Here is a 526978-nt window from a genome sequence, read left to right as displayed (position 1 = left end):
AGAAACAGGCAAAAGGGTTGAATCAAAAGGATAGCATGGTGCAAGAAACTCATCTGACAAAGTTTACACCACAATAACTGATTTTTGCTGCCTTGTCCTTTTAATTTTAGCACATTTGTTGGATATTTTTGTAAGCAGTTTGTGTCAACATCACCAAACATTATAACACTGTACTCATGGTTTGAAGAGCTTTCAAAAAATTGCATCTGCTTCCTGACCGATATAGCAGTTAAGGTATTAATTGTACAGCAAACATTTTTGATATCTTGATTTGTTCATGAAATGAAAGGTATGTAAGTTTCATGTGATTCAATCTGTTTGTTGTTTAGCCTACATGAACCACTCATATAAATACATGTGGCTAATTAATTCTATTTTGGTGTGCTAAAAAACTAAGAGAATAAATTAAATGGAAGTAAACTTAATAATCTATAGTTTCGATACACAGATTTCATTGAGTCGAGTTATTTGATGTTGAACAGTCAGATTTTGACATTGACATGGCACAGTTAATATCATATTTAGTTTGGTTATTAGCTCAATACTCTGATAACTAACTCTCTTAGCACAGATGAGGTTCAGCAGAATTGTACTGCCTTAATGATATAGTAAGTAATCTGGTACTCTGTCCCTGAAGCATCCAGCTTAAATTAATGCAGTGAATTTACTATAAAAAAATAACCACAGAATCAGAACACTCCTCCACGCAACCCCAATCAGATCATTACTACAGAATGCGACACTAGTTATTGCAGATAAGACTCAAAATGTGCAATCAGATCTCACATGTGCAGGACATGCACCAGTATTTATTGATGAAAACAACATACACTTTTAAAGGAGGAATATTATAAGTAACAAGGATTTGCAATATTGATTGTGCTCAATAATGGAGTGCAATTTAGCTGAATAAATAATGTGCCTTAGGTAATGAAAGACTACTTTTATACAGCACAGCATATAAAGTTTTCATAAAGAACTTTAATGTACTAGTCCTGTCTACTTTTCATTACTTATAATGAAATTATATTGTACTTGTTTCTTAATGATGTAATCAATTAATGAGGATATAGAGAGTGGTATATGATAAAATAATCAGGATAACAATCCATGATAGAATAAATATGTATAAGAGGATAAAACACTTCTCATCAAATAGAGAAGGTACTAAGAAGATTACAGCTATATAAAAAAGGCAGATATTGCATACATAACTTTCAGACAAAGTTCTTCCTGGTAACAATACAATTTTAGAAAGTTTCTGAAAAAGTTATGTAATTAAGTAAGTATTAAACTCACAATTAAAGATAAATAGCAGCTATTTAGTATAACAAAGGAAACAGCAACTTTTTCCAATGGAGTGGCTTACCTCTATTCTTCAGGTTACACTTTGCTAGCGTAAGCACAAATAGTATGAAGCAATACAATGATTTTTGTTGTTAATATGGTGTACTGCTTAAAGTTCCACAGTTACATGTCTTTTGTTAAAGTATAACTTGTACTCCACATCCTCGAAGGTTCTCCTTCATGATGGGATCATGAAATATGATAAATGAATGAATATTGGTACTAATAAAAGCACCCACAGTGACTGAAGTAATTTGTTCACAAGATAAGCAGTTTACTGCCTGTTTTTCATACTTGCCTGCTGCTGCTAATCCCCGCCTCTGTTTTACTTATAGTGATGTATCTTATACATATTATAATTACATTAAATACCGTTATGTACTTATATTAATACTTCATTAAAACTGATAGTGGAGGAAGGGCTAGACAAATAGTTCTAAGAGTGTTTTTCATCTGAGACAGTCCATTGTGATTGGTCTCTTCACAGTCATCTGTACTAGTTCATATAGGATATGAATCTGCATTCTGTAGATAAGACCAGTATTAAGCTAGTTTGACTGCTAAGCTCAGCTTCTTTGTTGCATTCACAAAACAGTTCAGCTCATTGTCTAACAAAGATAAGATATCCACAAAGTCAAGATGCCACACACATTTACAGAAACACACACATAATTTATTACACTGACAAATTTTAATTCTAAATATACAATAAATAAAATGTTTTTCATGAGTAAGTACATCATTAAAGGAACTAAAGTTATTTGAAGAAAAAATATTACATAAAGATAATCTCATTTCCTACAGATGACATTTATGGACCAATACATTGGAATAATATGAGATTACTATCTGTAATATTTTTGTTACAAGAAAGAGAAAAACAACAAAAAATGCAATGCTCATGGATGCTAATACTATCTTTTACTCACTTCCAGAGTTGTCCAAATCCAACTCCCAACCCACCACCTCCTTCTAAGTTTGCTTGATCACATTATAACTTATCATTATCTTTCATTTGAAGACCAAATATAAATATATAAATAATATATAGAAAAATCTTTGAAACTGCCACAGACATTTTTCTATGCCATTATATTTATGGGCCACCTAAAGGGATCAAAGCTCTTGACCCAAAACTAAAATCCATATATAGTGAAGATTAATTGATGATGTCTTTATTATCTGCCAAATGCAGCCTCTCCTCTTTCCTCCAGAGCCTCAACAATTACATCAAAATCTGTTGTCAAAATATGTTGTGCCTGTTCCTTCTCAACTTAACAAGTTGTCTTCCTGGATTTTGACGGCCACCTATCTGGTGGCTGCATAAAATCTTTTGTCCTCATTAAACTCTCCAACCACCAACAGTGCTTCAATTTTGGTAGTTGTCTCCCAGTGCATGTCAAAAATTCCCTTCCTGACATCTAACAACGAAAAGTGCAGGATGGAATGCAGCAATATTGTGAAAAGGGTAGTGCTACTCACCATATAATGGAGATGCAGAGTCACACACACACACACACACACACACACACACACACACACACACACACACACCTTTTGACCTACTCCCACATTCAGTCATGCAGGACTTATTAAAGACCTTCTCTCCTACTCCCGGTCCCTCCAGCAGACACACTTTTTGACCACCAACCTTACTAAACAGACTCAATCAAAGCCAATGTTGAACCCTGCCTCACTTAGCTCACTCCTTCATCCAACCATAGTCAACCCTCACTGCCCTCAAATCCACCAACTGTCAGACTCATCCACCTACAACCCTCACCAAAGTGACCCCATTCCAGAAATGCAACAGGATCTCCAGTTTCTCCTCAAATCCTTAGGCCCATACCAGTACCCTTCCCTGGAATCCATCTCTCCCCTCACCCCTACCACTCCCCACACTCCTGCCTTCTACATGCTTCCTAAAGTCCATAAAACCAGCCACCCAGGATGCTTCATTGTGGCCAGTTACTGTGCCCTCATTGAGAGACTCTTTCTTGTAGACCAACATCTTCAGCCTATTGCCAGGAATATAAAAGATACCAACCATTTCCTCCATTGGCTCGCACAGTTCCTATTCCCTCATGACATAGTGCACTGCTTGTCATTATTGATGCCACCTCCCTTTACACTAACATTCCTAATACCCATGGCCTTATCACTGTAAAACACTGCGTTTCACAGTGCCCAGTGGATTCCAAACCAACAACCTCCTTCCTAGTCACCGTCACTAAAAATATCCATACCAACAGTTACTTCTCCTTTGAGAGCATCAACTACAAACAAATCTTGGGTACGGCTATGGGCACTCACATGGCACTATCTTATGCCAACCTATTCATGGACCAGCTAGAGGAATCCTTCCTAAACACCTAGAATTCTAAACCCCTCACATAGCTCAGATTCAATGATGACATCTTTTCAATCTGGATTCAGGGTGAGAACAACCTATCTCCATTCCTAGAGAATCTCAAAAGCTTGTCCTCCACTTGCTCCACCTGGTCCTACTCAACGCAACCAGCCACCTTCCTAGATGTTGACCTCCCCCCTCAAAGATGGCTACATCAGTTTCTCTGCCCATATCAAATCTACTAACCACCAGCAATACCTCCACTTTAACAGCTGCCACCCGTTCATACCAAGAAGTCTCATCCATGCTGCCTAGCCATCCATGGGCATCACATCTGAAGTGATGAACAGTCCCTCTCGAAATATTCCGATGGCCTCACTGAGGCCTTCACAGACCATAACTGTCCTCCCAACATTGTACAAAAACAAATCTCCAGTGCACAAATCTCCCATGCCTTATCTTCCAATCACTCACCACCTCCCAGCATCTCACTGTCTGGCCACAGAGGAGCATTCTCTTTATGACTCAGTACTATCCAAGCCTGGAGCAACTGAATTACATTCTCCATCAGGGTTTCAACTAACTCTCATTATGCCTTGAAATAAGACATGTCCTGCCCACTATCCTTCCCATCCCTCCCACAGTGATGCCATCCACCAAACCTACATAATACACTCATCCACCCTTACATAACCCCTGCTCCCAACCCCTTACCTCATGCTCATATACCTATACACATGGCTCATATACCTATACACATGGCACTATCTTATGCCAACCTATTCATGGACCTAGATGCAAGATCTGTCCCATACATTCTCCCACTAACATCTACTCCAGTCTGGTCACAAACATCACTCACCCTATCAAAGGCAGAGCTACCTGCGAAACTAGCCATGTGATCTGCAAGCTAAGCTGTAACAACCATGCTGCATTCTACATGGGCATGAAACCACGAAGCTGTCTGTCTGCATGAATGGCCGCTGACAAACTGTGGCCCAGAAACAACTGGACCACTCCACTGCTGAGCATGCCACCCAACACAATATTCTTCATTTCAATGACTGTTTCATTGCCTGTGCCATATGGATCCTTCCCACCAACATCAGCTTTTTGAATTGTGCGGATGTGAACTCTTCCTACAATATATCCTACGTTCTGGTAACCCTCCTGGCTTCAACCTTTGTTAGTCATTGTAATCACCCATCTAGCCCCTTCCCTGTTCCCATTCCAGCACTACACAGCCCTCTATTCCAACAACACACATAGTCTTTTTACTTCAGTCCTTTTCTGCTACCCCCCCCCCCCCCTCCCTCTCTCTACCCCGCCCTCTGTCTAACCTCCCAACTGCACCTAGCTGCCCTACCCTCTCTACATCTACATCTACATACATACTCCGCAATCCACCACACGGTGTGTGGCAGAGGGTACCTCGTACCAGAACTAGCATCTTCTCTCCCTGTTCAACTCCCAAACAGAACGAGGGAAAAATGACTGCCTATATGCCTCTGTGTAAGCCCTAATCTCTCTTATCTTATCTTTGTGGTCTTTCCATGAAATATAAGTTGGTGGCAGTAAAATTGTGCTGCAGTCAGCCTCAAATGCTGGTTCTCTAAATTTCCTCAGTAGCGATTCATGAAAAGAATGCCTCCTTTCCTCCAGAGACTCCCACCCGAGTTCCTGAAGCATTTCCATAACACTCGCCTGATGATCAAACATACCAGTAACAAATCTAGCAGCTCGCCTCTGTATTCCTTCTATGTCCTCCCTCAATCCGACCTGATAGGGATCCCAAACACTCAAGCAGTACTCAAAAATACGTCGTATTAGTGTTTTATAAGCGGTCTTTACAGATGAACCACATCTTCCCAAAATTCTACCAATGAACTGAAGATGACTATCTGCCTTCCCCACAACTGCCATTACATGCTTGTCCCATTTCAGATCGCTCTGCAATGTTATGCCCAAATATTTAATCGACGTGACTGTGTCAAGTGCTACACTACTAGTGGAGTATTCAAACATTACGGGATTCTTTTTCCTATTCATCTGCATTAATTCATTTATCTATATTTAGAGTTAGCTGCCATTCTTTATACCAATCACATATCCTGTCCAAGTCATCTTGTATCCTCCTACAGTCACTAAATGATGACACCTTCCCGTACACCACAGCATCATCAGCAAACAGCCGCACATTGCTATCCATAAAGTCAAGATCCCACACACATTTACAGAAACACACACATAATTTATTACACTGACAAATTTTAATTCTAATATACAATAAATAAAATGTATTTTATGAGTAAGTAAATCATTACAGGAACTAAAGTTATATGAAGCAAAAATATTACATTTATGTAGATAGAAAACAACAGCGGACCTACCACACTTCCCTGGGGCACTCCAGATGATACCCTCACCTCCAACGAACACTCACCATCGAGGAAAACGTACTGGGTTCTATTACTTAAGAAGTCTTTGAGCCACTCACATATTTGGGAACCAATCCCATATGCTCATACCTTAGCTAGGAGTCTGCAGTGGGGCACTGAGTCAAACACTTTCCGGAAGTCAAGGAATATGGCATCCATCTGATACCCTTCATCCATGGTTTGCAAGATATCATGTGAAAAAAAGGGCGAGTTGTGTTTTGCAGGAGTAATGCTTTCTAAAGCCATGCTGATGCATGGACAGCAACTCCTCTGTCTCAAGGAAATTCATTCTCTTCGAACTGAGGGTATGTTCGAGAATCCTGCAACAAACCGATGTTAAGGATATTGGTCTGTAATTTTGAGGATCCGTCCTCCTACCCTTCTTATATACAGGCGTCACCTGCACTTTTTTCCAGTCACTCAGGACTTTACACTGGGCAAGAGATGCACGATAAATGCAAGCTAAGTAAGGAGCCAATGCAGTAGAGCACTCTCTGTAAAACCGAATTGGACTTCCATCAGGACCTGGCAATTTATTTGTTTTCAACCCATTCAGCTGATTCACAATCCCAGGGATGTCTATCACTATGTCCTCCATACGGGAATCTGTACGAGACTCAAACGGCGGTATGTTTGTACGATCTTCCTGCGTGAAAGATTTCTCAAATGCTAAATTTAAAATTTCAGCTTTTGTTTTGCTGTCTTCCGTTGCCAGGCCAGACTGATCAGTGAGTGACTGGATGGAATCCTTCGACCTGCCTACTGATTTTACATAAGACCAGAATTTCCTTGGGTTTTCAGCAAGATCTTTTGCTAACGTATGACGGTGGTAGTGGTTGTATGCTTCGCGCATCACTCTTTTTACAGCAGCATGAATCTCTACTACCTTTTGCCTGTCCTCATTCTCCCAGTCTTTCTTGTGCCGTGAGTGCAACTGTCTTTGCTTCCTGAGCATTCTCCGAGTTGCGCTGTTAAACCACGGTGGGTCTTTTCCATCTGTAACCCACTTTTTCAGCACATACTTCTCCAATGCATGATTTACAATGTGTTTAAAATTTGCCCGTAATTCTTCCACATCCATCGTACCAGAAGTAAATGAAGTTGATTCCATTTACTGAGCGGATGCTAATAACTGCTTATCTGCTCTTTCTAGTAAGAATACTCTCCTAGCCTTCTTGACCGACTTTTTAACTTTCGTAACCATAGTCGCAATGACAACATCATGATCACCTTTTCCCTGTCCACTCCCCAGTAGCACTTCACCATCCCCTACCCCTACCTGCTATCCCTCCTCCTCTCCACTCCAGCCTCCTCCTTACCCCCACCCAGTTGTTCCTCCCATCATGCACTGCTGCTGCTGCTGCTGCAGCTCCTGCTCCTAGTCTGGTTTCAGTTGCCACAGACTGTGGTTATTTCCTAACATCTTTTATACAAGTGGGTGTCATTTCTCAAATGGAATGCTGGAGCTGTCTGAATATGCTGCTAACATTGCCAGAAATTTACAGACAACAGTTTAGTGGGAAGTTAGTCCGGAAACAGATTTCCCATGTCATTTCCTTCTGTCATGCCAACAAACACATAATCATTGTGAATTATTCTATGATCAATACTCCCCACATCACCTAACAGCACACACACTTGAAAATCTGAACCACATTTTCTTACAAGGCTATCATTGTGCCCTGGGATAAGGAGGGTACTATCCTCTTCCAGAAAGTGATATTCCACCACCCACCCAACCTGTGCAATTTCCTGTACCATCTCAATTCCTTTCCTTTTCATAATGTTGCAACCTGTATGACATCTCCCTGTGAACTGGATGTAACACCAATGCTACAAAGGCAATCCAGTCTGAAGCATTTCACATCAAATGAAAAGGACAGTCATACTCCTGTCATATATCCTATTATATACCAGAAACAATTGGACAGCATTCTGTATGGTCCAGCTGTATGTGTACATGAATGGTCACAGCCAAATAGTGGCAAACTTGACTACACCACTGCTGAATTTGGTCTATGACACAATATCAATAACTTCAATGAATTCTTCAGTACCTGAAGTATTTTGATCTGTCCTCAGCACCAGATCTTTCTGAACTCTGCAGGTGGTAGTTGTCCCTCCAATACATCCTTCATTCCCGCAATTTCTCCTACTTAAACTTCAGTTAGTACCCAATTCTTTGCCATCCACTTCCTGATAATTCACCCTGTTCTCACTTCCTTGTCCTATTCTCCTTCTCTCTAGTCTCAACTCTCTCTCTCTCTCTCTCTCTCTCTCTCTCTCTCTCTCTCTCTCTCTCTCTCACCTGCCTTCCCTAATTTTTCAATCTACTCCATCACTTTAAAGGTTGTTGTAAAAATTAATTCACATTTTTTCCAGTGTTGTTTAGAGCCAGAAATCATTATTGTGATACATGTCTGGACAAACTGTTGCTTTCAGCTGTAGTCAGTGCAATTCACAACTTGTTTGGAATGGCTACTAAGCTCACTCTGAATAAATACTGTTGTGCAGTTTGTCTGAAAGGTATGAAAACTGATCAACTTACATTTCATCTGTCAGGTGTCATCCCAAATATTTGGTAATTTTGAAGTCAGTAACAGAGTATCACAAATAATATCTCTTGAGACACACTTTTATTTAATTAGCTTCCATTCTTCTTGGCACCACTGGTAGAATTTGGTGATGCTAACAACATTGTGATATGAGCCATTACGTTAAACTTACTTCTAATGCCGTGCATATTCCCTTTCAAAGCTTCAATGTCTGACTACTGCACTAAAGTAGTTTCATTTCAGATTATGACTTCAGCATATCCCAGAGCTTAAAAGTAAAAGATCTGTCACAAAACATTGCTTACGGGTACTTCTATATACTTCAGGAAAAGCAGCAACTTACAGGCTGTCTGACTTCTTAAAAGTAGCTTTGTGGAAATCCCAGAAAACACATCTAAGTTAATATCACAACTATCACTTAGGTAAGCTACTACAAACAGCATAGTGAACGCATTATTGTGACCAAGATAGACATGAAGCCACCGTCTACTACAGTAGTACAAGTTAATATGCCAACTAGCTCTGCAGATGATGAAGAAATTGATGAAATGTATGATGAGATAAAAGAAAGTATTAAAGAAGTGAAGGGAGAAGAAAATGTAATAGTCATGGGTGACTGGAATTCGAGAATAGGAAAAGGCAGAGAAGGAAACATAGTAGGTGAATATGGATTGAGGCTAAGAAATGAAAGAGGATGCCATCTGGTAGAATTTTGCACAGAGCATAACTTAATCATAGCTAACACTTGGTTCAAGAATCTTAAAAGAAGGTTGTATACATGGAAGAATCCTGGAGGTACTAGAAGGTATCAGATAGATTATATAATGGTAAGACAGAGATTTAAGAACCAGGTTTTAAATTGTAAGACATTTCCAGGGGCAGATGTGGAGTCTGACCACAATCTATTGGTTATGAACTGTGAAGAAACTGCAAAAAGGTGGGAATTTAAGGAGATGGGACCTGGATAAACTGACTAAACCAGAGGTTGTACAGAGTTTCAGGGAGAGCATAAGGGAACAATTGACAGGAATGGGGGAAGAAATACAGTAGAAGGAGAATGGGTAGCTTTGAGGAATGAAATAGTGAAGGCAGCAGGGGATCAAGTAGGTAAAAAGATGAAGGCTAGCAGAAATCCTTGGGTAACAGAAGAGATAATGAATTTAATTGATGAAACGAGAAAATATAAAAATACAGTAAATGAAGCAGGCAAAAAGGAATACAAATGTCTCAAAAATGAGATCGACAGGAAGTGCAAAATGGCTAAGCAGGGATGGCTGGAGAACAAATGTAAAGATGTAGAGGCATATATCACTAGGGGTAAATAGATACTGTCTACAGGAAAATTAAACAGACCTTTGGAGGAAAGAGAACCACTTGTATGAATATCAAGGGCTCAAATGGAAAAACAGTTCTAATACAGAAGAAATAGCAGAAAGGTGGATGGAGTATATAGAGAGTCTACACAAGGGCGATGTTCCTGAGGACAAAATTATGGAAATGGAAGATGATGTAGATGAAGATGAAATGGGAGATATGATACTGCATGAAGAGTTTGACAGAGCACTGAAAGACGTAAGTCGAAACAAGGCCTCAGGAGTAGACAACATTCCATTAGAAGTAATGATAGTCTTGGGAGAGACAGCCCTGACAAAACTCTACCATCTGGTGAGCAAGATGTATGAGACAGGCAAAATACCCTCAGACTTCTAGAAGAATATAATAATTGCAATCCCAAAGAAAGCAGGTGTTGACAGATGTGAAAATTACCGAACTGTCAGTTTAATAAGGAACTTCCTGGCAGATTAAAACTGTGTGCCCGACCGAGACTCGAACTCAGGACCTTTGCCTTTCGTGGGCAAGTGCTCTACCATCTGAGCTACTGAAGCACGACTCACGCCCGGTACTCACAGCTTTACTTCTGCCAGTACCTCGTCTCCTACCTTCCAAACTTTACAGAAGCTCTCCTGCGAACCCTGCAGAACTAGCACTCCTGAAAGAAAGGATACTGCGGAGACATGGTTTAGCCACAGCCTGGGGGATGTTTCCAGAATGAGATTTTCACTCTGCAGCGGAGTGTGCACTGATATGAAACTTCCTGGCAGATTAAAACTGTGTGCCCGACTGAGACTCGAACTCGGGACCTTTGCCTTTCGCGGGCAAGTGCTCTACCATCTGAGCTACCGAAGCACGACTCACGCCCGGTACTCACAGCTTTACTTCTGCCAGTACCTCGTCTCCTACCTTCCAAACTTTACAGAAGCTCTCCTGCGCAGGAGAGCTTCTGTAAAGTTTGGAAGGTAGGAGACGAGGTACTGGCAGAAGTAAAGCTGTGAGTACCGGGCGTGAGTCGTGCTTTGGTAGCTCAGATGGTAGAGCACTTGCCCGCGAAAGGCAAAGGTCCCGAGTTCGAGTCTCGGTCGGGCACACAGTTTTAATCTGCCAGGAAGTTTCATATCAGCACACACTCCGCTGCAGAGTGAAAATCTCATTCTATCAGTTTAATAAGTCACAGCTGCAAAATACTAACGTGAATTCTTTACAGACGAATGGAAAAACTGGTAGAAGCTGACCTCAGAGAAGGTCAGTTTGGATTCCGTAGAAATATGGGAACACGTGAGGCAATACTGACCTTACGGCTTATCTTAAAAGAAAGATTAAGCAAAGGCAAACCTACATTTCTAGCATTTGTAGACTTAGAGAGAACTTTTGACAATGTTGACTGGAATACTCTCTTTCAAATTCTAAAGGTGGCAGGGGTAAAATACAGGGAGCGAAAGGCTATTTACAATTTGGTAAGAAACCAGATGGCAGTTATAAGAGTCGAGGGACATGAAAGGGAAGCAGTGGTTGGGAAGGGAGTGAGACAGGGTTTTAGCCTCTCCTCGATGTTATTCAATCTGCATATTGAGCAAGCAGTAAAGGAAACAAAAGAAAAATTTGAAGTAGGTATTAAAATCCATGGAGAAGAAATAAAAACTTTGAGGTTCACCGATGACATTGTAATTCTATCAGAGACAGCAAAGGACTTGGAAGAGCAGTTGAACGGAATGGACAGTGTCATGAAAGGAGGATATGAGATGAACATCGACAAAAGTAAAATGAGGATAATGGCACGTAGTCGAATTAAATCGGGTGATGCTGAGGAAATTAGATTAGGAAATGAGACACTTAAAGTAGTAAAGGAGTTTTGCTATTTGGGGAGCAAAATAACTGATGATGGTCGAAGTAGAGGGGATATAAAATGTACACTGGCATTGGGAAGGAAAGCGTTTCTGAAGAAGAGAAATTTGTTAACATCGAGTATAGATTTAAGTGTCAGGAAGTCGTTTCTGAAAGTATTTGTATGGAGTGTAGCCGTGTATGGAAGTGAAACATGGACAGTAAACAGTTTGGACAAAAAGGGAATAGAAGCTTTTGAAATGTGGTGGTACAGAAGAATGCTGAAGATTAGATGGGTAGATCACATAACTAATGAGGAGTTATTGAATAGAATTGGGGAGAAGAGGAGTTTGTGGCACAACTTGACAAGAAGAAGGGACCGGTTGGTAGGACATGTTCTAAGGCATCAAGGGATCACAAATTTAGCATTGGAGGGCAGCGTCGAGGGTAAAAATTGTAGAAGGAGACCAAGAGATGAATACACTAAGCAGATTCAGAAGGATGCAGTAAGTACTGGGAGATGAAGGAGCTTGTACAGGATAGAGTAGCATGGAGAGCTGTATCAAACCAGCCTCAGGACTGAAGACAACAACAACAACATCACTTACTTTTGTCAAGATAAAATTGATGTTGAAGGTTTCACCAGACCCACCTGAAGTATCTAAGAAGAAAGTTAGTCCTTGATTTGCCTCCCCATCTGTGATTATTTTATTGTAGCTTTGCTAATCTATCACGGAGTCTCTACTGTAACTCATCAATCTCTCTCACATTCACACACTGTAATTAGTATCCCTCATGTATTTTCTGTCTTCTAAATCTTGTGGCATACATGTTTGCGTCAAGCTGTATTCTTTTTACTGCATGCTCACCAAAAGGTGAGACTGCTTCCTCAATTTAAAAATGGTTTTTATTAAACAACTCATCTGTTACATACTCTTCATTGTGGTACTTATATATCTCTAGATCTGATATTTAAAGTCTTCTGATAGATTCTCTGAATTTACTGCACAGACTTAATGACTCTGTTACATGACGAGACACTAATATAACTAGAGAAGGCTCTTGCATAATAAAAGATGAACCAAAGCCTTCTAGAGTACTGTATGTCATTACTGACCATCTTTATTTGTTCATTCACATGTCATATTTCCTAAATCCCATTGTGATGGAGTGCCTTCAGGGGTTTAGAAAAAATCAAGGTATACATTAACAACCCAAAGCAGCCACTCACCACAGGCTAATTCTATAAAGTATATGAACAACTAATTATGACTAGTGACAGTCTGATTACAAAAATTAGTGCTAAAAATTTGTAAACAGTATGATGATTGATACCAGCTGCCATTCTTAATCCTACAAATGAAACTGGCCACAGTACAGGACACTTATTGAATGGGGATAAGGATGGTAACAAGCCAGCTCAATCCCCAGTAATGAGCATAAGGATTTATCAAGCCACTTTCCATTAAGGTCTATGATTTCAATTTCAGTTGCCATGCATTACTTTTAGAAGGAGAAAACACCAATCTAAACAGTCCTGGTTGCTAATGTCCTTGTAACAACAATGCTGGTTGTGTGATACATTCACAGTTCAAGACCTTATTTGGACACACAAAACTCCACATCAATGTGCCAAACATAATTACAGGACACGTTGCTAGTCCTCAGGGGTTGAATTTTGAAAACTCCTGTCTTGATGAGTGTTTACATTATGTAAAGAATGGTTTCTACGAATTTCATGTTTCTAGGACCATTTGATTAGGCTGTAATGGCACAGTAGTTAGCACTGCAGCCTCACACTTTTAAGCCCTGTGTTCAAAACCCAATTATTATTTTAATTTTTGTTTGTCACTTATGTAACCACATCCGTAGAAGACTACTGCCCAAATGTTTTCTGATGTATATTGAAATAACATTGTCCTTATTTGTCTGCTAATTGTATGCCTGGGGAATGAATTAAAAAGAAAATGGCAGTAAATGAATGAAACAATGATTTGAAATTGTTTTTGGTTCCTGTAGTGCATCTTGATTCATAATCAATTGCAAGTACCAGTTTTTGGTAAAGTGATCCATTTTGCATGGTTTTTCATGAAATTATTGCCAAAGTGCAAAATCTTCAGCAATGTTAATGATGTCTCTTCACTAGGTGAGATTCAAATGAAGAAATATCACTTTGGAAAACCTGCCTTTGTGTGATGCCGTGATGTGAAGGATTTCTATGTTTTGAATGTGTCTATGATCAGTATCATCCAAGGGAATGCATCAAATCTTCCTGCAGAATAAACACTAGAGTAAAATATAAGAATTCTAAATTAATATAAGAGTGAAATATAAGTGTGTGAGAATTTAAAAAGACTGTAACTCCTTAAAATGCCAACCACACTTACATTACGTAATAATAAATGTATGATACTTCTTGTGAAACCCAGTTGTAATTTTACAGTTAATATAACAACCTTGTATCCCACAGCTTGATAAGGAACATTCATGTAGTAACCTTCTACAGACATGAGTACATAAATGAGAGAAATAAAACAAAATGAAATAAATGAAAAATAAAACAAAATGAAATAGTTAAAACTAATTATTGAGTTTTGAACACAGGATGCAAAAGTGAGAGGCTGTGACACTAACCACTATGCCACCATGTGGGGTGAGCTTATTGTGTGCTAAAAGGTATAATGTTACCATAATTTTTTGGGCTTTACCTCAGAAACTAGCATTTTGGCCACAGCAATGAAAAGCAGTTGAGGGGTACTAATGTGCAAGTGTGCAGATTGCTACATTGGAACTATGCATACAGCGTAAGACAGATGATGTGAAGCATCACACTACTGAAAACAAAGTAAGAAAATAAAACTCTTGCAGGGTAATGTAAACTGTTACCACACTCTCAGGCCACAGATTTGTTATACTGAGTCCAGCTGGGTACAATCATTGGCACACATAGGCCATGAATGGGTGTAAATAATCGTTAATTTGAACACAGGATCAGCAGTATCTATGGAAACTGGACAGCCATACTGGTCAGACAAAAGGGACTGCACACACTCTCTATAAATTTGAGGATCCAGTGCCACACCTTCTAGTAGCACAATGTCCTTGTTCTCCTTGTACTTGGTACTCTCTCATCAGTGAGCTGTCTCATGGCCCACTCCAGTAGCTCCAAGGCTTCTGCTCTGGATGGCTGTGGAACGAGGCCCAGGTTATACAGCCATCAAACTGTCTATGTTGGTGTGGGCACATAGGCACTGCACACCATCACTTGCTGGCATAAGTTCCGTCACCAGAGGCTGACAGCCCCTACAAATAACTTCACAGTCTTCAGCACTGCTGGCTCTGTCCACGAGTGGCTGTGTCCCACTAATGAGGCCACATATAGCTGCATGATTTTATTTTATTTTATTTACACGTCAAGTTCCTTAGGACCAAATTGATGAGCAAATCTCCAAGGTCATGGAATGTGTCAGTACATGAAATTACAACATAAAAGTAATAACAGACAAAAATAAAATGTTTATGAACCCAAAAAAAGTCAGTCCATAAGTTTAAGTAAACGCAATCAACAATAGAACAAGAATCAGCTTACTTTTTCAAGGAACTCCTCAACAGATAGAAGGAGCTATCCATGAGGAAACTCTTCAGTTTTGCTTTGAAAGTGCATGGATTACTGTTAAGATTTTTGAATTCGAGTGGTAGCTTATTGAAAATGGGTGCAGCAGCATGCTGCACACCTTTCTGCACAAGAGTTAAGGAAGTCTGACCCAAATGCAGGTTTGATTTCTGCCAAGTATTAACTGAGTGAAAGCTGCTTTTTGGGAATAAGCTAATATTGTTAACAAGAAATGACAGTAAGGAATATATATATGGAGAGGCCAATGTCAAAATACCCAGTCTCATGAACAGGGGTTGACAAGAGTTTCGTGAACTTACACCATTTATTGCCCGAAATACCCATTTCTGAGTCAAAAATATACTTTTAGAATGAGAAGAGCTACCCCAGAATGTAATACCATATGGCATAAGCTAATGAAAATAAGCAAAGTAGACAAATTTTTATGTTGAACAATCACTCACTTCAGATACCGTTCAAATAGTAAAATTGACAGCATTAAGTCTTTGAACAAGATCCTGAACATGGGCTTGCCATGATTGTTTACTAACTATCTGAACACCTTGAAATATGAACTGTTCAGTTTCACTATTCATATGCCCATTCTGTGAAATTAAAACGTCAGGTTTTGTTGAATTGTGTGTTAGAAACTGCAAAAACTGAGTCTTACTGTGATTTAGCATTAGTTTATTTTCTACAAGCCATGAACTTAGGTCATGAACTGCACTATTTGAAACCAAGCCAATGTTGCACACAACATCCTTTACTACCAAGCTAGTGTCATCAGCAAACAGGAATATTTTAGAATGACCCGTAATATAATTTATATAAATAAGGAACAGGAGTGGCTCCAACACTGATCCCTGGGGCACTCCCCACTTGACCGTAACCCCCCCTCAGGCCCCACATTGCAGTGATTCTCAACATTCTGATCAATGACCTTTTGCTGTCTGTTGTGATAGAGATGAACCAATTGTGAGCCACTCCCCATATTCCATAATGGTCCATCTTCTGGAGCAATATTTTGTGATCAACACAATCAAACACATTAGTTGAATACAAGAAATGCCTAGCATTTGAAACCTTTTGTTTAACCCGTTCAGTACCTAACAAAGAAAAGATAATATAGCATTTTCAGTTGTTAAGTGACTTCTAAAGCCGATCTGTACATTTGATAGCAAATTGTGTGATATAAAATGATCAATTATCCTTACTTACATAGCCTTTTCAATAACTTTAGCAAACACTGATGGCATAGAAGTAGGTCTAAAACTGTCTACATTATCCCTTTCTCCCTTGTTTATAAAGTGGCTTTACTACTGAGTACTTTAATCTTTCAGGAAACTGACCATTCCTAAAGGAAAAAATTACAAATATAGCTAAATACAGGGCTAGCATGTGCAGCACAGTACTTTAATATTCTGCTAGGCACTCCATCATAACCATGAGAGTACTTAGTCTTCAGTGATTTAATTATTGACTCAATCTCCCCATTGTCTCTATCAAAGAGGAGTATTTCAGACATCAGTCTCAGAAAGGCATTCGCCAAGAAAGTTATATGACTCCTGGTAGAAATTAAATTTTAATTTAATTAACCAGAAAAGCTCAAAAAATGATTGTTAAATACTGTACATATATCTGATTTATCAGTAACAGAAATATTTTTACTATGAACTGACTTTATGTTGCCAACCTTGTGCTGTTAACCAGACACTTCCTTCACAACTGACCATATGGTGGTAATTTTATCCTGTGAATTAGCTATTCTATTTGCATACCACATACTCTTTGCATTCCTAATAACATTTTTAAGAACTTTACAATACTGTTCGTAATGGGCTACTGCAGCTTGATTGTGACTACATCTAAAATTTTGATATAATTGCCGCTTTGTTCTACATTATATCCTTATCCCACTAGTAAGCCACCCAGGCTGCCTATTACTGCTGGTACCACCTTCAGAATGTTCTAATGGAAAACAACTCTCAAAGAGTGTGAGAAATGTGTTAAGTAAAGCATTATACTTATCATCTATGTTATTGGCACTATAAACATCCTACCACTCTTGTTCCTTGACAAGGTTTAAAAAACTCTCTATTGCTGTTGGATTAAGTTTTCTACATAGTTTGTAATTACATGTGACATTTGTTTGAGTACAAAAGCCTTTTAATCTTAAAATTTGCGCATCATGGTCTGAAAGGCCATTCACCCTTTTACTAACAAAATACCCATCTAGTAATGAAGAATGAATAAAAATATTGTCAATGGCTGTGCTACTGTTCCCCTGCACCCCAGCTGGAAAAAACACAGTCTGCATCAGATCATATGAATTTTGGAGACCTTCCAACATCCTTTTTCTTGCACCATCATAAACAAAATTTATATTGACGTCACCACATATAATTAATTTCTGGTACTTCCTACAAAGTCAGTCAAGAGCCCTCTCTAGCCTGAGCAGAAATGCTCTGAAGTCAGAGTTAGGGAACCTATAAACAACAACTATTAGAAGTTTAGTTTCACTAAATTCATCTGCCCCTGCACAACATTCAAATATCTGTCCAGTACAGTGCCGTAATATGTCTATGGACTCATGTTTTACATCCTTGGCCACTCCCCCACTCTGCAAGGAACTCCTTGAAAAACAGCCAGCTAATCTGAATCCTAGTAAAGGAAGCCTCTGAATTGTCAAATTATTTAAGTGGTACTCCAGTATACCAATACTTTCAGAGTCAACATCTATAAGCAGTTCACTAACCTTATCTTTAACACCTCTTATATTTTAATGAAATGTGCTAATTCCTTCTGTACTTTGAAACATGATGTCCTCTGAAGGTAATTCCTTAGTTAGAGAGACTTCCTTTAAGCAGGTATACCTATCAGCTGACTTCAATCTAAGAAAAGTACAGCTCTAACACCAACTACTACAGGAATTTTTTCATGAGTGATCCCACCACCACTCAATACTCTGTCACCTATAATCTTTGGCAGCCTCCTCTTCCCATACCTATTGAGATGCAGCCCATGCCTAGTGAAACTTGATCTACTGATAGAACCAACTGGCACCACTGAAATGTGACCCATGCCCTCTGCCATCAGTGCCCTCCCCAGCCCCATGTTAAAGCGCCTACCAGCTGCATTAAGATGTGGTCAATCATGATGCTGAAACAGTTGCACAAAATGCACATTAGTGCCACAAGTTTGAGTAACTACCTTTACCAGGTCACCACCTACATAATATTTCCCGTCCCTAACAAGACTGTTCCCTGCTCCACCCACTATCACAACCTGATCCTCCTTTGTAAAATTCCTCCATAACTCCCCTTTGCTGTCAGTCACCTGAGCCAACCCTGCACCAGGCTTCACAATGCTGCTCACCTGGTACTCACTCCCCAACACTTTCTGCAACTGCTGACCCACACCTCTACCATGCAAACTACCTAGCAGCAGAACCTTCTTCTTTGTGTTTGACTTTGCAACGAACCTTGGCCTCCTAACTGCTGTGGACTTCTGCATGTTCCTTATATCTACAGCTACAAGAGGCTCCTCTCCACTCAACTCTGACAGTTGGTCAGATCTATTGCATATTCACAAAGTATAACTACCTGAATACCTCCTCCTCCTAACTGCCTTTTTGCCAACTGCCAGTTCGACTTCCCAACCACCCTTCATCCTCCTCAACCTATCTAATTCCTCCTTTGCACTTTGTAACTGCACCTGGAAGGCACATATCTTATGCTCCTGCTCCTCTATCAACTTATTTCTACTACAAATTCTGCATTCTCAGGAGAGGACCTCGCTAGAATGCCCACTGGCTTCCCCACTGCCCCCCCCCCCCTACACACACACTCAATGAAAATACTTTGAACAAATCCCACACTGTAATCCACTACTCACAAACCTATGACAAGGGTCCACACTTCTCACTAATAGTAAAATTTTACAGTTACTAAAAAAAACTTTATGTCTATGTTACCTAAGTTCAGTTACACCAGTACAAGTACAACTAATTATAGAACTAACAATAGCAGTCTCGAAATTCTCTGTCTACTAAGAAAGCAACTACTTGTATTAATACTACTACACCACAGCTAATACCAATACGAACAAAACTTCACAAAAATATTAGCTAAAACCAAAAATTCAAGCGGCCACTGGAACAGTCAACAAATTTAAAACACTGAATGAAAATATTACTGAAATACTTAACTAGAAACAATAAGAAACATCTGCTGAAAACTAAAGCATGAAATTTATTAAATGACTTCAACACACAGAAAGCTCTAAAACCAACAGCAAGTGAATGTTTCCAAAAGTTTATTAAATTGTTATTTTGCCACAAGCAGCACGAAACACCACTGAAAACTATTACATTTACTAACTGTATAACAGCGCACAAATAATTGTGTCAGTACTTGGCTTTATACCTGCTACAGCTGCAACTGCACACTTCAAAATGTAAACACACTGGAGTCAGCAACAATGAGCACTAATGTCACATTGCAGTAGCCATCAGCTAGCTGGTGCCACATACAGCCCTCATCACATGCTGTGAGGGGGCAGGGCACTATCTTCAGTGAAACTTTACCAGTGTAGTGGAATGAGTGCTAATAAAATGTTTTGCTTTTTGATGATATTTGACAAAGCTACCAATGGCCTGATCCCATGAACTCAGCACACCGCAACATACCTGGCCCTGCAAAGAAGTGATCCTTAATCCTTTGACTACTTCATCTTGCATCAGCAACAGGATCAAAAATGCCTACAACCATGGATGCAGAAGATGACTTTATTACTGCGGGATTGTATTTTTGTCAACGTTTGATGGGAAGTTAGTAGAGTTTAGATTTTATTGTTTTAAATGCAAGTACCTTGGAGAGGCAATAGGTTGTTTGCCAAATTTGTAATTATATTATTAAATTCAGTACTTGGCAGGTAGTTGCAGACAATGTTCTGTGGGTATGGCAATAAGAATGTTAAGTTTTGCATTATGTGTTATCACATGCAAAGTGTGTGGCTCATTGTCTAGGAGTATATAAGGTGTTAACCGTGTAGCAATTCAGAAGGTGAAGCTGAGTGCTGTTAAGGAGTATCCATTGTTTTCAGTGTATAAAGTAATAATTATGAGAAGCCACTCACATAGACTAGTTAAATCACAATAAGAACTTTTATGATAGTGTCACCGTCAATGTCCTTGATTTTGTTTTGATTTTTTGTGTAGTTATTGAAGAGAGTTGTCATGATACCAGAAGCTGAGGGTCATAGGAAATGTGTGTTCGTTTGTGCCCTTTGGAATGGGCAATGGTGAAGAGTAAGGAATATGGCTCAGGATGTAGGCTTGCAATGTAGTGTAGATTGTTCAATAGCAGTACATTTTTGTACCTCTGTCATTTGTGTTCATGTATTTGATAAAGTGTAATTATGTGGACAGTTCCAATAGGTGTGGAATTTTTAGTACTGCAGGTAATACCATAGAGGAGTTATAGGAAACTGTGAAAGGAAAAGTAGACAAGCTACAAGGAGCCGATGTAAAAGTGTCTAAGAGATTATGAGCAAAACAGATGAAGGAGGAGGAGCAGAGTGGAGATTTTTGCAATATAGTTATTCCAGAGGGGAGGCAGAGAGAATATGATCAGGGTGTCTATGACCCGGGACAATCGGGAGATCCGGGAAAAACCTGGGAATTTTTTCAGCTGGGAGAAAACTGGGAAAACCTGGGAATTTTTTTTTAATTCCAGGAATTTTTCATTGTTTTTGTTCTCAGTTAAATTTTTGTAATTTTGACTGGTAAGAACCATACTCTAACAAATGATATTACTCTATCCTGCTACTGCAGAATAATACTGCAGCAATTAAATATGAACGAGAGAAAAATGAAAACAAAACTTAAATTGTAAAGGAAATGTGCCATATACAACAACAAAACACAGTGCTCATACAAGTGTCTGCCAACAGCAAAATGTGTCAAAGGCTTTAGGAAGACTACAGAATGAAAAAAAGCAGCTAGGCACTACCGGGAAAAATTTTACTGGCGCGGCGAAGCTGCCAGATTCTTGCATGCACAACAATCCTGGATCTAGGAGTAGGGGGAGGGGGGTGGAGGAGCAAATTCATATTATTGAGGAAAAAACCTTGTTTCACAAGGCGCCTAGCATCCAGCGCACGTTGGTCTATCAATTATTTGTATGACTTTGAAATGTGTCCCTGTTGGTTTTTGAACATTGTTGAACACATTCTAAGTTGATTTCTGAATGAATCATAAGTTGATTTGTGAATTTGTGCATAGCATACATGATGTCTCTGTCAGTGGAATCCACATCACATCTAGAGATAAACTTTCCAGCAGACAAAAGGGGCTGTACTAGCTGAGCAGAGTATAGCCTAATGAAAGAAAGCCAACCACTGTCCGATTATGTGGTTGATTGGGTTTGAATGATGGGCATTGTTATGATTACCAGCAAAATCCATGGATTCAGACTACCAGAGTGTGGATAAACGACTAACAGGAATAACAGGTTAAAAAGATTACATATTATCTTCTCAGTGTCTCCAAGAAAACGAAATTATGACAGAAAATTTTTGGGATACGGGGACATCACTTGAATTATGGAAGAATATTACGATTCCAAATTTATATAAAAATTTCACACTACTACTTTTCGATCTCATGCTTGAGAAACTGTAGTGTATGAATGAAATGTAAAACTATTTCCTAATGTAAAGCTTTTTGCTTAAAGTAGGCCTAATAGGCATTTGATATTGGTACTTTGTGAATTATATTCTGCCATGTTATAAAAATGACCATTTGTGCCAAAATAGTCTCGTTTATTTGGCGTGTGTTACAATTGCTGCAGTATTAGAAAGGCCTATTTTGTTTCGTCTAGCAGACAGTGACAAAATACATGTAATCAGGTTGAGAAACCACACCAGTCTTGGGTCCTATTTATATTAACAGCATTTTCAGTATTAGACAATGACATTTTGATTTTTCATGTAGCAAAACATTTGACGAACTTTGATGAGGTAACAGATTCTTTCACAGAAAGGAAAGCACTCCATGTAAAGCTGTAGCAAGATTATAGAGAAAAAAATTCTAGGAGCTAAGGATTGAAGAAATGTGTACTGTCTTGCTTGTCTCTTGTCTTTACTGGTTTTATGTACCCTACACTTAATTTTATGTCACATAAAGCAGCAAGTTGTTAGCTAATAGGGAATAAAGAGTGCAAATTTTCTGAAGAGTTAAAAAAAGGGGGGGGGGCAAGATGTCAAACCGGCCAACTGGATGTAGGAGAGGCACTATAGGACATTTTAACTTCCACTGTCTCGAATATAGTTTGATGGCATCCACTACAAACTATACACATTTCAATTCCACAGACTGAAATACAGCGACGTGCAATAGAAGAATGCTGTGTGAGGAGGTATGGCACTGCACTTTGACACACTTAAGATCAAATAACATGTGTTACAATTCCTCGGACACATATGTTTCATGTATCAGACTCTTCAGAAAGATGTGTGCTGCAAAATGAACATATTTTTGAAAATTCGATTTTTTAAAATTTTTGATGTCCTATATCAAACGCTTGAGGGACACCACTATCTACTATTGCCCCAGTTCGGAAATATCATAGATACGGGGCTGATGTGCAGAACAGTCTGAGTTATAATAGGGAAGCGGGTAGTCTCCATGTGACCCGTGTTTATATTTAGTGATTATGCTGTTTCCTCTTTGTCTAGTGCACTCATATCAAATGAAAACAAAATTGATTTCTGTGGCCGGGAGCTATCATGTGAATTAAAATACATTCACATAAATACGGAAGGCTAAAATATGTTATTAGTTTCAGATTTTATTTTATTTCCACCTTTCTGACAGTCAAGAATTAATTGCCATGCATAACAATGAAGTTATTTTTATCGGTATGCGGAAGAAATTTTCTTTTATTAATCTTTTCCTTTGAGGCAGTCAATATATTTGAAACAAAGTGTTTAATTCCAAACTATTGGCTAGTTTCAACTGTTCGGTACATTTCAAGTGTGCAGTTTCATCTTCTAGCACGTATGGCATTATGCCATAATGAAGAACCAAACATGAGATAACAAAGTACTAGTACTCAAGGAAATTTACATCCCGAAAACCACATTGAAAAGCTTACTATCAGGTCGAGGCCTACTTCAATGGGAATCTGGGACTCATTCAAAAATCAGCTCTTTGATGACGAGCCATTTAGAAGAATTTAGAGCCCAGAAGATCCAACATTTACTGGCACATTTGTGTGATGTATCTTAAAATGTAATACGCGCATAAAAGACCAACATTATATGTGAAAGCTTAGCTTCTCTTGCAGTGTATTGGCCTTAGAGACCAATATTATATGTGAAAGCTTTGCTTTTCTTGTAGCAAAATTATATATATTAATTTAAACTATTAACTTTTCCTGTTCGTGTGTTCGTGCTACTTAACAGTGATGCTGCTATTGGCTGACTACACCACGTGTCTGAAGCTCTGAATATCCGCTATCATCGGCTGGCAAGATCACGTAACATGAGCTATGACTGGCTTTCAAAAATGCATCACAATCTTGATTTCAATGCTTCGGAAAGTAACATGCGGTGTTTGGTGGAATTCAAATTTATACTTTCGTAATACGAAAATATGCAGTGTACATGTTGCTGCACATCAAACATCTTTCCAAAAGGTGTTTCTTTCTCCTGTGTTTTGTTTTCTAAACCGCTGGGAAATTCCATGCCCGTGTATAAAACCATAACCATTCAAAGGATTGATAAGTTATACAGTTCCAAGAGAAAATACACTGTGAGTTAACAGGGAAAAACTATGTTTCCACCAGGGAGAAAGTGTATTTTTAACTGGGGCATCCAGGAGAAACCCGGGAATTTTTTTCCTTGTCCGCATATACACCCTGATGATGAATGGTGAATTGAAAGTCGGCCTTGAGAGATGAGAAACAGGAAGATTTTGGAGAGGATGGAAAGAAGGGAAAGATAGTTGGCAGAGAAGGACAAAACTGAGATGGTGTTAAAAGATGCAGAGTGAGACAGACCTTTGTCTAGTTTACTAGCTCCCACAGTACATCCAACTGTCACTAATGTACTTAAACCATCAATACTGTGAGGATTAACTGAGAATCTGATGCCTGGTTGGATGAGCTTAAGAATGTGGAAATTAAGGTAATTAATGAAGAGAGAAATGATATAGTGCAGAGTTGATTCAGTGTGCAAAGTACTAACATTGTTGAAATTAAGGGGTGTAATGTAAAAGTATCAGCTCTGATATTGTGTGGAATTGTACAGACTGAAGTAGTTACAGTGCCAAACAAAGTGAGTGTGGGTTGTACCACAGTGAGTAAGTGTGTGAATAGCAACATGGCTCATTTAGGTACCATAGTTTCTACTCCATTGGGTGATAATGGTTTTAGAGTCCATCAAGGCTGCAGAGTAGCATGAGTTCTAGGTCCCAGCCTTGCAGAGGAAGCTGCTGATGTGAGCAAGGTGATCACAATGCAGCCACAGTCTGATGTGTGCAATGAGTGTAAATCAGGTGAGAAGTATGAGGTAGATATGAGAGTAAATTTTCTGTTCAAACAGCATGCCAAAATTAACCTTTGGTCACATATGGTGAAACTCAGAGGGACAAAATTCCAGCCATGGGAAAATGATCCAAGTTGCATGCTGTCACGAGGTTTGTCCACCTTAAGGGGCAAATCAATTAAACTGCAAAGCTTTAATTCATATTTAATAGTGCCACTAGAAACCGGGACGTAGCTATTAGTGAGCAAGGGTACCAGAAAACCAAGCATTTTGAAAGACAGTTAGTCTATGATCAAAACCACTGGGTGGACAAAACAGATGCCGATGTAAGAGATTAATGGAGCCAGATTATGTACTGCTAAAGGTCATGTGTGAAGGAAGACTTGACATGATAGAAGGAAGACTTGATATGATTGTGGCACACACATGAATATGGAGCTGATGAGCTAAACCAGTAATGTAAATTCACAGTTTCTGAACCTCAAGATTCAAGCCATCTAGTATTTAAGAAAAAACTTGTAAAACACTGTACATTGTGTCCATGTACATTGAGTTCCATTGCAGACTGACCTAAGGTATAGATCCAGGGGCTGTATCTTACAAACAGGTGATGTAATATAATGCCACAACTATTTTTGTTACCTCAGAAAACAGCAGTTGGCCACAACAATGAAAGACAGCTGATGGGTGCCAACGTGCAAATACACTGATTGCTACATCACCTCTGGTTGTGCAGTACAAGGTAGATCAGGCAGATCACTACAATAGAGCAACTGCAGCAGGAAATGGACCTCTTGCAGGGTAAAGCACGCTGTTACCACACTCCCAGGCCACGGATTCGTTGTACCGAGCCCAGGTGTGAACAGCATATGGGTGCAAGAAGTGGACCATGCATGGGCATAAGTAAATCATTCATTTGAGCACAGGATCAGCACTTCAGCAGCACCTATGGAGACAGGAGGGCCACACCAGACAACTGAGTGATATGGGACAGCACACAGGCATTACCAATTTGGGCATTCACTGCCACACCTTCTAGTCCTTGGATTTGGTACTTCTACACTGGTGGGCTGCATCCTGGCCCAATCAAGCGGCTACCAGACTTCTGCCCTGAAGGGCGGTGGAATGAGGCCTGGGTTGTACAGCCACCCACACTTCTGTGCTGTTGCATGCACCTAGACCCCACATGCCGTCACCTGCTGGGGCAAATTCCACCACCAGAGGCTGTCATGCCCTGCAAGTAATTCAACTGTCTCCAGAGCTGCTGGCTCCATTCACAAGTGGTCACCTCCATCTAATGGGTGCATGCTGCTGCACATGCTACTGGAATCAGTAACACTGGGTGCTAAGCTCACAGCATGGTAGCTGTCAGCTCACCGCCCCCACAAATTACCCTCACTGCGAGGGAGCATACCTGCCCCCTTCACTGAGATTCTACCAGTGTTGTCAAATGAGTTCTAATACAATGTATTTCCCCTTTATGATATTTTTCTATGCTACCAAAGAACTGCTCCCATGACCTCGTCACACACACTGTCATGACCCAACCCCACACAAAAGTCCTCATACACCACTGGACCACTTCACATATTTTATAAGTTCACTCCTTCAGTTCTTTTGTTACTTAATTGTTTCATTGACTTTAGACATGACAGAAATTACTTACTTTGGAGTGAGAACCAATCACTGTATGAGCAACAGTCACTACTGAAGAAGACAGAGTAATTTCTTATATTTATTTCTCTCTTCACTGTTTGCCATGATTCATTCCAATTCCCAGAATTTCTAATTTATGATGGAACTGACAGAAAGCAGTGAATGGCTGAATGATAGTATCCACGAACTACGACAGCTTTGAATATTGTAGTATAATGTTGTATGACTCTAGATCATGACACATTACAATGTTGAAATAACTTTTACACTGAAACTGAACATGCCATCAATTGGACATCATATCCCTTATAAACTCTTTGGTGAAAATGTTGCCATTTCATAGATGCAGTGAAGCTGTAGCATTGTCCACAATACTATAGAACTATTTGTTATGACAGACTAGTGCATGACATTATTTTATCATGAACTGTCTTTATGATGTGATAAAGTTCATAATAATCAATCAATTCAGTAACAAAGCAGTTTACTCTGGAAGAAAATATTGTGTATAAGTACAATTACAACAGTAATGAGACTGATGATACAAATATGTGAACTCACAAAATACATTCAGTTAATGTGCTCATCTTAAAATTAGAACTCTTTAGAGTTCACACATACCTACATGTCCATTTGGCATTTTTCAAAAAGGTATGAAGGAGCTGCTTTTGTTCTCTAGCAGAGCACAAGAACATATCTGTAGTAAAATGCACAGCCACTATCAATGAGTTGAACCATTTTGATCAAATTTGTCACAGCATAACACATTTCTAGGCTGAAAAATGATGACACATTAATACATGATGACAAATAGTTCTTTAAATCTATGAGTAGCCTTGTCTCTTTTTTTTTTTTTTTTTTTTTTTTTTTTTTTTTTTTTTTTTTTTTTTTTTTTTTCCCTTATGTAGCAGAGCACCAACCCTTGGTGCGATTAGCAGCTAGCAGCAACAGGAGTACTTAGTTCGTGCAGAGCACTTAGTTTAGATGTCATATTACGCAATTCTTCTTGGATGTGACATGAAGCCATTTATTTGTTTACTTACTTACTTATTTATTTTATGTGTTAAATAGCCCATTTCATTTCTCTGATTATTTTCATATTTTATGAGTGTTAGGGTAGTGTTATTTAACTTTGTAATAAAGTTTCAGTCTGTCAAAGCATCACAGTCATCTGATTCAATCTGAATTTGCAAATAGTCATTAAATCTCCAGGCTTTGCTGAGTGTACTCTATCGAAGAGCAGCATATCAGTAACATTTACATTGTATCTAGCAACTGTAACTGCTTGGGTTAATACAATTTTTCTTGTTGTATCACTGAATGCAAGTAAAGATGTTTTGTACAGATGAGTGGAGAATTAGCCAATATCCAGAAACAGCTGGCCATGATTGGCAGACTCAGGCTGTTGCCCTAGCTTTCAGTAACATTGACACATTAGGTGCCTCTAGCATTGCCTGGTATTTCTGAAGTCAAAGGATCTTCCAATATATCTTACCTGGCTTGTTCACGCTCACCAAGAGTGAACGGCAAACAGTGGTGGGGTCACAGATCTCTGGGTGAAAGGCGAAAGCAGATACTGGCGAGATGTCTGCTCCCTTGTGCCTCAAGAACAGGTATGAGGCATTGCCCAATGCTGAAAGTACGTTTGAGCCAAGATGAGACATCTCATCTATTGGTTCAGTGACCAATCTGCCTGTATGGTCTGAACAAGCACAAAGGGCAAGTTTCCAGTCATTGTGAGCTCCTGTGTTAGGTGTGTGATCAAGCTCCTCATGGAAAAAGCAGACAACTAGAAAGGAAGACAAGTGTACACTCAATATGTTGCAAGGGAGTAACACAAAAAATTCTATTCAAGTTTTCTTGATAGTGCAAAATTCGTTTAAAAAAGACAGCTACTAGTTTCATCAGTGTCTACTGTCACAATAAAAGTGTAATTAAATGTTTCTAAATTGTATTTAACTAACACATTTCGTATTGTTTACTAGTTAGATAGACATGATCTAGGCTTAAATTTTCCGAGTTGTAAACGTTTTAAAAACCAGACCAAACACGCCTGATAACACAAATTCTCTAAAAGCAAAGTAATTACAAATTCATTCTTCTGTCATTGTATCTCTAAATCAGTACAAAAACAAAAACCACTGCACATATGACCTTTGTGTCATTTTTTTGGTGTCATTTTTTGTTTACACATCGCCAATCTCGCATCCTTGACAAATTCAAAACATTCGTCAAGCTTAATTATTCTTTCAAAACTGACCATGAGTGAGAAATGTGGGAGCTGTTATAGGGTAGTAAGTATAGGCATTTGTTGCCAGTCTTGTAGGAAACATTTTCACTGTGGGGGAGGGGAGGGGGGATGCAGTGGGGAGAATGTTGGGAGAAGATAAGAGGCTCTTTCCTGGAACTGCAGGGTATGCAGTAGGAACATTTTGATTGGGGAACAGGAAAGGAAAATCTGTGCCCTTCAGGCACAGTTGGAGGAAGCAAGGAAGGAACTGATAAGGATCAAGGGAGATAGGGGGGAGGAGTGTGGTTGGGAACTGGCAGCTGGTAGGAGGATAGGAAGAAAGACAACGCAATCCAACAGTTTTATCATCAACACCAAAAACAGGTATCTACCACTGCCAGAGTTAAGTGGAGAAGAGCCTCAGGTAGAACGAGGAGCAGGAAATGTGCAGCACACTTCAACCAAAGCCAAGAAGCCTAGGAATGTACAAAGTTTTAGGAAGAAGAAAGTTCTGCTGTTAGGTAGTAGCCACGGGTGAGCTGTAGGCCTTCAGTTACAGGAAAGTTTAGGGACAGCATACCAGGCTACCAATATCTTCAAGCCAAATGCAGGGCTAAGTCATGTGTCTTTATGTAAGGACTTTACAAAAGAGGACCATGTAGTGATAGTGGGTGGGGCGGGAAACAGTTTGGACAGGGATGGGGCTTATGACATTGGTGGTGACCTGGACAAGATAGCTTCCGTGACTCATGGCATCAATGTACACTTTGTTGAGCTGTTCCGGCGTCATGATCGACCACACCTTGATGGAGCTGTGAGGTGAATCAATGTGGGGTTAGGGATGGCTCTGAGGACACCAACTTTGCTCATGTTTCTCTGGACACCTGTTGGACTATCAACAGATGGGGTTTCACTAGGCATGGCCTACACCTAAACAGAACTGGGAAGGGAAGATTGGTACAGCTGATTCATGAAAGTATAGGAGGTGGATCTTGGGTCACACATGGTCAAATACCTGTTGTTATAGGTAGGAAAAGTAGGTTTTTTTAGGATAAATCCAGACAACAGGTTCCCCTGACTAAAGAGTATCTCCAGCAGTTTAAAAAATACTGAAACAATCACTCACAAAACAGATTTTAACACCTCAAATATCACATATACCAGATGTCACAAAGAAAAACAAACCATTGGAAAGAGCAACATGGGGCATTTCACAGACTTAACAATCCTCCATCAAAACATGCAATCAATAAAAAATAAAATACAACTATTAGAAGTTGAGCTCCAATCTTTGAACTGCACAGTAGTTTGTATTACTAAGCACTGGTGTAGAGACACAGAAATCCAACATGTAGTATTATCATTGTATGAAAAGGCAAACTCTTACTGCAGATCTACTTCAGGGGGTGGAGGATCATGCATTTATATCAGAAAAGGATCACAGTTCAAATCAAGACATGTCCTCAGTACAGTAAGTGAAGACAAACACTTTGAAATATCAATTATTGAATTAACAGGGCTTGATATCACCAAGAAAATAATCATTTTGTGTGCATATAGATCTCCCAGTGGTAGTGTGGACACTTTTTTCCATAAATTAACAGAAGTTCTAGATAAATTCTCAGGTACAAAGGTCAACATGATTCTGTGTGGGGACATTAACATCAACATTAATATCATAAATGAATCCAGCAGCATCTTCATAAACATCCTTCAAAGTTTTGGCATGTCCCTATTGGTCAATAGTGCAACAAGGGTTACTATGACGACTGCATCAGTAATTGACCATGTGGCCACAAATATGGACAGGGAAAAATGTGATGTAGCTGTAAAAGACCTCGGACTATCAGACCATCTCTGTCAAATAACAACAGTAAAATCAGGCATCAAATCATTCCCTAAACTAAAAGCCTACAAACAACATCTATCAGAAACCAAAATAAAAGATTTTTCAAAAGAACTAGAAAAATAAAGCTGGGATGAATTGTATAAGGAAACGAATGTGAATATGAAATTCTCTAAATTCTCCACATTGTTTAAATTGAACTTTGAAAAGGCATTTCCAAAAGTACGCATGTCTGTATCAAGATCTCAGAAAAACAGATGGATAACAGCAGGTATTAAGAAGTCCTCCCAAACACTTAAACACCTCAGTTCCATGAAAAAGATTCACAATGATCCAGAATTCTTAAATTTCTATCATAGATACAAAAAGATCTATAGGACGGTGCTGACTGCTGCAAGAAAGTCATTTAATGACAAAATAATAAATAATGCAGAGAATAAAAGCAAAGCAGTGTGGGATGTTATAAAAAAGGAAACAGGGAGAAGCAAACAAATGCAGAATAACATACAGCTAAGGGAGGGGGATAAGGTAATAAATGAACCACAACACTTAGAAAACTATGTAAACAAGCATTTTTCAAGTATAGCAAAGAAGTTACATCAAAAATTCCCCAAAACAAATATAACACCTGTAAATAATGTTGCACTAAATACAATGATGTTACTTTCAACAACAGAGAATGAAGTCAATAAAACTGTTAAAAAACTATAAAATAAAAAGTCAGTAGGCTTAGATGAAGTACCAATGTGTGTACTGAAACAGTGCATAGGGGCTATACAAGGCCCTTAACAAATATAATAAATGAATCCTTCACATCATTTAAAACAGGCAAGAGTTGTACTTTTGCTCAAGAAAGATAATGCAGAAGAATTACCGGCCCGTTTACCTGCTGTCAGCATTCTCAAAAATAATAGAAGTGTAACATTTCTGGTACTAATTGTAGCACTTCTGCTACTAAATGTAACTGAGTTTTCTCTTTTGATGCTAGTCAGTTGGCAGGATGAGCATTACTGCAAAGGGCATTTGATTCTAAAGCATTATGTCAGGGTGAAAATACTAAATTAATTACTTTTCTCTCTTAACAACATGTGGGCAGGGTGGGTTCTTCCTCGGCTCGGGTATGAGGTAGAATGAAACAGCATTTTTACATAAGATAACTTTTATTGCAAGTTTCGTACAACAGTTTTCTTACTGGATTGTACTGGCTCGGAGAGCGGCAGCTGTGTCGTTTGCGAAGCCTTCTGCTGCGGCAGCGGCAGCGGCAGCGGCATCTGATTACGCGTAGCGGTGTGTATCTCATGTCGCCTTCTCACCCAGCTGACTGGAGACACACAGCGCGAGGTGGCCCGTTTAATTATTGGGAGTGAAGTCGTGCATTGGATGGTGATACCTTGGATGTGGCGCCCCAGCGTTTCTCTTCTCTAAGCGGCCGCGTGAGTTGTGCATCGGCCAGCGGAGCGGCGCGGCGGGGGAAGGCCAGTGTCCCAGACTTGAACAACGGACTCCCACTTGCCAGTCTTCGGCTGTCAGATCTTCATCCCAGCTCACAGGTGACTGCTGATGTGAGGCCGTCTCATTCCCGTCCTCACGAGTCACCTGGGTACGTAAAAATCAGACTTCAAATACCTTTTAACTTCTGTCTTCTGGCGCCAAGGCTGCTGCTTGCTATTCCATTACAGCGGCAGACTTGGTGCGTCTGTGCATGATGCAGTCTCTTCTTGCATGACGGTCTTCAGCACTGAAACTGACTGAAAACTACTGCTACTCTTCTCTTCTCCCTTCGTCTTCCTCTCTTGGGCCCACTGCCTCCCGCGTATTTATTCACTTCAGTTTACTGGAGGTGAACGACTTCACGGTCATTGCCTCTTCTGTCACATTGAAAAGCTTCTCGAGGAATCTTCTTAACGTCGGTCATTGGCTCTTGGAATGTAGGCAAAGGCCTTTGATCACATGTGATGACTGAGAAACACGTGAGCCGGTTGGACGATGCCCTGACGGCTGAATCAACAGCGTCCGCTTATGTGGAACTTGCTGACTTCATGGTCATTGTCTCTTCTGCTCTGCTGTTCTGCCCGCTGTTTGCCAGTAAGTAGCTCTCTAAACTAAACCAAGTTTTTCATTTATATTCTAATTTCTACTTCACTTTGATTTCACTAATTTATTTACTTAAGTACCACTCAACATTCCTCCACCATTCGGAGAAATTTGCCCTCGAATTTACCACTCAACATTCCTCCACTCTTCACACGGCAAAAGCACTAACACAAGCAATGAAAACTCTCGACTTAGAAGATTACACACGCTTCACACTAAATAAGTTGAAAATACTTTATCATTTTACTAAAGCACTGTACGCTCATGAATCACATATTTCACATATAAATGGTTGTAATAAGTGTAACAAATCTTGATGACAATGAATAAACAAGAACAGATGCTTCACTTAGAAAATTACATAGCAACACCTGTTTAATCTACCCTATACTAATGCAAGAATGTCTATTCTACAGTATTGTTTATTTTAACATGAGACTGTTTAATAAAGATTGAAGTACAATAAACAAAATTAATACACTAATGCTCAAAAGTAACCACTGAAGTACACCATTTAAGAGTGTGGTATCCAGTTAACAGGGATTTGATGAAGTGGTATATTATTATTAGCTTATTTTTTCGTCTTAAATAAAAGAAAACTGTACAAAGCAGAAACACCAACACAAAGGTTCCAGATATACCCATTCCTAGGATTATAATTTTAGTTTTGTGTTCACTTTTTAATTTTAAGACATGCTGCATCGTAACATTGGCATCAATTTTGGCTTGCTGTGAGTTTATGAACATATCTGATGACTTCAGAAGGGAACTGTTAAGGGAGCCATTGAGGTAGGATAGGATAGGTTTGTGTATGAAATGTTTGCATGATGTCTTCTGAAAAAAGCAAACAACATGGTTATTTATCTACCAACCTAGTAAAAACAAAAATAAAGAAAAGAAGGAATACATTGTTAACTACAAGATCTACGTGTTTCTACGTTCAATTTTTTTCTTTTTTAAATAAACCATTATCATTTATTAATTATTTACATTTGTGTATTATCCACAGTCTACTAAGATTCAACTAGGACATTCGCACCCTTGGTCAAAGATTGTATGGTGCCATGTCTGTATGTTGTGCTGGCATGGCCACTCTTTTTCCTTTTCGGACACTTCCTCCACCCTTCGGAAAAGGAGACACTATTGTTGAAGGAATTACATCTGGAGCACCCTTAAAAGGTTTTAAACGACTTGCATGGACAATAGTAGTTCGGGTGGGCAGTTGCAGTTTAACGTTGACTGGTGACGTGATCTCAATAATTTGATAAGGACCTCTGTAGTTTGTTAAAAATTTCTTCGTTTTTCCTTTTGCAATGTATGGAGTTGACAGCATCACCCACTGACTGATTTTGTAATTTGGATATTTAGCTTGGGCATTACCTAATCTTTCCTGTCGTTCCAAAGCCTTTGTATTAGATTTTTGAACCTTTTTCCATACATCCTTCATCATTCGACTGAAATCTCTCACTGTTTCTCCGACTTTTCCATTTTTCTGCCTGATTACATCAAAAGGGGATGGCATTTTTCTCCCATAGACCACTTCATAAGGTGACATGCCAGTTGCTTCATGTGTTTTGGCGTTGTATACCGACACGATTATTGGTAAATATGTATCCCAATTAGAATGTTGTTCATTGATATAATAACTAAGCATATTGCCAATTGTCCGATGAACTCTTTCTGTGCACCCATTGCACTGAGGGTGTAAGGGAGTAAGGGAGTTGTGCGTAATTTACGTATGTTTAGTAAGTGGCATAGCTGTTTCATTAATTCAGACATAAAATTAGATCCCTGATCTGTGATAATAGCTTCAGGTACGCCAGATTTAAGTATCCAGTTGATAACTAAAGCTTGGGCAATTGTATTTGCTTGCTGATCTGGGAGAATCACCATAGCTAGATAGTGTGAAAAGTGATCTATAATCGTAAGAACACATTTATTACCAGCAGGTGTTTTATGATATGGCCCGTAGAGATCCAGTCCACAGATTTGAAATGGACATGAAGCCTCAAGGAGCCTCTGTAAGGGTATTATTAAATGAGAAAGTTCAGCTCGTTGTGCGCACGCAATGCAATTACGAACGTATTGCGCAACATCCTGCTTTCTGGTTTGCCACCAAAATCACTCTGCTACGCGTCTTTCAGTTGTCTACTGTCCACCGTGTCCTGCAAGGATATAATCGTGGGCCTCTACCATTATTTCTTGTCTAAGGTGTTGGGAAACAACAATTCGCAGTCCAAGTTTTGTTTTATGGCATAATACACCATCTTCAAAGCAAAATTGTTTTTGAGTTGCGTATTTTTTGCATTCTGTATCCTCATCTTGTGCCTTTCTCCAGTCCTCAGTATCTCAGCCTGTTGCTTCCAAAAGTGCTATTTTCTGACTTAAGAAATCTGCATTCGTATGTTTTTTCCCTGGTTTATGGATAACTTCGAAATCCATTTCGGAAAGACATAGGGCCCAACGCGTGAGATAACTAGATGGATCCTTTAACCCAAGCAACCATTTTAAAGCTGCATGGTCTGTAATAACCTTGAATTTCCTACCATTAAAGTAGCATTTAAAGTATTTGATGCCATAAATAACACTTAACAATTCTTTCTCCGTTGTGGAATAATTTCTTTCTACCGTTGTTAGTTGTCTCGAAGCGTAAGCTATGTGGTGTTCTGCGCCATTAATAATCTGACTCAAAACAACTCCTACTGAAAGACCACTTGCGTCACAGGATAAAATAAATTCTTTGTTATAATCTGGGTAGGCTAATACTGGACTGTGTGTTAACTTATCTTTAAGGGTTTGAAATGCTGATTCACAATCTTCAGACCAATGAAATTTTGCACCCTTTTTCAATAATTGGGTTAAGGATCGGGCAATTTCAGCAAAATTTTGAACATATTTTTGGTAATACGATGCGAGACCAATGAAACTTTGTACTTCCTTAATGCATTGTGGTGTTGGGAAGTCCTTAACTGCCGAAATTAATCGAGGATCTGTTTTAATTCCTTTTGCACTAATGACATGCCCTAGGTATGTAACCTCTGTCAATGCAAAACTACATTTTTCCATATTTAATGTTAATTTAGCTTTTCTAAGTCTCTGAAAAACGTTACACAGACGCACAGCATGTTCATTAATGTCTTTGGAGAATACAATAATATCGTCTAGATATACACAACATTGCTGAGTTTTCAGTCCTCGCAATACTCCATCGAGTAGTCTTTGAAAAGTTGCTGGTGCATTTTTAAAACCAAAAGGCATTCTTTTAAATTGTCAGTGGCCTCCAGGGGTAGAAAATGCTGTTTTATGCCTATCTTCAGGTGCAACTTCTAATTGATGATATCCACTACGTAGATCGATTGTTGAAAAGTATTTACTGTTACCCAAACTGTCAGTGACATCTGTAATGTTTGGAAGAGGATAAACATCTGAGATTGTTTGTTTGTTAAGGTGTCTGTAGTCACAACAGAATCTACTTCATTTTGTACCGCTGGGAGACTTCTTTGGAATAACTACAATATTTGAATTATAAGGTGAATCAGAATATTCTATAATTCCATCTTTTAGATGCTCTTCTAAAAATTCATCCAGTACTGGCTGTAAGTGATGTGGAACTCTATAAGGCTTCCTATAAACTGGGGGACTATTTCCTGTTGGGATCCTATGCTGTGTGATATCTGTTGCTGGCAGTGGACCTTCTGCATTAAATAAATCTTGGAACTCAACTATAACTGCTTCTATCGTGTCTCTATCATTTCCTTTCAAATGCTCAATCTTCTGGCGTAATGCGGTTTTGTAGGCGTCTGGTTTCTGACCATCATCAATATCTGACCAAATGAAATCTTCTTCTTCAAAAGTACTGACTGTAGCTACTAATATTCCCTTATGCAACTCTTTGTCCTCCACTTCGAAATTGTCAATATGTACCGGTACTTTTCTTTCTCCCTCAACGTCTTGAACCCGTACAACACTTCTACGTACAAAACAATGTGATACATCCAATTCCTCATTTTCCTCTAATGGCTCTATTAGACACACTGTATCTGTAGGTACCGCGGGGTCAACGGTCATCCAGAAAAGTTTTCCTGAGCCAAATGGTATCTTATCCCGTGAATCAACCTTCAAGGACATTGCACGCAGTGTAGTTGATTTAGCCTTCTGGTTGGGAAAATCTTGCGGCAGCGGGCCCTTTGCAGCGGTGTCACCTAGCCGAAACACTATTCTGCCAAGTTCTACAGTTTGCTGTCTGAGGTCGATTTTAGCGTGATGTTTATTCAGGAAATCCAGTCCTAGGATCGCGTCATACCCGTCAGTTACCTTTGTTATCACTTCTACATCTTCCTGAAATTGTACACTGTGAATATAGAAAATCAGTGATGTACATCCTAATGACTTCACTGTACCTCCTCCTACCCCACTCAATCTATACCTTGGAGGGTCATACTTCTTTTCTTCAAGGCATTCACTACTCACTATTGATATGTTTGCACCTGTATCCACCAATATCCTTGCCTCTTTATCCTGTATGGTAGCAGATAACCAGCATTCCGCCTTCACATTCGCCTTAATGGCATGAAATTTTATTGGGAATGCCTGGCGGCAACTCCGACATTCCCATTTGAGTTTAACTGATTTCTATTTCCAAAAAATTTCTTAGACCTGCATTCCTTGAATGTGTGACCTATTCTTTGACAGTTAGTGCATTGAGGTTGTCTGCAGTTTTTTTGCTATATGTCCCTGTCGATCGCACCTAAAACATCATACTCCTGCTGAAAATACATTTCGCTTCTCCTTGTATCTGGTGGCAATGTCTATTTCTTCGAAAGCTGTCACCACAGATACAGATTCCGCTAAATTTTTAGGAAACTCTGCCCTGACATGACAGGATGTTTCAGGAGGTAACCCACGTAAAAATGTATTCAGAGCTCTATTTTCTGCCTCTTGTAAAATAACTTTATTTACTTCATCACTAGTTGTCAACTGATAGGAGTTAATATTAACTTTTCTGATCCTATCTACAAAGCTTTCTAACGACTCGTTTTGCCTCTGAGTGATAGTGTTTAATTTTTCCCTATAAAATCTACAGCTGTTCTGTTTTTGAAAACATTTAAGTAATCCTTTCTTCAATTCCTCAAATGTTGGAGCATTCCGTAATTCTTCATGGTATAATGCGTGTGCTTTAGCCTCTCCTAGCAATCTTAACTTTGTCATTTGTAAGAGCTGTTCATCTGATCATGATCCTAACTTTTCAGCTGCTACTAAATCATCAAAAAAGGCTGTTATGTCTTCGCCAGGTTTACCTGAAAAAGGAGTTACCAAGGCTGCTGCTGAGGAATCTAGGGTGGGAGGGATTGAACTGGTTTGCCTAACCTCACACAACTGCTTAAATAATGCATTATTATCATTTTTAAGTTGTGCTATCTGATTAACTAGGCTCTGAATAGCTTCCTCAGTAGAAACCACTTGTGGTGCTGACTCTGACTTTGTATGATTTTGTGTCATCATTTACAGCTATTAGTTACACAATCTTACTACACTAAATGAAAAAGATGTTTAAATATTTTCGACAAACTCTTAAAATTATGAGAGAGAATACACTTCTAAATAAAGAAAATATTATGTCTGCTATGCAAACCTCTATCCTTTCACACATTAAACAATACTAACTGTGGACCTTCAGTGACTGTCATTCACACCTCATATTGAGCCAAGGGTTTTCCTCTGACACCAAATGTAACATTTTTGGTACTAATTGCAGCACTTCTGCTACTAAATGTAACTGAGTTTTCTCTTTTGATGCTAGTCAATTGTCAGGATGAGCATTACTGCAAAGGGCATTTGATTCTAAAGCATTATGTCAGGGTGAAAATACTAAATTAATTACTTTTCTCTCTTAACAACATATGGGCAGGGTGGGTTCTTCCTCGGCTCAGGTATGAGGTAGAATGAAACAGCATTTTTACATAAGATAATTTTTATTGCAAGTTTCGTACAACGGTTTTCTTACTGGATTGTACTGGCTCGGAGAGCAGCAGCTGTGTTGTTTGCGAAGCCTTCTGCTGCAGCAGCGGCGGTGGCGTCTGATTACGCGTAGCGGTGTGTATCTCGTGTCGCCGTCTCGCCCAGCTGACTGGAGATGCACAGCGCGAGGTGGCCCGTTTAATTATTGCGAGCGAAGTCATGCATCGGTTGGTGATACCTTGGATGTGGCATCCCAGTGTTTCTCTTCTCTAAGTGGCCGCATGAGTTGTGCGTCGTCCAGTGGAGCGGCGCTGCGGGGGAAAGCCAGTGTCCTGGACTCGAACAACGGACTCCCGCTTGCCAGTCTTTGGCTGTCAGATCTTCATCCCAGCTCACAGGTGACTGCTGATGTGAGGCCACCTCCTTCCCGTCCTCACGAGTCACCCGGGTACATAAAAATCAGACTTCAAATACCTTTTAACTTCTGTCTTCTGGCACTGAGGCTGCTGCTTGCTATTCCATTACAGTGGCAGACTTGGTGCGTCTGCGCATGGTGCAGTCTCTTCTTGCATGACGGTCTTCAGCACCGAAACTGACTGAAAACTACTGCTACTCTTCTCTTCTTCCTTCGTCTTCCTCTCCCGGGCCCACTGTGTCTCGCGTATTTATTCACTTCAGTTTACTGGAGGTGAACGACTTCATGGTCATTGCCTCTTCTGTCACGCTGAAAAGCTTCTCGAAGCTAAGCCAAGTTTTTCATTTATATTCTATTTTCTACTTCACTTTGATTTCACTAATTTATTTACTTAAGTACCACTCAACAGAAGCAATTATGAAAGACAGATTAATGAATTACCTGAATAAAGACAATCTTTTAAGCGAATCAAGTTTGGTTTTCAAAGTGGACAAAATACGGAGTCAACCATAGTAGAATTCACAAAAGTTGTACTTGATGCTCTTGATGAAGATGAGTGCGCCACAGGCATACTTCTAGATTTTTATAAGGCGTCTGATACAGTTGACCAAAAGATTCTATTAAATAAATTAGAAGCATTAGGAATAAGAGGGGTAGCTAATGACTAGTTTCAATCATACCTAGCAGATAGGGTACAAAGAGGAGAGATAAAACATAATTCAAATAGATCTAAACTTTTAGTTAAACATTTATCAGAATAAAAATACATTAATATAGGGGTTCCACAAGGTAGCATATTAGGACCAATACTGTTCCTGATATATATCAACGATTTTCCGAGTAGTGTTTCTCATGGTGAAAAAATTCTCTTCGCTGATGACAGCAATATTATAGTCACTGAGAAAACAAGAGAACTCCTTGCCAAGAAAGCAAATATAACTCTCAAGGAAGTTATGATTGGTCAATAAGCAATAAAGTGACATTGAACAAAAAGAAAACTAATGCCATGAATTTCAGTTAGAAGAGGAAAAATGACGATGTTAAATTAAATGTAGATGGCACCTCTATAGACTGTGTAACAAATACAAAATTTCTACGAATGAACATTGATTCTCAGTTGAAGTGGTGTGAAGACACAAAGGTACTTGCAAACAGAATGTCATCCGCATGTTACGCCCTTAGAATGCTATCAGTGTGTAACATGCAGTGTCTTTTAGTTACATATTGTTCAAATGTACACTCAATTCTTAGCTATGACATTCTTTTTTGGGGAACAAATACACAAAATATGAACACCATTTTCAAACTCCAGAAAAGAGCCATAATAATAATAACCAAAAATACTAACAGAGCTCATTGCAAAGATCTGTTCAAAACACTGGGGATTTTAAGTGCTCCATGTGAATACATTTACCAGTCAGTTGTACACATCAAAAATAACATTGGTAATTACTGCACAAACAGCTCTGTCCATGACCATGCAACAAGAGAGAGACTCAACTTACATTTACCAAGAAAAAATAAACATAAAACTCAAAACAGCATTTTCTACCAAGGAATAAAACTGTACAATAAATTATCAAAAGAGATTAAAGAAACTGAAAAAATACACTTATTTAAAAAGGCTGCTAAAAAGTACCTGTTGTGCAATACATTTTATACATTGAAGGATTACTTAGATAAAACAGGGTAGGGATTTGATTAAAAAAATGTTATACAAATAAATAATAATAATAATGATTATAGAACATACAACATTCCACATAACACCTTCACTTTATGTTTTTTTTTCCTTCTTTTTTTCCTTTCCAGAAATACTTACCCCCAAGCTATGCATAACACAATACTAACACACTTCCTCTTTCTGAATTCAGCATCTCACTCATTATGGAGGGATGCTGAATCAGTTTTTCAGGGTAGCAAATGGGAAGTTGCGGTACGGAAAATGGCCTAGAGATCACCAGTGTGTGTGTGTGTGTGTGTGTGTGTGTGTGTGTGTGTTTGTGTGTTTGTGTGTGTGTGTAGTGAGTGAAGTGTTATGAAACAATGTGTGAATAGTGTGTGCAGTGACTGATAGTGAGATATGAGTGAACAGTGTGGCATTACATTATTTTAAAAAAATGTATACCAGGAGTAAATCTAATGATTGTCTCTAATTAGAAGTCTGTAAATATATGTGTATATGAATTAGCTTATTTTAAATTGATCTAAAATTGTAAATACTTTGATATGTCCTATATCCTCGTAAAACGAGATCTACGGATGAGTAAAGCTACTGCTACTACTACTACTACTACTACTACTATCATCAGGGGTGTGGAGGAGAATCTGTTGGTGGCTATTGATTGCTTGATTAATCAGTGAAACAATTTAAATTGTATGGATTTCGTCATGTAAAAGATTGAAATTTTTATGGCTTTAAATTAATTTCTTGTGCAGTTATCGGCAATGATTTTTTTCAGTCCAATAACATTTTTATGGTCTTAGCTAATTATTATTCCTATATACACATTATAAACAGTACTTCTTATAATAGGTAAAAATGTATTAATTCATATACCGTACTCCATTATAGTGTTAATTTCAGTTTCATTTTGAAAGGGTAGATAGAATCTATGTATTTCATGCACTGTGGTAATTTATTATATAATATGATTGCATTGTACAACAGACTTCTTCCTTTTTTTGTCCAGATGCAAATTGTAGTAATTTCTGGTCTTACAATAATGTACTAAGCAGTTTTTAACATAGTGATCAATGTATTTTTAACATATATAACACTCTAAAAAATATGTTCACAAGGTACAGTTAATATTCCCAGTATTTTAAAAAGTTTGAGGCACTGCGCCATATTTCCACTCATGATCATTATATTTATTGTTCATTTTTGAAGTCTGAATAAAGCTTGAATATTTTCCTTATTCATTTTCCAAAAAATTATGCCATGGCTAATACTAGAAGGAAATACACTGATATGATACATGAAATAGCACATACTGATGAAATAATTCAGAGGACATAGCATGCTGCTATTGCTAAGAGCAAATTGTGGATTATGTCAGCACAAATGGAAGCTACTGTCTGAGTTCACAGGCTGTCCTCAATTCCTACAGGTTGCTGATTGAAATGGTGCAGGGAATTAGCCTGACACATAGAGCAGAATGTGATCCTGCAGGATCATTCCCAGAACAGATTGTGGTCCTCTGGTTTGGACCCAGCTGGAGGCTTAAATGATTCTGTGACGATATTTGATGCAGATCTCTTGACTACTATTGGTTATAGAATTGTAAGACCCTGTGAAACTTTAGCTTCTCCTAATGTACTTAAAGTTTCCATAACTTACAGGAATACAGCCATGTAACATCCTCAACAGCCAATATTTTGACATGTGAATGACCCACCATTTTCAAGGTACAATGAATCAATATGTCACTGTATATGGCAATTTAAACTTTTGGTAGATGGGGCTGCATCAGAAGGGACTAAAAGACAGCATATGCAACATTAATTTCAGAGAATAACCCTACCCACAAAGGGTCATCTTTGGCATAAAACTCTGGCCTGAGATGTTGGAGTTGGTGATCGATCATGTGTGCATGACATCTGCTTGCTTGTGTGTGTGGATGGTGTGTGGGTCTATTTTGCTGATGAAGGCTGGGGCCAAAAGCTTTATTTAAGTGTCTTTTAATTGTGCCTGTCTGCAACTTGACATGTCTTCTTTACAGTAAGTAGCAATCTGTCTTTTCCTACATTGTTGATATTCCTAGCTGGAGTTTCCGTTTGATTTAAATAAAAAACTGATTACACTAATGTGTGCCGTAAGGGTCCTCACTCAAAATACAAGCTGTTCATCAGTGGTGACAATGTACCATCATAGTATACAGTGACTTATGATGTATAGAATGATTTTTTAGAGAATTCCATGATTTAAAAAAAGAAAAATTAAATAACAAAAAAAGATAATCAGGGTGATAATGAAGGCTAAATAAAGGGACACTCAAAGACCTTTATTTGAAAAGTTTGAAAATACTGCCCTTGTCTTAATATACATGCAAATCAAACTAGGTAGAAGCCAAAGACACGCATAAATGTAGTAAGCACAAACTTATACAAAAGAGACGCGTATCGAACTGGGGATATGTTATATAATCATATGCCTTCTTACTTAAAATGCCTGCCAACATCAGGCTTGACCACACCTTCTACTCTGTCTCTGAATTTCTGAAACATTATAATAAGTAAACTTCACTTACCCAAAAACTATTAATTGTAATTGTGCCTTGTGTCATGTCGCACTATACTTTACTTTTTGTGTTTATCACATACTTTCACTTACTAACTCATGCTATCAAATGTAGAAGCAATGTAGTATGTCAGTTTCTATTATTATGCACTTTGATTGTGCTGACCATGTAGTCACACTGACTACTGTATCGTAAATCAATTATGTTTACCATTGTCCTATATCATGTTACAAACAGTGTACTAAAAATGATTCTTGGACTAAATAAATAAAGTTGCTCCAAAATCAGAGGAAACTTCATCACAGATTTAAAGGGAACCAAAATCTTGTCAACAAACGAAAATGGAACAAAGCCAAAAACACAGAAGAAGAGCAATGCATGTAGTGTTGAGTATTTCAAAAGTAAATTTCTGTTGATCAATCTCAATAAAATCATAAGAATATTTGGTCTTATGTTAAGCAAGTTAACAGATCAAAGCCATCTATCCAGTCACACAGTGTCCATTCAGGCACTGAAATGAAGGATGATGCAAAGATACTAAATTTCATTTTTGCAAATTGTTTCACCAAAAAAGATTGTACTTCTGTTTCTCCTTTCATGCATCACACAATTTCAAAAGGACAAATATAAAGGTAGGTAATCTTGGGGTAGGAAAACAAAGAAACTCACTCAACAGACGAAAGGCAACTGGACTCAATACGATCTATTTGATTCTACACAGAGTATCAGAAAGAACTTACATCTTTTCTAGCAGTAGTCTGTTCGTCATCACAAGAGAAGTGAAGTCTTCTAAGTGACTGGAAAAAATTTGCAGGTTATTACCGTTTTCAGGAAAGGTCATTGAAAGGATGCACATAGCTGTAGGTGTATACCGCTGGTGTAAATCTGTTGTAGAGCACTGGAACACATTCATGCTCATGTACTTTCTGGAGTCCAAAATTCTCTGTACAAATCAATGTGGATTCTACAAACACTTCATTTTGTGAAACCCAACTTGCTATCTTCGTCTGCAGTTTACATTGATACCCAGTTTGATTCCACGTACCTTGATTGTTGGAAAATATCCAATTCAGTTCCACACTGCTTGCCAATAAGCAAAATACAAGGGTATACAATATCAGACCAGCTTTGTAACTGTACTGAAGAGTTTGTAGCAAATAGAACATGGCTTGCCATTCTCAATGGAAAGAAATCTTCAAATGTTAGAGTAACTTTGAGCATAACACAAGGAGATCTTATAGGACCATTTTTGTTCACCATAACTATCAGTGACTTAGTGGATAATATCAAAAGCTCCATGATTGTTGGGTCCTGCCCACACGTCTTGTATAGTGTGCCTAAGGAATTCTGCATTCTTGGAATGCTATACAACAATTCAAGCAAATAACATTGGTAGTTTTATTTCTGTAAAGCAGATTGACAATACTTAACTTTAGTGTGCAAAGGTGTTGCAAGTGATGAGCAACATGCAACATAATTCAGAGTCCTTTGCTGTATTCAAAGTTCCTGCAAGTTTGACACACATCACTAATAACTGATCTGCAAGTACCGGTCTACAACTGTGCCTATGCTATCCACTAATGTCCGGCTGAGGCTGGCAAGAAAGGCACTTAAATTCACATCTTGCTGGTGTCATGCCTGTGGTGGCGGAGTCCTAATCAGCACACAGTTGGCTGATGTTTCCTCACCGCCTTCTCTGGTCTTGCATTCTTCCTCTTCATTTCGGTGCTTTTGGTTATGCCAGAACAGTCATGATGTTTGTCAACTGTACTATTATATGTAGCGAAATCAAAACAATGGAAAATTGTAGTGATATGCAGGAAGATCTGTGAAGGACAGAAATTTTGTGCAATATTTGACAGTTGGGCCTCAATACAAACAAATGTAACATATTGCATGTAATTTGGCAAAAAGCCTCATTACTATGTTTTCACTTCATTGCTGGTCTTCCACTGTAAACAGCCATAACCATTAAACATTCTGTGAGTGTACCTAGAGAATGATTTGAAGTGGAACAACCATATGCTATATGAAGCTAATAACAGGAGAAATGAATGCCAGACTGAGATTTCTTTGAAGAATTCATAGGAAGTGAGCTACACTCACAGAGAAGGTAGCATGCAAAACCGTTTCCTAACTAAAATTTGAGTATTTCTCCTCAGCTTGGTACCCTTACCAGATGCAACTGATAGAGGGAAAGGAGAACAATCAAAGAAAAGGAGTGCATTTTGTCAAGGGTTCATTTAGTAAGTATGACACTGTCACAAAAATTCTAATTTCATTAGCAGATGCTGTGAGAGAGACACTGTGTATGACAGTCTGGTTTACCGTTAAAAGAGTGAGAGTTTATACGTGTAGAAGCAGCAACCAACAAATTGCATTCTCCTTTGTACATCACACAAAAGGACCAAGAAGATAAAATTAAAGAGATTCAAGCTCTTCTGGTAGACATATCAATAGCTCATACTGTGCACAATTCATGACTAGAAAAGGAAATGGGTGAAGTAACAGTGATACATGAAGTACCCTTCGTGAATCACCATGAAGTGGTTTTTGAAGAATAACTGTAGATGTATGTATGTGAATGACCTTTTACTTAATAACGTACTTCAAGTAGCATTAGTTCTTTATGAAGTGGCAACAGTATTAGAATGTCAGCAAGAGAAGAAGTCATCAGTAATGTTATTCAATGAATTATTACATAATTTTCCACAAATGGACAATGCCTGAATTCTGGAAAAATGCTGAATGTTCCGTTCTGTAAAAAAAAAACTTTTAAAAAATCCCATTGACAAGTGTAGCAGTTGAAATGAATCACTGAATAGGATAGAATGGAACAATTTTTTGAGAATAAACTATGATGAAAATTTGAACTGTAAGAAACATGTTATTGAGCTTCTAAATCAGCTAAATTTCACAACTTTAACTTTTCATGTTCTTTATTTATTTACTTTCCATGTCAAAGATGATACCTCTACATATAAATTATTATTATGACATACCAATAGTAATTGTAATACGTGTTAATAATAATAAACACACATTTAATGTTCAATTTGCCAGGATGTAGCTACAAAGACAAATTTGTCACTACATATTATAAGATGCTAATTGGTACAAGTTGTGTTCAGATTCTGGCAGAATGGAATATGTCCTTCAGTCTGTGATAGTCTGCAGTCCCATTTTTCATTCCATTCAGGTATGGTACCCCCATTTAACTAGATTGGTTTCTTGAAACGCCTCTCCTCAGCCAGTTATGGGTAAGAGAACTCCAAGTGAGATATGGAAGGTGAACCCACCAGAGGGAGCTGCTACTTGATCGCACCAAAGTTCCATTTTGTTTCTGCATTACCATTAAGTAGGTGGCTAACTTTTTCTCAAGAAGCTCTTCTTGATCTAAGTCTGGATGCTGACATCTGATGGTCATTCAGCAGATGGAGTTAATTTTCGTGTAGTGTTGTTTAAAAGATTAAGTTCTGTATCTAGTTTTATGCCAAGATGCTTTGGTACTTAGCATTGACCAAGATCTTGTTCTCTCCATTTTATTTGTGGTTTGTTTGTTTCTTAGGAGAAAAACACATATGTTGATTTTTATGGGGTTTGGCATCAGATGGTCAAACTTATAGAGCTCTTCCAGTGATCTAACTAATCTGCCTTTCACCTCTTTGAATGAGTATCTGTGCTCCCACCAACGTGTCATCAGCATAGATATATTGCTTGGCTTCCTGATGACTTTCACATGATTACAAATTTCAAAAATATAGAACTGAACATCTTAACATTTTTCCACATTGTCACTCATTGTTGTATTATGGCATACTTTTGTATGATAAATCATTTGGTAGTAAGAAAGTAATGACGGCACAAATGCAAACAGTGAGAATAGTACGTTCTGTTCATCTTGTCTTCTGGCTGGTACCTCTTGCAGAAGTCAGGCCTTCCAGCTACATCTTCATGACATACAGGATGATTATCCTGTGTGTGCAAAAAATCAAAGTATGAACAGATGATGCTGAAACGAATCAAAAAGTTAAATACGACTTTTCACACAAACCAACTTTTACACATCTATCACCACCTTTCTGTACCACAAACAACTAGACAGAACGTAAAACTATGTAATTCATGTACAAAATGATCATGCTGTAAAGATTCCATCTAAATGAGACGCGTTGGTGGTAAAAAGCACTTAAAGTTCTACACAGAACCAAGCAAACAGGGGTCATAACTTTAACAAAATCATGTTTCCTTCAGGCTTGATAAGTAGAGCTTCTGGATGAGTGTTGCCAAGTTCAGCTGCTTGTCCAACATTTGTCATTGCCAACCATTCTGGACACAATTAGTTTTCAAAGGTCATTCCTATAAACAAATAAAATTGGTATCACTTATTAATAGGGACCGGAAAAATTCACATTTTGTGATAAATGCAAAATAGATGCAAATTCTGTGTCAAAATGAGAAAACTTGAAATTACTTAACAGGCGCTGTTTCGTAGTGAACTGTATCCAGATGAACTATTTTATCAGAGCTAATTTGAAATAGCTTTATTTTCTGCACATAAATATCAAAACTGTAACCAATTTTCAGTTACTGGTATTGCGAACCCCAATTTGGAAAGATAATGTACGTAAAAATCTGTATGCAAAATGAAAAGTGTACGGACACAACGTGTTATCAGTGTGCTCAATGATCTGGTGCCACGATAACTGCGAGCGGCTGAAAGGTCTATTTAAGGTATATGCCAGTAATGTAATGTAGTACTTAGACATGGGATCTAGCATTTTATAAACAAGGAACACATATGTATCTTCATTAGCTAGAGCTCAACAGTTGGTACAATACAGGCACTTTTAACAGGGAGAAATAGGTGGGGGAAGTTTTGAGCAGTGGTTGTGCTGAATGCCATTAGAGGTCGGGCCTGAACTACATCATTCATGCTCTGTTAAGATCTTCGATCGCTGTGACTTCTGAGCCAGTTCTGCTGGAGGTTTCTGCCCTGCAGAAGGGAGGCAGTGCCCATTTTTCCCCGCACTGCTCCTTGCCCTTCTGGTATTTAAAATTCTAGTTTGTTTATGCTTGCGGCCATCTGCTACTAAAGCCTATAGTGCCCACATTCTGCGCTACAGCAATTGCGAAGCAAAACCTTAACGTTTTCTGACTCCACCGAAATTCTTGCCCTAACACTACTACTACGCCAACTGCCTTGTCAGTTCTATTCGTAGCACTGCCAGGCATGTGTTGCACAGTTATAAATGGACACAAAAGGTAAAAATTAATTGTCTGCAGATTTTGTAAACATGAAATTTGGCAGGAAAACACAAATAATACCCAGAAACACTTTACGTTGTCTGTTCACTGCTGGGAAAACCTCTATACAACCAAACAAAGAACACAAAGCCCCTTTTGGAAGAAAAAGTTGTTGAAGCTTTGCAAAAGTAAATATTCCAGTCACAAAGTCCCCAGTTGGCAATTCTTTAATAGTCAGTTTCAAAGAGCAAAGGCCTTTTTTGTCTTCACTCACACAGTGTGACCCCCTCTTAAATTTGTGTTTAATCATTTACAAACAAGGAAAATAGATGCAAATTTTGACAAAAGTAGACATGAATTCTGCAAAAAATAGATGGAAATTTTGCCAAAAATAGTTACTACATTTTCTGGTCTCTACTTGCTGAATTAAAAGTTGGCAAAAGAGAGAGAGAGAGAGAGAGAGAGAGAGAGAGAGAGAGAAGAAGAAGAAGAAGAAGAAGAAGATGATGATGAAAAGAAAAGAAGATGAAAAGAAAGAATGGAGCTGGAATTTTCAGCTGCAAACTGTCTGCATTTCCTTCCTTCTGTATACATAGAAAAGCCACACATAAATCTATAGAGACAAATATAAAAGTACAAACAACTGTTCTAGAGTCAGTTTCACAAGATAGCGTATGCCATTATCTGTATGAAATAAAGGACACTATTATAAATATATATGTTTACATGAGAATATATGTTATTACTAACTGCACAATTACCTAGTAGTAAATTCAATCATACTGATTATAGCTCGACACCTTTATGGCATGCTCTTCACATGATTTTTTGGTTATTCCCTCAGTACCAATTACCATATCATCCTCATCTGATATGACAGCTGCTTCAAAGTACCCTACATACTTGATTTTGTTTAAGCTTCATCTTAATATACAATCAAACATTGTCAATCGGATCTGCATCCGGAGACATTGCAGGGCAATCTTCAACATTTTGACCGCCAACCAATTTTTTGTTTGTTTTTGTTTAAAAAAAAAAAAAAGGCCAAGATGTCTGCAATGAAATTGCATGGAGTAAAAGAAATGGACAGTATAAAAAAGTTTTATTTTTTCCTCGATAAATGTGAAACATCAATATTAACCTCAAGATTTATTTTTTTTTTTTTTTATTTTATTTTTTTTTTTTTAAAGCTTCCTGGCAGATTAAAACTGTGTACCAGACCGAGATTCGAACTCAGGACCTATGCTTTTCACAGGCAAGTGGTCTGCCAACTGAGCTATCCAAATACAACTCACAACCCATCCTCACAGCTTTAATTCCGCTAGTACTTTGTCCCCTACTTCCAAACTTCACAGAAGGACTTCTGCGAACCTTGCAGAACTAGCACTCCTGCAAGAACGCACTTGCCCACGAAAGGAAAAGGTCCCGAGTTCGTGTCTCGGTCTGGCACACAGTTTTCATCTGCCAGGAAGTTTCATATCAGCGCACACTCCGCTGTACTTTTCAAAATCAACATTAAACTGCAGCATCCTCCCGTGCCTTTGTGTCCCGGTTGTTTTTGCAGAAGGCAGGAGACAAGTAATATCAGACCTCTCCACATTTGGGACAAAAGGGAATACAAATCCAGATCCTTTTTTCTGCAGATAGGAAACATACACTTTCTCTTACTCAACAGTATTCGCAACTTGCCCAACATAATATTTAAAAGTCTCCTTGGTGGCAATACGAACAAAAACAATATCACCAGACCTCACTTCATCATCTGTCAACATTTGCACAGTTTGGGCTTCCTCGTCATCTCTTTCACAACATCCCTCATCCTCAGATTCCAGCATATTGATGAAAATGTGTCCAATCCACTGTCTGTATAATCACTGATTTTTTTTTCCCTCAGAGATCTTCAGGTCCTTCTTGCTTTCTTTCTCTGGAACAAAGTCTTCTTTAAAGCTGATCTCATTTTACCCACCACTGTGGCTTCCAATTTGTCTTTTATTTGAGTACTAGCATAAACTATGGATTTCTTTTGCCTCGATTTTCCTCCTCACCTTACGGCTGTTGCGAAAGGTTGACAGTCTTCAGGAGTTAGAATTTCAGTTAGGACTGCACCTGAAGTGGAAGGTGAAGCATCACACAAACTTGCAGGATCCACAGGAGAAGGTGTGTGACAACTTGCCGTAGAGGCTGCTGTCTGTTTGGCTACTTCCGACAGCCTAAAATCATCTTCAGTAAATGCCAACCTAATAAGTGGCCACAATCCACGCACTTTGAAGCCAGATGCGATATTTTTTGGGTAAATGAAAGTGGAAATGCTGTCCCACAAAACATAGTGATTTCTGAAATAGTGACTGGATGATCAGGATGCATTCTCATCCAGTCAGCCATTGCTATTCTTAGATATCGCTTACAAGGCCCAAACACTGATATTTAGTGGTTGCATCCTGTGGGAACAATCATCCTGTCTGGAGTGAACTTAAAATTTTCCAACACACTCAAAAAATTGTCAAAGAAAAGATTAACATATACTCAGTTAAATGCTGCATCCCTTCCGAAGCTTGTATTTTCAGGTCTACGAAGAGATAACTTCTGTTGCCTACGTAAAAATCTATACAACCAGCCCCTTCCTGCCATATGCCTTACATCCCAGCTCCTAGGGTAATTTCTTTTCTGCAGTTTTTTAGGATACATAAGCGGCAGTTCACGTGCTTGGTTGTATGTCAGTCCATAATGTAAATTCGATGCCTTCATGAAGTAATTTCTTTTGAGGATCTGTAAAAACCTTGTGAACTTTGGATTTGGACTCAGTCGTATTAAGTGTTTGGATTTCTTCATTGAATTTCCAGAATCAGTTCCATCACATGGATCTGAAAAAAGTATATAATGTAGTCAGCCACAAGGTATGGAATAGAAGAGGATTTTTGGAACTACACAACTGTATCTGTTATTTATCTAAGACAGTTGGTTTACAAATAATGATAGAATTATCATATGGTGGCACAGTTTAGAAACTCATCTGGATGGATCTGAATGCTTTCAGCAGCATATTTCTTAGCTGTAGTGACGCATTTCTGTAGCATCAACTTCTTTAACCAAATTTCTCTGCAGTTCGTTCAATACTCCCCTTTCTGCACAAAACTTCTTTTACCACTTTCTGAAATCTTTCTTCATCAATATTAGTCCTGTCAGCTTTTCGGATATGTGTCCTCACCGTCTACAATACAGATAATTTACTAAAGTCATACATAAATGTAAAATTATGAAACTGTTCTAAATCAGGACTGGGGTAACAGTGGACACTGTCCACACTTGCTCCTCTTCAAATGTCCACACTTGGTCCAGGGGGCCATTCTGGATATGAAATCAAATTTTAGCAAATGTGTTGTATTTAGATGAAACATTACACAAGTAAAAGTTAGGGAAATCTTTATAAATTTATAAACCACAACTGATAGTATGTTCAGTACTAACCCTTTGGAGTAATCTTGAAATTGGTTTATGACAAAAATCGAATAGAAATGACAGAAATCGAATTTTCACTTCTCTTGCTTGCAACAATAACCATACTGGCACCAAACTTTGATTTATTGTTCACTACATCCTACAGAACTACCAACATGACCATACAAAAATTCCAAAGATTATTTCACTGAAATAATTCTGTGTACACTCTTACTCCATGTCCACACTAGCCCCACTCTCCCCTACACCCCATAGTCTTGTTTCCATATTTTACAGATGCTGTGGCAACATTTCAGATCAGTATCCTCTTGAAGCTCCCAGTTTGCCTCGTTCAAACCAAATAGCTTCTTAAGGGACCTCAGAAGGCGTTTTTGATAAATATATAAGTAAGTGATGCTTCAGATATTTTGTGCTTATTTTAAACTGGATCCAATGAAACTAAACAGTCAACTATCTCACTGTTTATCTATACACTGTGCAAAAGCGCATTGATTACAGACTCAAGGCCATAACCAGAGATGTCGCTGCAGATGTTAAAATTAAAATTATGGCGTACACTTTCTTGTGGAACTGATTGTAGATCTTGAAATTGTCAGTACTTCTCTCGGGAGGACAGAGAGATACAATTGGGACCAGTCAGTCAGATTCCAGGTTGAGAGGATATCTCCTGTTGCAAGGATGATGGCAGACAAGGATGAAGGAGTGGATGACAGAGAAAGGAGGCAGCTAAAGATTGTACAGTGGTAAGCACTGTGCCAGCTTCAGTCCAGAGCTGATAGAAGGTCAGAGTGATAGGGTAGATGGAATAAGAGGTTAAGAAACAAAAAGTGACATTAATAGTGCAATAAAGAACTAAAATTAAAGTTAAAATGCAGACAGGATAAAATTAAAAAGAGAGAGTGGGAGAGGTACCCGAAAACCTCAAGATTAGTAAAAAGTAACAGAGTAAATTATTGAGTAAACAAATAAAGAAATATATTTTAAAAAAAGGTGGCCAACAATATACATTAATGAGGTTAAGGACAAGTAGGAATAGTAGTAGTAGTAGTAGTAGTAGTAGATGTAGTGTTTGATGCTCAACAGTGCCCTTATGCAAATTAAAAGAAACTTAAGGATGAAAGGGTAGCGGGATGTAAGGATATGCTGGATAGAAAGTTCCAATCTCTGAAGTTCAGGGTAATTAGTACTGGGTGGGAAGATAGTTCTCACACACTCAGCCAGTTTAGTACTCGTCATTCCTAGATAAACAGCACTACAATGAACATATGTTAGTTGGGATACAGGGGAATTGCAGAGTATGTAGTCCCCCAGGGGCTCATGGTTCTTTCATCAGTTTGTGTGTGGTGCACATGGGGCCCCCAGCTACTGCAGCCCATTCTTCCTTCCCTGGCTGTCATTCCTTAACCCTCGTCCCCCTCCCTATCCTCACTCCTTCCCCACTGTCCCCTCCTTCCCCTCTCTGTGTTCTGATTTATGTTGACCTGGCTATCAACCTGGTTCCCTGTACAGTGTGCAATTTTGTTCCTCCTATCTGATCTCTTTCATCCTTTTTGCCATTTATGTCCCCACTTGAGGTTTGACCTCCACGTCAAAATTTTCTGTTTTTAGTGTGAGCCATTTGGGAAAGCACTCCCTCTCTAGCATCTGCGACAACAAAAATGCATAACCTGCATTTTGGAGGGAGAAAATAGGAAGCCATGGAAGACGGTCCACAGAGAGGCCTTGGAGCTGACAATCAGCAGATGCTACTGAACAGGAGCTGCATCAGATGCAAAAATCGTCAACATACAATGCCGGAGTAACCACAGACCCAACAGAGATTACAGGCTCATTGATAGCTACATGAGGAAGAGGGTGATACTTAACACAGAAGTCTGTGGCATACCATTCTCCTGAATCGGAGGAGTGCTGAGTGAAATGCCAACTCGAACCCGGAAGAGACAGTGGGATAAAAACTCATGGATAAAAATTGGAAGGGAGCGGCAAAAGCCCCAGTCATGGAGGGTAACTAAAATGTGGAGGCACTAAGCCATGTTGTATGCCTTATGTAGGCAAAAGGAGACCACAAGAAAGTGCCAGCAGTTAGTGAAAGCCTATCGGATTGATGTTTCCAGCCTGAGTAAATGGTAGGTTGGAGACTGTCCTTCCCACAAGCCACACTGATATGGGAACACAAGGCACCAAGATTCGAATACCCAACATAATTGGGAACTAAACATCCTCTTTGCATTTTACAAAGTACATTCATCAGGCTAATGGGGCAGTAGCTGTCAAGGGACATTGGGTTCTTCCCAGGCTTAAGGATGGCGATAACTATACTGTCTCGCCATTGTGACAGGAAGGCACCCATGAGTCAAATGTGGTTGAAGACCCTGAGTAGATGCTACCTCTGGGTAATATCCAGGTGCTGGACCATCTGGTCATGGATGGGATCCCGGTCTGGGGCCACGTTACGTGAAGAGACAAGAGCCTGCAATAATTCCCATTCAGTGAACGGTTCATTATAGGATTCAGTGTGGTGGGGGTTGAAAGAGAGTGGGGTTTGTTCAACTCAGAATTTCCACCAGAAAGAGGTAGCCAGATAGGAAGAGGGTGTCGATGCCATCACAAAGTGTGTCTCAAGGTGTTCTGCAGGGACCAATGAATCAGTGCACAGAGTGCCTTGGAGGATAAGACCCTGGACAGTTGACTGTCACTGGCGGCCCAGAAGGCTACGGAGTTGGACCAAACCTATGAGGAAGCATACATCCCCAGGGAGGAAACATGGTGCTCCCAGCATTTGTTTTTACTCTGCTTAACGAGGTAACAAGCCTTAGCATGGAGACTCTTAATAGTGAGGAGGGTGGTCTGTGAAGGGCATCGTCTAAATCACCCGTCAGCGGTCCTGGACAGAGACTACTATGTCCTTGCTCCACCATGGTACTGGTCAATGATGAGGGCAACCTGTGGATAAGGGGACAGCAGTGGCAGCAGCATGAAGAATAGTGGCAGTGCCCTGCACAAATGCATCAATGCAATTCGAGACAGAGATGTCGAAGTGCAGAGCAGATGTATGTAAAGGCCAGTTTGCCCTGTTGAGTGCCCAACATGGGGCCTGTCTGCCTGGCGGCAACAGGGGAACCATAAAATCACTGGAAAGTGGAAGGATCATCATGGGGTGACCAGTGGGGGGGAAGCCAAGAGAGCAGGGGAGGAGATTGTGAGATCAATAGCAGTAAAAGTGTCATGGGTGGTCCTGAAGATGGTAGGGGAACCATCACTGAGGAGACACAAATGAAAGTATGTAATAAGTTGGTCAATTAGGAGACCTCAATCAATTGAAGTGACACTCCCCAGCAGGGGGTGGTGTGCATTGAAGCCCTATGGAGGAGAAGCGGGGGCTGGAGTTATTGTGTCAAGGCAGATAGCTCAACACAAGGAAGTGGCCTACCTGGAGGGAGGTAGACATTGCAAACAGTGATTGCTGGAGTCATTTGCACACTTCCAAGTTGGTGTGAAGAGGGATCTAGTCAGTAATGACATCAGAGTGATCCAAAGCACAGACCCCTCCAGATGCTATACTGGGGCTGCCACAGTTCTGACAGAATACCAATAACCAAGAAAAATTGAAGAATGGTCGTCACGGAAGTGCACTTCTTGAAGAGCAAGACAGAATGCAGAATAGGAAGAAACAAGATGTTGTATTTCTGGCAGGTGATGATAGCACCCATTGCAATTCCACTGGATCGTCGCATGGCAAGAGTCCAGGTTAGACATAAAGAAGCTGAGAGGAGGTCATGTTACTCCGTGATTAGTCATCACCAACAAGAATGGGGTGACACCTGTAAATAAGACATCAGACTCAGGTTGTGCAGAGGGAGATGGCACCTCGGGGGGGGGGGGGGGGGGGGGGCTTGTCCTTGGGCTTACCTTTTTTCTTTCTCTCTTTCGGAGGTGGAGGATGGCAGGGTACACAGGGAGTACAGGCTTCTGCAAGGTCCAGAACTGAAAGACAGTGGGTGACCTTGGGGCACACAGATGGTGCATCTTGTGGCTGACTTGTGGTAGTAGGCTGAGAGACACTGGAGACAGGGGTCCTGGGGAGGAGCCCCATCCCCAGCAGGTATTGAAGAAGGAGGGCACTGCTTTGGCCAGGGAGAAGGAGAGGTTCTCGGAGGGGAGGACATGGGAACTGGAGGGGAGAGGGGGACAGGGCTGGGTTAAGGAGGAGGTTGGAGGGTGAAAGGATATAACAGAGACAAAAGTTAAAAGAAATTGACAATAGATGGAGTCTCTCATATTTTTGGTGAGCCTCAGTATAAGGCAGGTGATCCAGGGACTTGTACTCTTGGATCTTATTTTCTCTCTTATAAGCTGGGCAACAGTCATGACAATTGACACACACAGGGTGCAGAACACAGGGGCTTCCCCCATGGAGTGGGTGTCCACAGTCACCACACAGATGGTCTGCCGTACAGTGGGAAGACATGCCCAAAACACAAGTACTGAAAGCACGTCACGGGTGATAGGAGGTACAGCTTCACGTCACATCTATAGCACATGACCTTAACCTTCTCTGGGAGAGTATCCCTCTCGAAAACCAGAATGAAGGTGCTGGTATTGGTGCAGTTGTCTTTGCTACCCTTCTGCACATGTTGAACTTAATGAATGCGACGTCACTCCATATTATCCTGGAGTTCTTCATGAGTTTTCAGGGTGAGGTCCCTATGAAAAATCACTCCCTGGACCATATCCAGGGATTGGGGAGGGGTAACAGACACTGTGGCATTGCCAAGATGATCATAAGCATGAATAGCTGCAGGTTGGGTGGCAGAAAAAGGTTTGATCTACAGTGAGCCTGACTATCTTACTGAGAGACTCCACATAACCAAACTTGTCCTAGATATTCTGCATAAAAAACAATGGCTTTGTGCAGGTGAATGTGGCCCCATCTGTCCTAGTACAGAGGTAGCAGGGAAACTGTTCCATCCCAAGACAACAAGCCTGGTCCTACTCCCATGGTGTAGCAAGGGAAGGGAAAGGTGCTAGGTCATACAAAGAAGCATTCAACAATCCTTTACCATTTGAAGAGACAGCCGTTTGAGAATGGTCAGATTTTTGCAGTTGGAAGTGATTCATGTGCCAAGCATTCACCCTGTTACCACCTACTCATATCAGGGGCTCTCCCTGTGGGTGCCACCCAGTCACAGCAAGTGCCACCTAGCACAGCAGCTGTTACTGGGAGTTCTGATGCTCCAGGAAGACAAGCAACCACTCCTTGGCATAAATGGGGAGGGAAAAGCTCACATATCAGTAGTGTGATGCCTGTGTTACATGTTTTATTATCATTATTATTTATTTGTGTTACATTTTTTACCAAACCCCCCACTTTGTGTTACCATACACACAAACTAACACATGTTCACTGTAATGCTGTTTATATACGAATGATCAATACTAAACTGGCTGAGTGTGTGATTGGGCATGCCAGAACTGTCTGCCTTGGGGACACCCAGTACCCCATTGCTGAGCATGCTGTACAGCACATCTCGAGGGACGTGAATGCCTGCAACACCACATGGGCCATTTGGATCCTCTCACCTAGTATTAATTACCTTGAACCTCATAGATGGGAACTTTCTCTCCGATATATCCTTACCATATTTTATGGACTATAAGATACATTTTTTTTTCTTCAAAAAATTGCCTCCAAAGTTTACATGTATCTTATACTTGAGATTTACATTAAAATGTCCAGTGTTTGATTTAAAATTTTCACCACAATTAAAAATAGCCATATATTCAAAAGTGTGTGTATCTGGCAACAACAGATTCAACTGGCAGCAGCACTGCACCAATGCGATGAACATGAGTTGTGGTTATTTACAAGCTTGCTAACACTGTCTCCCTCTTGCCCCACCATTACAAACCCAAAACACTGTCTAACCTATGATGTGTCATTGCAGTCTATGGTGCCACTGATGAATTGAATTGAAAGTGATTTGTGTTATTGGTAACATACAATATATTTGTTAGTAGCTAGTTTAGGAGTGGAAAACTAAAAAGCATTCATATGATGCAAACTATAAATTGAAAGAAATAGCATATGCAGAAGAACATGGCAACAGAGTGGCATTTTGGCCTTCCACCAATAGAAAAAACTATTCATGATTGCGGGTTAGTAAAAAAGAACTTAAAAGTGAGGATGACTAAATGTGCAAATATAAGACTGAATGCAAAATGGCCAAAACTAGAAGATGGCATATTGAAATAAATTCAAGGCTACTATCAAAGTGGCATTGGAATTAATACAAAAACAATACACACATTCATAAGCTAGCACTATAGCGGAAGTTAACAGACTTTAAGGGTGGAGCTGTTTGGTGTTACGGATGGGTGAAGTGTCATGGACTTAGCATGCAAACCAAAATCAAAATATCTCAGAAAATGGCACAAGAGTATGAAGAGAAAATATTTTCTTCCATCACTACATTAGTCAATACCGAAAGAAAACCAGTGTGGAACTAAACCAAATAGTGAATGTGGATGATACTTTTTTGACATTTGATGTGCCAAGTAACAGAAGTTTCGCCATGAAAGGTGTTAAAGTTGTAAGTATACAACCTAGTGGACATGAAAAAATGCACTACACTGTTGTTCTTTCATGTTGTGCTGATGGTACTAAACTTAGTCCAATGATCATTTTGAAGTGCAAAACAATGCCAAAATCCTCAGAAATACTGCCAACTATTGTTGTTCATATACATGACAAGGTCTGGATCAACAAGGCTGGTATAAAATTATGGATTAACAAAATGTGGGAGAGGAGAAAGATGCTTTATTGAAGAAGAGTTCTCTTCTAGTGCTAGATCAGTTTAGTAGTCATTTCAACAATTCTGTAAAAGAGAAATTGAGGCAGTGAAATACAGAGCTTGCTGCTACTCCAGGACGACTTATTTCACAATTGCAATTTCAGTGGATAAAACAGTCATGGTCTAGAGTGAGAGAAGACATTACTGTTAAATATTTCACAAAGTGTGGCATAAGTAATGCTTTTGATCACAGGAAGACAATCTTATATGTGAAGAGGGTGATGATGATGATGATGATGATGAGGAGGAGGAGGAGGAGGAGGAGGAGGACGAGGACGAGAAGGAGAAGAGGGAAGTTCAGATGATGAATCTCAGGGATTTTGAAGACCTGTTTGGTTTTATAAATTAAGAAAATTTTTTGAGTCTGGCTTTCTAATCTAGTAATAAAAATGTTATTTTTAAAAAAAAAAAAAATGCTTAAAATTTAGGTGTATCTTATAGTCCATAGTGATAGTCCATAAAACATGGTACATCTCGACACTATTGTTCTTAACCTCCATTACTATACACCATTGGTCCCTTTTTTATTTTTGTTACTATTTATTTATTTGTTTATTCAATAATTTAATTTGTTACTTTTTACTTATCTTCATGTTCCCCCTTCTTTCTAATTTTTCCCTGTCTACTTTTCTATTTTCTTTTTAGTTCTTAATTGCACTAGTCATTTCACTTTTCATTTCTTTCCCTCTTATCCCATCTTCCCTGTCCCACTGCCTTTCTGTCAACTCTGAACTGGATTTTTTAATTTATTTTCCAAGCTTCATCTGCATCAGATACCTGACATAGTCCTAACATTACTGTTGTACTTGCAGCTACAATAGTGCAAAACTACTGTCAAATCAACTCTTAAGTTTTGACATTAGCAATTCTTTCTCCAGTATTGCAAAGTGGTATTGGCAGTCACTGTATTGGTAAAGATGACCGGCAGTGTTCTTCATGTAGTTTGCACTGTAACATTCGACTTGAAAATATCACTGATATTCCTTGGGCTAATTTCTATTACTCATGATGGTGCAGCCATGTACACACTTGCCATTTTAACAGTAAAAAATTATGTGAGTTACTCAGTTATAGTTAAATGTTCAACTAACAATAAAACTCAAAGAAAATATTAATTTCACAGTAGTACTTTTTTGTGGCATGAATGTGGTTGCTCAAATATTTGCTGTCTACGTATGACCACAGAATATCAAAAATATATTAAAATTAAAGGTGTAATTCTGAATTTTATGTGCAAATGTATCTTAACTAGACTATTAAGATTTTATCAAGTGATTTCCATGTTATTATAAACTCTCATTTGCATATTACCTTTCCTCTAAGCTTCTTGCACCAGTATGACACTGGCAACTGTACAACAGCGCTGCAATAATTAAAGTCTTTCCCTGAATGAGGTTATGATCTTTTACTGACCTTCACTCACCAGCATCCCCCTTTACTACAAACAGAATTAGGAGCATTTACATAAATCTTTGTGAATATAGGTATGTGTGTTCTTAGAAGATCCATGGATCTTTCTCTTGAGCTAAAATTTGCGTACAAATGGCACCTGGTAGATTAGAGCATGAGATAGAATGACATACAAGTCCTAATATTAAGATAGACAAATCCACAAAAGCCCTAAAATGCAACTATATTTACGAAATTTTAGTTCTCAACACATTCTGAGGAAAACAATCACAGTGAAGACAATCTTATATGTGAAGAGGGTGAAAATTTACAGCAGATCAGATTTAATTTCTATTTATTCTCTGTCAACATGGGAAATCTATTTTAAGGTCTACTTTCTCATTGCAGAAGAGAGAAGCAGTGAAAACTATACAGGGTGTACCAAAAACAAACATCCAATTTTAAAAAATTATAACTATTATGTTATTTGAGATATGTGCGTGAACCATGTACCGTTGGAAAGAGCGAACTCTCAAGTTTTACGTAGTTCCTGCTACATAGCAGCAGTGTGTGCCCATTTCATTTCTACTAAAAATGATGTTGGGACAACAGAAAGCATTTTGTGTTCTACTTGTTGCGCAAGCATTTTGTGTTCTACTTGTTGCGCAGTGTGGGTCAGTAACAACTGTTCAGCATGACTTTTGTACTAGGTATGGTTTGGATCCTCCTACAGCACAGAGCATTAACCAATGGCATGAATAATTCTGAGAAACAGGTTGTTTGTGTAAAGGCAAACTGCCGGGCCATCCTTGAGTGTCTGACACTGATGTCAAATACATCTGCCTTATTTTCACGAGTCCACAGAAATTCATTTGCTGTGCAGCTCAACAGGCCCCTGATGTCCATCTGGCATATGTCGTGTCGATGTTTACACATGAAACCACATAAAATTCAGCTACTGCAAGTTCTTCGTACATTGTTCACAACAAATGAATTGAGACATTTCATGGCATCAACTGTGGAAGCTGTAACTCAAGACATGTCTGCTGCAGTATGGGAGAAATTCGAACACCACACTGACATATGCCGTGCATCTCAAGAGAGGCATATTGAACACCTATGAAAAGGTATGAAAAAGAAACTTTTTGTGTTTTCCATTAATTAAAAAACAAAATTCATTGTACACGTTTATTAGTTTTAGAAATATAGACATGCCAAATCAGATGATTCTTTTTGATACACCATGTATTTCACATTATTGTGACAGCAAACACCTGGCCACTAAAAATAGTCCTAGTTCACAACCAATCTTTAGTGTTAAAAGCTCAAACAATTTGTTGTTATCCCAGTCCTCATATAAAAATGTAAAATATTTAGTCCTTGGACATTGATTAAATGGCCAGGCAAGAGTTTAAACACAGCTTTTTCTGTTCAGTGTTACTGTATTTGTCAGCACACTGATTACTACAGCCTTACTGTTTTTGCACTATTGTATAAATCATGTCTGCATAATCTTACCAGAAAACTGGAAAGATTAATGCTGTCTTCAATATAACAGTCAGAAAATAGGGAGATACCAATATTCACATATTAAAAAGTTCTGTTAGCTACATGAGAAGTAGTAGCAGTGTTGATTGTAGATCTAAATGTAATGTACTGTAAACAGAACTTTGTATTTACTGCTGCATTTTTTTAAAATTTCATTGCAATTAAGTAAATATTAAGTTATATAAATTGAAGGTGGAGGGGGAGGGAGGGGGAGGGGGGAGGATAGGAAAGGGAACAAAATATTGATGTCAACTGTATAGGGACTTTGTATGGAATCAGCTGAATCAAGCGAAAATGTGTGCTGCACTGGGATACAAGCCTGGGATCTCCTGCTTACTAAGCAGTTGTGTAAACCACTGTGCCACTTGGACACACTGTTAATCGCAGTTGCACTGATTATTTTGGCACATTCCACGGCCTACTCCCACTCCCACCTAGCACCACCTATCCACAGTCCCCATGTGTGTCCTCCATGCTTTCTAATTTGAGAGTCCTGCTGGAGGTTGGACAATATAGTGTATCTTCACTGAAGGCTGTAGATTCATTTTCCATTGGGGCAAATCAATTATATGAATCTGTGTATTAGATTATTACATAAAAATTTGAATTAAATTGGTCAAGAACTTTTCTATATTATTGGTTATAGAGTTAAACAATGACTTGTGTTCATATAGTAGTATAGGTTAATAAAGAGTGAAAAAGAGTAATAGCTTACGAGATTTCAGACATATTCCTCAACCACAATACTACGAGAAGGCGATCAAAGCAAGGTTACCATGGATTTCCTACTGTTGTAAATAAACTCTCCTGTATTGCTAAGATATAAAAAGATGGAGCAATATGACAGTGTGCAAACCACAGAGATCACACGGGCTACTATTGCCAAACAATAGGGCAGTGCATGAACCATTCTGTTTGGATAGGTCAGTTCAGTTCTACTTAAGTTTACATAGAATGTTGTGCACAGTATATGTATTCTCCTTGTTTTTCGATAACTGTAAATAGTAAGATATTAACATAAACTTTCAGGAGGAGGAGGAGGAGGAGGAGGAGGAGGAGGAGAGATTAGTGTATAATGTCCTGTTGACAATGAGGTCATTAGAGACGGAGGCCAAGCTCAGATTAGGGAAGGATGGAGATGGAAAGTGGTCATGCCCTTTCGAAGGAACCATCCTTGTATTTGCATTAAGTGACTTAAGGAAACCATGGAAAACCCATAAACTTGCAGATAATTTTCACTACTTCCGAGATCATAGTGATAGGATAAAGTAGCAAGATGGTGGATGGTATTCATACAGTTTAATGAAAAGAGAAGCAGAAAAGTCAAGCAGTGCATGGTTTTTTATGTTAGTAATTGGATATGTGTCATATTATTTTTGTACATCAAGATATGACTTAATGTTATTATTTGAGAATGTATTTGATTTGTTAAAGGAATGTGATGTAAGTAATATGAGAATGAGACACAAATTTAGTATATAGGTTAGGATGTCTTCATAATTCCCATTATCTTTCCATGATGTGAAGATATGTATCTGCTACCAGTACTAAAAGTGAAGATAGTTCAAAGCAAAAAATGATATCATGAGTGGAGATGGAAATATGAAATGTAAATAATGGTAAATAAACCAGTGTCTGTGTTTCGGCAAAATTCATGGGCCAATTTTCTTAATAGAAGGGAGGAAACTGTAAAGTTATAAATGAGATTTAGAATCAGCAGTTGAGTGCCAGAATGGAATAAGGTCAGAGACAAGTTAGGTGCTGGCCAGTGGACTGTGTGGTCAGTAGCTTCACAGCTGTGTCTGTGATAACAGGCCACACGTGCCAATGCTGGACCAGCCTGCAGGGAGTATAACAGCCTGACTGCAACTGTGTCCTCAGCTCATTCCAGGCTGTTCAGTGTGGAACTCTAACAGCACTATTACTGTGAAATGAGCATGGAGTAGCAATATTTAAACGTGGCTGAACCAGCTCATCGTCATCAAACATACAGCAGTTATGTAACATCAAGCCTGTGCTGCTCCGTGCTATGCCAGTGATATAGACAACTCTACCTCTGCCAAACACAAAACACTGCCTGCCATCTAAACAGCTGGTTGCCGCGCCAGCCTCCACACTTTGCCACCATTCCAGACATATGACCTGAGTGTCCAGCCATCTCTGCACTCACCATGGCATCAACAGAAGACCACTATATTCCAGGTCCTGTAGTGTGATGTGGGCCGACATCCTTGCAGCAATTGCTGCCACTTGTCGCCCCACTCTGCAGAAAGCAACAAGAGCTGCTTCCCCACCAGTGTCAGCACAGCACCATCATACCAGAGATGCCTGCTCAGTGCTCTGTCTTCCAACCAGTGCTTACACAAGACTTGCTGCACCCTATTGGCTGCAGTCACAGTGCCAGAATATTATGACAGAACACTGGACCATGCAAAAAAAATATGGCACACTCAGAAGACTGTCCAAGCTGAATAACTTAATAAAGAACTGTCCTATGATCACTGATGGTTTGCCTGCAGCTTCCCCACACATCACACCTGCCTTCCAAACCAGCTATGGAATCCTAAAGTGCTCACAGAAGACTCTAGCACATCCTGACAAGCAAGGACTGTCTATGTTCCGCTTTCTGCTGTGTTAGGCACCAATGTCATCTCTGAACTAATGAAGCAGTTGCGTCACTTACTACATATTCATAAACTAAGAACTAGCCCATTACATCCAGAAGGTAACAGTAGGATAGAACTTGTTAATCAAATGACTGGTAAGATGCAGATCTATTATGTTAATAGCCACCCTAATGATTGGGGTGTTTACTTGTCATATGTGGCAGCAGCATATAATTCAAAAACCCATGATAGCACTGGTCTTTCACCATACTAGGCTGTGTATGGCAGGAAGCTGGCTCACTGTTTGACATGGTCAAACTGAGAACCAGAAGGAATGGGGAATCGGTATGAAAGTTCAATAGGTGAACGAAAAGATGTGTGGAAGCAGGTGCTAAAAGTGAACACCGAGGCCCTTGAACATCAGGAGAGAATGGTGTTGCATAGGAGTGAACTACCAGAGTACTGCGCAGGTCAATGGTTCACATTAAGAAGCCTATATACCTTGAAGGGTAAGATAAAGGAGTTCATCATGTGGTACCAGGGGCCATACTAAGCAGTTGAAATGATATCACCTGTGAATGTCAAATTACAATTGCCAACATGGACAACTATTGCCTTGATCTTTTTAAAGATGCAGTGGATTTACTACCACACATTGTAGCACCAATTCCTGGGAAGGAAGTGGGAGGTAAGAGGAAGGATAAGAGGCTGAGGACATTTATGCAAGCAGTGCACGAAATGCCATATGCATTAAGATAGTGAATGTAGGGGGTTTAGATTAATATGTTTTATTTCAACTGCATTATTATAGAAGGGGTTTATGTTATATTTTGTATTTGAGAAGTTAGCTTGAAATATTAATGTAGGATATTCATTGTTTGTGGTTATTTGTATAGAAAGTCTAGGATTCATGGGACTCATTGCTAACAGTTGTCTCTCATTCATGTCACATTTGCTTGGAATCTTGTTTTGTTCATATGTGAAGTTTGAGGCTTGTTCATTTTGATTTTTTTTGTTAGTGGTATACATGAGGTGAAGTTTTTTATGGTAATTTATTCAATAAGGTGGCAGTATGGTGGTAGAGTGAAAGCATATTTATTTAATTGATGGTGTATCTGTAGGTGTGGATTATGAACATCAGAGCTTTTGAAAAGGGGAGGGAGAGTGACTGCAGCTTTCTTTCCCCAGGTAGTCACCATCAAGGATTACCATGAATGTATTCATTGTGAAGAATTTCATACACTGGTGTTTTATTTTTGTGTGTGTGAATTTTTGGTGACAGTGGTAGTCAGAGGCTTTGTTACAAGGACACCCAAACGATAGTTTGTAGGGGGTGGGGGCAAGATCTGGGGGTATGGAGTATTTTTAATGTTTTGGAAGACAAATGCAGATTTGTAAGTAGCCACAGAAAAGTTCCAATTCTGACATGGTTAAAAATTTGTGTAATACCAATTTTTAAATAATTTTCTTGAAAGAAAAACAACTGATTACATTATAAATTTATCTTTCCATGACAAATTGGGGGGTTGTGTGTCCAATTGTTGTGATTAATGGTAGGGGTGTGTTTTTCTAAGACCGGGGTAATTAATGGATTAAGTATAGAATCTTTCAGTGTTGTCAGTGTTTGGTCTTGTGGTATAGTACACTGGCGGGGATGTAGGAGGTTGATGAGGCAGTACCTTAAAGCAATTTTTGTGTGATTTATATGATTATACTATAGCTATGATTATATAAAATGATTATATTTGATTTATATGATTTCTGGTAAGCGCTGAGGATTTGTTTTGTGGATGGTGTACCTGAAATGATGTTCATTTTGTTATAAACAATGAGGATGAGTTAATTGTAACATGAAAGTAACAGATCCAAATGGTCCAGACTGACACAGAGGTTTGTGTGGTTCAAATGTTTTTAGGCAAAGCAGAAACAAAAGTGGAAGGTTGCCCATGGGATATCCTGCTGCCGCAACCTTATTCTCAATAGATACGCATATAGTGGATATATTCCATGTATAAAACTAAAGCCATTGTTGTGAATTACTATGAGGGAGACTGACCTAGTGTCATAGTGTGACTGGAGGTGAAATGTAATAGTTTATTAATTAACAGTACAGCTTGTGATATCATGGAGAAACTTCTTATCTGCCAGCTACTATAACTGGGACCACAATTATGAATGTGACACCACCTCCACTGTCTTGGCCAGACAAACCACTGGAAGTCCTCCAAGCACAGAACCTTAATGACACCATGGAACCCAACCTTACCCATTCACTGGATGATCTTACAATGACAAAGATGTTCCTACACATGCAGCAGTACCATAATGATCAACATCACAAAACTGTAATGTCGAGTGTTTCAGTTTCTGGTGCTGTTCAAGTTCTGCCTTTACTTTATGCTACCTGCATCTGGCTTAGGTGAAAAACCACCCACCCACATGAATTCCCAGTAAATCAGTTGCCAATAGACTGGATTAATCTTATAAAGTGAGAATTAGTTAAATGCTCAACCAATGAACCCAGTGGTTTAAGCTGAACTAGGATGAGGAAACAATGAATATTACACCTATCTGTCAAACTATGGAATATGTTGTTAAAGTTTTTTCCAGAGTCCAGAGATGTAGATGGTCCGGACACTGGATCTCCAAAAGAGGGTAGGTGTATGGCACCACAGTCCCATCTGTCATAGCAGCAGATTCCTGTGACCCTCTAAGAAAAACAACATCATAGGAAGAGAGAGTGACACAAGAAACCCCAATAGTGTGTGTTTTTGTGCAAGAAGACATATTCAATGTGCTGACACTGCTAAAGTCACTATCTGGTGCTTTTGAAAGAACTTGCCACACTGTTACAGCACTGCCAGATGTGTGAAGTTGCTGACAAAACAAGAAAGGTGGGGCGATGATGGTGTGGTTGTTCAATGGCTATCCCTTATGCCTCGATCTTGTGACTTAAGAGTCCATAACTGCTACAATTTCCAAAACAATAGTGGACTAGGCTCGCATATATCCTGCCACTAGCTTAGCGCCCACTGCTACACTCGTGTAGACTGTATGGCCTGCAGAGATTTTTTTTGTTTTTACTTAATCAAATTTTTTATGTTGTTCACAAATTGCAACACCTTCTAAGTTTTTCAAGCCAAGTAAGTGTGGTCTTTCTTGTATGTACTTCTATTCAAAAAGCAGTTCTGGTAGCTGCAGTCCAAAGTTTCTGTTAATCATACCTTTTGTGTTCTTGTGGAGATATTTCCATAGCAACTTTCTTCCCCTATCAAATATTTCTTTATATATAACTGAGAAGTGAAATACTGCCTGTCATAGGTGGTGCCTTAAAAATCCTTTAGTACCTCTATAGTAATTATTTATTTTCAAAAAAACTTTCATCTACAATTTTACCCCCTTAGTTGGTGAATTTCTAAAAGTGTTAAAACACGAATTTTTTATTTTTTGACTAAGAAACCAAATGCATTTTCATAGTTCTAGCTTCAAAATTCTCTTCATAGTGACAAACTTTCAAAAAGTCTTTCACCCCCTTAGGGGTGGAATTTCAGATAATCCCTTCTTAAACGGTGCCTTCAGTATAAAATCCACACCCTCTCCAAACTTCAAGTTTCTATCCTCAGCAGTTTGGGCTGGGCAATGATGAGTCAGCCAGTCAATCGGGAAATTGCGTTTTATGTATAGAGATCTCTAGACAAGCATCAGACAGTAACCACCAGAAGCCAGTTATGAGGAGAGATCTATGCTAGTCTGCTGGATCAGCTAGGTGCCACCAACAGACTCTACCTAAACCAGCTGGAGGTCTGCTGTCCTCGCTAAGTCTAAATACTGCCAACTAGGAGCCTACCAACCACTTGCTGGCTAACTTCCAGGTGCTGTTGGCCACCAACTCCAGAGGTCCGTGGTTCGTGCAGAGGTTGTCTAGCTGTTCCTGTCTGTCAGTGTCTGTGCGGACAAACACGTCTCCCTGCTCTTGTCCATCATCACCTGTGACGCACACCTTATTGTCGTGAGCCATCATCAACCTTGCTAAGGACTGCAATTTGATTCTGCACACCCAGTTATGTCCTGCACCGAGCTGTCTATTTGTGTCAGTCACCTCAGCTCCCTATCCTGGCTGCCGAAGTCCACCCTACTATGGAGGCTGAACGTTGAGTACTGAGCACACCACCTCTCTGGGCTGCCATCCACAGCTCTTCAGATGCTGCACACTAGCCTCAAGGAAAGGCCTCTTGCTTACCTCAGCATGCTTCACCAACCAAGTCCTATCTATGTCTTCGGGGAGGGAGGGTGATGGTCACATTCTAGTACCACCACTACTGTTATAGCTTGTATGGAATAAAACCACCTGCCACACCACTGAAACCACCCTTAAGGTGGTGAATTACAGGAGTACCTAAGCACTAGCAGCCCAGCTCCACAATCCACTTTAGAGGTCATCCACCCCTGACCTCTACAATTCAGTCAGATCTTGATAAGATTTTAAAGTGGTGCAAAGCCTGGCAATTTGATTTAAATGTTGAGAAATGTAAAATTGTGCATTTCACAGAATGCAAAAACATTAGTGTCATATCAATGGTCACAACTGGAATTGGCCAATTTATACAAACACTTGAGTGTTCCAGTGTGTTGCAATGTGAAATGGGAAGATCACATAAGTTCAGTCATGAATGAAGCAGGTGGCAGACTTCATCTGAGTAGCAAGATACTGGAGAAAATACGTGTAACAGGAGATATTCAACATGTACAAAGAAGGGCAGCAGGAACCTTTACAGGTTTGTTTGATCCACGGACACTGCCAAGGGAAAAACCTGAACTGGCAGACATTTGAAGACTGGCACCCACTAACCAATGAAAAACCTGCTTACAAAGTTCCTAGAGGAACCAGTATTAAATGAGTAATTTAGGAAGATATAAGAGGTGTTCCAAAAGGTAATCATCCCACTGATGCACCACGTTAAAGATACCCATTTGCTAAAACTCTGTGTCCTGCTGGGTGCATAATTCCATAACTGTTTGCTGCATATCCTCATCTGATAGAAACTGTTGCCATTTCAAAGGTACTAAAGGTATGATAATCACAAGGAGAGAGCAGGTGCTCAAGTGTGTCTCACTTGAGTTGGCATAACATCTGCTTTACAACATTTTTATATGTTGTTGTTGTTGTGGTCTTCAGTCCTGAGACTGGTTTGATGCAGCTCTCCATGCTACTCTATCCTGTGCAAGCTTCTTCATCTCCCAGTACCTACTGCAATCTACATCCTTCTGGATGTGCATTATTATGAAGTAATGTGGAACTTTGTGCACCATTTCACAATGGTGGTTTTTGAGGGGCATGCTACCTCACACACATTCTCCATTCTCTGATGGATATCTACTAGTGCTTGTCCTTTAGTACCCAAGAAAAGAATAACAGCACATTGGTGCAATTGGACACTTTTGGTAACATCATTGCCACAGTTCACGCTGCCGCATTTACTGCTCGCACATTGGAATGACACAAGTACCACACTAATCCCTTGCCTTCATGTCGGTGCTTATAAGCTGCACCAGAGTCATGCTTTGTTGTATATGTGCTACAGAAAACCGTTTTGTTTTCATTTAATGTGAGAGCAATAAATGAAGGGGAAACGGCAAAATCACTAAATGTAAACACGGGTCACGTGGAGACTACCCACCTCCCCACTACAACTCAGACTGCTCTGAACATCAGCCCCGGATCTACGATATTTCCGAACCGTGGCAATACTAGATAGTGGCGCCCAGCAACACATCTGTAGCCAGAAGCGGGAGAATGTCCTAGTCATACGTGACTCAACTGTGCATGCATAAGAGCCTGCCTGCAACTGCTCAAACGAACCTAATATAAACAGCTGTCACGTCACACTCATCGGAGGCAATTTGTTGTTAGGAAGCATTGCATAGTCTTCCTGAAGCCTTTGACGCACTTTGTTGTTGGCAGACACTTATATGAGCACTGTGTTTTATTTTTGTGTATGGCGTATTTCTTTTTTTTTGTGACTTAAGTTTTATTTTTGTTTTTTTTTCTGTCGTTCATGTTTTGTTGCTGCAGCATTATTCTGCAGAAGTGGGATACAGTAATATCCATTGTTAGAGTATTGGTTCTTACCAGTCAAAATCACAAAACTTTAATTGAAAACTAAAACAACGAAAAATTCCCAGAATTCTAAAAAAATCCCGGGTGTTTCCCGGTTTTCTCCTAGATGAAAAAATTCCCAGGTTTTTCCCGGATCTCCTGGGTTGTACACACCCTGTCATATCAACACCCCTTGGCTTATATCACCTATCTGTATCTCAGCTACTCCACCACTAGTTCGGAATTGTTCTCAATTACATTTAGCTTTCATTCTCTTTGAATACACTTTCATGTCATTCCAAATTATTTTAAGTTCCTCTTGTGATCTTTATGTAAGGCCTTCTGCATTGTATTCAACATGTGTTCTTTCCCAAGCATCCTTTTTACTTTTTAGCATGTCGACACAGTACTCTTTAGACTCAATACTAGTTATATACACTTTTTCATTAGTTGAACAAATTGCTTTTTATCAGTTTCTGGTATGTTTTTTGAACATTTCTTAACAATTAAATTGTCCTTGGGTACCTTCACTTTGGTGATAGCTTGTATCTCAAGCTGCAAAAAAACTGTATATGTATCACTTAAATTAACATGTCACATACTAATAATGGATGATGGGAGCTGTAGATGGCAGTGTCAAGGATCGAACAACAAATTGTTCATTAATAGTACTTTTCTTTTTCATGATACACCAATCCTATTATCAATTCACTAGCATTTAGCTTCTCTGAATATCAATAATCTTTTCTAGAACCAATTACGCTAACACAATATTATTTCTGAAACGTGATGCGTTAATGTCTGCTGACAATCAATATTTCCAAGGTGAAATGAAATGCACTTGCCAGCAGTGTGCAGCAATGGCATACTTCTTTAGTAAAAAGGCGTAACTCCTTTAGTTAAAACTGAAGAAGTAAATAGAAAGTGAACACTCCATCAGTTACTAAAGGAGTATATTGTTACAGAAGTAACTTACTGTGGTAGTCCAGACTAAGAGAAATTTACACTAATTTGGTGCTCATCACCCTAAAAGTAGAAGACAAGTTTTGCTATTTGAGCAGTGAAGCAACTGATGATGGCCCGATTAGGGGGAATATAAAATGTAGACTGTCAAAGGAAAGAAAAGTGATTCTGAAAGTGTCTGGCTGGAGTATAGTCTTGTACGGAAGTGAAATGTGAATGACAAACAGTTCAAGCAAGAACAAATTCAAATTCAAATGGCTCTGAGCACTATGGGACTTAACATCTGTCATCATCAGTCCCCTAGAACTTAGAACTACTTAAACTTAACTAACCTAAGGACATCACGCACATCCACGCCCGAGGCAGGATTCGACCCTGCGACCGTAGTAGTCGTGTGGTTCCGGACTGAGCGCCTGAACCGCTAGACCACCGCGGCCGGCAAGCAAGAACAGAATAGAAGCTATTGGACTGTGTCATTACAGAAGAATGCTGAAGATTACGAATTATTTAGGAATAAAGGAGATGACTCACCAGAAGGCAGAAGCGCTGTGTTGTCAATAGGTACACAAACAGAATGTACAGAGCTCTGCTACCTTTACGAATGCAGTTCCTTTTTCAGGCTTGTAGGGAAAACATGCGCGCGCGCTCACACACACACACACACACACACACACACACACACACACACACACACACACACACACACACACATATATATATATATATATATATATATATTTTGGAATTCAAAGCCATATAACATTTTCAGTTGCAAGGAGAACAGCGACAGTGGCTGTGGCAAAGGACAATGGCAAATGGCTGATATACTTTGTATTTCCTGATGCGAGGAGGGCAATTGCTGTCCCCTGCCTACATCCTTTACGCTTTTACAGACGACAGCACTCCCTCAACTACTTTTTGGCATATCTCCATAGTACATTAAATATTCTGTGTTAAGATATTTAATTGTTTGTCTCTCAAACCATAACAACCCTTTTTCTCTCAACTGCTTAATTTACAATGCTAACATAAATACACAGTAATGTCTTTGGAAAACATTATAATCAGTATCTAATGACTAAAGGCTGTACACTTTCATTCACTATAATAATTATATTTGTGGACTATGACAAAAAATCATCCACTGTGAGCTTTCAAGTCCTGTTATAACTTCCATGGCTTAGCTTGAATAAACAACTAAAATAAGTAGTAATTCTTAGACAAGGACAAAATACAAAAAGAAGAGGGATACCTCAAGTCACAAATGATTACCAAAAGGAAATATGAAAGAAAGGCAAATACTTCTTCAGGGTTTGTGTTAAATTTCCATAACCAAAAATCTGCTGTGCGAGTTTTCATTTTGTTGTTGTATGTCATGGCTACATGGTGGTCATACACAAAAGCAACATATACAAGTGCCCTGTTGCAGCAGAATAGATGCTCATAGCTGAAAAAAGCAGCAATCTTACAAATTGTAATAGAAATTTAGATGAACAATGATAAAAGCATTCCTAGCTGTAGATGACTATAAGACAGCATGCCTATTTCAGCTGAGACAGACATGTATATACAACCAGATGTGGAACCAAGTACTACAGCAATGCCAAAACATCTCTCAGTTCCTTAATACAATAACAGCAACAACAACTACAACTTTCTTATGCTCCCTGTGATAACCCAAAATGATTTATTTTTTAAAGCAAACCTGGGCCTACAAGTACTGCTCTTGAAACATCCCAAGATCTTTGATTATAATTTTCATTGTATTTAGGAAAAATAGCAATGATGATACAGATGCTTCAGAAATATCATTTGACATGACATTATTTTAAAAATCCAGATAGGAATACAATTAACACAGTAATATTTGTTATACACTTTATGAATTCCACATTAAATAATACATATACAATAGAAATTTCATCATAATGCAACTGCCTCTTAAATAAAATATGCATAGAGCTCATCCAATTTCTACAAAATGGGAATAAAATGAAATGAAAACTCAATTTCTGTGTAGATGATGTATTTGTAGACTTCGTAATATATTACAAAAGTCATCTCAATCAAAGAAGCCTGTGGCATGAGTGTTTTTAAAAAATCATAATTAATAAATGCATGTGTCTTCTGCAACATGAGATACATAAAAGTAAAACATAGGAAACTCTTGTTTAGTATCAACCATATAATAAATAAGGAGCCAAACATCATCAAATGTGTGGCTTTCTTGTGAACTGTAGCACAAAAGAAACAGCTAAAAACAAGTTTTTCTGTATGTCAGTCTGCCACAGGCTTCCAATACAGGTAAGGAATTGCAGCAACAAATATCAGGATTGTGGATCACATGAGGTCACTTTTTCTTCGCATCCTTCAGGCCTGCTCCTGCATTGAATTTGAAAAATATGATGTCACCATCTTCCACGACATAATTCCTTCCCTGTTGTCTGTATTTGCCAGCTCCCTGAAACAACAAAAAATATTTTAGTTTATGGAAAATAGAGCACAGGATTTTAACTTCAATGTCATCTCTTTCTGTTATAGAAAACGTAACTGATGTTTCCCCCCATGAACCATGGACCATGGACCTGACTGTTGGTGGTGAGGCTTGTGTGCCTCAGTGATACAGATAGCTGTACCATAGGTGCAACCACAATGGAAGGTTATATGTTGAGAGGCTAGACAAACATGTGGCTTCTGAAGAGGGGAGCAACCTTTTCAGTAGTTGCAGACGCAACAGTCTGGATGATGGACCCATCTGGCCTTGTAACGTTAAGCAAAACAGCCTTGCTGTGCTGGTACTGCGAATGCCTGAAAGCGAGGGGAAAAGTACAGCCACAATCTTTCCCGAAAGCATGCAGCTTTACTATATAGTTAAATGATGATGGCGTCCTCTTGGGTAAAATATTCCGGAGATAAAACAGTCCCCCATTTGGATCTCTGGGCAGGAACTACTCAGGAGGACATCATTATCAGGAGAAACAAAACTAGTGTTCTACGGATCGAAGCATGGAATGTCAGATCCCTTAATCGGGCAGGTAGGTTACAAAACCTAAAAAGGGAAATGGATAGGTTAAAGTTAGATATAGTGGGAATTAGTGAAGTTTGGTGGCAGGAAGAAAAAGACTTCTGGTCAAGTAAACACAGGGTTATAAATACAAAATCAAATGGGGGCAATGCAGGAGTAGGCTTAATAATGAATAAAAAGATAGAAGTGTGGGTCAACTACTACGAACAGTATAGTGAACGCAGTATTGTAGCCAAGATAGACATGAAGCCCATGCCTATCACAGTAGTACAAGTTTATATGCCACTTAGTTCTGCAGATGGTGAAGATATTGAAGAAATGTATGATGAGATACAAGAAATTATTCAGATAGTGAAGGGAGACAAAAATTTAATAGTCATGGGGGACTGGAAATTGACAGTAGGAAAAGGAAGAGAAGGAAAATGTGGTAGGTGAATATGTTTTGGGAGTAAGGAATTAAAGAGGAAGCCACCTAGTAGAATTTTGCACAGAGCATGACTTAGTCATAGCTAACACTTGGTTTAATAATCATGAAAGAATGTTGTATATGTGGAAGAGGCCTGGAGACACTGAAAGGTTCCAGATAGATTATATAATGGTAAGACAGAGATTTAGGAACCAGGTTTTAAATTTTAAGACATTTCCAGGGGAAGATGTAGACTCTGACTACAATCTATAGGTTATGAACTGTAGATTAAAACTAAAATAACTGCAAAAAGGTGGGAATTTAAGGAGATGGGACCTGGATAAGCTGAAAGAACCAGAGGTTGCAGAGAGTTTCATAAAGATCATTATGGAATGATTGACAGGGACAGGGGAAAGAAATACAGCAGAAGAAGAATTGGTAGCTTTGAGAGATGAAATAGCGAAGGCAGCAGAGGATCAAGTAGGTAAAAAGACAAGGGCTAGTAGAAATCCTTGGGTAACAGAAGAGAGATTGAATTTAATAGATGAAAGGAGAAAATATAAAAATGTAGTAAATGAAGAAGATGTAGAGGCACATAACACTAGGTGTAAAATAGATACTGCCTACAGTAAAATTAAAGAGACCTTTGTAGAGAAGAGAACAACTTGTATGAACATCAAGAGCTCAGATGGAAAATCAGTTCTAAGCAAAGAAGGGAAAGCAGAAAGGTAGAAGGAGTATATAGAGGATCTATAAAAGGGTGACATACTTGAGGGCAATATTTTGGAAGTGGAAGAGGATTTAGGTGAAGAAGAAATAGGAGATATGACACTGCGTGAAGAATTTGACAGAGCACTGAAACACCTAACATGAAGCAAGGCCCTGGGAGTAGATGACATTCCATTAGAACTACTGAAAGCCTCGGGAGAGACAGCCCTGATGAAACTCTACCATCTGGTGAGTAAGATGTATGAGACAGGTGAAATGCCCTCAAATTTCAAGAAGAATATAGTAATTACAATCCCATAGAAAGCAGGTGTTAATAGGTGTGAAAATTACCAAACTATCAGCTTAACAAGTCACGGCTGCAAAATATTGATATGAATTCTTTACAGATGAATGGAAAAACTGGATGACCCTCGGGAAGATCAGTTCATTTCCATAGAAATGTTGGTACACACAAGGCAATACTGACCCTACAACTTATCTTAGAAAATTGATTAAGGAAAGGCAAACCTATGTTTCTAGACTTTGTAAACTGAGAGAAAGCTCTTTCAAATTCTGATGGTGGCTGAGGTCAAATACAGGGAGCGAAATGCTATTCACAATTTGCACAGAAACCAGATGGCTGTTATGTAAGTGTCTAGGGGCTTGAAGGGAAGCAGTGGTTGGGAAGGGAGTGAGACAGGGTTGTAGCCTATCCCTGATGTTATTCAGTCTATTTGGAGTAGCAATTAAAATCCATAGAGAAGAAATAAAAACTTAAGAGGTTTGCCAATAACATTTTAATTCTGTCAGAGACAGCAAAGGACCTGGAAGAGCAGTTGAATGGAATGGACAGTGTCTTGAAAGGAGAACATAAGATGGACGTCAACAAAAGCAAAACAAGGATAATGGAATGTAGTCTAATTAAATCAGGTGATGCTGAGGGAATTAGATTAGGAAATGAGACACTTAAAGTAGTAGAACAGTTCTGCTATTTAGGGAGCAAATTAACTAATGATGGTCGAAGTAGAGAGGATATAAAATGTAGACTGGCAATGGAAGAAAAAGAGTTTTTGAAGAAGAGAAATTTGTTAACATCGAGTACAGATTGAAGTGTCAGGAAGCCTCTCCTAAAAGGATTTGTATGGAGTGTAGCCATGTATGGATGTGAAACATGGACAGTAAATAGTTTAGACAAGAAGACAATATAAGCTTTCAAAATGTGCTGCTACAAAAGAATGCTGAATATTAGATGGGTAGATACTGAATAGCATTGGGGTGAAGAGGAATTCGTGGCACAACTTGACTAGAAGAAGGGATCGGTTGGTAGGACATATTCTGAAGCATCAAGGGATCGCCAATTTAATATTGGAGTGCAGCTTGGAGGGTAAAAATTCTAGAGAGAGACCAAGAGATGAATACACTAAGCAGATTCAGAAGGATGTAGGGTGCAGTAGTTACATGCTGATGAAGAAGCTTGGAGAGGATAGAGTAGCATGTAGAGCTGCATCAAACCAGTCTCTGGACTGTAGACCACCACCACCACAACAACAACAACAACAACAACAACTGATACTTACAAAATGGATTACATCAGTATCTGAATTTGATTTGTGGCAACTTGTAATCACTAGAAAACAATACAGAGGTGGAACATCACTCTTGTGATGTGATCGTGGAATACTAATTAATGAAACAAAATAATGTTCACCAGCCCAATGGGGCAAAATCTAAATTTTGTACTGCCAATGAAACCAACGAAAACATGGTTTTTATTATGTGCAATAATCCAGCTGCTGTTAATGCCAGAATCAATAATGCTGTATAATTTAAAACTAACAGTATGTATAAAATTTAAAATTTTGAGAAGTCAGTGCTGTTATTAAGACTATCTTATAACAAATGTAACATTATGCAGTAGTGATCAAATCCTCGTTGAACCAGTTGTGTTTGGTAGTGTTTCACTTTATGGAAATGCCAGCATCAGCATGGTCCTTTTCAACAATGTGAAGTGTGTTATCTTTTCTCGCGTTTGTCCAATGCAGTATCAGTCACTATCAACTGTGACATCATAGAATGCTAATTTCCAACTTTACTCGCCCTCCTCCTCACACGCAATCTTGCCTCATTCCTTCTGATCTAAAATATTAGGGATCTGCCTCCTGTCATGTATTACACATATTGGGCCACTCATTCCACTATCACTGATTCTGATACTTCAGGTAACCTCATGTCTACTGTAAGAACTTTTTCCAAATCTGTATATGCAGGGAGATTAACACAACTGAATAATTCAAACATGTTATGGCAACATTAATGGCACACGGATCCTTAAGTGCTGCAAATAATGTAACTTGCACTCATAACTTTCCATTGTTAGCTCCTTTTCCCTTTCTTCTTTATGTATTCCACTAATCGATACAGCTTCTATGTACACTCCTCGAACTATTGTACGACGGAAAATAAATTAGGAAATCCAAATGATTCATGGAGGCAGATATACAATAACATTTTCAAATGAGGTTTCACAAATTGTCTAGTACTCAAGAAGAGCAATGCATTAACTGATTAGTAACTTACGTACATGGCATGTTGAAAAAGGTGAACTTTGAAAATAGTGAACATAGTGCTGTAGCCCTGATGTCAAGTATTGCTAAATGAACTTTTAGCAAGACATTGTTGTCTACCACATTCCTTTGCATAACTAATTTCTGAGATGTAACCATTCAAGTGAGCTTGCACACAAAGTGTTCAACTAATTTTATAATGAAGGAACAGGTATGGAAGTCTGTTGCAAGACTGGGAAGGGAGTTTAAGGAAGATACATTTGAATTGCTTGGCCAAATTATAGAGGCAGGCTTTAAATGTTGCATGCAGTCCAATCAGTGATTTAACCACAACCTTCCACATCACATAAGCTGATATCACAAGTGTGGAGTGCTGTGCAGTAATACGCAAATATAGTTGTTGAACAGTCTGAAAAAGTTGGAGGCCTCAATGTGGAAACCTATTGCACAAGTGTAACTAACAAATTCAGATCAATCATCAGACAGCAAAATTCATGCCTCAGTCATTGAAAGGCGAAGAAAAAGAGATCCACATATGCATGTGTTGGAATGTGCTTGAAAATGGGAGGTTAGTGATGAAAACTTCTCAAAAAAAGTCATGGCAAGAGATGAGATATGGTTTTGTGGTTATAACACAGACACAGTTGGATAAAAAATGATTAATTAATAAGGCATACACATGTCTGTTCAATGACAGTGTGGTAACAACTACTACTTTCACTAGAAAGACAACATTCACATCACTAGTTTGCATCCCTTGGCAATCTGGAAAATGAAGAACTGCACCAACAGGTTTTAACACATTAGTGAGAAGCTGTGAAATGGCAGTGCACTGAATTGCACATAATTTGTGATGTACAACTACCTGATAAAATGTAACACATATGTTTCACATCACACATCTTATTCTACATACTTGATGGTGGCAGATATTATACCAATTATTCACATTAAAAACCACATAAGAAAATTAGATTAGCAAAACAATGCTGAAATTACAGAAAATTCACTTTATGTATTCCAACAACAATTACCGAGGAATGGCTGGGTATATTATGTAACCAGGAGGTTACGTGAAGGGGATGGTACCCAAGTTATAAAAAACAAATGAAACTGTTACAGCACAAATTTGATTTATTTTCATACCCTTAATACTATGAAAAAGTTAAAGTTTTTTTCTACTGTGATCCTGAATACCTCTCATATAGGCACTAAAAATCTCAAAATCTATGTCCTTAAAGATCCAAGTATTTTATCAGACTATAAGAAATGTTTGCTATTCTGTCATTTAGTCACTTTCCAACACACATTTTGGTTTCTTCTCTCGATCTCGTTCTCATGCTGAACATAAAAATAAAATATGAAAAGCAGGTAGTGTTTTTGGAAACTGTGCAATACAGAAAAGCTACGTTTACAAGGTAATTCTTCTTTGGCACAGTTTCAAAAAATATGCAAGTCTTCAGATCAATACAAGTAATTCATTGTATTTGTAGAAGCAGAACAGTTCATGCCAGATTTTTTTTGAGACAATGACTCACCTTGACCCAAATTCCTTTCTGAGATGTACTGTAGTATGAATAGCTGTTTTGAGTGATCTGCTCAAAATATCCCACCACCAGCTACTCCATTCCTTTCACAAACATCACCTATCCCATCAAAGGCAAGGCTACCTGTGAAACCAGTCATGTGATCTACAACCAAAACTGCAACCACTGAACTGCATTCTACATGGGCATCACAACCAACGAGCTGTCTTTCTGCATGAAAGGCCACCAACAAACTGTAGCCAAGAAATAAATGGACCACCCTGTAGCTGAGCATGGCACATGGCACCCAACATGACATTATTCATTTCAATGACTGCTTCACAGACTGTGCTATACAGGTTCTTCCCACCAACACCAGCTTTTCTGAATTGCACAGGTGGGAACTCTCCCTGCAATATATCCTATGTTCCAGTAACCTCCCTGCCCTCAACCTTCGTTAGTCATTGTCCTTACCCATCTAGCCCTTCGCTATTCCCATTCCAGCAAACACAGCCCTCTATTTCACTGACATATTCAGTCTTTTTACTTCTATCCTATTCCACTTATCCCCACCCTCTTTCCCCTGCTCTCCATCTAACCTCCTGACTGCACCCAGCTGGGCCACTCTCCACCTCACCCCTGCATGATCCCAGCAGCACTTTACCATCCTCCACCGCTACCCTGCTACCCTTCCCCCTCGCCACCCCAGCCTCCTCTTTATCCCCCATTTGTGTGAGTGTGTGCGTTGTCTATTATTGATGAAGGCCTTGTTGACTAGAAGCTAACAATCCGACAGTCTTTTTGTTGTGCCTTTCTGCAACTCAGCTTCTCCACCATATGGTGAGTAGCAAATATCCTTTTCATTACATTGTTACATTCCATCCTGGATTTTCCACTGTTTGACAACACTAGTTATCATTCAAGAAAAAATGAGGTAATACTTAATTCATGTCAAAGAAGAGTGATATTGCTCAGTGGCTAAAAGTGAAAAGAATTTCAATTTTCGACTATACAAAAGCAGAGATAATTGAGGAAGTCATGTGCCACAAACACCTTTATAATCAATACGAACTTAGCAGCAAAAATGGGCCATGAGGTTGTAACGCTGCCCCCTTACCACTGTCCACACAATGTGATAGAAAATGTGTGGGGCCCCACTGACAGGAAAGGCTTCATCCAGTAATGGCAGATTTAGAATTAAATATGTAAAGAATATACCTGAGGAAGCAATTGATAAAGACACAGTGGAAGATAGGATTGCGTGTGTATAACAACAATGAATAACTGGAAGAAAATGACTTTCTGAAGGAAGGCATGTAAATAAGTTCATTGAAGGCATTGTTTCAAATAACTTCTCAGATAGTGAGTCTTCATAACTGGACAACGAAAAAGCAAAAAACTGTATAAAATGTTCCTTTCCCTGCCGAAAGCTGTAAACACTGTTCCTTCTCTCTGCTTGTATGTTGCCTTCTCTTTCCTTTTTGCCAAAAAAATCAACAACAAAAGGCCGATACAGTTGCTGGGCATACACTGTCTGCGCTGGCATGTGCGTAGTTGTTACTTGCAGCAACAGAAGATCCATATTTATTCATTTGTACTGCGATTTTAAAAGTAACATGCAACACTAAGGAATGGTTAGATTTTCACATAATCAAAACTGAAATAGCAGTTGCACCATGAGCAGTAATAATGTATTTGGCAGTAATATACCTTTCAAAACAGACGAGAACTCATTAATAAACAGAGGCTACTGTTTCACTAGAATATTTTTTTTACCATAATCTTGAAATATGCTGGAGTCGTTTTCTCTCTGCAGCAGTGTGTACATTCATTCGAAATTTTCTGACAGGTTAAGACTGTGTGCCAGACTGCAACTCAAACATAGGACCTTTGCCTATCATGGACAAATGCTTTTCTTAATGTAGGGTTTTGCAGACATAATATATTGCTCAAAATGGACCACTGTCCACTTCCAATTATACAATTGTTATTGCAAAGTGCTATCTGCTGATATCAGGTATCGTATCATTTTCCAGAGAATGTCTTGTAATGCAGTGTGCATACATGTGCCACACGGCATTGTCTGATGGCACACTTTTCCTGGTTTTTCTCAGTCACGCAGGCCAAAGGTTTCTGACATTTGATGACTGAGGTGTACAGTGAGAACATGAGTGGGGGAAGCATGCAGAAAAGATGGAGAGAGTGCTTTCTACATTTGCGTCTCCAGCTGCCACTTTCACTGTTCCCTAGTATAGCAACCTTGATGTAAATGGCACAATTTAATTTGAAGATTTATTTCAACTTTTTAGTAGTAATTGTGCTAGTGAGAAGTTTATGTTTTGAAGTGGTGCTTGACATGTGCCAACAACAATTACTCTGAATAGCAGTTGCCATGAAAAGGAGGTGTCTAGGTAACGCAATGGTGTTGCACACAGTTCTGACTTGTTACATATGTCCAATGCAGCATTTATTTTGCAAAGGAGTGATCAGCTATCTTGTCCAGCATGCATTATGTTACAAACGATCATGTATTTCTTGACACATTGACATGCTATCCTAAAAATTTCAAACTTCTTCAGTATTTCCCTCACTTTACTCCAGTTATAAGTATATAAACCACATCATCATCATCATCATAACTTGCACAGTACAAACGCAAGTGCAAACATTATTGTACCTTCACAGCTGCTTCTGATCCTTCTTCCTTGAAATCATCAAATTTCATCACTTCAGCCATAATGAAACCCTTTTCGAAATCAGTGTGAATTTTTCCAGCAGCCTGTGGTGCTTTTGTGCCTTTCTGTAACACAAAAATGACAGTGTAAACATTTCTGCATTAATGTTTGAATAAAAAAAATTTTTAAAAAAAACACCACATGCACAAAAGGCATTACACACATTATATACTGAGATGCACTACTTTATGTACATGCAGTTTTTTTTAAAGCCAATACTTATACTGAAAGTAATTATTCAGTAGACTGCCGTAACACATACAGTTCACTTATAACTGACCAAAACACTGCATAACCGAGTCTAATATAAATGATGAAGGAATATTTGACAATCCAAAACAGGAAAAAAATCATCAATCAGTTGCCTTTCTTCCTGTTTTGGATTACATCAGTGTCACAGAGCACAACAGTTCTAATGGAATCCAACCTGATATTTGACAGTCCCCAAAAGCACTTTATTTCTTGTATGCACCCCCCACTTTCTAAACTATGGGAAGACTTCATTTGAAATGGCCACGCTTCATAAACCATAAACAGAAAGAATAACTATGACTGGGAATCCGAAATTTTCGGGACTGGTGCTGCCATCTGGAAAGTATGAGTAGAAGATCTTTGCACCGCTAGGTGGTGAGAGTTGCATATGTGATGAGTCATTTCCGTAATACTCTGTGTTTGGTGTGTGGCGCTTTTACAATGGATCTGTGAACAGAACAGCATGTGTGTATCAAATTCTTTGCGACTCTCGGGACAAGTGCTACAGAGACCCTTGCAATGATTCAACAAGTGTTTGGGGGACAAAGCAATAATTGTACCAGTGGAAGAGCCGGACTCTCCATGACCCAAAAAAGTGCGACAGGTGGAGAGCAAAGTGAAGAGCATGACATCATTTTCTTTGATACCAAGGGAATTTTGCACAAAGAATTTGTCCCACCCAACCAAACAGTGAATTCTGTGTACTACTGTGACATTTTGTGATGGCTCTGTGAAAATGTGCGGTGACGACGGCTTGAACTTTGGCGTCAAGGTAACTGGCTGCTGCATCATGACAACACGCTCTGTCACATGTCCTTGCTCATCAGGACCTTTTTGACAAAAAAACAACATGGCGGTTGTACCCCAACCACCATACTCACCAGATTTGGCACCTTGCGACTTTGTGCTATTCTCAAAACTGAAACTCAAGTCGAAAGGTCATTGGTTCGACACTCTAGAGAGGATTCAAGAAGCATCGCTCGTGCTGATAAACACCCTCAAAGATCAGGACTTCCAGAAAATGTCTGACCAGTGGCAGAAGTGCTGGGACTGGTGTGTACGTGCGGATGGGAACTACTTCGAGGATGATGGTGACCATTTGTCCAAAGGTAAGGTTTTCAACAGATGGCAGCACCAGTCCCGAAAATTCTGGATAGCACCTCGTATCACTTAAAAATAGATGTTCTAAAATTCTGAAGGACCAATGCTAGAAGGCTCGTGATCAACCACTAGAATGCTCCTACAACATACATGTCTTCTGTAAAAGAAATTACTCTTTGTCTGTAAGACAGGAGTACATATTGCTTTTCATCATAAATAATATTTAAACACTTAGTTGAGTATTATGCAAGAAACGGAAGGAGGCCGGGAGAAATAGCATTACTCAATGAATCTTTTAATGCTGGAACTGTATGAGGCACAGATTTACTGTATATTCTTTTTACTTGCAGCTTCAGTCAAAAATGCCAACGCTGGTTTCTCTGTGTTTCATAACAGTACTATACGTGTTGCAGCACAGCTCAGAGTAAAATGGTTAAAAATAGTTTTAATAGTAATAATGATTAAATTAATTAAATAAAACTGCAATGAAAAGAAATCTGTCAGATCAAGAGTCCAGAAAATGGAGACGGCATTTCAGTTAACCAAAAATGTTTACAACAAAAAGATTTTCTCGTGGAACTGCAAAATACGAAACTACAAACCAGTAATTAAACCCGAAGCTCTCTACACCTCTGAGACACTAAACCTTCAACACAGAACACTAAAGGGGGAATTAGAAGTGAAAGAACGTAAAATAATGAGGTAAATCCTAGGACCAAGAACTAAAGATGGTGTGCATTATCCAAAACCCAATGCAGAAATATATAAAAATATCTCCAAAATAACAGACATAATGCGCGTGAGAAGAATCAAATTTGGAAAGAATGGACTCAAACTCGTTAACGCACAAAATCCATACATTTTTAAAGAACAAAACTACAAGACCGAACTGGTACAAACAGATGGAAAAAGACCTGAGAGAATTTGGGTCTTCAAAGCTACAGGACAGAAATGAAATCAGAAAAATCACAAACACACGGCATTTTGAGGAAGAAGAGAGAAAAACTAACCAACATAGGTGGTCTACACAACAAAAGCTAGCCCATTCGTTGCTTATGAAGGAATACTGGGTGAAAAGGAAGGCCAACACATGTTCCATCTGCGAAGGAGGAAGTCACTGACCGGTGATGGCACTTGATACTAATGCTTTACATACAATTTCCTTCTGCAACATGTCATTTTTGGCAAATACTACTCTCAAAATCAAATGAAAATATCACAGCTTGAAAAATTGTATGAAATTACAAACAGAAGGTTTCTTTTCTTCTTTCACACAAAAAGTAATGGATTTTATTTCTTAAAAAATAGATCTTAACAGATCTGGTATACTTCCATTTACATATTTGGACACCAACAAACTCGGACAACCTATTTCTAGCTCTCTGATCTGGCACAAAGAAAAGTCAAACTACACTCCTGGAAATGGAAAAAAGAACACATTGACACCGGTGTGTCAGACCCACCATACTTGCTCCGAACACTGCGAGAGGGCTGTACAAGCAATGATCACACGCACGGCACAGCGGACACACCAGGAACCGCGGTGTTGGCCGTCGAATGGCACTAGCTGCGCAGCATTTGTGCACCGCCGCCGTCAGTGTCAGCCAGTTTGCCGTGGCATACGGAGCTCCATCGCAGTCTTTAACACTGGTAGCATGCCGCGACAGCGTGGACGTGAACCGTATGTGCAGTTGACGGACTTTGAGCGAGGGCGTATAGTGGGCATGCGAGAGGCCGGGTGGACGTACCGCCGAATTGCTCAACACGTGGGGCGTGAGGTCTCCACAGTACATCGATGTTGTCGCCAGTGGTCGGCGGAAGGTGCACGTGCCCGTCGACCTGGGACCGGACCGCAGCAACGCACGGATGCACGCCAAGACCGTAGGATCCTACGCAGTGCCGTAGGGGACCGCACCGCCACTTCCCAGCAAATTAGGGACACTGTTGCTCCTGGGGTATCGGCGAGGACCATTCGCAACCATCTCCATGAAGCTGGGCTACGGTCCCGCACACCGTTAGGCCGTCTTCCGCTCACGCCCCAACAACATGCAGCCCCCCTCCAGTGGTGTCGTGACAGGCGTGAATGGAGGGACGAATGGAGACGTGTCGTCTTCAGCGATGAGAGTCGCTTCTGCCTTGGTGCCAATGATGGACGCATGCGTGTTTGGCGCCGTGCAGGTGAGCGCCACAATCAGGACTGCATACGACCGAGGCACACAGGGCCAACACCCGGCATCATGGTGTGGGGAGCGATCTCCTACACTGGCCGTACACCACTGGTGATCGTCGAGGGGACACTGAATAGTGCATGGTACATCCAAACCGTCATCGAACCCATCGTTCTACCATTCCTAGACCGGCAAGGGAACTTGCTGTTCCAACAGGACAATGCACGTCCGCATGTATCCCGTGCCACCCAACGTGCTCTAGAAGGTGTAAGTCAACTACCCTGGCCAGCAAGATCTCCGAATCTGTCCCCCATTGAGCATGTTTGGGACTGGATGAAGCGTCGTCTCACGCGGTCTGCACGTCCAGCATGAACGCTGGTCCAACTGAGGCGCCAGGTGGAAATGGCATGGCAAGCCGTTCCACAGGACTACATCCAGCATCTCTACGATCGTCTCCATGGGAGAATAGCAGCCTGCATTGCTGCGAAAGGTGGATATACACTGTACTAGTGCCGACATTGTGCATGCTCTGTTGCCTGTGTCTATGTGCCTGTGGTTCTGTAAGTGTGATCATGTGATGTATCTGACCCCAGGAATGTTTCAATAAAGTTTCCCCTTCCTGGGACAATGAATTCACGGTGTTCTTATTTCAATTTCCAGGAGTGTATATGCTGGCACAGCTGCACCATGTGAAAGAGATCTTACTGGGTTGGTTGTGGCATGTTGTTTCTTATAAGAATATCTCCACAAGCTGTGACCATTAAGTAACTCTGCTGACAGAGTATCAGGTTTCCAGCACAGAGGTAACAGTCAGATGTGTAATATTTTCCTAGTAGGATGTGTTTTAAATGAACTACATGCAAACCAGGAACTGGTGAATTCACGATCAACTGTCAGTTTTCACAAAAAACTGATACTGACAAATGGACTACCATCATGGTTGGGCAGATAAACTATGAACAGAAAAGATCTCCTGGAACAAATCAGCAGCCCGAATACTAGCATTATGAAGACGTATCATTTCTCAGAGAAACAGCAATTCAACGAGAAACTACTCCCCTTTCAATATGCCTGATAGTATTCATTTTGCTGACTTGCATGGTGAAAGGCATAAGGACCGATGTAATCATCAACATGAAGGAAACCTGCAAAAAAGAAGAACCTATGAGGAAGTGGAACAGCAACAGCAGAAAAATTAGCACTAAAAACTGCTTATTATTTTTTTAGAGTGTCTATAGAAACATCTGATTTTTTATAGGTCTTTCTGGAATAAGGTCAACAGTTTGTCTATGAGCTGAGTGGCGTTACCTTTCCAACAGACACTGCTGTGTATTTTCCTATCATAAACATTTCCAAATAGGGTGTCTATCGCAGAAGTGGGGGCGAATAGGTTGTCTATTGCATAAGTGGGGAACAAGTGGAGCATTTGCAAACCCGAAAAAACCACCTCCTTCATTACATGCTAAGTCTGTGGACTACTTGACATGAATCCATGAAGTATCTGAAAAATCACATTAGATGTAGAACTTGATTACTGAAGCATAACACTGGGCTAGTAGAAAATGGTGTTGCCTTACTCCAGATGTAAATAAATACTCCACGTGTGGAAGGCTAGCTGATAAAGAATACCTATAACAGTGAAAATACATTTACATGCTTAAGCACATTAAACAGAGCTGTGTAATACAACATACTATTTTACCAACTGAGTTTACTGATGCTAATAGAATAAAATATGCTGGAATAAAATACAGGGAGCAAAAGGTTAGTTACAATGTGTACAAAAACTAGACAGGAGTTATAAGAGTTGAAGGGCTTGAATGAGTCAGAGTGGTTAAGAAGGAAGTGAGACAGGATTGTAGCCTCTCGCCTTTGTCATTCAATATGTACTGCAAGCAAACAGGACAAGAAACCAAGGAGCAGTTTGGAAAGGGAATCAAATTTCAGAGAGCAGAAATAAAAAACATCTAGGTTTGTCAATGATATTGTAATTATATCAGAAATGGCAAAAGACTTGGGAGAAGAGTTGAACAGGATAGTTAGTGTCTTGATAAGAAATCATAATATGAACAACAACAATTAAGTAAAACAAGGATAATGGACTGTACACAAATTAAATAACATGATGCGGAGAGATTTAAATTTGGAAATGAGACATTAAAATCAGTATATAAGTTTTGTTATTTGGGCAGAAAATAACTGAAAACTGTCAAAGTACAGGGGAATAATTTTCCTGAAGGTATTTGTTCGGAGTTCACCCTTGTATCAAAGTAAAACAAAGATGACAAACATATCAGACAAGAATAGAATACAAGCTTTTGAAATGTGGTGCTACAGGATGAGTAAATTGGACAATTAACGAAGAGATAGTGAATTGAATTGGAAAGAAAAGATGTTTATGGCAAACCCTGAACAAAAGGAGAGATCTTTTGACAGAACACATCTTCCAGCATCAAGGAGTAACTAATTTAGAAACAGAGAGAAGTGTGAGGGTAAAAATTTATAAGAGAGTGACCAAGGCTTGTCCACAATAATCAGATTAAAATGGGTTGCAGTCATTATGCAAAGTAGTAAAACTTTAAAGTAACATGCTTTCAAAATAGCTTGGGATCACTTTAGACAGGACATTTTTCAGTGTCAATAAACTTCACCAACAGCCATATATTTTAATGTATTTTATTTTACTCTGAAAGCAACCAGTTTCAGCAATTCATTTTGTGAGCTTCACACCCCAAATGATTTTATCAAAATAATCGAACTTACAGTATAGCACCATAAAACCACTGATTATCGTGAATTCCAATCATTATACAAATGCTTCATATGAAGACGTGACAGCAACTTGAATAAAAGAAGAGAGCTTTTGACAGAGCGCACCCTCCAGCATCAAGGAGTAACTAATTTGGAAATAGAGAGAAGTGTGAAGGTACAAATTATAAGAGAATGACCAAGGTATGTCCACAACAAGAGTTGCTGTCACGTCTTCATATCAAGCATTTGTGTAACAATTGGAATTCACGATATCCTGTGGTTTTATGGTGCTATATGATAAGTTCATTTATTTAGATAAAAGCATATGGGGCCTGAAGATGGCAAAAATGAATTGCCGAAACTGTTTGCTTACAGAATGAAATAAAATACGTTAAAATATATGGTTGTTGGTGAAGCTTATTGACATTTGAAAGTACTTGCCAGCTGATATCCCCTGGCTGTGATGGACCAACAGGGATTAGGCAGGACATGTTCTTTTCAGGAACACTTAAAGTGAACAGCTGCTAAACTTAACAAGCTCTGTTGCACTAGTCAGGCATTGCCAGCAGATACTCTTAGATTATTGGGAATGGGACTGGTGTACTCAATAGCAGCACACTGCGCATCTGTCTGGATTAATAATCTGTATGTGAAAAAATTAGATGTGCTACTTAAAAAATCAATGTGCATTGTTTGAGGGTCAATCAATTGCTCCCACATACTGGTAGTACTGGGGATCAGTATTTTAGAGGACAGCCTGAAGTGTCATATAGGTCTGTGAATTTGAGATGGCCAACATGAGGATACGAAGACAGATCTGAGAGTAAAAGCAAATCTCTATGACATCACACTCCAAGACTGAAGACCTGGGGATTTGAGTGCAGCCTGCAAGGTTGTTAGATTCCTTGTAGAATTCAAGACGGCTACAGAATTTTCCCTGAAATCACAGTGGAACTACATCTGTTTTCCTAAGTTTAAAATGGCGGTAGCCCAGTTGTCTTACATTCGAAAAGTTTCCTCCACCTCTCCAATGTCACAATTCAAACAATTTACCAAACCTAGTTACCTCACTTTGGAAGGCCAAGAGCTGACTTGATCTAAGTTTAAGCCCACCTATCCTATTCTCATATTTACTGTCTAAACAACTGCCACCAATACAGGGATAAGACAGGAACAAAAGCATCTTTATTTAAACAAAAATGAGGGAGGGTCTTCCACCACAGGTCGCTACTCAGGTTAAATCTAACTTTGGCTCAGAAGGGGGTAAATTATGCTGCCACAAAAGTCTTTGGTCACTTACCTAATAGCATCAAAAGTCTGACAGATAACCATATAGCATTTAAAAGGAAATTAAAAGAATTTCTTAATGGCAGCTCCTTCTACTCATTAGATGAATTTTTGGATATAGTAAGTGGGTAATTTCCCAACCCCCACAAAAAATAAAAATAAATAAATAAATAAATATTGAGTGTCATGTAATATTTTGTGTGATGTAATATCTTGTATAGACACCTTTTATTGACCTGACACGTTCCACATCATTACAAAGTGTCGTATTCATGATCCATGGAACAAGTACTAATCTAATCTAAAGCTCACCGCCAGAAATGTCATGTGCAGCACCACATCAACAAGCCTCACCCATACTGCTGCTGGAGAGGACAGCATGCACTAAGATGCTGTGACGCCACTCACATACTGCTGACTTGACTTCCTAACGTGAAGTGCAAGATAGTAGTACCAGTTTCCACCACTATTGTGGTGTTTGTGAGGTGCCACATTCATAGATCATGTGACCTAAGTGAAAACAACAAGAAAATTTGAAAATGCAAGGTGCATTTTAACCTATATTAAAAAATGATGAGAAATTCAAAATAACCAATAGCCCACAGGGATATTCAAAAATACAAACACAAATTTCCTCACAGAGAGGAAATGACTCAGGGGGAAAAAAGCCACCACCAGACATATATCAAATCAAGCACATTGAGAATGAAACACATTCATACAAAGTGACACATCAACATGTGACGATCAAATTGGGTCAAACACAAATATCTAAAAGAATGACATTTTTATGAGAGTAGAGTTCAGCAACTATATGTGTGAGACATTTCATGACTAAAAAAACTTGGCTACAATCAGCAACAGAATGGAATGCTATCTAGTGAACATATGTTGCATACAGAAGTCCACTGGGACAAATTGACTCAGTCTGTCCATACACAGATTTCGGAAACATTAGTCATGCACACTTCCCTGTCACCTGTCAGACCAGCTTCTGGAAGCCGCAAGAGGCAACCTGCTGTGCAGATGCACCCTCTGCCAACATCACCCATACACAACGATGGCTGGTCAGCTAGTTAACACAGCAGCGATACCTCCACAGCCTGGACTCTTGAGTGGCTAAAACTTACATAGGGCTGAAAACACTCATCTATATATACTCTGAAACACATTCTAAGCAACTTGCAGTGATGTAATAGCTTGTTAATGTTTATGCAATGAAAATTCTTGGAAATAAAGACAGGAAGTGACAAAAAGTGACAGTCCAGACAGTAGTTTCCTACACCTACTATTTGGAAAAAAAAAAAAAAAAAAAAAAATGCAATGGGAACTTTGATGCCTCAACAGACATAGCCAACAGTGTAGTATAGTTTCTGCAGCTTCCAGCGAAGTATTTTCTGTGAATAACCAGTATAGAATCTAACTTTGAACCACAATCTAGCAACTTTGGATGCATTTGGGAATCTAAGGATCTGGCTAATTAACTTGCAGCCCAGATCAAAGTGCACATTGCAATGTTACCAATACAGTGGAGTCAAAACATTACAACCAAGCACTTAATAGCACGTGTGTGTACATTTTACATCTTATACAACAATGATGCAGCATGAAACAAGTCCATGGTAGGTTTCTGGAGGGATACGGAATCAAATCCCCATCTGATTCCAGTTATGAATTTCAATCATTTAGACAGAATGCATGGTATCCACAAAAAGTTGAACAACGCTCATTTGTGAAATGTGCTGCTTGGAAAGGAACACATAGCAGGAACAGAAATAAAAATTAGTACGAGTAGTTCTGACAGGTGGCAGTACTACTATTGAATTATCATGTTGAAGGTGTCCTCATTTGTGTCACAGACTCATATCTGCCAGAACTAGTAGGCTGAGAGTACCACTAACATTTCTGTTGAACAGTGCTGTCAGTTGCTTTGGCCTGTTGGGTACATATCTGTTTGTGAGATATAGACATCACAGGTTGCCTCAAGATTTCTAAACAATTTCTGATGAATGCATGTATGCTTCCCACAAAAAGGTGCTTGGGTGAGAAGTCTTTTGCTGGCCTATGTTGTGGATGGTCATGGTACAGAGATCTGATGTTACGGCTTACACTGCACTTCACATGAAGGCTTATGATTTTCAGCACTTGCAGCATGCAGACAAAACAGTGGTGCAGCAGATTCTTCCAGAATTTTAGGGATGTTTTACACAATTCCTGTAAAATGCAGGTGCAGAGATGATAGCCAACCATGTGCCAGATGCATTCAGAGCATAATAATTTGATGTCACATCATCATGGGTGCTCCTCAGACCACTGTAACAGGATTTGAGTGTTATACCACAGTCAACTAAATTATACCATGATGAATTAGAAGGGCACTAGTGTGAGCAAAACCCACTATAAAACTTCATACAGGCATGTGGTTGGCACAGTACAGTTGGTAGAGTACTACTAGTTGTTGTTGTAATAGTATGTTCATTCCATAGATTCAAATAGTAGGTCCCTTGGCACATTCAGTAAGGTGGTAGCAGTAGATCCATACCATAGATTCAAAATACATCCCAAAATGGCTGTAGTAATAGTAGATTCATATAGCAAGTTCAAACGGTTTCTCAACTAGCTGTGCTGTCATGCCCTTTCAAAGGAACCATCCCAGCACCTGCCTGAAGTGACTTAAGGAAATCATGGAAAACCTAAATCAGGATGGCCTGACAAGGATTTGAACCATCCTCCCGAATGTGAGTCCAGTGGGTTAACCTCTGTGCTACCTTGCTCGGTATTATTATTAATTTTGTATGTATCTGTATGTGTGTTTTCTTTTATTTCACCCACAACACAACAGCTCCTGCAGGGAACCATTTCTAAACTGAGTTTACACTATATCTATAATCTCTTGACAAATCTAAGCTGAGTCATTTCAGAATGCTGCTGTTCTATGCTACTTACCAATGAACATCAACGAACTGGAACACGTTGATGTCAGTCTAGCACCTGTAACTTTGAAATTATAATAGAAATAGAGAATGTCTGGTGTGGTACAAAAATCCATTTTAGTGATACGGAGTGGGATCAACTGCACAGCAAACTGAAATACATTGAGGACTACGTGGCAATCGGTTACAGTCCAATCCCTCCACACATCTATTTCTTCGGCAGCAACACTGCATCCACTGTCAATGAGTTTGGAGAGGATAAGATGAAGTTTACATCTGAAGGCTCAAGATGGTGCATATATTTAAAGTGCCCAAGCTTCATGATCCTCCACGGCTTGTATGCTGCAATATGGATCGTCACGGATAGGCTCAATCTATGATGAACACATGTAACAGCTCATCAATGATGATGGCAAGTACGCATCGGAACATAAAGTTCAGGATGAGGGGTCAGACAAGTGCACGTATGTGTGCTCCACATGATAAATGCAGGTATGTGTGCTATATGTCAAGTCTGTTAGTATGAATCCTGTAAACAGAAATGTCCTACATGCAGAGTTTACAAATGGCATACCTAAGTCTAGATCAGACAGAGACAAGGATTTGTGCGACACTATTTTGAATGTCTTGTCTGAAAATTACTTTGAGCAGACAGTTAGAGAAACTCATGAATGTAACTTCTTTGACCTCCTAGCAAAAAACAGACCAGAACTTACCGAATTAGTCAACATAGAGGAAGGTATCAGTTGTCATAAGGCTGTGAAAATAACTATGACAATGAGTTTTGTAAGGGATATTAAGAAAGATAGAGAGGTCTTTTTGCTTAGCAAGTGTGATAGAATACAAATCGCAGGTTAACTGAGAAGTGAGCATGAAATGCAAAGCAACGAGGACGAAGATGTGGAGCACAAATGGAAAAAAATTCAAAAGTATCATTCACTATGCCTTTCACAAGTATGTTCCAAGCAAGGTCTTATGGGATGGGAAAGACACACCCATTTAATAGCCGAGTTAGAAAACTGTTCTATAAACAATGAGAGCTTCATCTCAAAGAGAAGTCAAAACCTAGCTCACAAACAAAAGCTGAATGAAGTGAAAAAAAGGCGGCAATGATTCATTCATTTAGAGACTATACTGGCACCAAAACAGAAGACAACAGAGAGAAGGTTGAAGTAATGACTTTGGTCTTACAAAATTGTTTCACCATGGAAGATTGTAACACAGCCCTCATTTCAATCACTGTATTAATCTTGAAATGGCAGATACTGAGATAACCGATTGTGAAACAGAAGAGCAACTACAACTGCTTAGTAGCGGAAAGGTATCTGGTCCAAAAGAGATACTTATAACATTTCAACAAATATTATGTGAAAGAAGTTGGCTCAACTTCCAGCAGCATTTTAGTGCAGATCACTGAAGTAACGCAAGGTATCTAGCAACTGGAAAAAAAGCTTTCAAGAAGGGCCACAGGACAGATAAACACAATTATAGACCTATATCATTAACATCAGATGACGTCTTTGGAGAATGAAAATCTCTTTTATAAAAATTAACAGGGATTCTGCAAACAGAGATATTGCAAAACACAGTTCACACTATTCCTCCATGAAAGCCATAGCGCTGTAGACAACGGTGCTCAGGTTGATGCCATACTCCTTGACTTCAGAAAGGCTTTCAACACCTTTCCGCACTACTGTTAAGTGAAACAACGTACGAGATTACTGAGTATCAGGCCAAATTTGCGACTGAATTCAAGATCTACTTGCAGGTACAACTCAACCCGCCACTCTTAACAGAAGAAAACTGACATATGCAAGGATAATTTTGGAGTGCCTCAAGGAAGTGTGACAGGGCTGTTATTGTATAAAATGTATATAAATGATATAGTACAAACCATTGGATGGTCTTAAAGACTATTCGCAGATGATGCTGTTGTGTATACAAAATAGCAAGTCAGAAGACAGTAACGATTTGCAAAATGATTTGGGAAGATTGGTGGGTGGTGCAGGCGCTGGCAGTTGACCCTGACCGTAAATAAATGTAAAAATTGTGCATACATACAAAAAGAAAGCCACTACTACAACTACACTATTGATGATGAAGCGCTGTAAACAGTATTTACCATAAAATATCTAGTTGTAACTATCCAGAGCGACCTTAAATGGAATGACCACGTAAGACAAATAATAGGAAAAGCAGATGGCTCTGAGCACTATGGGGCTCAACTGCTGAGGTCATTAGTCCCCTAGAACTTAGAAATAGTTAAACCTAACTAACCTAAGGACATCACAAACATCCATGCCCGAGGCAGGATTCGAACCTGCGACCGTAGCGGTCTTGCGGTTCCAGACCGCAGCGCCTTTAACCACACGGCCACTTCGGCCGGCTGGAAAAACAGATGCTAGACAGAAACACATGAAGAATCTTATGAAAACTTAACTCATCCATGAAGGAAGTGGCTTATAAGGTACTTGTTCGACCTATTCTTAAATACTGTTCATCAATATGGGATCCTTGCCAGATAGGACACATAAGAGAGAGATTAAGACGACGCAACAAAGAGCGGCGAATTTCGTCATGAGATCATGTAGTCGGCACGATAGCGTCACCGGGATACTCAACGAACTCCGCTGGCAGACGTTACAAGAGAGGCGTTATGCATCACAGAGAATTTTTCCACTGAAATTACGAGAAAGCACTTTCCGGGCGGAGTCAGACAACAGAACACTTAAATGTCGCAAGAAATCGACTTAAGAGACTGCCTGCAACACGTTAGTCTGTTCCCTGCAGCAATACTCTGCCCAGTATGGGATCCTTACCAGACAGGATATACAGGGGACATCGGAAAAAAAGTTCAAAGAATGGCAGCTTTTTTGTATTATCATAAAATAGGGGACACAGTGCCACGGATTCGAAATGCGAGTTGGGATCGCAACAATTAAAACAAAGGCATTGTTCTTTTTTTTAATCACTAACTTTCTCATCCAAATGACGCCCACCTACACAGGGAGAAATTATCATCGTAATAAAATAAAAGAAATCAAAGGTCGCACAGAACGAGTTAAGTGTTCGTTTTTCCCAGGGCACTATTTGAGAGTGGAACGGTAGAGAAAGGGTCTGAAAGTGGTTCGATGACACCTCTGCCAGGTACTCAAGTGTGAATTGCAAAGTAGTCTTGCAGATGTAGGTGTAGATGCGATTTTTTCAGCCTTATGTACGGTTGAACTTTTCAAGATTCCAGGGTGTGGAGGTTTCACTGCTCTGTCGCTTAGAAGGGCAGCCGTGGCGCCGTATGAGAGACCGCACATGCACAGCAGAGCGCTTCCTGTGGCCAGCTACGGCTGGCTGGGTGGCCGACAGGGTAGTGCTCATGACTCGTGTCTCCGGAATCTGTTTACGGCCAGATCACCACGTCCTATTGTGTGCCACTGAACCACTGTGTTCGGCATCAGTTCACTAGATAGGTCTGTAGCTGAGTTTTTTTCGTCATGACATGTCTCAAACAAATAGATTACCGAGTTCTTCTCTCGTAAAAATGTCGTTCTTTTAGACATTTGTATTTGTACCATTCTGAAGGTCACATACTGTGTAACTTTGTATAAACGAGTTCTGTTCTCAATGTGCTTGGTACATATCTGGTATATATAATCGTCACATGTTTGTATGCATCTGTGAGGCTTGGCTATTGACGTAGCTGTCATCCATCCTTCATATTAATTTTTCATTGTGAATTTTGCAAGCATAATACCTGAAACTTTTTTTGGCTCCTGAGCCGTTTTTCTGGGAAGAAACGTGTGCTTGTATTTTTGAATTTCCCGGCAGAATATCCGTGTGGGCTACTGGTTATTTTGAATTTTCCACCTTTTTTTCAATAGGAGTTAAAATCCTTCTTGTAGTTTCATATTTCCTCGACTTCTCGCTTAGGTCACATGCAGCGCCATCACAAGCAGCATACTAGAGGTGGAAAATGGAACTACTATCTTGCACTAAGCATTTAGGCAGCTGGATGGGCATTATGCGTGCAGCAATCCCTGTGCTGTTACCAGCCGGCGAGTGGTATTCGGTGCTCGCCGTTCTGGCCGCGCGATGACGGCGGCACAGCGCCTTAGCGCACGCTGCCATCTCCGGCAGTAGTACTGGTGTGGCGAGTCGATAGGCCGCGACACGGGACTTTACCGGTGACGAAGTTGGTGACACGCGCTGATGAGACACTCCCGCAGTTTTCTTTCAACAAAGCTGCAGTTGTTACTATACTATCCCTGCAGGCAGTTGTTTAAACATGAAATATGAGTACTGCTTAAGTGGACTTAAACTTCGAGCAAGTCAGCTCTTGCTATGGGCTACATTCTTTAATTTGTGGCAGCCGAGGGAGGGAGAAAATAAATGTTTAAACTTAACAGGGCTACCACCATTTTAAACTTACGTCAACAGACGTAGTTCCATTGTGATGTCAGAGGTAAACCAGTAGCCGCCTTGGATACTACAAGACATCTGACAATCACACAGTCTGTGCTCATATTCCAGGTCCACTAACTTGTATGAGGCTAGAACACTTGCACGGAGCCTGGGGCTCTTGCCAGGCTAACTGGCCTTCCACAGGTACAGACACATTAAGAAACCTAGCAGTTCACCACAGCTGCTCATGCGAACTGGCTCGTGCCCAGACCACAGCAGTCAGCAACTATGTATTGATTCAGGGTGGCTCATTAACGCATTTCGTAGCAAATTTATTTTTAATATTGTTGTATTAATGAGAACTGACAATGAAATTCAACATCTCTTTTAATATTTTATGATACAAAGAACGGGGAGCAGCTATGTAAGAAACATGCTATTCCTTAGGGCCGTTGGAGCCTTATGACGACTCCGTTTTAGGACGAAATTTAAACTGACAAGTTTATATATCGTTACCATTTTTCCTAAACGTTAAACATGAAAACACAGAATGTCAATGAATATTGTATCGTGTATTGAACTGGGAACCTAGAAACGACAGAGAGGCTTCGTCCCGCCATAGCCTCAGGGGTCTACAACCCCCACAACACGCCACAGCAGTCCACCCACCCCACCGCCGCCCCACACCGAACCCAGGGTGGTTGTGCGGTTCGGCCCCCAGTAGAACCCCCTGGGGAAAGTCTTATACCAGACGAGTGTAACCCCAAACGTTTGCCTGGAAGAGTAATGATGGTGTACACGTACGCGGAGACAGTGTTTGTGCAGCAATCGCCGACATAGTGTAACTAAGGCGGAATTGGGGAACCAGCCCGCATATCGCCGAGGCAGATGGAAAACCGCCTAAAAACCATCCACAGGCTGCCGGCACATCGGACATAGAAACAAATCCGCCGGGCGGATTCGTGCCAGGGACCGGCACGCCTTCCCGCTCGGGAAGCAGCGCGTTAGACCGCGCGGCTAGCCGGGCGGGCCAATGAATATTACTTATTTTGTTTTTCACGAAAGGATCAATGTCTGGGACCACTTTTCGAGTAATGATAATTTGAAGTCTGCCAGTGAGGTTCTCTGGGAGCGTTTCATTTTCTTCATTGTGTAAAAATGCAGTATGTACATGTAAGGTTAAAATTCGACATAACCGCAGCTGTAGACTCGCAAAGTCGCGAAAATTTACAATGAGGAAACGGTAGTCTACGAGATTAATTTTGCTATGAAACGAATCAAGCTAACGTAACACTGCAGGTGTATAAGTTCCAGCTGCAACCGAGTTTCCATTCTCTCAACATAACCCGAAAATCAGTGAAACTGCGCAACCCTTTGCGAGCTCAAAAGCATTGCGGCAACTAGATCTAACTGCAAATTCACTCGTTGAGTCTTCCGCCTGAAAACAAAAACGTTTTCATAGGGAAAATGTTGCGAAAATTATTGAGACGTCCATTTCTCTGCTCCCATACAATGAATAATTTCTTCAGTCGTATCAGTTAAAAACTTTTTCCCCCTTCTTTCCAAATTGTCTTCTTGCTGCTTCGCTTTCCAAGTGTACACAGAATTTTCTGTGTAGAATCCTCTGCGAGCAAACAGAATTTTTTCGTTGTGTTCAAAGTTTTGAAGCATATTAATAAAACACTAAGCGTATCAAGACACCATTTCGTACAATAAACACACAGGCTACGCATCCTGCACTGATACGTTGGTGTTGATGTGTCTGAGCGCTCTGTAGCTCCTAACACGAGCATTATGCTGCATTTCATCCCTTTTAAGAACAGCTGTTCTCCATTTTAAGTGGAGACTCCACGCTAAAATTACAATTTTCAGCTTTTTCAAAAAACAAAAATGGCTATTTCACATCCCTGGAGTGTCTAAATCTTATATTCCAAAGTGATCTCGCTGTATTCGAATTACAAGTAAGTCTAAGAAATGTTTGTAATACGAATTGTGTGAGGGGCTGTGATATACCGAAAGATTCCAAAGATAATTTCTGATTTTTGTCATTGTCAGACAGAACCACTTTTACTCCAAACTTGACGTAAACTCAAAGTAGGAAGCACAACTTGCAAGATTTCCAGGAAAACTGAAGCGAAACAACTGGCAGCCAGTCGTTGGAAATCAGTTACTTTGCCTGTTGACTGTGTAAATATAAATTTGAGGAATACACTGAAGTCCTGTTTAGTATCATTGACTGTGTAAATATAAATTTGGGGAATACACTGAAGTCCTGTTCAGTACAATCAACAAGCTCCAAGGAAATAGCCATTGGCTTACTATCAGATATCCTTACCACTGCACTTTCACAAATCGACTGTGCGTAGATTTTTCTTCAGAAAATTAAAGAAAAAAGGCTATACTGATTTTGAAATTGAAGGTAAGGGAAAATGTTATGGCACTGGTGAATTTTTATAGACATTTTAAAATTTTATTGCTACCGCAAAGTAGAAAAATGTTGAATTTTTGGGTGGAGTCTTCCTTTAAGCTCTGCGCCGTTTACACTGTGTATGTTCGTCTCTAAGGTTACACCGAACCTAATTATGATTATTCCTCCAAAGGCAGCACGTTTTTTGCAGTTCCGCGCTTCCAGTCGGCCGTGCTGCGCTGCGTAACAACGCCTGACCGTCCCATTTTGCCGCGAGCGCTCACAACCCACGCGGCGAGCGAGCGTGAGAGCTCTTGCTCGCTTAGCCGCACGCTCAACAGGGCTGCTGAAGTCTACGACATGTTACTAGAAATTAGTTTAAACATATGTTGAAACCTTACAAAACTGCGACCACTCACTTTTTTACAATTAGTTTGTCTTCACCAGTTTCATGCTGGTTCACTCATCTTCTAACGGTCGGAGGAAGTATGGATTTAACTGCATGTCATTTTCCTGCGTTTCCACTGCAAGGATTTTGTATTCGGTCTCCGCCCATACAATTTTTGATTCTAAGAACCTCTCAAGGTGAATGCTCTGATTATTGCCTAGAAAACGCTTGGCCTTTGACATAGCCTTGTCAGTCTTCATTAGAGAATATTTTACAAATTTCAAGAGTCCTTTAGACGAATTTGTGTCGTTCCCAGGGAATAACACGAATCTCTTTTCGTTCCCCATTACATTTATTCACCATATTTACGAGACTTCCAATGATTACATTGAACTACTTTTCAATATTTACAAATTTTTCAATGATTCTGACGGTTTCTTCGTCATTGCAACTTCTGTGCGTACGCCACCCAAGTCAGAAATGATTTTAAGTTCCTATCAGTTAGGCGTTTCTTTAAAGTCTTTGCAATTGTTTCGTCTGTCTTCACTGCTGAGTTTTTCCTTCTTTCCCATCAAAGTTTAAAATTAGTCGGTGTAACTGGTGGACGTGGTATTCAGCATCTTCTCGAAGTTTTTTCACTAACGAGTAAACATTCGGATGAACTTTTGATATTAATGTATTTATTCTTCGGTTTTATCCTTCTGACAGGTTACTGGCGCGATGGCGGGTTCCACTGCAATTTCGCATGTTTGTTATCGAGCCACTGGTCCACAAAATGGTCACGAAAGTCCTGAAGTTTTTGGTTTTCAGGCGTGATCTAAACACGCAGCCAATATTTCCAGGGGAAGAAGTGCTAGTGCAGAACGCATTCTTATATGACAGAGTGTTTCCTCGTTTTCATTATGGGTTGAAATGAGGTTGCAACACTTAACTTGTTTCCACAAACCTTGATTAAAATGATAATTGCAACCAGTGACCTCTGTTCCAGGAAACCAACTATTAGCTGCTTGGAAAATAACAATTTCGAAGTTCAGCATTAGAGATGCAAGGTTAGTTTTAAATCACAACGATAGATATGCAGTTTGACAAAAACGTTTTTCCCTTTTGGCTGGCAAACAACAGAGTATTCTGTCGTTCGGTCCGCTGTTATCATCTGCAAATAAAAAATTGCTACTATAATTTACCAGTAAGGTAATTTCTCGGAAGAACATTCCTCCAGAATGAGTGGAATCTCGTGTAGTTCCCATATATTTTTGTCTAAAGCGATTTAACGATTGTTTCGCACTTCTTTGTGATCGTAACGACGTTACTAAGCCGTAGCCTCGATTGAAGAGCTGGCCCACTTCTTCAATGTAAACTGATAAAGACTGTAGCGTCTGCTTCTTTTGCCCGCATCTTTGCACTGACAAAATGTTTTCGCATTTCATTTGCTGCTTCGTCTGGAATGAAAATATGGCCACCTTCCACTAAAACTGTTTTTTTGTGGACAGTCCACCTTTGCATTCATTCTTTTTAAAGTTTACACAACGACAGCGAGTCACTTCTTGTTTATTTTTATAGTCCAGTATACTCTGAAACCCGCTGTAAACGAGTAAAGCCCATCCTTTGATGATGTTGGTGGACTTTATTATCTCAGCACTGAAACAACTGAATACCATTTGCGAGTCAGAGGTCAACAGCAGTACTGAACTCTGGGAGAAAGCCATGCACACTACGAACTCGTGCAGGGACAGGGAACTGGGCCTCGACCTTCTCCAGAATACGTCGCAGATAGTGGCGGACATGCCGGTGTATCCTACTTCTGGAACACCCTGTCCACTACCTACAGTGTCCTGGGCTCCGTCTAATGTCAACACGTTGCCTCTTCGTACAAGTTTCACAAACTCAACTTGGAGTGGAATGTCATATAGCTGTGCTCAAATTCCTAGGTCCATCATCTTGGGTCACCATCTTGGATTTAAGTGACACTGACGTAGACGGTCCCAAAACTGTGTTTATATCATCATTTCTGGCAAATGGGATTTTGTGGACTCACACGACACTTTGGGCTGTTCTCGAGTCAACTGTCTTGGACTTATGAATTCTCTGCCAATTTTCGTATTTCCCAGCATTTTATTCGTAAGACAATTGCCCCCTCCCCTGTTCTATGAAGCCACTGATGACGACATGATAAGTAGGAAAGTTGTCTGATTAATACGACGCTTTAGGCTGTGCTCGAACATACGCAGCCCCATTACTACTATAGTTTGATTAAAATTACTTGATAGATGACGTCTGTCACTTGAAGCTACAGTGTTACCCCATCGGCTGCCGGCTACTGCTCGATTACAGGCCACACACAAGGTTCGTTTGAGAAGTTGCCAGAGAGCGCCCGAAAACAGGCCGTAATAATGGTATTTGCTCTGTTCATACGTGTTTCGATGCATTTCTGTTTAAAATTCCGTGCGTGGTGGGGCATCAGGTGGCCACGTGCAGACCTGCGGCATGTTGTTGAGAGGACAAACGGAGTTGTACGTGGAGCAATTGTTTTATCATATCCTACCCAGATAAGGAATGTAAATAAGGAAGCAGTTCTTGAAAAGATTCAAAACTAGACTGCAGCTCAAAGTACCCTAACACTTTGCTATGTGGTGACATTAACACAGATATTTTTTTTATTCGTGCTCTGAAATACTGTTGTAGCATTTCCAACCAGGTTTACATTACACACACTGCAAAAATCTAGTAAGAAGGAATACAAATTTCTTGCAAAAATAAAAGAAACAGTTTCTCGTGTAGCTTACACCTGAATAAAGGATGATAAATTATTTCATAACTATTTCAACATGTGCAAAAAATTAACCAGGTTGTTTGTGAAGCAAAGAAGCTATACAAATGACAGTTTATATTCTCTCTAGGAATAAAAATAAAGCCACGTGGGGAGTTAAGATTATTAAACATGGTACGCTGCCAGTCTACAATTTAGCACAGAATGGCATTCCATAAATGTAAGATGTAAACAACACAAATTAAGAAATACCGTCAAGTATAGAGGAAATACTAGAGAGGCGTCTTGTGATCGAAAAACATTGTTTCACGGATGGGAGATTGGTAAAATTCTGCTAAAGCTGTCAGTATATTTCAAACAAAATATTTAATTAAAAACTACTGACCAAATTTTCCAGTTTAGTCAGCTTCAAGTGAATATTTATGTATGCTCGTACGTATGCAGCATTAAGAGATCTTACAGTGTCATATAAAACGAACAGGACATCAGAAATTCCTCTAAAAGTACCGAAATTTCGTAAACCATACTAAAATGATTAGTTCGGCTTAAAAGTGCACATTTGTATGTCCAGATTCACACTGAAGTACCTGATACTCAGCTTTTCTATGTGATTTTCGGGTTATCAATTTTCTTTGAGTACCAGTACTGTATTATCTCATGTTTGGTTCTTTCTTAAGGTACAATGCCATTCGTGCAAGAAAATGAAAATGTGCACTTCAAATTGAACGAAGTTGAAACTAGCCAGTAGTGTGAAACGAAACACACTTCGTTTCAAATAAATTGATTGCCTCGGCGGAAAAGATTAATAGAAGCCATTTCCCCTAGCAAACCGACAAAAATAACTTCATTAAGACGATTAAGGGTTGAATGCTAATAACGTGGAAAGAATATAAAATTGAAACTACTAACTTATTTTAGTTTTCCACGATTATGGGAACGTATATTAATTCATCAAATGGCACCCGGCCACAGAAACCTGCTTTGTTTTTATGTGACGTGGGAGCTGTAAACGAAGTGAGAACAGCAATATTACTCAGCATATACACGGATCACGTGGAGAATGCCCCCCCCCCCCCCTCCCAACATAAATCTGATTGCTAGCGGGAATCTGGTAGCTTGGGGGAGCCGGAAATTTTTTTTTACAGATAGCAGCATCTGGCTACTTGCTGCTACTGCTGATACGGCAAACAGCCACGCTCCAAGTAGCCAGAAGCTGAAGAAGGCACTGCTCATAAGCAAATTCAGCTCTCCGCATTGGCACGAGCCCGCTGGCAACTTCTCAAATGAACTTATAAACACGGCGGGTCATTTCACAGATTCTGTTAATTCCGCAACACGGCGCAATGCTGGAAGCGCCCGCCGCGCGGTTTGTCGGAAATGCGAGATAATCTGTGGACCGCTGATTTTAAGCGACCAATGACTGAACTGCTCCAGACGTCGCGTTTTGTAGCACGATGTCCTACGGTAACCACAACCTCGTGAGATGCAGTTTTTATCCGAGAAAACGGCGGTCAACAATCTGAGGCACAACCAAAATCACGATCGCTTTATTCACAATGATTAAAGCTATCCTCTACGCTAAAAGCAAACTGTAATTTCTCGCTATCATTTGTTACCTGAAACTATCCTCATACTGGCCACATGAGTTACCGCGGTACCAACCGCTGATCAGTTTTCATAGGCACTTGGTTGCAGATTATAGGCGACACAGGCAGATTCCAAACGAAAAAAGAATGATAGGAAGAAAAGAGCAAATAAAGTCAATACGATGTTTAAAATGATGAAGCAGGGATTAGAAATAAAATTATATATATATCTGCACGCATGACTTTTACCACGCTAGGTAGATACGCTAACCATTTCCCTACGGCACAACACTAGCAGGAGCAGTTTATATTTTTGATTGTCATGTTCCAGTCACAACTTTGAAATTGCAGCCTTGAAAAATTCGACTTCGAGCAATATGTGAAACTTACCTATGCCGATCTCCGTGATCATGATAACTGTACGAGGGGGAGGGGGTGGGGAGGGTCGTAAAGTTTCTAGCCTAACAAATAAAGAATGACAGAAATTTCATAATACCAATTAATTTTTCAATTTAATACCCGTGTACACTAATACACTTCAGGGCACGTTCAGATAATGTCTGCAAACCATTCAAACAAAAGGTCTTCAATTTGAGTCCCACCAAACGTTCACAGCATCTATCACTGCATCATGACTGTCTAATCGTCGTCCTTTGACGTATTTCTTTTTTTTTTTTTTTTACGTTTCGGAGAAGAGATAAACTCTGTGGAGCCAAATCTATAGAATACGGCGGATGGCATAACAATTCGAACCCACAGTCATGCAGTTTCCTGTGTTGCGAGGGCATGCGCCGGTGCATTGTCCTGATGCAAAGTAACTCCGCGCGCCAATTTTCCGCGCCTTTTTTTTAACCTCTTCTCTCAAAATGAAGGATGTTTCCATTGATGCGACTGTTGTTTTGTCTCAGGATCAAAGTGGTGAACCCATGTTTCGTCCAATGTCGCATACCTTTCAAGAAAGCCGTCTTCATCCGCTTCAAGTCTTTCAGGACCCATCGAGATGCAACTTTCCGCATTCCCAAAATATCCACAACAATTTCATGAGGAAGCCCCTGGGAGATTCGAAATGTGGTTTCAATGTGCTGCAACGTTGTTCGACGATCCTGTAAAATCGTACCGTGAATTGCAGCCACTGTTTCATCAGTGGCAACAGTGACGCGCCTTCCGCTCCACACTCGTTCTTCCACGTTTGCAGTCGTACACCCAGTTTATCACTGTCGCTTGAGACGGAACACTGTCCTTAAGAGTATTCCACGTAAGCCGCAATTTCCCTGGGCGTCATTCCCTTCAAACGAAGATGTTCAATCACAGCACGGTTCTTGATTTTCTAAATATTCGCCATTTTGCTTACACTACGGTATACAACGCATCAAATGGTTCAAATTGCTCTAAGCACTATGGGACCTAACATCGGAGGTCATTAGTCCCCCAAGACTTAGTACTACTTAAACCTAACTAACCTAAGGACATCACACACATCCATGCCCGAGGCAGGATTCGAACCTGCGGGCGTAGCAGCACTGCGGTTCCGAAATGAAGCGCCTAGAACCGCTTGGTCACATGGGCGGGCTACAACGCATCCTAGCGGCAAAACCAACGAAGCTGGAGCTGCGAAATTTCACTTGCATACCCACAAAGGGTCACCATAAAAGTAGGTGGTAGTGTTTATACGAGACATTGTGGCAACTATCTCGGGCTAGAAACTTTTCGAACGACCCTCGTACATGTGACCCTGAATCGCGTCTTGTATGGAAGTACCCATTAGTGTTTGATTAGTGCTGTGTATGAAATGTGTGTACTGTATTACAACCGTTGTGTGTGTGTGTGTGTGTGTGTGTGTGTGATTAAATACGAAATAAAGGTGCCTGGCCCATGGATCTGGATCCAAAAACACCAAGAAACAATGCCGGACAAGGATTACCGTGTGAAATGACCAATTGTTGTAAGTCCGCCCTGGTAGCTGAGTGGTCAGCGTGACAGACTGTCAATCCTAAGGGCCCGGGTTCGATTCCCGGCTGGGTCGGAAATTTTCTCCGCTCAGGGACTGGGTGTTGTGTTGTCCTAATCATCATTTCAGCCCCATCGACGCGCAGGTCGCCGAAGTGGCGTCAAATCGAAAGACCTGCACCAGCCGAACGGTCTACCCGACGGGAGGCCCTAGCCACACGACATTTCCATTATACCAATTGTTGTGGCAGTTTGGCAACGATGAACGGTTCGTGCCTGACGTTGAGCGCTCCGACTCCAGGAAACCAGCTTCAACTATAGTGTAATTTTAATCGGACTATAGTCCCGTACATTATGTCATATTCCACTTCCTCATATCAGACGGAAGAGTGCAATACTTGGTGATTATCGGAAGATTGCTGATAACCTTGACCTTCCAATACTGAATGATATATTCTCTGAGGTGCGAAAAAATGTAAGCTCAAGACGTCCCACTCCTATCACAGATATGATTCTTGCAAAGATGAATTCACTGCCATCAATGAATGCAAATGCTGTTGGGCAACAAAAATATCCTCCAGATTTCATGAAACTGCTCAGTATCCAGGAGCAATACCCTGTATTTGACCAGCCTCAAGCCATTTTGGACTATCCTGAATCACGCCCGAACAAGCCGTGGAAGATGTGCAAATACTCTCCACATGTGGAGAAAATCTCCATGACCATCTTGCGAATGTGGTGCTCGACGACGGACTGTTGCTCATGTTGCATCAACACGACCTGCCACGTGCCTACAAGGGTTCTTTAGAAGATTTAGTGACAATGATGATGAGTGCATTGATAAACTAGAGGGTGCGCCACATAAAACGGGTGCGCCTCACGTACCGGTTAATCGTATCTAGTCGAATTGCTTGTGACGTGGCAACACTGCTACACTGCATTTTATAGGTAAGTTGAGTGCAGCTGTGTGTGTTCGAGCGTCATGTGGTGAGAAGATCGTACTGTTGAGTTGTTACAGAAATGGGACAGTTTGTATGAGAACAGTGAATTGATACTGTGGAGTGTACATGAAGACAGGCTCTATCAAGGAATGTAAAGAAATGTTTCAAGCGAAGGCAAAAAGCAGAAACTCTGGACTTGCTGGGCGTCATTGAAGAGTAGGAAGGGCTTTAACATCATCTCGACCACGTGGAAAAAGGGCTCGTACCACGTTACGATGGACGGGGTAGAGCAGCATGATATTCAGTAATGCCCAGCAGCAATGTTTTTTCCAAGGACGTGTAATTTCGAAAAGTCTGCGTTTATTCTGACCGTCCTCATTTTATTTTCCAGTTAAGTTATTTTCTTAGTTTCAAGGCATATTCTTTGATTCCCTGCTCCCCTGAATCTAAGCCCACTCACGTTCGCGCCAAAACTACTTCTGAGTATTACAGTATGTTGGTAATTTTTACTTCTGGACCGTCTAATTACAACAGTTGTAATTTTCAAGAATTTTCAACATACCATAACATTACACGCAACTGAGGACGACAGGACTACAGAGGTTGAAGATGTTACTTCTGAGCAGTTTAAATGTTAATAAGTCTCATCCTTATCAGCCTGTAATAACGCAGGCTGGGAGATTACACAGTGCTGTCAAGAATGAGCTCTGCTTTCATGTTCTATCAACGGACACTCGGTCCCAGCGCATGGTGGACGGCGCAGAGCAGTTGCGGCACCTCTCGCCAGATGTCGGGCAGAGCGCGGGAGGCAGGGGGCGGGCAGTGGGAGGGGCCCGCTTGTATACAGCGTGGGAGGGGCGCTCTGCTTTCATGGCGTCAGCCCAGCCACTCACCCTTCCCCACGCCGTTTACACTCCTGCGAGACGTATAAAGGAAACACAGGCTACGCGGCAATCGTCTAACTTGAGACAGACAAAATAAAACTGACACTTGAGACAGACAAAATAAAACTGACCCGGAAAACCCTTACAATTAGACGGGTGCATGATGGACCATTGTTAATGAACGTCACAGAAGATCCTGGAAATGGCAACCGCTGAAGGTGTTGCACTGCTGAGTTCGATTTATCAAACTGTGACACGAGTAGCAGCTTGGGGCATGGCAGCAATAGCGTTTTTCAGTGTTCTACTGTACCTCTTACAGCATGTAACGATTATTTGAGTACACTTGACCCTTCAATTTTTCCCGCAGGCAAAAATGGCAGGGAGAGAGATTAGGGGATAGAAGTGATCAGAAGATTGCAGCGTCTCTGCTGACTGACTTCTCTTCACCAAACACCTCACGTACTTCTGACAAGGCTGTGTGTGCTGTTCCTCTGTCTTGCTGAAAATATCGATACAGTCGTTCATATTTGTTCCACAAATGGATTAAGCAGTTTTTGACATACCAGTTAGCATTAATAGTTTGATGAAAGCAAGGTTTTACGATACGAACACCGAACACTGCGCACCAAACGCCAAAGTTCGGATTATGCAACGGTCCTTCAATATACTGAAGGGGATTTTATTATGCAAAACGGTGTATGTTCTCGCAGTTCACATACCGTGGCGGGCTGAACCAGACCTTACCTGCAAAAACGAAAAACTGAGGATCCGAAAGTCTGGACTTCTCTTCCGTCAGAACGCACCCGCAGAACGCAACAAGCGAAAGTTTGTCTGGACTCATGCATTTTTGATAATGTTTTGATACGACGGTATCTCACTTCCCACTTGCAGAGATAAACAGCATTGAGATTTCGTAGCACTTTGTTCCAGGCTTTCCTTCACTCGAGCAACGTTTTCTGGTCATTTTCACCAAAGTTATTACGAGGTTTTCAGGATTGTTAAGCTGGAGCTGGATATTCCTTCCGTGTACTTCCAATTGCGACACCTATTGTCCCATTCCCACCAAATGGGATTTGGTTGATACGAACGTAGATTTCTACGAACTTCTGTATACCGCGTCTGAATGGGAATAACAAAAATAAAGATTTCGTGAGACCAAATTGCACTAGATAAACACTCTAGACAAGCATCTGAATAACATGGTAGCCCTTCGTTGCTCTCATTCACCCAAAAGTATGACTATATTCAATTAAGTAACGTAATGTTACGGAAAAGGTCGGCAAGATTCTTACTTGTCAACTTCTGATGAAGTCCATAATGTTCCAGAGAAGGTTTAATCAACCACAGTCTTCGGAGAATGCAAATCAGTCACAATTAGCTCAGATATTCACCCACGTCGTGGTGGTGGCAAGTAGTGTTATGCTGACAGAGGCACTTGCTGTCCTCGCACAATTTCAGTGTTTTTGGCAATAGCGCGCTATTTCTCGCCGCCGACTTCTTCTTCTTCTTCTTCGCCGCTTTCCTTTAATGGAATCGCCATGCGTGTTACCGCCCGTTGGTCCTCTGAATTTTTTAAACTTTATACTTCCCGATCACTATTTTGGGGTTATTTAGCAATCTTTAAACCCACAGTAAGGCGATATTCGATCGATTATTTCTGTAAGACGATGACTAATACAGTTAATAAGTAATGCACTTTTAGATTTTGAATTCATTATTTTATTACTGACCGATTAACATCGTTTCTTGCTGGTAGCAGGAACTCGACTATAATACAGAGAGGAATAAAAACTGCCGGCAAGAAGCAAATTTCCATCATACAAACATGCAGGTCTCATCGAAATATGTGCGTTGGAAGTGGAAAGATACCAATCTTAAAGGAATAGTAAGCAGTTATCTTAAAACAATGAAGTACACTGCGTTTACTTCTAATAGTTGCATCATGCCAACTCCTTGAACCACTGTATACTATAACCCAAACGTCTCCTCTCGCTCTCTCTCACTCACTCTTTCTTTCCGCCCGCACCCCCCCCCCCCCCCCCCCTCCCCGCCATCCAGCCCTCCCCTTCATCCGATGAATAACTGATGTAGCAGTGGAGAATGTCGGGAAACTCTTGCACTCTGGTTGAATCAACCTATCAACTCAACACGAATCTGAGTATCTACACAATCTTTTTATCCCAGATACGTATAGATTCTTTTCGTTCTATACCATGTCTGTTCCACACTAAGCATCACATGGTCTTCGAGGAAACTGACAACATTCAAATCTGAATTCGGAGCTTTATCCTTCCTTATCTGCAGAATGTAGATGGTTTCACTCCTGCCTGCTTTATTCAGTTGCGATGAAATGCTCATCATTTGTGTAGCCAAGTGTATAGTACTCTTCATGCCATTTTGAATACAGTTGCGTGTCGCAATAACGGTATTGCAATTATTAGTTTGGTGCATACATTTGTAACGTTTTTCCGTACGTTTAATAAACACAACTAAGACACATACCAGAGACATTAGTCATTAATAACATTTTCTGCTTCGCTCTTCACAACAGGTTGCCAACGCTGGGGTAACCTATCGATACAGCGACTGTAGAAGTAAAATGGTTTTGAGGTGAAGGATTCGTCGTGCCATGTTCGGAGCGCATTTTCACCCGGAAAGGATGTTCTTTGACGTTTGTTCGACAGAGAGCGGGAAATGTGAAAATCTGAGGGGCAAGATCAGGTGAACAAGGTGGGTGCACCTGTATAGCGTTTTCTGTCAGTCTAGCAGAATGCGGGTGGGCGTTATCGTGTAGTAGCATCACTTCACGCAGTTGTCCTGGTCTCTGTCCTTAGATTGGGTCTGCAACACGTCTCAGCTGTTGACAATAAATGTAAGCAGTGGTGGTTACACCTCGGGCAAGCAATTCTTAGTATACCACACCGGCGCTGTTCCACCAGATGCATAACGTTATCTTTTGTGGATGCGTGCAGATCTTTGTACGGGAGTTGTTGCTTTGTTTGGGCTAAACCATCCCTTTTTTTCATTATATTAGTATAAAGACACGATTTCCTGTCACCAGTAACAATGCAGGATAGGAGTGGTCGGAGTTGTTCACGAGCCAAATTGATGACGAGCACGCAGAGGTGGCAAATATGGCCACTTGCTGATTTTTGTGATTTTGGCTCAGACCACGCGGTACCCACGCACCCGATCTTTGAACCTTCCCCAGTGCATGCAAATGTCGCACGTTGGTGCAATGATCACAGTTCATCACGTTTGCCAGTTCTCCAGTACACTGACGTGGATCACTGTAGATTAATTAATGCGTTTAGACCAGTAGTCGGCACACATTTTTGCTAAAGAGTCAATAACTGATATTGTGTGGCGGCATTTCGGGCAGCATATGTACCGATCTTGTCTTTAACTGGCAACCTATATTAATATGTTATAAGCCTCCAACTGACTAGTTATAGTGAAGATGGCTATCACCCTCAGCAACCCCGAAGTTGCGATACTGCAGTTGTCAGACGAAGCGGTGGTGCGTTGTCTATTTGAGCACATCATCAACTGATAAATAACAGTGACTGCACTGACATTTAAATGCATTTTGCAATATGAGACACGATCTCAACCGTTTAACAAACGTTTTGAAAGTCATTTTTCTTCTACTGACTGCGTTCAGGTACAACAGCGTTATTTTAATTTCACATTCCTTTCTAAAAATACGTACAGCATTTGAACTGACGGTCTCTGTTAAGCGCGTGCACGAATTCACAGCTGCTGATCAGTATGGATCGCGCTCCCTTAAGTTATCGGGACAGGAGACAAACAATAAAATACTCTTCCTCTCACACCCTCTAACACCGCATTGACCGCTCTTTACCCCTCTGCCTCTGAGGTATGTGGGCAACTTTACTTAGCTCACAGGCGAATCCATCGTGAATTAAAATTACGCCCATTTTGTAAAATTACTGTGTCTGTATTTTCATTTGTCACTGAGTACGAACACCACACTTCTTAAGAACTCTTAATGTTAACTGACGTTTTTGGATTCCGTTGTTAGCTGCTTGAAGTATATTATTACGTTATGTGGCCCGCGGCGCACAATTTGACGACCACTGGTTTAGATGATCTTCATCAGACCCCGAAGGTCTTCCCGAACGTGGAGAGACACTAACGTCAACCCTCCTTAAAACGAGGTAACTATTTTCTTGCCGTGGTCTGTCCAATGGAATTTTCCCCACACCCCGCGCAAATATTTCTGGCCGCCTCCTCTGCTGTCATGCCTCTACCGAACTCAAACAGAAGAATATGTCGTAAATGTTAGAATTTCTCCTTTTGGCACTCCACTTTCTAGCCTCCACAGATTCAGTCACCGTCTCCAAATGAAAAATCGATAAATAAACACATGTTGTTGTTGTTGTTGGTGGTGGTGGTGGTGTGGTGTGGCCTGCAGTCCAAGATTGGTCTGATGCAACTGTCCATGCTACTCTATCGTGAGCGAGCCTCATCATCTCCGAGTAAGTACTGCAACTTACAGCCTTCTGAATCTGCTTATGTATTCATCTCTTGGTCTCCCCCTACGATTTTTACCACCCACGCTACGTTCCAATACTAAATCGGTGATCCCTTGATGCCTCTCAGAACGCGTCCTGTCCACCGATTCCTTCGTTTGGTCAAGTTGTGCCGCAAATTTCTTGTCTCCTCAGTTCTATTCAGTACCTCCTAATTAGTTACGTGATCGACCCATCTACTCTTCAACCTCCTTCTGTAGCACCACATTTCGAAAGCTTCTATTCTCTTTTCATCTAAACTGTTTATCTTCCATGTTTCACTTCCGTGCATGGCTACACTCCAGACAAATATCTTCAGAAAAGACTTCCTAACATTTAAATCTATATTCGATGTTAAGAAATTTCTCTTCTTCAGAAACGTTTTTCTTGCCACTGCCAGTCTACATTTTACATCCTCTCTACTTTGGTCCACATCAGTTATTTTGCTGCCCAAATAGAAAAAAAAAAAACAAAAAAAAACAAAAAAACAAAAAAAAACATACAACCAAGATGCAAACATACAAAACAAAAACACTGCGAACTCATGCATGAGCCTAATACAAAGGCCAATAATGGAGGCAAGTAACGACGAATGTCAACTCTAGACGACTCTGCCACACAGGGTTCGACGCGGGGAGCAAGCAACATGCGCAGTCGAGAGCCGGCGAGGTGGGAAGGGTGAGCGCCAAATGGTCTAATCGCGAGGCTCGCCACGTCCCGCAGAGAGTAGTCGGGACCGCAACAGAAATCTCCTTTTCACCCAAATTAAAAGTGGACTAGCTTTTTTCCCCCCTCCTGGAACGCTGTAGCGAGTGCGCGGAAGATGGGCCGCGGGCGGCACGTTCGAGAGTGGCGGCACGGCGTGGCGAGGCGAGGCGCGGTGCGGCGGCCCTTAGCCATTCTCATGCAAATGACAGGGGGCGGCAGAGCGGCCAGGAGACGGCCAATTTCGATTCCGGCCGGCGCGAGCCGTTCCCGGCCGAGGGCTCTAATTTTCCCGTGCAGCGGGTCGCGAGTAATACGCCCACCATTTCGCTCGGTACCAGACGACGCGGTCTACAAGATACGGACCTTCTCCGTTGGAATAAAAGGCGGAAAAAAATTGTACAAGAATAAAAAAAAAAAGATGAATACGTGGAGCTGGCGACGGGGCGGTTGACTGGGGGCCGAAAGCAGGGTGGGAGCAGGAGGACGAGAGAAGTGGGATGAGGACGAGAGAGTCGGCAGGCTACGTCAGGAAAGCGCGCAGGGAAAGGGGAAGGGATTGGGATGGGTGGTCGGGGCCACTACAAATTTTTGTCCGGGGAAAATTTCTCCTTGGTCGGCGCGCGCGGCGTGTGTGCGCCAGCGCATTTGCATGCGTAATGGGCCGGGCTGCCGAGGACTGCGCATAAGGTAATGACGGCACACGTGACCGCCGGAGGCGACGCCGGGCCAGCCGGAGCAGCGGTGCGGTAGTGGGTGGAGGGAGGGAGGGGTGGCAGCCTGCGACAGGCGCGCAACGTGACGCCGGCGCCGGGGAATACCCGGGGACACACGCGCGGAATCACTGGGCCCGACGTTGCTTCTGTCTTGAGGTCTGTCCGCTGGCTGGAAAAGGTTATGCAACCCGTTACGCACCCTTGCAAGATGGGTTGCATACTACCCAGGAACATATGGCTAAGGCAGTCTTCGCACGGGACGTTAAAGCCATCTTGGACTGGAACTGGTCGAGTTTTGTAACAAGTTACATTTGGTAGAGCATTCCCAAATGCGAACGGAACAACAGGACGTAGCCAATGACATTCAGAGCTTCTGGCATGCTATTTATATTCACTAGTTTCCATTTGAGGCATGTATTTGGTGATTTTTATATTATTACTTACATGCTACGAATATACGCTGGTTCCAAACAACGACACACTGTGGATATCACGAAACCGCGTCGTTTTTAAGATGTGTTGCAATCAAATGACGGGTGTTTTTCGTATTATTACTTGCGCTTTATGAAAGTACACCGTTTCAAAGCATCAGGGCATTAAAGACTTCTTAAAAATGTGTCGTTTTTGGTGCAGTCTGTTATAATTAAATGTCAGGCAATGAAAAATATGCGGTCAACGCCTTTAGGACATCATGAGATGAAAGACTTACATGGAGCGGTTATGGAATGATCCTCTTTGAGTTCCATAAAACGTAGGCCTATAACATTTCGAGGTCGGTGCCTGGGTACCAATTTTCTAAACCAAGATAATGCAATGGGACTAAAAAATAAAACAAATAAAAAATCTTTGAAAATTAGATTTCCATGCGCTGTTAAGTAATGAATATTCCGAACTTAATAACATCATCGCTGGTACCTGAGTTCGTAGCATATAAGTCTTGCAAAGGTCGCTGATACGAGTGTCGATTGCAGTAAAGCTTCTTTTTACTTTTATTTAAATTCTGGATATCAACAAATGAAAATGTTAATTAACAAATACTGAATCAACTGTGAATATAAATAACAACTCTTCCATTTAATCGCCAATCTACGAAAATGTGAATATTTACATGAAATTAAAATCTGGTACAAAAATGTGAAATATCAAATCGAAAATAAAATACTTCTTTAATTCCAGAGCTTAAACAGTTTATTAATATACATTACTCTATCATTAATTAAGAGTGAGGCATTTCGCATACCTGAATGTGATTTTCACTCTGCAGCGGAGTGTGCGCTGATATGAAACTTCCTGGCAGATTAAAACTGTGTGCCGGACCGAGACTCGAACTCGGGACCTTTGCCTTTCGCGGGCAAGTGCTCTACCAACTGAGCTACCCAAGCATGACTCACGCCCCGTCCTCACAGCTTTAGCTCTGCCAGTACCTCGTCTCCTACCTTCCAAACTTTACAGAAGCTCTCCTGCGAACCTTACAGAACTAGCACTCCTGAAAGAAAGGATATTGTGGAGACATGGCTTAGCCACATCCTAGGGGATGTTTCCAGAATGAGATTTATGAGGACGGGGCGTGAGTCGTGCTTGGGTAGCTCAGTTGGTAGAGCACTTGCCCGCGAAAGGCAAAGGTCCCGAGTTCGAGTCTCGGTCCGGCACACAGTTTTAATCTGCCAGGAAGTTTCATTTCGCATACCAATATCACAATTTCATGAACCAGTGATTAAAAAACGATAGTTGTTAACTTTATAAAAAAAATTATGACTGATTGTTCATCAACATTTCCATTTGCCGATAAACATAGAATTTAAATAAAATAAAAAAAAAGTTCCACCTATCGAGGTTTGAACCAGAGATCACACGGTTTCAAGCTAAGATACGAACTCAGATACTGGTGATTAAGTTATAAGATCGATATGTTCTACACTTTAAAGCGCACCGAAAACAATGTAATTTCGAAATGAAATTTTTCGAGTTTTTTGTTTTGTTTTTGAGAATTACGTCAACTGCTTTAGGAAACTGATGTCTTAATATTATATATCACGGATTTTAATAAAATAGGATATATATTTTGTAGTACAAGATGTTCTGTATGTCTAAGAGAGCTCTCCACTAAGAAGAGAGATTGCTCGATCTTGAGGACGCTCCAGCCAACAGGGACCATCAGTTACAAAATTTCTCCATGCATCAATGGCTGGTGTCCTCCAAGTTCAGAAGAGACAGCGTGCGTTTTAATACACGCAGTGAACGAGGATGAGTGTTTGAAGCCATTACCACAACAAACATTGCTGTGTCGTTTTCCCGCCTACCTGAAAAAGTAAAACGCGCTAGGGACTTAAAAACGAGTGCCAAAGCAAATTTGTAATTATGTAGATCATTTGGATGTTCAGTCTATCGACATGTCCACAAACTATTTCACAATTTTCTCCACTCATCTTCGACGATCGCTAACAGAGTTAATCTACCTACTATGCGCACGTGCACTTCCATAAGAGTAATCCCTAAGCGTGCACCAACCACATTGGAAATCACATTAGGCCTGGTTCACATACGGAAGCTAGTACCGCCTGTAGGAACAGCATAAACTATAGTTACCTTTACGTTAACTTGTAGACTGTAGGACGCGGAAATTAACCAAGAGCAACGTACCATTTTTTCATTCCGTAAAATTATACGACAGATGGTATTTCTGTACCGTTCACAGTATCGTTTCTGTTGCGACAAAATATGGCAGGTATGCTTTGCCTCCCTTCCTCCACTGTGAGAATAAATTTCGATCGAACAGAACGTTACGCCGGTCTAAACATAGCGTCAGCTCTACCCAACATATGGTTCGGGAGTCACGCCAAGTCGACAGGGGACAGTTCGTACGTGCAACTTTCCGTGACATCAGACAATGCAACAGAAGGCTAACACGTCTCCTCCTACGAAGCACAGTAAACATCTATTGACCGACAAGAAACACTCGTATTGTGGCGTTCTGGTATACATACAGAATGCTAGCAGATAATGACATGTAAACGAACTATCAGGAACGATTACTCGCCAGACTCGTAAATGGTGGAACGCTAACGTTCTTAAACTAGTAACACTTATTGCTAGGGTAGTAATATCAAGCTGCATGAAACATTCGGGTATATGAAATAGGTACTGAAAACCTGATCCCAAAGATTTAGACTTATTTATCTTCACGAACTTGAAACTTGCTTTTGAGCAAATTTAACTGCTCAGGCGGTGTAATGGTAATGCAAAACTGTGTTCGATGTGTATACTGAGTAAATGAATACGATATTAGAAGGCAGTGGACGGTCATTATTATATAAGTTTCCATTCAGTTTGATGTTTCGGAATTGCTGCGCCTATCATGGAATGAAAATATTTTCTCATAATCTCATAGAAAAGGATTTTAACGACGGTACAATTCAGTAGGAACGTGGCGCCGGAATCGCCACAAAATATTGTATTCATTTCAGGTGGAGCCAGGCCGCAATCTTCACCCAGCGATCCTCACTGGCGTCTTTCGTCATTTTCAACTAACCCAAGGTGAATGCGGAAATATGTTTCAAAAGCGACACTAACGATTCCTTCCACCTTCGTAACTATATAACTGTGCTGGTGATCCGCCCCCTGATGACGTTAAAGTAGACTCACAGTGACTGGTATGCAAACGACTTAGCAAATTTACATGCGCTACCATCAACACAAGTTTGCTTGTGTTGTCCCATTCTCGAACACAATATGAACCACATTGTACGAACATTGTTTGCACAAAACACGTATGGCTAAAAAGTTTACGGCTACTGTTTTCTCTTGTGTTTTTCATTTCTTTATCAACTCTATGGAAGCAACTATAACAAAAGCCATTGACTGGCTTACAAAATTAAACAGGGTTATTTGGGACCTCACGATAAAATTTTGCGAACCGAAAGTCACATATGGCGAATTTTTTTGATTACTAAGAAACATAGCCTTTCTACCAATCGTTTATGACTTATACTCATGATATATTCGCATGGTTCTGGAAGTGACTAAAAAATTATTATTTTTTTTAAAGTCCTTTGCGAAACAATTTACAACGCGCCTCTCGTGTATTGCAAGCACCATGACATGCTTGATACCGTTGAAGACACGGCGGTTAACGTTTGATTAGAATGCAAGGATTCTGTACCATGTCGCGAAACGCGTAATGGTTCAAATGGCTCTGAGCACTATGCGACTTGACTTCTGAGGTCATCAGTCGCCTAGAACTTAGAACTAATTAAACCTAACTAACCTAAGGACATCACACACATCCATGCCCGACGCAGGATTCGAACCTGCGACCGTAGCGGTCGCGCGGTTCCAGACTGTAGCGCCTAGAACCGCACGGCCACTCCGGCCGGCAAACGCGTAATGGATTCGGACAACCGGCATAGGTCTAAAGGCAATTTGAGTAAGGTTCACTTCACTCTTCACACGTCCGCAAAGAAAGACATCAGACCACAAACTGGTCATTTTAAAAATTAGAATGTTTCCGAAAGACAGCAGTTGTCCTTGTTGGTCGTTCATCGTACTAGGACCGAAAGTTGACTGTCTCCTTTTAAGAAAATTGTACTCGTAGATATCGCGTGATACAAGAAGAAAGAAAAGGTTTTAATTGTTTATTACAGACAAATTATAGCAGACAGAAACACACTGCGCACCTCACTGGATAGAGGAAGGTTCAAAGTTTTGACACAACTCCGCCGTTGTTTGTTTGCAGCAACATGGCGACTACACCACAAGAGAAATAATTTTGTGTATTGGAATTTGCGCGATTCCGCTTCCGATTCAGCAAGAATCCGCCTCTGGACACTCAGATTTATGACTGGCATACAAAATTCTTGGAAGCTGTTTACGTATGCACTGGTCCACTAACCGCGGCTGATGAAAATGTCGAGCGTATCCTAGATGCGTTCACACGGAGCCCTCTAAGTCCACCAGACGGGCAGGCCACGAACTTCAAGTTCCTCAAATGGTTCAAATGGCTCTGAGCACTATGGGACTTAACTTCTTTGGTCATCAGTCCCCTACAACTTAGAGCTACTTAAACCTAACTAACCTAAGGACATCACACACATCCATGCCCGAGGCAGGATTCGAACCTGCGACCGTAGCAGCCCCGCGGTTCCGGACTGCGCGCCTAGAAGCACTAGACCACCGCGGCCGGCGCTCTAGTTCCTCAAACAACGGCGTGGCGAGTTCTGAAACGATGTCTGCATATGAAGCCTTACAAGTTGCAGTGACTGCAGCAATTACGTCCCGGCGTCCATAACAGAAGGTACGAATTTTGCATTTCAGTTGTCCAGGATATGGCAGAGGACAGACACTTCTTCTGAGTGACTCACATTCCCGGACGAATCGACGTTTCATCTATCGTTATACTAAATCATCGTAATGAACGAATTTGGGGGTCACAAAGTCCTGGCGTCGTCGAAGATAAAGGGACACACCGATTATACGTGATAGCGCCTCGCCTCAGCTTCATCTTGAGTTGTCGCGTTATCTTGAAAATCCAACCTCATAGGCCCTACGTTGGATTGGAAGAGGTGGACAACAAGATCTTATTCACTGCTTTTGGCCTCCCACGTCACTAGACCTCACACCTTGCGATTTTTTTCTGTGGGGGCAAATAAAAGGTAAGAGTCTTTGTCCCAGCTATGGCACCTAATATTCACGAACTGAAAACTCGAGCTATTGACGCTGTGGATTCAAAAACAGGGAACTGTTGATTCGAGTGTGTTATGGAATGGACTATCGTTTCGATGCTCCTCTAGCAATCCGTGATTCAAAAAATGTTCAAATGTATGTGAAATATTATGGGAGTTAACTGCTAAGGTCATCAGTCCCTAAGCTTACACACTACTTAACCTAAATTATCCTAAGGACAAACACACACACTCATGCCCGAGGGAGGACTCGAACCTCCGCCGGGACCAGCCGCACGGTCAATGACTGCAGCGCTTTAGACCGCTCGGCTCAGCGCGTGGTGCTCATGTTAAGTGTATGTATAGAGGTTTTGCCAACATGAAACTCTGAACCTGTCTCTATCCAGGATTCTTCGACAAAGGGTAAGAAAGTCGCATAAGCGAGATAACTCGTTAACTAGCATAAAAAATAGTTTATTCAAAAGTTCAGTGACTGAACACATTTCTTTCTAAAAGTTTATTTTTAAACCATGGTTCAACAATGTTTGTAACTAGTTGACATCGAAAAGTGTCTGCTTCTGAAACCTTAAAATTCATGGGGAAATATTCCGATGTTAGTGACTGTTGCGTCACTAAAACTTCACCATCAAAAAGATTAGCAAATAACGAAATTTCATTTATGGTGCGTCATTCCATACTGCTCCAACTCTGTGCCACGGTCCATTAATCGTTGTATTTGGCAAGTGACGGCGCTCTAGTTTTTTCGAAACCCAAGGTCAGAGGTTTCCCATGTGAGAGAGACCTGGAGAACGTGCTGGCAATTACTGAACGTGAAACACGCTTGACACCGTTACTCATACCTAGTTTGTGCGGCTGCGCTGAAACGCTAACCATTTGCATATCGAGGCATGTAGTACACTTTATGCGAAATTGACTTTTGTTGCACGCCGTCTATATGATGCTGCAGTTTTAATTTCCAGCAGTGTAAATCAGAAATGCCGTATCGAAAACACTCGCGAGTTTCTTTCTGGTACGGGTATTGTAGTAACTACTGAAAAACGAGGGGTGTTCAATAAGTAATGCGACAATTTTTTCTGAAAACAATTTGTTTTATTCAGGTTTCCGGACACCATATTATTCCTCACTCTTCTGGCTACATAACCCGGTTGTTCAACATGATCTTCGTTCAATGCGACCGCCTTACGGCACCTTACTGGTAGTGCCCGCATGGTGCCACTCTACGGGTCGACGTTGGAGACAACGTCTTGCTGCATCAATAACTTCCCCATCATAGACGTAGAGCTTCCCATGGAGTGCATCCCTTATTGGTACAAACAGACAGACAGAAGTCTTTTGTTAGGCGGCAAGCACACATTTGAGTACCCAAACTACTGGAAGAGTGTGTCAGCAAGACCAACAGCGACATCCACTTGAGCAGCGACGTGTTTGTGATCCGTTGAACACCTCGAATGAGAGTGTCTGCACGTTCCAATACTGCAAGAGTCACAGCCGTGTGGGGCTGGCCGGTACGCGGAAGATCGGACAGGTTTGCGCGACCTTGTTGCGATGATGACAGAAGCTTCGCTCAACGACTTACCGTGCTTTCGTTCAGTGCCAGGTCTCCGTTGACATTTTGCAAGAGCCTATGAATATCTGCGATACTCTGGTTTTCTGCCAAAAAAGAGTCAGTTGTTTGGAACGGATCTCCTTTACAGACCCCATTTTGGTGGCTATGTATATCGTTGCCCCTATCGGAACTACAGGAACTGAAGCTGGAACATTCCACGATCTCCCACAAAAAATTCTGCATTCTTTCAATCGAAATTGGCAGTGAAAAAAATGTGTCAGATTACTTACAGAACGCCCCTCGTAATTTATCTTTCTCCACATTTGACAAAACTTACCCATCCTGTAAAATAAAAAGAAGCAACATTTCCGTTGAGGTTTCGGTCGACACTCACCTGTATGGTCCACGCCTTCACCTCATCTGGACCAGCAGTGAAGAAGTACTGCAGCTGAAGTGCTTTGTAGCCCTGCACTATGATCTTGTCCAGCGCACTGTAACAAAAACAGTCATGATTGCCGTGTCACATTGAACGCCCACAGTCATTTACTTCAGATGTGGAGTGGCACAGTTTCATGTGCCGAACGGTTCTCATTTCTGAAACTACCTGCCGGATTGAAACTGAGTGCCGAAGCAGTAGTCGGTAAGAACATTGTGCGCGAAAGGAAAGATTCCGGTTTCGAAACCCGGTCCACCACGCAGTTTTAATCTGCCAGAAACTTTCAGAATAGCGCACACTCCGCTGCAGACAGAAAGATTCGTTCTGTTTTTCTCATTATCTTTTTAAGCATGCTTCAAGTTCCCGTATAACCTACGATTTTTAGGCGAAAGTGGTCAAAATAAGATGCCTCCATCATATTTCTTAAGAAATATAAGCAATGTCGAAAATTTGGAATAAAATATTCTTCTTTTTCAATATTCAGTTCTTCGTTAAAGGATGCCCATGTTAACGACGAATGTATTGGAAAGTAAAGCCCCTAACGTAACAGAAATCATTTTTCGATACCTACTATTTCAGAACATAACAATAATCCCTCAGCATTTCATTTCACTTAACACTGCTTTCCAAATAAGTTTGATAATCATTTTCCGAATATAGCAGGAAGGCACCAGGTGGGGTGAAGAGTACGCTATGCGAAATTTCTTTATTTGAGGGCAAGTGAAAACAAAACTTAATATTTGCAACTATAACTATGGCCATCATGTCACTGTGCCCTAAGTTAACACTGTTGTTTTTTTAGATGTAACAGAGAGAACGTAGTGTACGTGGTCGCAACGTATGGATGCACAAACACTTTTACACTGTCTACACTATGTGGTCAAAAGTATCTGGACACCCAGCCGAAAATGACTTACAAGTTCGTGGTGCCCTCAATCAGTAATGCTGGAATTCAATATGGTGCTGGTCCACCCTTAGCCTTGATGACAACTTCCACTCTTGCAGGCATACGTTCAATCAGGTGCTGAAGGTTTCTTGCGGAATGGAAACCCATTCTTCACGGAGTGATGCACTGAGGAGAGGTATCGATGTCGGTCAGTGGGGCCTGGCACGAAGTCGATGTTCTAAAATATCCCAAAGGTGTTCTATACGATTCAGGTCAGGAACCTGAGCAGGCCAGTCCATTACAGGGATGCTATTGTCGTGTAACCACTCCGCCACAGGCCGTGAATTATGAACTGGACAGGTGCTCGATCGTGTTGAAAGATGCAATCGCCATCCCCGAACTGCTCTTCAACAGTGGGAAGCAAGAAGGTGCTCAAAACATCAATGTAGGCCTGTGCTGTGATAGAGCCACGTAAAACAACAAGGGGTTCAAGCCCCCTCCATGAAAAACACGACCACACCATAACACCACCGCCTCCGAATTTTACTGTTGGCACTGCACACGCTGGCAGATGATGTGAATCGGGCATTCCCCATACCCACACCCTGCCATCGGATCGCCACATTGTGTACCGCGATTCGTCACTCCACACAACGTTTTTCCACTGTGCAATCGTCCAATGTTTACGCTCCTTACACCATGCGAGGCGTCGTTTGGCATTTGCCGGCGTGATGTGTGGCTTATGAGCAACCGCCCGCCCATGAAATCCAAGTTTTCTAACCTCTCGCCTAACTGTCATAGTACTTGCAGTGGGTCCTGATGCAGTTTGGAATTCCTGTGAGATGGTCTGGATACATGTCTGCCTACTACATATTACGACTCTCTTCAACTGTCGGCGGCCTCTGTCAGTGAACAGACGAGGTCGGCCTAAACGCTTTTGTGCTGTACGTGTCCCTTCACGTTTCCACTTCACTATCACATCGGAAACAGTGGACCTAGGGATGTTTAGGAGTGTGGAAAACTCGCTTACAGATGTATGACACAAAAGTTACCGACGTGATTGTGGCCGCAAAAAGGGAATTAACAGACTTTGAAAGTGGAGTGGTAGTTGGTGCAGGACGCATATGACATTTCATTTCGGATATCGTCAGGGAATTCAATATTCCGAGATAGAGAGTATGAAAGGAGTGCAGTAAACACTAAATTTCAGGCATTACTTCTCACCATGGACAACTTAATGGCCGATGGCCTTCACGTAACGACCGAGAGCAGCGGCGTTTGGGCATAACTGATAGTACGCTAACACAAGCAAAAGTGCGTAAAATAACCGCAGAAATCAAAGTAGGGCGTACGTCGAACGTTATCCGTCAGGGCGGTGTGGCGGAATTTGTCGCTAAGGAGCTATGGCAGCAGACGCCCGATGCGAGTGCCTTTACTAACAGCACGTCATCGCCTACAGCGCCTCTCCTAGGTTCGGGACCATAGACGACTGGAGAAAGGTGGCCCTGTTAGATGAGTCCCGAGCTGATGGTAGGATTCGACTGTGGTGCACACCCATCGAAGCTGTGGACCCAAGTTGTCAACAAGGCACTGTGCAAGTTGGTGGTGACTGCATAAATGTGTGGAATTTGTTTATGTGGAATGGACTGGGTCCTCTGGTTTAAATCAATCGATCATTGACTGGAAATGGTTATGTTCGGCTACTTGGAGATCATTTGCAGCCATTCATGGATTTCATGTCGCCAAACAACGATGGAATTTTTATTGGTGTCAGTGTGCCATGTCACTGGGGGCCACAATTGTTCGAGACTGGTCAGAAGAATATTCTGGACAATGCGAGGAAATGATCTGGCCATTCAAGATCGCCCGATATGAATCCCATCGAACATTTATGGAACATAATCGAGAACTCAGTTCGGTCACAAAGTCCTGCGGCGGCAACACTTTCGCAATTGTGGACGACTATAGAGGCAGCACGGATCAGTATTTCTGCAGAAGACTTCCAACGATTTGTAAGTCTATACCACTCCGAGTTGCTGCATTACGCCGGGCAAAAGGAAAAAATGGCACTGAGCACTATGCGACTTAACTTCTGAGGTCATCAGTCGCCTAGAACTTAGAACTACTTAAACCTAACTAACCTAAGGACATCACACACATCCATGCCCGAGGCAGGATTCGAACCTGCGACCGGAGCGGTCGCTCGGCTCAGACTGTAGCGGCTAGAACCGCACGGCCACTCCGGCCGGCTAGGGCAAAAGGAGGTCCGATACGAATTCGGGTATCTCATGACTTTTGTCACCTCTGTGTATGCTAAAGTTGAGTTTTGGAGTAGTGAAGTCACTCTTAGCCAAGTGGAAATCATTCAGTTCGACGTCACATAGGCAGAAGAAAGGAAGATTTGCGATGACCGTCCCACTGACGATCAAGTAATTAGTGATGTGATCTTACCAAAGGAACGATCCCGGTATCCACCTTAGTCTATTTACGGAAACCACGGTAATCCTTGATCTGGATGGGTGGACGCAGGATTACACGCACTCTTCCGCATGCGAGTACGCTATCTTAACCACTGCACCGGTTTGCGCGGTCAATTTCACCGGTCATTAGTTCAAGCAGCTTCTCAGCTGGGGGGTCAGGAGGACGCGTGAAACACGTTCGAGTCCTTCCTATCAAAGAAAAATCTGTGGTGGTCACCGGGAATCGAAACCCGTACCTCTGCATCGGTATCGAGCGACGCTAAGAACTAGGGCAGCGCTCTTGGGCGTCAAACCAACTGATACTCGTGCAGAATGAACATAAGCATAATGGTGGGTTCTTGTTTAAAGCGCGAACATACAAGTCGGTTACGTAATTCACGAGTGTGTCCACCCATCTATACTGTGGTTTTCCAGCAAATGCGTGTTACGTTGGAACCGTTTGGGGGACAGATGATTGGGCGCCATTTCGGAACGCCGGGAGACATATAGGAACGAGACTCATTTACGTTTAACAGACAGTTATGAAAATTACCTACGTCCCACAATACAATCAACGCAACGTCTATTACAAACGTGAACTTTCAGAACACTACACTATAAGACATTATACTGTCTGGGCTACACTTATGACGATCGACAACATATAGAGTTATGAGTAAAAAAGAAACAACGTGGCGAAAAAAGTTCGGTCCTGAAGAAGGCAAAGGCTGTTCATGAGTGATAGCGCAGAGTGCCAAAACTGGCTTTTATAAAGTAACTAGATGACAAACGTGGCACTGTCCGGGTATTCATTTTGACAATTTTCCATTAGGAAAAAAAATGAACTGTGTTTGTAGTGAAGTACTGAAAAAATTTGTTATCCATGTATTCGTGGGAACATCTATGAAATTAAGCAACACTCTTACTACGAAATATCCACAATGTGTAACTACAGTATCCTAACTAAACATGATCACTGATAGTTTCTGTACGAAGGGCGCAGCTGCTTCGCGTGTCTACAACACATTTTTGTAAATGTCTCTCTGGCAACACCTCTTCATAGCTCTATAGACGGTTATCGTTAAGAATTACCGTAAGTTGTGACAACTGTAGGAGCGTCTTAGTAGTACAGAATAGATGTAGTAAAACATCTTGGATGATGTGGCGTTTTTTCACGTATCTCACTGTTTATGTCATCACATGCTTTGAACTATATGGCATACAATGATATATTTCTGTGGGTACATTCAGCGGCAAAAGTGTATACTGTCTGCAGAATGTGTCGCGAATTGAGTTAGTAGAAAATAAGTAACAAATTTAAACGTAGTGCACAGTGCGGTAGTTTTTCATGCATTTCTGTGTTTATGACGTGTTATCTCTTGAACTACATATGGTACCACGATAATCTTTTGTAGGTGCATTTGGCAGCCTATGTGGGTACTTCCTGCGAAATTTATTGCGAATACAGTCAGTAGCACAGAACTAATACACTGAAACGCCACGCATTATGCGGCAGTTTCACGTATCTCATTGTTCATGGAATAATATCTCCTGAACTATGATACGTAGGTGGTTCTTACACCACAGCGGTTTTTGTGAAACAGTATGAGACATGTATATCACGAGTTTGGTTGAAGTCGGTCCAGTCATTTAGGAGTTGGTGTGGAAAACACACACACACACACACACACACACACACACACACACACACACACACTTTGGGACCAGTACAATAGTAATGAAGATAAAAACCCTACGCTGTGGCGCCAGAACAATCGTAATGAAGATATTTAATGTCGTTAGTACCTTTACTTGCTTCCGTGAAAAACACATAACATAAGGACAAACTCGCTGCAGATTCCTATATTGGTATCCGAGGTGGTGCACGGTAAGGTTCTTAGCACGACAGTGATTAATGAAAAATTGAGTATAACGTTTATTAATGCCCTTCGGGAAATAAATTATTAGAGTATTAGATTCCGAAAAGTTTCTGACGCTGACAAGAGCGATACGAGTACATACTCAGATGTTTTAAACACAACAGTGGAAACTAGAAAACAGAAAGGAGATATGCGACATTCTGATGGCGTTGCTATCTTGCTGGTCGAGAGTAGGGCTCGAAATATCTCAGGTTTGAATTCTCTCTTCATTTCCCCTTACTTACTGGTGGTACTCAGTAAACACTGCATAATTTTTTCGTGTATTTTACATTAACACGGGTGGTCACGTGTAGTTATATCATCATCATACATTACTACAAAACAAATCAAATTTGGCGTCCTAAAGAACAGCGATGTCCCATTACTCTGTTAAAATGAACAAGGCTGCAACTCAAACCGCTAGACAGAACGTTACATTACAAGAAAAGTATAACATTCGTATCGTTCCCCAAACGGCTGTAAACACATTTGGTAGGAAAACTCGGAATAGCACCTATGGATGTTCTGCTGCTTGAAATAAGATCGAAGCTGAGAAGCATACGCCTGGACGGTTCCAGCAGTACCTTCGACTACGGTATTTTATCCATTCTTTTAAGACTCTTGGCGAATGTAAGCCTTGTATCGGTTTTTGGCCTTAGAGAGTGTGTCGGATCTGGCGGTCTAGTGGTAAAGAGCAGTAATGGAAACGGAGGTTGAAGGGCTGGATCTCGGTCGGGCCACGGAAATTTTGAGTCTGCGTTTAATCTAATCTTCACCTCTCAACAATGTTAGGAGCCTATAGGAAGAGAACGTCAGTTTTTGTTGGATGGAGCCGAAGTGGTGTCCAGTTGAAAGAGTTACACCTAGCCACTGAGCGACACGAAATAACCATACCACAGAGACGTAAATTTGTTTGGAAGAGAAGTGCGGCAGATCCGCATGGCCAGAAGTATGGCAGAAGATGCAGATTATCATCTTATTAAGAGACCAACAAACATGAACTTGTCGTTCATTTTTCGATATAGTCATTATTACCACTGGAACAAGTATTTTTATTTCATCATGCATAATTAAAACGACCCCAGCAAAGAGGTTCTCGACACTTCGCTATCTTACCTTAAGAAGACATTTCTTGATGTACACGAGGCGATGATCAGAGGGTGCATTATCATGGCTGAGATGTGGAATATGCACGTAGGGTGGGAGTCGCTGTTCTAAAATTCCTTAGCATATGTTCCGAATAGTCTGGACGAAGCAGTTGTCTTTGTTTGGATACCCATTATCTATATCAGGGCAGTTCTATATCTCAGCTTTTTACATTGTCGATTATCAATGACAGGTCTAAATCTCGCAAGTATTGGTTGGTTGGTTGGTTCGGTGGGTATAGGGACCAGACTACAGGGTCATTAGTCCCTTCTGCAAGTATCTGCCAGTTTACTTCAGATTTTATTCGCGTCTCTTGTACCGAAAAGCTCTCTGAGAGTGCACGCCCTTGTGGTACACATACACGGTTCCCAGAACTTTCAGTGCACACAGAGTTTGTAGGGATTTGTTTAATTGTAATGATGCTACTTCACGGATTGCTATTTAAGACTCCGCGCTGATGGAAGAAACCCATGCCTGATGAGCAACAACGATATCTGGAAACAATTTCGTCTCCTATTCTCTGCCGTTGGCAACTCAAACACGACGGCACTTTTATTTTCGAAGCCTTTGACGACTGATCGCAGAGGATGAGGGGAAGGTGCAAAGTAGCCGACCTGGCACAGAAATAGCCTCTGTTCAAGTGGCTGTTTAAAGTGTGTGCTCCATTGTAGCATGTACACTGAAATATATAGCCCAAAGTAAAATTAATCCGAAGTTGAGGACGATTTATCAGAACCTTGCTCCTTAATTTTCAACATTAGCTGCTGAATTCAAATGTAGGCGTCTCTCTCTTGGAGATGACCCCTATAAGGCTGTACCAAAGGTGCAACCACATAGCCAGACATCCAAAAAGAGCACGATATTACAAGCTACTGAACAATCGATTTCAAAAGGAGTATGAAATAGCCACACCAGGGGAAATATAAGAATAAAGGTTACGGTTTACCATACGTTAAGAATTTAACAACGAAAATGTTTTACGCATATGAGTTGCGCTTTTGTCGAGTACTGACCAAAATGAGATTCAAAAACAAATTTCTATGCATTGTTTGGACTGTTTTAAACATAATCCAACAGTTCTAGTGTGGTGATTCGTTACTGTAGATGAGTCGTGGGCCGCACCTCACGTCAGAAATTCAACAACTATCACGGCAGCGGACGGGTACCGGTGGTCAAGCCCAAGGTAGTTTAATCTTCTGCAAAACTTTATGGTTAATGTTTTGTGGATTTTAAAAGGAATTCTTTCTGTTGATTAACTTGTAAATAACAAAACTGTCGAATGCTAGACATGTTTACTCCGTCGACTGGGTAGAAAAAACGTAAGAAATGCGCTGGATTACAAATGTGGGAAAAATCATCTTACCTGACGGCAATGAGAGACGATATGGCAATGCGAAAAATTGAAGGATTTGAAATATTAACCATTTTTTCGTCAGCCCTCAGATACTCGTCTGATGCTGTTATGTATGACAAAGCACTACACGAAAAAGAGCTGCACAAGTATCGAGTCGGATTTTGATAGTACTACAGTGGTGCAAAGACTGCTTTAAATGTCCATAAAAATAAATCCGTGCAAAACGAGAAAAAAGAACGTAGTATCGTATGACTACAATATCAAGTCACAACTGGAAGAAGTGAATTCATACAAATATCAGGGTGTAACGTTTTATAAGGATATCAAATGGAACGATTGCATAGGCTCTGCGTAGGTAAAGCAGGTGGGAGACTCCGGGTCAGTGGAGGAATACTAGGGTAATGCAACCAGTCTATAAAGGAAACTGCTTACGCGACACTCACGTGTTCCATTCCACTATATTCTTCAAATGCGAGAGACCAGATCCAAATAATAATGACCAGATGCATACTGAAGGGCAGAACGAATAGTCATGTGCTTGTTTGACCTTGGGAGTGTGTCAAGGACATGATGATGAAAAGTAAGTAGCTTTAAATGATGAATCCCGCAATGGTCCCGAGGATAAGATTAGACCAATTATATCGCACACGGAGGAGTTCAATCAATCATGTTCCCGCGTTTCGATCGTGAATGGAACGGGAAAAGTTCTGATAGTTGGTACGGTAGAGTGTACCTTCTGTCATGCATTTCACAGTGGTTTTGTTGAATACTGTTGTAAATGCAGAAGTTTTTCACCTTGCAGATGTTGTATGTTGAAACAAGATTACTTACTTATCGAATATTATACAGGGTGTCTCCGACGAAAGGTTATATCTGAAGAGCTCTGCGCATGCGCAACAAATCGGAGTGTGTGTGTGTGTGTGTGTGTGTGCGCGTGTGTGTGTGTGGGGGGGGGGGGGGGGTACGTACATCACTTTCCTGGCCTTTTACGAATTCAGTTGATAAGAAGCACGTCTTGGGAGCACACTGCGCGTTCTGTGTGAGAATTTTACGGAAACGCTGATTCGGTGACTGTAGCACGAAGGAAAAGTTTGCAGTGATCGTGGATTGCGTAATGTAAATGATGCTCCAGGTATTCCCCCTTACCCTGAAATGGGTCAAAATGTTTCAGGGGACCCGTTCAGCATTGGCCACACAGAAATCGGGCGACCGAGGTCATCAAAAACGGGAGAATCCGTGGAGAGAGTAAATCAGCCTGCTCGTGATGATCCTAACCCCTCCACTGGTAACCGCGCAAATTCCTTAAATGTGCATAGACCACCTCTGCACCGAATTCTACAAAAAGATCTTAAACTGCACCCTTACAAAGTCTAACTGATGCAAGAATTAAAGCCTCAGGATGCTATACATATCCCGCAGTTTGTTAATGATGTGACTGAGTGACCATTTCACATCATCTTGTTTCCTGACCAGGCTCATTTTGACCTTAACGGTCACACTAATAAGCAAAATTGGCGCTGCTACACTGCATCGAATCCCAAACAGCAGCACGAGAAACACCTGCATTCGACAAAAGTTACTGTATGCGCTGTGATGTTTACTCGAGGAATAATTGGCCCGTACTTTTTCGGGGACAAGAGCTGTAGTGCAGTTACAATGAATTCGGAGCGTTATGTGTCGACGTATAATAACTTTTTGGTGCCTGAATTGCAAAAACTTTCCTGGTTACAACCGAAGAACATGGTTTCAGCAAGGCGAAGCCACAGCACACACGCACAATGCGTGTATCCTGCAAGTTTGTGAAATTTACCCTGGTAAATTGATCTCCAGGAATGGACATAAATTGGACCCCACGCAGTCCAGATTTGAGTCCCTTGGCTTGTTTGTTATGGAGATAAACTTAAAGAAAATACCCGTAGCGAAGTGGCAGCCTTCCCAGTGTTTAAATGACTAGCCGTCATCCAAAATTTTGTACATCGTTTGAAGGAGTGCCGTAGGCGTGCTGGACTGCATTTAAATGACAGTTTTATAGGAAGTAAATTAATAAACTGTTTATTTTAATAAAGATTCTGTCGATAAGCTTCAACCTTTATTTTATTTTGACACGGCAAATATAAACTTTCTTTTGAGATACCCTGTGCAAGCGGGAAAAAGCGAACAGTGAATTACTGGAGTCACAGTATCGCCACATGGGACGTACGTGAACGAAGGAATCGGACAGAAACGGAAACTGTGTCCGGCGAAGGCGAGCGGGCGCGTAGTTTTGAGCCGCTCACAATGAAATTATGGCAGAGGGTTTGGGACAGGCGGTGGCGGTGCCGGTGCCGACAGAAATCACGTACCTGCCTGCGGAGGCGCCGGCTGGAGCTATAGTTATACGTAATATAACGACACGGGCGCCGCCGGAGAGGCAGAGAGAGGCCTGCCTACAATTACTCGGAACCCTTTGCCGCTCGGCCAGATGAAATGGACGGACGTAATGCCATTGTTTTACGAGGCGCTGCCCTGCATTTGGGGCCGGAGGAATAGTCGTTACAATTGCTCGCCGCCGTCCGGGCCCGCATCATCATGATCATTATTCGTAATGATCGTGATTGCGAAGGACGCCAAACAGTCCTCCCGCGCCGCCCACTAAACCGATGCGCAGATGTATGTGTGAACCAAGAAGCCGCCTCCCACGTCATCAGATCTGAAGTGAAGACGCCGTTCTACTAATGTTACGAAAACTTACGGTATCACGGACGAAATCTTATCGTTTCTGATAAAGTGTTAGCCGTGCCTAACAATCAGGTCAAAACTGTGTACCATACTTGTGTGCTGTACCATTTCCGACTAGTTCACTTAAGCCATCGTGTACACTCCAAGAGTAGTGCACTTTGTTACTGTTCCAAGAACAGCTCGAATAGACACCAGGTGACAGTATTAGAAATTTAATGTTCATTCGACAATGACTTCATATAAGTTCTCCAGCGTACCTCACGGGACTAGAACTCCTGGACAAAAGGAAGTTTGGAAAGTAAGAGGCGGGTATTGCCAATAATAAAGTTGTGAGGTCAGGAGGCGAGATGTGCCTGGAGAGGTCAGTGGGTGTCCCTCTTATGAGTCGTCAGACGAAGTTTTTCTTATGTTTCAGCAGATATCTGCAATTTCGTTTTGAAATTTGTAACCGGAGTCAGCCCAAACAAATACTGATTATACAATCTTCCATGCGACGCCCGGGGAAAGTTTGTTCCCAGTTACAAAGTGGGATGTTACGTGCCCATTCGATAAAGCGATTTATGCGATTTTTGTTTTAGCGATATGTAGAACACGGACAGTGAAACACGAGGAATAACTAGTTCTCTAGCAGCGCTACCGCCACGCAGCAGCGCCCCTCAGTTGCTGCTGGAGTACTTCGTGTTTCACTGTTCCTGTTAATACATGCCCGTAACACAAATATGACATTAGGCTAATTTGCGACCGCTCTATCGAATAGGCATGTAAAATTCAATTTTAAAAATTATCCTGTTTGTGTAACAGGAAAGAAACTGGCGTTTTCCGTTGAGAACGAGCGTCACAAGAAAGACAAGACGAGTAGTATTCGTTTGGTCTGACTCCAGCTACACAACGCCAAAAATGAAACTGCTAATATCTGGCGAAACGCCAGAGAAAATGCGCCTGGAAACTCTTAGGTTGTAATACATGATGCACACAGTTTCCTAATTCTAGTACGTCTTCTTAGTCGAAGGGGCATTAAATAATGTTCTTTACTCGAGATTCTGAAATAGCGTTCTGTCATCACAGAACCACAATGGTAAGCGAATATTTTGTGCTGTTTCTTTCAGCGACTCCAGAAACAAATATTTTATGGAAGCTACGTAACTGGATACAGTGCACCATGTTCCATCATATGACAGTCGAATTAAGAGTCTATGAATGATGACAGTTCGAATGAAAGCCGCTAATTCTCGACGGTGCAACAGGAAATAAAACAAATCACTTTTTTAAGTCCAGGAAAGATTAATGTAACTGATTAAAATTGCCTTTTCCTCGATTACTATCTAATTGCGAAGAAAGGACGACAGCGTTAAAACCGAATGTAGCTGGAAACAGCACAATTGCATCCTTCACGTCTTCCTGAAAAACTGTGAGAACGGTGAGTCTAATGGCGGGTATTGCCAAGTAAATAAATCCCCCGTTCCCACCGATCCACCCCTTGCCACAAGTAAGCCACATAGTCTTCGCTAAAAGCACAGAATTCCGTAAGTCCTACGATCGACACTGGCATTCTTCTACTCCGTGTTCTGCATTCATACCCTGCCTCCATAACAATCATCAACGCGGCAGAAAACCTATTTCCAGGTGGTGAAAACTGACGTTTACTTTCAAATAACTGAAACAGGAATTAATTTCACTCTTATAAACCACAAATGCAGCTGTTAGACGTGAAAAAAAAAAGAATGCTGCTTTGGCATTACACCAGGTACACTTCTTATCGCCGGCCGTTGTGGCCGAGCGGTTCTAGGCGCCTCAGTCCGGAACCGCGCTGCTGCTACGGTCGCAGGTTCGAATCCTGCCTCGGGCTTGGATGTGCGTGATGTCCTTAGGTTAGTTAGGTTTAAGTAGTTCTACGTCTAGGGGATTGATGACCTCAGATGTAACGTCCCATAGTGCTTAGAGCCATTTGAACCATTTTGAACTTCTTATTGTTGGTGCTTGCGTACGTTGTTATGACAAAGTTGGTATTTTAAAGCAAAGAACATTAGTTTGTGGAGGAAGTCGAAACAAGGAAGTTCTAGGAGTTTTCGTATCGATAGTCACCCTCAGATGATATTAGCAGCTATCGAATGCGTGATAAACGTGAAAATGTCAAAGTATGGAGAATCAAGTATATAGGGGAGACCAAATACTCATATGTTTATACGCAACTTCGACTTGTATTCAGCTTTTATCAGTTTTTATTAACATTGTTATTTTTGCATTTATAAGTTTAGTTTTCCGACCTTTGGATATTAACCAACCTTTCCACTCCTAAAACGTACTCCATCTACATATCAAATCTGCCTACGTATATATTCATACACGGCACATGAACAAAATGAACTGAATGTAATGAACTCGTATCTTCAGTATAGCCATAGGCATCTATATACTACTACTACTACTACTACTACTACTACTAACAATAATATTAATAATCTATTGAAGCAACAGGTCTCCAAAACAGTAATTTCTTCGAACAAATCACATATAATGAACAGAAATTTGAAACTGTTTAACTGTATTCTTGAAGGAAACACTACTATTTACCTTGTTGTGTTGTGGTCTTCTAGATATTTCTTCCTCTCCACCTCGTCCATATCCAACAATTTATTTTCGAAGACTCCAGAAAAGGGGATGATTATGGAACCTGGGTCATTTTTATCAACCCATTCTTTGATTTTAATTAACCTAAGGGAAAAGAACAGATTAAATCCTTCAATATTTTATTATTATTTTTGGGGAAACTTCTTGCAAATGACTGCAAGAAGTAAGAGCATGAAGAGCAAGTGCCTATTTTGTTAAGACTGAATTACTGTGCAACAGATACAGGGAGATAAGGTAAAGGCGTCTCCTGATCCATCAAAAAAAATTTAAAATCACCTGTCACAATAACAACAGAATTCTCCCTCTGCACTCTGCGGTCTGACAAAAATTTTCTTCAAACATCGAAACGATAATGTTGGACATACTTTATACTGAAACGTGTTCATTAATATCAATATGAAAATAAATGTATCTGTACTCACCATTTATTCTTTTTTCTAATGTAGTCCTTTTCAGAGAGGTTAACCAGGTATATCACAGGTTTGGTAGTGATGAACATATGCTTGTTTAGGACCTCGATCTGCAGGCGAAAAGAAATTTCTCTTACTGTACAGTCGTTATCATTCAGCTTTGTAAAGATACGTAAGACTATCACAATGAAATAAATGTTTTCGCCTTACCTTATTATCGGACAGAGACAATACTTTTATGTTTTTAAATAAAAATATCTATGTACAATACAACCATCAAATTTGATGTTCTACTTGGTGTCCTCCCACCATCAAAGTTGTACAATTGGGAAAAAAAACGAGCGATGCAATGGAAGATGTATGTCGCCTACAGAAAAATTAAACTTTTGGAGAAAAGAAAAGCACCTGTAGGAGTAAAAAGTGCACAAATGAAATGAAAGTGCTAAGGAAAGACAGAAAGGTTTTGTGGAAGGAATATAGCCTATAGAGGCGTTACACAAAGGACATGAACCTTAAGACGAAGCAAATGAAGAAGAGATGGGGAATGTGGCAACTAGGAGAAGACTTCGACAGTGTGCTTTAAGACCTAGGTCGAAAGACGTCCCCTGGACTATACGACATTCATTTAAAATTATTGAGATCCTAAAAGTTGTGGACAACTTTTGCTATTTGAGAAGAAAAATAACTGACGATGCGTGAAGTAGATAGCATATAAGATAGACTGGATAAATCAATATAAGCATATCTGAAAAAGAGGGATTCTTAACAATGAATGTGTATTTAACTGTTAGAAAGACTTTTCCGAAGTTGTTTTGTCTGGAATGTAGCCTTGGTTCAAATGGCTCTGAGCACTATGAGACTTAACATCTGAGGTCATCAGTCCCTTAGAACTTACAGCTACTTAAACCTAACTAACCTAAGGACATCACACACATCCATGCCCGAGGCAGGATTCGAACCTGCGACCGTAGCTGTCGCACGGTTCCAGACTGACGCGCCTAGAACCGATCGGTCACACCGGCCGGCAGGGTTTTTGGTTCTTCACATTTTCGATAAGGACGTTTACGAATAAAACTTCCCGTCTTTTCAAAGTGTTGTTAATTTTGTTTCGTGAAACTCATAAACATTGTCAGAATACACAATCCAAGTGTCAATCTGCTCTAATATGGAGTAATGGTCGAGAATCTAGCCTTACATAAATTTAGGTCTCATTGTTGAGCGGATTGCATATCTGACTTGATTTTCTTTACGAGACCCGCACATTTCTGGAAAATATCTCTAGAACAAAGAACTCAAGATTTTCTCGTAACGGGCATACATGGTCCAAAATTGTAGTTATTAGAGTTCCAATTCTCCGTGACAGGTAGTACAGGAACCGAACTTACAGCTACTTAAACCTAACTAACCTAAGGACATCACACACATCCATGCCCGAGGCAGGATTCGAACCTGCGACCGTAGCTGTCGCACGGTTCCAGACTGACGCGCCTAGAACCGATCGGTCACACCGGCCGGCAGGGTTTTTGGTTCTTCACATTTTCGATAAGGACGTTTACGAATAAAACTTCCCGTCTTTTCAAAGTGTTGTTAATTTTGTTTCGTGAAACTCATAAACATTGTCAGAATACACAGTCCAAGTGTCAATCTGCTCTAATATGGAGTAATGGTCGAGAATCTAGCCTTACATAAATTTAGGTCTCATTGTTGAGCGGATTGCATATCTGACTTGATTTTCTTTACGAGACCCGCACATTTCTGGAAAATATCTCTAGAACAAAGAACTCAAGATTTTCTCGTAACGGGCATACATGGTCCAAAATTATAGTTATTAGAGTTCCAATTCTCCGTGACAGGTAGTACAGGAACCGAAGTACTTTAGTATTGTTCGTGGTTAGTACTGTTACGTGCCCTGGTAGGTCATACAGAGGGCGTGAACAGCGTCAGATGTTGAGTGATGGAAATGGAAATGAGCGTTTGGCGCCATTGGCCGGGAGGACCCTTGGGGGGCAGGTCCAACCACCTTGATGCAGGTCTTATTACATTTGACGCCACATTGGGCGACCTGCGCGCCGGATGGGGATGAAATGATGATGAAGACAGCACAACACCCAATCCCTGAGCAGAGAAAATCCCCGAATCAGCCGGGAATCGAACCCAGGCCCGTAGGACGGCAATCCCTCACGCTCACCACTCAGCTATCGGGGCGGACATGTTGAGTGATAGCTGCGAAAGACACGGAGGTGTCAAGTGCTCTTGCGAGACAGCCTTATCAGAACCTGACAGTTTAAAAAGGGGCTTCATTCTGGTCTATGTTTGGCCGGCTGGTAGAATAGTGGAATATTCAGGTTTGCCGGTCATTCATATGTGATAGTGGTCCAATTTGTACCTCATAAGAATGTGAGGCTAGCAGCGATAAATTTCAGTTTTGCACTACCGCAAGATGACCTTCGCTGGCGAGTGTTGCAGCGATGTGGGGAGAGGTCCCTTTCTTCCAGTTTTGGAGAGGCACAGTGGTATTACTCCTGGAGTCATAGTGTGGGAAGCCATCGGATATGGCTTCAGGTCACGGCTGCTAGTGATGAGGGAAGTCTCAGGGCACAAAGATACGATACGGACATCCTGCGTCCTTATATGTTGCCTCTCATGCAACAGTATCGTGGTGCAATTGTTCAACTGGATAATGCTCGTCTATAACTGGAACCTGTATTCATGAACCGTCTGCGTGATGTTGCGGTACTCCCATGACCAGCGAGATCCCCGTACATGTACCCGACAGAACATCTGTGGGATCAGCTTGGACGTCAGCTTCGTTCTAGTGCTAGTGTCCAGAATATAAGGACCAGTTGCAGCAAATGTGGGGCGGCCTGCCTCAGGAAAGGTTACAGCGGCTTTATGACACACTTCGCAACTGAATCAGTCCATGCGTATAAGTCAGTGAGAATGAAACCCCATATTGATAAATGGGTTCATTCTGCCAAGGTCTTTGTAAAGGAAGCAGTACGTTGGCTGACTCTTTGAGGAACGCCTCTGTCGCAGGGTCTGCCACCGGTGTCGGCTGAATATCTCTGTGACGCTTTCGCGCGTAGCAAATCAACCTGTAACGAAACGTGCTGCTCATCCTCTATCTGTCCTATCTGGTACGGATCCCAGGCTGACGTGCAATACTCAGTTACTGGTCGGAGCTACCACCTTTGTTGATGGACTATATTTCCTGAGGATTCCTTCAGTGAATCTCAGTCTGACATCAGCCTTACCCAGATTAATTGTGTGTGGTCATTCCACTTCAAATCTTCCCGTTCGCACACACCTACATATTGTTCTACAATCGTGTAATCACACAATAAGGGGAATTTCTCTCTATGTATTCGCAATACTTTTGTTTGTGTTGATGGTCAATCACCACTTCCTACATCAAGCGTCGATCGTCTGCAGGTCTTCGTGCACTTCAGTACAATTTTCTAGCGTTGCGACTTCCATATATAAAACACATCATCATCGAAAAGCCTCATGGAACTTTCGACGTTATCTACAAAGTCATTTGTGTATATTGTGAAAAGTAATGGTCCTACAACACTCCATTGGGGCACGCCAGAAAGTTACTTTTACGTGGGAAGACATCTCCCCGTTGAGAAGGACATGCTGTGTTTTGTGTACTAGAATTTCTTCAATCTAATCATGCAGTTGGTCTGATGTTCCGCACGCTCGTATTTTGCTCATTAGGCGGCAGTGCGAAAGTGTATCGAATATCTTCTGGAAGAGAACAACGCGGCGTCTTCTAGAGCGCCGGTATCTACTGATTTCTGTTTCTCGTGAACAAACAGAGCGAGCTGGGTTTCACACGATCGTTATTTACGGAACAACCGATGTTGATTCCTACATAGTCGATTTTCTGTTTCCAGAAATGTTATAATAAGAGAGCATAAAACTTGTTCCAAAATTGTATAACAGACGGGCGTCAGAGACAATGCCCTGTTGTTTCGTGCGCCTGTCCGACAACCCTTTTAGAAAAGGGGAATGATGAGTGCTTTTTTCCAATCATTAGGAACGCTTCACTCCTCCAGAGACCTAGGGTACATTGTTACTAGAAGAGGGGTAAGCTTTTTCCCGTACTCTTCGTAGACTCGAACTGCTGTCCCGTCCTCAGGTCCAGTGGACATTCCTTTTTTAAGGGATTTGAGTGCTTTACTTTCTTTGTAAGGCAGCGAAAAACTTGACGTTCTGCAACACTCTTAAATGAAGGTGATGTAATACGCTTTGTAAGTTGATCTCATGCTCCACGGCTGTAAAAAGTATAAGTACAATACGTGGTTGGATAGTTCTGGAGCAATACTACCGTCAGTTCAATCAATTTTCAAATGTAATACACATTCCGTCTTAACCGTTTAAGATAGTTTTATATCAGACCGTTCACTATTCTCGAATTCAGTCGTCAGTCATGCAAAATGGCGGACAACTATTAAGTTCGCCGCGAAAATTCGCATTTCCATTTTGCGATGTATCAAAGACAAGCATACTTATCTACTGTTTTGTGACCATCACTACCCTCGTTTCAAAACTATCAAAACTGTCTCATCAGTTAAACCATTTACTACTGATTATGTTAACACCGTCCGCCGCTCGTGGACTCGCGGTAGCGTTCTCGCTTCCCGAGTACGGTGTCCCGGGTTCGACCCCCGACGGGGTCAGGGATTTTCACCTGCCCCGACATGACTGGGTGTTGTTGTGTCATCTTCATTCATTCCCATTACGGTCGGAGGCAACGGAAAACCACCTCCATTATGACCTTGCTTAGTACGGCGGTGCGGGCCTCCCGCATCGTTCCCCAACGCTCTGTCAAGAAGCATGGGACATCATTTCTATTCCATCTTAACACCTGTTGTTCTTGCGGAAGGAAAGTTAGGTTTTAACATTCTGTCGACGACAGCTTTACAGCTCATGCTGGCCACGGACGGAGAAGGAAATCGGACGTGTTCTTTTCAGAGGAAACAATTCGGTATTCCTTTTAAAAGATCGATCGTGAGAGCTACGAGAGGTACTTTTTATTCGTTTTATCATCACGCTATTTGTTATAGCATCACTTCAATGGTTATTTTTCTTGAACTGGGTATTCTTTTTATGCATAAAGTCAGCTTCGACAAGTTTGCTACGTCCTGAAACTCGTATTCATAGATTGCAGTCCCTCATTCGCTACCTTCTTTGATGTCTGAACTATTATTCCAAGTCAGTGTGCCACATTCCAGACTCTACAGCTCCGCACTGCGAACGGATTTCTATCATCAATCACACTTCTCCCATAACAGGAGGTTCCTGTTGCATGATGATTAGTTGCGCCAATAAGAGCGCGAAAGAATATCGCAAACTGGTTACGTAGGGTATTCACTTCATAGCAAATCAACAACCGCAACAAAAGTATATTTCAAGCACACACACAAAGCAAAAGCCAATACGGAGGTTAAGACAATGAGCCTCCTAATCAAGGAACTTATTCCAATGGAAATGCAATAAATCGAAAGCACCACGAAGAAGAGTAAATGGAATCACCACCTATTACATCAGGTTTTCGGGTGGTCCTAGCAATACTATCCAACACCGAAAATAATGTGCAGAAAATAATAAAATTGTCAAATCTTTTTAAGAGTATTAGTTTCAGATTAAGGGAAAAAATAATATAATGATACTTGGAGGTGCTCTGTATATTATAAAAAAACTGCTTTGGCTAAAAAAGACAAAAAACAGCTCAGCTTTTAACCGTTTTAAACCGCGAGAAAATGGAAGGATTCTGTTACAATTTGGACTAGGTTACTGTATGACTGCAAAATACGAATACACTCAAAGGTTGGTGTAAAAAGGCACTAAGAGCAGTGAAAATGTGGTTATGCTGGAGGGTGACGGAAATCGGTTGGACAGAAATGAAGATTCAAATCAGGAATTAAAAGGAATGAGCGTACAACAAAACTTCCCTATAATAATGGGAAGAAGAAAATCGCCACTCTCTGAGCAACTTGTAATACATACAGCTTCCTTAAAAACATTCTCAAGAGCAGGATTCTTGGGATGAAATAAAGAGGCAAACTAAGATAAAAGATCAGAGAACAGCTGATGCAGAGAATGTGTGTGTGGTACCGAAACTACAAAGATATTGACGGATCTGCAGCCAAAATATGTAAACGGTAGCAGCGATAATGCGTAGCCTTTAGACAACGGTTACATCTACATCTGCATGACTACTCTGCAACTCACATCTAAGTTCTTGGCAGAAGGTTCATCGAACCACCTTCAGATTATTTTTCTGCCGTTCCACTCTCGAGCAAAGCGCGGGAAAAACGAACGCTTCAATCTTCCGTACGAGTATTTTTTTTTTTTTTTCTGTAATACATTACGATGATAATTTCTCCCTATGTAGATGGGCGGCAACAAAATATTTTCGCATTCGGAGGAGAAAATTGGTGGCTGAAATTTCATGAGCAGATGACGTTGCAACGAAAAACGGTTTGTTTTAATGATTTTAGCGGAAATGACAGGTTTTAGATTAACGTGATTTATCGTGCAGACTAAATTTCACGGATTTCTTTTGGTGGTCACGTGGATGACCTCACACTTTTTACTGTTTGAGGTCAATTGCCACTTTTCGCGCCGCACTGATACATTTTGCAACTGATTTTGATTTTCTGAGACTTTACTGGACGGTACACGATAGCATTATCTGCAAACAATCTGAGAGACTGCCTCCTAAATCATTTAGATAAATTAGGAGCAGCGCATCGCGCGGTGTGAAGCGCGTTGCCAGGGTTCGCGCGGCTACGCCGTCGTAGGTTCGAGTCCTCCCTCGGGCATGGCTGTGTATGTTGCCCTTAGCGTAAGTTAGTTTAAGTAGTGTGTAAGCCTAGGGACCGATGATCTCAGCAGTTTGGTCCCACAGGAACTTACAAATTTCCAAATTTTCCATGATCAGCAGAGTGCTTAAAACACTTCCTTGCGGAACGGCAGATATTACTTCCATTATACTGGATGACTTTCCGTCAATACATTCTCCGCAAACCACTGCACAGTGCACGGTAGATGCCTCTTTCCATTGCACCTAATATTAGGGTTTCTAGTCGTTCCATTCGCGTACGGATCGTGGCAAGAATGACTGTTTAAATGCCTCTGTACGTGCTGTAATTAGTGTTATTTTCGAGACCCCTATGTAAGCATTCGGAAGAGTTGCAGTATATTCCTGTGATTCTTCGCTTAATACTGATTATAGAAATTTTATAAGCAGGCTTTCGCGGGATATCTGGCGCCTATCTTCAATCGTTTGCCAATTTAAGTGTTTCATCGTTTCTGTGAAGGTCTACCGTGGATCGAACAATCCACTGAGCATTCCGACTGCACGTTCTGCCGTTTCAAGAATATCGAAGCAGCTATCCTCTATTTGACTGGAGCCTTGACAACAGTAAAAATAAATAAAAATAAAACAAAAAATAAAAAAATCCGCAATTATAAAATGAAACCAGGCACCATTGTTTTACATCTTTTTCTTTCAAGTGTGTTGTGCACTATTTTCTATGCGTTTTCATGTCAAAGTGCGAGAAGTACTGGGTGACCATAAGTGAAGTTCCGGTTTCAAAACGCTGTAGAAGGAGAACCACTGCTCAGCACCAGTGTGCTAATCACTGTGCCACCTCGGTCGGTGCAACTGGTTGAGACGGCAAGACGACAAACTTGCCGGCACTGCGTTCGTCTCTCTCTCTCTCTCTCTCTCTCTCTCTCTCTCTCTCTCTCTCTCTTTCTCTCTTTCTCTTTCTTTGCGCCATTCGATGTAGGCTTTCATAGCCAAAGTCAAACATTTCCTGTGTGACTGGAGTAGTGAGATACACCACCATGTCGTGAAAAATGCATTACTCTTCACTCCCTGGTGTAGCATCAGTTGACAACTCAGTAATCGTACATACGCTGAAATACGAATGGTTTGTGTCAATAATTATACCTGAACGGCCATTCTATTTACATGTTAATTACGTTTTATTTTTCAACTACCGTCATTTAAAAACCAATTGTAGTTGTCAGAAAATGAGATTCATAAAATAAGATCGATGTAAGTATATGTTAAGTTTTCAGTCTTTTGTGATAGATCCCACCACAAATCCTGTTGGCTCACCAATGACAACAAAGAATTATACGTGTAATCGTCACAACTTCTCACTAAGCAGATGCACGACGAACAAATGACCTTTCCATCACGATTCCTAAAAACCTCCATTACACCTCATCGATGAAAAATGATTCGTTATAGCGATGTCAAAATTTGATGGGAAATTAAAAAAAGACGAGAGTCGGACGCAGTGAGTGGAGAGCTCTAGTGTGCAGCCTTAGCCAGCTGCATTAACGCAATCCTCCACGGCTGGCGTTCTTGTGTGGTACTCAAGACGCTCATCAAGCTTTGAAACTAGATTTCTCGAAAACGCTTGATAAGTGCATCGCGCTACATCAGTACTTCTTGTATATATTATAACTGTAGGAGAGATGAGCGAAGTCGCAGACCTGTTGTGTGTACAGTGTCTGATCAAAAGTATAGGGACACCTATCAACGAAGATTATTACGGAACGTGTCCACCCTTCGCGTTTATGACGGTTTGAACTCTGCTGGGGACTCTTTCAGTGTGGTGTCTAAATCTCTGTGGGGGAATGGCAGCCCACTCTTCCTCAACAGCCCCAACCACAGGAGGTAGAAATGTTGAAAAGTGGAGTATGGCCGCAAGCCGACGCCTTAAATCATTCCACAGGTGTTTCCCTGGCTTCAGATCTGTCCCTTGGGCAGGCTAGTCCATTTCAGAGATGTTACTGTCCTCAAACCATTGCCTCACAGAAGCTGCTTTATTAGAGGGTGCACTGTTGTGTTGATACAATCAATCATCGTTTCTTAAAAGGTTCCTCAACTGTGCGCGGCATATTATGCTATAAAATGAGTTGTTGTCTTTCCGCATTTAGCGTTTTCGTAAGCGCAATAAAGGGACGACATCATAACCACGAAAAACTCATCCATACCACATGACCACCTCCTCCGTACTTCACAGTTGGCACTAAATACTGACGGAGCGAAACATTCTCCAGGCATTCGCCAAACCCAAACACTTTCATTGGATTGCCTAAGAATACTAGAGATGGGCAAAACTGTTGTTTTCAGAGATCGGATCAGAACTGGTCACTCACTAGAATGAACTAGCTTTTTTTCATGACACAGCACTCACCATTCACTCATAAAAATAAGTAAAGGGAAGGTACAGTATCTTTTTAATTCAGGTCACTAAACCAGTATTTTTATCCGATTTGGTCCTATTTTGAAAGGACATATATAGAGGAGTAATAATTTTGTGTTATGTCCTCAGTAATTTTCAGATACAATAGCTTTAAATTTCGTCTGCTGTAAAAATTATAAATATTACAACAAAATCATAAATATATTTTAGGAAGTAGGAATTTTTTAAGTATGAAGACTGATTCTTGTTATATTTTGATATTTTTACTGGACAAAAATACAAAAATTATAACAACTGTAACTGAAGTGTATCTGCAGTAATCATTTATAGTCAGTATTACCATATATGTTCCATTAAGGAAACATTAATATTGTCACTTACAAATTAAGTTTGACATATTTCAGTCGATGTGAGTCTCTCGTGCTTTTGAAAATACTCGTTCACAGGTCACTGACACTGCTTTGTGATGCATAATACGATTGCCGGCCTGAGTGGCCGAGCGGTTCTACGCGCTACAGTCTGGAACCGCGCGACCGCTACGGTCGCAGGTTCGAATCCTGCCTCGGGCATGGATGTGTGTGATGTCCTTAGGTTGGTTAGGTTTAGGTAGTTCTAAGTTCTAGGGGACTGATGACCATAGCAGTTAAGTCCCATAGTGCTCAGAGCCATTTGAACCATAATACGATTAAGGACCAATTGATACAGAGCTGGCCACAGCACTTTTCTTGTTTCCCACCAGTTTAAAAGACTGCTGTTTCTACGCAAATATCCCTCCGTTAAATATTTGTCCTGTTCGCCAATTGCTGCATTTTCTGGATCATGACTTGTTTGAAGCTGGTCAATAGTTTCACTGCACTACTCCCTGACTGAAAAAGTCTCATGTGTCACTGTGGTAATTGGTTGAGAAATGAGCTCTGCTTTTTCTCATTGAACAACCAACGCTTTCATTTCTGCAGTAGCCTCCATGTAGCAGTCCTGAAATGTTTTGTCGTCTACAAATCCTTGCCTTTGAATCGGGTCCAGTAACGTTGCCTTAGTAATAAGTTGGTTGCTGGAGATAACACTAAACCACTCTGATAGCCCTTGAAGCTAATTATCAACAAATTTCTTGTGGATATTCTTTATTGTTGTCTTTAAAAGACTTTCCTTTCCGTTCCATTAATCTTGGCAAGACTTTAATTTTTGAAAATGAAAATGTTTTCTCTGAGGACATCGCTTTGATTAGCTCATAGAAAACTTTGAAAAATCTGTGAAACCTGTTGCATTATCTCCCAGTCTGTACGTTTTAATTTAAGGTGACAGATTTTTAAAATAGCGAGGCAAGAAATTATGGGTTCTTTATTTACAGTAAATCTTTGCAACATTTCGTAAGCCGAGTTCCATCTGGTTGAGCCATCTTGCTTCAGTTTCAGTCGGTCTTTTTTTAAATTTTCTCGCATTTCAACAAGTTTGCTTGAAGCAAAAGGTCTCTCCTTAAGAAACATAACAATTCATTTGGCCTCGTCAATGGTTTTCTATATGGACTTCTGAACTGCGTGTTGAGCAGTGAGGTTGAAAGAATGTACAAAGCGTGGGATACGTGGTAGTTTCAGAAGCATGGCAGTTAATTTCATATTTGACTAATGTTCTGTTATTATGGACGTGATTTTAAAACTGATATTGTATTTGGGATAGTACACTTGACCCAGTCTGAGATGTTTTCTGCAGTTTGTCTGTCTTCGAACTGTGAGCACTCTAAGAGGTGGGACTAGTTCACTTTCTCATCTATGATAGGTGCAGTGGGTGCATAGAAACTAATGTAATTTACACTCGTCCACGCATCAGTCGAAGGGCAGACTGCCTTTGCAGTGGTCAAGTCATTTTTAGTTTTAGCAAATAACTCATGATGCAAACTGACAACGTTTTTTGACTTGGTTAATTATAATTTGGGCAAAGCAACTAAGAGAGAGACTGGTATTGTCTGCAAGTCATTTTTAAAAGCTGTATATCTAATGAGATACTTTTATTTAACGTGACCGGCTTTATAATATTTAAAAAAAAATTACTTATCGGTTGTTGTAAATGGAAAGTAGTTGAGGGTGGGGCACCACAAAAGGAAATAAATCAGGACTTGGTCCAGAACCTGACGACACTGATGGGCTGGATAGGGAGGTGGAAGCAGGCGTCAGTGAGGATGGTTCACTAGAAGCGATTTCTTGAATTTCTGAACTGACTGATAGCGATCTTGATCGGCTTCTCCCACATTGTTGCAGAGGTATTGTAGGATGCTTTGGTTTTAGAGGTCTCTGCAGGTTTGATGATGAGCCAGAAGCCTTGGAAATTATCTTCTGACAGTAGTGGGATTTTCCTTTTTCTTCCATTTTGGTAAAACGATATTAAACATCGCTCGTAATTCCTCTAGACGAAGGCAATGTGGATTACATATTTTTTGTGCAGCACTGGTAAAATTAAAATGTTTACTATTTACATAGCCATTTTAAATTGTAAAACCTTAAAGCGAGAACAAATATACATGCAGCACATTCTATAATCAGAAGTTACAGAGTAGGATGGACAACGTTGTTATCTGCGAAACCTAAACCCACAATCGTGAAGTTTGTGTCATATACGAAAAGGTCTGGAGCAGTCACAGTGATTAAAAAACTCGCGAAGACAAGCCTGATAATATGCCAGGATTTCACTGCTGAAAGATAAAAATTTTGAATAACATTATATCCGAATTTGGGATGCATAGCATCTGAACAAGAGATAGCTGGATAATATTGCGGATAAACGTTGGAAAAAACAGTGCAAATGAACTCTAAAGCCTTTGCTTTAGGAGCTACGAACTTATGCATTAATGCAGCCACAGGTTCTACCAGTGTGTCTGTATTGTTACTGTAGAACATAGTTGGCCATCACTTTAGACTCATTTCGACGAACTACGCCATATATTTCAGAATATCAACATCCATGTGTTTCTTCTAATGAATGTGAACACCTGGCTCAAGCCAAGTGTGCTCTTCAGTTCCCTAAATTTAGACACCACTGTCCGAAGACACAACAGACGTAACAGATGATCAGGTGGAGTAGTGGCATACAAATCCTTTGTCTTATTTCCGACCATACTATTCATATCCATTAGTAATGAAGACGAGCAAGTCAAATATAGGTTCGTAAGTATCAAATCTGTTGAGAAAAGTTGCCTAATGTGCTTCCTCTAGAGACCTCCGAAAGTAGGCGAGATAGCCTGTTTCAAAACTGACCTTTCAACATTCGATTCGACTTAGGAGCATACAAATAATGCTAGGAACATTAACAAATATCCTGCCCCTTCACTGTAAAATGCAAGTGTGTAGTTTCGTCTTCAAACGCAACAGTATTTCAGTTTGCACCTACCCATAATGCAGCCTATAGTCCGGCCCCCATTCCTATATTTGCCACAAAATCCACAAACAAAGAAATTTCCTGGAATATCAGCTCACATCATCATATTCATGATTTGCCCCCTAAAGTATGCAAGGAATAAACTGTGCCAACACACAGAGACTGTAAGTGTACAGTGTACCTGAACTTGCAGCGGAGGCACAAGAGATGATTTGGGAGACGACTTCCATACCATTCCTGTACGTGAAAGACAAACTCCATGGATTTACTACCAAACTAACTCATTACATAATAAATATGTTCCCTCAAAGACCGGAAACCTGAAGGGAATACCTGCATTTTGGCTAAAGGAAGAGCTAAAATAATTTATGATTATGAAGTAGTTCTTGGAGACACTGCACATCAGACTTGCAAACGACCTCCTACCCTTGAAAATAAAATTGGTTACACACAGAAAGCAAAAAGATTCAATCAATATGAGAGAAACGATAACTGAGACATGTCAATGCATTAATCTAAAACATAAACACCAGATGCTCTATGGAAAATCTTGCGTATCCTAGGGATGAGTAGGCAAAATAGAAGCTGCAGCTGATCCCACTGTCCCTGCCACGGAACTAAACCAGTACTTGACTTTAGCAATAACTTTCATTGAACTGTAAACAAAACATAGACTTGATTATTTCGCAGAGGTAAATGACGGTAGTCCGAAAAATTCTTTCTTGAGCTGACAACACTGTCGAAAAATCCTTCAGTTCAGCATTTACGGTACAGGACGGCGACACAGTCCAAACGATCAACTTACTGTTGACCCACTGCTGCTCATACTGCTCCCAAGACCTTGAAACTCTTGCCTGGCCAAAACAGCAGAAACACTCGTCCCCATCGGAATACAAGAACTAGAGAGATACGATTGCTAAAAAGAGTAGGAGGGTACATTCTGTTTGACGGGAGAGTGAATGTAGACATCAGAAAAGAACTGAAAGTGAAAAACTTAAATGAGCAGATTAAAGCATACAGATACACAAGTGAAGGATTATGTCACAAGAATGGAAGACGACAGTTCGCCAAAATTGGTGCTAATTATTACCCAGTGGACAGAAGATATTTAGGAAGACAGAGGAAAATCTACAATTTCAACCAAGAGAGCGTAACAGGTAAATGCCTAACAGATGCAGAGAGAAGAAGAGATATCATATTTAAAAAAATTGCATGTAATACTGTTTCTGGCCTCTATTTCTGGGCTTGCTGAAAGCTCGTTAGTGACAGAGCGAAAACCACCATAAAAGACTGAGTGACTGGGATCTCTACCATCTGAGAGAGTGTACGTGGTGAAGTCTTTATCGAATCAACAAACAAAATGGCTTTTTTGAATACATGTACATTCCAAATACGTGACGGAATTCAGCAACATAAAACGCCGACAGGAAAAATTAAAACTAGAGATGCAATCGCAGGTAGAGGCGAGATGACCCCTGGCCCAGAGGAGTGTTGTGGCAGGAAACAGAGGAGACGCAAACAGGGGCGAGCAGAGCACGGCTGTCAGGCGACCATTACTCAGGAGGCGCAGCGGGCGGCCGCATTAGTGACGTTGTCGATGGTCGCCCCAGGTGGAGGCGCAGCGGGGCACCCGCACACCTCTCCAGCGCGCTGACTCTGCGCTTTGGCCGGGTAGCAGAGGAGAGGAGAAGAGAAGAGTGCTCTTCAAGAATTGCATGGGTTCTCCTCGGTTGAGTGGGGGGCTTAACGAAGTGTTCTAATGTATCCATTCTCTCGCTGACTGCAAAGTGGTATACTTACATCGTTAGCGTTCCAGTCTCCGAACCTCAGGTGTCGTTTCTCGTCGACCAGTAAAGTTTTTACTTTGCACAGGATGTCCTGAAATAAAACAAGAGACCATTACTAACATCATGACTGCCAAAGCTCCTGCTGGCAAGTAAGTTGTTTATCAAATGCAAACAGCGACAATTTTAGGTATATACATTTATTTCGGGCCAAATGACCAACAACAGACGTTATACATAATAGTCTCGTGATATGACTGTGGTTTCCCTGTTTTTCTTGTGATGTATCCTTTAAGAAGGAGCATGACTTTGTTATCATGTGATGACACTATGTAAATGACACACGATGATTATTGTGCGCGAAAAAGAGATACCAACATAGAGAAGTATCTAATTTCGTCGAAGAGAACGAAGATTAGTGTTCAATGGCCTGTCGATACCGAGGTAATCAGAGATGGAGAACAAAGTCGGTGTGGAGGAACTTGGCAGGGGGAAGGGGGAGTCGACAGTGTCCTTTTGAAAGGAACCATTCCGGCATTTTTTTCAGCGATTTAGAAAACCCAAGAAAAATCTAAATATGGATGGTCGTCCTAGGGTTCGAATTGCTGGCCTCTTGAATGCCAGCTAGTGTCTTAACGACTACTACACCTCGTTCGGAGGTTATAGGACTTAAACTAGTGCTCGAAGAGCATAATCTCGAATAAGTGCCAGATTTCATATAATCTAGGTGTAAATTAAGTGTCGATAGAGATATTAAGGCCATGACGAAAACGAAGAACATCAACCAGGTACTTCAGCCAAGGCAAAGATTTCTGGAGAACAACACAGAAATGAGATAAAAAGTTCTAGGTCTACGTAAAAGGCCTAGCTCTGGTACAAGGAAACGAGACCTGAAGGACGCATACGGAAAAAAGCAGCTTCGAAACGACGGTCCATTACAGCGAGAGATCTATTAGAACTGATAAAGTATTTTCTGGAAAATATAAGGAAAGCACAAAAACGAAAAGAATTACGTACGGCCTGAAGGCCAGGTCAGTATCTAATATGCATATTACCTAGGGATACAGACCCACCCACAGGAGAGAGAGACGGGAAAACCAATGAAATGATGGGCATCACTTGTCGTTTACGTAAGATCAAGGTGAATTTCGGGTTTCCAGCTGATTTCACGATTCCGCATAAGAGCACAAGTGAAATCATTTACTCGGCTACAAATCATAAATTACATCATCCATTAGTTGTTATTCCTAATTGCTTTATGTAGTATATATTAACTAATCATTCGTGGCCACAAAGGTATCAAACGATAAAACTGCAAAACTACTCAAATATGCAACAACACGAGTAATGCTTCGCCAAGCTGAGGAAAAAGACAACATTTTTACGTAAATCAAGACCTGCTGTAGATATTGTTTTAGATTACGCAAGCGGAGCGTGTGTCTGGTGATGAAATCAATGCACTAGCTTTGCTGCGTAGGAAAGCACATTAATTGTATAGTGGAATAAATGCAGATGAGAGAACTGTGCATTATTCTCCCCTCTCAAGAAGAAATAGATGTTTTTGAAATAAATATTCCTGGAACCTATTACGATTCAGAGAGTTTCAAAACGTACCGTTGTGTTTCGAAACACGCAAACCTCAATGGACCGCGGAGGTTAATGAAAACTCTATCATTTACGAAAACTACTTCAAGGGTTTCTATTACAGGGCGTGTGTGAATACAGCATTGGGCATCGGATCTGAAGGACGGGCCTGGCTGTATTGCTGACCCTGGGGTGTTAATATATGGTTCAAATGGCTCTGAGCACTATGGGACTTAACATCTATGGTCATCAGTCCCCTAGAACTTAGAACTACTTAAACCTAACTAACCTAAGGACATCACACAACACCCAGCCATCACGAGGCAGAGAAAATCCCTGACCCCGCCGGGAATCGAACCCGGGAACCCGGGCGTGGGAAGCGAGAACGCTACCGCACGACCACGAGATGCGGGCAGGTGTTAATATACACTGATGATACAGACACTGTGACCATTGCCCACTGCGAGATAAAATGTCGCCTAGTGGTGTTAGGGGCAGGTGACGCAGAAAGGGAAGTACAAAAGCGAAGAAGTGACGAATGGGGAATCACTCTAGCGACAGAAATGGGGAATCTACTGAGATAAGAGACTTAAAAAAAAGGCCAGACTGTTATAGGCCGGCGTCTGGGTACGAGCGTCTCGGAAACGGCGAAGCTCGGCAGCCGTTCTCTTGCTGCCGTCGTGAGCATCTATGGAAAGTTGTTGATGGCTAGTGAAATCACGAGAAGGCGACGGTGACAAGGCGTTTGATGTCCACGACTAACCTCATAACTTAGATATCGAAGGCTTTTCCGCACTGCAACGCAGGATAAACGACGATCTGTAGCAGACCTGACACCGGAGTGCAATGTTCCTGCAGGTACACGTGTTCAACAACAGACGGTCAACACACATTTTGAACATGGGGCTCCGTAGCAGACGGCCTCTACGTGTTCCCATATTGTCCCAAAAACGACATCGTCAATTACGATGGTGGCAGTGGGCGCCGGATCATCGAGTTTGACCCGTAGATCAGTGGAAATACGTCACCTGGTCGATCGAATCACGTTTCTTGTTACACCACGTCGGTGGACGTGTCGGGATATGCCATCATTCAGGCGAACGGATGCTCGAAACTTTTACCGCGCCACGGACGCAGGCGACTGGGGGCTAGATTATGCTATGGAATATGTTCAACTGGAGCTTCACGGGACCTAGAATGGAAGGCACCGCGAATGAACACAATTAGGGACCATCTGCATTCCCTTATGCTTCATGTCTTCGCGATGGTAACTTCCAGCAGAGTAACTGTCCTTATCACAAGGTCAGATAGTGGTATAGCGGTTTGAAAAGCATGGTAGTGAACTTACGCTGTCATGATCACAAAATTCAACTCACCTGAACATTATGAAACATAATATGTGGGACCCTATCGGGAGCCAGCTCCGCGCCCACAAACCATCGACCCGTAATTTATAAGTATAGCGCCACTTGTGCGTATTCATCTGGTTTCACATATCTCTGAATGCCTAACCTTGACTTACCGAATGCATGCCATGCAGAATCTCTGCTGTACTGTGTTGCCAGGTCTATGTAGGTTCTGAAGGTGTGGTCACATGCCTAATTTGTTGAGGGGACTGCTTGCAGTAAGGGGCTATGAATCCTGTCACATGTTCATTAGGTTTCAGATTCCTCAGTCCTGAGTGGGTTTCATCGATAACACAAACATAGCTAGGGAACAAACAATAATTATTTCCTTACATCGGTTAATATCTTCATTTAGAAATAAAACAAAACCACGTTATTGAAAATCGTGCCCCAGTTGACGTCAAACAATTATTCGTCTAGTAGTCAAAATTCCAGGTATTACCCGACCCCAATATTATTGCACTTGGGCTCCTGTGTCCACTGTCAGAAATACGGCGTGACGTTACAGTAAGCAGGTACAGTGGTGACTAACGAAAACGCATCACATTGTGAATGCCTTCAGGATAGCTGTGCATATACTATCAAATGGTTCAGCGTGTCCTCGAGAAATACCACGATAAAAACTCACAATAAGCCGGTTGAGGTGCCCTCACTCCCAGGTGCAATAATATTGTGGTTGACTAATACGGTGCCACACGGACACACGCCTCTCCATTTCCTTATGGAGTTTTCTTTCACCCACTTTAATGGATAGTTCCTCCTACATTTTCAAAGCCATTATGTGATATTTAAGTAGAGTTAATATGGTTCGAAAATGTCGCGAAACTACAAAAGAACACAGAAATACCAGGTTGTTCCTAGTAATGGCAGACCTACCAGTATAGTGAAGACTATCATACACAGGTTTAATCAGAACAAAACGTACGAAAACCCATCACGAAGCTGCCGTCCGGCAGTACTATTCGAGATCCAGGAAAAATCCAAAGTTAAGAGCTCCAAAGCTTGTTAGTGCACTTCAAAGGAAAGTCTGCTTCAGCACAGACTGCAAGAAATGTGCATTACGAAGCTGGGTATAGAGCACGAACAGACCGCAGAAAACCATACATTAATAAAAATCAACAGAAGGAAGTGAGTTTCATTTCCAAGAGAGTATAAATCTGATGGGTTTGATTTCTGGAAGACGATTGTATTTAATGACGACAGTCGATTTGAACTGTTTAAGTCAAATGGGCGATTAATAGTGTGGAGAAACAAGAATTATGAACCTTAAGAGAGAACTGTAGCAGCCTCAGGTGAATACATGAGAGGTTCCGTACTTGAGTGGGGCTGCGTAAGTGTAAATGGTATAGGGGGGGATTTGTGTTTTACTGACGGAATTGGACCACAAGGTTTACGTAAACATCCTAAAAACTCATATACCCAGAAGTATTAAAATGCCGATCTTTCTGGGCATTCTATTTTCACACAAGATAATGATCCAAAACGTACAGCTCTAGATGAAAGGCTGTGGCTGCTATATAACGCTTACTGTTGGATGACACTAGTGCAATCTCCAGCTGTTAGTCAAAATAGACAATTTGTGGAATGTATTCGACAAAAGTGTGAGGAATTATTAGATATCCAATGGAAATAATACAAAGAACGCTCTACTAGGGGAATGGCATGTGTCTTTTTCAGTATTGCGGACGAATACATCTGCAGAATGAAATTATCACACAGCAGCAGAGTGTGCGCTGATATGAAACTTCCTGGCAGATTAAAACTGGCGAACCGAGACTCGAACTCCGCTTTTGAATATTTAACTAGGTTTTCGTAAATACTAATCTGTGTTTCCTTATTGTATTCCCGTTTTCACTGATTGATAAAGAAGTCCATTTCCCTGTCGTACATTATTCTGACACTGTTTCAAAACTACATACACACTCGAGTATTAGACGAATACTTTTTGGAGTACGTGTAGGCAATACCACTGGAGCGATGCTTCCTTAGCTTTAATACACTGTCCCGAGGCCTAAAATTCGCGGGAACGAGCGTACATAAAATTCTTCGTACGATTGGATGGCGGGAATGGGAAGGAAGGAAGCTTTAGTTCTTTAACTGCTGTAATTTTTGGTTTAATGTAACTGGTAGATATTGGCAAACAACGGTCGTACTGCTTTAATTTTCACCTCGAGACAGTAAAGTTACGTAATTTCATTTTTTTTTATGAGGTACGTTCTCATCACCCGCACACACTGAAGTCCCCGCACCCCAGTTCCGCAGCACGTAGCTAGAAAAACCAAAACGAAATGGCGCACCCCTTCTGCACTACAACAGACCGGGACATTTCCTTTTGGCTTTTCTGGCTACGTGCTACGTAACTTTACTGCCTCGGGATGTTAATTCGATTTTTTATACTGTTCATCGTATATGATGACGTGATGCAGCTCCCGCGATGACCGGTGTACATTAGGACGCGTCAGAGCATTGTGTGCCTATCGCGGAACTTTTTACTGCCGCGAAAGATGGAGCGTAGTCCGTTCTTATGCTTGTATAATCACTGTATGGCGCTATCTACAACTCTGTGAAAATTTCCGAGAAAAAGTCATTTGGTTGGCCAAGATTATTGGGACATCTTGTATTTATGGATAACTCTCACAATTCTCTCTTTCCTCCACGCGGAATCCATGAAATGTAGATTTGCTGGAAGTTTCGGATACTTCACTACCTGACCTACGGCTAGATTATCAGGTCTAACAACTTTGCTTTCGCCGTTTTGCAATAGATGGCAGTAGCGGGATGTGGTGGGTGGTAAGCGTCATTCAATGACCTTAGTCATTTGTAAACATAACGCCATCAAGGTGATGGTCGATTTGTGACTGAACACGATGAACATATTCTCGATTGAATGTATCAACATACGAGCCCAATTCTCGCCATTTGTGGGAAGTTTTAATTTTTGCTTTAACATGAAGAAATCTGCGGCTGATGCTGATGAAATGAAGCACGAATAAATGAAAGAACGTGCAGAGAATGGTTTCAACGCTTCAAGAACGGTGATTTTGACGTCGAAGGCCGGCATAGGATGGAAGAGAGAAGTTAAACGAAACTGGAAGCGACGGAAACAATCACAGGAGACCGTTATCGAAAGCAATTGATGCGTCTGAGCCGAGCGCGAAAAGGCAGACGGCCACAGACATGACAATGTGATTTTGCAACATGCCAATGCTCGAACCCATGTCGAAAAAACCGTGAAACCATGCTTGAAAACGTTTACATGGGAAGTGCTATTTCACCCGCCGTGTTCTCCATACATTTCTCCTTCTGACTACAACCTTTATCGATCAATGGGACGCGGCCTGGGTAACCAGTACTTTTGCCATATGAACAGGTGCAAAATTGAATCTGTTGCAGCCAAATGTAATAAGCGTCGCTTCACGCAGTGGAGAATAGCAAAACGGAGGCACGCCGGCGACCGAGGCGTTGCGAAGTAAGCACGCACAGATAGTCTTGCTGACAGCAGCAGTCTACCAACAGGCTGATGCAAGGACGCACACAGACTGAGCGCCGAGCGAGCCTGGAGAGTGGTGACTAAGGGGAAGTGAGGCCAGTACGCTAAGTTACACTGCAATATACTGTGGGAGTAATAACAAAAAGCTACCACCGAGGGTAAAAAACGTCCTCCTGTCGGATATAAATATTGGAGCGCAGGCAGCAACAGACAAAAGCCATTAGGAAGCAGTTAGGATCTGAGGACGGACGTGGTCCGTGTCACAATGTTCAATCTTCGTAGGTGACGATTCCGGAAGTCTGTTCCAGGTCGCAAGAGTCATCCGTTCGCCGCCAGATGTCAACTTCAGCTTTGGAGGTCGGCCCGAGTTTGGTCGGCACCATGGCTGACTAACCACAGCGAGAACTTCCAGCAGGACCGGCCGCAGCACGGTCTTGGTCACAGGCGCCGCCGGGGACTGACGCCTGGGCTTCACGGCAACCTGGCCCCACGACGGGTGATCCGTCCATGACGGGACCTCGAGGACATCGCGACTGACGGCTTCCCAGCCGCCGGTGCAGCAGGCGGCGACGAGCTCATCTCAACCACAGGGCATCATGGCTTCAGCGGAGCACTGGTGGCCTGAGGCTCCCGAGTGCGATCAGCGGCGCGCGTTGCGACCATTGTCGGAGAATCTTCACAGCAGCAGCCAGGCTGAGGGATCCGCAGGTCTGGGCAGCGACGACGAGGGAGAAATTGTAAAGGAAGTTCAATAAATAACTGTAAAACTCCACGCTGTCTCAGTCTTTGGCGCAGCCACTGTGTCTGCTGCTAACAAGTGGTGCAGAAGTCGTAACAGATCGATTCATGATCTCAAAAGACGCCCAGTTCTTCCGCCCCGTGACTCGTATGCTGTCCGAGAGGAAGGAGGAATTGGTAGGTCAGCAATGGACAATTCTTCAAATGTTTTTCACAATAACGCCTCGAACTTCGAGAAAAAATGGCGGAAGACCTAATATTACCCTGACTGGGAACAGTTTTGTTTTCAGATGTTATGATTCAGCAGACGGAATTTCGTTTTGCGAGAATGCTTGCATACGAGAGCGACGCTGGCTTGTCTGACGGGCAGCCAAGCAGGAGAGCATGAGCAGCGCTCCTCGGACTACGCCCGCAGGGAGTTATTTCCCGTGACCGGCGGCGGCAGAGCGGCCTGCGTGGGCGTGCCCGGTGGGAGGGGCCGCAGCCGAGCCCGACAAGCAGGGCGACACGGTGTGCAGCCTGGGCAGGGACGGGCCGGGCCGGGCGCCGCGGTTCGGCGACGGCGCGGCGCGCTGCGCTGGTAACAGATTAGGAATACGGCGCCCCTATTATCAGGGGCTGGGGGCTGCCCGTGGCAGTAAATTATTCATCGGTGTCGCAGGGTCGGCCCTCCTGAGTCGTGTTGGGAGGCCCCACCTAATACGGCCCGCTGCGAGGGAAGCCTGCGAGAGCGCATGCAGCCTCCACTGCGTAGTACTCGTTTCCCAGTTGCTGGGTCATCGTGTGCCCAAGACGTACTAAGAAAATTTGCCATTTAGGTAATTATTTGTACGCCACGTACGTTTTCACCTTCATGAAATTTCGTAAACTCGCATTTCGTCTCCTTTTTCTTTAGCTGAGAGTTTTTCTGATACAGCAACGTCCGTTTCTTCACATATTGCAACGATGCTACTCCTGATCTATATTGCGTCTTTACGACAGAGACCAGTTAATGTCATCGTGCCACCTACGACGAGGTGACAAAAATTGTGGGATAGAGGTATGCACATATACAGATGGCGGAGGTATCGCATACACAAGGTTAAAAGAGCAGTGCACTGGCACAGCTGTCATTTTTACTCAGGTGATTCACGTGAAAAGGTTTCCGACCTGATTACGGCCGGCCGGCCGTGGTGGTCTAGCGGTTCTAGGCGCGCAGTCCGGAACCGCGCGACTGCTACGGTCGCAAGTTCGAATCCTGCCTCGGGCATGGATGTGTGTGATGTCATTAGGTTAGTTAGGTTTAAGTGGTTCTAAGTTCTAGGGGACTGATGACCACAGATATTAAGTCCCATAGTGCTCAGAGCCATTTGAACCATTTGATTACGGCCGCACGACAGGAAGTAACAGATTTTGAATGCGGAGTGGTAGCTGGAGATAGATGCATGGGACATTCCACTTCGAAAATTGTTAGAGACTTCAGTATTCCGCGATCCACAGGGTCAAGAGTATGCCCAGATTACCAAATTTCAGGCATTACCGACAACGCACTGGCCGACGGCCTTCACTTAGCGACCGAGAACAGCGACATTCACGTAGAGTTGTCAATGCTAATATACAAGCAACACTGGGTGAAAAAACCGCAGAAAGCAATGTGGGACCTACAATGTATCCGTTAGGACAGTGCGGCGACATTTGGCGGTGATTGGCTTTGGCTGCAGACGACCGGCGCGAGCCCATTTGCTAACGGCACTACATTGCCTGCAGCGACTCTCCTGGGCTCGTCACCATGACGGTTGGACCCTAGACGATCGGAAAACTGTGGTCTGATCAGATGAGTCCCGATTTCAGTTGGTAGGGGTTCGAGTGTGGCGCAAACCGCACGAAGCCACAGGCCGAAGTTGTCAACAAGGCACTGTGCAAGCTAGTGGTGGCTCCACAATGGTGTGGGCTGTGTTTACATGGAATGGACTGTGTCCTATGGTCCAACTGAACCGATCATTGACTGGAAATGGTCCTGTTCGGCTAACGGGAGATCGTTTGCAGCCATTCATGGACTTCATGTTCCCAAACAACAATGCAATTTTCATGGATGACAATACGCCATGTCACCAGACCACAGTCGTTCGTGACTTCCGTGAAGAACATTCTGGACAGTTCGAGCGAATGGTTTGGACACCCAGATCGCCCGATATAAATCCCACCAAAAATTGGTGCGACGTAAGCGACAGGTCAGTACGTGCACAAACTTCTGCATCGGCAACACTTTGGCAATTATGGACGGCTATAAAGGTATGGCCCGGTATTTGCGTATGCAGATGACTTCCAACGACTTGTTGAGCCCATACCACGTCAAGCTGTTCCACTACGCGGGGCAATAGGACCACCGAGGCGATATTAGGAGGTATATCATGATTTTTGTCACTTCAGTGCGTAATTACATATTCCACGTAGTCCATAGTAACGGAGCAAGTCTTCGTTTATTTTCTTTGGTTACAGAATGTAATACTTTGATATTCGGTGCACGATTAAAATCTTGTTAGTCTAGTTTTGTTTCTTTTCTTGGTGTCCAAAAACATCTTTCGTTCCTATTACACCATCTTCGATTGATATTGTCTTTCTTATGATAGACTGCATACTTTCCAATAGTAATGTATTCCTGGTTTATTCGCGGATCTGTGCCTTTGAGAATAAGGTATTTCGAAAGATCTATGGACTCGTCTACATTATCAAGGAAGGTTAACGGGAACGAAGAACGAAACAATACCCGTACCGGCGGTTTGGAAAGCCACACTATGGCCGAATTTTGAGCCACAAGAGGCTACAATGGAGTCAGCCACATCCGTCGAACTGACAGTCCTCTGTTCTTAACCTCCTAGAAAAAGCCCAAGAGGACGTACAAGGACGCGATGGAAGGATCAAGTATTAATAATCGTTAAAGAAGTAGAGCCGACAGCGATGGGAGATAAAGCTGGAGCCCGGCAACGATGGACTACCCTCTACGATAGGTATCTCCTCTACTGACACAGAACCATTTTACTGTGCTTTTTATAATGTGTTCTCTTTCAACTGATTTTTTACAGAGTGCTGTTTTTCTATTTTTGTCGTGTGGTTACTTACTTCGTTTTCTGCTATAGGCGTTAAAGGTCCGTTAATGCAATAAATGACTATGATGACAATGATTGCAGATTTATTGTGGAAATTGTAATGTAATAATATTTTTCTGCTTGATCAAGCATTCACTACTTGCCTGTAGGGATACCTTTGTCTTCGGTCGGTCTTTCTTGTCTTGTATCTTCAGGTTTATTTTTTACTAATTATTCTGTTTATGTCCGCAGTTCGTGGACTTGCGGTAGCGTTATCGCTTCCCGCGCACGGGGTCCCGGGTTCGATTCCCGGTGGAGTCAAGGATTTTTCCTACCTCGAGATGACAGGGTGTTGTGTCGTCTTCACCATTAATCCCCACTACGATCGGAGGGAGGCAATGGCAAACCACCTCTACTAGGACCTTGCCCAGTACAGCGGTGCGGGTCTCCCGCATCTTCCTCTACGCTCCTCGGAGTATGGGACCTCATCATACATCATCATTCTGTTTATGTACCACTTTCATTTTTCTTCGTGGATATTATTTCCTACTAAACGAATCGTTAGGCGACTAACAAATTGGAGAAATAAATACAACAAGAGATGGATGGATAGTTTTGAGAGACCTAATACTGACGGCGCCAGAGGAGTAATAAGGCAAAAAGACAACGCCCAATACAAATCCTGGGGTAACACATGACATACAAAATCAAATGGATGAAAGAAGCAAATAAAAAAAGTAGTACATGAAACAAGGAAAAGGGAATACAGGCGTCGAAATAATGAGACTGATAAAGTGCATAATGACGAAGCAGATATGCAAGTATGACCATGGGAAAAATGAATGCCACGCCCTGTTGTTGCCCACGTTTCACTTTCATATAAGACTACATTGTAGGTAAAAGAGGTTTAGAAAAATCTTTCTAAAACTTAAATTTACATTCTATGTTGACAAATTTCTTTCTTTCAAGAAAGGTTTTCTTACAACCACTAGTCTGAATTTTGCATTATCTTTTCTCTCTTTATCCCACCACCAGTTAGTCTGCTGCCGAATCAGCAGAACTCTTCCACTATTCTTAAGGTCTCATTTTCTAATCGACTTTCCTCACGGTAACATGACTTGCTCCAGCTTTTTAAAATCATAAGCCACTGCACCCTCCCCCCATGAACCATGGACCTTGTCGTTGGTGGGGAGGCTTGCGTGCCTCAGCGATACAGATAGCCGTACCGTAGGTGCAACCACATCGGAAGGGTATCTGTTGAGAGGCCAGACAAACGTGCGGTTCCTGAAGAAGGGCAGCAGCCTTTTCAGTAGTTGCAGGGGCAACAGTCTGGATGATTGAGTGATTTGGCCTTGTAACACTAATCAAAACGGCCTTGATGTGTTGGTACTGTGAGCGGCTGAAAGCAAGGGGAAACTACAGCCGTAATTTTTCCCGAGTGCATGAAGCTTTACTGTATGGTTAAATTATGATGATGGAGTCCTCTTGGGTAAAATATTCCAGAGGTAAAACAGTCCCCCATTCGGATCTCCGGGCGGGGACTACTCAAGAGGACGTTGTTATCAGGAGAAAGAAAACTGTTGTTCTACAGATCGGAGCGTGGAATGTCAGATCCCTTAATCGGGCAGGTAGGTTAGAAAATTTAAAAAAGGAAATGGATAGGTTAAAGTTAGATATAGTGGGAATTAGTGAAGTTCGTTGGCAGGAGGAACAAGACTTCTGGTCAGGTGAATACAGGGTTATCAATACAAAATCAAATAGGGGTAATGCAGGAGTAGGTTTAATAACGAATAAAAAAATAGGAGTGCGGGTAAGCTACTACAAACAGCATAGTGAACGCATTATTGTGGCCAAGATAGGCACGAAGCCCACGCCTACCACAGTAGTACAAGTTTATATGCCAACCAGCTCCGCAGATGACGAATAGATTGATGAAATGTATGATGAGATAAAAGAAATTATTCGGATAGTGAAGGGAGACGAATATTTAACAGCCATGGGTGACTGGAATTCGGTAGTAGGAAAAGGAAGAGAAGGAAACGTAGTAAGTGAATATGACATGGGGGCAAGGAATAAAAGAGGAAGCCGCCTGGTAGAATTTTGCACCGATCATAACTCAATCATAGCTAACACTTGGTTCAAGAACCATAAAAGAAGGTTTTATACATGGAAGAAGCTTGGAGACACTGGAAGGTTTCAGATAGATTATATAATGGTAATACAGAGATTTAGGAACCAGGTTTTAAATTGTAAGAGATTTCCAGGGGCAATGTGGACTCTGGCCACAATTTATTGGTTATGAACTGTAGATTAAAACTGAAAAAATTGAAAAAGGTGGGAATTTAAGGAGATGGGACCTGGATAAATTGACAGAACCAGAGGTTGTAGACAGTTTCAGAGAGAACATTAGGTAACGATTGACAGGATTGACGGAAAGAAATACAGTAGAAGAAGAATGGGTAGCTTTGAGGGATGAAATAGTGAAGGCAGCAGAGGATCAAATAGGTAAAAAGACGAGGGCTAGTAGAAACCCTTGGGTAACAGAAGAAATATTGAATTTAACTGATGAAAGGGGAAAATATAAAAATGCAGTAAATGAAGCAGGCAAAAAGGAATACAAACGTCTCAAAAATGATATCGACAGGAAGTGCAAAATGGCTAAGCAGGGAGGACAAATGTAAGGATATAGAGGCTTATCTCACTAGGGGTAAGATAGATACTGCCTACAGGAAAATTAAAGAGACCTTTGGAGAAAGGAGAACCACTTGCATGAATATCAAGAGCTTTGATGGAAACCCAGTTCCAAGCAAAGAAGGGAAAGCAGAAAGGTAGAAGGAGTATATAGATGGTCTGTATAAGGTCGATGTACTTGAGGACAATATTATGGAAATGGAAGAGGATGAAGATGAAATGGGAGATATGGTTCTGCGTGAAGAGTTTGACAGAGCACTGAAAGACCTAAGCCGAAACAAGGCACCGTGAGTAGACAACATTCCATTAGAATTACTGACAGCCTTGGGAGAGCCAGCCCTGACAAAACTCTACCATTTGGTGAGCAAGAGGCGTGAGACAGGTGAAATACCCTCAGACTTCAAGAAGAAAAATAATTCCAATACCAAAGAAAGCAGGTGTTGACAGATGTGGAAATTACCGAACTATCAGTTTAATAAATCACGGCTGCAAAATACTAACGCGAATTCTTTAGAGACGAATGGAAAAACTGGTAGAAGCCGACCTCGGGGAACATCAGTTTGGATTCCGTAGAAATGTTGCAACACGTGAGGCAATACTCACCTTACGACTTATTTTAGAAGATAGATTAAGGAAAGACAAACCTACGTTTCTAGCATTTGTAGACTTAGAGAAGGTTTTTCACAATGTTGACTGGAATACTCTCTTTCAAATTCTGAAGGTGGCAGGGGTAAAATACAGGGAGCGAAAGGCTATTTACAATTTGTACAGAAACCAGATGGCAGTTGTAAGAGTCGAGGGGCATGCAAGGGAAGCAGTGGTTGGGAAGGGAGTGAGACAGGATTGTAACCTATCTCCGATGTTATTCAATCTGTATACTGAGCAAGCAGTAAAGGAAACAAAAGAAAAATTCGGAGTTGGAATTAAAATTCATGGAGAAGAAATAAAAATTTGAGGTTCGCAGATGACATTGTGATTCTATCAGAGACAACAAAGGACCTGGAAGAGCAGTTGAACGGAATGGTTGGGGTTGGGTTGTTTGGAGGAGGAGACCAGACAGCGAGGTCATCGGTCTCTTGCCTGTAGCGATTGAAGGAAATCACGGAAAACCTAAATCAGGATGGCCGGACGGGGGATTGAACCGCCGTCCTCCCGTATGCGAGAACGGAATGGACAGTGTCTTGAAAGGAGGATATAAGACAAACATCAACAAAAGCAAAACGAGGATACTGGAATGTAGTCGAATTAAATCGGGTGATGCTGAGGGAATTAGATTATGAAATGAGACACTTAAAGTAGTAAAGGAGTTTTGCTATTTGGGGAGCAAAATAACTGATGATGGTCGAAGTAGAGAGGATATAAAATGTAGACTGGCAATGGCAAGGAAAGCGTTTCTGAAGAAGAGAAATTTGTTACCATCAAGCATAGATTTAACTGTCAGTAAGTCATTTTTGAAAGTATTTGTATGGAGTGTAGCCATGAATGGAAGTGAAACGTGGACGATAAATAGTTTGGACAAGAAGAGAATAGAAGCTTTCGAAATGTGGTGCTACAGAAGAATGCTGAAGATTCGATGGGTAGATCATATAACTGATGAGGAGATATTGAACAGAATTAGGGAGAAGAGAAATTTGTGGCACAACTTGACTAGAAGAAGGGATCGGTTGGTAGGACATGTTCTGAGGCATCAAGGAATCACCAATTTAGTGCTGGAGGGCAGCGTGGAGAGTAAAAATCGTAGAGGGAGACCAAGAGATGAATACACTAAGCAGATTCAGAAGCATGTATGCTGCAGTAGGTACTGGGAGATGAAGAAGCTTGCACAGGATAGAATAGCATGGACAGCTGCATCAAACTAGTCTCTGGACTGAAGACCATAGCAACAATAAGCCACTGCACAGGTTGTCCTTGGTTGGAATAAAATATCGCTTTAATGTTGCATTTACCACTGCTGCGCAGTTTCAGATTTATAACCATTTTCAAGTGATTGTATAGTATAACGTAGCAAATGCAAATATCTGGGTCAAAATCCAAGTAATCTGGAAGTCACGCAATGCTAAGCAGCAACTTTTAAGTGATATGCTAAGCCGCTGTTGTTCACGTGCAACACTTGGGTCATGTCTCTAGTTATAAAATCCGGCGAATCCTCAAGATTGTAGACGATTATGTTACTTGAAGAAATCTTCGACTGAAACCAAGTACAATATCTGATTAAAAGTATCCAGACACAACTATGTAATACGGAACTGACTACTAGATGTCAGGACAGGTGGAACCGTCACTATAAAGCAATGCGGGCAGTATTATGCTGTCAGGAGAGAAGCAATAACAGCTTAATGGCTCTGACGTGGACTAGTCTCTGGATGTCATCTGTATAAAAAAATCCATCAAGAATATTTCAACACTTCTAAAGCTGCCAGAGTCGAACGTCGGTGACGCGATTGTGAACTGGAAACGTGAGGGAACAACCACATGCATAAATCATGTATTGATGGACAAGAACCGCCAAGCTACGCGGATGGTGGTTGTAATAATTCGCATGAAATCAGCGGAAGGAATCATTCTTGAGTTCCAAAATTGCTACCAATAAATCAGCTGCGATAATGACTATGCTTAGGGAGTTAAAAAGAATGGTATGCAATGGTCGGTCACCTCCTGATAAGCCACTATTTCTATAGTCAATGCTAAGCGACCCATGAGGTGGTGTAAGGAGCGACGTCACTGGACCGTGGATGACTGTAAAAGAGTGATTTGGAGTGATGAATCACGCTACATCCTGTTAATCTGATGAAAGGGTCTGGGTTTTGCCAATGCCTGGAGCACGTCAGCTGCCAACATATGCAGTGCCAACAGCGAAGTACAAAGGAGATTGTGTTACGTTAAGGGGTTGTTTTTTGTGGTTAGGGAGTCGTCCCATTATTGCGTTTCAGCAAACCTAAATGCAAAAATATGTCAAATCACTTTACGGCATTGTGTACTACATAGGGTACAGGAGTAGTTCGGAGGCGATGACTGACTGAATCAGCATGACAAAGCATTCTGTCGTAATGCAGCACCTGTGAGGCAATGATTTGTGGACAATAACATACCTGAAATTTACTGGCCTGTCCAGACTGCCGACCTGTACCCAACGGAAATCCTTTGGGGTGAGTTGGAACGTCAACTCCACGCCTGACCCCAGCGTTCAACATCACTACCTACTCTCGTTTGGTATGTCGAGGAAGAATGGACTACCATTCTTCCACAAACATCGGAAAAATTGGAAATTTATGATAATGTCTTATGGGACCAAACTGCTAACACACTACTTAATATAATTTAAACTAACTTACACTAAGGACAACAAACACACACCCATGTCCGAGGGAGGACTCGAACCTCCGACGGGGGGAGCCGCGCGAACCATGACAAGACGTCCAAGACCGCGCGGCTACAGCGGCTCACAAACATCGAGACACCTCGTTGAAAGTGCTCCAGCAAAGTTCAAAACGTCATGCAGGCGAAACGTGGACACACGTAATGTCCACTAATAGGTGACTGGATACCTTTAATCAAATGGTGTATACGTCTCTTTGATGGTTTAACTTGTGCTACTACTTTAAAATGGTCACACAGCCGAAACTGTCAAATGAAAGGAAATTACAATTTAACCAACGAGAAACGATACGGCAAATTTTTATCATTCAGGAAATTTATGGTAGCTGTGGATCCTTCTTCAATTAAAACACTATTTTTTACTTTTGTCAATATTAATGTTATAACTGGTTTTCAGGACATAAATTCTATCAACTGATTTTCCTAATGTAGAATTTCCTAGTGCCATGAATTCATCATTACTTAACTATCAAGTTCACAAATACACGATGATTGCTGCCAGTGGAGAAGATGGGGCCACTTAGTACGATAGTCTTGCAAATGGCTGGAAGAGCACCATCTAGCGTTCCCTCAAATTCGTCGGATCTTTACTTTATTGAACATCTGAGATACCACAACTATTGTCGTGTTCGCCGTGTGAATCCTTCTAATCACGGTCTCCACCGGCGTCCTGGAGCCCATTTAGCGCCTGAATATGTAACTCCTACAGCGTTCCAGCGGTTTTGTATGCTACAAACAGCGTTTATAATGAAAATGAACTGGTCGCCATAATAATATAACTGGATAGTACGGTGTGTTATTTCTGCTGACGGCAAAGGCGGGAGGAGAATAAAGGGCAGCGCTTTGGTACCTGAAGTCGTTCTCAGACGAGACATGAATGCAAAGTTGGACGTGAATGAGATCGGGAACGTGATTGGTGAGCGCTAAGAAACGACGATATGTGACGTCTGCATGAACCATAAGCTACAGCAGCTTGCAATATCTCAGCTGGTGCCTGAATTATCAACATGTCCACTTACATTAAGGTGCGGTACTCACTGCGGCAATAAGACAAGCGATACGACACAGAAGCAACTCACATCGGCGCAGCACAGAGAAACGTAGTGTAAGCGACTTAACTGCTTCACACTGGGGCGACTGTGATGCAACAGCGATACGTATCTCAGTCGTATCGCCCGGCGCAACATAGAGTGCTGGTTGCTCCACACATTTTGTCCGGTACGATACACGGGGAAGGAAATTTCAAATCATCCCATATGGCCAGTACTTCCTTTTCAGGTTTTTTAGCTTTAAATAATGATAAGCCACAATAAAATTATCTTCACGAGAGCTCCTGATTGGAACTGAATCTGAAACGCAATTCGTGCATCCTTGTTGCTTGTTCCATGGTGAGTCCATCGTGAACCGCATCGGCTTAATGCGAACCGAGCTTAACAATGAGACGCCTGATGTTTGCCGCTAGGACTTCGCTAATCATGTTGTGCATGTGCACGAAGCACAATTCCTCTTAACCTTGCCCCTCGACTCACTGACAGCGGATATCTCGTCGCACGACCATAATATGTCTGCTTTCCGAAAATTTGATCAGGTATTGTCGCGGATGGACGGAGAAAATCACGAAGAAAGCTGCCAACGTCAGTGGATAGCCTATATTTGATAGACTGGGAATTGGCACAAATGTCTGAATTTCAAACTGAGTATACTAGCACGTACGGGACTAGTCCACGATATACGTAGCTGCTCGAAGTTTGTATTCCCCGCACGTTTTCCTCCATAGCTTCCAAGTTCGCTCTATTTAAAGAACAGCGTACCAAAGCACCAAAATAAATGGAAGATACTACTGTTAAATTTCAGTACAACTACAACGTGTATAAAAATGTCTTTAGGATACTGTATTTCTAACTATTTCAATTACATGCTACAACTGATTAAGTAAGTTGCAGACTTTTAGGTCATAAGAAGAGCAATTTAGGCGCACAAAATAGGCTATTTCATTAAAGCGTGTATGTTGCTGCGCAGAAGTCCTTCAGGCCAGTGCTGTTCTAAAACCACTGTTGCATTCTTGCACGTTTTCTAATTCGAAAATAATTCTTGCCATAAATGTGTAGTTACCTCCAACAGAAGCCAAGTCCCATCTTTGAGTATTTGTTTTGCTGAAGGCACCCTCCGCTAGTTTTTGTTACCTTCTGGACTGCTGAGAGATGCTTACTGTAGTATTTTGCTACTGCTAATCATGTGCTCCACCGGTTAGCAACAAATTGAAGTGGTAAGAGGATATCTGGAAGTCGTTCTTTGAATGCCAGTACCCTTCATGGTGCTTTAACCAAAATATTCTTTATCGTGGAGATTGGGTAATTTATTTACGTTGGAGAATTCTAGTCTTACTTTTTCTGCTATACGGTTAATACCATGTGCTACGCAAGTTACAGGCAACATCAAAGGGTAAAATACTTGAAGAAATTGAAACGCTGCAACCACATATGCAGCAGGATTTGTGAAGGCTACAAGAACCTCGTTTTCATCCACTCCATGAGAAGGCCTCATCCCGTCTGGAAGTTTCCCCTGGCCCGTGGTTTTCCAAACTCTCGCAATTCTTAAACCTCGCCAATATTTTTCCTTTCTATCTCTTCCTTCCCTTTCAACCCTTCTGCCATAAGAAGAAGCCACTAGCCCCGAAAGCTTGCATATTTCTTTAACCTTTATGTGAGTTTTCTCCTGCCGCCATCTGTTGAGTAATTCTTTTACCTATCCAGTTGTATTAGACTTTGAAATAGCTGTTTTCGCATTTTTTCTGTTGAACTATTCGAGCGCTGAAAGTAGAATAGATTTTGAAGAATGAATATGCCACACTTTGTGTGTCCATTGCTACATTACGTGTTAGTTTAGTTTGGCGGGTGCACAACAAAAAATCGACAATGCCTCGTTCTCCTACAATGAGTGTTCGTGTGTAACCAAGGAGAGAGGTGAGGTTTTTTACTTCAATACCTGTACGTACGCAGCTTTAACTTCCCCCTTCTGTTTTTTTTTTTTTCCTTCCTTCATCTGGGGTCAGTTCAAGGCCTAGGAATATCTTTGTGGAAACAGGCAGTTGGCCAGGATTCTAGGGGCTATAGATTTTTTTTTTCTTTTTCAAATATAGCCTTCAGTCCTCTCACTTTCAATTCTTGTTAAGGAATTCTGATCTTGTGTAAACATAAGAATTTTATGTAACGCTAAAAAAAATAAGTACCTTGCAAGATTTTAAAGCTAAACCAGGCAAAAATAGACGCCAACATTGAAATACGCTGTTTTAGGTGCTACAAAATTAACGATTTTGTGTTTAGTCATGACAAGTTTATTTTTAACTGGTAACTCGGGAAAAGTAGGTTTTAACCTAAAGGTCCGCAGTCTAATAACAACCTCTCAGGTTTTCTCGGCGCCTCTGATTAATTGTGAGCTTCTTGGTGTTCGGTTATAAACAGCTGCGCGAGACCAACAATAGGTCACAGTCTGCTGGGAGTCCTGGCAGTGAGTACATACAGCAGTAGAAGTCACAGCAACTGAAGAAGGCGGCTGGGTCGACCGTGAAAATATTGTGCATGGAGTGGAAACAACAACGAAACCGAACATCCGGAAGCATGCTATTACTAACAATTGTATTACTTGACGCCAAGAAACAATTCCTTAGCTTGATGTAATAGTAGCAGTATTCGTCAGTATCTGCTATACACAAAATTTCATCTGATTATATTGACTAGGACTTTAAATGATTTTTTTTAAAAGGAAAAACAGAGAACTATAGAAAGTTCAATGTTAGGTCTCACTAAGAAAGATCGACAGAAAAGTAAAGACATAACGTGCATTAACAAGAGTAAACGATGTTGTAGAACAGGTTAAGACTCTAAAATGGCAGTGGGCAGGGCATATTGCAAGAACGAAGGATGGGAGACGGACAAGAGAGTGGAGTCCCAGAGAAAAGCGAAAACCAACAGGGAGACCACCCGATCGCTCGGATAAAGAACTGAGGAAAGTTGCGGGCATCAACTGGCAGAAGAGAGCAGCGGACAGAGATGCATGGAAAAACCTCTTAAAAATGTATAACTTAAAGAGGCTGCATTTTGTATATATTGAATCAGCTGAACAATAAATAAATAAATAAATGAATAAATATTGACATGTACTATTTCTTAAACATTTCTGTAAATACTTAGCCAATTTACAGATGGTCGCTTGACCGAAACTGATTGTCAGTTAAGTGTACACACCACAACAGCTTTTGGTGGTTAATTTAAATATATCGAAGCAGTGCGGCACTGTTTATAGAAAAGTTCGTTTAAAACAAGATTTCCACTTCTATGTAAAAAGCACTGAGTAAAACTTCTTGAGAGTTTTATATCCCCCAACGATACATTTCAAATTAAAGAAATTGTAGCACTTTTACGAATCGATGTGGCATTTACCATATTCTTTATACCATATCACACCAAAAACATTTCTTGTATAGACATTCGATGCGCCGGTCTCTTCAAATAGAAATTATAGCATGCAGTCTCTGAAAGAGAAACTACAAATACCGCCGTCAAGCTTTAGAAAGCTATATTCTAATTTGGTTTCTGCTGTTTTCAGCGTGTAACGAAGAACGTGACCTGGAATGATATTGGTTCATCATGTCTTGTTGTACCTGGAGAAGATCTTATGAACTGTTGCTGTTTACGAGTGGAAATGATCCGGTCCACATCCCGCGTGCGAACAGCTGATCGCAGGGCCTCAGTGAGTAACCTGGCAGTGAGGAAACGCCCGTTCTTGTGTCGGGTGTACTGTGATAATGTAAATTTCTTTCGCGCCCATGCTTGCAGCTAGTTACCCCAGAGGCGGGAGGTCACTGCGATTTAGTGAACACGGTCTTGTAGGCGAGTACACGGACAAGTGTTAACAGGAAACTGCTAGCTCGACACATTACCTATTACTCGACTGCCTGTCTGGCCACCTTTCACGTCGCTGGCGTGATAACAAATGACGGACGGTGTAGCGCAAGTGAAGGCCTATTAGGAGGCTGCGAAGCAAGACGAGGCGGTGTGCTGTGGGCGGATGCTTGACGCATCAGCTGACGGCTGAGCCGGGCCGAGCTCCGTAATGCGACGTGACAGCGCGCGCCGCGGGGAGCCGGCATTTGTAAACAGGCCGGGCCTGCGGGGGGCCGCAGCGCCGCCACGCCCTTCCCGGCCCGCCGTAGCGCGGCTTGGCTCGTGCCTGCTGCACGCGCCACCCTGCCCGCCACTCGACAAGGAGACGACGGTCGGCTTCGCCTCCGCGCCGTTCTCTCATTAATGAAAGACACTACTGTTATATATCTCACAACACGCTAGTTCTTCAACGCTTCTCATTGGAAAGTTTCCGTAATACTGGTAGTTCTGTTGTTGTTGTTGTTATTGGTGGTGGTCGTAGCAGTGGTGTTGTTCTTCAGTCCCAAGCCTGGTTTAAGGTAACTCTCCACTGTAGTCTATCTTAAGCAAATCTATTCATCTCCGAAAAAACTTCTGCAACTAACCTGCTTACTGTATTCGAGCCTTGCTCTCAATTTCCACAAATACACACTTCCTCCGCTACCAAACTGAACACTCCTTCATGCCACAAGTTCATGTTCTCCCCACTTCCGCTCACTACCTCCACTGTAGCGATCCTACCTACCCACATAATCTCGATCACTCTCGTCTAATACTATATTTCAAACCCTGATCTCCTATTCTTGCATGAAATGTTCATCGTTCAGTTTCAATTCCGAACATGGCTACACTCCCACAAATAACTTCAGAAGAGATTTCCAAACATTCAAATATTACACTGACGCAAGAAAAGTCATGTGACAACGATATGCACTTATACAGATAGCGCTGGTATCGCGTACACAAGGTACAAAGGACAGTGCATTGACAGAGCCGTCATTTGCACTCAAAGTGATTCATGTGAAAAGGTTTCCAATGTGATTATGGCCGCACGACGGAAAAAAAAAGAAATCTTTGAACGCGGAATGGTAGTTGCAGCTAGACGCATAGGATATTCGATGTCAGAAATCCTTAGGCAATTAGATGTTCCAAGATCCACAGTTTCAAGGGGTTAGGAGGTTCAAATGGCTCTAAGCACTATGGAACTTAAACATCTGAGGCCATCGGTCCCCTAGACTTAGAGCTACTTAAACCTAACTAACCTAAGGACATCACACACACCCATGCCCGAGGCAGGATTCGAACCTGCGTCCGTAGCAGCAGCGCGGCTCTGGACTGAAGCGTCTACAACCACTCGGTCATAGAGGCCAGCCGGTTAGGAGGTATCCTATGACTTTCGTCACCTCGGGGTATATTCGGTGAAAAATTTCTCTTTTTCTGGCACTTTTTTCTGCCAATGCCAGTCTATATTTTATATACACTCTACTTCAGCCATCACCTGGCGGATTAACAACGACGGTGAAGATCGGTATGCTGGCCTGCCTGGATTTTTTTTTTTTTCCCCTGGCTCACGCTCCCTGCATTTTATCCCTGGTACTTTCAGTATTTCCCAGAATGTTTTCCCGTCGCCACTGTCAAAAATTTTTTCTACATCTACAAATGCTATAAATGTATATCTGCCAACTATTTTCTAAGACAAGTTCTAGCAGCCAACCTTGGGAACAGGCTGTCAGTAACTACATGGCAAAAAGTGAAAAGTTTAAAATTCGAAGCCTGATTTAGGCCTTTAAATGCTATATTTCTGACACTCTCCTGACCCTAAATAAGGAGACGGCCGTCGCTATAGTAGCGTCAGCGTGGTGAGTATTATCAACTATGGATAAAAAGGTGAACTGCGCATCTTCTGACGTCACCTAGTTAGAAAAACCGCAACAGCTTCCAGACAAATGTCATGAAATTTGTGACGTCACTCGGTTCGAAAGCAGTTTTATTTCTATCGTTTAAGCTGACATGCGCAGAACGAAAAATTTTCGTCGTCACTCAGCATAAACTATCTTAGTAAGCCGTGCTGTCGAGACCATTCGTAGACAGGTTTACTACGTACTCAGGAACGAAATCGTTACAGCCTATAAAACACTTTCGTAGCATATGATTAGCGAAATATAAAGAGTAACCTTTCCGATTTTTTTGAAACACAACAAAGTAAAATATCCAATTCCGTTATTTTTAATAACTTCCTCGTAACTCCATAAACAAGGCGATAAATCCATAATAATTACTGATAATCCGTAGTAGTTGGCGGTTCTGCATGTTTTAGGGTCAGCATTGCCTCGCGTCTTCCTACATTTCTCCAGAACGTTGAGTGATCAACCCCGAGATAAGTCTCTAAAGATGAAATTATTAAATAAACACTTGGAAACTTAAACTAAACCTAGTCAGTTAGGCTCAGACAACTGCGCTGGGCCAACCGGCCGCCGCAGCAGCTTCTACCGACGGCGTCTTTTGATAAGGTATGGAGAGGCGTGTTCTTGGCACATCGCTCCCACACCAGTTCTCAGCTTTCTCAACCTCGTAACCGTCGTTTCTGCTTTCCATCTGAGCGCAACGCGACATCCTTAGAAAACTGATTGAGGAATCTGATATTTGTCGCAGCATAAAGAGACAGTTCAGTATCGGAAAACAACAGTCCACTAATAATCCACAATATACGGTTTCTTGGTACACTGTGCATGGTAAAATTAATCCGATCTCGTTCTCACGATCGCTACGGAAGCGATATGACGGGGGTTGCAGTATGTTTATAGAGACGTCATTTAAATCCGGTTCTTGAAACTTTGTACAATAAGTAGTCTTTCTCGGGATAGTTTCCACCTATCTTCAAGAGGCTGCCACTTCAATTCTTTCAACTTTTCTGTGACACTCTGCCGCAGGTCAAACGAACCTATGACCATTCGTGCAGCCCTTCACAGTATACGTTAGTCTTACTTGGTAAAGGCCCCACACACTTCCGCGACATTCTAGGATGGCGCGCAGGAGTGATTTGTATCCAATATCCTTTGCAGACTGATTGCATTCCCCTAGTATTCTGCTGATAAACCGAAGTCTACCACCTGCTTTACTCACGAATGTTATCATTCCATTTCACATCTGTACAAAGTGTTGCACCCACGTATTTTTGTGAGCTGACAGATTCCCTCTGTGACAAATTGATATTACAGTCCTAGAATATTATGTTTTCTGTTTTCGTTCTGTGAAATGCATGCGTTTACATTTGTGAACGTTTAAAGCAAGCTGCCAATCTTTACTCCACTTAGAAATCTGATCTGGCTAAATATTTGTGCAGCTTCTTTCACGGCGGAAAAGAGCACACCTGGGGCACAGGCGTGTGAGAACATGGTGTGTAATAGAACGATGTATACATTTTGAGATCTTAAACGTGAGTGACTTGTGACGGTTCAGCGACGATTTCGTGTCAAATGTCACGTAAAAGTTCGAACGGACAAAACAACCCACAGATGACACAATACTTTCTGTGAGACTGGGTGCAAATGCGGTGCGAAGAAAACACGCCGGTCGGGACCGACAGTAGTGAAGGTGGAGCACGTGCCGGAATCACTCGTCAGGATGTCGAAGAAATCGACAACATGCCCGAACAGAGAACTGCATATACCGCAGAGAACTGTCTCGCGCATTCTGCGCAACACTGCCGTCTACAATTGTTACATGCGCTGACTACTTAGGGCAACGAGTTTCGCTCTGACTTTTACGATTACCTGCAGGGGTTCCTGAAGGAAGACTGTTCTTCACATAATTTTGGTTTTCAGAGACCAAGTCACGTTTCCTGGCTCGGGAAAAGTTAGTCGTCTTAACGTGCATGTTTGTGGCACAAACCATAGTGCGTGCAGCACATACGTGATTCACATGGGCCACGTCATTTTTAATAGTTGATGGATTATTTTTCTTTGCCGAGAAAAGTTAAGCTGATTTCCTGTACCTGGGCATGCTGCAACAATGGTTAATGCCACAATTACAGTAATACGGTGGAGACTTCATTTTGCAACGAGACTGTGCTCCACCACGTTTTCTTTAAGACATTCGTGTTTAGCTCGAGGCCGAACTGCCTCAGCGGTGGACTTGACATGGCTCCCGTCATGTCCCTCTTCTTCTTCTTCTTCTTCTTCTATTTCTTCTTCAGTTCAGTAGCCCCCATAATCACCTGACTTAACTTCATGTGATTTCTTCTCACAGGATCGTATTAAAGTTAGTACGTCCCTACCTTCACTGCTACGTTATACGGGAGAGTTGCAAGGATCGATAATTAATGAGATGACTGATATCGACACTGACGTGCAGGGACTTTTATGGCAAGAGTTTGAATATCATACCGACATTTGCACCGTCACAAACATGCCGACACTGAGCAGCTGTGACGAGAGTTAAGACTAAGAGAAATGCTCTATCCACTGATGCCTCTCTATGTTCCGTATGTCTCGCGCAGTCATCCTCTGAAAGCCTGGAGGTACTTGTGAATAACCCCGTATAACAATGCAATAAACATCCGAAAGTTCTGGCGCGATACAAGCAATGCGCAATAGGGATTACCTATCAAGGAGGGCAGCCTGGGTCAGCAGGTGGCGCGTACCTGGACCCACTGTGCCGCGAGTGCCGGACTGCGGAAGAGAGAGCACGAAAGCTCGCGCCATTCCGGGCAGGACGGCGGCCGCATCTTAATGGCATCTTGCGTTGCCGCCCCGCAGGGGTTCGGCCGTGCTCGCTGAGTCACGCACATCTGGGCGGAGGTCCGGGACCACCGCGGAGAACTCGCACCGGTCACCCAGCATCGATACATCTCTGGCGAGGTGGCACAATGCACACACGCAGACGGCAACGGCGAAGGCACTCCCCGAGTAACTGTACGCCGCGCTGATTGCTTTCGGAATACAAGACCTAGATACCGAGCATCACAGGCCTAACGGTTGGCCACTCCAATTCACACGAAGCTCTGTTGCGGGCACCGCACATCGGAAACTCTATCCATCTGGCAAGAGATGGTACACGAACTGTCAATCGAGTCACCATAAAAAATTCTGGGTCTTGCCGTTACGCACGAGGGTCGCTTGATAAATTTGCTCAAAAACAACAGAGAATGCTTTTTCCCGAAACATTCAACATTATTTCCATCTACGAAGATACAAAGGGTCTCCCTGCATTTCAACTTTTAATCTCACCAGAGAGTTGTGTTTTGATCAAATTTCCCGCAACGGTCTGAAGAAAATATCTTCCCACCAAACTGAAATTTTTAAATTATGGAACAAGATCAATGCATTAGTCGCTAAATCTGCAAAGTAAGATGTCTAATAAACCAAGCCAATACAGTTTCTTTTTTGTGTGCCACTGTGACAGCTGATGTAATTGGCGCGAATTTCTACTGAAAAATCAAATTCTTGTGTTTCATCTAGGTAGTTTTTCACGGAATTCCTTGTTTAAGCGTTCCTACTATGGACGAAACTAAGGGAGCAGTAACAGTTTCCCCTTTGGTCGCGTAATTATTATGATTACAACCTTTTAAACCTAAAAAAAGCAGTGGCCACTACCTTTTAATCCGACAAAAAAAAAACCTTTTCTTTGTCAACCCTCTCAAGATTTACACGGTTTTGACTGCTACTAGGACATACGAATCGACATTTCATTCAGAGCCAAGAATTAGCCCCTATAAAGTTCAGTAGATTACCACGAACATGATTGTAATTACAAACTTTCTTCCGTATAACTTTTTTGTTCTAAAACAAGCAATCGTGGCACCTAGCCCACATAGAGCTTTTTCGTGTCCAGTTTCTGTTATGCTATCAATCATCACATATAAACCTTTTCAATGGTTTCCTTTGTGATGTCCTCGAACATCGCAGTAGCTACATGACAACGCAAAAACTGAAAGATGATTCCGTGACTGTCATACAATCGTATGCTTCCACAGTTAATCACATCGTGAACACTACACTATGGAGAGAGAAGTCATATAACACACAAACGTCTGGCTCTGCTGTCACCGCGTCACTGTCTACATCTTACTCTGTTAACGAGACGCTTTCCATGCAGAACATCAGTACTCTATTCAAACAGTGTGTCTGCTTTCTCAAACTGAAGCCGCAAGGTCTACTTCGAGTAGCTCCTCAATTGTTCTCTTGAGGATCCGTTCCAATGCTGTCACTAAACACAAAAGAAATATTTCGCGGTAATAGGATTAGAACCAAGTATTCCAAATGGCAGTCTAAGCACTGAATGGGCGGGAACCATACGAGCGTATTTCAATAGAGTGAGCCAATTGCGAAGAGAGTACATCAGCATTCATTACTGAGCAGCGCAGGGTCAGTGTGCTAATAGAATGTTAGTACAATTACGTACAACGAAGTGGAGAAAGTCATAGGTTAACTAACAAACATATTTCGTTGAAGACCTACACACATGGCTCTAGATATGGCTCGTTACACCAGTCGTCAGCTTCTTGGGTGCTCAAATCGTTAGCAACTAGATATGTATTGCGAGAGGGTACTCCTTGAGCAAAACACGATTTTTATTTCCCGGACATGTTTTACTGGAGTTTCGACATCATCAGTGATTTTTTTATTATCTTTCTATAAAACGGGAAACGCTTTCTACTCCCGTAGACATACAAATTTAAGTTTTTAAAAACAGACAAAGTTTATTACCATGTGCTGTGGATTTCCTGGACTTTATTTAAGGCAGTTGTTTTGTTTTACAGTTCGTCACCTGCAACCACACAAAACTTAATGTAGAACAGTTATTTCCTTCGGATTTTTATGACTGGGCACGTTATGGTTATGCCTACCATTAACAAATACTATGCGGAAGATCATTTTTATTATTTATTTCTCGTATTTGACGATTTTTCTTCAGTTATTAGTTTTTGTGTATGTGTGTGTGTGTGTGGGGGGGGGGGGGAAGGGGGAAGAAGCGGGCTATTGCTGCATTTGAGAACTTTCTAGTCAATGTTGATGTTTCTCGGGCTGTGTTTCACGTCCATAAGGCGTTCAGCAAGTGTAGAATGACAACTGTTACTTTTTAATGCTCTTCTGTGTTATGTTTACTTGAAATTAAAGTTTCCGCTTAACTGTCCTATATATATTGATTTTCAGTCATAGTATATCAGTTGATAAATGTCTTGGTTTCTTCTGTACTGAGATGTCTGTGCTCTTGCCTATTTTTAGCCCTTGTTTTTCTGAACATGTTGCTTATTCTATGGGCTGCTATGTTGTTGTACATGGGAGTGTACCATTTGCTTGTTATTATGGGTGTTTCTTGGCTCTGAGCACTATGGGACTTAACTTCTAAGGGCATCAGTCCCCTACAACTTAGAACTACTTAAACCTAACTAACCAAAGGACATCACATACATCCATGCCCGAGGCAGGATTCGAACCTGCGACGTAGCGGTCGCGCGGTTTGAGACTGTAGCGCCTATAACCGCTCGGCCACCCTGGCCGACATGGGTGTTTCTTGTTCATGTGTGCTTGCGTGTGTGTTCTGCGAATTTATGTTGTGTGTGTTTATGTTCTGTGTTTCTGTGTTTGTAAGTTGTTGGTAGGTTGTTTGTTTTTGTGTGCTAGATGTCCCCTTTATTTCTGTTTTGATTTTGTGATTCAGTTATTCTGTGATGTTTGTATCATGTTCATTCTCTATAGCTATTTTAGTAGTTGTCTTCACTGAGACGAGTTTTGTTCAGTCTTTGCAGCATATACTGCAAACTGGTTAGTTTGTGCGCGAAAACAGATGATTTAGAGTATTTGTGTGTGGATGTGGTGGTGGTGGTGATTTCCCTCAACATGGATACTTGGTGTTGGTTGCCGTCTCTGTGTACTGTGAGATCAAGGAAATTTAGCATTTTGGAATTTTCTGTTTCCATGGCGATAATTTTTTTTAATTTTTTTTTTTTTGTGAATTGTATTTATATCATTGTGGAGTTATTGGATGCGACTGGGTGTCTCGGGTGGATAACATATGATATTGTCAACCTAGTGATACCAATAAACTATCCTGTATTCTTTTGGTTTTACTATTATTTAAAATATTTTGTTTTCAATGTGAATGAGGAAGATGTTTGCTAGGAGTCCACAGAGCGGTGATCCCAAAGGAAGTCCATTCTGTTGTGAGTACAGCGAGTTGTCAAATGAGAAATAGTTTTACTCTCTGATGAATTTTAGAATGCTAGCTATTTCTTTTATCTGAGTTTTGGGAATGACATTCTATTTTTTTTAACTGTTGTTTCATGATGTTCATGGTTGCAATATCAAACGATGTGAGTACGGCTCTGGTGGGTATGTCAATGTTTTTTTATTTTTAGTATCAGCTCTTTAGTATTGTGTATGCTTCTTTTGTTTGTGTATACACAATGTTTCTCTAAGTTTGTGTATATTTCTATTGCTATGTGATATGTGGGTGCACTTTTGAAATTTACCAGAAGATGTTTCGGAATGTCCTTCTTGTGGAGCTTTTGTAGGTTGTTCAATGTAGGTGCAGTGGGACTATTTTGTTTTACTCATTTCATTTTTTGTTTTCTGAATATGTGTGAGATATTTTTTGTACGTGTCTGTGCATTTCTCTGGTATCTTTGTGTTGAGTGACTGATTAGCTTTGTTATGTTGTTGTCCTCTAGAAATTTGACTATTCGTTTCTGTATTCTTTCTGTTCTATTACTATCAGGGTGTTGCCCTTATTAAGGACAAGGGGAAAAATCCCGAGTTTTTCCCGGCTTGCCCTGTTATAAAACACGCTTTCTCCCAGGTGAAAATACGTTTTTTCCGTGTTAAGTGACAGCATACTTTCCCTCGGGATCGTAAAACTTTGAATGGTTAAGGTTTTATAGACCGGCGTAGTACCATCCGCCACTTTAGGAAACGAACCCCAGAAAAAATGCGTTTTGGAAAAATTTTTGATGCGCAGCTACATGTACACTGCATATTTTCGTATTACGAAAGTATATAATCAAATTCCATGAAACACAGAACGTTAGTTTCTGAAGCATTGAAATCGAGATCGCGATGTGCTTTTGTAAGCCAATCATAGCTCATGTTACGTGATCTCGCCAGCCGACGATACCAGATATTCATCGCGTTTACATGGGGCTCCCAAAACCGGATTTCGTAAGCCGATCTCCCAGTACCGCTTCCGGGTGGTCATCAAAACATTTCAAAATCGGTTCTGGAAATTCACTTCTGGCTGTCGGTTTTCCAATTCCACAATCGATTTTCGCTGCCATGTAAACGCAACCGGTTTTGGAATGTGCTAGGGCTGCCGGGTTTTGTCTTATTTTTAAAAATTTTCGAGTAATATGGACGGAGTGGCTTTTTGTACAGTGAACGATAAGTAGAAATGTTAGACTATTTACAACTCGTCTAAATGCAGAGGAATTGCGATTGCGCTGACTAAGTCAGAAACTGTTAACAGCTGTTTTGCAGGCGCTGTAGTTAACTGGGCTAGCAAATCCACTTCAGACCTTAACGTTTAAACACGACGGCGATAAACGATTTCCGAAATTCAGTTTTTGTCTTTCGGAAGATGTGTCGGATGTAAACGTCGTGATTCAGAGCATAAGACACGAGATGCAGTCAAGCCGATAGCAACATCACTGTTAAGTAGCGCTAACACACAAATAGGAAAAGTTAATGGTTTAAATTAATGTACATAGTGCAGCTACAAGAAAAGCTAAGCTTTCACATTTAACATTTGTCCTTTTTGCGTGTGTTACACTTAGATACATCACAAAAATGTGCCAGTAAAATTTAAAGTAATGACGTAAATGTCTGGTCTTCTGGGTTCGAAATCTTCTAAGTCGCTGGCCCTCAAAGTGTTAAGCTTTAAATGAAAATCAAACGCTCTGTGAGTCAAGAAATTCAAGGCACGTTCGCACACGTGACATAATTAATATTGCGTATAATAAAATGTACTTTGAAAGTAACGCTTTTCAAACGACCAATTGCAATATTTTCCCGCTGCCTGTTCGAAAAGGTTTCAGAAATTGTCAGAGAGCGCCAGAAAACGGCGTTACTGTGCCTGTGCATTTACGATGAAGTAGGTAGCCCGTATGTTCGTATGTATATAGCATTAACAGATCCTAGATTGCATCACAAACGAAACAGGACATCAGAGGATACTCCAAGAGCATCGGAATTTCGTAAACTATACTAAAATGCGTAATTCGACTTAAACAGCATATTCGTATGTCCAAACTCACAAAGAGACCCCCCAACGTACAACTGAAATTCCGCAGACAGTTGACACTAGCCAACAGTGTTTCAAATAAACTGACTGTCTCTTCGGAAAAGATTTATTAAAGGCAATTTTTTTTAGCTAATCTACAAAAATAACTTCGTTGTTCTGCACGGCAATTGACACCGGACTGCCAAAAACCTGGAAATCAAATAAAATAAAAAACAAATTAAAAATATATTTTGGCCCCCATACTTATGTGAATATTTTAATTCACTTTATATGTTCCAGCCACAGAAATCCGATTTGTTCTTGAGAGCTGTAAACCAAGAGGAAACAGCAAAATCACTAAACGTAAACACGGTTCACGTGGAGACTACCCCTCATCCCAATACTACGCAGACTGCTGCTTGTTGCTACTGCTGATACGGCTCGTGTCTAGTTGCCTGGACTACAGCGAACAGCCGCACTACCAGTAGCGGGAGACGGTAGTGCTCATACGCGACTCAACTGCGCATGCGCGAAAGTCCGCTGGCACCTGCTCAAACGAACCTAATGTTAACCGTTGTGATGTCACGCCCATCGGAAGCAGCTTGTTGTTTTGAAATAATTGCATAGTCTTCGTTCTAAAGCCTTTGACAAGAGTATCAGTTCTTACCAGTAAAAACTACAAAAATTTAACTGAAAACTAAAACTATAAAAATTTAACTGAAAACTAAAACAACAAAAAATTCCCAGAATTCTTAAAAATTTCCGGGTTTTTCCCGGTTTTCTCCAGGATGAAAAAATTCCCGGGTTTTTCCCGGAGCGTATACACCCTGTTATCTGATCTTGTTATTAGAGCTCCATTGTTTTTAAATTTGTTCGTTATTTTCCTTGTAGTTTTTTCTTCTTCAGTTTTTATTCATGCCGATATGCTGTTTTTGTTTTCCTTTATTACGCATTTTATTTCTTCTGCAATTAACTCTCTTGTCACACCTGCATTGAATTGCTTGCTATAAAAGCCTGTAAATGATGAAACTGAAGTTTCAAGTAAACACTACCAGAGCGTGTCAGCTGCACTGCAATTGTTTTTTAGTCAATTGTATTATTCAATTTCTATTACACATTATAGACAACTGCTTACATTTGTACAGCACAACTGATATAATTCTGGTAAGGAAGACTTGATGCTTCATTAGCAAAGACATTGGATGAAAAACAGGTTGCAAAATAGGTTATTAATTCAAAAAAAAAAAAAAAAGAAAAAAAAAGAGAGAGAAACACATATTGGGCTTTCTATCGAAAATTCATTGCATTCTACAGATTGATGCTTAGACTCCTACAAAGAAATGTTACTGATAACACCTCTTTCATATCACGGAGATATTTTGATTTATTTCCCAACGTCACTTCATACTCTGCATTTTCCCCTAGAATATTGTTACATCTTATAACCGTACCGCCATGAGCATTCCTCAATTATTTGACAAAACTGATGGGAGGAGAGCGTAAAGGTGGGAAGGGGAGGGGAGGGGACCGGTAAGGAGATGGTAGGAGAAGAGAAGAGAGGAGAGGAGACATTTTGTCGTTACTTGCCTTAATATTACGTTACTATAGCTACATATTAAGTGACTACACAAGTGTGTTTACACCAGACTGGCATATTGAATTGCAAGCAACTAATAGGTGAAATCGTTTGTTGTGGTTGCGCTTTGCGTGGTTAGCCATAATTCTGCGAGAACGGACTCAATGTCAAACGGCTGCCAATGTGAGATGCTAGACACATGACCCGTGGGTGGGGTGACTAACTGAAGAGCCAGAAAGTAGCTCGTCAATGTGGCTTCAACGCAACTAGAGAACAAAGACTCGTATTGGACTATTGAGCCATCACTTGGTATTTCTACGTGGAACACGTAGAGAATAATAATCCCTCTCTACAGTGTTCCACGAATACTTGAGTAAGTTCTTACAGGACCAACGTGGTGACTGGACCACTAGGTAAAATTCTCTATAAAGTTCATCAAACGAGTTTACACATATCCCGTCATATTGTGGCGTTCATGGAACATGGGAAAATTTTTCCTTCTCGTAGCTGCTTCCGACAAACGTTTGTGCGTTTGGGGAGCCTTAATTATTTTTCAGTGGAAACTTCCGACTGCAGCATAGCGTGCAATTTTTTCTGGTTCGGTGGTCATATGACGATAGGACAGGAGTTTCTTGAAACTCAAATACGGGGAAATTTTGTGGTGGTAGACGCATATGACTGTGCAAGGTTTACTAGAAATTACCGTCATTATCACTGACATGTAGGCGCACAGATTTTTTGCTCTGGCAAGGGATGAGAATAACACGAATATTTTTTGAACTATTCAGAAACATAAACGTGTAAGTTTTGTAGTGGGTTCCCTGCGCGTGGTGGTGTATTACTATTTGCTTAAAAGTATGCGGGCACTCCTATGTAATGCGGGATTGACCACTCGATGTCGCGCAAGGGGGACATGCCAGGATAAAGTAAGGCGGGGAGTATTGTGCTGTCAGCGGAGAAGCGGTAACAGCAAAGTGAGTCAGTCAGGGGTGTTCAGTGGCTTCGTACGTGGACAAGTCAGTGAAGTAACAAATCCAACAGGGACTTTTCAGCCTTTCTGAGACTGCCCAAGTCGATTGTTGGTGAATTGATTGTGAAGGGGAAACGAGAGAGAATAATCACGGGTAAACCGCGAGCAGACAGGACTCATGTACTAATGGACAGGGTATGTCGAGTGCGGTTGTACGAAATCTCATAATATGAGCGAGAGGAATCACTCGTGAATTCCAAAGTGCTATCAGCAGTCCACTAGGACAATGACTGTGCACAGGAAGTTCAAAGACTGGGTTACAATGGTGGAGTAGCTCATCATAAGCCACACATTTGTGTAGTTAAATTTAAGTGACGCTCGAGGTGGTGTAAAGACACACCTCTGGACAGTGAGTGTGGAAGCGAATGGAGTGACGCATCTCGCTATATCCTGTGGCAGTCCGATGGAAGGGCTTGCGTTTAGCAGATGCCTGGAGAACTTTACCTCCCATCATGTGCAGTACCAATAGTAAAGCGCAGAGAAGATAGCGTTACGGTATAGGGATATTTTTCGCGGTTTGGTCAACTTATTGCGCTTAAGAAAACGCTACATGCAGAAGGATACCAACACATTTCACAGCATGGTGTACTGCGTACAGTAGAAGAACAGTTCAGGGATGATGACTGACTATACGAGCATGACAATGCATTTTGTCATAAAGCAGCATCTGAGGCAATGGTTTGGTGACAAAACCATTCTCAGAATAGACTGGTCTGCGCACAGTCCCAACCTGAACCGAATGGAACACCATTGGGATGAGTGAAATAGCAGAAAAAATTAAATGGTCACTATTTTGAAACCACGTCATTTTCTCCAATCGCGACGCAGAAGTTCGAAATTTGGTTCGGAGGTGCCTACAACCTTCCTCTGTAAGGGCGCAAAAGCATAGCGTCTGCAGTGTCATTCTCGGGTTTGGCGACGCTTCAAGCCGCAAAATGTCGACATGTGCTACAAAAAGGCCAGAGCTCAGAAGTTCATTTGAGGTATAAAATGACGTAATGACGTCACATTAGCAATACATTTCGCCACAACTCTGCCAAACGTCCCCGTGGACATGCCTCACACACTCGTCTTGATGCCTTTGCGACAGAGATCAAGAATAGCTATGCCCAGTTTTGAAATCAAGCGGTTTTCTTACGGAGGCCGAGGAAAACATTTCACACATACCGCTGCTCAGAATCGACACGAAAAGGCCTCAGCAGGTGTCATGTAAATGGCGTGAATGAAACCAACCCTTCCCTACAGCGGTTCATTTTCACACATTTTGTAGTCGAAAACGATAGTTCGCAGTGCGATGCGCCACAGGACGATTTTCTTGGCAGACTGCTGAAGACCCTCTGGACGATTCAACCCTTCTCTAAGGACGTCACTGAGCCCAAACACCACTGAACGTGATCTGTTATTTGGAGTATAGCCTGAATTCGATTTTTGATCTGGCATACAGGGTGCAACTACTAGGGACTGTTCAAAACCATTTGACTTAATATCGACGTGTTCCGAGGCAGGACAGAATGTTTATACTTTTTTCAATTTCCCTCAGATTTCGCATGAGGCCAGCAAGCGATAGTGCAACGCCACTCATGACAGCTGAGGGGCGTCGAAAGGGTTGCATATCCCACCAGAAAATCGGAAATTTGTGGTAAGAACTATTGAACCAAACTGCTGAGCTCATCGGTCCCTAGTCTTACACACTACTTAACGTAACTTAAACCAACTTACGCTAAGGACAACAAACACATACACACCCATGCCCGAGGGAGGACTCGAACCTCCGACGGAGAAGCCGCGCGAACCGTGGCAAGGCGCCCAAGACCGCGCGACTATCCCACCAGAACCTAGGAATCGCTGAATGGGTGTCTATGTACAGGAACATTTTTAAAGTGCGCACAACAAAGAACAAAGGTGTGCGGGTGATACCGAAGGTTTTGCTGAACTGTGTTCTTAATTGCCGCTTTATTCATGTGCGTGTCAATGTCACACCCTCACGCACATGTCACAGCAGAGCACGAAAAATTTAATATATAAAACGATACACATACAGTCTGCTTCGGATCACTTTAAAATTTCGTTGAATAGTTTTGAAAGGTCCCTAGGGGTTTCATCCTGAATATCAAAGAAAAACATTGTGCTCGCTCCACACTCCTCCAATGCTGATTTTCAATGGGGAAGCAGCCCCACGATGTCTTTAGAGGCGGGTCGACTCGTCCGTGGTGTGCTCAGTAGTGTCAAACGTTGTAGAGAACGTCGTCCTGTTGGGCATCGCACTGCGAAGTGTCGTTTTTGATCGCGAACATGTGAAAATGAACCCCATACTGGCACGGACAGTTTCATTCACGCTCTCTCTGTCACCTCTTGAAGCTTTTCGAGTCGATTCTGAGCAGCGATGCATCGAAAATCTTTTCCTCAGCAAGTCGTAACTAAACCTAGGGATTTCAAAGCTGTACGTCGCGGTCTGATCACCGTCACAGAGGTGTCAAGACAGGGGAGGTGAGACGTGACGACTTTCCCATGGTGTGACACATCCACAGTATTGGTGGGCACAGATGTGATGAAATGAGGTGCCAGTGTCACGTCATTAACCTATTTTACACTTTACTTGAACATCTGAGCTCTGGCCTTTTTCCTGCACGAGTCGACGAGCTGCTGTAGAAGCACTGCCCAGACCAAGGGCGACGTCGCAACGCGCCATGTTTCTGCACCATTACAAAGTACGTTTTTACGCAAATTCGACCCAAGTACACTTCAACTTTGATTCGCAGTATAGAACGTTGATCTTTTTCCAGACCCCAGAGTCGAACATCACTACCTTCGATGGTTTCGAATGCTAAGGAAGACTGGGCTGTCACTCTACCACAGACATTATTCAGACACCTCTCTGTGAATGTCCTCAGCAGAGCTCAAACTGTCATAAAGGCGGAGGGTGGACACACCGCATTTAATATCCACTAATAGGCGTCCGGATATTTTGACAGATAATGTGACGTCGTGAGGCCAGTCACCAGTTAGTTACATTTCAGTGTATGTTGTCAGCACTCGTCCGTGGAAGGCAATTAGACTTGATAGGCCGACTGTTACCACGATTGGGAGTTAATTAAGTGATAGTTTTAAACATCATCCCGAACTGTTTCTGTGAAAGACTGCCCACTGTCTTCAGATTAAATAGCGATATTTCATACACGCTGCCTACAACTAACAGTGCAGAAGCAAAGAGAGAAATGAAGATTAATATGTAGCTTCCCGTCGACGAGACGTCGTTATAGACACGATCACATGCTTCGATTGGGGAAGGAAATCAGATTTGTCCTTTTCGAAGGAAGTGTAACGCATCAACGAGCGACAGCCAGGACATCAGCTCGGCAACCGAAACCAGGCCGCAGTTAGCGGCCAATGCCCTACCAGCTCAGCAGCGTCAACAGGCCCCAGCGCCTCCGCGTGAGGGACGACACCGGCATTCCCGTCGCATGAGCGACCGACCTACCGATTACGCCAACCAGGCCATCGATCACGATCCAAATGATTCGACGCGACCTCAACATACGGGGTCTTCTGCAACTGTCAGCACGTGGAAATGGAATTTAAACTAGCAGGACTAGCAGTCAGCAAATCTTCACAGCTGGCTCGTCCGATGACGCAGAGCCCGTATCGGTCGCCGCATCTATGCCGGGCCGCGAACCAACGACCGCTGGCTGAGTGTCCAAACCGGCACAGGGACGCTGCCCCGCAGTCATCCACGGGAGACGCCTGCCTCGCATCGCCCGTACCGGTGTGCTAGGGTCCGTCGCCTGCAGTCTATCTGTTTCAGATGTGTTGAACCATGTCCGCTCGTGTTCAGCAATAAAGTGTTCTATCAAGTGATTGGCTATCTCCTTCGCTCGCTCCATCGTCAACCTCCTGCAGAGAATCACTCGCACACTCCCATAACGCAGTAAAAGCCTGCCACACAAGCAACCCAACATTTTCCTTACGTGTTTTGATAAAACCAAGGAAAATGTCAATCTGGATGGGGATCTGAGCCGTCGCCCTTCGAATGTGACAACAGACAGACATATTATCGTCTCGGGCGTGCAGAAACGTACAGCCACGTAAATACCTTGAGTACGAAAACGGACTCGTTTTCAGTAGGACTAGCATTCACACAGAGAGTGCAACGGCCCTCTGGAGCACCACGCACTTTTTACCTTTACGTACACAAGAAGTTCACATATTGTTTGCATAACCGTTGACTGCCACACGCGACTTCACATTTGCGATGTGTTAAGGTCAAAGGTCAACAGCTGTACCCCCATCTTCGAGGTAGTCGTGACATCTTTCAACAAGATAACGCAAAACCGCATGTTGCCCGTGCTGTTCTGATCTACTACCTCTATACAGACAGTGTGGAGCTTTTACCTTGACCAGGACGTTCTCCAGATCTGTCACTGAATGCAAGCATCTGGTCATGGACTGCGACGATATTGGCACGCCGCCAGCCGTCAGTCATCACCACTGATGAAATCTGGCGTAGATGATGTTGAAGCAACACGGTAGGAGGTATCCCTATAGTCATCCAAGCTCCATTCAACTCGATGCCCGACAGTGAGAGAGTCGTCGTTGTCTCCAGACGTATGAGCTTCTCTGTATTAAATTTCGCACCCCCCTATAACCGGAATTACCTTCAAATATTATCACGTATTCTTCCTACTATACTGCATACGTGCAATGAGTGAAATTTCTTATGTACCGACCTTCCCGGTGCTGCAATTTTAATGGCTAGCAGTGTACTCTTCGTCAACCACGTCCAGTAATCCTGCACTTCGAGACCGACAGGCGTCGCCAGGTACTTGGTTTTGTTTCCCCACGGTACCCGCGGAGTGAGCGCGTGATGTACGGCTAGGCTATGAATAGCGATGAGGCGCGACCCGGCTGTTCTCCCCCGCGGGCCAGGCCGGCGCGAACACTATCAATCGGTCGGGGCGCAGCGGCGCGGTGCGCTAATATGACACGGCCGGATAAGATCGAATTAATCAGCGCCCTGCGGGCTTGTCGCGGGGCGGGCCGGGGCGGCGCCGCGCCGATTGGCGGAGTCACAGCGGCGCAATCTGTCAATGTCAGTTTAGCGTCCGCCTCCCGGCCGGGCTGGTGGTAGGCCGCGGGATGAGTCCATTACCGAGAGGGTGGCAGCGGGAAGTGGCCAGCCGCGAATGGAAGGGCAGCCCAAAGCACGGCGCAGCACTGCGTGGCTAATAGGCAGCGGCAATTTCGGATGGTGGAAACGAACACACCCGCCCTTTACGTCTCTATCAACATCGCGGTGGCTGGCAGTAGCTACTTCCTCCGCAAGCGCCACCTGGTTCCAGCGCACAGCTCAGAACACTGTATCGAATGGATACATATTACATGTTCTTCACCTGGAAGCTTTCAGTCAATGCATTCAAAATGGTTAAAATGTTTCACGTTATTCTGTAAACCATGAGCTTTTTAATAAATTCCTGCGCAAGGGTTTTAGGTGAGGCACGCGAGGAAAGTAGTTAAACTGAAGTTCCACTTATGTCGAACAAAGTAACAAGGAAACACCTTCGCATAAACACGTGTTTTATCATATAACTAGACCGAGGTGACAAAAGTCATGGGATAACTCCTAATATCGTGTCGGACCCACTTTTGCCCAGCGTAGTGGGGCAACTCGATGTGGCATGGACTCAACAAGTCGGAGGCAGTCATCTGCAGAAATACTGAGCCATTCTACCTCTACAGCCGTCCATAATTGCCATCGTCTTTTTTCACGAACAGACCTGTCGATTATGTCGCATAAATGTTTGATAGGGTTCGTGTCAGGTGATCTGTCCAGAATGTTCTTCAAACCAGTCACAGACAACTGTGGTCAAGTGACATGGCGTATTGTCATCCATACAAATTGCATCTTTGCTTGGGAACCTGAAGTTCATGAATGGCTGCAAATAGTCTCCCAGGAGCCGAAGAGAACCATTTCCAGCCACTGATAGGTTCAGATGGACCACAGGACCCAGTGCATTCCATGTAAACACAGGCCACACCGCTATGGAGCCACTATCAGCTTGCACAGTGCCTTCATGGCGCCACACTCGACCCCTATATCAGCTCTTACCACTTGAAATCGGGACTTATCTGACCTGTTCACGGTTTTCCAGTCGTCTACGTTCCACCCAACATGGTCACGAGCTCAGGAGAGTCGCTGCAGGCAAAAAATGGTTCAAATGGCTCTGAGCACTATGGGACTTAACATCTGAGATCATGAGTCCCCTAGAACTTAGAACTACTTAAACCTAACTAACCTAAGGACATCACAGACATCCATGCCCGAGGCAGGATTCGAACTTGCGACCATAGCAGTCGCACGGTTCCGGACTGAAGCGCTGCAGGCAATGTGCTGCTAGCAAAGTTACGCGTGGGTAGTCTGCAGCCTTCGCCTATTAACGCCAAATCTCGCCGCATTTGTAACGGATACGGATATTTAACGCAGTGTTGCTTGTCTGTTAGTAATGACAACTCAACCGAAACCCCGTTGCGCTGCGGCGACCGTGGTGAGAGGTAACGCCTAAAATTTGGTTTTCTCAGCATACTCATCAAGATGTGGATCTCGAAATACTGAATTCCCTAACGATTTCCGAAATGGAGTGTCCCATGCGTCTAGTCCAACTACCATTCCGCGTTGAAAGCCTTTAATTCCCATCGTGCGGTCATAATCAAGTCGGTAACCTTTCCACATGAATCTCCTGACAAGGGAACCTCCCCATCGCACCCCCCTCAGATTTAGTTATAAGTTGGCACAGTGGATAGGCCTTGAAAAACTGAACACAGATCAATCGAGAAAACAGGAAGAAGTTGTGTGGAACTATGAAAAAATAAGCAAAATATACAAACTGAGTAGTCAATGCGCAACGTAGGCGACATCAAGGACAATGTGATCTCAAGAGCGCCGTGGTCCCGTGGTTAGCGTGAGCGGCTGCGGAACGAGAAGTCCTTGGTTTAAGTCGTCCATCGACTGAAAAGTTTAATTTTTTATTTTCAGACAATTGTTATCTGTCCGTCCGATGCGAGGTAACTGCGCAGTAGTATGGGGACGCCACACCTAAACAAACATCGAAACACACGACGTCAGTCGACTACAGCGCACGGAAGAGAGAGTATTCCTGCTAACGAGGCTCCCTGGCTGGCAGTTGACTGTTCACTACTTTGGACGAGAGTGCATTAAATACGTGAGATGTATTCCGTGGGCAATATGAATCCAGCAAATATAGCTCGCGACTTCAATAACAATCGCACGGTTTTGCGGTGCGGGCGCAAAACACAGGCGCTAAACTTATTACAGTGAACAGAGACGTCAGTGAACGGACGGACAGATCATAACTTTGCGAAAATAAAGAAAGTAAAATTTTCACTCGAGGGAAGACTTGAACCAAGGACCTCTAATTCCACAGCGGCTCACGCTAACCACGGGACCACGGCGCTCTTGAGCTCTGCATGTCCTTGATGTTGCATATCTTGCACATGGACTACTAAGTTTGTAAACTTTGCGTACTTTTTTCATAGTTCCACACAACTTCTTCTCGTTTTCTCGATTGATCTGTGTTCAGTTTTTCAAGGCCTATCCACTGTGCCAACTTATAACTAAATCTGAGGGGGGTGCGATGGGGAGGTTCCCTTGTGAGTACAAATGGCAACTCCGCCACACTACTGTCCTCTTTTGCCTTGTGTACGCGATACTACCGCCATCTGTATTTCTGCATATCACTATTCCATGACTTCTGTCGCCTCGGTGTGTATCCGTGTTCGGTTCTGAGTCCTGCTGATTTTTTAAAATGAAAACATTTTCGCTATGAACTGCACTACATACATGGCGAAAATGTTGTGATTAAGAAAGTCTTATTATTGATGAATAGTGCTAAAAAATAATGATGTCGTCACCCTGAAAGTTGGTTTAAACACCACATTGCTTTACTAGGCAAGATCGTACTAGAGGTGGTACACTATCGCCTTTCCCCCACCGCTGAACTGACTTGTTGGCCCGTAATAGAGGGATCCACTATTTAATATGGACACCGATCCACGATGCAACTCGGTATTTTTCGTATTAACTAAAACTGTCAGAGGCGAAATATGTAACAAAAATCCTAACTATGACTGGGATCGACCCGAGAATCTAAAGTGTGTCACCTGACCACGACACTTCGACATCAGAAATAAAATTAAAAAATTTGCCAAGTGGAAGTAGGAATAGCACACTGAGTGTTCCGTGCAAAGTTAATTATATGTTCATCCAACTTCGGAATCGAGGATCTCAACTACACACATAAAAAAAAAAGTTTTGCAACACCAATGTGGATTATCCTTCCTGGCCTTAAACTGCACCCAAAATAGTGCAACGCCGAGGCCTGGCTACTGGGACACACTGCCTACGCCATTTTTGAGTTACAACTCAGTGACGCCGTGCAGTACATGGCCTACCTGTGGGAATGTCATCAACGATTGCGAAGTTCACCGCAGTACCGTGAACATTTTGCCAACACTTTCTCGGTTGCGTTATTGTACGGATATCAGAGGACGCTTCACTTACAGTGAATACTTCCGCTAGAAGTATCCCTTTTGTTTCTCTTTTCTCATTAGAGTTTTCCATCTTCTCTTAGTTTCCTACCTGATACACTTATTTCAATTTTTTTAGAATTGTTACTAAATGCTCTCTGTGAATAACTTGTCACACGTTTCAGTTGTATTTATTTCTGTTCTTAAAGGATTTCGACTATGTGACATATTGACCAGCTATTCACAATTACATTTTTCTGTTCATGTATTGTTGTAATGATGTTATGTTCATAAATAAATAAAAATGGGCGTCCTTAGGGCGCACACATTTTGGTAGCCGCGATTGCGTTCGCTCTGACCTGACGAAAGATATTAAAAAAAAACAGAGGGGGGGGGGAGGGGGGCAGCCGACTGGGAGCAGGAGAGGCACCATACGAGATTAAATTTCCACTGTCCTGAATAGGGGTCTGATGGCCTCTATTACAAAATATATGAGTTTGAATTCCACAGAGCGAGATATAGTGACGTGCGATAGAACAATGCTGTGTGAAGGGGCATGGCACTACAATTTGGCACACTTAAGACCAACTAACATGTTTTACGTTTTCTCAAACATATATGTTTTATATATAAAACATTTCAGAAAGATGTGCGCTACAAAATGAACATATTTTTCAAAAATCTATTTTAAAAAAAATTTTTGACATCCTATCTCAGACGCTGGAGTGCGAGGAGGGGAGGGGGGGGGGAGGAGCAGAACTAGGATGTTTTCCCTACGGTTCAGAAATATCGTAGATCCGGGGCTGCTTTTACGTCAGGAATGGCGAGACAGAAGAGGACTTCGTTTTCGATTGGAAGGACGCCATATTTACAAAAAATCTTAAAACTTCGTGATTAATACGAGTTTTCTAAGTGAAGGTATTTCTGGGGCACCTTGCAGAACATGTCCGGGTCGATAATCTCCTGACGCGCGCCTGAATCACTTACGTGAGCGTCGCTGTGCTTTTCAATTTGCAGCTCGTCGGTTACAGCGGACAAGCGGGATTACCCGAGCGGTCTATGGCGCTGCAGTCATGGACTGTGCGGCTGGTCCCGGCGGAGGTTCGAGTCCTCCCTTGGGCATGGGTGTGTGTGTTTGTCCTTAGGATAATTTAGCTTAATTAGTGTTTAAGCTTAGGGACTGATGACCTTAGCAGTTAAGTCCCATAAGATTTCACACAAATTTGAACATTTGTTAACTGAACATGAAATGCTCATATATGAACAGCTTTTCTCTTGTTTTCCATTACTTTCATTTACCTACAGTTACCATAAAACAATCTGGCACGCTTGGACGAAACAGGGTCAGTCTGACAAAAATAAATCATTCAACTCGTCTTTGAAAATCTCCGGTCTGACACAACGAGACTTCTAATCTCATACTTCCTATTAACCGAGCTCATGTTGTCAACCATAAATTTCATGGACAAAGTATTAGCAGAAGCGCATACAGGGTGTATTATAATTATTAATGGCGGACATGCATAAAGCTGAAAGTATACGATATTAGAAGCAAAAAAGTGTAGTAAACATGGGCTTCCACACAGTTGAACAGCGGACAAGTAAACACGAATCTGCGGGTTCTGACATGATAATTCAATTACAGATACAACTGTGTTCTTATATCTAGCTGGGTAATGAATGGATAAGCATTTTGTAAAAAAAAATCTAGCGGAACTGTCCCAAAGAATAATTTCAACACAGGGAATCAAGTGAACATACAAAAAGCAGGAATGATTTCATTCGCTTGCAAAGCAGGCTCTGCCTTAACGATATAATCTAAGAACGGAGTGCTGCTTTCGAAACTGACATAGACTCGCAGATTTAGGATAAAAAATCCGAGAAAGAGCCGAGGAAATAAGAAACTGTTGGAGAATGGCATCAATTTCAAACTGCGACAACCTGACTCTGAGAAATCTGAACTAAACTGCTGTCAGACCTTGCGGCTAGTGTAGAAAAAGTTACGTAGCGCAGCAACCAATCTGAAGCGTACTTGAAACATCACACTGATTAACTATGCTTTCTTCCGCTGAAAGGTGGCACGCTCTTTCCATGCTGTCCAGCCAATTACTGCGGGACGTATAGTTTAACGCGGAACACACACTATGGTGTAACTCGGTATTTTTCACATACGCACAGCATTGCCATAGGTCATCTCGAAGGTAAATGTTATGGGCGATAAACTGATTAGGAACGAATCCTAACAGAGTCCCGAACAATAGGTTCCTAGTCTGACACACACGCAACCATGTTATCAACCTAGAACCCATGTCCTACAACCAAGCCTCAGAAACCATTAAAGATACAACACAGAAGGAATAGTACAAACAGAATGGTGAAAGTAATTTTCCATTTACAGCATGAGCGCTGAGACAGGTGGAAGCACGATACTTACATATTCTGGCTTCAGTTTCTTGTCACCGCCTCTTAACACAGTCCGTTCGAGCTTCTCCATGTGCGTCATGAGGTACTCTTCGTCCTTGAGACGGAGCTCTTCGCTGATGATGTCCAGGTCACGGACGGGATTCACATCGCCCTCTATGTGCGTGACATCGTCATCCTCGAATGCACCTGCACACACAGAGACGTGCGCGTTAGATGTAACCAAATTCAATACATTGCAAGCTCTGTACGAACTGCCTTCGTCGTCATAAAACTAGTTAGCCGCGACCATAACAGCACGGCATGTGTATTATTTTTGTTCCGTTTCGTATGGCTTGAGATATGTATACAATGTATCAAAAAACTTTGGAGGTACGTTTCTCAGATCAAAAAAAGAAAAAACTATGTCCAGAAATATTTAGTTTTGAGCTGTAATTGAAATAAAACTTGATGTAATTTTACATATAAAATTACCCTGGCGATGAACTCTTTCAGACCTCCAGAGCGTTCCCCACGCAACAACAAGAATGATGTGGTTTGTGTATGATAGAACAGGATGTTCACCTGACGAAACATCAACGGTTATCAAGGACGTTACCTGCCTGACAAACAAGTGAAGTGCCCAGACGAAGAGGGGGAGGAAACGGAATGAAAATTCACGGGTTGAGATAGTATCTGCTGCAATTTCAGGGATTACAAAATCAAACCAAATTTACAACGAACTCGTCGGTATACGTCCACTTACCAGTATGACGTTGCACTGCCTGGAGGCGCGCTCTGTTTCGGCTGAGAAGACTGTCATAAGGCCGTTTTTTTTGTTTGTTTTGGTTTTAGGGCGCAAAACTGCTATGGTCATTAGCGCCCGGTCCGTGACTTAGGAAACAGTAAAAAACCGAAAATGGAAACCAGCAGCAATGGGAACGAAACTCAAAAAATTGGAGAAACTAAAAGCAGAAGGAAAGCTTAAAAATCCACTACAGAAAGGGGTTGGTTGTCCCCAAAAAAAGCTTCAAATGACTGATGTCATTTCACTGGCACTAAGAAACTCGAGAACGCGATCGGCCGAGCGCGTGCCATCTGCTAAAATTGACGATATATCAGGCGACAACTGTAGACGGGCGCGTAACGGAGTAAAATAGGGGCACTCAATTAAAAGGTGTCTTACCGTCCACAGCTGAGAGCAGTGGGGACAGAGTGGGGGAGGATCGCCGCTTAAAAGATGTCGATGGCTAAAAAGACAGCGCCCTATCCGGAGTTGAGTTAAAATTACCTCCTCCCGATGACGCGTTCGGGAGGAAGAGGTCCAAGCACAAGGCAGAACTTTCACGTCCCGCAATTTATTATGGGAAAGTGTCGACCAATGTGCGTGCCATAAAAAAACAACACGACGACATAAAACGCTCCGTAGATCGGCGAAGGGAATCGATTGAATAGCTGGCCGAAGAAGAGAGACTGCAGCCTTGGCCGCCATATCGGCCGCCTCATTTCCACATATACCAACGTGTCCCGGGAGCCAGAGGAACGCCACCGAGAGGCCCCCAGGTGGAGCAAGCGCAGACAGTCCTGAATCCGGTGGACCAGAGGGTGGACAGGGTAAAGAGCTTGGAGACTGAGGAGAGAGCTGAGAGAATCTGAGCAGATAACATACTGTATCCGCTGATGGCGGCGGATGTAGTGGACAGCCTGGAGAACAGCGTAAAGCTCCGCAGTATACACCGAACACAGGTCGGGAAGCCGAAATTGATTTGTGGTGTCGCCAACAATACAGGCACTCCCTACACCAGACGATGTTTTTGAGCCATCAGTGTAAATAAATGTGGCTTCCGTCATCTGTGCACACAGAGCAGAAAATGCCCGACGATAAAAAAGTGAAGGGGTACCATCCTTGGGAAACTGACAAAGGTCACTGAGCAGGCAGATCCGGGGGCGGAGCCAAGGCGGTGCTGTACCCCAAGTTATCAAGAAGGCTTTAGGAATGCGGAAGGAAAGAGAATGGAGCAGTTGACGGAAGCGGACTCCCGGTGGTAGTAGGGAGGAGGGGCGGCCTGCATACCCTACATCAAAGGAGGCGTCGAAAAAAATGTCATGGGCCGGATTAGCAGGCATGGAAGACAGATGGCTAGCATAACGACTCAGAAGGACTGCTCGCCGATTGGACAGCGGAGGTTCAGCAGTCTCAGCATAAAGGCTTTCCACAGGGCTGGTGTAAAAAGCTCCAGACACTAAACGTAATCCACGGTGGTGGATAGAGTCGAGACGCCGAAGAATAGACGGCCGAGCAGAGGAGTAGACTATGCTTCTATAGTCCAATTTCGAGCGCACTAAGGCGCGATAGAGGCGGAGAAGGACCACTCGGTCCGCTCCCCAGGAGGTACCATTCAGGACACGGAGGGTGTTGAGGGATCGCAGACAGCGAGCCGAAAGATAGGAAACATGGGATGACCAGCACAGTTTTCTGTCAAACACAAGACCCAAGAATTTAGCGACGTCCGAAAACGGAAGGTTGACAGGTCCTAGATGTAAGGAGGGTGGAAGAAACTCCTTACGTCGCCAAAAATTAACACAAACGGTCTTACTGGGAGAAAAACGGAAGCCGGTTTCGATGCTCCAAGAGTGGAGGCGATCGAGACATCCTTGAAGGCGTCGTTCAAGAAGGCTGGTCCGTTGAGAGCTGTAGAAGATCGCAAAATCGTCCACAAAGAGGGAGCCCGAGACATCAGGAAGGAGACAATCCATAACTGGATTTATGGCAATGGCAAACAGTACAACACTCAGCACGGAGCCCTGGGGTACCCCGTTTTCTTGGGAGAAAGTACGGGAGAGAGTAGTGTTCACCCGCACTCTAAATGTGCGCTCTGCCATAAATTCGCGAATAAAAAGGGGCAGCCGACCTCGAAAGCCCCAAGAGAACAGTGTACGGAGGATGCCTGTCCTCCAACAGGTATCGTATGCTCTCTCCAGATCAAAAAAATATTGCTACTGTTTGGCGTTTCCGGAGAAAATTGTTCATGATATAAGTGGAGAGAGCAACAAGATGGTCTACTGCAGAACGATGCTTTCGGAATCCGCATTGGGCAGGTGTTAAAAGACTTCGGGACTCCAGCCACCAAGCTAAACGGCAATTCACCATACGCTCCAAAACCTTACATACACTACTCGTGAGAGAAATGGGGCGATAGCTAGAGGGGAGATGTTTGTCCTTTCCAGGTTTCGGAACAGGAACAACGATAGCTTCCCGCCATCGTCTGGGAAAAGTACTGTCAGTCCAAATTCGATTATAAAGGCGAAGGAGGCAACGCAGACTATGGGTTGGTAAATGCAGCATTTGGACGTGGACACCATCCGGTCCTGGGGCGGAGGAGCGAGAAGAAGAGAGTGCATGTTTTAGTTCCCGCATGGAGAAAACAGTATTGTAGCTTTCGCGATTTTGAGAGGCGAAAGCAAGAGGTCGTACTTCCGCTGCACGTTTCTTCGGGAGAAACGCTGGCGGGTAATTTGAAGAGCCCGAAATATCAGCAATCATGCGCGACAGTGAGCCCAGAGACCGGGGAGAAACTAGGCGCGCCTGATAACCGTCGAAGCCGACTCCAAACTTCCGAGGAGGGAGTGAAGGTGTTAAATGAGCTACTAAAGAATTTCCAGCTTGCCTTCTTGCTATCGCGGATGACGCGACGGCATCGTGCTCGGAACTGCTTATAGCGGATACAGTTGGCCAAAGTAGGATGATGGCTGAAAACGCGAAGAGCACGTCGCCGCTCACGTATTGCGTCACGGCACGCCTCGTTCCACCAAGGAACTGGGGGGCGCTGGGGCAATTCGGAGGTGCGTAGTATTGAACGTTCCGCAGCTGTAAGAATAACGTCGGTAATATGTGTGACCTCATCGTCGACGCTGGGAAAGTGACGGTCATCGAATGTCGCTAGAGACGAAAAAAGTGTCCAATCGGCTTGGGCAAACTTCCAGCGTCGCGGGCGCATATATGGCAATTGAGGCTGCAGTCTAAGGACACATGGAAAGTGGTCACTCGAGTGTGTATCGTCAAGGGCGAACCATTCGAAGCGCCGAGCTAGCGGAACAGTACCGACCGAAAGGTCCAAGTGAGAGAAATTTGTCGTGGAGGCAGACAAAAATGTAGGGACCCCAGTGTTGAGGCAAACTAGATCCGCTTGGTGGAAGACGTCTAGCAGTAGTGAGCCACGTGGACAAGGATGTGGAGATCCTCAAAGCGGGTGGTGGGCATTGAAGTCCCCAACCAGCAAATAGGGGGGTGGAAGCTGACCAAGAAGATGAAGGAGATCAGCTCGTGCCATTGGTGTGGACGATGGAATGTATACAGTACAAAGAGAAAAGGTATATCCAGAAAGGGATGGACGGACAGCGACAGCTTGGAAGGAAGTGTTTAAGTGGATCGGGTGATAATGGAGAGTATCATGGAGAAGAATCATGAGTCCTCCATGGGCTGGAGTGCCTTCAACAGAAGGGAGATCAAATCGGACGGACTGAAAATGGGGGAGAACAAAGCGGTCATGGGGACGCAGCTTTGTTTCCTGAAGACAGAAGATGACCAGCGAGTAGGAACGTAAGAGGATCGACAATTCATCCCGATTGGCTCGAATGACGCGGATATTCCAGTGGATAATGGACATAGGGTGAACAGAAAATGGAGGAATGTGATCAAGGTTGCTGTCAACTCAACGACTGCTCAGAGCTTGCGACCGACAGCATGGAATGGCTTTCAGCCGAAGGCAGAAGATCCTGATCCATAGGTTGTTCAGGAGCAGCTCCTGCCACCAGCGATCGGCCGGTTGATCGGCCGCCAGCAGTGCGCCTCGGCGACGCCGAAGACGGCCGAGGGCGATTTCCGCCAGGTGGTGCTTTAGATGGGACACGCCTTGGCGGAGACGGAGATGAACTGGGTTTCTTAGTAACCTTCTGGGAAATATGATGTTTAGATGGAGGAGGAACCGATGGTTGTGAAGTTGGGGTATGTAAAAAATCTTCAAGAGTATGCTCTTTTTTCGAAATCTTGGTTTCTGACTTTTGGGCTCGAGACTTAGCAGAACCCGATGAAGGGTGAGCCATAGAGTGGGCAGGCGAAAGTGGTGCGGTTGAACGGGCGATCTTTGCGCTGGCCGATCTGACGACCGTGGCACTAAAGGTAAGGTCGCAAGTCTGCATGGCCGACTCCTTTGTTGGCCGAGGAGAAGCAAGGACAGTGCTGTATTTTCCTGTCTGAGCCACGGTGGGCTGTCGACTGGCGAATAATTTTCGAGCAGCAAAGGTCGACACCTTTTCCTTCACTCTGATTTCCTGGATGAGCTTTTCGTCTTTAAAAACGGGGCAATCTCGAGAGGAAGCAGCGTGGTCACCCATACAGTTGATGCAGCGAGGGGATGGAGGTGGACAAGCACCCTCATGGGCATCCTTGCCACACGTAACACATTTGGCCAGATTGGAACAGGGCTGGCTGGTGTGATTGAACCGCTGACACCGATAGCAACGCGTAGGGTTTGGGACGTAAGGGCGAACGCAAATTATCTCATAGCCTGCTTTGATTTTCGATGGGAGTTGAACTTTGTCAAATGTCGAGAAGACAGTGCGGGTTGGAATGATGTTCGTGTCAACCCTTTTCATAACTCTATGAACAGCAGTGACGCCCTGGTCAGACAGGTAGTGCTGAATGTCTTCGTCAGACAATCCATCGAGGGAGCGTGTATAAACGACTCCACGCGAGGAATTTAAAGTGCGGTGCACTTCAACCCGGACAGGGAAGGTGTGGAGCAATGAAGTACACAGCAATTTTTGTGCCTGGAGGGCACTGACTGTTTCTAACAACAAAGTGCCATTTCGTAATCTGGAACAAGACTTTACAGGACCTGCAATTGCGTCGACACCTTTCTGAATAATGAAAGGGTTGACTGTGGAGAAGTCGTGACCTTCGTCAGACCGAGAAACAACAAGGAACTGTGGCAACGATGGAAGAACTGTCTGTGGCTGAGACTCAGTGAACTTACGCTTGTGAGCAGACATAGTGGAAGGTGAGGAAACCATTGTGGAAGAAACCCCCATGATTACCGGCGTCTCCGATGGCGCGCTCCTCCCTTGTGGGGGCCCTCTCTGAGGGCACTCCCGCCTTAGGTGATTGTTCACACCTCAGGTCACACCTCCCGACAAACGGACGAAGGGACCAATCGGCACTTTCGGAAGGTATCAGCTCGGGTAATCACCCCTCCCTGGGTCTGGCCGTTACCAGGGGGTACGTATGTGTCCTACCTGTCTACCCGGGGCGCGGAATTACGCGTTACCCTGTCACCGGCTACGCACGAAAATGCGTGGGTCGGCCTTCAGACACGCACAGGGAGGAAGAAAGAGAAAGGGAAAAACAAAGAAAGCGAAAGGAAAGAAGAGAGGTCTCAAACGCCGCAGCGGAGAAAAGGGTAAAGAAAAGAGGTAAGGAAAAGAGAAGGACAAAGGAAGGATGAAGAAATACAAACAGGGAAGGCGAAGATGGCGTTAAATTTACGAGCGTCCGTCGCCGGACGTAGGCACAAACCATACTCCCAGAGGGGGAGAAAGGGAAGGAAAGAGCCAGAGGTGAGGGGTGGGGGGGGGGGGCGGAGATGGGGGATAGGGAAGGATGCGGAAAAGGAAGGTATGCAGCCCGGAAAGGAAGGAGGGCCACATTAGCTCGGGGTCCCGTGCTTGCTACGCACGTATTCACAAAAGAATTGTGGACTCCCTGGGGGGTCATAAGGCCGTTGAATGATGAGGTAAACTGACACATAGCAGTTATATGTGGCCCTTGATATTCTGGATACTAGCACTGAAATGGAGTTGATGTGCGAGCTGGTTCCACACTTGTTGTATCGTGGACAGGTCTTGTTAGACACTGGAGTACCTCATTATCACGAAGACTGTTCAAAGAGACACCATTTGTGGAGAGCGCTGTCCAAACTGGACCACGATACTGTCGCCAGAGCGCTAACACAAGAGGATGCATGATGTCCGTGACGTACTGATATGCCGGCAGAGGTCACTCAGTGTTCTGCTGCTGTGACAAGCAGTCATACCCGTAGGCTCCCCACACCATGACGCCCGGAGTGACACCGAGCTCTGCCTCTCCAGAATATTGGAGAGTGGAACCTCTTCCCAGGTCGCCGCCGTATTCGCCGACCATGGTCATCTGGGGTAGGGCAGAACCGCAATTCATCGCTGAACACAATGCGGTGCCATTCATCAGTCCCTGCTTCCCGACCACCGCTCCACTAGGAATGAACCGTGTTAGTGGCAGCCTGAAGGTGCGTTTATACCTGTGCGCCTTGTGGCTAGCCGTGGTGCGGCTGTAGCTTGCCCCAGAAGGAAGTAGAGGCGCCCAGTGTGAACACAAGCGTGAATGGATGGAACTACTCGCACGCACGTGTTAAGGAAGACGCCTGCAACCCACACGCGTGCCTCTGTTTTCACGTGGGGCAAGCACAGTCGTACGGACTAGGCGCAAATGCACAGGTGTAAACGCACCTTAAACATGGGACGTTAATTCCTTCGCACGAGTCTGCTAGCTTCCAACCAACGGTGCAGGATAAGACGGTATGTCACATGGAGTCCATTACTTGTTCTCGGGTCTGTTCAAAAAATTCCGGAGCATTCGTAATTTCACGCCAATGGTGTGTTGGAGCGAAATGCGGTTGGCATCCGTGCACATCCCAGTGCTTAATGTGTAACTGCCGGAAGTTTCATTGTTGTATGCCTGTTAGTTATTGTTCAGTGCTGTTTTGAGTAGAACGTTATGTCGTACAGCCTGCGAATTTCAAGGAGGCAGAGTTAGAGGAGCGAAGCGTCCGCATTAAATTTTGCGTGAAACTTAAGAAAACCTTTACAGACACACACCAAATGGCGCGGAAGCCTACGGTGATGAGAACTTAAGCCATACTCCGTGTTACGAATGGTTAACATGGTATAAAAATGGCCGGACGGAAGTTAAAGATGACCCTCGCTCAGGGCGTCCTTCGACGTCTACCGACGACGCTCCTGTCGGGAACGTCAACGAAATTGTGCGTGCCAATCGAAGAAAGACAGTCCGAGAGATTGCAGAAGAAGGTAACATTTCAATTGGATCATGTCATGAAATATTGGCAGAGCATCTTGGAATGCATCGTGTTGCCGCCAAATTGGTCCCACGGCTCATGAGTCAAGACTGGAGAGACCTTCGCCTCACAATCTGTGAAGTGTTTTTGGATGACGCAAATGAGAACGATGTGTTCCTCAAGCGAATCGTAACTGGTGACGAGAAGTGGGTCTACCGTTGAAAGGACGAAGATTTGCAACAATAGACGAGATAAAAGAAAATTCGCAGACGGCATTTCGCGCGATCCAGCCTATTGCCGGGATGGTTAATGTGAGAGAGCACGACCGATTTCCCCCGTCTTCCTTTTAAGAAGAGAAGTGACTGAATAGATTCCTCGACCCACGTAGTGTTTTTACATACGACCACAATTTTCTCGGATACTCACTAAGATCTTACGCTAACGTATGACGGTCGAAGTTGTATGCGTAATGCGTAGATTGTTATATAGATGCTTGAGTTTTTGCCAACTTTTGCCTCTCGACACTTTTCTATCTGAGAGTGGATCAATATCTTTGCTCGGCATTTACCGGATTTTGTTATTAAACAACGATGAGTCAGTTCCATCTTTAGTCTAGTTACTTGGCACATTCTTCTTCAAATCGAGATTCGCAATTTGTTTAAAGTTTGCCCATAATCCCTCTACGCACATCATCTTGAAAATAATATCAATGTTTACTAAAGTTGGGATAGAGCAAGGTCTGCTCATAGCTACTATGTCTAATGTATTTCCTTTGCGTGGGTTGTCAAAATAGCTACTCAGGAGTGTTTTCGGAAAACTTGTTTAGAACAACTGTGTGTGTATTGTGTGTACTGAACCGGCGACCTAGAAACGACGGAGAGGCTTCGTCCCCGCCGTATCCCGCAGTGGTTCACTACCCCACAACAGGCTACAGCAATCCACCTCACCCCACCACGGCCCCACACCGAACGCAGCGTTATTGTGCGGTTCGGCCCCCCGTGGAACCCCCCGGGGAACGTCTCATACCAGACGAGTGTAACACCTAATGTTTGCGTGGTAGAGTAATGATGGTGTATGTGTACGTGGAGACAGTATTTGCGCAGCAATCGCCGACATAGTGTAACTGAGGCAGTATAAAGGGAACCAGCCCGCATTTGCTGAGGCAGATGGAAAACCGCCTTAAAAACCACCCACAGGCTGGCCGGCATACCGGACCTCGACACTATTCCGAGGGCGGATTCGTGCCAGGGACCGCTACGACTTCCCGCACGGGAAGCAGCGCGTTAGACCGCGCGGCTAGCCGGGCGGGCCAGAACAAATGTACACGACTATCTGTCCATACGACCTGCAATGAATCCATCAACATTCCAGTCTGTACTTGATAGGTTAAAGTTGCCTCCTACTGACATTGCACGAACGGGTTACTTGCACGCTACTGAGCACAGATTACTTCGTTACAACGGAATCTAGTAGGGTGTAAAAACATTTGATGAGTAACTTGAGTTCATCTAGGCTGTTTATTCGCTTCCAGATACCTTCGCAGTCAGACATATGTTTCATACCATGACTATCTCTTTGCTGTGCAACTGGGGTTTTGGGAGTTTTGCACTCAGTTTTTTCTTAAATTCACGATAATAAACTATGATAACATGGAAATAAGCTAACCAGACAAAATATTTGTCACCTGTCTTGGCAATGACAATCGGTTTCAAGCCAGACAGGATTGCTGCTATCAGTGAATGCAGGCCCCTCTCGACCAGTTTCCGACTCCGAAGGGAAGTGCATGCTATGGATTTGTAGCATAGGATATTTCACAGAAGACAATTTTTTTTTACTTCGGGACATAAAACTGCGTGTCTTCAAGAGGTCAGACAACACAAAGTCGACAGTAGTAAAGGGAGACAACGCATATAGCTGTACCGACTGCCCAATGAGACATTTAACCTGCAGTGTGTGGAGGTGTAGTTCGGATACGAGGTTGTTCTATGATGTTTTTGGGGTGCTTTTCGTACCTTGATTTGGGCCAACTCTTTCAGATTATCTTAAACATGAAACAGGATGTGCATTTCAGCATTCTCGCCGATCAAGTTTTGCTCTTTCGTCTGCATCTTCATAATGAGTGTGCTGTGGACACTCCCTTCTTCCAAGATGACAATAAACGTGTTCAGAGGACTGCACACATAAGTTCCTTCTTTGATAAGCACTCGGGCACCATATTGCATCTCGATTGGCGCGCCAGATCCCCCGGTCTTATTACCATAGAAAATGCATGGGATTATTTTGAACAGCGAGTGAAACGTTGCAGTTAACTTTACCGCAGTTTGGTAACTGTACGGTAGGCTAATCATCAATGAGTGGCTGCAACTGGATATGGCAAGAAGCTTGTGGAGTCTCTTCCCCACCGAATAGAAGTCTGGAGGTGTTAACGTCATGCCTGCTGGAGACGATTTTTTTTCTTTACGCTGTGACCTTATGACTGCCTTGATTTGTCTTTGGTAATCACGAACAAAGTTCATAAATTCTTTCAAATTGTATTTACTTCATCGCATATTTTTGATGATGGGGAGACTCTGGCCTCCTCCGCAGTTGACCAGCAGCGACTATTCGATCTGAAATGTCAAATTTTTGTGTCGACGCGGTTTCGCGTTCCGGGCGTTTCTGCTTCTCGTCAGCAAACAAGTATTGGGAGACTTATCGCGGAGAAATTTTTGTTTTACTTGAGTCATTTGTTGGAATGTGGAATACTAACGTTAATGAAATTCCTGTAGTCTCAAAAGTTCTCAGATTGTCAAAGGGCAGTCGTGTTCATGAGCGCCTGCCACTGTCTTTAAAGTTCAACTGTCGATGTTTTTGATTATCGTAGTATCGAATCATCGTTTGTGCTCACAAGTTAACCACAAACAGCTAGAGAATGGTAACACTGTTTACTGTTAGCCCAAAACAAATTTCACACAAAGCATTCTCGGTTTCTGTCGGATTTTTTGGCCGTGTAACGTTTCGACCTTTGTGTACGTCATTTAATCTGCAACAGCCACAGTTTATCAAACATGTGCACGCTCCGTCTTCACCGCAAGTTACATACAAACAAAGAACTCCTTGCACGAAATAAAATCACTCAGTTATTCCGCAAGTTTTCAATTGCAAATTACACAATTTTAAATTTGTTGCACAATTCAGTGTTCAGTGTTATTCCTAGCCTGTCCAATACTCACGAAAATTATCTTCTCACTTGGTTGTTTCGTTATTGCAATGAGGTACCTTGAGTATAAAAGACAAAAACTTTCACTTCGATCTTCATAACTTCATTGAGATAAGTTATTTACAGTACTTGGTCACCAATGTCGACAATACGCAGCAGTTTTTCTCCTCGTGTTGCCTGGTAGTAGTCCAAGTACGACGCTCTAAGATAGGGTTCATATGCCATATTAACAATAACTCTCATGTACAAGATAAATCGAAAATACACTGACACAAGTAACTCATTAGAATATAGTTTGATACAGGATAATTTTTGAAGCTCAAATTAAAGCGCTACTCAGAGATAAATGACTGCTTACAGTGCTTTGTCTAGCTACCTCAACCACCTTTCTGACCGTGCCCGTTTGTATCCCGTTACACAAATAAATCTGCAGTGATCTGAGAGAGACTTCGTCTTCTCTTTTGAAGGTCCCTAAGAATGCTCACGCCTATTCTATCCTCCCTAGCACACCGTAGGCATGCACACCTATTTTCAGTCTGAAATGTCGATTGTGAATCGTTAGGGGAAATGTCCTTAAATCACCTTCTTACCCAACAGCCTTCACTGCAGGTGTAAGCAAACTAAGGGCGCACTGAATACACTGACGTGACAAAAGTCATGAAATACCTCCTAATATCGTGTCTCACCTCCGTTAGCACGGTATACTGCAGCAACTCGATGTGGCATGGACTCACCAATTCGGTGAAAGCCACGTGCAGAAATATGAGGCATGCCGCCTCTATAGCCGTCCATAATCGCGAAAGTGTTAACAGTGCAGAAATTTTTGCGCGAACTGATCTCTCGATTACGTTCGACGGGATTCATGGCGGGCAATCTGGGCGGCCAAATTATCCGTTCGAATCGTCCGTCATGTCCTTCAAACCAAATACGAGCAGTTGTAGCCCGGTGATATGGGGCATTGTCATCCATAAAAATACCTTCCTTGTTTGGGAACATGAAATCCACGAACGGTTGCAGATAGTCTCCATGTAGTCCGACACAACTATTTCCAGTCAAACATCGCTTCAGTTGGACAAGAGAGCGCAGTCCATTAAATGTAAATACCGCCCACGCCGTCATGGAGCCACCACCAGCTTTTACGGTGGCTTGTTGACAACCTTGGGCCATGGCTTCATGGGGGTCTCACCACTTTCCGATCCTACCATCAGGTCTTACCAACTGAAATCGGGACTCATCTGACCGTGCCACGGTTATCCAGTCGCCTAGGGTCCAACCGATACGGTCACGAGCCCAAGAGAAACGCTGCAGACTATGCTGTTAGCAAAGACTCGTTTCGGCCGTGTGCTGACATAGCACATTACCGCCAGTTTCGCCGAAATGTCCTAACGGACACGTTCTTCATACGTCCCACGTTGATTGTTGCTGTTATTTCTCCCAGCACTGAAAACTCTACGCAAATGCTGCTGCTGTCAGTCGTTAAGCGAAGGCCGTCGGTCAGTATGTTGTCCGTGGTGAGAAGCTAATGCCCGAAATGTGCTGTTCTCGGTAAATACTTGACATTGTGGATCTCGGAATAGTGAATTCCTTAAGTATTTCCGAAATGGAATGTTCAATGCGGCTAATTGAATCCACCACTCCGCGTTCAAAGTCTGTTAAAACCCGTCGTGTGGCCATAATCACGTCGGATACCTTTTCACGTGAATCACTTGAGTACAAACGACATCTCGGCCAATGCACTGCCCTTCCGTACCTTGTGTGCCACTGCTACCGCCATCTGTATATGTTCATATCGTTATCCCATTACTTTTGTCACAACAATGTACAAGGTGTAGCAGGACTCCAGTTTAATGTCAGCTGTCAAGTAATGATTTGTTATATGTTCCACTCTGTCACGTTTTAGATAGTTTTCATTCATCCTAACATATTTGTGGCATTAGACTCCACGGGTGATACCGTTTTGCAGTACGCAACTCTTTCCGCCAGAACGCTTTTCATTCGTTTCTGGTGGAACAAACTGGTTTACTTGCATGTCTCACATTGTCATTGAGGATTTGCAGCCATTTGTCTTGAAAATTTTACATCTTACTTACAAAATACAATATTAACAAATTTCTCAAAAGTCCCTCTGTGTGAGAAAAAAATTTAGACTTTTACGGCTTTTGAAGGATATTGAGAAGCCCACTGATTCGCATTCACTCTGCATTTCTCATCAATTTCTTGTACTGACGTGCTTCTCATTTCCTTTAATGTGCTTCAAGAAGCAGTGAACTAAAGTGTTCAGTGAAGAGGAGGTTGTACGGTTTTCATATGGGTGAAGAAACAGTGAAGCTACGTAGTGCATTTCTGGAAATAAAGAACCACGTTTACTCAGAGAAAGAAAGTGATGTTGGTAGACATTCACAGAAAGAAAATGGGATCAAAGAAGCGGTGTGAAGCCCCAAATATAAATGAAATTACCCTTCAAAGTTACAGAGTTTTCGGAACAACGGCATACATCACTTGTAGCAGTGAGAACAAACTGTACACTTGCCACATCGTTCTTCGGCGAGTAATGTGCAAGTGTAGACATATTTTTGTGTAATCACGGAAAATCTAAATCTGGATGTGCGTACTAGGATATGATCCGTCTCGAATGCGAGAGGACTGAACTAACCACTGCACCATCTCATCCAATGGGACGTTGAAGTATTAAATTTCATGTTTAAAAAATCATTCACGCAGGAGGATCGTACAAATATGTCTCAGTTTGACCATAGCACACGGTCACGGATGGAGGGAATAGCAACGACGCTTCCTGGCACTGAGAAGCAACTGAAAGAGTTGAAAACAAGTAAGTCGTCAGGTCCGCATGCAGTCCCAGTTCGGGTCTACACTGCGTACTCTTCGGCATTGGCCCCTCACTTGGCTCGCATTTATAGATGTTCTCTCGCCCAGCTCAGTCCCAAGTAAGAGGAAAAAAGCACATCTGACTTCCTTAGATACAAAGGATAAAAGAAAGGATTCGCAAAATTACATATCAATAACAAACTTCAGTTTGTTGCAGAACTCTTCAGTATATCTCAAGTTAAAATATAACAAATTTTCCTGAGGCAGAACAGCTTCTGGTCACGAATTAGCACGGATTTAGGAAGCATCGCACATGCGAAACTCAGTTCACCCTTCTTTCACACGATATCCTGTGAACCATGACTGAACGGCAACAGAGTGATTCCACATTCCAGGACTTCCGGCAAGCGTTTGTCACAGGGCCCGACTATAGACTTAACAAAGGTCCGAGCGTATGGAATGAGTTCTCAGGTACGTGAGTCGCTCGAGGACTTATCAAGTGACAGAATTCAGTAAGTTGTCATCGACTGTTAGTATTTATCAGAGGCGACGGTATAGTCGTCAGTTCTCCATGGAAGTCTGACAGGACCGCCCTTGTTCTCTATATAAATAAGCCATGTGACGGTCAGGATCAGCAGCAATCTGTAACTGTTCGCTGATGACACTGTAGATGGATGTAAAATGATTTAGACAGAATTTCTATTTGGTGTGATGAATGGTAGCTAGCTCTAATGTAGATAGCGGCATTAGCCGACCACAATATTACTGCACCTGGCTGTCACGGCACGTCGGCTGGCTTATGGCGAGATTTTAACCTGATACTTCACGAGGACACCCTGAAATCCTTGATAGTATATGCACAGTTAGCTTGGTGCCATTTCCATTGCGACGAGTTATCCTTAGTCACCATTGTACTTGTTTACAGTAACGTCACAGCGTGTTTCCGGTAACGGTCAGGCGAGGCCAAGTGCAGTAATACCGTGGTCGAGTAACAGGCCAACGCAGATGAATAGGAAAAACATTGCTTTAATGTTTGAATACAGCATTAGTGTTGTGCCGCTTCACACATGCACGTCGATTAAATATCGATGTGTAACATCGGAAACCAATATGAAACGGAAGGCCAAAGGTTGACTTAGGTGCATTGGGAGATTTTAGGAAAGTAGCTATCTACAAAGGAGATCGTTCAAAAACCATTAGTGCGACCAATTACTGAGCACTGCTCGATTGTTTTGAATGTCCACCAGCTCGAATTAAAAAGAAGATATCGAACTAATTCAAAGGTGTGCTCCTAGATTTGTTACCGGTGGGTTCGATCAACATGCTAGTGTAAGGGAAGCGACTGCGAACTCACATGTGAATCCCTGGAGGGAAGATGACGTTCTTTTAAAGAAAAATATTTAGAAAAGTTACCGAATTGATATTTGCGGCCGACTGTGCAACGATTCTACGTACGTTTCGAATAAGAACTGCGAAAAACAAGAAAAATGAAGTCTCCACAGAAGTCTTCCCTGGCTCCATTTGCGAGTGGAACAGAATAAGGGTGGTAAAAGATACCCTCCGCCATGCACCGTATGGTGGCTTGCTGAGTATGTTTGTAAGACGTAGATTTTTCATGACAACGCTCGGCCATACAAGAAAAACATCCCTACCGATAACCTGTGTTAATACTGTTGGAAAGTGTTACCTAATTGTTATCAAAAGTCTAGATAACACACAACACGACTTCAATGGAACATCCTACGTGTGGACATCGTTTTCCTTCTCTGGGAGTGTTTTTTGTATCAGTCTGATAGGTCAACAGAGTTGATGTCTTGGGTGGAATATCAAAGTTTCCCAACTTCAAAGTTTGCCGATTTGCTCCTTTGTAAACACTACCTAGTGAATGTTATAACACTATTGCTACACATTCTACACATGCAGAATTAAAGCACGCTTTTAAACCAGGTAGATTAGTGTCAAAACCAATTTATTTGTGTGTCTACGGGCTGCTAACTGTGTACATCGAAACAAATTAACAGAGACAAATCGTTTCTAAGTATCCGACTAATTCTGTTCACTTGGCTGCCAGGTGTCCACATACGGGTGCGTAATATTCACCCGCATCGTACACATTATAATATGTAAAACTATCCTCTTATTTCACACCATGGTGTCTGCCCAGTCTTGCACTAGTGTGTGAAAGAATTTACTGTAGCTTTATGTGTAAGTACTTTTTTTTTTCTTTTTGCACATAATTTACTTATACCGGCAGAAGTTAGTATATTGTGCAAACTTTTATTTACAGTGATGATTCTTCTTCTACAGTGTAACGAACAATCGCTGCACAGCAGCTGCTACTTGTTATGATTGTTGCTGTTAAACCTGTTTGTCATTGCCCCTCTAAGCCACCTTAATTGTTCAGGTAGGGTGGACAATTAGTTTCCACTTAGATCACACATCTCCTGCTGGTGTCATACTTGATCCAAGGGTTCCTATTTCATTTTGTGGTGGTGATGATGATGATGATGATGATGATGATGATTATGATGACTGGTTTGTGGGGCGCTCAAATGCGCGGTCATCAGTGCTCGTAAGGGCTCAAATGGCTCTGAGCACTATGCGACTTAACGTCTGAGGTCATCAGTCGCCTAGAACTAAGAACTAATTAAACCTAACTAACCTAAGGACATCACACACATCCATGCCCGAGGCAGGATTCGAACCTGCGTCCGTAGCGGTCGCTCGGCTGCATATGGAGTCCCAATTTTTCACAGTCCAAGTTTTTACGCAGTCCGCTCTAGTCACTGTCACGAATTATGATGATGGTGATGGTGATGAAACGACGAGGACAACACAAACATCGAGTCCCCGGGAAGAGAAAATTACCAACCCGATTTTGTGGGTATGACTGACACAGTTTGCATGCTCCGCAAATATAAAAGCTCTCGTAGCTTTACTGATTGCATTTTTTTCTTTCTCTTTGTATTTAGTAACTATCGTTAGTACAATGGCATCTTAGTTCCTAATGGCTTGTAGAAATTGTTGTGATCTTCAATACGAAGACTAATTTTACGCAGCTCTCCATGCCACTCTATCCTGTGTAAGTCTCTTCATCACCGAAGAATTACTGCAGCGTACATCCATTTGAACTGCGTACTGTACTCGTCTCTGGGTCCCCCCTCTGCAATTTTTATTGCGCACATTTCTCTCCAACACTAAATTCACAATATCTTCATGCCTCACAATGTGTCCAACCAACCGACCCCTTCCTCTACGCAAGTTGTGGCACAAATTTCATTTCTCCCCAATTCTATTCAGTACCTCCTCATTAGTTACGCGATCTATCCATTCAATTTTCAGCATTCTTGTGTAGCACCACACTTGAAAAGCGCCTCTTCTTGTCTACTGTTTATCGTCCATGCTTCACTTTTATGCAAGGCCACACTCCAGACAGAAAAGACTTCCTAGCACTTCAATTTATATTCGATGTAAAAAATTTCTCTTCCTCACAAACGCTTTTATTGCTGTTGGCATTCTACATTTTATATCTTCTCTACTTCGACCTTCATCAGTTATTTTGCTGTCCAAATAACAAAACTGGTCTACTGCTATAAGTGTCTCCTTTCCTTGTCTAATTCCCTCGGCATTACCTAATTTAATTCTACTACATACCATTATCCTTGTTTCGTGTTCGTTGATGTTGATCTTATATCCTCCTTTCGAGACACTGTCCATTCCTTCCAACTGCTCCTCCACGACCTTTGCTGTCTCTGACAGAATTTTGCTCAACATTATGGTCCTTAGCAAGCCAATCTCATGGTTGGAGACGAAGACTGTCCCCACATGCGGAGCAGTTTATAATGCATTAAAGTCTGCCTCCCTTCCGGCCAATTTAGGGGTGAGGCCTGACAGTTCACAAAATTGCACCACTCTTGTAACACTGGAATCAATGTCGGCGAGGATGGTGGGCAGATCGCCATCGAGACTGAGGTCTGCCCGGATGTCAGTATATAAGACACATGTTGTCAAAATATGCCGAACTGAAAATGGCACACTACAAACCTCACAGTGTGGTGGATCCTCCCGCCAGAGGAGGAGGCCATGGGTTAAAGGGCATGTCCGATGTGCAGCCTGGTAGGCAGAACTTCCTTCCAGCGCTGAGGCTGACATGTACTCCACTACGCCTGCGTGATCGATTTGATCGACCGCAGTTTGTTTTCTTTCACCTGCAACCATTCAGTCTCCCACTGACGCATGATGCATCTTTCAGAAAATAAGATGACGACGTCCAACACTACTCTGACATGCTTCCTTGGCTGCTTTGTAGACCATGTCGTTTGCCTGTTTCTCGATGTGACCATGTACCCAGCAAAAGATCACAATCTTGTCATAATGTTGGAGTCACTGTAAGGAGTCACAGGTGAGCTGAATCACCTGCTCTACTGGGTACATTTGGTGAAGCGCTTGTAGTGCACTAAGCGAGTCGGAACAGGCAGGAAAACTTTTATAGTGATGTCTGTGAGTCATTTCCAGTGCCATCATAATGCCATTTAACTCCGCACAATAATTTGTAAATATCGTCCTTCCTGTAGGGGTGATAACCCATTATGCAGGTGTGTTGGTGGCTTTAAAACGAGCTTCTTGTAAGCAGATGCTGAACAATTTCTCCTGGACCAGGAGCTCCAAATGTGATCAGTATCCATTTAAATTTCACTGCAACACTGAATGTTTGGTCTTGTGTTTCTCCCACAGAGGCTGTGATTTAGCTGAGAGGTCAGGGGGAACGTTAGCTGGTGCCTGGCTCTCCGGCTCCTCCGAGTGGAAATCCACATCCTCAAAAGTAAAGTCTCCATCTGAGAGGGAGAGAGCTCGCCGGTCCGAAGGTTTAATTGTTACTTTCTTCGACTTACACATACTTTGAGGGACGTTTTCCCTTACTTACGGGAGGTGTTGGTTGCTTGGATTGAGGTTATGGCTTAGCAGGCTTCTGATGGTGGGCAGCAATATGTGGCTTAGGTTTAAGACCATCGCTGACAGCTTCCGTATGATTTCTGGCCCAAGTGTGGCCTCTCCCCAACAGACACACCAACACGTCCATGTGCTTGTACTTGAATCTGTGGCCTGAGTTCGTGTGGAGGCATCACACTTGGCGATTCGCTTCTTAATGGCTGATGAAAAAGAAGTATAAAAAACTGGAGGTTACATAGCTTTGAAAGCTTTTTTAGCTTCACCATAGGGTATGCGTCTCAAGACTTTCAACTCCTGAATTTTTGTTAACTCCTGAATTTTCCTTTCTTCGTTGTAAACCTGATACTTTCTGCTCCATAATGGATGATCCCCGAAGCAGTTTGTATATTCCGGAGGAAGTGTACGAGCAGCTTATAAATTTTGGAGGAAGTGTACAAGAATTGGTTGATTTTGGAGCTGAGCCTCCACAGTTTCCACTTGTAGGCTTCCCATTACATCCGTTGCTGGTATGGCCAAATCTTTGACATTTGAAGCATCACATTGGGTTAGGAACAAACGGGCAAACCTTAAGATGGATATAGCCTGCAAGAATGTTTCATGTAATTCTGGAGAGCTAAACGTTACAATAAATGTTGCAGATTTTGTCAATGTCGCATTGACTCTCCTCGGGTAGTTCTGCACTTCCGCGATGCCCATATTTTTCCATTCTTCACCTAACTCCGCAGGGGTCCATCTCCATTGTATCATAGCAGCTAACCGCGCCTTTATAGAGGTTGGGTTGGGTTGTTTGCGGGAAGAGACCAAACAGCGAGGTCATCGGTCTCATCGGATTAGAGAAGGAAGTCGGCCGTGCCCTTTCAAAGGAACCATCCCGGTATTTGCCTGGAGCTATTTAGGGAAATCACGGAAAACCTAAATCAGGATGGCCGGACGCGGGATTGAACCGTCGTCCTCCCGAATGCGAGTCCAGTGTGCTAACCACTGCTTTACAGAGATTAAAGGTGTTATGCAATTCAGTCTTGACTGAGTAGTCACCTACGGCGTTACGTCCCAGAAGCTTACATACTTGGTTTGAACTAGCAGTTCTAAATAGAAGTGGCCCAGCAATACCCTCCAATGACTTATGAATACAGAAAGGGGAGAACTTATCAAAGGTTCCCCCTGTTCTCTTGATTACAATGAAAGTGTTATGCACACTAGTGCCTGGTTACTGTGATTCTGACCCTACTTCTCAGTCGGAGTGACCAACCGACCTCTCTTTGATAAGTGGGTGTAGGTACTACCTGAGAGTACACTCGTTGGAAATTTGAGGGTATGTTCTCCGATTTATGGCGTAACGACAACTCCATATGGTGCGTAGTATTTCGACGACTGCCCTAGTCACCTATTTCGGGTGCTCCATACTTGTATTTCACTATTATCGCTGCCTGGACTCTAGTTAGAATTTTCTGTGGATAATACCGGCAGTCTTACTGACTAGACTAACACCTCTCTGCCTGGTTGGAGTACACGCAGCTAACATCCATAAATCCACTGTAAGGAACACCGTAAGAAGAAGACTACAGTGTTAATCGTCGAAATACTCGTATTACGCGTAAAATGGAAAGGTAAACGCGGCTAGAAACCAGAAAACATAATATCAGTTAATCACACGGAGGACAGCTCTGAAATCACAATACAGTTATCTTAAATTCCACTATGATTCATTTGCAATTCGATTTCGTTCTTCGTTTAGGACTGGCGGCCGTTGGTTTCGATGTTTCGCCTAACCTAAAAAGAAATATCATGAGCTCTCCAAACGTACTCTCTCACCCAAGCGGCCGATACAGCAAATAGTATAAGATGACCTATCCAGGAAAACCATGGCGAAGGCTCTATCCAATGTCGAGACATTTGTAACCACTGAATCCTCTAGTTTCGACTCGGCACTCAGTTCAAGATCACAGGAAGCCGATCGACCCAGGAGACGATAATGCACATCGACAGCTATGCTGAAACTGCAAGAGTAGGACCAGCTGCTTTGACCACTTCTGCTAGTCGCTCGAAGTAACTCAAGATTGTTTCGGACCATGACGATAGATGTTCTTGGCGCCAAACTGACCAACACCTTTAGTCAACTGCATTACGTACTCTAGATTACCCTCGGGGTGGCAACTTCCAAGCAGTGCAAGTTTCCTCCAGGGACGCACATGATCAAATCGGTTTTCTTTCTCTTATACATCTTTATAAGTTATAGACATCATCTTTCAGCCAGTACCTATGTGCATTCCTTTCTGCAAAAGACTATCAGAGACAGGAAGAACTGAACCCGAGATTCTGGTCTCCAGTTAGGATTCTCTGCCGATCACACCGTCGAGCTTCGAGACAAAAGGGTAGTACATTCTGTTAAGTAAGAGCGTAGTCGGCATTACATACAGATGGTAAAAGATATTGCCTTAGTTCTTTCTCAGCCCGACGGAGGGAACCTTCGTCCTTCATGCCATGTCCATAAAGCATCAGTTAAATTCTTGGCTGAAATAAACATGAAGAGACATGAGTGCACCTTAACGTCGCGTTTATCAAATATGACTGATGCTGACTGCTAAACGTTGGTTCATCGACAGAAATGAAGATTGGATACTGAGAGGATAATGGATCCGAAGTACTGTAGCAGACTTTGCAGCGGCTGACAAAATGAGAAAAGTGTGCACGGTCCTCATAGTCGCATGAAACTATCCATTGAAAACATATGGTCTACCATCAAAAACAAGGTGCATGGGAAAAATATCTTCACTTAGACATAGCTATCCACGCAAATTCTACGCGTCTGGATGTCTCTTACACGTGAATACGCGGAAAACATGTTTTCAAACATGTGTCGGAGACCGTCAAGCAATCATCGACGATGCAGATGACTGGACGTACTGTTAATGGCAACTGCATTTTTCTTTTGTTCATATATCATGTATGTGTGTATTTTAGTTTGTTGTCAAATACATTTTTCTACTGATTAACCCGGCCACGATCTTATTTAACAGACTGTATTTCACTTTTATTTTAGGAAAAGTCCCATACTTTGCGAGGTTAAGATGTTACTGAACCATTTTCCAACGCTCAAAATTAACTTGACTATACTTCGATATCAGAACATTTGGTGTTTTAGGTTTTTATATATCCGTTACATTTACAAGAGATGTTTTGAAAATTTATCTTCTTTTTCAGCTAATGTTAGATTGTCCGCAGCTTGTGGTCTTGTGGCTAGCGTTGCTGTCTCTGGATCCTGGCCGGAATGTGGATTTTCTCTGCCCGGGGACAGGGCAGAAGAGAGAAAAACTGCGACTCGAACGTTATGTGCGACATGTTGTTTTGATAAACATAGCGACCTGCTTGTGAAAACAAAGAAATGCGATCTTTTCGACGTTCTTGTGAAGGAGGCGTCAACCATGACAAAACGCACCGTTACTCAAAATGCTAAACTGCCCCGAGTCGGCAAGACCCTTGTTTTTCGGAGCGAGGAGGGCAGGACACAAAGCAGGTTGAGCGACTCAATGGCTGACTGCCGTGCAGTGAAATTTACGCTTTACACAGATGATGACTGAGAACCTACACATTGGAGCTGCTCACTATTATGTCAATATAAAGGACGACCAAAGAAACTTCGCTATAGAGGGTCTTTGCTAGTAGCACTCACAGTAACTTTATTTATCAGTTTTTCAAAAACTTCCGAGGTTTGCCATTAAAGTGTTACTCCTGTGTCATGTGCATGAATTCATGTCCAGCCGCGACACTTGTTCTAGCATCTCACTCGTTACGCGCGCTCGTCGGATGGGGTCTCCTGTCTTCGGAGGAGCAGCGCGGCGAGGCCCGAATGAGCAATCAATCACGTGCGAACGACGGCACGGTAGCAAAACAATGACCGGCGGACAGGTAATTTCGGGTGCAGATGACGTGTGGGCCGTCCGACGACTGATAGCCGCCGCACACGAGTCGCCGAGCCGGCTGAATAATGGGATGAGGGCCCCACACATGGCACTGAAAAACACGCCGCAAGAAGGAGCACATTCTTAATGAAGCCGGCGGCGAGTGCTAAATTACTTGACAGCTGCGGCCACCAGCAGGGCGGCACGTATGCTGGAATAACGCGAGCGACTTCTATTAACAGAGGCCGGCATCGCCGTTATTATATGACTGATGTAGATGGTTGGTCAGATTGCAATCGTTGTGACACATTCCAGCTTCAATAATAATTTCGTGGCGTTCTTCTTTCTTCTTTCCACTGCAGATATTCAATGACACTCTCCCCCCCCCCCCCCCCCTCCCTCCAATGTCAAACGTGAGGTTGGTTTGCAGCAGACGACATTCCCCTCATGTCTGCCTCCCCACTTCCGCATATGTACTGCAATCCATATCATTCATAATCTGCTGCAACAAGACATCCTTGGTCGTGTCTTTATTGGTAACTCTGTCTCTCATCATCCTTCTGTAGCACCAAATCACCAGAGCTTCTAGCCTTCTTCTCTTTTGTTTTCCTATCGTCCTAGTTTCACACCCGTATAGAGCCATACTCCAAACAAAATAATACTTTTTGTACCCCTTTTCCGTATTACCAGACTGATATTATTGTTAGTAAGTAAGTTATTTCCCAAATTAAATGCAGTTTTAACTTTCTTTATTCTGCGCAGTTTCTTCCCGGCTTCTGCCATCCCTTTTCTTTCTTCTTCGTAATTAGTTATAACTCTTCTCTTCCAATTCTTTTTCTTAAAGGTCCATATTCTTCTTCACCACCGCATACCGTCACTGGTTTACGCTTGTTTATTATAATACAATACTGACGGCAGAAAATCCTTCCCGTCGTGCTGAGGACCTTTCTGTATCTTCTTTCGTCGTCGTGACCACAGTGTATCTTCAGCGTAACACAGAATGTCTATCTTGTGCGCGTTAATTTGATCCCCGCCTTAGTAGTTCCACAAAATTCGTCCATAGCTTCCTGGACGTAAACACTGACTATAAGAGAAGAGTGAGGACACCCTTGACTCACAGCGTCTCTAATTTTTGCTTCTTGTTTCTGATGAAAATTTCTAATCAGACACATTTCGTTCTTATAGGCTGAGTATCACCCGAATATCTTCGTATTTTAGACCCGCTTTTCACGGCACTCTTAACACTTCTTGCCAGGTAACATCATAAAGCGGCTTTTGCTGGTCTACAAAGGCAATGTAAATTGGGTTGTTTTCGTATATTTGCTTTTCGATAAGAAGCCTCAGTGCTAGAGCCGCCTGTCTTGTTTGTAATCCTCTCCTGACTCTAATTTCATCTTCACTCAGCATATCATCCACCTTCTCGAAAACTCTCCCCAGAATTATTTTCAATGTCTACTGTAAATAAATTTGCAGGAGCTGTGCAGTATTAATCACAGTTAGTATTTTCTTCGACAATTAAATACGTATACTCCGGAAGTCACTTTACAATGCATGGCACAATATATCAGTAATAGACACGACGGTGACAGTAGAATTATGGGAAATTCCTAATTAGCTTTTGTAAAAACTGAGCTTTTCCCAATGAGGTCCACTGATGTTATCTGTGCATATACATACGGAACAACTTCAAGTGCAACAACCACAAAAAACTAAATATGAGTAAAGCACATGAGAGACAGATTGATTGAGAGAATCCTCAGGAATTGTAGTACACCGACAAGGGAGGTCGCTAACAAAAACCTCGTTCGCCCAATATTGCTCGTCAGTATGGGATCCGTACTAGATGGAATAGAAAGAGGAAACACAGATGATCCAAAGAAGAGCAGTGCGTTTTGTTACAGGTTCATTTAGCAACCGCGAAAGCGTCACGGAGCCGGCCGGAATGGCCGTGCGGTTCTAGGCGCTACAGTCTGGAGCCGAGCGACCGCTCCGGTCGCAGGTTCGAATCCTGCCTCGGGCATGGATGTGTGTGATGTCCTTAGGTTAGTTAGGTTTAAGTAGTTCTAAGTTCTAGGGGACTCAGAGCCATTTCAACCATTTGAAGGAAAAGGGGGGGGGGCAGGTTACATAACATACCTACCACCACGCACAGTAAGGTGGCTTGCAGAGTACAGATGTAAATTTCAGTTATTCTTTCGGATGGACTATTTACCTTCTACGTATCAATCTGTGCGTCCCCGAATTCATTCAACGCCACTTTGATTTCGAAAGAGTGTCGAAAGAAGACTACTGGCGGAGAGTGGATTGTTCCTTGCAAGGAACCATCCCAGTATTTGCCTTACGAGATTCAGACAAATTACGGGAACTTAACTCTGGATAGGCAGACGGTGATCTGAATCACTCTCCTACCGAATACTAGTCCAGTGTTTTACCACAATGCCACCTTGCTCGGTCGGTAATTTCCATACTCTTCCAAACGAATCTAAGTTATTATATTCGTCTTTCGTGATATTAATTTCACACATCTATTCCATTTTATTTCATATAGCTTTGTTATTGGTTGTACGTACATGAAGATTTGTCCGGTTTCATAGTTTACCAGTGTACTATGCTATTGTTTTTTCTTGTTTACGGGTGTTATTTTGCTTTCAACCACATTTAGAGTTGTCTATTACGAGATCAATTGATCTATCGTTCTATTACGATAATCCAGGTAGCGTTGTTTGGCTGTAGACAACGACATCGTCAGTAAAAACGCTGAGAGTGTTGCAGACACTGTTTGATAAATGGTTTGTTTCTGCTGAGAATATTATCGATGATAGTACGATTTGATGGGGTATACCCAAGGCCAGTTGGAGAGCATTTATTCATACAAGCGACAAATCAGTTTGCCGCCCCCTAACGCTATGGATGGTGGAAATGAATTGCTTTTGCTTTTAAAATAAGTAGTATATAGTACCTCTGTACTGAAAGTACTACACACACATTCCTCTCCAAAAATAAATTCCTGGATCTTCTTACAGTGCTAAACATTAAAAGAAGAAACAAATAATTTACATTCAGATCTTTGAAATGTTTCAGTGAAAGCAGAAAGAACTATACCTATTGTATTGTTCTAGTTTCAATAAACAGTGCTGGGTAGAAAGAACGAAAATATATTTTTTAAGCTTAATAACGTAATTTTTAAGTTCTACAATTTACAAATTATTTCACTGTAAATCGGAAAATATGGAATAGAAATATAAAAGAATCGAATTTTATTTTGACGTGTCCGTCTTGGACCATATTGCCGCGATGAGCTGCAAAGCGTGTAATTATCTTGCTTATCTATCGACATTTGGTTTCGCCATACGAAGATTTTCAGTAACTGTTCGTCATTCTTCCTCTCATGTGCTGTAGATGCAAACGTATTTCCACTGTGAACAAATAACGAAGGTTGTAAGCGGACGTTGGGCGACTTACGGGTTTATTCGGGGTCTTTTTCTATGGCGACTAAAGACCTACATTTCGTCACTATTACTGATAATTTTTTTTCCTGCCTGCAGGTAACACTCCCAGTTCCTACGTAAACTTTTCCGGTTTTTTACGTCACGTCGTATCAAAAATTAATGATAAAATGTTCCTCGTTGTCCTGCATTTCTGCCGGTCAGCGCCATCACTAACAAGCGGTTGTGAGGAGAGAGCTCTCATAAACAGAAAAAGGTTGACAGTTTATACTGATTTTAATGCATTTCATTTGGCCGCACTGCTCAAAAAAATACGAAAAAATAAACGCATCCCATACACTTTCCTCGTCACAAACGTCCACAGGAAACTTTCACTTCCTGCTCCCTTGTCCACGCAGGAACTGCTTGCCTCTCGACCGTCACATTCCCCATAGGTATTATTACGAAACGTCGACTCGCTGGGAGTGGGACATATTAAAAATGCTTACTGGTCAATGTTTCCGTATTGTTTCCTATCGATTTTTCTAATAAGTCATGCAGTTACTATGATTCTATGATACTACGAAATCATTTCTCGTCTTCTTGCTAGTTTCTCAAGACACCAGACAGATTACGAAAATTCCTGAAAATCTGGGCGCTCAATATTCTGCAAGCAGAGCTCAAGATATTGAATCTCTTTTTAGAAAATATGTACTGGAGTGCACGTTTCAAAAAGAAACCGGAAGATTATAATTTTTATACGGAATTATTGGGTTATTGCGCAAGGTCGTGGCGTTTTTCCTACAAATTTAATAAACACAACAGACACGCACATAACAGACTTTAATCGTCACTAATATATCCTTCACTACTTACAACAGTCTGCCAAGATGGAGTAACTTCTAGATTTCGCGTCTGTAGAAATCACGTGGTTTTTGGGGTGAGGAACTCATCAAGCCCTGTTCGGAGCGCATTTTCAGCCGGAAAAGAAGTTCCTTGAAGCTGAAAATCTGAGGGCAGAAGATCAGGTGAATGAGGTGAGTGCGGAATGACTTCCCAACCCAACTCCTGTATAGTTTTTTTTTTTTTTCCTCCAGTCTGTCAGAATGAGGGCGGCGTTACCGTGAAGTAGCATCACTTCACGCAGTCTTTCTGGTCTTTGGCTCTGAATTGCGTCTGCAAGATTTTTAAGCCGTTTGCAATAAATGTTAGCAGTGATGGTGGCCCATCATGGAAGCAATTCATCGTACAGCACACCGTCGCTGTTCTACCAGATGTAAACATTTTTCGTAGATGAGCGCAGGTCTTCGTACGGGGAATTGCTGCTTTGTTTGGGCTCAATCATTCCTTCATTTTCCTCATTGTGGCATAAAGCCACCATTTCTCGTTACCAGTCACGATACAGGATAGGAATGGCGGATGTTCAAAAATGGCTCTTGAGCACTATGGGACTCAACCGCTGTGGTCATCAGTCCCCTAGAACTTAGAACTACTTAAACCTAACTAACCTAAGGACATCACACACAGCCATGCCCGAGGCAGGATTCGAACCTGCGACCGTAGCAGTCGCACGGTTCCGGATTGCGCGCCTATAACCGCGAGACCACCGCGGCCGGCGAATGGCGGATGTTGTTCACGAGACAACTAATAACGAGAAAGCAGAGATGCGCATGTGGAAACCCGCTGATTTTTGTGATTTCGGTTCAAATGATTCTAAGCACTATGGGACTTAACCGCTGAGGTCATCAGTCCCCTAGACTTAGAACTACTTAAACCTAACCAACCTAAGAACATTACACACATCCATGCCCGACGCAGGATTCGAATCTGCTATCGTAGCAGCAGCACTGTTTCGGACTGAAGAGCCTAGAACCGCTCGGCCACAGCAGCCGGCTGAGATTTCGGCTTAGACCATGCTTCGGTGTTCATAAAACCGATTCTTTAACTTCCCCATTGTAGGCAAATGTCAGATGATGATGGAATGGTCACAGTTCATCATATCTCCTAGTTCTCGAGGACACTAATGTGGATCAGTGTGGACTAGTGCGCTTAAACAATCTTCATCAACCCCCCGAATGTCTTCCTGAACGTGGAGCGTCACTAATGTCAAAACGATCGTCCTTCAAACGAGAAAACCATTTTCTTGCAATTCTCTATCCAATGGCGTTATCCCCATACACGGCGCAAATGTGTCTGCCTGCCTCCGTTGCTGTCACTCTCTACTGAACTCAAACAGAAGAATATGTCGGAAATGTACCGATTTCGCCATTTGGCACGCCATTTTCTAGCGTCCACAGTTCCACTCACTATCTCCAAATGACAAAACGATAATCAATCAATAAATCCATGGCAACAGCAGTACCAACATGCAAAACAAAAACGCTAGGAACTTATGCAACAACGTAATAAAATTAATTGCGCGACTACGAGTCAACAGTAAATCTGAATTTCTACTGCACTGCATTACCTGTAGGAATGTAGAGGAAGAGACTTGGTGCAGGCCTGCGGCATAACACTACCGAACAGCACAGAGGGGGTCGCCGAACTTAACGGCTAGCTTGTCACCACGAACAGCTCTTTCTTTTACCATGTGATAAGATATATAATTCAGTGACCTTTTATACAATTTCATGACGGTCAGAGTGTGTAACTTGAACTTTTATATACCATGATGAAGTGGGCTAACTATCGCCATATGAACATGGAAATAAGTTGTCTAAAGGAGAAGTGATTAGGCGATCCTGACGTAATAAACTAAGTTTGATTGACCGTTGGAGTATTTGAACTATCTCCCTCCTGAAAGCTAGATTGTATTTTACAACTATGTGTCACGTCTCAGTCAAAAAATTTAAAAATACGATTTTTTTAAAGCGAGGACAAATTATATATCGGTCTAGTGGAGTATGTTTTACACCAGAGCGCAAGGCAGTTAATTTAAATCTCTGTTGCTGACTCTGATCTGACAGAGGTAGACGAAATAAAGGCATAGCAATATGTAAATTTTTTGTTACGAACGAGTAAGTCGCCATTTTGTATGCTGAGATCAGGGGAAATTAATTTTACTGATGAGCATTACAGAAAACCGCAATTTCATCATTTCATTATCCATGACATTAGTACTAATTAAGATGTAAGTTTCAGTGAAAACTTTTTATTTATATGCACGAAAAAGAGTCAGGTCCACAGGCCTTACAGGCCCATCAGTACCGACCCACCGCCGTGTCACCCTCAGCACAGAGTCACGGGATGCGGTATCGAACGGCGTTGGTCAGTACATCGCTCTCCCGGACGTTGTTAGTTTTCTTGACCTGGAGCCGCTACTAATCGGTCGAGTAGCTACTCAACTGGCATCATGAGGCTGAGTGCACCCCGTGCCAGTCCTCCTCCACCAAGTAAAAAGTCCTGACACTACAGGGAATCGAACCCTGATCTTCCGCATGGCAGTCAGCCGCGCCGAGCACTCAACTAGAGAAGCGTACATCTTTTTCTAAATATGTCATGACTACTGGCACTAAAATTTCAGTTACTTTCATCGCTGCCTGAATAGCATTATACTCTGACTTTCCCTTTTGGTGAAAGACACAATTTAATTTTATTCGTTGCGTATTCAAGTAACAGGCTCTGATCGAAAGAAAAGCAGTATTAGTATGAGCCACCTTGCTCCGCAGCTCTCACAGAGACCTTGATCTATGGGAGCTCTGATTTGTTTTGTTTTATTACGACATTCATGTTTCCATATACAGATGGGAACCCTCAGTCACCTCAGTTCAGCATGTGTTCTGTTGCCTAGAAGCAACACGGTCTGCCACGAGCCCTGTTCACTTGTTCCCTGCATGATGGAATCGACGCGTATAGGGCGCGAATGGCTTCCTGTGGTATACCCATCCATGCTGCATTCACCTGGTTCCAAAGTTCATCTGCAGTTGTTACCACTGGGTCACAGCGCTGCACCCGTCGTTTCAGCATATCCCAAACATTTTCGATTGGCGGCAAGTCTGATGATCTGGTGGGCCAGGCAAAGCCTGACATCCTCTGACACCAAGTAGGCACGTCTTCGTGAACCAACATGGGGCCGTGCATTGTCATGTTGGAAAAGGGTGTCTGTGCAGAAAGGGTACGGCTACGGGTCGCAGAATGTCGTTCACCTACGTCACACTGCGCACAGTGCCCTGGACACTCACTCACTTTGATTTGTAGTTGTGCCCAATAGCACACCACACCATAAGGCCTTGAGTTGGTGCTGTATGTCTTGTGAGAATGCAGTCACTGCGATACCGCTCCTCCTGTCTGTGGCAAATCAAAATATGGGTTTCATTTTCATACAAACAGATCCTGGATTCGTCCGAACTCTGTCTGATGCCATTCCTGTCCCCAATGACGTCGTTCCATACACCATTGCAGTCTAGCATATCAAAGGTAGGCGGAGAAGTGGACGACGCGCACGTAACCCATGCCGTAATAAACGGCCTGATAGTGTACGATGTGTTAAGCTATTCCACTGCTGCGTCAGAGCCCAGGAGGACGCAGAGCTGTCCTACAATGCCATTCGGATGAGGTATCAATCTTCTCGGGGGGGGGGGGGGGGGGGGGGGGGGCTGGGTGGTGCGACCTGACCCAGCACGCCGTGTTCTACGGCCTTCCGTGAACCTTTCTGCACACACCCGTTGCACTGCAGAAATACTTCATCCCACACGAGCAGCCATTTTCCAGATGGATGCATCATATTCTCCCACGCCAACAAAGTGCCCTCTTTCAAACTTACTGATATGACGTTACAGTTCGCGTGTACTTGGGTGAGGCATCCCGCACGTCTTCTCAGGTCACAATGATCCATTACCTTCGGTTTACAGCGACAACGAGAACCGCAGACACATTTTATCAGTACGTGATGTTGCGCTGTGGTGTTGATGTTGAACTTGAACCAGCGGGCTGACATGTTTCAAATGGTAATCGTTTCTGCTGAACATACTAAAAGTACAATGTACATGTCCTGTTAATGTGAACGCCCTGTCTCTAGTGGTTCGGTTTTTTTCCCCCCTCCTTCTGAATATGACTGCACGTGAAAAGATTAGTCGGAAAAAAGACGCCATTGTTTTAATGATTGCTACCCCAACTCGCTTATCACATCCGTCACCCTGTCTATCTCATTTCGCAATAATATCAAAAGAGACAGCCTTCTTTAAACGTTTTCGATGTCCTGCGTCGATCCTTTCTCGTAATGATCCTACACCGCGCACATGCATTCCAGAAGAGAAGGGACAAGCGTAATATAGTTTCTTTACGGGTACGTTAGGGACAGGCCAGCCGCTGAAGTAGCGGCCAATTGAAAGACTGGTACAAGGGCACACGTTGCATCTTCTAATTGGTCTGGCAACAAAACGGCACCTTTCTTTCGCTTTCTATGCAACATTATCTTTGTGGTGGTTCCAGTTTGTTTGTAGTACCTGGGTAATTGTTAAATTTACAGCGATATTTATCTTGTACTTGAAATGTAGACATCTTGCCCTAATCATTTAGCAACTCGTTTCGATCTTTTGATGAATTTACTAGAGGTAAACGACAGTATCATCTGCAAACAATGTGAGAGAGGGCTGCAAAGCGTAGATTGTGAGGGATGCGTACAAAAAAAAATAAAGAAAGGAAACAAAAAGTGGCACAACAACCCTGTCACCGCAAAAAATAGAAAATTAAAGTACGGCTGTTTGTTCACAGGTACTGTTCAAAGTAACGTCGGCAATAAAATAAATGTGATACCGAACAGAGTGGTTGCTTCTGTTAATACACAGTGGAGGCGAATTTGTTCATTGTATGAAAAAATTTGACAAACAGCCCTAAATATCATCTCGGGAGTGTGGATTTACCACTTAAATAAAGACGCAGTCGGGCGCTTCTGCGTTGCTAAACGCGACACATCGCACAGCACCCTCAGAGTGCTGACCTACACCGATCAGCCAGAATATTTTGACCACCAACCTAATAGCCCGTCTGTCCCCCTTTGGCACGGATAACAGCGGCTACGCGTCGTGGAATGGAAGGAATGAGGCCTTGGTAGGTTGCTGGAGGGAGTTGACACCAAATCTGCACACCCAAGTCTCGTAATTCCTGTAAATTCCCGGGAGGGGGGCATTGAGCTCTCACGCCACGTTCAATCACATCCCAGGCACGTCCGATCGGGTTCGGATATGGCGGGCTGGGCGCCAGCACCTAAATTGCAACTCGCCATTGTGTTCCTAGAACCACTCCATCAGACTCCTGGCCTTACGATATGGCGCATTATCTTGTTGAAAAATGCCACTGCTGTCAGGAACCTGATCGTCATGAAGGGGTGTATGCGATCTGTAACCAGTGTACGATACTCCTTAGTCATCACGGTGCCTGGACCTACGTGAGTGTTCCGGAGAGTATACTGGAGCCGCCGTCCGTTTGTCTCCCTCCCGCAGTATACACGTCAAGTGGCTGTTCCCCTGGAAGACGACGGAGTCGCGCCTCCCATAGGCATTATGAAGAAGGTATCGACATTCATCAGTCCATGCAAGGCGTTGCCACTGCGCCAACGTCCAGTGCTGACGGTCAAGTGCCCATTTTAGCCGTAGCTGCCGATGTCGTATTAACACTGGCACATGCATCGGTCGTCGGCTGCAGAGGCCCAGCGTTAGGAGTGTTCGTTGCACTGTCTCTTCCGACATTCTTGTACGCCGTGCAGGATTAAAATCTGATGCTAGTTTCGTCACAGTTCGCCGCCTGTCCAGCCTGCCCTGCCTACGATGTTTCACATTTGCAATGAGCGGTGGCCGGCCAACCACACGACATCTTGACGTGATTTTCCCGTGGTTTCGCCAAGTTTTGAAGACACTCACCGCAGCACTCCCCCAACGCCCGAGAAGTTTTACAGTATGTGAAATGCTCCTGCCGAGCCTCTGGGCCATCACAATCTGCCGTCGGTCAAAGTGAGAAAGCTCGCACGTCTTCCCCCTTCTACGCACCTACAGCACGCTCACTGATGCTACATGTAACGTGCCTGTGTCTTGACTAGCCGTCATTCCTCGTCAAGTGACACTGCTATCGCTTGAACGGGTTTATATCGACAATAGGTCGGTGATCATGATGTGCTGGCTGATCAATGCATTTGCATTGTTCCTGCACTGTCCAAGGTCTTAGAATGTATAGTCCACGACCAGTTAACCAACTTTTTAACTACAAACCGCCTATAAGACGAATATTAAACAGGTTTCCATAAATTTTGGAACACAAACACGACCTGAAGCTTGCCATGGATGGATAAGAGACGACTATCATGTGCTACTTGGACTTCACCAAAGCCTTTGATTCTGATGACTTCGACATTTTACTTGGCAAACTTAGCAGCCAGAATTTCTTGCCAAGTGCAATGCATTGGTTTCGCTCGTTCCTCATGTCTCGCCAGCAATGGGTCGTATTCTGCACCATAAAGTCACTACGGAGTCAGGTATTATCAGGCGTCCCTCAGTGTTCGGTACTAATTCTTATATTCTTTTCAGTATATGTCAATGATGTGTCACCAGTTTTGTCCTGCTGCAGGTACCAAATGTATGTTAATGACCTTCAATTTGTATCTAAGCGCACAACCAATAAACTCAAAAGACAGCTATCAAGAATCTAAATACTAATCTGTATGCACTATCACAATGGGCAGAGAATGTAGAGTTAAAGCTCAATCCATCCAAACCCAAGCGGTACTGACTGGTCACTCTAGTCTCATCAACCTAAAATATTGGAATCCCAATAATATTTAAACCTAAATGGGACGTATATCAACTTCTCTCCCTCAGTAAAGAGTCTAGCAGTAAAAACAGATGAAAATATAAATTAGACTGAGCACATGGTTGTAATTTGCTACTGTTATCTGCATCTCTCTACACCCTATCTGCATCTCTCTACACCCAACAAAACTATAAAAAGTTCTTCGCTTTTGTTCCGAAAGAGGAACTTGAAATGCTTATTCTTTTAATAATTGATTATAGTAATGCTATGCTGCAAGGCGTGTCTCGGGAAAGCTCATCATGCCACATGGAACTGGTTATGAAAGCGTCTTAGATATATCTGTGGCGTTTGACTCAATCATACGGAGGCGTCCAGAAAAATATAGACACTCTCTAATAGTCAATACTAATGAAACAAAATGACATGAAGTTACAATTCATACGGGGGGAAGCTTATTTTATGTGCTCAAAGTGACCCCCATTAGCAGCCAAACATCGTCGATGTCGCTGAACTGTTGACCGATCCACGGCTGTCACTGTTGCCGGTGCGACAGGCGCACAGGACGCCTCGAAGGTGTCTCGCAGCTCGTTCAGTGTAGCTGGCTTCTGTTGATAAACTTCATTTTTCAAAATCTTCCATAGGTAGAAGTCAAGAGCTGTAAGATCTGGAACCGTGGTGGGTACTCAATAGCTCCTCCTCGACCTATCCACCGTCCAGGTAGATTTTCATCAACGCAGGCTCTGAAATCTGTGTAGAATTGAGGCGGAGAGCCATCTCGTTGTAGGTAAAAATCTTTTGTTTCCAAACACACCTCAGCTGGCAGGTAAAATTGATGTTTGCACCATATGAAGATACACCTCACCAATTACGGTACCTTCAAAGAAGAATGGGCCAATCAAATCGCGCGATGACGGACCACACAGTACATTAACAACAGGTAATAACATGTTTGTCCACGTGAATGTCAGGATTTTCATGAGCCCAGTACAGGCATTTGTGACGTTCACAGTACCCTTCAGTTTGAATTGCGCCTCGTTTGACCAGATAAACATTCCTGCAAACCGTTCACCCTCGCGAAGCATGTCTTCAAACCATTCGCTGTACTGCATCCTTCGGATAGGGTCGTCCTCGTTCACAGCGTGCAGCGACCTTGGAATGTACACGTGCACCGTGTTTTCAGATGTTTCAGGTGACCTAGTAAAATGTTATAACACAGCAGCGCTGGATGCTGGACTTGTCGATGTTTTTGGTCGGCCACTGTTTCGTCTACAAATTTATCCCGAATACAATAAATTATTGTACGTGTTGGTGGCTGAGTTCCATACACATTACGTCATTGCAGTTGTACCTCCATCATGTTTTCGTACTTCCACTACCACTTCAATACGGCCTTGCCGTGTTCGAACGACAGTCTTATTCCATTCATTGCTGTACTGTCATCTGCTGGAAAACACGATATGTTGAGGAAACAATGGTCTATGTTACCGCGCAAAATTGCAACGACTTGTCATTTTGTTCCAAAGACATTAACTATCAAAGAGTGTCTACTTTTTCTGATGCCCTCTATTTCACGGTCTTATCCACGAATATTCTGGATGTGCAGACAAGCACAGGGAGTAACATACGACTCTTGTCTCCTCTAACGTCTTATCAACGTACATTGTCCCTCATCTCTCTCCTCGACCTTAGCGCTCCTGTCTAAACAACAATGCAAAAACACCCAATCTAATAATAGCAGGAACCCGACTCTGGAACAACCTCCTTCATTATGTAAGAGAAATGAATAACATCTTCAATTCCAAAAGACAGTCATATACAGGGTGTTACAAAAAGGTACGGCCAAACTTTCAGGAAACATTCCTCACACACAAATAAAGAAAAGATGTTACGTGGACATGTGTCCGGAAACGCTTAATTTTCATGTTAGAGCTCATTTTAATTTAGTCAGTATGTACTGTATTTCCTAATTCACCGCCAGTTGGCCCAATAGAAGGAAGGTAATGTTGATTTTGGTGCTTGTGTTGACATGCGACTCATTGCTCTAAAGTACTAGCATCAAGCACATCAGTACGTAGCATCAACGGATTAGTGTTGATCACGAACGTGGTTTTGCAGTCAGTGCAATGTTTACAAATGCGGAGTTGGCAGATGCCCATTTGATGTATGGATTAGCACGGGGCAATAGCCGTGGCGCAGTACGTTTGTATCGAGACAGATTTACAGAACGAAGGTGTGCCGACAGGAAGACGTTCGAAGCAATTGATCGGCGTCTTAGTGAGCACGGAACATTCCAGCCTATGACTCGCGACTGGGGAAGACCTAGAACGACGAGGACACCTGCAATGGACGAGGCAATTCTTCGTGCAGTTGACGATAACCCTAATGTCAGCGTCAAAGAAGTTGCCGCTGTACAATGTAACGTTGACCACGTCACTGTATGGAGAGTGCTACGGGAGAACCAGTTGTTTCCGTACTATGTACAACGTGTGCAGGCACTATCAGCAGCTGATTGGCCTCCACGGGTACACTTCTGCGAATGGTTCATCCAACAATGTGTCAATCCTCACTTCAACGCAAATGTTGTCTTTACGGATGAGGCTTCATTCCAACGAGATCAAATTGTAAATTTTCACAATCAACATGTGTGGGCTGACGAGAATCCGCACGCAATTGTGCAATCACGTCATCAACACAGATTTTCTGTGAACGTTTGGGCAGGCGTTGTTTGTGATGTCTTGATTGGGCCCCATGTTCTTCCACCTACGCTCAAAGGAGCACGTTATCTTGATTTCATACGGGATACTCTACCTGTGCTCCTAGAACATGTGCCTTTACAAGTACGACACAACATGTGGTTCTTGCACGATGGAGCTCCTGCACATTTCAGTCGAAGTGTTCGTGCGCTTCTCAACAACAGATTCGGTGACCGATGGATTGGTAGTGGCGGACCAATTCCATGGCCTCCACGTTCTCCTGACCTCAACCCTCTTGACTTTAATTTATCGGGGCATTTGAAAGCTCTTGTCTACGCAAGCACGGTACCAAATGTAGAGACTCTTCGTGCTCGTATTGTGGACGGCTGTGATACAATACGCCATTCTCCAGGGCTGCATCAGCGCATCAGGGATTCCATGCGACGGAGGGTGGATGCATGTATCCTCGCTAACGGAGGACATTTTGAACATTTCCTGTAACAAAGTGTTTGAAGTCACGCTGGTACGTTCTGTTGCTGTGTGTTTCCATTCCATGATTAATGTAATTTGAAGAGAAGTAATAAAATGAGCTCTAACATGGAAAGTAAGCGTTTCCGGACACATGTCCACATAACATATTTTCTTTCTCTGTGTGTGAGGAATGTTTCCTGAAAGTTTGGCCGTACCTTTTTTTAACACCCTGTATCTACTGAAATGAAATGAAATGTTGTGTGACGAGGGCCTCCCGTCGGGTAGACCGTTCGCCTGGTGCAAGTCTTTCGATTTGACGCCACTTCGGCGACTTGCGCGTCGATGGGGATGAAATGATGATAATTAGGACAACACAACACCCAGTCCCTGAGTGGAGAAAATCTCCGACCCAGCCGGGAATCGATCCCGGGCCCTTTGGATTGACAAGTCTGTCGCGCTGACCACTCAGCTACTGGGGCGGACCTGTATCTACTGAAGCAACAATAATGACTAGCTTTGTCCCTGTATACACCCATTACTCACATTACATCCTTCTATCTAACCACATATTCCTCATATCCTAGAGCTCTCAACCATGGACAACGACAAGATCCATACGGCTGGCCGGCCGGAGTGGCCGAGCGGTTCTAGGCGCTACAGTCTGGAACCGAGCGACCGCTACAGTCGCAGGTTCGAATCCTGCCTCGGGCATGGATGTGTGTGATGTCCTTAGGTTAGTTAGGTTTAAGTAGTTCTATGTTCTAGGGGACTGATGACCTCAGAAGTTAAGTCCCATAGTGCTCAGAACCATCTGAACCATACGGCTGTCAACAATGATGCCTTCCCGCAACGTCACAGAACTGGAAATCTGAAGATTTCCTTGACAACATTTGGCAGGTACCGCTCACTACGGGTCACCGCACAAGAACAAAGCCATCACCTTGTGTCAGAGGATATCCGGACTCGTACTGGTCTGTGAATAAACGGCAGAACCGAAGGCGAACTGCAAGATGATGTGTCAAGTGGCGTACTCGAACAGGACTTCTAGGTCGTAAGGTCCTTTCTCGTAACCTGCTCATTACAGTATGATCGGACGCAGCGACACCAGTGGCCCCTTACAGATGGTCTTGCAGTGTTCTGGCGGTATCCGTAGACGCCACAACACAGAGTTGGGCAGATACCGGTCTTCATATGGGATTGTAATGCGTCGGCTACCTTGTCAACTCGCCTTGTCTACTGACACGTCCCGCTCTACGTGTCCACAGCGTAAGGACAACACTTGGAGAGGCACTGGCACCTGCAGCAACACGACCAAAAGACCATCGTCTTTGGATCAAAGCAACCTGAACTGCATTAACTTGTTGCAGTGTATGTGTTTGTTGAATGCTACATCCACAAATCACAACTGCCACCTGTGGATCTCACTAGAAAACTCTGAGACAGCGGTACTCAACTTCTGAGTGGTCACCTGGCACTGTAATGCATAACACAGCCGATAGATGGCGTATGATTTTAATTGTTGCCTACAGTGAAAGCGTAGATCTCATACCGCGTAATAAGACCACAGGTACCTCCTATATGAAAACAGATTTAACACCTGGCCATCGATACAGATGTTACTTTAATTCTTTTGAACAATGTATTTGTCATATTGAAATTATGGTTATTTCTTAGGTGACAATGCTGTAAAAAGGCACTGTACGAGTGTGACCCTCGTCCGACATAACAGAGGGCCTTCGGGCCCTAGTGTGATCAGGTTAAATAAATAAAATAAACAAATACACTGCCGGCCGACGGTAGCTGCTGGAACATCTTGTAATCCAAGAGATTACTAAATCACTTCGCATAACCGCAGCACGTTTACTGATATAATAATTGTCTATCTTTTCCTCGATCGACTAACAAGCTGTATTATGTGTCGGATAATATCATACAATTATCAGAGCGAAAACTTATCCATTCAGTGCCAAGCGGTTTCTTCTCTGTCTGGCGTCTGAAAGACACTGTCGCAGATCCTTCACAATGAAAGCTCCCGTCTCGACCACATGGGAATAAAAAGCGGAAAAGAAAACCGACGGGGAAACAACTGAGTTGCAGACCGCGTAAGATATCGTGACGGCCAATACAAACAAACGCCCCCTCGGGGCGTGCTATTCTTTCGGCCGAGCGTGCACCCTCTGCGGTAGCATTCCAACAAGGGAAAAAGGGCGGGAACTGTTCGCTTGCGGCCACAGTGGCAGTGTCCGACGAGGAGGCATTTGCGCGAGCAACCGCAGAAGAGGGACCAGTTGAGAGCGAAAACGTTCCCACGGCGGGCCTCCAGACCGCACGCACGAGGGCGGGCCGGAGCAGTCACTGGCTACGCATTGTTCGGCGGGCAGCCGCCGCAGGCACGCCAGGAGCTGCGCACGCCGCTGCCGCTGCCCGACGCCCGAATTAATTAGTAACGTGTCCGGCGGACGGCACCAGCGCCTCCCTCTGTTTGATTAAGGCCGCGTCCCGACAACTGCCTCATTCTTCACGGCCTGACAAAAGGTCCGGTGGAACGATGGGGAAGCCTGGTGGCCGAACTAGGCGCGAAGCAAAAAATAAGGAAGGACATTTCTGTCACGCTGATGATATTGCAGTTCTGGTGATAGTAAAAGATCTAGCACAAAATGCAACCAAAATCTGCCTCGAAATCAGTGCTGAGAAGATTAGAGGTGATGGTGCAATACAGGGCGTCCTATTGCAAGTTGGAGGTCTGAGTTTGGCAAAAGCAAACAACTTTACGTACCTAGGCTCCCATTTTAGCAGCACAACTTCAAACTAGAGTTAAAAGGGCGAATAATTTATGTAATCTAGACTGTACTTCCGACGGAAACAGATAATGGGATCATGCATAGTTCCAATGGCGTTACAAGGAACAGAGACCATGGAGCCATGGAAGACCGTTGTTGAATGTAAAATCTACACGGAAGTTATTTGGCCCAATGCGAGACGCGGAGGGCTGCAAAAAAAGGAAGAGTCAGGAACTGTATGAAATGATGCAGCAACCAACCATTGTGCAGGAAATGAGGGGTAGAAGATTTTGATGGGCAGGACATGTGGATCGCTTGCTCGAACAACGCTTAACGAAAGCAGTGCTGATGGGAAAATCTGACAGGTGGAGGTTGAATTAGCTGGATGGGAACATCTCAATAGTGCAGTCATTGGAGATAGATTTTGAGATCAGCACATCACATTAAAGGACGAAAAACGCAGGATAAGTAAGTATACATGTATAATCAAGGACGAACACAGCAAACAGTCCTATATCAATTTGTATTTCATTGCAGATCTAGCTAGATTTAAGTTAAAGTATAGCCGACACAGCGCATTTAGTACTGAAACATGTACACCCAGAAAACTTGTGCAAAGCTTTCTCGGTATGTATGACTCACGACTAAAAGCACTGATGATGGCTATAGTTATCTGAAATCTAGCTATATCTGCAATGAAATACACACTGATATACGATTGTTTGCTGTGTTTGTCCCTGATTATAATCATTTCATAGTCGCTGAGCACGACGACTCCTAATGGAATCCAACTTGATGAAATTAATGTTCTCGTATTGAATAACGACACAGTTCGAAGCTTCTTCACCAATATTTAGAGTCTATGGACCACCATAACCGTATACAACGGCGATGTTACCCTTCATTTATCCCCATGAATACACTGTACAAAACAGAAGTTTTCAAGTTTGAAACACACTAATTTAATTTTCTTGTATGATCGAATCTCAGTAAATAAAATCACATAAATCGTGAGTTTCTGGAGATCGTTTCGCACTTGGTATGTTTGTATGTGCTGTGCTTGATAATCCACTACCTGTACGCTAACAACTAGGTGTCTGTCCAGGTGAAACTGCAAAAGCTGGTGTACACACAATTTTCGTTTGCTATTACGCTGCAGTGCTGAAAGGAAACTCCCGTCAAGAGCCTAACACTACGCCCTTTAATTTTTTCTGAGTTGGCGTGAAATGAATAGACTAGTCTTTGTAGCAGTACGTAGTGACGACCAGACATTTTCTGTTATTCCTCTATTTATTCGTTGTTTTCAGATTACAAGTTTTGGTTAGGACCGAAATTAACATACGCACCTTGTAATTTAAGCAGTCACTGCAGTTTCATTTACTGTATTAGCCATTCTCAATGGAGAGAAGTCTTCCGAAGGAAGAGAGATTTCAGGTGTGCCGCAGGGGAGCGTCTGCTATTCACAATATATATAAATGACCTTGTGGATAACATCGGAAGTTCACTGAGGCTTTTTGCGGATGATGCTGTGGTATATCGAGAGGTTGTAACAATGGAAAATTGTTGAAATGCAGGAGGATCTGCAACGAATTGACGCATGGTGTAGGGAATGGCAACTGAATCTCAACGTAGACAAGCGTAATGTGCTGTGAATACACAAAAAGAAAGATCCTTTATCATTTAGCTACAATATAGCAGGTCAGCAACTGGAAGCAGTTAATTCCATTAATTATCTGGGAGTAGGCATTAGGAGTGATCTAAAATGGAATGACCATATAAAATTAATCGTCGGTAAATCAGATGTCAGACAGAGATTCATTGGACCAGTCCTAAGAAAATGCAGTCTGAAAACAAAGGAAGTAGCTTACAGTACACTTGTTCGTCCACTGCTTGAATACTGCTCACCGGTGTGGGATCCGTACCAGATAGGGTTGATAGAAGAGAGAGAAAAGATCCAACGGAGAGCAGCGCACTTCGTTGCAGGATCATTTAGTAATCGCAAAAGTATTACGGAGATAACAGATAAACTCCAGTGGAAGACTCTGCAAGAGAGGTGCTCCGTAGCTCGGTACGGGCTTTTGTTGAAGTTTGGAGAACATACCTTCACCGAGGAGTCAAGCAGTATATCGCTCCCTCCAACGAGTATCTCACGAAGAAACCACGAGAATAAAATCCGAGAGATTAGAGCCCACGCAGGGGCATACCAACAATCTTTCTTTCCACGAACAATACGAGACTGGAATAGAAGGGAGAACCAATAGAGGTACTCAAGGTACCCTCCACCACACACCGTCAGGTGGCTCGTGGAGTATGGATGTAGATGTAGATGTAGAAGCCTAGACTGTATTGCTGCCTTGTCCACATAGTGACAGATGTCTACAGTCATGTAGTCGGATCTAATGATACATTTATCAATTAGTGAACTTTCGGCCAAGGCAATTCAATTAGATAGAGACACTAGTGAGTACTTGCTTGAGTGTGCTATGAATTATGTGGGAAAAAAAAGAAAATGTTAACCATTACAACAGATGGGGCCAGAGTTTTCAGTGTGAAAAATGTAGCTATGGTAAAGCTTTTGAAAAACAGGTCACAAGAAAAAGACATACACTGTGATTTCTTGTCTTTTCCTGCATTTTGCTTCAGGAGAGCCTTTGTAAAGCTGCACTGGATTTAAAAAAAGCATGTGGTAGGTCCTGTTATTGGTGTTGTGAATGTAGAGCAAGGGCACTACACTATCAATAGTTCAGATCTCTTCTTGAGAATGTGGGGACAGAGGATTAAGACTTCATTTACAACAGTGTAAGGTGGATGAGATTGGACAAAGTGTTAAAAAGAATCTGGTCATTGGAGAATAAGATTGTCTTATTTCGGGACAAGGAGGAGACATATCATAATTTTGTTACAAAAATAGGATGTGGGAAGTGGGGGCAGGGGAGATATAAGATGTTTGCAGCTGATATATTTGAGAAACTGAATGCTGACATTGAAAGGAAAGTGGTCATTGTACGTAAAGTGTAGATACAGGTACACTCATTCAAAGCAAAACTAGTTCTATTTGTAAGGCAAGCAGGGAAATGTAATTGTTGTCATCTCCTTTATTAGGGGAACAGAAAGTGCCTGAAAGTGTTTCTGCTAAGATTAGCACTTGCAGAGTTTGGAGGGTGAGTTAACAAGATATTTCAGGACCTAGCCTCAATTCAATTTGCTATCTTATCACATCAGTGCTGATATTGAGACAGCAGCTGAGGAGCTGCAGCTTGAACTTCTCAACATGCAGTCAGATCAAACTGTGGAAAAAAACATTATGTTGTGATGTTAGCTGACTGTTACAAATCTTTGTCAGCTGAAAAATTTCCCCGTATGTTCTCCATATTTGGGTCTATATATTTCTGTGAGTGAGGATTTTTTGCTTGAAGATCAAGAAGAGTAAATATTCATGCTCTTTGACAGACATTAACTTGCAGTCTGTAATGCGAACCTCAACACGATATCTCTCTCTTGATTTAAAAGCCTGCACAAAAATGTGACACTATACATTTGTCTCATTAAATTGGTTCTAAAATTAAATGTGCTTACAGATGTAGATTGCATGAAATTAGGAAAATAATAAACTGAATAACACTTGGAGTATTTTATTGACATGTATTGATCTTTATGGTGTAGTTTATACTTTTCTGAAATGTAAAGTTAAGTAAGGAATCCAGTCATTTAAAAGTTGTGCCTTTGCACTAAGCTCTGCTTCCACAAAGTGGTCCTTGAGTTGACACAATTGCCCACGTCTGTTACGGATGACTTGTATCTGAAGGTGAGCTATTAAATCTCAATACTTGTCGTAAGATATTAAAACCTAAATTGTTACTGGTCAATTAAAGTCTAACCAAACAAAATTGTATTCCAAGACACGGTTTTATTTGTGTACATCATTGGTGAACAAGTGCTGTATTCAGCTACAAGTGCCAAATATTGATGAGTATGGACCCGAAGCTATTTGAATAGGAACACGCGATTTCACTAAGTTTAGTTGTATGGATGTCGAACTGAAACTTGTAGTCTTCTATGAAAGCATAACTCATCCAGCGGAGACATTGTTTGCTATATTGTCCTCCGACTGATTATTCAGTGCCTATTGTTTGTTTTGCCAAGCCGAATTAATTGGAGTGACACGGAAGGGTCAGATGAGTTGCGTGAGTCTTCAAAGGCTTGATTAACAAAGCAAATAATTTATCCTTTAAAACTGCCCCTAATATTACAAAAAATATAGAATATCTAACAGAAGATTAGAAAGGTGAAAGAATGATATTCGCCATTAATTACAAAATAGTGGAGGAGGCTATAAGTACTGTGACAGTCTTTTAATAACTTTAAGTAATATCTGTTGCTTTGGTAAAGTTGGTCGAGATTTCTTTTCGCACTAGATTTAGAAGGCTCGTGGATTCTGAAACAAGTCGATAGTGTACTGGAGTATTTGACATTATACCACCAGTGTGGCAAGTGGGGTGCTGAAGATTCGATTTCCCTTTCAGACTCGACTTCTGATGCGAAAATAAAGGGATCTTTCACCTCCTCCATGGTACATCACAAATCCTTCTGCCAAGAGCACGTATTAGTTCGTTTACACGCTCTCTTTTGACTGTCTGCGAGAAGACCGAAGCTATTTGATTCGAAAAGGGAAATGTCATCTGATTACGCACTGCAACGAAGACAGAAATGCGTGAAGCTGCTGTCTACGTTCTACTGACTGGTCCTCACAAACTGAACATTCCAGCAGGACGTGAACACGTGTACCTATGTACGTGGGCGGGTGTATCTATGTATCGGAGATGGGTTGCTCTTTCTTCTTGATTCTATATACGTAATACAGGTATGGATCATGCCCCGGCAGATAGCACGCAAGCCCAGCGGTTGGTTGAAGGAGTATGTCAGCCTTCCAGAGGCAGAAGAGTCGCATCTCTTCCGGAATGAATTAGTAATAAATGAAGATAGAGAATATAAAAATAAACGTCAGAGGAATGGATATGACCTATCGGACACGAAAGAACATGACTGTCGGTATGGACAGTGTAGCTGCACTTTGTGGTAGACGGAAGTATATAACATGTGCAGAGATGCCGAAGCAGCGGCTGACGAACATGGGCGTTACCGTGTGCGTGTGTGCGTGTGTGTGTGTGTGTGTGTGTGTGTGTGTGAGCTGATGCAGGTAATCGGAGCCCGCATGCCCGGCCTCGGTGCCCATTGTATTTGCGCGAGTGGGCGGGGGTGAGGAGCCGCTAATGAGCCGGTGCTGGCCCGCCTTCCGCCAATAACAGTCATAACGCGCCCATGGCGGCGCCCGCAACTCGGCCGTCGTGGGCGGCAGCCACTCCGCCCCGCAGCGCCTTACGCTCGGTACTAAGTGGTACGTCAGCCGTGCAGTGTGTGGTCGGCAGTGAACTTGCAAGCAGTCTGCCCTGAGAGCGAGATTCGTATCATCCTCATTTGGTTATAGAAGATCAACGTTCCAAATAATGCCAAGTCTACGGATTTTATAAGCTTTTACTTTTGGCGAGCCAATACCCACTCCGCTGTACGAACAAAGATTCCGAAAGCGTAGACAGCGGTGAAATCTAGACTTTTCGGTTGGTTTACGAAATACAGAAGGTTGCAGGTACCGGAACCCACGTTAATTGCGTTTTTCTTGGTTTCCGGGAGACCTCTCGCCTACTAAATAAATAATAATGGCGTGTGAGGAGTGCAATTCTTTCGATTTGACGCCACTTCGGCGACTTGCGCGTCGATGGGGATGAAATGATGATGATTAGGACAACACAACACTCAGTCCCTGAGCGGAGAAAATCTCCAACCCAGCCGGGAATCGAACCCGGGCCCTTAGGATTGACAGTCTGTCGCGCTGACCACTCAGCTACCGGTGGCTACTAAATAAAATGCAAACTTACGGAATACCTAAACTGACAAGCGATGGGACTGAAGTCTTCTTAATATCAGAAACGAGTTGGTACTTTTGTTTTCATCGGTTGGCGTCGAGAGAAGCGGAAATGGTGTATTGCGTACCTCAATGAAGTGCGAGAAGATCGTTCCTGTTCGCAATATGTATACAAATGATCAGGTAAAAGCAGCTTCTGAAGTTGTTTGTTGATTGCGCAGCATGAGCGGGAAGATGGTGTCATTAGAAAAGTGAAAAGAAATGAAGACAGGTTTGAAGTCATAAAGAGTCTACTCCATAGACTGGCCGCTGACTCGCAATGTCCGTAAATTGAAGGAAGCATTCGGTGTCGTCTGACCATAAGAGTCGCGATCTTTCATTTGTCTAACACACAGTTATTCGTAAGAATATCTGGGTTTTCAGAAGACGACTGGGTGAAAACACGCCATCCGAACAGGGCGCGCACCAACGACCCATTTCCTTAAATGTACCGACAGAACGTGGAACTTGTCCGCTGTTGCGTAGAACTGCGCCGTTTGACGTCCAAGCAAGCCGCGCAAAGCGAAGGAAAGAGTTATGTGTATCCCTAGTGTCTGTTCTTTCGGGCATGCTCGAAAAAAAAAAAAAACCAGTAGCCTTCATGTAGCTGATTCGCATTGATCGGCAATCAATCTACCACCTTCAGTGCGGTTGCACAATTAAGTTCGACCTTCTGCGGAAATATCAAAGCAGCGAGCATAGGGGACATGGACGGTGACTGCGGATAGGTGGCACTAGGTGGTAATGTGGGTCGGCCGTGAGGCGTGCCCGTACAGTCGGCGCAATTGCGATAAACCCTGTGTCCGGATGGTGCAGTGGTTAACGCAACTACCTAGTAACCATGAGATCCCGGGTTCGAATCCCGGGCCGGCCGGAGTGGCCGAGCGGTTAAAGGCGCTACAGTCTGGAACCGCTCGACCGCTAGGGTCGCAGGTTCGAATCCTGCCTCGGGCATGGATGTGTGTGATGTCCTTAGGTTAGTTAGGTTTAAGTAGTTCTCAGTTCTAGGGGACTTATGACCACAGCAGTTGAGTCCCATAGTGCTCAGAGCCATTTGAACCATTTTTCGAATCCCGGTCTGGAGCACATTTTCACTCGTCGCCGCTGATTTGCATGAAGTCCCGATGCAGCTGATAACAATACCTCCTGCCTCTCCTTTCCTTTCCCCCACTCCACCTTCAATTTAATTAACTAAGGAAAGAGGTTCGGCGTAACGCGGCGCGGCCGCTGTACTTATCAAACATCACCGATCTACGCAACAGCGAACAAGTTTCGGGCTGTGTCGGTACATCAAAGGAAGCGGTTCGTTGGTGCGCCCTCTGTTCGGACAGCTTTTGTCGTTTCCATTTTTACTAACGCATGCGCGCGGAAACACACACAGGAAAACTGAAATATTGCTGCGCACCAACAAACACTTCTCCGTTCTCTGGTCTGTGACGTCCTGCGACGCTCTTTTGTGCGCGGCTCGCGTTGCTCACGTATCAGCTCGTCAGGTGTGGACAGGGCTTACGACAAACAGAAAACAGAAATGTATTAGCGGATAGAGTATCTCTTCAACTTTTTAATTCACAGTGCTCAGTGTGGTCACTGTAGGCGCAATTTTTTTTACAGTCGCTGACACAAATTGCAGGGGAAGGTAAAACGGCACTGCACTTCGAAAAACTTTTCTTCGATGCGACAGTAGGGAGCAGATCATTTTTCTATGCATTCTAACACACCCGCCTCCCAGTGCAGCAACGTCACAGCGCTTAATATCAATCAAATGATGCGTGACATGTGTGACATTTGTTTGTATGACTTTTAGTTTTCGCGCAGTCGCCTTCCGGAGCCAAGTAGATACTTTAGAACAACCATGTAGATGCCAAGCTCTCGACGTTCCATCCGGGAAGCAACGTTCAAATTCCGCAAGGTTAAGGGACTGCCATTCCAACTACAAAAGAATGCTAAAGATTGGATGGGTAGATGGGATAACTAATTAACAAATACTGAATCGAAAGAATGAGAAAAGAAATTTAAGAGAAGATTTGACTAAAAGAAGTGATTAGTTGACAGCACACATTCAGAGGCACCAAAGTATAGTCAATTTGTTTATGAAGCCAAGTACCGGGGGGAGGGGGGAGGACATGGTAAAATGTATAGGTACACCCAGGCTTAACTGCAGAAACCTCGTTCGATGGATGAAGATATGCACAGTACAGACTAGCGTGGAATAATGCAATATGGCAGTTTGAAACAGAAATAGGAAGGTAATCATACGTGCAGAACGCACCTGATGGTAACGTTCGATAAATATGACGACGAAAAGAGGTGAAAAGAGGCCTTTGCTGAAATTGGTGTGCTCGAGTTCCCCCTTCTACGTTTACACAGAAACTACCCGTGAACAACTCTAGGGGAAAATGTGTCAGAATTTTACTCACACAACAACAAGCCTGCTCAAAGGCCGACCAAACTATCAGCATTGCTGGAGAAGAATCCGTCGCAATGAAAAACGCCTCTCTTTTAATGACCTCCAGCCCAAATCCTGTATCATTTCAGTGACACTCTCTCCCATTTCTCGCGATAATACAAAACGTGCTGCCCTTCTCTGAACTTTTATGATGTACTCCGTCAGTCCCATCTGATAAAGATCTCATACCGCGCAGAAGTAATCTAAAAAGAGGACGGACAAGCGTAGTGTAGGCAGTCTCCCTAGTAGATCTGTTACATTTTCCAAGTGTCCTGCCAACAAAAAGCAGTCACCCTTCTCCACAACATGTTCTATGTGTTCCTTCCAATTTAAGTTGTTCGTAACTGTAATTCCTAGTTATTTAGTTGAATTTACGGCCTTTAGATTTGACGGATTTATCGTGTAATCGAAGTTTAACGAATTCCTTTTAGCACTCATGTGAATTACCTCTCACTTTGCGTCATTTAGGGTCAACTGCCAATTTTCGCATCATTCAGATATCTTTTCTAAATCGTTTTGCAATTTGTTTTGACCTTCTGATGAATTTATTAGTCGATAAACGTCAGCGTCATCTGCAAACAACCAAAGACGGCTGCTCAGATTGTCTCCCAAATCGTTTATATAGATAAGGAACAGCAAGGGCCTATGACACTACCTTGGGGAACGCCAAAAATCACTTCTGTTTTACTCAACGACTTTCCGTCAATTACTCTCTGACAGGAAATCAACAAATCCAGTCACATAACTGAGACGATATCCTGTAAGTGGTACAGTGTCAAAAGCCTTCCCGAAATCCAGAAATACGGAATCGATCTGAAATCCCTTGTCAATAGCACTCAACAATTCATGCGAATAAAGAGCTAGTTGCGTTCCACAAGAACGATGTTTTCTAAACCTATGTTGACTGTGTGTCAATAGACAGTTTTCTTCGAGGTAATTCATAATGTTCGAACACAATATATGTTCCAAAATCCTGCTGCATATCGACGTTGACGATATGGGCCTGTAATTAAGTGCATTTCTCATACATCTACGTCTACAAATGGTTCAAATGGCTCTGAGCACTATGGGACTCAACTGCTGAGGTCATTAGTCCCCTAGAACTTAGAACTAGTTAAACCTAACTAACCTAATGACATCACAAACATCCATGCCCGAGGCAGGATTCGAACCTGCGACCGTAGCGGTCTTGCGGTTCCAGACTGCAGCGCCTTTAACCGCACGGCCACTTCGGCCGGCTCTACGTCTACATCATACTCCACAAGCCACCTAACGGTGTGTGGCGGAGGGCGCTTTCGGTACCACTATCTGATCCCTCCAACTCTGTTACATTCGCGAACAGTACCTGGGAAGAATGATTGTCGGTAAGCTGCTGTATTGGCTCTAATTTCTCGAATTTTCTCCCCGTGGTCAAAACGCGAGGTGTATGTGGGGCACGTAATATGTTGTCTGACTCCTCGTGAAAAGTGTTGTCCCGAAATTTCAGTAGTAAATCTCTCCGTGATGCACAACGTCTCTCTTGTAATGTCTGCCAGTGGAGTTTGTTTAGCTCTCTCGGCAGCTGATCGATCCCGCGACGAAGCGCGCGGCTCTTCGTTGGATCTTCTCTATCTCCTCTAGCAGTCCTACCCGATAGGGATCCCAGACAGATGAACAATACTCAAGAATCGGGCGAACAAGTGCCTTATAAGTCACTTCTTTCGTGGATGAATCACACTTCATTAGATTCTTCCGATGAATCTGAGTCTTGTGTCTGCTTTTAACACTATCAGTTTCATATGGTCATTCCACTTAAGGTCGTTCAGGATAGTTACGCCTAGATATTTTACGGCAGACGCTGTCTCCAGCTGTTTGTTATCAATAGTGTAGCTGTACAGTAGTGGATTTCCTTTCCTAAATATGCGCAATATGTTACATTTATTTACGTTCAGGATCAACTGGCAGAGGCTGCACCATCCATCAATTCTCTGCAGGTCGTTCTGCAAATTCTTACTGTCTTCCGGCGTTGCTACTTTGGCACAGATAACTGTAGATCATTTATATATATTGTAAACGGCAATGGTCCTATCACAATTTCCTGTGGTACTCCGGATATTATCTTTACATCTGTCGATTTAGTTCCGTTAAGAGCGACGTGCTGAGTTCTATATCCAAGAAAGTCTTGAATCCAATCGCAGGTCTGCTCCGATACTCCGTAAGCTCGTATTTTGTTCATTAAACTACAATGCGTGACGGTGTCAAATGCCTTACTGAAGTCAAGGAACACGGCATCAACCTGAGCGCCGTTGTGCACTACACTGTGGATCTCGTGGAGGAACAGAGCGAGCTGAGTTTAGCAGGATCTCTGTTTGCGGTATCCATGTTGATTTTTATAGAGGAGCTGTTCATTTTCCAAGAACGCCATAATTCTTGAGCATAAAACACGTTCCGTAATTCTACAACAGATTGACGTCAGCGATATAGGCCTATGACTGTGTGGTTCTGTCTTACGGCCTTTCTTAAAAACGGGAATGACGTACACTTTTTTCCAGTCGTTAGGTACCTTTCATTGCTCAGGCGAACTACTACCTCCCTTGAATATTGGTGTGACCTGTGCAACATTCCAGTCTTTGGGTACGGATCTTTGGTCGAGCGAACGATTGTATATGATTGTTAAGTATGGAGCTACTGCATCAGCATACTCTGAAAGGAATCTAACTGGTATACAGTTTGACCAGAAGACTTGCTTTTATTAAGTGATTTAAATTGCTTCACTACTCCGAGGATAATTACTTCTAAGTTACTCATATTGCCAGCTGTTCTTGATACGAATTCTGGAATATTTACTTCGTCTTGTTTTGTGAAGGCATTTCGGGAGGCTGTGTTTAGTAATTCTGCTTCGGCAGCACTGTCTTCGACAGCGTCTCCATTGCTATCGTACAGAGAAGCCATTGAGTGTTTCTTGCCGCTAACATATTTCACATAGGACCAGAATCTCTTTGGATTTTCTGCCAGGCTGCGAGACAAAGTTTCGTTGTGGAAACTGTTGTGAGCATCTCGCATTGAAGTCCGCGCTAAATTTCGAGCTTCCGTAAAAGATCGCCAATCTTGGGAATTTTGCGTCTGTTTAAATTTGGCATGTTTGTTTTGTTGTTTCTGCGACAGTGTTCTGACCCGTTTTGTGTAGCAAGGAGGATCACCTCCGTCGTTTGTTAATTTATTTGGTATAAAACTCTCAACTGCTGCTGATACTATTTCTCTGAATTCAAGACACATCTGATTTACACTTATATTATTCATTTGCAAGAAGTGGAGATTGTCTCTCTTGAAGGCGTCAAGTGAATTTTTATCTGCTTTTTTGAATAGGTACATTTTTCGTTTATTTTTGGAGGATTTGGGGATTACAATATTCAGTCTCGCTAAGACAACCCTGTGTTCATTAATCCCTGTATCCGTTTGGATCCACGTTATTAACTCAAGATTATTTGTTGCTAAGAGGTCAAGTTTGTTTTCACAATCGTTTACTATTCGCATGGGCTCATGAAATAACTGCTCGAAGTAACTTTCTGAGAATGTGTTTAGCACAATTTCGGATGATGTTTTATGCGTACCTCCGATATTAAACATGTATTTTCGCCAACATATCGAGGGTAAATTGAAGACACCACCAACTATAATCATATGGGTTGGGTATGTGTTTGAAATCAAACTTAAGTTTTCTTTGAAACTTTCAACAACTGTTATCATCCGAAATGGGAGGTCGGTAAAAGGATCCATTTATTATTTTATTCCGGTTGCCAACAATGACCTCTGCCCATACTAACTCACAGGAACTATCTTCTTCAATTTCGCGACAAGATAAACTACTTCTAACAGCAACAAACACGCCTCCGCCAACCGTGTTTAGCCTGTCCTTTCGGAACACCATTAGGTTCTTCACGAAAATTTCAGCTGAGCTTATATCCGGCTTTAACCAGCTTTCAGTGCCTATAACGAATTGAGCATAGTGGTTTGTATTAGGGCTTGGAGCTCTGGTACTTTCGCAACACAACTACGACAATTTACAACTGTTATACCAATGGTTCCAGTATCTACGTTCCTCCTGTGTTCGGCCTGCACTATTTGTGACTGAAGCGGTTCTTGCGTTTTCCCGAGACCCTGTAACCAAACAAAACCGGCCAGTCCACGTCACACAGCCACTGCTACCCGTGTACCGCCTCCTGCGTATAGTGGACACCTGACCTATTCAGTGGAACCTGAAAATCCAGCCACCCTTTGGCCCAAGTCGATGAATCTGCAGCCTACACGGTCGCAGAACCGTCTGAGACTCTCATTCAGACCGTCCACTCGGCTCTGTACCAGAGGTCCTGTCGACTATGCTGCAAATGGTCAAATTTCCTTTCATCTTGCAAGCAAGACTGGTAGCATTTATCACTTTTGTTAGCCGCACGAAACCAGAGAGAATCTCTTCTGATCCATAGTGTGATACACATCATTGGTACCGACGTGAGCAACCACCTGCAGTTGGCTGCACCCTGTGCTCTTCATGGCATCCGGAAAGACCCGTTCCACATCTGGAATGACTCCATCCGCTATGCACACGAAGTGCACACTGGTTCTCTTTCCCTTCTGGGCAGCCATGTCCCTAAGGGGCCTCATAAAGTGCCTAACGTTGGAGCTCCAAACTATCAATAATCTTACCCTCTGTGATTGTCCGGATCCTGCAGGCTGAGAGGTTTCCTCTGAAACAGACAGGCGACAACATCTGGCTCAGTGACAGTGTTAGCCACAGACAGCACCTGGAACCTGTTTGTTAGACAAACCGGGAAGGCCTTACGTGCGGCCGCCTGGGAAGTCTTTCGCCGCCTGCTACGCCCCGGGGCGACCCCTCACTCGACCATAGGTGAGGGGTCAACCTCAGTGTGAGTAGTAACTGGGCTGGCCACCGGTGAGGACCGATCGGAGGACTCTGACGTGCTGGAACTCCGTTGGATCCCCACGGCCGGCCCACAACAGTGGTGCCCATCCACTGCAGCCTCAAGCCGTGTAACCGAAGCCATCACAGCCTGAAGCTGAGAGCGAAGTGTCACCAACTCGGCTCGCATCCGCACTCAACAATCGCAGTCCCTGTCCATACTAAAGACCGTATAAAACTAAACTATGCAGATAAACGGACTATCGGCCTGTGCTGCGCAACTCTACTGTAGCCCTGATGAAAACGCAAGAACTGTGTCTAATAAATTAGATTAATACTCAGAGATTCAAAAACCTAACTACCGAAGCACTCAAGTGAAACTAAATAATTCGCCCCTGATTAGGAACTTGTAATACGTCACAAAATCGGTTTACTTTCCGACGCAAACGAAAACGCGGGAACTGTGGTTATTAGTTATTAAATAAACACGCAGAAGCTCAAGAAACTAAACTATTAAAGCACGCAGATGATATTATAGAAATCGCTCCTGGTTAGGAACTCGTAACGAGTCACAATATCGGTTACTTCCCTGTTGCTGCTTGTGTCTCGGCCGGCTACTCCACCGATCACGTCCTTTTCCCTTTCGTAAGGCACAGTTTTGTGTTTTTAAAAGCGGCTGCGTCAGCGCAAAAAAGATTTTTTTTTGTTCATGGTTTGAGCGGATATACTACTGCAGACATTTTAGGGAAATATTCTGAGAAGATTTAATGAGAAACATGGGGTAAAAAAACGTTCAATTTTTACGAACATGTTAACATCCTTCCATGCTTAATTCTGCTTGAATAATTGTAGTGTACAACACATATTCGAAGATAAAAGCCTCAAGCGAAAGTGAAGGAACACCCCCGTTGCACTCCTACAGTAACAACAAAGGAGAGTATCACTGAGCTCGTTTCAATGCACGTAATATCTATCATCCACGCGGTGACATTCACAGCCATAAGTTTATTAAATGAAGGCCGCATTTTCCATTTAGGCTGTATTTTGACTTCTTCGACCAACAACTAGTTACGAATTTTCTTAAGCATTATACCTCTGCACCTTTTTCTCGCTTGTGCACCAACTATCTGTCAAGCAATCAAGAACAGTATAACTTTTAAATCAAAACTAACGAAAGCACATCAAGTGAATACGCTGTCATTTTCGTGCACATGACAACTTTTTCTCGCTTAACACTCTACTGTATAATGGCTTAACAAAGCTGAAACTAGTTCTGGAAAGTAGAAGGGGCCAAAATAAATCCAGCTTAAGGTAAAAAACGCTGCCTTCATTTAACAGACATAGCTAAATATTGCGTGGAGCGGAAAGCAAATTTATGAGAGTGTAAATTTAGCCTTAGAACTTGCGGTATTGACGTATTACTTTGATAATTCAAAACAGTATAATACCAGAAGCAATTATAATAATAAATTTCTTGTTACGAAGGACTGATATAAATTAGCAGTCTCGGGAGCTGTATGCTGCCATTATGTATCAGTCCATAATCTTGCGTTAGAATTGGACCACCATAACAATTTGCAGAGATATAAAACAGAACTACAACAAGCATAATCGCAAGAAAGGTAGAAGACAGAATAGGCTCACTAGCATGATACTGGGAAAATGCAGCCCGTTTATATATCACTTGTGTATTCTATTTTAGAATATTGCCCAACTTTGAGAGAGCCACACCACATGGGACTAACAGGGCGAATTGGAAGTACACACAGAAGGGCAGCACGAATCGTCATTGAGTTGTTTGATTCTCGGGTGATAGTCATGAAAATGTTGAAACACTTGAAGCGGCAGACTCTTGACGAAAGACGCAAAATACGAAAAGCCTGCTTACAGAATTTCACGGAAGAGTATAAAGTAAAGAAATTTTTCAGACCTCAACGAAACAGTCCCGTAGAGATAGTGAACACAACATCACACTGATTACTACAGGCACAAAGGCATTTAAGAAGAGATTCTGCCCGCGCTCCAGAGGATACTAGAACAGGCAGGATCTCGAACACCTGTAAGCCGTGCAAGTATCCTCCAGCATTCACTTCAGATGTAGCTGTATCAGGTCGCTAAATAGGAAAAGAAATTAAGTGTAGTTATTTTAAAGAGTCAGTAATGACAATACTCACGGGCTAAGTGGAAGATGGCGTCGCAGGCTTTGATGTGCGACAGAAAGGCATTGCCCAGCCCTTGACCCTCTGCGGCGCCCTTCACGAGACCCGCGATGTCCACCACGTTCAGGAATGCTGGCACCTTGCTGCAAGAAACACACTCTCAGATTCAACCTGTTCCATCATAAATTGGTTTTCTTCACTCATTACTCTAAAGAATTAGGGGAACACGTCCGTATCTTAAATCTATTTTAAGACAGGTTTGTGGTCGTACTGCACAGCTTGAGATTTTAGCTTCCAATGTATGCAACAACTAATGTCATTCGCCATCTGTCGGCTGTGTTACACATTACGATATCAGCTGAACCTCGAAAGGATGGAAGTACCGGTTTCCCAGCGAGGTACACAGGTGACAGTTGTCGTTTCTGGAACTTGTCGTCATCAACGAAGTGCAACTTCCAAGGACAACCTGTTTCAACCGAGAAGGATGGACTTTCCGTCGCATCGCTGCAGATGCCAACGTCTCTCTATCTGGTATCGACAGATTGTGTACACGCTTCAGAGAGACAGGTCAGTACACAAGGCGAGTTGCACAATGTCCCCGACGCACTTTTAAGATCAGTATCCGGCCATCTCTGCGTTGCGGCGTCGTGCGGCTACCTCGAGAGCACTGCAAGATGATCTCAGAAGAGCCACTGGGGACGATGTATCCGATCAGACTGTAAGGAACAGTTTACGAGAAAGGATCTTTCGGACCCGACGTCCTGCTGGAGTACCCCGCTTGATGCGACAATCTCTCGCAGTTCGCCTTCAGTTCTGCCGTACCCGTGTTAACAGGCAACTTCACTTCGTCACTGGCGAAACGTGTTATTCAGAGACGAGTTCAGATTTCCTCTAACGCAAGGTGATGGCCATGTCTGTGTGTGGAGGCTCCGTGACGAGCGGTACGTGTCACTTGTTGTAAGCTTCTGTGATGATGTGGGGCGGCATCGGTGTCGACCGTCATACCAATCTTGTTGTCCATGGTAGCCTTCCCGCCTGGCAGTATATCCAACAGATCCTACCTGACCATGTGCAGGTTGCTGCACACAGTGGTGGCCCTGAAATCTTTCTCATGCGCGATAATGACATGGCCTGTGCGGCGGGCAACACTAGGAATATCGTGCAAGTCTAGACATTGAAGTACTGGAATGATACATGTCATGTATGTGTCAGACGGTAATAAATGCTCATGGAGGGCACACACATTATTAAAGCTGTCGCAGCCCAATGAAAAGTACCGAGGATTGAGTACTTAATTTTTGAAAGATAAAGCTTTACTCAGGCAACATACCAGATCAATTATTACTGTTCAATGGAGTATGGCAGGCACCCAAAGCCATGTTCCCTAATTCATTTGAACAGTGTGTCTGAACATCCGGTATTAACAATTTAGCTCCGTCTACTGACCCATGACCCAACTACGAAATAAAGCTAACAAGAAGCCTCAAAGGTACCGATGCAATACTTCCACGCTATACCTGAAAGACATGGGATATCATTTGGTACCATCATCATCACCAACGAGAACAACAAGTGACACCCGCAGAATGATTACTCCGGAATTAGTCTTTCACTCTGATGAGGAGTGTGCGCTGTTTTAAAACTCTCTGGCAAATTAAAACTGTGTGGGAGACCGGATCTCGAACACACAACCTTGTTACGGGCTACTCCCTTGGTTAGTAGGGCAGAGGTATTAGCAGAAGTGGGTCTGTGAGGAAGCGTCGAGTCGTACCGCTACACATCAGTCGGTAAGAGTGCTAGCTGCAGACGGAAAGGTTTCGGGTACGAGCCCCGGTCCGGCACTCTGTTTGGAAGTCTCTGAATTATTATTGTTTGCAACAATGTGCATATATAATCGAAAACGAGTAACTAGCGAACAAAGTGTGTAACCTAACATTGTAGTTGTTACCTCACGACTCTCGTACTTCTAACGATAACGTATTCACTGAAATTGACCTTGCAAACAAAAAATTTAGGTATCTGCTTATTATGATGTTAAGCTTTCAATCAACATATTAGGTCCAAGTTAGACTTCGAGGAAGTATCGACAGAATCACCAAGAGATAGTGATACATCTTCCTTTCTTCTCTTGTTACGGTAACAAGTCCCTCCTTCCCACTAACTCAGTTACTCCCATGTTCCATAGACCTAGCTACGTCGCGAAATGTGCCAACTGGTTTCCTGATGCACTTCGCCAATGAAAATATGGCTAGGCCCTAGAAGCTGTCCATTTGCGTAATTAGTTGTTAACTGATGCTTATAAAACGCTTAATTTCTGATGGATGGAAGTGATCTTTGCGCGCGCGCACACACACATACACACACACACAAAATGGGTTCAAATGGCCCTGAGCACTATGAGACTTAACATCTGAGGTCATCAGATGTTAAGAATTTAGACCTACTTAAACCTAACCAACCTAAGGACATCACACACATCCATGCCCGAGGCAGGATTCGAACCTGCGACCGTAGCAGTCGCGCGGTTCCGGACTGAAGCGCCTAGAACCGCTCGGCCACAACGACCGGCACACACACACACACACACACACACACACACACACACACACACACTCACACTCTTCTCTTATTGAACGACGGGGTGTCAGGAGAAAACGATCCCTTAAAAAAAAAGTTATTCGCAACGGAGATGGTCAAACATCATTTAGCTCATTTTCCTGATATTAAGCTGCTGCTGATCTCTTTATAAATAAGGAATCGGCTGTTTACCTGAGGTACACACAAGTTCGTGAACAGGGCCAGTAGATCACAGGAAACTGAAATGGAGGGAGAGTGACAAAAATGTGTACAATTTGAGTTTTTGGTGATATGTGCTACATCTCCTCCTCAGGTAACTACTATCAACACTGGAAGCTTCAATGATCCTGCCTGACAACAATTAAAAATTCCAGTTGGGCATCCCTGAACTACCAGGATACGACGACGAAAAACCTGATGTTCAAGTTAATCCCGGGTGATTCACGAGAACTGTGACTTTTACTGGTACAGTTACTTAATATTTGACAATTTCCATGCCTCACAGTATGGGCTTAAATATGTTCGACATCAATATGCAGGACGTTTCGTGATGAAGGGAACAGTGGTGAAGGTTGTGGATCATAGTAGCAGTATTAATAGAAATTATGCACTATTTTTGTTTTTTACTATAACTGAACAGATTGACTATTTAATACATTCGTAAGTTGTTAGTGATCCTGCAGATAGCATAAAACGGTTGTTGTAGGACCAGGACAATATGCTTCTGGAAGAACAAAATTCTCTTATTCTTTAGTAACTCGAGCAGATCAAAATAGTTGTTATATCAGCATATTAATGCAACTCCAGTACAAATATACACAGAGAACATCTTGTGTTTTATCACATAATGCGTATTGAGAGTCATAAATAAAGGGACTGAGGCACTATGCACTATCTTTCTGAATGTGCTCTATCTTTCATTTTACGATTATATTTCTCAACTAGATTGTATATAAGAATACGTTATCGCTACACGAAAACAACAATGATTTAAGAATTAATATGATCAGTAGGGCATTTCATAGTTTTATGAGCATTAAGTGATGATGCTGTGAAGTATAGAAATATTCATGATGTACTTACTACGCTTCCCATTGTTATAGACCAGGAAGGAGGAGTGCATAGTAAATGTTGTTCTCCATTTAAAACCATCGCACTCGTATATTCCACAAAATATTCATGTAAAGCTGCTCGAAATGGAAGCTTCTTGAGGATTTCTTCGATTTAATATTCTTTTGCAGGAGCTGTATCAACGGCAGGCTGTAGTTGTTAAGATTAGGATTTAAGACAGTACAGCTGTTAGCACCCTTCTGCTGTGGTCATGTGTATGTTATTATATACAGCACACAATAAACTTTTTATTTTCGGAGTGAGACAGCTTGTATGTTACAAGCAAGGAGACATTTTTGTGGGTTTCTAGTGTTTAACAGACCTTTGGCAGAAAATTATTAAGAAAGGAGCACCGACAGAGATTCGATTTCAGTTCTTGCACTAATCGATTGTGTTCTTCGGTGAGGGCCCATTTCTGCATTAGTACTCAATGGCACTCACTCCACGCGAAAATAAGCAAGTTCTGACACGACGATCAAAGGCTGTTCATCGAACACTGTTACAGACCTTGCTCTTAGTACTCTCTTCCATTAATTGTTCCTCCCAATCAGTGTGCTGTCTGAATGAGTTTTTCACTTTGCAGCGGAGTTTGGAAGGTAGGAGACGAGGTACTGACGGAATTAAGGCTGTAAGGACGGGTCGTCAGTCGTGCTTGGGTAGCTCAGGTGGTAGAGCACTTGCTCGCGAAAGGCAAAGGTCCCGAATTCGAGTCTCGGCCCGGCACACAGTTTTAATCTGCGAGGAAGTTTCCATGTGCTGCCTGGTTTAGGACGCTAACACAGTTTCGATTCCTATAGCCTGTTGTCCGCGAATTAACACTACACAATAGCTACTAAGCTATTGAGGTAAATCTAAGGGGCCTCAGTTGTCAAATGGTCCCAAAAGAAAATAAGGCGACGTTAAAGTGCCCCAAGTCTTCAACTTCTGGCGGAATACAAACAGTAAGGACGTACTCCAAGAGCTTAAGAAACTGAGACATCTGTCGTAAAATCTGGCGAACCTAATATTTAAAGAGTGTTGATATTTCTTTTATATTATTCAAGTTCTGCCACCTTCATTAAGCGCCAACAGTTGACTGATACTCCATTTAAATATTTAATGAATCTCTGTGAAGGGATGAAAGTTATCTTTCCATCGCTAATGACTAACGCACCGTCAAATGTTAATTCCGCGAATGTTTCATCCGGAATGCTTCACTTCATTTGTTACTGGGAAAATAAAAACCCAACAAGGTTATCGCACGAGGAATTTGCGGTGATGTGATGTTCTAATGCCTCATAGACCATAACGGCAAAATGCTTTAGGAAAACTAGTTTCATCTGCCTTTTATTCCTATATGAGATTTGATGAATCGCTGAGTTCACTTCCAGAAATCCTTGGTAATGAATCTTGCAAAACGCACTCTATATTTTCTAAAGCTGCTATAAATCAGTCTTTAGTAACTTATACTTATCACAATGACAATCTAGAAAGTCGCAACGCAATCGTAAAGTACTTACCGTTTAAATTACTTTTCTCCAAAAATTACCCTTTATTAGATAACGTACGTTATATGACTCACAACCATTTCTGACTCTTAGAGATACCAGCTGGCAACTCCACTATTTCGCACTTTTTATTTCAAACTACTCTTTTTCTCTCACATATTATACTAACTTTAGGTTCACCTTCAATTCCAGAATAATCACCAGCTCTGTACTTTAAAGTATCTTTCGTTTTTCGTCGCAGACGTTACCATGATTTCCCACCTACACACACCGAAGTAACAATCTGTGTGTGTGTGTGTGTGTGTGTGTGTGTGTGTGTGTGTGTGTGTGTGAGAGAGAGAGAGAGAGAGAGAGAGAGAGAGAGAGACGCGCCGTGGTTAGCCTCTCGCAGCGCCCCAGAGGGGTGCTAAATATCGGGCGGGCAGCAGCCACCGCGCTGCTGACTTGCCGAAACAGCCGCAAGGGGCGTGGCCACACGCACACGCACACACACACACACACACACACACACACACACGGCACTTTCCGGGAGCTCCCGAAACGACCGCCGCCCCGGCTTCCCCAACCAACTGCGATTACTTTCTGCACGAACAGCAGCTTTCCCGCTCCCTTTGCCAAGGGCTGTAGCCGTCTGCTGTAGCCCAATCCGCAGGTTGAGGACGCACTTCCGCAGCAAACCAAATGAGAGCCGACATTCCTCCCACCAGCTGTAAAAGCCGTGATACGAATTTTGATATCCCCAACAAAGAGGTGAGAATACTTCAGAATAAATCCTGTTCACGAGTTCTCAGGCACCTTCGCACCTGCCCTATGTTTGATAAGTAGAATATTTGTTAGCCGGGACAATCGCTTTAATGTCTTACACAGAACTTAATCACTCGATAAGAAACCACACTCACAAAACAGGACCGTAAGTGACTACTGCCAGCCTCCGTGGCAACTGTTGGGGTTGGGTTGTTTGGGGGAAGAGACCAAACAGCGAGGTCATCGGTCTCATCGGATTAGGGGAAGGATGGGGAAGGAAGTCGGCCGTGCCCTTTCAAAGGAACCATCCCAGCATTTGCCTGGAGCGATTTAGGGAAATCACGGAAAACCTAAATCAGGATGGCCGGACGCGGGATTGAACCGTCGTCCTCCCGAATGCGAGTCCAGTGTGCTACCACTGCGCCACCCCGCTCGGTGTGTCTTTGGAAATTCAAAACTCTTTGCTCTTACGGCAAACAGCGATCAGGATACACACTCTTCAGAGGATGCCAGCTGGCCTTCCTCCACCCCCCCCCCCCCCCCCGTCACGCCCACCTGTAGAGAAAAAAAAAAAAAAAAAAAAAAAAAAAAAAAAAAATTGTCGCCACAAACCCAACGCTCAGAGCCTACCTCGTCAAAGCACCTCTCCATTCAGCGTAAAACTAATACGGGTTTACTCCCCCTGCCCCCATCCAACACCACCTGGCTTCCCCCTCCCCCCCCCCCCCCCGGCCCCCCTCCACTTCAGATCTTGGGCATGCACGTGAATGGATTCCTTCTATTTTTCTATTTTCCGCCAGAGATACTAGAGCGGATACTAATATCCCTTACAAAGCGGCATAATTTAATAGTTTCGGGTTTACGAAACAAAGCAAGAATCCGGCATGCTAATTATTCTCCTGTCTTTAGCTGTAGATATTAGATTACGCCTGAAACCGATGGGTACGGCATGTGCGAAATTTAATGGTGCACACATTGTTCGACAAACGGCTGTGGTTTCCATTCAGTAACAACTTTACGGTCAGATCGTAAACGTCATATTCTTACAGTGCTAGACGGATTGCCGCTATTGACATTATATATTAATTATTCTTTGTAATAACTTTGCTAATAAAATAATCGTCCAATCAAAAGTAGTGGATCTCATCAGAAGCGAAGTCTATGGCCATAGGATAATCACTAGCACCAACACGAAGATCCGTAATATAAAAAAGATGTAAGAAACGAAGATGTAGCTGAAGTTTTCTTTTCCAATGGCATTAAGACGGCAGTTGTATTTAAGCTGATTACCGGCAACTACTCTTTCGCCAGGAGCGTCGAAAACATTTTGGAAAACTATTACTGAAGGAGCACTTCGTATGATACCGATGTAAGTCAAACTGCCGACGAATACTTTCAAACCTTCTAAATACGTGCCCAAGGAAACGTATTGATTATACATGATACGAGTCCTGCATACTTCAGTCACGCTATTCGAATGCACTGGCGGATTTCTACGATGTCTAGATAGGCAGGTTCATGACGTTCGCTAAATCTCAATCAATTTGCGCATTTATCGTTTGAACCCCGTAATGGAATTAATAAATGGGCGATCTTGACATTTAAGGTTAAATTGTAGGTCTCCCATACCTGGCTGGGTAAGTCAGTTCAAGGGTAAGAGGAAGGCACCAGCATACTAACTCTAACAGGGCAATAGGTGCAAAAGCTTTGCATAATTCAAAGCAACAATCTGGGTAGGGCAGCATTACATTTTTTCACTTATTTTTGTAAACTGTAGGTGGTCTAAAAATTGTCGTGGTGTAAAACTGTCTAATAAGCTTGTAGACCATTATTCGCCTGCATGATAACTGGTCAGTTTATATACTCCGAACAGCATGAGATCTAGTCGGTCGCTCGTATGTTCGCTCAGAGTTTCTTTGGGCCTCCAATAATGACTACGTCCGTACTGTTGCTTACCTATAGTGAAAACGGGATCTATCCGTTCCGTCTCCCATGATCGATTGACATTTTGACGAGAATATGTGTATATGCTGCTACGTACCATCTGATATACAGTGCAGCTGTTCGATGCGTCGGATACTACTTGATTATAGCAAGACGCGCTGTTGACGAATTTTACCAACAAGAAATCTTCAACCGATTGAACAAACGAAAAGCAGACATACAGCAGTGTCGCAGAATCCCTCTTTCGTACGTTGGAGTAGAGACTTGAACGGTAGCTACTTCGCTCTTAAAGAAATAGTTGCTTGGCCTCACTTTTTCAGCTACTTCACGTACAGGAAAAACTGTGAATTTGTTATGTAATGTACCTGCAAACTGGATGTTTCGAGCGGGTCGAAAACGGTTACCACTAAAAAAAATTGGGAATAGGACTGGGTACATATAAAGTGCAGAAACATAGTTCACCTCTCCCTTGGTCTGATGCAATCAGCGGCCTAATTTTGCTGTGGTATAATACGTACTGGTGCAAAAACATACGTCTATTGCGCACAGCACCTAAAGTGAGCACTGTTTAAAGAAGTATTACCGTACTGAACAGGGGAAAAAGAGATTTGCTCCGATAGCAGTAATGATGCTTTTTAAAATTGACCCCATGCCGCGCACTACGACAGCAGGTAAAGCGATAGCACTTAATGTTTCTGTAACTGTACGCCGAGCCCAAGCGCGGGAACTTCCATACTATTAGGGAAACAGCACCACGGTAGTTTAACGCCGATGTTCATCTGACGCAGTACGATAAGTTAATGGGACATTATACTTGCGATAATATGGTTATGGCTTTTTCATATCTGACTCTTGGGTCTGGCTCCCCCGAGGCACGAAATACGTGACGTGTGTCCGATACATCACTTCTCGCGTACATATTTTCTGTAATAGAAACCCAGCACCGATGAACATGCAGCAGATACTGCTTATCGGGAATTATTTTCATGACTGTGTCGACCTAAAATAAAACTGACCGTTAGGCAGTTCTTTCTCGCTTTGCTTTCTGAGCGTAAATACCTATGAATCTCCACTATTTATAATAACTCTCCTGAAAAACAACTCGAGACAAAAAACGTATTATTCGATTTGGAAGCATTACATACAGCCGCTCTTGATATTTTGTAAAAGTAATGTGAATTAATGTTTATCTGAGTTTCACATCTTATCAAAGCACATTCCTTCCAAATACATACAACCATCGTAAACCAAGCAGTCAAGTGCCTAAGATATGCGGATGTTCATCCGAACATGCTTCGTAGACAGAAACAGTCGCTTTCCGTGCCTCAAAACGATGCCTACAAATGGGTCAGGTATCTTTCGCTTCTGAGAAAGAAATCACTTGGATCCTGAACTTGTTCGTAAAGTGGATTCATATGTGTACCGATTCAAAACTTCTCCTGTAATACACTTGCATTTTGGCTAGCTATTGAGCAAGTGCGTTTCGTGTAAAAATAATCTGACACAACACTGTATTTTGTCGCTTTTCTTGAATTCTACCTACCAAATGCGCACAGTAGATGTACTGTTCAACCCTTTTTCGAAAACATAATTTGTTTTCTTCAGTTGCGATTTTTACTGTACGACCTAACGAACACTCATTTTCAAGACAATTCGTTAGTGACCGAATTGTTTAACGATTCACATCCTGGAAGATGGAAGAATCTCCGGATGTCTCGTTACACTGATGCACTCTTAATTATAGCGAGACACGAAAAAAAATTAACAAAACTCATCGGGCAAAAATTTTTCGTTTCTTTTTGCACGAACAGAAAAGACTAAACACCATGTAAAGCATAAAAAATGAAACTCGTGAGGAAACAGTGCTTTGAGCAGCAGTCCGAGTTTACTTTTCAGTTTTCGCTCCTACGATAAAAGTTACAGACTCATGTAGGACAGGTTACACATACTTTAATTCTTAACACGCAAATCCATCTGGCAAGACGTGCCACACCTGTATAGGGTGGTTAAAATAAAACTGACCTGTAAAATGCACACCAAACACCAGTTAACCTTTTTATCTTGTTGGTGGTGATTTTCCGACGCATAGTAGCAATTGTACTTTGAGTTAACACCAGGACAAGCTGAACCAAGCCCAAGCTCAAGAAATGAAGAACCGATGATCCAAATGTCCGTACACCCCTTTATACAGAAACGACCGGAAAAAAGAACCGTGTAGGTTGGGCTGAAAATTTTACTTCAAGCACAACAAAAAGAATTTTGAGGATAAACATGGAGATCCTTTCTGATAACAGTCTGACACGACGTACATACCATTCCCACATGCACCGCTAACCGACATACGATTTTTCGAATTTTCCTGTGGATTAGCATTGATTTCTGGTACTCGGGATCGTATTGGGAGCGACTGTAAAAAATTTCGCCTTTTTCTCCACTTCTAGCAGTCTCTGTGCAAATGCTCGAGTTACATTGCTCTTATATATGCTATTACGAAACGCCGCAAACATTTTTTTGCGTCTGTTTTATTGTCATCCTGTATTATGCAGCATAATGCGCATGAAGAGTTCTCCTTCCTCAATACATTGTCTGAAACGTTCACAGCTTCGTCAACATATGTTATTTTATGAACAAATGAGACATGTAGAACTGGAAGCAGTTATGAAACTTCGAAGACGATGGTAATTGCCTATATTATTGCTATCTTTTGAGCAGAAACCTGTAGCAAGTAATTATCCTGGGCATTTGAATTTTATGTTAATTTACTAACAACATACTGTTTAGTGGAAAATCCAGGATGGAATGTAACAATATTATGAAAAGGATAGTTGCAACCCACCATATAGCGGAGATGCTGAGTCGCAGATAGGTACAACAAAAAGACTATCACACAGTAAGCTTTCGGCCAACAAGTCCTTTGTCAGAAATATGTGAAAAAACACACACACACACACACACACACACACACACACACCAACTCTCACGCCGAATGCTTATTTTGTGACAGTCTTTTTGTTGTGCCTCAGCATCTCCGCTATATGGTGAGTAGCAAGTATCCTTTTCATAATGTTATTTACAACATACGTTTTACTTGGTTTACGAGTCGACAGAAACGATGAATATTTGTGAAGTTTCTTTCGTCAGGTCTTCGCCGGCTCACTCAGCACCACAATGCAGCTTAACATTCTCCTATACTGTTACGACTATCGCTTTGGTAATGTTTGCACTACACACCAATTAGTTGAAGATTACAGTACGCTACCGCTAAAACATTATTCACGAAAGTATGCAAAATTCGGAGTGAATCTTGTTATTACATTACATACGCCTGTAAGAACAGAGGGTCCATGGGAGCAGACTAAATTATGTTCCTCTGAAGATTTTCACGAATTCTATCTGCTTGTATTTGGAGACACGCTCAACTGCGTCCTGACATTGAGAAAGCTATTGATTATGCATGAAACGACCAGCTGAAATATATATGGTAACTGAAGCACAAAAATCCTACGAAAGTAGGAACTGACACAAACGAAAAATCCGGATAGAACTTGAGGAAAGGAATTTATATATATGAGCCTGCACTATTGTTGGTATTTTAGTTACAACAACAGTATTAAATCAATCCAAAAAGAAACACTACATAACAAATACACAGTCACTAATACAACTGTGCATGTTACATTTGTGTTCTTTTCAGGAGGAAAGTAAAGCAGTAAATGTGGAACTTTCACTTTACTCAGGTCCACACAATGCTTGATGGACAACCGAAGCGGTAGCACACACCATGCATGATAATGCAGCACAATTTACCGCTACACCACACAGCGGTTTAGCCTTCTACCGAAGAAGAAACTAGGGTCAAAATTCGAAACGAAGGCCGTCACCAGCCATATAGCACACATCATCAGAACCTGACCTGCTCCCTCCCTCCCCCCCGACCACAACAATCCAACCAGAAACAAGTAAATAATCGTTGTTTACTCAGCGGAAACTTTCTCCGCAGTTAAATGGAACAAAACGCAGAAGTAACAAGAAAATAAAACTACGCATATACTCATATTAATGATTATCATCAGTTAATGATCTGCATGAATGTATATTATCAGTGACAGATTTTGCTGAGAACGCGAAAAAATTCTCGTCCTGCATAAAATCGCTAAGTGGGTCGATGGCCTCTTTCCACTCACTCGTCGACGAGTCTGATGCGGCAATAGAGCATAGCAAAGCGAAAGCTCAAATTTTACTTCTGGCGTTTAATTCATTCACGCACGAGGATCGTACTGACACACCATCGTTTGAAAGTCGCACAGACTCGCATAAGGGAGGGGGGGGGGGGGGGGGGGGGCATACAAATATGTCGCCAGCTCCGGATGGAACCCCAATTCGATTTACGTAGTACTCTTCGGCATCGGGTGATTACTTAGCTTACATTTTTACATTTATCGCGAATCTCTCGCGCAGCGCAAAGTCCCAAGCGCGTGGGGGAAAAAAAAAGGACACAACTGAAGGTGACTCCTACGTGTAACAACGGTAAAAGAACGGACGCGCACAACTGTAGACCAGCAACCTTAAAACCGTTTGCTGAAGAATTCTTCAGCACATTTTACGTTTAAATATAATAAATTTTTTTGAGGCAGACACACAAATTAACACGAATTCGGAAAAAGTACTAGCGCGTAATTCAGCTCGCCACGTTCTCGCACGACATTCTGCAAATCACAGATTACGGGCAACAGGCAGATTCCACTTTCATAAGTTTCCGAAAATGGTTTTACACAGTGCGCAACAGCAGACTTTTAATGAAGGTCCGAGCATAAGGAATATGTTTTGTTCTATACGGCTACTGTTCACTGGATACAAAGGTATCATCGAAGGTGCTCCAGAAAACTGTTTTAGGACAGCTCTTATTCTCTATGTACATAAATAATCTGACGGATAGGGTGAGCAGCAATCTGGAACTGCAACCTGCCGTGTACGGGAAAGTGTCCTCGTTACGTCACTACAGGATGACCCAGGATGACTTGCAGAATTTCTCTTTAGTGTGATGAATGGCAGTTTGTTATAAATGAAGAAAATTAATGCAGATGAGCAGCAAAAATAGTTCTGTAATGTTTGAATACAGTATTACTGATGTATTGCTTGACATTTTCATGTCGATTAAATACGTAGGGGAAATCTTTCGAAGCGATATGAAATGCAGCGAGGGGGAATTATAGGAAAGTACAGCTCATCTATAATGGAGACTGCGTACAGAACACTTTGTACGACCCATTCTTGAGTACTGTTCGAGTGTTTAAGATTCTCACTAGGACTGATTAAAAGAAAGCATCGAAGCAATTCAGAGGCGAGCCGCTGGGTTTGTTAATGGTAGGTCTGATTAACACGCGAGTGTTACGGAGATACTTCGTGAACTCAAATAGGAATCCCTGGATGGAAGATGACGTTCTTTTCGCGCAACATTAGTGAGAAAATTTAGAGAACCGGCATTTGCGGCTGCCTGCAGAATGATCGTACCGTCGCCAACATAGATTTCGCCTAAGAACCGTAAAAACAAAATAGAGAAGTTAGGAGTCGTATGAAGGCATGTACAGAGTCATTTTCCCTTCGCTTCATTTGCGAGTGGAACAGGAAAGAGAATGACTAAAGATCGATTTTCACAGGCATGAATTACTTACACCACTAGCTTACATGTGGAAACACCCTACCTGCACTCTGTGATCCCAACTTCCGCCTAAGTTACGAAAGTTTAAGGCGTTTAACTTTCTTTCAAGATGTCGCTTCCCTCAGCATCGCCTGCGAGCTCAATCAACTGCCAAAGGGTGGATCTGCTCTCATTCTGCTATGGTTCGTTCGACAGCACAGATACAGAATAGTTTACGTTCTTTAGGAGTTAGCGTCATGCCAAATTATTGGACTTGGTCTTCAACTCAGTTAGTAACAAACATTGCTCTGTAAAGTGCCAAAATGTTCTTAAACAGTGCGATTTGAAAATCATTCAAACATTCAGCAACTACTTATACTCACTTATTTGTAACTGAGTAACACACCATCGTTTGCCGTGACGAAATTGATTAAGAAGTATTCTAACTGAGGCTGTTAACGTGTTGAGATTCCTATTATTGCAGAACAGTCAATACAGTAAATGAATGTTCTATTTCAGTGTAATTAAATTTTTTTGCTTTAGTCACTAAGTGTAAATAATACGGCGAAATGGAAATTTATTTGTAGCTTTAGAGATTCAAAACTACTCCTGACCCTTCTTAAAATTCGATGCACAGAGAACAGTGTTCATATTGGTGCTATCATCGACTAACGAATGTTCTGCACAGTAGTGCAAAGTTTGGCTACGAAATTACATACCGTAACGGTAAGACACAACCGTCATCTATCAGAAACTTCGATAACTCTGAAACTGAAAACAAAGCTCAACTGTTGAAACAAAAGCCTTAATTTCCGATGTACGCTTATCTTCGGTGTATTGTAGGTAACATAAAAATTCAGAACTAGTGCTCTTCAGAAAGCAATACATTCACTGCATTGACCCCAGTTACCAAGAATTTCAAATTTACTTGTCATTTAATGCGAGCTGGCACGGCATCTCGCATGTGTGTATTAGCCTGAAATATGGTTTAAAAAGATTTCAAAATTGATTTCACTCATTCAAAAATCATTTACGAACGAAACGCCGTCCTCGACAAGTAACTCCCTTATTAGAGTATTAGATGTTCCCAAACGATTCCTACGAGATGTCCATTTCCATGTCCAATATTTGTGATTCACTATAAGCTATTGAGCTAAACTTGAATGAAAGGGCAGCGATGCGGGGATATATGCGCAAGAAATTCATTCCTGTGGAAACTCGGTTCGACAGTGATCCAAGGTACCTTCCCTGACATCCACAGTATGATGGCCTGTGGAGTACGTATGTGATCCAGATATTTAGTGAACTGAGACTGCTGCTGGTTCTACTTTGTATAATAGAAGATGAATGAAAGAAAGGTAGGATTTCCGCTAGCGACCGCTAGACGACGAGGTCATTATGGGCGGAGTCAAAGCAAGGAATGGTTGAAAGTTGGCAAAGGAAATAGGCCATGTTCATTTCGAAGAAATCATTCCAGCATTTGCGTTAAACAGTTTAGGGAAGCTACGGAGAACCTGAAGCTAATTGAACGGTGGGGGATTTGAACTGTTGTCCTCCTGAATACAAGTTCAGTATGCTTCCACTGTGCCACCTTACTCAATGCCCAATGAGAAAATTTCATCGAAGTCAATTAGCTATTAGCGTTCTCCAGCAATGCCAGCATGTCACCGCTCCTCTATCTTTATCCGCAATTATCAGTAAGCGAAATATTGATTTGTATCACTTCTTGACTCGCTTCTGAAAGGGGATATATGGAGATGACGAATTCACAGTCGGAAAAAAATTCATTTTATGAAAGGTAGCAGCGAGATACGAGTGTTTAAAGCCGCGAACAACGAAAGAAGAACTAAATCACAGCACACTCTCGCGTACAATCTTAGAGATAAAATAGTTACAGATTGTCAAACCGACGATTTTTAGTTACCCCAATTAACCGATTAATATTCTTGCAATCACTGTAGAAATGAAATGCCAAGGAATCTAGACAAGTGCCTAAATTTTTAACTCGGGGATCTTTTCCTGCGCGGCAAGATCCCACTTTTTCTGGAATGCCACGCGACCAATATCCAGTTGGAAGAGTTCGCAGACCATTTCGTCATGGTGGCATACTGTACGTTGTAAGGCACTTCGTCTGCTGCGTGCATCTGTCCAAAATTCTGAGGGGCATACGGAGAATAGAAGCAGGTGGTAGAACTCTGATGTCTATGAAGTCTTGTCTGCTACAGAGTCTTCGTGGTCGCCTATACATCTACATCTTAGCTTGAAACTTCGTTGGGAGACAAGGTCAGGGAAAACAACTGAACAGCTTACTCAGAGTCACAGTGAAAACGAATAACGTAAAACATCCATTTAAAATATATTACAAAGCAATCGTTTTCCACTACTCTGTGAAGGAGACCGTTAGTAAATCACCGGCTTCAGAAGTCTTGGGTATTTACGCCACTCGTACACGATTCTGCAACAATGTTCTTACCCTGGACATCTGAGGACCTCGTTATGTTGATTCGAAAACAAAACAATCGTTCAGGGGTAGCAAATCAGTGAGAAGGAAAGATGGCGACTGGGAAACAGGAAGATGTTACATGCGAGTCTCAACACAAGTGTGAGGGTGATTGTATTGTATACGGAAAGGGAAAAGCGATACGTAGCGATACGGCCTACCTACCGTACGCCAATACCTCGGGTCAACGTGCACCCCTGAGTCCGAGAAAAAGGACCGCAACGATGTACGGGCTCGTGTGACAGTGGTTTTGGACAGTCGCTGCAATTGCGGAGCCCTCTGGGAAGCGCCCGTAGAAATTTGTTTTGCGTGGACACAAGAAAAATAAATTGCACAGCTTATGGGGAGAATGTCTTAAGCGACAGAGCTGTGAGGCAAAGCAGGACAAAGTGATATCGTACAGCCAGCCAAGCAGTGCAGAGCTGATGTGGTCATCTATGAATCTGTATGGATATAAGATTGACAGACTAATCAACGACTCAGATTTGGAGTCATCAGTTCGTTTCTCCCAAGTTTCCCAAAAACTTTTAGCCAACTGGGGTGATAAAACTGATTTTATAAAATCCGTTACGATACCTTTTCTGTCTTAGCGTTAAAATTTTTTACTTTTTTGTATGTAATATAAAAGTATGTTCACGACAGGAAAAAAGAACGGCTGTTGTTGCTGACCGACTGCGCCCTGGACTACTTGAATGCTACTTTTCCTGGGAGATGGATTGGCCATGCATTTCCAGGACTTCGGTCTCCCCACTCACTCGATTTGACACCAGTATACTTTTTCATATGGGAATTTATCAAGGCCAAGGTGTATTAAAGGAAAAAATCAACAATATTAAACAGCTGAAAAACCGCAGGTGTGAAACAAATAGCGCTATATATATATATATATATATATATATATATATATATATATATATATATATATATATATATATTAGCAAGGGTTTTCCGGCTACACAGGAATGATGGGACCTGGGCTTGCATCTGCAGCGTCGCTCCATTGACAGGAACTAAATTTGTATCAAGAAATGTCTCAATGTACGAGGACTGATCAACAAAAAGCGATACTGATTTTTCTTTCTCAGAGGTTAATTACTCAATTTCATTGTTTACACTATCTTTTTAAAAGTACTCCCCTCCTCCTCGAATGAACTTTTTATGGCGCAGAGACGCCATAAAAAGTTTATTCACGCCATAAAATGTTTATTCAAGGAGTAGGGAACACATGAGGCATGCCATTCTTCGTCAGGTCCTTGAGGATCGCCTTATTTTTCTTGAGCACTGGTTCAGAGTTCTCAAAACGAACTCCATGAAGCTTTGCGTTTAATGATGAAAATTAAAAAAAATCAAAGTATGAAATATCTGGGCTAACAGGAGGATGCGGTACACAGGTAATGTTGAGTTGAGCCAGAAACTGCGTAACTTGATTTGCGACGTGAGGCTGCGCATTGTCTTGACGAAATCGCCACCCAGTCCGAGAAGGTTCTGGTCGTTTTTTTGCAATGTGCTTCCTCAATTTAGGCGATACTGACGTGTAGTATGCTGCTTTAATAGTAGTGTTTGCTGTTGGACACCTGGCGATTTCCACGCTGTATTGGCTCGTTTTCCTCCAGGATCATAACGGCGCAGTCATGACTCATCAGCGGTGAGGAAACAAATCCCTTCCATCAGCAAGGAGACGCAGCACCTCACGGCTTGTCCCCATTCGCACAGCCTTTTGTTCGGGATTCCACAGAGGTGGCACCCAACGGACACAAACACGGGTCATATGAAGATGATCACGCATAAGCATAAAGAGACTGCCATACGAAATTCTCAACAGTTCACTGAGGTTACGTTATATTATCCGCCAGTCCTCACGGGCAATCAAAACTGCTGTTTTGCTGTTGATTTCAGTCAAAGCAGAAGTCGCAAAACACGGCACACCTTGCTTAACACAAACACATCTCTTATTTTTTGAGGTCCTTGAGCCACCTAAATACTGTTGCACAAGCTAGTGCATCATCAGCGTACGCTTGCAGCAGCTTTTCGTAAGTTTCGGTGGGTGTATGGTTTAAACGAACACAGAATTTTATTGCACCGTACTGCTCCCCGTACTGCTCCTCTCGCATCACGTCCACTGTTGGTATGCGAAATGCAAAGAGCGTCAATCAAATGGAGCATTACTACCAACCTCCCAATACTAGATGCTGCCGCCTATGGACTTATGAAAAGCCTCTTTCTCAAAAAGTCATGGTACTAATATGAAACTATCACGGAAGCTACAGGAAAAAAAGAGTCAATCACAGTCTTTGACGACCGGCTCTCGTGTGTGCATCTCGTTTATAGTCCATAATAAAATGTTGAAGTGGAGAGCGATACGTTGACTTTATAAACACCCTGTGTCACAGAATGGAAGGAAAATGTCTCACTCTGAATTAATTATTTTTTAAGTTCAGTGGCAGAGAATATTTCCACGGCTTTTTTAAAACGAAATACGCTCTCTCTGCTTTTTATGCTGGGTGTCGGTATACAGGTAACTTCTCTCTAACAACAACTAGGGCGATCACCATCATCATCCTCATGAACGTTAAATATCCCCCCCCCCCCAACCACGAGACGCTGCAGAGAGGTTTGGGATCTAACCCTGGAAATTGGAACCCAGTTTTGTGGTTTATTTTGAACGCGAGATGTATTTTGTTGAGCGACACTATAGTAGAGTTCATTTTAAATCTTGAATATGGTTAAATGCGTGGGTATGTGTAAACAATAGTCAAAATTTTTTTTCATACGGCAGTCAGACAGGCACCATCAAAGCAATGGGAATTTTGGTAACTCGATTCCCTTTCCGGTATCCTTAATTATACCTTACCCCCCACATACCACGCAGTAGTCAAATACATATTAATGCAGTAGTTGGCAGGAATTTTTCAGGAAGGTCTCGGCACACTTACGTAGTCTATCTGCGACAAGATGGCGTAACTGGGAGGCTAAAATAATGGAGACGGAAAACAATTTCCGTTCCGTTTCTTCCCTTTTTCCATCTAAAAGCGTTCTTACAGGTAGCTCTATTACGCTGTTAACTACGAACGTAGCGCTATCAAATGAACAGTTCACAACTTTTTTTCAATTTCACATAACACTTTATACGGCTCACCAGATAGCTCAAATTACAGGTGGATTTCTAAGTGTACAGTTCAGTTTTTATCTATGTTGCAGGGGAATATTTGTGTAAACACGGCGATTTACGCAACAGAGATTGCATGATTGGTGCCCTCTTCTACACCACATACGAAGATTGTGGAAGAACGATGCGGTACAGATGTTTCTTGAATCAGTCATGATCGATGTTCAGTCTTGCGACGAAGGTTCTTAAAATCCTAGAATATCAGCAACTACAGTTCCAGAGATCCACTGGTCGTGAGGGTTACAACTGAGTTCTTCCCCTATTTCTGGGGACGTCTGTCGCATTCTGTCCTACGTTGCTTGCGTAAAGATCTGATTGTCCGGAAGATTTCGGTAGCCAAGACTCCGCAATGACTAATTTCTCCGTAATGAGTGGCTTCCTTGCCCAAAACATTTACCACTTCGTTCCAAAATACTTTATTAACAATGCCAGCTTCTCAATAACTATCGCCTCCATTAGTTCCATAAGCAACACGTTGTCATGACGTCCAGCTGCAGCGTTCTCGCCGGAAACGGTAAACAGGAGAGTCCGATTTTACGGAGGGCACTTTCAACAGTCGACAGCAGTTCTACCAAAACGGATTAAACTTTTCGAGATACATCTACCTCGACACGAAAGCTCGTGACAGAGAGAAAGCTAAAATACTGAATACACTGTTACACCGCGGAAGGTAGGATATGGTTCCTCCTTCCAGTCATTGCATGAATGGCGAAATGGCAGAATGGAAAGTAAACTACATCGCTCAATAGCGAAAAGGAACATGGACTGAATGAGATACTTGTGAGATTCTACAGATTATGCGAAACAAGTTGCTCCCCGTCTAACAGGTAGTACATGAATCGTAGGTCGCTTGAACATCGAAGTGATTTTGCACAATTATGGAATATGTTCTGTGCTCAGGCATTATGATGTTTCTCGGAAATGAATCACTCTACTACAAAAACTGACATGGAATCATAAACAGAGGTCTTGCAAAAAAACAGCTCGCTCTGTTAGTTCATGAAATCCACAGCGCCGTGGACAAAGGTGCCCAGGTTAGGTGCCCAGGTTGATAATGCGTTCCTTGACTTCCGGAAAGCATTCGATACAGTCTCGCACTGCATTCAGTTAACAAATTAATAGCTTATCGAGTATGGGACCAGATTTGCTAGTGGATCCAGGGTTTTCTAAGTATCAGAATTCAATACTTTACTTTGAATGGGATTTAAAAAATGTAAAAGCTATTTCGGAGAACCCCAAAGAGGTGTTATAGGGGAAAAAATTTGAAAATTTGTGGTAAGTTCCTATGCTCATGAGTCCCTAGGCTTACACACTACTTAATGTAACTTAAAGTGACTTACGCTAAGGCCAACACACACATCCATGCCCGAGGGAGGACTCGCACCTACGACGGGGGAAACCGCGCGAACCGTCGCAAGGCGCCCCGGACAGCGCAGCTACCCCGAACGGCTGGTCCCCGGCTGGGAATCGAACCCTGGTTTCCCCCTTGACAGGCGGGGATACTAACCTCTGTACTACCGAGGGCGTTATAGGGCCGTTACTGTTTACAGTATATATAAATGAATTAGTGGATAACGCCGGAAGCTCTACGAGGTTTTCTGCAGGCGATGCTGTTGTCTATAGGAAGGTTGCAGTACCAAAGACCAGCGAAGTTCAGAATGACCCGGAGAAGATCGATGGTGGGCACGGTGACGGACAGTTGACCCTGAACATAAATAAGTGTAACATATTGCGCTTAAATAGGCGAAGAGATCTATAACCGAACGATTACGCCATTGATGAAAAATCACTGGAAACGGTGACAACTGCAAAATACCTGGAGTAACCATCCGGAGCGACGTAATTTAAGGAAACGTCATTTATCCACGAAAGAATTGGCTTACAAAACGATTGTTCGACCAATTCTTGAGTGTTTTATATCAGTCTGGGACTCTTATCAGGCAGGATGAATAGAAGAAATAGAGCATATCAACGAAGAGTGGCCCGTTTCACCACAGGACCGTTTAGTAAGTGAGAGCGCTTTACAGGAATGCGTAACGATCTCAGATGGTAGTTGCTACGAGAGAGGCATTGTCTGTCACGGAGAAGGTTACTGTTGAAAGTGAAAGAGCGTACGGTCGACCAAGAGTTGGGCAACATATTACTTCCTCCCAAACAGTCTCCTGAACTGACGATGACGGAATAAAGTATCACAAAAAAATGGAATAGAGAGGAAGGAAAATGATAGTGGTACCAAAGGTACCGTACGCCAGACCCCGTGAAGCACGCCAGACGCAGTATGTGTCGTGGTTGCAGCACGCTCTGAAACGACCTTCCTACATGTCACGGAGCGTGCTCCTCTTTGTGAATTGCGACAGCAGCGTTCTCCGAGCGTCAGTTATCGGCTGCATCCGGCGTCCAAGTCACACTCTGCGAAAACGGACGCGTGTAAAACGACGGCGTTAACTCTGTTTGCGATCGTCAAAGAAGAACGGGGAAAATGGCAAAGAAGATTCTGGGCTCGTCGATTGCTTGACACTGGTGACAAAACATTCCCGGATACAGCTTTTCACCAACTTCTGCTTTGCAATACAAGCAAATGATGGATAAATACAAGAAAATACAACTGATTCAGCTCTGTTCATAATGCTAATGAGAACAGCGAACTTCAGCCCACACCCTAGAACACTTTTATTTAGGATAACCAGTTAAGTTGTCCGCCCACGGTAGCTGAGTGGTCAGCGCGACAGGATGTCAATCATAAGGGTCCGGGTTCGATTCCCGGCTGGGTCGGAGATTTTCTCCGCTCAGGGACTGGGTGTTGTGTTGTCCTAATCATCATCATTTTCATCCCCATCGCAAGTCGCCGAAGTGGCGTCAAATCGAAAGACTTGCACCAGGCAAACGGTCTACCCGACGGCAGGCCCTAGTCAAACGACATTTACATTTTACCAGTTAAGGGGCTCCGGAACGCCCTATACTTGCAATGTTAAAATAACGCTTATAAATTACATCTTTCCTCACAAAGTATTTGAGGTAGGTAGTTGAACTTTTTACAGATTATTTATTGGAATATGGGCTACAACTTAACACAGGGATTTTACAAAATTTAAGTTCAGTTATTAAAGACGATTTTTTTCAATTGTAATGAAAATTCACATTTTTTTGCAATTTTTTATTTATATATTCAAAAATATACAGTTTTTTGGAAAAAGGCTGTGTTAAATTATGCAGAAGGTACTGTGTAACATATACTGAAAGTTTGAAACAAATATGTTTGGAAGATCCTTAGAAAACATGTAATTAGTATGAGAAAATAAAAGTTTTGGGAATCGAGCGACAAAGATTGGATTAACTTTTTAGTGCATTCCAGGTCCATAGGATGGATTATCTTCATCCTCTGCAAATTCCTCCTCCAGCTTCCTCTTTTTCCTCCTCCTGTTTACTCTTGCTTGTATTTCTAGACTCTTTACAGCCGTCTGCAGCCCGAAGGCGTTCCTTGTCTAAAGCAAGCATCGCTCGTTGTTGTGTTCGTAGATTTTGCTACCATTTTCTTCAGTTGCAGTTACTGCAACACTGTTCCAAAAGGTGGTCATGTATGAACACTTATCACATTTCAGTTGTATTTCACTAGCAAGTCCTACGTGCTTTATTATGGAGAGTTCCAGACCAACTTCACTACAATGAACACATCTTACACAGTTTGAAAAAATTCCTTTGAGAACCGACATATCAAATATTTCATTCACATCCGATTCGCCCATAAAACATTCATAGTTTTCACTCATTGAATCAAGCTTCTTCTGTGAAGTATTTCCTTTCCCACTTTGACTGCTATGGGCAGGTGTACTTGAGAGGTTAGGTTCACTCACTTGGTTATCGTCTTTATTGTTTACAGTAATAACACATACCTTTGGCTTTCCAACATTTCTCCTTTTCTTAAAAGCCTTCAGAGGATTTCTAATAACTTTACTTTTACTCATTATTATACTTCAACAAAACAGAGACTCAAGAAACAGAATTAATTACGAATATTTTCGAGATAACGACAGAGAAAATAAACATGAAACAATCGACAATCACACCAGCGATATATATTGAACCATCACAGGTTAGCCACCACGCATACTTTATCTCACATCACTAAAATGTACCTGATGAACACGGACGTTAATAATAACACCATTTGACAGCAGTTTAACAGCGCCACAGTGGGTCACGCCCATGTAGAACACATTTCAAAAAAAATTTAAAAATAGTTGTAGTCTTCGGAATTGAATAAATTATATATCTATTAAAAGGTAATAGTCTGCAGATTCAGAAAAAACAAAAAAGTAAAAATTGAACTTTTCATGATTTTGAGCCTTTCCGGAGCCCCTTAAGTTATTCAGTGAAAGTGGACATTTACTTAATTCGGCTGCTCACAGACTAATGCACAAGTTTTGATCATATTACTAAACACAATCTCCCTGCATAGCACTTCACTTTTCAGAGGAGGCAATCTCAAATGTAAGGATTGTGGGACTACCATTTTAACGTAATTCCTTTCCAAAGAAAAAATTCACATTTCAAAATAAAATAATAAATTTAATATTCGCAACATTTACTGTTTTTCAAGCTCTATTTATAAATTTCATTATTTTTGTTTCACAAGCCTTAGATGTTTGGTAATTTCAAATTACTGAGTTCGCTGCTAATAAATTTCATGAAACTGCTTCATTATCAGGTTGTTTTAAAGTTTCTGCAATTACTTGACATGTAAAGAATTAACTCTCACTATTCTTATTCGGTTTTTTTTGTGCTGACAGTGGCTGTAACATCAACATCTAACCTCAGAGAGCTATGCGACTGTTGTAGCTTGTACCTTAGTTCTTCATTAAGCGTAACCTCCAGACAATTTTCATCTGGAAATTTAACAGTAATGTATTCTCAAAATTGAACAATCTCTCTTTTTAACTGAGGGCACTCTTAAATAACAAGGAGTATTGTTCACAAAAATCTGACTCGGCAGATACTTCCATTTACGCTTCGCAGCGCAGAGGGGCGTGAAATTCCAAGCTGTGACGTCACAATAGTCGAACAACAACTCATCCATGAAAGCTTTCACGTTCCGTGAAAGGACGCCTTAAAATTTCTAGTGGAATATAGTTGTAGACTCAGGTACTTGACGAAGTCTACATCTACATTTATACTCCGCAAGCCACCCAACGGTGTGTGGCGGAGGGCACTTTACGTGCCACTGTCATTACCTCCCTTTCCTGTTCCAGTCGCGTATGGTTCGCGGGAAGAACGACTGTCTGAAAGCCTCCATGCGCGCTCTGATCTCCCTAATTTTACATTCGTGATCTCCTCGGGAGGTATAAGTAGGGGGAAGCAATGTATTCGATACCTCATCCAGAAACGCACCCTCTCGAAACCTGGCGAGCAAGTTACACCGCGATGCAGAGCGCCTCTCTTGCAGAGTCTGCCACTTGAGTTTGCTAAACATCTCCGTAACGCTATCACGCTTACCAAATAACCCTGTGACGAAACGCGCCGCTCTTCTTTGGGTCTTCACTATCTCCTCCGTCAACCCGATCTGGTACGGATCCCACACTGATGAGCAATACTCAAGTATCGGTCGAACGAGTGTTTTGTAAGCCACCTCCTTTGTTGATGGACTACATTTTCTAAGGACTCTCCCAATGAATCTCAACCTGGTACCCGCCTTACCAACAATTAATTTTATATGATCATTCCGCTTCAAATCGTTCCGCACGCATACTCTCAGATATTTTACAGAAGTAACTGCTACCAGTGTTTGTTCCGCTATCATATAATCATACAATAAAGGATCCTTCTTTCTATGTATTCGCAATACATTACATTTGTCTATGTTAAGGGTCAGTTGCCACTCCCTGCACCAAGTGCCTATCCGCTGCAGATCTTCCTGCATTTCGCTACAATTTTCTAATGCTGCAACTTCTCTGTATACTACAGCATCATCCGCGAAAAGCCGCATGGAACTTCCGACACTATCTACTAGGTCATTTATATATATTGTGAAAAGCAATGGTCCCATAACACTCCCCTGTGGCACGCCAGAGGTTACTTTAACGTCTGTAGACGTCTCTCCATTGATAACAACATGCTGTGTTCTGTTTGCTAAAAACTCTTCAATCCAGCCACACAGCTGGTCTGATATTCCGTAGGCTCTTACTCTGTTTATCAGGCGACGGTGCGGAACTGTATCGAACGCCTTCCGGAAGTCAAGAAAAATAGCATCTACCTGGGAGCCTGTATCTCATATTTTCTGGGTCTCATGAACAAATAAAGCGAGTTGGGTCTCACACGATCGCTGTTTCCGGAATACATGTTGATTCCTACATAGTAGATTCTGGGTTTCCAAAAACGACATGATACTCGAGCAAAAAACATGTTCTAAAATTCTACAACAGATCGACGTCAGAGATATAGGTCTATAGTTTTGCGCGTCTGCTCGACGACCCTTCTTGAAGACTGGGACTACCTGTGCTCTTTTCCAATCATTTGGAACCTTCCGTTCCTCTAGAGACTTGCGGTACACGGCTGTTAGAAGGGGGGGCAAGTTCTTTGGCGTACTCTGTGTAGAATCGAATTGGTATCCCGTCAGGTCCAGTGGACTTTCCTCTGTTGAGTGATTCCAGTTGCTTTTCTATTCCTTGGACACTTATTTCGATGTCAGCCATTTTTTCGTTTGTGCGAGGATTTAGAGAAGGAACTGCAGTGCGGTCTTCCTCTGTGAAACTGCTGTTGCTTTAAAGCTACTTCCAGTTAACTTTCACTGCAGAAACATTGTTGAAAGATTCTGACACACAGTGAATAATTAATTAAAATGCAGTTGACATTCCAAGATGGGAAATTCCCTCGTTGCACGCCGAAGAAGAGCAAGGACGGAGTGTGGACGTGTGGAAGACACGGGCACCACAGGCCGCTGGCGACACCGCGACACGGCCACGAGCAGCAGCTGCTTTCGCGCGCCGCAGTAGCAATTTTAAAAGCCACATACACACGTAATGAACTGCACTTACCTGCCATTACCGACAGGATGGGGAATAAAACCGGGAAAAACGCAATTTCGTATACTGCGCTATGTAACTTAAAAATTGAATTACACGCCGGTGCCTGTCATTTCAGCATAAATTACACATTTCTCTCGTAATTCTAAACTCCCAAGGCGGTGTCATTACGGGACTCTCGGGGTAAAGGAAAAGGGACATTCACGAAGAATCCTCTCCGACTTTTTTTTTTTTTTTTTTTTACTTTTTCAAGAATTCGAACAATAAATGAAGTTGGGATTCAAACATTTAAAACGAGAAAACCTTATCCAAACCGTACGGAATGAAAAATCAAGTTATTACGTGAAAACTATATATTGTCTTACTTTGTTCTATTGGAGAACATTTTCTCTTTCACTCGCAGATACCGAAACACTGCAGTTTACATGTATTGCTTTTTGGGCGAAACAAGATTTCCTAGAAATTACACAATAGGTTTTTCTCCGAAATTTCGTAGCTAAACGATGATTGAAAATAGACAAATGAGATATCAAATTAACCAGCATGAGGTCCAGTAAAAAAACAAAATTAGTGATTCGAGGGAAAACTGAAATATTTCATGAACAATTGCTGCTAACTACGTAAATGAAGTCTCAAAAACTAACAGACTTCAGCATAAATGCAAATTTCTCTACTGTGTCTTGATCTATGCACTATTAATAACAGAATACCGATCGACATTTAAATATACATTTCATGCTTTTTGAACGACACATGATTTTTTTTTGAACGGTCAAATGTTACGTGAAATAATTTGTCTGAAACTAAGAAATAAACTAGACCAGAGAAAGATTTGACGTGCCTTTGAATGACTCTCGAAATCATGTACAGCGAATGAGGCTGTAGGTCTGCATAATTCACCAGACAAATAACCTCTAATACTCTTTGAAATACTAACGTGCTAAGTTAAACATTAAATTTTCAGTCCTCAATCGGCACTTCATTGCGGTACATGACTCCGAACATCGTTTCACAAAACATTTGACCGTTTTTTTTTTTTTTTCTTTCAAAATTTTTTAGTGATAGTAACTTACGCGTCAGGAAGAGGCTAAATGACAAATTATCAGCCATATTTTTGTCATTAACTGAGCAAGTATCGTAATGATCACAGAAGATCAGTGACCTCCCATTAGGGAGGTCACCACACTGGAACAGCGGTTGTCCCTTTCGATAAGAAAACCCAGTCAGCATTGTACGCTTGCATTCTACGGAACAAACACTCACTTCAATAGTTTTAAGTGTTGTAGTATGTATAACGTACTCATTTTACTTACTACGTTCATCCTTAAATACGATCCGAACGTTTCGCAGCGATCACTGATATATTTTACGCCACATAAAAATATAGTACAGTGTCTCGTGCTAGAAACGATATTTATGACAATGCGTGCAGAAATTGCCACATTATGCATGCTACAAGGATTTGAATCCATCACATTGGTAAAGATCTTAAAAGCATAGTCGGAAAGTGTTCACCAACTAAGTGTCCCTTTTCGAATCCGACCGATAAATAAACTTTTATCGACGGATATTCGGCATGGGACACGCAACGGCGTTGTTTAGTTGTTTGTCATGCGACTGTGTACCAATGTCCTGGCATCAATATCAAAAATGTATATTCGTTTAGTATTGCATACAATGAATAAAAACTGAAGAGAGAAAACTTATTGTTATATGTACTACTTTCGAACTCTGTGGTCATATACGATCGTCTGAAGCACTAACTAGAATTAAAGTTTAAAAACACTAATGAAAGGTAAACTTCACACTTTGAGAGAACCATCGACGTTACTTCGTTATGCATACGGATATCAAGCAGTCTTATTTTTTGGTTGGGAAATCAATTAAAATTAGAAATAAATTAAAATTAGTTCGAACCCCCGCCACCTCCCCCTCCCACTTCCGACTAGGGTTTTCAGGTTTTCCTTGGTTGTAAGGCATTTGTTACAACTAGCAACCCGCTCCCAATTATCCACAACTGGGACCCCTTTTGCCCCACTGCCAAATCGCTTGCATATTCCTGCAAAGATTTGGGTTTGTACCCTTAAAGGTAGAGAATGAAAAAGATGTACACACGAAAGACTCGTTTATTTCTTTATGTACGTAAAATTCAGTGTCCTACAGAGACTTCATCCATTAGCGTGCCTTCCTGAATATAGCATAGTAAAGACATACTGAAATCATATATCTGCCGAATTTATACAATTTGACGACGTGCATTGCTTTAGAACGTGATAACCACCGGCATAATAAGAACGTCTAACATCTTTTCCGAAACTCATAGTCCCAGTGCGTGTGTGTGTGTGTGTGTGTGTGTGTGTGTGTGTGTGTGTGTGTGTGTGTGTGCACCGCTTGTGCATGCGGGCCTGTCGCTTGCTTATACAGTCGCGTATGGAGCGCGACAGAAACAAGGAGAATTTTCGCTTTTTCTCAAATATCGATTTTAATTCCCTTTCAAAACACTCTCCGTGAAATATAATACATAAGAGCCAGCTTTTCATCCTTCAAAACATTTTAGAAATGTAATTTGCAGCATAGCTTTTCGCACCTCCTGCGATTCTGGCTCCCTTTCTTCAGTGTCAGCAAAACGTTCTACTTTTAGGATCCCTTTCAGCTTCGAGGATAGGAAGAAGCAATCACAGGGGCTCATGTCCGACGAATGCTGTGGCATCATGATGGCGTTGCTTTCAGAAGAAACGGACAACGAAAGACGAGTGAGCAGATGTACTACCGTGGCGCAATTTACACGAATTGTTTCGACCAATATAGTGACAGTTTCTTCAGAATGCTTCACGCTAACAGCACCAACTTCCAGATAGTACTCCTTAATGACCTTACGACACGGCGGCAAGGACTCGTAGTCCTACATTACGCCGTTTAAATAAAAGAACGAAGTGAGCAGAACCTTCTCATTCGATCGTTCGTGGGCTCGGTCTATTCATGAAGCCTCTACTGGGGCTGGTCAGCGTCCATTTTAGCGTCATACTCAAGTAACCATACTTCATCTCCACGTATGATAAATTTTGCCACTTCTGGATCATAGTGAACTTCATTCCGCCACAGCTCAGCAACCTTGTTTTCTATAATAACCACTTGTCGGTGAAACATTTTATGCACTATAAACAGAACTTGGCGTCGTAGTAGCTAATCAACAGCGCGTGTATCACAGTTGCATTTAGATCGTCGACTGTGGTTAACATGTTTCACTAACATCGGAATTTCTCAATGAGTATGGAAACAATTTTGCATAAATGGTGCTATCTAGCCTGGAAGACAGGGCAGCATGGAGAAAAGAAATTACAGTGCCACGCAACATACGACAAAGTTTTTTAGTTGTATATTACTTTTACTTGTTAAAGAGTTGATACCAAGACGAATCTACTAAAGGAGACAGTGAGAGCCGGCCGCTGTGGCCAAGCGGTTCTAGGCGCTTCAGTCCGGAACCGCGCTGCTGCTACGCTTGCAGGTTCGAATCCTGCCTTAGGTTAGTTAGGTTTAAGTAGTTCTAGGTCTAGGGGACTGATGATCTCAGATAAGTCCCATAGTGCTTAGAGCCATTTGAACCATTTGACAGTGAGGAAGCGGTTTCGTGCGACACGCCGTCTTTGTATACAGTAATTTGTGACATACATGAAACACTAGCGAGCGAGTAAACAGTAATGAAGGAATTAGCAATGAAGAAACATAATGGGCTACTTCACTCTTCTTTGGGATGAACTGTGGGAAACTTGTATTCATCTGCCTGAAGCATATTTACATTTTTGCATGCCGACCTCCTCTCCTCCCAGTCCCAACCATCCCTCAAAAAACATTTCCTAGTTAAAGTATATTTTGCTCAAATTTGTCACTACTCCTTGTCACACTAACCCATTTTTTCATATTTCTGCACTTACACACTTTTGTCCAAAGCAGAGCGATTTGCTCCTTCAGCGCACTGGTAAACACAAGAAAACTTTTCAGTTAAATCAATCAGCTTTTACGCGTAAGTGTTAAGTTGATTTTTTTTATTTCTGATGCTATTAATTTTAAGTACTAACACGCACTGTTAACGTTAAGTGTTAACATGCAAGTGCAGGCATGAAACTTTCAGAAATCTTGAAGTCGAGGAAAACAATATTTTCCACCTAATGAACACTGCCGCAACATGAAACTTTCAGAAATCTTGAAGTCGAGGAAAACAATATTTTCCACCTAATGAACACTGCCGCAACAGGAAGAATGAAAAAGTGTTTTCTTGTTTTTTCGTAACAAATACGAGCACATAATTCGTACAACACTTTCTCATAAACTTACACTTTTTTAAAAGCTGGATGTATTCACTCACCTGACTGGCTTGTAGTACTCGCACAAGTAATCCCATCGCTCGTCGGGCACCGGAACACGACTTGCTGAAACAAACGAAACAATGTTACAACACCTGAACAGTAAAAATGAACACACGCAGAAAGGCAAACACAAAATACAACAGCGTACAGCGCCCATCTGACTAATGTAATTTTCACGAGTAGTACCATCGTAAATAAGCAAACAAAACTTTATACCCTACAACAGGGGTTGTTAGCTGATTATATTTAAAGACGAACAACTTTATCGAAACAGTTTAAAATACTCAATGGTTTAGTGTTCCGAAAAATAGATGTTCTTAGTTTTGCAGTTATTAAATGACAAGTAAATGCTTAAAGATATCATAACATAAAATGTTAAAAAGCAGCCATTATAAATCGCAAATTCATTGCGTCTCTCTGAACTAGCGAGTCCTACGCTTTAACTTTTATCTTCTTCGGTTAGATTCGATTAATAATAGTTCCGTGTAGAAACGGGGTAGCTTGGCACAAGACGCAGTCGTTCTTCATATCGACGTCCCCCAAAACTTCTTTTATTTACATATCTAGCTATGCTTAAATCGATTTAAGCATCTTTTTTAATTTTGCAGCTTTCTTTTCCATTTGAAACGGCACGGGTTCCCTGTTTTCTATCACACCTCTTCTCTCTTCTGTACAAACGATAAATGATCGCCGCAGCAACGAACTGTCCGCACGAACAGTTCCCTAACTTCTTCATGGTACCCTTGATAAATCAATCTAGGTGCACGTAATACTTACGACAATCCACAATTCTCGTCACTGTAAATCGACAATGCCGTTACGAATCGTCATAGAAGTACGGTTAAAAGACCCCGAAGAATGTGTATCAAATACAAGAAACATCGATTTTTCACAATTTTACGTTTAATTCTAGTAAATTGGGTCTTCTCGTAGGAAGCACTGATCTGAATGACTCTTATGCAAAGCTATTCAGCTGCTCTGTTTTCTGAAATAATCTTTTTTATGTAAGATCATAGACGTTGAATAGGATCAGCATCAGGCGACTGTGAGGGGCAATCCAGCACCTGAGCATCTTCCCGGTTTTTTTTTTTTTTTCCAGTCGCTGCAAAGCCTGCTGCTGTGCTTCGGACCGTTGTCCTCCTGCAGTATCCAATCTTCATTTTGTCGACGAAGTAACGTCTAGCAGGCGGAACCAAACACCTTGATAAACGCGACGCGTAAGCTGCACTCATGTCTCTTCTTGTGTATCTCAGTCAAGAATTCAAAGTAATGCTTTATGGACATTGCAGGAAGGACAAAGGTCTCCTCTGTCGGGTTGTGAAAGAACCAAGGCAATATCTTTTACCACTTGTGTCCTAATGCCTACTTAACAGACTATATTATATCTGCATGTGGTGACGTCTAATTAAAAATAGAATACTTTAAATTATTTCTGTCCGCCAACTTTACAGTTGATTTGTCTACTGGTTCCCCAACACATGATTTCATCTCCATAGAACTGCATCATCTCTATGGTTATTAAGTATGACAAAACGATATTAGTCACTATCCTGTACGTAAGAGCTTACTCTCTTATTATCAGTCTTAACGAACTATGAAGGACATGATTCACGCACTGAAGAGCAGTTCTGACCTGATGTATGTTGCAGACAGCAAAATTTATCTAAATATTCGGCAGCTTATTTTAGATTGTGTTGAATCACTGATTCTATAAAACTGAGATACTACAGAATGAATTTCACTCTGTAATGGAGTGTACGCTGATATGAAACTTCCTGGCAGAATAAAACTGTGTGGCGGACAGAGAAATAAAGCTGTGAAGATGGGTCGTGATTCGTGCTCGGGTAGCTGAGTTGGTAGACAAATTGCCCGCGAAAGGCAAAGGTCCCGACTTCGTGTCCCGGTCTGGCACAGTTTTAATCTGTTAGGAAGTTTCAAACTAAGGCAATATTAAGAAAACAGCCAAAAGCTTGTGATATTCTGAAAACAAATTAAGAACGTATTAGCGTAATTCTAGACATATCAAAAGTCTGATTGATTCATTTCTTCCAGAATGTCTCAACGCTGACATAAATTGGGTTTTGAGAAGGGTCTAAATGTTTTTGGGGGTAAGGACCAACATGAAAAATAACATCACAGACAAAGACAAGGCGCCCGGGGAAACGTGACTAACTATAATGTTACTGAAATGAATCCTGACACAAATCATCTTCAGATCAAATTTAGCAGTAGCACTACGTCGAACAATATATACGGTCGTGCGCGTTAAACGTTAAATCAGGCAAACTGATAATCGGCTAAGAAATTGTGCTGATTCTCAAGTAGTTGATTTGGGCAAATTACTGTGTTCGTTGCGTAACTGTCTTCTCACGTTAAACAAGTTTTCGGAAGGTGCCCATAGTTTTTCTTTTCTTCCTAGTGGCAAATCCCCATATCGGACGTGTGAAAATATCCTATTTACCCAGATATTTTCGCCCCCCCCCCGGTTTCCCCCCCCCCCTCTCACACACACACACACACACACACACACACACACACACACACACACACACACACACACTTGAAGAAACTTTTTAAGTATAAACTGCACCCCAAAAGTAGCAGTTTTAAATCATTTTCAGAAGACATAACTTCCATTAAGAAACTAGAGAACAGAGTAGTCCTGTCATGCCGAATACCAACAGTTAAGAACTCTTTTTTGTATTAGGACATACAGTCACCGAAAAAAAGACGTTCCGCGAATATACGGAAACTAGCATCGTCTCGCAGTCCCAAACACACGGCGATCTCAAACAGTTAGAAGTGTAAACAGATCTGAAGGAAGCGGATCGTAGACTGCAGAACAGATTTTAACATCTGTACAATTAATATTAAAAATCGCAGCATTAGTATTTGAATTATGCTTTAAGCAGTCAAGTGACGTTTCAAACAAACCTACAGCAGAGTATGAAAATACATCTCGTGTCAGAGAAGTCGTAACCCTTGCGTGACGATAGTACTTCTACCTTTTACAAAGACAGTTCCTGTTGCAAATAGACTGTCAGTTACAGTTTTCGTGACGGAACTCCGGGCGGATTCGTCATGTTTTTACATATTTACCATATATTCGAGGCCACATGATTATTTTTAAATGCACAAGATTTGGTATGGATGACATCCGCAACTGAGAGGCAGTAATTTAGAGTGGTCCGCTTCAGTTGTACCAATTATTTATTCAAACATGATTGTTTTCGTGATTTTTGAATCTCATTTTGACGTACATGAAATTATTGTATTTGGTGATACACAACATGCGGTCGGAAGAAGGAAGATTGGGTTTAACATCCCTGGAGAGATGTACGGAAATCACGGAAAACCTAAATCCGGATGGCTCCACGCAGGTTTGAACCGTCGTCGTCCCGAATGCGAGTCCAGTGTGCTAATCATCGCGCCACCTCCCTCGGTAACATGCGGTCGGGCCAGTCAGTGCTAAGAGCTCCAATCACTGCAAGTTGGCGGAAACTGTCCAAATTCGACAATAGTGGCTGCCGTTCCTACCGTGGCGCTGCCCACCGGTGGGCAGTTTCCGCCAACATGCAGCGATTGGGTCTCGTACCGCTGACTGGCCCGACTGCCCGTTATATGTTAACAAATACCATAATTTCATAAACCTGAAGATGGGATTTTAAAATTTCGAAACCGGTCGTGATTTGAATAAATTGTTAGTACAAATGAAGCGGATCTATTTAAATTTATTATTTTCAAATGTGTTTTCCTTATAAGATTACATGAATAAAAGAGGGAATCGGGCACCACAAGTTATCAATGAGACCCACACGACTCTACAGAGGAGACGAAACGCCGGGTTATTAACGAGTTTTCACTTTGAAAGTGTTACCACAATTTCAATTATTTCATGAGTTCGCATGTCTTTCTGAGAACATGCTAACCAACGGAGAAGGAAGAGCAGACCGGAAAAAATTCTGGAATTAACTGCATTATATTACCCAAATGCTATTTAATATGTTCCTACAGGTCACTCATGTGTGTGTCAGTTCATATGACTTCTTTATCTAACTGATGTCAAACCCTTCAGGTTTTAGGGGACTGTTTTGGTTCTGGTATTCGAATAATGCTTTGCACAATTTTTGGGAAAGACAAATATCGGTAACGATAATGTACATTTATAAGTGTGTCTACTCCTTTTTGTTAAACAGTTGTCAAAGCACCAAGTGTTGCTTAAAGGCTGTATTAACATTGAAAGGACTCTTTTTGTAAAAACTACCAAGAAAACTGACTTCGTGCTGGATAAAAACACGGCTTCTGGTTTCCAAATAAATTTGCCCCTAAATAAGTTACCTTAATAATCAATTATTATTGGTTTTCCGTCTTAAGCTTATCGTAAATAAAGAGTATTTTTCACGAGACGCGTATCGCTTTTTAATTGGTGAAGCATGTTCTGTGGTCATTGACGTTTCTGCCTCTTGATTACAATTCGGCATTGGCACTGTCATTCACGAGTTATGGTGTTCGTAAATAATGGGAAGAAAAATCAGTGTCGATGAAAAATTCGAATTAAGCCTGGAGGCGTGCTCATATAGCTTTATGGTTACTGCGACTGGTAGAAATCAGCACGATATTTAGGTTCCCGTCCTGATCTGGTATAAATTTTCATTTGTCACGACATATTCGTCCCTGAGTTTTCCATTAGATTTAAGGAGTAATCCGTTCCTCTCGCGACGGGTTTTAGTCACCACAGAGATTCTAATACGGCAGAACGTAATTCGTTTCTTTTTGTCTCTTATTTAAACAGAAGCGCTGCGTAGCGCTACAGCAATGTTAGACGAGTGGATTTATTTATTTAGTTGACAAACCACGTCTCGCTTCCACACAGATTTGCTAAATTCATGTTGAGTTTAATCTATGAACTGCTCGATCCAGCTACAACTAATTCAGTTCTATCAAAATCAAAGAGTCGTTGGTGTGACAACGACACTTGACAACGTCAAGGACATAACGGTAAAGAGCAAACCAGTACGTCAGTGTTTGAATCACACTGCCCCAGGAAACAGTGTGGCATGTTCCCCCGAACAGAATTTCCGCCAAAATTGGCTACTGTCGCAACTCAGCTATCTTGTGAATGAAGAGACTATTTAGATTTTGATCGAGCATTCCCTGAAAATGTGTATCATAATTTATGTTGATGAAATTACAAAGCTTTCCCAGGTAACGATCAATGACTGTAAAAAGAAACAGAAGTTGGCTTTTCTTACTGAGGCCTCATTTCACTTCTGCGAAAAATAATTCAACTGTACTTTTGTAGACGGAAGTGACAAGCCGCATTTTCAGCAAATACTCGAACAAAATATAAACAGTAGAACTATTCCCAAGATTGTTGAATTGCAGCAGCAGCCACCAACGTTCAATATCTAGAAGGTTTTGATCGAGCTGCAGAAATAATACTGTGTTCCATTGTTAACGGACCATGAGCATCAAATTTTGATTTTTTCCATTTAATCACGAGCGCACAGAAGGCGGGAGTTACAGCAATGAGCTAAATAAAACTGATTTGAGCAAAGAAGCGACCAGAACGAGGTGTACACAAATTCAGGGCTGACCTAAAGCACCGCGGCACGCTACAATGTCAACGACGTGTTGTAAAAGTGTTTCACAGACATCATTTCACTACATAGTGATCGCCGCCCTTTAATTCTGACTATCCATATAAGGGAACTAATAAAAAGAGCATCCATTACAGCAGCTATGTCATAATGTGCGCTAACAATGGTATAATCACTCGCTTCGTAGAATGCTTGTACCTCTGTGGAGTTTACTAGAAAAATGAGTGGTCCGTCTTCCTGATTTATCGCATGTAAAAGACCAATGGTGCAATATGACTCGGTAGCAAAGGGAGACAGCTTACACAAAATTAATAACGGCAATGGAGTCATCCTAAGTGCCAAGTAATAAGTCCATGATTGGGCCGAGGAGCTATAAAGTACAACCAGTTACACGGCACAGAAGGAACCAGATATTGCGGCTCTTCACCATTTAAGCAGAATTGTATTCTCATGCATGCAACCTCTAAAAAAATATACTTTTAACAATAAAACCATAAAATTTTCGAAGTATCTAATGAATTAACTGACAGAAAAGCATCAACCTTTTACTAAGACAGACAACGTCTCTCTTTTTGTATACGTAAAAACTCAGTTAAGGAAAACATACATTTCATCGGATAAGGGGAGGACTTTGACAGTATGAACCACAGCTGTATGTGAATTGTATGCTACATGATACTTGTAAAATGTCCTCTTTACAACATCGGACAACGGAAAACGTCATTTCTTTGCATCTGGCGTTCTCATGTTACGAGTGGGAACATCTTTAACGATAACATTCCGCGGCAGTTGAGTTCGGATTCTGAAGCCAATATTACTTAAGTAGTTATATTGTTTGCTGCACGCCAACGAACAGACAATAACGAGCGGTATCCATCAAAAGATACGATCCAAGGCTAGAAAACCGAATAGGCTGTAGTTGTGGGAGTCGAAGGACGACCCTTGCTATTTCAGCGAGCTAATATGGTGTGACCTCTTTTTTTGGCTTAAATCCATTTTGCTCCTTTTTCTGACAACTGCGATTCTACTTGCCTACACGACTTCTTAAACATAAACGCATAGCACTTACGTTACATGGATCATACTCCCCACAGTGACGAGTCTCTGAGATACGGAAATAAGTCAAAACGTAGATTTTATTTAAGTTCTATACAACATAAAAACTTCAGCCTTGTGGAATTTAATATTACAGTGTTTATTGAAATTCGGAGGGACAAAATAGAGCGCGCGAAAGGCTATCTACGACGGACATAGAAGCGAAACTGCAGTTATAAGAGTAGAACGACGTGAAATGAAAGCAGTAGTTGAGAAGGGAGTGATACAGGATTGTAGCCTATCCTATGTAATTCATTCTGTACAATGAGCACGGAGTAAATGAAATCAATGAGAAATTAAAGTACAGGGAGAAGAAATATAAACTTTAGGCTAACGCTTACCGATAATATTGTAAATCTGTCACACGCAGCAAATAACATGGAAAATTAGTTGAAGTGAACGGATTGTATCTCGGAAGGAAGTTATGTATATCAACAAAAGAAAACAAGAGTAATGGAAAATAGTCGAGTCTGAGGGAATTAGGTTAGGAAATGGAACACTAAAAGTAAAAAATGGTTCAAATGGCTCTGAGCACAATGGGACTTAACATCTGAGGTCATCAGTCCCATAGACTTAGAACTAATTAAACCTAACTAACCTAAGGACATCACACACATCCATGCCCGAGGCAGGATTCGAACCTGCGACCGTAGCGGTCGCGCGGTTCCAGACTGCAGCGCCTAGAACCGCTCTTTCATTAAACAGATTACAAGTTTTGATGTTCTATGAAACATACTTAAATTCATTTAATGCCAACACGTTCACCAAATGGGCTACTAAGGCAAGATTATGTATGCTGCCACAGTTGTATGACACAAGTTACAAAGTACTCCAGAAACAAATAAAGCCCACAGTTTCAGCAACTCATAAATTCTGATCTGCGGAAACTTTCAACGACTCGTATATACTAATCTGCGGGAAGGAAAAATGTGTATGCAGGAGGTAAGAGAAGTTATGTATACCCAGCGTAATAGTTAATTTTAAATCACAATTACAAATTCAGCAGAAATATTTCGTTAACTCAATCCATAAAAATCCGAAATGCGTTATCTGAGATTAGGAATGGAAACGGTACATCTAATTAAATATCGAGAAAAAGGGAGAAACTCATGACTTAACATAAAAAAACTTAATTCTACAGCTCGGCATTACACTCCCTGAGCTCGTACAGAAAGGGATGTTGTGGATAAAGTACGTAGAATATGTTACGTATCGGGACAGGAGTTACAAATGAACAACGAAAAAGGCAGAAAACAACAGTTACCTTGTTAGATGTTGTGAAAATAAAAATAACAACGTCTGGCACCATGGATGAAGCTGATTGGTTACCGCGCCTCTACGTGCACTTGGGGCTCCCTGCAGCGGGCACACCGACCACTAAACACACACACACCTGCACGTGAAGTACAGTACATTCGGACAACAGCGACCACACGGAAGCACACGGAGCAGAGTCTCCATCTGAGCACGACGACAGACTACAAATATTCCTCTCATGGTGCACGTGTAGAAATGGAACTTGTTAGTTAGCCGCTGTATACATGACAAATGCAAGGTGATTATGCAATAATTCTTTTCTGCGGAATGAATGTCCGTTATAAATTCGGACGTCACTTGGTGCCTATTACTTAACAGGACTGCCAGAGGTTGCAAGAGCCGGACGTGTGGCTCTAAGGCGGAATGTAAGTTGAACTGGATAACGATATAAAATGTTTGTCGGATTTTTACTGTCACAAAAACTGCTGCCCATGAGATGTACAACAGGGTATCAGGGGAGAAGAAATTCTTTGAACATCATGGACCACGTCGAATTTATTGACTTGCAGCAACGAAGTTATACTCTCTCTATAAACCATGTTGCATGAAACGATGCTTCACGAGAAGTTGCTGGAACTGTCCAACATACGACTGTGAGCAAACCACTTAAACGTAGTTTTATTGTTATTCCGAGGCTACAGAGATAAATATTGAAAGGTATTACCACTACTGCGTTATCCTCCACGTTCGTCCATTGCGAGTAGGATGATGATATCAGTTATCGGCATCCGTCATTTGGGAAGTTACAACGCCCTTTTCTCTACTTAACTATTACGTTATCCTGCGTGGTAAGTACCAGCGGGTTAAGTAACCAGAAAGCTTCTAGTTTCCTCTGTCGGGAAAAAAAACCTGCGTCCATAGGCAGCTGGGCACACAAAAGTGTGCAGAAATGAAATAAACTGAAGGGAAAATAATGGGACTGTGAAACAGGGTGGTTAATGTGGTTGATAATGACGAGAATGGTGATGGTTGCTGATGAACATCAGCACCATCATGATGATGCGGATAGCCACGGATGTTGGAGGAAAGAGTGGTGGATGCCGTATGGCGATGATTCGCACTGTGGCAGTTCCCACCCTGCAAGCTTATTAATAAGGGTGAACTTAAATCTATGAACAATTCAAACTCAGTTCCGATGGTAGCTGCCCTGTGATGTAGCTGATATAAATTTCAGGAATCCAGCCACGATAGCCGTTCCAAGGAGCACCACGATGTAACGCTGTTCCATCCGCACTCGAGTACTGGTGAAAAGTTATGAAATGAAAGCCGCGCAGGGTCACGTAGTGAACCTTTGATACTGGTCGAGGATCAGAGTACTCGGTGCTGCAGTGGATTTCCGACCCACCGAAGGTCGTCAGAGCCACGCGTGAAACGGCATCCAGATCATTCGCCGCTAGAGTCGCCAGCGTCGCGCGCCAACTGTCACACGTCCGCGAACTCGGCACGACCCCGAGTGGCCGCGACGAGACCTCCAGTGAGGACTCCCGGTCGTAGACTGACGACACGGAGCAACGTGCAACGCTCAAAGTGGCAGCCACCCCGGCAGCAGCAGCAGCAGCAGCAGCCGGGGGGACGCGGAGGAAATGTGTTTTTATTGTGGACAGCGGTGCGGCGGGCGGACACAAGACGCAGGCGGCCGGCCAGCTGCCGTGGGTTTTCGGTGGGTGGAAATGAGTCCGCCCGCTAATAATAACTCACCCAGATCTCCCGGGCCTCGCGGCCGCAGTTGTAATCACGGCGCAAATGACACGGCGGGGGCATTAATGCGCTCCCCTGCGCCTGCAATCAATAGCGGCGAGATCATACGGTGTGGCCAGCCGGCCGTGGCGGCCAGGGCGGCGCACCGCAGACGCAGCGCCGGCGACACGGCGCGAGACCTGACCTGACGAGACGAGACGAGACGAGACGAGACGGCCGGCGTGCCGCTCCGAACGAAAACGACCAGCTCTGGAGTCACCGCCAATCAATTTCCTCAGGGGTCTGCCGACCACAAGATTGCACAGTGTGGGACCACCACGCGCCGCGTTGATAATAGCGGTGTTTCATCCGAAGACACGCAACAGGCACTTGTATTTTAGCCGAAGTGATGCTAGCCCGCCTCCGTGTAACATACTGCACCTTAACACATCAATACCTCTGCCGTTAAGAAGTGTCACCAGTTTGTGATGCCCGTAGTTCCAAAGCACCTTGACGGCACGCAATTTGTGTTCTCAGCAAAGGGCATAATTTGATTTACATGGGGAAGACTCCCTATTCTCAGTAATGGCTACTACTACTAAACGCAATTTCAGTTTATTTTTGGTTGGTTCAAATGGCTCTGAGCACTATGGGACTTAACATCTATGGTCATTAGTCCCCTAGAACTTAGAACTACTTAAACCTAACTAACCTAAGGACAGCACACATCACCCAGTCAGTTTATTTTTAAAAAGTAAATAATCCAATCACTATGTCAGTTAATAGCAATTTAAAATCATTGTTTCAAATTAATTTCTACTTCATCATTCATGACGCAGATCACGAAATAAGTCCTAATATGTCAGAAATATTATAAAATGAAAAAAAAACTAAAAAAGTACTGAAATGAATTAAGAATACGAGAGTAACATGAAGATTAACCAATATCTATCAAACACGGCACCTATAGGAAATGGTTATACGACCAGAAGAGGTACAAAACCGAAATATCTGTGGAACAGCTACCGAGACGTCTGGGACATTCCTGGATGAGACACAAAAAACAGGTATCATGTGGCCGAGATAACGCCTTTTGATGAAGAAACATCTAACTCACAGAAAAAACAACAAAAATGAAACAAAAACAAGCTGCCTTACTGGTTATGATTTAGTTGTTGTGTTAGATGGGTGACTATAAAATAATAATAATAATAATAATAATAATAATAATAACAAAGAAATCTCAAAGAATCGAAAATGACCGATATAAATTTTTTAAAGAATAATTTTGGGCTTTCATGACAAAAAAAGTACGCAATGGAGGAACTACATGAACAGAAAAAAGAAAATAACAATATGACAAGATGAAGGAGCACTGAATTAGTATGCAAGAAATGGCAAGGTTTCAGCCACAGCATACCAGTAGCAAACGCTTCGAAGTATTTGCGTAAACCGAAATCAAGATGGCTGCACCAAGCAATGAAGCCTCACTCCACTTAACATGATAAGTTTTCTTCCTGCTCATCGGTTTCACTTTAGGGACGATTTACCCGAACAACTTAACTGGACATGAAATACTCATATGTGAACAGCTATTCTCTTGTTTTCCATTACTTTCGGTTACCTACAGTTACCATAAAACAATTTCGCAAGCTTGAACGAAACAGGGTCAGTTTGACAAAAATAAATCATTCAACTCGTCTTTGAAAATCTGCGGTCTGACACTATGAGACTTCTAATCTCATACTTCCTATTAACCGAGCTCATGTTGTCAACCATAAATTTCCTACACAAAGAATTACCAGAAGCGCATACAGGGTGTATCATAATTATTAAAGGCGGACATGCATAAAGCTGAAATTACACGATACTAGAAGCAAAAAAGTGTAGTAAACATGAGCTTCCAAATGTATATCTCAAGAGCTACGGGCAACTTTTCATTTTCGATACTGTGAAACAAATATCTTCTACTGCTAGCTCTTTGTTTTCCACATCCTGGCAGGAGGCAGGTATGGGCCAAAATAAGAAAAAAAAATGCCTAGTAAATATGGGCTCTGAAATGTATATGTTAAAAGTTATGAGCAATTGTTCAGTAAAAAGAGATGTGTTTCACAGTAGCAAAGATGACCTAATGTCCGTAACACTTGAGGTAGCACGTTTACCAGACTTTTTCTGCTTCTAGTATCGCGTACTTTTAACTGTATGCGTTTATGCCATTAATCATGATACACCTTCTATATGCTTGTGATTTAACATGTATTCTGGTCATTATCTGTATATCTGAAAAATGTCAACTTGCGCGTCTTTTAGAGTCCATATTAAACAGTAGCCCCCGTCCTCTACATACACACACACACACACACACACACACACACACACATACTACGTGTCCAGATGTCCAGTAGGAACATATTTGGTAAAGCGCTGTTGTATTCAAAATCCAACTTTCGGTTTGTGGAGGACTTTGTTTATGGTCCTGGTGACTTCCTTTTGGACTAAACATATTCTTTGTGACTGAGCTATGTTATTAGTGTGGCCATTTGTCAATGGTAGAGGTAAATGCATTCAGCTTCTGCCAAGATAACGTTGACATGTGGTTTCCACGACAGGTTACCATCTGTTTGGAATCCCAGGGTGCTCGACTAATCTTCCCACCAATGCAGCAGTGTAGGGCGTCGGTGCAAACAGAAATGTTTCTAACAGTTTGGAGGAATTGTGTTTCATTACGATCGAGAGTTAAAGCTTGAATGAAGACTCCTTATGTCCAGAATATGATTTGCTGTTCCAGACCAACTGCTGACCAAGCCACGAATCCTTCAGTACGGACGCGCGAGTGGAGCGACCGAGGACTTGGCGTGGCCTGCTTGTGACGGCGCTGCGAGCTTTTAGTTTTAGTGGTCAGTTACAGACGCCGGTCGGCGAGCGTTCCCCGTGCAGCGGCTCGTCGTAAGCACCAGAAGTCCCGGCGGTAAGTGCGCTGCCGGCGCCGCTAGCCACGACCCGCCGTTTCCTCTGGCCGGCAATTACACGCGACGCAATTAGACGCAGAATGTCTCCGCAATTTGTCTGCGCCGCGCGCTAGTGGAAACGGCGGCACGACAGACTGTGACAGGCCGAGGTCACGCACGTACGGGCTCCTGAGACCTGTTTTCAGAATGTGCAGGTTCATTTATTAACGTCTTCCCTTATGCCGGTTCGCTTGATTAGGCACGTCTGAACACTGTGGATAACATAGTCTTGGCATATCTCGCAGTGAGGATAATTAAGTGTTTGATCAGTCATATTCTGATTGCTAAGGATTCCGTGGCGTGACTGATAAGGCGGTATGTTTTCGGTGTCTGGCTGGGGTGCACCCTGGGGCAGTTTCCTGCAGTATGGAACCACATAATGTGGGATTCGCTACTATCCGACAGGAAGTTTTGCATCAGTTTTTCGTGTTAAATGGTCCGAACCAAAAATGTTATGACAGTACGATATTACAGTTCACCCTTTTGGATGAATAACTGTATTAAAAATGCGTGCATCGAAAAAAGCACTCCGAGGATTAAGCTGAGGGTGCACGGGGCCGTCCGTTTACCCTGAACGTGAACAACGTTATCTTGACGTTGCATACATGCACAAAATCATCAAAAGTATCCGGATACCCACAAAAACATACGTTTTTCATATTAGGAGCATTGTGCCGCCTCCTACTGCCAGGTCCTCGATATCAGCGACCTCAATATGCATTACACATAATGAGAGAACAGAAGTCAGGCGATGGGGTGTCACTTGTGTCATACGTCTGTCAGTACGCGAGATTTCCACACTCCTAAACATCCCTAGGTCCACTGTTCCCGATGTTATAGTGAAGTGGAAACGTGAAAGGGCACGTACAGCACAAAAGCGTACAGGCCGGCCTCGTCTGTTGACTGACAGAAACCGGCGACAGTTGAAGAGGGTCGTAATGTGTAAAAGGCAGCCATGTATCCAGACCATCACACAGGAATTCCAAACTGCATAACGATCCACTGCAACTACTATGACAATTAGGCGGGAGGAGAGAAAACTTGGATTTCATGGTCGAGCGGCTGCTTATAAGCCACACATCACGCCGGTAAATGCCAAGCGACGCCTCGCTTGGTGTAACGAGCGTAAACATTGGACGACTGAACAGTGGAAAAACTCTGTATGGACTGACGAATAGCGGTACTCAATGTGGCGATCCGATGGCAGGGTGCGGGTATGGCGAATACCCAGTTAAAGTAATCTGCCAGCGTGTGTAGTGCCAACAGTAAAATCGGAGGCGGTGCTGTTATGATGTGGTCGTGTTTTTCATGGAGGGGGCATGAACTCCTTGTTGTTTTGCGTGGCACCATCGCAGCACAAGCCTACATTGATGTTTTAGGCTCCTTCTTGCTTCCCACTGCTGAAGAGCAATTCGGGGATGGCGACTGCTCCTTTCAACACGATCGAGCGCCTGTTCATAATGCAAGGCCAGTGGCGGAGTGGTTACACGACAATAACATCCCTGTAATGGACTGGCCTGCTCAGAGTTCTGACCTGAATCCTACAGAACACCTTTGCGATGTTTTGGAATGCTGACTTCGTGCCAGGCCTCCCCGACCGACATCGATACCTCTTCTCTGTGCAACACTCCGTGAAGAATGGGCTGCCATTCCCCAAAAAACCTTCCAGAACAAGATGCCTGTGAGAGTGTAAGCTGTCATCAACGCTAAGGAGGGCCAACACCATACTGAATTCCAGCATTACCGATGGAGGGCGCCAAGAACTTGTATGTCATTTTCAGCCAAATGTCCGGATACTTTTGATCACATGGTGTAGGTAGGCGAAGAAATCCACTATTGCACGACAGCACTGTTGGCGACACAGCACAGAAGACAAATGACCACGAAAAACAAATTGTACGAAAAGCAGGTGCCACACATTCATTTGAAGAACCTTAAGGTTCGATTAATAGGAGAAAATGGAAAAAGACCAACAAAGAGCGGCACAGGATATGTAAGTGACGCGAGAGTATCACGGAGATGCTCAACAAACTTTAGTGCCAGAAGCTACAAGAGAGACATTGTGCACCAGGGAGAGGTTCACTGCTGAAAGTCCGAGAGACTAAGTTCCGGGAATAATCGGATAACTTAACATAATCGGGCAGGTAGGTTAGAAAATTTAAAAAGGTAAATGGAACTAGTTCCGCAGATGATGAAGAGACTGAAGAAATGTATGTTACGATAAAAGATAGTTACGGGAGACGAAAATTTAATAGTCATGGGGGACTGGAATTCGATAGAAGCGAAAGGAAAAGAAAGAAAAGCAGTGGACTGGAGGTAAGGAAAGAAAGAGGAAGCCGCCTGGTAGAATTTTGCGCAGAGCATAACTTAATCATAGCTAACACTTGGTTTAAGAATCAGGCTAGAAGGTTGTACAATTGGAAGAGGCCTGGAGACACTGGAAGATTTCAGATAGATTATATAATGGTAAGACAGAGATTTAGGAACCAAGTTTTAAATTGTAAGGCATTTCCGGAGGCAGATGTGGACTCTGACCACAATTTATTGGTTACGAACTGTAGACTAAAACTGAAGAAACTGCAAAAAGGTGGGGATTTATGGAGAAGGGACCTGGATAAACTGAAAGAACCAGATGCTGTAGAGTGTTTCAGAGAGAGCATTAGGAACGATTGACAGATACAGGGGAAAGAAACACAGTAGAAGACGAATGGATAGCTTTGATAGATGAAATAGTGAAGGCAGCAGAGGATCGAGTAGATAAAAAGACAAGGGCTAGTAGAAAGCCTTGGGTGACACAAGAGGTATTGAATGTAACCGATGAAAGAAGAAAATATAAAAATGCAATGAATGAAGCAGGAGAAATGGAACCCAAACGTCTCAAAAATGAGATCGACAGGAATAGCAAAATGGCTAAGCGGGTATGGCGAGAGGACAAATGCAAGGATGTAGAGACATCTATCACTAGGTGTAAGATAGATACCGTGTACAGGAAAATTAGAGAGATCTTTGGAGAAAAGACAACCACTGAAGATGGTGTAGTGAAACGCCGAAACTAGTCGCAAAAATAAAATAAAATTAGAAATATAAACGGCTGATTGTATATTTGGTTTGACGTTTCATACTGTACAGCCGAAATTCCGCAATCATCCTGTATGAAAACTGACTTACAGGCAACCACCAAAAATGTCGGGAGTGTGTCAGTGACGTCAATGAGCAACTTATTGTGCCTGCTATAAACTCCCAAAATCCTGAGCATGCTGAATGCAGCGCATGAACAGAAACAGGGGACTGTGATGTCGTTTTCCAATGTCGGAACTATTTTCACTGTGAAGGAAATATTCGTAGGGCTTAACGTCCCGTTTACGACGACGTCATTAGAGACGGAGCACAAGCTCACAATGGGGAAGGAAGTCAGCAGCACCCTTTGAAACCAACAATCCCAGCATTTGCCTTAACCAATTAAAGCATTTGCCTTAACCAATTAGGGGAAATCGTGAAAATCGAAATCTGGATGGATGGGAATTTCAGCTACCGTCCTGCCGAATGCGAGTCCGGTCCCTTCATAATTGCGCCGCCTCGCTCGGTTAATTCAAGGCGCGCTCACTTATGTTATCTACGGGATTTCGTGTTTATTTTTTCCTTCTTAATCTTTATTTTACCGTTATCTTTTTATTCGATACGTGCTCAGGCTGCATGACGGCATGACTGTGTGTCCTACGAGTGTTCTTACACAAAAGACAAAATATGCGAAAGTAAAAAGTTATTTGTCCCTTTTTATAAGTGAGGAAAGAAGAGCCCACTCGCTTCCTGACATTCACTGCCCAGTCGCGTCGTTCTTTACACCACTCCTACCGTCGCTGAGTATTGACTCAGAAATGTGTGACTCGTGAGGAGCTGCTCAACCGTTGCACCCCACTCCTTTTCAGCTCCCTTGGCACAGTCTTTGTGCCAGCCGGACTGCTGGTAGTACTCACGAGTGATTCCTTCCGTTGCTTTCATGTTTCTTTTTTTTACACACTCACCCTGTGCAATGCTCAACGCTTCCTGTCCGAACAGTACAGGTGATCTGCCTGATGCTGGTTTAGCTGTGGTTTTTTCTTCGCGCTTCCGCTTCACTATCACGCCACCAACAGTAGACTTGGGCAGCTGTAGAAGTGTTGAAATGTCGCTGACGGATTTGTTAGTCAGAACACATCCAATGACTAGTTCACGTCCGAAGTCACTTAGGTGTCTTGACCGACCCATTCCGTTGTTACTGTCTGTCTGTTGACAACACAATATTACCAGCCTGCCTCCTTTCATATTGGCATGTCCGTCTCTTGTAAAATCTTGTGGTCAATTTCGCATTACCTAAGGTACCCGGACATTTTTTAAGAGCTAGTTTATACAGGGGGGCGCTGCAGTAGATTCATTTGCCACGAGTAGTAGGCTTAGATAATAACTTCACTTGTGTAAAAGAAGCTTAAGAGTATGCAAATACCGTGTCGTCGTCTTTTACGTCGCACGTTGTGCAACTGTTTATGATGTTATGTTGCAGATTAAGTTGGGTGACATCCCGTCCTGTGCGGCGCTCTTGAGGAATACTTCGGTATGTCTTTAACAGAGATGACCGCACCGAAGGCTACTTTATTTGGAGAGGGGACTTGCCAGAAATAAAAACGTCCCCGCCCCATAACAGGAAGGCAGCGACGAGCGAGCATATGCTGATCACGAACAGTGTCGCTAAAGGGCGGCCAGGGAGCGCCGACAGAGGCTAACCCCCTCGCCCGCTTCATATCAATAACAAAGAAAGGCGGCGGGGGATCCGAATGCCCCTGAAACACGTGCGGAGCAGAATTCAAATCTTGAGCAATTACGTTATCAGCGGGCTATTCAAGGCCTTCTGCTCCTCGGGCCGGGCATTAAACTGATGGCCGCTGACGTGCCGCGGGGCAATTGATTTACAGGGGCGGAGGCCACGTCCCGCCTGGCGGAGGATAATAAAAGTTAATTCGACCGGCGACGGCGACGGAGTCGTCTCGGTGATAGGCCGCTTCAAAGGAAGAATATTCCGCCCGCTGTGGCCCAGCCCTGCTGTTTCATCTTAAACGCTTAATGATCTTCCTTGTTCGCCTTGCCATTGTTTTCTTTTCTTTTTCAACTCAGGGAAATTACTTCGAAAGAGACGCTTACATTATGTCAACATCTATATTTTTTTGAAAATTAAGTGCTACTGACAGTTCGGAGTTTCCGGCACAATGTAATGGAAAACATCAAGGAGAAATAGAGTATTCGATCGCGGTCGTGATCGTAAGGTAAGTGCACAGCTGCCGTAAGATTTCTTCTCGAACTGTGATTTAGTACCAAGCTTGAATATAAAATCCGTTCCCTTTAGAGAATAGTGACAAGTGTCAAAATCCTGCACACTTAGACGCCAACTCTCCAAAATTGTCAGCAACGTCGAAAGCCACAGCGTCACTAAACCGACTGACTGGAGGTTAAAAATTCAACAGTATGTGCAGAGATTTATTTCAGAATGTCCGTTAAGTGTTCAGGTTATTTTATCGTTGCTGCATTTTATGGCTCCCGATATGCAATATCATGTTTTCAGAGAATACACTCTCTCACTAAAAGTAACACAGTTTAATTGTATTCTGTATTTGCTGCGCTAAATGTGTTAAGTCCAAGTTGCTTCACGTATCTCTCGTTATGGCTAATAAAATAGAAAAGTAAATAAAGGAAGAAAGTTAAACTTAATACCTCTGTAAGAGATAATATGACGTCTTAATAAGATTACTAAATTATTTTATGTTCATAATTCGGTATACCACGTCATTTCAAAGTTTCAAATTTAGTTGTCTAAGAAACTTCTATTTCAACTAAACACACACACACACACACACACACACACACACACACACACACACACATATATATATATATATATATATATATATATATATATATATATATATATATATACAACTGATGACACTGTTTCCACAATGTACTGTACATTTGTGGCATAGTGATGTGTAACTTGACAACTCGCCCACATAGCCGAGCGCGTTAACGCGCAGCTTCGGGGATTCAGAGAGGCGAGCCAGTCACGGATCGAACCCGGCCCGCGGATTAACAAGGGTGGGTGAGCCTGCCAGCCTGGGAGTGTTTTTTAGACGGTTTGCCACGTCCAACTACGTGAATACGGAGCTGGTGCCAACGTCCCGCCTCAGATACACGCTCTGCATGCATTTAGAAAATATTGTCACACTGGAACATGAGTCCGCCCCCGGTAGTTGAGTGGTCAGCGCGGCGGAATGTCATACCTAAGGGCCCGGGTTCGATTCCCGGCTGGGTCGGAGATTTTCTCCGCTCAGGGACTGGGTGTTGTGTTGTCCTAATCATCATCATTTCATCCCCATCGACGCGCAAGTCGCCGAAGTGGCATCAAATTGAAAGACTTGCACCCGGCGAACGGTCTACCCAACGGGAGGTACTAGCCACACGACTGGAACATGAGATTTTCTCTAAAGGCGGACAGACGGGAGTACACAGATTCTGTCTCTGGGTGAGTGGTGGCATCCAGATACTACTGTTCACTAACATTCCCTCAACCCGTTACAACAAATGACGGCCACGTACAGAAACGAAGGGTGGTGGAGGAGGAGGAGGAGGAGGAGGAGGAGGAGGAAGAAGAAGAAGAAGAATATTCAACTTTGCAGCTGAGCTGAGAAACTAAAGTTCTGTTCTGCGCAGATTCTAATTCCTTCCATCAGAGAACAGCAATTAGTATGGATGCCGTTTGAAAATGCTACATTGCGATTGAATTTCGTCCGTATCTCTCTGTCACCGACGCGCAACGGCATTTCCTACCGGCGTTTCACAAACATGAATCGTGTACGAAGTATATTCGGTCGTGGTATGCACAGTTTACAGTGAATATGAGTGTGATTCCTCCGTAGCCCACAAAAATCGACATTGTGGTGTCACGTATCGATACCACCCCACTGTCGTTCTACAGTTGGTAAAGGAATTGTAAGTTTGCACTAGACGCCGACAGCGATCGTGAGTTACTGGCGGACCCAATGGTGTGCACCCGCTGAGCCACGCCTCCAACCGTCGATACCACCGCGCGACATGGACAGCTGGCGGCACCCACTCACCCCACTGCCACCTCATTGCTAGGACACCATCGTTCGTACGTGGTACAGTGAGCCCCATAATAGTTGCTATTGTATGAGCTGGATTCTAATTCTTGATGCACTATTTTTAATAAATCTTTGAATGTTTGGAGAAAGTCAATCTTCTGTTTATTATGTTAATTTGCTCGCTAAACATTTCTGCCCCTGTCCAGCTTTCCTACGACGACAGTTTCCGCGCCGTTCTGTAGCCCACTTCTGCTTACTGTTGCGTATGACGTCCTACACAACAGACATACAATGCGAGCAGCGAGTTGATCACACTGCAACCGTATGTTAGGAAGATCATGCTAAAAATATCGTCAATAGTAGCTGCTGCCAACTGCAAAGGCCGACTACACAATGAGTCGCTTTGAATATGCAACAACTGCAACTGCGCATGGTAGATAGGGGCGGTTTGAGTGAGAAAACTGTTTTAAATGATAATAAATTCCTTGTTAATGTGAACGTAAATAAACTCAATGTGCTAATCCAAAGGAAAAAACTCTTAACTATCACGCACCATTTTCGCGACCCACCAAATTTTAATGTGTTCGTTGTGATCTCTTTTCTGCTTCGTGAAACGGACGATTACAGGACACGTGCATCCTACTTGGACAGAATGAAAACTGACTCTTAACTGCAGACTTCATCCACCAACTTCATCTCCAACTTCTTAAATTCCTAATAACGACGATGAGAAACCAAAGAACCTATTGTGATCGCAATAACGATCAGGAATTCGTGCTACGACCTCCATACTCATGTGACTAAAATGCGTTTTTTTTAATGAGGTATTCAATGTTCGTGCCAAGGTTACTAGCAGACGTATCGGAATTTAAGCGTTCGCCACAACAATGCTATCTAATAGATTGACGTAATCTGCTATGTTAGGTGTGAGATGAACTTTATGACACGCTCCATATGTGGAGACTCATCAGAGAACACATTAATCACTTGTAAGAACAACATTTTCTCTTTATGATTGGAAATCCCCGCAATATGTTATAAAACACATTTACCGCACACTAATGAAACCTATTCAGTCACTTCGCAATACGTCTGCATAATCATGACATACTGAAAGAGTTTGAATGTATAACTTACCAACATAATGATAGCATTAAATATTTTTATAATTTAATAGACCGAAGACGCCAATATAGACAGTGTAAACAGTTACGTTATATCTATATTAGTAGGTCACTTCATGTAGATGAAATGGGGGTAGTGAGCAGAATGTATGAATATCGCACAAACATGATGTGTAAGATGCACTTTCGGCCGAAACGAGTTACTCTGAGTAGTTACTGTGTCTCTATGAAGAATTGACTACCGCAAGCTCTCTGAGTATATTGTTATAATCTACAAAAGCACTCTCTCAATCACGTAGTACACACTAACTGTTATCATTGCATCTACCACCACCACCACCACCACCACCACCCGCCCTTATCATTACAGAAAAAAAACATGCATTTCATATTACTTCAGTCACCACTTCGATTCCAAACAGGAAACTCAACCTCCCTTCGTAGCCGCTGTGGCAACAAATGGATTGTTGGATCAAACGATTAAAGAACCAGTGTGACATAGGTATACTACTAAAAAGAAAGGAAGGGGAAAAGGGAGAGGGAGAGAGAGGGAGGGAGAGAGAGAGAGAGAGGAGTGGGAAAGGGTAAAAGGTAAAAGAGACAAAAGCAGTGAGGAGGAGGAGAGGAAAATCAAGTAAATGTAATTTTGAAAGCTATGACCGTAAATCACTAATGGCTTCAGTGCGATGGACGAGAAAATATCTTAAGTGCCGCTCTTTTGAATGCCAAACACAATTTTAAGCTAAACGAAAGATAATTTAACGCTGGAAAACGACGACATTTGTGGCTGTAATAGCAAAAACCTGTCTGCAAATATATAAACAAAAAAATGTTATTAATAAGTTAAAACACTATCATAATGGAGGATCTTGAGAGATCAATATCACATAGGTTTCACCGAGCAGCATTGTAATACACTGTGAAAACCGTGCATATGCCATGCCAAATCGAACATAATTGAAAGCAACCGTTTAGTAGCTTCATTAGACCCCATTCAGTGGTCGTTAAAGGAGATAGCTCCGATGATTCCTCGAAAAAAATTTCGAAAACAAAAAAGGATACACCGAACTAATAAGGAAGTATTCTTCACAGAAACGAGATGAAACAATTTCAACACTCGTTCGCAAACGAATAAAATAAAGTGAAAATTGATTCAAACGCAGAGAAAATGCTAAATGAAAAGTTTATCTAACAAACCATAAAACTAGAGGAATTAGTAGAGATTGTGAATAAAGCAAATGACTGAGAAAACAAGTCGATATTTTTTTAAATTTCTCGTAGGATGCCGATTAACAGTGTCGAATCCCTCTACAAATGTGACACCAGAAGATGACATCAAAAAGTACCATGTTGCTGTTCAAATTATGACGTGAATAGAAGAGAAACACAATTCTCGACAGCGAAAAGCAAATTGAGGCAATTCACAACACTAATTAAATCACGAGAGATAGTGGATCAAAGGTGTGTAACGAATCGATATCAATGGAATGATACTTGACTGCGTGAAGGATAATTTAAAACAATTATACACAATGAAGGAAGACATACAAAGAAGGGAGGAAGGGAACATCAGGAATTTATGTCCTGTCGACGACGAAGTCATCAATGACGGCGCACAAATTATGATTATGGATGGAGTTTCCTTCAAATAAATCATCCCCCGCATTTTCCTTCAGCAATCCAGGCAAACCACGGAAAACGTAAGTCTGGATGATCCTCCTGAATGCGACTCCAGTGCCTTAACCACTGCGCCGTCTCGCTTGCTACGTACGTACACTGCCCACCGCAATACTGAATGCCGGATGGCGTTGCGAGCGCGTGACGCAGTAGGGTAGAGACTGCGGAATCTTTTTATTGACGACACAGGCCGCAAATGGATAAATCCACCGTCATAAGCGACTTTGATAAATGACAAGAGTGTTATGGCCCAGCGCCTGGGAATGAGCATCTCGGAAACTGCCGTCAGTATTTATGGAAAGTGGTTGAAGGACGGTGACACTACGCGTAATCGACAAGGAGTTCGAGCTCGACCTCATCACAGAACGTGGACGTCGGAGGCTCGCCGGCTCTGCAAAGCAGGATAGGCGGCGATCTGTGGCAGAACTAATGACACAGAACAATGTTGGTGCAGGTGCCGTTCAGTTCAGGTCATGCAGTTGAATACGGGGCTCTGCAACATACGAGCTCTGTGCGCCCCAGTGAGCCCTAACGACAGACATCGTCAATTACGATTGCAGTTGGCACAGGATAATCGAGACTAGACCGTGGATGAATGGAAATGTCTCGCCTGGTCGGATGTCTCGCGTTTCTTGCTACAACAAAACGACGGGTCGTGCCCGAATACGTGGCGATCTGGCGAAGGGATGCTCGAAACATGCACCACACCACGGACCCTCGCCGGTGGTGTCAGTATTATGTTGAAGGGGATGCATACATCTGAGATTCAGGGGATCAGTGGCAGCTGAAGGCACCGTGTCATCCGTGGACAAAGAGAACATTACTGCACACCACCTGCTTCCCTTCATGCTTGATGTCTTTCCGGACGACAGTGGTATCTTCCAGTAGGATAGCTGTGTGCCACAAGGCCTGCATCGTGCTACAGTGGTTTGACGGCCATGAAGCTCCAATTCGTCACAGCTAAACTGCATGAAACCCATGTGTACTTGGTGAGAAGTCATGTGCGTAGTGCTCGCCACATGAGTAAGAGTAAGCGGTTGTAGAGCACACACACATCGTACATGGCCACTGGACTACGGGTAAGATACGGAGGACCGTTCTTTTTATTGTTTAAGTTCCAAGTTTTGATTGTGGTGTGTTTGTGTGTGTTTGTGTGTGTGTGTGTGTGTGTGTTGGTTGGTTGGTTGGTTTAAAAGAGGCGGGAAGGGACCACAAACTGCTAGGTCATCGGTCCCTTGTTCCGAATAAAACAATGCCACAAGGTTGAGAATCAAACAACCAAGACTGACAACACAAAATGGAGAGAAAGGAAAAAACCACAAGAACGACGGAAGGGCAACAAACACTTAAATAGGAAAAAGGGGAGAAGCAAACCACAGAAACGCAAGAAACAGGTAGAAGAGATTAAAACGACATAACAGATTACCATGGCTGGCTGATCATCAGAATAAAAAGGAGAAGCCAGTCGCTCTACAACACATTAAAACCTCCACACTAAAAGCACTAGGGTGGAGGACACAGAGGGACAAAGGACATGCGCTAAAACTTAGATCAAATGATAAAACACACCCTCACGAATAAAACGAGAAACTGAATCAGCCGATGAGGCGTTGTCAGATAAAATTAGCGGCAACGAGGCCGGTAACCGAAGATTTCGTCGCAGGGCAGTCAAAGTGGGACAGTGCACCGGTATGTGGGCCACTGTCAACCGACACTGAGGCGGGTCTTCACGGCGCAGGTGGTAGCCGTGGGTCGCCCAAGCGTGGCCAGAGCGGAGCCGGCAGAGAACCACAGAGTCCCTGCTAGAGGCCAGCATGGAGACCTGCCACACATTCGTAGCCTGGGGTTCCGACGTTTCCTGGGATCCACACAAACACCACTGAACGACCGGACCATTCCAGGGCGTAGATGGACTCCTGGATGATCGCTACCAAAGGATGACGAGGGTAGCACTAGCCAATAGCTTGTAGACTGCTCAAGGAGTCAGTACACACAAGAAACGACTCCCCACGTCATGAACGAATGTGCTCAAGAGCACGAGATGTAGCCACCAGCTCTGCAGTGAAAACAATGCAGCCAACGCGCAAGGAATGCTGTTCAATACGTCCTCCATGGACATACGCGAAGCCGACGTGACCATCAGCCATCGAGCCATCGGTGTAAACCACTTCATGGCCTCGGACATGTCAAGAATCGAGATGAAGTGACAGCGGAGAGCGATGGGGTGAACTGAATCCTTTGGGCCGTGTGAAAGGTCCAGGCGAAGCTTCGGCCTAGATGTACACCATGGAGGTGTACGCGATTGGACCTCGAGTATAGGTGGTAAAGGCAAGGACTCCAGTTCAGATAGAAGGGATCGGACGCGAACTGCAGTTGTAAGCCCTTACCTGGGCCGCCGATGCGGGAGATGAACCGCTGTGGGTGGGAAAATGGCTCTGAGCACTATGCGACTTAACTTCTGAGGTCATCAGTCGCCTAGAACTTAGAACTAATTAAACCTAACTAACCTAAGGACATCACACACATCCATGCCCGAGGCAGGATTCGAACCTGCGACCGTAGCGGTCGCTCGGTTCCAGACTGTAGCGCCTAGAACCGCACGGCCACTCCGGCCGGCAAAGGGTGGGAAAAGGAGACGGTAATTCGGATCCGCAGAACTACGAACGTGTGCAACGTAACTGGCGAGCAGTTGTGCACGCCTGACCTGCAGTGGAAAGACGCCAGCCTTCGCAAGAACGCTGGTCACCGGGCTCGTTCTAAAAGCCCCAGTTGCTATTTGAACGCCACATTGGTGCACTGGGTCGAGTAAACGCAACACTGAGGGCGCCGCTGAACCATAAACCAGACTCCCATAGTCAAGACGGGATTGAACACGGGCTCTGTATAGTTGCAGCAGCGTAGTGGGATCTGCGCCCCAGTTGGTGTTGCTCAGGCAGCGGAGGGTATTGAGGTGCTGCCAGCACTTCTGCTAAAAGCTGACGAAGGTGAGGAAGCCAAGTCAATCGGACGACGAAAACCAGTCCTAAAAATCGATACGTCACTACTGTGAGGGGATCGTCAGTAAGGTAAAGTTATGGTTCCGGATGAACAGTAAGACACCGACAGAAGTGCATAACACACGACTCTGCAGCCGAAAACTGAGAGCAGTGGGCTAGAGCCCATGACTGCGCCTTGTGGATGGCTCCCTGTAGGCGCTGCTCAGCAACACCAGTACTGGTGGAGCAGTACGAAATGCAGAAGTCGTCTGCATACAGAGAGGGTGAGACGGACGGCCCTACAGCTGCTGCTAGACCGTTAATGGCCACTAAAAATAGAGATACACTCAATACAGAGCCCTGCGGGACCCCATTCTCCTGGATATTGGGGGAACTATGGAAGGCACTAACATGGGCACGAAAAGTTCGAAGCGACAGGAAACTCTGAATAAAAATTGAGAGCAGGCCTCGGATACCCAACTCATATAATGTGCCAAGGATATGTCAACAGGTGGTTTCATACGCTTTGTGTAAATCAAAGAAGACCACAACAAGATGTTGGCATCTGGGAAAGGCCTTTCAGATGGCACACTCGAGGGACACAAGATTATCAGTGGTAGAGTGACCCTGGCGGAAGCCGCCCTGGCACGGAGCCAGTAGGCCACATCACTCCAGGACCCAACCCAACCGCCAACACACCACACGTTCCAGCAGTTTACAAAGAACGTTGGCGAGGCTGGTGGGCCGATAGCTATCCACATCAAGCGGGTTTTTGCCGGGTTTGAGCACTTGTATGCTGGTGCTCTCCTGCCAGTGCGATGGAAAGATGCCATCGCACCAGGTCCGGTTGAAGATCACGAAGAGATGTCGCTTGTAGTCAGACGAGAGATGTTTAATCATCTCACTGTGGATCCGATAGGGCCCAGGAGCTTTGTCGGGGCAATGTGCAAGTGCACTGAGGAGCTCCCACTCTGTAAATGGGGCGTTATAGGGTTCACAGTGGCGTGTAGTGAGCGAGAGGACTTTCCCTTCCATCCGCCATTTGAGAGTGCGAAAGGCTGGGGGTAATTCTCTGACACAGAGGCACGAGCAAAGTGCTCAGAATCGCGTTTGGGTCGGTAGATAACACGCCATTTATGTTAACACCGGGAACACCTGTTGGGGTCTGGTATCCAAAAACTCGTTTGATCTTTCCCCAGACTTGGGAAGGTAACGCATGGCACCCAATGGTCGCCACGTACCTCTCCCAACACTCCTGTTTCCATCTTTTGATAAGCTGGCGAACGCAGGCCGTTTAAAGGCTATGAGGTGTTGCACGGAAGGGTGCCGCTTATGCCGCTGTAGAGCTCGCCGACGCTCCTTAATTGCCTCAGCGACTTCTGGCGACCACCAAGGGACTATCTTTCGCCGGGGGCACCCTAAAGAACGAGGGGTGGCGTTTTCCGCCGCAGAAACGATCGTTGTAGTTACCTGCTCAACCACCACATCGATATTACCATGTGGGGGAGATTCAATGGTGACAGCAGAGGTGAAAGCGTCCCAGTCTGCTTTGTTTAAAGCCCATCTGGGCAGGCGTCCGTGGGCCTGACGCTGGGGCAGTGACAGGAAGATGGGGAAGTGGTCACTACCACACAGGTCGTCATGTGCTCTCCAGTGGATATACGGGAGAAGGCGACTGCAAACCGAGAGACCAACGGCCGAATATGTGCCATGTGCCACACTGAAATGTGTGGCGGCCCCAGTATTTAAGAGGCAGAGGTCGAGATCGAGTTGTAACAGTAAAGTTTCGACATCTCTGCCTCTGTCAGTAAGAACTGTGCCACCCCACAAGGGGGTTATGAGCGTTAAAATCTCCCGAAAGTAGGAAAGGTTTAGGGAGTTTATAAATCAGTACAGCCAATGCGTTCAGGGGTACTGCACTATCTGGAGTAAGATATACGTTGTAACAGTTATTTCCTGTGTCGTCCTTATCCTGACAGCTACAGTTTCAAGAGGCGTTTGAATGGGCACGGGTTCACTGTATACTGAGTTCAGGACATAGACGCAAACTCCACCTGACATGCTATTATAGTTGCTACAGTTCCTGAATATCCCTTACAGCCATGGAGGGCAGGGGTCCGCATTCCAGGAACCAGGTTTCCTGGCGGGCAATGCAGGAGCAGGTGCAAAGCTTAAAAGTTGCCATAGCTCAGCCAGGTGGTGGAAAAAACCGCCGCAATTCCACTGGAGGATGACGTTATCGTGAGGCTGGGAAGGCATGAAGTGCGCAAAGAGGCAGGTTATGCCTCACGGTCACCTGCTGCCTCCGACTGAGTATTTGTAGCCATTTCTATGGTGGATGAAGCATTAGTGAGATCCAGGTCCACAGGGGACGCAAAGATCTCCACTGCATCCTTAGACGCAGAATTGATAGGGAGTGGTGGTGTTGGGGACACCAGAGGGTCCCGTTTCTTAGCAGACTACTACTTAGTTTGCTTGCTCTCTCGCTTCACTTCAGGGGCTTACTGGGAAGATTTCTCCGAAGCAGCTTCATGCACGGAGGAAGACCGTGAAGCTCTTCGTCCAGCAGCTTTTGGCTCCTTACGCCACTGGCGAGTGTTTGCCGTGGCATTAATACCGACCTTGGAAGAGAGGGCCCCAAGGGACCCCTCCCGCATGGGTGGAGCTGGAGGAGGCTGTTGATTCTGTGGCAGGGGTGAGGGGATCGATGTCCTCTGAGTTTGGGGGGGGGGGGGGGCTTGTTCCCGAAGTAAGTGCCTTGGGAGCAATGGAGGAAGATTTGCCCCCGACCACCAAGTGCGTGGATGTGTTCTGGTGGCCCGGAGGGCCCAATGTTCATGGCACAGTGAGGAACCACTGGCACTTGGGACAGCGATAGTGATGTAGCTGCAGCGTATGTCGACATCAACCGAATGGGGTGTAATCTTTCGAATTCACGTTTAGCATCTGCGTAAGTCAACTGGTCCAGGGTCTCGTACTCCGCGATTTTCTGCTCCTTTTGGAGTACTGGGCAGTCTGGCGAGCAGGGGGAGTGGTGCTCTCCACAGTTGAGGCAAGTGAGAGGTGGCACACATGGAGTACATGGAGTATCTGGATGCAGTGGACGTCTGCAGTCTCGACATGTGGCACTGGAAGTGCAGCAGGAAGACATGTACCCGGACTTCCAGCACTTAAAGCACCGCATAGGGGGAGGGACGTATGGTTTAACGTCACAGTGGTAAACTATCACCTTGACGTTTTCAGGCAATGAATCACCCTCAAAGGCTAAGATGAAGGCACCAGTAGCAACCCTGTTGTCTTTGGGTCCCCTGTAAACGCGCCAGATGAAATGAACACCCCGCCGTTCTAAATTGGCGCGGAGCTCGTCGTCAGACTGCAAGAGGAGGTCACGATGGAAAATAATCCCCTGGACCATGTTGAGGTTTTTATGGGGAGTGACGGAAACAGGATATCAGTCAGTTTGTCACAGGCGAGTAACGCTCGGGATTGGGCTGCGGATCCTGTCCGAATCAAGACTGCACCATTTCGCATCTTGGACAGCACTGTCACTTCTCCAAACTTATCCTCAAGTTGTTCAACGAAAAATTGAGGCTTCGTAGGTAGAAAAGAGTCCCCATCGGTTCTGCTACAGACTAAAAAACCGAGGCGAATATGGCTCTCTCCGTTCTGTAGCTCTACGTTCCTCCCATAATGTAGCGAGGGAGGGAAACGATTTAGGGACATACCTGTCGGCATTGTATTCTATCTTGCCCTTCTTAGAGACCGCTGGTGCCGTACGGTCACCAGCAACAGATGACTTAGTCCGCTTCATTGTGGGTCATCTGCCCTGATGCCACCCACTCCGATCAGGGGCTCCCCCCACGGGCGCCACACAGCCACAGCAAAGGCTAACTGGCATGATGACCATCGCCAGGAGTCCTGATGCCCCAGGAAGACAGGCATCTACTCTTCAGCATACATGGGGAGTTTACAGCTCAGGCATCAGCAGTGCAATCCCTGTGTTGTCAGGGGGCTACCGTCAAATGGGTACATGATGGCCCCGCCACAACAGACTGGCTACCGTGTTGGATATTGGGTGCAGAGAAATCCAATATTGTCGTAAGGGCAAAAGAGGACAGGAGACAACGGAAGAAGATGACATACCCCAGAAAGTGTCCTCACTCAAATAGTTGAATCGCAGGTGGAGATGCAAAGCCATGACAAGAGATTCAGGAGATCGAATATCAGGGCACTCGTGCACCACGCAAGGCATCCTTCCCCATATGGCCCGCACTTCTGTAGAATTTTGAAAGTGGCAGGTCAGACCATAGAATGGGACCTGAACTCATAGGGCCGAAAAAAGAGAGAGAGAGAGAGAGAGAGAGAGAGAGAGAGAGAGTGGGGGGGGGGGGGGGGGGGGTAAGGATCCTGCAGCACGTCTGTATGCCTGTGCAGCAGGTGATACTCCCAGCCTACCAGTCGACAATGATCAATATCTTCAACAGGGAACAAGTCAGTCTGTGGAACAGCCAGCTCAGTAGCTCCGCTTGAAATCTAGGACGCTCAGAGAGGTGTCTTGCTGTTCGCATTCGAACCTCGGCAGATTCTCACTGTGCTGAGAATAGCTTTGCAATACGAGTAGCATTCACTTCCTGTGAAGCTCATACAGACCATAATGACTCACATGACGGAAACGTGGCATGATTATAGATCAAAAGAAGATTACAACAAAACACCTTTACATTCATACATGGACAACAACAGATTCGAATGCCTGCAGAGGAATACGATGCTTAACATTAAAGGCAAATATCGTATGGAGTTCACAGGAAACTTCTCTGTTAACTATGGATAACAATGTCAGATGACTGATGGCAAACGCTGGGAACGGATGGCATTGAAGCAGCTTTGCATGCCTCAGCGTCGTGAGCAGCGCAAATATATGTGTATCCGAAGCCAATTCCTCAGTTTCCAGCAACGAATCATCCTTCAAGGTTACAGCCACGTAACTGGCGTCGCTCATCGGAAATTGACGGCAGATGACACGGGAATGTGGCCAACACCCATTAATCGAGTGCGTCTTTCAGCCGGACATTAATCGTGCTAGAATCCTGCCTACCAAGCTAACTCAGTCTCTCTTTCTTTCTTTTTTGCGACATACACAAGTTTTAAAATTTAGCATAAGACTGTCTGGATTATCAATTCGCGTGACTGAAAATCAAAATACCCGATCGAACATTCGATGAGTTACTGAGATGAAACTTTGAGATTCTATTTTTGAAGAATTCCGAATCGATTGTTTCTTTGGCTTATTAAGCTGTCACTGGCTGGTGGAATTTAAATTTGACCACACTAAGGGGGGTCTGCAGACGATGAGCCTCTACAAAATTTAGTAGAAAATCACGATTCCCATCTTAACACGTGCAAAACTTGTCGATAAGTGTTCTCCCACTCCCTAATCCCGCCCAACTGCCTCAAGATAGGTCGCCTACGAATAGTTTGTCAGTATCATCACACTTCAAGCAGGAAACGGCCTCTTCTCGCTCCTCACATGTTGTCACTGACGAAGCCAGCAAAAGTGTTACAGTGAATCATGAGAAACGTGTATCAGTGCAGTTGGACTCGGGGTCGGACACGAGACCTGCTGAATGAAACCGAGCGAGGTGGCGCAGTGGTACGACACTGGACTCGTATTCAGGACAGTGTCTCCTATCCACCGTCCGGCCATCCAGATTTAGGTTTTACGTCATTTCTGACAATAGGTTATATGATGGTTGCATCGAAAGACCACGGCCGACTTGCTTCCCCAGTCCGACCTTGTGCTCCGTCTCTAATTACTTTTTCGTCGACAGGTCGTTAATACGGATCTCCTTTCCTTTCTTCCTGAAAGAAACTGCCGCATCATTTCGCATGTACAAATGCGCCCCTACGCAGTGTCTGTTTTACCGAAATTGCATACATGCATATGAATGCATAAATATGAGAAAACAGAGTCAGAAGGAATTGCGGCAGTCACTGGAAACTTATTTCTCTAACACGTAAATTTGTGTAGGTATTCTAACACGTAAATTTGTGTAGGTACTGAGGGAATAAACGCAAAGTATATTTCTTAACTCTAGGAGAAACCCACTCCTACGTACTTCAAGGAACTATTTACCTGTAGCAATTACTCTGCAAATCAGAGGACGGACCAGGTACTGAGTACAGTGTCTGTTGGACACTAATTTGAGCAGTAATGACGCCGTTCACCACTCTGGCGACGATTTAATTGCGATCTTGTACAAATCGAAATACAGCGACGATAAATTCTATATCATCACTAAATTAATTTTTGGCCGAACGGTAAATTTTGATTAATATTTGGTCGATATCATTAATGAAGCTTCATGTAAATTAACAGGAATATAAACTTTCACAGCCGGTGTACACTCGGCGGTAAAAACAACAAAACTAACTATGAATTTACCTAGTCTTTTCAAATGGCGACCTTTTTGTTACCATAATGAGACTATGACAGACCATTACTAAAAAAAAGGGGGGGCGAACAGTTTCCTACAGCCTTTGCGGTCATGTCATCATCACACTCATTCGCACTCACTTTTTTTTCTTTTTTAATGACGACGAACAAGCGTGATTACGGTCCGCCAGTTGCAGTCTGAGTTTTTCTGTTGTCGCTCAGCGTACAGCAGTAGTAGTTTAATTTGCGACATGATGCTGCATAAATCTTGTAAATATTTAAGAAAATGACGTGGCGGAATCACATTCACAATACAAGATCAAGCTTCATAGAATTACATGTTGATGCTTTTGGACCATTGAATCTCAGAATCTTCACTTTAAGTCGATATATGGAACGAAGACACCCTTCTCGGAACATTTCTTCACATCAAGAATGCAATACCGAGTCGTAAATACTATGCGTTCCTTAATTATATTTATTTCGCAAATGAATAACATATGTTTTCTTTCTCTAATTTATGAATCAGTCCAGACGACGCGAAAATCATTCAATAATCGAGGGTAGTTTAGCATGCAACGGAGACGCGAATTTTGGAGATTACTAGGAGAGACAGAAAACCACAGAAATGGATCAATCAACAAACTGAATGGAATGTATAATTATGACCGGAAAGAGAACTAAATGCTGGCGAGTGGGATACGTTGTCAGGAAACTGCTCTTGATTTAAAAAAACCTGAAGACGACATAATGGAAGATGACATTATGAAACGTGCATGGATTATACATGAAGACCTCGATGTATGTAAAGATCCAGAGGAAGCCTTTACCCAACAGTGAACATAATATGAATGAGGGTGGTGGTGATGGTGGTGGTGGTCGTCGTCATAGAAACTATTAATCTGATTCAGCTGCTATCTTCGTCACAAGGTTGCGATGCATATATCCAAGCAACACTGTTCTGTAACGCTTAAGGACGAGATAGATAAAACAGCATAATAACTACATGGTGGAAATGAAAAAGTGCAAGACGAAGTTGCTAGAGATCTGCCAGTCGTACACGGAAGCCGCACGTCACATGGTATGAGGTTAGCGTGACTAATGGGCTCGACACACAACACGAGGCAGTCGAAGAAACGGGAAAATACAGGCAGGCAGGCAGTCGGCGAATAGTTACGGTGCACTGTGATGGTGTACTCCACTGCAACATGGCCCGGAGGCAACATCTGAATGACTTCAGACGAAAAGCACTCATCGGAAACTGGAACGAGGATGAATTGTGGAGAACGCAGTCCAGGAATTTGGTATTGTTTACAGCATTGCTTCATGTGCATGGGGAGCGTTCCGAACCACAGGCACCGCTGTTCGGAGAGATGATGTTTGACCACGGCCAACTACAGCAGCAAATGAGCGCTACATTGTGCAACAGGCAAGAAGGGGACCACGTTTAACAGGACTGCAAGGTTCGCAATCTCACGCTCCACAGTGGAACGGCGACCGTAAGGGAGTGGTCTCACTGCCCGAACACCACTCCGTTACGTTCTGTTGGCACCCGCCCACCGGCGGCACCGTTCGCGACGATGCTTACAGCATAGGGATTGGACGAACGAGAAGTGGGGTCGCGTGCTCTTCTCGGATGAAAGCAGGTTCAGTGCGAGTACTGATTCTGGACGTATCCTCATATGGTGAGAGGTGGGAACACGTAATGCACCCAGAACGTTTTGGTGGCTCAGGAGTTATGGTGTAGTGAGGCATAATGTTACTTGGGCGTACTGACCTACAAAATTTTGAATACGGTACATTCACTGGTCGGCGTTATTATGGCATTGTACTCCTTCCCTGTGCGTGTTTTCTGGGGTTAATTCGACTCTGACTTCATTTTTATGGATTAAAATGTGGGACCGCATCGAACAGCGCAGATGGGAGAGCTCTTGGAACGAGAGGATGTTCGCGAATGGAGTGGCTTGCCCGTTGCCCCAACTCAAATCCCATCGTGCACATGTATCAACGACCATCCAGCAGTTGTCTACCGCGCTGATGAAGGAATGGGACGGCCTACCGTAAGAACTCCTTACCAACCTTGTGGCCAGCTAGGGAGCACGTTGCAGAGCATGTACTGCTGTCCGTGGAGATCTCACAACCTATCAAGAACCACATCCCGTCTTCTGTAATGTCCAGGAGCCATCACAAATCGCGGTCAATTCAGTGTATTTCTCGACTTTGACTATGGCTCTGAGCTCTATGGGTCTTAACATCTGAGGTCATCAGAACTTAGAACTACTTAAACCTAACTAACCTAAGGAAAGCACACACATCCATGCCCGAGGCAGGATTCGAACCTGCGACCGTAGCGGTCGCGCGGTTCCAGGCTGAAACGACTAGTACCACCGACTTTGAATAAAATTGTCATACACTGTAGCAGTTATTTCTACAGTATGTACGATTTAAGTTTCATCAAACTATGTTACTTGACAGATCATGCGCAAGTTACTTTCGTCCTTAAGGCTTGCACACAAATGTACGTCAACTGTTCACGTTTGGAGTTTCCGTCAATGTAGTCGCCACCAGAATGCCAAATTAATTTATTTATCTACATCAATACGTGACTTATAATTTTGCTGAAAGTGCCAGTATTAAGACTTCGATACATCACAGCGTTCCTTATTGAGAGTATGTTTCTACTCCAAATCTCGAGGACGCACTTTGTAACACAGTTCAAGTTGGGTTGGAAGATTTTCAAACGTTGAAAATCATTACTGAGAAATCGAATACACACGGTGAGTTGAATAAAGAGATAGAATATATCCAGTATGTACGTGCCCCGCAAAGACTAGTATGTGTTTGGTCGTTCAACGACAACGTGATCCGCCAGACAAATAATGAATTAACTAACTCCAACAGAGGGAAATTTGACACCAGAGCAAGCATATTTGCGATATCCATAATCGATAGAACTTTTAAGCCCGTTATTCACATTATCACCATAAACAACTGCTTCGAAAGCAAAAGGACTGACATGTGCAACCGTATGTTCTGACTACCTACGAGAAAAAGAAATGCGATTTGAGCATCAAATAGGTAAAAGAAATGGACAGTTAAAATTGTAAACATCATTAACTGAACACTTCATTCACTGGTGGGACGTAGAATGAATTCGGTAAACACATTAGTACCTTTGAATTTCGCAAAGTGGATGGAAAGCTTCTGTTTCATTTTTACGTACTTACGACTTCCTTTTCGCCATCCAAAAAACTGCCATTCAGGTGTCCAAATTCAGATGTACTTATTTCTTTTTTTTTAACTTAATAAATTAATGTATTTATTTATATTCTCTCAAATGAAAGTAAACTGAGGTGCCAAAAGTTATGGAATACCTCCTAATATAGTGTAGGACCTCTCCTTGCCCGACGTTCTGCAGCAACTCGACGTGGCTTGGATACAAGTCGCTGGAAGTCCCTTGCACAAATATTGTGCCCCGCTGCCAGTATAGCCATCCATTATCACCAAAGCGCTGCCGGTGCAGGTTTTTGTACTGACCTCTCGAATGTCCCATAAATGTTCAGTGGGATTCATGCCGGGCGATCTCGGGGCCAGATCATTTACTCGAATTTTCCAGAACATTCTACAACCAATCGCGAACAATTTTGGCCCGGTGACATGGCGCATTGTCATCCATAAAATTTCAAAAATGGTTCAAATGGCTCTGAGCACTATGGGACTCAACTGCTGAGGTCATTAGTCCCCTAGAACTTAGAACTAGTTAAACCTAACTAACCTAAGGACATCACAAACATCCATGCCCGAGGCAGGATTCGAACCTGCGACCGTAGCGGTCTTGCGGTTCCAGACTGCAGCGCCTTTAACCGCACGGCCACTTCGGCCGGCCATAAAATTTCATCGTTGTTTGGGAACACGAAGTCCATGAATGGCTGCAAATGGTCTCCAAGTAGCCGAACACAGCCATTTCCCGTCAATGATCGATTCAACTGGGCCACATGACCCAGTCCATTCCACGTAACCACTGCTCACACCATTACCGAGCCACCACAAGCGTGAACAATGCACAGTTGACAACTTGGGCCGACGGTTGCATGGGATCTGCGCCACACTCGGTCTCTACCATCAGTTCTTACAAACTGAAATCGGGACTCATCTGACGGGCCACAGTTTCCCAGTCGTCTAGGGTCCAACCGATATGGTCACAACTCCAGGAGAGGCACTGCAGACAATATCGTGCTGTTAGCAAAGGCACTCGCGTCGGTCGACCGCTGTCACAGTCCATTAACGCCAAATTTCACCGCACTGTCCTAAAGGATACGTTCATAGTACGTCCCACATTGATTTCTGCGGTTATTTCACGCAATTTTGCTTGTCTGTTAGCACTTGGTCGTTAACTGAAGGCCGGCGGCCACTGCGTTGTCCGTGGTGAGAGGTGATGCCTGAAATTTGGTATTTTCATCACATTCTTGACACTGTGGATAGCGAAATACTGAATTCCCTAACGATTCCCGAAATGGAAAGCCCCATGCGTCCACCTCCAACTACCATCCCGAGTTCGAAGTCTTTTAATTCCAGTCGCACAGTCATAACCACGTCGGAAACCTTTCCACATGAATCACCTGAGTACAAATGGCAGCTCCGCCAATGCACTGTCCTTTTATACCTAGTGTGCGCGATACTGCCGCCATCTGTATATGAGCATATCGCTATCCCATGCCATTTGTCACTTCAGTGTAGAACAGCTGTTAATACCGTACTCACTTGCTACGATGATTACCCACATCCTACTCCCCATACCTGAAAACAGTGTGGTGTTGTCGTCGTCGTCGTCGTCGTCGTCGTCGTCGTTGTTGTTGTTGTTGTTGTTGATGTTTATGAACAAACTCTCTGTAGTAGATGTTTGAACACTGTGTTACTATCTTCTAACACCATCTGTATTAAATTCATGAAGAAATAATGACTAGCCGGCCGGAGTGGCCGAGCGGTTAAAGGCGCTACAGTCTGGAACCGCACGACCGCTACGGTCGCAGGTTCGAATCCTGCGTCGGGCATGGCTGTGTGTGATGTCCTTAGGTTAGTTAGGTTTAAGTAGTTCTAAGTTCTAGGGGACTTATGACCACAGCAGTTGAGTCCCATAGTGCTCAGAGCCAGCCAAATAATGACTACATGCACAATTATTTATTTTGGGTACACAGTTCAAATGGGTCTCAGCACTATGGGACTTAACATCTAATGTCATCAGTCCCCTAGACTTAGAATTACTTTAAACCTAACTAACCTAAGGACATCACACACATCCATGCCCGAGGCAGGATTCGAACCTGAGACCGTAGCAGTCGCGTGGTTCCGGACTGAAGCATCTAGAACCGCTCGGCCACAACGGCCGGCGGGTGCACAGTATCTTGTGGGATTTTCAAAGGTAATTCAAAAACCAGTTAGTCATGTCTTGTAAGCAACTAATTTTTTGAATTTAGCAAGAGACCGACCGTTCAAGAAACTTGAGTCCTTCAGGCTGAAGTGTGTTGTGAAATGTTTCAACGTGTCGATAACACAATGTCTTGCCGTGCTTCTGTGACAATAACTTATGTTTATACACTCATGTTAAAAAAAAGGAACACCTTGAACGACTAGAGATATGGCGTTCATATTCACAGTACATGTAGATTAGTATGTTCTGCAAAAGTGATTTGCATTTGAGACATCTCGGGTCAGCATGCTAGCTGTTGTCTAGAAGGCACACGGTGCGCCACGGGCCCTCGTAGCTTGTTCCATGCGTGATGGCATCCAGCACCCCACACCATAAGGCCTTGATGTGGCGCTATATGTCTTGTGAGAATGTCGTCACTGTGATGCCGCTTCTCCCTGTCCACGGCGAACCAAAATGCGGCGATAATTTTCACGCAAACAGAACCTGGATTCGTCCGTAACCACTATCTGATGCCATTCCCGTCCCAAGTGACATTGCTCCATACACCACTGCTATCTAGCATGTTTTTGCACATTCGTCAAACGTATGCGGAGAAGTGGATGGCGAGCACGTAACCCATGCCGTAATAAACGGCGACGGACTGTCAACCCTGATAGTGTACTACATGTTCCAATGTTGCGCCAGTGGAATCAGTTATCTTCTCCCCATGGCAATTCACGTTTCACAATGGAAAAAGTAAAAAGAGATGGGACAAAGTAAGTATTGGCATTCTTTGTCGAAATCTGTCGGACAGATTTTATTCCCTTGCACACTGAAACCTATCAATCGAAAGGCTTCTACAGATCGCGTCAATGTTATTCTTTGGAACCAAATATGCTGAAGAACTTAGTGCTATGAGAAATTTAGTAAGGTACGAGGAATGATATTCTGACAGTAACTTTCTTTTTTCTCTCGTACAAATTCTAATGAAACTTTTCATAATTTGCACCAGAGGATTGTTGGTCTGCTTTAAAAATGGTTCAAATAGCTCTGAGCACTTATGGGACTTAGCTTCTGAGGTCATCAGTCCCCTAGAACTTAGAACTACTTAAACCTAACTAACCTAAGGACATCACATACAGCCATGCCCAAGGCAGGATTCGAACCTGCTACCATAGCGGTCTGGTCTGCTTTAAAGTTTAAAAAATCTGAGTCTTCATTTTTGTGATAGAGAATGTTTTTCGTGGCAACCTGAGAACGTGCAAATGATAAATACCATCGACCGTATTAAAAATACTACACCTAGCGAGGTGGCGCAGTGATTAAGACCATGGACTCTCATTGGGGAGGACGTCAATTTAAATTTTTTAGTTTACCTACATCGCGTAAGGCAAATGCAGGGATTGTTCCTTCGAACAGGACACGGCCGACTTTCTTCCCCAATCATACGCCATGTCTTTAATGACCTCGTCGTTGACGGGACTTTCAACTCCAATAATCCTTCCTTTATATTATTCTTATTAACCGCTAATGTATATTTCGAAGCACAGTTCCGTACTCAGGGCCCCAGTGCAATGTCAAATTGTCACTTTCAAATCGTGGTGACGTTTCATCAATTGTGTTCCGACCACTAAGATATGCTTCTCCCAATACAGTTGGTTTAAAGTTCGCAGAATGAATAATTCATCCTATAATGGGTTTACCCTGTAATGGAACTTCCTGACAGACAAAGTTCGTACTGAATAGGGATTCATATCCTTGCAATTTGCGGGTAGTCATCATATTAAGTAAATGGGCTTTTATGAGACGTGTCTGGATTGTCTGTCGCTGAAATAATTGCTCTCTAGAAATTATTGTCCCAACTGAAATCCTGGTCAGCTAATCAGCTCTCCAGCTCTCATGTCATGAAATTACGATAAAACCGGGTAACTTTAAGGGAATCAGAAGAATTCGTCATTAAACTTGACATGTAGCTAAGCAATCAGAATTTTCTGCGTATTTATCTTTTCCTGCATTAAACTTGGTTTTAAAGGATTCCATTGGTAAGTTCCTTGAAAAGGACAGAAAATTAATGTGTACTTTCTCGTCGACGACTTTATTATAGATGAAGCGTAAATTGGTACTTTGGAGCAATGGGGAGTAAATCCGCTTGCGCCCTTTGCAAAGGAATCATCCCGGCAATTACCTTACGGGACTTAAGGAAAAAGTAAATCTGGAAGTTCAAGCGGGGGATTAGAATCGTCGTCCTCCTGAATGCAAATTCTGGGTGTTACCATTGCGCCACCTTGTTCATCTCTGAAATCCAATGGTGGAAACGTCTCAATCCTCGTTGTCGAAATCGGCGATTAAAGCTAGATTGTCGGAGACGGCAACGCTACAATCCAGCATCAAAATATCTACAAAAGAAACTGAAAGGAGGAGATACTTATTTTCATTGGGATCGATGGTGCAGAACGGGAAGTTCTCGGCGGCCGCCTGGCTCTTGGTGAGGACGTTGAAGAAGGTGGACTTGCCGACGTTGGGGATGCCGACGATGCCCACCTTGAGATTGGTGCCCACGCGGCCAATGAGCGGCTTCCTCTCGGGCTCCTCTACCTTCTTGGGCGCCATGGATGCTGAAACAAATGCACGCACACAGTGTAGGAGAGCGCACACGGACGCAGGGAAGGGCAGGTCCGCTGGATATGCTAATCGGGAGGGACGGCGAGGCCCCGGGCAATCGGCCCTCCTCGACCGGACACGCCCATCACCGCCGACTGCACAGCCCCCCTCGGCTCGGCTCGGCTCGCCTCGCAAGTTATACTTTCTTGCGCAATGACCCATTCGTCTCCGCGCTCCGGCGCTGGGCCTGCCTGCCCCCTTCGCTGATCGCCGCCCATTCTCCCGCCCCCTACACAAATTCATCCATCCACCTGCTCCTTCCGCCAGCCTCGCCCGGAGAATGTATAACGAGGAGATGGAGGGACGGAGATCTTTTAATCTGGGCGCGTACGTACGTTCACTGTGCCCGGAGCCAGAAGGCATTTAATGGCCGGCGTAATGCTGGACCTTTCGATACGGAGTCTGCAATCCCGATTGCCGAAGAATGGGCCGGGAAGGTCGGCTGGGGGAGGAGGGACAAGGAAGGGGTGGAAAAGAGAAAGAAACAGTATTAATGTAATTACGGCGCCGCCCGCTTGGTCTTCTCTGCCGACGCCGAACGTCTAATTTAGAAACCAAAATTCCTTATAAATGGAGAGCAACTACGGCCAATCACAATTTCTTGACGGAGAGCACCAAGTTCTTCCACTGAAAATTTACATATGTGGCGGAAATCGTATCTACTTTTTTTTTCAGCTTGCGTTGGCGGCAAACGCCGTCGAAGGCTGCCCGCCGAAGTTTACGCCCCAAGATTTAATGCTCGCCAGGCGTGGCTTAATCAGAATAAAACGGAAAAAAAGGAGCGGGAGAGTGAGAGAGGTAAGTATTTTGGCTGTGGGGCCAAGGAAGACCTAAGAATTGGGCTTATAGCTATAATAACGTGTCGATATTGCCTGTACTTCTGCGTCCCAACCTCTCTTCTTCATTAGACGATGCCTTAGGCCAACTGATATACGCGCCTGCGGGTGTCATTATATTGGCCGAGTTAACCCCATTTTCATACCACAAGACGTGGTTCCGCCCATGCTAGATGTTAAGGCGTTCGATGAGCTCGAGTTGGTCCCTAATTATGGAGCAATCATCACAATTAGCAGTGCGTATTGGTAGATCAGCAGAGAGATGCAGATTCGCATGTAAACTGCCGACGTGAGAAAATTTAGGTGTAACAGCAGACGGCCGAGTTCGAGCTTGAGAGACTATGTTATGACCAAGACATTCGGCGATAGTTAAGCAGCTGGGCTGAATCAATGCTGCGCAATTCACACGATTTTTAAGTTACTGTCGATACTTGAAAGGGAGGTCAACAGCTATGATTTTTTACTTTCACGCATTTATAAAGAATAATTTTCTTTTTACTCTCAAGAGTTGGCAGACTTTTTACCTGTCTGGGAGTTAATGTAATTTTATATTGATATGCTAATCTCGCGAAAGAGCATGCGAATACTGAAAACTATGAGCTAAACTTCCCATAAAAAAGCGCCATGAGATACGGTTTGCGTGTGAGAAACACCGAAAGATGCTTTGTTGTTTCATCACAGTGCAACAGCTCGCGCTTTAAATCTTGCTGCCACAAAGGCACGTGTCTCTGGTCAAGTTATTTCTCCCCTTACTTCATACAGCATCTTGCACCTCCTCCTTTCTTATTTTCTCATGCCTTGTAAATGCTATAGTTCGTTCTGATGCAAGTTTGTTCCTCTTGTTTGATTAAACTCAATGTTTTTGCTACTAAACTGGTGATACTATTTGTGAACACCTTGTTCACTAATATATCACATCACAATGAGCATACCTTCTAGTTTTTATATGCTAGGCATTTCTTCTGATTCAACACTTGAAAATACTTGACACTAGATGAGTTTGTTGCCTCTCACTTTCGTATAGAGGGCTACAACGAATTTTACACGTCGCGTTACGGTAATTTCAAAGTGTTTATCAAAATGCTAGGTACTATTTATTTCTGCTAACAATGTTTTCCAAAAATATTTATTTTGCTGTAACTGCACCGTCAGCAACGCTTTCAGTCGAAAGTGCTGCGCTTCGCCCGATACCCTCGTATTTTCTACCAGTTAGTTACCGTTATGCTTAAGCCTCCGCTACCAATCGAGCCGTACGCCACTCTCTCCAACAGTCCTCTAATACAGTAAACAAAGCAATAAAGAACCTTAAAACTGTTTTCTTAAATATCACAATGCTTTCGCAGGAATGGTAAAACTGTCTTCCCACAACCTATGAAATGACACATTCTGCCTGTTAGGTGCAAACATACTATTTAACCAAGAAATTGAGTTTTCCACATATGCAGAGCTCTGCCAGAGGTGAAAGAAACAGCAGAACACTAGAAAAAATTATAGCATCGAGCATGGATCGAACTCTTTAACAGTTGGCTGTCAAGTACGACATCCATTCAGCGATTAGTCATCCAGCAATCCTTTACAACAATCCTTTATTATCACCAGTTTTCCGCTGGTGTTATGCCTGACTTATTAGTTCATCACAATGTGATGATAGAAGTATTGTATCTCTTACGTTTCTTGAAGACACTTGTTCCTAAAAGCCTAAGAAATAAATCTTAGAAGAATGTAACGATAATCATCTATATATACCTGTACATGATTACTCTGCAATTTTGGCAGAGCATTCTTATAATCACTTTCAGGCGATTTCTCGAGCGTTCCACTCTCCAACAGCACGTGGGGAACATGAACACCTGATTTTTTTCGTGCAAGCTCTGATTTTTCTTAGTTTATTATGACTTATTTCTCCTAATGCCAGAAAAGGTTCATAAAATGTCGAGCTTGTGAAAACCGCTTTTTATTGGCACAAAGTAATGAGTCTATCGACAGGTGATCTCAAGCTGATACATATATATACAATGCCAGGAGGCGTTTGATACAGTTCCTCACAAGCAACTTCTAAACGAATTGCGTGCCTATGGAGTATAGTCTCAGTGGTGCAACTGGATCGTTATCTCCTTTCAGATTCAAATGGTTCAAATGGCTCTGAGCACTATGGGACTTAACATCTGAGGTCATCAGTCCCTTAGAACTTAGAACTATTTAAACCTATCTAACCTAAGGACGAAACACACATCCATGCCCGAGGCAGGATTCGAACCAGCGACCGTAGCGGTCGCGCGGTTCCAGACTGAAGCGCCTAGAACCGCTCGGCCATTCCGGCCGGCCTATCTCCTTTCAGGAAGGTCACAGTTCGTAGTAACTGACTGGAAATCATTTAATGAAACCGAAGCGAATATGGGATTCGCCAAGGAAATGTTACATGTTCTCCGTTGTTCTTAATCCATATAAACGATTAATGTGACAACGTCAGCAGCCCTCTTAATGATGGTATCGCTGGCCGTCTAGTAAAATCAATAGAACATCAGAACGATTTTTATTGTCACAAGATATCTGCATGATTCCAAAGTTTTTAAATTACACTAGCCTCATTTGGGCATTGAAGGGAATCAATGGCAACAGCAGAAAATTTGAGCACTGCCGGGACTCGTACCCACATCTCCCGCTTAACGCGAGCGGTCGCTTTAACCGCCTCGGCCATCCGAGCTCGCTTCCCACCCGACGCGCAGCGTAGCGTCACCTACCCGTGAACCCCTCACTCGCCATTACCGTTTCCCGCAAGAGACGGGGCTTGGTGTGCACCCGCATGGAAAGACTGGATCTGCGGTCGTCGCATCTTACTGATATATATGTGTGCATGACGCGAAAGGGCTACTGCTAAGAGTAATTCGCAGCACGTTCGGTTAAGAAACAGGAAGGTGAGGCAGACCCGGATCGACCAAGTCCGGTTGATTAACGACCGTGGTTGGTGCATCAGCCAGACAGAGTGGTTTTCAAAGGGTTTTCCACACTCGTTTAGGCAAATATTGGATTGGTCCCCCAATTTCCACCTCAAAAAATACGTCACACAAACAGAAAAAAGTTTATACGATTCACGGACAGGTGGTGCACAAGACTTCCCCCAGGTAAATGGCGACTGAGGCGACTGGAAGGGCATCCGTCCGCAAAGTTAAGTAAAAATAAATTTGCCAAATCTTGAGTACAGCGGAATCCGTACTATACTGGATTAACACTAACAAGGGGACCATACAAACTCCCCCTCACCGAACTGATTCATACCGACAGGATGCGTAGGCACGACTAGGATTTTAACATATGTAAACAGGAAGACGCCACTCTCGACCGTTTTCGAGAAAATCGAGTTTGAAATTTTCAGGCGTACTTATATGTGTAATTTATACGATTACTAACACTTGGGCGCTCCGCAGCGTAGCGAGTAAGCGCCTAGTTTCATAAGCGCGGACCGAGCGAAGTGGCGCTGTCGTTAGCATACTGGACTCGCATTCGGGAGGGTCGCGGTTCAAACCCGCATACGGCCATCCTGTTTTAGGTTCTCCGTGATTTCCCTAAATCCCTTCAGGCATATGCCAGGATGGTTCCTTTGAAAGGGGACGGCCGACTTCCTTCCTCATCCTTCCCTAATCCGAGGGGACCGATGACCTCTCTGTTTGGTCCTTTCCACGAAATCAACCAACCAATCAGAAGTGCGAGGTCTCTGGATCGAATCTCACTGTATTTACTTTTTTTTAATTATACGTATTTCAAACAACAATTGTGCAAACTGCCAATACCTAATGAATCATTTATAATCTTTGTAGTGAAAAAAGGAAGAATTTTTTCGTAGAGATATTGGAAATAAAGAAAGGATGGGAGAGAACATTCTATCAAATCAGCTTAGTCATTTTGTTCATATTATTGTATTTACATCTGTGACAAGTATAATATGTAATCTACGCCGCACGGCACAAGTCAGGATGCTACTGATCCTAAAACAAGGAAAACAGTAATATTCCGACATGTAGCGCATGTAATGAACGCCGATTTTTTTCATACCAATGGTCTTTTCGGTGTGCCTATTGCACAACAAACTTGGAAACTTCGTCTACATTCATGAACGGTTCTTGGTCATTACACAGATTCGCGGCATACCATGTATATAGAAGCACGTCACCGAACACTGACACCCGTAACTAATGGTGTATGATTGATTGATTTTTTATGCAGTAATCTCTTCAAACTCCCTCTCTTCTCTATGATTTATAAGCAATTTTGTAGTAGTTATAAAAGGTTCTTCATCTGCCTGTAAAAATAAACGTCGCAAGGCTGCATTAATAAAGTACATTTTGGAGGTGTTACTTCAATAGTGCACGTTGGGAGACGATCTCCATGTCAGAAAGTTTCCGTTGCAATTAAAATGAAAGTCAGTGACGACAGCGAGATTCGATCCCGACATCTCGCGCTTATGAAGCTAAACGTTTACTTGCTCAGCTGCGGACGCTTTAATTCGCAAGTATGCAAGCACGTCAAAAATTTTCGCACTCTATTTTCTCGAAAACGATTCCTGTTTACATATGCTGGTGTCCTAGTCGTGCCCCACACAAGCTATCAAAATGAATAAAATTGGTGAGGGGAAGTTCGCACGGGCCCCTTATAACGAGATGGACGGCATGATGCGAAAACTGACAATTCGCCCCAAACAATACAAGTGTAAAGTCCAACACATGAGTACTGGAAAAAATTCGTTACAGTTCTGCTACACGCTAAATAGCTCGAATTTAAAGATTATAGATTAAACTAATTACCTATGGTTTACAAGTAGAAATAACTTAAATGGGAATCATCACACAGAAAGTGTTATGGAGGCGGCGAATCAAAGACTGTGTGTTGCTGGGAGCAGTTAACAGATGCAACAAATACACTAAACAGACTGGCTACACTACGCATGTCCGCCACCTTCTGGAGTATTGCTGCGCCGAATTATATCCTTACCACAGAGGATAGACGGAGGACATGCAGAAAGTCGACAGCAGGGCAGCTCGTTTTATTACTATCACGAAACAGGGAGAGAGAGAGAGAGAGTCAAGGATATGAGAGATGTGGGGTGGCACTTACTAGAACAAAGGTGTTTATCGTTGCGGTGAGATCTTTTCATGAACGTCCAGTCGCTAACTTTTCTTCTGCTTTTCTTACTCCCACCTACAGATGGAGAAATGAGTATCGTAATAAAATAAGTCAGAAAACACACGCAAAATTTCAGGTTTTCATTTTTCTCATGCGCGGTTCGAATGTGGAACGTTCGATAAATAGCCTGAAAGTGATACTATGAACTCTTTGCCTAAGTAACGGACGCATTGTACACAAACGCACGTATGTGAGGAAACGAAAGGAGCCCAGCGCTTACCATCTCATCGACAGAAATGTATACTCATGCAAGTTACGACGGAGTTACAGTTAGCTGCTATGTTGGCGAGACATAGCCCGCGTTGCCACGGCGCACTGTAGTTCTGTTAGTCACGTGACAGGGAAGTTTCAGGCCTTTGCACTGGCAGACGATTGAGAACCGAGTGCAGAATAGAGAAAACACACAAAATGAGTCCATTTGATCACGCCCAGAACGTGGGTGTCCGACATAGGGACATTCCAGCTCCGAGGCACCCGCAAACGGCTTTGTATGTTCCAAGTCAGTTTCCACAGGGAACACGTGCTGGCGACAGAGATCACCGCTGACTAATGCGGATTGAAAAAATGTACATTCGGACCACAGTGATTCCAGTCACTCGCCAATTTAATGCTGGACGACAACTAAAATAAGAGAGCCGTCATATTATTCAGAGCGATCTACTTGCTGTGATGTACGTTAAGAGCACTGTGTTTAGTAAGGGAGTAGCAACACCGACTACGGACGCTCGAAGCACGGAAGAAGATTGCCTCGATGATGAGATACAGTAAACGTCCGTCGTAGGATACAATTAAATCAAAACACTTATTAGCTAATGCTTCCCACTTGCTAACAGAGCATTTTTATTGCAGTCGGTGGAGGTATTTTAGTATGGAGGATGTACCACTCCGAAGATAAAATGGGGGCCTTATACGTTTGCCATCGTCTCTCACCGACGAACGACGTAGACCATTGCAGTCCAAGTATCTGCATCAATTTATTCGCCTGCAGCCTCGTGTAGACAAAGAAACATCGATCCCGAACTGTGCCAAAATTGATGAACACTCCATACGAGGGTTCTTGTGAAGCATTCAAGTACAGCTGACATCGACGTTGTAGATAAATCAGTGACGTCATCGAGCGAGATGTGGGAAACTTGAACCCAGATCCCACCAATCGTCGTAGAGGTGGGCATCGACGGGCAGGGTGAGCAGTAATCGGAGGCTCTTTGCTAACGAAGCTGTGGTTTACGCGAAGATGTCGTTGAGCGAATGAAGGAGTATACAGGATGACTTGGTTAAGATTTCTAGTTGATGTGATGAATGGCAGCTTGCTCAAAACGTAGAAAAATGTAAGTTAATGCAGATGAGTGGGAGAATTAGTCCTGCAATGTTCGAATACAGTATTAGTGGTATGGTACTTGGCAGAGTCTCGTCGATGAGGGAAGGCGATTATCTAACTTCGGTTTATTGGGAGAATTCTATGTAAAATGTAGCTCATCAATAAAGGAAAACTTGTGCGACCCATTATTGAGTACTCTTCGCTTTGGGATACCTTCCAGGTCGGATAAAAGGAAGAAATCGAAGTAATTCAGAGGCGAGTCGCCAGTTTTTTTTACAGATTGCTTCTATCTAACGCCAATGTATAATAAGTCTTTCTTACCTTCGTGGACACAAAGGGAGAAATACGCACGAGTCTGTAGTTGTTTAAAATTTGGAAGTAGATTTTTGCGGGATAGTTTGCGTCTTTCTCAAGTTTATGCCAGTTCAGTTCATCTGATACTCCAACGATGTGGAGACAGACTGTAGGTGGTGACATTTGTGTGGCATGTAGTTCGCTTTTCCACGGACTCCAAGGGTCGCAGCAATCAAGTCCCATGCGGATTCCCGTTGGACCGGTACAGGAAATAAATAACCGACTTGGTAGGTGAACTGGCAGTTTGTATCTCGTCACTGAAACCTTTTCTTACATATATTCACGAATACAACATATATCTCACTATTCGGACCTCAACAAGGTTCCAAATTTTGCCTTGTATTGAAAGACGGTTCTGGTTTTGTTTACTGCTTTAATTTGTGTTCATGTTACTCGCATTTATAATGCTCACACTTTATTGTGATTTCGGCCATCGACTTATCGTATATCTTGGCATGCACACAACCATTCAATTGTAAGAGTGACCTGCCTAGTTTGTGTCAGGCTACGACACAAACGTGGTTATGGTGAACTCAAAACTCTGGAATGTCATTAGTCTATCATGGATACAAATTTTATTACGAGTTGCGGCAGCAGCAGTAGAAAACAGAAAATTCAGTTACAGTTTGAGATATTACAAAAACACCACAGCTACTTGCTGAAGTGCATGTAAGAGCGGGACAATATTCCACCAACAGCATTAAGACCTACATTTCTGGCTTTGATGAAGCTAAGAAAACTTGGGAAACATATTTCGGACAGTTTCCGCTGTTTTGAAAGACTAGTAACGTGCCTAATACTCAGATTCCGTCCGCTCTGAGACTGTTTTCCAGAAATCACATTTAACAGCTGCTTCATAACTTGCCACCAGATATCTTGCATAGTTCATTCTGCACTCATTTTGAGATGAAAATGTATGTAATCGCTGCTAGACAACATTAAAACCAGCGTCAGTAGAAACTGAACCAATCTTACAAATGCCGGTTGGTCCATTAGTTAACAGAGCAATATTCTCCGCTAATAATGCAACATAACTTATATCAAAATTTTTCAATTTGGGACATGGTTCTGTGTCTAGCTCCTTGCCAGGAAGTTCAGACTAACATAATACTGTCCGATACTAGGTTGAGCGAGGTTGGTCACAGTTCAGTCACCTCGGTCGTAGCTGAACATGCACCCCATGCCGACTCGTTAGCTGCACAATGTGCAGCCAGCGTTGTCTTGCGCATAGCGATAATACATACCACGCTATGTTGTTCCCTAGCATCAAATGATGGAAATGAGCGTATGGCGTCAGTAGCCAGGAGTTCCCAGTCGGGAAGTTCCGCCGCCAAGTGGAAGTCTTATTGGGTGCGACGCCACATTGAGCGACTTGCACGTCGACAATGGGGATGAAATGATGATGAGGACAGCACAACACCCAATCCCTGAGGAGAGAAAATCTCCCTCTCCAGCCTGACCATTCAGCTACTGGGGCGGACTGTCAATTGATGACCGGATGGCATAGTCTGTAGATACTGCAGCAATGTGACGTAAAGATGCTTACGAATCTACATCTACGTTCACATAATTACTCTGCAATTCACAACTAAGTGCCTGACACCTTCAAGCTATTTCTCAACCGTTCCACTCTCCAATCGCGCGGTGGAAAACCCGAACACTTAAATCTTTCTCTTATCATGATGATCATTTCTGCCTATGTGGGTGGGTGCTAAAATACCATTTTCACAATTGGATGAGAAAGTTGGTAACTGAAATTACACGAGAAAACCCTGCAGCAACGAAAAAAATCTTTGTTTTGATTATTACGACCACAATTAACGTATCATGTCGGTATTATCACTTTCTACCCTACTTCGCGGTACTACAAAACGAGCTCCCTTCTCTGATCTCTTTCGGCGTCCTCAGTCAGTCCCATCTCATGAGGATCCCACAGCTCAGAGCAGTGCTCCAGAACAGGGTTGACAAGCGTCGTGTAAGCAGTCTCTGTAGTAGACGTACTGCAAATTCTAAGTGTTCTGCCAATAAATCGCACTCACTCACATTACATCTACATGGATACTCTGCAGATCACATTTAAGTGCCTGGCAGAGAGTTCATCGAACCACCTTCACGATTCTCTATTATTCCAGTCTCATATAGCGCGTCGAAATAACGAACACCTACATCTTTCCATACGAGCTCTGATTTCCCTTATTTTATCGTGGTTATGGTTTCTCCCTATGTAGGTCGGAGTCAACAAAATATTGTCGCATTCGGAGGAACATGTTGGTGATTGGAATTTCTTGAGAAGATTCCGTCGCAACGAGAAACGCCTTTCTTTTAATGATGTCCACCCCAAATCCTGTATCATTTCAGTGACACTCTCCCCCATATTTCGCAATAATATAAAACGTGCTGCCCTTCTTTGAACTTTTTCGATGTACATTATCAGTCCCATCTGGTAAGGATCCCACACCGCGCAGGAGTATTCTAAAAGAGGACGGACAAGTGTAGTGTAGTCAGTCTCCTTAGTAGGTCTGTTGCATTTTCTAAGTGTCCTGCCAGTAAAACACAGTCTTTGGTTAGCCTTCCCCACAACATTTTCTGTGTGTTCCTTCCAATTTAAGGTATCCGTAATTGTAATTCCTAGGTATTTAGTTGAATTTATGGCCTTTACATTTGACTGATTCATCATGTAACCGAAGTTTAATGGAGTTGTAGCAATCATGTGGATACCTTACACCCTTCATTATTTAGGGTCTAGTGTCGATTTTCGCACCATTCAGATATCTTTTCTAAATCGTTTTGGAAATTGTTTTGATCTTCTGATGACTTTATTAGTCCATATGCGACAGTGTCATCTGGAAACAACCTAAGACGGCTGCTCAGATTGTCTCCCAAATCGTTTATATAGATAAGGAACAGCAAAGGACCTATAACACTGCCTTGAGGAACGCCAGAAATCACTTCTGTTTTACTTTATGACTTTCCGTTAGTTGCTATGAACTGCGACCTCATTGACAGGAAATCACGAATCCAGACACGTAACTGAGACGATATTAGATAAGCACGAAATTCACTACAAGCCACTTGTGTGGTACAGTGTCAAAAGCCTTCTGGAAATCCAGAAATACGGAATCTATCTGAAATCCCTTTTCAATAGCACTCAACACTTCATGCGAATAAAGAGCTAGTTGTGTTTCACAAGAAAGATGTTCTGAATCTACGTTGACTGTGTGTCAATAGACCGTTTTCTTCGAGCTAATTCATTATGCTCGAACCCAACAAATGTTCCAGAATCCTGCTGCATATCTACGTTAATGATATGGGCATGTAATTAAGTGGATTACTCTTACTACCTTTCTTGAATATTGGTGTGACCTGTGCAGCTTTCCAGTCTTTGGGTACGAAGCTTTCGTCGAGCAAACGGTTGTATACTCTGGAAGAAACCTAATGGTATACAGTCTGGACCAGAAGACTTGTTTTTATTAATTGATTTAGGCTGCTTCACTACTCCGAGGATATTTACTACTACGTTACTCATGGTGGCAGCTGTTCTTGATCCGAATTCTGTAGTATTTACTTCTACTTTTGTGAAGGCATTTCGGAAGGTTGTGTTTAATAACTCTGCTTTGGCTGCACTGTTTTAGATAATATCTCCACTGTTATCGCGCAGAGAAGGCACTGATTGTTTCTTGTCGCTAAAATACTTCACATGCGACCAGAATCTCTTTGGATTTTCTGCCAATTTTCGAGACACTGTTTCATCGTGGAATCTGTTCTAAGCATCTCCCATTGAAGTCAGCACTAAATTTCGAACGTCTGTAAAAGATCGCCAATCTTGGGAGTTTTGCGTCTGTTTAAATTTGGCATGTTTGCTTCTCCGTTTCTGCAACAGTATTCTGAGCCGTTTTGTGTACGAAAGAGGATCAGCTCCGTCGTTTGTTAATTTATTTGGTATAAATCTCTCAACTGCTGCTGATACTATTTCTTTGAATTCAAGCCACATCTGCTCTACAATTATATTATTCATTTGGAAGACGTGGAGATTGTCTCTCAGGAAGGTGTCAAGTGAATTTTTATCTGCTTTTCTTTAAGAGGTATATTTTTTGTTTATTTTTGGTGGATTTGAGGATTACACTATTCAATCTCGCTACGACAACCCTGTGTTCACTAATCCCTGTATCCGTTTTGCTGCTCGTCATTAACTCAGGATTATTTGTTGCTAAGAGGTCAAGTGTGTTTTCATAACCATTTACTATTCGCGTGGGCTCATGAACCAACTGCTCGAAATAATTTTCAGAGAATGCGTTTAGCACAATTTCGGATGATGGTTTATGCGTACCTTCGGAATTAAACATGTATTTTTGCCAACATCGAGGGTAAATTAGAAGCACCACCAACTACACTCCTGGAAATTGAAATAAGAACACCGTGAATTCATTGTCCCAGGAAGGGGAAACTTTATTGACACATTCCTGGGGTCAGATACATCACATGATCACACTGACAGAACCACAGGCACATAGACACAGGCAACAGAGCATGCACAATGTCGGCACTAGTACAGTGTATATCCACCTTTCGCAGCAATGCAGGCTGCTATTCTCCCATGGAGACGATCGTAGAGATGCTGGATGCTGGATGTAGTCCTGTGGAACGGCTTGCCATGCCATTTCCACCTGGCGCCTCAGTTGGACCAGCGTTCGTGCTGGACGTGCAGACCGCGTGACACGACGCTTCATCCAGTCCCAAACATGCTCAATGGGGGACAGATCCGGAGATCTTGCTGGCCAGGGTAGTTGACTTACACCTTCTAGAGCACGTTGGGTGGCACGGGATACATGCGGACGTGCATTGTCCTGTTGGAACAGCAAGTTCCCTTGGTGGTCTAGGAATGGTAGAACGATGGGTTCGATGACGGTTTGGATGTACCGTGCACTATTCAGTGTCCCCTCGACGATCACCAGTGGTGTACGGCCAGTGTAGGAGATCGCTCCCCACACCATGATGCCGGGTATTGGCCCTGTGTGCCTCGGTCGTATGCAGTCCTGATTGTGGCGCTCACCTGCACGGCGCCAAACACGCATACGACCATCATTGGCACCAAGGCAGAAGCGACTCTCATCGCTGAAGACGACACGTCTCCATTCGTCCCTCCATTCACGCCTGTCGCGACACCACTGGAGGCGGGCTGCACGATGTTGGGGCGTGAGCGGAAGACGGCCCAACGGTGTGCGGGACCGTAGCCCAGCTTCATGGAGACGGTTGCGAATGGTCCTCGCCGATACCCCAGGAGCAATAGTGTCCCTAATTTGCTGGGAAGTGGCGGTGCGGTCCCCTACGGCACTGCGTAGGATCCTACGGTCTTGGCGTGCATCCGTGCGTCGCTGCGGTCCGGTGCCAGGTCGACGGGCACGTGCACCTTCCGCCGACCACTGGCGACAACATCGATGTACTGTGGAGACCTCACGCCCCACGTGTTGAGCAATGCGGCGGTACGTCCACCCGGCCTCCCGCATGCCCACTATACGCCCTCGCTCAAAATCCGTCAACTGCACATACGGTTCACGTCCACGCTGTCGCGGCATGCTACCAGTGTTAAAGACTGTGATGGAGCTCCGTATGCCACGGCAAACTGGCTGACACTGACGGCGGCGGTGCACAAATGCTGCGCAGCTAGCGCCATTCGACGGCCAACACCGCGGTTCCTGGTGTGTCCGCTATGCCGTGCGTGTGATCATTGCTTGTACAGCCCTCTCGCAGTGTCCGGAGCAAGTATGGTGGGTCTGACACACCGGTGTCAATGTGTTCTTTTTTCCATTTCCAGGAGTGTATAATCGTATGAGTCGGGCACTTGTTTGAAATCAAACTCAATTTTTCTTTGAACCTTTCAGCAACTGTATCATCTGAATTGGGAGGTCGGTAAAAGGATCCAATTATTATTTTATTACGGTTGCCAACAATGACCTCTGCCCATGCTAACTCAAAGGAACTATCTACTCAATTTCGCCACAAGATAAACTACTTCCAACAGTAACATCGTTAGGTTCTTCGCGAAAATTTCGGCTGAGTTTATCTTCGGCTTCAACCAACTTTCAGTGCCTATAACGATTTGAGAATCAGTGATTTCTGTTAGGGCTTGGAGCTCTGGTACTTTCCCAACACAGCTACGACAATTTACAACTGTTGTACCGATGATTCTGTATGTACGTTCTTCCTGTGTTCGGCCTGCACCCTTTGTGATTCAAGCCCTTCTTGTGTTTCCCCGAGACCCTCTAACCTAAAAAAACCACCCACTCCACGCCACACAGCCCCTGCTACCCGTGTACTACCTCCTGCGTCTAGTGGACACCTGATCTATCCATCGGAACCCGAAACCCAACCAACCTTCCAGCGGGACTCATCAGCAGAAGCAGCCTTCTCCTGAAGATGGCGACCAGTTGGATCGCCGAAATGTTGAATCAAGTTGATTTTGAGATCCGGCGGCAAACCCGAAGAGACTTTCTAAATACTTCGTCCCTGATTAGGAACTTGTAATATGTCACAAAATTGATTTACTTTCGGACGCAAATAAAAACGCGATAACTGTGGATATTAGATATTAAATGAACACTCAGAAACTCAAGAAACTAAACTATTAAAACACGCAGATGATGATATAAAATTCGCTCCTGGTCACGAACTCGTAAGTCACAAAATCGGTTACTTCGCTGTTTCTGCTCGTGTCTCGGCCGGCTACTGCTGTCTGGCGTGTTGATTCCAATTTAAGTTATCCGCAACTGTAATCCCTAGGTAATTAGTTGAATTTACAGGCTCTAAATTTGTGTGATTTATAGTGTAACCGAAATTTTGCGTATTTCTTTTAGTGCTCATGGGGATTATTTAGAGTCAATTGCCACTTTTCGCACCATACAGATATCTTGTCCAAATCATTCTGCAATGTACTTAGAAATCCCTCCTCTATGATGGTTTAAGCTAATATAGAAAATTGTTAAGATGGAAATTACAGTAGTAGTAGCAGTAGTAGTAGTAGTAGCAGCAGCAGCAGCAGTAACCTTAATAATAGTTTGCAAAGAGTAATGAAAACAAGGAAATCAAGCACTAAATGTTTCCGCAGTCACAGCCAGCGCAAAGGCCCCAGTTCAGTGCTAAGTGTTTTGTTTGGGACGATGACGGGCTAGTGGCAACCATCTGTTATGGTCACTTACAGCCTTCACCACAGCACTGTACCACACTGCATAAGATCACTCCTGTGACATCAGGCACTACTACAACTCCACTCAAACTGACTGCTAATTGGTCATCAATTACGTGGGTAGAGAGTTTCATGTTCATACCTGTGCTTCTACATCTCTAATTACAGCTGAAACATACTGGCGTATCTGTTCACTGCTTTGGAGCTAACTAAATATTGTTTGATGCAGTAAAGTAGTTTGCATATTGTTTCAAAAGGTCATGTAATAGTTAATGTTATCTATAAACGTGTTTGTAGATCTGCTGCATCTTTTGTAGCCGCGAGGAGTGGCCGCGTGGTTTGAGGCGCCATGTCACGTATTGCGCGGCCCCTCCCGTCGGAGGTTCGCGTCCTGCCTCGGGCACGGTTGTGTGTGTTGTTCTTAGCATGTTAGTTTAAGTTAGTTTAAGGGGTCGATGACCTCAGCAGTTTGGTCCCTTGGTAATTCACGTACATTTGAACATTTTGAACATATTTTGTATAGTCTGCACCAGTAGAAACTAATATTTTGGGTACAAATGCTTTTTCTAGCTTCGGTTTTGAAATACAAAATTCAGTTATCATATCCAATACTATTCTGTTAACTGATCTGAAAATTTAACATAAAGAATACTCTGATTTAATCGAATGCAATCTGGGCTATGAACAAAGCACACATATCACTAAAACCTAAAGCTGCCCCTCATTTTTTCAGGGCTAGGTGTGTATTTGGCTACAAAGGGAGCAGCTACAGCGCAACTCCATCGTTTATAGGCATCAGGTGTTGTGACATCAATGACGTCTAGCCAATGGTCACTGTCTACCGTGATAATTAAAAAGTCTAACAGCCAAATTCGTATGTGTGGCAATTTTAAAATAGCAACCTATTTTTCAATCTGATGTAAATGTTCATCCGATTCTGCATTCAGAAGATCTACTGCCTAAGTTATCAGGGAGCCAGTTCTATTCTAAGACTGACTACGTTCAGGCTTACTAGTAGTTATCCCTAGATGTATAATTAGAACTTTCTTGTCACCTAAGTCTCCGAAGGCATCAGACAACTGACTGCATGTACATCTAAGACACTAACCGTGACAAAGGTGTGTTAGAAGTAACTACAAAAGGAGCCATCGGCTTTTATTTACAATACGAAAAATTCCACTTTTTCTTATACAACATAATTCCCCCTGGTCGCATGGACCACAAGCCATTGAAATCGCTTTTGGACCCTTATTGGACCAACCAAATAAGACGGTACAATGATTACAGGAGTGGCTGCTGTTTTTTAGCAGTTACTATCATGAAATCCGCTATTGGCCCACCACCCATCGCCGCAAGGGGTAGCCACGCGGTGTGAGGCGTCTTTCCAAGGTTCGCGCGGCTGACCCCGTCGGAGGTTCGAGAACTTCCTCGGGCATATGTGTATGTGTGTGTGTGTGTGTGTGTGTGTGTGTGTGTGTGTGTGTCAGTGTGTGTGTGTGTGTGTGTGTGTTGTCCTTAGCGTTAGTTAAAGTTAGGTTAAGTAGTGTGTAAGCCTAGGGACCGATGACCTCAGCAGTTTGGTCCCTTTGCTCCCATAGAAACTCACCACCACCACCCACAGCAACAACCTAACTAACATCCTGCGATATCTACCGACGGGTCCTGAATAAGAGTTCGACAAGCAAGAGGCATTTCGTTTCCATCTTGATGAAACCATGAGTTGTACAATGGGCAAATTCCGGTTAAGCCCTATGAGATGCCTAGGCTCACATATCAGGACCCGACATTCTGCAAAATAGTACAGGTGGTTATAATTAAATTTTCGCTATTTCCTCAGTTTAGATGAAAAACTATTTACCGTATGAATGTATAGCAACGTACACCGTATGCTGTATAGTAAAGATGTCCAGACTATGCGCTGTAGGAACTGCGTTGTCAGTAGTGTTAGTCTCACGATTTGCCGCTAGGCGTCGGTACAGGTGCGGCGACGTAGTGTTGGAACACAAGCGTCAGTGAGCATTACAGTTGCAGATAGTCAATATCGGTCTGGACAAGGTGAGCAGGGCTTTACTCGTAAAGCTGTTTTATCAAAACTGCAGCAGTAGTGCTGGTGCTCTTCGCGAGTATCGATGCATTAAAGGAATAGGGAAAGCTCCTCTTTCCGCATCGGGGATGGTACATGATACGGAAGTTCGAATTAAATGGAGAATTGGGAATTGCTCCTGGGAAAGGTCTACGGCCTATTGTACCATAAAGCAAGACTTTAGCTGCAAGAGGAATTAGACTGATGGTCTGATGCTATTCACATTTTTTAGTGTTTCTCTATTGGTATCATAACTGTTGCAAGGAAGTCCTCAGGCCATTCCCCTTTATCATATATCTCGTTACAGAGGTAGTCTATTTCTTTTCTTGCCTTGTTTCCCAGACTCTTCAACAGTTCTGCTGGCAAATCATCAATTCCACATGCCTTCCTATTCTTCATCTCATTCAGTGCCTTTTCTACTTCTGCTTCCAAGATGGTGAATCCCTTTCCATCTTCCGATACATATTGCTCCTCTTCAACCTCAATTTCGCTTTGCATTTCATCCCTCTTACACAGACATGCAATATATTCTTGCTATCTGTTCAAAACCTCCTGTGGTTCTTCTATTTCCACGTTATTCCTCTTTCTTTTACGTTCAAAAACTATCTCACTAGCCAGTCTATACATGTTAACAATAAATTATTAAACGTCAGATGGGTGCAAAAGATAATAGGGTAGGTTAAACGTCAGCTGGGAACGATTCGGGGCTCGTCGTGGCTTCTCATGCGGTGGAAGTTATGCAACACCAATCTGACCAAGCTACCCTGCCTACTGTAGCAGGTCAGTGGATACGTCGAATTGGTTATCTAATAAGAGGAGCACAAAAACATTTTTACGAAGAAATTAAGACTCATCATGATATTAAAACTTTGTTGGGCTGTCAGGAACCGAACCAGCTCTCCATCTGGGGTAAGCGGGAGGTAGCCTGGAGCTACAAATTCGGTGGCAGCCCACGTTGTTTCTCCGTCTGACAGCCGGCAAGACCATAACAATGAACATATCAGATAAAAATTACACAATCCAATCTGATCGATAAAATTTAAAATGATTTGCCACTTGAACTTATCAGCTAGGATTCCAAGGAGTGTTTCAGCCAGCTGCGAAGCTCGCCGTGTAGGATGGGGCACTCCAACATGCACAACCGTCAGTGGAGTGTTGCAACTGCAGCAGGCTACGGCAGCCTGTCGGATGTATTCATGGTAATATGGTTGAAGAGAAGACTGCCAAACAGTCTCTGCCTCTTTTACAGCTTTGATCATGACACTCCATTCACTGTCCCAACCCGCTAAGAGCCGGCGATACAAGGTCGTCCGCATATTGGACCCTGGTATCTTTATTTCCAGAGCATACTTCCTGGTAGATTCTTGGCCAGCTGGTCTACGATTTCAGTCCCCAGGATATTTGTGTGACTGAATAAACAGAGGAGATCTGCTCTCATGGAGTTCTAAGAGGGGAGCTGGTATATGCAATACCAATGGAGGCCACAAATAACACTAGGCTACAGTCTATACGCTGCTCATACGAGGATGGTTTGACAGATATGATAAAAATGAAAGAAAAAATGTCTTTTGAATACAGAACTCACCTTACTTCTCGACATAGTATTCTTTGAGGGATGCACACTTGGTCCAGCGATTCTGCTGCTTCTTCATCCCATTGGAAAAATAGGTGTTATCAAATGCCGCAAAATACTCGCTGACTGCAACTATCACTTCCTTGTTTGACGGAAATTTCTTCTCAGCAAAGCAAAGTTTCAAGTTAGGGAACAGCAAGTTGTCACTTCGACTAACAAGGGGAGGCCGCCAATTGTGAAATTCAGATTCGATTCATACTGCGCATAATAAAAGCTCATGGCCAGAGGTGTAATGTGGCAAGCACCAAGATGCACTTCTCAGCCGTTGTCCAGAAAATCGACAGTTAAAAGAAACCGTTGCGGTGAAATACTCTCTGCGATAATTAATTTTCGACAGCGTCGTGGCGCAGCGGTAAGCGCTCGGGTTCGTAATACGAAGGTCGTCGGATCAAATCTCGCGCCATGAAACGTTTTTTTTTTAGTATTTGTTTTTTGTAATTCAAATGTAATATATATATATATATATATATATATATATATATATATATGAATTCCCGGCAATCAGTTGCAACAATTATGCATATAATAAGTTGTTGAAAGTCGTTTGTCGTGGAAAAACTGGCGACTTCGAACATCATTATGTTTTCCGCAAACAAAGTTGTATTTCACAAATGTTATTAATTGTCTTCATAATGTTAACCACATATAGTTAACGGAAGACGTAGAAGCGATATTCCGAAACGAATACGTATAGCGTAAGTCAAACGTTCGAATTAGAATAGAGACCCCACGAACACAAACTTGCTGTGGCAGGTATGAAATATAAACTCCGTTACTCGCTCGTTACACTTGAAGGACAGATGTTGAATGGGCCGAAACGAGGCGCCCCATAACAGCGTAGTTGCCAGCTAACTTCGAAAGAAGGTAGATGCGGTCCCTAGCGCAACTTATAACATCGTCGAAAATCAGTGCGGACGGGACAGCTTTGGTACACCCTGTAAAACAAACGGAAAAATGGAGGCGGTACAATTGGAGAGCGATCCGCCTTCACCAACATGCATAAGCAATTCATTAATAGTTTATATATATTTGAATTGCAAAAAACTAATAATAAAAAAATATTGCATGGCGCAAGATTCGATCCGGCGACCTTCGGATTACGAACCCCAGCGCTTACCGCTGCGCTACGACGCTGTAGAAAATCATTAATCGTAGAGAGTATTTCACCGCAACGGTTTCTTTTAACTGTCGATTTTCTCGACAACGGCTGAGAAGTGCATCTTGGTGCTTTGTCACGTTACACCTCTGGCCATGAGCTTTTATTATGCGCAGTATGAATCGAATCTGAATTTCACAATTGGCGGCCTCCCCTTGTAAGTCTGGTGAATAGGGTGGATGAGAAACCAATTCAAAGCCAAATTCAAGCACTTCAGCCACTGTTATCATTGATGTAAGGGATGGTGCATTATCCTGGTGAAAGAGCATTTTTTGCGTACCAACCTTGGTCAGCCGACAATAGTTTCAAGCCATCCAGCAAAGTACCATAACAGGGTCCAGTAATCTAAGACAAGAGTATTATTCCTTGTGAATCCCAAAAAACAGAGGCCATCACTCTGCCAGCTGACAAAACAGTCATTGTCTTCTTCCGTGAACTTTCACCTGCCTTTGTCCGTTGTTTTGACTGCAGTTCTGACTCTGGTGCGTATTGATGGATTCAAGTTTCATCAACTGCCACAAATTGGTGAAAAAAAATCCTTGCCGATTGCAATTACACTTAGCCATACATTGTGCTCAAATGCTGTACCGGACGTGCTTTTGGCTGACTGAGCAATCGCAGCATCCACCTCGCACACAGCTTGTTCACCGTCAATTCCTTGTGCACGATATTATGCATTCGCACGCTTGAGATGCCTACTGACTCCGTAATCTGAAGAATTTTTATTCGATGGCCTTGCATTACCGTATCATGGTTTTTTTCAATGGTTTCCTTTTTGGTGACATCAACTGTCGCACAAATCAAAACAGAACTGGATGAAGTTCATCCCGAATCTGTACCATTACTGAAGACCGTTTATTTTTGGAATAATCAATATAAACGTGATTATTCCAAAAATAAACGGTCTTCAGTAATGGTACAGATTCGGGATGAACTTCATCCAGTTCTGTTTTGATTTGTGCGACAGTTCAACCATTCAAATAAAATTTTTTAATAACAACACATAGCTCGTTTTTCTCTGTTTTCAATAACAATCAACACACTGACCATTTCAGACCCTGTACATTGTTGAAATTCTTATACGATCCTTGGCATAATTAATCTTACCAATCACGATGGTGCAACAAACATATGCCATTCTTACATGGAAATTTACCAGGTTTACCAAACCACTCTTGTAGAGTCACTACACATTAAGAAAGATGTGACTGAGTGCAAATGTAATGAAGTGCAAGCAATTTCTATCGTAAAGGCACTGCATCCACTATGTAGAGTGTGTTGCTTACTGGCCCTGTTGCTTGTAAAAGTGTGGTCTGTCCAGTCTTCAGCTATTGAGCCATCTGCATAAATATAACTGAATTGGGGTACTCACTGAGAGTATCAAGAAGAACGAATCGCAAAAAACCAACGCGTCTGTCACATCATTTGGGCCAAGAGATAGATTCAGGTGAATTTGTGGGTAAGTTATGTTCCATAGTGATGATCATGAGTGTGGCCCAGTGAGAGGACTGCGAGAAGATAAGCAACAGTTGGAACCAATGGACTGTAACTGGGCCAGTAGTGGAATTCCTGGCCAAGGCTCCTTTTCTCAAAGTCTTACTTCTGTATCAGAAAACAGAAGGTGTTGATTCATAAGATATGGATCACTATGTATGTGTATGATATAGCTAAGGAGTAATCTGTGGTGCCTAACCGATAAAGGGGGAAATCCTTGCCTTTATCAAGAGACTGACCACACGACTCATCTGAAAGGCACAAGCTTGATACCATAATGGTGGACTGTGGTGGTGGTGGTGGTGGTGGTGGTGGTGGTGGTGGTGGTGGTGGTTAGTGTTTAACGTCCCGTCGACAACGAGGTCATTAGAGACGGAGCGCAAACTCGGGTTAGGGAAGGATTGGGAAGGAAATCGGCCGTGCCCTTTCAAAGGAACCATCCCGGCATTTGCCTCAAACGATTTAGGAAAATCACGGAAAACCTAAATCAGGATGGCCGGAGACAGTATTGAACCGTCGTCCTCCAGAATGCGAGTCCAGTGTGCTAACCACTGCGCCACCTCGCTCGGTCGGTGGACTGTGTCTAAAGTCATAGTGCCAATGGTGCTACTGATCCAGGGACATGGGCAAGGTGTCAAATGTACTGGCTGCGCACTGACACCGACACTGAGTGTGCAAACATACAGATGAAACCAGTCAGATCTGGCACGACATTCTCTTCCAAGGTCTACACTCAATTAGCCATGGGATCACATGCATTCACATCAACCCACAATGCACAGATATGATCAACAATATCAGTGCAAACAATCCAGGCACCAGAGACAAACTTAGATATAGAGGGAGTGCCACAAACTATTATATCTGATAAGGCTTGTCAGTTTAATTGGATAAATTCTGTTCCTTATGCAAAAGGAACAATATAAGACATGTCATCCTGCATGAAGTCTGAAACAGTCCTGTTCGTCAGAAATCTCAACGGCCACACAACAAAATGACAACTTCTGAGGAAACCCTGTCACACTTCCTTTCTTTGAATAAATCCAACCCCACATATATCCAGCCCAGCCAAGATGCTAGAAAAGTGCAGATACCATACTGCATTCAATATCCCACACCCAAGCCAGCTTGCACAGTCCTCACAGCTATGCCTGCAAAATCATGCACTACCATACGGGCTCTCTAGCCAGTGAAAAGCAGGTGGATCAGCAATTTATATCTTGTATTGAAGCTGTTGCTGTACTGATTCATGAATACAACAATTCCTTGTTTTCTGTGGCTGAACTTTGATTTGGAACTATGTTTCATTGCACCACACTGAGTGACTCCAGCACACACTGCATATGGATTCCAAACGCCACTATGACTTGTGGACAGTTGGAGAAAAGGCATACCAAGGGCAGATGAGCAACAATATGTTATGCGGGCGAAGTTGGAGCTGCAAAGAACTTAATGCCTGCTGCACCATGACGAGCTGCTACCAGATGGTGAGTGGCGGTTCCCTGGCCTCAACACAGGTACTGGGTATGAAACTGGTCCTATAAGCACCCATGGCCAGTCGAATCCCATCACAGTGGACAGTGTCAATGACCTTCAAAAAAGAAGGCCTCATTGATACATATACCGTGCACCCATAGTCCAGCCACAAAGGCACAAAAGGCCTGTAAAACTGTAGCAGACACACCCTGTTCACTCCCCAAGATCTGTGGCTAAGGCACTTCATGAGGTTCAGTGCCTTGAAGGCTCTGGCTTTCAGGTCTCTCAAGTGTGACAACCACGACAATTTGGAGTAAAATATTAGGCCCAGAAACCTCACTGAGTCTATAAAATGTAGGATAGTGTCCCTCATATGCAACTGTGTTGTTCATTGGTATTGATTTGAACTCAAATTACTTACAGTAATAACATTCACACTCCACTGTGTTTTCAGCCATGCAGATATGCATCAGTCTTAATATTCAAATTCTATGCGGTTCGCTGGAATGATCTGTCTAGTTCCTATCATACTTTTAAACATCAATTTCATTTCACTTTATAAAGGAAGCCTTGGCACCATCAGTTTCTATAGTTCTCACCAGTCTGTGTGAGAAGATTGTTTTATTGTGGTTACTACACTGTTTGACAAATGTGCACATGAAGCTTGTACCTTGCTGTGCAAAGTATGGCCAAAATATATTAAAGTGGCATATCATAATAAATCTTGCTTTATTAGTCTGATGCCTCAATAAAGTCAATAAATTATTTACAAAATTAGAATAATAAACTACTTTTAAAGAGAAATTACATACGCAAAAAAATCACCCTCTCGGGAAAGAATCACACACACACACACACACACACACACACACACACACACACACACACACACACAACAAATGAAAAATATCAAATTACAACACAACCCAAACAAAAGACAGACAAATACACAACAACAGTTGGCAACACTACACACCGAAAAAACACACATATGTTGATCACAGAAATGAACAGTAGAAGAGATATATGCGATGTGACAAATCTGGGTGAAAGAATGCCAGAAATCGACCAGCTGGAGTATGAAAAGTAACAAATACAGCTCCAGGACCACACACTAGTTAGCAGTGCCAGAAATTGTAACACCGAACGATAAGTTCACATTACGAACTTTGTGCTACAAAAGTTGATTTTAACCTAAAAACAAGAGAAAGACACAACAAAATGTAATATAGCAGCATATGATATCTACCACATAATTATTTTATGTGTAAAAGGAAACATGTATTACAGGCCACTGATGATGCTTCCCAAATAAAAGAAGTGAAATGTGTATGGCAACTAAACAAACTGCTTTCAATCAGTTGCATAGATAGTACATACCTCCATGAATTTAAAGCAACTAAGGGAAAGATGGAAAACAGAAAAAATGACAAGGAATAACATACAATTTCTCAAGTGTGTGTGTAAATTAGAAAGACAGCAAGTAGCTATACATGAATTTAAAATAGAGAAAACAAAACACAGAAGAGGTAAAAGGAAAGCACAGGAAATATGACTGCCTGACAAATCACAAAAAACTTGGGTGAGCCAGTCACCCTGTTAACACATTAGAACATCTCCCTAAAAGTTGGACAATTTATAGAAGTTTAAAACTTGAACCATATTTGTTTGAATGTTACTTAAAATAGAGGCAGATCGGCCAGACCGCTGGTCAGAAAATACAACACAGTCCAATAAAATGTGGCACACAGTGACCTGCATGGCACAAGCACCACACACTGGAGGGTCCTCTCACCTGAGTAAGAATCCATGCGTCATAGGCCTGTGGCCTATGCGAAATGAGTAAGAACTTCCTTGTTCTATATGCCACAGCTGATTTATGGGCTTTACTACACAGATCTTAGTGTCGGTCACTTCCAGTAAATCGCCTTCACATCAATGCATGATTTTGTACCACAACAGAGAGATGATAGCATGCAAGTGGATGGCACACTGAAATAACTGAGGATCACAATGCGGCTCCTCCTTGGCTGCTACATCTGCCCTTTCATTCCCTGCAATACTCACGCACCCTGATACCCAGTAGAATGACATCTCTGGGCTGCTTCAAACTGCCTCTAGCCCACATGAGCTCAGCATTTATTTACGGGGTACGAACTTATCAACCCTGGGGTTCCGTATCTGAGGACTGGAAAGCAGTTCCAGTCCCTGTCATTGTAAGCTCTAGACATGGTTCAGTAACTACTATGTGGTTTGGTCGTGGAATGTTGTGTGTCGCAGGGAATGGGGATCTTGGCTTGATCACTGGTGGGAGCAGCATGGATCCTTCAAAATTATCTCTTTCTCCGCCAAGAAAAAGGGTGGGTTACTGGTAGGTACCAATCAACCAAGAGGGCTTGTGTAGCCAGTCCTCCAGATGCGGGCACTACACAGACTCTGGCAATATCAAGCAACAGAACCATGCTGGTGGCCAGAATGTGTTCTTCATAATTAAATGGAAAGATAGGACCTTTGAGTAAGTTTCACTTCCAGACCACATACAGGCTGGTTTCCTCCACCTCAACATGTAGTCTTATTTTCCTAACCAAATGCACTGTTTTACACACCAGCACTTTGGGCACACCTTCTCAGGTTGTAAGGGAGAAGGCACTTGTGGCAAATGTGGTAAGGCAGTGCATAACGGTATTGATTGTTCATTACCTCCAAAGTGTGTAAACTGCTCTGGCAATCACCCTGTCTGCAGTAGGAACTGCAGTATCTTACTTGAAGAAAAGAAGATACAAGAAATCAAAACAACTAAGCATTCTTGTATGGTGAGGCCAAACAGGGCTATAAGGCCAGGCAGCCCACAAAGTTTGCTACCTCCTTTGTGTATGCTCTCAAACAACCACTTCAGAAGATCGATGCTGCTACCCAAAAAGGAGGTTGCTAGTGTAAGCACCAGCAACTGCATTTACCAGTGCACTTGTCCCGCTGCCATTCCGACAAATCTGTTGTTGCTAACGTTGCAGAGTTTCCTGCTCCTCCAAAGATTCAGTATGGTCCACTGTCCAGCGGTTACATTATCACTGCCGCAGTTTTGGCTCAAAAGCCTACCCAGGGCAAAAAGCTGAAGGCCAATCATCCACCACTGACAAAGTCGGTAAGCAAACAGTCTGACGATACTATCTGACATTATCTCTTGACTCTTTGGTAGAACTAACAGATCTTGATATCAGACTGGGACAATCATCTCACTTAAAGACTGAACCCCAGGCCATTACGGGCTCCCCTCCCCAGCGGAAAGACAGGGTGAAAGTGCAGCCCCCGTGATATACAGCTCCTGCACTGCCGTGGAATGTTAATGGGTTCACAACACATGAAGAGGAACTGAAACTGCTAATGCAAGAATGCCCCCTGTGCCTGTGTTTACAGAAAAACACATTTTAAAGCCACTGACATTCATGTGCTATCTGGCTATACCCTTCACCGAAAGGATGACCTGACTTGGGACAGAGCCAAAGGAGGAATTGTTGTGCCTGTCAATAACACACATCATTCCTCTGCTCTCCCACTGGCTACTGAACTGCAACCTGTCACTGTCAAAATTCACATGTGTCAGAAGATTCTGTTTGCTTGCTGTATTTACTTCTGCAAGATGCAATAGACTCTGAGGCTCTCACTGATCTTGTGGATCAACTCCCACGATCATTTCTCCTACTGGGAGACTTCATTGACCATCGTGTCTAGTGGGGCTCAACATCTACATGCCCTTGGATGTCAGGTTTTGGTGAGCCTCATGAGCTGTGCTTTCTTAAGACGCGTATTCACACTCATTTCTGTACTGCTTTGGGGTCATTCTCAGCTACCGATCTCTCTTTATGGTCTTCAGCCCTCAAAGAGTCTATTCAATGGGAGCGCATTGATGACCTTCATTCCAAAGACTACTTCCCACTCCAAATTTACCGAGTGGATACAACTTTACCTGAAGAGAAGCCATCAACATAGATGGTCAGCAGGGCCAACTAGATGCTATTTAGCCAGCTGGCTGTATTTGAATATCGTGACAGTGTCCAGGAATGGGTGGACCACATCACACGAGTGATCCATCATGCCTCTGAGATATCCATCCCAAAGTCCTTAGGTCATCTTAGGAGGCGACCTGTACCTTGGTAGACAGATGAGTGCCATAGGATTTTAATCTGCCAAGCATCACTGTAGGACATTACTGGAGGGCCAGGTAGGTAGCACACAACTCTACTGATTATCAGCAGATCTTCTCCTTAAAGTAGCTCCTCCCGAGACTCGGTGACCTGCACTTAAGCCAACATTTAGATGAAAATCTTTGTTAACAATGATTGAACAGAGGTCTTCTGTGTGATAGTCATAAACCTTAACCACTTACTCACAGAAGCACACAAAAATAACAACAAATACCAAAAACTGTTGTACCTGAGCTACTCTGTGAAATTTTCTTGCAAGACTATGAAACATTTATTATCCTGTGCTACAATGAGTCCCAATAAGTTCAAATGGTTCAAATGGCTCTGAGCACTATGGGACTTAACTGCTGTGGTCATTAGTCCCCTAGAACTTAGAACTACTTAAACCTAACTAACCTAAGGACATCACACACACCCATGCCCGGGGCAGGATTCGAACCTGCGACCGTAGCAGCAGCACAGCTCCGGACTGGAGCGCCTAGAACCGCACGGCCACCGCGGCCGGCAGTCCCAATAAGTATTCTAGGTTAATGGAGTCTGCCACCTTAAATGTTAGGACCTAACATGATGAATATTCCATCAACATTGTGGTCATTAGAGATGGAGCACGCGCTCAGAATGTTTCAAGGGTAGGGAAGGAAAATTAGCTGTGCCCTTTCAAAGGAAACATCCCAGCACTTGCTTGGAGCAGTTTAGGGAAATCACTGAAAACTTAAACCTGAGATGGCTGGACAAAGATTTGAAGCACCATCCTCCTGAGCCCTGTGTGCTAACTATTGTGCCACCTTGGTCGGTATTAAAGATTAACCACAAGCTCAAGTTGGCGAAGGATAGGAAAGGAAATCGGATGAGCTGTTTCAAATGAACCATTCCGCCGTTCATTAAAGCGATTTACGGAATTCAAGGAAAATCTAACTCTGGATGGCCAGGCGGGTGTTTGAACTGTTGCCCTTATGAATACAAGATCAGTGGCTTACCACTGTGCCACCTCACTTGGTCTGTTACAAAGAACTGTGGAGTTTAAGCAATGCAGATGAAACCAGAACTCGTCCAGCCTTTCAGAAGAACCTATTTGCACTACTGCAATATGATGATAACTGCATGAACTAAACATTCAAGAATTTTATATCAACCATTTAAATTATGTAACTTCTCACTACCAAACAATTACAACCCTTTAAAACACAGTCACTATGCCAAGCAATATCTGTCTTGTCTGCAACTAAAGACTTTTTCCCAGTGTAAACCTGAGGAGTCATTTCTTATCAGTCTAATTACTTTCATTCTGATTAAAAAAACTTTCACTTGTGATGGTCAATATTAGAATGTAACAGCAATGGAATTCAGAATACCACCTTCCACAGCAATCTCATTTGTAGTTCCCCTTGCAGCTGGCTTCTTGTGGAGCTGAATTCTTTCATGTTGCAAACAGCAGCTGATGGATACCACCACATTTCTATTCAAATTAAAGACACAGACAATGTACACATGATTCTGGAAGTTTTCCCAGCAGATAGAATATTCATTCGTTTTTTATGTGTGCATCTAGGACAGCAACACTTCTTTATCTAATATTTTGGCAGTCAACCTTACAGTCACGTTCACGACGAGCCGATGACCGAGTTCCGGGTATCCAAGCTTACCTATTTATATGGTGAAATGCTAAAATTACATGATTCAAAGCTCTACGTGGGGTAAATAAAATGTGCGTGTGTCACAGATCACACAATCAGCACAGCAGTGCCAGTCAAAGGCAAAATTATACTCTTTTGTGCCAGCTGCATTAACTGTGATACAGGGACATTTTACTACACATTGTACCAAAGTATCATACAGTTTATGGAATTTCAGTGAATAAATATGCACAACTGTATACTTAGAGCTTAGTAACTGATGTGCCGTGAAGAAGACTGTAATGTTCACAGTCAAAGTATAAAAGATGTAGTGTTGCTTGGAATATTTCCACAATGACTTGGACATAGCAGAAAACATGTTTGTGTTTATGCATACCTTCTCAATACATCTTAATGAGTTGAGAGAGAGAGAGAGAGAGAGAGAGAGAGAGAGGGAGGGAGGGGGAGGGGGAGGGGGAGGGGGAGGGGGAGAGGGGGAGAGGGAGAGAGGGAGAGAGGGAGAGAGGGAGGGAGAGAGGGGGAGAGAGGGAGGGAGAGGGAGAGGGAGAGAGAGAGAGAGAGAGAGAGAGAGAGAGAGAGAGAGAGAGAACTATTGTGCATCAAGAATAACACTCCTGCAGAATCAGGAATAGTAATCAACACAAAATAACACCATGAATCACAATATTTTCATCACATACACAACCCAGTCACTTTAATGTGACCACCAATTGTGTTTGAAGTCACTGTGTAATAACCACTCACAGGGGCAGGGGGAGCACTTACAGTGGGAGGTACATAAAATATGTAGGGGGGATGCAGGAAACAGGGCAGTCATTACTGTAACGCGGAAATTGAGCAATTTACCTGACATCCAAAAGGGCATGATCATTGGCTTTTGGACCATAGTGGTAGCATTTCTAAAATGGCTAAGTTTGTAAATAGTTATAGTGCCACCTTGGTTAAAGTATACTATACATGGCAAAATAGTGCTATCCAAAACTGGCGCCAAGGCAACAGTGATGCACCACGAGCCACAGATGATAAGAATGAATGATAGCTACGAATTTATGTATGTGCAACCACTGAGCAACTGACCTCTCTGATGAACCACAGGGCTATCATCAGTGTCTCCTCAATGAAGAGTCAGTGAACATTGCTGCCTGAGTGGTCTCTGCAGCAGGTGCCTGGTTCATGCACCCACATTAACTGGTGGTCATTGGTAATGAAAGCTGGAATTTGCATGACAGTACTGCAACGGGATGTCCACTGAGTGTTGACAAGTGGCATTTTCAAATGAATCACGTTTTTCACTTCATTGTACAGATGGCTGTTGGGCATGAAACTGAAGGAGCGTTATGGTCTGGAGAATGATTTTGTGGCATTCCCTGAATGATTGCATAATTCTGAAAGGCACAATGGGTCAACACAAGTGTGCTTCTATCCCTGGGGACTATGTCCACCCTTATATGAAGTTTGACATCTACAAGAAATTCGATGCGACATGTCACATGGCCCACAGTGTACATGCATAGTTCAAAGAGCACCTGGACGAGTTAACCATCTCCCCTAGCCAACAAACTCCCCAGATCGTAACTCAATTGTGAATCTGTGGTGCCAGCTCAACTGGGCTGTTCACACTGTGGATCCTCAACTGAGAAACCTCGCACAGCAGGCCACAGAATGGCACCACATTCTTGTTGGTACCTTCCAGAACCTCACTAACTCACTTCTGGCACAGCTTGCAGCAGCCCGCACTGCAAAAGGTGCTATTCTGGCTTTTGACAGATAGTCACATTAGTGCGAACAGGGCAGTGTAATATGTCAATAGCAGAAATTTCTAAAATGGGGACCTCAAATAGGTTAAAATACCACACTACTTTACTAAGTATGATTCTGATGGAAGTGGTTTGCCTTGCCTTCCTCTGGCCTCTTAAATTAGTCACCCAGCTAGCGAAAGGGTGATCTACAATTAATGTGGACACCCAATCACACTGTAACCTGGCATGTTCCACATTAACAGATCATTGTCAGAGTTACAAGAAGTCCTAACAATGATGAAGTTTGAACCCTGGACCTTCGAATAGTTATTAGGCCTGACAACATCCTTGCATAAGCCACTATTTTATCACAATTAACACTCAGGAAAGTCTTGGACTTTCAGATGTGTCAAGTGGTTTTAAACCCATGAGCTTTCAATAGAGAACTTATCGATCATTGTCAAGAGGTAACTGTCATGTGGTTGTTGTTATCATCCCTATACATGCGATGTCACTAGTGCCTAATCGAGTGCCATTTAAGGTAATGTTTTCATTGCAAGATGACATACCTGTTTCAAACTTCCGATGACCACATTCCAAGCTGTGCTTAACTGAAGACTGCTGTTGTTATTGATGGTTTTTTCAGAAATTTTTATCTTTATCACTTCTTTTATGATGCTATCCCAGAAACCGTTCTTAGTTCAACAACAGCTGTGTCACTGAATGAAAATTGGGCTCTGTTTTCCATACCGTGCTCTGCTACTACTGGTTTATCAGGCTATCATAGGAGGAACTACATTTCACGTTCTCTATGGCACTCTTCCATAGTGTGCGCAGTCTGTAAAACATAAAACTGTCCACACCCACATGGTATTGATGTGGTCCAAGAACTATTCCAGCTTTGCACTTCCACAAGACCAGACAACAGTTGTGTCATCAACACATCAAGAAAAGCAACTAAGCTCTGCAGAAGCCATGTCCAGAATAACATCTTCAAACTGTTCCCTGAACGGGTTGGATATAACTGGAGCTATTGGGTTTCCCATTGCGTAGCCATCCAACTGGTTAAAATACTCTCCACCATGAAAGTATGACAACATCAGTGTGTAAATAAATAATAAATTGATAATGATGTCATCACATAAATGGGAGAGGTGATCTACACTGTGTTTGATGAAAATGTGCGTGAATAATGACACACATCAAGGTTGACTACTGCACTTCCTTCTCCACAATGTAGACATTTAATTCAGCTGATGATGTTGATTGTATTCTCATTAAGTTTCATACAGTGACTAACAAGTGGAGTATGCATGCTGGTTAGATGTTTTGCAAGTCTGCAAATTGGCAATCTTATGCCCCTCAGATGGTCTGTAGAGACATGGCCTTCTTACAAACTTTTTTAATAGACCATAAAATGTATGTGGTCAAGGTGGCTGAGGGAGAAAATTATTAATGACACACTCTTCTCTTCTTATGTTGAACACGTTGCACACACTATTGAACAGTGCCATACAGAACATAGAGGTGTTTCTGTGTACAGTATCCAGAGAAATTAGTAGTAGCATAACATGCTCTGAGAAATGGATCCCAAGTAGCACTTATAAAACAACTATTACTAAACAAACAAACAGTTTCTGGGATAGTACCATAAAAGAAGTGTGCAAGATAAACATTTCTGCAAACACCATCAATGAAGGCACCAGTCTTCAGTTACGCACAGCTTGGTATGCGGCCATCAGAAAGTTGTAGTGGGTGCTGTGGTTTTGCAATTGGAAACATCACTTTATATGATTATGGATTGGGCACCAGTGAGATAACAGGCAGTAGCACTGAGAATGGCAGCACAGTGTGCCAGTGAGCAATAATCTGAGAGTTTTCATCAAGATAGCAAAGAGACGGAAGACCTGCATGCTGCAGATGACTGCAACACTACAATAACTAAATAGAAGTTTAAAACCCTTTTAGGAGACACCGAATAATGATTCTTTTCCATTTTTTCACGAATTAGGAAATATCACTGCCACATATGTGTTAGGACCGGCTACACACTGAATATTAGGACATTAGGAGGACCGTCCTTAAAACTATGGCAATATTCTCACAGATCCCAATGGTGTCTTTGCTTCTATCTTGGAGACAGCTAAAAATGTATCCTTTTATGAAAACATTGTAGGCAACATCAAGATGTTTCGTTTCTCATCACACTTTCTGACAGCTTGTGTCAATGTGGTGTACATGATACTAAAGAATGCTTAATTGAGATTAGTGGGCACTTTGAAACCTGAACTGCTCTGCAATGAGTGACTCTGCCACCTGGAAGCACAATGATTTCTAAATAGCCACAACATGTTAGTTAAGAAATAAGTAAACACCTAGACATAGGCACGTTTCAAACAATCGTGTTGAAGAAAACAATGTTCATGTAGTTTTGTGACAGGATGATGATGATGATAACACACACACACAGTTGTGAAAGCGGATATATTATGAATCATATTTATGGTTCTACAACCTCCCATAGAAGAGATATTTGATGCAAAGATCTCAAATAGTACTACAGAGAAATGTGCTGACTGACCATTGGACCAAAGAGGATAAAACAGACACACAATGAGACGCTATAACCATCACCGTAAAAGGTTAGACTTAAGTCCAGACCCTACACAACGTTTTAAAATTTGCAATGCTAGTCTCATTGTCATTTAAAACAGGGGGTAGGTCCCTGCTTAAGTCTGCATCTGCCTTCCTGTCAAATTATAAAACACACTCAGTTCAATTGAAACATACAGTGAAGTCCAGAGCATCTTTGCCAACGGCCTTGCCGCAGTGGTAACACCAGTTCTCATCGGATCACCGAAGTTAAGCACTGTCGGGCTAGGCTAGCACTTGTATGGGTGACCATCCGTTCTGCTGTGCGCTGTTGGCAAGTGGGATACACTCAGCCCTTGTGCGGAAAACTGAGGAGCTACTTGATTGAGAAGTAGCAGCTCCAGTCTCGGAAATTGACATACGGCTGGGAGAGCAGTGTGCTGACCACTTGCCCCGCCATATGCGCATCCAGTGATGCCTGTGGGCTGAGGATGACACAGTGGCTGGTCAGTACTGGTACTGTTGGACCTTCACAGCCTGTTCGGGAGGAGTTTAGTTTAGTCCAGAGCATCTTTATCAAATTGGAGTGGTCAGCAGAATGCCACTGCTGGATAGTTGTAACTTCCTGGCCCTCACAGTTAGCCACTATTCCTCCTACACTTGCATGAGACTCTTGGCTCATCAGCAAGATGACAGCCCACAGGTCAATGTTATGCTGTGTCACATTTTCCCTGCAAGCCACCTCGAGTGTTTGTTGGGTTTTCATGTGCCCTGGCGCCCAGCAGAGTGGTATATGATTCCCTTGCTGCTGAAGGAGGACTTTACCCTGCACTGGTTTGATCGTTTTCTCGTCACATTTGCTGTAATCCTTGTGTGGCACTAAAGGAACCGGAGCAGGTTAGAAACATTTTGCTTTTAAGACACCTCACCTTGTTCCACTGCCTTCAGGACTGTATCCAGTTTTGTGCTGAATATAGTATATTCACAGAGAAGGTGAATCCCTTGGACATGGTAGGGGAAAAACTTAACAATCGAGGAAATCATCTTGTCTCAAAGTATCTGTGTATAATATATTAACTTAATAGTGTTAATACTGGATGTTATAAAAGGATGACTTAAAATCTGAACTGCATTCCTTCTTAAAATTTGTCAGACCCACAATAATAATAAGCCTCTTAAGAGGTCAAAATAAAGATCTACTACCAACCATGGCATAAAACTTGCCAGTCAGGCCACAGCAGCCAGCTGCGACAGATGCAGACACAGCAACAGGGAAGTAACCGACATTGTGACTTTTATGAGTTTCTAACCAGGAACAAATTTGTAATATCATCTGTTTGCTTTAATACCATAGGTTCTTGAGTTTCTGCATGTTAATTCAATATCTATTAGCTAAGGTTCTCGCATTTTTGTTTGTGCCGGAAAGTAAACCGATTTTGTGACATATTACAAGTTCCTAATCAGTGATGAATATTTAGGTTCACCTGAGTGCTTCGGTAGTTTAGTTTTCGAATACCTGCATATTAATCTAATTTATTAGACACAGATGCATTTTCATCAGTGTCTACAGTAGAGTTCCGCAGCATATGCCGGTAGTTCGTTTATCTGGGTAGATTAGTTTTCCAGGATCTTTAGTATGGATATAGACTATGATTGTTGCGTGTGGGTGTGAGCTGTGTTGGTGACATTTTGATCTCACCTCCAGGCTGTGATGGCTTCGGTTGCACAGCTTGAGGCTGCAGTGGATAGGCACCACTGTTGGGGGCCGGCCATGAGGATCCAATGGATATCCAGCACATCCAAGTCCTCCGATTGGTCCCCACAGGTGGCCAGCCCAGTTACTGCTCGCATTGGGGTTGACCCCTCACCTGTGTTTGAGTGGGAAGTTGCCCGGGGTGTACCAGTCCGAGAAAGACTTCCCGGGGAACCGCACGTAAGCGACCCCCCCCCCCCCCCCCAATTATTCTGACAAAAAGGTTCTAGGTGCTGTCTGTGGCTGATACTCACTGAACCAGATGCCATCACCTATCCTGTTTCAGACAAAACATCTCAGATTGCAAGATCTGGACAATCATAGAGGGTGGGATTATTGATAGTTGGGAGCTCCAGCATTAGGTGTGTTATGGGGCCCCTTAGGGACATGGCTGCCAAAAAGGGTAAGAAAGCCAATGTGCATACCGGGTCGAGTCATTCCAGACATGGAACGGGTCCTCCAAGATGCCCTGAAGAGCACAGGGTGCAGCCAACTGCAGGTGGTGGCTCACATAGGTACCAATGATGTGGGGCACTTTGGATCAGAACAGATTCTCTCTGGTTTTGAGTGGCTAACAGAAGTGGTAAATGCTGCCAGTCTTGCTTGCAAGATGGAAGCAGAGCTGACCATTTGCAGCATAGTCAACAGGACCGACTGCAGCCTCTGGTACAGAGCCGAGTGGAGGGTCTGAATCAGAGGCTCAGAAGATTCTGCAACTGTTTAGGCTGAAGATTCCTCGATTTGGGCCAAAGGGTGGTTGGGTTTCAAGTTCCGCTGAATAGGCCAGGAGTCCACTATACACAGGAGATGGCTACATGGGTAGCAGGGGCTGTGTGGTGTAACTGGGATGATTTTTTTAGGTTAGAGGTTCTTGGGAAAACACAAAAAGGGCTTTAGTCACAAAGGGTGCAGGATGAACACAGGAAGAGCGTAGATACAGGAACCATTGGTACAACAGTTGTAAATTGTCATATCTGTGTTGGGGAAAGTACCAGAGCTCCCAGCACTAATAGAAAGCACTGATGCTCAAATCGTTATAGGCACTGAAAGCTGGTTAAAGCCAGAGATAAATACAGCTGAAATTTTTAAGAAGAACCTAATGGTGTTCCCAAAGGGTAGTTTAAACACAGATGGTGGTGGTGTGTTTGTTGCTGTTAGAAGTAGTTTATCTTGTCGTGAAATTGAAATAGATAGTTCCTGTGAGTTAGTATGGGCAGAAGTCATTGTTGGCAACTGGAATAAACTAATTATTGGATTCTTTTACCAACCTCCCAGTTCAGGTGATACAATTGGTGAAAGGTTCAAACAAAACTTGAGTTTGATTTCAAACATGTACCTGACCCATACAATTATAGTAGGTGGTGACTTTAATTTACTCTCGATATCTCGGCGAAAATACATGTTTAATTCCAGAGGTACACATAAAACATCATCTGAAATTGTGCTACACGCAATCTCTGAAAATTATTTTTAGCAGTTAGTTCGCGAGCCCTCACGAATAGTAAATGGTTGAGAAAAAACACACGACCTCTTAGCAACAAAAAATCCTGAGTTAATAACGGGCATCAAAATGGATACAGGAATTAGTGAACAGAGGGTTGTCAAAACGAGACAATATTGTAACCCCCAAATCCTCCAAAAATAAACAAAAAGTATACCTCTTAAAAAATGCAGATAAAAATTCACTTCACACCTTCCTGACAGACAATCTCCACTCCTTCCAAATTAACAATGTAAGTGTATACCAGATGTGGCTTGAATTCAAAGTACTAGTATCAGCAGCAACTGAGAGATTTAAACCATATAAATTAACAAACGATAGCACCCACCAGCTTAGCCAAGAGCACTAACGCACTGCTTCCTCGACTTGGGTAGGCCCGCCAGCCCCAGATTGAATCCGCCCAGACGATTAACAACGAGGGCTGGGGTGCCTGCCAGCCTGGATGTGGTTTTTAGGTGGTTTACCACATCCCACTAGGTCAATACCGGGCTGGTCCCCACGTCCCGCCTTAGTTACATGACTCGCAGACATTTTAAACACGTTCGCACTATTTCATGATTTGCACTAGGCAGACAGCTGGGATATACTGTTTGCATTCCGGGGGGTACGGGGTGGCGACACGAACGGCATCTGGCCACCCCTCCACATTAACCATACCAAATCTGATTGTAACAATGCTGACTCTGTGAAACTGCATGACAATGGCACAAGCGAAAGAAGACGTAATTAACTAATGACAGAGCTGGTTCTCCTTGGCATACAAAATGGGTCAGAACACTGTTGCAGAAACAACAAAACAAACAGGCCAAATTTAAACAGATGCAAAATCTCTAAGATTGGTGACCTTTTACAGAAGCTCAAAATTTAGCGTGGACTTCAAAGCGAGATGCTTATAATAGTTTCCACGACAAAACTTTATCTCGAAACCAGCCATAAAATGCAAAGAGATTCAGGATGTATGTAAAGCAGCAGCAAGACACAATCAATGCCTTCTCCGCACGATAACAAAGGATATACTATCAAAGACATATGTTGTGTTCGAACATAATGAATTACCTCAAAGGAAATGGTCTATTGACACACAGTCAACATGGATTCAGAAAACATCTTTCTTGTGAAACACAACTAGCTCTATATTCGCATGAAGTGTTGAGTGCTATTGACAAGGGATTTCAGATCGATTCCGCATTTCTGGATTTCCAGAAGGCTTTTGACACTGTACCATACAAGTGGCTTGTAGTGAAATTTCAGTCTTATGGAGTATCGTCTCAGTTATGTGTCTGGATTCGTGATTTCCTGTCAGAGAGGTCACACTTCATAGCAACTGACGGAAAGTCATCAAGTAAAACAGAAGTGATTTCTGGCGTTCCTCATGGTAGTGTTATAGGTCCTTTGCTGTTCCTTATCTATATAAACGATTTGGGAGACAGTCCCTTATCTATATAAACAATTTGGGAGACAATCTGAGCAGCCCTCTTAGGTTTTTTCAGATGACACTGTCGTTTATTGACTAATAAAGTGATCAGAAGGTCAAGACAAATTGCAAAATGATTTAGAAAAGATATCTGTATGGTGCAAAAATTGGTAATTGTCCCTAAATAATGAAAAGCATAAGGTATCCACATGACTGCTACAAGGAATCCATTAAAATTTGGTTACACAATAAATCAGTCAAATGTAAAGGGTGTAAATTCAACTGAATACCTAGGAATTACAATTACGAATACCTTAAATTGGAAGGCACAGATAGAAAATGTGGGGAAGGCTAACTAAAGACTGTGTTTTACTGGCAGGACACTTACAAAATGTAACAGTTCTACTAAGGAGACTGCCTACACTACGCTTGTCTATCCTCTTTTAGAATACTGCTGCACAGTGTGGGATCCTCACCAGATAGGATTTGTATTATCACGAAATATGGGGGAGTGTGTCACTGAAATGATACAGGATTTGGGGCGGACATCATTAAAAGAAAGGCGTTTTTCACTGTCACGAAATCTTCTCATGAAATTCCAATTACCAACATGCTCTTCCGAATGCGAAATTATTTTGTTGACTCTGACCTACGTAGGGAGAAACCATCACCACAATGAAATAAGGGAAATCAGAGCTCGTAGGGTAAGATACAGCTGTTCACTCTTTCCGCATGCTATACAAGACAGGAATAATAGAGAATTGGGGAGGTGGTTGGATCAACCCTCTGCCAGGCACTTAAATGTGATTTGTAGTGAATCGGTGTAGATGTAGAATAAACCACATCATCTCTGTAAGGCAGTCCTTTACTTACATACCAAAATGCCTCATTGCTCACAGTTGATTACTGAAAAGTTGTTCCATTGGTGGGTGAGCAACAACATGGTGTGAAGGTGTCCGTTACACGAGTACTGTCTTACAGGATTGCAACACCAAGGAGTCTGATCTGAATCTCCAATCTTGTAGCACATTTTATGCCAATTTGATGTTTGTTGCATGCCATCCTCCTGGTGTTGCATTTGTAATGCTAGCAGTCTTTTGTTGCATTCAGGATAATAAGGCAGATTATGTTAATTTTTGGCAGACAGGTATTGTCAAAGCAATTAAGAACAAGGAGTGACTGTGTCACAATAGGACCAATGTAGAAGCAGTAATGTACCACAGTATGGACCAGAACTGAGCATTATACTTTTTGAGGGTCTTCCAGAATTTCCTGCACAGATATAAATTTTGTGTGCTGTTCTATCAGATTTATAAGTGCTAGTCGTTTCTGAAAGTATTTGTATGGAGTGTAGCCATGTATGGAAGTGAAACATGGACGATAAACAGTTTGGACAAGAAGAGAATAGAAGCTTTCGAAATGTGGTGCTACAGAAGAATACTGAAGATTAGATGGGTAGATCACATAACTAATGAGGAGGTATTGAATAGAATTGGGGAGAAGAGGAGTTTGTGGCACAACTTGACAAGAGGAAGGGACCGGTTGATAGGACATGTTCTGAGGCATCAAGGGATCACAAATTTAGCATTGGAGGGCAGCATGGAGGGTAAAAATCGTAGAGGGAGACCAAGAGATGAATACACTAAGCAGATTCAGAAGGATGTAGGTTGCAGTAAGTACTGGGAGATGAAGAAGCTTGCACAGGATAGAGTAGCATGGAGAGCTGCATCAAACCAGTCTCAGGACCGAAGACCACCACCACCACCACCACCACCACCACCACCACCACCACAACAACAACAACAGTTGATAAGATTGTGTTGGAGGCTATTTTCAGAAAATCTGGGAGATTTAAGATTTGCCCAGCCACTGCTCTTAACCGAAACGGAGGTCTCTAGACCAATATGCAGGATATAGTCTGAAAAGTGATGGATCATGTTATTGGAGTTACCACCAACAATCAGGATCCAGCTTTCGGACAGCACAGTTTAGCTTCTGAGAACTGTTGTAGGACTTAAGTTCCATCAATGATGAAGTACACAACTACCTCTTCTCATGTGAAAGCTGGACTCAGACTTGTGGCACATGATGTACCACATGGTCACAATAGGATAAATTACAACTTGTACACAGCACCTCACAGGAAGAAGTGAAGAAATCATTCTCTGTTTTTTATTTTATCTAGCTGACTGAACACTTTCTTATCTTGTGAAAAAAAAAATCTTGATATTATCTGGATAAAGACTAGCAGTCACAGCACAGAGGAGAATGAAAGTTGCCAGATTGCATTCATTATCATCGAACTGGATCAGCATTTGCTTTGGTGTACCTCTGGCTATACAATATGGTAACTGACATATCCAGTAATTTGGACAGCAGCCGTTACATTTTTGACGTATTAAGACCAGTGGCTGTACCCTGTCTTAAAGGGGTCTATGACAATATTTTTGAACGTGGTAATGCAATACTGCATGTTACCCATGCTATCCTGACCTACCTTGAGACAGAGGTGGTTGACTGTTCCCTGAAAACTACATTCTTCAGATCTTTCATCAATTGAAAACATCTGGTCATGCACAGGTTGTTGAGAGACTAGCACCCCACCAATCACCTAGCCACTATGAGTGATGAATTCTGCATTGAGCTGAGCAGCATGGAATGGTATACTTGTATCTTCCATCCAAGATCGGTTCAACATGATGACCAGCTAGGTTAGAGCAACTGTTGCTGTCAGAGGTGGCAGCTCTCTGTGCTAAATTTTGCGTCCTCTATACAAACAAAGCACCTACAAATTTAATAATGTATTCTTCCTACTATACTTTATGGATACAATAACTCCAATTGTATTATTTGCTGTTCACCAAATAGGTGGTGTAATTTTGAGTGTAAGCATTGACTTATGGTGATTTGTTTAGGTACTGATCATAGGCAACAGTAAGTATCAACATTCTTGAACATATTCCTTACATACTTCAAGACTTACCCATCTTGAGTAGATGGAGTGCTGATGACTGTGATCCTACAAGTAAGAAATAGTTATTTTTGGGATCTCTCAAGAATACACAAAGGAAAAACCCACAACTGTGAACAGGCAGGACAAATTTTATGCAGTCCACCTGCGCAATGAAAAATACTACAGTTCATCAAACAGACTTGAGAAGACATCCTCTCATCACATGTGAAACAGACTGTTAATTGTTCCCCTCTGTTCCCCTCAATACCTGCTTCATACCAAGTACACAAACATTAACCTTCATGTGGATTCAGGTTGCTTCGTCATACTCAAATGATTTGACAAAGCCGTTCCCATAATAAGTCATTTCCAACACTCCCATGGATTTCTTCCAGAGTGAGAGTACCAGAACAGGATGCATTCAGACTCAGATGAGTGATATGTATCGGCTCCAACATCTAGGAAGCTGATAACAGCCAGGAGAGTGGAATGTTGATCCCATGCCCCTCCATCCTGCATCTGAATGATGCCACTGGCAGAGGATAACAAGGTGGTCAGTTGGCACAGAAAGATCCTACTGGGTCTAAAGGCAGAGCTTTAACTTTTACAGTAAAGCATTCAACAAGATTAAACACATATATTTGTGACTGTAGATCAGGTAAGACATAAACATGGCCAACTACAGCCAAACCACCTGATGTTATCGGGATAAAGCAGAGAGGCTTCTGTGGGGCTGAATCTGTAGACATCTGTGTCTAGTTAAAAATTACTATTAGTGGACAGACAATAAAATGGCAATAGTAATCATGCTGTGGCCACAAGAAAGCTTTTGAAAACTTCAACAGTCATATTTGGTCTGCTCCCAATGGCCAGTGGAATTTTAATGTGCTAGTCAACCTGTTTCCAAAATCTTTAAGTGTGTTTAGCAGTTTATGGCTGAGCTACATTTCGATTGTCCTTACAGACTCTTAGAGCACTGTTCTTATTTTCAACATAATTAATTATGTAATTTGTAAGGTTAAAACCAACAGTAATGTTGATAGTCACAACCACCTCTTTAGAAAATATGAATCAGTGTGTGTGTGTGTGTGTGTGTGTGTGTGTGTGTGTGTGTCAGTCTCTTCTAACACGCAAGTGGTTCAACTGCTACCGAGTGGTTTTTTTTTTTTTTTGCGTCACTGGAAGAGTTGCAAATTTGTTCATGAATAAGGAGAACTGGCCAAAGCTCATAATTGTGGACATTATGCTATAACTGCTATGACAACACTTACGATCTTCTTTGAGAGGCACTGTCCTTCCAATAAAACTTTTATATTTATGTTCAAAAGAATTGTTATGACATGTTTGCAAAGCCATACCAAGGCGATCCTACACTGCTGGCAGAACTAAAGAAGCTGCCCCTTCCCCAATGAAACTAACCTTTCTACAATTTTTACAGTGCAAAAACAAATGGATACAAATGACAAAGCCACATGGGCATGATAGGCAGGCACAGCAACAGTAACTGCCCATTGAGATAAGACACATGAACTACAAGTGTTAAATATTTATCACAGTGATTAGCACAGAAACTTAAGATTTTCAATCTTAAAGTTTCTGTGCTAATCACTGCTTTACCATGTGTCAGAGTTTCATTTCCGCTACAGTAACAACAAAATACCTAAAACATCAGTTAGGTCTACTTCCAATGGTCTAACAACACGAGATGCTTAAGCAATGCAACTGATGACCAATGGAGGGGCGTACATTCGACTGCACATCGGCTACACTTGAAAGGGCAGAGCATAGCTGTCTATATACACAATGAGTAACAACTCCTGTAACATTATTAATAACCCACAGAAAGCTTATTCTTTAATTCTTTTTTTTTTTATTTAAGCAGCAGATTGAAACTTGGGAACACAAATATTACTGGCTGGAGAGGCTAGTAAATTACACATCCCGTCCACTGTTTTTGCTGGTTCCATCTGCCGTCGCATCTCATTCCAGCGTCAGGAAAGATTGGTAAAAATTTGAAGCCTTTGGCCAAATAAGAATAACAGTTTCAGTGCCCACTTGCCAACCACTGACATCCTACGATGATATAGCCCAATAGCAGCAAGGACTTGAACACTAACTGTCATCTCTTTGGATGTGATACGATAGCGTCATGTTAATGTATCAATGAAATAAATTGAAGTGAAATGCAGACTTGTTTCATCAAACTCCATAGCTGAAGATGAGAGAACTGTGACAGGCAGCTATGTGAATCAAGTGCACTTTGCCACACAATGGAACTATTAGGCGTTTGGTAGTAATCACTTCTTAATTATGCTATTTGGATGAAATGACACAGTGCAACTAACACTGTAACAACAGCACACATTTATAGTCAAGGTCTGAGGGAAAGGCTTTGCCTCTTGGGCAAAAGATAGGAACAAAAGGCGTGGGAGAACAAAGATACTTCTCCCAGTTAATGCTACAAACATCTTTCTTTCATGTTTTTGTTTTGGCCAGTTTTTGCGCCCATGGCGGGAGGCTATCTTGTCCCACTCTTGGTATAGGTTTCCATGTTTGACACGACGTGTGACAATGTACAGTTCTTTGATGGGAATGACGCCTTCAACACCACTAGCTGTGCATGTATGTACTTCCTGCACTGCCACGAGGGATTTCATAGCACATATAAGAGAGCTAACTACAATGGCAGAATGTTTTATAACAAAGCACCTACAATATAACTAATACTGTTTATTGACAAACAGCAACTGACAAAATACACTTACTGAACAGCAATTTCAAAACAAGAAGAAAAAAAGCCTCTTAGTTAAAAGTGAGTGCACTGCAATATTTTATTGCATTAGCGATTTTGTTGTTTATATAAGTGATTTGTGATCCCTGCATCTATGACACATGGTAGTGAAGCAGTGCCTACAGGTAGAGACTGCCTGAAAAGAGGGAGAGGGGAAGGACTGTATATTAGGTGGTAGGATTTTGTGTGTGCATCGACTGCAAAGATCAAAAGGTACTTCATTAATATGAGTCCCATTTTTAATACAGATTTCTCACATCCCAAACAATGAACTACTTTTACAGCAGAGAGAGAAAGTACCAACTAATAATCAGAATTTCCCTTCTTTCACACTGTTCTTTCACATAATGTATAACAAACAACATACACAGAGCTACATTCATAGATTTCCAACATAAAAGGTTTAAATACACACGTGATGAAGCACTGTATTTGTAACATGTAAACAATGTATACAATTTTTAATGTCATCCAAAGATTGGAGGGTATTATACTCGTACACCCTCAAAAACTGATGACAGTTTTACTGCAAAGAATTCTAAAAAGTGACTGCTGCTCAAAGTTTCTCTATAAATCAAATAAGTTTTACTTATTTTACACATTCCTGCAGATACAAATGGTTATTAAATGTAGTACAGTCACCTATGAAAGGACACCATTTTTTGCAGTTAAAGCACATTGCCAGTTCAGTTATGCTGCTACCTCATGGTTAAATGATAGATACCTGCTGTGCTGAAACCTTTGTCTATGTTTAACGTGAATGATCCAAAGTGTTTAAATGCTAGAAAACAGTAACAGTCACAATAAATAAACTACTAATAACTGTAATGACACCTCTAAAGACATTACACTGAAATACTATATTTCCATAGAATCATGGTAGAGGCCAATAATGGCATGGTTGAAGCATTGTGTTGTTGGTAAAGTAGGAACACACATATTGATTTTTAAAATGCTGAGTATATAATAACTGTATCTGGCTTATTTATATTGGAATACATAAGATCCCACTGTGCAGTGATTGTTGGACCGACATATTGCACAATGGAGATCCGATCAGGTGAGCATGTGGCTACAGATAGGAAGGATGCAGCAAGAGAAGTTCAACTTTGCTGCCCACCTCACTGAGAGTGGAGTCACACACGAATTTGCTGCACAGTGCCGAGAAGGGCAGATTCACGGATCTCCTTGAGGACAAGGAGATTTTCTGCCGTTGCAGAGGATCTGACGTTCACCTGATCTGTGAGCAGGTGTTAGTCAGGAACACACAGAGCCAAGTGTTGATTACAAATAGGTGTAGCAATCCATAAGACATACAGATTCCGAATATCATATGCTTGGTTACAATTTGTTATGGGCACTAAACACACACAATTTCTTTTTGAAAACATTCATCTTCCAAATGAATATCAGTGGTTTACTTCAGGTTTTTCATAACCATTATCTTGTTTCAAAGCATCTTCTAATGTGGGTGTTAAACCGCATTTGTTAAATGGCTGATCTTTCTAGATCTGTAGATCGTCAGTGCAGTGCCATATGTTGCTCATTGCCCTCTTTCCTGCCCCCCCCCCCCCCCTCAATTTCTAAAGGTTAAGCATTTTCATAGTATCTTCTGGTCTGTTGGGTTATTTTAGGTGTTTCTTTTCTTACAGTTAGGGAAGTGTTGTATGAGTTTTTGGTTTTGTTACAATTCCACAATTCCCAGACTTAACTGCACTTTCACAATCCAGATTCCACCAAGGATGTTTTTGTTTCTTTCAAACTGGAATTAAATTTTGCGCAGTTTTGATGAACTTTTCTTTTGGGCTTTGCCAACTATTCGATTGTTTTTTGTCAAGTTCACGTATTAGTGCAGGGGTTATTTTAGCAGTGTCACATTTTGGGAGAACATTTTTTTTGTTTTGAAGAGTTTTAGAGGTTGGAGTTTTACTTTTATTTGCACTCAATAATGGTCAGGCTCAATATTAGCCCCTTTCCTAACTTGGACATTTAAAATTTCTTTTTAGCTAGGGTATGAAATTGCTACATGATTGATTTGAAATTCCCCAATAAATGTACCGGGTGGCTGCCAAGTTTCTTGTTTAGAATGGTGATTTTTAATATGTGCTGACATGATTTTAAGGTTAAAAGTCTTGACCATTTTGGTTTGTCCATTTATGTGCAGGAAATCCTCCCACTGTTTTGTTTTATTTTTTCTCTTTACCTAATTGAGCATTACAATCATCCTTTAAAATTTTAACATGGTTTGAGGGAATTTTCAAGATGATGCTTTCTAACGTTTCCCCAGCTTCATTAACTACTTCAGGTTTATTATAGTTATCCTCATTGGCTGGCACAGACCATTAGTTAAAGTGTATGCTTTATTTGCATATTTGAGAGAAATTGTCATTAGTCTATTACTAACGGGTTTTACTTCCGTTATTGAATTTAAAATATTTCTGGGAGGCTGCAAAAGCGACTCCAAGATGTGGTGTATTATTAAATATTGTTTTACCAGTTTTACTTTTAAAAAGACAGTAATTGCCAAAACCCATGGTGTTATGGTCCGTCATTCAATTCATGTTTCTTGAAGGGCCACAATTTGAATTTTCTGATCTTTTAACGTGTCTCCCAATTTATGAAGTTTACTTGGTTGCAAAAGTGTTCCTATGTTAAGTGTTGCAAAAAATGTATTTGTTTTGGTTTTAAGTTGGCCAGAGGACTCCAACTTCCTCTGCTGAATCACACTGCATTTTCACCTGGCCACCCCAGAATCTGAAATACCAGTTGCACCAGTAATACTGGTGCTGGGTTGACCATCTGGGATAATACAAAATGCTCCACGATGATTGTACCTGAAATTAGGCGGGGTTGAGTAGACTCACTGAGTGAACTCAGAGTGTTAAGACTGGAAGGGTTAGTCCCAGAATACAAATTTCAGCCGCACCACTGGTAAACAGATGCTGACCACTTTGCCGCTTTCTACAAGATGGGCACACAGTGGATTTGGTTTTGTTTTGCCTTGGTCCAGGACTGCTTCTGTATTCGCATATGTCCACCATATCTGACGGAACATTCACTATCCGCCACCTGTGACCCATCCAATACCCTAGGAAAGGTTAACTTCTTAGACTGTTAGTTGCAAAAGTCTTGAAGCTTGGAATCGCACTATTGTAATATGGAGTGGAGTGTCCCCTTATCACACTACTGTAGTAAGGGGACACTCCAATATGGCTGATAAGAATAAAAGAGTTGTGTAATTAAAACAGGTGCCAAAGACTTGAATTTGTGTGAAATATTCTTTAATACTTTGTGCTGTCAGTTAGACATTTGACTTGTGATGCCAACATCTTGAGGCCTCCCAGTAACTAACAGACCTGGACTTTTTGAACAGTTAACAAAGAGGAAGCAATCAGTAACTGCTGTCGCATCAATGAACACAATGTTAAGTGGAATGTTACGGAAGTTAGGAAAACAATATTGCTTGGTAAGAGGAACAGAAAACAGACCTATGACTATCGCACAGTCAACATCAAACATTCAGTTCTGGCTACAAAGATGTAGTACAAAAATTAATAAAAATCAAAAGCACTGTAGAATACACCTTACACATGTATGGGCCAAGGTGGGTTATGAGGGATGGGAATGACTCATCCTGGTTCCATAACTGTGTTGTAAAATTATTATGTTCCATAACTGCATTACAAAATTGCTAAAAAAAAGTTTAATCACAGATTAAAGAAAAGTAAAGCTCTTAATTACAAAGAGAATCAGAATGAAGCTAAAATGTGCACAATGAGATCTATGAGGGAACCATCTGACAAATTCCAAAGTAAAATTTTCTCAACTGATCTGGCTAACAAACCAAGTTTCGGTCTTACGTAAAGTTAGCAAACAGATCAAAGTCACCTCTTCACTCACTCTGTGATCATACATGATCTGAAGTGGAACGTGATAAACAAAATATAGAAACATAAAATTTTGTCTTCCAAAATGTTTTCACTCTGGAAGTTTGTAATATGGAGGCTTGGTTCAATTATCACACAAATCCTGGAATGGCATACAGTATGGTAACCAACAATGGAACTGACAACTGACTATAAGCTTCTTTGCATAATCCATATAGACTTGTAAAGATGTCTCATCAGATTCAGATGCCTTATCCCTAGAAGCCTTCTAGCAGCAGTTTATCACAAGTTGCAGGGCTGATGAAAGGTAGCAAATGAAAGACAAAAGTGGTTTTCATTCCAGTTTTCAAGAACTGGTTATTGGGCAGATGCATGGAATTACAGGCCTATTTCACTGACGTCAATCTGTTGTTAGAATTATAGAGCATGTTTTATGCACAAGTATAACAACTATTTCAGAAACCAAACACCTCTTCAATAAAAATCAACATGAGTCCTGCGGAGACCTTGTGGAACTCACTCTTTTTTTCCCATGAGTTCAAGATCACTGTAGACAATGGTGTACAGTTTCATACTGTGTTCCTTGATTTTCAGAAACCATTGGATAATGTTCTGCATTGTTATTAAGTTAACCAAATACGAGACACTCCGATTAGGTTTGTGACTTGATTCAGGACTTCCTAGAAGACAGTATCCATCATTTCTAATGGAATGACTTGACAGATGAAAAAGTAGCTTGGGGGTATGTAAAGGGAAAGCTATATGGCTCTTACTGTTGGCAATATATATAAATGATCTGATGGTTGATGTCAGAATCCAAATGAGGCTGTTCACTGATGATTCTGTTCTCCATAAGAATACCAGAATAAGTCTAGTGAAATGCAGGAAGAACTGCAGGGGCTGATAATTTGTGATGGGACTGGTAGTTAACCATGACAGTAAATAAATCACACATAAACAGGTGCAGCCATAACTGTGACTGCATTATTCCTGATAATACTGTTCAGTAATAACTGTGAAATACCAGAGCAACCTTAAGTAGAATGATCACATAAGACTCGTTGTATGAGAAGCTGCGCAAAGGCAAGACTCACTGGAAAAACTAAGGAAAGTAATTAATCCACAAAGAAAGTGGCTTACAAGAAACACTTCTGATTGATTCTTGAGTGTTGCTCACCGGTCTGGTCCCCTTACCAAGTAGACTCAAACAGCAGCAGCATATTTTGTCATGGCTGTGTTAAGAAAGCATGCAAGTGTTTTTGAGATGCTCATTAAACAATACCAGATTCTATAAGAGAGATTTTGTGCATCACTGAGAAGTTTATTATATAAGTTCCAAAGTGCAGGTTTTAACAAGAAGTCAGGTCACATGTTACTTCCACCCACACACACCTCACAAAATAATCACAATGAGAAGAACAAAAGCAATGAGGCAACTGTGTAACTACAAGTCATCTTCATTAGATTTCTGATTACCAAGCCGTGAGAAATGGTATGCATTAACTAAAGCACCTTTGTCCTATGTGACCACTTCTGTCTTAACAGTGGTTATTTACAGCTGCAATGAAGAGCCGTGATAAGATTCTAATATATATTACGTGCTGTATATGAACAGACTTTGTTAAGTCAGATTCAAGTTCAATGCCTTACAGTATAGTGACTTTTTGTGTAAGTGTGAAAAAGGGGGGGGGGGGGGGGGGGGGTGCACACAAATAGAGCATTGTAGTTTGGATAATGGATACAGAGATAATGAAACATGCCACTCAAATAAATCATTCAAACTGAAAAACTGTGATAAAGGAAAGCCACAGCGGAATTTAAGTAGAGGTGTTAATTCATCGAAAGGTGCATACATAATACTGCAAACTTTGCTAACCTTTATTCAGGCAAATCCATTTTTTATTCTTACCATAACTCTGCCCCATGTATACTTATCTACCCACTTGCACAAAATTACAAGGAAGGTAAGTGTATAAATTCCTGTCAGACACTACATGGTACACAAACTGAGTGAGAGCACTAGAATATATAGCAGATTGTTTAATCCCATTGAATTCTGCTGTTGAGGCAACAAACACCCTACACGATTACTTCTTTCCAAATGCATCAGGTACATCATCAAACTAATGGTTGCAATGCCCTCATTTATGTTTTCATTTCATTTCAGCTGAACACACTGTCTCACTGAAGACCCATAATGCAGTTTCTAATAAATCATTGCTATTTCTATAAATTGTTTATGTGGACGTATATTTATCTGAAGAGTCAAGACGATTCATTTCCAGTTCAAAAACTATTCCACTTTAGTTGGTTGGTTGGTTAGTTTCACGTTCAGTGGATCATTTTGCACAATAAAGTACAATTATATGGACAGAGTCATTTGACATTCTCATTACAAATTAATTTGTAATTGCGGCTACACACGAAACACTTTTTTAAATATGCAGGTTTGAGATAGTAATAAATATTCACCACCTTTTACACATTACAATAATAGAAATTATTCTAGAAATTATTCTACGGAATACAAGGAGAAGCTTTTACAGTTTGTTTTCAAATTTGATTTTGCAGTCTGTCGGGCATTTTGTATCACTAGGTAAGGGATCAAAAATTTCAGCTGAGCCCTACTTTTTAACACCAAAGACAACCTTAATGTGGAATAACGAACTGAACATCATTTTCCTTCTGTGTTGCGATAATTTACGCCACTGTTACTCCTGACCCGTAGTGGATTATTTACACCGAACTTCCTGAGGGAATGAATACAATGTGAAGCAGTTGTCAGAATGCCCAACTTCTTAAAACAGATGTCTACAAGATGATCATGGGTGAGTACCAAAGGTTACTCTTACAGAAGTTCTTTCTTGAAGAAGAGTTACCCCAGAACATTATTTCAAATGACATTACTGAATGAAAAAGTGCCAACTTACTGATTTGTTTCTCCCCAAGATTGGGTTATTTGGTTATATTCTGAATGCTCAATAAATCTTTTCATTATATCCAGACAGTTGCTTAGCTTTGACGTGCAGTCCTATAGACATACCAAACTAAATCACAAACCATAAATCTTACATGAATTAAATAGTAAGTTGACAACTTTTAATCCATAATCTTCATCCAGCTGTATTACTTTCTGTCACAAAAATATTTTATTTTCATTTGTTACTAATTACTGCAATTATGCTAGAGTACCATACTTATCTCTAGTACCTTAGTGTGACAACAGGAAATGGCATTTTTAAAACACCCAGTAGAACAGAATCCAAGCTGTTGTCTAGTTATACGATACAAACACAGATACCCTAGCTTATGGTGTCATATGTGTAATGTCTGGTTCTTCAATGTGCTGCACATATAATAAATGGAATATCTGTTCTATATGGGACACTGCCAGACAGATCAAATGACTCTACCAATACCGCATGCCAGCTTCATCCCATAACGTAATGACAATGTCGCATGTAATGACATACGTGCCTAACCAGATAGAGCACAGAATGTGGAAAATATTTCTTTTGCATCTAAATTATTTTTTAGAATGTATGTTGTGATGACAGAATTATCTGTAACATAGCCCGAGGGCTGGGTTGGGTTGGGCTGGGCTGGAAGATGGCATTCTAGCTGTGGACTGTCGAAGTCTTATTGAAGCTTAGTTAATCCCCACATAAAATTATCTGAGTGGAAAGGAATCATGCAGTCCCTTGCCATACATCATACGTGTACAATCTGTTTCATTATAATTGCTCTCAGCATGTCCACACATTTTAGACTGCACAAAGTATTTGTCTTGGAAATATAATGAGAGGTAATAAAATGATAAGCCTAGAAACCATCAACTAAACAGTAGTGGAGGATTGTAGATAATAGGAGTGTCCCAAGTGATACTGTTCAGAACAAAATCACAACTTATCTTTTCAAACAAACAGAAGTCTCTCAGCAAACCAAAATATATTTTAAAAAATGAAACCTATTTTCTGTTTAAAACATCTGAAAACTTCTACCCTCAGTTATCGGATCATGATATTACCAGAATAACTTGCATAATTTCTTAAATTGCCATACAACACCCTGTAGTATAATAAAGTTATGATGTACACTACACTGCAATTTTATTCACAGAGTTACTACTTTCAAACACACAATTCTAGCCTCATTACACAGGTTGATCTTCAAGTTATTAAAGAACACTGACTACATTCTTAGAGGCAGCCCAGTGCCACTCCCACTATAAATTTCACACTGTAGCTCATTACAACATAACTTGTGAAATGTGTGAAACAGAGGCTTAACATGTTTAAATAACTCATGTATTTATAAAATTATTCTACCACACACCAAAGAGTAATTCAGAGAATTCACTAGCATAGATGTATGCAAAAATCACAAAAGCTTTAAATTTTGCTTATAATGCACAAAAATTAGAGCCAGAAATCTTCTGTGAGAGGCGCTACAGCAAAGGGAAACTGGACTCTTAAATATAAGCCACTTGTACAAAGAAATTTTTGTTCATAAGTCATCTAATGTCCAATATCCAATAAAAAGACACATATAAGGGAGACATGCAGTCTAATTTTCATGATTAACGGCAATTTCACCAACATAACATTAATGAGACCTGCTTTCACTATAATTTGATATACAAAGTGTAATCTTTCCAGTTACCACTATTTACCACTGATAGTAACATAACCTTCCGTAACTATGAGTTTTTAAAAAAATAGATCATAGATGCAGAAATCTCTCGCAATGTCTCAAAGTGATTAAATAAACCCGCGGTACAATATTTCTGATCATGACAGTTCATTTTACATTCAGTATCGCAGTAATGTCCAAATGATACAGACTTACTATGTACATCTTCTTGTCAACAAAATATCAATTGCTCTGCTACAAATAAAAAAAATAATGACACGAAGTAATGCTTTTCCTAATTACAGATTAAAAGTTTATATCACATGTTCCGTTTCTGTCAATCCGTAAAAACAAGGTAACAAAAGTAAACTAAGCAAATGCCAAAGTGTATACTTCCTAAACCATATGTCAGAACATCACATGAATTCATGATGTCTACGAAAGTTGTGACATTAGTACCTTATCAACGAAAACAACAGTGCGACACGGAAAGAGAGGTGAAAAGGGGGGGGGGGGGGGGGAGGAACGCTGTGTACTGTTGAGAGCGGTTGAGAACGTGGGTTGGGGGAGGGGGGGCACGCTGTGTACTGTTGAGAACATGCATTTAAGTATATGAAGCTATCCTAACATTATCTTGGTCGCATTAAAAATCAAATATAAAACAGAAACAAATGTGTGACATTTAGTTACTGGTGATTTTAAAAAATAAACAAAAGTTTATAACATAACCTAAACGCAACTACAAAACCGGTAAAATACGGACGCGCCGTGAAGCTAAAACATGACAAGCACAATTATCACGCTTAAGATAAATTTCGTTTACTAATAACTTTATTTACCTGATTTGCCTCCTGACTAGTCTTCGTTTTAATGTTTTTGTCTCGATTTTCACTTTTAACGTGGTATAACCTCACCAGCTTACTCTCAGGAACCGGAATGACGTCAGAGAGTATGAGAAATCTGGTGTCACTATATATACTTCAAGTGTTACACCAGTTAACATAACATTGTGGCGATATTGCATTAGCGTGTAGCAATGAGCGTGTGTCATTCCAAAAACTGTATTGTTTCGGATTTCAGAGTATGGGGAAACCGATGCAATGATTCGTGCAGTTGGTTTCGATACCAAGAGACGCACGTAAGTTTTTCATACGAAACGAAAAATAAATGAAAGATCCTAGATCAAATTTCATTCGCAATAATATTTTCAGGGAGCAGTTCGTACATGAAGAATTGATAAACATGAGAAGTAACACATGAAACCTTTCAAATCTGTTCACATTAGCTGCTCAACGGCTTCTACTCATTCAGACTCAATCGTTACGTACTTACGCATGACAACTACAATAAAATGAACAATTACGTTAATTACGCGCCCGTAAGTCTTGTTAACAGTATACCATCAACAGTTAAAACGGAGTAAAAAATACTTCAGCATGAGGTAAATAAGCCTAGTGTACATATTAAAACCCTTTCCAAAATAAAGCCATCAAATTACTTCCTTAGACTTGGCCTTGCATCCCCATTTACCATTCTCTTTAAGGACTGCAGTAAATGTATCACTCATTTTATAAAGAGCGGTTCTCTTACATAACATAACTGCAATCCACCGTATGGCGCGTGGTGGAGGGTACTTTGTATCACCAACAGTGATTTCCATTCCTGTTCCATTCGCAAATAGAATCATAACTTCGTGGTCCATATGCGAAAAGTACGTTGGCAGCAGCAGAATCGTTCTCCAGTCAGCTTCAAATGCGGTTCTCCAATTTTCTCTATTGTCTTCCACGAAAAGAGCGTTGTCTACCCTCCAGGGAGACCCACTTGAGTTCATGAAGCAACCCTGCAAATATTCGCGTACGTCGAACATCTGAAATGCTTCGTTGTCTTCCTTCAATCTGACCTGGTGGGGATCCAAAACACTCGAGCAGTAGTTCACTCGCCTTGAGTTCATAGTGGCGATCTGCAGTCATTACTTAGAAGAAGAAGAACAACAACAACAACAACAACAACTTCTTAACCGAAACCGCTATGAAAAACTTTACCGTAGATAAACAGCTTCGGTAAACTAACAAGGGGAGGCCGCCAATTGTGAAATTCAGATTCGATCCATACTGCGCATAATAAAAGCTCATGGCCAGAGGTGTAATGTGGCAAAGCACCAAGATGCACTTCTCAGCCGTTGTCGAGAAAATCGACAGTTAAAAGAAACCGTTGCGGTGAAATACTCTCTGCGATAATTAATTTTCGACAGCGTCGTGGCGCAGCGGTAAGCGCTCGGGTTCGTAATACGAAGGTCGTCGGATCAAATCTCGCGCCATGAAACGTTTTTTTTTTAGTATTTGTTTTTTGTAATTCAAATGTATATAATTCCCGGCAAGCAGTTGCAACAATTATGCATATAATAAGTAGCTGAAAGTCGTTTGTCGTGGAAAAACTGGCGACTTCGAACATCATTATGTTTTCCGCAAACAAAGTTGTATTTCACAAATGTTATTAATCGTTTTCATAACGTTTACCACGTATAGTTAACGGAAGACGTAGAAACGATACTCCGAAACGAATACGTATAGTGTAAGTCAAACTTTCAAATTAGAATAGAATTTTTAATCGAGTGAAACCGTGACATCAACTCCAGAGACTATTGTATAAAAATCCAATCCATCGTCCACCACCAATTGTCTTCTTCGATTTTTGCCGATATTATACGATACGCGTGGTATCCATCAAACCTGACGAACGATAGAACAATTTTTCGGAATGTCAATCAGATGTGTTTCCCAACAGATAATTTAAAAAACAATTGTTCTTGTAGAAACGCATCGTTTATCAGATGTGCTCGATGTGCTGTTTTCTGCTTTCCATGTTTCTATGATAACTATCACTCTGGTTGGTGCGATACTCCAGCTACTTCTTGTCACTAATTGTTAATTATGTGCGAGTGTATACCGAACATTTCAATAAATTGTATCCACTTGAATATTATTTGTGATATTGTGTTTTATTTCAAGTATTATTTTTCCACGACAAACGACTTCCAACAACTTATTATATGCATAATTGTTGCAACTGCTTGCCGGGAATTATATAAGTTGCAAGTTGCTGAAAGTCGTTTGTCGTGGAAAAATAATATATATATATATATATATATATATATATATATATATATATATATTACCAAAAAAGTAATAAAAAAAGATGCATGGCGTGGGATTCCATCCGGCGACCTTCGGATTACGAACCCAAGCGCTTACCGCTGCGCCACGACGCTCTAGGAAGTTATTAATCGTAGAGAGTATTTCACCGCAACGGTTTCTTTTAACTGTCGATTTTCTCGACAACGGCTGAGAAGTGCATCTTGGTGCTTTGCCACATTACACCTCTGGCCATGAGTTTTTATTATGCGCAGTATGAATCGAGTCTGAATTTCACAATTGGCGGCCTCCCCTTGTAAGTTAGCATCTTCAGATCTTCATGAAGGTTATTACAAATATCTTTCCATTGAATTTCCAAGTAAATAAAACATGAAATGAGCGATGCGTTGGCACGTCAAAATTAAAATTACTATCCTCACAATTCGCCATAACGTCGTTCCCATAATATAACACGCTGGTCGCACTAGTGTTATACATGCAGTCTCGTTTACAGATGAATTACACTTACCTAAAATTCTCTCAGTAAACCCAAGTCAACCATTCGCTTTCTATACTACCGTCCTTACTTGCCCCTTCCATTTTATATCACTCTGCAACGTTACGCGTAGATAATTAACCGACGTGATTCTTTCGAGAAGCAGTCTACTGTATCTGAACATTATGAGACTTGCATTTTTCTACACTTCCCAGTCACTAAACGGCGAGACTTTCCCGCACACCAGTGTCATCAGCAAACAGTCGCTAATTGTTGATCACCCTGTCCACACTTTCCTGGAACACTCCTGGCGATACATCTGTCTCTGATGAACACTCGCCGCGGAAGACAACGTGCTGGGTTCTGTTACCTAATTAAGACGTCCACTCACATATCTGGGAACCTATTCCTATGCTCGTACCTCCGTTTGCAGTCTGTACTGGGGCACCGTGTCAAACGATTTCTGGGAATCTAGGAATGTAGAATCTGCCCATCATCCATGGTTCGTAGATTCGTGCAAGAAAAGTTTCACAGGAAAGATGCTCTCTAAATCCGCGTTGAATCATCGACGGAAGCTTTTCTCTCTCAAGGAAATTTATTGTATCCAACTCAGAGTACGTTCAATAATTTGTCAGCAAACCGATGTTAAAGGATATCGGTCTATAATTTTGCGGGTCCGTCCATTTACCCTTCTCCTATACAAGAGACCCCTGTGCCTTTTTCCAGTCGCTTGGGCTTTGCGCTGGACGAAAGCTAGGCGATAAATACAGGCTAAGTAAAGGGTCAGTACCGTAGAGCACTCTTCGTAAAACCGCACTGCGATTCCGCCCGGACCTGGCGACTTAACTGTTTTCAACTCTTTCAGTCGTTTCTCTACGTCAGTGATAGTTAATACTATGTCGTCCAAACGGGACTCTGTGCGACGGTCAAGCGACAGTATGTCTGCACGATTCTCCTGCATGAACGATTTCTTAAACGCGAAACTTAAAACTTCGGCTTTCCTTTTGCTATCTCTTACTGCCATACCGCACCGACCAACGAAAGACTGGATCCGCTTAGCAAATGTACGTAGGACCAGAATTTTCTCAGGTTCTCGACAAGATAAAAAAAAAGTTCAAATGTGTGTGAAATCTTATGGGACCTAAATGCTAAGGTCATCAGTCCCTAAGCTTACAGACTACGTAACCTAAATTATCCTAAGGACAAACACATACACCCATGCCCGAGGGAGGACTCGAACCTGCGCCGCGAAAAGCTGCACAGTCCATGACTGCAGCGCCTCAGTCCGCTCGACGATAAGATCTTTTGTTAGGATACAGCGGTGGTAGCTGTGAGCTTCGCGCATCGATCTTTTCACAGATCCACGAATTTCTGCTAACTTCTGCCTGTCGTCATTTGCACGTTCTTTTTTGAACCGAAAGTGCAACAATCTCTGCTTCCTCAACAATTTCCGATCGTCGTTATGGAACCGCGGTGGGTCTTTTCTGTCCGTAATCCACTTACTCGGCAGTCATACTTACTCGGCGGTCGGCACATACTTCTCAAGAAGGCAATTTACAGTCTGTTTAAACTTTGCCCGTACACTGATGAGCCAAAACACTATGACCACTGCCCACCGCGAGGTTCTATGCTGCCTGATGGCGCTGAGGACACGTGACGCGGTGGAGCGTCACAAAAGGGAAATCATTCTAGCGACAGTATGTGGCGCAAATGCGGAAGTTTGCCAACTTCAGCGACTTTGTCAAAAGCCAGATTGTTGTGGTCCAGTGCCAGGGAGCGAGCATCTTGGAAACGGCGAAGCTGGTTGGCTGTTCGCGTGTTGCTATCATGAGCATCTTTGGAAAGTGGCTGAAGAATGCTGAAACCGCGAGTTGGCGACAAGAAGTTGGACGTACATACCTGATCACTGAACGATGGGAGCTTGCCCGCTCTCTCAAACAGGATAGGCGGCGATCTGTGGCATATGTGACGGCAGAGAACAATCCTGGCGCAGACATAGGTCCCTTGGGAGCACACCGTAAGTGCACAGTGTTGAACATGGTGCTTCGCAGCAGAGGACCCCTACGTGTTCCAATGTTGACCAACAACATCGTCTGTTACACTATTGGCCATTAAAATTGCTACACCAATAAGATGACGTGCTACAGACGCGAAATTTAACCGACAGGAAGAAGATGCTGAGATATGCAAATGATTAGCTTTTCAGAGCATTCACATAAAGTTGATGCCGGTGGCGACACCTACAACGTGCTGACACGAGGAAAGTTTCCAACCGATTTCTCATACACAAACAGCAGTTGACCGGCGTTGCCTGATGAAACGTTGTAGTGATGCCTCGTGTAAGGAGGAGAAATGCGTACCATCACGATTCCGACTTTGATAGAGGTCGGATTGTAGCCTATCTCGATTGCGGTTTATCGTATCGCGACATTGCTGCTCGCGTTGGTCGAGATCCAATGACTGTTAGCATAATATGGAATCGGTGGGTTCAGGAGGGTAATACGGAACGCCGTGCTGGATCCCAACGGCCTCGTATCACTAGCAGTCGGGATGACAGGTATCCTGTCCGTGTGGCTGTAACGGATCGTGCAGCCACGTCTCGATCCCTGAGTCAACAGATGGGGACGTTTGCAAGACAACAGCCACCTGCACGAACAGTTCGACGACGTTTGCAGCAGCATGGACTATCAGCTCGGAGATCATGGCTGCGGTTACCCTTGGTGCTGCATCACAAACAGGAGCGCCTGCGATGGTGTACTCGACGACGAACCTGGGTGCACGAATGGCAAAACGTCATTTTTTCGGATGAATTCAGGTTCTGTTTACAGCATCATGATGGTCGCATCCGTGTTTGGCGACATCGCTGTGAATGCACGTTGGAAGCGTGTATTCGTCATCGCCATACTGGTGTATCACCTGGCGTGATGGTATGGGGTGCCATTGGTTACAAGTCTCGGTCACCTCTTGTTCGCATTGACGGCACTTTGAACAGTGGACGTTACATTTCAGATGTGTTACGACCCGTGGCTCTACCCTTCATTCGGTCCCTGCGAAACCCTACATTTCAACAGGATAATGCACGACCGCATGTTGCAGGTCCTGTACGGGCCTTTCTGGATGCAGAAAATGTTCGACTGCTGCCCTGGCCAGCACATTCTCCAGATTTCTCACCAAATAATTAAAACGTCTGGTGAATGGTGGCCGAGCAACTGACTCGTCACAATATGCCAGTCACTACTCTTGATGAACTGTGGTATCGTGTTGAAGCTGCATGGACAGCTGTACCTGTACACGCCATCCAAGCTCTGTTTGACTTAATGCCCAGGCGTATCAAGGCCGTTATTACGGCCAGAGGTGGTTGTTCTGGGTACTGATTTCTCAGGATCTATGCACCCAAATTATGTGAAAATGTAATCACATGTCAGTTCTAGTATAATATATTTGTCCAATGAATACCCGTTTATCATCTGCATTTCTTCTTGGTGTAGAAATTTTAGTGTCCAGTAGTGAATGATTACAGTGGGCAAGGGATCATCGAGATTGGGCAGTGGGAATCGTGTCGCCTGGTCGGATGAATCCCGTTTATTGTTAAATCAAGAGGATGGCCGTGTCCAGATACGCCGTCATCCAAGCGAACAGCTACTCGAAACAAGCAGCGCGCCACGTATTCAGGTCGGTGGGAGCACTATTATGTTATGTGGGAGATTCAACTGGGCTTCCGTGGGACCTGTGGTAGTAATCGAAGTCACCAAGATAGCTGTGGACAACATGAACACTAATAGGGAGCACCTGCAACTCCTTATGGTTGATGTCTTCTCTGACAACGGTGGCATCCACCAGCAAGATAACTGTCCCTGTCACAACGGTAGAATCACAAGGGCAGAACCGTGCTGGAATGGTTTGAAGATCATGATAGTGAATTCACGTTGATGTCTTGGGCATGAAATTCAGCTCTGAATCCGATGAAACGCAACGATGACGCTATCGGACGCCAGCTGCGCACCCACAAACCAATCGCCCGTAAATTACGGAAAGTGTGTGACCTGTGCCCAGGCATCTGGTGCCACAAACTTCCGAAAGCCTTTCAAGTACTTGTCGAATCTGTGGCACGCAAAATCACTGCTGAATTGCGTTACAGATATGGATCAACACGCCTTAAAGTAGGTGTTCATAATATTTCTGAGTATCAGTGTAGTTCTCTACAGAGATCCCACTGGAATTAAATGATTCCCTTCATTTTACAACTACTTATCTGCTCTTTCTAGTAAAAACGCTCTCCTAGCCCTCTTGGTGGATTTATTAACTTCCATTGTCTCTGTCATGACATCATGATAACTAATCCCTGTCTCTATACTGAGTTTGTCGATGAGGTCAGGCCTGTTTCAAGTTACAAGATATAAAATATTTTCATTGCGTGTGGCCCGTCGAACTAGCCGCTGAAGACATTTTTCGGAAAAACGTGTTCGAAACTATTCACAAGACTGCCTGTTCGTACCAGCTACAACATATCCATAGACGTCCCAGTCTACACTCGGTAGACTTAAGTCGCCTCCAACTAATATTATATGATCTGGGTATTTCCGCGGTATTTTAAAACTGTCTCAGCGGAATCTGGTATCCGGTAAAAGAATCCGCTAGTTAACTTCAGTTCACTTAGACCTGTTACATGCGTCCAGATAACTTCACCGCCAGACTCAGTTTCAATCTCGACAGGCACAATATTTTTGTCGACTGCAATGTACGCTATCCCTTCTGTAGCGTCTAATCTGTTTTTTCGATATATGTTGCATAACTCGCTAAGTATTTCAGAGCTTTTCACTTCGGGTTTCAGCTGGCTCTCGGTTTCGAGAGTTTCGAGAGTAATTTGAGCGTGACAACTTTCCTGGAGCGTAATAAATTCAATAGCTTTGTTACAAATACTTCGACAATTTATTATTAAAATATTGACAGTCCAAGCGTCTTTACTTTTTACGCGGTCTGATTTAGCTCTCTATGTATCGACTGGCGAACGTTCGTCAGAGGACCTCAGACTGCCGTCCAGCCTAAAAAAAAAAAAAAAAAAAAAACCATGTGCGCTCCATAAGTACTCTGCTACCCGCGTAGCTACTGTGTAGTGCGCCCCTGACCTATCAAGGGGAGTCCTATAATTCTCCATCCCATAATGCAGGTCCAGAAATCTGCAGCCAAGATCATCACATAGTCAACGAAGACTTTGGTTGAGACCCACCACTCGGTTCCAAACCGAAAACATTTTTAAAAATCGTGTGTTCCTTCACCATTCCTATGACTTGTGCCTCAGAAGCAGACAGAAGGAACAGAATGTCCACCGAAGCGATACTGTCACTGTTGAGCATAATGGCTGAGCAATCTTAAAGACAACAGTCATTACATTTTACGGCACTAAATCGTTCGAGAATACGATGAATTTTTCAGGTACACAGATACAGAGCACACAGTGCGCTTAAGAAGGAAGGATCGTTAACGCTACAAGAATAATAGAAGGTGTATAACCAGATCAGAACTTGACCATAAGTTCAAGTGCATTTCGAACTCCATTTGATCACTGTCATAATTTTACATTAAAACGAAATGCAGATAGATTACCACTCTCTGTAATCACAGTTTATATTGGAGACCAATCTACGACCTTAGCTACAATCAAATAGTCATGGGATTTCGAATACATGTGCATAACGAATTACTGTCCACATCACCTGTTGACGTATTCAGCAGTCTTCATATGTCTGGTATTGTACCCATCGGTTTAATTTGTAACGCTATCTATTTTTTATTCCGCATTAACCTGCGTTATTCCAACTGACACAACATGTCCCAACATCCTAATGCAAGTTTTCCATGGCGTCCCTAAATCACTTAAGGGGATATACCAAGGTGACTCATGATTTTGGAACCGATTTCATGATTTTTTCAATAAAATAACTAACAAATTCCAGAACTGACTTTAGACCTTTATTGTACGTCCTTAAGGTTGATAATGTATTTTTTAAGTAAAAATTATGCACATAGAGAAAACTACACGACATCGACGAATGGCCTTCGCAGAGTGCGAGGGCGGTTGGTGGGAGCTCTGAATGCCTCACTGTTCAACCTAGAACAAAATTTCAAAAACTGCTTTGCAACTGAAAATGGTTTTAACAAAATGGCGGCACTATGAAAATAAAGTCAATGTTTTTGACAAAAGAGTCGTATAAAACGTGCACCAAAAATCGAAATTAAAACAAATCGCAAAAATCCTACGTGCTACAGCATAAAGAACGCCGACTCACAAGTAACAAAAAGGTCGTAGTTCCTGCAAACTTGAAAAATGTTGTTTTGAAAAAACAAACACGTCAAATTTCAACTTTTATTTTTTAATATTGGAACTGAAAAAAAAACTTTAATCGGCTCTGTACAGTTGGCCTTTTTTTCGCCGATATCGAAACACTCTCATATTCACGAAATTATATCGATTAGCTGGCTTCCGCCTACCAGCCGAAGCGGTTTTTGCAAATCTGGGATAACTTCTTAACCTTTTCTTCTGTATAAATACACTTGTTTGTCATTTTTAAGCGCCCACGTTTTACTTTGTAAAAAAAGAAAAAAGAACACAAGCGAAATGACAGAGTTAAGCAGACGCGAGATAAGCACGTGTTTTCAGATTGTTTACCATAAATGCATCATATTACGAAGAAAAATCTTCTTGAGAATAGTATTCTAGTTGATACTAACGCTCTTTGTGATGCTATCCGAAACTAACAGAACCCATATTTCTTCGGTAACTGTTATGGTATTTCATCAGTTGTATTAGAGCAGTCGGATGCGCCAGATCCTCATGCAGTAAACCGCACTAACATTTATGACAAACTTTGTATGAATTAATCTTAAAAATAGACTTTCTAAGCAACATTTTAGGCCATTAGAAATTTTATGCTAAATTAATTTCTACCCTGGTTATTCCTTTAAGCTGAACGGCAGAGCGGTTTCTAAAACAAGGCCGCGGACAATTTATTCTTATACTCTTGCAAAGATTGTCGAATTACCTAGTCGTTGATAAGAAATTAAAACTTCGATCTCAGTTCTCACCTTCCTTCTCTACGAGAAGCTCCCGTAGTAACAACGTTCCTACACAAGCCTTCGAACCTGCTTTCACATTAACGAACACGTGAATCAGTGTTACCTATTAGTATATACACTCCTGGAAATGGAAAAAAGAACACATTGACACCGGTGTGTCAGACCCACCATACTTGCTCCGGACACTGCGAGAGGGCTGTACAAGCAATGATCACACGCACGGCACAGCGGACACACCAGGAACCGCGGTGTTGGCCGTCGAATGGCGCTAGCTGCGCAGCATTTGTGCACCGCCGCCGTCAGTGTCAGCCAGTTTGCCGTGGCATACGGAGCTCCATCGCAGTCTTTAACACTGGTAGCATGCCGCGACAGCTTGGACGTGAACCGTATGTGCAGTTGACGGACTTTGAGCGAGGGCGTATAGTGGGCATGCGGGAGGCCGGGTGGACGTACCGCCGAATTGCTCAACACGTGGGGCGTGAGGTCTCCACAGTACATCGATGTTGTCGCCAGTGGTCGGCGGAAGGTGCACGTGCCCGTCGACCTGGGACCGGACCGCAGCGACGCACGGATGCACGCCAAGACCGTAGGATCCTACGCAGTGCCGTAGGGGACCGCACCGCCACTTCCCAGCAAATTAGGGACACTGTTGCTCCTGGGGTATCGGCGAGGACCATTCGCAACCGTCTCCATGAAGCTGGGCTACGGTCCCGCACACCGTTAGGCCGTCTTCCGCTCACGCCCCAACATCGTGCAGCCCGCCTCCAGTGGTGTCGCGACAGGCGTGAATGGAGGGACGAATGGAGACGTGTCGTCTTCAGCGATGAGAGTCGCTTCTGCCTTGGTGCCAATGATGGTCGTATGCGTGTTTGGCGCCGTGCAGGTGAGCGCCACAATCAGGACTGCATACGGCCGAGGCACACAGGGCCAACACCCGGCATCATGGTGTGGGGAGCGATCTCCTACACTGGCCGTACACCACTGGTGATCGTCGAGGGGCCACTGAATAGTGCACGGTACATCCAAACCGTCATCGAACCCATCGTTCTACCATTCCTAGACCGGCAAGGGAACTTGCTGTTCCAACAGGACAATGCACGTCCACATGTATCCCGTGCCACACAACGTGCTCTAGAAGGTGTAAGTCAACTGCCCTGGCCAGCAAGATCTCCGGATCTGTCCCCCATTGAGCATGTTTGGGACTGGATGAAGCGTCGTCTCACGCGGTCTGCACGTCCAGCACGAACGCTGGTCCAACTGAGGCGCCAGGTGGAAATGGCATGGCAAGCCGTTCCACAGGACTACATCCAGCATCTCTACTATCGTCTCCATGGGAGAATAGCAGCCTGCATTGCTGCGAAAGGTGGATATACACTGTACTAGTGCTGACATTCTGCATGCTCTGTTGCCTGTGTCTTTGTGCCTGTGGTTCTGTCAGTGTGATCATGTGATGTATCTGACCCCAGGAATGTGTCAATAAAGTTTCCCCTTCCTGGGACAATGAATTCACGGTGTTCTTATTTCAATTTCCAGGAGTGTATTTCGTTATGATAACGGCAGCGACACGTCGTGGCGTGGACTCTTCGAGGCATTGAAAACGCGGGGATGCCATTCGGAGCCATGACCTCTCAGATACTTCCTGGCTACCGTGGTCATCTCTGTCGATGACGTAGCAAATCTGTCCAGTATGGATAAAGTCAGATGACTTGTGGAGAGGGAGGGGCTACAAAAACCATCCCATCTCCGAGACAGGTGGCATTCTGTTTTGTATTGTTGAAGGTATAGGTCGCCTGACAGATACCGTAGAATGTAGAGCTGTAGACGACCAGACGGCTGCAGATGATCAGACAGCAGGTTTCTCTATGGTAAACCGACGAGAGACGATGGTAGATAAATCAAAGGCCACAAGGAAGTGACCGTCTTATCAAGGGGGATGCATCGGGTTTTGGCCAGCGATCAGCGTTTAATAAAAATCAGTCAAGACTCATCAGTTCAGACGACTTAATTCTATTCTTCTTGTGTGCAATGGCGGAGATTTACCATTTTACCGCAATTTATTACCACGTCTTAATAATTCAGCAGTCATTACTAGGCAGACTGTGTCGCAATTGCGATAGAGAAATACATACTATCAGAATATACATAAATGAAACAGAAATATATTCAGGTGGCGAAAGTAGTGGGGGGTTTATCCTAATGTCTTGTCAGACCTCCTTTTGTCCGGCGTAGTGCGGCACCTCGATGTGGCATGGGCTTAACAAGTCGTTGGAAGCCCCTGCAGATATACTGAGCCATGCTGCCTCTATAGCCGTCCATAATTGCGGAAGCGTTGCCGGTGCAGGATTTTGTACACGAACTGACCTCTAGATTGAGTCTGAAGGTTGATTTTGATGGCCAATTCACTCTCTCGAATTGTTTAGATTGTTCTTCAAACCAGTCGCGAACATTATTGTGACCCGGTGACAAGGCGCGTTGTCATCCATAAAAATGAAGTCCACTAACGGGTGCAAATAGTCTCCCAGTATCCATTTCGAGTCAATGATCGGTTCCGTTAGACCAGAGAACAGTCCGTTCCCCGCAAAAACAGACCACACAATTATGGAGACATCACCAGCTTGCACAGTGCCTAGTTGACGTCTTGGGTCCATGGCGTCATGCGATCCAGACAACAATCGAACCGTACTGCCAGGTCTTACCACCTGAAATCGGGCCTCATTTGACCGGGTGACGGTTTTTGACTGGTGTCCAACCGATGTGATGACGAGCCCAGGAGGGGCGCCTAAGGCGATGTCGTGCTGTCAGAGAAGGCACTCGCGTCGGTCGTGTACTGCCATAACCCATTAACGCCAGATTTCGCCGCGCTGTCCTAACGGATACGTTAGTCCTACTTTTCACACTGATTTCTACGGTTGTTTCACGCAGTGTTGCTTGCCAGCGCTGACAACTCTACGCAGACGCCACTGCTCCCGGTCGTTAAGTGAAGGTTCTCGACCACTGCGTTGTCCGCGGTGAGAGGTAATGCTCGAAATTTGGTATTCTCTTGACACTGTGGATCTCAGAATATTGGACTCCCTAACGATTTCCGAAATGGAACGTCCAACGCTTCTAGCTCCAACCTACCTTTCCACGTCCAAAGTCTGTTAATTCCCGTCGTGCGACCGTAATCTCACGAGAAATCTTTTCTCATGAATCATCTGAGTGCAAATGACAGCTCCGCCTACGCACTGCCCGTAGATGCTTCCTGAACGCGATACTACCGGCATCTGTATATATATCGCTATCCCATGAATTCTGTCATCTCTGTGGACAGCAACATTGTATATAAGGATAGCTGTTTACAATTTATACAGAAACCAGCTGGCAGTTATAAGAGTCGAGGAGCATGAAAGGGAAGCAGTGGTTGGGAATGGAGTGAGACAGGGTTGTAGCCTTTCCCCGATGTTATTCAATCTGTATATTGAGTAAGCAGTAAAGGAAACAAAAGAAAAGTTTGGAGTAGGTATTAAAATCCATGGAGAAGAAATAAAAACTTTGAGGTTCGCCGGTGACATTGTAATTCTGTCAGAGACAGCAAAGGACTTGGAAGAGCAGTTGAACGGAATGGACAGTGTCTTGAAAGGAGGATATAAGATGAACATCAACAAAAGCAAAACGAGGATAATGGAATGTAGTCGAATTAAATCGCGTGTTGCTGCGGGAATTAGATTAGGAAATGAGACGCTTAAAGTAGTAAATGAGTTTTGCTATTTGGGGAGCAAAATAACTGATGATGGTCGAAGTAGAGAGGATATAAAATGTAGACTGGCAATGGCAAGGAAAGCGTTTCTGAAGAAAAGAAATTTGTTAACATCGAGTATAGATTTAAGTGTCAGAAAGTCGTTTCTGAAAGTATTTGTAAGGAGTGTAGCCTTGTATGGAAGTGAAACGTGGACGATAAATAGTTTAGACAAAAAGAGAATAGAAGCTTTCGAAATGTGGTGTTACAGAAGAATGCTGAAGGTTAGATGGGTAGATCACGCAACTAATGAGGAGGTATTGAATAGAATTGGAGAGAAGAGGAGTTTGTGGCACAACTAGACTAGAAGAAGGGATTGGTTGGTAGGACATGTTCTGAAGCATCAAGGGATCACCAGTTTAATATTGGAGGGCAGCGTGGAGGGTAAAAATCGTAGAGGGAGACCAAGAGATGAATACACTAAACAGATTCAGAAGGATGAAGGTTGCAGTAGGTACTGGGAGATGAAGAAGCTTGCACAGGATAGAGTAGCATGGAGAGCTGCATCAAACCAGTCTCTGAACTGAAGACCACAACAACAACATATAAGGGTAGACATGTAACATGTCATTTAGCTGAAAGTGGTAGCCAATCAAAATATGAAAAAAGTCATAACGCACAAAATAACAACACCGTCTGGTTTGTCTACATGTTGCAAAGATTCCAAAAGTCCGTCTTGCAACATCAAAGAAAAAAAAAAAATTGCCGAATACGGGGGTTGCAGTCACAGAGTATTCTGGACATTTATTTTGATTTTTTTTCCATGTGTAATTAATGATTGTACATTACATATATTTTGTGCCAACTCTTTCACGTATTTTGGATAATCGAAAGCATGCTATTCTCTGCTCAGTGTGAACTGAGGGGAGTAGAAGTACACGTGTGGGGTCCTGGCTTCTGCACCCCATAGTCAGGAGGTAGTTCTGAATGTTCGGGTATTATAAGGGTACATTTTGACAAAACTACTACAAAAATGTATTTGGGCCGAACGGGAGTGTTACACATACAGTAGCAAGTACAGAATAACGTTTGTGCAGCACTGGCACGTTGAGTGTACTTAAATTTCGTATTTTGTGGTTAGTTCAATGGTGTAAGTGTTACATACAATGGTGTGCAAAACTAAAGGACGAAAGTAGGTTTCGTATGATATGACACTGCAAAGCAACATTAGCTTGATGAAACTTGGACCATACATAGAAAGAAGTGCTACAACATAGCACGGCAGGTAACAGAAACAAATATGCAATGAGACGAACAGAAATGACAGTTTTATTCAAAGTCAAGAAATACACTGAAGTGACCGTGATTTGTGATGGCCCCCTGGATGGCTGGTAAATAGTTCTTATGGTAGACGGTTCTATTCATCCACCAGCTCGGTTGACAATTGCTGCATGATCGTTGCGGCATGTGGACGTGCTACAATACGCATTCCACACATCCGCGATGGAATGTAAGTCGGGGAACGGGAAAGCCAGCCCATTCGCCGAATATCCTCACGTTCCTAGAGCTCCTCTTCCTGGGCTGTTCCATGCGGTCGTGCATTGTCATCCACAAAAATGAAGTCAGAGCCGATTGCACCCCTAAAAAAAAGAGACACGGGGAAGGACTACAGTGCAACAATAACTTTGACTGGTGAGTGTACCGTGTTCAAAGATTTGGAGGTCAGTACACACATGCACCATTATGTCTCATATCACCATAACACCTGGACCACCAAAATGATGATGTTGGCAACGTCCCTGGGTGCATTAAATGATCCCACCTCTAAGTATATGAGATATTCATTGTCAACGTCCAACAACAATTCGTTTCAGTCGATCCCACACGTGTCCAGTTGGGTTCTTGTCCGGGGTACAGGTAAGCGGTTCCATTCTGGTGATCCTAGCATGTTGTTGCCGGCCGCTGTGGTCGAGTGGCTCTAGGCGCTTCAGTCTGGAACCGCGCTGCTGCTACGGTCGCAGGTTCGAATCCTGCCTCTGGCAGGGATGTGGGTGGTGTCCTTAGGTTAGTTAGGTTTACTTAGTTCCAAGTCTTGGGGACCGATGACCTCAGATGTTAAGTCCCATAGTGCTTAGAGCCATTTGAACCATTTTTTGAGCATGTTGTAAGAACGAGGTCACGAGAACAGCAGAATGAGCGAGTGAGTAATCATAAATGCTGGCGATATGGTCCTAGTATCGGCCCAATCCTGGGGCGTCTCTTCTGCATGATTTTTTGCCCATCTGTGACTGAGTCCATTATGTTGTGGTGTAGAACGTGGTGCTCACTGTGGTCGTTGGGAATCGAGATTCGCATCATGCAATCATTCCCTAACAGTTTGATTCGATACATGACATCCTGAAGCCTCTTCGAAGCCGTATTCAGTACTGGAGCATTCAATCGAGGATGGTTTGACTCAAAAGTCGTAGATACGGTACCCTGTGCACCTGGTGAATGTGGACGGCCTGTGCGTTCTAAATCCTCAACAGTATCTGTCACTTGGAATAGATTCCGTGTCCGCACCACATCACTTTGACTCTGGCGTACACGTCGAGCAACTTCCCTGGTTAATAAGTCTACTGCGCGTAACATAATGATGCGCATCCGATCACTGATCGCAACTGTCCTCTGTGGCATGATGGACGTTCACTCTTCTGGTCCACAGACGTCTCTATGGCGTCAATACCGGTCCTTTACGTTCAACTGAAATGCTGCAATCCATTCGAGAGCGGCGACCTACACGTAGGTAGGGCTCATGGTGTGTGTTTAAAACAATATCAGGGGTGTCCTTCCGATCGATTCAGGAACAGTCACAACAGCCATACACTGCATGACATGTTGAGGCGGTGCAACACTTAAACCTTCAGTTTTGTTGAAGAGTGATGTGACTGGTAGTTCATCATTGCAAGATTATATGATAACAAATTCAGGTCAAATGAGACAAACATGTCACAGATAAGGGTGCGCAAACATACGCATCAGTACATAGTGAACGCACCTCCTCCCGCCCCCCACCCCTCCCCCTTTCCACACCCATTTTTCTGCAACGCAGGCGTGTATTTTCGCATGTCAACGATCATAAAGATGCCAAATGGCATCCCGCGATAGATTGTCCCACGTATCTAGCGCCTTTTGTTTCATTTCAGCAACAGTTCTCGCAGACTCTTCTGTCGGTGAAATGACAGGGGCACCTGTGCAATGTAGAGGGCACTGGTTTCTTTACCCTGCAGAACCATGAATTGTGCCCGCGAGTTGTAACAGATGGCCTGTCACACCATGAAGCGTGGGCTGGGACCTAAGTGTGCATTGTACATTCTTCACTCGTGTACAGACATGATCTATTTTGGTCACTGAAGACATCATAGCCGTATTCCACTCTCCATTTGACTCTTTCACGACACCAGAGAAACAGAGAAGCCGTGTATGGCTGTGTCATGGTGTCAGTGGTAGCATGGACAGAGGCACACGGATCTTAATCTTGCTGCAAACAGACAGTTGTCAATTGTCCTTGATGACAAATCTGGTGCAACATGTAGCTAGATTTCTTCCCTTGACGATGTTTGATCGGCCACCACTGCTCGCAAAATACGTAGTTCTTCAATTACGTCTGTACTACGAGGTCGTCAGAACCTGGTGTACGGGTGTGGGACCATACCACTGATCACTGCTGCTACCGATACACTGTGTCCACCATGTGCAACAATCCTTCGACACGTCCACCTAGCTTCCCGCAGGGACAAAATGCGATGCCGCTCAATGATTTCATTGTTCAACAGCTTTACTTACTCTTCGGCGGGGCACGGGTGAACCTTAGAATGAATGTTGTAAATACTTCTCACCTCTAAGCTCAGCGCAATTACCGCCTGCGGAGTCAAAACAGAGGGTGCACAGACAGGCATCCCGGGCGCCATTTCGACTGCCGTGACAAATGAATCACTAATACTACAACTCCTTAAATACGCTCTGTAGGCACTGAACACAGTCCTTGACAGTGTTGCTTTTTTTCGGCAGTGTATATGTAGTAGCTAAAGCTGAAATTGCAAGCGAAATCTGTACAAATATATATAAAAGATGACGCAGGCTATCACGGAGATTCTCGGGACGAAAATTTCCGCAGACTACGGCTGTACGTTGTTGTAATGGTAGCGTCTTTGCGTAGTAATCAAAAGCCCTCGGTCACGGATTCGAACTCCCTCCCCCCCCCCCCCCCGCTCCCCCCTGCCCCTTAAGTTTTGAATAAAAATCAGCACTGACGGCCGAAGAATTCCGGCATAAGAAGTCACCCTCATTCTGGCAATGGCCTTCTCAAAGTGGGCGGAGGAGCGGGCAAAGGTTCAGGGCACTCTCTTGCCCATAGGGTGGGGAACCGCCCGTAAAGGCGGAAGAATCAGCAATGATCAACGGTATGAGGATCCAGGAGGCAATGGAAACCGCACAGAATGTGTATCTACAGGACATGTGGCCTGCAATTGAAAAAGTATTGTGATGATTTCTATATTGGCAAAAGATTCCGGAATGGCCGCCATTCGGATCTCCGGGAGGAGACTTTTAAGGGAAGGTGACCCTGAGGAAAACATCGAGTAATCAACGAAAGAATAACGTTCTCCGAGTCGGGGCGTGGAATGTCTGAAGCTGGAACGTAGTATGGAAGCTAGAAAATTTGAAAAGGGAAATGCAAAGGCTCAATCTAGATTATAGTAGGGGTCAGTGAAGTGAAATGGAAAGAAAACAAGGATTTCTGGTCAGATGAGTATAGGGTAATATCAACAGCAGCAGAAAATGGTATAACGGGAGTAGGATTCGTTATGAATAGGAAAATAGGGCAGAGAGTGTGTTACTGTGAACAGTCCAGTGATAGTGTTGTTCTCATCAGAATCGACAGCAAACCAACACCGACAACGACAGTTCAGTTATATCTGCCGACGCCGCAAGCTCAAGACGAAGTGATAGATGAAGCATATGAAGATATTAAATTGGTAATTGAGTAATCAAAGGGCTGTCAAAATCTGATAGTCTTGGGGGCTGGAATGCGCTTGTAGGGGGGGTAAGAGAATGCATAAAGGGACAATGTGGGCTTGGTAACAGGAATGAGAAAGGGGCTAAACTAATTGAGTTCTGTAATAAATTTCAGTTTAATAACGTATACTCTGTTCAGAATTCACAAGAGGAAGAGGTATACTTGGAAAAGACATCCAGATACGGGAAGATTTCAGTTGGATTACATCATGGTCAGACAGAGATTCCGAAATCAGATACTGCATTGTAAGGCGTACCCAGGAGAAGATACAGACTCAATCACAACGTAGTAGTGATGAAAAGTAGGCTGAAGTTTAAGAGATTTGTCAGGAAGAATCAACATGCAAAGAAGTGGGATACAGAAGTACTAAGGAATGAAGAGATAAGATTGAAGTTCTCTAAGGCTACAGATACTGCGATAAGGAATAGCTCAGTAGGCAGTACAGTTGAAGAGGAATGGACATCACTAAAAACAGCAACACAGATGTTAGACAGAAGAACATAGGTACAAGGAAAGCAACTGCACAGAAACCAGGGGTAACACAAGAGATATTTCAGTTGATCGATGAAAGAAGGAAGTGCAAAAATGTTCAGGGAAATTCAGGAATACAGAAATACAAATCTCTGAGGAGTGAGATAACTAGGAAGTGCAGGGAATCTAAGACGAAATGGCTGCAGGGAAAATTTGAAGAAATCTAAAAAGAAATGATTGTCCGATGGGCTGATTTAGCATATAGAAAAGCCAAATCAACTTTCGGTGTAATCAAAAGCAATGATGGTAAGAGAGCACAGGCAATTCCACCGTTAAATGTACAGGAGAGAGTGGATATGTAGAAATAGTACATTGAAGGCTTCTATGAGGGATAATAGTTGTCTGATGTGTTAGAAGAAGAAAAAGGATATATTTAGAAGACACAGGGGATGCTGTACTAGAATCAGAATTTAAAAGTGCTTTGGAAGACTAAAGATCAAATAAGGCAGAAGGAACAGATAACATTTCATCAGAGTTTCTAAAATCATTGGGGAAAGTGGCAACAAAACGGCTGTTCACGTTAGTGTTAGTATGTATGTGTCTGGCGATATACCATCAGATTTTTCGGAAAAATACGATCACCGCAATTCCGAAGACTGCAAGAACTGACAGGTGCGAGAATTATCGCACAATCAGCTTAACAGCTCATGCATCCGAGTTGCTGTCAAGAATAACACACAGAAGAATGGGAAAGAAAATTGAGGATTTGTTAGTTGACGAACAATTTGGCTTTACGAAAGGTAAAGGAACCAGAAAGGCAATTTTGACTTTGTGGTTGATAACGAAAGCAAGACTAAAGGAAAATCAAGAAACGTTCAAAGGATTTTCATATGAACTTGGAAAAAGCGATCGACAATGTAAAATAGTGCAAGATGTTCGAAATTCTGAGGAAAATAGGGGGCAAGCTAAAGGGAGAGAGTGGTAATATGCAATATGTACAAGAGAGAAGAAGGAATAATAAGAGTGGAAGACCTTAGCCGGCTGGGGTGGCCGAGCGGTTATAGGCGCTAGTCTGGAACCGCGCGACCGTTACGGTCGCAAGTTCGAATCCTGCTTGGCTCTGAGCACTATGGGACTTAACTGCTGAGGTCATCAGTCCCCTAGAACTTAGAACTACTTAAACCTAACTAACCTAAGGACATCACACACATCCATGCCCGAGGCAGGATTCGAACCTGCGACCGTAGCGGTCGCGCGGTTCCAGACTGTAGCGCCTAGAACCGCTCGAAAAAAGGACAGAATGTTAGGACATTTGTTAAGACATCAGCGAATAACTTCCATGATACTAGAGAGAGCTGTAGAGGATAAAAACTGTAGAGGAAGAAAGAGATGGAATACATCCAGCAAATAATTGAGGACGTAGGTTGCAAGTGCTACTCTGAGAGGAAGAGGTTGGCGCAGGAGAGGAATTCTTGGCGAGCCCCATCAAACCAGTCAGAAGACTAATGGCTCGAAAAAAAAATGGGAAACGATACCAAACACTGTTCTGGTAGGACTATATACTTTGATAATAGTTGTGCTGGATGCTCTACTATGTTTCAGTGATGGTGCAGTGTCAAGGTTTAAGGTTTTGGAATTGGTGGGAGTGCCTGGTGGTCTAAATATGCAAAGAACTAATTGCCATTGATCACAGGAAACTCTACGAAACAGAAAAATCAGTGTTGGAGTCACCAGAGAGTCAAGAATAAGAAGAATCTGAAGAAAAGGAAGGGAAAACAACACCAGAAATTAGATAAATATGGACCTGGGATGCATTAGTGTCGTGCGGGTTAGGTAGAGAAACAAGCTTTAAATTTAACTTGAACTTCCTGGAAGTTAACTTTTTTGATGTTCGTGGAAACATTGGTTAAAAACTATTACAGACATAGGAATGAAATTTTGTATACTGTCTGAAAGCATACTTAAATAAAAAGTAGACTATTCTTATGACTTAAATTTGAAAATTAAAGACTTATTAAAGAAAAATCTATGAGTTAATTACTGAAATTTTTTTGGTAATCATAATCAAAAGGTTTTTGAACCACAAGTTACGACAGCAACAGCTTTTTAAAAGTCTACTGTAAACATAAACTTCCAGAAAAAATTAAAGCTTCTCTTTGTTTTTACTTCGAGATATGTGTACCCGTGCTGTACATAAATAATTAACATGCTTTATTTCACTTGTAACACAAAATACTACCCAGAAAAAAGTATGAGATTGAAAGCTATTGTTCACACATGAGATACTTCCCAAAAGATCTGTTGAAAGATGGTTAAACACTACATGGACTTACAACTCTTGTTCTTTGAGCAATACTATTTAGAAAACCAACCAGTTTCTTAAGATTTCCCATTGTATTCAGGAACCAGTCTCCGTTATAGGGAGTTATGGTGAAATTGCGGATGAGCCTTATTTTTTTTTTTTTTAATTACGGCGCAGCTGCCACTAGAATGAGCGCTTTAGCAGTTGTCAATGTTTAAGACAAACGGTCAGTGGAAATTCTTGGTGCACCACGTAATTGCGAGTAATAAATAAATCGCTGTTTAATTTACAACGATAAGGATAATTGTTTAACACATTCAGTTGTCGTAATGAGTTTTTTTTCAGGAGGTTTCCCTGTGGTATGAGGAGAAAGCCGGAACTAGAAATTCCCTCCAAAAGATCCCCAATTGCGATACGCTGTATCCTACTCCCAGCCTTTTGGGATTTCTGGGTGAAAATGACGAAGTCCTACATCAGTCTAGATGTGAATGAAAAACGTAAAAAAAAAGTCGTTAGACGATCGACAGCAATATAGGTACATCATTCATGTCGACCAAGTCATCGAGTTTGCTCTCTATACAAATGTACTTTCACATGCACTGTGGCTTCATTTTTGTCTGACAGATTAAAAATTAAAAGTAGTTCGCGTCACCCGGTTCTGACCTAGATTTTCTAGGGTTTTTCCTTGGTTCAAGACGAACGCTTGAACTGCGAATCAACTCTTAAACATTCCCAACGGTGATTTCCTCTGCACCAGTACCAGCTTATATGGTGCTTGACTGAAAAGTCTGACTACACGGCTCATCAGCCGAATGACCCGTCCTACCTGGAGAATAAAAGGTACCAAAAAAACATATAGCGCTTGCTTAAACATCGAAAATTCTCGACATTTCTGCATCTCACTTAAATCATAAAAACGTAAGCAAATCTGCATACAGCTCATAATATCTTATGAAAGGAGTGTTTGCTCTGCCTTCAGCCAATATTCGGATCGTAACTGAATTTTGTGATCCTTCTTGACTTAAATAGCTCCTTGCAGTCAAATTGCATCCACCTAACCAAACAAGCGAGCAGGAAACACTGTATTTCAGTCAAATTAATGGCAAACCAAATGATTACCGTAAAAGCCATAGTTTTGAATTTAATTAATTCTAACTAACAAGTAATTACGACACCAGAATCAGTGACGTCAACAACAGTTAGAGATTTACTCTGTACTGAACACTGAACGTAGCCTGAAACTAGAATAATTCATAGACTACGTTATCGTTGCTGTCTTCAGCCTGGGGACTGGTTTGGTGCAGCTCTAGAAGATATTATTCCATTCTGCGCAAGCCTCACCGTCTTCGAATACTACATCAAGCTATATCCTTCTGAGTCTGCTTACTGTGTTCATCTCTTGGTCTCCCTGTGCAAATTTTACCAACCACACTTCCCTCCAATACGAAACTGACGATTCCTTGAGGTCTGAGAATGTGTCCTATCAACAGATCCCTTCTTTTGGTTAAGTTGTGCCGCAAATTTCATTTCTCCTCAATTCTCTTTAGTACCTCCTCATTAGTTGCGCGATCTACCCATCTAATCTTCAGCATTCTTCTGTAGCGCTACTTGTCAATAGCTTTTATTCTCTTCTTAACTGCCGACGGGTGTGGCCGAGCGGTTCTAGGCGCTTCAGTCCGCAACCGTGCGACCGCTACGGTCGCAGGTTCGAATCCTGCCTCAGGCATTGATGTGTGTGATGTCCTTAGGTTAGTTAGGTTTTATGTAGTTCTAAGTTCTAGGGGACTGATGACTTCAGATGTTAAGTCCCATAGTGCTCAGAGCCATTTTTTCTTCTTAACTGCATTTCGCCTATGTTTCACTTCCATACAAGGCTGCACCCCAGACAAATGCCTTCACAAAAGCCATTCTAATACCGAAATCTATATTCGATGGTAATAAATATCTCTTCTTCAGAAATGCTATTCTTGTCATTGCCTTTCTACTTCGGGCGTTATCAATTATTTTAAGAACCCAAATAGGAATATTCAACTACTGCTTTTGGTGTCTCATTTCCTATTTTAATTCCCTCAGCATTTAATTTCACTTCATTTCTTTGCCTTTATTTTGGTTTTGTTAATGTTCATCTTATATTCCCCTTTCAAGACGCTGTCCATTTCGTTCAACTGCACTTCCACGTCCTTTGCTGTCCCTGACAGAATTACAATGTCATTCGCAAACCTCAAAGTTCTTAGTTCTTCTGGCTGAACTTTTATCCCTATTCTCAATTTCTCTTTGCATTTCTTCACAGTTTGCTCATTGTACAGACAGATTAACATTATGGATAGGCTACAGCCGTGTCTGACTCCATTCTCAACCTTACTACTATTTCATGCCCGTTGACTCTTTATAACTGCCGTCTGGTTTCTGTACAAGTTGTAAATAACCTTACGTTCCCTATAGTTTACTCCTGCTAGCTTCAAAAATGCACAGAGCATATTCCAATCAACTTTGTCAAAAGCTTTCTCCAAATCAACGAATGCTATGAACATACTTTTGCCTTGCCTTAACCTCTCTTGTAAGATAAGTCTTAAGAGCAGTATGACCTAGCGTGGTCCAACATTTCTCCGGAACCCAAATTGATCTTCCCAGAGGTCGTCTTCTACCAGTTTTTCCATTCTTCTGTAAATAATAATTCGTGTCAGTACATTGCAACCGTGACTTATTAAACCGATATTACGGTAATATTCAGACCCGTCAACACCTACTTTTTTGGAATTATTACATTATTGTTGAAGTCTAAAGGTAGTTCCCCTGCCTCATATGCCATGCATATCGGGTGGAATGGTTTAGTCATGGTTGGGTCTCCCGAGGATATCAACAGTTATGAGGGAATGTCGTCTACAGCAGGGCCGTTTATCGGCTTGAGTCTTTCAGTGTTACCTTAAATTCTTCTGGCAGTCTTACATCTCTTATTTGATTTTCATGTACTTCTTTCTTCCTTTCTATGATACTGTTTTCAAGTTAATTTCCCTTATACAGCCAGCAGGCGTCCGTGTTTTGCCGCGAGAGTTCCGGTTTCTGTATAAATGTCCTAGTATACCGAGAAAATCATTCGGGACACATAATTGTCCTGGTCTTTAACTTAGAACCAAAATGCGTGCAATAATATTTATCATTTAATTATTTGTGAAAAATAATTTTTCTGGAAGTAGAACGTTACAGAAATATGTATTTTCACAATACTCCAGCATTTGTTTTAACTCGTGTTATGCCTAAGGAAGGAGTAAAATATATGTTGAAAAGAAAAGCAGGTATTACCTACCTCTACCTCAGACTATACGACCTTTCACTTTAAGGTCCTCGAGACAAGTGAAACGAAAACCAAAACCATGTGAGGTGCAAAGGAGCATCACTTAAACCATTTCTCCTAACGAAACTGCAGATGAAGTTAATTTTGTGGAACATGTGAGCGATGCAGCGTCTGTTAGCAGTGCTTATTAGATACTGTTTGGCACACATGCACGCTTGCCCTAACAGTCTGCAGTCAAACGAAATCTTAAATTGTAGACTGAAACGTATCATTTGTATATATTTACTTATTAGTAGTATTATACAGCTTCTAAGATTAACAAACTGTGCCTGAGTAAATAGTGACTAAGCATTGCAGAAAACATACCCTGGCTACTATGATAGAAAAATATATATCAGTCTTTTTTTTATTTCCGAAGAAAACAATTTTAATTATGTGTAACTACACGAAGATAAATTCTTGCTATTGGTTCTTCAGCTGCTGCATCATCATAGGCCTATGACCGATTTCAAAATATCACGATAGCTGGCAAGAAAGGTAAGCGTAAGTGTAGTAATGAATCTGGATGTAAAGTGCAAACACAAGTTCCTGGTTTTTTCTCTTAGAAATCTAGTCAATCTACCTCTGTCTAATCCTTCCAAATTTCAGCTTTCCCTTCATTGCTTGGTAATGGTTTTCCTTCTCAGCTCTTGATACTCATAACGCTGCTTCTCTTCTCTCAAAGGCCTTTTTAAATTTCCTGTTGACGGTATCTACCTTTTCCCTATTATACAACCATACATATTATAAGAAAGGAAGTCCGTGTGTGTATGCGTGTGTGTGTGTGTGTTTCACATCTCCTCCTAAACTACCTCAGCGATTTCAACCGAACCTGGTACACACATCCTTCGTTGCCAGATAACAATCGCTGTGGCAGTAAGAACCACCTACCTAACATAGTTCTGTAGATTTGACGTGGAAACAATTAAATGCGTGAAAAACTACCGCATTCTTCATGACGCTTAAATTTATTACTCCTTGCTACTAGTAAAATACCATTCGTAGCATATTTCGCAGAGAGTATCCACATACGCCGCTGAATGTACCTACGGATTCTACGACACGTAGTTCAAGAGATAAGACGTCATAAACACTGAGATGCGTGAGAAATTGCCGCTTCATGCATGAAGTTTTAATACATTTATTCTCTACTATTAAGACACTCGTACAGTCGAATCAAATTAAGGAAATCCCTGAAACCTGGCTACGTTTTTGACAACTTTCAAAGTGCAAAGCGCAAACGGCTGTAGGCGAAAACAGTAGCGGTCTATACAGCTATGAAGAGGCGCTGCCGTAGGTAAATTTAAAAAATCGCGTTGTATATACGCAAAGCAGCTGCACCCATTGTACAGAAACTGCCTGAAATCATGTTTATTAACCTGGATACTGTTCTTATACATTTGAACATTATGCATATTTCTTGGTACGACTATTCCATAATTTTAAAGGTGTTTTCACGAATACATGGAAATGAAATTTTTTCGATGTCAATTTTTTTTTTCGTTTCTAACAGGAAATCGACAAAATGAATGCCCGGGCAATGTCGGGTTTGTCAGCTGGTGCCTCTATAGACTTAGATTTGTCCGCTCGCCACCCCTACTTAGCAGTTATGCACTTCCGTCAGTCATAGTATTTAGACGTTTGTAATTCCTTTCGCATGCTTCATTTGTGCATTTTTATGTTTTCTCCCTTCACCAGTTATGTTCAATATCTCCTCTGATATTCAAGGGTTTCTAATAGGCCTTGTCTTTTTAACTATTTGATCCTCTGCTGCCTTCACTGTTTCATCTTTCAAAGCTACCCATTCGTCTTCTACAGCATTACTTCCTCCCGTGTCAGTCAATCGATGCCTAATGCTCACTTTGAAACTCTCAAAAACCTCTCGTTCTTTGAACTTATCCAGGTCTCATTTCCTTTATTTCGTTCCTTCTTCTAAAATTCAAAAGAAAAGCTAGGCTTCATACGGCGACCTTGCATTTGCGTCTTACACTCGCTAATTATCGTTGATAGGTTGACATCTACCGCTCGCGACACGATAACGTAATTTTTGGTGCTTTTGTGTAAATTACAACAATCTTAAGTGTGGGTATTCACTAAGACATTGTCCGTTAGAAAATGTGTAATTCCTCCGCGCGTCCATAGCTCTGAAGTCGTTCACCTGGGGAAACATGTAATTTTTTTGTCATCGGTTATCTGACTGGTTTGATGCGGCCCGCCACGATTTCTTCTCTTCTGGCGAACACTTCATCTCAAGTAGCACTTGCACCCCACCTCCTCAATTATGTGTTTGACGTTTGGCAATTTCTGCATTCTTCTGCAGTTTTTACCCTCCACAGCTCCCTCTGGTTCAACGGGAGTTATTTCCCGATGTCTAGCAGATCTCCTATCGACCTCTCTCTGTTTCTTGTCAGTGTTTCCCATACATTCCTTTCCTCGCCGATTCTATTGAGAACTTCCTCATTCCTTACCTTATTAGTCCATCTTATATTCCCCTCCTTCTATAGCTCCACATTTCAGACACTTTGATCCTCTTCTGTTACAGTTTTCCCACAGTCCGTGTTTTATTACCATACATAGCCGTGCTCCAAACTTACATTCTCAGAAGTTTTTTCTTCTAACATTAAGGGGTATATTTGATACTAGTAGATTTCTTTTGGCCAAGTATGTCCTCTTTGCCTGTACTAGTCTGCTTTTTATCTCCTCCTTGCTTCGTCCGTTAAGTGTTATTTTGATTCCAAGGTAGCAGAATTCAAAAATGGTTCAAATGGCTCTAAGCACTATGGGACTTAACATCTGAGGTCATCAGTCCCCTAGACTTAGAACTAATTAAACCTAAGTAATCCAAGGACATCACACACATCAATCACCGAGGCAGGATTCGAACCTGCGACTTAAGCAGCAGCGCAGTTCCGGACTGAAGCGCCTAGAACCTCACGGTCACACGGGGCCGGCTAGCAGAATTCATTAACTTCATCTACTTCGAGGTAGCAGGATTCATTAGCTTCGTCAACTGTCCAGTTGCTAAGTACTCATGAGACTGCTCATTCCATTCAATAGGTCCTGTAATTCTTCCTCCTTTTCACTGAAGATAGCAAAGGCACCAGTGAATCTTATCAGTTATATTCTTTAACGCTGAATTTTAATCCCAGTCTTAAACCTTTCCTTTATTTCTGTAATTGCTTCTCCGAAGCATATATTGAACAGTTGGGGCGAAAGACTGCATCCCTGTCTTACACCCATTATAATCGGAGCACTTCGTTTTTGGTGTTCCAGTCTAATTGTTCCTACTGGTTCTTATAAAATTGTATAATATCCATCTTTCCCTATAGGTTACTCCTATTTTTCTGAGAATTTCGAACATCTTGCACCATTTCACTATGTCGAAAATAGTGGGTAAAGTGGGTTCTGCACCAGTTTTGATACCAAACTAAGATGCCAATTAATTAAATTGATCAATTAAATCAGCCCCCCTTTACCCATTGCTCTGCTAATCGATTTATGACCCCTTGGGGTTGATTTATGACCCCCTGTAATAATAAGTCCTTCTTAGAAATCTCCTCCTCATCCCCCACCCCTCTGGGAAAAAGAGGCACTTTTTCTTCATCCTTCCCCAGTTCAGTTCTGAGCCACTTCTGGGAAATCCTTCAGCCCTCCCCTCCCCAATTCCCTCCTTATCTCTTGGTCTGGAAAATGGCGGGAAAAACATTCAGTCTGCGCTGAGCAGTTGGTGTGGGAAGATCCCACGACACAAAATTCAAATCAGTGTCAATTGACATAATAATATATTGTTCAATTCTATCTGCATATTTTTAATTAATCAGTTTACAGGAATAGGTCTCCTCCCTGATAGGAAATAGCTCAAGTGTAATACCTCCTCTCTTATTACATCACCTTACATCCTACTGGTGGATAATGGTACAGATAGGTCAAAATCCTTACTACTTCAATCTCACAACTCATCGGTTTCGCAGAAATATTGAGGCACTTTTGATTGATTGATTTGCATATGTGGTGGGAAATATCTTATCAAACTGATTGACTGGGCAGAATATTGTAACTTGTGGGTGAAAAGCTCGCTTAAAACAATCATCGCATCCCATATCTGGCCAAAAATGCCTTCTGATCGCCTCATCTGCAGGTATGCTGCCTGGCCAGAAAAATAGCGGGATCATATATTACCACCAACACACAAGGTTAATGCACATTTATCCATGTATCTGCCTCTCTTCCCCCTCCCCAGTGAGTAGTATAGCACACTGCGTAGCTTAAGTTCACTTCATTTTACACCGATTATCAGCCATAATGAAGCATTCCTGTGATCGAATTAATGATGCTGATGAGGGTTGTAGATGCCCTATCTGGATGATGACACTGCAGGTATGAATCTAAAAAAAATATGCATGTGTATTTGCATGTTCATGTAGGCATGATCTAATGGTCATTTTTGTGTTATAAATGACTGCGTGCTAACTTCACTGAGGGGGGACAAAACTTTAAACCCACGCATGGAGACAATAAGTGCTCTGGAGGCAGATAGTTGGTTTGAGAGGGCTGAAATAGCACCACTAAGCATACAGGACTGTATTCATAAGTACAAATCATCATGATCATTATCATCATCAGAAGTCTTTGCGCTCATCACTGAGTTTCATAACTCCATGAACCAAGTGGCCCCATCCTGGATGGTCACTAGCTTCTCTTAGAGCCTACTGTAGTTCCTCTCTTTCAGTACATTTTACGTGTCAGCCTCTGTGCCAGCACCAAAGATCAGATGCACCTATAAGATACTTGTCTTTGACCTTAAGGGTCCATGCTTCGCAACAATAAAAGAAGACGGAAAAAACAAGTGTTTCTACAAGACATACCTTTGTCGTATTCGATACTGCTCTGTTCTTCCAGATCTTGGTGAGCTTTTTCATGGCCGCTTGCCCTAGTGTGAACCGTCTCCTTGTATCATCTTCATAGCTTCCTCTATTGCAGATGGTTGACCCCAAATAGATGAAAGAATGCACGCCTTCCAGTTCCTTTAATCGACCTGTGAGTTGAACCTGTGCTCCTTGATTAATTATCGTGAGTCTGACTTACTCAGATTGAGATCAAATCCATATGACAGACTAATGACCTTTACTTTTGTTAGTACCTCAGCGAGTTCATATTCACTGTTGGCTAAAACCACTATGTCATCAGCAAATCGAAGGTTGATAATAGTTCTGCCAGCAATTGCGATACCTTTAATCCAAACATCAATAGCATTCTTAATGACATATTCTACAATAAATAGTAACGGCAGCAATTGATAGATTTATACCAAATAAATTAACAAACGACGGAGCTGATCGTCTTTGGCACACAAAACGGGGGCAGAACACTGTTGCAGAAACAACGAAACAAAAATTCCAAATTTAAACAGACACAAAATCCCTAAGATTGGCGATTTTTTTTACAGAAGCTAGAAATTTAGCGCGAAATTGAATGCGAGATGCTTATAACAGCTTCCACAACGAAACTTTGTCTCGAAACCTGGTAAACAATCCAAAGAGATTCTGGGCGTCTGTGAAGTATGTTAGCGGCAAGAAACAATCAAAACCTTCTCCGCGTGATAGCAGTGGAGATACTATCGAATGTAGTGCTGCCAAAGCAGAGTTACTGAACACAGCCTTCCGAAATGCCTTCACAAAAGAAGACGAAGTAAATATTCCAGAATTCGAATCAAGAACAGTGTCAACATGTGTAACGTACAACTAAATATCCTCGGAGTAGTGAAGCAACTTAAATCACTTTATAAAAGCAAGTCATCTGGTCCAAACTGTATACCAAATAGGTTTCTTTCAGAGTATGCTGATGCATAGCTCCATACTTAACAATCATATACAACCGTTCGCTCGACGAAAGATCCGTACCCAAAGATTGGAAAGTTGCACAGGTCACACCAATATTCAAAAAAGGTAGTAGGAGTAATCCACTTAATTACAGCTACTGTCCATGTACTGGAGTTATGTGCCCTTTGCGTGGTAGCTTTTTAGTCGACTTTTTCTCAACGCTGCTTTTCTCGGCTAAACCGGTGTCTACCATCGCAGAGTGAAGGAACAGACAACGTGAAACATATCCAGGCTGGTGGACTGATTGCTTAAAGGATAATGAGAGAACAACCCGCCGTGCGGTAATACCTCTTGGCACAGTAGGTGTGTCTGTTTAAGTTTAGGGACACTACCACTACAATATCGCTTCTTAGGCCAGCTGAACGGAATCGTTTCATTCATAGCTGGAATTGAGACACAGCTCATAACCTCAAGTCTTAAAATACACGTGGTAATTAGTCGAAGGAGGACCCTGCTCACAGGAAGTAAACGTTATAAGCATATGCACTACATTCACGTGTAATAACTAACGTGGCAATGGAAGGAGCAAAATAGAACAAATGAAAGTACTAATTAATATTAGATCATGTAAGGAGATGGAGGATGTAGTACAGATGCGAAGATTAATTGATTAAGATACAATGGGAGAAGTCTGTCCTAACACATCGCCTCAAGATGACGAGCATGAACTTGGAGAAACACTTCTTATTTGTACATCTTTAGCGCTGGTCATGATTTATTTCAACCGAAAGGAAACTACTTTTCCCACATTATTCTTTCAAGTACCTTCAACAATCTCCGTCGATCTCACCCCATGCGACTGACAGCAACGAAGGTACACTTCGCATGTCGAGAGATAATCGATTCTACTCTAAATGGTTCAAATGGCTCTGAGTACTATGGGACGTAACATCTGAGGTCATCAGTCCCATAGAACTTAGAACTACTTAAACCTAACTAACCTAAGGACATCACATACATCCATGCCCGAGGCAGGATTTGAACCTGCGACTGTAGCGGTCGCGCGGTTCCAGACTGAAGCGCCCAGAACCGCTCGGCCATACCGGCAGGCGATTTTACTCTGAATGCAACTAAACGTAAATACAAACATACAGGGAGGTCCAGCTGAAGTTTCGGATGAGATTATCTCGAAAACTATACATCGGTTAAAAATTTTGGGTAAGAGAAGTTCGTAAGCTCAAAGGGGGACATGAAATGTGTTGTGACTTGGCGAGACAGCCAAGCCATTACGAGATAAGCCGAAAGGCACGCGTTTAAGCTCACGCAGGCTGGCGTGAGGTCTGGAACAGGTAAAATAATTATACTAGCAAAAAAAGTACGTAGCTGCTGGAATACTTAACTTTAATCTGTAATTGGTGAACATCGGTCTGACGGTACATGCATCACAAGATAAATAGCAAATGATAATGGCGCCTTGTTAGGTCGTAGCAAATGACGTAGCTGAAGGTTATGCCAACTATCGTCTCGGCAAATGAGAACGTAATTTGTCAGTGAACCATCGCTAGCAAAGTCGGCTGTACAATTGGGGCGAGTGCTAGGAAGTCTCTCTAGACCTGCCGTGTGGCGGCGCTCGGTCTGCAATCACTGACAGTGGCGACACGCGGGTCCGACGTATACTAACGGACCGCGGCCGATTTAAAGGCTACCACCTAGCAAGTGTGGTGTCTGGCGGTGACACCACAAAATGATACTACATGTGGCATCCAGCCCCCTTGGGTGCGGCGGTGGGCAACTTTAGAATCTGAAATGGAAACACCCTCCTTTTATTGCAGATTCGGATTCTTCATAAAAAAAGTAATCAAGTTTTGTCTGAAACATTTTTTAAACCATTGACAGATGGCGCTGAAAACGAGAAAAAGTGAAATTGGATAAGAACTCTGATTTATTTAGAATTATCCGAGAAAGACGCATCAAATCGATAAAAATGTGCACCAATTCTTTCGTTACACCAAATTAAGCAATTTTTGTACAAAATGTACTGTATCCTACTGTTAGCGTTACCCAGGAACAATGACGTGTACGTAGTAGAATGATGTTCCCATGGGGTGCTTCATTAGTGTGAGTCCCCTTGCCTTTCAAATGTTGGGGTGCTTCATTAGTGTGAGTCCCCTTGATTCTCACAATTTGAGGTGTTTAATTAACGAAATTAGCCACGAAGAAATTGTTCAAAATTATCCCCATTTGCTTCAATGCATAAAGTCAATCGTCTGCGAAAGTTTTCCACACTTCTGAGAGGCACATGCCGTGGTATGGCTGCACACGCTCTTCGAATGCGTTGCTCCATATCGTTTCAGGTTGTGGGTTGTCTTTCATAATCAATGTTTTTTAAATACCTCCACAAGAAAAAATCAGGAGATGTTAGGTCTGGTGAACGTGGAGGCCACTGAAATCGTCCGCCGCGTCCTATCCGCCGACCAGGATACCATGAATTTAAAATGTTTCGCACATTTTTAGCATAATGGGGAGCTTCTTCGTCCTGTTGGAACCACATTCGTTTCCTAGTTTCTAAATCAACATCTTCCATTAGCTCCAACAAATCCTCGCGGAGAAGTTGCAAATATGATTCCCCAGCAACATTTCGGACAAAAAAATACGGTTCTATCAAGCAACCTTTTAAAATTCCACACTAGGCCATTAACGACCATTTGTGTAGATTGTCAACGGGTCTGTGCCAGTGTGGATTGACAGGGGATCAATAATGACAATCATGACGATTTAATTTTCCATTGGTTTTGAATGTGGCTTCATCGGTGAACATAACTTATGTAAAAAAATCATTGTCACCTCTTATCATTTCCAAGGCCCATTGGCAGAAATGCACGCGTTTTTGCATATCTTTCGGCGTTAATGCCTGTGATATGGTACGCATGATATTTATGTGCCTTGAAAGTCTCAAAACAGTTGATTTCAGTTTTCCAGTTTGTCTCTGAACCGCACGACTACTAATTTCGGAATCCAGTTGACCACAGGCGAGAGCGGTAAGGGTACGAGCGTCATTTTCATTGTATTCGCGATGACGAGGTGGACAGTGCATGTATCCATTTCGAGTGCAATGTCGAATAATGTTTTCGCTTGGATGTAGTCTGTTTGGGAAACGATCCACATACAATTGCGCAGCTGCAGCGTACTTGTTTTGACATTCACCTAAAATTAACATCATATCAACAATGTCTGTAGGATGATAGTGAGCCATGTTTCGCTCAAGAATAATTTACTTTCGTCAGTTGATGTTTACGGTACATAACCTGAAAGTGAAGTGACGTCTGATCGCATTGCACCGACCTTTATACTGAGCCATAGTTCGCAGTTTGGCCACGGTAGCGCCACAGTCGGGTGAGTAATGCAATTGTAAAGAGTTCCCTAACGAGATTTTAATAGCATTCCTCCTCCCTCCGTCAAAAACTGTGGCGGGTAGGAGACATTTTGTAAAAAAATAGCTTAGTTTGGCGTAATGAAAGAACTGGTGCACATTTTGTATCGATTTGATACGTCCTTCTCGGATCATTCTAAATGAATCGGAGTTCTTCCCCAGTTTTAATGTTTCTCGATTTCAACGCCATCTGTCAATGGTTTAAAAAGATGTTTCAGACAAAACTCATTGCTTTTTTTATGGAGAATCCGAATCTGCAATAAAAAATAGGGGGTTTCCATTTAAGATTTAAAGGTTGCCCCCTCCCCACCTAAGGGGGGGGGGGGGGTATCATTTGATGTCCCCCTCTGAATTTACGAACTTGTCTTACCCACTATTTTTGCCCGATGTATGGTTTTCGAGATAATCTCATCCCAAACTTCAGATGGACCACCCTGTATACATTAGGCTTTCATGTCTTTGTGTGGGACATATTGTCCCAAAATTGAAGCAAAACCAGTCCTGAATAAGGTCTTCTGGAGGTTTCTGTTGGCAGTAAGGCAAATGCAGTAACAGGAAATTTGTCCCAAATATTCCCAATTGGGAATTCTTTGGCGGTACTAACAGCTCGCTAGTGCCAAGAGACTGCAGCTAGTCAGGAATCGAACAACCTGTTCTACCTTTAGGGAGGGGGGAAAATAGTTGCGAATTAAACTGAACATAAAAGAGAATGTGCTTTAGCAGTGTGAGAGGATTCACTGCAGATAACTCTCTAAAGGCTGCAAATTGTGGTCTATATATCTCTTACGCTGTTACATGCATGGTCTGTTGAAGTCAGAAGACATTACAACCGTAACCACGGTTCTTAAGCTAGCTGAATAAACATCGTTGCGTTTATGGGGGCTATAAAGACACAGTTCATCAGGTTTAATATCAGACTCACTATGTTTTCCGTTAGTTCACGTAAGCGCTTATACTTTCTGCCGTTAAAAAAGAACATTTCAGAGATCGTCGTTCATTTCGAACGACTGTTCTTAACGAGTCAGTGTAGCTGGATCCCTGCTCAGGACAAAGAGCCAGAGACCAGAGGTGTACGAGGTAGGGACGGCGATGGCCCACACCTCAATTACCGGCGACCTGCGCGCCGGGTAATACTTCACCAATTACGGTCGACCAGAAGAAGAACAAGAAGAGTGGCGTTAACTCGTACAGCACATTGTTTAAGCGGCGGGCCTCCTAATGAGGTACCGGAGGTTGTCGTAATAAGGCACAGCCGCAATTCGCGCGGCCCTTCCCAATTTTCGGGCCAGTTGCTCGCGCCGTGCGACCCCATGGCAGGCGCAGTTTTTCGATTATACGCGCAGATCTAATTTTCCGATAGCTGCCAGCCATTAGGCCTTAACGCTGCGGGCCGTGGGATTAACATAATGAGTCTACCGTGTCCAGCTGGTCCTGGTACTTGTGTTATTGGGAGGACTATGCAGCTGGTCCGTTCTTCCGCCGGCCCAGGAGCTATTTCAATTAACGGTAGTGATACTACGCAATAGCTTCGTCGTAAGCTGTGGGCTTAGAGATGCGCTGCTAGGTTCCGTACCGGGGAACGTGCTCTTGGAATGAGCAACCAATCAGTTTAGGTTGTTCCTAGCAGATTAAATATATGTGCTGGACCAGGATTCTAACCTAGAACCTTGCCTTTCATGAGCAATGTACTTAGAGGCTGAGCTGTAAAGCCCCTCAGAAATTTAGTTCTGCTAAGCTATTTCTCGGCAATATCCTTTCTTCCAAGAGTACTAGTTCCGCAAGGTGAGCAGGAGAACGTCTGTGAAGCATAGAAAGTAGGAGAGAGGTACTAACGCAAGTCAAGCTGCGAAGGGAGTGGGGGTCTTGAGTCATTCACGGACATCACACTCGGTGGTTCATTAAGTGTAGATGTTTTAGTAGAGCACAAGGTGAGTGAAGACAATCTGATGAAGACGGAGGCGCACGAGGTGTAAATGAGTGGTTTATTGTTGATACGAAGTGAATCATTTGTGCAGCTTCAAGTACGTTGTGAAAAAGAATCCTTGGCACTGAAGTGTTGACGTTATTTACGCCAAAATAAAAAATATGTGTATACACTATGTGGTTAAAAGTATCAGGACACCTGGCTGAAAATGACGTACAAGTTCGCGGCGCCCTCCATCGGTAACGCTCGAATTCAGTATGGTGTTGGCCCTCCTTAGCGTTGATGACAGCTTCCACGCTCACAGGCATACGTTCACTCTTGTTCTCGAAGATTTTTTGGGGAATGGCACCCATTCTTCACGGAGGAGAGGTATCGATGTCGGTGGGTGAGGCCTGAACGAAGTCGGCGTTCCAAAACATCCCATAGGTGTTCTATAAGATTCAGGTCAGGACTCTGTGCAGGCCAGTCAATTGCAGGGATGCTATTGTCGTGTAACCACTCTGCCACAGGCCGTGCATTATGAACAGGTACTCGATCGTGTTGAAAGATGCAGTCGCCATCCCCGAATTGCTCTTCAACAGTGGGAAGCATGAAGGCGCCTAAAACATCACTGTAGGCCTGTGCTGTGACAGTCCACGCCAAACAACAAGGGGTGCAAGCTCCCTCCATGAAAAACAAGACCACACCACAACGCCACCGCGTCCGAATTTTACTGTTGGCACTACATACGCTGGCAGATGACGTTCACCGGACATTCGCCATACCCACACCCTGCCATCGGATTGCCACATTGTGCACCCTGATTCGTCACTCCACACAACGTTTTTCCACTGTTCAATAGTCCAATGTTTACGCTCCTTACACCAAGCGAGGCGTCGTTTGACATTTACTGCCGTGATGTGTGGTTTATGAGCAGCCACTCCATCATGAAATCCAAGTTTTTCTCACCTCCCACCTAACTGTCATAGTACTTGCAGTGGATCGTGATGCAGTTTGGAATTCCTGTGTGATGGTCTGGATAGATGTCTGCCTGTATCACATTACGACCCTCTTCAACTGTCGGCGGTCTCTGTCAGTCAACAGACAAGGACGGCCTGTTCGCTTTTGTGCTGTACGTGCCCCTTCGCGTTTGCCACTTCACTATCATATCGGGAACAGTGGACCTAGGTGTGTCTAAGGGTGTGGAAATCTCGCTTACAGACGTATGACAGAAGTGACACCCAATCACCTGACCAGGTTAGAAGTCCGTGAGTTGCCGGCTGGAGTGGCCGTGCGGTTCTAGGCGCTTCAGTCTGGAACCGCGCTACCGCTACGGTCGCAGCTTCAAATCCTGCCTCGGGCATGGATGCGTGTGATGTCTTTAGGTTAGTTATGTTTAAGCAGTTCCAAGTTCTAGGGGACTGATGACCTCAGAAGTTAAGTCCCATAGTGCTCAGAGCCGTTTGAACCATTTGAAGTCCGTGAGTTCCACGGAGAGCCCGATTCTGCTCTCTTACAATGTCTAATGGCTACTGAGGTCGCTGATATGGATTAGCCGGCAGCAGGTGGCTAATATAAAAAACATATATTTTTGGGGGTGTTCGGGTACTTTTGATCACATAGTGTAAATGGGGATGCTATTAGAGGGCAAACGTATGCTGGTGCTAAAACGTTAAAAACACTTTTCTTGGATTATTTGGTAAGTTTACAGTGTTCATCTTTTCCACTATTTCGCACATATTTTCCGCGTTTGACTTACGAACATCAAAATTTTTCAAGACAGGAATATGCATTTCATCTCATTCAAGAGCATATATTAAAACTTATTACACCTGAAGATGGACCCAAAGGATCCGAAATGCATCGTTTAATGAATAAAGCACGAAATGTTGTGACTGAAGGCGTTTTTTAATTTATACCTCGAGTGTATTGTGTACAGTCACGTTTGAAGCTGCGAAATGTGGATAAAATTATATTGGAGGACTATTGAAAAAGAAGGAACAGATTTCAAACATTTATTGGTTCCAAACTACAGAAGGTAGAAATAAAATTCCAACGCTTCTGGAAAGCGGAAAGTTCAAATTTTCAATGTAACATGACAAATATCAAATTGGTGGCTCATCTCCTGTCACACACGAAGCAGGTGGGTTCTCGTTATCGAATTCACAGCTTCACCAATGCGATGTCACGGACTTTCAGGGGGGCCAGGCACAGGGGGGATACAAACGCGGTCTTTTACTTAGCCCCACAGATAAAAGTCAGGTGTGGGTCTGAAGACCTGGGAGGCCACCGGTTATGAAATTAATCTTCTGTTCCTCCTTTTCCAATCCAACGTCCTGGAATGGTGTCATTCAGGTAACATCGGACGTGCTTAGAGAATTTTTCTATTGTGACTTTTATTTGTAGATTTACGTAAAAGTTTTTCTGGGTTCAAGATTGATATCTGAAGCAGTGGAATTAGCCTATGTAACATCATTACTGGCCAGTACCGCTATAAGCGTGACCTCTATTGATTGTATGGAAACATTGGAAACAGGAAGTATTCGATATCAAATGAACTCGACAATCTCCTAAGAGATTTCTTAAGAGGGATTTTGGAGTAAAACCCAGAAAAGAGGCTCTCTCTATATAAATTGCGACAACGTCCGTGATTCTTACGTAAACCAGATGGAACTATGGAGTATGTTCTTGCTTCGTCTCTACATGGGTACGGTTACCATATGATGACAGTTTTGCCTGATCTTCTGAAGTTCCGTAATGAGGAAGAAATTTCTGGCACTGAAATTTTTGTTGATTGTGTTACGGAGTACTAACTAAATAAGGAACGAAGGCAGCAACAACGACAGCAAGAGACAAAAGGACAGTTGACACTGAAAGCGTCAGACGGTCATCTGCGGACTGGTGAGGGGGAAAGTAACCGTCGGCAGTGACGAGCGATCTCGTGCAGCACAATGCACCTAATATGAAAAACGTATGTTTTTAGGGGTATCCGGATACTTTTGATCACATAGTGTGCCCGCAGCGCCATCGGGTGGCATGCAACGTCGCGTTGGGCAGTGGCCATAATGTTTTGGCTTATCAGTGTGATTCACGATAATGTTAGTGGCTATTAAATATGCGTGGGAAAAAAATCGGCAAGAGCATTGCCAGCGAAATACAAGGTTCTGGGTTCATGTCTCGCGCCGGTACATAATTTTATCCAGCAAGGAATTTTCGGAGGAGCGCACACTCCGCTGCAGAGTGAAAATTCATTCTGGAAACAATCCTCAAGGCTGCTGCTAAGCTAAAACTTTTGTAAAGCTTGAAGTAGGAGAAAGTTAACGGAAGGAAGCTGTGTGGCTGGGTCGTGAGGTGCGTCTGAATAGCTCAGTCGGTAAGACTATTGCCCTATAATGGCAAGGTTCTGGACTGGAGTCCTGATTCGGCACACAGCTTTTCTTCTGCAAGAAAGATTCAAAACAGTGCCCTCTCTTCTGCAGGTTAAAAATTCGTTCTGAGCTCAGTCAGTTGTTGACTCCAGGTGATCAAGACACAGGTCACTCTATAAATCCATAAATGTCACCTCCATCACCAATTCCCTCGTGGTACTCTTACGGTACGTGTCGCAGATTTACAGTTCGTTTTTACGTTCTATAAATCGTGGAATTAGCTCCATTCAAAAATCACATTCGTCGAGAATCTCTTGCCCAGCGAATTGCCCCGTGTGACTGGAAACGAACGCAGGTTATTTCTGTTTAGAGAAAATTGTAAAAAGTCGGAGACACAGACCAATAGCACAGACTCTAGATTCTCGAATCCTAGCGTATATTCGAAGCTTAAAAATTATGACGTTGCTTGAGGAAGACATGCTTCTCCCAAAGAATCTATTCAGATTCCTGGACAACAAATCGAGTGAAGCACATATTGTTTTATTAAAAAACATCTTGCAAAAAAACAGATTCAAATGAACAGGTAGATACCGTCTTCTCAGATTTCGGAAAGACATTCTACACTTTACTACATCCTTGGCTACTAGCCAAGACAAGGTCCTAGCGAGTGTCTCCACGGATGTGAGACTGGCTTGTGGAATATACAGGGTGGCCAGAAACAGTCTGAAGAGCTTGTAAGTGTGTTGCATGGTAGGTTGTGAGGAGAAATAACTGTTAAAAAAATAGTAGATTTCGATACGTTGCGCCGTTTCCTAGTTAATTACCGTTGAAATTAGCCAATAAGGCCTTTGTGTGCAAAGTGGCCGGCAATATGCAGTTAGTGTCAGGTTTTCTCATGTTTTGAGTAAGAGTAAATAGTTTAATTAGACAAACCATAGTCTTTGCCAACCAACCGCCACTCAGTGGAGTGTTAACTATTTCTTGCATTTATTTGTGTTGCAAACAATTCATGATCTGTCATCTCACTTAACTTGTGTTGTTTGTCCTATTTTATGATCAATAAATTTATCTCATAATTTTTTTTATAAAAGATTAATCCAGTGTTGGTATATTAATCACCCATCAACAATTGACTACAATAATGACTTGGCCACCATTTCATTAAATTATTTCAGCATTCAAATTTATTTAGATTCTGAGAAAAGTGGTAAACTCTAAGGCAGGCTAACAACAACAACGAATGTCAAAGGGCAAAATCAATTTAGCAAATACATGGTCTAAGTAGACAAGCGGAAGGCTTGAAGTAATTGCTGTCAGGATGTAAACTCATAGTCCCCCTATAGCCTTTCAGATGATACCTCAAGACCAGTTGGTCTTACAAGTTTGAACGATAAATAACTTCTACTCGTACTATACGCTAATAGTCCTGAATATGGACAAAATATGCTTAGTAACGAAGTTCATGTGGTTAGCACTGTAGTTAGGTACCATTTATAATATAAGCATGGTTGCTAGTCCACCGAAACCGGGTATCCTCTAGTTGTTGTTACACTATACTGCGATCAGGACCGTTAGAATTGCATCATGAAAGTTTTAATCCCGTTTTCTTTCATCTGTAAAGAGCCATCTTACTGCGTACCGATTGTTGTATTAGCACTGATTCTAAAATGATCAATGACATCAAAATATGTGAAATAAAAAAAACCGTTTTTGAATCCATACAGATCATTTAAAACAACACTCATTTTTTTGGTTATCATTTTTAGAAGTGGAAGAAGAATTCACAGACTTATGGATTTTCTAAGATAAGTTATTTAAAAAAACTGGATGCTGAAGTGTTGTTTTACTTTTAGTTGACCTTATTTGTGTTCAGCTTCTGAGAAGTGCTATTGCACCCACTGGTGTCCAAGACAGCTTATTTCTTCTGCCCGCCCGTAATGTACGCAGTTAAGAGTTACGCTATTCCAAGCCACCCCATCTTCAAAGTGTGTTTAAGACACTGACGGAAGTCACGACTACATTTTTGAGAAGAGATTTGTGCAGCTTAATTCAAGGTCGCTCCTGTAGAGCTAATTGCAACAGTGATTCAGACGTGGGGGGGGGGGGGGGGGGAGGGGGAGAGATTACGGCAGAATTAGCTTTCGCCACCTCGCTTGCGGTTTCCCTCTCACCCGACCCACCATGCCCAACCGCCAGTGGCCGGTACCTGGGACCGGAGCTAGCTCTGCTATCCATGCCAATATATCCTGCACAGTGCGACAAGTATTGAAGATCAAGTGGTTGGAACCGAACTATAAGAATTTTAAATAAATACCATTCAGACTATAACGAAGACAGAGAGGGCAGATAAGCCCTTAACATTGCATACGCCCATATTGCCGAGACAAAAAAAAACATACAGAAGAACGGAAAACGGAATTGAGGATTTGTCAGATGACGATCTGTTTGGCTCTTGGAAAGGTAAAAGTACCAGAGAAGCAGTTCTGATGTTCCGCTCGATAACTAAAGCAAGACTTAAGGGGACCAAACCGTGGTTCAGGTCGAAAAAAATCGAATTTAGGTTTTCATCAAATTTCGATAGATTAAGGTTTTATTTAAGTACTCTGAAAAGGATTTTGCTGAAAAAAATGTTTTGGAGCATTTAAAGAGCATTTTCCTACCACGTGTGTTTATGTGCCACGCCCACTTTTCTGTCACGCACTTTTCTGCATATATTTTAGATCTTTATATCCCCTGCATTGCACGTTAGGGACTTTTTTTACTCCCGAGTGTTTTGGCTATCCTTGGAATGCAACGGTCAGTATTCTTTTGTTTCTGCTGTTTGTAAACAACACGCTTTCAAACACGCTGTTAGTTTTGTTCAAGTGTGATTGCGAGTAGTTGTTACAGATAACTTGCTGGTATACTATGGGTGGGCAATTAGGAGAAATAAAGAAAATCTAGAGGCAATGAAGGGAGATGTTCGGCTACATTCTTCCATAAGTCCTCTACTGATGATAAGCCATGTCATGGATTGTGTCCATCAGGAGAAAATTCGTGGTGCAAATGCAATAGGGCTCAGGCAATTGGAGAATCTTATTCTCACCAGCATTCTCTTCCTGCTACTGTTATTACAGCAATTATACCTATTTTCAGAAACTTGGCTCATCCTGACCTTCTAAGGAAATGTCTGCATGGGAAGACACAGAACCCAAATGATTGTTTCAACAGCATAATTGGGAACCGCCTTCCTAAAACTGTATGTGTAGGCACGCATACAGTGAAACTGGGAGTTCATTGTGCTGTTATTACATTCAATTGTGGTAATATTGGGAAGTGTTGGGTACTGAAAAATCTGGGAATTAATCCTGGTGAAAATATGATCACTGGGCTGCAACACTGCGATAAAATGAGGATAGCCGATGCAGACAGGTCTGCATCTAACATGGACAAGAGAGCAAGACAAACATCCAGGAATGTGAAAAAGAAGCTGGAAGACCTGCTAGAGGCCAAAGAAGGGCCATCATATGCAGCAGGACGGTTTTAATTAACTGTAAGTAACAAATTTCAAAAGTTTTTTCTTTAAAGTCAATTTCTAGCAAACTAAAATTTTCAGTACATATGCCCCATTATATCAGAAACTATCATAGATAAATGAATGAAATTTTTAGAGGCTCTACATAACATAAAAAGCCACCTCTGGTACTACATTCATTAATATTCCCCCACTAGGAAGTTCACAAAAATATATTTTTTGCAGAAAAAACTTAATATTTTTTGTTAATAAATTTAAAAAAAATATTTCTTAAAAACTATAAAATGGATAAAGTAGATTTTAGTACAGTTGACTCTATTAGCATCATGTAACATGCAGTAAAATTATTAAGGTGTTGCATCAAATAGTTTTTTCAGAAATGCGCCAAATACTTGCCTAAATTAACATGGGTTAGATAGGCAGGGTGTGGTCCCCTTAAGACAAATCAAGTCAGTTCCATAGGATTTGTCGACCTAGAACAAGGGTTCGTCAATCTAAAATCGTGCAAAATGTTAGAAATTCTGTGGAAAATATGATTAAGTGCCGGCCGCGGTGGCCGAGCGGTAGTAGGCGCTTCACTCCGGAACTTCGAGACTGCTACGGTCGCAGGTTCGAAGCCTGCCTCGGGCATGGATGTGTGTGATGTCCTTAGCTTAGTTAGGCTTAAGTAGTTCTAAGTTCTAGGGGACTGATGACCTCAGATGTTAAGTCCTATAGTGCTCAGAGCCACCTGAATCATTTTTTTATGTGTAAGCGATATAGGGAATCGGGTAACATAAACATGTACAAGAATCAACGTGGAAAAATGAGGCTGGAAGACCAAGAACGAAATGCTCGGATTAGTAAGATTATGAGACAGCGCTCTAGTCTCTCGCCCCTACTTTTCGTTATATACTAGAGGCGTTCAATACGTGGTGCAACACATTTTTCTGGAAGCATGTTGATTTTATTCAGGATTCCAATACACTGTATTATTCCCCACTCTTATTTTTCAACATAATATCCGTTGAATGCGATGGCCTTACTGGTAGGGCTTTACGCTCGCATGGTACCATCCTATTAGTCGACGTCGGAGTGAATGTATTGCTGCATCAATAACCTCCCCATCATCCACTACTGCTTCCCGATGAATGCGTCCTTCAATGGGTCAAACTCGTTGCTCTTTATGGTCTTCTCCTAGGCGGCGCGGAAGCCTAGTGAACACACACCTGTGAGCGCTTCAAATGGTGGATGAATGTCAGCACTACCAACGGAGACGTACATTTAAGCAGTTACATGTTTGATTGTGATTCCCCGATCACCTCGAGTGAGACTGTCCGTACAGTACAACATTGCAGGGGTTACAACTGTGGGCGACCGACCGACACGCAGCAGATTGGACAGGTTTGCACGACAATGTTGCGATGATGACAGATGCCTCGCCCAACGACTCATTGTGCTTTTGTTCACTGCCAGGCCTCCGCAGACATTCTGCAAACACCTATAAATACCACCGATGCTGTGGTTTTCCTCCAAAAGCTCTCTGCTTGGAATGCACCTCCTTTACAGACGCCATTTTGAAGGCCACGTATATCGCGGCCACCTACTGGACTTTCATGAAACTATAGAGGCTGAAGCAATAATATTCCACGATGTTACACAGCAAATTGCGCACTTTGCCGACCGAAATTGACTCAGAAAAAGTGTTGCATCATTTATTGAACGCTCCTCGTACATCGAAGAGGCTCTGACGGGAATAGCAGAAAGGTGGAAGAGCGGGGTTGAATTCAGGGATAAGGGTATCAATAATAGTTCCGCTGATGACATTGCTATTCTCAGCAAACGTGAAGAAGAATTACAGGATCTGTTTGGTGGGCCGGCCGCGGTGGCCGAGCGGCTCTAGGTGCTTCAGTACGGAACCTCGCGACTGCTACGGTCGCAGGTTCGAATCCTGCCTCGGGCATGGATGTTTGTGATGTCCTTAGGTTAGTTAGGTTTAAGAAGTTCTAAGTTCTAGGAGACTGATGTCCACAGATGTAAAGTCCCATAGTGTTCAGAGCCATTTGAACCGATTTTGTTGGGTGAAATAAACAATATAATGAGTACAGAATATGGATTGAGCGTAAACAGAAGAAAGGCGAAAGTAATGACGAGTAGCAGAAACAAGAGTAGTGGGGAACTTAACATCAAAACTACTCATCACGAAGTAGGCGAAGTGAAGCAGTCCTGCTACGTAGGCAGCAAAATTACTCATGACGGACAGAGCAAGGATAACATAAAAAATTAGAGTAGCACAAGCAAGAGGGGAATTCCTGGCCAAAAGAAGTCTACTAGTATCAAACACTGGCCTTAATATGATGAAGAAATTTCTGAGGCTGTCCACTAGGAGCGTAGCATCGTGAGATGGTGAATCGTAGATTGTGAGAAAGCCAGACAAGCAGAGAATCGAAGAGTTGGAGTTGTGTACTACAGATGTACGTTAAAAATCAAGAGTATTGACAAGAAATGAAGATGTTCTCCGCAGCCTCGGCGTAGAAGAAGCGCAAGGAAAACATTAAAAATGGGAACACATAGGATGATAGGATATGCGGCAAGACACCTTGATACTGCTGTAGAGGATAAAAATTGTAGGGAAAGATAAAGATAGGAATAGGTATAATAAGTAATTAGGGGACGTTGGGTGGAAGTGCTCCTCACAGATAAATTGGAAGTTGTGGCGTGCCGCACCAAAACAGTCAGATGGGGAAAAAAAACCTATATGTCGCTCTAGCATGTGCTGTCAACACAACGGTTCTGAGATAATAGGATATACACTGTTCAGAAGAATTAGAGGAACATGACTTTGAGCATCTGTCATTATCTAGTGAGCAATAATTGAGGAATGGATATGTTACCAAATTATGTCTATATTTTTCAGAAATTAAGTACACAACAAAACGTCATTACAGCCTCTATCGTTTATGTGAAAAGAACTGCAATGTACCACAAGTGTGGAAAACAAAATGGAAACACTCATTCGTCCCGTCATACTGGGTGATTTTCATTGGCTTTCGAGAGCTTCAGAAACGTGTATGTCCTTCGTGAGCGTTTATCAGTGCCTGACGTCTACCTGGCATGCTCCGTAATGGTCTGCGGAGGTCACCCTGTGATATCCACTCCCCATTACTGTTGTTGGCGAGTCTGTAGTGGAACAGAACGACCACGAACGCGTCTGTCAAGCTTGTCCTACAAATGTACGATGAGGTTTAAGTTGTGCTCGCCGCCGGCCATTCCTTTACTTCAAAGTCCACACTTCGCAAGACATCCGTGCTAACGCTCGCCAGACAGGCCCTGGCATTAGAAGTAATTCAGGATCACTACCGAATGCAGCATCCACCACATGGTCCAACAGGATCAGTTCGATGTACTGCCTGCCGGTAAGGTGGCCATGAACGACGGCAAGATCCGTATGCCTGTCAACAGTGAAGCCTCCCAAGAACATCACAGAACTTGGGAAATTTGTCAATTTCCTGGACAACATTTGGCAGGTATCGCACACCACGGGTCTTCACACACGAAAATGGCCATTACCCTGCATCACAGGATATCTAGACTCGTCTGTGGAAAACACGTTTCACCAATGACGAAGTCCAAAAAATGTGTGTGAAATCTTTGGGACTTAACTGCTAAGGTCATCAGTCCCTAAGCTTACACACTACTTAACCTAAATTATCCTAAGGACAAACACACACACCCATGTCCGAGTGAGGACTCGAACCTCCGCCGGGACCAGCCGCACAGTCCATGACTGCAGCGCATTAGACCGCAATGACGAAGTTGCCAGTTGACACGGGAAAGGGAGAGGTGAAGGCGAGCTGCAGTATTTTGTAGTGTCAAGCGGGGTACTCGAAAACGACGCCTGGATCGTAAGGTTCTTTCTCGTAACCTGTGAATTACAGTCGAGTCGGACACAGCGGCTCCAATGGCCCTTCTGAGACAATCAGTGCTCTGGCGGTATCCATAGGACAGCACAGAGATGACCAGCTATTGGTCTTCACGTGGGGCTGTAATACGTCGGCGAACTTGTCCAACTCGTCTTTTATACTGATCTGTCTCACTGTAGCATGTCCACAACGTATGGATGACACTTGGAAAGGCACTGGCATCTGCAGCAAAACGACCGAAAGTCTATGGTTTTGGATCAAACAGACCGCTCTTGCAACTTGCAGTGCAGTAAAGATGCCCCCCTGCGCGCGCTTGTTTCAATACACTATCCACAAATGTCAACTGCCATTGGTGTACCTCACTAGAAAACACTGGACACTGGTACTTACTTCCTTCTTAGAGGACACCTGATACTGTAAAGCATAACACAGCTAATAGATGGCAAATGATTTTAACTGTTGCCTACGATGAAAGTGAAGACCTCAAGCTAGGCAATAAGACCAAAGTTACTGTCTGTATCAAAATAGATTTAAATAAAGGACGTTGAAACAAGTATTTCCTCAATTCTTTTGAACAATGTATTTCAACAAACAAATATGTCCTGTTCCTTACTTTCTAAATACACACATTGTAAAGTTTTCAGGGGTATGGGGCTTCGTTCCACGCGGTTTCAGTCTGTTCATTTTGTGATTTTCGAGCCGTATGATTTCAGTAGCGTAGTCGATTGAGACGTCAAAGTCGCTGGTATAAAAGGAGCTTAAACGGTGCCGACAACATTAGCGTATCAGTCCCCCATAGTTCCTGATAATTATCTCCAGCAACTACCAGCGACTGTTTGCCATTTTCTTAATGGGTACGCTGTGTCTCGCCCCGCACCTAAACCACTTAAGGCTAATGAAATACATTTTGAATAATTTATTCGTCCGCCATTCACTCCGTACCAGCTTAGAACAGAAGCGATACGAAAAGAGAAGATCGAATCTAAATCTCTTTCTAAATTTTGAGCGTAATTTCCACTGGAAAGGTGTGTAAAGCTACTCCTTCCGGAATCATTTATGTTCTACATATTTGGATGTTCGGTTGTTCTGCAAAATGTATACCTCTCAGAATTCTCTTGAGTTAGTGCAACAAAAGACATCTGTAAGTATCAGGTCGGGAGAACACGATGGATGTTGGAGAACAGTAGCACATCTTCCACAGCGCGCTGTGGGGCATTCTCCTGCAACAGATTCCAATTTCCAGCTACGTACGGGTGAGCAAGCACACCCAATACGTAACAGCAACCGTTCCAAAACTGCGGTACAGTTCCGCTAGCAGGTGCATCTTCCCCGTGAATCATGCGGTCGCTGTCGTAACAGGCGATGAACAATGCAGAGCCTAATCCCTCACCCATGCTTATCAGGCCTAGGCTTTTTATATTTTTGATTGATTTATTTATTGCCTTGCCGCAGTGGATACACCGGTTCCCGTCAGATCACCGAAGTTAAGCGCTGTCGGGCGTTGCGGACACTTGGATGGGTGACCATCCGGGCCGCCATGCACTGTTGCCATTTTTCGGGGTGCACTCAGCGTCGTGATGTCAATTGAGGAGCCACTCCACCGAACAGTAGCGGCTACGGTCAAAGAAAACCATCATAACGACCGGGAGAGCGGTGCGCTGACTACACGGCCCTCCTATCCGCATCCCTATCTGAGGATGACACGGTGGTCGAATGGTCCCGATGCGCCACTGTGGCCTGAAGACGAAGTGCTTTATTTATTTTTTAGTCATTCGTCTTCTGACTGGTTTGATGTAGCCCACCACGAATTCCTGTTCATCTCAGAGTAGCACTTGCAATCTACGTCTTCAGTTATTTGATGGATATGTTCCAACCTCTGTCATCCTCTTCAGTTTTATCTCTCTACACGTCTCTCTAGTACCATAGAAGTTATTCTGTGATACCTTAATAGATATCCTACCATCCTATCTGTTCCCCTTGTCAGTGTTTTCCATATATCCCTTTCCTTGCCGATTCTCTGCCGATCCTCCTCATTTCTTGCCTTATCAGTCCACATAATTTTCAACACTCTTCTGTAGCACCACATCTCAACCATTTCTGGTAACTCCAGCGCATGATACAACGAACTTGAATCTTCTTCTTTTAGACTGTTTGATTACAGATTCTAAGCGTAGACAAACTAGAAATGAAAGAGATCAAACCTTTTATGTCCAGTAAGTCAGTAGTAGTTAGTGGAGACGAAAATGGATGTCATTCCAGTGGAAAAAATATAAACCTGGTACGAAAATTATACGTTAAAGCCTACGGACCAGTAGACTATCTGAAAAGACACACACACACACACACACACACACACACACACACACACACACACACAAACACACACACGCACGCAACAGCAGATGGCACCACAACAATTTTCTCCCGCGAATGTAATCAACGTAAGGAATGTGAGATTGACTCCCTTCTGGCTAGAAAGATTGTTTTTCTGTAAGTGAAAATAACTGAACAGCTACGTTATTAGATGAAAAACAGATGACTATTACAACCCCATAGACGGGGAACTGAATTTTTGCGCAAAGGTATGTAAATAATTGGGATCTGCACTATTGCTACGAGAAATGAAGTGCATATGGGAGACCTGTCTGGTTTGTTAGTTTCTGCGGTAATGTGTTCTCGCGCACAGGCAGAATAACGAACAACAAACCAGTTAAATGATGACAGTAATGCGTACCTTCCGCCAATGGTATGATGTGTGTATGTGTGTGTGTGTGTGTGTGTGTGTGTGTGTGTGTGTGTGTGCATTACAAAACTTGTGCTCGAGTGAGGTCTGGCTGGTTATTACCAGAATGGGAACAGTCCGCTATTTCGTGGTTCCCGCGAGCGAGCAAGGCCATCGTCTGCGGCGGCCATTCGCTGGCGGCCTTTTTGCAGGCTACGGACTCCCGTTTTAGTGCCGGGCCACTCAATCAGCGGAGCAGACTTTTCCCGTCAATAGCGAGGTTGGAACCAGTAGTAAACGGGGAGTCAAAAAATAAAAAAAAAGCCCTAACGCGCCCGCCTGCGAGGTTTTGCATTTCCTCGAACGCGTAAAAACGGCCTTCCGCCGAACCGCGATCTTGCTGAGCGATTGCCCCTGTTGTTGCTGCTGTGCTTCCGAGAAAAGTCTCCTGGGGAAGACAAAAAGCCAGATACCTCGGAGATCGGAGATGGCCTAAATTTCTCGGAAAAGCTAATGCTTCCTACGCCCCGAGAGGCAAAGCGTATGTTAGACTTGTCTGTGAGACAACGTGGACAGCGGAGAGCGCTTAGACACGTCACAATGGGCCACTGAAAGTATCGAATTGTATCAAGTGTCCTGATAGGCCTGTAGAAAACATTTACACTTGCTGTAATGAATAGCACATCTCTTTAAATGTGGATAAATGCAAGATAATGGCTATAACAAAGAGAAGGAAGTAATTAGAAGCTTAGTGGTGAACATCACATGATTTAGGGAAGTGGAAGACAGATTTAAGGTTGAAAAACAAATAAACTGCATTCTTGTTATACTAATATTTGATTGTTTCGAACCGGTTTTATTCTCATCTGGGCGTCGGTGGGAAACAACAATAGTGCCGACAAGAGACGCTGGTATGTGGGAAATCGAAAATTACAAGAGTAGATACTGTCAACACGCACAGAATATTTGGTCATGACATTAGGCGAGAAATGTCAAATCGAGCTCTCATCACTCGTTTTGAGTACCAAACGTATTAAAATTCAGTAGTCTTAATTTATAATTCCCGAGATGAATAGTATCAGACACAGTACGTAGCGAAAACACACAATGTTAAAATATACGACTTGTCTGGTTGTAATACAAAAGCTGGCCGGTGCGCTGTTATCTGTCATTTATTACTAAAACTTTAAATCCCTGAATGAATACGTATGACGGAATATGTTCCTGTAACTCACTTCTTGCACTCTTAACTCCGTTGCCTGTGTTACAGTACTTACTTCCGCTCCGTTTTTTTTTAAAAAAAAAAAAAACTTCAGGCCAATATATTTACAAAATCGATGCAGTGTTACTGTCCTGTCTAGATCTACGTGATAGCTACTTTACCGATCTTTCCGTTTGAATGCATAAAGTCCATTTATTCACAATACGGTATTTGCAACAAAATTGTGCTGTAAAACTAATAATCCACAGTCCCGTAAGACAATCTTGTCGCGAAACCACTCATCCAGTTCGGATAGTTTTGGACGTTCGAAAGGCAAATTTCAAAGTACATTTGCGAAAATTTTATTCCATTCTGGTATCATAATAGCAGGCTTCCACTGTTCTGCAAACTCCGCTAGCGTGCCCGCTGCGAGAGCTGGTAAACACTTTCTTTCTCGGCCACGATGGACCTTGACAATGGCGGTGCCTTTGACCGAGTCAAACACTGGACATGTTTAGCCTGGGACTGAAAACGAAGGGATGAATTGCATATTAAAACGGACCAGAAGCTCTTGACAAGTGTAGTAAGTAATTCATTATTTAATTTCATCCATAGAATTCATATTTAAAATTTTTTCCACCATACGGATTCAGAATCGGCGGCAGGTAATTTCTGTAGTTGGAGTTCGCTTGCGTATCGGACAGGTCTTTGTGGAAGTCTATCTACAGTGGCATCTCTCACCGTAAGTAGTCGGATGGGGAAGATTGAAGCGGCGACAGAAAATTACAGCGCCGCCGGCACAAATAAATAACTTGGGTGGGACACAGGCCATACCGGCAAGCACAAATTACAATCCGCTGTCATCGGCGCACGCGCGTTTAGTACCACCTGACGTACGATTACCTTAATCGTTTGTGCCTCTTTTTGTGAACGAGAATGCTGTGCTCGGGGAAATTGCATATTTGATAATTTATAACTGCTTCCTCGAAGTAATGAAATAATTTCTGTATGTGCCGAGGGCTACGCCGTACTTGCTACCTCGCCTTTCGCCTTTACCCGGCGGTCACCTTGACATATTCTGTACTAATGCGATTCGCGATATTTGTCTTGTTTGGCTTGCATGTACGTCACTTCAGATTCTTCTCATTTCTTTAGTTTTTTTATCATGCTTCTTGGACTCAGCGTTTAGTATCGATCAGCAAAACCACCATCCCCAAACCCCAACTACCGTTTTTTGAAAGATCCGAACTCCCATGTTCAGATGACTACTTATTTGAGAAATTAGTAAACAGGTGAAGCGAATTTTTCACGCATCTCAGTGTTCGCGATATCATATCTCCTCAAGTGTATGTGGTACAATGATGTAATTTTGGAGGTATATTCGGTGGTATATGTATATACTGTCAGCGAACAGTGTTGTAAACAGTGTTAACACTAAAGATACGAATATAATGAATTTAAACGTCGCGGCTGATGCGGAAGTCTTACTGGGTGAATAGCGGTAGCGTAGTAAGTGACGAACGTTTCTTACTGTGCGGCTGATCCCGGCGGAGGTTCGAATCCTCCCTCGGGCATGGGCGTGTGTGTTTGTCTTTAGAATAATTTAGGTTAAGTAGTGTGTAAGCTTAGGGACCGATGACCTTAGCAGTTAAGTCCCATAAGACTGCACACACATTTGAACCTTTTTGAACCTTTCCTCCTTTTATTGTTTTTTTTTTTGGAGGGGGGTTGGGGTTGGCGGATTCTGCGAGAAAAACTTTCAACATTTTTTAAGGTTTGTTGTAAGTCGCTAAGAGCTCTCATTCTCAAATAACGGTGACTGTACTCTCCGTAATCTGGGCGCTGTGAGTTACTCAGCCTCGGAGTGTTTGTTTTGAGACAACTAAATATACTATGTGATCAAAAGTATCCGGACACCTGGCTGAAAATTACAAGTTCTTGGCGCCCTCCATCGGTAATACTGGAATTCAGTATGATGTTGGCCCTCCTTAGCGCTGATGACAGCTTCCACTCTCACAGGCATACGTTCAATCTTGTTCTGGAAGGTTTTTTGGGGAATGGCAGCCCATTATTCACGGAGTGTTGCACTGAGGAGAGGTATTGATGTCGGTTGGTGAGGCCTGGCACGAAGTCGGCGTTCCAAGACAGGTCAGGATGTTATTGTCGTGTAACCACACCGCTACAGGCCGTCATTATGAACAGGTGCTCTATCGTGTTGAAAGATGCAGTCGCCATCCTCGAATTGCTCTTCAACAGTTGGAAGCGAGAAGGTTCTTAAAACATCAGTGTAGACCTGTGCTGTGATAGTTACACCCAAAACAACAAGGGATGCAAGCCCCCTCCATGAAAAACAAGACCACACCATAACACCACCGCCTCCGAATTTTACTGTTGGCACTACACACGCTGGCAGATTACGTTCACGGGGCATTCACTTTACTCGCACCCTGCCATAGGATTGCCACATTGTGTACCCTGATTCGTCACACCACACAACGTTTCCCACTGTTCAATTGTCCAATGTTAACGCTCCTTACACCAAGCGAGTCATTTGACATTTACTGGCGTGAGGTGTGGCTTACGAGCAGCCACTCGACCATGAAATCCAAGTTTTCTCACCTCCCGCCTAACTGCCATAATACTTGCAGCGGATCCTGATGCAGATTGGAATTCCTGTGTGATGGTCTGGATAGATGTCTGCCTGTATCACATTACGACCCTCTTCAACTGTCGGCGGTCTCTGTCAGTCAACAGCCGAGGTCGGCCTGTTCGCTTTTGTGCTGTACGTGTCCCTTCACGTTTCCACTTCACTATCAATTCGGAAACAGTGGACCTAGGCATGTTTATTAGTGTGGAAATTTCGCGTACAGACGTATGGCACAAGTGACATCCAATCACCTGACCACGTTCGAAGTCCGTGAGTTCCGCGTAGCGCCTCATTCTGCTCGCTCACGATGTCTAATGACTACTGACGTCACTGATATGGAGTAACTGGCAGTAGGTGGCAGCACAACGCACCTAATATAAAAACGGTCGTTTTTGGGGGTGTCTATATACTTTTGATCTCACTGTGTACGTCGAAACGACGCATCGTACGAAAAAAAAGTTCTAGGTGAGAAGATAATGTAAGTAAAGGGGACATCTTTCTGTGTTAGAAGTGCCCACCTGCTAACCACGCCTCCTGCATGGTTGGGGCCACCCTTGTGTTTTCAAATGGGAACCCACCATTTTATTGCATTTTGGGATTCTACGCCGAAAAATGCGTTCGGTTTACCCAAACAATTGTTTTCCATTCATGGTAAATGCGCTGTAATCAACTGTGTCTGTTTCTGCAATTAAGAGCCAACGCATTTGATTCTACATTTCATTTACGATGTAAATATAAACCTTTGTGCTCTAACGGTTGATTTTGATGTTCAAACTTTACTTGAGCGTTTAATAAGGACTGTGCAGAACAAATTATATGGCTAGGCAGTGACATTTCTGGCAAATAAGCTACTTGTATGGTAACATAGTTTTATGTTCCCTACGAGATTGATTGCGGTGAGCCACCAAATCATCGGGATGCTTAATTTCCCCTCTATCAAGGCGACTAATATTGCTGAGTGTTTTCATGTAACCGTCGTAACTCTCACGCCGGCCGCAACGCATTTACCGGCGGAATACAAACCACAACCATTGCAGTAAGGTAAAACGTCCAAAAAAGTGATAGTGACGAACACATTTTCCATGGATACTCACGGAAATCAAGCATCCCAGTGGTGAGAGGCAAGGGGACTCCGAAACCAAGCATCCCGATGGGTACAGTAAACTATTACACCCACATCGCTGTTCTTCGATCGCGCCAAACGTAGTTTCTAATCATACAGTGAAGTGACTAACCGTATTGTGCTGTATAATCAAATTTGCAACACTAAAGTAAGTTTCAAACATAAATATCAACCGTTATAAAACAAAGATTTACATTTCCATCGTAAATGAAGTGTAGAATAAAATGCGTCTGTTCTTAACTGCTGAAACAGGTACAGTTGATATTTGTCGATTACAGGCCGTCTGTCACGAATGAAAAACAATTGTTCGAGTAAACAGTACTCATTTTTTGGCGCAGAATCCGAACATGGAATAGAAATGGGGGCGGGGGTTTGGGAATGGCCAGTTGTAGCGCAGAAAGATGTCCTCTTTATCAATACTGAATACAGACTTTTCACCTAGAATATTTTTTTGGTACAATGCGTCGTATTCGAGATATCTAGCTGTCTCAAAACAAAAACCCTTTACACACGAGAATCGGACACGTCGTGAAAAAATTCACGTGTGCACGATGCGGTCCGAGGCTCGGCATGTCTCGGAACTACTCCGCAGGTCTCGGTTACGCCCAGTTCTTCTCGGAAAAGCGTGAGTTCTCAATCAGCAGTGCGAAGCGACACTTTCTTCCAGCATTTGGCGCCGGCTTATTTTGGCCAACACCTCTTGCTTTCAGTTCGGCTGGATCGGATTGCAAGCGCTATTTATCCTTCGCTATTTGTTCGCTGTATAAAGTATGTTCACAGGTCCAGTCTCTTTTTGCGCAAAAAGAGACGGTTTGGCGGTCTGTCGTCGTAACTCTCTAAACATGATTGGGAGTCACAGGGCAGAGGTATGACAACTCTCATCATCCATTATGTTGCCACGTAATCGATGGTTACCGCAAATCTGCCGTGAAACGGCATTCAACACCATGCAGGAGGACTTTAAAGATTTAATTGGCGGTGAAAGATCTAAAAATATAACGATCGACAGACATCTTGTATGAGATACGTCGTTCTGTACAGCAAAAAGCACATTGTGCTAAATTAACAGGCATGACTGGCGATGATATTGTAGGTACGAATGGTAAATTTTCTGAAATCGCACGAATTTTGCATCGTATTGGCAGCAATTTTTGAAGACATTGAACTAAGAGTATGAAGACGTATATTGCAAAGTACGTTGGTTAAATCAAAGGACATACCTGGAACGGGTTTTCAATGTAATATTCTTTATTGTTGAAATTCTAAAGGAAAAAAAAGAAAAGCAGTAACGAAAATTGTTAAGGACCGGAATTTACTGCAAATCTTTCATTTTAAATAGGTTTGACTACAGATTGCAAGGTGAGAAGCAAATTATTTCTCATTGCGTAGCGAAAGCGGGTGCATATGAAAAGAAAATATGTATTATGGGAGGGTTAACCATCTATTTTCCTAAGCTCACTGGCGTTAAAGAAAATGCAAATTTTGAACAACCCATGGTGGCGTTGAAAGAATTCCAGGAGCAGCTTTCCAGACGTTTGACGATACTGCTACTCTTACATCCGTTTTTAGCTGTTTTTGAGACCATTTGCCATCTCATTTGAAATCGTTCCTGTGCATCTGTAGGTGTGACTGGTCAATCTGCATTATAATTCCCGCTTAAAAGGCGAATTCCTTTAGGTTAAGACCATCCAGGAGTTCTACGGTGTTTTCCTTGGGAATAGGTTCTATATCTCCATAACGAGGTCCCAAACGTGATATCAATGTTTTTATCAACATATGTGTGTGAAAGGCTTTTTCCGATTATGAAACGAAGTAACTCGCGATTACGTGACAACGTGAGGAACGAAAATCTGCAAAACTGTCTGCATCTGTCCATTTACCGACAGTTTGTGCCAGATATAAATTTTATTATGTCTTCAGTGCGCCAAAGTTAATTAGATAATAATAAAAATTTGTTTTCTTAGTGATCAATGTTGTTGACAAACTTGAAATATGAAAAAAACCTGCATGTGGCATTTTCACTGTTTTCCTCAAACAATGTGGTGTGGTAGTGGAGGAGGTGCGCACTCCAACCAGAGAGATCGGCACTCGTGCATGAGCACCACAAACGAGCAGTGCTCTTGCCAGTCCCACAGACAGTATCTAGTTCTAATACTTGACTTACCGAATTAAAACTTCAGTGTAAATTCTTAGCTTCTGGAAGCCGTTATATAGGCTGCCTGCAACTGGAAATGGGTGGCCAGATGACTGCTTTGACCGTTTACTGATATAAATTTGACAGTGACCTGGTTAGAATTATCTCCGTGAAAGAACTGAGACACATACGAACCTTACAGGGGATGGAATAGCATGTATGTGAGACAAAATGAGATACGGATCGTCTCTTAATCAAGTTGATCTCATGTATGCTGATATTTAATTTTATTTTATTACAAAAAGGAATTTAATCATTGTTATACATTCCTGGAAATTGAAATAAGAACACCATGAATTCATTGTCCCAGGAAGGGGAAACTTTATTGACACATTCCTGGGGTCAGATACATCACATGATCACACTGACAGGACCACAGGCACATAGACACAGGCAACAGAGCATGCACAATGTCGGCACTAGTACAGTGTATATCCACCTTTCGCAGCAATGCAGGCTGCTATTCTCCCATGGAGACGATCGTAGAGATGCTGGATGTAGTCCTGTGGAACGGCTTGCCATGCCATTTCCACCTGGCTCCTCAGTTGGACCAGCGTTCGTGCTGGACGTGCAGACCGCGTGAGACGACGCTTCATCCAGTCCCAAACATGCTCAATGGGGGACAGATCCGGAGATCTTGCTGGCAAGGGTAGTTGACTTACACCTTCTAGAGCACGTTGGGTGGCACGGGATGCATGCGGACGTGCATTGTCCTGTTGGAACAGCAAGTTCCCTTGCCGGTCTAGGAATGGTAGAACGATGGGTTCGATGACGATTTGGATGTACCGTGCACTATTCAGTGTCCCCTCGACGATCACCAGTGGTGTACGGCCAGTGTAGGAGATCGCTCCCCACACCATGATGCCGGGTATTGGCCCTGTGTGCCTCGGTCGTATGCAGTCCTGATTGCGGCGCTCACCTGCACGGCGCCAAACACGCATACGACCATCATTGGCACCAAGGCAGAAGCGACTCTCATCGCTGAAGACGACACGTCTCCATTCGTCCCTCCATTCACGCCTGTCGCGACACCACTGGAGGCGGGCTGCACGATGTTGGGGCGTGAGCGGAAGACGGCCTAACGGTGTGCGGGACCGTAGCCCAGCTTCATGGAGACGGTTGCGAATGGTCCTCGCCGATACCCCAGGAGCAACAGTGTCCCTAATTTGCTGGGACGTGGCGGTGCGGTCCCCTACGGCACTGCGTAGGATCCTACGGTCTTGGTGTGCATCCGTGCGTCGCTGCGGTCCGGTCCCAGGTCGACGGGCACGTGCACCTTCCGCCGACCACTGGCGACAACATCGATGTACTGTGGAGACCTCACGCCCCACGTGTTGAGCAATTCGGCGGTACGTCCACCCGGCCTCCCGCATGCCCACTATACGCCCTCGCTCAAAGTCCGTCAACTGCACATACGGTTCACGTCCACGCTGTCGCGGCATGCTACCAGTGTTAAAGACTGCGATGGAGCTCCGTATGCCACGGCAAACTGGCTGACACTGACGGCGGCGGTGCACAAATGCTGTGCAGCTAGCGCCATTCGACGGCCAACACCGCGGTTCCTGGTGTGTCCGCTGTGCCGTGCGTGTGATCATTGCTTGTACAGCCCTCTCGCAGTGTCCGGAGCAAGTATGGTGGGTCTGACACACCGGTGTCAATGTGTTCTTTTTTCCATTTCCAGGAGTGTATTATGTTGTTTTTGTCGTGGTCTTCAGTCCAAAGACTGGTTTGATGCAGCTCTCCATGCTGTTCTATCCTGTGCGATACTCTTCATCTCCGAGTAACTACCGCAGCCTACATCCTTCTGAATGTGCTTAGTGTATTGATCTCTTGGTCTCCCTCTACGAGTTTTATCTCCCGCGCTGCCCTCCAGTACTAAACTGGTGATCCCTTGATGCCACAGAATGTGTCCTACCAACTGATCCCTCCTTCTAGTCGGGTTGTACCACTAATTTCTCTTCTCCCCAATTCTGTTCAGTATCTCCTCATTAGTTACATGATCTACCCCTCTAATCTTCACCATTCTTCTGCAGCACCACATTTCAAAGGCTTCTATTCTCTTTTTGTCTAAACTGTTTGTCGTCCATGTTTCACTTCCATACATGGCTACACCCCATACAAATACTTTCAGAAACGACTTCCTGACACTTAAATCTATAATCGATGTTAACATATTTCTCTTCTTCAGAAATGCTTTCCTTGCCATTGCCAATCTACATTTTACATCCTCCCTACTTTGACCATCATTAGTTTTTTTTCTTCCTTAATAGCAAAATTCGTCTAAGACTATAAGTGTCTCATATCCTAATCTAATTCCCTCAGCATCACTTGATTTAATTCGACTACATTCGACTATCCTCGTTTCGGTTTTGTTGATGTTCATTATACATTCTCTTTCCAAGACACTATCCGATCAGTTAAACTGCCCTTCCAAGTCCCTTCCTGCCTCTGCCAGAATTACAATGGCAAAACTGGAAGTCTTCATTTATTCTCCCTGGACTTTAATTCCTGCTCCAGATTTTTGTTTTGTTTCCTTTTTCTGCTTGCTCAATATACATACTGAATAACGTCGACGATAGGTTACAACCCCGTCTCACTCCCTTCTCAATCACAGCCTCACTTTCGTGCCGCTCGACTCTTATAACTGCCATCTGGTTTCCGTACAAATAGTAAACAGCCTTTCGCTCCCTGTATTTTACCCCTACTACCTTTAGAATTTGAAAGAGAGTATTCCAGTTAACATTGTCAAAAGCTTTCTCTAAGTCTACAAATGCTAGAAACTTAGATTTGCCTTTCCTATCTTCTACGAGACGTCGTAGGGTCAGCGTTGTTTCAAGTGTTCGTACATTTCGTCGGAATCCAAACTGATCTTCCCCGAGGTCGGTTTCTACAAGTTTTTCCATCCCTCTGTAAAGTATTCGTGCTAGTATTTTGCAACCATGACTTATTAAACTGATAGTTCGGTAATTTTCACACATGTCAGCACCTACTTTCTTTTGAATTGGGATTATTGTATTCTTCTGTCAGTCAGAGGGTATTTCTCCTGTTTCATGCATCTTGCTCACCAAATGGAAGAGTTTTGTTGTGGCTGGCTCACCCAAGGCTATCAGTAGCTCTAACGGAATGTTGTCTGATGCCGGGGCCTTGTTGCGACGTAAGTCTTTCAGTGCTTTATCAAATTCTTCAAGCAGCATCACGTATCCCTTCTCATCTAAATCCTCTTCCAGTTCCATAATATTGCTCCCTAGTACATCTCCCTCGTACAGACCCTCTAGATACTCCTTCCACCTTTCTGCTTTCCCTTCTTTGCCTACAAGGGAACATCCCCATCGCACCCCCCTCAGATTTAGTTATAAGTTGGTGCAGTGGATAGGCCTTGAAAAACTGAACACAGATCAATCGAGGAAACAGGAAGAAGTTGTGTGGAACTATGGAAAAAGTAAGCAAAATATACAAGCTGCGTAGTCCATGCGCAAGATAGGCAACATCAATGACATTGTAGGTTCAAGAGCACAGTGGTCCCGTGGTTAGCGTGAGCAGCTGCGGAACGAGAGGTCTTTGGTTCAAGTCTTCCCTCGAGTGGAAAGTTTAATTTTTTATTTTCAGACAATTATTATCTGTCCGTCATCACTTTTTGGGGAATGATTATCACATCCACAAGAAAACCTAAATCGGGCAAGGTAGAAAAATCTTTTTACCCATTCGCCAAGTGTACAAGTTACGTGGGTCGACAACATATTCCTGTCATGTGACGCACATGCCGTCACCAGTGTCGTATAGAATATATCAGACGTGTTTTCCTGTGGAGGAATCGGTTGACCTATGACCTTGCTGACAAATGTTTTCGGTTCCCATTGGAGACGAACGTCCTGTCGTCTATTAATCGCACGGTTTTGCGGTGCGGCCGCAAAACACAGACACTGAACTTATTACAGTGAACAGAGAAGTCAATAAACGAACGGACAGATCATAACTTTGCGAAAATAAAGTTAGTGGACTTTTCACTAGAGGGTAGACTTGAACCAAGGACCTCTCGTTCCGCAGCTGCTCACGCTAACCACGGGACCAAGGCACTCTGGAGCCTATACTCTCCTTGATGTTGCCTATCTTGCACACGGACTACTCAGTTTGTATATTTTGCTTATTTTTTTCATAGTTCCACACAACTTCTTCCTGTTTTCTCGATTGATCTGTGTTCAGGTTTTCAAGGCCTATCCACTGTGCCAACTTATAACTAAATCTGAGGTTGGTGAGATGGGGAGGTTCCCTTGTTAGGACTGGTTTTCCGTCTGAACTCTTGATACTCATACAAATGGTTCTCGTTCTCCAAAGGTCTCTTTAACTTTTCTGCGTGCAGTGTCTATCTTACTCCTAGTGATATAAGCTTCTACATACATTTGTCCTCTAGCCATTCCCGCTTAGCCATTTTGAATTTCCAGTCCATCTCATTTTTTAGACGTTTGTATTCTCTTTCGCCGCTTCATTTACTCTATTTTTATATTTTCTCCTTTCCTCAATTAAATTCAGTATCTCTTGTGTTACCCAAGGATTCCTACTAGCCCTCGTGTTTTTACCAACTTGATCCCCTCCCGCCTTCACTATTTTATCTCCCAAAGCTACCCATTCTTTTTCTACTGTATTCTTTCCCTCGTACTTGACAATCGTTCCCTAATGCTCTCCCTGAAACTCTCTGCAACCTCTGATTCTTTCAGTTTATCCAGGTCCCACCTCCTTAAATTCCTACCTTTTTGCAGTTTCTTCAGTTTTAATTTCTAGTTCATAAGCTATAAATTGACAGAAACCACACCTGCCCCTGAATATGTCTTACAATTTAAAACCTAATTTCTAAATCTCTGTCTTACTATTATACACTCCTGGAAATTGAAATAAGAACACCGTGAATTCATTGTCCCAGGAAGGGGAAACTTTATTGACACATTCCTGGGGTCAGATACATCACATGATCACACTGACAGAACCACAGGCACATAGACACAGGCAACAGAGCATGCACAATGTCGGCACTAGTACAGTGTATATCCACCTTTCGCAGCAATGCAGGCTGCTATTCTCCTATGGAGACGATCGTAGAGATGCTGGATGTAGTCCTGTGGAACGGCTTGCCATGCCATTTCCACCTGGCGCCTCAGTTGGACCAGCGTTCGTGCTGGACGTGCAGACCGCGTGAGACGACGCTTCATCCAGTCCCAAACATGCTCAATGGGGGACAGATCCGGAGATCTTGCTGGCAAGGGTAGTTGACTTACACCTTCTAGAGCACGTTGGGTGGCACGGGATGCATGCGGACGTGCATTGTCCTGTTGGAACAGCAAGTTCCCTTGCCGGTCTAGGAATGGTAGAACGATGGGTTCGATGACGGTTTGGATGTACCGTGCACTATTCAGTGTCCCCTCGACGATCACCAGTGGTGTACGGCCAGTGTAGGAGATCGCTCCCCACACCATGATGCCGGGTGTTGGCCCTGTGTGCCTCGGTCGTATGCAGTCCTGATTGCGGCGCTCACCTGCACGGCGCCAAACACGCATACGACCATCATTGGCACCAAGGCAGAAGCGACTCTCATCGCTGAAGACGACACGTCTCCATTCGTCCCTCCATTCACGCCTGTCGCGACACCACTGGAGGCGGGCTGCACGATGTTGGGGCGTGAGCGGAAGACGACCTAACGGTGTGCGGGACCGTAGCCCAGCTTCATGGAGACGGTTGCGAATGGTCCTCGCCGATACCCCAGGAGCAACAGTGTCCCTAATTTGCTGGGACGTGGCGGTGCGGTCCCCTACGGCACTGCGTAGGATCCTACGGTCTTGGTGTGCATCCGTGCGTCGCTGCGGTCCGGTCCCAGGTCGACGGGCACGTGCACCTTCCGCCGACCACTGGCGACAACATCGATGTACTGTGGAGACCTCACGCCTTACGTGTTGAGCAATTCGGCGGTACGTCCACCCGGCCTCCCGCATGCCCACTATACGCCCTCGCTCAAAGTCCGTCAACTGCACATACGGTTCATGTCCACGCTGTCGCGGCATGCTACCAGTGTTAAAGACTGCGATGGAGCTCCGTATGCCACGGCAAACTGGCTGACACTGACGGCGGCGGTGCACAAATGCTGTGCAGCTAGCGCCATTCGACGGCCAACACCGCGGTTCCTGGTGTGTCCGCTGTGCCGTGCGTGTGATCATTGCTTGTACAGCCCTCTCGCAGTGTCCGGAGCAAGTATGGTGGGTCTGACACACCGGTGTCAATGTGTTCTTTTTTCCATTTCCAGGAGTGTATAATCAATCCGAAACCTTCTGGTGTCTCCAGATCTCTTCTGTGTGTACAACCATCTTTCGTTATTCTTAAACCAAGCGTTAGGTATGATTAAATTATGCTGTGTGCAAAATTCTACCAAGTGGCCTCCTCTTCCATTCCTTTCCACCAGTCCATATTCACGTACTATTTTCCTTCTCTTCCTTTTCCTACTATCGAATTCCAGTTCCCCACGACTATTAAATTTTCGTTTCTCTTAATTATGCGAATAATTTACTTTATCTCATCATACGTTTCCTCAATCTCCTCATTATCTGCGGAGTTAGTTGGCATATAAACTTACACTACTGTGGTGGGTGCGGGCTTGGTGTCGATCTTCGCTACAATAATTCGTTCACTATGCTGTTCACAGTAGCTTATTCGCGTTAGTATTTTTAAATTCATTATTAAACCTACTCCTGCATTACCCCTATGTGATTGTGTATTTATTGCCCTATATTCACAAGACGAGAAGTCCTGTTCCTCCTGCCACCGAACTTCACTAATTCGCACTATGTCTATCTTTAACTTATCCATTTCACTTCTTAAATTTTCTAACTGACCTGCCCGATTAAGGGACCTGACATTTCACGTTCCGATGTGTAGAACGGCAGTCTTGTTCCTCCTCATAACGACATCCTCCTGAGTAGTCCCTGCCCGGACATCCGAATGGGGGACTGTTATACAAAATCTGGTTTTCTTGAGTACGGTTACATAGTTAATGTGTCTCTGGCGGACTTTTTGTTATTTTTATTGGCGTTGAAGCTCACATCGCAAGTGGAGTAATACCTGATTTTTCTATTTGGTGTGATAAATGGCAGCTTGCTCTAAATATAGATAAATACAATGCAGGAAAACAAATCTGTAAGGTTCTGATACAGTATTAGTGATGTGCTTGACACAGTCACAACGATTAGATACTGACGCATAACGTTTTAAGGCAATACGAAATGGAACGGGCACCTAAGGACTGTAGCAGGGAAGGGTAATGGTCAACCTCGGTTTATTGGGAGACTTTTAGGAAAGTGTAGTTCATCTACGAAGGGGACCGCGTATAGAATACTTCTGCGACCTATTCTTGAATACTGCTTAAGTGTTTCGGATACCCACCAGGTCGGATTAAATGAAGACATGAATGTGTGTGTGAGTTCTTAATGGACCAAACTGCAGAGGTCATCGGTCCCTAGACTACTTAAACTAACTTAAACTACCCTATGCTAAGAACAAAACACACACACACACATGACCGAGGGAGGACTCGAACCTACGGCGGGAGGGGCCTCGCAAACATCAAAGTAGCTGATGAAAATGCTTCTAGATTGGTAGGTTCGATCAACACGCGAGTTATATGGAGATGCTTCGTGATATCAGATGGAAATTCCTGGAGGGAGCACGGCGTTCATTTCATGAAACACAGTTGAGAAAATTTAGGAAAGCGGCATTTCAAGCTGAATGGGGAGCTATTCTATTGTCGCCCACGTATGTTTCGCGTAAGGACCACGAAGACAAGGTAAGAGGAATTGTGGCTCGTACGGGGCATATAAATAGTAGTTTTCCCCTAGCTCTGTTTGCAAGTGTTATAGGAAAGGAAATGACGTGGTATAACCCTCTATACTCCATACGGTGGCTTGCGGGGTATGTATGTAGGCGTAGATGTAGATGAAAAAAATGTCGAGTGAGACCAAGGCCTGTAACAATCGTTTGTAGTGAAAGGTGATGCCAGGCCGAGACACAGTGAAACAGTACTGAGACAACATAATTCAACCATGAAACTATTCTTGAGTACTGCTCGACACAGGGAGATACTTTCCTGGTAGGAGTGATACAGGAGATGCAAAATAAGAGCAGCGCAATTCGTCAAGGATTAGTTTTGTAAGCGCGAGAGCCTTACGAAGATGCTCAACAATTGCCATTGGCAGACGATGAGAGAGAGGTGTTCAGCATCACGGAAAGGTTTATTGTTAGAAGTTCTACAGCAATCTTTTGAAAAAGAGGCCAGCAACCTCTCGCAGACACCCGTCGAAATGAACTTCACGCACATCACGAAAATGGAAGAGGGAAGAGGAGAAGTTGTAGTGGTGCAGGTAGTACCTTCCTTCACACACGGTAAAGCGACCTACAGAGAGTAGATGCGGATGTCACTATAGACCCAAAGTCAGAGGGATGTACTGAAGCTGATAACTATCACGTAGGTGAACACGTTAACAGGTGATGCTACTGTTGTGTGAGTAAACTAGTTCATTGAATTGCTTATTGTCCTCGAGAATATGAGCTAGAACGTGAGTGCTTCTCAATGATTTGCATACGAATCTGAATCAGTTTGCGTGCAACTAAAAACTAGAATGAGATTTTCACTCTGCAGCGGAGTGTGCGCTGATATGAAACTTCCTGGCAGATTAAAACTGTGTGCCCGACCGAGACTCGAACTCGGGACCTTTGCCTTTCGCGGGCAAGTGCTCTACCAACTGAGCTACCGAAGCACGACTCACGCCCGGTACTCACAGCTTTACTTCTGCCAGTACCTCGTCTCCTACCTTCCAAACTTTACAGAAGCTCTCCTGCGAACCTTCTTCTGTAAAGTTTGGAAGGTAGGAGACGAGGTACTGGCAGAAGTAAAGCTGTGAGTACCGGGCGTGAGTCGTGCTTCGGTAGCTCAGTTGGTAGAGCACTTGCCCGCGAAAGGCAAAGGTCCCGAGTTCGAGTCTCGGTCGGGCACACAGTTTTAATCTGCCAGGAAGTTTCATATCAGCGCACACTCCGCTGCAGAGTGAAAATCTCATTCTGGAAACATCCCCCAGGCTGTGGCTAAGCCATGTCTCCGCAATATCCTTTCTTTCAGGAGTGCTAGTTCTGCAAGGTTCGCAGGAGAGCTTCTGTAAAGTTTGGAAGGTAGGAGACGAGGTACTGGCAGAAGTAAAGCTGTGAGTACCGGGCGTGAGTCGTGCTTCGGTAGCTCAGATGGTAGAGCACTTTCCCGCGAAAGGCAAAGGTCCCGAGTTCGAGTCTCGGTCGGGCACACAGTTTTAATCGGCCAGGAAGTTTCATAACTAAAAACTAAACTAAATTCCTTCCAAACAGGCCATGAAGCCCAACGGCACCGACTGGCCACCGCGTCATCCTCAGCCCACAGGCGTCAAATGGTTCAAATGGCTCTGAGCACTATCGGACTTAACTTCTGAGGTCATCAGTTCCCTAGAACTTAGAACTACTTAAGCCTAAATAACCTAAGGACATCACACACATCCATGCCCGAGGCAGAATTCGAACCTGCGACCGTAGCGGTCGCCAGTTCCAGATTGAAGCGCCTAGAAGCGCTCGGCCACTCTGGCCGGCACACAGGCGTCACCGGGTGCGGATATGGAGGGGCATGTGGCCAGCACACCGCTCTCCCGACTGTATATCAGTTTACGAGATTGGAGCCGCTACTTCTCAATCAAGTAGCTCCTCAGTTTGCCCTTACAAGGGCTGAGTGCACCCCGCTTGCCAACAGCGTTCGGCAGATCGGTTGGTCACCCATCCAAGTGCTAACCCAGCCCGACAACGCTTAACTTCCGTGATCTGACGGGAACCAGTGTTACCACTGCGGCAAGGCCGTTGGCGTTTGTATGCAACACCAAACACTTTGTTACTCTTGAACGAGGAGTATTCAAAAGTAACGGGAATCTTGTCATTTCGAATGTTATTTTGGCAGATTCACGCGATTTTTTAGTTGTTGTGATGGTAAATCTGTCTGAAAAGCATCCGTACAGTGTTAGTCACATCGGATATTTGATCTGTGGTCAACTATCAAAGAGGCTGCATGTGTTCTGGTAGTAATGGTGATTATTTACTTTTCTAAATGGACCAGAAAATTTGTATTAAATTTTACTATAAGAAGGGAATAAAATTTAGCAGAGTTTTTGAAAAGATTAAATATGTCTTTTGATGAGTCTGCTATGAGTAAAAGAAGGGTTTGCGAGTGAAATAAGCGTTTCGAAGAAGACGGTGAAGACGTTGAAAATGACGAGCGCCCCGGACGCCACAGCACATCAGCCGATGAAACCGTGGGTAAAATGAGAGAAATGATAATGAACGATCGCCGAATCACAATCAGAAAAGTCGCTGATGATGGTGGAACATCATTTGGATGTTGTCATTAAAATACGTGTGACAGCAAATTTTTTTTCCAAAGTTGTTGAATTTCGAACAAAAACAGCGGGGGGTGAGAAGCCGCTAGATGAAGGCAGTAACAATGCAGAACTACTAGAACGTGTCAAAAAATGGTGGAACGTGGGTTTACGGATAAGATGTCTTAAGTAAGCCTCAGTCGTTCCAGTGAAAGCATTCTGGATCGGCTCGAAGACCGAGAAAATCTGGACAACTATGGTCATACGCGAATGTTATGCTTACTGTGTTCTTCGATTTTAACCGCATAGTTCGCCATGATTTCTTGCTTCCTCAAGGTCGAACTATCAATAAGGCGCATGACTTGTAAGTTTATATCGGTAGCTAGAAGCAATCTTAATAAAACTCCTGGATTTATGACGAAACAAATCATGGCTTTTGCACCGTTTTAATGCGAGTGCACATTTGCTGCTGGCTCGCGATTGTTTGAACAAAAATTGTGGCCCAGCCACTACATTCGCCATCATGATCTCATGTGGCTTTTTTCTGTTCCCAACAATAAAAAATCCTAAGGTGTAGTCGATTTACAAGCATAGATAAGGAGATTAAAAACTCTTCACTGAGATAGCTAAGAGCTATTCCAAAAACAGAGTTCCAGATGTGTACTGGGGGCTGAAAGAAATGCTAGCGTAAGTATGTAAGATATTAGCAGACTATTTTTGAGAGGACAACATCGAAGGAGAAAAATAAATAAAATTCTTTCAAAAAAACAAAACTTGACTTTATTTTCTGATTATACCTCGCATATTACCAGATGTTCTTTGATGATAAATATCTTTGACAAGTGGTTCAAGTGAAAATTGCTCATTATACATGCGTTCATATCATATAATGTAAAGCCAAGATGGGAAAGAGCAAGTACAGCCTTCTACTAGCTAGTCAATAATTAAGAATACAATTGAGTGTGACGGATGTCACACAGTAGAACAGTATAGCTCTGGAAGTATTATTACTGCTGAGCGTACTATATGATACAGTGTGTAAGCCTACCTTATACGACAAAAATTATGGGAAACCTAAATCAAGGTGATTGGACAGGAGATTTCAACCCAGCTCTTCATGAATGTTAGTTCATTGCGATATTGTACCATCTCCTTTGTGAATATATGCAGAACATGTATAAAAAATGGTACACAACTTCTGAGTGAGTTTACCACGGGCATATGGGATGTGTGATAGAGACGGGGCATACTGAGGGGCTTCAGATTTGAACTAATGTTTCAGAATCCTTAAAAATTGTAGACTCAGTCTCTAATCAAGTGAAATGGAAAATATGTGTTTATTTCGTTTGACAGCGCACCATCCTTTCGTCTCTACTCAGCTTATTTAGATATTTATCTTACTTCTTTAAAGAAGGAAATAAAAAGCGGAAATCGATTAGAAACTGCTAAATAGAATAAAGAATAATTTTTATCAAAACTTATGTGGTGCACTCTTTTTGTGTTGGCGAACTGGATAGTTGGTTTTTGTTTCTGAGAACCTAGCTGCTCAGTTCACCAGTATGCAATGAGCCTTCCACACAGCAGCAGCGAATAGAAGTGGACTTTGTACTAAGATTATTGTAATGTATAAACAAATTTTAGCCTTTTGACCACAGTGACACATAATGGCTTCTTATAATTTTATTTTTCTTACTGACTCCACAAGAAGATTGATATAATGTATGCAGCAATGACAGTTTTCACTTTTCTCTTATCAGTTGAAAAGACAAATTACTGTACCCTGTCACATTCATTGTTCTTTCCACTATAGTTTTCGAAGGATTATACCTCTATCACGAGGGAGATAAACTTCATTTATGATACATAGACAATCTGTATGTACGACATTTTATGAGCAACCTCTGGCAATGTCAGGTAACAAAAGGCAGAGAAAACATACTTTAATTGAATGGTCAAAGACGTTTGGATGCTTTGTTTGCATCAATGAACGCTATATTTCAAACGTTTATACACTGAAGCGCCAAAGAAACTGGTGTAGGTATGCGTATTCAAATACAGAGTTACGTAAACAGGCAGAATAAGGCGCTGCGGTCGGCAACGCCTATACAAGACAACGAGTGTCTGGCGCAGTTGTTAGATCAGTTGCTGCTGCTAAATGGCAGGTTATCAAGATTTAACTGAGTTTGAAAGTGGTATTATAGTCGGTGCACGAGCAATGAAACACCGCATCTCCGAGGTAGCGTTGAAGTGGGGATTTTCCAGTACGACCATCTCACGTGTGTACCGTGACTATCAGGAAGCCGGTAAAACATCAAATATCCGACATCACTGCGGCCGGAAAAAGATCCTGCAAGAACGGGACCAACGAGGACTGAAGAGAATCATTCAACGTGACAGAAGTGCAACCCTTTCGCAAATTGCTGCAGATTTCAATGTCAGCGTGCGAATCATTCAGCTAAACATCATCGAAGGCTCACTTGTGTTCCCTTCATGACTACATGACACAAAGCTTTACGCCTCGCCTGGGCCCAACACCGACACTGGACTGTTGATGACTGGAAACATGTTGCCTAGTCAGACGAGTCTCGTTTCAAATTGTATCGAGCGGCAGGGCGTGTACGCGTATGGGACCCCTGATACGTCTATATACGACTCTGACAGGTGACACGTACGTCCATTGTGCATTCCGACTGTCTTGAGCAATTCCAACAGGACAATGCGACGCTCATCAAGTCCGGAACTGCTGCAGATTCGCTACACTTCCGCTGGCCGCCAAACTCCCCATACATCAACATTGTTGAGCGTATTTGGGATGCCTTGCAACGCCTTGTTCAGAAGAGGTCTCCACCCTTCACGTACTCTTATGCATTTATGGACAATCCTGGAGTATTTACGGTGTCAGTTCCCTACAGCACTACTTCGGACATTGGTCGAGTCCATGTCACGTCGTTTCGCGCCCTTCTGCGTGCTCGCTGTGGCCCTACACGATATTAAGCACGTGTACCAGTTTCTTTTGCTCTCTGGTGTACCTATGTACAGATCCGCCCTATTCATGATACGGCAAATATGTTTGATTTTCCTGTCACCGTAATCGTCAGTTAACCTAATAGAGGGTAGAGAGGCTATATACCATATTATCAGAATATTGTTGTTGACAACATTTCAGAAGATTTAACCGACACTGACTGAGGCCTCGAAAGTTTGCAGACTTAGAAAGATGGAGTATGCTCATAGGAAGATATTTGTGGTATATTAAGCAACCTGAAACGTTAGCATTTAAAATTTTTATGTTAGGTGTGATGAACAGATAGAAACTGGTAGCAAATCGCTGATAACCCCACCGTTGAGCGCCCCCCCCCCCCCCTCACCCCCCCCCCCCGGCCAACACACACACACACACACACACACACACACACACACAGGTAAAAAATAAAAGTTTGTTTATTGTTGCACCTCATGGCGTTACTCCGTATATAATGAAGATTTTTCACGATCGGTTGTCGTAGTTACTGGCCTGTCTCTACTGACCACACTTAAGCTTATACTTCGCCCCTTTTCACGGTACTTATGTCTCCCTCCGGCGACCGAATCGTCAGTAGGCAAGACTGGGAGGAACCAGGAGCACCTCTGAAGATACCCAACGCAGTTCTAGTCGAAGCGTCAAGGATAAAAATATTTCATAGATCGCGACCATACAAAAAAAAAAAAAAAAAAAAAAATCTCAGAAGACTCGTCGGTAAATTTTTTGCAAATAAAGATTGAAGTATTTTACTCTGATTCATTTAGGTGCTTTTGCAAAAAAATTCAAAAACGGATACAACATTTGTATTTGTGTCCATACGTCAAGCTATCTTCATGATCCTCGTGACAACGTGTGGACTAATCTTTGGCGGAACAACAGAATGAGTCCACACATCATACTACACACCCTTAGTGCGTCGGCAACACCCTGTGTGGCTAGTGATTCTGTTTTCATGTGTGCGTTGTAATCGAAGAGAAGCAAGGTGGCACAGACAATATATCTGAACAACATTATGCGTGGCATGATCATTGGCAGATTAGGGGCTATCGACACTGAACTCGCGGCGGGCCACGGGTTGAACATCATCCGTAGCATCGTTTCACGGCTTTGGACAGAACCCAGGACGGAGAATAATTTCAACAGTAGTACGGCAAAGGTTGACCCTGTTTGTCAAATTAATGTTACGATCGTTATCTCGCAATGTGACCAACGAATGCAGCATCCAACATTCTTGCGGCAACCTCTGGATGTCACATCTCTGTCAGAGTACGTAATCGGATCTTTTACGTGGCGAATCACATAAAGGCAATGCGTGCTTCCCATGAATGTTGCATCTTGCTAACAGTGAATGGGTTCCACGAACTTCGAGGCAGTGCCCTGCGCACGGATGAATCGCGGTTTTGCTGTAGACTTTACTATAGTGTGGGTATCGTAGGTAGAAAGTTACCGACAGGGTGGCGCCAGTATTCTGTAGTAACATCGTATTAGGAGAGGTACGCAAGTGATTCCTCGGGAAGAGAGGCGGCTGTGGCCTGAAGGGATGACATCCTATAGCTGTGTGTGTGTCTTGTACATGGTGTACATCAACTTGGATTTCATATGATGAATGATGATTTCCGCCCACATAACCGCACAGGCCTGGCCTAGACATCTAAATTGGCTAGGCCTATCCATATGTATAAATTATGGTATTCATCAAATGAACATGGCGTCAAACACACACATGTGGCAGGAAGAGAACTCCCTACCGTGAGTGGTTGCTAGTATGGAGTGGCTTGCTTGGTTGTACGAACTATACAGCTTTATCATAAGGCCAAACAGGGTTAGGTAACAACTGTGCCATAGTAGGTGGTAACACAGATCAGGAACAATTTACAGTGGCTTATTACAAGATGTCTTAGAGCAGAATTTGAAGCCATTTTGACTATTTTTCGACCGTGTCTGTTTACATATGTCTTATAGCACTTAACCGGAGTATGAAGATTGTGGGTGGCAGTATAGAACAGAGTTCACCAACACTGGTACGTCTTTAAACACTCTAATAGATTCAGCGAACGAGGACCAACATCGCATCCAAAATGTCCAGTTTGACTCTTCTTGGCGCTGACTCTAGGTGCGTCCTATGTTGAGGTACTGACATGGTGGCAGGTACTGTCAAGCTGCTGAGTGGAGCTGTGTCTGCTTATATTCACGTTTGACAGGTGGATGTCCACTTGGGAACTACTTGTTGCATACTACTGGTTGTATAACACAGTCGTTGTCGTTTGTACCCACCCTAGAAGTCTAACCTTAACTATATTGCTGCTGACTAGTAGGCAGATCGGCTTTCTCCTACGTTAAATTGTGTCCCGTAGCGCCTGGAGTAAACAGTATAAACTAAACTGAATCTGCATTGGACTATAGACAGAAGATTGCAGTTGAGCTACCAGCGCTACAGACACTGGCTAACCCCCAGAGGGCCGTTGCTCAGCTTGGCAGGAATTACTGCCAACAACACATCACGGCCTGAACTATGTGGCGAAAGAGGAAATTTCTGCGCATCCAGGAACTACAATGCGGGAGCATCTTGTCTCGTATTGATTTTTTGTCTGACACCACAAATGATAAGGGTCACGGACAACTCGGATTCGATCTGCTGGTAACCTTTGCGTCTGTGTCACTGTCCATTGTATCACACTGTTGCTTAGGCATCTTTTAACACACCCATTACCGCTATGTCTCCTGTTCTTTCGTGAATCTTGGCACAAGGTATAGTCACATTGTGACCATCGGCTCTGTTCGATATCGACGTGCAATAGCCACGCACAGACGGCAGATGGCAGCACTAGTAGTGGAGGATATAAATAAAGCATGCCGGGTGAGGCCGGAAACGGTTGGTTGGTTGTTTGGGGAAGGAGGCCAGACAGCGAGGTCATCGGTCTCATAGGATTAGGGAAGGACGGGGAAGAAAGTCGGCCGTGCCCTTTTGAAGGAACCATCCCGGCATTTGCCTGGAGCGATTTAGGGCCATCACGGGAAACCTAAATCAGGATGGCCGGACGCGGGATTGAACCGTCGTCCTCCCGAATGCGAGTCCAGTGTGCTAGCTACTGCGCCACCTCGCTCGGTGCGAGGCCGGAAACATTGCTGACGTTGTCGTAATGTCGAATCAGAGTGATTTATCTGACGTCCAGAAGGGCATGACCATTGGCTTTCAGGCCAAGCGTGGTAACATTTCCGAAACTGTTCGCGTGCCTCCGTGGTTATAGTATAAGGTACATGGAGAAATGGTGCTAACCGAAACCAGCACCAAAGCAACTGTGGTGCTCCACAGGCCATAGATGACAGGGGTGAACGACGGCTGCGGAGATCTGTACATGCGTAACAAACATAGGGAGAAATGATCATCATAATAAAATAAGAGAAATCAGAGCTCGAACGAGGAGATTTAGCTGCTTCTTTTTCCCATGCGCCATTCGAGAGTGGAATGGTAGAGCAGTAGTATGAAAATGATTCGATGAACCCTCTGCCAGGCACTTAAGTGTGAATAGCAGAGTAACCATGTAGATGTAGATGTAGGTGAAAGTGCAACTGACGGGCCAGATGAACCGATGGATTATTAACAGTTTCTACTCAACGACTGCTGAGCGAACGTTGATGGTTATGAGCCCCCTTGCCGGTGCCTGGCTCATGCACCCTTGCTGAACGCTGTTCATCGGCGATGAAGGCTGGAATTTGCACGCCAATACCGCAACTGGATGTCCACAGAATGGTGACAGGTGGCCTTTTCAGAAGAACCTCTTTTTGTTGTCCATCGGACAGGTGGCTATGGGCGAGTCCCGTGTGAAAAGTCTTAAAGCAAACAACCTCCAACAATCGTCGCAAGGGTCCAGGTCGCAAGAGGGAGCATTACGGTCTGGGGAATGTTTTCGTGGCATTCCCTGGATTATCTCGTCATCTGGAAGGCACAGTCAACACAAATATGCATCTGTCCTTGGAGACAATATTCAAGTTTTAGATAGGTGATCAAATTAATTTGACTGGACAGTGTGTTTTGTAGCTTACGCGAAACTTCGAAGCGCTCTGTATGTCGGAAGCAGCAGTGTAATAAAATATCTGATTCGTTATTGCATCTTGGAATATTGTACAGGGACACGATTGAAGGTCATGGAATTTAGGTCAACGAAGACAAAATGGTTGCTGTAAAACATACAACACACCCGATCAGATCACATTCACGGCGCCATGTCCCAGCCAGAATTCCTAAGGGAAAGACAGGGTTAAAAGACTATGGGAAGCAGGGAAGGAGAAAACCGGTGCCGGCGAGGGTAATAATGTTGACCGCGGGCGCTATATAAGCCTTCATTTCCTAATTTCGGAGGGTTATTACGTGTTTCGGAGAACGTGGACCCGCCTGGTGTGTCGGAGGTGGCGTGGCTAGGGCGCCGCAGTGCCGCGACGAAATTGTTCGAGGTGGGGTTACCGTTCGAGGCGAGGTGTTGGCGGCACTGCAGTACCGTGATTGTGAGCCAATTAAACAACCCTATCGCGGTGTCGCAGGGCTACCAACGGGCTAGCGCCCATTACACCTTGCTATTAGAGTGGCAGCAGGCGGTGCTGCGGTTGGCTAGACTGCGGCGCGTGCTGAGGCGGCGTTCGTGAATTGCCGGCGCCGGCCTATCGGCACCGCCCTCCCGCGGTTGACTGCTGTGCGTGACGTCGTTTTCTGGCAGCTCTGCGTGGCGGGGGCGATTAACCGTCGGGGCAGGTGCTGCTATCGCTCCCCAGTAACACCTTGCAGAAATGCTGTGATGGTGCGCCAGTTTGGTCGAGACCGTACGCTGTCAAACTAAACAGAAAAAAAAGGCACAAAGTATTTGAACTAGTCACGGACCTCACTGATTGCCTCCCTTAATTTCAAATTACACTGTCCATGTGCGCGTAGAGCTTAGACTACAGATGACACAGACTGTGAATTAGTACGTCATTATATGGGAATCAACAGCTCGATCAGCCAACTGGTGGCAGCACACGTTTCCAGGCGACTTCTCGAATACTGTTCAACTAGTCTTTTGTCTTGGTTGTAAGATTTCCAGGAAAGGTTTATTTATTACAGTTGAGAAAGCCTGTGCAGCTTTTGGTTGCATCGGTAAATTTGTCAGAAGAAGTAATATTCCGCTCCAAAGGGAAAGTTGTTTCATAAACAAGAATCTGGATGAGTGCAAGTAGGTCTCGCACAGCGAGGATTCCGTAGAAACTTAATTATGTATATAAGTAGTTCATCCACCCCAGAAATCTAGAATCTGGGCAATTTTTTTCCTGTTACCGGTATTGGTGCAGGTGTGGTACGGACCCAGGAATTCCAAGACTTTAGAGAATAATTTATTTTACGTTTTAAGGTTACATTTTTGTGCAGTTTCACATTTACTAGTGTAGCTAATCATTTATTTTATTAATTTGGAGTTATATTAATATGCTGCTCTAAACGGCAATTGCAGATTCGTTGATTTCTTATGCTCTCAACCCTGTTGCGATTACTGGTAAGATATGAAGGAAGGCTCCAGAGAAGAAAACGGTTCAAAATGGTTCAAATGGCTCTGAGCACTATGGGACTTAACATCTGAGGTCATCAGTCCCCTAGAACTTAGAACAACTTAAACCTCACTAACCTAAGGACACCACACACATCCATGCACGAGGCAGGATTCGAACCTGCGACCGCAACGGACGCACGGTTCCAGACTGAAGCGCCTAGAACCACTCGGCCGCCACGGCCGGTAAAAGAAAACTGTTCTTTCGCAAATGTCGGATTGTTCTCTGGCACACTTAGACGTATACTTTATGAGATATACCAACCTTACCCAAACAATGGAAGTACAGTCCTGCGTCATTTACTGGTATTACTTTGATTTGAAACATTACTGCTGATATACGTGTCATAGGCACAGACTGTCAGCACAGTAGACAGTTGGCATTGTGTCTACCACCGCTAGGTGGCAAAGACATCGCTTTCACAGCGGCAGGGTAGTTCATTTAACCGTAGTTCAGCCATTTAGGACGAAATATTTGTAAATTATACGAGGGTGAATCAAATGAAAACCTTAAATTTGTAATAACAAATCGAAATTTCGCACCGTTATCCTGTAAGTTGGTAAGCGTGCTACAAACAGCGTGCAGAAAGGCCTGTAGGTGGCAGCATAGTGCAGATGCACACATACCGCCGCAGTATCAGTATAAAGATGGCCGCCCCCCCCCCCCCCCCCCCTTGCAACTTGCACCAGGGAAGAACAGCGTTCTGTTATTCGGTTTTTGCGTAGTGAAGGTGTGAAACCTATTGAAATTCATCGACGAATGAAGGTTCAGTACGGTGATGCATGTTTGTCACAGCAGCAAGTCGACGAATGGAGTAGAAAGTTCGCAAATGCTGTGACTTCAGTGGAAGATGCTCCTCGTCCAGGTCAGGCACAACGAGTTGTGACTCCACAGAACAATGGAGCAGTTGAAGCCATAGTGAATTAAAACCTCCGAGTGACACTGAATGACATTGCAGCATGTTTACAGATTAGTCATGGGTCAGCACACCACACTGTGCATGATGTGCTCCAGTTTCACAAAGTGTCTCCAAGATGGGTGCCACGGCAGCTGACTCCTGAAATGAGAGAACGACGTGTTGATGCTTGTGAAGAACTTCTTCGGCGCTTTGAATGAGAGGGTGATAGATTCCTTGCAAGAATCGTTACTGGGGACAAAACCTGGGTTCACTTCCACCAACCGGAAACGAAGAGAGCGAGCAAGGAATGGCGCCATTCCTCATCACCAAAACCAAAGAAGTTTCGAACAGAACCATCAGCAGGGAAGGTTGTGCTGACTCTCTTTTGGGACAAAAAAGGCGTCATTTTTGGAGCATTACATGCCTAGAGGAACCTCTGTCACCAGTGCATCACACACAGATCTCCTAAAAAATCATCTTCGGCCTGCAATCAAATCAAAGCGACGTGGATTGCTGTCAGCAGATGTCCTTTTGCAACATGACAATGCAAGGCAACACACTGCCCATACAACAGTTGGAATAATCACAGACCTGCATTCTGAGTGTCTTCCTCATCCACCATACTCACCAGACCTTGCCCTAAGTGATTTCCATATGTCTGGACCACTCAAAGACGCAATGGGATGAAAGAAGTCCGGTCTGATGAAGAGGTACGCCATGCAGTGCATGAGTGCTTGCGTTGACTACCAAAAGAATTTTTTTCTGAAGGAATATATGCACTTTGTAAGCGCTGGAGGACTTGCATTGAGCGTGGGGGAGATTATGTTGAAAAGTGGTACAGCTTTTACCACTTCCGCACAATAAATAATATTTAAAAATATTTAAGGTTTTCATTTGACTCACCCTCGTACACACAAACCTTCCTTGTGAATCACACTACTTGTTAATGAAAACCAGATGAAAATCCCTAAAGGAGTTACTGAGATTTTTTACAGATTTTACGAATGCAAATACAAGTTCGTATTGGTAAAAAAAATTATGTGATATAATTACAGTTTAACAATTTTCGGAATTTACTCTTTACTTGTACTGTGAAACCATGCTCCTTACCGAATTTCATGATTCTAGGTAACCGAGAAGTACCTATACGCTTTGTTAAGTGAATTTGTGAGCATCGAATTATGGGACGGAAATGGTTTTGTCTTTCGACTGCATTAACTTAGAAGCTTAAATTTTTTACACCGTCAGAGGATCGTAGTCCTTAGTACATAACATAAATTTCAACTCGATATGTTTAGCCATTCCCAAGAAAAAGGGTTCTTAGGCGTTGGACAGACAGACGGACACGCAGATGGACTACAAAGCCATCCTACGAGTATAAGGGTTCCGTTTTTACCAACTGAGATACGGAACCCTAATAACAAATTTTTAAACACAATTTTTTCACACTAAATCAGTAAATTCACAGGCCGAATCTAAAAAGTGATATCGATACCAAACACATGCGAATGGTCTCCTGCTTAAGAGTATTTTTTCCTTTCTACAAAATACGATTTCAATATAAGTGTCATTATATATTTATCTCGTAAAAATGCTCTAGTTTTCAGATGTAAAACTCGATGATTGACGAAGACTAAGAGGACGGAATGTTAATATCTTGTGTGTGTGTATTGTGTATTAAACTGGGGACCTGGAAACGACGGAGAGGCTTCGTCCCGTCGTAGCCCTTCAGTGGTTCACAACCCCACAATAGACCACAGCAATCCACCCACCCCACCGCCGCTCCACACCGAACCCAGAGCTATTGTGTGATGCGGCCCAGAGAAACTTAACCTTTTCCCTCACTGAGTCAACGGTGCCAACCGTTGAAGGACAGGGATGTGGAGCGGCGATATTCTTATAGGAATGAGATGACTGAGGCCTTTAAAAATGGAACAGCCGATACGGATCAGATCTGGCTTAGTGATCGGGCAAACTTCCATCTCCATGGGTACGTCAACAAACAGAGCTACTGAGTTACTGAGAATCCACACATTCAAGCTGCCGTTCCAACTCAACAACAGGAAGTTGACGGCTGCTGCGCAGTCAGTGAACAGTGCATTAGTGGCCACATTTTTATTCAGTAACCTGACACAGCAGACAAGTACAGACAGATACTACAACATGAATTTGTACCAGGTGCATGATATAGCCAGTGCTCCGACACTATCGGTTCACGCACGATGCGTGATGTCCGCATTGTACTGTGGAGATCTTCGATTTCTGTCAGGAGGCGTTCAAAGATCAGATCGATGCCGTGAACACCTTAACGTTCGCAGGAGATGGTGTGGAATTGCCCCCTTATTGTCCTGATCTAAGCAAGTGTGATTGTTTCTAATGGCGTCATCTGGAGGACAGAGTCATTAAATATGAGTCTGCTACACTTCAGGATGTTCGTACCGCAAATTCCAGAGGGATTCAAACAGTTTAAAATAAAGTTCCTCAGAAGTTCATCACAGAATTCAGTTCAATGCTCTACGCACTCGTTACTGCAGGAGGAAAACACTTTGAAAACATTCTGTATTAAATTTCAGGTTGTTTACTATAGCGTAAATATGATAACAAAAATCATTTGGCATACGATCGGCTGATGTACATTACTGGCCATTAAAATTGCTACACCACGAAGATGACGTGCGACAGACGTGAAATTTAGCCGACAGAAAGAAGATGCTTTGATGTGCAAATGATTAGCTTTTCAGAGCATTCACACAAGGTTGGCGCCGGTGGCGACACCTACAACGTGCTGATATGAGGAAAGTTTACAACCGATTTCTCATTCACAAATGGCAGTTGACCGGCGTTACCTGGTGAAACGTTGTTGTGATGCCTCGTGTAAGGAGGAGAAATGCGTACCATCACGTTTCCGACTTTGATAAAGGTCGGATTGTAGCCTATCGCGATTTCGGTTTATCGTATCGCGACATTGCTGCTCGCGTTGGTCGAGAGCCAATGACTGTTAGCAGAATATGGAATCGGTGGTTTCAGGAGGGTAATACGGGACGCCGTGCTGTATCCCAACGGCCTCGTATCACTAGCAGTCGAGATGACAGGCATCTTATCCGCATGGCTGTAACGGATCGTGCACCCACGTCTCGATCCCTGAGTCAACAGATGGGGACATTTTCAAGACAACAACCATCTGCACGAACAGTTAGACGACGTTTGCAGCAGCATGGAGTATCAGCTCGTATACCATGGCTGCGGCTACCCTTGACGCTACATTAAAGACAGCAGCGCCTGCGATGGTGTACTCAACGATGAATCTGGGTGCACGAATGGCAAAACGTAATTTTTTTTGGATGAATCCAGGTTCTGTTTACAGCATCATGATGGTCGCATCCGTGTTTGGCGACATCGCGGTGAACACACATTGAAAGTGTGTATTCGTCATCGCCATACTGGCGTATCACCCGGCGTGATGGTATGGGGTGCAGTTGGTTACAAGTCTCGGTCACCTCTTGTTCGCACTGATGGCACTTTGAACAGTGGACGTTACATCTCAGATGTGTTATAACCCGTGGCTCTACCCTTCATTCGATTCCTGTGAAACCCTACATTTCAGCAGGATAATGCACGACCGAATGTTGCAGGTCCTGTACGGGCCTTTCTGGATACAGAAAATGTTCGAGAGCTGCCCTTGGAAACACATTCTCCAGATCTCTCACCAATTGAAAACGTCTGGTCAATGGTATCCGAGCTACTGGCTCGTCCTAATACGCCAGTCGCTACTCTTGATGAACTGTGGTATCGTGTTAAGGCTGCATGGGCAGCTGTACCTGTACACGCCATCCAAGCTCTGTTTGACTTAATGCCCAGGCGTATCAAGGCTGTTATTACTGCCAGAGGTGGTTTTCTGGGTACTGCTTTCTCAGGATCTATGCACCCAAATTGCGTGAAAATGTAATCACATGTCAGTTCTAGTATAATATATTTGTCCAATGAATATCCGTTTATCATTTGCATTTCTTCTTGGTATAGCAATTTTAATAACCAGTAGTGTATGTAACTGTGTATATGCAATTATGGATTGTGTATTCTATTTATTAAAACTCCTTGATATGTGACAAGAAAATTAGAGTTTTGTAGTGTATATAAGGAAAAAGCAAAAGGATATTTTAAAATGATAAATTATTATATGTGTACGTTCATAAAAAGAAAATGTTTATTGAAAGCTGGTTCATGCTTGTATTTGTAACATGTAAAATCTGTAGGGAATTCCCTCCGCAGCGGAAGTGGCATGGCGCGATGTAAAAGGTGGTTTTGGAGGTCGAACTGAGCGGCTCGTTTGTGTGAAAGGTACGCAGTATGTGGCTAGACGTACCACGGTACACTTCGACCCGCCTGATAGAGGCAACTGGAAGCTGCTTTACAAAGGATTTGCCTTGGACGTGGATCTGGCTATTATTTGGTATTCTTGCCATACAGGAATGGCTCTAATACGTTGAAAATCCGACGCCAGGAAGAGATTTTTTAGAGCATTCGAACATCAAGAGCCGTGAGTACAGTTGGCCACCATGTCGCTTGCCACCAGTCTTCGCCACTCTTCACTAAATTCATACATTCAGTAATGTATATAGGCATGGACCAGTTAATTTGTGTGTGGTTTTAATAATAATCACAACATTATAAATCCGTGTCCGGAACCACATTTTCTAATCTGATCACGAAACTATGCAGGGTCCTCACCTAAGTGCTACTAAAACCGAGTATCCTGATTCAAAAGAACAATTCTTGCATTCAAGTGTTTAAAAGTGATTTCTTGTCTAATATAAAAGGAGTAGTAAAAGTTAAAGTTCAAACCACAAAAGTGAAGTTGGATGGGCTTTTGCTAAAGTATCCTTAGTTTATTACAAAATACAGTTTTGTCGGATTACAGTGCAAGATTGTGTAAACATTGTTGTCTAGAATACCTGCTTCACAGGTGTTAAAAAGGCCGATAAGAAGCTCATTTTAAAAATAATGTGGTTTTTTATTTCTAACATGAATGGTTCCTTTTTTTAGTTAATTAAGCCCAGTATTGTATTTTATTGTTTTGCAAAGTAAATTATGAACTACTCCAAGTGAAGTGAATGATTAGCTTTTTGAATTAGTCTTTTCTACTGTAATAATCAGAGAACGTTGACTAGGCAAGCTATACTAGTTTATGGATCCCCATCATATTTTCCACCTATTAGGAAAAAAATTGAACTATTACTCTTGTTAAGGAAAACAGATGTATGTAGAGGAGTTTAAAGAGTATTTATGATATTATTCATCTTTATTCACTTTTTTGACGTCAATTAAGATAAAAGCTCCTCATGCCCAAATTTAGTTCCGCATTCCATGTAGTAACATTTCAGTATTTGATTAAATAATGGTCTCGAGTGTAGCTGTCATTAGTGTGAGCTTGTTGCTGCTGCTACATACAGTTCAGAGTGCACTGTGTCAGTTTGTATCCTGTGTGCTATTCGAAGGGAAATATCAACGAAAGTAACTTCAACAACCAATATTAAATTTTCTTAAACATAGATTTGCAAATTAATGTGCCTCATTGGGCTGGCGACCATTGATTTTTTCGTTCACTTATGATTTTACCACTTTATTAAGTCCCAAGGTTAAAGTTCGTTTGGTTTTTCTGATAATTTCACCATATTCAAAATTGTAGTCCGATACCTTTGTCCATTAAACACACGAGCGGTCAGAATTCGAAATACTCTCGGTAACATTAGCGTGTTTCACAGCATTTCCTGCAGGAATTTTTGTGGGCAAAGAAATTGTGCACATCGCTCCATCCCATAGTGAGTGTGCAATAGCCATTATTTCGATTAGGGAAAGATTAACGTTCTATGGAACGCTGGAAAGTTGCGACCGAGTGAATTCAATCAAGGCCAGTGTTGGGAATTAGTATTTCAGATCCAGCACAGAGACAACGCCATTGCAGACGCCGCTTGGTAGAGTACCATCACGCATTAGGCCACAATAGATGTTGAGTCTAGATTTTGTCACTCTAACTTGCGGACGCTTTGACCAGTGAATATCAAAAGCTAGGATACTAATCTACCCTCACATTGAGTACATGAGAGTTTTTTAATTGGTTCAAAAAGTAAATTTATTCTCCACCAACTCAGTGCATTGACCAGCTATGACAATGTAGATTTAAATGAGCTGATGAGGATTTTTAATAATCATTCTTTCTTGCGATAAAAATTTTCATGTGTAGATATAGCGATTTTAATAATTGTCATTTTAATATGTCCTAATAATTAAATATTTTGTTATTGAGTGTCAAAAGTAATTGAACATGATTGTTATTTATCACTTGGCCCCTGAAAGCAACACTTGATAAATTATATATAGATAAATAAGGGAATTGCTGTTTTGTCTTTCTAGAATAGACTCCAAACTTTCACTTTCATTAATTCATGCATTCTAGTTACGTGGCAGCAGCATTTCTAATGGTTTTTGTTATGATCTCCACCTAATATTAGCTGTCTTACAGGGCCAGGGTCATATTTATTTATACTGTCTGTTTGACACCCTGGGCTTGAGAAGACAGTTCAGATGTTTTGTCCATTTTCGCACTAAGTGTTAAGCTAAGTTTGCACATATTAGTACATTCACTGTGCGGATACAAAGGTCGGATGTATGATAAAATGGCGACCCTGCGAGGATGCGAAATTATAGCATTCTGATAGATTGAGGGTTTGCTTTTGATAGGTACAAAACACATAATCCTCCCAAACAATAAGCTGACGCAAATTGGAGCAAAAAAAAGTAAATGTCACTCAACTGTGTAGCAAGTGTAGATAGAGTTGTATTCAGGTATTTCTTATTTGCTGGCGCATCATTCGTTGAATTAGGTTGTGTTGAGTTCTGACTCAACTCCAGTAACCAATGGGCTGTATAAAAGACGAGGAAACAGGTTCAAAAATTGAATATATGACTGTGGATAATGTTTTGGGGTAGAATCAAGTATTATGTTCAAATGTTAACGTGTTGCTTGAAAACTCAATTTGAAACGCGCGCCAAAAATTCGGATTGTAGTATTCACTTATGGATGAAGGCTAGTGGTCCTTCTTCTTTGGAAGATTGTCGCATTGTTGGTGACTGTACCATCTATAATCATTGAAAGCAGTTCTCAACAAACGGCCCTTTTAAGGGCCACAAATACTACACATTGATCTTGCCAAAAGCCGAGAAGCGATTCTTCTTAGTGTTGTAGCTCTCTGGGGCACTCTGGGATGCACTCTGTGGCACTCTGGGATGCTCAATAGATGTCGAGCACAGTCTCTGATTGGTTGTTGTGTTTTTGGAGCGCGTTTAGGAAAATTCACGTTAGGAAAATTCGCGAACAAGAACGCTTAGTGGAACGATCAAAAATGACACAAAATAATCGATTAACACAAAGAGAAGTCAAGGATAATCCAGATAGGATCGAGTTGGACACACGACAGGTAGATCAACGTGAACAACAAAGGGATATAACATGTAGAAATACTGAATGAGACCGAAAATGCAACACATGATGTTCAACATGGTCCAAGAAATGGACATGAGAACGGCGTTGCTAATGAATCAGACGCTGAGTCTGTAGATAGTGATTTACAGTATATTGAACCAGACATAATCATATTGAATGAGCCACGCTTGCAACTGCATGAAAGAACGAGTGTTAGTGCTTCTACACTATATTCGGAGGTGAAGATAACGTCTCACGTAAAACGAGATAGGGAACGGTTGCATCAGATGGCAACTGGCGAAAATGGTGTAGATGAAGACGCCAACATATTTGGAATGTTGCAGCGTTTATTTCAACAATCTCAGAAACCAGAAAAACCTATAGAGGGGCGCATAACACGTCAAACAACACAGTTTCAAGAATCAGAAAATCGTATAGAACGGCGCATAACACAAGGGCAAAAATAATTAGAAAGGCACACAACACTGGGGCTGAAAGAAACTAACAAGGAAATACAAAACACGCGTGATAATATTCAAGGCCAATTAGATTAAATGCGAACTGAAGCTAAGGAAGCGCAAATCACGCTTCAAACGCTCGTTAAAGGGCACAAACAATCGAGAACAAACATTGACACGTCCCAAACACACATGACTACGTTGCGTGAAGATACGCAACAAAGTGTTAAACGGGTTAAACAAGAGATCGAAACTTTTGCCGTCAAAGCGACAACGAAGACGAAACGTGTTACTGCTGAGACGACGTCTCACAAAAGATCGACAGAAGCAGCATTAAAGAAATTCGGTGCCCGTATTTTAAAAATACAAGAGAAAAACGAACACCAATTTCAACGGCTGAGATCGGAAGTTTTACGTTCGATCGAATGTCGTGGTACCATTGGAGTTGCAGACGAGGGCAAAATCCATTTTAGTGTTGGTAGGTACTACTGCAAAATCAACAGTTGCCGAAATTACGACAGAAAGGGTACCTGAAATTACGTTGACGTAAGACGGAAAGGCACATTGGATGCCAGTCCGAAACCGCAAAACGCGAACGGGAAATTAGTCCCAACCAGAGCATGCCAGGACATCACGGTTTTATTTAATCGTATGCCCCGTCGGGCAGAACGTTCGCCGGGTGCCGATCTTTCAATTTGACGCCACTTCGGCGACCTGCAGTCAATGAGGATGACAGGTTGATGATGAGGACAGCACAGCACCCAATCCCTGGTCGGAGAAAATTCCCCGACCCAGCCGGGAATCGAACCTGGGCCCAGAGGATTGACAATACGTCACGATGACCATTTTTTTGTTTTGTTTTTTGTTTTGTTTTTTCATTTTTGTTATCCTTCTGTAGTCGCGCAATAAGACGCTACCAGGTCTTTGGCCTCATTAAGCGCATTGCACTTACTTGCTTGTTCTGTACAGTATATTTATTTTATCCTGCGATACTATTTTACAAAATTTTCCCATTGGTGAACTTTCAAGCTGTTTAAATTTTAAAGGGGGAGCGGAGATGTTTTCAAGTGAAATCCTCCAAAGTTTTGATTTCACACTGTAAGAGTAATCATGCGTGACTCAAATGGAACGCTAGTCGTACAAATGAAAGATACCATGTGTAGCAGAGCCCTATGCTTTACTCAGTGCACTGAAACTATATCATTTTGAGAGCAATATAATCAAAATACACTCAGTGAAATTCATCAAATTGAAGAATGTTAGCGGTTTGGCATTGATAGAACCATTCGACAATTCGTCGATTAGAATATGTTATTCAGTATTTTACCGGTTCTTCACCAACTTTGCGGTTTTTGCTTTGCAAGCGTACAAATGTGAAAGATACCAAAGTTCATGAGTGTATTCTTCTGTTAGACGGTTAGGACAAATAAAAGATAAAAGTAAGGGCTCAGCCGGGATTTGAACCCGGGACCTCCTGCACCCAAAGCAGGATCTTTTTTTTTATCTGACAGGCAAGGGCGTTACCTTTTTATATTTTTTATTATTTAAAATTGGTATTCTATTTGGATACAAAATTAGGCAGTTCACAAACACTAAATGAAATGCATCCTCTGGAAAAAAAACCACAAATCATTGTAAAACAAATCACGAATGTAAAGGAACAGGGATGTTGTTTTTATTTATTTATTGTCCATAAAGATCACTCTGTTAAAAGGAACATGTAGATCATTTCATAGTATAGTATGTGCATTACATATGGAGCGGTGAGAGAAGCGTGAGGTTCATTATCAGCTATCAAATATGCACACCGACTGCACCCGGTCCATTCAGCTACCAGGGGCGGACAGGACATCACGGTAACCGTAGGGAACAGTTTGGATTGCGACCACTTGTTCAAGAAAGAATAACAGGTCAGTCTGGAATACAAGACCGTGGTTTGAAGCATGGTTCCGTACGTCAAGCACAGAGTGTGACATACGCTGATCAAACCATAGGGACGCGTTACGCAACGCCACAAGCTGTAGGACGAATACCGACGGGTTACAGTACGGCGTCTAACGAGCCAGAATTGCTTACACGTGAAGATACACAGCCGGCAGCGGGCGTTATGCACGCATATTGCGCAGTGAGACCTGCAAGTGATTCTACGGCACAAATGTCACAGAATGGACCAAGTTACACACGTCTGCGTATATTTGACGCAAACCAAGGACAGAATTCCAGTCTTCAAAACCCACCAGATACATTACAGAGAGAAGTGAGAGGTTTTGATGATAACCACTGTCTTACAGCGAGGAAATATTAGCACTATAAGGAAGATGCAAACATTCTCCAACCCCGCACATTTATTGACCAATTTAAAGTAGGAATACCGACACATTGGCAATTGAAACATTAGTTAGATTTTATTTGCGCTTATATGGAGGGAAGTGTTGCTGAAACTATGCAGAAGATAGCAGAAACTTGCGGTTCGTATGATTCGTTTAGAGCTGCCTTTATAGGGAGATATTGGTCTCCTGAGTCTCAGATGAGAATAAAATATGGATTATTACAAAATCTCTCATTCGAAAATTCGTGTGAGAAAACAACAGTCAGATTATTTGACAATATGGATAAAAAGAACCAATACTTAGATAACCCATATAGCGACGGAGAATTGATTCAAATATTCAAAACGAAACTGCCAATGAAGTACCAACAAGCCTTGATGGGACATGGGGGCGACAACGTAGAAACATTCAAAGGTGTTTTGAGAGAGGTAGAATTCATGTATGAAAACGACGCTCAAAGACCTCGCGATTCAGGACAGAGTAATTCTGAAAAAAACATGTAATAGTAAGGAGAACAACAATAATGGTAGCGATGGTAGGCCAGTAGTGGGATTGAATTTTGGACAAAGTGGGAATAATTACGGAAATGGGAGTAGTGGAAACACTAGACCACAGCGTAATGGATATGGTTTTAACAGTGGTTGGAACAGGCGGAATGGAGACGAAAACAGGAATGGAAACTGGAGAACTCGGGATAATCGAGACTGACTTTAATCAGCGATCTCCAGGTCCATGGAGAGAAAGCAGATGAGGAGGAGGTACGAGAATGCAGCCACAGGCAAATACTTCGGGCAATTACCGGAGAAACGAACCATAGATCGAGGTTGAATTATGGCCACCAAATCCTGGGAAGTGTGAGGACTGACTGGCGTTAGGTATTCCAGGAGTTGTTGCAGATAACACGCTTTCTGCGGAGGCGGATGACAAAGCGTCAGCAGCAATTGTGACGTACAAGAGTCGGAATTGGGAACAATAAATGACCACACAGTTGAAAGTTTGAATCTGCAACTCTCAGTGGTAGATAACAAATATGATAATGAGTTGAATTAGGGTGCGAGTACAGACGCACTTAACGTAGAATCTGACGACTCCCCATAATCTAAGTGTGGAGTACTGTCACACTTAGAGGATGTAGCAAGGTGTGAAAATGAGGATGTAATATCTAGATTAGAAGCTGATCTAGAAGTAGCGACACTAAAGTTGGACAACTTAAAAAAGGGAAGTACTTCTGCCCAAACTCTAAATGAAGACCAAATTGGTATATATTACATAAAAGGAATTCCTTTCGAAAACTACATAACAAGAGCTTTCTCAAACATTTCAAACTAACAGAACAAAGACCCAGAGGTGTTAAGGGTCAAACATAAGTGGAAAGACAAGAACTCGGTTGACATTCGTCAGCATTATTTGCTTAAGAATGACTTGCTGTTCTACAGCCGAGTCCCAAGTAAGAGTTTATGGACAGTATGCGTTCCTGATGAACTCGTGAACATGTATATATGGTCCACTCACTTAAGTAATGGGAACTTTGGGACGAAGAAATGTTTCATGATACTTAAAGAGACCGCACATTCCCCCAACATGGAAAGACGTATTCGGCAAGTACTCAAAAAATATAAGGATTGCGAAGGTGCCAAACACGTTACTTTTCAGACTAGACCACCATTGTCACCCATAACACCGAAAAAGATGAAACATCTAGCAGCAACAGATTTGATGGGATCGTTACCAAGGATAAGGAATGGGAACACGTTTATCTTTGTAGTTTTAGATTTAACATCAAAGTAAGTCACTTTGACCCCTTTGAAACGTGCAACTGGTGTTACAATCAGTTAGGCACTACAACGCGATTTCCTCAAGCAGGTAGGACATGTAGAAAGATTAATTTCAGATAATGGGCCCCAATATAGAACTAAACCTTGGTTGGCGAGTTTAAAAAGACATAAAATTAAACCCATCGTCATATCCAGGTATAAACCAAGCGCTAATTGCGCAGAACGAATGATGAACGATATTTGCCCGCATCTCGTGGTCGTGCGGTAGCGTTCTCGCTTCCCACGCCCGGGTTCCCGGGTTCGATTCCCGGCGGGGTCAGGGATTTTCTCTGCCTCATGATGGCTGGGTGTTGTGTGCTGTCCTTAGGTTAGTTAGGTTTAAGTAGTTCTAAGTTCTAGGCGACTGATGACCATAGATGTTAAGTCCCATAGTGCTCAGAGCCATTTGAACCATTTGAACCATGAACGATATTGGAACATGGTGTTGTCTGTACTGTAGTTCACGACATACCACATGGGATGCCAATTTACATCATTTACAGACTATTATTAACGAAATGTCACACAGCACTACACGATTACCAACAGTCACATTTCTCAAAACTAAAAGACCAGTGGATACGGTAAGAGAAGTTCTACAGTTTCCCCTGCCAGAGGACCATTACACCAGCAGATAATAAAATTAGCACTCGAGAACATTGAACGAGCAACAGCAAGAAGGAAGCTCAGAGCGGACAAAGGTGCGTCTATGTGGGTATTCACTGTGGGACAGTTGGTTCTTGTTAGAACTCACTTATTTTCTAATAAAGGGAAACAGGTTTGCCATAAATTTTATCCAGTTTATAAGGACCTATGTTAATTAGTAAAGTGGTTCATACAAATGCTGCAGCATTGGTGAACCCAAGAAAGGGAAAAAATATAGGTCTACATCACGTCAGCCACTTTAAGGCTTATAATGAATGATAATTCTTGCAGTGGTCATACGGCAATTAGCCATGAAAACCAAAATATAAATGAATAACAGATGATACAGCAAAAGAATGTAGATATGTTTCAGGTGGCAGCAGATACGTAGAGGCAGACAGGATGAGCTACAAACATGTAAATATTCAAATATACAAATATAGATAGGATAATACTAATCATTGAAATCATCAAAGTAGGTTAGAAAAAAATAAAAGAAGACTAATTGCATGATGTACTAATTAACTAACCCACACACCATCAATCCATGCTGTTCAAGAAGTAAAGGAACCATAATAAAATGAAGTAACTTAATGTGCCAGAGGTATATTTTAAATTCTTATGTAGAGTACTGAAAAAAAAAACGAATTGCACGTTTATTTTGTATTATTCATGTAAATGTTGGAATGTAAAGCTCATAGTAAATTTAGATAAAGAAACTTGTAAGAAGTAACATTAAGCAAAAGTCATTGAAACAAATGAAACAAAGAAGACATGCAACACATCAGTACAATCGTCTGAGGAAGGGAGCCAAGCTGATGAGAGAAGCAAAACGTCGACAGGTCGCTATGGTCTGAGTGTGAGAGCTTATGCGATTGTAAAATATGGCGCTGGGGACAAACTGAAGACATAAGTAAGGAATGTACTGTCTCACACTTCACAATAGTGTGGAGACCGAGCCAGGTGTATTTTGAGGAATATTGTCCCACGCCTCACTCCAGTAGCGAGAGGACAGGAAAACCCAGTAGCAGCAAGGGACACAAAGGCCGCACACCTGTGAGGAAGCCAAGTGTACCCATTAGCAGTGACACACAATAGCAATGGAAAAATAAACTCAGAACATTTCTCTCAATCTACCAGATGGAAAAGCTGATAACTGAAAACATATATCATTTCAGAAATTATCTATTCAGACTTGACCATATCTCATAACAACATAACTGGTAGTCTTTTCGAATAACTTTTGCTGAATAACATATCCTATCCCTGTGCCCAAATAGTTCCAAGTTCCAAGAAAGAAGACATGAAGACACAGCAAGTAATGAAGGGAAGAAAGTGTCCCAAGATGAGGGCAGAAGACAGCAAGATTCCTTTCTAATTCCTGTAACCAGTATGAGATTTGGCAGAATCAACAGAAAGCAATATTCAACAAATCCATGGCAGTTATTTCATTCTAACTATCAAATCAATCAAAGGTGTCAAACACTCAGAGTATGCATAATGGGGACATCAAAATGCAGCAACCAATAAGGGGTTACATTCATCAACCTCGATGGCAACTACAACAATAAAGAATATGTCACCTATGTTGTCAGATCATGGCATTGACTTGGACGAGCAGTTGGACATCAAAACAATGCAACATGGAATTAACCATGTAATGGCATTCGTGCTCGAACACTGAACTGTAAATGTCAATTATCATCAACATCACGCACGGTCTACAACTGACTAGCAGCAGCAACCACCACTGATCCACAACAGCATTAGGAAGCAAACCCAACCCAAATTTAAAAGTGTAAAGTGCATTAAGAAAGAAAGTGATGCATGTAAGAAATTTATTGTAATATTTTAAAGAGTGTAAAAGATAATCACTTCATAAAGGAGTTGAGATACCTGTAAATATTCAGTTGCACCTGTACCACTGAGAATTTGTACTTTATGTGTTTCATTTGTATTCTGTAATTCGATTTGAAAGTATATTCATAAATGTACCATGTTTTATATTTTGTATTTCATGTGTAATTTGTAAATGTTCATTTAATCTAAGTATACGTTAATAATAATTTGTGTGTTGTAGATTTTTGGAAACATATGTTTTAATGATAAATAATGTCAATGAATATAAAGTTTATGTTAATGTATACAAAATATGGAAAAATATTAACTATTTTAAAAATATAATGTCCACTTACGTACATAAAGGTCTGTTATGATGGCAATTTTCGATAGTGATGTAGCATTTAAGTGTTGAGAGTAAATATAAGAGAAACAAACACTACCTTAACTTCACTCATCTTTCACAATCATCAGTATCATGAATGTTTGAGAATTGTGGAATGCCTGACATTATTGTAAAGAGAGAATCTAAAGGTTGGATGAACCATTTCATTATAATTTAACCACGAGTACAAGAGAAAAATGTTGTAAGATTAGTCAAAGAACTGTCTATAAAGGAATGTAAAGCCACATAATAACCATCTAAATAGAAAATGCCTTGTAAAGCAATACACTTCAAATAAAAATATAATGTTAAAACGACATCATCTAGTATAAGATAGACGAGTAGCTGGACAATGATTAAATTATTTGAAATTATAATTTTGCACTGCAATGAGCAATGCCTCAACCATTGATCACATCAGCACAAAATTAATTTGGAAGGGACAGCACGTGTAAGCCACCTCGATTTTATGGACCTTACATGAACTTGATCCATAACGACAGGACAATACAGTATGAGATCCTCAGAAAATAATAATTTCAGTATATAAACAAAATGCAGTTGCAGTTAATCTCATGTAGCGAAACTAACAAAACAATCTCTACCAAATGGACAATGGCATGGAACAAACAAGTTAAAGCAAAATGCACTTTGGAGACGATCCGAGTAGGTGGTTAATAATATTGTAAAGCTACCATTTAGCAACAGAACAGCGAGCTTCAGTGCAGAAAGGGATAAGGCCAGAACAATACATTATTACTTTTAATGTAAATAAGGCTGGGACTGAGGGTAAGTGGCTACACTTTATTAACAGGGACAGGCTGTGACCCAGACAGAAAAATAAAAATGTACTCACATCTAGCAAGACGGTGACTGGCTGAAGCCATACTTGGCGACGCAGACGTGACATGGTGGGGAGATCCCGATTATACAAAAGCATTTTGAGACCTAAAATTAAGGCTCTATCTATCTCTCTCGTCTCGTGGCGTGAGGACAATACACTTCACGTATTGTGGTGGCAGATATCAAAGTGGTGGTTAATTATTCCTGTGTGAATTTTTGTGGGCAAGGAATCTGTGCACATCGCTCCAATCTATAGCAAGTGTGCAATAGCCGTTATTTCGACTCGGGAAAGATTAACATTCTACAGAATGCTGGAAAGTTGCGACGGAGAGAATTCAGTGAAGGCCAGTGTTGGGAACTAGCATTTCAGATCCAGCACGGAGACAACGCTGTTGCAGGTGCCACTTGGTAAAGTACCATCACACATTAGGCCACAGTAAATGTTGAGTCTAGATTTTGCTCACTCCAACTAGCATACGCTTTGACCATTGAATATAAAAAGCTAGGATACTAATCTACCCTCATATTGAGTACATGAGAGTTTTTTCATTGGTTCAAAAAGTAAATTTATTCTCCACCAACTCAGTGCATTGACGAGCTATGACAACGTAGATTTAAATAAACTGATGAGGTTTTTTAATAAACATTCTTTCCTGTGATAAAAGTTTTCATGTGTAGAGATAACGATTTTAATAATTGTCATTTCAATATGTCCTAATAATTAAATATTTTGTGATCGAGTGTCAAAAGTAATTGAACATGATTGTTGTTTATCACTTGGTCCCTGAAAACAACAGTTGATAAATTATATGTAGAAAAAATACTGGAATTGCTGTTTTGTTTTTCTAGAATAGACCCCAAACTTTCATTTTTATTAATTTATGCATTCTAGTTATGTGGGAGCAGCATTTCTAATGATTTTTGTCACGATCTGCACCTCTTATTAGCTGTCTTACAGGGCCAGGGTCATATTTATTTATACTGTCTGTCTGACGCCCTGGGCTTGAGAAGACAGTTCAGTTGTTTTGTCCATTTGCGCACCAAGTTGTATGCTAAGTTTGCACATATGAGTACACTCACTGTGTACATACAAAGGTCGGACGTATGACAAGATCTGCATGTTGCGATAAGAGGCAATTAACCCTTAACAAATAAAAGTATGAGACCGTCAACGTAAATCCTGAAAAAAATTAGGTTACTCTATAAGTAATACAAATTTAAAGTTTGTGCATTCGTTAAATTAGTAGCGTTTTCAATTATAAATAACTTAAATAGGAACTATCACACAGAAAATGTTATGGGGGAAGGCGAACCAAAAAACTGCGTTTTATTAGCAGCGCAGAAGACGCAACTCTCGCGTCAGAGTTTTGGTCCCGCCGCGAATTGCTCCATTACGCGCTGTTCACCAGAAAGGGTGGGCGGACGGCGGATGCCGCACGCGCTTCGCGCTTCTCCCCGCTGCTGCCCTGCAATTCTTTTTCCCACGGCAGCCGTTTCGGGATCAAACCGCAGCTATTAGTGTGAGTAACGCGTCGCTAAGCGCGGAATTTGCTCGCGCTGGGCGTTGATAGGCCGCCGCGCGAGCAGCCTTAACGCCGCGGCATCGAAATTGGCCGTCTGTGTAATGGCGCTGGGGTCAACCCTGGGTCACCGCGGCCGCCGCCCACGCCTTTCCACCCCCCTACCCACATCCCTCTCCCCCACCGCCCAGGTTCGTAGCCCCTTTGATGGGCCGCTGCCCCGCTATTGAGGCGAATTATAGAGGTGACCCCCATCACCGTCCATGCGGGGGAGGCAACTGTTTCAATCCGCATTATCGCATTATACACCGCGCCGACGGCCTAATACCCTGGTGACGTACGCTGACTGAAAATTGGTCCGCAATTATTTGTTTACGTACGCCGCTATTACCTTTTTAGCCAAGATGAGGGGCCGGCTAAATATTTGAGATGCTATCGGCATTGTTTAGGCTGATAGATGGAGCAGAACGTAGTTGTTTCAGGAGGCTTGCGGACTGTAGGTCCACGATCGAGGGGAAGGATGGCGATGTTGCATTACCGCTACAGCACATGTGAACTCACATCATGAATTAAGTAAATGAGCAAAATCTCAATTTTTGTGCGGATGCAGGCTTTTCCTGGTTGTAATATCGATAAAAAGTTATAGGGGGTTCCAGCCATGTGGCAGTGTTAAAATACCGCTAAGTTTGGAAAGTTCATACCCATCATCCTTTAGCGAAGTGCCAGAATCATAACCAGAAGATGTTGAGTAAGACACTCTACGAAACGTCCCGGTCGGTCCTCGGTCACTGCGGGGTCAGCGCGGTAGATTGCTACCCAAAGGGGTATTGCTTCGAGCGTGGAATGTCAGATCCCTTAATCGGGCAGGTAGGTTAGAAATTTGAAAAGGGAAATGGGTAGGTTAAACTTAGATATAGTGGGAATTAGTGAAGTTCGGTGGCAGGAGGAACAAGACTTTTGGTCAGGTGAATACAGGGTTATAAATACAAAATCAAATAGGGGTAATGCAGGCGTAGGTTTAATAATGAATAAAAAAATAGGAGTGCGGGTAAGCTACTACAAACAGTATAGTGAAAGTCTTATTGCGACCAAGATAGACACGAAGCCCATGCCTACTACAGTAGTACAAGTTTATATACCAACTAGCTCTGCAGATGATGAAGAAATTGATGAAATGTATGAGGAGATAAAAGAAATTATTCAGGTAGTGAAGGGAGACGAAAATTTAATAGTCATGGGTGACTGGATTCGAGAGTAGGAAAAGGGAGAGAAGGAAACATAGTAGGTGAAAGTGGATTGGAGGTAAGAAATGAAAGAGGAAGCCGTCTGGTAGAATTTTGCACAGACCATAACTTAATCATAGCTAACACTTGGTTCAAGAATTATAAGAGAAGGTTGTATAAATGGAAGAATCCTGGAGATACTATAAGGTATCAGATAGATTATATAATGGTAAGACAGAGATTTAGGAAACAGGTTTTAAATTGTAAGACATTTCCAGGGGCAGATGTGGACTCTGACCACAATCTATTGGTTATGAACTGAAGATTAAAACTGAAGAAACTACAAAAAGGTGGGAATTTAAGGAGATGAGACTGGATAAACTGACTAAACCAGAGGTTGTAGAGAGTTTCAGGAAGAGCATAAGGGAACAGTTGACAGGAATGGGGGAAAGAAATACAGTAGAGGAAGAATGGGTAGCTGAGGGATGAAGTAGTGAAGGCAGCGGAGGATCAAGTAGGTAAAAAGACGAGGGCTAGTAGAAATCCTTGGGTAACAGAAGAAATATTGAATTTAATTGATGAAAGGAAAAAATACAAAAGTGCAGTAAATGAAGCAGGTAAAAAGGAATACAAACGTCTCAAAAATGAGATCGACAGAGAGTGCAAAATGGCTAAGCAGGGATGGCTAGAGGGCAACTGTAAGGATGTAGAGGCTTATCTCACTAGGGGTTAGATAGATATTGCCGACGGGAAAATTAAAGAGACCTTTGGAGAAAAGAGAGCCACTTGTATGAATGTCAAGAGCTCAGATGGAAACCCAGTTCTAAGCAAAGAAAGGAAAGCAGAAAGGTGGAAGGAGTATATAGAGGGTCTACACAAGGGCGATGCGCTTGAGGACAATATTATGGAAATGGAAGAGGATGTAGATGAAGATGAAATGGGAGATACGATACTGCGTGAAGAGTTTGACAGAGCACTGAAAGACCTGTGTCGAAACAAGGCCCTGGGAGTAGACAACATTCCATTACAACTACTGACGGCCTTGGGAGAGCCAGTCCTGACAAAACTCTACCATCTGGTGAGCAAGATGTATGAGACAGGCGAAATACCCTCAAACTTCAAGAAGAATATAATAATTCCAATCCCAAAGAAAGCCGGTGTTGACAGATGTGAAAATTACCGAACTATCAGTTTAATAAGTCACAGCTGCAAAATACTAATGCGAATTCTTCACAGACGAATAGAAAAACTGGTAGCAGCTGACATCGGGGAAGATCAGTTTTGATTCCGTAGAAATGTTGGAACACGTGAGGCAATACTGACCTTACGACTTATCTTAGAAGAAAGATTAAGGAAAGGCAAACCTACGTTTCTAGCATTTGTAGACTTAGAGAAAGCCTTCGACAATGTTGACTGGAATACTCTCTTTCAAATTCTAAAGGTGGCGGGGGTAAAATATAGGGAGCGAAAGGCTATTTACAATTTGTACAGAAACCAGATGGCTGTTATAAGAGTCGAGGGGTATGAAAGGTAAGCAGTGGGTAGGAAGGGAGTGAGATAGGGTTGTAGCCTCTCCCCGATGTTATTCTATCTATATATTGAGCAAGCAGCGAAGGAAACAAAAGAAAAATTCGAAGTAGGTATTAAAGTCCATGGAGAAGAAATAAAAACTTTGAGATTCGCCGATGACATTGTAATTCTGTCAGAGACAGTAAAGGACTTGGAAGAGCAGTTGAACGGAATGGAGAGTGTCTTGAAAGGAGAATATAAGATGAACATCAAGAAAAGCAAAACGAGGATATTGGAATGTAGTCGAATTAAGTCGGGGGATGCTGAGGGAATTAGATTAGGAAATGAGACACTTAAAGTAGTAAAGGAGTTTTGCTATTTGGGGAGCAAAATAACTGATGATGGCCGAAGTAGAGAGGGTATAAAATGTAGACTGGCAATGGCAAGGAAAGCGTTTCTGAAGAAGAGAAATTTGCTAACATCGAGTATAGATTTAAGTGTCAGGAAGTCGTTTCTGAAAATATTTGTATGGAGTTTAGCCATGTATGGAAGTGAAACATGGACGATAAATAGTTTTGACAAGAACAGAATAGAAGCTTTAGATATGTGGTGCTACAGAAGAATGCTGAAGATTAGATGGGTCGATCACATAACTAATGAGGGTGTATTGAACAGAATTGGGGAGAAGAGGAGTTTGTGGCACAACTTGACCAGAAGAAGGGATCGGTTGGTAGGACATGGTTTGAGGCATCAAGGGATCACAAATTTAGCGTTGGAGGGCAGCGTGGAGGGTAAAAATCCTAGAGGGAGACCAAGAGATGAATACACTAAGCAGATTCAGAAGGATGTTGGTTGCAGTACGTACTGGGAGATGAAGAAGCTTGCACAGGATAGAGTAGCATGGAGAGCTGCATCAAACCAGTCTCAGGACTGAAGACTACAACAACAACAACAACAATCGAAACCAACAAATACCGGAAAGACTGGTGGCGCAGTGGCCCGTACCGGTACCGGTTGAACCACTCGAGTTTCCCTGGGATGGGTAAAGATGGTTCAAATGGCTCTGGGCACTATGGGACTCAACTTCTGAGGTCATTAGTCCCCTAGAACTTAGAACTAGTTAAACCTAACTATCCTAAGGACAGCACACACGTCCATTCCCGAGGCACGATTCGAACCTGCGACCGTAGCGGTCTCGCGGTTCCAGACTGCAGCGCCTAGAACCGCACGGCCCATTCGGCCGGTGATGGGTAAAGAGAATTCCACTTTAGATTAGCAGTATGGAAAGTCAGACCTCAGCAATGAATACGTTTACGGCCCCTCCTGGCTCCTTTAAGTAACCTCTATGTCGCCTGAGCCAGCTTGGAAGCTTTCAAGTCTGCCAAAGAATAACAAGACCATCACTGTATTAAAAAAAGGGACGAGAAGAAGCAATTAACTTGGCAGTCACTGGCAGTCCTAAATGTTGCCTGCAGTTATGATGCAGGAAAAGTAATTGATTACATTGGCCAAAGGTGTTGTGTATACAAATAATGTTGGGTGACAGTTTTGGGGGGAAACTGTGACGTAACAATTTTCAAAGCGGTACGGGTAGCTTTGTAAACATCAACAGTGCAGCAGAAGAAAGAAAACAAAAAAAAAAGAAAAGAAATTAAATGTACACGTGAAAGGACAACTTCAAGAGAACACTCTCTTTCCCTCCCTCGTTCTCTCTATCTCACAGAAATATGCATATAGTAAAGGCTTCCAACTTGACACATTTTACTAGAGAAGAGTGAATCTAATTGACATGCAGCTGAGCGACACAGAAACGCAGTTGTTAGAGAACAAACTTGAATATAACATTAACAAGAACACATTAACAAATACATACATCAGAGTTAGTTAACAGAAACAAAACATACTGATGCACAAGAAGGATAAACAGTGGTATAAATATAGACCAGTCAGAGAGTTGGTTGGCTCTGAGCACTATGCGACTTAACTTCTGAGGCCATCAGTCGCCTAGAACTTAGAACTAATTAAACCTAACTAACCTAAGGACATCACACACGTCCATGCCCGAGGCAGGATTCGAGGCTGCGACCGTAGTGGTCGCTCGGCTCCAGACTGTAGCGCCTAGAACCGCACGGCCACTCCCGCCGGCAGAGAGTTGGTCTACAGTTCAAATGTGTGTGAATACCTAAGGGACCAAACTGCTGAGACCATTGGTCCCTAGACTTACACACTACTTAAACTAACTTACACTAACGACAACACACACCCATGCCCGAGGGAGGAGTCGAACCTCCGGCGGGAGGGGCCGCGCAGTCCGTGACATGGCGCCTCAAACCGCATGACCGCTGCGCGCGGCAGGAGTTGGTCTAGTAAGACCATAATTAACAAGTAAGACAATAAACAGAAAGAAACTGCAGGATAGAATGGATGGGGGCGTAAGAGCGACAATAGTAATACTATAGTGTTGATGGATATTCAGGAATGTACAAATTATGGAAAAAGTGTTGAGGAATTGAAGTCTGGTCCAGTTATTAGATCCAAAATGATGCTGTAAAACACATTAAAATGTAAAAACGTATTCACAAAATCATGGGAACTAAAAATAATGTAAAAAGACTTGAATAGCATCAACGCTCAGAAGCCAGCCCAAAACACATAAAAACAGAATAGCCCTGTGAGGCTAGTTATTAATTTCAGAGCTGCCCCTGGTAGCTGAGTGGTCAGCTTGACAGAATGTCAATCCGGGTTCGATTCCCGGCTGGGTCGGAGATTTTCTCCGCTCAGGGACTGGGTGTTGTGTTGTCCTAATCATCATCATTTCATCCCCATCGACGCGCAAGTCACGGAAGTGGCGTCAAACTGAAAGACTTGCACCCGGCGCACGGTCTACCCGACGGGAGGCCCTAGTCACACGACATTTACATTTAATTTCAGGATTCCTCTCATATGCCATATTGCCAAGCTTGAACACTAATACTTAGCTGAACGTTATAAACTACAGAGTAATAGGATTATATAAAGCTCCAGAGGTTAATCCGAAGGCCGGCCGCTGTGGCCGAACGGTTCTACGCGCTTCAGTCCGGAACCTCGCGCTATTGCTACGGTAGCAGGTTAGAATCCTGCCTCGGGTATGGATGTGTGTGATGTCCTCAGGTTAGTTAGGTTTAAGTAGTTCTAAGTCTAGGGTACTGATGACCTCATGTGTTAAGTCCCATTGTTCTTAGAGCCATTTGATTAATCCGAAGCATAAATGATACACAAATCCCACTAACTGCAAAACATATTTCATTTGATCTTCAAGTTATGTACAACTTCAGTCCCTCTTGGTATCACAATGAACATCGTGAATAAACAACTGGCACTGGCTCTACTACCAGTAGAGAAGTGCTGAAAATCATGAAATTTGCTGCTTGAAGTGTACCTAATTACATCACGTCCGCTGCTGCTATTACAGAACGTTTAACTGTCCGTGATAGACTTTTCGAATTAACAGTTGACCTTAGTATGGATTAACCCGACGAAACAAAACCTCCAGTAAAGTATAAAAAACATCACCAAAGAAAAACCGTCCTGGAGGCGACGCAAACATGAATACTACCTCACGCTATTGCGAGGCAAGTACAAAAATGAAACGAATGTAACTGCAAACGTACGAATGATGATGATGATGATGTTTGGTTTGTGGGATGCTCAACTGCGCAGTCATCAGCGCCCGTACAAAGTCTCAATTTTTACACAGTCTAGTTTTTACACAATCCAGTCTACCCACTGTCACGAATGATGATGATGAAATGATGAGTACAACACAAAAACCCAGTCCCTGGGCAGAGAAAAATCCCCAACCCGGCCGGAAATCGAACCCGGGGCTTCGTGGTCCCACTCCCGCGTTTGAGTGTATTTAGATTCCATCTGTTTTTACAACAGCAGCAATTTAATAATTTTACAATTAGTCAGCATGTAATGAACTTCAGTGAGTTAGACATGACAAGAGTAATTGGCTAGTGAACTAAATGTTGACAGCCATAAAACGAATTACCAGAATTGTCTTCAGTAATTCAAATATTGCCTTTTCACCATTAAATAGTTATTTTAATGGCTGCCCCAGCACAACAGTCCGCAAAGAGGAGTAGGACTGATTTTCTCTTGTATATATTTACGCTTTGTTTTTTATTAATACAAGTACTGTAAATAATATTTCCCATACGACGCTGTGGAGCTGGTGAAATCTCGGGAGGCTGAGCAGCTGGTTCGTCACCAACGAGTCCAGCCTACTACGGAATTTAAGGTGAAACAAAAACATTTTGTCATTCTCTCACTATATGCCGCTTGTACCAGCTTCTCAGCAAGTCTTATATTTTTTATACCACAGATAATTCGATCATTTCACTGGTAGTTGGTTTAGTGTTCTGTGCACAATAAACAGTTTGTGTAGATCTGTACATCGGACTTAAACGTTTATCATCATTTACTGAACATTAGTGATTTAGACTTGACAAGAGTAATAGGCTAGTGAACTAAATGTCGGTAGCCATATAACTAATTACCAGAATTATCTCAAGTAAATCAAATTTAGGATACAATGAATGTAGGAAGTCATGAAAACAGCGAAATCTGTTCGACTGAATAAACACTAGGGAAGAGATAAACAGCAACCAACCATTACAACGGCTGTGAAAGGTTTTCATATGTGAGTAGCGACAACATGTTTCTTAGTGGACCGAAATCGGTACCTTCCCATACAATGGATGAATACCTCAGTGTCAAGAATAATATTTCTTAAACAAAAAGAGTAAATTCATTCGTTAGAATGAATAGATTCCAGAATCGAAAGCTTAGACCGCATATTATTTAAAATAATGTCCAAGCAGTAGTTTACGAATAAATGTTGCCAGTTTCAAATTATTTTAGGCATCTTCATCGTGACTTTTTTCGTTTTTAATAATACCGTCTTGGTGGCAAAGGGGACGTGAGCTCAAATTGGAGAGGTGGGGAGTGGGGGTGGGCAGTGAAAGAGGGTCTTATAGAATGTCAGCAAATCTCATTAAATGGAGGGGGCAATGAAAATCTCACGTCATCTATTTAGTACAGAGAAAATACGTTATTACAACGGAAAGTGTTAAAGTGCTTTCCAACCTCTGTGCACTGGACTGAACGCTTTACACCTATGCATGTCCGGCATTTCCCAATTTCAAACGAGTGCTGCACAAGTGTCAGATTTGATTCCGTCGAAATCACTGCGTATCAGTCAGTGAGTCAGTCGTGAGATTCCGCAACGCATATAAGGCTGATGTTATTGTGTTCACGATGAATTTTTATCAAAAGTTTTACAATATGTATGTTATGTGGTGTGCCAGTAGGTTTAAACACACGTGTGAGCAAGAAATTAATGGTTTGTGGAAGGAAGCTAAGTTGAATTCTCTTAGTGCTCACATAAATCAAGAGATTTAAAAGCTACGTGTTGGTAAGTTCAATGGAAGGTACAAATAACGTTGTCTTTCATCTGTAAAGTACGTAAACGTTCAACGACATTTGATGTATATAATACACCAGTAAAAGGTCAGTTTTGTAGACATCCGTCAAAACTGTTAATACTATTTTTGTGGACCTCTTTGTCCGACCGTCTCTCTGTCTGTACGAATACTTCTCAGGGTTGGCATGTTTAAAATAACGTTTTTAATCACGTCTTGAAACAATGTTTAATACACTTTCTAAACAAAACAAGGTTTTATTAAAGCGTTTTAATCAATGTTTAAAACAAACTAAAAATATCCATTTTAACCGTCTACAGGATAAACACAGCGTGAGGAGCAATGGAGTGCCACCACATCTCACCAGATCTCACCAAGGTGGAGAGGGGGGGGGGGGGGGGAGGGAGGGGGTCCAAATTTTAAAGCAAAATCCATCACGTACTTAATGGACGTCCCCAAAGTAGTCATTATCCAGTTACACAGGCCCAGCGTTCGGAAAGAATTAGGTTCAAGTCTTCGATCCAATATTCCGATTTAAATTTTCCGTGGTTTCTATAACTCTATTAATGTAACTCCTGGGACGATTTATAGACCATTTTGGGTATTACTATAACTTGAGCTCCGTCTCTGAGGACCTCGTTGTAGACTGTGTGAAATTCAGATCTTGCTTCTTCCTATTTTCTGTCTACGATCGGACGCTAAATCGATTCGTTCTGAAACCTCTGCTCAGGTATCATTGGAACGCAGGCTCAATGACTGTCAAACATCTGAATAATTTACAAAATCTATGGCGTGAATAACAAGGGCAAGCCCTTCAATACAATTAAATTAACATCCAGATTCTTATTTCTAAACTGATATTTGGACATCATTTCAAATTAAACCTTTGCTTTAAATATAAACCGTGGGATGGAATAAATGCTTGTTGCTGTTATTATATTCGTCTTTTTCTAAAGATTGGAAGTCTCGAGCGGGTTTAATTTGAAACCATCTCGCAAACTTGTATTTATTTTATTTCTCCAGACCAAAAAGCCGGACTGAAAAAGTGGGCCAGCGCCACGGCGGCGTGGCGGTCGGCAGAGGATGGCGCCAGTAAGCCGGCGACCCTAATCCACTAACGGCTGGCGAGGGAGACGCCTGTAATTGTGCGCGTGCTGCTGGCGCCAGTGGGCGGCCATTACAAATATTAGTTGGCGCCAGCCCGCCGCCGGTGCCAGTCACAGGCGTCGTGTACCTGCCGCCTGCGCACCAAGTCACACACTCGCCTTGTTATTCCACCCAGCTACCTACCCGTCTTCCCGGGATGTCCTTTTGCGTGTGTCATTTCCGGGTCGTAAACGTGTGAGCTGCTGGGAGTAATAATGTACGCACTCCCTCCTGACGAGATAGAGTCAGCGAATTGCAGTTTGCATGTTGTTTTGTTACTCTACGGTCACACGCTGCCAGACTGTTTAGTGTACGTGATCTCGACGGTGAAGTGTTAGACTTTTGTAACTTGAAGTGTACTTAATTACATGACATCCGCTGCTGCTATTACAGAACGTTTAACTGTTCGTGATAGACTTTTCGAATTAACAGTTGACCTTCAGATGAACTCGAAGTATTCGTGTTTATTGCCACTTTCGAATTCACTTGTGAATCAATTTGTACGGTTATGTCCTGATCGTACGGTAGTGATACTTCAGTTGACTAGGCCCGTATACATTGTATACATTATCGGCACGAAAGACGAATAGCTCAGCAAACTATAATGAACGTGTCGTCAGAGAACTGGGAGAGGATTGGAGATGAGCCATCACCTTGCAAGAACTTCATTGATTAGGTCCGCCAGTTCAGATTCACGAATGACTTTATCTAGGATTTGCTTATCAACAGACTTTTTTTCAGAATTGCTATGCATTTTATATCGAGTATGCTGTAGGGCACACACTGAGATGACAAAAGTCATGGGATCCTCCTAATACCGTGTCAGATCTCCTTTTGCTCGGTGTCCTGCAGCAACTCGACTTGGCACGGACTCAATTAGTCGTTGGAAGTCCCCTGCAGAAATACTGAGCCATGCTGTCTCTAAAGCCGTCCATAATTGCGGAAGTGTTGTCACCGAAGGATTTTGTGCATGAACTGACCTCTCGATTATGTCCCATAAATGTTCCATGGGATTAATGTCTGACGATTTGAGTGGCCAAATCATTCGCTCAAACTGTCCAGAATGTTCTTCAAACCACTCGCGAACAATTGTGGCCCGTTGACATGGCGCATTATCATCCATAAAAAATCCATCGTTGTTTGGGAACAAGAAGTCCATGAATGGCTGGAAATGGTCTGCAAGTAGACGAGCATAATCATTTCCAGTCAATGATCCGTTTAGTTGGACCAGAAGACACAGTACATTCCACGTAAACACAGCCCACACCATTATGGAGCCAACGCCAGCTTGCCCAGCGTATTGTTGACAACTTGGGTCCACAGCTTCGTAGACTCTGCGATGCACTCGAACCCTACCATCAACTCTTACCAAATGAAATCGGTACTCACCTGACCAGGCCACGGTTTTCCAGTCGTCTAGAGTCCAACCGATATGTCACGAGCCCAGAAGAGGCGCTGTAGGTGGTGTCATCCCTCTAGCAAAGGCATTCACGTTGGTCGTTTGCTGCCGTAGTCCGTCAACACCAAATTTCGGCGCACTGTTCTAACGCATACTTTCGTCATACGTTCCACACTGATTTCTGAGGTTATTTCTCGCAGTGTTGGTTGTCTGTTAGCATTTACAACTCTGCGCAAACGTTGCCGCTCTCTGTCGTAAAGTGAAGGCCGTCGCCCACTACGCTGTCCGTGATGATACGTACTGCCTAAAATCTGGTATTCTCGGAACGTTCTTGAAGCTGTGGCTCTCGGAATATTGAATTCATTAACGATTTCCGAAAGATAATGTCCCATGCGTCTAGCTCCAACTCCTACCACGTCCGATATCTGTTAATACCCGTCGTGCAGCCACAATCGCGTCGGAAACATTTTAACGGGAATCACCTGAGTACAAATGACAGCTCCGACAATACACTGCCATTTATACCTTGCGTACAGATTAGTACTGCTGTATGTATATGTGCATATCTCTGTCCCATGCTTATGTCACTTCATTGTATAACTGTTTTATAAATGAAATTAACAATTTATATAGCTTTCATGGACCTGATTCGTCTAAAAGAAACTTGTTAGATGCAAAATGCACTGAAGTTTCAAAAGCGAACCAAACGGAAGAGAGTCGTAATCTTTTTATTGTATTTTTCTTTAACGTCTGAGTAGGACTGATACATTCATCGTCTATGATACAAGACTTCATACACTGTAGGGCAATGTACACATATGATTTAATACATTGTATATCGCCACCAATAGTCCGCCTGCATAATTGAAGGTCAGCGTGGCTGACTGCCATGTGGAGGACCCGGATTCGATTCCCGATACCGCCAGGGATTTTCCTTTCTGTTGTCAGGTGCACTCCAGCCTCGTGAGGCCAACTGTGTCTACTCGACCGATCCGTAGCGCTTCCAAGGTCCAGAAAGCCGTAAATGATCGGATAAGCGGCGTGCTGATCACACGCCCTTCCATGCATCATCCGATGACGTCATTAGGTGAGGAGCACATCGCGAGCGGACGGGCCGACTGGCCCGTCTAGGTCCAGAACGCGGAATTTTACCTTTCCTGCATTACATGGACATTAGTTTACAGGTGTAGTAGAATCGTACTAAAAGTTATTTGCTCTTCCAAAAAATGGAAGATAAATTACAAAAAAGAAAGTCAAATTATAAAGAGAAATTTGGTCCTTGCGCTAGGTAGAAAACGATTGTAATCTGATGATATCTGAAGATAAATCTGAGAGGTTTCCATGGTAAGGAGCGCTTAAGAGCAAAAATAATGTTGATGATAAAGTGCCAGGATAAATAAACAGTTTTACATATCTGGGATTTAAGATCCGATATATTACATCCAATGAGTTAGAATTCAAGCTACTAAAATTCCAACAGTTGGTAGCTACTATAAACCACGCTCAACTAAAAAAAGTCAGGGGAGAGGCAGTACTAAAATTCTACATCATGATTGCAGTAGCAGTCCTGATTTATGGGGCGGAGACTTGGTCTCTAACCGTCAGTCATCGGAGGAGGATTTAAGCAGCAGCGGTGAGACTCTAAGACGACTAGGTGGTTACAAACTCCTAGATCGAAAGAAGAACAGTGAAATCAGAAATGATCTAGGCGTCAAAATGATACATCACAAAATAGAACAGTACGGAAAAAGTTGGCATGAACACTCACAAAGTATTGCTCCAGAAGTTGGACCATTACGGAATACGGGGAGTAGCTCGCAACTGGTTCCTCTCTTACTTTAGCAACAGACAGCAAAAGGTTATTATTCGGAATGTTGAGAATGGCCGTGATGTGGGGTCTGAGTGGAGTACGGTCAAGTGGGGGGTGCCCCAGGGATGAGTTGTTGCGGCCACTTCTGTTTCTTATTTATGTAAATGATATTACAGGTAACTCTAAGATATTTCTTTTTGCTGATGACACTAGTTTGGTAGTAAAGGATGTTGTGTATGTAGTTGGCTCGGTTTCAAATGGTGCAGTTTATGACTCAAGTTCATGGCTTATAGAAAATAAATTAACGCTAAATCACAGTAAGACTCAGTTTTTACAGTTTCTAACACACAATTCAACAAAACCTGACGTTTTAATTTCACAGAATGGGCATATGATTAGTGAAACCGAATAGCTCAAATTTCTAGGTGTTCAGATATATAATAAACTGTCGTGGAGAGCCCATGTTCATGATCTTATTCAAAGAATTAAGGCTGCCTTTTTTACTATTCGAACGATATCTGAAGTGAGTGATCGTTCGACACGAGAATTAGTCTACTTTGCTTATTTTCATTCGCTTATGTCGTATGGTATTACATTTTGGGGTAACTCTTCCCATTCTAAAAGGATACTATTGGCTCAGAAACGGGCTGTTAGGGCAACAAGTGGTGTAAGTTCACGAACCTCTTGTCGACCCCTGTTCACGAGTCAGGGTATTTTGAAATTGGCCTCGCACTGTATATATATTCCTTACTGTCATTTCCTTTTTAACAATATTAGCTTATTCCCAAGAATACGCAGCTTTCACTCAGTTAATACTCGGCTGAAATGAAACCTGCATTTGTATAGGACTTCCTTAACTCTTGTGCAGAAAGGTGTGAAGAATACTCCTGCATCCATTTTCAGTAAGCTACCACTCGAATTCAAAAATCTTAGCAGTAGTCCCCTCGCTTTCCTCATGGGTTACTCCTTCTATACTGTCGAGGCGTCCCTTGAAAAAGTAAGCTGCTTCTTGTTGTAGTGTTGATTGCGTTTACTTAAACTTATGGACTGCCTTTTTTCGGGTTCATAAACATTTTATTTTTATCTGTTATTACTTTTATGTTGTAATTTCATGTACTGACACGTTCCATGACCTTGGACATTTGCTCCTCAATTTGGTCCTACGGAACTTGACGTGTAAATAAAAAAGTAAAATAAAATTAAAAAATCAGGTGAACGAATACCTAAATTAATATACAAATATACACCTCAAGGGAGCAGAAATGTTGGGCGTCATAAGAAGAGATGGAAAGATCAGTCGTAGTGTACTTGAAACTGGAAAAGCAAGAATGCCTGAATAAAAAATGGATATAATGATGATGAACAGAATCTATATAAAAGTATTTCAAGCATAGCAGTACAGTTACACACTTTGGTAAACAGCAACCAAGAGTGACCATACGTTGTAGAAGATGACGTGTTGTATTGTGTCTGTACGTGCAGCCAAAAAAGATTTGGATGACAGCCTCTTCTTTACCGCAGTCACACAGTGGGAATGCAAGCAGAGTAATATGATATAGACGCTTGCTCATCAGCCGTGGTTGAAGATCAGGTATTCTGTAGTGCTCTAAAGTCTTCTGGAGCATCGATGTTTCTCCTACGAGAAGTCTTTAATCAGCGCCGCGGTCACTTCGGCAGCATAAAAAGCAAATCGACTTCGGTTTTCAATTGTTCCTAATTGAAGCACTGAACACAACATCTTTCAGACAAACTCACACGAATTAAGATCACGTGATCTGGAGGCCAGGCTGTAGGGAAATGACGGCTGATAATTCTAGCATTTACGAAATGCCTCTGCAGCAGTTACTTCACTGGCTGTGGAATCATCCCCTCGAAAAAATACAACCCTACGATAAACGATGCCGTCAACTCACGCCACAGTCACTTTTGCAGAATGAAGTGGTACCACCTGATGTACGTCTGGATTTCTCGTTTCCCATATTCTGCAATTCTGCGTATTGACGTGTCCTTGAAGATGTAAATGGGCTTCGTCTGTTAACAGAATGTTCCACGGTTATTCATTGCTCACTTCCATGTGACCAAGAAATTCCAGAGTAAATGTTTGTCTTGCAGGCAGATCAGCATGGAAGCAACTCCTCAAAATGAGTGATTTTGTACGAATGGCAGTGCAGGATGTTTTGTAGTATTTTATGCACTGTGATCCCAGGCATGTCCAACGTCACGGCGACTCCCCATTAACTGCATATTTGCACACCACCACTCGACCCCTCCTGCACTGCTGTGGCCACATCTTCGACAGACGTCGGATCAAACGCTTTCCTCCTGCTGCCATATTGCACTTCAAAAGAACCTGTCTTTTTGAATTCTGGAATTGCTTTTTGCAGACTCGTATCAGACATTTCACCAATGGTTTTCTCATAACCTTGAGTGTCCGGAAAAAGCAGTGCGCGATCTTTCATGGATACAGTCATGATGGACGTCTCGGACGCAAAGTGAGTAGCTGCCATGTGCTACGCATCTGTTGGTTTGGATATTCTGACGCTTACAGTGCCAGCTGTTGCTCAAATTTTCTTTAATTTCCTTCATAAAGTTTCCTCCTGCGTCACTTTATGCTGTTCAAATTTGACATCATTCTGAGCAGGTGCTCTCCTTCTAAGGCGTATTGAAACTGTGCTTTCGTTATGGACTTTGAGTCGGAAAATGCGCTTGTTTACAGCAAGACAGTTATCCACATAGATAGTACGACGAAGTCTAGGAGTACTATGGACTGCCAAGGCGACCATTGTTGAAGTTTCCCTTTACGTAGAAGCAGAGAGAAGTGTGCCGATAGTGACACTTCCAATGCCAACACTGTCTGTAGGAATGACACGATTTCAGTTGAGTCTCAGTTCTGCCTATAACGTCACGATGAACGTATCCTTTTGTGCCAGTTTGTGTTCATCATGGTCATTCGGAGCCAGCACCTGGCGTGATGGTATGGCGTGCCATAGCTGGTACTTTGGACAACAGACTACGTTTTTGACATTCTTATGCCGGTGGCTGTGTCCTATTTCTGAGGTCACTGTCATGTTATCGTTTAACAAGATAACGCGAGACCACATGTTGTTAGTGCTGTTCTGATTTGTCTCAATACTGAGGGTTTTCGACTGTTATCCTGGTCCAGATCTTCCGGCTTAGCGCACGGCAGGGACAAATGTAGTGAGCTTCACGTCGTTCACACACAGCTCCACTCCACGCATCAGCCACGTTCAGCAGCCAGTGACAGTGCAGCCACGGACCGGCATTTTAACGTTGAGCGTCGAGAATGCCGAATTCCTGACGTCATACCGCGGAGAAAACATACTGGGACGTCTTTCCGAAAGTGCAGAGTAATATCTAGCGTGACACATAATCTCAACGCCGGCTGAAGATTGACAAATGAGTTGGAAGAACGCCGTCTACGTCCCAAGGAAGCCATCTCTCTTCAGTGCAGAGTCACGAGACTCCTTATTGGCTTTCAGTTGAACCCCGTATCTATATATGCTGGTCTAAGCATCAGCAAATAGAAGATCTCTCGAAAACCTGTAGTTAATTGTACGATTTGTTGTAATAAAAATACGGGTTCAAATGTCTCTGAGCACTATCGAACTCAACCTCTGAGGTCATCAGTCCACTAGACCTTAGAACTACCTAAACCTAACTAACCTAAGGACATCACACACATTCATGCCCGAAGCAGGATTCGAACCTGCGACAGTAGCGGTCGCGCGGTTCCAGACTGAAGCGCCTAGAACCGCTCGGCCACACTGGCCGGCAAAAAGACGGGGAACGTGGTATTCGTGATTAGAGATTCATTTAACTTGCGTATTATGAAAGTATGCCGTTTCAAGACAAAGGCACATTGAGGATCCATACGGAACGCGATGTTCTTAGTCCAATTTGTTGTAATTAAATATCAGTTAATAACGTATCTAAGTTCAACGCTTTCAGGACACGATAAAACGCAAATTTTGGTCGTATAATACCCATGGTTGATATGGCGCAATGACAAGCGTTCCAGAGTTGTAAGGCCTAGGGCACTGTGTTGGTGGTTTGCCTCGTTTTCTAGCCGGCTATGATATTTTCTTATTAGTTTAATAAAAGTATATTCAATAATATTCGATGTTATGTAAATGTAAGTGCGCTCCTTCTCAGGAGCGAGTTTCTTTGACTGGTTTTATCTACAAGACAGCTTGCACTACTTGCAGTAAGAGATTTTGCTATTTCTTGGTTTAAGTTTATTTCACATGTTGCAAAGATTATGCTGCTGAATAGGAACAGTGATCAAGTAAGAATGACGTTAGGATTTTACTAAAAAGTATGTGGAGAACTATTGCAAATTTGTATCGCACTATTTGTAATGGAACTTTTAAAAGCCTATGTTCTTACGTACTGAACATGGTACTTTCGCTTTTGCCTGACAACATGTTCATTGATATTAAAGTGTTTAGTTACGTATACTACAGGCAGAACAACATGACTAGGCTATGAACAAGGGAGCAAATTTGAATTTTACAAAACTAACGTAGGGATTTTTTGCCGTCCGTTTCGTAAACAGTGTGATAAGCAAGCCACATTCAGCAGACAACAGCCGCTAGAGCGCGCTGGCGTCCGTATATAGTACCATGTTGAGACACACGTGCCGTACGCACAAATCGCATCTTTTCTCAGCGTTCAGCAGTACGTTGAACTCGGCACGCTCAACAGTAACATTCGAGAGGATGGTCCGTATACCGATGGCTTAAAGGCCGCCAAAGCACTGCGTGCCTGTGAATTCGGTAGACGCGGCAGTGAAGTACGTGACATGTCAGATCTTGATTCGCTTCATCATTTGGGTTTGCTGCACTTATATTTCTCGTGTTTGCAGTTAAAATTGTTGGATGTAAGGTCCGCCAGTTACGCAAAAAAAGTTGAAAAGAAAACGGTGTTTGCATAACTGGCGGACCTTACATCCAACAATTTTGATTAGCTTCGACCTGCGTTTCAAATACACTTAGCGTTTGGCGCACACTCTCGCTTACTCGGGGTGTTTCTTTTCTGCTATTGGGCACAACTTAGTGCTCAGAAATCACTCGAGTCTACGAATCACTATTTCGATTACGTCTCCAGAAATTTGTTTCCTGGTGAATACTCGTACATTCTTTTTTTCCCTCTCCACTTGATACTTCTGTTGTGTGCTCGCTCTTTCCAACGTTCTCCATTTCATTATTGTTCAAGGTTTGGTGATTGCATTCATATGATGTTTGTATGAATAGACACGACGTCAAGCGAAGTTTTTGCCGACATCACGCTGATGGCGACCCTGTTGAATAATCTAATATCTTTTGTACGACATCATTGCAGTTTGTTAATATCCAGTTAGATTCATGTTCACTTGTACTTCTCATAAACTCCATTTTCATATGAATAACTCTTGTATTTGTCATTTCAACATCTTTAATTTCGTGGTTAATAAGTTCCAATTTTCTTTACATGTTGTGTGCCCAGGTACTTCTACCACGAACACTAGGCGAGGCCTCTCTGACAACATCAGGAGCTTTATTATGTGTTTACTTAATGCGCAAAAGTTGAATTTTATCAAGTAGCCTAATTGTTTCATGGGGTAAACTATAATTTTTAGCTTATTTGGGGCGGTAATTTACAACTAAGTTTACATCTGCTTACACAAGGAGTATTGGCATATCAGTGTGCATGCCAGTCCATGCACACCTGTCATCTGATGCAAAGAGTAAAATTTCACTATTTGCTATCCTTCATAGTGTTGCAGTATATACGACGAGGAGTATACTTGTGTTCAAAAACTCGGGCAGTACTCTCTTAATGACTGATATTATCAACTTCCGACAAGAAGTAACAGTGAAAGAGCGTGTCTCAGTAAGTACTAACGAAAAGTGGGATAAGAGTGAATCAGTAGAGAGATCGACCGATGTGGCACAGTAATTAGCTCACGGGCCTCGCGTTTGGGGGGACCACAATTCAAATCCGCGTTCGGCCATACAGATTTGGGTTTTCCGTGATTTCCCTAAACCGTCCAGGAAAATGCTGGGAAGAGTTCTTTGAAAGGCACTTCCGATTTCCTTCCCCATCCTTGAAACACCCCGACGTTATGCTTCGTCTCCTCGTTGTTGCCTGGACGTTAAATTCTTCTTCCTTCCTTCCTTTTTGCAGCAGAGGGCTGATATCCTTGTGGATATGCAACCCCCAAAACACGAACGTTTATCGGGTGCAGCTTCATTGAAGGGGTTCACCTAGCTTCGACATTGCAGAGGTATTGAGACATGTGTAGTTTGCCTGTGGGCAGAGAAAATTAGGATATAGGGAATCTCTGTAAGTATGCTTTTTTATTTCTCAACTTCTGTTTCGGTGTAGCTTTCACTACAAGCCTTAAAAACATATAAACTGAACAAGTGTGCCATAATCCAGTGCAGCTTGAAGATTCTTTCTGGAAATTGTGGTATTGTTATTTTAGAAATTATAATAATAATATCGTGTGGCTCTCATCATGGTGCTTACTCCTTACAATATGCCCGTTTATGATTTTCTTTAAAAACTTTTGTCTATGAAGAATTACCTCGGCTTATAAGTCAAGTAAGAACGTCGTCTTAATGGTTCTTTCTGACTTGTGTCCTACTTTTCTCTTCTGCTGAAGCTGTTGATTAGAAAACTTGTTGAAACGTTGCATCAAAACGACTTCGTACGCAGCAATTAGTCGAGTAATTTTCGTGGGTGAAATTAGATGAGAAAGCCTGTGTTACCTAAAACACGATATCCTTAGATGAAGCGTTTCGTATTCAGCCTTTTAGAATATGCAGTTGTGTACGATACCGTTTTACGAGCCGTTACATTTATTTTCGTTTCGTTCACTGTAACTGTGAATATGTCGACGTTCGTCGTTGCTGAAGCTGTTTATCTGCATTAATCTGTGGAGTTTAATTACTGTACTTCACGTCACATGCATTATATTTTATGATATCTGAGAAGTTACACGAATGCGGAAACAAATAAAATACACTGAAGAGCCAAAGAAACTGGTACGCCTGCCTAATTTCGTGTAGGGCCCCCGTGAGCACGCAGAAGTGCCGCAACACGACGTGGCATGGACTCGATTAATGTCTGGAGTAGTGCTGGAGGGAACTGACACCTTGAATCCTGCGCGGCTGTCCATAAATCAGTAAGAGTACGACGAGGTGGGGATCTCTGCTGAACAGCACGTTGCTAGGCATCCCAGATATGCTCATTAATGTTCATGTCTGGGGGGTTTGGGGTCAGTGGAAGTGTTTAAACTCAGAAGAGTGTTCCTCGAGCCACTTTGTAGCAATTCTGCACGTGTGGGGTGTCGCTTTGTCCTGCTGGAATTTCCCGTCGGAATGCACAATGGATATGAATGGATGCATGTGATCAGACAGGATGCTTACGTACGTGTCACTTGTCAGAGTCGTATCTAGACGTATCGGGAGTCCCATATCACTCCAATTGCACACGCCCCACACCATTACAGAGCCTCCACCAGCTTCAACAGTCCATGGATTCATGAGTTTGTTTCCATACCCCTACACGTCCATCCACTCGATACAATTTGAAACGAGACTCGTCCGACCAGGCAACATGTTTCCAGTCATCAACAGTCCAATGTCAGTGTTGACGGACCAGGCGAGGCGTAAAGCTTTGTGTCGTGCAGTCATCGAAGGTACACGAGTAGAACTTCGGCTCCGAAAGTCCATATTGACTATGTTTCGTTGAATGGTTCACACGCTGACACTTGTTGATGGTACAACATTGAAACCTGTAGCAATTTGCGGAAGGGTTGCACTTCTGTCTAGTTGAGCGATTCTCTTCAATCGTAATTGGTCCTGGTCTTTCATGATTTTTTTTTTTTTTCGGCCGCAGCGATGTCGGAGATTTGATGTTTCACCGGATTCCTGATATTCACGGTAACCTCGTGAAAGAGTCGTACGGGAAAATTCCCACTTCATCGCTGCCATGGAGATGCTGTATCCCACCACTCCTGCGACGACTATAGCACCACGTTCAAACTCACTTGAATCTTGATAACCTGCCATTGTAGCAGCAGTAATCGATCTAACAACTGCACCAGACACTTATTGTACTGTCAGACAACTTTCGTTGTGTGCCTAGGAAGCACGTACATATCATAGTTCAGGAGATATGACGTCATAAACAATGATATACGTTGAAAACCGCCGCGTCATGCGTGACTTTTAAATTTATTACTTCTGTGCTTTCAACTCTATTCGCAATAAATTTCACACACAGAATCTAAATAAGCCGCTAAATGCACCAATAAAATTCAGGATATATGTCATCAGCGCTGATATGACAGAAAATCTAGCGCATTGTGCATGATGCTTAAATTTATTACTTCTTTGCTGCTAACTCTATTCGCAACACATTTTTCAGACAGTATCCACATATGCCGTTGAATGTACCTTAAAAATTATATCACTGTATGACACATACATCAGGAGATACGACGTCGTAAACACTTAAATGTATGTAAAAATGTTGCATCATGCATGATATTTCAATACATCTACTTCTTACTACTAAGACACTGCTACAGTAGAGTCAGCTTAGTGATATCTCTGACACATGGCAGTGCTTTTGATAGCTTTCAACTGGGAAGCGCGAATGACTATAAGTAAAAACTATAACCGTCTCTATATGAAGAGACGGGGCCATAGAGACCTTTACAAAATCGCGTTGCATATACGCGAAGCAGCTGTGCCTAGTGCGCAGAAAATGTTTCAGAGATGTTTTCACGAATACATGGAAATGAGATTTTTTCGATATTACACTACAACGCAGTTCATTTTTTGTTTTCGTTTGTAATAGAAAATAGCCGGACACTTTCTGATTTGCCAACCAGTATTTTATAAAATAAGACTCAAATTTTAAAAAATCCGTGTGAGGATACTCTTGAACTCCGTTTTATTAGCCATACGACCTTTAAAGTACTCTTCAGTTGGCTGAGTACAAGTATGCCACATACCTGCCATCTTTCTCTAGATATGTTAAACCACTGAATCATTTACAAATTATTAACCTTATTTCCTTTAAAAAAGTAAAATATCGGTTTCGACCGCAATGAATAGATGCATTGCGAAACGGTTGTCAAAACATCAGTTCTCTGCAGAAAATTTCTTGACTAGGACCAGACAGAAATTCTTATAAAACCCTTTTACATTGTGAAAATTTTGTCGCTGTAGGTCACTTTTACCCAGAAATGATACCATTACTCGTTAATGAACAAAAATTTTCAGAAGAAAGTAATTTCTTGATTTTAAGTGACCTATAACCAACCGTGGCTCCTCTAAACGTAGTTTAGCTGAGGTTGTATGGTAGTCTAGGGGGTCGGTTTTATATTTCAGATTGTTCTTTTCTGTTGTCCCAAAAGCTGCAGAGTCTGTTGGAAGAATCAGCAATCACCTGCACAAAAGGGATTTTATTTCTTTCCAATTTCTGGCGCCAAGTGCCGTTCTTCATAAGATTAGAATTATCGCATGATTAGCAAGAGTAGGCGTACACAGCACTGCTGTCATGTGGATCGTGTTATACAAATGATTATCCTTATGACTACAGTACTATGCCGCACAGACCTTCTTATTTTTGACTCTTGCTAATAATGCGAAAATTCTGATCTACTGAAGAAGTGCACTAAGTGTCTGAAACCGGCAGAGAAACAAAATTTATTTGGTGTAACTGGTTGTTGATTCTTTCAATAAATATGCTTACAGTTGCAGAAGGTGTAGGAGGTACCAAACTAGAGTGTATCTTCTTCGTGCACTAGCCTTTTTAAATATTTGATATACAGTAATTATGGAGTTCAGTGAGAACTTTTGAAATTTGAATCCTAAATCTTGAAGGCGTCGAGACTGTTAAAGACAGTAGTATTGACTATGGGTAAGTCTTTCGACTACAATGAGTACTTTCTGCAGTGAAAAAGTTACAGTGCTCTAGCTCAACATAGTTTTGTCTGATATGGACGTATCGTCACTTCCAGTACTTCATCATTTAGCTGCTTACAGTCGTGTCAAAGTGATCGGATGTTGTACTGAATTACAGGACTCTTATCTATGTTATAGATAGTTAATTCGTACGGTGATATAATCTCCACTTTTGTCGCGGGTTCAAATGGCTCAAATGGCTGTGAGCACTATGGGACTTAACATCTGAGGTCATCAGTCCCCTAGAACTTAGAACTACTTAAACCTAACTAACCTAAGGACATCACACACATCCATGCCCGAGGCAGGATTCGAACCTGCGACCGTAGCGGTCGCGCTGATCCAGATTGTAGCGCCTAGAACCGCTCGGCCACTCCGGCCGGCTTTGTCGCGGGAATTTCCGCAACGTGTACAGCGTTCCAGACGCTTACAAAACGTGTACTTTGATACTGCACAATCCTGTACAGCTGAATACCATTTCGCAAGATACTGAGAAACGAACTACAGATCAAATGGCTGGTTATTATGAAAAATAAGCAAGGGTTGTGTGGCTTAGGCGGAAAAGGATTTCTCCTTCGGTAACAAACGGCATAAATAACCTATCGTTTAGGGACAGTTATCAGAGGTAAACGCGAGCATTGAATGGCGATGTTATCGAGTCAGCGGTGGTGTTCCAGGTGTCACGAGTGGATAAATATATTGGTAGCTAATTCCTTTTTCATTTACGGTTACTTCTCGTCTCTAATACATATACCGACAACGGTTAAGGTAGCACTTACGTTACCTATATTTTGCAATTTAATTACTCATGTTTAACATTAGCCACGTTTAAAGTGCTGCCTTATATTACGTTTAATGGCAAGGTAATTGTCACTTCTCCACACGTAACCTCCAATGGAAACACATTTTATAACGGAATGGGCACGTCCAGTATGTCCACCCATCTGATAAGAAAACGTGCTACCATGGAATTTTCCCAATGCCACCTACCTGTTTTCACAAGTGTCGCTAATTATACGCTTATGTACTTGTAATATGCTTTCCTCAGACGTTCAAGGTGTTTTCCAACAATGAGTAATTGTCTATTCAGTTTGCAGGCATTGGATGAACGCCTGAGGAAAATTACAGCAATGGAGTTGAAACGCTGATTCTATTTAGAGGAAGAGCAAAAATGACAACACCTGCCAACAGAGACAGTTTACTTGTAGTTTTCCTTGAGTACCGAGTAGGCCCTAATCAATGAAGTTTGGGGATTGTAGGAGGATGACGTCGGCTTCTTGCCTTGATATTTCGGCTGACAACCAAGTCGTTACTTCCATGCGCATTTCTCCCTGTTCTGCACTGCGACTAAGATTTTTTAATTCGAAGCTCTAAAACACACAGCATATTTCATTACATGCAACTTGTAGACGTTCACATGTTTTCCAGCAGAGACGTCGTGGCAAGATGTCGACATCATCTGACGGTAATCACGAAACTTAGTGAAATACTTGGAGTTTTACCCACTGGATAAAACAAGGGATTAGTCTTGAAACATCCTGGTTCAGGGGTGTATGGACAGTTAGCTTGCAGCCATTTAGAGCCACTATAAGAAGAAAAAAATACGCACTGACGTAAAATTCATAGCTGCCGATTGGATTGGATTGATTTGGGGTAGGAGACCACACAGTGAGGTCATCAGTCTCATTGGATTAGGGAAGGTTGGGGAAGGAAGTCGGCCGTGCCCTGTCAAAGAAACCATCCCGGCATTTGCCTGAAGTTATTTAGGGAATCCACGGAAAACCTAAATTAGGATGGTCGGACGCGGGATTGAACCGTCGTCCTCCCAAATGCGAGTTCGTGTGCTAACCACTGCGCCTCCTCGCTCGGTTCGCACTGGGGAGAAAGCACCCCTATAGCCAGGGCGAATGGAGTAATTAGAAATGTCACATGACTTGAATGGTGTCAGATTTTGTACTGAGCGTCAGCGTGAACATGGTACGATATCAGAACATTTGATCACACATCCTGTCTTAGGGGTCCTGCATGAGTACCGTTGTAGTGTATGTGTGGTGGGAGACTCAGACATTGCGATTGCACTCAACGTTGACTAGCGTACGCCCGATTACTTCTTAATCTTCGAGGAGGCATCTTCCTTTGAACGCGGATAGTATTTTTGCCACTAAAAATATTGATCGCCAAATCAGGAAGCATTTTGCAGAACCATTCCCAAGAACACAACACCGAGTTCTTTATATACCATAGCAGTCGTTGTTAAACCAGCAGAAGTTGCCTTCAGAAGACAATTCAACTTCAGAAAAGTACGGTGCGATCAGTTTTCTCAGAATTTGGATGAATCATAAACATCAGGCCCGATCCAGAAAATCATGCAAACTCTGTGTATCTGATAAAGAACATCTCTCGTAAATACATTCCAAGAGGCTGTAGAGCAGTGTAATTATCTGGACTTGATAAAGACTCAAGAGGTATGAACAACTCTTCGAAATCAGTTCACTCTCAGAAGAGAGAATACAAACACGAGAACGTCTTATACATTCCACATCAACGTCATGAATAGAAAAATGATGTAACCTCCTCGGAAGCATTACAGAGGTGCTTCGTGAACTCAAATATGAATCCCTGGAGGGAAGAAGTCGTGGCACTGATTAAACCAGGCAGAGAACCGAATAACCCCAAGAACTTCAGACCTATATCGCTTCTGTAACATTTGTTTGAAGTTCTGAAGAGAATGATTTTCAGTCGAATTTCTGAATCACCTGACAGGAATATCACTAAACAACTTGCTGAGTGTTTCTCTGCTGCGGAGTAGGCGGCACCAACCTGGTGGGAATCTACACATGCTAATCAAGGTGATGATGCTCGTCATGAGACAGGCAGTGTAGCCACCGGGTGCCTAAGACCAAGTAAAGTCAATAAGATATTTTCACTTATGGGAATAATACCTCCAGATGTAAGAAGACAGGTAGCAGCAGCGAAGAAGAAGTAAGAAACAGATTCAAGGCATTCATTGAGACAAACTCACGTTTATCCATCAGGACTGAAATCCAAAAAAAGCCTCCTACTTAAAAACAATTATGATCATCACCATCATCGTTTTCTAACTCCAGTTTCCCGGGTGTGGTGTTTGGGATGGTTTTGTGTCTTCCAGTATCTTCTATGAGCGTCAGGCTTTAGATTGTCATTACTTTGAGCAGTAGTAGGACTGTCACGTCTTCTATTTCAGTTATTCTTCCATCCGAGACTTGTTTTAGATTTGAAAGTAGTATATATTTGCTCAGTTGCTGACTTGGTAGGCCTAACATAGGTGTCGATTTTCTTTCAGAGTTTACCCCTTAGCCTTTGAAGATCCCTCTTCTCCACAAGGCAGTGGTGTCCTCTTCTAACTATCCCCAGGGAGGATACGTTGCCTCATCCGCCATCTCCGCCATTCCGAAGGTCTCCTTCTCTGCCGAAGGTGCCGTTAAGGTCTTCAGCTGTAAACTCTGGGCATGGGAGCCACCTTATACTCCGTGAAGCTTGGTCCCTGCCTGAACGTAGCCATGCTTTCACACCGGCCTACTGATGAAGAGGATGCTCACCCCCTCAGCGTGGATGCGCCAGCCGAGAATTACTCAAGTGGGTGATAGGGAAGGTGGCCCTATCTCCCTTGAGCCGGGTTAATGGTTGTGTGTGATGCCACAACCAAGGACTTAAAAACAGTACCAATTAGAAATTCAGCAGAAGGCCGCGGAACTGAACTGTGGAGAACAAAGTCTTCTGCAGCGTGATAGACAGCAAAAGAGAAGCTACGTAGGCTGCCATTCCTAATACGGGACCTGGAAGGCCCTCAAGAGGTTGAAAACAGGGTTGAGAAGGCCATAGAGTATCGCTTCAGGCGAATGCCGGGAAGGTTCCTTTGAAAGGGCACGGCCGACTTCCTTTCCCACCCTTCCCTAATCGAAAGGGACCGATGACCTCGCTGTTTGGTCCCTTCCCCGAAGCCATCCAACCAACCTTACGAAGCTAGTAGCTTCGTACATTCACTGTTTTCCCATGACGTGTTTATTCATATGAGCAAGCTATGTTGTTGTAGTGCCAGCTCCGCCCGAGACGTGGCACTATGGAATAGGGGCGAAATTTTAAGCATAATATTGTAAAATTAAATACAACATTTGCCGTATACCAAATGGAATAAAGCTTCACACTGTATTATCATACATCAGTAATTAACAGCAGTGTTAATTTCAGCCTGGTATTTGCCTCACTTTTGGAGATATGAAAAATCACTTACAATGCAGAATATATAGCTTTCATGAATCAGTAACTTCTTATCAAGTACATAACTGCTAGACAATCATCTGCAAAGAAGTAATACGGTACATTCAGCATTTCAGTAACAAGGGAAGGACACTTTTACGTAAAACACTTTATTTTTCGTAAACAGTTTTTGTTCTCTGCTGATATTATATTTGAATTAAGTATTGTCAATTTCATGTGGTTGACTGTTACGGTGAATGAAGGGTTAAATGAGATAAATGTGATAAGTGAATATTTGTATTACTATTAACTACGTATACGAATCTGAATCTGTGTGTGAGTCATTTACGAGGGCGTGCTGAAAAGTAAAGTCTCATAATATTTAAGTGCATATTCTTTTTTTTTAAATTAAATACACGTTATTAACATTTTACATCTTTATTTATCATGTCTACATATTTATTTCTCTCCATACTCACTCTGGCGACGAGCACATTTCTCCTGCCGAGGGACCAGTTTGTTGATACTGCAACTATAGAATATTTGACTTTATTGATGGTTCCATAATCTCACCTCTGCTTGCACGGCTTCATCACTATCAAAGTGAAGTCCTCGAAGGTGTTGTTTAAGTCTTGGAAACAGATGAAAATAGGATGGGGCCATGTCGGGACTGTGTAGAGGATGAACGATGGCAGTGAACCCAAGGCGTCAGATAGTTACAGATGTCGCAGCGCTCGTGTGTGGTCTACATCTACATCTACATACATACCCCTCAATCCACCATATGGTGCGTGGCGGAGGGTACCTCAGACCACAACTAGCATCTTCTCTCCCTGTTCCACTCCCAAACAGAACGAGGGAGAAATGACTGCCTATATGTCTCTGTACGACCCCTAATCTCTCTTATCTTTGTGGTCTTTCTGCGAAATATAAGTTGGCGGCAGTAAAATTGTACTACAGCCAGTCTCAAATGCTGGTTCTCTAAATTTCCTCAGTAGCGATTCAGGAAAAGAACGCCCCCTTTCCTCCAGAGACTCCCATCCGAGTTCCTGAAGCATTTCCGTAACACTCGCGTGATGATCAAACCTACCAGTAACAAATCTAGCAGCCCGCTTCTGAATTGCTTCTATGTCCTCCCTCAATCCGACCTGATAGGGATCCCAAACACTCGAGCAGTACTCTAAGAATAGGTCGTATTAGTGTTTTATAAGCGATCTCCTTTGCAGGTGAACCACATCTTCCCAAAATTCTACCAATGAACCGAAGACGACTATCCGCCTTCCCCACAACTGCCATTACATGCTTGTCGCACTTCATATCGCTCTGCATTGTTACGCCCAAATATTTAATCGACGTGACTGTGTCAAACGCTACACTACTAATTGAGTATTCAAACATTACTTTGGTGCCGAAGGAGATGGTGCTCTATTTGTGGACGACCTCTTCGAATTAGAGACTCGATTACAGCTCGCCGTTTCTTACGGACCTATACTGTTACGTTACACACCGCCATGTTACCAACTACAATTAGGAGGCCTCTATCGGAAGAGGATTGCAAATATACTGACAGAAAACATTGTAACATAAAAAATAATTACTGTAGAGTAATGAAATTTCAGGGATATATTTGTCTAGGTAACATATGCAACTGTTTAACATTGCAAGATCAGAGGTTAATGTAAGCGCGAGATAAGCCACGGCAAATGTGAATGAAATATGTGAAATGCTGGTACATTAATAACCGGTGTAACCGTCATAATGGTGAATGGAAGCATGCAAACGTGCGTGAATTGTGTTGTACAGACGCTGGATTTTACGCCCGTGGTACTTGGTCGGTCAGTTCATGGACGGTTAATGCTGGTTGTGGATGGCGCTGGAACTGTCGTCCGATGATGTCCTACATGCGCTCATTGAGGACACATCTAGTGATGGAGCAGGCCCAGGCAGCATGTCGACACTCTGTAGAGCATGTTGGGTTACAACAGCGGTATGTACACGAGCGTTATCCTGTAGGAAAACATTCACTGGAATGCTGTTCCTGAATGGCAGCGCAACAGGTCGAATCTCCAGACTGACTTACAAATTTGTAGTCAGGGTACCTGGGATAACCATGAGAATGCTCCTGCTGTATACGAAATCCGTTCCCAGATCACAACTCCAGATGTAATTCCAGTGTGTCTGGCACAAACAGGCTGGTGGCAAGCCCTCGACTGGTCTTCTTCTAACCAACACACGGCCGTCACTGGCACACAACAGACTTCCATCCTGCCTTCCAGTGAGCTGTCACTTGACGGCACTGAAGCAACACCACCTAGACTAGGAGGCTTTGACTGAAACCGCAAACAGCGCTAGTCTGAGGTCAGTGGAATGCACTGTACAGGACGTCGGCTCGGAGTTGTCCTTGAAGTAACGCACTCGTAACAGACCGTCATGTCACTGTTATGCCGACTTTTGCGAAAATTGCTGCTGCAGATGCAGTATGACGAGTCAGACCCAAACGTCGAACACGATGTTCGACCGTCTCGGTAGTGCAATGTGGCCGTCCGGATATCGGCCTTCTTCCGGGTGTACTGAAAACTGCGTACCCTGCAGATTGCGCCCAGTGAAATCTGTGCGCAGCAAGGGTCGACGAAGGGTTATAACACTATCACTGCTCTTTATGTACGTTCTGAAACTATATTGGTGACCAATTATGGTATATAACAACAGTGCAGTGTTACCCTCTGAAGGAATTTTGTTGTGTTGATGGTGATGTACCTAACGGTGGTGGCTTATCGGAAGTGAAAGTCAAAATTACGTAAATAATTGAACAGTAACAAACAATATTTTACCTATACACACTGTTCGAAGAATAAAGAAAACGGTCGTCAGCCTAATTAGGCACGAGAATGATTAACATTCTTGTTCAATAAAATAGATATGAATAACTTCAATGGACAGACACAGCGTATACTTTATCACACGAGAGTGCAATGAACTCTGTCACTAGCAGATATTGACGTTAAAGAAAATGCTAACAGTTAAAGAAGAACAAGGCTATTTGCATAAACACAACATATAATGACACACACTTTTGCATTCAGGGCTTAGTCAAACCGAGTAATTTCAATAACGTTACTATTTAAGATTACTGTAGGATTATGAAATTGGGCATGAATTTAGTCCCTCTTTACCAAATACTTTTCTACCTGACATGAAATTAAAAACGAGTTCACTAGCAAACAATTCCTCACTGTCCTCTGAATAAAACAAATTACTATTTTCGTAGAAAATGATCTTTCTGTCAATAATTTTCTATTAGTGAGCACAATAGACAAACTATGGATCCTGTTGCCGGCCGCGGTGGTCTCGCGGCTCTAGGCGCTCAGTCCGGAACTGCGCGACTGCTACGGTCGCAGGTTCGAATCCTGCCTCGGGCATGGATGTGTGTGATGTCCTTAGGTTAGTTAGGTTTAATTAGTTCTAAGTTCTAGGGGACTGATGACTTAAAATGTTAAGTCCCATAGTGCTCAGAACCATTTGAACCATTTGCTCCTGTTGCACTGGTAATAAACACTTGCAACACATATGAGGATCAAGAATTTAGCAAGTATAGGTATTTAACTTTCAACAGTGACAGTTTTTAACTTTTACTGCAATGAGACACAAATTGACATAGTCATAAAACAATGACTCACCTTTTTGCACTATTTCAATAGACTGCACAATAATTGTTTACTAAGAAGAACATTTCAAGCCAAACGTTAGTAATATTTACTTTTGAAACTAACCTCAAGATGGTTTATTGTCTGTTTTTATTACTACAGTCTTTTACTTTAAAGTCAGTGATTAAATAGGTAATTTTGAAAGTCCACAAATCTTTAAACTGGATTGTTTCAATCACTGGAAGGCTTTCACAAAGCTACATTTACTACCTCCCACAATTTTATCAAATCCACAGTAAATATGAATACTCCCTTCTTACCAAATATGAAACAACATTATTTAATTAACTGTTTGGCTTTGAGACTTTCATTTTTCCACAATAAGGACACTTGGTAATCATAGTTCAAACGGAGAGGAACCTGAGAGGTGTTGCGATAGGGAAAAAATCAAGGTAGGTACATAGATTCAGGTATAAGTTACCTTATATTTGAGCACACTAAAACATCCAATGAGCGGATCCTTCACTTTACATAACTACAATTCCTCCATTCCGTTACAGTGATTGCGCAATGTGGTGGCGAGTGCATTTTGGGTAGATGGATTTGCAGGTAGAAATGCTGGACTCTGTCATTTCTTGGTAGCGACGATCCTCAGATTAATAAGTATCATTTTCAGAATAGAGCCAGCTATTTATACATCCATCTGAGGCTTTGGCACACTGGAAAACGGCACAAAAAGCCTCTCTCGGCACCAGCACAATACATGGCTTTTACATAATCTGTTGACAGTTTGATAGCTCGTCCCTGACTATCTCTTGGTTCCACCTTTCTATCCATGCCAATCACATTTTGCGCGCTGGACGATTCCGTTCCCGAGGGGAACCACAACACCTTTTATACATAAGAAGAACTAAGAACCCTAAGTGAGGACCAGCAATTACATAACAGCAACCAAACATATTAAATAAAACGGAACATTTGCACATATTGACATTTCTACAAAAAACTATTCAGCCAAATTCCCCTTATATATGATAAGTTTTGTTCCCCTTCAAGTGAGGCAAAGTGTTTAACTAATAAAGTCAATACATTGCATATGTTTTTACCAGGACATCAAAGTTTTTACAAAGAAAAAAGTAAACACTCTTATGGTATCGATACAGTCAAATAATATTTGCAACAGTTTAACTACAGAATGTTAAATAAAACAAAAAGGCAAACTAAATCAGCAGAGCGTTAGAGCTATGGTGTTATAGAGTCCACTAATTCCCTTGCCCGGCAGGTAGAAGAGCTGAAAGATGCTACCTAGAGGTTTCCGAGCTCGCATTTTCAAGCCATACTCTACAGAACGCTGCGAACTAAAAAGGTCAATATTAAGAAAGCATTTACAGCTTTATACAAGAAATCGATACACGCTGCTAAACCGTGGAACGTATATGAGGTGCTGTTTCATGTAATAATCATTTGATTAAAAGTTCGGAAACGAAACCTCCCCATGACTATACAACAATCAGTTGACAATTCTCATGAGATTCCTGAAGACAGTATCCTCATACAAATTTCACGACTAGGAAGATTTTTTCTGAAACTGTTCCCAATTTTATTTTGGCGCTAAGATTTTTCTTAACTTTGAATGTTACGATAACGTTCTGTAAGAGGCTTTTTTTTTCAAAAGTAAATTTCATTCAGAATTACCTCGGGTCCACCTTGAGTCAAGCACAACTGTCCAAATTAGCAGTTAGTAAGTAAAAATGGGATTGCTAAAGATATCGATATTGACGAGACAGTTTCAAAATTTGCAGCCGAAAAATAAGGAAGAAGTTCTACGATACGTGCGAGTTATTTTTCGCTAAGGAGATCTTCGATTACTTGTTCTGCTTGCTTAATAATCGGTTAAACTGTGTGTTTTTTATTATGTTTTACATTTGTTTTCATAAAAAAAAACTGTTTGTGAAGTGCTTAACATTATACTTTGATTACTTAATCACGCATGTGTGAAAAACTGCTCCACATAAATGTTATATTTTTGTGAGGTTGGCGATTTGGTGGTGGTGGTGGTGGGGCGGGGGGGGGGGGGGGGGTTGGACAAATAAAATATCTGCACCGGGAACCGAACTACCTAGCTACGCCCCTGCGAAAAAGTCGAGTAAAATATTGGAAGTGTAGGCAAGCAAATTGGGAATCCTTTGTACGGTTCTGTACAAGTTCGAAACTGATCACAATAAATATCGGTAAAACATTCAATAACATTTAAATAGTTCACGAGTCTTACCTCTACGTCATTAAAGTACCTATATGTGTCTTAGAAGCTTTATAAAGTGAATGACAAGTTCGCTCACAGAAACAAAGTTTACATTCCACTGGTACGTTATATTTTAGTTCAGTATATCTTCAGTCATCATGATAACAATCTAGCGAAAACAGATTTTGCGTTTAGTGTTTTACATCGCGTCGACTGTTATTACCGTTAGAGATTTACCTTTCACTTGGATTTGTAGATATAGGAGGGGGAGGAAGCAACCACGATCTCCTTAAAGAACCATGCCACTATTTGCCTGGAATCATCTGAGAAACCACAAAGAACTTAATTAGGTATGGCCGGCCACAGCACTGAGCAGGTTTTTAAAAACAATCATATTTCCATCACACTTTATCCACGCTTTGCACTGGCTAAATGGCAAAAATAAATTGTCATCTAGCCATGTTTAAAATCAGCTTGTTAGCAACATCAATATAACTTTTTTTAATTTTTTCATTTATTAGTTACCATTTACATTTGGACATTTTTCTGTCTGTACGGATCCTTTGATAAAGATAGTGAAGTTTTTGTAGAGAGCTTCCAAGCAAGCCCCGATCTTTTGTCGTGCTTTTTTTTTTTACATTCACTATCCATACTCAGCTCTGCTCACATTAACGCACACGCTGAATTTTCTGCTTCTCTTTTCATACACCTATTCACGGTCACTTTTGCTGCTTTCCGTTCTGGAATACATTCCACCAAATTTCGAGAAAAGCGGATGTACGTCTCTTTTCTTTTGTTCGGCACTAATGAAAAGGTGACTTAATAGATGTGTGTCTCATTATTTACACCACCAAAGTCTGCGTCAATGGCGTATACAGGGTGTTACAAAAAGGTACGGCCAAACTTTCAGGAACATTCCTCACACACAAATACAGAAAAGATGTTACGTGGACATGTGTCCGGAAACGCTTAATTTCCATGTTAGAGCTCATTTTAGTTTCGTCAGTATGTACTGTACTTCCTCGATTCACCGCCGCCAGTTGGCCCAATTGAAGGAAGGTAATGTTGACTTCGGTGCTTGTGTGAACGTTCTGTGAACGTTTGGGCAGGCACTGTTGGTGATGTCTTGATTGGGCCCCATGTTCTTCCACCTACGCTCAATGGAGCACGTTATCATGATTTCATACGGGATACTCTACCTGTGCTGCTAGAACATGTGCCTTTACAAGTACGACACAACATGTGGTTCATGCACGATGGAGCTCCTGCACATTTCAGTCGAAGTGTTCGTACGCTTCTCAACAACCGATTCGGTGACCGATGGATTGGTAGAGGCGGACCAATTCCATGGCCTCCACGCTCTCCTGACCTCAACCCTCTTGACTTTCATTGATGGGGGGCATTTGAAAGCTCTTGTTTACGCAACCCCGGTACCAAATGTAGAGACTCTTCGTGCTCGTATTGTGGACGGCTGTGATACAATACTCCATTCTCCAGGGCTGCATCAGCGCATCAGGGATTCCATGCGACGGAGGGTGGATGCATGTATCCTCGCTAACGGAGGACATTTTGAACATTTCCTGTAACAAAGTGTTTGAAGTCATGCTGGTACGTTCTGTTGCTGTGTGTTTCCATTCCATGATTAATGTGATTTGAAGAGAAGTAATAAAATGAGCTCTAACATGGAAAGTAAGCGTTTCCGGACACATGTCCACATAACATATTTTCTTTCTTTGTGTGTGAGGAATGTTTCCTGAAAGTTTGGCCGTACCTTTTTGTAACACCCTGTATATGCGAAAACTGCTTACTATAGCACTTAACGTACGATCCATGAAAATGTGTTGTTTACTTCTTAGAGTCCCTCTAACTGCTCTTCCGCTAAAAACTGTCATCCCCTCTCCTAATTTCTCGTCACTTATAAAAAAAAACTGCTGCATCGTTCATAGCTAGTAATTCTGCCTAGAGATCAACTTCTTCTCTTGTCTGCGGACCTCTCTCATTTCCCTGTGATTTTCCCCACTGGAGTATAAAGTTCTCTTTGTTGTTTACTGCTCTGGCATTTTCGTGACAAGATCATACCCTCGATAGTGCAGACAACCCAGCTCCTCTGAATTTATTTTGGAAATAGAAGTCTCTTTCTCTCGCGCACTTTTCTTTGCCTCTTTCGAAGTTTTCCTTACTTCCAACCGAGCGTCAGTCAGATGCTCGAGTGAATAAAGCACCATCGAAACTTTGGTTTTAAGCATTCCTCGGTAGTGGTGTCTTGGACAGTACCACTTCACAGCCCCGTCTTCTTTCGTTATCTTCTGTATATGAGAATAACCATCGTAGTGGCAACATTTCTTACCACGACTGTTCGTTGAAACTTCTATATCGGAACTATTGTGACAGAAATACATAAGTCGCACGATGTCAACTCTACGGCAGCTATAGTGGTACTAGGGCTGAATCTTCAGACAGTTGGCTACTGTGGCAGATGAGGTCTATCGGGGCGTATTGTGTATTAAACCCGGGAGGCTTCGTCCTGTCATAGCCCTCAGTGGTTCACAACCCCACAACAGGCCACAACAGTCCACCCATCCCACCTCCGCCCCACGCCGAATCTAGGGTTATTGTGCGGTTCGGCTCCTAGTAATAGTGAAAAGAAAGTAACATCATTATAATATTTACCTTTGACAATCCATTAGACTTCCTCCTTCACGAATCAGTTTCCATAACACTCTTGATATAATCATGTTGATTGATCAAATTGATAAATTGTGACATTAAATTTGAAACATATTTCTGCCATTGCTTGCTCTCTCTAACACAGCTTCACTCTAACACAGCTGAACCTTGTCTGCCACTGCGCCCTCGCTCACATCAGGGATACTAACTTAGCTTCTGCGATACAGCTTTACAGCATAGCTGCTCGCTCACAATCGATTCAGATACCAAAATTATACGACACCTATAAAGGTCCTATATACGGCAGTAGAAAAATCACCGACTCACAAGTTGCAAAAATGTATCATGTAATTACATGTATATTTCAAAAGTTATACCTCCTGCAGATTGAAAAATTTTGTTGTAAAAAAAGCGTTTAAAGTTTCGACTTGTATTTCCTAATACTGAAATTGAACAAACCTTTAATCGGCAATAGCAGCACCTTGTGGTTACCTTCTTATCGCCGATGTCGAAACATTCTTATCTAGACCAAATTATATCGATTAACTGGCTTCTGCTTACCAATCGAAGGGCTTTTTGCACAATTGGGATTACATTTTGTGCTTTATCTAGCTGTATAAATACATTTGTTTGACGGCTTTAAGAACTCACGTTTCACATTGTATAAAAAACAAGCGAAATGACAAGTTAAGCAGATGTGAGGCAAGCACGTGCTTTCGGACTATTATGATAAATGAATCATGTTACATGAGAAATCTTGTTGAGAATAGTATTTTAGTTGATAGTAGCGCCCTCTGTGATACTTTCCGAAACTAAAAGGACCTCTGTTCCGTCGGTAACTATCATAGTACTACATCGATTGCAGTCGTGGGCTCGGATCCACCAGATTACCATGCAGTAAATCGCGGTTTCAACATATTTTATCATTTATGGCACATGAATCTTGAAAACAGACTCTCTTAAGACCATTTTAACCGAATTACAAATTAGGCTCAAATAATTTTATACCCGGGTCTACCCCTTTAATACTGGTTTTTGAAACTTCGCAATTAGGCTTTCGCGACACAGTTGGCGTCAGTTTTTAACAGCCCAGCAGTTTTGCTGTATTTTCGTGACGCTCGTCTATGGAGCAACAAAACTGTGGCTGTTCTTGATATTTTTCTTTGTACAGCTCCAGTAGCTGGTATACGTCCCACACATTTGGGCAATATTCCAAGGTGGGCTGCACAAATGTTTTATATGTAGTCTTTTTTGCAGAATACGCACATTGTCTCAGGGTCCTATCAATGAATCAGTATCTGCCATCTGATTTACGTACGAGGGCCGTTCAATAAATAACGCAAAGCATTTTTTCTCGGTCAGTATCGGTTAAAAAAAGTTGGAATTTGTTGTGAGACATCTTGAGGTATTCCTACTTCGGCCCCTACAGTTTCATGAAGCTTTATGTAGCCTTGAAAATGACGCCCGCAACGGAGGTGCGTTCCAAGCAGAGAACTGTCATAGAGTTTCTTTTGGCGGAAAACCAGAAGGTCGCAGATACTCATAGGCGCTTGCAGAATGTATACGTGGACCAGGCGGTTAGTCGTTGGGCGAGGCGTCTTGTCAACATCACAACAAGGCCGCGTAAACGTCGCGTATCTCCTGCGTGCCGGCCGGCTGCACCTAGCTGTGACCCCTGCAATTTTGGGAGGTGCGGACACACTCATTCGAGGTGATCGACGCATCACAATTAAATACACCATGCAATAAAAAGTATCCGGACCCCGACAATCACACGTTTTTCGTATTAGGTGCACTGTGCTGCTACCTACTGCCAGGTAGTCCACATCAGCGACCTCAATAGTGATTAGCCATCGCGAGAGAGCAGAATGGGGTGCTCCGCGGAACTCACGGACTTCGAACGTGGTCAGGTGATTGGGTGTCACTTGTGTCATACGTCTGTACGCGAGATATCCACACTCCTAAACATCCCTAGGTCCAATGTTTCCAATGTGATAGTAAAGTGGAAACGTGAAGGGACACGTACAGCACAAAAGCGTACAGGGCGACCTCGTCTGTTGACTGACGAAGACCGCCGACAGTTGAAGAGCGTCGTAATGTGTAATAATAGGCAGACATCCATCCAGAGCATCACAAAAGAACTCCAAACTGCATCAGGATCCACTGCAAGTACTATGATACCTAGGAGGGAGGTGAGAAAACTTGGATATCATGGTCGAGCGACTGCTCATAAGCCACACATCACGCCGTTAAGGCCAAACGACGCCTCGCTTGGTGCAAGGAGCGTAAACATTGGACCATTGGACAGTGGAAAAACGTTGTGTGGAGTGACGAATCGCGGTACACAATGTGGTGATCCGATGGCAGGGTGTGGGTATGCCGAATGCCCGGTCCACGTCATCTGCCAGCGTGTGTTGTGCTAACAGTAAAATTCGGAGGCGGTGGTGTTATGATGTCATCATGTTTCTCATGGAGGGGGCATGCACCTCTTGTTATTTTGCGTGGCACTATCACAGCACAGGCCTACAATGATGTCTTCAGCACCTTCTTGCACCCCACCGTTGAAGAGCAATTCGGGGATGGCGATTGCATCTTTCATCATGATCGGGCACCTGTTCATAGTGCCCTGCCTGTGGCAGAGTGGTTACACGACAATAGCATCCCCGTAATAGACTGGCCTGCACCGAGTCCTGACCTGAATCTTATAGAACACCTATGGGATGTTTTGGAACGCCGACTTCGTGCCAGGCCTCACCGAACGACATCGATACCTCTCCTCAGTGCAGCAGTCCGTGAAGAATGGGCTGCCATTCCCCAAGAAACCTTCCAGCACCTGATCGAGCGTATGCCTGCGAGAGTGGAAGCTGTCATCAAGGCTAAGTATGGGCCAACGCCGTACTGAATTCCAGGATTACCGATAGAGGGAGCCACGAACTTGTTAGTTATTTTCAGCCAGGTGTCCGGATACCTTTGATCACATAGTGTACCTCACTGCACAATTGGACGTCTCTCTTGGTAGTGCTGACACACTCGTCCACCAGTAGAGGTACTCGTCGCCTAACAGAAGACTATAAAGAGTGAGGAAGGACCATTTGTGCGGAATTGCTTGAGCGCTACGAAACTAATCGTGTCAAGTTTTTGTCGAACATTGTCATCTGCAATGAAGCACTGGTTCATCACTTTGAACCGGAAACAAAACGGCAGTCCACACCACCTTTCCTCCGAAGAAGAAATTCAAAGGTGCGTTTTCAGCCGGTACAGTCATGGCGATGGTGTTCTGGGACTCTGAAGGGTTCATTCTGTTTGATGTACTCCATAATCGTACAACGACCATCACTGAAGTGCATTGTGCTACCATCAGGACACTAAGAAACGACTTCAGCATGTTCTTTGCCACAAAAATGAAAACGAACTTCTTCTCCTCCACGATAACGCTAGGCCTCGCACAGGTCTGTGCACTCGAGAGGAGATCACAAAACTTCATTGGACTGTTCTACCTCATCCGCAATACAGCCCGGATCTCGCACCCTCGACTTCTGTTTGGCCCAATGAAGGATGCACTCTGCAGGAAGCGGCATTTGGGTGATAGGGAAGATATTGATGCAACAAGACATTGGCTGTGACTCGATCAGTGGATAGGTGCCATGTGGGCATGCAGGTACTCCCAGTAGATGGCGTACGGCCGTCGCATTGAAAGGAGATTATGCTGAAAAATAGCGTTTTGCAGTCAAAAGAGTGGGGAATAATGTAGTGTATTGGAATCCTGAATGAAACAAATCTGCTTTCAGGAAAATCACATGTTACGTCACTACATTTTTAACCATTTTGAAGCAAACTGCCAATCTTTGCACCACTTCTCAATCTTATAATAACATGATTAAATATTTGTGCAGCTCTTTCTAGTTAGTTCTTAATTATGCGCTAGTGACTCTATATATTGTTGTCTGCTGCTTAATAAAGTGTTGACTCACCTTTGGAATGCAGTGCGTCATATAATCTGTGCGGCATGATTTCAACAAATCAATGGTAGTTTTTTGGAGTCACATGACACAGACGCACAGGTCATGCAACTCCCGTAAATTACCGACTGGAAGTTGGTTTGTAACACTTATTTTCGACTTATTTTGTATCTGTATCGGTATTTATATGTCAATTTGTAGTACTGTTTGTGTAGGATGTTGTATCTGTCATCGAAAATCTTTGACTATGTATAAATGTTTCAGTTCTGTGAATTTTTTGAACGATGTTGGTTAAATTGTGCTTGTAGATTTAAATAACTAACGGAATGATTATTATATAATATACTGTGACTTGGTCCATAGTTAGAGAACGTAGGGTTGAATGTAAAAGATGTAGGGAAGACCCGCAACTACGGAAGTAGACTAACGGGGTGGAAAAGGTGTGGTTGACGCACAAGTGGCAACTCGTCTTTTGTGACGGGTGAGGAGTGTGAGCTAAGTAGTGCTGTGGTTAATATCTCGCTAGCAGTAGCGGATCATTGTGGCTCATATACTTGGAGTTTTGAGGTGAGAGGAGCTTAAGAGCAGTATTTATCGGCTTTGATGCTGCATATAGTGGTACTATTATCATGGCATGGTTTTTGGCCCTATAAAAATATAATTCCGCTCATGAACATTTGCAATAGGGCGAGGCCAATAGTACTGCCTTGACTGCGTCACCACCATGTTAACAGCCACCGAAAATTACGCCACCAGTACCACCAGCCTTCTACTAAATTGCTTATCGTACACAGTTCACTTCCGTAAAAGGCTACACTCCATACAAATATATTAAGAAAGGATTTCCTAACACTTAAATTTATATACGACGTTAATAAATTTCTCTTTCTCACAGAAATTTTTCCTGCTATTGCCAGTATGTATTTTATATCCTCTCTACTTCGAATGTCGTATGTAATGTTGCTGCCCAAAAAGCATACCTCATCTATTAATTTAAATATGTTATTTCCTAATCTAACGCTATCTTGACTTAATTCCGCCCGAACAGGCCATGAAGGTCCAACGGCACCGACCGGCCGCCATGTCGTCCTTACTCACAGACGTCACTGGATGCGGATATGGAGCGGCATGTGGTCAGCACACCGCTCTTCGGGCCGTATGTCAACTTACGAGACCGGAAATCTAGCGCTATGACCTAATGTAATTCAACCACATTGTAAGGGGTTCATTAGGGGTTCATTACTATTCGCTAGTGCACTTGAGCAGAATAATTTCGATGGATTGCTCACGCACTGCCTGCGATATGGAATATCTATGCTACAATAGAATCGCAGGTCAGAGCAGTGTTGGCAGTAAGTCGCAGAGAGCAGTCGTTTTTTTAGGCTTGCGCAGGGTGCTTGAGTTATGGAGTTCGGGCAGGGCGGTGCAGCGGTTGACTTGTGTTGGGCCGGTCGTGCAGAACGATGGCGATGCCTGAGCGATGTGGTATGAGGTAAAAAAAAAAAAATTATTGATCTTTGTTTCCGCGCTCATATGTCAATTGACACAACTGATTTAACCACAACTGTAATGTTTAAGTCCCATGTAATTGCTTGCAGAAATGTTTCAATAATAACTTTTGTTCTGAAGAAAACTTTTGCCAGTCATTTATCTGAGTTTAAAGATTTTATAAATTTTTCCTGTGCATACTCATGTTGATTAAGCAAATGAAAATCAGTTGTTTTCCTACAAATGAAAGTCTAGTGGCCAGCATTGCACTGGGCTGTGCCAAAAATTTATTGTAGGAGCATATATATAGATAGCGTTATCTGGCGACATCATTGTGAGGTAAGAATTTTTCAGTTTATTCAGGATGATTTCACAGGGCATGACGCAGCGCTGCTGACGTCAAAACTTATTTGTCTCGATATGCAGTCAGTCTTTAATGGAAGGTCACATTAAAACTTGAAATTTTATTATTGGAAAGAAATTTTTCTATTGGGAACTTAAACGAGATTTTTCTGCTGGGAGGTTACTCTAAATGTGAATATTATAATTATTTTTCTGTTGGGAGGTTACAACATTTCATTACTTATGTTTTGCGTTTGGTGATCACCACTTTATAATTTCTTCCCAACACATTATCCATTCCATTTTTCTGCTCTTGCAACTCTTTTGTCGCTTCTGGCACAATTACGCCATCGGAAATCGAAAAGTTTGTAAATGTCTCCTAGGTTTTCCTTTGTTGCTTGCTCATTTTAAAGGTTGAATAACATCAGGGACAGGCTTCAACCATGTCTCACTCACTTATCAACCTATGTTTCTCTTTCATGCGCCTTCGATTCTTATAACTACAGGCTGGTTTCTGTATAAAGTGTAGATAATTTTCCGTCATATATATTTTACCCAGCGCTTCAGGATTTCATAGAGTAATTGGTATCATTGTTTTGCAACCAATATCCCCAGTGTTCTTTGGACTAACACTTGTTACATTGACTTTTCCGTCGGTTTTTGATAGAATATTTTATAAATTATGAATGATATTTTATACACTATGAATGAAACACACACAACACTGGTGTAATATTCTACAATATTTATTATTTGTCACACGAACCGGTTTTCGGCTTCTACGCCAGATCATTCAACGATCTCAATAATTTTAAGGAAAAGCCTTCTACTCCAGGAACTTATGTCTTTCAAAGCTCTGTCAAATTCTTCTCGCAGTAAAATATCTTCCATTTCATCTACGCGCTTCCCTTTCTAAAATGTTGTCTTTATATATATTTGCCTTACATAACGTCTCTAAGTATTAATTTCAGCTTTGAGCCTTCCGTTATCTGATTAGTACGGACTTGACATCACTGTTCACACACGTGCTTCTCTTTTCTCCAAAGGTCTATTTTTAATTTTCCTATTCGCTGCATCTATCTTTCATATAGTCCTACATGCTCCTCCAGCCTTCCATTTCTCGTTCAGCCGTTGCTGCTTTGCAGTTTGCACCTGCTGTCAATCTCATTTCTCGGGTGTGTGTATTCCCATTTGCCTACTCTATTTGCGAAACTTTAATCTTTTCTCCTTCCGTCAGTTACAATAAGTAACTCGCTTATTATCCAAGAATTTCTACTGGACCTTGTGTTTTTGCTTATTTGATCACCTGTCACCCTCACTATTTCATCTCTCTAGGCTACCCACTCTTCTTTTGTTGTGCTCCTTATCCCTGCATTTTACAACATAATTTTGTAATGAAATTTTAACCTGTCTTTACCCATGCCCCTTGATGCTCACTTTGCATAACGTAGGCTTTAAGTACATTTAATCTACTTAAATAGATTAATTTTAGAACAAGAATCTTTTTTTATTTACATCATATGTATACATCTTTCCAGTCTATATTTCGGATATGCAAGTCTTCGATTCCTATTCCACGTCTTAGTCTTGTAGTTTGAAAAGTAACTCTGGTGGCATTATTTATTTGATTGAGAATTTAGGCAAAATGTAATGTACTAACAACATTTATTTTTTCAAACCAGACAAAAATTAAGCTAAACAAGTTATATATTGAATTCACTAAACAAGTAACAGATGCTTTAAAACTTCGGTGGGTGTATCCTGGTTGGCAAAGACAGTTCAACTATGTGATCAGTGTGTCAAGTACTCTGGCCCCAAAAATGTGGATAACGCAAGCTGAATTGATCTGACTTTGATTGATCAAACCTACTAAAGTTTCTCTACATAGGTTCAGCAGAGAGCATATAGCGATTGAGAGCTGTACGCCCTGACAATACCGGAGCAGCAATAGGTTGCCATGTTTACGTCGTGTGGCCACGTGACTTGCAGCTGGCGAGATGTGTGCAGCGGAGAAGGTGAGACGTGGAGGCAGCACCGGGTGAATCGATCGCGGCCATGAAAGAAATGCAAAAATCTCACAATCTAGCGATCAGGCAGACGGATGGCAATTTGAAGAGCACTTGCCCGCGAAAGGCAAAGGTCCCGAGTTCGAGTCTCGGTCGGGCACACAGTTTTAATCTGCCAGGAAGTTTCACATCAGCGTACACTCCGCTGCAGAGTGAAAATCTCATTCTGGAAACATCCCCCAGGCTGTGGCTAAGCCATTTCTCCGCAGTACCCTTTCTTTCAGGAGTGCTAGTTCTGCAAGTTTCGCAGGAGAGCTTGTGTAAAGTTTGGAAGGTAGGAGACGAGATACTGGCAGAAGTAAAGCTGTGAGGAGTTGGCTTGAGTCGTGCTTCGGTAGCTTAGATGGTAGAGCACTTGCCCACGAAAGGCAAAGGTCCCGAGTTCGAGTCTCGGTCGGACACACAGTTTTAATCTGCCAGGAAGTTTCATATCAGCGTACACTCCGCTGCGGAGTGAAAATCTCATTCTGGATTATCCATTCCATTTAGCTCCTCTTCCAAGTCATTTGCCTTTTCTGACAGACTAACAATATTGTTGGCAAACCTCAAAGCTTTTATTTCTTTCCTCGAATTTTAATTTCTTTTCGGGATTTCTGTTCGGTTCTCTTTACTGGTTGTCAGAGGCATGGACTAATTAACATTGGGGAGGGGCTAAAACCTCCATTCTCAACTACTGGTTCCTATTTTGCGTCCTTCGATTCTTATAACTGTAGTCTGGTTTAAGTTATAGATAATTTTTCGCTCTCTGCATTTTACCAATGCCACCTTCAGAATTTCAAAGATTGTATATCAGTCAGTATTGTCAAAAGCTTTCTCTAAGTCCTCAAATATCTTTCTTCAGGTAGGTTTGTCCTTCTTCGATCTGTCTTCCAAGACACATCATATGCTTTGTAGGCCTATAGCCTTGCAAGTTCTTACATTTCTTCAGAACTGAAGCTTCTGTTTCTCAAGACCAATTTCTGGCTTCCAACACACGCCAGAGGCATCCCGAGGCGAGGGCCGCAGATATGGATGCCGATTCGTGGACGCTTGTGGTCGCCGCTATCTCAGCTATACCAGTGAGGAAGGACGCAGCGGGCCACTCGGCGGCTCCCAGCAGAGCAGTGCTGAGTCAATGGGGAAGAAGACCGCTGAGTTGGCTGCTGGCGCAGCCATGGAGTGGCTCGCTGCTGGCTGGCTACGGATCCCGCTTTGATCTTAGAGGGTCAAACCAGCGACCCACTGGGGACTGGAACGCTGGCACCCTATCTGCTACTGCCTGTAGCTGGTGGTGTGACATGCCCCGCCATCCAGGAGAGCTGCCATACTTGAATCAATCTCATTAGAAACCCGCACCTATTTATACGTGGCTGTGCACCTCTGTTTTCCTAATGCGCTGTTCCGAGTCATGCACTCATAACATCTAGGTTGTGCCAGTGGGCCCTTCTGCCTGTAATTTGCCCCATGCAAACCGCTGCATTTACTCTTTTCAGTGGTTCAACGGCCCTGTGGCCTCCATTCTACTTCGCAACCGCTGGTCAGTGTAACTTACTGTCAACCGGCCCACACCTGGCTGTAACTTGGGCGCTCAGGAATGTTGTAGCGAATCTAACCTTCCTATCTTAAAACGTGGTGCCGCTACAGGTAAATAAACCCTTATTCAAGGTAATACCAGTATTATTGAAAGACTGAGAAAGTTATGAGTGAAGTGACTGATGTACTGAGTAGCACAGTGAGAAGAACACATTGATCCTCGTGTATCCTGACAAAGACATGAATCGAACCGAGATCTATCACTGCTCACCCGAATACACCGTTGCAAAGCACGTCCCATAAGTGAACCTGAAAAATCAGGTATCATAGAATTATGCCGGTGCAGTGGGAGCAAGCAACAGTTTCATAAATAATCTTGGACAACGCAGCTTCAAAATGCCCATCTCAATGTCGCTAGACAAGTGTCAGTAATTTACACTGCGGCAGCTGGCAGAATGCTGTCCACAGTGTCAGGTGAAAATGCAGAGTCAAGAACAGAATGAGAGTCAATGTCCGGAAGACCATGCAACTCAAAGCTTCGGCATCAAGCAATATGAGTTTTTGGGTATATTCCATTTTCAAATTACTGAGAAAGACTCGCCTTTCACTACTCAACCAAAGATAAGATTACACTAGCAAACGAAAACGTTGACTAGAGAGTCCTTTGAGTCAGATGAACGCTTCACTACTTATTATAACAGAAAGCTTTCAACTTACGTTATCGTAATGGTGTCTGTATACCGTTCAGTTGTACAAAATCAGCATGGTAAGATGGATCGACCCAAAAATGTGAAAGAATGACAGAAAGAAGCTACAGTGTTTGGACGCGTCCATGGCCACACCCTGAATGAAGTTGCCAGATCTGCTGGTGCATCAAAGGCGACTGTTTAACATGTCTACAAGGAATGGTGTACCACTCGCTGGCGTGTAACATGGCGTAAAAATAGTGACGCACTGCGACTGGAAATAGTTGTCAAGCCTTGTCAATGACAAACAGTTTCAAAAGCGACAGCAACTGTAGATGTCGGTGAATACTGGTCCATATGAACCAGTTACTAACGTTAAGAAGGTAACTGAAGGGCAGACCGACTTCCTTCTCCGTTCTTCCCTAATCCGATGAGACCGATGACCTCGCTGTTTGGTCTCTTCCCCCAACAAGCCCAACCAACTCAAATGAAGATAACTAAAAAAAAATGGCTCTGAGCACTATGGGGCTCAACATCTTAGGTCATAAGTCCCCTAGAACTTAGAACTACTTAAACCTAACTAACCTAAGGACATCACACACACCCATGCCCGAGGCAGGATTCGAACCTGCGACCGTAGCAGCCCCGCGGTTCCGGACTGCAGCGCCAGAACCGCACGGCCACCGCGGCCGGCGAAGATAACTGCATGAAACGGTCATCCGGAGTTGTGTGCCTGACAAAAGGCCATTACTTACTTTACAGCAGCATATACAAGGCGTGTTTTTTAAGTAAGTACCGTTTTGAAATTAAAAAAAAAAAAACGTGCTAAGGTATCTCAATAATTTTATTTTTACATGACAGCCTGTACCTTAATCTACTTTTCTACGTAATTTCCGTCAATACTGAGGCACTTATCATAACGTTGTACCAGTTTTTGAGTACCCTCCTCGTAGAAGTCTGCCGCCTGACTTGTTAACCACTGCATCACCACTGTTTTGACTTCGTCATGAGGACGCTGACCGCTCAAGTGTTTCTCAAAGTGCGGGAACAAATGGTAGTCACAGGGGCTGTACTAAGTACAGCTGTACGGGGGCTGTACGGGGATTATATAGTGTTTCCCATTGAAAAGATGTGATGAGATCTTTTGTCTGATTCGCCACATGCTGACGGGCATTGTCTTGCAGCAAAACGATGCCCTTGCTCAACTTGCCACGTCTTTTGTTCAGAATTGAACGGCGCAAATTGTGCAATGTCTTCCAGTAAGCTGCTGCATTGGTTGTCTCATTACGAGGCAGAAATTCCACAAGCAATACTCCTTTTCTGTCCAAAAAAGTGTGCACATGATTTTCCGGGCTGAAATTGTTCGCTTAAACTTCACTTTTCTGGGTGAATCTGAATGCCGCCATTCCATGGACTGTTGCTTTGATTCTGGTGTGACGTAGGCCACCCATGTTTCATCTTGAAGAAACACCTGGGCGGTTAGCGTCTTCAAGACGATGACGAAGTCAAAACAGTGGTGATGCAGTGGTTAACAAGTCAAGCGGCAGACTTCTATGAGGAGGGTATTCAAAAACTGGTACAATGTTATGACAAGTGCCTCAATATTGACGGAAATTATGTAGAAAAGTAGATTAAGGTACAGGCTTTCATGTAAAAATAAAATTATTGAGATATCTTAGCATGTCTTTTTTTAAATTTCAAAACTGTACTTACTTAAAAAAACAGGCCTCGTACAGCCGTACGCCTTGAGTGGACCAAACAACACAGAAATTAGACAGTGGCTGAACCTCGTCTCCTACCTTCCAAACTTTACAGAAGCTCTCCTGCGAACCTTGCAGAACTAGCACTCCTGAAAGAAAGGATATTGCGGAGACATGGCTTAGCCACAGCCTGGGGGATGTTTCCAGAAGTTTGGAAAGTTTGAAAGGTAGGAGACTAGGTACTGGCAGAAAGTAAAGCTGTGAGGACGGGGCGTGTGTCGTGCTTGGGTAGCTCAGTCGGTAGAGCACTTGCCCGCGAAAGGCAAAGGTCCCGAGTTCGAGTCTCGGTTGGGCACACAGTTTTAATCTGCCAGGAAGTTTCAACTCATATTTTGTCTCTTTTTAGATGGTACAAGGTGCACCGACTTCGGAGGCAGGAGGTGGTTCAGTGATGCTTTTGGGGTGTTCTTGCTGCCATAATTTGGACCTGCTCATTCACGTTTCTTTCAGCATTCTCAGTGAGCAGATATTGAGGAACACCCTCCTCTTCCAAGATGACAACAGTCTCGTTCGCAGTGCTGCACACGAACGTTTGTGGTATGACGAACATTCAGATACACTTTCGCGCCACGAATAGCTCGCGAAGTTATCCGATTGTAATTCCATAGAAGATATCTGTGAAACGTAGAAATCAACATCTGCGCAATCTGGAAGCTCCGCAGTATCGAATGGTTAATGAATGTTGTCAGCTGGATATGGAATACGCGGAGAAACTTGCAGACTCTCGTCGTCGTGTACTGAGGCCAGTATCAAGTTTAGATACGGTGTTATTCAACATTAGCGTGATGTCTGAGGACTAACACTACTCCGGTCTTCTTTCCGTGAAAGAGAAAAAATGAACTAAACACAGTTATGCCCTGTGATGGTATTTTTCATTGGCCATAATATACAAAAACAAAAAACAATATCATTTTCACCAGGCTCTTGGTTTAATCGAGTACTTTATCAAGCCCTACTGGCAAGTATCGAGCAAGTATTCATTTTAAAGGGCACTAGTGGATGTGGACACATCATGTTTGTAAGTATAAGTGACAGTCAAATGAAAATACGACCCATGGAAAAATAGTAACTAAACTGGTTATTATTTCAAAAGTTATCGCCATAACTGTTAATACACTTATTCAACTGTGAGACAATACAGTCAACGCCTTCATGAAAAAAAAAAGTTTGCAGATGTCTACGCAACGTTGACGGTACACAGGCTTGCACCTCTTGGTCCGATGCAAATCGATGGCCACGATGTCTTTCTTCGGGGCTCCAAAAACATGGAAATCGCTTGGGGAGAGATCGGGACTGTAAGGAAGATTTGTAAAGGCTTCCAGCGAAAATTCTGCATCGTAGTCGAAGCGGCATCATTCTGTTACGGGATCAAGCCCGCCCACATGTTGCCAACGTTGTTTCGAATTCGCTGCAGAAGTTTCACCAGGAAACCCTCAGATGTCCTCCATACTGTTTCAAACTCTGTCCATGCGATTTCTATATTTTTGGTGGCCTGGAGAAATACATTTGTGGCCCTCGATTAGCGTCCAATCATGGTTCCATAAGGAACCATAAGCAGTTTTCCATGAAGCCACTGACCGTCTTGTCTCATAGAGCGACAGACAGATTAACAGTTATGGTGACTAGTTTTGAAATAATTAAGAGTTTTTTCCCTGTGCCTCGTTCTCACTTGACTCCCCGTTATACATAACGAAAATCAAATGCCATGCACGGTTCGACATACTAAAGTCGTCAGTGCACACAGAGTCATAGTAAGTATCCAGACTACGTATAAACAACTGCTTGCAAAGTACACACATCTGTTTTGAAATAAATGTTCCCCGTCGCATATACCCCACTAACGAATAGAAAAACAAGGTCATGTCAGTATTACACCTGAGGCTGTGGTTAGAACGGCTGTCGTAACAGTACGCCACAATAACCTCTGTAACAATTTGAAACACTGAGTGGGCCCGGGTTGTTTATTTTCCTTTATGCAGCTGCTTGTCACGCCGTTAACTTTTTTGCTGTTTTAATGTTTACGTTTCAAAGGCATAATTATGAGGTCAAATACGAGGGCGCGCTGAAAAGTAATACCTCAGAATTTCTTATGTGCAAACTACTAAAGCTTTGTACATAAAGCGAACGTTATTTAACGTTCTACACCTCTGTTCTTGGTATCTGCGTATTGTAGCTCTCTGCCGTGTGTAACATGTCTGTGTGTAGCTGAAATACGTCGATGCCTGAGAAAAAGAGTACTTTAATCAAGTGAATCCGAAGAGTTCGCACATACATGGAGCACATTCTCCTTTAGTATGATAATGCCAGACAGCACACGAACGTAAAGGTCGGGGAAGAAGGCCAGTGTTCACTCTGCTTGCCGGGGGTCTCATCCCAGACGTGGAGGAGGCCCTGCCGGCGGCGATAGAGAGCACTGGGTGCACTCGACTGCAAATTGTTGCTCACGTCGGCACCAATGACTCCTGCCGTCTGGGTTCAGAAGTCATCCTCAGTCTATACAGGCGGTTGGCGGAGTTGGTGAAGGCGGAAAGCCTCGCTCGCGGGGTGGAATCTATTTGTGGTATCGTTCCCAGAACCGATCGCTGTCCTCTGGTTTGAAGCCGAGTGGAAGGCTTAAACCAAGAGGCTCAGACGATTTTGAGGAGATCTGGGATGCAAATTTCTCGACCTCCGCTATCGGGTGGAGAAATGTAGGGTCCCCCTGAATAGGTCAGGCGTGCACTACACGCAGGAAGCGGCTACAAGGGTAGCGGGGTACGTGTGGAGTGCACATGTGGGTTTTTTAGGTTAGAGAATTCCCTCCCTAGGCCCGACAGGACGCGTCCTGAGACGCGACAAGGTAGTAGTAGGCAAAACGCAACAGGGAATAGCAATATTAATGTGGTAATAGTAAACTGCAGGAGCGTTGTAGAAAGGTCCCAGAACTGCTCTCATTATTAATAAACGGTCACAATGCCCACATAGCACTAGGGACAGAAAGTTGGCTGAAGCCAGATATAATGAAATTCTAAACTCAGATTGGAATGTATACCGCAGAGACAGACAGGACAGTGAAGGGCGAGGCGTGTTTATAGCGATAAAAAGTGCAATAGTATCGAAGGAAATTGACGGAGATCCGAAATGTGAAATAATTTGGGTGAAGGTCACGGTTAAAGCAGGCTCAGTCATGGTAATTGGATGTCTCTACAGGCCCCCCGGATCGGCAGCTGTAGTGGCAGAGCACCTGAAGGAAAATTTGGAAAATATTTCGAGTACGTTTCCAGACCATGTTATAGTTCTGGGTGGAGATTTTAATTTGTCGGATATAGACTGGGAGACTCAAACGTTTATAACGGGTGGCAGGGACAAAGAATCCAGTGAAATTTTTTAAAGTGCATTATCTGAATACTACCTTGAGCAGTTAAACAGAGAACCGACTCGTGGCGAAAGCATATTAAAAAATCGATAGAGGAACTCAAAGTACCCTCCGCCACACACCGTCGGGTGGCTTGCGGAGTATGGATGTAGATGTAGATGTAGAACTCTATGACGTCTGCAATAATCCGACGCCTTGGGCTCAACGTCATCGATCATCCTCCACACAGTTCCGACTTGGCCTCATCCGACTTTCATCTTCCCCTTCGACGACTTCAGATTGATAGTGATGAAGCGGTGCAAGAAGAGGTGATGTCGTGCCTCCTTCAATGAAGGCCAACATTCTACAGTACCAACAAGCTGGTCTGTCGTTGGGAGAATTATACTGAGGTGAGAAAAACCATGGGATAGCGATATGCAAGTACAGATGGTGGTAGTAACGCGTGCACAAGGTATAGAAGGGCAAAGTATTGTCGGAGTCATTTGTACTCAGGTGATTCATGCGAATAGGTTTCCCACGTGATTGTGGTTGCACGATGGGAATTAAAAGACTTTGAAAGCGGGATGGTAATTGGAGCTTTACGTACCGGTCATTCCATTTCGGAAATCTTCAAAGAATTCAACATTCCGACATATGTATCGACAAGAGTATGCCGAGACTGCCGCATTTGAGACATTACCAAAAAATAGTTTAAATGGCTCTGAGCACTATGGGACTTAACATCTGAGGCCATCAGTCCCCTAGAACTTAGAACTTCTTAAGGACGTCACACGCATCCATGCCCGAGGTAGGATTCGAACCTGCGACCGTAGCAGTCGCTCGCTTCCGGACTGAAGCACCTAGAACCGCTCGGCCACAGCGGCCGACCAGACATTACCTCTCACTATTGGCAACGCAGTAGCGGAACGTCCTTCATTTACGACAAAGAACAGCATCGTTTGCGTAGAGTTGTCAGTGCTAACAGGCAAGCAATATTGCATGGAATATACGCATAAAATAATGGGGGGCGCACGACGAACATATCCGATAGGACAGAGCGGCGAAATGTGGCGCTGAAGGGCTACGCCAGCAGACAACCGATGCGAGTGCCTTTGCTAGCAGCACGACATCGCCTGCAGAGCCTCTCCTGGGCTCGTGACCATGTCGACTGGATTCTAGTCGACTGGCAGACAGTGGTCTGGTAAAATCAGTCCCGATTCCAGTTGGTAAGAGGTGATGATAGGGTTCGAGAGTGGCGCAGACCTCACGAAGCTATCGATCCAAGTTGTCAACAAGGCACTGTGCAAGCTGGTGTTGGCTCCATAATGGCGTGGGCAGTGTTTACTTGGAATGGACTGCGTCTTCTGGTCCCACTGAATCGATCATTGGGTGGAAACGGTTATGTTCTGACCATTTGCAGCCACTCACGGACATCATGTTCCCAAACAATGATGTCATGTCACCGCGCTACAATTATTCGTGGCTGTTTGACGAACATTTTGGACAATCCGAGAGAATGATTTGGCCACCCAGATCGCCCGACATGGAACCCATCGAACATTTATGTGATATGATAGAGATACCAGTTTGTGCACAAAGTCCTCCGCCGACATCACATTCACAGCTATGGACGGCTATGGACGGCTATAGAAGCAGCGTGGCTGAATATTTCTGCAGGTGGCTTTCAACGACTTGTTGAATCTATGCCACGTCGAGTCGCTGCAGTACGCCGGGCAAAGGAGGCCCGATATCGAATTAGGTGGTATCCAGTGACGTTTGACACCTCTGGCTATGTTCATCGCCAGGATGACTATATTCAGAATAGATGTTTAGACATAGAGAACAAAAATGCAAAATGTTAATAAAGTCTGTTTTTTTAAAATAATTAAGTTTTCACATAATAAATTTGGAGGGGTTACTTTTCAGCACGCCATCGTACAAAGGACCCTATAGAGTGTTATAACACGTTGTAAGCGCCGCCCTCTTTTAGTGTCAACGGCTTACTCAAATGTCCAAACGGGACGCCAGCGATTTTTCCGCCGGTTACTGCGACAGAAAGGAGGCTGCACCCCAGGGGCGTGGACGCATCTCCCGGTGACGGCCGGCGCCGGCTGTCGGCTGCCGTGTGATTACGGGGGGCGGGGGCGCCGCTCGCGGCCCCGGCGCCGCCCTCTGCCGCCCCCGGCATTGTCCGGCCCCGCTTCCGGCGCCCAGCTGGCAGGAAGTCGCGTGCGCACGTGGTCGCCCCTGCGGCCACGCCCGCCGCCGGCTCTCGGCGGGCCTCCTGCAGAGAGGCTGAGGAACCGCCGCGGCCGCGCGTGCAGCAGCTGGCGCTGCCGGCGGAGGCGCGTGCGGCCAGGTGCAGCCCGCTGCGCACCACGGCAGGCAGGTGGGGGTGCTATGATACCATCTTTGTCTCGTGATATACTGGTATTCGATGAACAGTATACATCAATGGAGATCAACGTGATCTGACAAAATAACTTCTTTCATCTGCATTTACGTCTACAAATGTTCGAAAGTGTGTCAAATCTTATGGGACTTAACTGCTAAGGTCATCAGTCCCTAAGCTTGCACATTACTTAACCTAAATTATCCTAAGGACAAACACACACACCCATGCCCGAGGGAGGACTCGAACCTCCGCCGGGACCAGCCGCACAGTCCATGACTGCAGCGCCTTAAACGCCTCGGCTAGTCCTGTGCGGCTTACGTCTACACATACACTGTTTGATCAAAAGCATCCAGACACCCTACGTAAACCGGAATTGACCACTAGATGCCACGAGAGACGAAGCTGTCAGAGGAAATAGGGAGTATCGTTTTGCCAGTAGCGAAATAGTAACAGGAATGCACTTCGGCCAGGAGAACTGAGTCAAAATGGACTGGTCATTGGATGTTACCTGAATCAGAAATCCACCAGGGATATTTCAGCCCTTCTAAACTTTCCCACATCGACTGTTGATGATGTCATGTGATTGTGGAGTGGAAACCCGAAGGAACGACCACAGCCAAACCGAGACCAGGCAATCCTCCTATACTGACGGACAGGGACCGTCGAGCATTGTGGAGGCTTGTTGTTATAAATCGCATGAAATCAGAGAGAGGACAACTCATCAGTTGCAAAGTGCTACCAGCAGTCCAGCTAGGACAATGGCTGTGTGCAGGGAGTTGAAAACGAGGGTGTACAATGGCAGAGCAGATCCCCATAAGCTACACATTTCTCTGTCAGTGTTAGGCGACGGTTGAGGAGGTGTAAATAGCGACGCCACTAGACCGTGGATTACTGGAAACGAATGAGTTAGGCTAATGAATTACACTATACCCTGTGACAGTCCGGTGGAAGGGTTTGGGATCACCAGATGTTTGGAGAATGTTACCTGTTGTCACGTGTAGTGATAACAATGAAGTATGGAGGGGTAGATTTATGATATGGAGTTGTTTTTCCCGATTAGGGTGTGGCACCCTTACTACGCTTTTAGAAACGCTAAATACCGAAGGATATGGACACATTTTCCAGCATTTTGTAAAATGAAGAAACCGCACAACGGTTGCAGAGTAAACAATATTTTATAAAACCATTTAAACATCTGATATCATCATCGCCCCTTTGTTACCATGGAACAAAAATTCCGTGTCAAAAGAGTGAAGCATGGGGACATAAATTCAATAGAAACCTTTTCCCCGAGTCCGCGACCGGAAACACTAACAGGAAGACTATGCAATAGTTGTTTTTTATGGAATTTATGCCCCCCCCCCCCCCCCGTGTTACTCGTTTGACACGAAACGTTTTTCTATGACAACACTGGAGCGAGGATGGCCTCATACGGTCAAGTGATTTTTTTTTTACACCATATGATGAAACTTTATTTGTTCTGAAACCGATCGTGTATGCAATAATAGATTGTTGATTTAGCAACTGTTGTGTGGTTTCTTCATTTTATTAAACTGACATGTACAGTTACGGCTGCCCCACAAAAAGAACTCCTTACACATTTTACAACACTGTGTACTGCGGACAATAGAGAAGCAGTTCGGAGAGGATGATTGTGTCAGGAAGACAATGCTCCCTGTCATGGAGCAACATCTGTGAGGCAATGGTTTGTGGACAATAGCAGTCCTGTAATTGACCGAAATGAAGAGGTACGCTGCTGCGATAAGGAACAGCTAAGTAGGCACTTCTGTTGAAGAGGAATGGACATACCTAAAATGGGCTATCACAGAAGATGGAAAGACAAAACATAGGTACAATGAAGGTACCTGCGAAGAAAGCATAAATAACAGTAGAAATACTTCAGTCGATCGATGAAAGAAGGAAATACAAAAAAGTTTAGTGAATTTCAGGAATGCAGAAAAGCAGATCGCTTGAGAATAAAATAAAGAGGAAATGCAGGGAAGCTAAGGCTGAATGAGAAATATGAAGATATCGAGAAAGAAATGATTGTCGGAAGGACTGACTCAGGATACAGAAAAGTTAACACACCCTTCAATGTGTGTGTGTGAATTTCTTAGGGACCAAACTGCTGAGGTCATCGGTCCCATGACTTACACACTACTTAAACTTACTTAAGCTAACTTATACTAAGAGCAACACACACACCCATGCCCGAGGGAGGATTCGAACCTCCGGCGGGACCAGCCGCACAGTTAGTGACATGGTGCCTCTAACCGCGCGGCCACCCCGCGTGGCAAAACACCCTTCGGTGAAATTAAAAGCAAGGGCGGCGACTTTAAGACTGTAATGGGAATTCCACTGTTAAATGCACAGAAGAGAGCGGAAAGGTGGAAAAACTACTTGAAGGCCTCTATGAAGAGGAAGACTTGTCTGATGTGACACAAGAAGAATGAAGAGGCGATAGGGATGAGACAGGGGATCCACTATAAGAATCGGAATTTAAAAGTACTTTGCAAGACTTATGAACAAAAAAGTCAGAAGGGATAGATAGCATTCCACCATAATTACTAAAATCATTGGGGGAAGTGGCAAAAAACCGACTGTTCACGTTGATGTGTGGAATGTATGAGTTTAGCGACATATTCTCTGACTTTTGGAAAAATATCATCCACAAAGTTCCGAAGACTGCAAGAGCTGACAAGAGCAGGAATTATAGCACAGTCAGCTTAACAGCTCATGCATCCAAGTTGCTGACGAGAACATTATACGGAAGACTGGAAAAGAAAATTGAGGATTTGTTAGACGTCCACATTCTGGCTTTAGGAAAAGTAAAGGCACCAGAGACGTAATTCTGACGCTTTGGTTGATAATGGAAATTAGATTACAGAAAAATAAAGACACTTTCATAAGATTTGTTGACCTGGAAAAAGCGTTCGATAGTGTCAAGTGGGGCAAGGAATTCGAAATTCTGAGAAAAATAGGGTGAGCCGGACAAAACACAACATGTTCAAGAGCCAAGAGGGAATAATAAGAATGGAAGACCAAGAATGAAGTGCTCGGATTGAAAAGGTTGTAAGACAGGGATGTAGTCTTTCCCCGCTACTGTTCATTCTATACATCGAAGAAGCAATTATGCAAATAAAAGAAAAGTTCATAAGTGGAATTAAAATTCAGGGTGAAAGGATATCAATGATAAGATTCACTGATGACATTGCTATCCTCCCCAGTGAATGTAAAGTAGAATTATAGGATCTGCTGATGTACTGAATATAGATGTACTGAATATAGAACATGGATTGTGACCAAATCGAAGAAAGTCAAAAGTAATGAGAAGTAGCAGAACTGAGAACCGCGACAAACTTACCAACGGGATTGGTAGTAACGAAGTAGATTAAGTTAAAGGACTTCTGCTACCTAGGTAGCAAAATAACCCATGACGGATGTAGCAAAAAGGACATTGAAAGGAGACTAGCACTGGCAAAAAGGACATTCCTGGCCAAGAGAAGTCTACTAGTATCAAACATAGGCCTTAATCTGAGGAAGACATTTCTGAGAATACACGTTTGGAGCGAATCATTGTACGGTAGTGAAACATACAGAATGTGGGAAAACCGGAACAGAAGCGAATCGAAGCATTTGAGAAGGTTGAAAATTTCGATCTGTGAACTACGGGCATTGTTTTATAATGTTCATGCCTCAGACGTTATCGATTAAGTGGCGAACGAAACAAGCTTCCCCTCGCCGAAATACGGTAGTGTTAACCTTTTACTTCTTTGCTGATGGCATTTTCGGACTGCAACAATTGCACTTCATTTTCTATCGCCTACAATTTTCTTTCAGGCTCAGAAATGTCGTAGCAATAAGTCTCAGTCTTGTCGCTTCGGTAACTCTCGAATATAATCGTCATAGGGAACTCTTACAAGTTCCGCTTGAGTGTAAATAACTTCCCGATTTATAAATGGTTCAAATGGCTCTGAGCACTATGCGACTCAACTTCTGAGGTCATCAGTCGCCTAGAACTTAGAACTAATGAAACCTAACTAACCTAAGGACATCACACACATCCATGCCCGAGGCAGGATTCGAACCTGCGACCGTAGCGGTCACGCGGTTCCAGACTGAAGCGCCTTTAACCGCACGGCCACACCGGCCGGCTCCCGATTTATATTTCGAAACCCGGACATATGAGCCACGGAAAGTTTATGACGCATTTATTGAAACAGAACTTTAAAATCAGTATGCAAACAACTTCTTCTTCCGTGTCCTACTTCACACTTGTGTGTTCGGCCCTCCAAGTCTTGTTAATCCGTTCTGAATGTATTTGCCGCCACTTCAGATTGCAGTTCCGTTCTTTTCAGGTCGTTGTTTAGGTTTCCAATCCGTGTATTCGGTGGATGTTCAGAGCCTCTTTTCTGTCTTCTATGTCAAGTACTGTTCTTTTGAAATGGCTAGGTTCGCGATCAGTCTTCTCCTTTTTAATGACCAACAACTCTATAAAACTTCTCTTTCTATCAACGCTAATGATAGGTACGATACCGTCCATTTCATAAGATTCCTGATTTGGAGTTTGAGTAGGACTAGAGATCCTTACCAGCGTAGGCGATTCTCTTGAAGTTTTTCCACCATGTTTGGTACGTTAAACGAGCCTCAGATGTCGTCGTTTCTTACTCTGTATTTTAGCGTCACTTCTATAGACGAGCTGAGTAATCTTGTCTTTGTAACCTGGAGCATCCACTCGTCTTATGTGCTCATGGTCCAGCATTTTGAACCGTACGTTGGAGAGTTTTTTAACGCTCGTTTTTACGTATTTACTTTGACTTCGACAGACCTTTTCACATCGCAGAGGTCTCCTCAATTTGAATTACCTACTCTTTATACTTTTTTCAATATCTTCATCTGCGGATGTTGTGGATGTAATTACCTATCCGACATACCTGACCCTATTGGTTGATGTTTGAAGGGCATTGTTTGAATGAAGTTGCGGTTTAGAACTAGTGAGCGTTCTTGAGGGCTTGGAACGCTTCCACGGAGTACATTTGCCACGGAGCGACACTTGCACGGAGCTTGGTGCTCTTGGAGGGCTAAGAGGTGAAGGTGCATCAAGCAGTCCAGCAGTCCAGCAGTTCAGCACAGCTGCTCGCGCGAGCTGGCTCGCGCTCACACCACGGCAGTGAGCAAACACGTATCGCTTCAGTGCTTCATGGCATATTTACTCTTAAGGCTTTATTTCTTACGACTGTTGCAGCCTTGTGATGACTGCCGTTATAGGACGATATTTAAACTGATAAATTCATATTTCGTTACCATTTTATTTATACTTTTAACATAAAAACACAGAGTGTCAATGAATATTATTTAGTTTGGTTTTGACTAAAGGATCAACGTCTGGTGCCAGTTTTCGAGTAATGCTAATTCGAAGTCAAGTTGAAGTCTGCCAGTGAGCTTCTGTGGGCGGTACAAAAGATAAGTGATCGGGATACAGGCTTTCAAGACGAAATTTCAAAGAATCAGGATAGGAGTAACTAAACTGGATGCAGTAGGGAATGAGTGACAGAAATATTGAAACAAAAGCTCATGTAAGAGGCGATAGAAAAGACAAGATAGGATGGATATGTTAAAAGAATGGTAGTTGGCAGGTTATAAAGGCAGGCTCTTTAAATGACAATAGGAGGCAAGGCACCTAGAGGAAGACCGGTAGGCAGATGGACTGTTATGAGTGAAGAAATGTGTGAAGAAGAGAGAAGACTGGGATGAGATGAAGAGGGTAGCGTGGTGGGGAGCAGGAAAAGATGGAGAGGCTTATGTTCCAAGCAGATCCAGCCAGGGACTTCAAACTGCAGATCATGATAATGATGATCTATAAAGTTTTTAGTACCGTTTGTACAAAACTCAGATTAATCCTAGCAATACCAAGGCATTTTCCAGAACAGGCATTACAAAGGGGGGAGGTACTTCGTGCCCACCCCTCAAAAAAATTGTTAATTGTTGCTGAATTGTTGAATTATGTTAACAACGTACTTCTTAAAGAGGTACTGATGTGTAAGACTTGTCCACACCCTAAAAATACCTTTTAGCAAACGCACTTTCAATAACGTGTGTTACTGACTACATGAACACCACAAAAATAAGTGCAAATTTTATTTATTGCTGTTTACCTTTATGCTCAACATAGTTTTTAGTGAGATATTGATGTATAAGTGAGGTCCTGAACCTGAAAACATTGAATACGACATTCAATGGGAAAGCGAAATCTATTGACACTTAAAGCTCTCAGTTAATTGTAACAGAAATATTTTAGAAATGTATGGAATCTGGGAGAAGAATTTATTAGAAACAATTAATTTAAAAAATTAAAATATAACTTAACTGACTGGATACCAATTTTTCAAAAATGTTCAGATGTGTGTGAAATCTTAAGGGGCTTAACTGCTAAGGTCATCAGTCCCTAAGCTTACGCACTACGTAACCTAAATTATCCTTAGGACAAACACATACACCCATGCCCGAGGGAGGACTCGAACCTCCGCCGGAACCAGGCGCACAGTCCATGATTG

The 526978-nt window shown here is 42.6% G+C and overlaps 1 protein-coding gene across 1 annotated transcript; it reads right to left on the bottom strand.

Moving 5' to 3' along the window:
* Nucleotides 1–73620: 73620 nt before the first annotated feature.
* LOC124624246 (obg-like ATPase 1) lies at nucleotides 73621–373920 on the bottom strand. The gene is made up of 11 exons (XM_047149095.1): nucleotides 373779–373920; nucleotides 320902–321087; nucleotides 281029–281089; nucleotides 250499–250626; nucleotides 194972–195147; nucleotides 149924–150001; nucleotides 135531–135628; nucleotides 135052–135192; nucleotides 121957–122053; nucleotides 82518–82640; nucleotides 73621–74072 (listed from the first exon to the last, which is right to left on the bottom strand). Exons 2-11 carry the CDS (start codon nucleotides 321080–321082, stop codon nucleotides 73962–73964), a joined length of 1194 nt encoding a protein of 397 aa, XP_047005051.1. The 5' UTR covers nucleotides 321083–321087; nucleotides 373779–373920; the 3' UTR covers nucleotides 73621–73961.
* Nucleotides 373921–526978: the final 153058 nt, after the last annotated feature.

This window comes from Schistocerca americana, chromosome 1 (genome assembly GCF_021461395.2).
Source record: "Schistocerca americana isolate TAMUIC-IGC-003095 chromosome 1, iqSchAmer2.1, whole genome shotgun sequence".
NCBI classification, from domain to species: domain Eukaryota; kingdom Metazoa; phylum Arthropoda; class Insecta; order Orthoptera; family Acrididae; genus Schistocerca; species Schistocerca americana.
This window is presented reverse-complemented; position numbering and strand designations above follow the sequence as displayed.

Excerpts from the sequence above, each read along its gene's own strand:
- LOC124624246 (XM_047149095.1), bottom strand. The coding sequence starts at position 321,082 with ATGGCGCCCAAGAAGGTAGAGGAGCCCGAGAGGAAGCCGCTCATTGGC. Across the intron at positions 250,627-281,028 it reads GAGTACTACAAGCCAGTCAG|CAAGGTGCCAGCATTCCTGA; the intron begins GTGAGTGAATAC and ends TGTTTCTTGCAG. Across the intron at positions 82,641-121,956 it reads TGAAGGCGTGGACCATACAG|AAAGGCACAAAAGCACCACA; the intron begins GTGAGTGTCGAC and ends TTTGTGTTACAG.